The following is a 576,716-nucleotide window of genomic DNA, read 5'->3' as shown; positions in this document are numbered from 1 at the left end:
CAGTTTGCATTCCCACCAGCAGTGCAAAAGAGATGCTCTTTCTCCGCACCCTCGCCCACATCGTTTGTTGCCTGAGTTGTTAATGTTAGCCATTCTGACAGTTGTGAGGTGGTATCTCGTTGTGGTTTTGATTTATATTTCCCTGATGATGAGTGATATTGAGAATTTTTTCATGTGTCTGTTGGCCATCTGGATGTCTTCTTTGGAGAAGTGTCTATTCATGTCTAAAACTACTCTTATGAATCATCCCATTTATATAAAATACGTGGAGATCTGAGAGATATTCTTTCTCATCTGGCTTCTTTACACCCTGGAGTCCAGTCCATGGCTAAAATCTACTGTTATCTTTGGCACACAAAGTCCTACTGAAGAGTGTATTAGCATCTGGAATATTGGTGTGTTTTCCCTTTTTCTTTTTTGCTGCTTCACTGGAATAGCTAAACTGGACTACTGGCTCATAAAATTTACCATGCTTTTACTTCCTCCCATGTATCCGGAATGTCAAATTTAATCAGTTAAATAGGATAACAGCAGTTGCCTTGATGATGAAGATCCTGGTGCAAAGTACAAAATCACCCTAGGGGCACCTGAGTGGCTCAGTCAGTAAAGCGGCGACTCTTTGATTTTGGCTCAGGTCATGATCTCATGGTTTGTGGGATTGAATCCTCATGCTGGGCTCTGTGCTGACAGCATGGAACCTGCCTGGGATCCTGCTCAATCGCTCGTTCTCAAAATAAGCTAACACTAAAAAATTAAAAAAAAATAAAAAAAAAAGACAAAAAACAAAATCCAACCCTGGTATGTGGGTCATTGCGCTTCCCAAATCATACTTAATTGTAAAATAGAAAACTGCAAAATACATGATCTAGCAATATATAGTGTCGCATGCCCCATTTAGCATGAATATCAGTTAAGGTTTGGTTATAAGTCAGAAACGAAATCTGGCTAACGGAAGCTAATTTTTCAATATCTGAGTACAAGGAAAATCTGAGCAATCAGGCATCCGAAAAGATGGAAACTGGGCAGCTCTGAGGATGCAAATTACAAGAAGCAAAGGAGTATCTCTTCATGGTGCTACAGTTGAGATGGATCCCTGCCAGCTATTTCCTACCCATATATCATTCATGAAAGATTCAGACATCCATGGGAGAGTCTGGCTGGCCTACTGGGGTCAGGTGCCTACCCTTTGGCCAGAGGAGAGCAAGACACCTTGAATGAATATTACACAAAGATTACACATGGTGGGCAAAGTGTACTTTTTCAAAGGAAAATTAAAATGCTGTTACCAAAAGAGGGGGAATGGATGCTGGGCAGGCACAAACAACAGATGTCCACTGCAGCAGGCCTATTTGGTATATCTTTGATGAGCCAAAAGACCAGAAACCATGCAAAGACACATGCAGCACACACACACACACACACACACACACACACACACACACACACAATTTTGTGTTAATTCCCAAAGAACGTCCACCTTACATTTAACTGACTTGGTTCCCCTTTTGATTCTTTTCTTGACTTTCAAAAAATGCTTCCCTCTTTCCAATCTCATTCCCTTTTTCCAGTTTTCCACATAACATTTTTTTTGCTACAGCTAGGGTATTTTCAATAAATAAAGTCAGCTAAGTATGCAATCCTCCCTTATTGCTGTTATTGAATAAATATCAAACAGTGCCAAAGACAGAAGTATGATATTTTTTTTATAAAAGTCATTCTAAATTACCTTGCATTATTTTTAGTTGGGAAAAAAAAAGAAAGTATTCCTGTGAAGTGATGATCTACTTTTATTGTCATATTCCACCCTAAAGATGTATCATATATCTTTCCTCTAATGAAGTGTTTTCTAGAAAGTAGAATATAGTCCTCTGTTTCCAATCTTTAGATGACACACATTGCTATGGTAACCTTGGGTTTCTTGATTTATAAATTCCTTCCTTTGTGAAAGAAGTAATTTCAGTTTAATTTACTAATGGAGTTTTCCTCAATCTAGAATAGCAAAAAAAGTCTAACCACACCCCTTTTCATTAACAATCTGTAATCAGAATTTTACAAATGAAAAGGTGTCTCTCGGAGACCCTGAAATGTAATATACAGTAAGAAAAATAAGAAAATATGAGTAAAGCAACATATGAAAGCCAAAATATAGTAGCAACCTCAACGACGATTTCTTTTTTAAAAAATACCATTTATCTTAGATCAAAAGATAAGCTTGGTATTAATAGCAATCAGGATACCAAAAAATCACAATAATGAAACTCCCAAATTCATAAAGCATTGTGATCAAGAATACATGTATTTATTTCTTCTTTGTTGTGAAAAAGTCTGGAAGGTAGATTCAAATAGACAAATGGAATGGTATTTTGACACATAAGAACAAGGCTAACTGTGCCCTAGTTTTACTTCAGTTACTGTTATTTTGGATTCAGTGTAGAATCCAAAAAAATATAGAAAACTTTAACTTGATACAAAGTGAAAACATCCAAATAAATCCAGTTGTTTATCATCTGGCTCTAAGTTTAACCCCTTTGAAAACTGACAGGAAGTTTTAATGGGAAGAGAACGGGCCAAGAATCTGAAGACTTCAATTTCTATTGTAAGTTCTACCTTCTGTGTGCTTTGTGTCCTTAGGCAAGTCATGTAACCATTCTGAGTTATGTTTTAAGAGACCCTGCCCAGCCTACATCAAATGATGTTGTTAGAATTAAATGTGATAAAGTGCCCAAGGCTTTGAAATTTTTAAAGTTGGACTCAGATATAGGATATCAAAATGAAAAGAGCCAAATCATGACATCAGTTTCCTAAGGAGGATGGTAGAGATATTCTGAGATTCTGGTCCCTCACAGAGCCTTATACATCTCATGACTTTTCCATATGATCCCAGGAAAGGAAAAAGAGATGAAAGGGTGAAAGTTCTACAATTTGAGCACAATGTAAGAACTTTGTGGGAGTAAATATTAACAAAACAAAGCATGGACTCTCTGGTAAGACGATGAGGATCCGTCCTCATGATTTATTTTCTAAGGTTTATTTCATAAATTTCTATGTTCTTTTATCTGCCTCAGATAGAACAAAAATATATGGCATTTGTGTTCTCCAAAGAAAGAATAATTAAGCCTTTGTATTGTATAGTTGCTTAGTTTTTAGACAAAAACTCTTCCTCCTTCCCAAACTATAAACATCTTTAAATTTCAACTTGTGAAGCACACCTCTTTGGATAGATCTGTAAAATCAAAGTACTCCTTGCATACGTCTTAATTTGTACCACTGTCTAAACCAAGGCTTAGTAAATTTACAATTCTCTCTAGGATGGTTCTACCTAGAGACCTGAGTGGATAGTGGGCTGTCAAGCACAGCTCCAGGTTTGCTCAGAGGGAAGCAGTGAAGAGGAGAAGGAACATGGGGCTTGGAGCTAGAAGGCCTCAGTTGGAGTTTACGTCCTGCCACTTGTCAGCTGTTGGACCTTAACTGGAAGTTTCCAACCTCATAGACCAAAAAGCTACTACTATCACTTTTCAAGGTCATAGGCCTATGTTCAAGGAGCATTTGCTAAATAAATTAATAAATTAAATTTGCTTGACTGAGAGTAAATAATAACTGACGGTGTTAGCATCTCAATTTTTTTTAATGTTTATTTTTGAGGGAGAGCAAGTGCAAACAGGAGAGGGGCAGAGAGAGAGGGAGACAGAGGGTCAGTGGGCTCTACACTGGGAGCAGAGAGCCTCATGCGGTGCTCAAACCCATGAACCATGAGATCATGACCTGAGCCGAAACCAAGAGTCAGATACTTATCCCACTAAACCACCCAGATGCCCTATGGCATGTAAATGTTTAATTTGTTTCTTCACCTTGCATAAAAAATATCTCATTTTTCTGATTTTAAAATAACGTATGTCAACCATGGAAAATTTAGAAAATATGGAAAGTACAAAGAAAAGGTAAAAATTTTCCTTATTTCATTCCCCATATATGATTGGCAACATTTTCTATTGCTTCTTGTGTGTGTGTGTGTGTGTGTGTGTGTGTGTGTGTGTGTGTCTGTGTAATGTACAATATGTTCTGTATTTTATACATTTTTATATATATTTTATATATATATTTTATATATTCTGAATTTTTTATTAACATGATTAACATAATTAACATTTTTAATATGTTACTATTCTTCTATTAATATATCAGACATATTTTTATATGTGTTCCTATTCTTAAAAATCATGAATTTAATAGCTTCTTAAAATTCCATCCTATGACTCTGCCAAGTTTGTTTTTCCCTGCCCTGAATTTTGTATTCTTAAATAAATTAATTTGGACATAAAATCTAAGTTTTAAAAAATCAAGCAAAACACAAGTTTAAAAAAATGAGGGAAAGTTCTATTTACTCCTCTCTGACTGCTGTCCTACTCAGAGATATGTTCTGTAGCACTTGTCTCTGTACCCTTCCACAACTTTTTCAGTGTTCACAAAGATAATTTCTATATTTTTGCTACTGCAAATACATAACAGCAGTGTTCCCTGGGAGCATGTTGGAAGGACAAAATCTCAGGTCTCATCCCAGAACTTCTAAATGGAATCTGCATTTTTACAGGATCTCAGATAATTTGTACACATACTAAAGTTTGAGAAATTGGTCTAGATAGGGATCTTTGGGGCCAAATCCAGTCTGCTGCTTGTTTTGAATGGCATGCCAAATATGAGTTGTTATCACATTAAAAAAATTTACTTATTTTGAGAGAGAGAGAGACAGAGAGCACAAGTGGGGGAAGGGCAGAGAGAAAGGGAGAGAGAGAAAATGACAAGTAGGTTCCATGCTGTCAGTGTGGACCCTGACACAGGACTGACATGTGAGATCATGACCCGAGCCAAAATCAAGTGTCAAACACTTAACCGACTGAGCCACCTGGGCACCTCAAATTGTTATCACATTTTTAAATGGTTGAAAACAAGTCAAAAGAAGATTAATATTTAGTGACACATGAAAATTATTTGAAATTCAAAGTTCAGTGCCCATAAATAAAGTTTTAATTGAACACAGCCATGCTTATTTGTTGATGTATCATTTATGGCTGCTTTTGCCCTGCAATGGCAGAATTGAGCAGACAGAACAGAGACTTTATGGCCTGCAGAGCCTAAAATACATATTATCTGTCCCTTTACAGAAAAAGTTTAACAGGACTGGTTTATCTGGTAGAGTACCTAGGAGAGTAAACATAATTCAATTTATTTTAAAAAAATATGTATGATTGAGTGAACTAAAAAACAAGCCAAATATTTTTGAAATTGTAAATTCATTATATTTCGTAATGAGTCATCTATTTGTTGATATTTACCCTGTTTAACATTTGCCTATTTGCTTATTATCTGTCCCCCCACACTAGACTATAATTTCTAAGAGACCATCTTGTTTACTGAAGCACACATTACACTCAAAAATATTTGTTGAATTTTTAATGTCCATGATAATATCATCAGGTAGGTACAATTATTATTCATACATATATGAATATATATGAATATAAACAGGAAATTATCTCGCAAGACCACAAGCTAATTAAATGACATAGACCTCAAATATTTCTGCTAGAAATGGGTTTGCTGCTCAGCTTTTTCTCTGAAGAAATTTTTATCTTTTATTTTAGACAGAGAGTGCATGCAAGCTGGGGGGAGGGGCAGAGAGAGAGAGAGAGAGAGAGAGAGAGAGAGAGAGAATCCCAAACAGGCTACATGCTCAGCATGGAGTCCAATGCGGGGCTCAGTCCCACAGCCCTGGGATCATGACCTGAGCCAAAATCAAGAGTTGGACACTCAACCAACTGAGCTACCCAGGTACCCCTGAAGAACTTTAACGGGAAAGTTAGAAAAGAAATAGCAACACACATTCCTTTATTTGCATTAATAAATAAAGATTGTATTTGGTTGGTACATTAGAAAATGCAGCTTAGGGGCACCTGGGTGGCTCAGTCAGTTAAGCGTCTGATTTCAGCTCAGGTCATGATCTCACAGCTTGTGAGTTCGAGACCCGCGTCCAGCTTTGTGCTGACAGCTCAGAGTCTGGAGCCTGCTTCAGATTCTGTGTCTCCCTCTCTCTCTGCTCCTTCCCCTCTCACACTCTGTCTCAAAAATGAATAAACGTTTAAAAAAAGAAAAAAAAAGAAAAGAAAATGCAGCTTAGAGAAGTTGAGACTTGCCATATATACATAGCCATTGCCCACCAGAATTTGGATTTCAAAGCACTCGGTATAATAACTTCAGATCCCACACGATAGCTACTAGTCTGTAGGTGACAGATACAAGCCAACTCACAGAAGTCTATTTATTATGAAATTATGAAATTGGGTTAAAGATCTTTGTTCTCAGAAATTAACTGCTACTTTATGTCAGCTGCTTAGTTGAGAACTTGAGTGATAAATTCATGAACAAAAACTGGAGAAATAGAGTTATAGGAAACAGACTTGGCCAGAGGTGGGAATACAGGTAAACCATGAGGAACCAGTGCAACTGCATCCTAAACAGAAAGAGAATAGTGAGGCAACTTTGGCTGATCTGCATTTGGAAAGCAACCAGATAGAAAGTGAAGAAAATTAGTATGATAAAGAAAAACCGAAAGGAAACATGTTCCCTGTGCATGATCATGAGGGATTTAGAGGGACTGGGTTTTTAGGTCTATGGATTTTTCCCTCATTTCTATCCAATGCCAACAACTCAAATTGTTGCAAATGAGAGGAGAATTTCCACACCAGATACTGTTTTAATTAAGAAAAGAAGAATCCAGCGAGGAATTCTGCAATTTGCTCACCTGGATATCCCCACGAGTGAACTCACTTGTTTGAATTTGGCTGCTTGTAAGAGCTTGTTAATCCAACATTTTGATTTGCACATTGTTTCCGATTTGCATGGTACAAAATATCAGTATTTTGATTGCTATGGTGGGCCTCAGGAAACTATTTATGTTTGTCTCAGGACCAATAAGATAGTAAGGATGGCTTTGCTGCTAAAATACTTAGGCTTATGATAGGTTTGGGGTTTCAGGATACAAGAGTCTTGTTTATCTTGGCTAAGGGTATTTTCTTTAAGTGGCAACTGCACTGCTCAAGTAATTATTTTGTATACGGTTTTACCTGTGTGTGTTAAAACCTGGTGTGGCATTTCAAAATACGTTTTTATCATGCAATAACCCTGAGCTTACCATTTTAATGCACTGAACACTCATTAAACATTTTTATTAACTAATGATGAAAATTTTGAAAAGTGTGGAAATAGGTATTTTGCCTAGCTAAAAATAGTTATTCTGAAAGCCAAGCATTTTTTTTTTTTAATTTATCAGGGAATCTCACAAGTCAGTTCCACACTGTGATTGCCACATCTCTTGTATAATAAAACTTCTATAAATCATGAAAGAAGATTCCTTTTTTCTCCATGAGTTACTGTGCTTTCATTTTCTTCTTTTTTCTTTTTAGAACCAGCTAGTTAATTATGTTCAGAGCATGGCACTTCATCTTCATCAATCTATACAGGCCCTCTTTTGTTTTTATTCGTTTTGGTTGTCCATTTTATTCTACTTTATCTGCATTTTCCCAAACCTATTCCTCTCCCTACCCTCAAAAGGCAACCATTCTCATGTGTTTATATCTTTGGTTTGGTGTCGGGTGGGTAGATACAGTACAGAGTTCCCAGTGATATTTGAATTCCATATACACTACAAAAAGCTTTTGGTACATCTCAAGTATCATCTGGGACATACTCATACTAAACTTATAGCACACACACTAAAAAAAAAATATTCAAAGTTTACCTGAAATTCAAATTTAACTCTATTTATTTATTTATTTATTTATTTATTTATTTATTTACCGACTCTGGCGATCACAGTTTGGTGTAATATGTACGGTATGTGTTTGTTACTTTGTTGCATGTATCATAGCGTATTTTAACTCATGTCATGGCGTACCCAAAATTCTGTGTGAAATATGTAATAAGAAGGGCTGAAGGGCCTGTACGGTATACGTCCAGGTGAGCAGAAGGAGATGGAAGGGGAAAAGCTCCTAAGCACAGAACTCCAGAACCAACAGAAAGATGGCTAAACATTCCCATTTATTTCCAATTCATTCGGCAACTCTTTTGATTATTGTTTCACCTTTAAACACTTAGGAAGCAGCAGTGCTAAGATGAGCCAGGGCCCTTGAGTTCTAATATTTTATTAGTGGGGGGGGGGGGGAATGGGGAGGTGAATGCCTGAGCATGTCTCGCCATCCTGCACATTTTATCCGGTCACGTGAATATGGCTCTGACATACTTCTGATCTGATCCCTGCTCTTAGTGTACCCTGGAGACCTGGAGTACTATGTCCAATTTCTGCAGTAAAAGGGGAGGAACAACACTTCATAGAACCGTACAAGCTGTGTCCTTAAGTCTACCTCATTTTGGCCTCTGCTTCATACTTGAAACATCACCTACCCCAAACACCCAGAGAGCCAAGGCAGACCTGACTCCTCAGAGGTCCTCCGGTTTTTGTTTCTCATTCCTCAAATCCATGATTTCCTCTAGCTTTTAGTTTTCTTAGGGGTGACTTTGGGGGAGGAATAAACATTTGAGGCCAGTTTCCTGCCCCCACAAGAACCTATTATTCAGTGTTCTAAGCTGCATTTTGCCTGCAACTCAAGTCTGTATCATTAACTAACTGCAGAGTCTTCTTCTAATCTGTGGAGTAAATATTTCCCAGGTTTCCGATTGATTAAATGTTTTAAATTCATTCTCTCATTTATTCTTCCAACAAATATTATTGAGCATTAAGACATGCTGGCATTCTGATAGGTTCCAGGGACACAAAATGAATTAAAGCATGATATAGACCTTGAAGCATTTAGCCTACCAGTGTAAAAGAACTTTTTACGAACACACAATAAAATTCCTTTGAAACTACCATATTAGTTATCTGAATTACAGTGGCGATTAGAATGTATTTTCTCCCATCCCACATAACTCAAAAAGATTATTTTTAATGAGCTATTATTTCATTTTCCAGGCTTTATTTCTCATTGTTTAATTCTTTCAAAATAGCATTTCATATTACTGAGGGGAGGGTTAGTTCATCTGCTGATTGCTATACCTTCTGGGATCCCTTCTGTTCCCTAAGGCTGAGGCAAAACCCAAATTTACTAATGAACTGCCAAAAATTTCATTTCACAAATTCCTACTCATGTGCCATTACTATAAAGGCTTTGTAGTTATTACAGTGATGAGTTTATAGCCTGGAAACTAGGACATTGCTGTTTCAACTAATTCATTACCTATACTTCACACATTTTAAAGAGAAAAGGAGAGAAAACATGTGAAAGAGACAGAAACACAGAGAGTTGTGTGCGCTTTCTCATTTGACTTTGGACTCCATTGTGTAGCACGATAAAGGACTGATTAAACATTTATTTCATCCTTGCTCTTTGCACTCATGTCAGCCTTTGGTAAGCCCTCCCCCTTCCTTAGGTCATTTATTTATTTATTTTCTCTGTAAATGTTAGTTTAGTGCCTACTCTGTGCTAGGCATTCTGAAGGTGCTGAAGGTATAGCTATTGTGGTGGCTTTGTAAGGTGGCAACTTAGCTAAGCAGAACAGCATTTCCCAGAATTCCCTTTTCTGTTATTTCTGCTTAGAGTGGGCCACAGGAAACATTTACTTGGGGAAGATTTGTAAGATACTGAAACCAGAACCATTTTGAATTTCACATTGTCAATGATCTGCTGGCTCACTTTATTGATGTGATTTACCAGCTGGGCTTATAATACTTCACCTTCCCTGGAACTTCCTTAAACTTGAGTCTTGGGCCAGGAATATGTGTTTATTTCCATGAAAATGGAGGGTTGCTACAGGACATCCCTATCACCATTGTCAGAGGACACAAAAAACAAAAACTGACACGGGTTTCAGTCCATGAGGGTTCCAGCCTGCCTTTTTTTTTTTTTTTTTTTTTTTTTTTGTCTATTTATTTTGAGAGGGGTGGAGAGTAGAGGGGCAGAGAGAAAGGAAAGAGAGAATCCCAGGCAGGCTCCGTGTTGTCAGTGCTGAGCTCGATCCCATGAACCAAACCCTGAGATCATGACTTGGGCCCACGTCAAGAGCTAGACTCTTAACTGAATGAGCCACCCAGGTTCTAATCTATTCTTAATCTCCTCAACTTTACACCCACCTTATCCTCTTATCTGTGTGCTTGTGGACTTTAATCATCAGCATGTGACATGAAGACAGCAGCCTTACAGAGACTGCATCATCAACTCCTGCACTGCGTAAGGTCAAATGTCTATAGCAAAACCCTTGATATTACATGCATGTATCTGCTAGTGGTTTTGCTTCTCTGATTAAACTCTGAACCCTGACAGCTATAAATAAGATAATTATAGTTTTTACCTTCATGGAGATTACAATTTATATGCAGAGGAATATATTTTCAAAATATGACTTCACCATTAATTCATAACATCTATGGAAAGTCCTTTGAACAAACTTTGGAGAGGTAGGAGGCCTTCTAAGCAGGGGTCTTCTGGAGAGATTCTCAGAAGGCCTACAAAGCAGAGAATGTGTTCTATTCCACCCAGATGCCCTTATATTCCATTTCATCTCTTTCATAAATGTCCCAGCTTCAGGGTACTTTTGTCTTCAGAAACAGCAAATCTTATCTGGAGGACTGGTCTTGGGCTACTGAAATCTGTTTTGTCTCCATGAGGAGAAACTGATGTTTAATCTACAAGACATGTTGGTTTCTAAACTTATTTGCTTCTGTGGTCCAAAAAACGATCTCCCCTAACTGTCCCTTATCTATTAGCTTTCCTTGTTCAGTGACTCTTGGGGACAGAATTAAAGCAGATGATGATAAGCCATTTTTTTCACTTAGAATTGAGCATTCAGAAGCTATTAATTAAGTATATGTTTAATGCTTTAATAAAGGCCTAATCAATTTTAGAAGTGCTTATTCCATTCAACATTCTCACAAGCAATCTTATTATCTTATCCTTTTCCAAAGCTATACTGCCAACCAAAAAGAAAGGGCTTCTCCTCTTTATCTGAGCAAATGGCACTTTAATTGACACAGTTGCCAACCTAAGCATTCCTTTAGCCTTTTTATTTCTCACCCCTCACATCACATTAGTTGCCCAGTCATTTACAATATGCTTCCTTTTCTTTCTCTCCGGTTTATTCCCTCTGTCATCTCTTTGTTTCATTCCTTTCACTACTAACCTAGTTGAGAGCCATATCATCTCTTATCTAGACTATTCATTTTTTTTTCCTCCCTTCAGTTTGCTGCCTTCAATTCATCTTCTACTTCCCCTCAGAAGGAACTTGTGTGCCAATATGACCATGTAAGCATGCAGCTCAAAATTCTTTAAGTTTTTCTAATCATCAAACATCAATATATTTAAATTTTAATAGAATTCAATTGAAAAACATGTTAAAATGCAGATTAATGTTCCTCTACAAGTCCTGTGTATAAAATATCCCAATTTCTTAGCATAAAGTTTAGGATTTTGTTTGGTTAGTGCTCAGCTGCCCAGCCCTCCCTCATACTCTCTTCTACTTGTACAAGACATTAGCCACTTACTGAGCATTTTGTTTATTTGCCTCCTGTCTTCCGAATACACTGTAAATCCTTAGGAATAAGAAACTGTCTTTTTAATTTTTTAATTCACCAACATATCAGAGATGATTAAAATATATTTGATGAATGAACAAAAATAGGTAATGGGTACAAATCCCTGAAGAAGTCAGTGTGTTCCAGAAATGACTTCTGCTCTACTGTAAGTTGTGGACCAAATAGGAAATTCTCTCTCTGTTGTGCCAAGAGACTTAGCTCTGCCCTTCTCCATTCCCCTATACTCTCATCACCCACTCAACAAAACAAAGTCCCATCAGTTAACCAGATTCTCCTTTTTGGAAAAGAACTGACATTTCTAAAGCATTTACTCAGGGGATATTATCGGATCCAACCCTCAAACCCCAAACAGTGAATCATGTTCATCTTTTCAATCAAAGAAAAGTTCTGGAAAAATACAGCTTCTTCTATCTCATTATACTTGCAGCAATACCCCTGGACCCTTTAGTATCCCTTACAGAGAGGTGCTCTGGAGGACTGCCTAACTAGTTTGCCTCTGAGGCTGACCCTGAATCTGATGTCTTCAAATTTTAAAAATAGATTTCCATCAAAAATACTCTTCAATGTGTTCAAGAAGTTTGAGCAACAGGGCAAAACCTACCTGAGCAAACCCTTCAATCACATCTGATCCAGAAGCAATAATATCAATGATATTGTGGTTAACTGTAACATGGGTGGCATTATGATGGAGATCATGAATTTTCTTTGACCCTAAGCCAGTGTTTCTCAAACTGTGGACTTCAGACCACCTGCGTCTGAATCACAAAGATGTTTGCTAAAATACACATTCCTTAATCCCACCTATTAGATGTTTTATTAGAATCTCTAGAAACAGGACTCAGAAATCCCAACCGGTGTGTTATTTTGTAGTTTTCATCCTGTTGTTTGCAAATTTATGAACAAAGCTAGTGCTCAAGGCAAAATACAAACTGAACAAAAGTTTTATTTGGAGTCCTTTTACCTTTCTAGATACCTACCCACTGCCCTGGTCTTCTTACTGCACAATCTTTTTGAAGAATTCTGATATTGTAATCAAAATTATTTTGCAACAAGAATTTCAGATGTCAGCTAGAAAAAAGTCTTTTCAACTTTCTTTTGAGTCTAATAAGAGACTCACTATTATTAAAAATAGTCAATTGACCTCATTAGGTGAATAAAAATGATACCAAGTACCTGAAATCATCCTAGCATAGAGGTAAAATTATTATCATTATTTTTTTAAAAGGAGCCAAGGCAATGTTGTGTGTCTTAAGTGTCAAGTATCATGGAGCAAGGCACTGTTACTTAGAGAATTTGAATACTACAGAGTGAAAAAAATCTGATTAATTAATATTATAGTTTCTCTTTTCCTCCAAAAAAGAATCACATTGAATAACCCATGTAATTTCATTATCCATTCCTTTACTTCTTTTCCTTTATAGACAAAAAAAGAAAGAAAGAAAGAAAGAAAGAAAGAAAGAAAGAAAGAAAGAAAGAAAGAAAAAGAAAAAGAAAAAAAATCCTTGAGGCTAAAACCAATTTCCATATTTCTTTTGTACAATTTGCATATCCTAGCTGGGGACTTTGCATCTTTAGATGTACCAGCTGACAAACACACCAAGTCTTAAATTATTAAGCAAAAGGTGAATAGGCAGTATTCTAAGAAATCAAAACGTTTCCAAATGTCCACTATTTATCTGAATATCTCCAATTTAATGGGTTTTTTTTTCACTAATTCTCCAGAGAATAGTAGTAAATTTATGAATTAGGGTCTTAGCTACAGGTCTGAAATGAACAATGTTCACTTACCTCCGTAAGTGGTTATGTTTTCATTGCAACTACCATTATGTAGAAATTTTGAGTAAAAGTGGCCCTTCTAATCAAAATGGTTAAATAGCAAGCACATTGGTTGTATATGTGTGTTCCCTTTAAAGAAAGAGTGACTAAAAAGGAACCAAGGAGTCTTCAGAACAAAGAAGCTAATGCTAATAAACATTAAAAAAAAAAAAAAAAAAGGTACCATGACCTCATTCTAATTAATGACTTGGACAATCATTACTTGCTGTCAAAGGGCATTAGTCAAGGTTCAGCCTTTAGCCCAGGCATTTACCACTCAATATAATACAGTGAAAGTGAAGAACTCCTCTATGCCAATTATCTATTATGAACAAACTATCAAGTCACTTTGAAAGAGTTAAACAAATCTATACGTTGATATTTGCTGGTATCTTTTTGATGCTACATTGAACTGACTTGAGCTTTATGCAGTATAAACTTCTATGCAGTTATTTCTGAGATCTTAAAATTGGGGAACTCTCAAAGGAGATAAAGATTCTGATGTACTGCAGAAATGTTGGGTATTCCTATCAAAACAGTGAAAAACAGAGAAGCGTATTTCCAGTCCCCAAATTAAGGATGCTTTTTAAACCTTCCATTTCATTAAATTGCATGGCTGGATAGGAGAGTCTTGCTAAAATATTGTGATTAACACAAAGGAAGCTTAACAGACAATGCTATTATAGGTGAAAGACTGCTAATTGCCATCTTCCCAATAACTTATTGATTTTAATCAAATCTTCCTAGAGCAGCATGCCAGCAGCAAATGGATAACTAGATAGAGGGAAAACACAACAATGGAAGGAGTAATATGGAAAAAATTATTCATGTTTGATCTGTATAAAATTGAACAAATATTCTTGATCAGCATTTATACAAATATAGATTCGTCGGGAAGGTGCTATCTAAATTGCTTCTCTCACAGTGTATTGAAAATTACCATAACTGTTAGCATTTTTAATTATTTTGATCTGCTGAAAATAGATTAAACTGAATAGGAAATTGGCTTATTAAGGCTTATATATTTGAGTTAATATGAAATGTTCTCAGCCACTGTGCCTTTAGAATCTTTTAGTCTAAAAGACATTCACTGCCTCTGGTTGACAAAGGAAGGGTGGAGGTGGATTTAATCCTCAGAAAGTAAAGTTTTGTTTGGGGGTGGTATAAGCAAAACCTTCTTATTCCCATCACTTCATTAGGGAAAACTTAACCACATCTGGTAATGGAAAAATTTCATAAATAAAGAACCGGTCTGCTTAGGAGATAGCACTGAGTTTTCACAGGGAAAAAAAAAATCTTGCTAGACTAAACTTAACACTTAAAAAAAAATGGAGAACCCTTGAAATCCATCTTGTATTACAAGAGCAGTTTCTCAGTGTGAGATTCAACACAGTGCGAAACATTGAAGAACTCACACTTTGCTCATTCACTGATGATGAAAAAGAACTACAATGCTGAGTTTCAATTGTATTCTGTAGGCAGGACCCACGGCATCCTACTGAACGTTTGTCTTTGGGGAATGTCTTATTCATCAAATTGGTAACACCAAACCAAAGGTAGATTGCAAATATGAGGATAACAACACTTTTCTTTAAAAAAGAGTGTTCACTCATATATGGAATTTAAGACACAAAACAAATGAACAAAGGAAAAAGAGAGAGAGAGAGAGAGAGAGAGAGAGAGAGAAACAAAAAAAGAGACTCTAAAATATAGAGAACTGATGGGTGCCAGAGGAGAGCTGGGTAGGGGGATGGGGGAAATAGATAAAGGGGATTAAGAGTAGACTTATCTTGGTGAGCACTAAGAAATGTGTAGAATTGTTGAATCATTACATTTTATAGGTGAAACTAATAGAGCACTGCATGTTAATTATACTCAAATAAAAATCAATCAATCAAATCAGGAAGTATGGGGTCTCCTAGTTATCTGGTATCTCCTCCTCTCTTCTGTTATTTTCACCTATACAAAAAATAAATTAAAATAGAGTCTTTAATAGTAAAGAATATTTAATAGTTTTTAGTATAAATCAAATTAACAGCTTAAAGATTTCAGTTACAAAATTATTCCCTTCAACATTGATGCTAAAACTCAGTGTTTTAATAGCTTAGTGCAGGATTTGTCAACTTCAACACTATTGGCATTTGGTTCTAGATAATTGTTGTAGGATGCTGTCTTGTATATTGTATATTGTAGGATGTTTAGCCCCACCAACTAGACACTAGTGGTACTTCCTCCCCACATGGAACAACCAAAAATGTCTCCAGACATTGCCAAATGTCCCCTAGTAGGTAAAACTGCTCCTGATTGAGAACCAGTAGATTAGTAGAAATCAAGGCTTTAGCTTCCTTGGTAATGATGCATTTCAAATAATTTTTTGAAAATTTCTGTTTCATTACAAAAATGTGAACGTATTGCATCCACAAAACACCTGCATCTAGGTCAGTATTTTAAAGGCATGAGATTAATCGACCGTCTGAAACAGGTAATAGAAATTAATCACAGTGGTAGTTTGAAAGGCAAGAAAATGTTATGATTATAAGATGCTACCTCTGTTTAAGGATTTAGGAAAACAGTCTAGTTTAATAATGACAGTAGTTTGGAAATAGTTACCAATGGATTGGCAGTGACTGGTGGGAGCCCTGTATTGAGAAGGAATCTGCATCCAGGCTCAGAAGAAAAGAGAGCTGTGATGGATTAGTGGTGTCTGCCTGGGTCACAGCAAGGGGAGTAATGGGACATATTTCACACATTGGCCCATTCCTTCCAAGTCATCTTAACTGACTTGCTCTCCAGATTATTTTAAGCACCTAATAAGACTGTGCTATGCTACTTTCTGTGTTGCACAAAGAAATACATAAAAGAAAAAAAAATGAATGAAATAAAGGTCACTTCTAAGTATTGCTGAAGCATCTCCTCTTCCCAAGGCATCATTTTAGGCTCCATAGACATGCTACTGAATTAAAACAAAACACATAATCTTTTGCATCAAAATAAATGACCTTCGTGGTCTAGTTTCCAGTGAAATTAAAACAAGCCATTCCCCTATTTTAAAAAATAGTCAACAAGTACTGACTTCCTAGGACCATACAGTTTCTGAAATCTATATAATTCTTTTCTAGTGTTTTTCTAGTACTTTTACTTTCTCAGTTGCCAAGAACAAAGATTGGGCCAATTCCCTTGGCATTTAGAAGGTTGTACAGATCTAGTCTTTAGAAATATTTTGAAAAGATTGAAGACAAGGCAGGCGGAGTCCTTCTTTAGGGCTAAGGATGGCTGTATAGATAATGTTTATAGAATGTAATTAGAAGTAGCCAGTCATATACAAGACATGCCAATGATGGATTAGAAAGTTCCCCTTCAGATGGCATTGTATTTATTACCTCTCCCACAAAATTAAGTTATAACCAAATAATTACAAATAACTCCTTTAGATAAATCCTGAATATTAATAACTATTATACTAATTTACAAAATAATTTTGTACTTATGAACCATCCCTTCTCCTAATCCTCCGCATTTCCATGCTTAGGACTAGTAGTTGTTAGGCTAGTAGCCAGTGTTCATTAAAAAAAAAATTAAAGTTCTCCTCATTTTTCCTTAGCTGCTGCACAAATAATAAGAATCAAATTAATGAGCTCTTCTGAAATGAGGGTTCCAGGTTCCCTGCTGAATGGAATGACTCTAAGGTAACTAAGCTTTGAAGGGCATGATCAAATTTGTATCTTGGCACAAAAATTACAAATGATATGTGAATAACTGAAACTACACATATTAAACCATAACTAGTGAAAGTCTGCTCTAGATACGGCTGGCATAAAACTTTGTGGACTTGGTTTATTTGTTCAGCATTAATTCAATTTCCCTGGTAAAAGTAAAATAATAACGGAAATATACTGAATGTGAAACTGAGGAGTTTACTGTCCCCAAGGCTAGGAAAACCTATGCCAAAACAGAGATTAGTTTTTATGGGTTGGGGATTTCAGACTGTCAAAGTGATATTAATTCAGAGAAGAATAAGGACTTGCATATGGATATCAAAGGGCAGGAATAACCCCTTGGGATGGTGGCCTCCCAAATCAAAGGGAGGAAAGGACTTCTAAAAACAATGGCCACAAAAGTTCACTAGGAAACATGATTGGCCCATTTCAACAAGTCATTGGTGTAAAGACAATTGACTTGGCTCTAGAGTTCATCAGCTATGGAGGAGCTCAACACAGACCAACTACTGACCTCAGGTCTATTGGCTGAGTAGTCCACCATTCACAATCAAACTGCTACCCACTCTGACCAGTTTTCTAAGAAGTGTCTGTTCTGCTTCCTCCTTGTCGTGTCCTGATCATGTTCTATATTACACCCTCAAGGCTCAAGGTCATGGAAAGATCAAATTCTCCTGCACAAGTTCAAGAAGGTTTGGAATTATCCTTTATCATCCTCATATACATTTGACATCTGCAGCAGCTTCAAAAGGAAGAATATGCTTTACAGAGAAATTTTTAAAAAAAATGTACTTTACACTTAGTGGAAAAAACATTGGAAATAATAAATAATTTCCTTCATTCGAAGCATGCTGAGAAGTTGCTTAAGTATCTAGAAAAGAGAGTCAGGTTTAAACCCACAGAAACAACCAAGCTCACTCAAGACAACCACATGGGTTCTTGGTCAAACATTTTATGGTACATAATGGGGTCCTCTGAAACGCAGAGTTGAAAATTTATCAGGAAATAAAATCAAGGACAGAGCCATCAAGGGGATTTTAAAAGTATATTTAAGATGCACACTGTAACTGAACTACTAGTTGGGTAAATGAGGGAGTAAAACAAATTACACGATTCGTTATCAGCTCAGAAGATTTGGAGAGAAAAGCTCCCGTTTGAAAGAACACTTTGGGGCTTTTCCTTCCACAAGAAACATGTTTCATGTCATCCAGACACTAAGTAGATTTCTTTCACAAAAACTGTTACATTATCTGGGTAAACATGTCAATCAAAGACTACAACTAGCAATTTACAGCAATGATGCTAGATTTAACATCTACAGAGCAAGATTCCAGTGGGAAATAGTGTTTTTATTTACCTCTTTGTTACTTTAAAAACGTTTTTATATAAGGAGCTTTGAAAAGCAAGTATTTATGTTATAACCAAAACAAATCTTTAAAACTTTGAGGTTTTATTATTGGATTGCTTTCTCTTTCAAGTTAAGAAAGGATTTCTCCAAAACATTATTTACAAAATTTTTGAGGGTCTCTCGGAACACTTTTTCTTATAATAAAGCTTTAGGAGAGCGGTGGCATGGTATCTTATTCAGCATGCATGTTAGAAGTTTAATCATTACTTATTAATTTTCCTATTTTCATGAGATTTTCTCAAAATTAATATTCTATTAAGGTAGCATCTGTTAGAGGAATTATCTTGGTTTTTTTAAGCAAATTTTAGCTGATTACCATGAATCTACATAATTAGAATTAGGTCTAATTATGTAGTGTAAATACATGTAATATATTTATAACATATAATGACATAATTATGATTCACAATAATGTTGAAAAACTCCTCCTTAAAATTAGTAAGAAAAATATGCTGCACAACCCTTCTACAATTTATTAGTAATTTTACAATGTATGTTTTTCTGTAGCTTCTAAAATGGAGCATGGTAAGAAAATATGATTAAAAATAAATATATTTTAAAGCTATTATCCCAAAATAGCACCAAACTTTCATTAGATTTCTAAACTATAAATATTTTGCAACCTATTTAAGAAGAGTACAAGTTAAAATGTTAATCCTAATAGGCAAACATTTCCAATGCAGCCTGAGCCAAATTCTAATGTTTAGAATGTTTAGTTAAGAGTGAATGCAAGTTAGTTCTAACTTTGGCTTATAAATCATTCATCAAAATAACAAAAAAAATATAAAAAAGTATGATGAATTGTACCTATACACTAACTGGAAATATAATAAGAAAAGTTGGAATTATATTTATGTAATTTATGCACTGTATTAACACATTTTAAAATTATAGGACACAGCTATTCCTTTAATCCATAAAGTTGAATGGTATATTTGATATACAATAGGAGGATTAACAGTTTCTTTTTTTCTGTGAAGGATCAGATAGTAAATATTTTAAGCTAAGAGGGACATATTATTTCTGTCACAAGTATTCAACTCTGTTGTTTTAGCTCTCAAGCAGCCATACTTAAAGGAATATTTAAAGGAATAGACAATACTTAAAGGAATAGACAAGGAATAGACCATGGCTCTGTTTCAATAAAACTTTATTTACAAAAACAGGCAGTTGCTGGATTTGGCCTGAAAGGGGCACATATTTTGCTGACCCCAGGGTTGTACCTTAGTGGCTGAAAGAATAGCTTCTGGAATTTGTCCCTTCTAGCCTCTTTTCACCCCTCAATAAGTTTGTGACCTCAGTTAACTCACTTTAGGTTCCCCATTTGTAAAATAGCAGTTAAAAATCATTTCCTATCCATAAGGTTGTTGTGAGGATAAAAATGAAGTAATTTATGTAAAGCACTTGCTATAATAGGGTATGTATTCTTCATAGGAGGAATAAATTGGTGTTTATAGATGTATAGTGTATATATGCAAAATATTTGGTATTCAATATTAGTTTTAAAATTTTGATAGCATAATTTTACACACTGAAGTTTAAGAAGCATTGGTTAAGTTGTTGAAACAAAAATATCTATACTGATAAATTATTTTTCCAAAATAGAAAAGAACACAATGGCCTAATGAATCTGATCTTATAGATAAGTAATACACTATATAAATGAAATGAATAAATTATGTCTATTTAGATAATATATATTTTTTATATACAGCAAATATATACATATGTAAAAAAACATTGTTCAATGACTAATATACATAGTCATTGTCTTAGGCAATAGTTAACCTTTGCTTCCTTGCTTTTTTTTTTCTTAATATGATGAGTGATACAAATAGACAATTAAAACTCACTGTAATGAACTATTCTCATAGGGTGCACATGTTATATTTTTTCATAATATTTTATTAGAAATCCTATATAATTGTTCTGGGCAAATCATTGAGTATTTCTTAAAAGATTTTCATGAATATGTTTCATGACTAAAAATGCAAGCCTTTTAAGGACAGGGTCTGTGTTAACATATATAGCATTTCTTAGGATACTTCTTGTGTTACTATGCACACCCCATTTGTCAAATAAACATTTTGAATAAATTGATCTTGCTATTAAGTGGGTAAGGCAGTAACAATTAATTCATCAAGCTTTACATGAGATCATATTATCAATAGTGCAGGCACTGTTATGAGGATAAGTAAGCACTTTTCCAAAATGTCGTGATAACTAACTACATAATATTAAAAAAGATGACCTTATAAATAATTGCCAAACGGCCCATACAATGCCATTGAGTTTCTAAAAAAATGCTTTCATGAACTGAAGAGTAGAGATTGGAGTAGAGTGATAGGAGCCTTAGGGTCAGGAGGTCTCAATTTGAAGACCAACTATGGAAAAATGATTCAGCTAAGTTTTGGCAACCTTGGGTTTCCCATGTGTACAATAAGTAAGCTTTATGAATCCCCAAAACAATGGGATGTATCAGACATCAGACTCCTCGGCTTCCTCCCTGAGATTCTGTTATGCTAGCCTGGGGGTTGGGTAACGGAAGGAGGCAGAAAGCATAATGTGGTGCCCACAGTTTCAAAGTAACTCTGGTAAGTATGCCTTAGGAACACGGGATCAGAAATGTGAGAAACAAAAAGCAGATCATCCCTCATATCCTTTCAGTGTAAAGTGGAGGAAATTCTAGTGTCTTTCCTTACCCACTTCCTCTGGACTTTTTTCTCTGCATCTTTCTCTTTCAGCCCTGGGTCTGGAATCCCTTTATGTATCCACTGCTATTCCAGCAGTTTCAATCCAGCCTTTAGCTGCCTTAGGCAGCTTCTATGACCTAAACATTTGTGATCCTTTATCTACTTAACAAACTCCCCCTCTTCTTTATCCTATTCTTTCATGTTTACTTATGAAGCTATTCCAACCCAGAGTGTAATATTAAGGTTTAGCATAAAGTGTTAACCAACTCAGATAATCTACTTGTATTGTCATAGTGGCTTTCACACTATAAAAATGCATAACAGACAAATGGGGGAATTTATTTATACCTTACTCTTGGGGAAGAAAGTTGGCAAGATTTGTTAAGGAAGTAAGATCATTTATCTATTCAAAATTTACACTTTGAAATTCCTCTAGAAGAAATATTTTCGTCTAGAATGTTGGGCTTCTCATCCAACGTGGATGCTGTTCGTAGACCTGTGAAAGTATCGTCAGACCTTGCCACTCAAGAATTTGTACTGGTAACAGGCACCAGTGACAGTGTTGGAACTGCAAACTGCACTCTCACCCAGTATACCACTCCTATTAAACCAGAATCTGCATTGTAACAAGAGTGCTTGGTGATGATTCTTCGGAACGTTGAAATTTGAGAACAGGTGATACATCAGATAGCAGAAAGCATTAGAATTAGTGTCTTTCCAAAGAAGATGATGAGGTAGATAATGACTAATCACAATGAGTTCAATTTCATGGATGGATACATTATCACTTCAGTCAACTGTAGATCTCTTGGCCTTTGGGAGAATTCTTTACCATCCATATACCATTAGGACAATGGAATATACGAAGAATACATACAGTTTTTACCTGTACCTCGCTGTTTATACACTAAATATAATTCTGCTCCTTGACATGGTCTATTTACTTTCATATTTATGTTTCCTAGATATATTTTAAGCCACTTTGGGATGATGAAACTTGATGTTATCCATTTTCCTTTCTTCCCATTCCCAAACTACCCCCCCAAGCCCCTGACACCTAGTACTAATACAGTGTAGTCCACATACTTTGTGCTAAAGAAATGTTTGTTAAACTGTTAATAAGGAATCATGAAAGGTCTATTATAAAAGATGCTTCTTTTAACTCACATGAAACAGCAAGAAAAAGACATACATTCCACTGATACAGAGGAGGATGTGGCAAACTAAGCCCTCCACCTGCTTCTGTAGATCAAGTTTTATTGGCACATAGTGATATTCATTTATTTACATATTGTCTATAGTTGCTTTTGCGCTACCGTGGTGCACTTGAATACTTGTGACAGAGAGCAGATGGCCCCAGTGAGTAAAATGTGTACTATCTGATCATTTACAGAAAGTTTGCCAACCCCTGTGATAAAATTTGGGCTTGGGTCCCTAAAGTCATCCTATACTCATTTCTGTATGGTATCACCGCTAACCTCCCTGGGCTAGTTAGCTCAGCAAGAATGGCCTAAATTCAACAAGACCAGGATTGACTTGAGGAATGAAAAGGCCTTTCAGGAGAAGCAAAAGTAACCAGCAGTGAGTCTCCTTCCTGGTTTTTCAAGCCAGATTCCTTTTCACAGAACATGTAATACAATTTTGACTAGGACCAGTTTAACTTGCACTTTGATGATCAAAATGCATTCTCCTCCCCCTTCTCATTTAAACTGTATGTAATTGAGTAAATTTTGGGAAAGCATTCATGCATGTTGCTCTGTGAACCTTAAAATTCCCTGATCTCCTCACTCCTCTGTCTTTCCATGTGTGCCACATATCTTCTGAATCTCCAGAGGAAGGGAAGTATTCTCTGTGGGGCCTCTTGCTCAAGCTCTGCTTAAATTAGACTTCCGTATTCTCAACAGTCATTTAAAGTACCTTGTACCATCTCACAAGGCAAAACCTCCTAATGTTTTACTGAAATACGAGAACTTTGTTCCCTAACACATAATGAAAACGTATTTCACATTTTCTTACCTTTGTACATATTATTCCATATATCACCCCATTTATCACTAAAGGTTTGATCAGAAAAATGTATATCCCATACCTAATTTTTACTAAAATGTTAGTAATGTTTCACCTTATATTTTTGTAGTTAGGTTACCATCATCATCATTATCATTACTATTATTGATTTACTTAGGATACTATAGCCTTCCCAATATATACTTCCCCAGATAAAAGTTTTCATTAAAGGAGAAATTTACTATTTTTCAATTGAATGGAGATGGTAGGACAAGTTGGTGCCAAGCTCACTCCTTTCTCCTCTGGGAGTTGAATGAGGATCATGGTTGCTGGTTCGACCGCATATCTTCAACCCTAGGGGGACACATAACTAGTATAATCAGGCCAGAGCCAGCTCTTGGCCCTTTCTGCTTCTCCCTGTTTGTATTTGAAATGTCCTGGGAAGAGACATCCTCAGTGTAAACTTTTAGTCTGTTGCATATCATTTACTTTTCTGTGTCAAGGGCTTGTAAAGAGAGCAGAAGCATTACATGGATATAGATTCCAATCAATATGGCTGGTGTTGGTTATGTAATTCTTTGTGAGTCACTTTAACTATTTTAGCTATTGTGGACAGATCAAATATAAAGATGGCAGTGAATCTGAACCCAGGTGTTTCCTGTTGCCTGCAGATCTGAGATAATTTTCTTATTCACCATGGTTAGAGTTAGATGTGAGTTATAGACCTACTTCTTACACACTCAAACAGGTTACAATGAAAACAAGTGTCAGGGAAATTTAGTCCCAAATACAAGCATTTATTAACATGCAGGAACAGGACAATCAGATATCCAAATGCCAGGCCTCCACCCCTTTTTATGCTCTGAGACTACCTTACATAAAATGTATCACTAAGGCAGGTGCTTTCTGTAGGATTTGGCAAACCATGGAGTTAGAAGACCTAATTAATCAGTAGCCTAGTAATCTGGGAATAGAGTCTACTGTTTTCTCTCAATTCTTTCCTGCAAAAGCAGAGCCAACCTCTACAATATTCCATCACTGCACATGTCTTGAACATCGTAGATTTCCCAATCACATCTTTTTACCAACATTTCTTTTGTTACTTAACAAAACCCCACTGTTGTCCATAAACAATAGCTATCTTTATAGCTGTTCCTGCAATAGCTGCCTCCGCCTTTTGTGTGGTATATGTACACCTGACTAGGACAACTAACCATCCCGAGGTCCTATATATTAAAAGGAACACAAACATAAATATCACACTATTAGTTATAGACTAGATGATATTTCCAGCATTCTTACCTCCACTGATTTGATATCCATGTGTTTGTTCAGTCAAAGAAACATCCATTAGGCTTACTCACACATGGGGGTTACAAAATGAATGACAGAGACTTGTCCTTCAAGTGTCCCACAGTAAGACTTCACTACTCGAACTGGGGTCCACAGACCAGCAGCATCAACACATCTGAGACCTTGAAATGCAGAACTTCGGGGCCCAGCTCAGATCTCAGTTACATCTTAACTAGTTGCCAGGTGCCTCTATGCATGTGAATGTTTCCGATGCATGGTCTAGTGTAATAGAGGTCCTCAAATATTGGAGTGCATCTAAATTACCTGGGGGGTACTCATTTAAAATTGCATATTTCAAGAACCTTCTCTTTAGGGCAGGATAGGGCCCAGGAGCCTGCAACTTAACAAGTAGGCAATTGTTCTGCATGTGGTCCTAAGAAATCTTTGAGAAATCTCAAAGACACACTTTGAGATATCTTTGAGATGGTTGGAGGGTAACAAGAGCAATTTTGGGGTAAGGGGTGGTAAGGGAGACTATATAAGTCAATACTGAAATGAGAGTATCTTGAGTTTGAAACTACTGTGCTTTGGGCTGCTGGCATTGAATACTTTCTTTTTTGGGTCTGAATGGAACAGATAGCTCGTGTAATTGCTGCTGCAGCTCAGAAGGGTCACAGACTTAAATATCTAGTGCTGCAAGAGGTCTTTTTCATAGCTAATGCGTATCAAATAATTTAGGCCATTTCCGTGTCTGATGAAATGGATTTTTGACAGAAACAGGGAGGATTAAACATTAGTCATTACAGAGTGCTAATCACAGAGTATTAAGATACTTGTTTATTATTATTAAGTATCTCATTCACTTAGCATTTTTCTAAAGTAAACTGCTTTCATTTGTGTTAAGGGAGGGCGACAGACTGGGTCTGCCCTAACAAGGCCTGTGAGCCCATCCGCTAAAGCCTAACATATGAATTGTACCGCTATTTTTTTTTTAACAGATAAACCAAAGAGGAAAAGTTAATGATATACCCAAGAGCACCTTTATATAACCAGGGCTGAGCTACTGTCTTCCGATTCTATCTAGTCCTAGGTTTTGGAGCCAAGCTAACAAGGGAAAGGTTTTCAGGTAACCTCGATTGCTGCTTTTATAAGCTCTTGTTACAGCTGTAGTGATATAAAAGGAAGTGCCGGGTGGGAGGAACACATTATCACCCATAAAAATGAGCAAAAAAGGAATCATTTTATGCTTGCATGCTGGATCAGAAGTGAAAAGCCCCAACAGAAGTGCAGTTCTAGAAATTTGCTAATTTGGGGGCCATTACATAGAGAGGGAGTTCTCACTAGAAGACAAGATGTGATTTGAGGTGGTTGCCTAGGTGACCCTGCATCTTAAGTAGTGCTGAAAAGGATCTTGGGCCCTTGCCTCAACGATTCCTTTTCAAAGAATTTATCCTGTAAAATTACACAGTCAAGAGTATAAAAATGTGTCTAGAAGGGTATTTACTACTGTTTTATTTTCACTGGTGAATAATTGGAAGCCACAGAAATATAGACTGGTAAAAGTTTGGGTAAGTAGGTTATGAAATAGCCATACAATGGAATACTATACAGCCATTAAAAATAAAAAGAAATCTAGCTTATTGACAGGAAAGTACATCCAATTACTATGCGAAAGAAAAAACAGTATATATGAGTCATGTAAAAATGTCAATATGTGAAGAGCAAATAAAATCTCAAAGAACATACAATAAAATATTGGTAAGAGTTATTTTTGAGTAAGCCATAACTATGGGTATGGTAATTTTTACACTTGAATTTATATTTTTATGTTAACTTATTTAATAATCAAGTATTATTTTTAACACGAGAAAAATCATTTTGTAAAAGTTCCTGAGAGATTATCAGTCCTATAGTATTTATTCCAATCTTGCATTTTCTCTTTTTACAGATGATCAATCCAGGGTCTGGAATTGACTGAATTCTATAAGTGAGTTAACTATTCAGAAAGCCACATACATAGCCAAGACCCACTGGAAACTTCAAAAGAGCAAAAGCCTGCCTGGCTGTTTTCTGCTTTCTGACTCTCTCCTGGCAAGGACTTTCAGAGACTCCAGTGTTATGATAGGAGCAAAAGGAAGCAGGGAGAGCAGCAGCAACAGATTGGAAAGCTCAGCCAGGGATCTAGAGGGGCTAAACTACACCGTGCGCATTCCTTTCAAATTAATAATCTGGCAGCTAATTTTTGAACTAACTATAATTTGTATGTGGCACCTTCTGTCAAAGCTGTCAACATGAAGTTGCTTTTATTTCACACTGGCTTGCTAGCTGGAAGGGCTGGCGTTGTTCCAGGTGTTCACCCTGCTAGCATAGGCTGCCATAAACTTGTGCTCTTTGGCTGAAACCATTGGGTAATTTCATGAGCAAATGCAGGTGACTATTTATAAATGCCATTTCAATTTAAAGAGACCACACCCCCCCCCACACCCAACACTCCACCCCGACCCTTATACCCCTCATCCAAAAGATATAACCAAAGTTCAAAGTCTCAGAAAAGAATACACTGGGAACATGGGAAAGGGGATGGTTCTAGAAGTTAGGCCATCTAGATTTTGTAATTCTGTACTATCAGCTTGTTACGAGATTTTGAGCAAAGCATTGGACGTGTTGCCTCAGCTTCCCCACCTCTCAAATGTCAGTAAAACTATTTACTTGAGTTGCCTTGTAAACATGACATGAAATATTAGGTTTTCACATAGGGCTTCCATGTTTGAGTATTGAGATTTTGTGTGAACTAAATTGAAAATTCCAACACTCCATCCCCAATTCCCTTCCCTCAGACACAACTCATACAAAGAACAGCCCAAGCAATAGCCTTTGTCCTTCCTTGGTAATAGAACCCTGTTATTTTGCCTTATCCTCACGGTGGCCATATCTTCAAGGGAAGCAGGCCTAACTCCAGAGGATAGTAGTGATTAGTCTGATCTAATTGGCCCCTCCTTGCTAATAATTCCTTTAAATATAAGTACCATTTCTTCTAGCCTGATGAGACCTGATGGGAATTCTTGTCAAGGATTCTAGGAAAAGTTTTCTTTGTCTTTCTGTAACCAGCTGTTGTCAAATGGAAATGCTGTGTGTTTGCCTGGAATCATTACAAGTATGAGGAAAGAACTGAGAGAAAGCGATGAGGAGCTGTGACAATGGTACCACTGGCCTGGGACATGATATCTTAAAAGCTTGACAAAATTCTTTAATTTTCTTCTAAGACCATGTACTCGACCAAGTCACTAGCCATGGTTTTTTTATTTATTTTTTTAAGTTTATTCATTTATTTTGAGAGAGAGAGACAGCAGGGGAAGGTCAGGGAGAGAGGGAGAGAGAGAATCCCAAGCAGACTCTGCACTATTAGCACAGAGACCCAATGTGGGGCTTGAACTCACAAACCATGAGATCATGGCCTGAGCCAAAACCAAGAATCTGCCGCTTAACCAACCAAGCCACCCAGGGCACCCCAGTCACTAGCCATGGTTTTTGATGAAAGCCATTCTTACCGTCTTTTTGCCTTTTTTTCATTACTTATACATAATAAATAAATAAAGTGGAAGAATTCAGTGAAAAATATTTCCTGGATTGAGAACTCATAGGAAGTTCATATTTTTAGGGGTGCCTGGGTGGCTCCATTGGTTAAGTATCCAACTTTTGATTTCAGTTCAGGTCATGATCTCGTGGCTCATGACATGGAGATCCACATCAGGCTCTGCACTGATAGCGAGGAACCTGCTTGGGATTCTCTCTCCCTATTTGTCTTTCTCTTTCTCTCTCCCTGAAAATACATAAATTTTTTTTTAATTTCATATTTTAGCACCAAGAATGATAGGTAAAACTAGAAATCCAATCAGTGAATACTTTGCCCTATTCCAAGAACCTAAAGGGTAGTTCTATTTCTCAAAATATAGTCCATTGTACACATATCTTATGAGATGTTAGCAAGTTTCAAACAGATTAAAATAGGTACATTTGGAAAAGGTAGGTTAAAAAAATTTAAACAGGTCATTTTTTTTTCATTTTTCTGTTACTGTTGATTTTATTGATTATGCATCAATTGTTAGAACATTGAAAATGGCAATGTAATCTCCAATTAGGGGGAGTGAAATATTTAATGTTTTCTAATTACTCTGATTATATGATTATACATAGTGGGCAATTCTCAGTAGAATATAAATAAATAAATAAATAAATCCACAAATCAGTAAAAAAAAAAAAAAGTACAAAAAAACCCCAAAAAACAAAAAAACAAAACTTTGCAAATTTGGGAATCACTATTTCCTTGAAGTAGGGATAACATAATTTATCCTGTTCAGACATATTTTTGAGCAAACATGACTAGTAGACTTCTGCACTATTCTGTCTGTGGTTTCTCCAGAATGTTTTTGCCTTAAGTCTCAAAAAGACTAATTTCCTTGTGAACATCGAGACAGGGCAAAAACCATGACCACCATCATCAGCACGATCTTTAAAATCAATCATATTCATTCAACAAGTATTTACTGAGTACCTACTGCATGCACAACATTACTGTAGGTATATGAAATAGAACAACATTCCTATTCTCCTTAGGCTTACAGTCTACTTAGAGCAGTTAGACTGTAATATTTCCCAACAACCTGAATACCATCGGGACATACTTTCTCTATGAGTGTGTAGCATTCCCATATGCTCAGTAATTCTTATATGCACACATCTTCTTAGGAATGTTTGTACAAGCAGGTAGCCCTGGAAAGAAAGTGAGAAAGACTGCCTAAGGAACATGTGTATTTAGATTTTCTCAAAGATTTAGAGACACAAGATGTCTCCCCTTGAAGATATTTGTTTACAACCCCTGATAATAAAAATAATATCTTTCTTTGGAGGGAAAATGGGTAGATTTGCAAGCAACCCTTCTATAAGAATCTGGTCTCCTAATTAGATCAGAGTCTCTTTCAAGGTACCCTACTACATGTATAGGTTCCATCTGGCTCTCAGTGCATTACCCTGAGGGATTGGGTCTCAGGGACCTGGTGCTATAATGGTATCCTGAATACTGCTTTTGTTGTGAATAATAAAGTTTGTCTCTGATCCAAGGGTCTTCTAGTTTTTTAGACTCTTCACACTTCTGACTTAATACACATGAGAAATAAGTTGGTACATTTTGGACTGAGTGGACAGAAAAGATACGGCCAAGTTGAAAAGCATCATGGTTTCAGTTTTTTTAAGCTTATGTATGACAGAGACTCTGTAAGGTTCTTTCTTTAACCATCATGTGGTGATAATGTAGTGATGTAATGTCACTAGACTAACAGCTTCATGAGGGTGGGGATTTTTATCTGTTTCATATTCACTGCTGTATCCCCAATGCCTAGAGCTGTGCCTGGTACATAATAAGTACTCAATACATTTTCAATGAGCCAATGAATGATGGGTACAGGTACTCTTTCTCTGCCCTGCCTCAATTCACAGACCACCACCTGGAAACCAAGAAAAGAAATATATATATTCCTGATGGGTGATGGTGACAAATTTGAGAAGAAAAACTGCCTTACTGCCTATGGGTGAAAAAAGAAAAGAAAAGAGAAAAGAGAAAAGAAAGGAAAAGAAAAGAAAAGAAAAGGGAGATTCTTAATACCTGGGTTACGAGTCTGTATTAAAAATAATTTTCTTTAGATATTTGGTTTCATTTAGAGCCATCATACAAAATACAGTAAATGAATTAAGCTAAAAAAATAAGTTCCAAATCACGTAAGTGTATATATACCTACAGGCATTCCAACTGGATTTTTTAAAACTCAAAAACTAATGCCATTATTTATTACCAGAAATAGCGAGGTGTGAAGAGACCGTGGAATTCATGTGCACTATTAATGAGTCATTTTTTCTTGCTAAAAACTAATATATCAGAGAAGTAGCCAAGAATAAAAGAAAAACATTAGAAATATTGAGATTAATAAATATTATGGTCATGTAGAAGCAGGGAAACAGATACATTGATAAGTAAAAATCTGCATCAAGTGTCACTTTGTGCTCAGATTCTAAAAATTATCCTAAATTATATTAATATATTTATGTATTGCATTTTTGCTTGAACATTTTAAACATGTGCTGGCTACTAGCAGGATTTATGAAACATGAGATTTAAAAGGAATGGTAACTTTTTTTTTTTTTAATTTTTTTTTTCAACATTTATTTATTTTTGGGACAGAGAGAGACAGAGCATGAACGGGGGAGGGGCAGAGAGAGAGGGAGACACAGAATCGGAAACAGGCTCCAGGCTCTGAGCCATCAGCCCAGAGCCCGACGCGGGGCTCGAACTCACAGACCGCGAGATCGTGACCTGGCTGAAGTCGGACGCTTAACCGACTGCGCCACCCAGGCGCCCCAGGAATGGTAACTTTTTACCAGACCCAAAGGTGCTAATACTATGGTTGTTTTTTAAGGTTTATGATCAAGATGAAACACGTAAAAAAATGTATTAATTTTCCAGGAATAAAACAATTCCATTCATTTCATTTTCCATATTTCTGTAAGAGTCTACCTTTTGGGATTTTTAAGGGCAGGAATGAGATTCATGAATTCTTTTAAGCAGTTCGGGTGACAACAAAAACAAAGTAACATTTAACATTTACTGAGCACCTACCCTATCCCAAGAGATATGCTAAGAGCTTGATTAATTCTCACACAACCCTATAGGATAATAACTGGGACATATGCCCATTTTCCAAAAGAAAGATCTGAGGTTTAAATTTTTTTTTTTTTCTTTTTTTTCCAACGTTTTATTTATTTTTAGGACAGAGAGAGACAGAGCATGAACGGGGGAGGGGCAGAGAGAGAGGGAGACACAGAATCGGAAACAGGCTCCAGGCTCTGAGCCATCTGCCCAAGGCCTGACGCGGGGCTCGAACTCCCGGACCGCGAGATCGTGACCTGGCTGAAGTCGGACGCTTAACCGACTGCGCCACCCAGGCGCCCCATAATTTTTTTTAAATTTTTTTTTTTTCCAACGTTTTATTTATTTTTAGGACAGAGAGAGACAGAGCATGAACGGGGGAGGGGCAGAGAGAGAGGGAGACACAGAATCGGAAACAATGATCTGAGGTTTAAAGAGATCAAATAGCTTGCACATAGTGATGAAACTTGTATCAGAGAAACTAGGATCCAAATCTAAGCAATCAAACCCCAGTATCTGTAGCTGTAATCACTACACCACTCAGTTTCAGGAAAAGCTTGTCAAGCAATGAGTGAGCATGTTGGAGGATGTCTGCTGAGTGACCTGGGCCCACTGGAATCATAGGCAGTCCATCCTGAACCAGACTCCAGCATGGTTGAAATCAGCATTGGTGGAATAAAAGTTGAAGATGATTAATGTCAAAGAAGATCTAAGATCTCCTTTATGAATCAATCTGCACTCAAAATCTTGCATGATCTGCTGTGTGTCTTCCTTTTTGTCCTATATTCAGGTCTTTTGATTCCTGTTCAGAAGACCCACAACTGAGTGCTATTTAGGGAAACAAAAATTGAGCTTCGTTTCACATCAGTTTTTGGAGGTCTGATTGGTTTTCTCTTTCAATAACAGCAGTGAAAACTGGGAGTCGGTTATGCACGGGCACTAAAAACATAGTGAGATGTCTGGATACTTTTCAATGCCATACTTAGCATTCACATATTTAGAAATATTATGACATTAAGACTTCACCTATTTAACTCCAATCTGGCTTCCTACCTTTCTTTGTCTTTGAATCCCAAATGAACACTTGAATCATATCAGAAAAGGGTTTCTCCTTACCTAGACGTCTCTGATGCTTGATTCAGTGCCTTTACTCAAAATTCATCCCCTCCAAGGTCTTCTCCAACTCCTTCTCACTAGTAATCCCAAACTAAATAACTTTTAGCCCGAGCTCACATCTGAATTCCTCTAAAATGAACTCCTCTGATTATCCACATCCAGAGAGATCCTACTTTTCCTCTCAACCCTGCAATACATATTGACAGACCACATATGGATGGTGTATATTATATGAAATGTGACTGTTAAAATCTCCCCAACTGCAAGGAAAATAGAGAAGTATGGCCATTAAGGAACTTCAATAAAGTTTATCCTAAGGGGCGCCTGGGTGCTCAGTCGGTTAAGCGTCCAGCTTCAGCTCATGATCTCACAGTTCGTGAGTTCAAGTGCCATGTTGGGCTCTGTGCTGACAGCTCAGAGCCTGGAGCCTGCTTCAGATTCCATGTCTCCATCTTTCTCTGCCCCTCCCCTACTCTCACTTTGTGTCTCTCTCTCAAAAATAAACATCAAAAAAAAAAAAAATTACCTTTATACTGAACTACATTTTGAGCAATGAAAAACCTTCCTTGTTTGTTTATTTTGTGAGAGGGAGAGAGAGTGTACGTGCCAGCAGGGGAGAGAGGCATAGAGACAGAGAGAAAAGGTGAGGGAGAGGGAGAGGGAGAGAATCTTAGGTAGGCTTTGTGCTGGGTGTAGGTGTGGGGCTTGATCCTACAACTCTGGAATCATGACCTAAGCAGAAATCAAGAGTTGGAAGCTCAACAAACTGGGCCACCCAGGCACCCCCTCAAAACCATCCTTATGTGATATATCAATATGTACTATAAGGGTTCTGACAAAGAAAAGGAGTACCTTGTTACCTGAAAGATTTAATTCCATGATTCATGTACCTTCTAGTAAACACCAGTGAAACCCAAAATAAAAGACATGCAGTTAGATTAGATTTTTCCCAAATTACATCATCTTTTTGGAATGTCACAATGCATCGCATAGGAAAGGTCTGAGAAGAAGTTCTTCAGTAAATAATAATAATAATAATAATAATAATCCTAGTTAACTTTTTTTACTCCCCATTCCCACACCAGATTTTACCATAGAAACCTCCTTCACAGAAAACTGATTAAAAGCACATGGAATAAAGTTTTAGCATCATATGTACTACTAAGCCATAGTCCCTGGGAAAAGATGCTGAGAAAAACAGAACCTTAAAAAAAATCTCTGTTCTATTTATGAACTTTCTGCATAAATGTGAAAGTTAAGGGGTGAGGCCACTGCTCTCAACAACCTGTGGGTAGGTGAGGACTCTAATGGTCTAAAATAATGACTGTGCTGCCCCAAACATAATTTATTTAAAGTTTTCATCTGGCTTTGAAGTTGGAATAAAACTAGAAAGGGTACTATTTTCAATAAGTATTTGGTCACCAAAAACACTGATCAACGGTCATCTTTCCTACAACATCCACTCACCTCTTAAATAACATGTTCAGTTGAATACACCACCTACTTTAAAACAACTGTAATGTGGTTTGAATCCTTTCTGGGTGAAGTAATCACGTGTTTAGGGAGTTTCCAGAGCTGAGGGCCAGAACTGAGTATACAGTTCTCAAAGAACTTCCAACAGAAGGGATTCTTAGGAAGAAGTTAAGGGTTCATGCTCTTCATTTGGTTATACTACTGAGGACTACAGATTTGTTTTGGAGGATGTTAGAGTCCCAAACTAATGATTAAAATGATCTGCACAAGAAGATATAACCTTCCGCATTCGCCCAGGGTAGTACAAAGGTTAAACATGGCTTACAAGTCAGATAAACTTGGCTCAAAATCCCAGACCTGTTGTTACTGCTTTGTCACTTGGCTAATTTTTTCACTTCTAAGCAATACTTTTTAAAGAAAGGTGGTTGTAAGGTTTAAATGAGATAGTATCTGTAACACTTAATAAATATTAGTATGATTTTATGGTTATATCTGCTACTTTTAGTACTGCTATTTGTTTTATTTTTAATTTTTTTTTTACATTTATTTATTTTTTTAGAGATGTAGAGAGACAGAGCACAAGTTGGGGAGGGGCAGAGAGAGAAGGAGACACAGAATCCGAAGCAGGCTCCAGGCTCTGAGCTGTCAGCACAGAGCCTGACGCGGGGCTTGAACCCACAAACTGTGAGATCATGATGTGAGCCGAAGTCAGATGCTTAACCGACTGAGCCACCCAGGAACCCCAGTGCTGCTATTTCTTTAAATTTCCAGACTAAAGGGAATCATTTGTTAAACGCAATGATAACTGCTAATCTGTTAGGTGCCAGGGCTATGCTAAATTTACAAGATACAGCAATGAACAAGATATAGTCGCTACATGTAAGAGTGCACAGTCTTGTCAGGAAGGCAAATAAGGAAACCCAAAATTAAAACACACTCTGGTAAGTACTCTAAATGAGCTGTTCCCAGGATATCATGGGAACAGAGAAGAAACCAGCTCAGCCAAGCTGGAATCAGGATAGTACTCTACAAGGTAGAGGCCGTTGAGGTAAAAATAAAGGTAAGGAAGAATTAGCCATCTGAGCAAAGCTAGAGATTGGTGGGTGGAGTAGAGGAAAAACAAAGCATTTCAGGCTGGCTGAGGGTGCTTGGAGCATTTGAGAAATTTGCAAGTCATTTTTTTAAAACACAGCTGCCCCATAGGTATCATCTGTAAAGTAAATCAGGAGAAATATGTGTGTTCACAAATAACTGGGCTCATTTATCCTAAGAAGGTGTCTATACTTTATCATGCAGGCAGAGAGGAACACTCTATTGTATAGTTTTAATCCAAAGAATGACAATTTGATTTGGACAGATGAAGAGAACAGTGATGGGGAAGGAGACCTAGTAGACAACTTCTGGAATCATTAAGGTTAGTGATATTCACCATGTTATCTGCAGTTCACTCATCCTGAGTAAAGTGATCAAGTAATCAAAATTCGGTATAAAATGGACGGCAATTAGTTGTACAGCAAGAATTCAAATGGAGAAAGTAATGATGTCCATTTTTTCCCCTTGGTTACAGGTGCACTACAAGGGAATAAAATCTCTCCACTCCCCCAGAGCAGCCTTGAAAGTCTAGGCTCTCTCATTCCTAGAGGAGAAAATACGATCTTTTTTCTTTTACTTTCCTTTTGTTTTATAAGCCCAGGCTTTCGAATGGAAGGGTGGATTTGGATTATTTTCAAGAGGAGGACTCTTGGTTTATGGAGAACAGCCAGACTCCAGAGAACTTTTGAATTATTTCTATACAGGCCAGACCTGTGTCCATGTGAGGTAAATGCCTAGGCACCAAAAAATAATCCCTGAAACCTTGGGTTACCAACAAAAATCATGGAGCCAAATGTGGCATGGGTAAATAGCTAAGTTTCCCACTTTCTACCAGACCCACGTGATTTAGGGCTGAAAATCTCAGAGGTTACCATTTAAAACTAAAGAACAGAAGCCCCTCCCAATCTGAGTTCTTAAAGAGGAGCTCTCACCCCCTGAGGAGAATTTATATTTTTTACCAATCACAGGTGGAGACGGAGAGGTTGGAAAGGGTGGGGAAGTCAGTTTTAACTTGTGTAATAAATGAACTTAAGGCTTAACAAAATCTGCTATTTGTTAGCTAAAGTTAGCAGGTTAATAGATTCTATGGAAAACTCTGGTGTTAAGTTGGGCTCCCACAGAGGCCTTGCCAGTGTTGCAAAAACACACCCATTTGTCGAAAGACTTATTTATGGTTGGAATTTCCAGGTAGGGCATCTTATTTGCCATGAATTATCAGAGCTGATTTGATTTGATTGTGCTTTTCATTTGCTCTCGTTCTTTTTAAAAATTATAAATTACTGTTAGTTTCATCATTGTTGATTTAGTTTGTTGTGTGTTGATCTGTTAACCCTAAGGTTACATTACCAGTGGTTTTCATCTGTAAGTCTTTAATAACCAGACTTGGTTCAAAGTACACATTCAAAGATGAACCACTCATATTCCTATTGCTAAAGCATTTGTGTTACAGTAGTGATGTATTTGTAACATTTTTGTGACACTTAAGTAGCTTGTGAAATATTGTTAAGAGTGAGTGCATATTTTGAATTTATAGAACATTGGTTTATACTTACTGTATAAGCTTAAACTCCTAATACACTGCCTTTGTAAATAATCTTGCACTTTTTTTTAATCAAATAAGTGATACCCAATTCTCTATCACTGTCAAACCGTGTTGCCACTGTTTATTTTTGTCTCTTTGAACTAATTGTTCATCAACACATTTATTTTCCATTCAGAAGTACCCTTGGGTAGGAGTGGAGAGAGTTGGCTCACGAGGTTCTTTGCCTTGTCTAAAAATGGACTGTGATCTAAAAAGTTTGAGAATTGCTAGTGTGAATATGAAGCGAGGACAGCTTAAAGAGAAGCAGAAACTCCTCTTAGGAAGAGGTGGTAAATTTTATCATCACCCGGGGCCCACAAGCTGTCAGCAATTATATTAACCTTTCAGGTTAACCTGCAGCCTAGGCAGAAATGAAGAATGTAGAAAAGAACTGCATAAGCTACTCACAAACACACATTTAGCTTCCCAACCTTTTCTGTGTCTGGATTTAATGGATAAAATCCTTGCCAATTTGCACCCTGCTTCCCAATATGCAACTACTTGGATTGCAATCAATATTCTAAGTAAAGCCCCTTTTATTTTCCCTTAAAAATCTAAACATGATTCAAATGCCAATAATAATAATAATTTATAGATCAGAAATGTCAGAAACCAAAAAATCATGCCTAGATATAATAGATATTAAGTATGCTATTATGTGCCTAGAAAATTTGATCTGGAGAGATATAAAGCAAATTATTAACAGTGGGTAATTCTTGCAGGGGAATTATTGGAAACTTTAATTTTCTGTAGTATATATTTTAACTCTATGTTTTATATTTCATATTTGATTTTTGAAATAGAGACCATTCATTGCTTTATAATAAAGATATACATGAAGTGTGTTTCTTTTGGTTTTAAGATAGATATAGCCCTCATTAATGAGAAATACAAGGAGAAAGATTGAACTAGAATCTGTGTTTTGTAGGCTAGACTCACTCACAAACCACCTTAATGTTTCCTAACGTATTACTAGCATTTGCACAATTGTTTACTTAATACTTTAGCTTCATTCCAAGCCATATAACCTGGAAATCATGTGTTTGATATGCTGGTTATATTAAAAGAGTTCTTTTTATATTAAACCTGTTCTTCCAGGTACCTGCTGCAATTATGTTGCACAATCTCATATGGGGCTACATTTTGGAAATCTCTGATGGGAGGACCCCCGAGATTCCTTTCGATCCCAAGATTCTACAAGTTCTAGAAAGAAAATGCTGGCTGCCCTGGTCCTTTGTATTGCACTATTTTTTTTTTTTTAACTTCCTTAGTTTTCCAGATAGTACTTAATAATTCAGGACTGTGCGATTTTCCAGACTCCTTTCTTGATTACTGAATATTGCACAGTGCAGGGGCAACACATTTTTTTTTTCTGTCAAGGGCCAGACAGTAAATATTTTAAGCCTTGGGGACCATATACTGTTTCTATCACTCCCCTCTCCCTTTCCCTCCTTTATCTTCAACAGCTTCTACAATGCGTTTTAAAGGTAAAAGCCATTCTTAGCTCCTAAGCAGTGTAAAAAAAAGGCTATAATCTAGATTTGACCCACAGGCCATAGTTGCTGACCCCTGGGATGCTGCAATGGTTTGTCCTGCAGAGTTTGGTAAAAATATAGTACTTTGGGCATGGTGGCTATACAGTGGATATTTGCTGGTTTGATTTCGGAAGGTACTGGTATTCATAAGTCTATTTTCTTCTCCTTGTCACTGGTTTTAGTAAGAGTTTGGGTAGTGAGGAATGTCTAATATGAAATGGCAGTTTTCTGTGGATTTTAATTATCCAGGTCATTTCTGTACCCCCACCCCACCCCTACCAGTATGACAGGTACCTCAAAACTCTTTGTGGTTCATTCCTTCTGCTGGTACCCAGAAGTTCAGAATCCCTTCCTGAGTTCCAGTGGGGAAATGGAGGAGACGCACCTTTACAGAGGCCAGAGCTGGCTTTTAAAATACATTTGAGTTTTAACAATTTCACATTCATTTCTGCTAATGATTGGGGAAGTGAAGCTTTCCTTTGAGTCACCTTTCCTCTTCTAAAAGAGTGTCTGCATTTCACCTTTATAGGAAGCTCTGGGCTCAGTGCTTCATCCCACATCAAAACTCACCCCTGGGATTTCCACCTTCAAACAAGTGAAACAAATGCGTTCCTGCAGGGGGGCATGCTGCCAAAGAGGAGAGAAGTTATCCAGATATCAGAACTATTCAGATAGGATTGCCCACTTAGAGGAAATCAGGGGCTAATAGAGAACACTTCCAGTGGGGGACCACTTAGCACTCAGTCCCACAGGCGTCCAATCTCTTTAGAGCTGGCCAGGAAAAAAAGCCCCTCCACGTTTACGTGAGCCAAGAAAGTGTGTAATAGACTATACAACACAGCATGCGCTAAGCAATAGTTTTTGATTACCTTTATCTTAACTTTCCCAATTAATGAACACTTTCCCACAACTAAGTCACATTTCCTAGAGATATTTGCTTGAACAAAGCCTTCCTTCTCTCTAAATCTTTTGTATTTTACCATTTACCTAAAAGAAAAGATGGATAAGGATAGATGTTTCATGTTGAAAGAAAGAAAGAAAGAAAGAAAGAAAGAAAGAAAGAAAGAAAAGAAAAAAGAAAAAAGAAAAAAGAAAGAAAAAAGAAAAAGAAAAAAATAGTTCCATTAGCAACTTTGGTAAGAAATTGCTCCACATTGTTCCTCTGACAAGTAATTTTTCCCAGCATGTGTGCATCTTAAAAGTATTGCAAAACAATATCTTAAAATGAACTGATTAGTATGCATGCTCTGTGGTCACATTTAAGTTCTATTTATAAAATCTATTCTGTTCCAGGCTCAGACAAACAAAACTGAAATGCAGCTGTGTAACACATTGATAATTTTCATTAGTTCTAAAAGCCTCAATAGAATTTGCAATTTTATTCATTACATCTAAATAATCCTGGAAAACCCGTTGTGAAGGTGACCTTTCACTTTTTCCCCCTTTCACTTTTTCTTTGTGATTTGCCGGAGTATGTATTTGTGTGTGTGTGTGCTCATGCCTGTGTGCATGTGTGCGCTCCCATGTGCGTGAGAGAGAATCAGGAAGGGCTGGGCAGGGGAAGGAGATTTTTACAGGAGTGAGGCACAAAACAGAACAAGAAATCAAGTCAGGCAAAGATGAAAAATGAGGCACAGGGAATCAAAATCCCCCACGTATATTCTGAAAGCCCTTCTAACGAGGGACATTCTGCCATCATTACCCAGATGTGAACAAGCCCAGATTTCTGAAGTCGCTCTGTGTTACTGTGGGCAAATGTGGATTATATTCTAATTCCTTGGGAGTCAGTGCTCTTTTTTGATCTGAAGAGATGAGGATTTTCCCAGAAAGTGAGCCAAAGGACAGACCCACGAGAAATAACAGTGCTACTTCATCCAACTCAAATTTGCTCTTGCAAAATAAAACAATGCCAACTTTGAAGACGGCTCCTCTTAGCGTGAACGTTTTTTGTGTGTGGATCTTTGAAAAATACTTTTAAAACATATGTTTACCAGAATGCTGGAAGCCAGCCATGAAACCCCAAGGAAGTCTTTAGAAAATTAAGAGCACACACACACACACACACACACACACACACACACACGCAATAGAGTAAGAACGTATTATGACAGGTGAGAAATAAAGACAAACACTTGCAAGTTAGTGGCTCCTGAGAGGATGTTCCAACAATGACCAGATAATTAAAGGGATAAAACCTTGCATGTAAAGAATGTGAGGCACGTGACAGATAAATATATAGGTGTGGATACAAATACACTCAAGGGTTTATCTGATAATCGCTAATTTGAGACTAAAGATAATGATAGTTACATCTTCCTAACCAAAGCCTCAGCAAGGATTATTTTATTTCAGTGTCTTCAAAAGTATGATATTAAAAACAACAAGAACCAAAGGTGGTGGGTATGGATAGTGGCAAGTTGAAATTCTGGGAATTATTTAGCTTAAGCTAAGTTGGACAGCTTCCACTGTGCTCAGAACTTTTAACACGAGAATGTCAAATTTTAATCTCCACAAGAGAAGATGCAGTATAAGACATTTCCATACTGATGGAACCACAAAACGCCTTTTTTTTCTGCAGACTATCCTGCAGAATTAGGGTTCTGGGGACAAATTTTGGGCAATGCCCTGTTTATGTGAACAATTCCTTTAGTCAACTAATAGAAATCATGGTTCAGATGAAAGAACACTGTAGCATGACTCATGCTGAGTGAAGAGGGAGAGAATCAAAGCATGGAGTTTTCTGCAAGCCTATTAGTTTCCCATGAGAGCGAGCGAGCAAGCTGGGCTTTTAGAAGACTCAGGGAAACATGCAATAGGAGAAAGAAAGACAAAAGTGGGAAAAATGCCCTTCACCAAAATTTACAATTTGCCCAATTTTAAGCCTTTGACACTCTAATTGAAGACACAAATTTGAAACCAAGAATCTTGAAAGGTTCTGGAGGTTTCCTTGTCAACTGTTAGATAAATAAGCATCTTTTCACGATACATTACAAGTTCACTAAAAATGTGGCTATAAAATTACATGAAATTCCACCTCATTTCAAAATTACTGTACCCAAGGACTCCCAGAAGACAGGCAGTCTACACTGTTTGGAGAGTTTTAGGCAAGAGATGGTACCAAAGGAGTCTCTGGTCAATATTTGAGGAGTATGGAAAGAACACTAGAAAGGAATGCATCCAGAGCTATAGAACTTGAGTGTGAAGAGCCATAGAACGCAGTCACTACAAGGAAGGTTCACAGAGTCACCTGCATATCACTGCAGAAGTTGAGAGATTTTTCGACTGCTTTACCTCCTGAAGATTCATAGGATAGGAAACTTCATGCAGTGAGGCCCGTGTTCTGAACATAGCTAGGGCAACAGACACATTTATGAATGTTATAAAAGAATTAAGCTCTAGTAATTACTGGCACATTAACATTATGGTAAGGATTTACTAGTTCGGAGCCTTTATGAGAGTCAATTACAGACTTGTTAGACCATGTGGGCCTACAATTATGTAACAGTTTTTGGTAGTCATGGTACTAACTGGGCTTGTTAGAGCTATTAGAGTTTGATCACTTTTTCTAAATATTGAACAAAATACCTATTTTAAATATATTATATACATAAATTTTGAAATAAATTAATATTCTATCCCCCATTTTCTTTTTTTTATAAATTGTCAATCATCACATTGCTTTAAAATTTTAGTTCAAGGGGCGCCTGGGTGGCGCAGTCGGTTAAGCGTCCGACTTCAGCCAGGTCACGATCTCGCGGTCCGTGAGTTCGAGCCCCGCGTCGGGCTCTGGGCTGATGGCTCAGAGCCTGGAGCCTGTTTCCGATTCTGTGTCTCCCTCTCTCTCTGCCCCTCCCCCGTTCATGCTCTGTCTCTCTCTGTCCCAAAAATAAATAAACGTTAAAAAAAATTAAAAAAAAAAAATTAGGTCAAGTGGATTATAAATTATGTTAATGCAATTGACTTGAGTTGCCTCCACTTTGGCTGATAAAGGGAAATACCCACTATTCTTTTTCAACATCAGGTGAACCAAGCTGTTACAATGGAACTTCTGAGTGACCTAGCAACTTATCGCATTATTATTTTAGCATGCATTCTTAAATTTTTTTTTCAACGTTTTTTATTTATTTTTGGGACAGAGAGAGACAGAGCATGAACGGGGGAGGGGCAGAGAGAGAGGGAGACACAGAATCGGAAACAGGCTCCAGGCTCCGAGCCATCAGCCCAGAGCCTGACGCGGGGCTTGAACTCACAGACCGCGAGATCGTGACCTGGCAGAAGTCAGACACTTAACCGACTGCGCCACCCAGGCGCCCCATAGCATGCATTCTTATTGTAACTTTAAATCTGCTTTAATAATGTCAGGAAGTATTCATTTACTGGGAATAATAGTGTTCCAGCTGAAAAGTAGGAAGTTGGGAAAGAATTTAGGTGTGCTGAAAACTATGAAGGCCAGACAACTACCGACAAACGCTGTGAATTTAGGACAGCATACCATGCGCATTATTGGAGACAATGCTGACCAAATAGAAAGCAACTCTAATCTAGCTACACTTTGAGTTTGCAAAAATCGTCTTATATAACAAGGTAAATAAAGTGGAAAAAATGCCAGTGACATGGCCACAGAATCGATCCTCAGCTATAATGATTACAGTTGTAAGCACCTTGAGAATTCACTCCAATTACTTTCTATTTGTCACTAGGGCAAAATTAATGTTGAATTATGCCAGTTTTTAATTATGAGACCTTTTCAAGAATATACCTTTGGCATAAAATGAAACTATCTTGCACCAACATGTCATTTCTTCTGAAAGTCATTCATTACCAAGCCAACCCAACAAAGATCTACTTGAGTGCTACTCTATCAAAAAGAACACAATTAAGAATACCTGACACCTACTGCTTATTATGTACTTAGAATATGGCCAAGACTTCGTATTTACTGTTTCATATAATTCGTAACAGCCATACACTGATTTGTCTACTGGTCCTGTGAATATTTTACAGTGAGTTTTCTGAAGTTTAGAGAGTTGATGTACCGGCCCAAGATCACACAGTTTCAAACACACTCTGCAAGTCCAGAGCCTCCACTCTTAACCACACACTATATTAAGGCAAAGTTAAAATGCAAGAACCTGAAAATTCACCTATGTTGCCTCCTTCTTGGACTTGCCTTGATTCAACAAAGCTTGTTTTTGATGTGTTTATAAAGCCAAGAAAAATGGTCAATTACTGTGCACAGTGTTATTTCTTTAATTCCATAAGAGGAAGATAATAAGGATAATGAGGACGGTTCCTTTGTAATTCCAGTGTGATATTTTTGTGGGTGGTTTTCAAAGCACATGGTATGCAATTAGAGATAATGTGGATGGCTCCTTGTTTTCCAGGCATGTGCCATCCACTGGGCATTTGCTGAGAGTGCTTGATGTGTATGCCTCAGGAATTGATGTGAACATTTCATTTGCCTCTCAAGTTTGAGAGCTCTCAGGATTCTGGCAGTGGCACATGCCCTCACATGACTTGTAATGGAGAGCAACAAGGAGTCTCTATTATATTTTAAATATAGAGTTTTGCTTCTGACAGTATTTCCTCCTTTTAAAAAAAAACAACAAAAAACTTCTTCTCTGTACTTAAAATTGCCACAGTAATCAGGAAAGTGACTTGAAACTGTGGCCTACTAGCTTTCCTTATTTATTCTCTTGCTATGACTTTCATCATAACTTTTCAGAAGGCACACACCAAAAGAGAACTATTCTCCCTGCCAAGGCATTTAAGCTCAGCAGAAGCAGATGTCCAGCAGTGTAATTTCTGCCCAAGTGTCACTGATATATTATTGAGGAAACATCAAATCAGATGAGTACTGGAAAAATTAAAGCTTATCCCCACAGTCTCTCTGCTTGACCTATACTCCTGAAGTTAGATTTACATTAACCTTCCAGCCTCATATTCCCTAACCTTTACCTTACCCATGCATTATAGAAAAAGAAAAAAACTTCTTTTTCGGTGAGTGCTTTTCAACAGTGCTTTTGCTTTCAGGCATCTTTTTTAACTGTTTTATTTGTCTGCTTTTCTTGTTTTTCCTAGATGATGTCCTAGCCACTGTCCTTGCCAAAGTAACCTGACACACATCTTTCCATATTTTTCTATATAGGTAAAGTCAGTCATTGTTTACCCACCCCTCCAAAAAAAGAAAATATAATATTCTACAGCCTGCTCTGCATCTTGCCTTTCTCACAAGCTTTTACTACTTATTATTAAGTAATTCTCATCTCAATTGTTCTTTGGCTCTTTTTCATAGATGTTCATTGCTTTGATAGGTAATGAACTCTGATGGCAACATTCCATATAACAGGGTTTATTCATGACATATCACTAGCTATCCTGGTCCATTTTCAACTAATGCTGAGTGGGAAGGAATAGATGCACAGGTAATATATCTGCTCTTAAAGCACATATAATTTAATAGTTAACTTATTTAACCATCCATTCATTCAATGTCTACATGTTCCTAGTACTTTTCTGCAGTTACAAATTAGAAAAAGAATCTGCTTTTATGGGACTCACTTTCTGGTAATGTTGCCAGAAAGCTGATCATAAACAAGTAAACAAATAAATAAGAGTGTCAGAGAGTACTACATACTCTTAAAAACATAATAATAGGATAAAGAGCAAATGGCGTAGTCAGAGGAGATAACAATTTGAACTAAGATCTGAGTGATGAAAAGAATCAGCTATGCTGAAGTCTACACTGGTGGAGGAGCATTAGAGGCACAGAGGCCCTGGGTCAGAAATGAGCTGAGAGCATATGAGAAGCCAACAGAGGCCAGAATGTAAAAGCATAATAGGAAAGGGGGAGTTGAAGGTATAAAACTGTTGAGATGGACAAGACCCATCTCATGACAATTTACCAAAGAAATAGCTCAAACAACTAGTGGCTGTTAAATACTGTGAGGATAATTCAAAATGCTATGGAGAGAAGAGTGTGTGTGTGTTTGTGTGTGTGCTTGTGTATGCACGTGTGTGCACATGTGTATATGAATAATATCCATGTGCATGGAGGAGGTCATAATTGAGATGTGCTTTAAACAAGAATAGGATTTAGATAAATGAAAGTAGGAGGGGGGTGGATGAAATGGTACAACAGATAGTGGGAACAGCCTGTGCGAGGGAAAACAGGTGGGGGTGTATAAGGGAGTTCTATAACTAACAAATGGTCCTTTACAAATAGGTGAGCAAGAGTTGGGGGATACAAAGCTTGTGAAGATTAAGAAGAGGACTGAATGTCAGAATAAGAAAACTATTGAATAATTAATCTGGAAGGTTAAACCATTGAAGGTTTGAGCATGGAAATAATCAAAGCTGAGATTTCAAAGGGTATCTCTGACACTTGACAGTTGAATTGGATGAAGCTGGTAAGGCTGGTGGTGAAGAGGCTAGTTAAGAGGTGTTTTATACAGTTATTCAGAGTGGGCATAATTAACACAGAGACAACTGTAGAGAATGTAAAACTGAATATAGTTGAGAAAAATAGTAGTCATAGACTCCGCCCTAGATCCAACGCAGAATTTGCTCTTCCATCATGCTTATCAGTCTCTCTCATCTAGTTCAAGTCTGGGAAAACATCACCCCCTGGGAAAACCAGTTGTGTGTTGTATGACTCTGTTTAAGTACTTTCTCAGGTTAAATTGGAATCTGCCTCGCTGTGTGTAAAACCCACAGAGGCTAGTTTTACCTTCTGTAGCAAAGCAGACTATAGAGCCTCCTTCTATAACATGTCAAGGATTCATATATTTGAAAGCAACTATCATTTTTTATCTTTTGTCATATCCAGGTTAGCCCTCCCACCATTTCTTTGACCATGTATTTTACATGGTTGGATAAAATGTGTATTGTAACTAATTAACATGTAATGATTCTTTACATACTATTAACAATGAGAACATATTTTTCCTGAAGGCTTTTTTTCTTGTTTGGAAAAATTTATTTCGTTTAACCTTCTCCTGTTGTACAAATGCTAGGCATTTATTATAGAAGTGTGGGATAAGAAAATGGAAGTTCCCTACCCTACACAACATTATTCTAGGCCAGGGGTTAGCAAACTATGCCTGCGAGCTAAGAATGGTTTTCACATTTTTAAATGGTTGGAAGAAACCAAAAGAAGAAGAATATTTTGAGATACATAATAATTTTATGAAAGTCTAATTTTAGTGCCCATAAATAAAGTTTTACGAGAATGTGCCCGTCCATTTATGTATTGTCTATGTCTCCTTTCATGTTTCGACAGAGACTGAATGGCTGGCAAAGTCTAAAATATTTACTATCTGGTCCTTTACAGAAAAAGTTGGCTAATATCAATTCTCAGGCCCTGGTGTGTAGTCTGTTGACTGACAGATTCTGCTTCATCTGGGAACTTGTTAGAAATGTAGACTCTCAGACTTCACCCAAGACCCACAGAATGAGAATCTACATTTTAACTGACCCCAAGGTGGTGTGGTTGTTCCTTCAAGGGTAAGAAACAGTACTAGTGCTGGAGTGGTGCTTTTCAACTCTGGCATGCTTAAGCATCACCCAATTTGTGGGTTTCACACCAGGAAGTAGATTGGGGTGGAGCATGAGAGTCTGCATTGCTAATAGCTCCCCAGAGATGCTGACACTGCTTTTTCCTGATCATACTTGGAAAAGCACCAGGGGACTCTCTTCTACCCATGTTTAAATCCTTTCCCCTTTGCAAGATTTTCAATGACCATTCCAGCCACAACAAACTCTCTTCTTTGAGCTCTTATACAACGAACGGTATCAGTTTACATTTATATAATAGCATTTGGCATTAATGCATAGCTCAAGTGGGAAGAACTTTGTGTTTCACTAACTCAATGGCCTCATGCTGTTTCCCAAGACTTCCACGCACATTCCCACCTCAGAGCTCTCGCATTCTGTTTCTGCTGCCTGGCCTGGCCAGCAGTTAGGTCACTCCACGCTCTCCTTAAACATCCCTCTTCAGCAATGCATCCTCTGACCTCACTGTCTAAAACTGCTTCCTATACCCACTCAATCACTCTCATCTCATCTTGCTTTATTTTTCCTCATTGAACTTAACAGCACTTTGCATTATGTATTTATTCAATGCATCTTTTCTCCAACTAGATTCTAGGTTCTGTGATATCAGGGAATTGTTTTCATTCACTCAGCATTGATTGATTGACCATCTACTACGCACTGGGTACTATTCTTAGAGGACACATGAATTTACTTAGGAAAATGGCTATCATTTACTAGGTATTCAATGAATATAGGTTGAATAAATAAATGAATGAATTCCCTTTTAAGCCTCTTGGAGCAGAATTATGGTTGCTAATTTATAAAGTGTCCATAGTCCTTATTGTTCAGCATAGTAAGTTACAACAACATCTAATAAAAGCTAATATTCATTGGGTAATTACCATGTGGCAGGCATTTGAAGTACTTACAACTTTTATTCTCATGTTTTAAACTTAGAAAATGTGAGAACTAAGGAGGTTATATAACTTTCAACAGGTTAAACACATGCCTAAATACAGGTTGTCTGACTCCACCCCTGAAAGGGTAACCACAACATATTCTCTTTCCTCATAATGAAACACACTGATAGGTTGGCAGGTTTGTGTGGCAAATGAATGACACCATGAGATTTATCTGTAAAAATGTAAAACCTCACTCAACTTGCAGCATTTCACACAAACACACACACACACACACACACACACACACACACCCCTGCCTGAAGGTAGTTCTAACAAAGATACACACACAAAATATATTTAACAGAAATGGAAGTAAATAATTGGGTCTATGTAAAATATAACTAAGAACTAGTAATAAGAATGAAGAAAAAAAAAACAGCTATGGAAATCATAGCTGTTATCACTGACCTTGTTATTGAGGTCTCAACTTCATGGTATCTGATATGGTTTGAATTGTATCTCCCCTGCAAAAAAGGTTGAAATCCTAACTTCCTGTACCTCAAAATGTGACCTTCTTTGGGGCACCTAGGTGAGTCAGTTGGTGAGCATCCGACTTCAGCTCAGGTAATGATCTCACGGTTCTGTTCATGAGTTCAAACCCCGCCTCAGGCTCTCCCTGCTGTTAGAGCAGAGCCTGCTCAGGATCCTCTGTCCCTGTCTCTCTCTGCCTCTCCCCCATTTGTGCTCTCTCTTTCAAAAATAAATAAAAATTAAAAAAATATGACTTTCTTTGGAAATACTGTCTTTGCAGGTATAATTAATTGAGACAAAGTCATACTTGAGTAGAGTGAACTCTAATCTGACTAGTATTCTTATAAGCAGACAGCTATGTGAAGACAGGAGACACACAGAGAGTACCTTGCAAAGACAGTGACAGAGTGGACTGATACATCTGCAGGCCAAGGAATACCAAGAACTGAGGACCGACACTGGAGGCTCGGAAAATGCAAGAACATTCTATTTTTCTGCAAATTTCAGAAAGACCATGGCTCCAGTGACATCTTGATTTCAAATTTCTAGCCTCCAGAACTGTGAGACAATTTGTTATTTTAAGCCACTTAGTCTGTGGTACATTGTTTGTTTTGTTTTGTTCTGTTTTGTTTTTGAGAGAGAGAGAGAGAGAGAGAGAGAGAGAGAGAGAGAGAGAGAACGAGCACGTGAGCCGGCAGAGGGCCAGAGGGAGAGAGAGAGAGAGTCCCAACCCAAGCAGGCTCCATGCTCAGCATGTGGCTCTATCCCACAACCTGGGTATCATGATCTGAGCTAAAATCAGGAGTCAGATGCTCAATAGACTGAGCCACACAGGAGTCCCAGTTCGTGGTAAATTGTTGAGGCAGCCCTTGGGAAAGAAAAGAAAATGATGTCTGGAAGAGCACAATACAAGAGGTATACGTATTTTAAGAATGAAATCTTTTGTATTTAGCAGATTCCTACAGAAAGAAAATTAACTGGCAGTTGATTTGGAAGAAGAGAGACACTCTGATAGCACAAATACCTAACAGACACAAGAAGCCATATTCAGTTCTAGTGAAGGCTGGTATTATGGGCATGTGACCTGTTCTTGGAAGGACCCTGTTTTTGGCCTAAGGCTCTGCTATCAGCATTGTGAAATTCTTAATAGTGTTTGAACAAGGTCTCCACGTGTTCATTTCACTCTGGGCCTTCAAATTAGGTAGGCAGTATGGGCTCTAGTAATAAAACAGTTTTGGTATTAGTACAAGGATTACTGAATACACTAATAAAACAGTATATAGAACCTAAAAATATGACAGAGATAGTATTTCAGATTAGTGGGGAAAGAATGGACATTTCCATAAATGTTGCTGAGACAGTTGGTTATCCATATGGAAAAGAGAAATAATTTGGAACCCAAATTCATACCACAGTTAAAAAATCAATTCCAAGGACTTTAAAAGACATAAATGTGAAGGCAGGAAAATATAACATTTAGAAGACAATATGTGAGAATATCCTAGTGTTCTTGGGTATAAGAGATTTCTTGAATGAGTTGTAAAAAAACCAGAAACCATAAAAAATAGTTTGATAAATTCATCTACATTAAAATTAAGTGCTTCTTCTCCATATACTCTTTCTCCTTTGTGAGGATGTGACATTTCAAATAGTACCTGTGAATGTCAAGGATATGGCCTTGGGTTAGCTTCCCAAATGGGGAGAGCTCATGTCCAGAGCTGAGTTTTCTGACTTGTTTTCCCTTCTTTTTTTTTAAAAGTTTATTTATTTATTTTGAGAGAGAGGAGAGAGAGATAGGGAGCACAAGTGCCAGCAGAGGAAGGGCAAAGAGAGGAGAGGAGACAGATTATCCCAAGCAGGCTCTGCTCTGACAGCTTCATCTCACAAACCGTGAGATCATGACCTGACCCAAAATCCAGAGTTTGACACTTAAAGACTGAGCCACCCAGACACCCTGTGTTTTCCCTTATTATTGCTTTCCCTTCTTTTGTGTAACTTTTCGTTGGCATGCCTCAAAGGAGTGGGGACCAGTGGAGGAGAATGGTCAGTGTGCTACAATTCCCCTTTGGGCTGACTCATCTACAAATTTGGCTATATACAGTGGCGATTGATCTAATCAGTAAATAGACTAAGGGTAACGGGAGCCAGATTTCTCACTGCTGGAGAAAGGAGTTAGGAATGTGGAACTGGGAAGACTAAACTCTGTGATGTTCAATTAGCATCTGAAAATATCAGTGTAAACTCTTGATTTTTAACTTGTCTACCTACATACATAGGCGGTGTATGTGTGTGTGTGTGTGTGTGTGTGTGTGTGTGCATGTATGTACAACACATACAGACTTATATTTCCTTATGTGTTTACTAAGAACCTAGAGGCAATGATACCTCAGTAGCAGTGAACCTACTACTGAATACTCAGATCTTGGTTTCTCAATATCATTTTTCACTAAAAGAACTTGGATTCCATAGAGAAATGGCTGACTTGACAGAGATAATGTAAGATGAAGCTACAACAAGTAGTTGAGCCAGAAATTAACGAAGTGCTCAAAGAATGACAAGGACATGTCAAAGGTCACAGAAGCCAGTTTGAAGGAGTTTCCATCAGTCACATCTTGGGTAATTTTACCATGAAATTTAATAGTGGTAGTAAGGTATTGGAAACCTTTGACTAAAATAAGAATGCAAAGTCTATACTGATATAAGTAGATAAATACATTAATTAATTAAGTGGAAGTGAGGGAAAAAATGTATCTTGCAGTAACATGCTAACTAGTAAATTTATATTGAATCAGAAAATCACTATTTGGCAAGCACCGATATCATAATTAAGTCAGGAAAGAATCATTAATGGACCCTAAATCTCATAGGTGAATGAGGAGCAGGGTTTGTATGTAATTTCAAATAATGTCCTCTTAATATACTCATAAATGACTTATCAATTTAAGTACAGCATCCTAAATAATTAATTTCAGGGGGGGTAGGTTTCTGCCATTCAACATCCTAACCAAATGATAAAAGTTAACATTACCAGTCATGGGACAAATCAATGTAGTGTGCCTCTCGGCAAGATGAACTGAGAATAACACAAAATGAATTCTGTGGAATTTGAAGCAAAAAACATGAACAACATTCCAAATTAAGGAACAATCTACAAAGTAACTTGTCTGTATTCCCTAGAAACGTCAAGATATGAACAGAAACAAAGACACTTGACCTGTTCTGGATTGTGGAAGACTAAAGAGACATAGAACCAAATGTGCTCCTCGACTGGATCCTGTGTCTATAAAGAACATTATTAATGACATAAAAACTTGAATGGTATCTTTGGACTACAGGAATTATTAGATCAATGTTAACTTCTTAATGTTGATGAATGTACTATGATTGTTCTTTTACATAAGAAATACACACTGAAGGATTAAAAGGTAATGGGGCATCACGTCCCAACTTCCTATCAAACATCTTAGAAAAATGAATTCTAAATGAAGAGTATATTGGATCTCTGTATATAGGTCTGCAACTTTTAAGCATAAATCTAAACCTATTTCAAAATAATTGAAAAACTTCAACTTCTCTTAAGACATTCTGAAGCTACAATTTGGGAGAAGACATTTGCAGCACAAAACTAAAAAAGGATTAACAAGCAGAGAAGAAATGCCTAGGAGTTAGTAAGAAAACGAATGATCCAATCCAATAGAAAAATAGGCAAAATGATCATTAACTTCACAGAATTTTTGAATGGCCTATAATATTTGAGAAGATGCACAACCTCATTAATAATCAGAGAAATGCAAATTAAAACAACAATGGGACATCACTTATCCCCATTAAGACTGACAAAGATTTAAAAGTCAGATAATATGGAGCAGTGGTGAAGATACAAACAACAGAATTCTGATTCTTTTGGTAGAAGTGAAATTGCATGCAATTACTCTGAATACAGCTTGACATCACTAGTAAAATATAAGTTAAATACAGACTGGTTTGGTAGACTGTATATTATTATCACCAATGTACCAGCACATTTCTCTGTAGTGCCCCTCCATACATTTTACATCTGACCCTGTTGAATTTAGACTTGCCACATGACTTACTTTAATATATAAAATATGAATGGAAGTGTTGTATATAGTGTTGTGTAAAAGTAGAAGCTTTTACTTGCAAGTTGTTGTATGCTGCTTTCTTTTCCCTCTGGCACAATCATGGCAATGTTATCATTTGAGGCTTCTCTTTCAGACTGGTCCTGGGCTGTAGAAAATGTGGAACAGATCCCAGCCCACAAATAATGCACATGTAACAGGAAACAGCAATAAACCTCCATTACTATAAATGACTGAAAATTGGTGGTGTTGATATTTAATTACATATCCAGCATATTGTGACTTATAAATATGTACATTCTACAACCCTACAATGTCATTAACAAACATGAATACTAGAGAAACTTGCAAATGTATACAAGGATATGTTTTTTTTTTTTCAAAATATTGATAGCCTCACTATTCCTAAAAGGAAAAAAACAACTTCAATCTTCGTCAAGAGTGAAATGAATAAATAAGTTGTGGTATAGTCACACAATGAGAAAAATGACCCACAGTTATATACCTCAACAATGACAGGTCTCAGAGATATCACATTGGGAGAAAGAATTAAGACAGAAGAAAATATACTGTATGGTTTCATATTTTTAAAAAGGAGGTAAAACTAAACAACGTATTGTTTATTGAAGTATATATGTGGTAAACATTACAAATAAAAGCACAGAATAAGCACAAAACTCAGGATAGCCATTACCAAAAGAGACAGAGGAGAAGAAAGAGGTGAATTTAATAAGCACAAAACAACTCTTAAAAATGATAATGTCCTGGGGCCCCTGCATGGCTCAGTCAGTTGAGCATCTGACTCAGGTCATGATCTCATGGTTTGTGAGTTCTAGCCACCAACTGGGATTGCTACTGTCAGTGCAGACCTGGCTTCACATTCTCTGCTCCTCCGCCATGCTCACTTGCTCTCTTTCTCTCTTAAAAATAAAAATAAACATTAAAAAAAAATGATGATGTCCTAATTCTTAGCCTTGTGTAGACACATGCAATCATTTTATTTTTCTCTTTGATTAATATACATATATTTTTATGCAACAATTCATATATAGCATATCTCACGATAAAAAAGGAGGGGACAATAAAGGTTGCTGGATGAGGGGAGTGTAAATTTTCCTAGGTATCTAAACATCAATGTTTTCCTTCATCTTATCTCTAAATATTTATTGTCAATGCAATGAATTTATGTTTCCTCAATCTAGACATAGGATCCCTTGAAGGAGAGTTTTCGCCAGCATTTTTACTTAGTAGCAAAAACTTCAAGCTACTTGCATCATTCCTGATGATTTATTTAATTCCAGGGAAAGTAGATGTGTGTGTGTGTGTGTGTGTGTGTGTGTGTGTGTGTGTGTGTGTGTGTTTGTGTGTGTGTGTGTGCATAAACATTTTATTTTAATTTAAAGTTTAAATCTAAAAATAAATAATGATATTTTTTGTTGTTTTACATAGTAGAACCAACCTAAAAGGAAGGGTAGCAACTCACATATTGTATAGTGTCATAGTGTTCACTGACCAGAGCCAGTTCATAATGTAGTGAAGATGTGCACAGATGGAAACCACTTCAGAAGCCTGTCAGAGAAATCACATGCGACTCACATACTATTTTACTTAAAATCCGTAGGGCACTTGCTGTAGCAAATACAGAAATAATACAACTGGAAAAAAATGGTATAAAGACTTCACAAAATGTGGATAGCTTTTGTTTGAGGGACCTTCTCAGACTAAGTGGAGAAATATTTTCTAATCTCTAGAAATGCTTGATTATTTTATTTTTTAAAAATTTTTTTTTTCAACGTTTATTTATTTTTGGGACAGAGAGAGACAGAGCATGAACGGGAGAGGGGCAGAGAAAGAGGAAGACACAGAATCGGAAACAGGCTCCAGGCTCTGAGCCATCAGCCCAGAACCTGACGCGGGGCTCGAACTCACGGACCGCGAGATCGTGACCTGGCTGAAGTCGGACGCTTAACCGACTGCGCCAGCCAGGCGCCCCTAGAAATGCTTGATTATTTAAAAAAAAAAATCACAAACAAAAACACAAGACAGATGACTGAAAGATAAGTCAGTGAGACTGACCAAAAGAAAATGCATTTATTTTCTCCTTCAGAGATCATGACCATGTGCTACTGCCTAGGAAAAATCCAGAAAGGAGACTCTCTGGAGGATTTTTTTAAGTGAGAGTCACATCAGACTCTTCAACAGCCTCGAAAATTAATGCAGTTATAAGAAGTATTACAACAGTAATATAGATGATCAAAAAGGGGAAACACATGATCAGCACAAAGAGAGAGCATACAAATGACCCAGTTACCAAACAATCAGAAAAGGGCTAGTGATATTTGCTGAGAATGAATGTCTCAAGATCTGTGGTCAAGTACATGCTCAAAATAAGAGCTGGTCAGGTCAACATCTTGGTTGGTGGCTTGATTACTCAATAATTCAGATAATAAATAGCAATTCTGACTTGGAAAAGAAATGCTGCCAAGAATTTAAAGGGCTGGAAAATGGTCCCAGTTTGATAGATTGATTCATCCATCTGCCTGCCCATACATTTATCCATCAATCCATCCATCCATCCATCCATCCATCCATCCATCCATCCACCAACCAGTAATTTATTCATTAAATTGTTCATTTATCAAACATTATCTGAACATAGATAGGATAAACCTTAGGTTGAACTATGGTAATTCAAAAAATTGTCAGTGAATAGAGACATTCCCTGCCTTCAAAGAGTTCAGAGTCTAGTGTAGAGTTTTTCAAACCCCTCCCCAATTGTTAACAATCAAAAATGTCCCCAGACATTGTCAAAGGTCCCTGGGGGTGGGAAGCAATCCTGGTTGAGAATCACTGGTTTAACAGAGGAAGCGAATACATTCACAAATATTGCAATTTGGTCTAAAAATTCTGATAACTAAGAAATATTAAACAAATGATGATAAGACAATGGAGACACACAGGGTGAGAGTGATGGAACGAGGGAACAGTGTGGAAAGAGAGAGGGGAGAGAGAGGAAAGATGGGGCGGGGGGGGAAACAAAAACAAAAACAAAAACAAAAACAACTCAAGCTCCTGAACACTTCTGCCTCCAGGAATTTAATAAGGGTACACAGAGGGCACCCTTGTGCTGGGGCTTAGAGAAAGAGCAGACTTTATCATTTTCAGAAGAAAGAGCTCTGCAAATAGGTGAAAATGTAAAGAATGCATTATGTACTCCAAGTTAACACATTCCTATTTTTCTTTAACCTCTGATTGTAAGGAGCCTAATGCATTTGAATATTTTCCAGCAGGTAGTAATGTGTCACTGAAATGTTTTCAGCTAGAAAGTGACAACCATCACTCACTCATTCATTCATTCATTGAGCAAACAGTTACCAAGTACTGTTTCAGATATGGAGCTAGGTTTCTGAGGACATGAGATGAAAAAGATACAATGACTGCATTTGAGGATATAAAAAGTCTAATGGAGAACAATTTAGTCAAAAAATATTTTCTAATTCTTAATAAACTAGCTTTCTTTCTAAGTAACATACAACTTTAGAAAGTGCTTTGGTGGTGGTATAAAAAACCTGTTGGGACTCTGAGAAAAAGTCCATCATCTTTGGGGATCTGGAAGGCTTTTGTGAAGTCCTAACATTTAAACTGCCCTTAAAAGATAAGAAGAGGTTCATTATTTGTAAAAGGAGTAACCAGTAGATGGAAGAACAAAATAAAAAGATACATAAAGAGTTAAAATGCTTAGGAAACAGTAAGCATTCACTATTGACCTACGACCAGAGTGATACAATTATTAAGATGACTCATATTCTAATGTTCTGTTAATACCTGGGAGCAGGTAGCTCAGTGCAATACATAAGCAACAACACTGGTGAAGTGCAAAGACCTCCCTTCCCAGCACACACACATGCACACATACCCATGGACAAAGAAATGCCACTAAGAATACACTTTTCTCAAATATTCTGGATGACCACAATAACTATGTCAGGTCTTTCTACATAAACTAGGAACCTCATTTAGTCAGAGCTCCTAATGCCACTATAACCACCAATTCTGACACCGATTTTGAAAGTCTCTTTGCCAACTCAGACTGGCAAAAAAACAGGTGGATAGATGGAACTTCTAATTCAATTCTCTTCTACTACATTTTATTATTTTAAAATAAAAAATGTTTATTTTTGAAAGAGAGAGAGAGGGAGAGAGAGGTGAGTGGGGGAGGGACAGAGAGAGAAGGAGACAGGATCTGAAGTGGGCTCTTGCCAACTGGAGACAGCCTGATGCGGGGCTCAAACCCACAACCGTGAGATCATAACCTGAGTCAAAGTCTGATGACTAAGCCACCCAGATGTCCCTCTTCTACTACATTTTACTCTGGACCACAGAACACACACAACAAAAACAATAGTACTGAGATCAAAGATGATGCGTGGCTCACTTTAACACAGCAAACATCTTGGGCTGGGGGATATGTGAAGATTTGCTGATACTCCCCATGCAGAGGGCCTCAAGGAAATGAATGACATTTGTATGGCCACACAGCACCCTCTGTGACTCATTGGTCTCTACCGCAGTTGTCTGCTTCTTGTTGCACTGTCACCAGAACAATCAGATCCCACAACTTATGTACTGAAGGGACTAATTAACAAGCATTCAGCATACCACAGTGCGCATCACAGGAGCAAAGAAAGACTCCCAGCACAGTTGTGCACATTCACAATCAGAAGCCCGAGTGGCTAAGTGTTGCTGCTGGTCTCACCCCTCACCTTCATGCTCCCCTCCACCCAAGAACTTGTGGATGCTCTCAGCTCCCAGAGGTTTCCAGAGCCAACATCTTTAGAATCCCATAAGTATTTGCCTGTTAACAAAACTGATGGACAAGAAAGCAACCAGCGCTGGTCTTTTAAAATGCATAACTCTGAGCAGGCTGAGGGAGGGAAAAAAGAGAGGAGCTGCTGCTAAAGGCCAAGGATTCAAGGTTAGAGTCATCCTTGACTATGCTGACTTTATTAAAGAAAAGAACACAGTTCTCCGATGTGAAGAAACATCTATGAGTTATGGATTGGACTAGCCCTTGTTCACCAGCCTAAGAATTGCAGGAGGAGCCCAGTCTTATGTTTATTCATCACTGGCAGATGCTAATACATTTCTGGATCGACATTTGGCAGAAATATGAATAAACACAGAGAATTCACAATCAGATATCAGAGCTAGAAAGCTGAATACTACTGATGGATTGATTATGTTTTTGAGCTATTTAGATAATTGGACATACTAAGTACAGAGCTTTCTGCAATGATAATGGACCTGCCCCGTTGTGGTCTATTTAACAAACACTTGGACTATTTTTTTTTAAAGCTTGTTTACATTCCTGTACATCCTGGCTTTATTGATATTCTGTTCTTTGAATTACAGTGTCACCCTAGCAACGCTCCAGAGAAAGTTGAGGAGGGCATTATCATTGTTAACCCACATTTTCAAAGCAAAAGAAAGCAAACCCCTTCCGGGCTGAATCAGGAGCTGGTCTTTCTTATCACATTACCCCTAAATATGCACCCACATTTGCTTGTTGGTCAAAGATGGGAGTAGCAAGGAGAGGGATGTCTGTATCTCCAGTTTTTAAACAAAAGTAGCTTTCTCTGTAAATATTTTACTGCAGATCACTGCCTGACAAGCTCTTCCTCAGGTCTTTCCATGCCTCATATCCTGTCATCCAGGTCTCAGCCCAAATGCCCCCTCTCAGAGAGTTATCACTCTACATCAAGTAGATTCCCAGTGAATATGCTTTATTTGGTTCTCCTCGTAACACTTACTATCTGAATTATTATGTCTTTGTTGTCCCCCATGGCTATCTTCCACAACATTCTGTCCTTCCAGTCTAATACTGTGCCTGGGAAGTGGTTGGTATATAATAATTAACGCACATTTCATGCACTTTTAGGAATGCAGACTCTTAAACAGAACCAGTCCTTTGCTGCAGAACATGCATGGCCAAGTGGCATATAGGTACTCAATTTAGTGGGTGATTTTGATTCTCTTTGCAACATGAAATCTAATGCTTTAAGCAGCATGATTGTGTTGGGCCACGTTATTTGGACAGTCCATTTCTTTTTAGAAATGTATGCCTGGCTCTGAGTAGATTTTTATGATCCTGTTAAAAAATTCTATAGCTCTTCTAACTTTCTAAGATCTCCCTGTTGACCACTTCAGTACATCTTGTCTGAGAAAGGAACGTTGGCATTGGCAACCAAAGTTCTTATAGTGCAGTGCAACCTACAGATGATGTTTTTTATACTCACTTTTAACATTCCCATAGATTCATGTGTGTCAGTTCTTAACTTAGTAAAACATTCTCCTTGAAATATATCTCAGGTAAAACACTTTTGGCCCTGAAATGGTATCCATGTACCCCATGCACTGTGGAGATACGTATATGGGTTTTGTATGAAGAACAGTTAAAATGCTGGATTGGGGATATATAAATACTATTATTTACTTCACAGGTATAGAGCTTGATATTCCCAATCTTTATGGAAGTGAAGGATCCCTTTGATTATCAGATAGCCCCAGGCAATTTTGTCCCCTGGGTATAAGCATAAGAGTCAAATTCAAATTCTACTTTCATACCATTTTCCTGCAATTCATAAGCCACTTTATGGACTTGTTAATAACTTACAGTTTATATTTTTGAAATTATAAACAATAGAATGGTGAGATTATTCAGTCTTGATTTCTTGATTTATTTAGAACATATCTTTGGTCTTTCATGTCATGAAACTTTTAGGTAGCTCTTCCTCCCAAGTAGCAGCACCATTAGCAACTTCCTTAAACAGCAGAGATGGTGGGGGTGGCCTCTCTGAATCAGTTGCATTTTCAATCTTTGACCCTTAGGCGTTTATGGAATTCAGTTTATTTTTCAATTTCACATACAAAAATAAAATAGTGGGACAAGGCAGGAAGCTATGAATGTTGTTTGAAGTAATCTGACAGATTCCCTGAACATTTGTTTTGTTTTTACATAATCAATTTATAAAAAAATTGTCAGTGGTTTGGAGTTGTGGGGTAGCACTCTCTTAATCCCTGTGCTCCTTAGAACTCTAACCGAATGCCACAGTTCAGGTCAATCTTTATTATGGTGTTAGAGGTGAGTTTCAGAATTTTGATTTCTCTTTTGTTCTCAGAAGAAAGAAAAAAAAACTAAAATTCTTACTGGTTATTATAAAAAAAAAAAAAAAAAAGACACATAGAAGTTGACCCTGTGGAAGATATGAACTTGTAGGTTGCCTTGGTAATGAGAAACCATTAGACCAATTCTTTTTCAGTGTTAGCTCCACACTTTGAATATGGGAATGGAGGAAAAGGAAGTCAATTGTAAATTGGAGGAGTGGGTAGATGGGAGCCACAAGTAGTGTCTGAGTTTGAAAATAATGCATGCAGAGAGAACATGGCTGCTTTCACTTAGATTATATATTTGTTTGAGATGGTTTGTTATAAGCTTCTTTGGGGACTGAACTGATGGAGTCTAATGGGAAGAAGTCTGTACTAAAATGTAGATCACAGTCCCAGTGCAAACCTTAATTTCTTCACATATAAAATGAAGATGATATATATATTTGTCTCCTAATATTGATGTGAGGATGAAATGACTTAATATATGGAAAGTCCTTAGTGCCTGGCACAGTTAAGAACTATTACCTGTTATAATCACCATATTATGAAAGCCCCATCGGCAACCCACACCCTAACATTTAAGATTACTCCTGCTCATATGCTCAATTAGGTTACCACTGCTTTATGATGAAATTTATTTATTTTTTGTATTGAATATGGGTAAATTATCCCATATTAAACGAAAATGGAATTCCTCAAAGAATTTACAGATTTAATAATTGTGCCATTTTCCTTGAAAAGATGTATTACCCAAAGAAACAACAAAAACTCTAAGCCATATACCAAAGACTCTTAAATGACAATATCGGAATTGAACTTTGAGGAATCATCCTGACTTATTTTATTCAATCACCTTTTTTTTTTTGTCTCTTTTCCCTAAACATCTGAACTTTACATTGGGTTTAAATATGAATCAATAGAAGATGAATGAAATATTAGTTTCATCTTTTCACCAAACTTTCTCATTTAACAGTATTTTCAAAGAATCATTTTTAAAATTACATTTTAAGGCAATTTTCCCACTTGTATTATGTTTTTGAAGTTCATTGTTCTTGGGAGGTGAAAGATTCCAAATGCTATAAAGCAAAATGTCACACTGCAAGTTGTAGCAAGGGTAATAAACTTGACTTTTTCTTGTAGTGCATTTCAATTAGGTACTTCGCTACCTGGGGCATAAGGATTACTGCATTTCCTTTTGCCAGTGAATGGTACAACTGTTGAATCATGTGCATATAAGTATCAATTAATGACACAAATAAACAAAGGCAAAAGTGTGGTCTTCAAGAAAACAAATTATATGAATGAATAAATTTTTAACTTAGATTCTGGCAGTCTTATGAAAAATCCAAAATATTTAATTTTCCCCAGATAAGTTTCCTCCATCTTCATTGTGGAAATTAAATCTGCTTTATTCTGCTCTTAAAATACAAGTGAGAAACAAGGCCCCTATTGTGGAACACTTGTGTTAGCAAAGTTATTGGCTGCCACAAAATATTTTTATGTAAGTTAATGAGGGCTTATAAGTAATATTTACTTATTTAGTGACAAATTTGCTTTCAGACCAAAATATGTCTAATTGCCAAAAGTCAGAATAATCCATTAGCATGTAATCAGGTCAGGAGAGAAAGGATTGACAGAACCTGCAAGACTTCCCAGTGGAATGATGGCTCAATGTATCCTGGACAAAGAATGTGAATTCCCTAACTGACAAAAATAAATTGTATAGAAACTAACTTGTAAAGCACAAAAGTCAACGAGCAAAGCAGCTTTAGTGGAAAATGAAAAAAAAAAAAGATTATTTTATGATTTGCATGACGGATTAATAATAAAAAAAACTCTTTCCAAAAGATGAGGCATCTGATGTAATTTTGTATCTCAGGATTAAAAGATAAAATACACAACGAAAATTCATCTAAAAATTTGCTTACATAAGGTGATTCACAATCATGTAATCCTTTTCAACCCATATAATTGCAACATTGGAAATATTAAGCTTACAAATCTCAAATATTAAAATTGTGGAAGATTCAGGCACCTACTATATATCTAATAAATTATAGAAGAAAAACTAAAACTACCAAAACATTAGAAAATATACATTACTGTGTGCAAATGAAAATATTAACTTATTTCTCTGACTGAGCCAAATAACAAATAGTCTACTCTATGTATACAGAGAGGCCAAATTTTTCCATCACTTGCTCTTGCCTTTAAGTGTATAAACATAAATGTTTATCAGTTTCCAAACCTCTGTCCTCCGATCAGAGAAGTAGACTCATGATAATTTAGGTGAGTTAGATTTACATAGCACTTTCTCAGTTTGTAAAACAGGTTTAATTTTCAATACAATTTGATTTCATATTTAAAACAACCTTATAAAATATCTGGCATCAGTATTAGCAGCACCATTTAAATGACAGAGGGAAATGAACTTGGATGATGCACAGTGATTTGTCCAAGGTTCTGAAACTAGGAAGAGTCAGGATTTCTCACGCTGGATCTTCATGTGGTTTTATTGTGCTAGACACATAAATATAGACATATACACACAGGTAATTAAATAAGATGTATGAAATTCCGATTTGAGCTGCTTCTTCCTTTTTCTGAGCTTCCATTTGGAATGGTGTTGCATTGATATACATGGGCATTTTAAAATGCTTGATTTTTATACTAAATTAATTTCTTTTTTTTTTGTAAAGCTTTCAATGAATATTGTATGAACCTGAGGCGAAGATACAGAATCAGTTTTAAGATTATTTTGCATAACACATTTGCACAATGTAAGTAATACTACCCAGAAGGGAAAAGAGCATTTGATAACATGGTGTGCTACCTTTCAAGATTTCAGCTTTGGTCTGCTCTTGGTGTCATGTATAACCAGCAAGGCCATTTTCTAAAACTGAAATGTCTTACACACATTAGCTGAGGGAATGATGAATTCCATTTTGAAAAAGGTACAGTGGGTTTCAAATGCCACTTCTGAACCATTCCTTAATTGCCTATCTAAGAAAAGATTCAATTGGAAAAAAAAAAAAGGATAAATTTAAAATTGAATAGCTGGAGAATACTTAGATATGTAGGTGATACTGAACATCTTTTAAAAATCTTTAAAAACAATATAAATGTGCCTAATTGTGTTAACCATGAATTTATATGAGAAAAGAAGAAAAAAAAGCTTATCAATTTTTGGCATCAAGAGAAAAAATTCTGCCTTGGGGCAGAGTCTGCCTTTCTTATGCAAAATAGGAAGGCTAGAGGGAGTACGTAGGAGGTAGGTTTTTCCTGTCTGAGCCAGTTCATCAGTCATTCTTTTCCTCTGCCTAAAGAACTATGCTCTTTATTTGGGTGCGTCTATTGTCCTTACTAACAGGAGGGGTAAGCAGTTGAATGCTGTGTGACTAGCACCCCTACTTTTCCCTCCTGTCTTGGAAATTTCTAAACACAATTTCCATGACATAATTAATTGTTAATCCATCTGTTTCCAGATGGGATGTATGTCACACCACTGTAGCCTGAGTAAAAGAAGGCACTCAAATATCTATCTGTTCAATGAATGTTGTGAATCATCATAATAGATACTTACACAACATCTGCTTTCTACTTTTTTTTTTTTTTTTTTTCAACATTTATTTATTTTTGGGACAGAGAGAGACAGAGCATGAACGGGGGAGGGGCAGAGAGAGAGGGAGACACAGAATTTGAAACAGGCTCCAGGCTCCGAGCCATCAGCCCAGAGCCTGACGCGGGGCTCAAACTCACGGACCGCGAGATCGTGACCTGGCTGAAGTCGGACGCTTAACCGACTGCGCCACCCAGGCGCCCCTACTTTTTAAAAATTTTATTATTTTATTTTTTTATCGAAACTTCTGTTTAACTTTTAACTCTCTTCTCCCTATCACCATCATCACTAGCTGACTGCATTCTCCCTATCTTACTCATTTTATCCTGGCCCATGGTAAATCATCATAAACATGGCATGAATGACCATTCTTCCCATTGTGTAGATGGGCTCTAAATGTTCCTTATGGGTTCTTAAAAGTGTGTTTAAAAGTTTCAAACTATCCTCCTCAAGAGTAGGGTTGATATTTTTTAATCCTCAATTGTGTCAAATACTGGTCTGAATTTTGCACCTTAGCTCCCTCAATACAGACCTGGTCTTAAAATATTCTCAGGTGTCATCAGCATAGCCAAAAATACTGTTTAAAATCAGTTCACACCCCCTATAACATGGTCTAGGGGGAATCTTAGCTTCTAATTCCCATTCAGCACATTCTACATCACATAGTCAAAACTAGGCCTGGAGTAAATTGTGCACAAAGGAGACCTAAAGAGGTGATTATTTCATTTTATGCACTTTTCCAATTACTGTCTTCCCCACACAGTCAGGGGTACAGTTCTCTGAAGTGAAAATGGCAATGTCTGTACTTCTCTGATTTAGAAACCTGTTTGACCTTCATGCTGGTTTGCATCAACTCTCTGATTCCAGAGGAAACTCATTCTTTACCAGCTGGTTTAGCCTCACAGTAAGTGAGATTGTCGAAAGTGAGCATTATCTTTCTACCTTTACCTTACACTTTACTTTCCCGTAGCACTTACTCTATGGAAAGGGACCTCAAAGCTGTTTGCAATTAGGAAAGTTACTTGGAACAGTATCCTGGAAGTTCAGAAGTTTGGTTAAACACATGACCATTATTATTCAATGTTATTAATAACCTAGATATTGAGCTCCTACTGTGACCACTGACACTATATATGTAAAAGCTCGTTTAACTTAACTTTATTTTTTAAATTGTTTTTAAATGTTTATTTTTCAGAGAGAGAGCACGTGCACTCATACACACAAGTTGGGAATGGGCAGAGAGAGACACAGAATGCAAAGCAGGCTCCAGGCTCTGAGCTGTTGGCACAGAGCCCAACGCGGGGCTTGCGTGAGATTATGACCTGAGTTCAAAGTCAGATGCTCAACTCAGATGCCCCTTAGTTTAACCCTTTAAAACAAGCTTAAGAGGGAACATTATAAGACTGGGGAAGTTAAGTACATTTCCAGAGCCCACACAAATAGAAAATGTCAGTGGCAAGAGAGCAAGGATTAGAACCTACATCTGAGTTCCTCCAAAGCTTTTATCTATTCCTACTTCATACCAGTGCTTCACCCCCAATAGCTGTTATTTCCATAGATATACTCCCTACAACCACATGCCTGATTTAATAAGCATGAGTGACTATAACTGCTACTTAATTCCCACAAACCAGGACTCTGTAAACTAGGTTTCACTTCGTGAATCCTTAGAGTCAAGGAGAGGATTTGGTCAGGAGGATGAGAAGTGCCCACAGGTGGGAGCTAGGTAGGTTGTACAATACTGATGGTTCATGATAATAACAATCACTAACATTTCTTGAGCACGTGCTGTGTATCCAACACCAGTATAAATGCTTTCTGCACACTATTTCAATTAATTTGTAATATACATTTATGAGATGTCAATTCCTTCATTCGCTTATTCCTTAACTGAACAAATATTTATTAAGCAAGAGCCTAGTATGTTCCAGGTACTCCTCTAAGTATCCAGAAAACAGGACTGAACAAAGCAGAGAAGGTTTTTGCTTACCTTCCATTTGGGAGAGACAGAAAATAAACAAACAAATGAATGAGCCAGATAATTTAAATCAGTGATCTATGCTCTGGGAAAAACTAAACAAGGTCATGTGCCAGACAGTAAATGGGAGGGAACTCTTTAGATGGTGGTCTGAGAAAGCCGTGGTGGCATCTGAGCTCAAGTATGAAAGTTTTAAGGAGCCAGCCACAGGAAGAAGAGAAAAGAGGGATTTGGGCACAAACACATGTGGGGAAAATAAGTGTCACATGTTAGAAAATAGAAAGAAATCCAGTACAGTTGGAGCAGGGTCACAGAGGGGACAGAGCCAAATCATCCATAGTCTTACAGACTTGGATGGGGATTTAGTTTATTCTGAGTAAATGGGAAATCATTAGAAAGTCCTGTGTAAACGAGTAACATTATTTACCATTTCAAAAGATCACCTGGCTATTCAGTAGGGACCAGTGCTAGACGGGGCAAGGAGGGCTGCAAAAAATGAAAACAGGGTATAGCACAGGGCACAAAAAGCATGGATTTCCATGAGATGGTGATAACTTGTTTTGGGGCAACGCTTTGAAAATAGATATTGTTATTCTCTTGCTTTATAAGAGAGGAAATTGAGACTTCAAGTGATACCAGGATTTGCTCAAATTTCTACATCAAGTGTGGAGGTTGAGATCACAGCCTCATTAGTCTGACTCCAGAACCCCCATACTTACATACTACACTGCCTCCCAGAGTGGAAAAGGAGAGAGCCATTTCTGCTTCCTGGCTTCCCTTGTGTGCTGAGTATTCCATCAAACCGCAGAAAGAGTGTGGCCATTGTGATAGTGTTTGCATATATCGGGTGAAAGAAGTTAACAGTACTATTAGAACATTATCTCCATTTATTGGTTAATAAGTCAAACTAAAACAATTTCCATTGCACAGAATTTGCTTTTCTTATCTATTCTCCTCTCACAGAAGTTTTTCTTGATCAGAGACAAAGAGTAGCCTGATCTTTTACCTCAGCAGACATATTTGTTCTTCAGATACATTGTCCATTATGACAACGAGAATGCAGGGTGCTGCACATGTACCTCCAGCACAACAGAGAAAGTTCAATAAAGCTGACTCTGAAAAGTCTTATGTGTATAGAGAAAGAAATGAATTGAGTCTGAAAAAAAGCACCTCTTACCATATGACCCAACTCTCATCATTTACACTGATGAAGGCTTATAACCTCTAGATTCATATTCTTCATTTCCTGTGCAGTGGTCCTTCAATTTCCTAGCCTGTAGGTCTTCTGGGTCACACCCTTTTAAACCTCAGTACCCAGAGCTGGCTGCACAAGCCATTGACCTCTACGGTTCTCTTAACCAATCTCTCTATAATTCTCCTAAGTGAATAATTCTTTCCTGCAAGTGCAGTGCTTTCTTTAAGCCTCCAAGAAACAGTTAATGCTGGTGATTAATTCCTCTTTCCTATATACTCACTTCAAAGACACTCGCCCTTAGTGGGTTCCATAGTTTATTATCTCTTCTTTGAAGCCAGCAAAGTTTAGTTTGCTTTAAGATAATAGTTCTCTCTCTTGAATATTAATGAAGAAGCTCAAGTTTGAAACACATTAGGGTAAGTATCATAAAAAGCAATTGAGGCTGCATAATATGCCAACTTTATTCCAACACATTGTTTGAGCCAGGAAGTATTCATTGAGTGCCTACTGTATGCTACTTGCTATGAAGTATGTTTTTAAGACTTCATTTAGAGTTAAGAATTAGGATACATATTTTAATTGGTAATTAAATGCATAGCACAGTAAGTGCCAAATGAAGGATATAAACTATTACTGAAATTATCAAGGAGAACTCTTAATGGAGTTAAGACCAGATTAGGATCGTCAAGGTGGATAGGGGACATGCAGGCACTATTAACTGCTCCCTGGATCCAATCTCTCTCTGTTCTGTTCAGAAATAAAACTCCCAGTTAGAGACAGTCCCAGTTAGAGACCTTATCTCCATTTATTGGTTAATAAGTCAACCTAAAAATGTGACTATATTTTGGTCACTGAGATGTGTATGACTTTTAAAGGATGTTGTTTGTCTTCTACATCCTCTCTTTCTCAATCCAAAAGGCTGGACTGTGGTCATAGAGCTGATTAGCTAGTTTGACCAAGCATAAAGACAACACCTCTAGAAGGTTGTATAACAGTCAGATGGGAGGATACCAGGAGGATACCTGAATGAATGATCTTACAGAACCACAACTTACTGAATTATCCACCTACCTCCAGATTGCTATAGGAGTGATAAATGTAACTTCTGTATTGTTAGAGCCATTGCATTTGCACTCCTCTGGTTTATATTGACCCAGATTCTACCATAACAGATAAAGGGATGAGGAGATGAAGCATTCAGCTAATGCTTACTGGATTGTATTTAGATAAGAGAAAGGAGGAGTTAGCAGAGTGAACTCATGTCAGGAATTAGGAATATTCAAGCTAAGATACTAACCCAACAGCCTAAGAAGCTATTTTTTTTATAATTTTTTTAACGTTTATTTATTTTTGAGACAGAGAGAGACAAAGCATGAACGGGGAGGGGCAGAGACAGAGGGAGACACAGAATCGAAAGCAGGCTCCAGGCTCTGAGCCATCAGCCCAGAGCCCGACGCAGGGCTCGAACTCAGGACCACAAGATCGTGACCTGAGCTGGAGTTGGACGCTTAACCGACAGAGCCACCCAGGCGCCCCAGTAAGAAGCTATTAAATAAGACAGATTAACTGGCCAGAGGATCTATGGACTTGTATCTTCGAAGAAGAAAAAGCAAGACGGAGAATACAAAAGAAGAGGATATGAAGGAGAAGAGAAGGAAGAAGAACAAAAGGAAGAAAGGTGTCAGAGAATTATTTATAAGATCACAGTGTACAATCTACCGTGTTTATAGGATGAGCTTGCAGTGGGGGAATTACTAAATTCTGGACCAAACAGTAGACCATAAAATCACTCTTACCAGGTAGTTCTCTAAGGAACTTCTACAATCAGATTCTACAATGCAGTGTGTTCAAATCCTGAGTAGAAAGGATTTCTTGCAAACAGAAGCATCTCATTCCTGTTTGGTTTGGGCAGTGAAATAATGGTTAAAGAACTCAGGGGAAATGATAGGAGATGAGTTTGCAAAGAGATTTGGATGTCAGAATTGGCCTCTGCAAGAAATGAAAAGCTCTGGAATAGTTTCTTGGTTTAGAACTGGCAGAATCAGAGCAATTTCTTAGAGTGGTTTATTAATCTAACAAATCTTTATTGGAGTTTTACTACATGGCAAGCATGTTGAGATTAATTTGATTGTGGTCACACAGAATAGATACAGACTTCTCCAATAAAAGCATCCTCATGTCAGAAGGCAGTGAATGGGCATTCTGGGTAATTAAAAATTTTGTAGCCCTAGTCATTAAAAATTAAAATTAAGTACTTAAAAAGTAGTCATTTTTAGGGCGCCTGGGTGACTCAGTCAGTTGAGCATCTGACTTTGGCTCAGGTCATGATCTCGCAATTCGTGAGTTTGAGCCCTGTGTCGGGGTCTTGTGCTGACAGCTCAGAGCCTGAAGCCTGCTTCAGACTCTGTGTCACCCTCTCTCTCTGCCCCTTCCCTGCTCATGCTCTCTCTCTGTCTCTCAAAAATGAATAAACATTTATAAAAATTTTTTTTTTCAACGTTTATTTATTTTTGGGACAGAGAGAGACAGAGCATGAACGGGGGAGGGGCAGAGAGAGAGGGAGACACAGAACCGGAAACAGGCTCCAGGCTCTGAGCCATCAGCCCAGAGCCTGACGCGGGGCTCGAACTCACGGACCGCGAGATCGTGACCTGGCTGAAGTCGGACGCTCAACCGACTGCGCCACCCAGGCGCCCCTCAAAAATGAATAAACATTTAAAAAAATTTTAAAAGTCATTTTTGTTTTAACCTAAAATATTATTTTCGATAACCACTGATGCTACAACATATGTCATATTTTAACAGCAGTTTCCAGTCCCTAGTTGGCATATTTTCCTGTGCCCTGGGTCACAATGAGGCCAATTTCTATGCTGGGGTCAAGTATGAAGTCACCTTTTATTTGGGATATATAGGAGCCTCTACAAAGAATGCAGGAAGAGACCACTTTGTCTCTGTGTCTCTTAGTCTTATTTTCACAATGTTTATTCTACACGCTTTTGCTATGGTCTTCACAACTATCATGTCATCATATACCTTTAATTGAAAAAATAGACCACTGCTCCTGCTGTTTTCCTCATTAATGCTAGTGATACCAGCTGGCCACTTGGAGAAAAAAATGGTGGGATGAAATAGTGAGTTGAAGTGCTTTTCTAGAATTCAAATCTACTCAGAACCTCAGAATGTGACCTGATTAGAAAATAATATCTTTAAAGAGATAATTACTTAGATAAGATTAGGTCATACTGGATTAGGGGAGACCCTGAATCCAATGACTGATGTCTAAGAAGACACACAGGGAAACACAGAGACACAGAAGAGGCAAAGACACAAAGAAGACGTGAAGATGGAGGCAGAGACTGGAGTGATGCATGTACAAACCAAGGAACAACAAGAAATGCTGGGAGGCACCAGAAGAAACACATAGGCAATGAAGGGTTCTTCCTCAGAGCCCTCAGAGGGAATGTGGCCCTGCTGACACTAATTTCAAACTTCCAAACTCCAGAATTATAAGAGAATACATTTCTGTGGTTTTAAGCAACACAGTTGTGATAATCTGTATGGCAACTCAAGGACCAATACAGAGCAGGAGAAAGAAGGATGGGCATGGATGCTCCCAAGAAAAATGAGTCCTTAGCTAAAGATGCTTCGGTTGTGAGGCTATAGGGGCTTGGACGCTGTAACAGAATGCAAATAAAGGGGTTAAATTCAGGTAGATTCAATGTATTTATTTTATTTTATTTTTTGACGTTTATTCATTTTTGAGAGAGAGAGAGGGAAAGACATAGCATGAGTGGGGGAGGGGCAGGTTGAGAGGGAGACACAGAATCCAAATCAGGATCCAGGCTCCCAGCTGACAGCACAGAGCCCAACACAGGGCCCACAAGGCATGAGATCATGACCTGAGCTGAAGTCAGATGCCCAACTGACTGAGTCACCCAGGCACCTGGAATCAATGTATTTTTAATTAAAAAAAAATTTAAAAGATTGCTGACTTATTAACTATCGGGAGAAGGAAAAAGTAAAAACATAATGGATGGGGACTGGAATGTAGAATTCTGAGCTGAGGTTTTCTAAAGATGTGGACCTCCTTTGAGAGAGATTGTAGATGGAGTACACTGAGTAAGAGAAGAGAGAGATGTACTTATTCAGAGATTTGACGTTCAAGATCTTTTAAGGCACTCAAGTATATTAAAATTCAAAAAATAAAAAATAATAACTTTTAAAAGTGCTTGCTTTTTAATATTTTATTCAACAGACTGTGTATTTGTACTGTTGCATTTGAAAATAGCATCATACTTCTCAATTCGTTTTAAAGAATGTTAGCTCCAGGTTAAGTAACTCTCTGGCTGTGGGCCTCAGCTCCACCTATCCTCCCCCTACCACAGTCCTGTCAATGACCTTTCTCCTCAAGTCAAGGTAAGAATCAGGGTGTCCTCTCTCTTGGTGCTCACTACTATCCTTCTTTTAATCGCGTACCCAAGTGAGAGTGGATAATAAAGAGGGAACATGGCTATTACTTACATGTTTAAAAATGGCTCATTCTTCTAGGTCACCTTTCCAGAACTGGAACCTTAGTTGGCAGTTCGAGGCCAAGCCACAATAACCTTAAATAAGGATTATTCTCTTAATAGCTCAACTTGATCAAACACCAAAAATTGTTATGGTGCCAAAAGTGACAGCAATGTTTTCCCAGGATAAAAAAGTGTTGTTAGCCAACAGCTGAATGGGAACTTGCATTAGCAGATAAAGTACTAATCATCTCAACTCCAGGACAGCTGTTCTTGTCAAAGACATATTCCTAAATAAACAGAGTTCAGTGGTGTACTCACAAATAGTTCTATTCATATGAGAAAACTAATCACAAGAGATCATTCAGGAAAATTGGCAGTGTCTGGCTAAGCAAGTTCCAGGCCTCTGCCTACCTGCAGAATGAATCATTTGTTATACCCTGAGAAGGTACAATCTCCAGCTCAGGGCAGGGGTCAATAGCAATGCCGTGTGATGGAGGTACACGTTTATGTCCATATGCACTCTCTACCTGGTCTATGAATAAAAAGGCAGAGCTACCTCAGCATTATCATTCCCCTGACCTTCATGAGTGGAGCTGTCCCAGCAGGAAAAAAAAAAAAACAAAACAGCAGGGGAATAAGAGGGAAAATTAAAATGTTAAAAACTATATTATAGCTCATTTGTGACCTTTAAAAAAATAGACGAGAATATTAGGCTGGAGTGGATACAACAACGTGTGACAGCTGTAAAGTTATAGATTTTTTTTTTTTCTTTTTCTGAGTGGCTTTCTACCAAAATCTTAAACAATAAGCAGACCCTGCATGTTTCTTGCTGGCTGGCAGCCAGAGAAAATTCAGAATTTTGATCAGTGCTTAACTATTGAAAGAAATTCGCCTTGAATTTCAGAGCATTCCTCTATTCTATAAGCTATTTGCAGGGTTTGTCAAAGAGTCAGTTCCTATTAATAAGGCAACGCAAAATGTTGCAGATTCAAAGTTATGCACGATATTCTTTTTCCCTAAACTTCCATGTTGGTTTGCTAAGTGAATTCAGCATGACAAGCAAACATTTGAAGACACCTGTGTTAGTATAAGAATACTTCAAGAATATCTGTGTTAGAAATGATGGCAAGTGTCAATATATTCCAACTACCTAGAACATTCAAATTTAAAAACCAAAATATGATTGCCGTTAGAGTGATGTGCTGAAGCCTGAAGATATACTGTTACTATGTATAGGATGAAAGAATTTTATTGTCCCTAAGAAAAGGAGTCCCGAGGTATCCTAGGTGACTTCATCTTTGAAAACAAGCAAGCAAGCAAACAAACAAACAAACAAACAAGTCCACCCAGGATTAAGAAATTAAGTATTTCTTTTGCTCTAAACAAAGCAATCTTCTATTTGGTGGAGGGGGGAGAATACAATATAGGGTTTTTAATGTTCCCACTTTCTTTGACATCTTTGGGTAATCAACGTTTGGCTCATGCTGTTTACTTTAATTCTCAAATATTTTATTATCTCTCTTTACTCTCTAAAGGGCGTTTTATTGGGTTACTGATATTTTTAAATGGTCATTTAATTTCCACCTTTTTTTATGGGCTGGATAATCACAAACAAATCTATTTAACCTCTAGGCTTCAACTCAGGATAAAGGTAATTTAAAATACTATTTTTGGGTGATGGACTGACCACACATAAGAAACATCATTATAGGTCAGTCAAAATTAATATGGAGATTATCAGGCATCAAAAGTTATCTTGTAGAAGCTGCAGAATACATTTGCAATCTGACTTTGTGGAATATCTGTTACAAATGAGAAAAAAACCTCAGTGGTTTTTGCAGAATCCCATTTTCTTAATAGGAAATTGATGAATGACAGCATCTGGCAGGAAGAAAAAAGCATATGGTCTAACTAACTCTTTCTATAGAGGTTAAAAACAGCTTTGGAATTTCTCTGGTTGCCATTATGATTGACAGACCATCAAATAAATCATTCACTTTTCTTCCCCCCCTCTATTGGTCCCATGTACTGACAAAGACACAGGGGGGAATCGGCAGTGTGGTGCATGAGAAATTAGACATGCAATGCCCATTGCCCATTAACATAAATGGATTTTTTTGCACCCAATTCCCTCCACGCCATGCAAAAATCTACCTGCAGGACATGGAGTATGCATGTTTTCTTGTTCTTTCTATTTATAATTTTTAATTATTAATTTCATATATAATTGGTTTCTTTAGAGAATGAAATGCCTAGTTGGCTATCTAAAACACTGTTTCAGAGTCTTGGGGCTTGATGCTGCAAAAAGATGGGCTAATACTGAAACATGTTATGGTATGTAATACAAACAATGAAAATTAGACTGAGAGGTCTTGAATGGAGTTAGGCTAATTAAACAATTCTCAGTGTTTAAGTTCTTGCTTCCTTCTCCAGGGTATACTGTCAATCATGTCATCTTGGGGGATCTCTCTGGTCTGCCCTCACCTCCAGGCTCACTTAATAAATGCAACCCTCAAATAACTTATCAAATATTTTTACTATAAAATGAAAACTGTTTTGGTGTTTTCAACTCAATCTCTTTCTCTCTTCTTTTTTTCCAAGTCACTTTAAATACTCATAGAACAGTGATAGAAAGGAGATGCTTGTCTAATTATCAGATGTTCTATAACTTCCTCTTCATTTGCACAATTCCAGCCCAAGCTTTGTTTGTGTACCTCCAGTGACCAGAAACTTATCATCTCATGAAGCAGCTTATTCTGTCATCAGTCAGTTCTGTATGGTGGCTGACCTCCAACGTGGCACCCAATAATGCTCACCTCCTCAGATTTCTCTTCTTGCCTGGTAGTCTGTGCCTCCTGACATCAAAGAGGCCCTACCTCTATGAATGCTGGGACATTGTGGAAGTGACGGTGTGTGACTTCCAAGACTGACTCCTAAGAGATATAATTGTTCCAACTTGCTATCTCATGGATCACTATTTAGAGAAGCCAGCTTCCATAGCCTGAGGACACTCAAAAAGCCTTGCAGGGAGATCCACATGTGGGGGGAAAGGCACATGTGAACAAACAACTAAGTCTCCTGCCAACAATCACCAGCCACCTGGAAGCCATGTGAAGTGGCCACTTTGGTAGTAGGTCATTCAGCCTTAGTCAAACCCTAAAAAACTACAGCCTTGTCAACAACTACAGCCTCTTGAAAGATCCCAAGCCAGAACCACCCAGCTAAGCCACTCCTGACTCCCTGACTCACAGAAACTGAGATAACAAATGTTTAGTGGTTTTTTAGGCTATTTAGTTTGGAATTTTGTTTTTCTTGTTGTTGTTGTTTCAAATTTTTATTTAAATTCTAGTTAGTTAACATATAGTGTAATATTGGTTTCAGGTGTAGAATTTAGTGATTCATCACTTACATACAGTACCCAGTGCTCATCATAACAAGTGCCCTCCTTAATGCCCATCACCCATTTAGCCCATCTCCCCTCCCACCTTCCTTCCATCAATCCTCAGTTTGTTTACTATAGTTAGGGATCACTTATGGTTTGTTTCCCTTTCTTTTTTTCCCTTTTCCTATATATCCAACTGTTTTGTTTCTTCTTCAAATACATATTTATTCATTTTGAGAGAGAGAGAAAGAGAGACCAAGTGAGCAGGGAGGGGCAGAGAGAGGGCGAGAGAGAGAATCCCAAGCAGGCTCTGGGCTGCAGTGCAGAGGCCTATGTGGGGCTGCATCTCATGAAGCATGAGATCATGACCTTAGCCAGAATCAATCAGATTCTTAGTCAAGAGTCAGGTGCTTAACAAACGAAGCCACCTACCTAGGTGGCCCCATCTGTTTTGTTTCTTAAATTTCACATATGAATGAAATCATATGGTATTTGTCTTTCTCTGACTGACTTACTTCTCTTAGCATAGTTTGGGATTATTTTTATAGAGAATATGTAAATGAATAATGTATAGATTGTATCAAAGTCTTTTTATTATTACTAGCTCACCTACTGAGGACTTAAGAAATCAGTGAAATCCCCTTTTCATACGATAGCAAGTACCAGATGATCATGAATCTTTCTGATTCTTGTCTTCCCTGGGTAAAACATACTCAGTGTCTTCAGTATTTTGGTCCTTTGCTCTAATTTCTCACTCTAGGTCTTCTTTCTGAGTCATCTCACTCACCTCTATCACCCTGAGCTCCTTCACACTGTTACACAAGTATTTCTGATTGTCTCTTATTCAGACTTCACTAATGGTTTAAAAGTACCTCAAACTCACAAGATCAGAGTTCAACACCTCATTTAACATTTTCATCCAAATTTGTTCTCTAAAAATGTTTGGTCTATCTTGTCTAACTGCAATGCTAGCCACCCATATTTCCAAATGATAAACCCAATATATTTTATGCTCCTCTTTATAACAGAGAATTCTGAACACATCACTCTCTTGCTTAAGATTCCTTTGGAACTCTCTGCTGCCTTCAGGATAGAATGGATCTAAACTTATAAGCACTATAATCAAAGACTTTATAATCTAGCCAGTGCCAGCCTTTTCTATCACTTTCCATAACTCACCCCAGTCATACTGAACTATCTGCAAGCTGTTTCATATGCTAGGGACTTTGCATATGCCATTCTCTATGCTTTGAGTGGCTTTTTCTCACACTGACTTATTACCCCCTCGGCACTTCTACCAACTAAAAGAAAAGGAATAGTGACTCTTGAAAACTTGCCTTCAAAGTAAATCTTTCCCTGCTTCCCTCTACCCTGCATCATTTCCTCTCTGTAACACTTCAGCTATTATACCATGTTTTATACTGTGTTTGTTCATGAAGGTATACTCTACTAATCACTGATTTTCTAGAGAGTGCATGCCGTATTCATATGTAGCATTACCGAATCATGCAGCTATCCAAAAGCATTTACTGAGTAATTTTTCTACTGTATACCAGTGACTTTTACAGATTCTGGTAATACCATAGTTAACAATACAGATAAAATCCCTGTCCTGAAGAATCTTATATCTTAGGGGGCACCTGGGTGGCTCAGTAGGTCAAGCATCTCTTGACTCTTGATTTCAGCTCAGGTTATTATCTCATGGTTCATGGGGTCAAGCCCTCCATTGGGCTCCATACTGACAGCACAGAACCTGTTTGGGATTCTTTCTCTATCTCTCTCTCTGCTTCTCCTCTGCTCACTCTCTCTTCCTCTCTCAAATAAATAAACTTAAAAAAATTTTTTAGTTTATATTTTAGTGAAAGGTATAAACAGACAACAATAAACATATAGTATGTCAGATGGTAATAAAAGTAATAAAGTGGGATGCGTTTAGAAAGTATGCTTGTCAATGCAGGAGGATGTTGGAATTTTATATATGGTGATCAGGGAAGGCCTTTCTGATAAGGTGACTTTTACACAGATACCTGAAGGAAAGGAGGGGAACAAGTTCTTGATAACTGGGGCAAGAACATCCCAAGCAAAAGGAAGAATGTGATGGTCCTGAGGCTAGAAAATACTGGAGGTGCTTAAGGAATTTCTAGAAGCCCTATGTGGCTGGTAAGGTGAGGAAAAAAGAGTGGGAAAGGCCATGAGGTCAGAGAGAAGTCACGGGAGGGATACTGCATGCTCTTGTAGCCATGGTATGGGATTTGAATGTTACAGGTGTATAAAGTGGAAGTCAAAGGGAGGTTGTGCAAAAAGGTGTTAAGACTAGACTGTAGGAACAAAGGTGGTGTCTTATTACCTTCAATATATTTCCTAAATAACTGCCTTATCATAGTTGTCATAAATCAAGGTTGTCATATATCAAGGTTGTCATAAATATCAGATATATGATTACCATTATCAAGGTCCTTGGGCCAATCTAAGCACCATTCTCAGGGCATAGATTAGTTTATGTCCCTTTTTAATTGCCATAATCAAAAACTAGACAAAGGCACACAAGTTTAATCTGACAAGAAAAGTGAAGAGACGTGTATTCCATAATATTTCAATCAGTAAATTCCATAGATATTTTCTTTGTGGCAGACAAAAGACACCATTGACTCATCTATATTAGAGTTAATGAGTACTTGTTCTCAACAGTCCTATTCTTGAGCCACTCAGTCTAGGGAGAATCCAGTCTAGGGAGAATCCATTTACCTTCATCAAATGTATCTTATTTAATAATATCATTAGGAATTGAAGATATATAATGCTGTAGCTCAGTTTAACAAATACTTAATGAACATCTAATATAAGCTGGTTCTTTCCTATTGGGCACCAGATAAGTTTAGCATATTCCACATCTCTTACAAAGATGGTTTTCTTTTTGTTTCTCATCTTGCAAATTTTTAAAACATTTCTTGAATTTTTGTAAAACAGCTAGTTGACTGACTTATGTTTTATAGTTTACATGGATGCTCTCACATACTCTGGACTATTGTACTTTGTGTTCAAGGCTGTTAGAATTTTCCTCTCTGGGACACAAAAATGTTGAATTGGTGTCACAGACACTGTCCATCCTCTATATCTCCTCCTCCCTTTACCATATTCCTGCAAAAATATTCAGAGTGTGCTTTTACTCCCAACAGTCTATACCTGTATCTGTTGCAGAAAGTGCCCAGAAATTCACATCCCACTTCCTCCCCCAACTACACTAGCTGGTTTAACCAAGGACCAATGAAACCAGAATAGCTAGCTTAATTAAAATAGAATGGCTCTTTTGCCCAGGTAGAAAAAGTTCTGAGTATGATCTACACAGTCTCCAAAGATCCTCTGTGAAAATAAGCCAAAGTACTCCAAAGTACTTTGCTTGATACCTTATCTGTGGTTGATCTCCTTCCCTTCTTAGCCCCACTTGTTCGTTTCTGAGGAAATCTTCCTGAAGTCTTCCCAAGTTGATGTACGTGTGACAGACAACCATGCATTCTTCCTACCTCTCCCAATGTTTTTTTTCATTGACTTACTGTGGAGATTTACTTTATTAACTCTTTTTCTGATGAAGCCATATTTTAATCTATCCTATACGTGATCTTTATTCCTCTATCTATTCCTTAGGAATGCCAAAGGGAATTCACATTATCATTCTTGTTATTCTAAAAAAGAAGTTTGTTTTAGTTTGATGTTAAAAATCTCTTAGTGAGACAATGTTGAGCTTAAGTTATTCTCACTACCTTTTCTAAGTGCTCAAAGAATCCTTCCAGAATTTTGGACCTCAAATCCAGTGATATGAAGCTAGTGTACAGAAATCCTTTTCTATCAGTGAAAGCCAAGATTACATTTTTCTCCTATACTGTGCTTTAGAAATTCTTGCTCTCTCAACAATCTCTATTCTCTTGAGATTTAACTAATGATAGAATACTCAAGAGAGAATGAATAGATCTGGACCCTGTCCTCTAACATGCCCACAGTGTGTAATATTAGACAAGAGACATACTCTCTCTGGATCCCAATGCTACATTAAAAAAAAATGAAAAGAAAAAGAAAGAAAATAAAAAAGAAAAGAAAACAAAAGAAAAGAAAGAGAAAAGAGAAGAAAAAAAAGGAAAATTGGGCCATATGCCCAAATGTCCAAGAGTAAGTGCATGGGTTAGAGGAATATACTACTTTGTTCACTCAGTGGAGAACTGTTCAAATCTAATTTTGGTTGTTACTATTTACTTCCAGTCTAGTTACAAATATGTTTTAAGCTATGCAAAAATAGTTATTCATAATAAACAATATGGGAGTATTTATAATATAGGCAACATAAATTGGTACATTTATTTTATTGTAATTATACACTATTGATTAATCACTTTAAACAGATAATTTGGATGGAAGCATAGTGAGTCATATTTTTACTCTTAATAAGTTTCAGTAAACTTTTTATAATATTTTTTATCACAAATAATATATTACTTATTTTTATAAAAAAATTAGAAGTCTCCTTTCAACTGTCAAGTCTTACCACTTTGGTTCAAAGGTAAGCCATACCTTCATCTCAGTGTATGTCCTTCTAGACCATTTTCTATACCTTCATATACATGTAGGTGCATATGGAGGTATGCTGGTGTCACTGCTATTACTTTCCATTTTTAAACAAAAATGGGAACACATTTGTATGTATTGCTTTCTGCTATCCCTTGTCAATATGTAGTACCCATTATTTTCAATGTCAGCTGAAGATTCTACACTATGGATATTCTATAAACTATTCAATTATCCTCTAATCCATTAAGACTTTATATGCTTTTAACCTTTTGTATTTCTTTTTCTGTAAATTGCATGTTCACATCCTTTGCCCAATTTTTTTTATTGGTTTGCCTTTTTCTTACTGGAACTAATTGATGATTTCTGGATATTACTCTTTTGTCTATCATATATTTTCAAATTTCTTCAGTGTGTTTCTCACCTTGTAAGTTCTTTATATTATATTCCATCATATAGACATTTAAAAAATCTATAAAGCCAGAGTGATGTCAGTGACAATGGCATTGCAGATAGCACCAAGATCCCATTTCTCCATAGATACACCAACAAATGAAGCAAAAATTGTCAGGATCTACTATGTCAGAAGTCTGTAAAGAAGTAAAAAATTTGTAGTAGCCAAATGGAACTTTTATCTGGCCCTGCCCCACATCCTTGTTTGGCTTATTGAAAGTACTGAAGATGGCCACAGACATACCCAGTGTGGGAATCTATCTCTGGTTCCAGAAGAAGCAGAGCACTTCTCTTCTCATTCACAAAGGACTGTATTGATTCTGTCAGGAGACTACTTACAGGACTGCTGCAAGGTGCTTGTTTTTGTGTCACCTAAATCATAATTCACTCAAGGTTGCAAATTAGCAGGCATTCTTCCAAAACATGTAGGGCAAATGAAATAACCCATTATTTTCTGATGTAAAGGACTGGTTGAGGTGTATGACAGAGGACGGAAAACCTGGGAGGAAAATCTGCAAAGAGAGTTTCTTTGAGAAATTAGGCTATTCAAAAGCTTCCCGTATATACTTTGGAATTTAGAAAGCCATGCCATAAGAGACTCTTAAATACAAGAACAAACTGAGGGTTGATGAGGGTTGGAGGTGGGTGGGTTAGATGGGTGATGGGCATTAAAGAGGACACTTTTCAGGATGAGCACTGGGTGTCATATGTAAGAGATCAATCACTGGATTCCACTCCTGAAACCAAGACTACACTGTATGTTAACTAACCTGAGAATGAATGAATGAATGAATAGGAGAAGAAGAAGAAGAGGAGGAGGAGAAGGAGGAGGAGGAGGAGGAAGAGGAGGAGGAGGAGCAGGAGGAGGAGGAGGAGGAGGAACAGAAAAGGAAGCCATATACACACCCAGGGCAGAAGGCATGCTCAGAAAAGACCTGAGTAGACCCCAGGCTTTTGGCTCTAGTTAACATCTAGGCCCAGCGCAAGCAGAAAGTTAAGGCTAAGGCAGAGTTAGAAATGGGATGGTTAAACATTAAAGGAGTACTGTCACAGAGTCAACCTGCAAAGACTGGAAGAGTTTTTCCTTTCTTTTTATTCTCTCTCCCTCTCTCCCTCTCTCCCCCCTCCCCCCTTCTGGCCTCCAAGAAAATCTGTCAAACCTATGTAACAACAAGGTAAAGGAATGTTGTATGGTGACAGATGGTAACTACACTTAGTGTGGTGAGCATAGCATGATGTATAGTATTGTCAAATCACTATATTATATACCTGAAACTAATATAACATTGTACATCAAGCATTCTTCAGTTTAAAAAAGTAACAAATATTTTATATAAAGAATGCAGGCTTTACAAAATATTTTAGAGATTACAGATAACAAATACAGATTTAACAAAATACAAAAGGCATTAAACAAACAGCTACAGCCTACATCTATAAAAACAAAACAAACCCTGAGAAGGGAGAAGAATGTGATTTCCAGAGTTATTACATTATAATATTCACAATGCCCAGTTTTCAGGAAAAAAATAAAGAAAGATAAAATGAAAGCTAAGAATCATTAATAAAAACTGTCCCTGAGGAAGCACAGACATTGGACTCACTAGACAAAGATTTTAACTCAAATGTCTCAAATATGTTCAATGAGCTAAGGAAAAAGAAAAAGAATTATAAAACACACACACACACACACACACACACACACACACACACACAACCAAAACCCCCAAAGAGGAGAATAATGTATGAATAAATAGAGAATATCAATAAAGAGGTAAAAATTATAAAGTGGGGGCATGTGGGTGGCTCAGTTGGTTAAGGGTGCAACTTCAGCTCAGGTCATGATCTCATGGTTCAAGAGTCTGAGCCCCACACTGGGCTCTCTGTTGGCAGTGCAGAGCCTACTTGGGATTCTTGCTCTCTCCTTTCTCTCCCTGCTCCTCCCTCGTTCATGCTTTCTCTCTCTCAAAATAAATAAATAAACTTAAATATATATATATATATATATATATATATATATATATATATATATATATATATATAATGGAGTCAAACAGAAATTCTGGATCTGAAAAGCACAGGAACTAAAGTGAAAAATTCTTGAGATGATTTCAAACACCAGAACTGAGCAGGCAAAAGAAAGGATCTAGAGAATTAATGGTGGGCCAGTTGAAATCATCCAATCTGAATAACAGCAAGAAAACTGAAAGAACAAAATGAACAAGGCCTAAGAGAACTGTGAGGTGCCATTAAAAATACTATAACATACTTTGAATAGGAATCCCAGAAAAGGAGAGGTAAAATGATATAGAGAGACTATTTGAAGAAATAATGGCCCCAAATTCCCCCAATTAAATATAAGTACAAATCTACGCATCCAAGAAATTCCATGAACTCTGAGAAGGATAAATGTGAAGAGACACACATAAAGACACATTACAGTCAATTTACTGAAAGCCAAGGATAAACAATCTTGAAAACAGCAAAAGAGAAGTAACTCAACATATGCAAGTTATCCTCAACAAAATTAACAGCAGAATTCTTATCAGAAACCATAAAGGCTGGATGAGAATATCCAGCAAAACTATCTTTCAAAAAATAAAGGAGGAATGAAAACATTCCCAGATAAACAAAAGCTGAAGGGGATTCACTGCCAGTAAACCTTCCCTATAAGAAATGCTAGTTCTTTAGGCTGGAATGAAAAGACCCTAGACAGTAACTCAAAGCTATATGAAGATATAAAGAATTCTGACAAAGGTAAGAGAACCCAAAATTCTTGGAAAAATGTCTAGGTAGATGATCATGAAGATATCCAACATATTAGAGTTCTAATATTTTTTTTCTGCCAGTTAACTATAGAAAGTAGAAATTTCTATGTTTCACATCAACAATTAGCTACTTTTCTTTATTACTGTGGATATAAGTATATTTGATCAAATAGGATAAATATACAAGTCATCTCTATATAAAGTAGTTAAAAAATTAGCATAATGAAATCAATGTGATCATTGTAAATACATAGTATTATGCACAGTAATGATATTTTGTTAAAAATAATAAATCTTTTCATGGAAATATATAGTCAAATTTATCAGTTTTTCTTTAATAGATGTGATATGCATAGCAGTCTTCTGTATGTCAAATTATAAAAATATGCTAAATTTTCTTTGATTATCTTCATGGTTTTCTACTTTTTATGCTTAGGTTTCTTAATTCATAAAGAGTTTGGCTTTACATCTTGTAAGAAAATGAACATTTTCCCCCAATATTATGGCTATTTAATAAATGCTATTTATTGAAGAATTCACCATTCCCTTTTCCTACTAGTGTAAATGCTTTAAAATGCCACATTATTTGTTAGACTTTCAAAATCATACAGGAATCTCTGAGCTCTCTCTTCCATTACTGTTATCTATTTGTCTGCTATTATGCCAGGTCAGCAATGTTTTAACTACTATAGTTTTTACAGCATGTTTTGCTATCTTGTAAATCAAGTTTCACCGTTTCCTTCCTTAATTGTTTTCTATCCTTGTACATCTTTTTTGATAAATTCTAAGGTCATCTTGTTAAGTTCCATTGAAATATTAATATAATTGGTAGATTGGGAATGCATTGAATTCATAGATTTCTATTAATACTGAGCCTTCATAACCAGGAATATAATGTCTCTTCATTTATTTAAAGTATAGTGGTAAAGAATGCAAGTTCTCTTTCTTCCTGTGTGATTCTGAGAAATTTACTTAAGTACTCTATGGAGTAAAGATTCAGTAATCTAATCCATATAAAGCTTTTAGGAAAATGCCTAGCACATTGTAAATACCTTATTAAAGTCCCTTTAAATTTTACTTTAGGATAAAATTATGTAGTATTTGTTTACAGAAAATAAAACAGGGAGAAAAATCAAGCTAGTAACCAATTATTTTCTCCATTAAGCCCTTCAGTGTGCATTTGTGGAACGGTGCTGGCAGGTCTCCTGTTTCCTAGGCTTTGTTTGCATGCTATGTTGGAGCAAGAGATGTGCTCAGGCATCAGCTAGGTCTCAATTTGAGTTGCAGCCCTGCTCTACGTCTTAATTAATTCATCGAATCCTCTAATAGTATCTACCTTGCAATGTTTCTGTGACAGTTAAAACTATTATCATAGCATAATAATATTTATCAAGAACTTAGCACATGCCAGACACTTTACACATTATCATTTATTACCCCAACAATCCAAACTGTTAATATTCCCATTTAGAGTTGAGGAAACTGAGGCACAGAGTGGTTATGCAACATTCTTTAGATAATAAAACCAATAAATACTCTCAATCACTATGCCGTATAACTTTTCATTTCTCCACAGACACCAAGTGACACCAAGTAGGTGACAGATCTTTGTTTTTGACTTTATTATTATTATTTTTTCTTATTATTGGGGTATGACCTCAAACAACACACACACATACACACACCAAAGAGCAATATAAATTGCTATAAAAATAAAATGAAGGGAAGATTCTGCTTTGTCTCTGGTCATGTACATGCATCCCAGATTGCTATATCTTTTTCAATGATTTTAAGACTAAGACAACATTAACTGGATAAAATGTCCAAACTGGGTAATTCCTAACTCATTAGGCTTATGAACTCTGGTGCTGTGGCCTTGTCTTAAAGATGTATTTATGGTTATTGCCAGTAGACACTAGTATCTTTAATCTATGATCGCATCCATTAATAAGTTTGAAAAACATGAAAAAAATTCAACTCTACAACATAGGTCTGTTATTTAGTTGGGTATTTTGAGTTCCATGTTCCCATAGTAGCTATACATGAAAGCAAGGACATAAACTGAGACATCAGTGCTACCTACCATCTACCATAAATGTAACATTTGATTATATCTAGCATTATATCAACTTGCATAATTATTAATCTTGTTAGTGGTCTTAGAATTATACTCTCGTTAAAAATAAAACAACATAATTTATCATGTTGACCTCTAATAATACATAATTTATTACTCATGAAAAAGCCCCAGAATGACATCTAGTAATGGTGAAGTCATTTTATTTAATAGCAGAGCAAGGCTGGGGGTGCGTAATGTCAAATATGCAAATGAAGTCAGAGAAATTCATTCAATTATCTGAATGTCATCTTGACAAACCCTTCAGATGTATAAAATTTTTACCAGTTTGTCTTGATACTTGCACACCATTTAGACATGTATCTGAGAGTAGGGACTATTCAAAATGAAATCCAAAACTTTTAAACCTTTAAATGACTCTGGAAATACTAGTGAACTAGATTTTAATTTGAACTAAGGACGAAGAGACACACCCAAATGTGGGAATATAAGATTGAAATAACTCAAAATGGTGACTAAAATAATATAAATCTTTAAAAAAAAATTTTTAATGTTTATTTATTTTTGAGAGAGAGAGCGAGCAAGGGAGGGGCAGAGAAAGACAGAGACACAGAATCCAAAGTAGGCTCCAGGCTCTGTCAGCACACAGCCCCATGTGGGGCTCGAACTCACGGAACGTGAAATCATGACCCGAGCTGAAGTTGGACGCTTAACCGACTGAGCCACCCAGGTGCCCCACTAATATAAATCTTAAAAGAGAAAAAGAAGTGCAACCCATAAGACAAAACATGAAATAGTAATAGTGAAAGAAACCTCCAACTAAGATATATAAAATAAGGATAATAATTCTAATAGTATTTCTGGCCTGAGAAGTGAAACACAGGTAAACATTAATGGACTTCTTTTACATGTAAACTTAGAATTTCTGGCTAGAAAAATTAAAGCCTCAAAAGATATAAATCTATGTTTTAAATGTAAGCATTCAAGTTATTTTTTTAAATATGATAGAGCAGTCTCTTTCTACAAGCTAAGAGAATTTGACCAATATATTATAATTTACCAAGGTTACATACCAGAGGCAAATTCTAAAGTTTTTCTTTTGCCTAAAAAATTATGTGGTTATAAAAACTATACATCTTAGACAACTATAAACTGAAGAAACTAAAATGGGATATCCTATTCCAGATACTGCAGTTTGCCATTGTTTAATTAGGTCATTAATTTATAATATTTTAAGTATTTTCTATCTCTTTCTTAATGCACCTAGCATCTTATTTCTGGCTTTAACTGCTGACATGTACTGGGCATAAAGTCCAAAGAGCCCATGATAGACAGGATGACTCCTCAACGTTTTTCCTCAAAGGAGCTTCAAAATCATAGGCCATCAGGACACAGAAGGGTTTCAAGACTGTTTTTGCCAATATCCAATATTTTGCACATTATTCTAGGTCATATTTCATGTACTATCCAATTCCCTAAAGTGCTTACATCCACTTGGATCTTATCCAGAATTCCAAGTTTCCATCAACCAAAATAATTTAGTAGTATGTGCCAAAATCATCTGCTAGTTCCTCCTGGCCTCTATCAAGAAAGCAATGACTAAGGAAGAGGAAACTCATTCCAGTCTCTTCACTCAGCCCCACTCTTTCCTCCTCCCCCACTTTTCCAGGATTTACTCAGTTCAAATGATTTCATTTTTAAATATTTAGAGAAAATATTAGAAATTTCTTTATGCTTGAGAACTAACCTAAATTAACAATTACTCACCTACACATTTGAAAATTTCATACAGATTATAGGTATGTTCTATTAAGCCCTCTGCATAAGCATATTGTGCCAGGTTTATGGTTCATTTTATCCCCTCCCCCAACATGTGGGGTTGATAATCATTCACAGAACCTAGTATATACTATTTTTCAATAAATGTCACCATATTTAGTGTGTAGATTTTGGATCATCAGAAAGCTTCACTTTGAGTCCTGGATCTGCTACTGTTAGGGCAAATTATTTAATTTCCCTAAGCCTCAGTTCTCTTGACTGCAAAATTGGAAAAAAAAAATAATAACCTAAAAGGTTATTAGGAAGATAAAGTGACATATCTATGTACAAAACTTAGCATCTGGAACAGAGCTAGAAGTATCAGCTAATTATTTTTATCATTTACAAAAATTTCAGGAAAATATCACATTTATGTCAACATATTAAAAACTGGATGAATGCCTACACTAGATCTATAGTTTAGACTCAATATCAAACGTAGTCTGGGTTACACGAATAGTATGAGAATATGGTTTCCTTGAAAGGAGGATAACAGCTCATTCATGTCTAGCACCCTTACAGCCTACAACAAACAGGCTAAATCCAGTCCTAGATAAAATGCTCACATGAAATGATAGTTTCTCTTTACAATAAAATGAATTCTAAATTTTTAATATGGCATTCGAGGCCCTTGCTGCCAAGACTCTGGAGAGCACATGATTCTTGCTATAGCAGCATTTTAGCTTATCTTCCCAACTGTAGAGCACCCTGGCCATTTAGCAGGCTGACTCCATCCAGAACTCAAGTGGAAAGGCCTTGGACAATCAGTGTAATTCTACCTCCCTTAAGACAGCTTTGGGTTAAGGATGCGAGTATCATTCAGGACTAAGCCAAGAAGAATGGAATTCCCAAGGTACAATGCTAGTTTCAGTGATGAGTATGTGATATAGGAGCTAAACCACGATAAAATGCATAACTTTGTTTGATCATTGATTTATGAAGCTCTCTCTCTTTCTCAGGAGGCAACAATGAGAAAGCATGGAAGCTTGCTGCTCTTGTCAGCCATTCTTTGACCAAAAGGAGAGCCTACTACAGCAAACTGACACCCTAGAAGGCAGAGCACCGAGATATAAACTGTAAGAAGCTGATTTTGTTGTTGTTGTTGTTGTTTTTATAGTTGATATTGTCAAACCATTGGATCAACCCTTATATGTAGTGTAATTAACCAATACATTTCTTTTAGTCTGCCTGAGAATTCTTTTACTCGCAGTCAAAAAATGGTGAACTCATATGTGCACCAATTAGTTTTCTTGAATAATCTCTTATTAAAACTTTCACAAACATCATGGTCCAGCTATACTTGGTGGCTTCCCAATCCCCAAAGCCCTCCCACACATTGCTGCCTCTGTGTGCTTTTAGAAATAGTTTCCTGCATCAAAAATGCTTTCCTCCTTTATTCTACTCACTCTTGCAATTCTAGCTCAAGTATAAGCCCACTTGTAAATCTTTTAATAAACTCCTGCATTATGCCGAAGCTATAATGATTTTTATTTCTCTCCATCTCTCCTTCTCCCCACCTGAAGACTGTTAGTCACTTACAGGTAGAGCTGATGCCATCTTGGTATTTGTATCTCTATACTATATCTACCACTATATCTACTATATCTACCAGAAGATTCAGTAATCTTACTGATTTGGTTTGACTTTAATCAAACCAGATATTTGGGGAACATGTTTAGAGAAAAATATATTAACAGTATATCTAATTATTAAAGCTAAGGAATTAACATTCTTGGACATCTATGTGTTTGGCACTATGTTATAGCGCTTTACATACTTGAATATCAATTTTCATCACAGACTTATAATTCCTATCCTTATTTTACAGGTCAGGAAATTGGGATTCAGATAAGTATCTCACCTTGCAAATAACCAAGTTTGCAAGCAAAGAAGCCAGAATTAGAATTAAGGGTCAAAGTATGCAATGGTATAAGGTCACTTAGCGGGTATACACACACCATAGAAATTCTAGACCTGGCTAAACTGGTCCACTTAGTCCAAAGGTTAGTGGAAAACAAAGCTTAACTTTACGTAGTCCTCTATAGGTTAACTGAGACTACTTAAAAAAATGAAACTTCAAGAGAGGGGATTCATTGGAGCAATTGTGTTAACTGTCCTAAAGGAAAAATACAGTTTGAACTCCCATAGGTCTTTCATTTACTAAACAAATATTTATTAAGTGTCTTTAAGGGCTGTGCTGCATTCCAGGTGCTTCAATATATCATACATATATGTACATAATATATATAAGCAATAATAAATATATACAATATTTTCCAATGTAAATTTGATCAATATAGGCAGGATTATTGGAGATTTCTCCACACATTAAAAGCTAGTACATCAAAGTTAAACGATAGCAAAGTACTTTAAAATGTGAATATAATTTTTTTTTAATTTTTGAGGCATCTTATTATTTGGCTAAAACATAAATACCAACAAATAAGAGGCATTTTTGTGTAAAAATTCCTTACAGAAGTTTTGGAGAAGAAATTCAGAGATTAGAGGTAGAATTATTTACCATTTTCCTTTCCTACCTGCTAGAAGGAGTCAAATACTAGAGTTATGTATGGAGGAGGCTTTTCAGTCATGTCAACCATAGATTAAGAGAAAATTTCAATCTAATAGTCAAAGCAAAAGATCAAGATCTATAAACATCACTTTGATCCCTACCTGGGGAAAGGTCTAGGCTGATTGCTTCTGTCACACTCCCTTTCTTTTTTCCCTAAGATTTCTAAGAAGGGCAAGATAAAGAATTAACATCTTCTCAAATTCTCTTTCCTCAGATAACTTAGTATCTGGACCCTTTTCTTTGAAAATTAGTTTAAAAGTTACAAGGAAAGGATTGATAAATGAAAAATTTAGGACATAATTTAATCCCATATGGAGGAAGAGGAAGTGAGGAAGAAATATACTTAAGAACTGAAATATAATATTGAGAGATATAGACAAAAGAAAGTTTTTTAAGAAACAAAATTCTATTAATACCCCAAAACATTAATTCATTGTCAATATATATTTCTCTTTCTCTTAGATTTAACAGGAATGCTAAGCTTTGATTTTGAATGTTCCTGATTACAAACCAGCTATTTGATTTAATCATTTCCTCTGGAAAGATGCCACTTACTTAACAAGGGTCAAAGTGTGATAGAGGAAAGCAGAAGGCAAATCTAGCCAGAAAATAGATGCCGGTCACACATTGCAATCGAGTTTTATGTGCACAGATTTAAAATTGAACAAAATTGCTGTATCTCAAAATTACATTTGTGGAAACAATTTCCTTTCAGTAAGAGCCCAAGGTCTGATAGTCAGACTCCTTTTGAGGATAATGTCCAAGATACTATAGATTCATTAGTCACATCTAAACAGTATTCCCCAGAGGTAGAAATTATCAAACAACCTTAACATCATATCTTCATGCTTAAATACACCATTTTCTTGTGGGAAATTTCATCCATGTTGTAATGAACTAATTACTAAAGAGAATGAGTTTGAAATTTAACATGAAAAAATTAGAAAGAATGCAAAATCACAGTGTTGGTGAGATGGGAGAGAAATAGGAGTTCTCAGAAACAATTAGAAGTTTAACTCAAATACAATAGTGAGAGGACAAGTTTTTAATACATCTCAAAAGTCTTTAAAATAGGCCTGTCTTTGGCCTAACAATCTCACTTCTGGAAATTTATCCTAAAGAAACAAAACAAAACAAAACAAAACAGACTAGTGTCCAAACATGTATATATTTCCATCCAATAGAATACTATACAGCAGTGAACCATAAACCAACTATTGATACATACATTAACATGGATGAATCTAGGACACACTACTCTGAGTAAGAAGCAGGTCATAGAGGAATACATACAGAATGTATGTATGTATTCATTTCTCTGTAAAATTCAAAAGCAGGCAAAACCAAACCATACCATTTATCAGTTAGGAATAACTAGGTGGCAAAATTATAAAAAGAAGCAAAGGATCATTTAAAACAGTATTGAAGACGGACAGCTGGATGGCTCAGCTGGTTAAGCCTCCAACTATTGATTTTGGCTCAGGTCATAATCTTGCAGCTTGTGAGATCAGTCATTTGGTGAGATAGAAGCCAAAGTCTAGGTCTGTGCTGACAGCATGGAGCCTACTTGGGTTTCTCTCTCTCTGTCTCTCTGTCTCTCTATCTCTCTCTGCCCCCCACCTTAATTATGTATGGCATGCATGCCCATGTACTCTCTCTCTCTCTCTCAAAATAAATAAACGTAAAAGAAAAAAAAACAATATTGAAAATAATTAAATCTTAGGAGAAGCATAGGTACTTAAGGAAGAAATATCTACACAGCTAGGACTTAGGATGCAAATAGAACTACACCTAAATTACTAACCCCTCTTCCATACATGATACCATAGCCCTCATATGACATATGCAGTCAGTAAAGTGGTTTTGAAAACCAACCTCATCATCTCAAGGTTTTAGGAAAAGGATATCCTGCCTATTGAAACATTTAATAGTTATTTTTGTAAATACTCATTAGAAAAACATATCTATTGATGCTACAAATGTTAATTCTTCCTCAACAGATTTACTCTGATAGTTTGTTACAGAAATGCTAAGTTGTTCAGGGAATTATTCTTGTTATAGGCAAAGGAATCAGAAGATACATATAAAACATAATGGGACATACAATGGAAGGGGCTATTTAGTGGGTAAATTTTAAACGACACTGGTAGTATAAATAGTGCATATGTCTTAATCGTTTCATAATGTAAATATAAAAAATCTACACAGATGAAAACTTAAAATATGTCTGTTCTTATTAATATTATATGTCATTTGAAAGAGAGCAACAGATGGAATCAAAGTAGGAAAATTTGAAACAACATTAAGATCAGAGGCTAAGTGCTACATGTTAAACAAAAGAAGAGATATAAATAAAATATAAATGAAATGAGAGTTGTCAGGGCAGTAAAATTAGTTTAAAATAGTCTTAGAAAAAATGTTAAGAGAATATGAAATAGTAAGTTACAATAGAAATAAAATATAAAGAGATAAAATTTGATTTTAAGATATACATGGGGAATTAAAGTGCACGTAAGTGAAGTTATAATGACTATTAAGTATAATTCTATAAAAATTCTAAATTATAATTGTAGTAAGTAACGTGGCAGCATAACTCATATCAAGAACAAAGAAGAAGGTGAAAAAAGGTAACAAAAACTTGTACAATGGTGAAAATGTCCATGTAATTTTGGAATGGTGTAAGATGAAAAGCTGAAATAGAACAGGAATAGATAAAGGAAAGTAAATAATGACAAAAAGAAAAGGGACCTAAGAAGAGTCACAACTTCAGTGTAGCATGAAATTGAAACATGGCAAAAGGATAATATGAAATTCTGAAAAGGCAAATGACAAAAGTACAAAACCCCCAAAATGGTTAAAAAACAAGGCAAAGATGAAATGATTCTGGTGATTCTGAAGAATTAAGTTAACAATTCACTGTTATAAGTTGAAACATACAAATGAGAACAAATGATTGAACTCTGCAAAGAAAATGAATAATGAAAAGCTTCAGGAAGACTTTCTTTCTTTCTTTCTTTCTTTCTTTCTTTCTTTCTTTCTTTCTTTCTTTTTTAAGCTGAATAAGGTGAGATACACATCTCACTCAAAAACCAAAAAGAAACACATGGAAGCAAATGGTTGCTTTAATGGTAAGTCAAAGAGCAATAGGGAAATTGCAGAAATGCTTTTGAAAAGATAAAAGGCCAACAGAAAGCTGAAAAGGACTAAGGGGGAAAAAAAGCTTACTAAGAGAAGGAACTGCTCAGAAGGGCACCTTTCTCAATTATTTATTTGCTTTCCGAAGTAAATTGTTATGGGATGCTGGTACAAAGAATGCTACTAAATTGGAAACAATATAAAACATGATTAAAATGTTTAAGGATTATAAAAATATGAGCAATAAACAAATTCAAAGAGCATCAGATGCTAAAGAGAATAAAATCCTACCAATATGGTTGACTGAAATATTATTAAGAATCACAATTAGAGACAAGTAGAAATTTGGGCCAACCAGTCACAAGCAGTATCCGGTACCTCTGTATACACTGAATATTGGGCTTTGAAGTGGCTCAGTCAGTTAAGCATCCGATTCTTGATTTGGGTTCAGGTCATGATCTCGTGGTTCGTGAGTTTGAACCCTGTGTGGGGCTATGTGCTGATGCTGTGAAGCCTGCTTGGGATTCTCAATATCTCTCTCTCCCTCTCTCAAAAATAAACAAATAAACTTAATTTTTAAAAAATCCAGTAACATTAAAAAAATAAAATATAAAACACCACCAACTGTTGCTACTATTAAACATGGAGCTCCCTACCCTGTACACGTGACTGGATTTTAAATTCCTATATTGTTATAATTATATTTTGAGGTGTTTTACGGATGGTAAAACATAGAAAATTTATTTAGTAAATAAAAATGGACAACATAGAAAAGCATACTGGGAATCTAAAGAAATGAACACACAAATACTTTCTTTTTATTTGATGAACGGTTCATGAAAAAGTATTAGTGAATAAGAGGAGAAAATAACCCTAAGAGATAATTTTGTGGGAAAAAAAAAATGAAAAACAGCAGAGTAGAAAAGCATACGCTTCACATCGTGTTAATTTTTTTTTTTAATCAAAATGTGTTAACAAATTTGTTAAAGTCAAGGCAGAGTTCTTTAAACATAGACTAGAAAACAACAAGGTCAATTTGGAGAGTTAACATTTTTGAGATCCTGGAAATCAATTGAAAAACTTGCCTAAGGAAAGATGACACAAAATTAGAAGGAAAAGAAATGCAGAAGATGAAAAGAAATATCATGTATTAGTTTGATACATCTTAAAGAGTTTGCACTTGCAGTATTTTAAAAGAATATAGAATTGCCCTAAGTAGGTACTTGATTTAAATCTTCATTACTAAGAATTGCATTTATATACAGTATCTGGAACATAACCATTTTTCTTTTTCTTGGTCAAGAAACTAAAATCCCAGGTTGGCCTAATTATTGATCACTGGGTGTTCCTATTCTCTGAACTCAGTTCTAGGTCTTTATGCCTTATATTGCCATATAAGCTCTCACTCACATGCTTTACATTTGGTATACAACACCATGCTCTTGAAAGCAATTTTCTTGTAGCACAAAGGATTTCTTAAAATGTTACAGTATAATCTAACAACTTTACACACTGTTTAAGAAATACAGAAAAGGGCAACTTGCTCTCATTTGCTTCTCAAATGCCAAACCCATATACGGTAATATAGTTTTACGGACTACAGGGTTGTTGTTTTTTTTTTCCCCTCTTCCTAGCATTAGACATTACATTACTTTTCAGTGGCATAAATTGAAAACAAAATCACATTACCTGACAAATTTTCAGCAATTTGCCAATACTAAATGTTACTGAGTCCATTAGTACTTGTATATTGAGTTTGTTTTATATGAGTTTTTCCCTCCCCTATAGCCATTGGTAGAAAAGAAATGCAAAGTGAAAGAAAAATTAGTTTCATCAGCATAGAATGTAGCTTTCAGTGTAAAAAAGAAAACCTAGCTCTACATTAGTAATTTTGTAAAAATCTCCTAGTACATGTTTAGGAACAGGTTCCCAAATTATTTCTCTGGACATTTGGAGGATTTCCAGAGAGCTAAATGAACACAGAAGTTTTTGTTGTTGTTGTTGTTTGTTTGTTTTTGGAGACTTTCCTTAGACAAGAATCCTATATTCTTTTTTTCTTCTTCTTATTTGAACACAGACTTCATTTTCACATGCTGGACTAAAGAATTATCAAGGACACTTATAAGTCAAGAACTTGTATACTCCAGTGGAATCGTGGCATCATTAAAAGAAACAGTTTAAAATTATATTTGGATTAGGATAGAATAGGGAAACTGATATTTTAAGTGTCAGATAATGGGGCCTGCAGAATATAGGGAAAATGGAAAATGTGGACCATGTATTTCCACTGGGTTTTTCTTATGACTGATAATTGGCTAGGTAGGACAGGAGACACTCAATGTCTGTTGTGCGAGTGAATGAAGAGAGAGATATGTCAAGACATTCAAAATGGCGAATTCTAATGGGAAGTGAAAGAAGGAAATAAACTAAGGATTTTATTTTTTCATCTTTGTTTTGATGCTAGGCAGAAGTTTTAGGAATGATCCACTGCAGTCTTAAAGTAAATCTCAGAGACCATACCAAGAAGTAGGTGAATAGGATAGTTATGACTATGACAAGCAAGCATTTTCACTAGATGTAAATCAAATTATTTAACCTGTATTATTTACCAAGGCCTAGAACCAGTCTTGGAGAGACAAAGTTAGGTATTTTAATGGAGAAACTATGAAAAATTTCCTCCAAATATAGGACAGGTTCATTGTATATTCTCATTGTGTTCCACAGAGAAAAATAATGTTAAAAAAATCTTAGGAGAAAAGAGTTCCAGTAGAATATATGTATCAAAAAGATCCACAGGTATCTTCTAAGATCACATATTCTTTGGATTGGGAGAGAGCTATTTTTTATATGTGCTTTTAATAACATAATTCCAAAAGTATTTTTTTAAATACCTTTTATTATACAAATTTAAAAAAAACACAGACATGAAATTTTTAGATAAGATTTTTCACTTTTCCAGAAGAAAATGGTATTTATATCTTTATATAATCAGTGAGTAAGTGAGCAAACTAGATATCGGCACAGGTCTAATGTTAAGGAAGGGGTACTAAGATGCTGTGATATTTTAATAATCTAATAGAGTACATGGCTTATTATTACAGCTCTATATCAGAAACCTAAAAATAAACACGCACAATAAACAAAATCTCCCTGGAATAGAATGTGTAAGTTAATCTGTCCACTAAGCCTATTGCTATAAAGATTTAAAGTATAATTTTAAAAACTGTTTTAAACAATCTCATCTGTATATTTGCTTTACAAAAATGTCAAATGAGACAAACCAATTATAGTATTGTTTATTGTTGTTGCTGTTTTTCTCTGTACTCAAGGAGTTACTTTCTTCACTTAAGGGAGATATTCTTTTTTTTTTTTTTTTAATTTCCACTTCACAAACTGGTTGTTGAATCCAAAAGGTGACAGATTAGAAATCACAGCAAATTCTCAGAAAGTTCTGCCAGGTGTTAGGTGGAGGGGGGGGCGGCGGGGAGGGGTGTGAGGGAGAAAGCTGGCTCATGTTTCGGGAGGTGGTTTTCCTTCTAACAAGGTTATCATGGACATGGCTAAGTAATTCAGGTTAGGGGAGATGTATAAATGTTAGCTTATTCAAAGATCATCCTGTTGAGGCCACAGGGTTGCAAACATGCTTGAAGGTGAAAGTTTTCTCCTGAAAGAAAAAAATCTCCCACCATCAGTCACCTTGGGAAAAGTTTAAAACCCAACTGAAACCAATGACAAGATGCTAGACATAAAACAAGCAGTAGGGAAAAAGTCAGCCAGACCTATCAAATCAGAATCTTGGGGGAGTCCAGGTTTAAACAAGTTCCCTGGGCCATTTTTATGCACACCCAAGTGTGAGAAGCATGGCCTTAGAACTGAGAATCTTGTGGTGTTATTTAAAGGAAGATCACTGAAGCAAGACTGCCTGTTTTTGAATCCTAGCTCTACTACTTGTCAGCTATGTGATCTTCCGCCAAGTTACTTAACCTCTCTGTGCCTCAGTTTGCTCATTTGGGGGCAGAAAGGGTGGGGAAAACAGTAACAGTACCTATGTATCTATCTCAACGTTGTTGTTCTGAAAGTTGTTTTAGGAAATAAATATTTGTGAAGCGCTCAAAACAGAACTTGGCACATAAGAAACACAAATAATAACTCAACAACTATGCAAAGAATTGTTTCCAATTTCCAAAGTACACATTCTCATTACCTTAGCACCCCAAAGAACTCATTTAACTGAAATAGACAATTATTTCTACCCAGTCTTTGTTATGACTGGAGAGAAGTGGACATTTAATTTTACTTGAAATAAATAATATTTTCTTGGATTTCCTCTTTATATTAGATATTCTCATTTTTTTATGATTTTTCAGCTGATTTTAAAACTCTGAGATATCAATAAAGATATTTAGAATATAGATATTTATTCATAAGGAAATATCTATTCTTGGAAAACTATACATATATATGTATAAACATACATATGTATATATATACATATGTATAAACATACATATGTATAGGAATAGAATGTTTTGAATTTTTAAATAAAATTTTTGAATATATATAACATATACACACCCACACACCTTTATATACCCTGAAGGGAAAAAAAAAAAGATTTAAAGTGTACCCCTGACTCCTTCATATTATCTTTTTTGTCATCTCCAGGGCTATCTATTCAGAGTCATAAAATGCCATTCTCTGTGGTGAGACTAAAGTATTAAGGAATGCCTCATCTATATAAGAGTCTTTACTCACAAAGTTGCATTTGAGATTTGTACTCCTGGAGACATTCGTTTGAATACAGACACTGATTCTAAGAAATTCTTATAAAAATGTTAATATGTTACTCATTATTTAAAAAAAAACATAATTAGGGAGTATCTGATCAAATAAAACACTGACTACCTGGCATAGAATTAAGATGTTAAAGGAAGAGGATATAACAGAGATGTTTTATTTGTAAAGTGGGCAGGACATCATATATGCTCATAGTGGGCAAGAAAGCATGAATACTCCCCAGGAAAGCTGAGATGGAATATTTCAGTTTGTACATGTTGTGATGCAATTTTGTCTATAGACAAATCTGACTACTAACACTGGAAAGAACCCCTTCTATCTATCTCTTTCCCCAAATCCCGCCCCCTCCCTTGCTGGATGGGTATTACTTAAAAGCAAGCAGGGAAAAATCTCATTTTCTCTCTGCTTGTATACCTTATGACAAGGCATCCGCCAGCACTTGTGGAATAGCTATTGTTACTTGGACCCAAAGCTTTAATACAATTATGGATTTCAACCCATTCTTTACAGTTTCCCAGGGAAGTTAAATATGATTCAAGAATATTAAGTGGCTCTAAAAAAATAAGATGAATTGTGGAAAAAGAATCACAGTTTCAAAAAATAAAATGCACTTCTAAAAATATTTCTGAAAGCACAACCTTCATTGATTTTTAAGCAGCTTTCTTCAAAAATGCTAGGGAAAAAGTCAATTGGTTTTCTCTGTTTTATTTTACTTTGCAAAATAATGCTGATTTGAAAAAAGTCATCACAATTGCCTAAAGTTCTGTGAAATAATGATGTGGTGTGGCTTCTAGCTAATGGTCCCAGTATATTTGTAAATCAGAAGATTTATTCTAGAAGTTGTTACATAAATATCAGCAGGGTAGATTTCTTTCATTTATTTTGCATAATTACATTCAAAATGGATAGTTCTAGCATTTTAAAACCAATGCAACTGCCTGGAGGAGAATGTCTTTTTATATTCATGGAAACATCAGCATATTGTGAAGACATGTCTTGTTGGTCAAAATTATTTTGAATATCGACTTACCATCAAAAATGAGAATTAAGGGGGGAAAATGCCCTGCATGGATAGCAAATCAAAATGGTACTTGAGTAATAGAGAGTATCTATCCTCTAAAGGAAGTTCTTGTTTCTGCATGCGTTCATTACCCATTTTCTCAGGAACCCGAAGGATTCATCCTTTGGAAGATATTTACCAGGACATTTAAAGATAAAAAAGTACAGATCCTTATAACCCCCCAAAAAAGTAAAACAACAACAACAACAACAACAACAACAATTTCCTATCTTTCAGCTAACTCCACCCATAAGCTCTCACTCTCATAAACATGTAGACCCTTCACAGTCTGACCCTAGCAATCCATCTTATAATTAATTTATAACATAAATACTGTCAACCTATATGGGCAAGATCAATTTTAAGTCAATCAACAATCCTCCCCTAAGTGAGGTTTTCCTGAAATTTCTCTTGAAAGGTGAAACCAAGTTTTCAGTCTGTTTCTTAAGATTTATAAATATGACTGTAATTCTACAGGGAAATTCATATGAGCCAAGATTCCACTTAGTTTGTGTTAATTTTCCTCTCAATATTTTTTCAGAGATTGTAAACCACAGAATCTAATCTGAGGTCATTCGTGAAAAGAAAGCATAACATGTCTCTAATCGTCTAATTAATTCTGTCTTAAATAAATGCTAAGTTCCATTTTCCCTACAAAATTTGCTGGCAGGGGTAACTTTCACTAGTTGATGTCAGTATTTGCATCACTGATTTGCTGGTGACAGAGACTATCATGTATTTATTTCTCAAGTCATTCATATCCCTTCCTGATTTATAATAATTTTCAGAATGTTTTTTTTTCTTCATCAACTTGTCTAATGATTTATCCATAACTTTTGATGAGCTTATTTTCAATTCTTAGACTGAAATGTATTTACGTACCAAGGATACTGTGCTCGGGTCCTATGGCTGCAGGCTCTCTGAAGAGAGTATCTATCACTGGATATTGGGAAACAGCTGAATGTTTTTCTACTGCTTAATGCCAAAGATATATCTCAGAAAGTGGGAAGCCAGATTTTTAATAAAAATTCCCCACTAAATGAAAGTTAATGAAAAAATAAATGGTGTTTTCAATTATTCCAAGGAAAATACCTGAAACGAAGACCCTATAGTCTCACAGTTCAACAGATTCTCTCCCTGGATTGTTTCCTAGCCAAGTTCATTGCTGTCTGAAATGTTTCTATGGATATATACATGCAATAGCTTGCCATCATAAAATACTGAAGATGCAGAAGTCAAGAGCCTTGGGGGAAAAGAAAGATCTGAGGGAGGATTCCTTAATTATTACTGAATATAAATGTTTGGTTTACATTGCATAGTAGAATAAGCTCACCCAAGCCTGCTTCTAAAAGCTTCTATTTAATCAAATTTGCTAGTGTTGATGAATTTCCTGGCATTCTACAGATGATATTTGAGTCTTAGTTGGTATAAAGTATGTTAAAATTTGTCTTTCTGAATTTTATTCAAAATGAGAGATTATTTTATATTACAAACAGATACTGGAAATGTGAGTGTGTTTGATACTTTCTGGGTTGGCTATTTTTCCCTTGATTGAATTAGAGATGGACATTCTGCCATCTAGAACTCTGAAAAAATAGCAATATAAATATCAGAATGGCAGCTGCATACACACATCCAAGTAATTTTGCTTCAAGTGTCTACTGTTCTCACAAGTTTCCACTATGATGGTTAGTACATGCACAAAGAATTGTTTCAGAATACTTCTTGTATCAATATATGGGGCATCACATTTTCTTTTGAGTAATGCAGGTGACCTAATTTTATAAAAGAGTACTAATAATGCCTTTTGTTAGCTTTTAGTTAATTATTTTTTTTAATTTAAAATTCTGGAAATATGAGGAAATTGACAACTGCTCTGATTGTGTGCTAAAACACATTTTCATAATACTTCCTGATGGGGATACATCTTCAGTGAAATTCTTATCTATGGAAATTTAGACAGGATATTGACAGACAGCAACTGGTCCATGCAGAGAAGAAAAAGAGTTAACTCAACATTTTAGACAAATTTCCATTAAGGCAGCCCTAGTGTAACAAACTAAAGAGGGAAGTTTCAACATATACAGTATAGGTTCCCTGAATTTTCCATGCTAATTCTGTAGCTCAAAGGTTTATGCATCTCACATCAGCTTCCAAACAAAAGATCTTTTTGATGATTTTGCAACTAGCTTCTTCATAAGCAGCACTAGGAAATGCCAAAAAAAGGGGGGGGGGAGCACACAATGCATGTAGATCAGGCAGAAGAGCTAAAGTTTAATATGTCCTCATTAAGAGGATATGATCTATTTACCCACATCTGCCATTGCTAGGAAAACTCAATGTTTAAAATGCAGACTGTTGGTTTATTTCATTCTGTGCCCATAGGAAGCATTACTGCAGCATGTCCAATAAATTGCAACAACCCTATTTTGCTCAGATTATTATCTATATTACTGTTGGTAATACTCTGAAAGAGCAAATGGGTCTATTCTGATTTCTTTATGTTCATTATTCCATGATTAGCAGAGTAACAGATGCAAGTAAAGACATGGTCCCTGAGGGTGTTGTCCATACAACAGTTGAGATAAGTTAATAATACTAATAAAAAAGACTTCTTGGGTAACAGTCCCAGAAGGATCTGTAGCAGTATTATGGATTCTTGTTGATATGTTTTGTCCGTATTATGGTCAATAATGTCTGGTTCTCCACACTTAAATTGAAAAGAAATATGGTCTGGATTCACCTCACACACCCTAAAAAGTTAGTCAGGAAACTCTGCTTTCATTATATTACTACTCACTTTGTTCCTACAAGCTTCCTTTCTGGTGAATTCACAATATAATTTTATCTAATTCTATTTCCCCTGGCAAAATATGTAAAGGGTTATATACAGAAATCCACCCACTTACAGGCCAGCTCTCTCAAAGTGGAGAAAATTGTTTATGATATCAGCTCTTAGCACAAAACTATAAGGAATGGAGTATTTACATCATTGGCACACAAACCTGAGAAGGTGAATTCTCATTTGGTCTCTTAAGACATTGACATGGAGGATTCATACTTCTATTTTGTAATAAGTTAATTACATATAATCATCAGCTTATAATGAATAGTTTAATGAATAGTTATTATTTAGACTGCCAATTCAGTTGAGTAGTTCAAAATTAGTAATTGTCACCTTATCTTTATATATTTATTAATAATAATAGTAAACCAACTAAAAACATATAGTAGATTCTATTACTCAAGTAGATATTTTCATGCCAGACCTGATGGCTCAAAGGGGCAAGTATTATTTATTTTTTTACACACATTATAATATAAACCAAGAACAATTATTTATGGAAGGCAATCTTTCAGTTTTAATCAGAGTAAAACTGTGTACACTCTCTATTTTCTAAAAGTCTAATTCATGGAAACATTTATAGAGCTTTGTAAAGATATATGAACAAGAATGCATCAAAACATCAGTTGAAAAATAGAAGAAATAGGGACTCATAAGTGTCATCATTAAAAATATTTTGAAATAAATGATGGGTCATCTAGACTATACAATACCATGAGGAAATGTGGGGTGAATAGGTGGAGGTAGCATACTCTAAAATTTATACACTAATCTATTTGTTCTTAACAATAAGCTGGCGGGGGTCCACGCCCAGATGGCGGCAAACGAGGACGCTGGGCTCACCGCGCGTCCTGCTGATCACTTAGATTCCACTTACACCTGCCTAAATAAGCCAGAAATCCGCCAGCGGATTAGCAGAACAGAGTCTCCGGAGCCAAGTGCAGAAGAGACTCACACGGAAGAGGGTAGGAAGGGCGGAGAGGCAGTGTGCGCTCCATGGACTGGCAGGAGGGACCCGGGGCAGAGGGGCGGCCCACAGGCCAAGCAGAGCCCCCGACTCTGTCTTGCAAAAGAGGAGGGGCCGGACGGAGTGTGTTCCGACAACAAGCGGGACTTAGCATCTGGGAGGTCGTAAATTAACAGCTCTGCTCAGAAAGCGGGAAGGCTGGAGGACAAAGGGAGGGAGAGTTGCTGAGCCCCGGGACGACAGAGCTCAGTTTGGGTGGGAACAAAGGCACTCACCAGCGCCATCTCCCTCACCCATCCCCCAGCCAAAATCCCAAAGGGAACCAGTTTCTGCCAGGGAACTTGCTTGCTCCGAGCAAACACCCAACACTGTGCTTCTGCGGAGCCACCCCTCCGGCAGCGGGTCTGACTCTCTCCCACTGCCACAGGGCCCCTCCTGAAGTGGATCACCTAAGGAGAAGCGAGCTAAGCATGCCCCTCCTGCCCCCGTGCACCCTGCCTACCCACCCCAGCTAATATGCCAGATCCCCAGCACCACAAGCCTGGCAGTGTGCAAGTAGCCCAGACCAGCCACACCACCCCACAGTGAATCCCGTCCCTAGGAGAGGGGAAGAGAAGGCACACACCAGTCTGACTGTGGCCCCAGCGGTGGGCTGGGGGCAGACATCAGGTCTGACTGCGCCCCGCCCACCAACTCCAGTTATACACCACAGCACAGGGGAAGTGCCCTGCAGGTCCGCACCACTCCAGGGACTATCCAAAATGACCAAATGGAAGAATTCCCCTCAAAAGAACCTCCAGGAAATAACAACAGCTAATGAACTGATCAAAAAGGATGTAAATAATATAACAGAAAGTGAATTTAGAATAATAGTCATAAAATTAATCGCTGGGCTTGAAAACAGTAAAGAGGACAGCAGAGAATCTCTTGCTACAGAGATCAAGGGACTAAGGAACAGTCAGGAGGAGCTGAAAAACGCTTTAAACAAGATGCAAAATAAAATGGAAATGACCACGGCTCAGATGGAAGAGGCAGAGGAGAGAATAGGTGAACTAGAAGATAAAATTATGGAAAAAGAGGAAGCTGAGAAAAAGAGAGATAAAAAAAAAACAGGAGTATGAGGGGAAAATTAGAGAACTAAGTGATACACTAAAAAGAAATAATATATGCATAATTGGTATCCCAGAGGAGGAAGAGAGAGGGAAAGGTGCTGAAGGGGTACTTGAAGAAATAATAGCTGAGAATTTCCCTGAACTGGGGAAGGAAAAAGGCATTGAAATCCAAGAGGCACAGAGAACTCCCTTCAGACGTAACTTGAATCGATCTTCTGCACGACATATCATAGTGAAACTGGCAAAATACAAGGATAAAGAGAAAATTCTGAAAGCAGCAAGGGATAAACGTGCCCTCACATATAAAGGGAGACCTATAAGACTCGTGACTGATCTCTCTTTGAAACTTGGCAGGCCAGAAAGGATTGGCAGGAGATCTTCAATGTGATGAACAGAAAAAATATGCAGCCAAGAATACTTTATCCAGCAAGTCTTCATTTAGAATAGAAGGAGAGATAAAGGTCTTCCCAAACAAACAAAAACTGAAGGAATTCGTCACCACTAAACCACCCCTACAAGAGATCCTAAGGGGGATCCTGTGAGACAAAGTACCAGAGACATCTCTACAAGCATAAAACATACAGACATCACAATGACTCTAAACCCATAACTCTCTATATTAACACTGAATGTAAATGGATTAAATGCGCCAACCAAAAGACATAGGGTATCAGAATGGATAAAAAAACAAGACCCATCTATTTGCTTTCTACAAGAGACTCATTTTAGACCTGAGGACACCTTTAGATTGAGAGTGAGGGGATGGAGAACTATTTATCATGCTACTGGAAGCCAAAAGAAAGCTGGAGTAGCCATACTTATATCAGACAAATTAGACTTTAAATTAAAGGCTGTAACAAGAGATGAAGAAGGGCATTAAATAATAATTACAGGGTCTATCCATCAGGAAGAGCTATCAGTTATAAATGTCTATGCGCCAAATATGGGAGCCCCCAAATATATAAAACAATTACTCACAAACATAAGCAACCTTATTGATAAGAATGTGGTAATTGCAGGGGACTTTAACATTCCACTTACAGAAATGGATAGATCATCTAGACACACGGTCAATAAAGAAACAAGGGCCCTGAATGAGACATTGGATCAGATGGACTTGACAGATATATTTAGAACTCTGCATCCCAAAGCAACAGAATATACTTTCTTCTCGAGTGCACATGGAACATTCTCCAAGATAGATCATATACTGGGTCACAAAACAGCCCTTCATAAGTTTACAAGAATTGAAATTGTACCATGCATACTTTCAGACCACATGCTATGAAGCTTGAAATCAACTACAGGAAAAAGTCTGGAAAACTTCCAAAAGCATGGAGGTTAAAGAATACCCTACTAAAGAATGAGTGGGTCAACCAGGCAATTAGAGAAGAAATTAAAAAATATATGGAAACAAATAAAAATGAAAATACAACAATCCAAACGCTTTGGGACGCAGCGAAGGCAGTCCTGAGAGGAAAATACATTGCAATCCAGGCCTATCTCAAGAAACAAGAAAAATCCCAAATACAAAATCTAACAGCACAAATAAAGGAAATAGAAGCAGAAGAGCAAAGACAGCCTAAACCCAGCAGCAGAAGAGAAATAATAAAGATCAGAGTATAAATAAACATTATAGAACCCAAAAAACTGTAGAGCAGGTCAACGAAACCAACAGTTGGTTTTTTGAAAAAATAAACAAAATTGCCAAACCTCTAGCCAGGCTTCTCAAAAAAGAAAAGGGAGATGACCCAAATAGATAAAATCATGAATGAAAATGGAATTATTACAACCAATCCCTCAGAGATACAAACAATTATCAGGGAATATTATGAAAAATTATATGCCAACAAATTGGACAACCTGGAAGAAATGGACAAATTCCTAAACACCCACACTCTTCCAAAACTCAATCAGGAGGAAATAGGAAGCTTGAACATACCCATAACTAGCGAAGAAATTGAATCGGTTATCAAAAATCTCCCAACTAATAAGAGTCCAGGACCAGATGGCTTCCCAGGGGAGTTCTACCAGACGTTTAAAGCAGAGATAATACCTATCCTTCTCAAGCTATTCCAAGAAATAGAAAGGGAAGGAAAACTTCCAGACTCATTCTATGAAGCCAGTATTACTTTGATTCCTAAACCAGACAGAGACCCAGTAAAAAAAGAGAACTACAGGCCAATATCCCTGATGAATATGGATGCCAAAATTCTCAATAAGATACTAGCAAATCGAATTCAACGGCATATAAAAAGAATTATTCACCATGATCAAGTGGGATTCATTCCTGGGATGCAGGGCTGGTTCAACATTCGCAAATCAATCAACGTGATACATCACATTAACAAAAAAAAAAAGAGAAAAACCATATGATCCTGTCAATCGATGCAGAAAAGGCCTTGGACAAAATCCAGCACCCTTTCTTAATAAAAACCCTTGAGAAAGTCGGGATAGAAGGAACATACTTAAAGATCATAAAAGCCATTTATGAAAAGCCCACAGCTAACATCATCCTCAATGGGGAAAAACTGAGAGCTTTTTCCCTGAGATCAGGAACACGACAGGGATGCCCACTCTCACCGCTGTTGTTTAACATAGTGCTGGAAGTTCTAGCATCAGCAATCAGACAACTAAAGGAAATCAAAGGCATCAAAATTGGCAAAGATGAAGTCAAGCTTTCGCGTTTTGCAGATGACATGATATTATACATGGAAAATCCGATAGACTCCACCAAAAGTCTGCTAGAACTGATACATGAATTCAGCAAAGTTGCAGGATACAAAATCAATGTACAGAAATCAGTTGCATTCTTATACAAAGAAATTGTGGTTTATATACACAATGGAGTACTACGTGGCAATGAGAAAAAATGAAATATGGCCCTTTGTAGCAACGTGGATGGAACTGGAGAGTGTGATGCTAAGTGAAATAAGCCATACAGAGAAAGACAGATACCATATGGTTTCACTCTTATGTGGATCCTGAGAAACTTAACAGAAACCCATGGGGAGGGGAAGGGGAAAAAAAAAAGAGGTTAGAGTGGGAGAGAGCCAAAGCATAAGAGACTTTTAAAAACTGAGAACAAACTGAGGGTTGATGGGGAGTGGGAGGGAGGGGAGGATGGGTGATGGGTATTGAGGAGGGCACTTTTGGGATGAGCACTGGGTGTTGTATGGAAACCAATTTGACAATAAATTTCATATATTGAAAAAAAAAAAAAAGAAAGACAACAACCCCCCCAAAAAACCAAAAAAAAAACAAAAGAAAACCAATAAGCTGGCCACCCATATATATATAAAATTTCCCCCAAGAAAATGATATATACACATATGCATATATGTGTACACAAGATTATTATATATATGTATAAAATATACATACATGTGTGTGTGTGTGTATATATATATATTCATTAAGACTATGGTCAATTTTACCCCATGTCCTTAGTTTAAAATTTATATATTTAAGTCAATATATTCAAATAAAACAAATAAGGTATTTCTGTTAAATTTTTAAAATGAAGTTTCTGGCTATTTTTAATTTAGCCTTTTTCTTAATTTTCTATTTTTCTTTAATGAAATAAATTCTATGATCCCCTACACTTTCACCTTCTAAAATCAAGAAATAATGTTTCTATTTTGTCAGTATTCTGCTGGTACCTAGAACTATGTGAGACCAAAATAACCCCCTCCCCCCCATATATGTACCATACGTATCTTGAATGAATCATATGAGAAGTTAGAAGACAACTCAACCAATTACAGCAATCAGCAGGGTATAGTGCAAAACGACAGTAAAGCTCTGGCTAAGGTTGCCAAAATGTGTGCTATTCTTGGTAAGAAGCAAGCTCACACAAGCCACCAAATACTGTGCTACTGATATCTTCTCGAGAGGCTATCTGAATAATGAGATATCCTTCTGCAAGGACACTTGTCCTGAGAAACTGAAAAGGGGAATAGTCTCTGTCCTCCAAGGAATATGAAAGATAAAAATGCATCCTATTATGCCCTGGGAGTAAACTTGTTCTGGTATTTAAAACTTACCCTTAAAGAATGTTTGTTTCTAACCAAGATGGAATAATAGAGACCAGAATTACTCTCCTGTAGAACCATCAAAAAAAAAAAAAAAAAAGAAAAAAAATGAAACAATTATTTTGAAGACACTGGATACCAGGTAATGATGGCTACAGCTTCCTCAAGGCAAGGTGAGACTGACAATTGCTCCAGTTTACTGCCTTGAAAAAGTGACCAGACTATAGCACAAGGAGAAGGAATTCCATGAGTTAAGGATTGTTCTGAGAGTTCAAAGAGACTAAGGAAGACAGAGTTTGTAAGTTAGAGTATTTCAGGGGAGAGAGCTACACATAGATAAAAACACCATGTATCTGTAGCAGGTACCCCTAAAGTATTTAGCAGTAATGTGTGTGCAAGAAAACTATCTGTGGCCAGGAAAAGGATTTGATGAAAGAGTACCCAGTGCTCAGACAGAAACAAAAAAGTGCCTGTTCCCAAATGGCAAACTGGAAAAAGCTTAAAATTCACAAGAAATTATACAGAATACTCACAAGGATTTTCCTCTGTAGTGGAGAATGATTAGCTTTAGGCTAACAAATCTATAGCCTTGATAATCTGCTTAACAAATCTTAAAAACAAGACCTGAAAGGATGAAACTGTTTCTGGGTAACTGATCTACATCTCAGAACAAACCTCAAGAATATTTATAGGAATACAAAAATATCCAGCACTCAACATAGTAAAACATGTTTGAGATCCAATTAAAAAGTAATAAACATGAAAAGAAGTGTAAAATGACCGAAAGTGAAGAGAAAAATTATTCAATTGAAACTGTCTCAGAACAGACACAAATGTTAGTATTAGCAGAGGAGGACATTAAAATAGTTATTATACATTATCTGTCAAAAAAGCAGAGATGTGAAAGATATAAAAGTCAACCTGTATCAAAATTTTAGAGATTAAAACTGGTTTCTGAGATCAAAAATACACCAGATGGTCCCTGATAGCACATTGGTTATTGGAGAAGAAATAATTAGTGAACTTGAAAACAGAGTTAAGTTACAAAAATCTATAGATTAAAATAAATTTAAGTGAACCAAAAATCAATGAACTATGAGATAACTTTAAGTGAACTAATATACATGCAATTAGGGTCCCTAAAAGAGGAGAGGACAGAAAAATATCTGTAGAAATGTCTATATTTGAAGAAAACTATGAGCCTGTAGATCTAAGAAGCTCAACAAATTCCAAATACAAGAAATATGAAGAAAGCTATGTCAAGATAAGTCATAATAACATTACCAACATCCAGTAATAAAGAGAAACTCTTAAAACCAGCAGATATAAAAGATACTACCTATAAAAGAACAAAGATAAGAAGGACAGAAGATTTTTTCTGCGAGAAGACAGTGGAACAAAATCTTTAAAATAGTAAAAAATCAATGTCAACCTGGAATCTTATACCCAGTAAACATACCTCACAAAGATGAATAAGACTTTTATGCAACTACTACTGAAATAATTCGTCAGCAGCAGACCCACACTACAAAAATATTAAAGAAAGTCCTTGGGCAGAAGAGAAAAAAACAAATGAAAATATAGATCTACACAAAGGAATGAAGAATATTTCATATGCCTTATATAATAAACTGTACCATTCTTTTACAAGTTAGGGAACTATGGTTTAGAGAGGTTCAGTGGCTATTATAAACAGCACAGTTGCTATGAGAACTTATACAGCTTTTGCAAGACACAGAAGCAGGTCCATGGATTTTTCTAAGTGTGTTTCAGGTTGCTCTCCCTCAATTAACCAATGCAGAGAAATTGTTTTCTGTATTTTAATCCTTTGAAATGATAATTTCTCCAAACCAATCCCATTGTGAAAGATAATTCTCTGAAGTATATCCAATTAATTACTATTTGAATCACTTATTTAATACACCTCTAGTGTCTTTATAAGAAAGTATATTTCTCCTGCAAATATAAAGTTCCATTTTGTAACCCTGACCATATCTAGCAGAACATGGACATACATACATACATACATACATACATACATACATACATATGCTAGTCATATTTCTCCATTAGTCTGTGAACTACTTGAAAGCAGCACCATGTGTATGCATCCTTTTATTCCTAATGCAATGCTTGGAACATAGCTAGCACTCCACAAATATTCACTGACCAAATCAGTGAATTAAATGAAATTAGTAGAATGGAACTGCTAGAAAAATAGTTTTCTATTCTTCTTAGTAGATTCAGTAGTTAATATAATTAATTTTCATTAGTGCCCTTCATTCTTCCTCAGTTTATTTTTCTCACCTGTCTTCCTTCCTTTTTTTCTTTCCCTTTTTCTTGAATTAAAAAAAACAAACAAACAAACAAACAAACAGATTTCATCTAAGTCTTGTCTCAAGAACATTGGACAGTAAAATTTTCTTTGGCTTTGATAACTGAACAAGGAATGTACCATATGACCTGAGTATTGTAGTTCATATAAAATTTTAACTGAGAGTAAATTAACAAATTGTTTTTCATGTTTACAAACAATAGTAATAAATAACCTTTAAGTCTTAAATTATTTTAAGGTAGAAGTACAGCTAATTTTTCAGAACTTACAGTAGAGCTATTGATATTGTAAAAATTTATCCCAGGACCCTTGTGGTTGGGATGATGTTAAAGCAAAGAAAAGGGTAGAGATTTAAAAGGTAAATGAGGAGAGCCTGAGTGGTTCTGCCAGTTGAGTGTCAGACTCTTGATTTTGGGTCAGGTCATGACAGAGATGAACCGACAGAGCAGAGCCTGCTTGGAATTCTCTCTCTCACTCTCTCTTTGCCCCTCCCCGCTCCTCTCTCTCAAAATAAATACATATTTATGTAAAAATTAAAAAAAATAAAAGGTAAATGATTAAGGAATATAAATTCAAGTTGTTTTTCATTTTGGGTTTGATATTGGTCTAAAATATTCTCTCAGCAGAGCCTTTGGACAATTTGGAAAAGAAAATAGGTAATCATTATATTAGCTTTTCCAGTATGTTGTATGTAGACTATCCACACTAGAATAATTAAAGATGCTTATTAAAAATCTAGAATCCAGTGTGTTTCTCTCTTCCTCTCCTCCCTCCCAAATGAACCAAAGTCTCTGTTTGGGGACTGAGAATCTATGTTTTAAATCTCTTTGAGGGCCTCTTACTGATGTTACAAGCCTTTGGAACCCATGGGAAACTACTTAATACTCATTTATCAGTATGGATTCCTTTTCCCATAAGCAACAGAAAACCCAAAATTATTGGCTCATATAATCAAAAATTCAAGACTGATGTCTTGAATCTCCTCCAGACTGATGTTATTCTTACTAAGAAAAGTGGTTAAAAAATATGTGGAGTTAGTAGATTTTGATGTTGTACCTGGCCAGGTTGAATCACCTGTCTAGTCTTTCAGGGACAGATGGATATATCTTCACTGTAGCACATGATACACAGGATGGTTTTAAGATTATACAATATTTCATCTCTGTCTCTCTCTCATATATTTATATGTGTGTACACACACACACATACACACACACACATATAACAAAGAGACAGAAACACACAAAGAATGACAAAGAGAGAAACTGCAGATTCCTAGGATAATAAATATATAAGATTCCATGCTAAATTATTTCCCTAGAGAAAGGACTGAATGCACATTTCATGCCATATCCTCTTTAGGAGGTCAAAAATGATTTCAGCATTTCCTTAGGAATTCGTTTTGGACTGTGAAGCACTGCCAGTGTCCCAGGTTTAACTGAGAACCTTTTCTTTTGGAACAATATAAATTCCTCAGAGAATGGATTGTTTTGGGGGATTTCCCTGAATATTGTAGAAATGGAGAAAGCTAAGGAAAAAATTGATAACCCATGAAGAAGAAGTGAAAAATGGAAAATAGAACTCTAATATACTATATAACAAAAGATGCATTATCATATTTCCTTCTCCACAATCTAATTACAACTCCCAACTGTTTTCCCTGCTAATATCAATACAATCCTTTCTTTGAAACTAAAAATTATTTTGTCAACTGAACCAAAGCAACAATAGACCATTTTGAGAAAAGAGATCCATGGAATTAGTTTACTTAATCTCAGTTGTTCCAGTTACCAGAACATTTTGGTTTCTCTAGGTGACCTCCAAGACACTTCTGGTCAAAATTTCCTTTGTGTTCAAATAGTTCATGGCCACTATTCTTTTGAAATCTGTGTCTATCTTTTATCATTTAAAAACTATATACTTTGTCAATTATATTTAACTATGAAAGCTACCAAGTGTCCAGTGAGCAACTTGAAGTCTTAAACTGAAAAATAGCTAAAATATTAAAACAATGGGGTTAATTTTAAATAGTTGATACATATTCTCCCATTTTATAATTCACAATTCGCATAAATCAGTAATAAATGGGTTTATTTTCCACAGACAGACTTCTGAGGCTCTCCTGAAATTTTCGAAGGCTATTAACATAATTCATGCCTTATTATGAAGGCATTAAAGATAAATTTGGCCTGAATTCTGAAATTTTAGACATGACTAAGACCTAGAGTCTTGGCATTAGGGAGTTCAGCTTGGTTGATTAGACAGATAAGCAATCAAACAGTGAAATAACTGTCATGACGGAGGTATATATAGTGTTGCAGGAGTATAACATTAGGGCCATGATGTTCTTCTAGGGCTGGGAGACTGCTCTCCAAGAACTTAATATGAACAAAGAAGGGCATCAGAAATTAAATTATTTTGACAAGGAAAAAAGGTATTAAACTCAAAGAGAACAGCATGTGCAAGGGCATAGAGAGCTGAGTAACCATGGTTCATTCAGGGAAAGGGTCTCTGTCTATCTCTGAAGCCCAAATTTCCAAAGATCCTAGGAGAAAGATGTGACTGGAGAGGGACACAATGGCTAGATTACAAAAAGCCTTGATTACCATGTTGGATTTTCCTGAGATGGAGAAAAGGAGATGAAATACGTACATACATACATACATACATACATACATAACAAAGCACATAGCAACACTGCTGACCATTCACTATTACCTGGTATTGTTCTCAATGTTATTTAATCCTCACAGCTTTACTCTGAAAGAAACTGAGACACAAAGGCTAAATGACATTGTCTCATGATTCTCAGCCTGCAAATGTCATGCTTGATATTGAATGCATTACATCACTCCATGGAACTGAAACCATACTGGCCCAATGTACTACAAAGGATTGATTATATTTAGGTCAACGTATTATTATGGTAGATTTGTGAAAGATGTGTTGAGAAGTAGGAAACATCAGAGATAAGAATATTGCAAGAATAGAGGCTAGAGATAAGAAGAAGAATGGAGGGAGTTGTTTGTGGTTACCATAGAGCAGAATGGATGAATTCTATAAATATGGAAGCCAGGAAATTGGGCAAGAAAATTTGGGAAAAGGCAGATTCTAGAGGACTATCAGAGTTATAGTTTCAGCAACCAGGAGGGAGTGTCAATGGGGGAATAGGCATGCCATTTATTAAAAGTAAAATTCAAAAACAGGAACAATGTTTGAGGAAGGGAACTTTAAGAGTTCAATTTTTGAAATAATGAATTTCACTCATCTGTAGATATCAAGGAAGTTAGGCTAGCAACAGGTTTTTAATGACTGCCTCAACTGCTAAGTGATGTCTTTTATACGAAAGAATGTATGAGAATCTTTCTTTCATCTATTCTCTTTCCAATTCATGTTGTAACCAAAATCAATCTATTATGACCTGTACCTAAATCCCCATGCCTGCCCTTTTCTCAACTTGGCTTATCACAAAAAGATATATCTTCTCACTTCTATTCTTGAAGGAAGCATGAATCATTCTCAGTGGGAAAAACACAGCATTGGGAGTCTTAAAATATTGGGTTCCTCATCGCTCCCACATCTGTAATTCAGTGACCTGCTCCCACTCGAAAAATATTTACAAACATAAGAAGATGCCCTCTTAGTCCTTTTATTTGGAAACCCAGCTATTTATTTAAAAAGGTTTTGTGGTATTTACTGTATTTCAAAAACTAGATAACAGTAGTATACAAATCTCTTTTTATAATTTTGGTCCCTCCTTAAGAAAAAAAAAATCAGTGTTTCCTCCACCTTAAACAAAATAGTTGCTTTTAAGTTAATTTATCATAAGCCTTGACAAATGCTTTAGGTTTATTTGTAGCTCCTGGTGACAGTTATTATTTTCTTGCTACAAAACCTGTCCCTATATAGTTCTTTTTCAGTATATTTCTAAACCACAAATATAATCAACCTTTTCTTTGCAATTTAATAGTCTTTGATAGTGCCACATTCCTATTAAATAAAGTGCAAAATACTTAAGTATGGCATCAAAGTCTTTATAAATTTGCACCCTATACCTTTCTAATTCTATCTTCCGCTATACTCTGAAATATACTACATGTTGCTTCCTCAGATGTACCACATTCTGTCTCATGCCTTGGTCTTTGCTAAAGTTACTCTGTTGGAATTTGTTTCTCTGGCAACACACACACATTTACCCCATTGGCATTTCATACTCAGCTAACATGGTCCAATTTAAATGTTAATTGACACTTTCTCTCTAAAGCCTTCCTTGATGCCCTTTAGCAGAGTAAATTATCCTCTCATATCCCAATATCACTTTGTATATATTTCTAGTATACCTCTTCTCACATTGTGTTTTAACTTAGGTTTTCCCAAACTGGGGTTCCCCTTGTATTCTCAGAGGGTGCCTTTGAATTATTTTTGAAAATGTTTTAAGTTTGTTTTTGTTTCATTAATAATATATTTTATGTATGTATTTTTAGATCATCTAGTTGAGTATTTATAAGTAAGTACTCCGGTACTATTTAAACGTTGAGGTTTGCATTTACGTTTTTAATCATGTGGACATACTGTACTATTTTTATTGTTGTGTGCTAAAGAAAATAACATGGGGAAAACAATTTAAAAATGATTTCTTCCAAGTGAAGGCCTAACAAATGTCTCTACATTGCCATACAAAAAAGCATTCACATATTTAAAGGAAATAAAAGTAATAGAAGAATAGTGTCATTTATAATTTTGCTTTCTTTATAATTGTCCAAAATTGAAGTACTATTTGTTCAGTCAGGTTTTACTAATGTACATATTTGATTAAAATTATACAAAATTAATTTATGTCAAACTTTTCATTTCTTTTTAATGTAATGGGTTTTCAATTACTGAAGTTTGAGAAATATATATGTACACATATATGTGTTCATATATATGTATGCATATGTGTGTGTTTGTGTATATAATTTTTTTCTTTCCCACTATAATGGAAAAAGTGGTATGAATACAAGACAAAAACTATGTTCATCAAAGTATTTCTATATATGGCACAATCCTAGGAACAGATTAAGGGCCCAAAAACTTAACCTTTTATCCATTAATAGACATTTGGGTTGCTTCCACCTCTTGCCTATTTTGAATATTATTGCTATGAACACATGTGTGCCAATATCTCTTTAAGATTCTGTTTTCAATTCTGAACACATGCATTTTATGATAAGAGGCAGGTAGAAAATATCTTCATTTGCTGAGAGCCAAGAGGGCCACTTAGATGTTAGATCTTCATTCCTTAGATCTTCAAGTTGCTTTTATTTTTGGAGGCACTTTCTGATATCATATTTAAAATGTTAACATACATGCGTGTTTGACATTAAAATGATTTTAAATTAGTGAAGACTTATTATTTGTTTTGGAAACTATTTGGTTATATGTCGCTGCCTTAATTTATAATTGGCAGTGATTCCTCAACAGTCATGGTACACACCAGAAATTCTTATAAAGCAAGGCTATCTAATCTGCAAATTGATTTAAATGTTTGGAAACTTTGTTGATATTAAACTTAACAACTAATAGAATTTATATGCTATGTTGTGAACACTGAATTAAACATGCATTGATCTCAAATTCAGTGCTTTTTTTTTCTTTTCCCTATTGAAGATATATATATATATATATATATATATATATATATATATATATATAAAGACATATATATACATATGAAGACATATATATATGTTCTAAGCATTTTTTAAGTCACCCAATAAGGTCACAGGCCCTAAAAACCCCGGAATTAATGGATAAAACAAACCTGAGGACCAAATATTCCACTTTTAAAACTATATAAAAATTAAGCCCCATGGTTATAGTTTGGTATATAAGAAAATAAATCGAATTAGAGATGGTCCTTTCTGAGTGCTGTGTATCTACAGTGTTACCTTGAGGAATAGAGATATTTTAAAGTTAAAATATGTGCTGGGGTCAGAAAATAAACAGAGAAACTATTTTTTTAAATAAATTGAAACCATTTTTCAAGTTAGGAGAATCGGAGTACAGAAAAGACAATGTGCGTGGCTATGGGACTAAAAACTTAGTAAAAGCCATTCCAATTTAGAGTAGTTTCACAGACATTTGTATGCCAAGATTTCACAAGGATCCCTCTTGCCCTTAATTTATTTGCCCTCCAAACCCCAAATTTCATAACTCATTCTTTAGCAAGAGAAGAGGATATCTTTATCTCAAAACAAGAGAAAAACAGGAACACTGCTCTATGGAATTGTAATTAAATATACGTCTTCAGAAGACACTTAACTTTTGAAACACCCTGACTCATGTAGATATTTGTTTAATGTGTCAGGAAAACATGACCTGATCTTCATATCCTGAAAGAATGGCTGTCCAGTAATTAGTGCTATAACCGCTACTTGCTACTGCTCTCAATAGATAACTGTGAGGCTTGTATGTAAACTAAACTCACTTTCAGTGGGAGTCCTTTAAAAACATATAGCAAGCAAACACACCGAAATATTAATTTGCACTTACTTGATGCCACTAGACACTCCAATTATCTCTTGCTGTTTAAGCCAGAAGACTTTTCCAGGCTTAAAACTAGTCTCTGAAGAGATTTAATTCAATATTACTTACCCAAAAGCAGCGAGCATGTTCTTTTTTTGACCTTCAGGTCAATGAGAGTGACCCAACTGAGACCCAATCAAATCTGAATATGTACCCCCCTAAAGAACTATTCACAAGGTTAATTGTGTCTTGCTTCTATTTGCTGAATAAGGAATCAATTAAAGAGAATAGCAAAAGAAGCCATAAATGGCTACATGAACTATGTAGAAGTGAGCCGTATAGAGAAACAGACTTCCCTTTGCCTCTAACCTACATACATCTCTGCACAGAAGGACATAAAGCAATGGCAGAGGCATTCTTGTGCTTCCTATCATTATTGTAATCAATACCTACTCTACTCTTGCATTGAATTATGTCATTTGAGAATTCACAGAGGCCGAAACAGATACCTAAGACAATTTTGTTATTGGTCATATGGAAAAATTTGTTGGACTTAAACGCTATCATGATGCATTAATTTACTCATTTGTAGGGAGACATAATAATAACAGGTCTTGTTGTAACAACCTGGTATGGGGGGTGGGAAGAGGTTTTAGCAAAAATACTACTGTGTATTAACTTCCAAGGTTTATGTGTGGGCAATGAAAAAAATACATGTGTGTCAAAAGAGCACAATTTATAAAGAAAGATAACAGAAAGAAGAAAAAAAAAACTTTTCTACAGGAAACACAAAATGGGCGGGAGCACCTGAGTCCTTAACATTATACTCAATTATAGAATAATGCAAGAGAGGGAAAATATTCTTTAAACCTTAAAACAATGACAATAAACATTTGCAGGCTTCCTATTGCTAAACATCCTAAGAGTTTTGGAAGCATCTTTCCATTCCTCACCACAATCCCTGAGGCTCAGACAACTTAAACAAAGCAAGGAAAATGACAAGCTTGAATCTGAAATACTGCAGCCAGTTCTTTATATTTAACTGTACCTTCTATTCACCTATTATCAAAGACAAGACATGCAGACATAACAACAATTCAGTGTAAAAACAATGAATATGAAAGCTTGCAGTAACGCGGTAGCTGGTGTGGAGTAGGCACCAATTGAGGTTTCTGTGGAGGATGAGTACTGGACTTTAGAAAGAGAGTCAGCAGTAAGCCAGAGCCAACTGTTAAGGCCTTAGTCAACTGAATGCCTCTAAGAGTTTGCAGTTAGAGCCAAGTTTCTCCATGCAGTTGATGTGTGTTTATTATCCAGAGTTTCCAGTATTAACAGTTCCTTGGCTCACTCTGGACAAAGCAAATGTGACATTTCACCGAGATGCCTGGGAAAAGATGAGGTTGGAGACTTTTGGCATGAATCTTGGTTTCCTGCATATGGCTACAATAATGAAATGCAGCTTTGATTTTCATATCTAAATGTAACAATAATAGTATTTTAGGGTCAGAAATTGTGTTCACTCATTCTATTATGAGGTCCTTCCTTCACCTCTGTGCTTATCAATTCATCTATCCTTCTTTTAGTCAATGCTTTATGGAGCTGAGCCCTGTAGTGAGGCCCTAAACTTGAGTATAACTTGTGTGTTGGCAGAATACTAATAAACCTTAACTTGTTAGTTGTAAACCTCATTCTGATAATCTTATAATTTGAAAACCCTATCAAGAATTCTCCCTAAATCCTTTGCTGTTGATTAGGTCAGACATTTAGTTCCTTCTGAATGTATAAATGCCATGTTCAATCCAATCTTTTCACTAGAAAGACTTGGAGCAGTTTACCCATTTCTGTCAACAATAGGCTCTCCTTTCCTTCCTACTCACTTTCCCTCCCCAGATCCCATTGTGTTTGGATTGAGACCAAAACATCTGTTCTTCTGTGGCACCTCTGATTTAGTCTGTCTCACAGTGGTTCTATTGCTTTTCCCATTCAGCAGCTACTACTCACATGCATGTTAAGCTGAGACTTGAACTATCAGGATCAACATTTGAATCAGGATTAGCTATCAAAGGAAGGCAACAATTTACTAGGCCTCATGAGGGGAGTTGGCTTTTCAGAACAATTCTTCCCTCAAAAAAGCTTGACTAACACACTGAGAAGAAAAACAAAGAGGCATAGAGCATGTAAGACATGTTAAATAATGGTGGTAAGCTGTGATCACTACTATGGGAAGGCAGGACAAAAAGAGGCAGTAGTGCAGTGTTAAGTGACAGAGAATGAAGCAAGAACACACCTGTTCATCACTGTGACACAGTCCCTTGAACTCTGAGCATCCAACTAAAGCTACAGCACTTCCTTTATGGCATAACACACCTACTTTTAGCTTTTTGCTTTCTTAAATCTCCTGGGTAAGATCTAATGAGGTTTGAAAGATAATTCATTATGTTCTCTGAAAGTGCTCAATGTAAAAATATAGGTTAAATTTACAGAAGGACTTAGTCCAGTAAGTGCTCCTCAAATGTGACATATACCCAAGTTGTATGTATATTACCACATCTTTTGACTGCATACTGCTGAGGCAAGCAAAAGTGAGAGGAGGCTTACAGCTCGTAGTACCAAAAAAAAACAAACAAAACAAAACAAAACAAAAACACCTTTTAATGTATGTGCTCTCCCTGGTACAGATGCCCTTCTCATCACAGAGTTGTTTTTGCTAAGTACCAATTGTACATGACTATGGTTGGGGCCAAGCAGAAAGTCTGTAAACTTTACCTTCTTGAGCTTGATTATGAGGCTCTTCAAAAAGGTCCCTCATTTGTTGTCCCTCTTATGAACTATGTGTTCCCAGGAAGTAGTTAGCAGAAAGCAGCTGGTATTAATGGATTCTCTGAAGGACTTTCCTGGAAGCTGGCTTCCTGCTGAGGCAAGTGATTTTCCCAAAGGGAATTGAGCAAAGCCTGAACCTGGCTTCCAAGTTCCTTATTGTATCTGTAAACATGTCTGAATTAAAACCAGTCATATACACCTGGACAGATGGTATGGTGTTGCTTCAGTTCATAAGTAATGGAGCACCAGTACACTCTACTGGTTCAGTCTGATCCCCATGAAGTCCTCTTCCAACTCTTGACAAATTTGACAAAGCAGGCATTTCTGATTGTTAATGGATTTCTCTTCTGCTGGGTGATCTGAAGCCATGGAAAGAACTTACTCTAAGTGCAATAAAATAATCATTAGACTGGGGCACCTGGCTTAGTTGGTTAGGCATTCGACTTCAGCTCAGATCATGATCTCACGGTTTGGGAGTTCAAGTCCTGCATCAGGTTCTGTGTTGACAGCTCAGAGCCTGGAGCCTGCTTCAGACTCCGTGTCTCCCTCTCTCTCTACACCTCCCCCGCTTTCACTCTCTCTTTAAAAAAAAATCATAGACAATTTTTTTCCAGAGGACCAACGTAATCTGAGTTTAATTTTTAATACAATCACTATATAGTACATAGTATATAGATATAATACTATATCTCATTTGGGGGAAGTGGGTCTCGCTTTCTACTTCTCCCACTGAAATCCTAATTTAAACTAACATCATCTGATGCTTAGATCACTCCATGATTCTGATTCTTCCATCTCAATAGCCATATTGACTTTTTTCTCAGCATTTGATCATGAAAGTTTGCAAATATATAGAAAAGGTGAAGACACTGTATGGTAAAAACCTATATACTCACCACCTAGATTCTATAATTAATATTCATTCTGACTGAAAATCTGTAAGTTAGGTCATTCGCACTATTCCCCAAATAAACACATTCGTACTGTACTCAGAATAACATCGAAAATCTCTGCCATAGTTTACCAGGTCCAGCCTGATCTCATTCACAACTTCTGTATGACCTCATTTTTTACCCCTCCTCTCTTCTATTATTGATATCCAGGGACAGTGCCATTCTTGTTCAAATATAACAAGTTTTTCCCTGACTCAGGGCCTTTACTTTTGCTCTTCTATTAGACCTACCCCTGGCCATCTCCTTCTCTTCCTTATGGTCTCAGCTTAAATATACCTCTTCAGAGACCCTTTCCTTGACCTTCCCATCTGAAGCAATTTCTGGTCCCCAGTTATTCTCGACCACAACCATACTTGATTGCATTTACAGGCCATTCTCTGAAATTCCCTTACATGTTTTTGTGTTCATTTCCTCTGTATTTCATTTCATTAAAATGTTAGTGCTTTTTTGAAAGCAAAGACCTTGTCTATGTTATTCATATCCAAATCTCAGTGGCTTGAGTAGTACCTACTTCATAGAAGTTGAATAAATATGTGCTGAGTATATTTATGAGTATCATGAAAAGGCAATCTTTATTTTTCACAGCTAAGTATATGTAATCTACTATATTGTGTAAAACAAACAAAATATGAACAGAAAAATCCTAAGACCACTTAGAACTCAGAGCCACTCAAGTAGTAACTCTCTTCAGCAGATCATGGGGGCACTTCCTAAGCTAGATCAAAAGGGTCACCAGTTAAATCAAGATGATTCATTGAAAATGTGGCACCCTAATCAGTGAAGACATATTTGCATCTAGGACACTTAATAATGCTAAGGGAGGAGCTAGACATACAGATAGGAAGGTACTTAACTTTTCTTTATTGCAAGAACTAAAAAACCCCCCCAAAACCCCCCAAAAAACCCATGAAATATGCAGATGCTGAATTGGTAGCATTGCATTTTCTATAATATATTTCTAACCTATTGCAACTATTTTGAATATATCCTTTTACATTCAATATGACATTTCTTCTAAATATTTTGGAGTTTTTTTTTTTTTTTTTTTTTTTTTTTATTCTTCATAACCTTCTTCGTAGCACCATGGAAAGCTTCAGGATAAAAAGAGAACTGTGGTGATTTTCCTACTAATTAGTTGCTCTTATTAAAAAGAGCAAGATAATTGATTTTAGGATGCACTACCCCTTATTAAGACCTAATTAAGCTGTATATCAAAGACTAATTAAATGGCATTATTCCATCTCACTGATGAGTCTTGATGCTTGGTGAATAGATTTGGGTGGTAGATGAATACTCTTGGAATAGATTTCACAGCCAGACAGATAAATATAGACTAAGAAGCTGAGTAAAGGGAATTTTCGATTATCTAAACCTAACACACTTATTGGTATTTCTTCAGCCTGACAGTTTGAAATGCACAATATGAAACATTTAAATACAAGCTCAGCACTGTGGTAGGATGGAGAACAATGAAAGGGCTTCTTCAGAAAACTGAAAATTTAAGACGTTAATTCTTCCAGTGAAATGGTGGACTGGGGAACTGGAGGCATTTGATTTTTTTTTTTTTTTTTAACTCTTTTGATGAGTTAGGCTACTCAGTCTTGATGAACCTCAGACAAGAGCTCAGTTACACTAGAAAAGAATATCTGAAGGCCTGATATCACTTTTAAAGTTGCCAATCACCATCTTTGCTAAGTTATTCTCTGGATCTCAGGGAGAGGAAATGAGGAGTAGTAAGAGAATATGATCATCATAAGGAATTTGAATACAGTAGGAGCCCAGATATTGATGAAAGTGTGGTCCAGCCAAAGAGAAACTGCCATTAAAAAATATTTGGAGAGTAAGAGCTATTAATAAGATAAATGTTTTTCAAAATTTTATTCTACACCAGAAATGAATGTTTTCAACAGCAAATCCATCTCTGCTAAATAAATATTTTACTTGACAAAAAAGATCATATACCAAACATTTCAAATGTTATGTAAATCCATTCATTGCTTTAATCCCATCAAGCTAACCTTGTACTGCCAAGGCTGTTTCTTCAAGGCAGTGTCATTGTGACAACAGAAACTCATCATTCCATTTAATCTATCAGGTCACAACCTCCTTGGATTATGGTGGGTAGTCTCTCAAATTCTTTGGTGCTTTATAATGCAAAAGCTTTTGAATAAATCACAAGATATTTGCAGAAAGTAATGATTTCACTATACAGCTGTGCTATATTTGATTATCTTTAATAGTTACCTTCACTAGCAGTATAATAATTTGCAAACAATAACATCAGTCATATGTCACTTTTGCACTCATTACTGGCCACGGTATAACCCCCAGGACCAATAATCTATACTACTGAACATCTAAATTAAATGTCATTCTGTGCTAAGTGCAGGTTATTCAATTCAAACTGAACTTTTGCTACTATAACGTGTATTTTGAATTATCTGAAGGACATCTACCCTTGAACTCTTTTTGCATTAATACACACAGAAGTGGAAATAGCTGCAACATCACTAAGAAAGCTGTGCAAATAGAGAACTGAAATCTCGATTACAGGAAAATGAGTAAACAATTTATTTTTAGCTATCTTTACAGAACTCATGGACAGGAGATAAAGGGTTTGACTCAAGTACTTCAAGGTTGTCATTCTAGGTACTTTGTTAGATTTAATAGCGTTTATAGTGTTTAGATTACCTTCTAGATGGAGCTTCACTTTCTTTTTCACTTCATATAAAATTATGGATTTTAACATAATTTTGATAATTATACACTCACATGAATGCTGAAAAACAATCAATTAATGACAACTATAATTTTTTCTTTTGTTTTGCATTCCATGCTTATTTTTTCTAATAGAGTTGGAACGTGAAGGAAGAATGAGGATGGGGGGGTTAATTTATCTCTTGGGCTTTGTGTCTCACTGAGAACAAATCTTTCATGAGCCCAAATTATGAATCCATAAATCCATAAATCTAATCAACAACATTAATAAAAGAGTAATGAGACACATTCATTAAGTTCTTTGAGATCTTTACAAGAACAATACTATCGATATTAAGGAAGAAATATCAAAGGATCATGGAATACAATGGCCTAGACAGAAATTTTAAGGCAATAAAGAAATAGAGGGTACTTTATGACAATTGTGGACAGCCAGTCCTCTGACAATTGGTTCACAATAATTAAACTGAATCCTCATCTAACTGCCCAGGAAATGATTCTTGTAGGTTAACCTTGAATCTGAGTTCATTTGGAAACAGAAAGTCTCAAGATACTAAGGAAGAACATTTCTTTGCACAGCCCACAATACCTATACCTCAATGTTAGAAACAGAGAAATAGATGTATATTAGAAAATGAGACAGAGGCTTTAAAATTTTTGACCTAGGCTTTAAAGTACAATGGTATTCCAGTGAATTAACAATGGATAGTGTGTTGCAATAAAATTAGCTAATCAAAATATGCTTTCATTTAGGAGAATTGACATTAATTTATGAGCAATTTGGAAAGTCTGCAGGTCCAAATAACAATCAAAGTGTAATGTGTATGATCTCCTCATTGCCACTGGCTTCTGCTTGGTGGCAGAGACAGATGAGAGCAAGGTTTGTGCTTGATTTGGGGGTTTTCACAGCTTGTGCCAAACCAAATGTGAACTAAGCAAATGAAAAGACTCACAAGCCTTATCAACGGCAATCTGAATGGGTGCTCTCTCACTCCATCCCTGAGACTTGAAGGGACTTGAGGCGAGTAACAAAACTATAAAAAATATAAGATATGATATTAGAAGTGTACTTTAATTTCTTTATTTTAATTGCTGAGTAGAATTATATTATTTCTTTAAAATATGTGAGAATCCTATTTCAGATCCAGGCTCCTTTATAAGTTCTTCTTTAATCTTTTCCTTTCTTCTCTTTTTAATTACTTGTCTTATTTCTCTTTATTATTGAGCTATGAAGTTGAGTTTTAGAAAACTGGAAAAGAAACATTGTCCTTCAGCATACATAATAATACTAAAACTTCTTCAAAATATAAACTTTTACCTTTGTTTTCAAAATTCTCTAACAGTTTCCCCCCCCCCCCCCCACTTCCTATCTGGTATTACATTGGTCTTTTATTTAGGTATACATAGTATCTTCCATCATGACTGCTAATCTCAAGGCATTTATGGTCTTTGTTTCTTAATGCAAAGATGCGTTAATAATGAGATAATAGTCAATAATGATTGATTAATTGAATGAATGGATGAAAAAATTACAACAGTCAGTAATGAATAACAAAAAAAGGATTTCTAAAGCTGTTTAGCATTGTTTATGGTTGGAGTAATCATTTCCTTACTTTTGGGAATATGAGAAGCATTGTAAATTTATCCTATAGCCAGTGATTTTCAAATTTTTTGGATGTGACCCATTGCAAAATGCATTTTGCATTATGACCCACTATCTACACAGACATACACATATCTAAACAATAAGTCTGTACATGTAAAAACACACATATTATTAAAGCAATATGGCAGGCAAAATTCTGAAATGACTTCCAATGAGTCATGGTCTTATGTAATCCCCTGGCCTCAGTAGGGGCAATGCCTGTGGATAAGATGCTACTCCTTGATTAGGTTCCAGTATATGAAAAGGTAAAGCCATTTCTCAGCTGTACTACAAGTGTCTTGTCCCTAATCAGCTGAATTTAAGTTAATCAGAAGGGAGATTATGCTAGGTGAGCCTGACTTAATCAGATGATTGCTTTTTTTTTTTTTTAATTTTTTTTTTTTTTTTTAGCGTTTATTTTTGAGACAGAGAGAGACAGAGCATGAACAGGGGAGGGGCAGAGAGAGAGGGAGACACAGAATCGGAAGCATGCTCCAGGCTCTGAGCCATCAGCCCAGAGCCCGACGTGGGGCTTGAACTCAAGGACCGTGAGATCGTGACCTGAGCCGAAGTCAGATGCCCAACCGACTGAGCCACCCAGGCGCCCCAGATGATTGCTTTAAAAGAGGGTCAAGAAGTCAGAGACTTGGGAAAGTAGAGGATGTTGGAACATAAAAGGTTCTGGTAATAATTCCAGCATGAGATGGGAAAGTTTCTCCCACACCACCAAACAATTCTCTGGACACTAGCTACCTGCCCCACAATTTAACTCAATTCTCACACTGTCTACCTGGAGATAGCATCAGATTCCACAGGTTAAGGGTTTAGTCCTACAAGACTGCCTCCCCACCCTGTCCTCACACACACTTCAGATGCAAACTGGAAACCCAGTTATCACTTGTGCTTCTGACTAACCCGCTAGAAACTGGAGACTCCCGCAATTCCCTCTGTGGGCTGCAGATACCGGTCACAACTCCAAGATGTTACCTGTATTTCTGACTGACTGGCTTTGAAGGTGAGTTTCCCACAATCCCTTCCTTGGGTTTAATTAATTTGCTAGAGCTGTTCATAGAACTCAAGAAACTTGTTTTTTCACTAATTATCAGTTACCATAAAAAGATATAATTCAGAAATAGACCAGATGCACAGGGCAATGTATAAGGAAAGGGTGCAGAGCTTCCATAACCCTTTGCAGGTGTACCATACCACTCCTTGAGAATCTCAACATATTCACCAACCCAGAAGGTCCCTGAACCAAGACCTTTGGGGTTTTATAGGGGCTTCATTACACAGACATGATTGATAAATGATTGGCAAGTGGCAACTGATTCAACCTCTAACCTCTCTTTCATCCTCAGGGGCCAGGCAGTTCTAACTGCCCAAGGCTGAAAGTTCTAACTTGGTTCTACTGGCAACCAGCCCCCATTCTTAGGTGCAGTCCAAAAACTCATCCATTAACATAACAAAAACTATATGTGTGTTCTCATCACTTAGGAAATTCCAAGAGTTTCAGGAACTCTACCAGAAATCAAACAGAGACCACATATGTATTTCTTATTACAAATCACATATCACAAAAAAGAATCCTGAGACTAATATAAGACCCAGTCCCCACACACAGTTACAGCAGCCTGTGAGACCCTGAGCAGAGGTTCCAGCTAACCTGCACCCCAATACCCAATCTGCTGTGATAAAATAAATTAATGTTGTTTTAAGCTGCTAAATTTGTGATTTGTTATGCAGCAGTAGAAAACTCATACAATCCAACGTCAGTTTTCTTTGTCTGAAATGGTGGTTACAGTCAACTAAATTGATAGCATATAAAGCAAATATGAGCCACAACCCACATTTTGAAAATTACAGCTATATCTTTTTTTTCAATATATGAAATTTATTGTCAAATTGGTTTCCATACAACACCAGTGCTCATCCCAAAAGGTGCCCTCCTCAATACCCATCACCCACCCTCCCCTCCCTCCCACTCCCCATCAACCCTCAGTTTGTTCTCAGTTTTTAAAAGTCTCTTATGCTTTGGCTCTCTCCCACTCTAACCTCTTTTTGTTTTCCTTCCCCTCCCTCATGGGTTTCTGTTAAGTTTCTCAGGATCCACATAAGAGTGAAACCGTATGGTATCTGTCTTTCTCTGTATGGCTTATTTCACTTAGCATCACACTCTCCAGTTCCATCCATGTGGCTACAAAGGGCCATATTTCATTCTTTCTCATTGCCATGTAGTACTCCATTGTGTATATAAACCACAATTTCTTTATCCATTCATCAGTTGATGGACATTTAGGCTCTTTCCAAAATTTGGCTATTGTTGAGAGTGCTGCTATAAACATTGGGGTACAAGTGCCCCTATGCATCAGTAGTCCTGTATCCCTTGGGTAAATTCCTAGCAGTGCTATTGCTGGGTCATAGGGTAGGTCTATTTTTAATTTTCTGAGGAACCTCCACACTGCTTTCCAGAGCGGCTGCACCAGTTTGCATTCCCACCAACAGCGCAAGAGGGTTCCCGTTTCTCCACATCCTCGCCAGCATCTATAGTCTCCTGATTTGTTCATTTTGGCCACTCTGACTGGCGTGAGGTGATATCTGAGTGTGGTTTTGATTTGTATTTCCCTGATGAGGAGGGACGTTGAGCATCTTTTCATGTGCCTGTTGGCCATCCGGATGTCTTCTTTAGAGAAGTGTCTATTCATGTTTTCTGCCCATTTCTTCACTGGGTTATTTGTTTTTCGGGTGTGGAGTTTGGTGAGCTCGAGCTCTTTATAGATATTGGATACTAGCCCTTTGTCCGATATGTCATTTGCAAATATCTTTTCCCATTCCGTTGGTTGCCTTTTAGTTTTGTTGGTTGTTTCCTTTGCTGTGCAGAAGCTTTTTATCTTCATAAGGTCCCAGCAATTCATTTTTGCTTTTAATTCCCTTGCCTTTGGGGATGTGTCGAGTAAGAGATTGCTACAGCTGAGGTCAGAGAGGTCTTTTCCTGCTTTCTCCTCTAGGGTTTGGATGGTTTCCTGTCTCACATTCAGGTCCTTTATCCATTTGGAGTTTATTTTTGTGAGTGGTGTGAGAAAGTGGTCTAGTTTCAACCTTCTGCATGTTGCTGTCCAGTTCTCCCAGCACCATTTGTTAAAGAGACTGTCTTTTCCATTGGATGTTCTTTCCTGCTTTGTCAAAGATGAGTTGGCCGTATGTTTGTGGGTCTAGTTCTGGGGTTTGTATTCTATTCCATTGGTCTATGTGTCTGTTTTTGTGCCAATACCATGCTGTCTTGATGATGACAGCTTTGTAGTAGAGGCTAAAGTCTGGGATTGTGATGCCTCCCGCTTTCGTCTTCTTCTTCAGAATTACTTTGGCTATTCGGGGCCTTTTGTGGTTCCATAGGAATTTTAGGATTGCTTGTTCTAGTTTCGAGAAGAATGCTGGTGCAATTTGGTTGGGATTGCATTGAATGTGTAGATAGCTTTGGGTAGTATTGACATTTTGACAATATTTATTCTTCCAATCCATGAGCAGGGAATGTCTTTCCATTTCTTTAAATCTTCTTCAATTACCTTCATAAGCTTTCTATAGTTTTCAGCATACAGATCTTTTACATCTTTGGTTAGATTCATTCCTAGGTATTTTATGCTTCTTGGTGCAATTATGAATGGGATCAGTTTCTTTATTTGTCTTTCTGTTGCTTCATTGTTAGTGTATAAGAATGCAACTGATTTCTGTACATTGATTTTGTATCCTGCAACTTTGCTGAATTCATGTATCAGTTCTAGCAGACTTTTGGTGGAGTCTATCGGATTTTCCATGTATAATATCATGTCATCTGCAAAAAGCGAAAGCTTGACTTCATCTTTGCCAATTTTGATGCCTTTGATTTCCTTTTGTTGTCTGACTGCTGATGCTAGAACTTCCAACACTATGTTAAACAACAGCAGTGAGAGTGGACATCCCTGTTGTGTTCCTGATCTCAGGGATAAAGCTCTCAGTTTTTCCCCATTGAGGATGTTAGCTGAAAATTACAGCTATATCTTAAAACCATCTTTTTCATGACACCAAAATATTTATCAGTAGAAGTTCTTTCTTTTGAGTTAAAGAATTTGATGTTCACAAACCCTTAAACATCAAAAGCCGTTATCAGGCTTTGGTTCACAGTAGTGAACACAATATATATATGGATTCTGACCCCTAAGAACCTAGTCTAAGGGCTGGAGAGAGATATAAAAACAAATGAACAAAACCAAACATACACTTAGACTCAGTAACTATTTAAGCACTATTTCCACTAATAAACATGTATTTACTTGGGACAATCATGAGAGATAAGAATGAACATTATGTAATCCATACTTTGAAGGGTTGCACAATATCTAGTAGGAAACATACAATCCATAAATAAGTAAGTATTCCATGATAATTCCATTCTTAGCATACAGAGAACAAAAGATATGGCATGGAGTGGCAAATTCTACCCAGGAACACCAGGAAGGTCTTCAGAAAAGATGTGACATTTTTATGAGGCACCTGTGGGTGGGAGGGCCTGCAGAACATCTCCAGTGTGAAAGCACTTTCCATGTACCATGTGAAACTGTTTTAGAAGATCATGCTAAAAAATTTGGGCTTTGAGGCAATTCAAATCATTCAAGTTTTTTGTTTGTCTGTTTGTTTAAATGGGATTTGAACATAAAATTATATCCCTGAAGGCCAAATTAAGTTATATGAAGTTGGCACTACCAGCACAGACAGAATATACATCAGTGATAAGTCCATCAAATTGTGCAGGGGCAGATAAAGGAATAGAGGGTGAATTAGTACAGATATTTTGGGTGTTTTGGTTATTCTCTAAGGGGGGCCTGAAATAGAAAATATTAACTAATGAAATGGATTGAAATGATAATTATCTGGGTAGGAAGAGTCCAAGCAAGGCTTTAGGAATTGTCCTAAGTCAAGCACTAACACTCAACTTTATAAAACATGCTGCTCTGAAGCCCAATCTGGATGGTTCCATTACTGTTAAGAATAACACCCTTCTCCTATACACTACTATTTATCACTTAGCAAATGTCTCTGAATGAAGAATAACCACAGAAACAAGGCCAAAATAATTATCACAATTTATGCTGTGTTTATGGTGTCTGTTTCTTAGGTCTTTTTTTACACCCTATTTATCCTTGTTTAAAACACAGTTCTAACCAGCTTTTTTATTCCCTTTGCTAACCTAGAGAACGTTAGAAGCACTGCACTGTGCCTTTCAAACAATGCCACTATCAGTTTTCAAAGGCTTTACATTTTATTCTGTAAGAAAGAATAAAACATCTTTGATGTGGGGAGAAATTAACTTTATCTGTGCTCCAGAGAAAAATTCTTAAATGAAAAAAAAATCAATGTTTCTTCTGGAATTAATTTAATGACTGATTTCCAATACCTAGAAAAAAATATTAACTAGTTCTGTATGTGGCTAAGAGTATGGTTTTCTGGTAGTACTCCACTCCTTTGCAACAGAAAATAGGGTTTCACGAAAAACTGTAATCATAATCACTTTTAGCAATGATAACTGATATTACCAGTATGTTTTCTTCAGGTTTTAATAGTGTTTACAGGAGTTTTCATTTTCATTGTATTCTTTTTTTTTAAAGGGACTATTTTTTTAGAGAAGGGGGAAGAACACCATTTCAGAAAGAATCAATGTGTAAATAAGTCACATCATAAAAATAACCCTGTTAAAAGCCTAACTGAGGCTCCTGTTTGTCCTCTGTAGATCAAAGGCAGTTCTAAAAAAAGAACAGCTCTAGATGCTTATTGGTTCCAAGTATAATGATTGCTAACATTCAAACATGTTAGAAACCATGGACAGCTGAATTAGACCTCTAACATCCCAATGTTCAAAATTTTGACCTCTATCAAGAGATGTATAGCTAAGCCTGAAATTTGCTTTTAAAATAATCCCCCATTGCTCATGGCCTGAGGATCATGATTCATTTGATTTTTTTTAGCAGATTTTCACTATTAAGAAATGCAAATATTGACTATGAAGAAATGAAAGCATTAATATCATTTAAATTTGCACAGTGTTCTGGCCATATGAAATTACTCATTCAGACCATCTTATTCTATGCCACCATATTATTTTCATAATAAATGTTAAAATTCCTGTATCTTATTCTGAATCCAAATAAATGTAGGCTGTGTAAAAATGGTCACAGAACCCACAGAACCTTCTTCATCTTCTTCCCCCCCCTCCCCCGCTTTTTTTAGCATAAGTTCATGGACCAAGGCAAAACAGGATACCTCTGGACCCAGAGACTTAATTATAACTCAATGAGAAGCTAGTGTAATCTGGTTTTAGTGAACGAAAATATAAGAACTTTAGCTCATAAGAGGTGTTTTGTATACCTCAATTAAGTCTGTTTTCATCATTTAAATTATTTATAACATTTATTCATTTACCAAGCACCCAAATTTACCAAGCACACAAAGGTTAGGTGAAAACAAACAAAAAAAATTCAAAGAAAAACTTGAGAAGTGGGCAGTAGGTCTCTCCAAGAGAATTTATAGTCGGCCCTTATTTTACTTTTATACCAATGGATTACTTTTATGCCAATGGTAATGTGTGAATTCTTTACAATGATGAGGTTCAAACTGAATTAATTATTTCACTTTATGGTTGCTTTGATTTAATTTTTGCTACAGTATTTCTGACAAATGTATTTTTTTTTTCCTTTTGGAAAATTTACTTTAAGAGAGTTGGCAAAAATCGTGCTCCATGTGTCTGTATCATGTTAGTCCTGCCCTCATTTGCACTTATGGGTCTACTATTCAGATTAGATATCAGGTAAAGTATGTATGAATTTGTCCAGTAATTAAATTTCTCTGTGCCATAATTCTCTCATCTGTGAAATGAGGACTCTGTTATTTACTTAAGATCACTGTTTGGAGAATGAAGCATAACAGTGTTCGTACTGCATTGAATACAGAATCTGGCACATAGTAAGTTCTTTATAAATATTGCTCATTAGTGGTAGTACTTTTTATGATAAGACACCTGGCCTCAAGTAGCTCACACTAAGGAAACCAGACATGCAGGTATTGAAGTAGCAGCACTCATACATTTAATGAAAATGAATCCAAACATCTAACAAAGGAAAAAAAAAATATATCTTTTATCTTTTTTTGATTCCATAACCTCCCCAGCTTTCTCCTTTAAATTAGATTTTATTCTCTATTTTCTCATAAAAGAAAGTCATAAGTGAAATATAAATAATAACAAAAGAAGTTAATTTTTTACTTTAAAACTATCAAGGACTTTTGTCTAAGTGACTTAAGTACACTCCTTTCCCATATGACTTGCTTTTCACTCTTCCAGTTAAAAGAGCATATTCTTCTACCCCTAGCAATGGGTCCAGCCATGAGATAAGCTGTGGCCAACAGAACGAGGCAGAAATGGCAGTGTGATGGTTCTAAGCCTAATGCCTTAAGAGGCTCCTTTGTTCTATTTGCCCTTTTATGGTTCTGGAAAACCCATGAGAAGATCACACTTAGGCTTCTGGTCTTAAGAGAAGGATGAGAGAGACACATGGAGTCAAGTCACCACACCTGAGTCAGTGTAGCTTAGAACAGTCAATGATCATCCAACCTAACCTTAAGGTTTATGCTTGTTTGATTTGTAGTTTCAAAGTAGAGAAGCCCACCAATACAAATAGTTTCAACCTGTTGGGGTATTAATCTTTAGTTTTTAAAACAACTTTTTATTTTTTCAGATCACTGCCTCTAACCATACTGCCCAATGCCCTCTTCCCATTATCCCATTGCGTTTCAGGTATCTTGGGTAAATTACATAATTGTTCTTTTTAGTTGTATACTAAAAAGTAAGTAACAAAATAGTGTGGTGCTGGCATAAAGACTGATATGTAGACCAGTGGAATAGAAGTGAGAGCTCAGAAATAAATCCTCACATTTATGGTTACCTGATTTCCAACAAGGGTGCCAAGACCATTCAATAGGGAAAAGATAGTCTTTCAACAAATAATGTTGGGAAGCTGCATATACATAAGCAAAAATATAAAGTTGGATCTTTATCTTATACCATATACAAATATTAACTAAAAATGGATGAAAAGCCTAAATATAAAAGCAAACTATTAATATTTTAGAAACCTAAGGGGAAAATTTCATGACACTAGATTTGCAAATGGTTTCATGGGTAGGATACCAACAGCATAAGCAACAACAACAACAAAAAAATTTAGGCAAATTGGATTTCATCAAAATTAAAAACTTTTGTGTAGAAAAGGACACTATCAGCAAAATGAAAAGACAATCCACAGAATGGTAGAAAATGTTGCAAATCATATATCCAAAAAGGGATTAAAATCCAGACTACATGAAGAAGTCTTGGAACTCAACAACAAAAAAATCAAATTAAAAAAAAAAAAAAGGGCAAAGTACTTAAATGTCCACTTCCCTAAAGAAGATACAGAAATAGCTAATGAACACACAAAAAGATGGTCAACATCACTGATCAGTAGGAAAATGCAAGTCAAAACCACAATGAGATATCAATTTAGACCCTCTGGGATGGCTACTGTCAAAACAGAAACAAAAACAAAAACAGCACATACACACACACACACACACACACACACACACACACACGCATGCATGTACACGCAGAATATAGTAAGTGTTGGGGCGCCTGGGTGGCGCAGTCGGTTAAGCGTCGGACTTCAGCCAGGTCACGATCTCGCGGTCCGTGAGTTCGAGCCCCGCGTTGGGCTCTGGGCTGATGGCTCAGAGCCTGGAGCCTGTTTCCGATTCTGTGTCTCCCTCTCTCTGCCCCTCCCTCATTCATGCTCTGTCTCTCTCTGTCCCAAAAATAAATAAACGTTAAAAAAAAAATTAAAAAAAAAAAAAAAGAATATAGTAAGTGTTGACAAGAACGTGAAGAAGTTGGAACTCATCCTGTACTTTGGTGTTGGGAATGTAAAATAGAGCAGCCTCTGTGGAAAACAGTATTTTTGAAATGCTTTGAAATTCTTCAAAGCAATTCTTAAAAAAAAATTAAATAAAATTACTTTATAATCCAGCAATTCCACTTTGAGGTATGGACTGAAAAGAACTGAAATTAGGGACCCAATCAGATATTTATACATCCATGTTTACAGTAGCATTAAACACAATAGCCAAAATGTGGAAACAATTCAAGTATCCATAAACAGATGACTGGGTAAACACAATGTGGTACACACACACACACACACACACACACACACACACAGAAACATGGAATATTATTCAAAAGAAAGGAAATTCTGACCCATGCTACAACTTGTATTAACCTCGAAGACATAGCGCTCAGTGAAATAAGCCAGACATAAAGGGACAAATACTGTTTGATTGCACTTACATGAGGAACTTAGTCAAATTCATAGGGACAGAAAATAGATGAGGGTAATGAGTAGTTAGTATTTAATGAGCACACAGTTTGTTTGGAAAGATGAGAAAGTTCTGGAGATGGCTGGTGGTGGTGACTGCACAACAATGGAAATCTATTCACGGCCAATGAACTATGCACTTTAAAATGGTTAAAATGGTAAATTTCTTGTTACGTATATTTTATGCATATTTCAGTACAACAAAATAAACACCGTAAAGTTCACAGGCTTATTTCAGACCAGTTTATATCTGTGGTATCATCCAGTTGAACCCTGATCTCCTTCTCTCTGTCACCAAGCAAACCTCAAACTTAGCGTCCTGAAGCAGGGTCAGGTTGGAAGAAGAAGGCAAATTGTGTTTGTTGTGGGTTGTGTATTTTTGCTTTTGCCCTCCTCCTATCCTCTTCTATTTCTAGCTGCACAGGGTTAAAGTTAAGAAGGGAGGAAAGAGATATCAGGGTGGATTTTAGTGGACTAAGCCAGTTGAATCAGGTAGGGAGATGTTTCATATCCTATTCTGGTTTGTTCTCCTATGACTGCTGTTGGTAGCCCTTACTAGTACATGGGTTTCACACTTGGTGTGCTCTCCCAGATCTCGCTCGCTCCTCTTGGCGCTGCTCCCGTTGCAGCCCTGTGGCAAGACTACTGATTCTGTAACTCAGCAAGTATTCATGCAGGGAGCAAGATGACAATCTTTCTTTTATGTTATCTGTAATTTATTTTAAAATACTTCAGTAGAGACAGTAGGATATAATGGCCTCTGCACTGAATTAACTCTCTTGGAAACATTAGTTTACATTTGATCTCCTCTAATCAGAAATGCATAGTCCAGTGGAGGCTAGATAGCATTTGAAAATTTCAATCAGAGATCTACAGGTGGCTAAGACACATATTTTAAATATTCCAGTCTAAATCTTCACTAAAGGATTTGTTAACTGGAATTAACTGTATAAAAATATATTTTTCACTAATGAAAAGAGTAAAGTTTAAAATATATGGGTGGCTAAATGTCTGCCCTTGCCTAAACAGGGTAAAAAAGAAAGAATCTGGTCAAACTCCTAGCTAATACATTTAGAGAAATATTTTTAGTCCATGACACCTTACATTCTCTCTTGCCCTTCCCTCCATTTCAAACTTACTGAAAGTTTCTGTTACTTGATTCAATTAGAAAATAAGGCAATCCTGCCATCAGAATGTTGTTGCAAACTTTCATGCAGCCAACTTATCAAAGTACCCAATAGCCAGAGTGGAGATTCTTCCAGTTAACAGGAAGAGGTAGAATCACTGTCTTTGTATCTGCTTGCTATAGAATGTCTGCATCAGTTGCTAAATTTGTTCAAGGTGCAAAGTAGGCGTTCAGTAATGTCTGTGAAATAAATAAATTGCATAAGAGCCTAAAAAACAAACAAACTATCGTTTACAAAAGACAAAATAAGGCTGGATTGGGGATTGAGCAATCAAGAAAATTTACAAAGTGGGAATCTAATACAAAGGGGAAAAAAAAGGCTATAGAAGGTTAGCTGAATAAGGAGATAGAGACATGAACAGTTCCATTGTTGCTTATGTCAGCTGTAATGGTTAAAGGGCTCATCTACTATTCTCCAGATTCTTAACCTCTTCTTGAAGTTGGGAATAAATGCACCTTCTTGTAGCACATTCCAGGGGACACCAAGTTAAGTATCTCCCTTGAGCCCAATTACACCCTCTTCCAAATAGGAGTCCGATTACTCTCATGAAGTCAGAGAATCTCAGAGGAGTAGCAGCTGCAGCAGCAGCTGTAATGCTGAATAGAACCTTAAGTAAATAGCCTAGAAGGCCAGTGAACAATGAATTATAATAAACCAACTATAATTAGTAATAAAAGCCTTAAAATAACTGTACTCATGAGATAGTATTGGACATATCTTTGCTGTGTTCAGGAAATAATAGAATCATTTTTTCACCAATGTAACTACAATGGTAATTAAAACCTGATTTAGGATCAAAGACAACCTCAAGGTTATAAATGTAAGTAGCTGGCTCTGAAAGTATAAGTATTTTCTTCATTTCACGTCTTCAGTGCTTTTTAAAAAGTAGGGAGGGGCTTTTGGAGACTTTTTTTTTTTTTTAAGTGAGTAAAATCAGCTGATAAGTGAAGCAAATCATTCCGCCAATACAAAAAGATGTTTTATGCTTACAACAGTTGGGAGAGAGAAGACGCAGGCAGCCTGAGAAAGAAAATGGCTGTTCACACTGGATTTGCTAAGTGGATAGAGAAAATTTTAATTGCCAATCTCCATAACATAAGATGTGAAAGACATCTGGAACAGGAAGTGAATAATGCAGGCGAAAGTAGTTGGATGATGCTAAATGAAAAAGGTGATGATGGGGAGCCCGGGTGGCTCAGTCGGTTGAGCGTCCGTCTTCGGCTCAGGTCATGAACTCATGGCTCGTGAGTTCGAGCCCTGTGTCGGGCTCTGAGCTGACAGCTTAGAGCCTGGACCCTGCTTTGCATTCTGTGTCTCCCTCTCTCTCTGCCCCTAACCCACTTGAATTCCGTCTCTGTCTCTCTCAAAAATAAATAAACATTAAAAAAAAAAAGTTTTGAAAGAGATGATGTTGGTTAGGCCCAGAAAGTTTCTACTTGTTGCCATGTGATAAAATATCTATTTATTGTTGTAGTTTTCCCAGTTTCATAATTATTTACTGTTGTGCTTTAAAAAAAAACTTTAATGTCTATTGATTTTTGAGAGAGACAGAGTGTGAGCGGAGGAGGGACAGAGAGAGAGGGAGACACAGAATCCGAAGCAGTCTCCAGACTCTGAGCTGTCAGCACAGAGCTTGATGTGGGGCTCGAACCCACAAACCACAAGATCATGACTTGTGCTGCAGTCAGACACTTAACTGACTGAGCCACCCAGTTGCCTCAACTGTTGTGCATTTTAAAATTGCTTACTTGATAAAATCATCATCTTGAGAGACAAGCACAAAGCCACAGCAGTGAGAATGTAACAAAATCATTAAAGGAAATGTTCAAAAAAATTATGTCTTACTAGATTTAGTGCTTTGGAATTAGCATCATATTATATCAACAGGGAACTTCTAAGAAAACCACAGTGTAATCCCATGTAATTGGTATTGAGAATAGCAAGCAAAACAAAGACAGACTTGTCCTCATGGAGTTCACAGTCCAGCTGGAGAGACAGACATTAATCCACTAATGACATTAATCCATTACAATGACAATAGTGCTAAGTGTTAAAAAGTGAATTCTAGAGAGCTACCAGAAGTGCAGGGCAGAAGAATTAGCCCGGTCTGGGGAGGGTAGAGAGATAGTCAGAGGATGAAGCTGTGAAGAAGAGCCAGTGGCTGCAACATGAAGGATGGACCACCAGTTAAAGGAGCCACCAGGAGAGAGCAGAAGGGGAGAGGGGTGGAGGTGGGGAAGCAGAGTGATTTGTCTATGTAAAAAAGTCCTATGGCTAAAGGTGGGATAGCGCCTAAGAGAGACTTACAGAAAACCATTTTTCCCCACAAGAACAGTATTTTGAAAATGTGCCTGTTCTGTTAAGCAAAAATGGCAAATGTATGATATGAGTATTTCTTCTTCCTTCTTCTGTGTTGCTGTCATCCTTTCATGAGTTGAGACACAGCTTTCGAATGTGTCTACACATAGCACTCCAGGAATTCACTAAGGCAAGGAGCAACAACGTATGTGTTAGCCCTATCATAGAGGGAAGGAAACACGCCTTTATTAATCTGTCCGCAAGTTTTAAGTTCCTTTAAAGTGATAAGTCCTCAATAAACACTGTATAACTCAAAGCACGAAGAAAGATTATCAACTATGGTAGTGACAACATAATAAGTCTATAATGTACTCATTTATTTCTTTAAAAAAAAAAATCATTGAGCCCCTACCAACTGCTAAGCATTTCTTTCTGGTTCTGGGAGACAGAGTCACAATCACAACAGAAAAAAGCCTTTAATCTTATGAAGTATACATGCTATGGGGGTCAAAGGAAACCATAATAATTTAATTTAATCAGTAAACAAAAATAATAGATTGTGATAAACGTTGCAAAGACAACAATGGAGCAATGACAAAATAACACAAGTTGGTTATAAAAAGCCCTCTCTAAAATTGGGCAATATCTGAGCTGAAACATGAAGAAAAGATAAGAACAAGTACACTTTGGAAAGCATAGTTAAGAGTAGCCAGACACAGAGATCTCAGGCTAAGGAAGGGCTTGGATGCTCCAGGAAGAATGCGAGGCTCCTGTTGATTGGAGAGGGGTGAGCAAGCAGGAGAGAAGTACATCATGGGGTCTGAGAGTTAAGCATGAAAAAGTATACCGGGCCGTTTAGGTCTAGATAAAGAGTTTACAAAGTCTTCCAACTCCATAAGGAAGTGCATAAAGGATCTAAAGCACAGGAATAACATCTTTGGGTGTATGTTTTACAAAGACCTTTCTGAATGTTTGGTGGAAACAGACTGCATTGCAGAGCGACAAGTATAATAGCATGAAAATACACACAATACCAATGATCACATGGCTCTGTAAATAGAGAAAGTATCTCTTTGTCTTGGCTGCAAGGGGAAAATGAAATAAAGCAGAACAAACATGTCCACATACTGAGGTAAAAGAGAAATATTTGCCAGATAAAGATTATGGCACCATCATGTTTTCTAACAAACAAACAAATGAATGAATCAAACCCAAACATGAACTGAGGCATTTGTTTGTATATGGCTTACAAGCATCATGGGTAGACCAAAGAAAACCTATTTTTAAACAGGATCCTCTGATTTGATCTATATCTTGTAACAATCCTATCCCTAATTCCCATTCCATCAGGCAAATATTTTCATTTTATATAGGCATACTGCTTTGAAAGCAATATTCTTCTATTATCTGGTATCAAAAAAAATATTATGCTTTAGATTAATTTTTTTGCCTCAACTCTAGAGGAAAATCTTCTAATGCTATTCTGATTGATGTCAAGGAATGAACTGCTCTAATTCAATCCAGATATGAAAATTTGTGCTCATTTCTCTTCTCCAAGTGAGTACATCTTCTGCTTGTGTCCACCTGATTCTTTACACTGGGTTATCCACTCTCAGGATGTAACCTGGATCCCTGATTTTTGACCTTGGCCTCTTGACCTCTCCCATTTCTCACCATGAGTGTGTACTCTCTTTGGCTTCTGACCTAAACTTCTCTCATTAGCAGGCACTAATGAGCACTTTGGTCAAAGCAGGACGAAGACCTTGTCACACCTCTACCTCTCTTGGAAGTTATGTACTGACACGCCTGATTTCCAACCCAAAGAAAAATGGGATCAAAATATATTTATACATTTGCCATCACAAAAAAGATTTTACTTTGGAGATATTTTACTAACTGTGAAGGGACCATAGCATTGGAGTCAAACAAATTTCTACCTTATTTCACTGTATCCATAGAGCTACTGGAATAAAATGAATATCCAGCGTACTTAGGACATTTATTATATTTCAGACACTGTTCCATGTTTTCCAATTTAATCTTGGTAACAAGCTCATAGATGGATTCTTTTATAATTCCCATTTTACAGACTGGGAAACTGTAATTTGAAGATGTTAAAGAGGTTTCCAGGATTTTACATTTAGAGAAATTGTAAAGACAATTCATCTCAAGCCGGTATTATTCTACAACCCTCCCCCTTAGAAGAAAGTAAAACATTTATTCATCTATGCTGCCTGCTGTGCTTTTATCTTATGTTTAAAAAAGATTTAATTCATGTCATAATACAAAAAATATGATGTTTTAAGGAAAAAGCTTCATGTATGAGTTGAAAATTTAATTATTATTAGACCAGCTTATGTAGATAAAAAAGATTTTAAAATATTAACAAAAACATTAACTTTCCCCACAGATTATTCTGAGATAAACATAATAACAGCAGGCCAACTGTTCAAATTCTAAATCACCAATCCTTAAGTGTCTAAAACCCAAGTTACACCTAAATACAATCAACTGAATTTTAATGTCATGGTTAACTTTTCTCACTCCTGAGTGAATTTTCTTTCTGTCTGTCTCTAAACATGAGGGGAAATGTATATTTCCAAACAAAATGTTATAAAATTTGCAGAATATTAAAAATTCTGCTTCAAGGCTAGAAAACTCAGTTTCTTTAATAATTCAAACCTCTGTCTTCCTAGGTGGGCTTCACAATTGCAATGAAAAGTTAGGAAGCATGAAACTGCCTGCCTTCCCTAGGAAGCAAACTCTTCTTAGCATACCGATCAGAACATTTTCCTCTTTGTCTTCAATAGATCAATAATACCCAGATGGCCCAAGTACCTAACCAACTGAAGACTCTACTTCAGAATACACCCATGAAATGTCTTAAACACAGCAGCCAATTTTGTCTGTGGGTCATCAATTTCTTAGCTCCTTTGACCATAGTTTACATGAACCTAATATTAAGAGTTCTTATTCCGAGTCTTTTACATTATAGCGATTTTCTTTGGGATTATACCTCAGAAAGTAAAATGCTCTTTGGGAACTATTTAATTTTCCTCAGCTTGTTCTTTTTCTAACCCCCCCCTCCTCTAAATCCCACAGACTTGTCATTTTTAGAGTTGATGTATCAGCTTTATCATAAAGTTTATTCTCTATAGGCATGAACAAGCAAAACCAAAGTAAAAGGAATAAACTGAAAAGCCAAAAAAAAAACCACTCAAAAAACTGCAAATCTCTAGAAAGCATACAAACATACAACCCATCTTGTATTAAAAGAAAAAAAACAACAACAGAAAAGCCCATCAAAACTCCACAAAAAAATACCGAAATGTCTCATGTCACAAGTTCAAAAGTCAGACATACCCATGTATTTTTTCAAAAGTAAATGCATGATAGTAAAAATGATAAATTCCATTTAGTTGTAGGAGTCTTTGTTGTTTTTAGAGCGCTGTTACATATGTTATCTCACTGCCTTTTTAAACCTTTGCATAAATTAATGCAATGTGCATTTTGCCTCAGTACTATATTGTGTTTCTATTTTTGGAAGAAAACTGTAAGTAAGATTAGATGTGCAAAAAAGCAAAACAAGCCACTTACTAAATAGAGAGAAGGCCCCCATGAAGACAATAAAGTCAAGTTTTGAAAAAAGCACATAATTAACTGCAGCTTGGAACTTTTCCAAAATCTCATTCACCAACTGGCTAACACTTAGATGGAGTCACACCGGGTGACAAGAAGAGCTCTTAGGGTGAGAACCACCAGCTTGGAGACAGTGAGCCTCATTAGAACACATCAAATCTTCCTCCAGCATGGACATTTTTTTTCTCCAGCGTGAAGGTGTAACACGCCCAACCAAGGAAAATAGCACAATTCCATGTGTTCATTTAATAGAATAGCCAAGTCAGGACAGTTACTTAGATTGAAAAGTGAGACCACACTAGTGAAAAATATGAATACACAAAACTGAAACATGATGGAGTTGTAGAGGATAGATTTTTTTTTTTTACCTACGTCTATGTATGGATATAGGTACAATTTTTTAAAAGTTTTCTGTTATCATGACCTCATTCAATCATTTAAATAACTTTCTTGAAGCACCTACACTCCAGGTCTTGGGGTTAAAAATGGTTATCATCTTTACCAGCAAAAAGCTTTTGTCCTAGAGATGAAACCCACAAGTAGGGGAATTATGTTATGTGGTAAATGAGAGTGTAATGAGGGCTCTAGATAACTAACCCAGCCTCAAAGGACAGAGGAGCAGGGATTTTTGTTTTTGTTTCTGGTTTTTTCTGTTTTGTTTTGTTTTTTGATAAATGCATGCATTTTTCTTTTTCATGTACATGAACAACAGGAAAGGTTAGAATCTGACTAAGAGCAAGAAAAATATCAAATGAAGCTACTGTTGATTTGCATATTCACTTAGGAACCAGAATTCACAAATGCTTTGATGGGGTGAACAGAGTAGCAACTCTTTTGGTATGTGACACATGTGTTGTCATTCCTAGGGATTACCTACAGAAGAGCTTCAACAGGGGCTGCTCTCAAAACACCACACAGAGCCATCTGGATGTCTTCGTTGAATCTGGAAGACAAGAAAAGCATCAGTTAAAGCTATCAGCTTATGACACAAAGGTAGCGCTGAGAATAAGTGATAGGGAATATCCACACCAAAAAGATCTGCCCACTGAACACAGAGAATGCCAAGGACAGAGGTGGATTAGTGGGTTTATCTCACAAGTGACAGGTTTCTGCATTTCAGAAGCATCATGCTGGAGTGGGTGATGGAAGAGCTTTATGTGAATAAAACCAAGATCCCCATTCACTGGGAAATCTTGGGTTTCTTTTTTGATCTAAACTCCGTTTGGAAATCCTAGATTAACCTGATAGAACCAGTTTTTCTTCAGTCTCAGTTGCTGCTTCCATGAGGATTTGAGTAGATTCTGAAATGCAATGCCTGTCACTATAACCATTAACAAACATGATATGGAAAGTAAAAAACAAACAAACAAAAAATTCAAATAAATGTTTTAAAATAAAGGAAAACTTATAGGAAAAAAAAGAACTCTAGCTTTTAATATTTTTGCTTTCTTCCCAAAGGTCACATGAACTATTTGTCTTTATGTTGGGTTATTGTATATATTACATTTATTTATAGAGTTTATTAGAAGGTCATTATTTGTCTTAGGTTTGGACCTAATTCAGCTCAGGGAAACGACATGGGAAAGCATTATGAAAGTTACAAAACAGGACATCTTATATTGTATAGCTTTCCCATGGGTATGTCTTTATATTAGGTTCATTCTTCCATGAGAATCTTAGAGAATTTACAACAAACAACAATAACACACCTGCAAATCTCCTTTAATGCTGGTAGCACAAGTTAAAAACAGTAACCGCAATAAAATTGCATTTGGGCCTCCTCCAACTGTAAGCATGAGAATGAAGGTGACAAGGCAATATTTAGGAATACATACAAGTGTAGAGAAACCTGATGATTTGATCAGCCTTTTGCATTGCTTTGGGACTTTTCTCTGAGTTCTGATAGGCAATCAGATGGAAACTGTCATTTGTGATAATTGGAAAATACTTACTTAGCAAAATCTGATATTGAAGCTCTAACCTGTTTCTCACTACATTAGAATTTCTGGAACTACAATCATAAGATAAACACAGTGGAAATGTAGAGGCAGACGTTTTGGCCTCTATTTACAAGGTAACTGTATTAACTGCTAACTTTTAGTACATGTTTCTTAGGCCTAGTTTTTAAGAAGGAAACTAAAACCCTCTGCATTAAACTCTGTTTTGATGGACAGGATAGTTCTCTTTGCCTTTGAAAAGAAAATACAAATAATTAAGTATTTAAATCTTCCATAGATGGTTATTTTTTTTTCTTCCTATGTTAAAAAAAAATCAGTCTCTTTCTAAACAGGACCTAATTGATGTTACTAGTTACATCATAACTATCAACCTCTCAGGACAAATGTTATACTCATGATGTACAATCTGCATAAAATTCCCTATGTCTTGACTATCCAGCAAATTACTGGACACCAAAGTTTACCAGATAGTACTGTAAAGAAATATACCTATTAGAATGACAGGTCTCATTTACCAGAAGATATTAAAATCCTGTCAATGTGATTTCCATCAAGAAGGTTTTCAGTGAAATTATAAAAAATGAATGAAGGAAATCAAATGTAGTCATCTAGTTAAATATTCATTTTCTCATCTTTAGGGAGCTGTTTATTATACTTTGAACACCTGGCCTTTCGTAGAACGCTGTCTGGTTTTAAACTTGTTCTCATGCCACAGCAAATTCCAAGAGAGCTAGAAGTTAAACCCATTATTATGAAAAAGCCAAAATAACAAAGTGTCTTCTTTCTCAATGCAGGAATAGCTTAAGGAAATGGGTGATTCTAAGAATATCTAGATACTCCTAGAGCTCTGGCTTAGGTAAAGGAGGTGAAGCTCCAATGATGCCAGTTTTAAGAAGATATCACTTAGAGGTGTTGAGTCTACATCTGTGCGAAACTAAGATAAAGGGCCTCCTTAAACTTTGCACCCCAGGCACCACATTTGCTTCACCATGGTCCTGGCCCTGAGTCCTCTGGCACTTGTGATAATGTTGTTTAATTTTAAAGTTTTATTGATAAACATGAAAGAAACAATAATAAAATATTTTTTACATGTTTAACAGAACTGTAAGAGAATATTCTCCACAGTTGCAATGTAACAAAACATGCATTTTGACATATATAATAGGGAAAATCAACGCAAAGATCTAAAGCAAGCACAAGAGGTAAGACATGAGGCAAGTGTGAAAAGGGAATGCTTTGCAGCTTATTTCCTAACTTCATCTGTCCCCCAGGAGGGACACTGCACAGAAACAAAGTCACTGGTGCCAAGAAAACAAACAAAACAAAACAAAACAAAACAAAACAAAACAAAAACACAACAGTAGAATGGAGGAATAAAAAACAGAAAGAAACAAAGCATGTGTAAAGCAAAGACTTTAATCAAATAGGCGCAGGATTCAGTAAAACAAAATAAAACAACACAACACAAAACAAATCAAAATGCCTTGGTGGAAGGTGGAAAGAAAATGGTTAAAGTAGGCTTTCAGTCCTTGATTCAAATCTGAGCCTTGTCATATTAGGTGAACTCTTTGAAGCAAGTTAATTCCTGTGAAATAGGTCCCTTATCTATCAACTAAGAATGACAGAAATAGCAATACATCAAAATCACAGTGATGGTGGCCCTATTGAAGGACTACCCGTGTGCCAAGCACTTTGAACAAATGTTACCTAGGTGTTATGACAACAGTCCTGGGAGATTGGTATTGTTTCTATTTTACCAAAAAGATATTCGGATGATAACATAAGGCATTAAATCACACACACACACACACACACACACACACACACACACACACGCACAGCATAATAATAACATCATACATTGTTATATATAAAGCTCTTAGTAGGGCATGGAGTTATGGAAGCTTAAGCAAGGTAGATATTATTATGGCATATTAAAAAGCTGGTAACTAAATGCTGTTTTAATGTAAATAGAAGTTTTTTTAATTTTTTAAATTTGCATCATCTTAACCTAATTAGTTTATCTTTTACAAGATACCTTTCCATTAATGTTTTTAAGAAGAAGCAAAAGAGGAGTCAACCAGCATTATCACAAATCTCATCCAAAAAGCAAGGACCAGATTCAGAGCTTTGGAAGTCCCAGCCAACTTATTAATACTTATAAAAGTGGAACATCACTGGAGTGTTAGATACAAAGGGTGAGGAGGGACAACATTAGAGGCCATGGATTTTCCTAACAATACAAATGAAATGCTAAGAAGCTTAGCATGGATAGGAGCTGTCATATTGATAGAACCAGGGCACTAACTTCTGCTGGTGGCAAAATCCAGATTCCAGGGACAGAGTTAGAAAACAGACTGAAGAGTTAGGATGTACACCAGGATGCACCTGGGCCAGATAACCGTCTTGTCAGAACCAACAAATTTCTTAGGAGTTTGTGAACTGACAAATAGAAACAAAGTCCCTTAAATTGTGTTAGTGGTTATACAACATAGATATTTCAGCTTATAGTTAATAGTTTTGAATTAGAGAAGCTTCAGGTTTTAGCTTTAAGTGTACAGATAGATATTGCTTAGAAACATTTTCATTTTTTGTTCACTCTTTAGCTTTGCTAAATAACACAGGATGATTTGTCTGCTCAAAACAAAAGTTTATAGCCACAGATCTGTTATCTATACATAGAGGCCAGGAACACCAAGAAATGGAAGGGAAGGGAAGGGAAAGGAAGGGGAAGGAAGGGAAAAGAGGAGAAAGGAGGAGAAGAGAGGGAAAGGGTGGGGAGGGGAGGTGAGGGGAAGGGAAAGGAAAAGAAGAAAATAAAGAAAGATAAGCAAACAAACAAAAAAGACATAGTTTGAAACAGAAAACATTATGGCTGAAAAATTTTAACTTGCCCTCTCCTTCCAGGAATATGCTACAGAAAACTCATCACCATTCAGGGTGCTGACTCACAACAGTAAACAGGATGTCAAGGGAAATTAGTTGATTGAAAGTTATATATCTTTATTTTGTATTAGCAATCATTTCAAAAAAATAACATCAGTGCCAAAATGTCAGAGCAAATGCTGGTTTATCCCAGTCTCATTCCCAGTATGTCGAAGTTACTGTATTAGAAAATCCAAAAGGTAGAGTCTAAAGAACCCAGCAAATTCTTAATGGCTCAAAGATGTGTCTTTAAAGGGAACTCCTGGCTCTTTGAGGAAATTTATTCTTCTTCTCTGTTTTATGCAGTGAGAATATGTATTTGTTTTGATAGAACATGTTACATCTGAACCTCACCAATCACAGCTAAGAAGGCAGATGGTTGTGAGTCTGAAGACAATTAGGGAACAAAGTTCCTGAAACCCTAAGTCTCCTGACTCAAAGGCTCTGGGTGAAGAAGGACCAATGGTAGGTGCAGACGTACTGGTAGCAGGGATATTAAGGAAAAGGCTGATTTTGACTTTAAAGACACAGATTATCCGGGGTCCTGGGTGGCTCAGTCAGTTGAGCATCCGGCTGTTAGTTTTGGCTCACACCATGCTCTCATGGTTTGGCTTGTGATTTTAAGCCCCACATCAGTCTCCCCAATGACAGTGCAGAGCCTGCTTGGGATTCTCGCTCTCTGCCCCTCCCCCACTCACACTCTCTCTCCAAATAAATAAACAAACTTAAAAAAAAACCAAAGACACAGATTATCTGGCTTGGGAGAAGAATAGGAGTGGACAAATAGGGGAAATATTTTGGAGAACCAATCAATCTCATTTTGGAAATCCCTGTAACATTTGGTTTTCTACCATCACCCTAACTAGTATCGAAGCCTAAAGCCAATATATTCTAACACATTACCCTGATTCTATCTTCTTAGCCTTTATCGATTATGAAAAGACCTTGTTGTCATCCTCATTGTTTTTGTCTCACACTAGAATGTAACTTCTTAGAGAAGAGAATTCTGGATTTTCCACCCCTATGACGCTAGTATAAAGAACAGTGCTCAGTACTATTAAGCAATTAGCAAACCATGGAAAAACGATATGGCAACAACTGTATCTTAAAGGGTATACCATATTTGAGTTAAAAGCTTACTACAATATCTGTTAAATAATATTGTATTAATAAATTAATTTTAATTAATATATTATACATTAAAGTATGTATAATATATACATGGCTGAACAATAATAAAATGAAAATCCATACGACTACAGCTGTTTTAAGAAATAAAACACTGGGGCGCCTGGGTGACTCTGTTGAGCCTCTGACTTGATTTCGGCTTGGATAATGATCCTGAGATCCCGGAATTGAGCCCCACTGTGGAGCTCCAAGCTGAGCATGGAGGCTGCTTAAGATTGTCTCTCTTTTTCTCTTTCCCTCTGCCCCTCCCTGTCCCATTCACACTTGCTGTCTCTAAAATAATAATAATAAAAGAAATAAAGCATTGGTGTTATCTGTGAAGTTGTCTTCCACAAAGGCAAACTCAACCCATAAAAGCAACATAGGTCCCTCCCTTTCTCTGACTATAGTTTTTTTCTTTTTTCTTTTTGTTTTTTCTTCTCACTTGGCCAGATTTCCAAAAGATAAAAAGTATTAAAGAATGTGGTACACTGGTTGGAGTTGTAGATCTTAACTTTTCTGATTATATTTCCCATCAATAGCTATTTTTTATGATTCTGTAAATATCTTTGAATTATATATTTACTATGCAATATATTTATACATTATAAAACCTATAAAATGAAATAAAGTGTATTTTTAGGAAAAGATGAAATCAAAGTATTTCATAAATTATATTTATATATTCATTATACACAGTTTATTCCCCCCCGTAATTTATTTTTCCCTATTAAATACAATACAATTGCATAATTATTAGCATTATATCCCATTAAATGTAAGATGTTCTATAATTTCAGGTATCACTAAAATGGGAAAAAACTGACAATTTAACTATCATAGGCCCATCAAATGTAAGGTACACCTCTAACTTCAGAGATGTTAAAATGGACACTTTATAACCAATATAATAAAGCAATACATTTTTTAAGGGAGAATCCAATTGAATATTTTTGTTAGCTTTGAAGATTATGTTTTGAAAGTATAATACACCACTTTAACTATCTGGTTATATTTTTTAATTCTAATTTTAGGTTTCATAACTGTCATAGCTAGGAGAAAGATAATTTAAAAAATATGTATATATATAATATATATACAGACATACGTGTGTGTATATATATTAGTACATATACTACACAGTTATATACTTTTTTTATATCACATATTTGTATTTATATATATATATATAGATCCAAATATCAGAAATAAAACTATGGATCATTTTTTCAATAATAAAATCTTTTTAATCCAATCTGCCATTGAAAGAAAGGTTTTGCTATTACATTACAAATTCTCAGGAAGGAATGCATTTTATTTTTTATTTTATTTAAAAAAAAAATTTTAATGTTTATTTATTTTTGAGACAGAGACAGACAGAGCATGGATGGGGGAGGGTCAGAGAGAGAGGGAAACACAGAATCCAAAGCAGGCTCCAGGCTCTGAGCTGTCAGCACAGAGCCCGACGTGGGGCTCGAACTCATGAACCATGAGATCATGACCAAGTCTGAGACTCAACTGACTGAGCCACCCAGGCGCCCCAAGGAATGCATTTTAAAAGTTTATAAATGACTTAAAAATGCACCGAAACTTCCTATTTGGGAGACTCTTAAGACAGCCTGAATGATTCTGCAGCTAAGGTTGTTACGTGTATACATATATGTGTCAAAAAGATTGATTTTAGACATTTTTCTTCTTATAGGTGACACACTGTAGTTTTCAAAATGGAATACAAGGGCTTTTAAGCATCCAGTTTCAAAATGTTTTCTTCATAACACAAAAACAGTCACTTTCACACTGACTGTTAAATGTTACCTTTATTTTGAAAAATTCATTTTTAGTCAACAACTTATCAGACCTTATCAGATCATAATGGTTTTAGCTCATAACGTGTCTGATAAAGACTATAATGGGGTAGGAGTACAGCCATTCTGTCGTGTTCACTTGTATTCATACTATTAATGTTATTTATTACCTCTATTTCTTTACAGGCATCTTCTAATGCCAGCTGTGCATTGCCTAAAAGTTTATCAAACAATTCTTACTTTTTTCTTTTCTTTTTTTTTTTTTTTTTTGAGACAGAAAGAGTGCCAACAGGGAGAGGCAGAGAGAGAGAGAGAGAAGAGAGAGAGAATCCCAAGCAGGCTCTGCACTGTCAGCACAGAGCCCAACACAGGGCTCAAACTCCTAACCCATGAAATCATGACCTGAGACAAAATCAAGAGTCAGATGCTTAACCAACTAAGCCACCCAGGCACTTATTTTTAATGATTCTTATTTTTAATAAAACCCTAAGATCATACCATGTTCAAAGTGCCCAAAAAAGTTGGTGCTACTGTCCATTGTTCCATGATGTGGAAAGTAAGCCATTCTCCAAAAACCCCATGAGGTAAAACACATCATTATCTGATACATGCAATGAAAATGGGCACCATGACAATGGGTATATTAAATCTTAGAAAAGCACAATTTCTTTCTCTTAAGGTAGAAATAATTTTAAGCAGAATATCTGACATCACTTTCTTAAACTTAGTCAATGGTCCTGTGTGTCCCTGGCTGAGCACACCCTTTGGTGGATATAATTGGACCAAGACTGGATTTTGAAATAGGTCCTAGAGGTTGCAAACTTAAAAAGCCTATGGGTGTGGGGTGCCTGGGGGGCTCAGTCAGTTAAGTGTCTGACTCTTGATTTCAGCTCAGTTTATCATCTCCTGATTCACAAGATTGAGCCCCACATCAGACTCTGTGCTGACAGCCTGGAGCCTACTTGAGATTCTCTCTCTCACTCTCTCTACCCCTCCTTCCCCCAAAACAAATAAATAAACATTTAAAAAATAAAATATAGGGGCATTTGGTGGTTCAGCTGGTTGAGTGTTTGACTTCAGCTCAGGTCATGATCTCACAACTTGTGAGTTCGAGCCCCACATTGGTTTCTTTGCCGACAGCTCAGAGCCTGGAGCCTGCTTTGCATTGTGTCTCCTTCTCTCTCTGCCCCTTGCCCACTCACACTCTGTCTCTGTCTCTCTCAAAAATAAACAAACATTAAATTTTTTTAAGAATAAAAAAAAAAAGTCTATGGGTGACAGTTTTACCATGTAAATAAGAAAAATGGGCTGGATTTTGGCTAACCAGACAGTGTATGGCTCATCTAAGGAGGCAACTCCTACAGGCCTGTATTCCAAGAAATGAATTTTAATGAGAAACTGGATAGCCATGTGTTTATATGAAACCTGCCTGTGTTAAAAGCTGAAATTAAATTCAAAGTTTTTAAAAATGCTAATGGACCAAACCAAAAGCATTTGTGGGCTGGATTTATCCATGGAGCTGCCAGTTCATTTTTCATAACTAGAAATAAAACAGAACATATAGAAAAGGAGAAAGAATAAAAGAACCTGAAAAAGAAGAGAGATAAGACAAAGAAATATATTCCAAGGAGAGTACTAAATCAATTATCTTGACATCTTGAAATAAATATCAGTGTGAAAAGGTTTTTTTTTTCTGTTCTAATTAAGAAATTCCACTTACGAAAATAAAATTAAGGGGAAATTTCAAGAGGCTGTTAGAGAACATTCTCTTATCTTGAACGGCATTTTATTGAAAGCCAATCCAGGATATATAAAACCATTCCTAGGAATGCTGCCTAAGAACAAATTTAACTGTGCAATATTAACCATATATTAGAAGAGTTAACAAAATTCCTTCCTTCATCTCATCTCTCCATAGTTCTCTCCTTACTTGCCTGAGTGTCCTCTTCTTTCTGTTTCTAGTGAGTGGGAAAAGTTGTCTCTTAAAAGTTAAGATTACATACAATGAGTTCGCTCATAGAGTTTCTTGAGTTGGTTTCTAAAACATTAGTATATTGAAGCTAAAATCATGTAAAAAGAAAATAAAATGAACTATTTTGGTCATGCAAACTACTATTATTATACACCAGGCAATCAGGTTTCAAATCATGTACTCCTTTTTGGTACTAATACTGTAAATTGCTGCTGTATAAAAAAGCACTCTAGCCAATAAATAATTTATTCATATTTTAATGTTGTTGTCTTTGCAACACATTCATCATAACAGATTTGTTTTTTTGCCAATGTGTATTGGAACATTGCCAATAAGAACTGTTCGTAAAAATATGACCTTCCTCATTTTTTCCCAATGAGATGATGTAAAGAGAGGAACCCAAATAATCTAAACAATGTTTAACACCTTTAGCATCTGTTGGAAAGCAAAAATGAAGACTAATGTTCTTCTAGATAGCTCATTCAATGTTTATCTTGATGACTAGAAAACAAGCAGCCCAACAGCCATTGAACTGAATTACAATAAAATATACGTTTTTCAGAGAGAGGAGCACAAAATCAGTTTTCATTTGGCATGCTAAGTATGCTATATTTGAACAGAATGTTACATATTCATTTCATTCATCATTTAAAGGCAGATAATCAGGAAGTCATTACGTGGCCTGCATTGGGCAGCTATTCAATTAGAGAATAATTGAGCACTCTGTAATTCAGCCAAAGCTGACAGGTTGGGAATGCATAATATCCATCTGAGGTATTTTGAATGTGGGAAGAAGTAAGGGGTACACGTTTCTCTGGTCAAAACAGGGCCCTGGGATAAAAGACTTAAAATATACACAAACGCACACACACACACACACACACACACACAAATTGTTAATTTATTCTCTGTTGTTGTTCTGTTTAGATAGTTTTGCAAATCAGCAATATATCAGTTTTGGTAAGTTATTTAGGAAAGAAATCTCTCTGGTCTCAGAAGACCTGATGTGACATTTTGGGTCACACTTGCCATCTTTCTATGGTATTCCAGACTGACTGCTGAATGTTCAAAGACTCTTAGACATAAAGGTGGTCAATTAAGGCAAAACAAACATGCAAACAAACAAAAACCACAAGCCCGATTTTATCCAGGATTTTGTGGGAAGCTGGGATTGGAAGTTAAGTTCAGAAGTGGATGAAGTAGACCAAAAACTAGCTCTGAAGGCAAACTACAGGTATTTTTACAATGGCTGTGGTTACTGAGGGCAGGACATCATAATAAAAATGCCAGGGCGTTTTCACCCTGGCATTTCTATCATGATAAATAGATACTGTCAGCACACTTACTTCTTTTAAGCACTGCCAACACATGGCAGACATGGCTTTCCACTAGTCTCCTCACTGTGTCCTGCTTGTCAAGTTCCCCCTCCTACCTTTGGCCTTTCTATCCAAATCCAAAGCAAAGTCTCAATCAGAAGGAAAGTCTATTGCACTGCAGTAAATAACTTTATTAGACCTGTAAATAAAGTGTATTTGGCTGAACAATTTGTAAATATTTACTAATACTTACTATTTTGTTTTGTTATGCAACTAGTGATTTTAAGAGACAGAGGAGGAGTACTTTATCATTAGTATTTGTGTTAGTTTCCTAGTGCTGTCATATGAAAGTACCACAAATTGGGTGGATTAAAACAACAGAAATTTATTTTCTCTCAGCTTTGGAGGCTAAAATCTGAAATAAAGGTGTTGGCAGGATTGATTCTTTCTGAGTATTCTGAGGAAGAATCAGTTCCATGCTTCTTTCCCAGCTTTTAGTGAAGAAACACCTTCCCTGTTGTTGTTCCTTGGCTTATCAATGCATTACTACAATCTCTGCCTACATCTTCACATGGTATTGTCCCCCGGTTTTGTGTCTCCTAAAAGGACCTAAGTCATATTGGATTAGGGCCCACCCTATTCCAGTATGACCGCACCTTAACTTAATTACCTACAGCTGAAACAATCCTATTTCCAATTAAAGTCACATTCTGAGGCATGGAGGATTAGGGCTTCAACATACCTTTTTGAGTGGGATGGGGGGAGGGAGAATACAATTCAACAACAAATAACAGCACTATTTAGAATTATTGGTGCATAGTAATAATAAAAAGCAGATTGACTTTCAGTTGGTCTTATTTCTGTTTTTAAATTCTCTATGAAAAACGTACCCCATTATTGTCTGTACCTGTGGAAGATCACTTCTGCCAGATCATGATTCCCACTGCCTTGACTTGGTCAAAACATAGTAAGATACAGGAAATATGAGGATAGGGGGTGTAAAGAAACTAAATTTCTGTGATTATAAGAATAGAATCAGTCAAGAAAAGAATAAGGATCTCAATTTAGAAAGAAGGGGGCCTCCCTGTTGTCCTTTATTAAAGGACTCCCTGTCCAAGATATTATAAGGCAAATATATATAAGGCAAATATCCACATTCAAATCAATATTAATAGATTCTAGTTCAAGATGGCATGTTACAGGATCCTGAACTTACCTTTTCCATGAATACCCTGCATCTATAGCGCCATATGAAACAACTGGGGGGGGGGGGCGGTGGGCGGGGAGGGAGGTGGGTGCTGGAAACTGGCTGACTGATTCTCATTAATGAAGAAAGGAGAAAAGACTCACAAGAAAGTGGGTAGGAGAGCTGGGACACAAGCCAGCCTGAGGCTATAACCCCCCTCCTGCTGGTGACTGCCCATAGTCATGAGGGCACTCAAAACTTGGAGCTTCTCCCTGAGAAGCAAAGCATTTGTGCCCCACTTTGGGTCGCTCTGACTTTAAAGACTGTCACCTGAGAGCACCCAAAACATCTAGCTCCTGTCCAGGAGACCCACAAGGCAATACAGCAATGTGAGAAAAGAGTTCCAGCAGAGGACTCACCTGCCTCAGGGCCCAGCAGAGAAGCAGACGAGGGAGGAGCTCCACAACTTTGACTTTGTGCAGAAGCCCATTTGCTTGTTCTGGAGCATCAGGCTGAGGGGAAGGCACCTGGTTTGACACACATGTGCTGCCTGCTGGGATACTCTCAGGGAGGGAGGACAGTGTATGCCATCTTTGGGCTCTCCCTCTGTCACAAGAGACATGCGCTCTTGTGAGCTCTCCCTTAAAGGGAGAAATGGGGCAGATTTTGAGGGAAGTTTGATTTCGCAGCAAAGCATGAAATCACGTGGAGAAGTTGAAGATAGAATAGAAAACAGACACGCTGAGACTACAAGCTGAACAACTACTTGGCCGCTGTCCCTGTGTCTTCTTTTCCCACTGTTACAGCTTCTATAGCACAGAGTCTATAGCAGTATAACAGGATATTAAGGTGGAAGTTTCCACCAAGAAGTAAGGAAAATCAATAGCAAATCCCCAAGTGAGATATTAAACTAAGATATGTATTTTTTAGAGTAAATTTGTGTGAATATGTGATATCAGCCTGAATTTCCTTATCTGTATGAAGGATCTGAAGGTGCCAGAGAAGTATGTATAACCTGAGTTATGGTCTGTGATGAGTCCCACTTTGAAATGACTCCCACTTAAAGTTTGGTTGGGAGATGCTTCAGGTGAGATCACTTCAGGGAGTTTGGGATGTACCTCTATGCTTAGGTTGGGTGAGGGCTGGGGTCAGACTTGCACCTGAGGTCAAGGAATGTGATAGCTGCTGCTGAATGATGGGTCAGGGACAGGTGATGGCCTAGGAAAACTTGCCTCTCCAGTCTATTGGAGCAAAGGTTATGCCATTTGTCCTTTAGATCAAAGGTAACTTAAAACTGAGAGAACCAGCATGGGTATTCTTGAGTCTTGACCAAATACATCTGGAGTAGCACGTGCTGCTCAAATGATAGAAGCTATGGGGATCACCCCTGCCCCTGCCCCAGAGGTTGAGGAAGAAACAAACAAAAAACAAAAAACAAACAACCAAAAAACCCTGGCATTTCCAGCATCAAGAGATCTGCAGGTGACAGAAGCCAGTGGTGGGGAAGAGCAGAGTTTATATGAGGAGTCCACAAAAGCATCTCATAAGAGGAAAAGACAATTTTAAAATTTAAATGTGAAGCCCCCTCCCAAATTTATTAGTAAAGTAAGAATTGTCTTCTCTGCTAGCTCCTCTCCTACCCCTTTCCATCCCCCACAACATCTCTTACTGAAGGTGTTTCTACCCATTGAAAACAGCCTGGAGGAGGGGAAAAAGATTTAACTTTAATCAAACGTAGTGATTTTGTTATTATAAGAGGATATACATTCTAATTTCCGAATGAAAATTGTTTTTGTAACTTTAAGGGACCATAGCTTTGTTTTGTTTTGTCTTTTCATTAACCCAGAATCAGCAGAAAAGTCAAGAGGACTGCCTAAGTTTTCGTACAGGGGCAGGAAAAGAAGCTGACCCATGGAGCAGATTTAGAAAAAGTGAGGCTGAAAAATAAAGTTACAAATCCTGTTTGTTCAATGATGTGGTTACATTTAGGTTTACAAATGTATTGTACTTCACCTTTCCTACTTGTTGCCACTGTTCCATGGAAGAGGCTGTGGACTAAAATTTGGTGGAGCTCCTTTTCATAGACACTTTTGTAAGCAGTGGTTGGTTGGTAATAAGTGAGGCAGGTACAACAGGTGTAATAGATGGGAGAGAGGGCTCATTTCACTGACTTTTGACTTTCTTTCTACTTAATATCAATAACATTCACTTGGAGGAGTGCTTACAAAGGGCATGATCAGAATTTGAGTAAGATTTGCTGAATATCCAGCTTACAGAGTAAGAAGATTTTAAAATCTGCCTTGATTCTTCTCTTCGTGTTCTAGCCACAAGCCACCATGATCATTAATGCTTTCTTTACAACAGTTCTCCTATTTTTTATGTGCATAATTTTATGATGGACACCATCTCAAAAAAAAAAAAAACATTTCAGCAGTTTGACTTCTTGCTTAGTGTTTTTCTGTTTTTGTTTTGCTTATGGGTTTTAAAGATGAAGTATGGTTAACACATTATTACATAAAGTACAGATAAATACATTACATTTATCTCTCTTACTTGTTATGTATCAGTTACCTAATTTAATATTTTTACAAATACATGATGGTTCTGGGGCAAGGACACCTTGAATTTTAGTGCCATAGCAAGTGCCAAAAAAGTAGAACCTGGAGGAATCTAGAATATTTTTTGCCTAATTGGTAGTATAGTAAATCAAATATACCAAAGACCATGAGAAAATTATAGTTCTGAACACTTATTTTGGAAGATGGTTGTTATGAGTTGAATTGTAGTCCTTCCAAAATGATACATCAAAGTCCTAACGCCCATTATCTCCAAATCTGACTTTATTTGGAAATAGGTTCTTTACAGAAGCAATCAAGTGAAAATGAGGTCATTAGGTTGGGCCTAATCCAATATGACTGGTGTCTGTATAAAAAGGGGAAATCTGAACACAGAGACAGAAATTTGGACATTCCTTCATGAAGGGAAAATACAAAGTGAAGACACATGACACAAGATAGTCCGTGTAATTGAAATGACGTGTCTACAAGCCGAAAAATAGCAAGGATTGCCAGCAAAGACCAGAGGCTGCAAGAGACAAAGAAGCCTTCTTCCCTATGACTATTGTCAGACAGAATGTCCCTGTTGACACCTTGATTTCAGACTTCTATCTTTCAAACTCTGAGAGGAGAAATTTCCATTGTTTTAAGCCACCCATTTGTGGGTTTTTTTTTTTTTTTTTTTTTTTGTACTTTACTACGGCAGTCCTAGCAAAATAATACAATGGATAATAATACAACTGAATTGAAGGTGTGGTTCAGAGATGTAATAACTTTGGAAAAAGCATGGTTTTATAAACGTGGGGGAAAGTTTACTTTTTGAGTAGAGCCAGGAGAAGCACAACATGTATTCAATAAAATAGCCTAAGATTCTCTGCACTACATGGGTTTCTTTATGCTCAATATTATCTGTGGGCTTTAAAGGTCATACCTACAAAAGTGGGGTTTGATGGAGAAGCAAAGTTGAATGGTGAGGGGACATTAAGTTCTTGCGCAGTTCTTGTGAAATATCACCTATTTTTATATTTTATTACTGTTACCTCTATTTGTACATTTTGCCTCTTCAATTGATTATGGATTTTTGGGGTCAAAGAACAAACATACTCTACACTTTGTAAAATCCTCTAAAAAATAGAAAATTTCCTGGCACACAGTAATCATGAATTCAGAGTAAAGTAAGGATATCAGAGTGGTTTAATATTAAATTTTTGGCTCACACATGCTTAAATCCTTCTGTATAGGCAGCTACATACTTTCCATTACAAAAGAGCAACTTGGTACTATTTTTTTGTAATTCACTGCATTTTAATTAGTTTTGACTAACAGTGCAAAGAGCTAAAAGAAAACAGGATCCATTTCTTTCGTTCTTTCTTTCTTTCTCTCCTATTCTTTTTCTCTCTTTTTTTTTTTTTTTTGACAACATGCAGGGGATTTACATTGACTAGTCTAAATCTCTCAACATAACACCAGCAGAATTGGGCCCCAAGCAATTTATTCATTTGCAGCCATAATAAATGACTCCGGGGATTGAAATGGTGAAAGAGTCTGTCATTTGAAGATTTGTAGTGATTGGTTACAATAGGAAAATGAATTCCACAAAGCCAACTAGAGTATGTATAATGAATTCATTGCTTCAGTTACCACAAAAACGAAATAACAAAATGTTTATTTCCCACATATAAAACAAAAATCACTAGTAATATCATGTAGAAAGCAAAACTGTTGGGACAACTGAATCCAGTGATAGCTACATCTGTAAAACAATACAAGCTCTTAGGCAGCCAGAAAGAGTCCATACAACTCCTGAAGATTCTTTGCAATTCCAGACATTGTCTGTTGTCCCTCAGCTTCACATGTACCTTTGGTGCTATTCTTTCTATCCCCAGGATTGGAAGCCAGAAAACTGTTTTAAGGTCTTCTTGCAATAATTGGGTTTCCTATTAGATTTTGCCAACAGATTGTGCCATTTGGAGATTAGAAGACTACTGCAAAAGAGAAGGGGTTTTATCTTTTTTCCTTCCTTCCTCCCTCCCTCCCTTTCTTCCTTCCTCCCTCTCTTTCTTCCTTCCTTCCTCCCTCCCTTCCTTCCTTTCTTCCTCCCTCCTTCCCTGCATTCTTTCCCCTTCCTTCCTTCTTATTGCAGTGCCTCTGGCAGTAAAGCAGAAGCAGTGAGCAAATAAGTGTGACCACAGGCAGCTACATAGATGTCAGGTTCAGCAGCATCAAGTCACGTAGGTTCTCTCAGCAGTGATGGCATGGCTCCAAAAGCACCATCAGCAGCATCAGAGCAGCAATTACAGGCAGATAAGGAAAGCTCCTTGAACTTTACGCAATATCAACTCCTTTGCTTCTTCAACTCTCCTTTCTTTTCTCTATTGCTTTTCTAGCTCCTCACCTCCAATTCTTTGTATTAAACCTCTCACTTCTTAAACTGTCTAAAATGGATACTGTTTTCCTTACTGGACACTAATTGATGCAGCATTATACCAGGAATGTTCCCAGAAACAAACACACAAAAATCTGGAATTGGTTATGTAATGTGATTGAGCCTAAATGCAGTTGTAATCTTATTACTAGCAGAAAATGGGAAATGGGTAATCCATTCCATAAAGGGACAATGCAGTAACTAAATTATTCCCTCTCATCTTGTGGAATGATCTTCTTATTAAAGCTGGGCTTGAAGATGCCGAGTGACTGCTTCATGGTGAGCATGATTACAAGGACTGAGGGGAAGGGGCTCTGACTATACTGGAGAACTTAAAGAAAGAATACAGTGATCTCCTGGCTGTAAATTCTCAGCTCAAAATATGAACAGTGAAGTTCTGTGATAACCCTAATAAAGCTCTAATGAGGTCACAGAACTAAGCCATCAAAACTCAACTCCAAAATTTGATCCCAAAAGCTGGAGAATAACAACCTAAGTTGAATTCACAACTTCTGCAAGTCTCTTATATAAATGCCTGAGCCCTGGTTAACAAGCACTAGAAAACTGAAAATGGCAGTGAAGATCTGTGAGTTAATTCAGATATATCTGAAAGCTTTGAAACTCTAAATCCCTCTGAGCATCCTTTTCCAGAAGTAATTCTTCTTGCCCAGCGAAGAGGAAACCAGCCTTTCCTTGCTTGAAGAACCTATAGTAAACTCAACTGAAGAGTTACTTGATAAAATGATGCCAGTTATTTTCAAGATACACACTCATCCCAACTTATTGCCTTCATGCCCCAACCTAGAGTCAGATCTCTGTAGGCCCAGAATTATAAGAGCTAATTTTGGCCTAAGAGATAACTTATATACTGAAGGAATTGTAAGACTTCATTAACTTATATTGATAGAACCTGGGTAACATGTACAGGACAGGATTCTGATTGTTAGGCCAAGGAAGACAGTACACAACAAATGGATTCCATGTGTTAGATTGACATGCCTCTAATAGGTTGCTTGATTGGTTGACTGAAACGTTGATTCAAGAATGATAAATATTTAATGAGGTTGTAATGAGAGAGTGTCCATGGAATAAATGTTCAAGAAGAAACCCAAAGATTAGGAGATAGGGATGCTGTAGCGAATTTATCATGTGCTACCCACTTCCTTGTTCACTGCCTTCTATGTTTCCTGGTAGAATCTGGACAATTCTTCATTCATTGAGAAAGCCTGAATAGGAGGACTACTAGGATCTTTTAAAAGTTTTGTGATGGCTGACCTCTGCAGGTGATTATTATGGGAGGTGACATCACTGAAGGAACTCCCTGATTTCAGTGGCAATAATGAAGTGACTGAGGTGTAAAGGAAAAAATATAGTTACAATAATGGACAGCAGGACTGGAGTGGCTTTTAGACAATTTTTAGAGGGATTTTAGGTGTTAGCTAATAAATCAAAGTTCCTTTGGAAGGAATTCAATTACAGATTGGAAAATTATGGCCCATGGGTCAAATCTGGCATGTCAGCCATTTTCAAAATAGTTTTATTAGAACACTATCTTGTCCTTTCATGTGTATTTTCCATGGTTTCTTTCATACCACAATGGCAACAGAGATCATTTGGCCTGAAATGTCTAAGATAATTACTATCTGGCTTATTCTAGAAAAAAATATTTTCTGCCTATGAATTAGATGGCTAACTGACTATTGATTTATATACATAATCAGTTAAACATCTAGGTCTGCTATAAGAGACTTTTCTTGAGTCACCATAATGGAGACTAACAGCCTGTTTCCCACTTCTTAGACCTGAATAGCTTAGCTGGTGTGGAACCCTTTGAATAAAGGAAGCCTGGGTTTTTGCAGAAAGAACGCCCTACTCCTAGTGATCCTGCCATAGTATATACTGAAAATACCCTCTAGCCTTTTTGTAAAATGGCCTGCATCTATTTTGCCAGATTACTATGCACGAGGAAAAGAGAAACTCAAATCTTTGGGGAATTACTAGATATGGGCTCTGAGTTCTTAAGGACCCAAAATGCCATAATCACCAACAAGAGAAGTTAGATGATAAATGGAGTTCAGCATGTCTCTATTTTGTAGTTAGCCACTTGGGACCAGAGATCACCCTAGGAATGTTTCCCCAGTTCTTGGATCCCGGTTAGAATAGACATACCAAATAACTGCTGGGGGTCCTTACTTTGACCCTCTGACTCCTGGAGGGAGTGTGCTGGTTTTGGCCATGGAATGAGAGCAACTTCCTCACCATTCTTTAATAACCTTCCTCACCTCTTTGCTCCCTTTACACCTCTTTCCTTAGTTCCTTTATACTTCCTGCCTTTCCCATACTTTTGTGTTTATTCCTTGGTTTTAATTCCTCTCTGCTTGAAATACATTAGGGATAAACTTGCTGACAATCAGCTTGGAGCTTACACACTGAGAGAAGAAATTAGACTCAGATCATAATGGCACGTGTTCCTCAATTCCCTCATGTGTAACATGAAGATGTTATATCAAGAGAGACCAAGGAAGTTGCTCAGGGCATATATCTAGATAGTTGCCAAATGTGAGTAGTAAGAATTCCTGGATCCTGATCCAGTAGGCTAGAGATTCCAAAATCATATCTTAATGGCTCTTACATAGTTTTTAAAAATGCATAGAATCCTTGGTCAACTGAGATCTCATAAAGTTGAATCTCTGGGGAAGGATCCTAGGGATACATCTTTTTCTAAATCCCTACCGTTCCTAGAACAGCATTTGAGAACTATAGCACTATATTTAAAATATATATGTAAAGGGATTGCATTGTGAGTGCATTTATCTATGGCAATTCAAGTTTATGTGAATAAGAAAGGTGAGGAAATAAAACACAAAATAAAATAAAATAAAATAAAAACTATAAAGCAGGTGATTTTGTTTTTCATCCCTTCAATAAATGTGCACCCTACTACCCAAAGTAATTATGAAAAAAAAAATTGGATGTGTCTTTGTTTAGCCTTAGTTTCACACAACTCTCATAGTGAGAATGGCTTATCTGTCTTTGGTAAGACTGTAAAGATGTGTGACCCTCAGAGTCAGTCAGGAGTTTTTATAGTATCTTTAAAAGTTATGTAGTCCTACCAGACTACAGAGCAATATCTCTGTGCAAGCTTCCATCATTCCAAATGTATTTTTGCAACTCTACAGAAAAACATTTCAAAAATCTTAGGAGGCATAAAAGTGCAAATTCAATGAAGTGATGTGGTAGTCTGGGTGGGAAGAGCAGATTTCTGTGAGATGGTTGGGTTAAATTAGGTAGTAATGTGTCTCACACTGAAGGAAGTGAAGTTTGGGATCATTTTCTTTTCTGAGTTATACTGTCGAAGTTATAGTGACTACAGGAATGGGCTCAGTCTAGCAACTGGGGTCAGGACAAAGGACCATAGATGTCCTCACATCTGGATAGCTCTATTGCTTGGTATCCTTTTCATTATTTGATTTCAATTGGCTAAGAAGATCGCCCCTAAACTGCATAAAATGACATACTTATTTTCTTAGTGGGTAATATTTTAACCCTGGGTATATTTATAATGAGATACAGAAAAAATACTTAAGAGAATAAAACTATAGTACATATTAAAATTTTTTTGTGTTAAGGAAATTATATGTATATGACTTTTTCATGTATTTACAATGTATACAATAGTTTGACCTAATAAATTAACTGGAAAGTTTTGCAATTCCAATTTAAAAAGTAAAATTAATTTATATGTGTTTTAAGCTGAAATCGTATTGTGCTTATATACATTATTGGAACATAAAAGGGAACTTAAAATACCTATATTTGTAAGTTTTGTTTGTAAAACATGTGAATATTATATAACTTCTGAGGCTCACCAAACAATTGAAGTAATTAAAAAGAAAACAAATATATTAAATTTATTCATGCAATTTAAAAGTTTGAAGTTGTTTCATTAACTAAATTTGTAAATGGGATCACACCATAATCAAAGACTTCCTTAAAGGTAATTGCTAAAATTTGTTACACTTATAAATAGAATAGTAACTTTTGTATACTGAACTGAAAAGCTTAAGGAAGAACCTGGTTTATGAATTTGTTATTAGTGCACTGAAGTTTAATTTAAATAAAGTGAACACCTGAATAATATTTTGTATGGTCCAAATCTGCATAGCACACAGCAACAACAACAAAAAAATGATACTTCTGGACAAAGTGTACAAGGATTAGAATTTTTTCACACAAGGCCCTTAAACACAAGCCAACTGTTCCAACTTGTGTTTAGCCTTAGACAAACAAAAAACTAAAAAATCTAACATCAAAGAAAAATTCATGTTGAGATGATATAAAAATGATAGATGTTCAATTAGTCTCCAACATGGGATTTTCAAGGTTAATTTCGACTCTAAGTCATTTTTTGCTCTATGTAAAAGTCCTTATGTAAAAGTAACTCTACAAGAAGAAAATTCAGGACACTCACTCATACAATTTCAGCCTTGAAAAGAACCTCGACCCTCATCAATTCCAACGCCTCATTTTGTGACAAGGGAATGGAACCTCAGAGATGTCAAATACCTATGGGCACAGAGACCGATTGTGCAAGAAAGGAGACTGGGAGTCAAATCTCCTGGGTACCAGTGCCAATCGTCATCTCTAATTCACAGCACTTAACCGTCAAGTCTTTCAACATGTGACCCCTGAGCCAGGTCAACATTTTACCCTCCACTTTTGAAATGGGGATCAGGAAATTAATGCCACATTATACAGTGAGATCATCATCATCAGAACCAAATCCTAGAGCTCTGTTTTTTCACAAGGCCCCGAAGCTTTTCATTTTTCAACGTGGCACCTTCTGTTGCCACTAAGTATTCACTTGGAGTTCTTTTTAAAGGAAAGTTTCACACACTTCCTATGGCCTCTACTCTCTTATAGAAGGAGTGACATTTGAGAATTCTGACAGTAAGACATCTCTGACTTCAATCACAGAGTGCGAAAATGAATATTTTCTGCATGCAACTTTGAAGGTTGGTGCTCTTTTAACATAGCCTTTCAGTTTTACTTGAGATTGACTGCAGGGGAATTGGATGGTAGTTCAAGCAGCACAACAGAGGATGTTTGATAATCAGTGCCCAGTCTAAGAGGAAGGATGATGAGGCCTCTGTTGCACCAAGGCAAGGCAAAGCCTGTGGCTCTGGGAGAGATAATTGATCCAAAGAAATTTAGTGCTTCCACAGAAGACGTCTATAGAGAATTCTGTGCGTTCAAACTCTGCTCTTTAGCTGGTGTTGATGTTGCCTCCATACTTTTTTTTTTCCAAATTCCTATTGATCAGATAATTTTGTACAGTATTGGTTGGTACCCACTCATAGAATATATATGTATGTCTGTATACATATATTTCTAGTATGTAACATATATGATTATATAATTATGTAGCGAATTTAAGAAAAGAACAATTTTTTTAAAAGGAAATAAAGAAGTTAAAGATGAGTACTTCTTTCCTTCTTGCTTAATTTGGAAGAAGAAATTCTCACTTGATATATACTCAGTAGTCCTTTAGAGTTTGCAAAAATATTTTCTTATAGAAACTACCATGGTTGGGTATTAAAGGCATTAACCACCTTGATGTTAGATAATGCTTTCTGTGCTTGTTTCTATATGTGTTATAAACCCCACAATGCCTTGTTATCATTTTTACTTTAGTAGAAGCAGTATTTTAGACCTACCCACAGATTTGCTGTTTCTGATGTTTTCATTGATTTCTGTAGATCTGGGGCTCCATTTCCATTTGCTATCATTTCACTTCAGCCTGAAGAATTTATTTTAGCATTTCTGGTAGTGCAGGTTTCTAGAGACAAATTATTCCACACTTTGATGTCCAATAGAGGTTGTATTTCATCTTCAGTTTTAAAAGATAATTTTCCTGAATATGGGATCCTAAGTTGACAGCCCCCCATCCCTTTTCAACCCTTTAACGATATTGTTTCATTGTCTCCCGGTCTTCCATTAGGATGAGAATTTAGCCATCATATGTCACATTTAAAAATGTTCCCCTTCATCTAATGTATCTTCCACCCTTTGGATGTTTTTAAAATTTTTCTCTTTATTCTTTTATTTTTGATAGTTTCACTGTGATGTGTCTGGGTGTACTTATCCATCTAGGAGATTCTCTACACTTGTATCTTTATGTTGATGTCTTTCATTAATTGCAGAAAATTTCCTCCATCATCTCTTGAAATATTTCTTCTGTACCACTATATATCTCCACTCTTCTAGGATTGTAATTATGTGTATATTAGATCATTTGATATTTTCCCCACATGTCTGTTACAGGCTGAATTATGTTCCTCCAAAATTCACATGTTGCAGTCCTAACCCACAGTAACTCAGAACGAGACTGTATTTGTAGATAGGGACTTAAAGAGATAATTAAGTTAAAATGAGATCATTAGAGTAGGTCTTAATCCCATTTGACTGATATCCTTACAAGAAGAGGAAATTTGCATAGAGACATGTACAGAGATGTCTACAGACATGTATGATCGTGTGAGGATACAGGGAAAAAATGATCATCAACAAGCCAAAGAGTGAAGCCTCAGAAGAAACCAACCCTCCTGACACTTTGATCTCAGACTTACAGCCTCCAGAATTGCAGGAAAATAAATTTCTGTTGTTTCAGACTCCCAATCTGTGGGACTTTGTTATGACAGCCATAGCAAATAAATACAGTGTCTCTATCTGTTTTCAGTTTGGATAATTTATACTGATCTATCTACTAGTTCACTGAATCATTTTAATTCTATGTACAGTCTGCTCCATCTGTCAAAATTTTTCTTTTCCATATTGTATTTTTCATTTGTTGCATTTCCATATTGTTCTTCATTACAGTTTTTGTCTCTCTGCTGAAATTTCCCATTTTTAAATGCATGTTGTCTACTCTTTCCACTAAATCCTTTAACATATTTATCATCATGAGATCCTTTAACATATTAATCATAGTGATTGTAAAGTCCTCATGTGGTAATCTAGGCCATTTCTGGATCTGCTTCTATTGAGTGTTTCCTCTTTTGACTATCAGTCACATTTTCTCGTTTCTTCACGTTTCACAATTTGGGGTTTATATGCTATACATTGTATATACACAGGCAGTAGAGATTGAAGTAAACAATATTTACCCCTAATGCATGTGCATGGCATGTCTCATCTTTTGTCAGGTGATAGTGTTAGGGAGAGGGAGGGTTAATCAATCTAAACATTAGGGGAACTGTGTCTAGATTTTGTTGCAGCTTTAAACCGATTCAGTTCACTATTGGTATCAACTGTTTTGAGGATCACTAGAGAGTTACTACTCTGTCCCCTGCACTCCCACTCGCAGATTTTTGTGCCTGGGGAAGCTTCTTGTTACCCTATTCCTTGCCTCAACCTTTGAAGGATCCTTGCAAAGCCCTTAATGAAGACCAAGAGCGCCTTAGTGGGATTTCTGTCAGTCCTCTTTTCCCATCTCCAGTGTTTGGAAACCACTGGATCACTCTGCGTAAAAACCCAGAGGTTCTAAGAAGTTTCTTCTCAGTTCTCATGCCTTGCCCCAGCTTTCAGTCAGTTGCTGTCTTGCACTCCAAGAAGGCCGAGGCTCCTCCAGCAGGTTCTCTTTCAGCCATAAGTCCTTCCCTCTCAGGAAAGACTCATCACTGTTCAGATTTTAGTTCATTTAAATATCTTTGTTTCCTCTGCTCTCAGATATGCTTTTAAAGCTCTAGGATTCTGTAACTCATCTGGATAGTTATTCTTAAGGTGAGTATTATCATATCATTAAGCTTTCTACGTACTACCTAAAATGGCAGTCTCTCCTTCTTATTAACTCTTAAGTAAGAAATTCAACCATGTTTGAGGAAAAAAATTCAACTATGTATGAAGGGGAATAAAGAGAGCACACATAGGTGACAAAATATGCAGCATGTATGGAGAATGTCAACTAAGTCAGTTTGGTTACAGTATCTGATACACAAAAGTTAGTTGTAGAAAATGAGCAGATTGGTTTTGACAGAAAAAAAATTGTTTTCTATAATCTAAATATACTTAATATGTGTGGCCTGTCCTCAAGTGAATTACACTCTAGGGAAATAAGATTAATAAATGAATTAATACAATAAGAATAAATGATACCTCATAGTAGTTGTCACAGATTGAAATACATTCTCATTTTTAAATATAGTTAACTTATGTCTCTCTGATCACAAACTCTGAGCATAGGAGTCATGTCTATTATCTTTACCATTGTTCCCCAGTCCCTAATTTAGTGCCTGATATGTAAATATGATCAGCATTCAATAAATATTTGGGAAGTGAATACATAAATGAAAGGCACGACTCAATTTTAAAGTAGAGTGAGATCACTTTTAGATGGAATGATTAAGGAAGGCTTTTGGCAGAAGTGTTCCACCTGGGCCTGCGAGCCTGGTCAGGATTTAAATGAGATTGAGTTTGAGGCAGGCAAGCCACATAAACAAGAGCACCCCAGTGCCAAAATATTCAGCATGTGTGAAGAAAGTCAAATAGCTCAGTTTGGTCGAAGTATTTGATATATGAAGGTGAGTTATGGAAAATGAGGTTGGAAACGAGGTTTGGGACCAGAGGGCCTTTTATTTCAATCTAAGAAGTTTTACTTTTATTTTGTAGACAATGGGGAGTCAGTGAAGGATGGTGCCCTGGGGAATGAACAGGATGATGAATCTGGGAGATGTCTGCAGACTGGATTCAAATATGGAGAGACTGGAGAGAAAGGGACAAGTTAGCTATAAATTGCAAGTGAATAACAATGAAGTCTGAAAACAGCGCAGAGGAAGTGAGAATGCAGATATAGTGACATATAGTAATTATTCGTACTATTCACAATTATTACAGCCACAACAATCGTTTATTGTTCCAGGCACTCTACTAAGAGCACTAATGCATCGTTTTATTATCTCCACAAGGCAACCCTATCAGGTATATAATATTAACTCTATTTCACACTTGAGAACATTAGACACCCAGGTCACACCTAGCAATTAGTAGAGCCAGGATGTGAACTAGATAATGTGACTCCTGAACCTAAGCTTACAGCAACTCCTAGATATGTAAAAGTTAAACCTAAAGTCCAAATAATTCTCTAGATGTGGAGTAAAAAGGGAGAGGGTTTCCTACTATTTTACTTGTAGGATTTCAGACCTATAATAGTAATCAAAGAAAAGTTTATATTTAGATTTAGAATATATTTAGTCTATGATGCCTCCAGGATATCTAAATGGAGAATTCCAGCAGGCAACTTGAAATGTAAGACTAAAGTTCAAAAGACAGTCTAGAGATGGAAACTTAGAAAGTGTGAGCACAGCGGAAATATTTGAGATCACACTATTGCCAAGACAGAGAGTACAGAAAATCAGAACAGAGGGCCAAGGACCAATCCTTTGAGAATGCTTTCATAGAATATCAGGAGAAAAGGCAAGCAGAGAATGAAACTAAGGAGTATCTCTAAGAGTCAGAAAGTGTTATGAGTTGAATTGTGTTCCCATAAAAAAAATATGTTAAAGTCCTACATCCTAGTACCTCAGAATGAGACTTTATTTGGAAATGGGTCTTTACAGATTTCATCAGGCTAAGATGAGGTCATCAAGTTGGGCCCTAATCCAGTATGACTGATGTCCTTATCAAAAGGAGAAATATGGACACAGACATGCACAGACAGAAGACACACAGGGTAAAGACAGCTGTATGACTGGACGTGAGGCATCTACAAATCAAAGGATGCCAAAGATTGAGAACAAATACCAGAAGCTAAAAGAGACAAGGAAGGGTTCTTCCTTGGAGTTGTAAGAGACAGTCCTGCCAACACCTTGATTTCATACTTCTAACCTCCAGAACTATGAGAATTTCTGTTGTTGTAAGCCACCTCCTTTTCCATACTTTTTTACAGTAGTCCTAGGAAAGTAATACAAGGAAGCAAATCAAGAGATTTTATTGGAAAACACACATGCATACACATAAGCACACACACATTCACAAACAAGCAAGATAAAGCTGTTTCAAAAAGATGCGTAGGAATGATCAACAGTGCTAAATGCTATAGAGATATACTTGAACATAAAGACAGAGAAAGTTCTCTTTTATTTGATAATTAGGTACGAATTAGTGACCAGTGAGGGATCAGTTTTAGCAAGGTGGTAAGAGAAGAAACCTATTTAAATTCAAATGCCTACAGACACCAGACAGGAAACTAACATATGTAAAATATTGGATTATAAAATAAGAACAAGTGGTGATGACTGATAAGCAGAAGGCAACATGCTCCATAAGGCATTCCATTTTTTTTTTTTTTTAATTACCAGGATGTCAGTGTAAAGCACATTTACAGTCCATGAATGTATGTCCTTTGAATCAATGAACAAGTATGCTGTCACTATTTCTCCAAGTCTGATGGTATGAGGGAAAGCAGAGAAAGAAGTTTAAAGAGGTTACAGGACCAAAGGAAAGAGGACATTTTTTAAAAGAATATGGTAGAAAATATCTGCAGGTTGAAGCTGAACATTCCATGAACAAAGGATATGGTATATGTTTGGGGTACCTGGGAGGTTTAGTTCATTGGGCATCTGACTTCGGCTCAGGTCATGATCTCGCAGTCCATGGGTTTGAGCCCCGCGTCGGGCTCTGTGCTGACAGCTCAGAGCCTGGAGCCTGCTTCAATTCTGTGTCTCCCTCTCTCTCTGCCCCTCCCCTGCCCGCACTCTGTCTCTCTCTCTCTCTCTCTCTGAAATAAATAAACATTGAAAAAAAAAGAAAATGGCATATGTTTTTTGACTATATAATTATGAGTAATTTTGATTAAATAGAACAATGTCCTACCCCTTAAACTAATCGTATTGAAAAGCTGTGTTCTTTCTTAGATGATGCTATTGTTCGAAATGTTTTTGAAATAATTTGTTTTCAATTGAAAATCAATAATCACTTTTTAATCTCATAAGACATTCAATATAATTATTCAATAGGCATCATACCATTTTAAGACAAATGTTTTTACTAAATAATTATCCTGATTCTTCTGATTTGCTTTTGGAAAACAATCAAATCTTATCTTCAAGATGAATATTAGCCATGGCTGAGGAGAGTCTTGAATCACTTTGGTAAAGTGTATTTTTCAAAGAATTTTTCCATTTCATCTACTTTGTCAAATTTATGGACATGGAGTTGATCACAATACTCTTTTTCCCTTAATGTTTGTAGAATCTATAGTTTCCCTTTCATGCCTGATATTTGTTATTTGTGATTTTTGTCTTTTCCTGAAAACTTTTGCTAGGGACTTACCAACTTTATAAATATTTTCAAATAACCCAATTTGGCTTGGTCAGTTTGTTTGTTTGTCTTTTATTTCATTAATATCCAATCTTATCTTCTTTTATTATTTCCCAAATTCTACTTAGCTTGCTCTTTTTTTTCCTAACTTGTTGAGATGAAAACTTACTCATTGATTTTATACCTTTATTATTTCCTAACCTAGATATTTAAAACTATATGTTTTATACCTTTATTATTTAGATATTTAGAACGATATGCTTCCTTTTATGCACTGCTTTAACTTTATCTCACAAGTTTTGATATGTGGTGTTTTCATTGACATTAAGTCCAAATATTTTCTAATTTGAAAAGTTTCTTTGACCCATAGGTTATTTAAAAATAAATCAGCTGATTTTAAAATATCTGGGTGGTTTTTGTTGCTACCATACTATTGCTGATTGTTGATTTGTGTTATGATCAAAAAATGTACTTAGTAAAATTTCATTTACTTTTTTTTAAATTTTTTTAATGTTTTATTTATTTTTGAGAGAAAGAGAGAGTGAGTGGGGATGGGCAGAGAGAGAGAGGGAGACACAAAGTCCAAAGCAGGCTCCAGGCTCTGAGCTGTCAGCATAGAGCCTGACATGGGGTTCGAACTCACAAACCATGAGATCATGACCTGAGCTGAAGTTGGACACTTAACCAACTCAGCCACCCAGGCACCCAAATTTCATTTACTTTTGAAAGTTATTGAGACTTATGAGGCAGAATGTAGTCAATCTTGGTGAAGTCTTTATATAAAGTCTTTCTATTGAAAATAAAGTATGCTGTGTAGTTTTGAGGCTTAATGTGGGTTAATATGTGTTTGGGGATTTATAAATGTCAATTAGATTCAGTTAACTGATAGTGTTGTTAATCTATATCCCAAAGATTTTTTTTTTGTCTTCTTATTTTATCAATTACTGAGAAATAGATATTATCATCTCTGACTGCAATTTTTTCTACTTCTCCTATTGGCTCTATCACTTTTGTTTCTTGAATTTTACTGTTCACTTATTAGATGAATATATTGAGAACTGCTATGTCTTTCAAATGAAATGTTTCCTTTATCATTATTTAATATCCCCCTTTATATCTTATAATAATCTTTTTTTGAAAATTTAAATTGTTTTTATTTTATTTTTTAAAATTTACATCCAAATTAGTTAGCTTATAGTGCAACAATGATTTCAGGAGTAAATTCCTTAATGCCCCTTATCCATTTAGCCCATCCCCCCTCTGACACCCCCTCCAGAAACCCTCTGTTCTCCATATTTATGAGTCTCTTCTGTTTTGTCCCCCTCCCTGTTTTTATATTTTTTTTGTTTCCCTTCCCTTATATTCATTTGTTTTGTCTCTTAAAGTTCTCATATGAGTGAAGTCATATGATATTTGTCTTTCTCTGACTGACTAATTTCATTTAGCATAATACCCTCCAGTTCCATCCACGTAGTTGCAAAAGGTAAGATTTCATTCTTTCTGATTGCCGAGTAACACTCCATTGAATATGTATATCTTATAATATTCTTTGCTTTGAAATTTACTTCATTGGATATTAATTTAGGTGGGCCAGCTTTCTTATGTTTACTGTTTGTATAATATAATTTTTCCATTACTTTACTTTCAATCTACCTATATCTTTCTGTTTAAAATACATAAATTCTAGACAAAATATAGTTGGGTTTTGATTTTTTATCACTGTGAATATCTTTCACTTTAAATGAAATATTTAGTTCATTTGCCATTTCCATGGACATTCAAAAGAAGGTGAGAAGGCATTAGAAACAATTAAAAACATTTTTCTGATGTATGTCAGCAACAGTAACTTTGCTGGAATAAACATGAGTATTTTGAAGAATACAACAGTGGTATATAGTAAGTTAATTTAAATGGACCAGATAGCTTAGAACAAGCATCCTCCATTTATTATGCAGTGTATTCATGGAATTTTTTGACCCTTGGTTATTTTTACTTGTTTTTTCTTAACTTTTGATTATACCCTATTTCTTCACTGTCTTTTCATGGTTTCCAGTTTATGTTGGAGAATGCCCCCCCCCCACACACATCCATTTCCTATCACATATTTGATTATATCTAAGTTTCTAGAGATCAGATGGCAGCTTTTAGTTTATGAGAAGCCAAGAAAAGGCACATTTCTCATATTTTTATTCAATTAATTTTGGCAGGGTTGCATTTTACCAGCTTATTCACTTCACATGTGACAAAAAAAGAAAACAATAAATATTTTTAAAAATAACAGTCTCCATGGAGTCACATTACATTTGGCTTCTGTGGAATACATCTGAGTGTAGATTTGACAGATGTAAATTAATATGGTAGTACCAATGAACTCATTTAACAACATATTTTTCTCTTAAGTGTTTTTATTTTAGTAGCATTTATTCTTAGTACACTGAAAGTTTTTGAATAGTTGTACTTGCCACTCTAACATTAAATAGCTCTAAATTGCCCTGCTATTCAACTGTAGATGGAAGTGGGTAGGGCCATAATATTTGAGTTATGCTATTTTTTTCTGTGCAGAAAATGTAACAATTGATCTTTAATGGGAAGACTATCATAAACAGGGAAAACACAATGTAAGAATTCATAAATCTGGTAACTTAGTGGATATTTACAAATTATTCTTGTTCTTATACATTCGGTCAAGATCATGTAGCTATCCACCAGAGCCAGAAGTAAAAACCAAAACATCTGGCAGTAATTGTAATGTTCTTCCTATTACAACAAATTCAATGAGTTTTACCTTTAGAATATTTTTTTTTCCTTCTTTTTGTTAGTATGTAGGTCAGCCTTTACCATTCCTGGCTGGAAAAATGCAAGTGTCCTATTTTGCTTCCCTACTTGTAGTGTCTTCTGACTGTAATTAATCTGAAATAATTTTGGTGGACTGTTTTTTCTTGGAATGTGTTGGCAACTTGGATTATGTTGGCAACTCTCCATTGTCCAATCAGTCTAGGATGTTTTAAATATTTGTATCATGCCTACATTCAATACTGTCACTATCTAAAATCATAATAGTCAGGAACAGTATTCTGGCTTAGAATCCTTCCAGGTTTTGTATTATTTTGTTACATTCTCAATAGTGTCCTTTGTTAATGCGGAAATAAAATTTAAACATTAGTTCCTGTCAGGTCTCATCTTTTTTGGCTTCTGTCTTTGGGTCCATCATCATCATTTTTCCTCATTTGAGGAAAATTTAACTCTTGTTTCTAAACTTGTGACTACTTTTTTCCTATTGCTCCCTCATACAATAGTACAGGGGCTTTCAATTTATTCTAGTTTAAGAAAATTACAACAAGGCTCTCAATATTATAGCAGAGAATTTAACTTCACCATTATATGATTCCCATTAAGACTGACTCTAAAGTCAAGGTGCAAGGACCCAACCTGAAGGAAGATATAATGTCTTTTTATTTTGAAACTATATATGTATTAGAAATAATTTGGGTGGGAGAAGGTTATAGATGGCAGAAATAATTCAAACAAGGTAAAGTATAAAAGATAATTATTTCAAATATATTTTTTTTATAAAAGGAAGCCCATATTTAAAGCTGGCCTCAGGCCTGGCTGTATTTATTATTATTATTTATTTTTGAGAAAGAAAGAGCGTGAGTGGGGGAGGAGCAGAGAGAGACAGGGAAACCCCAGAATCTGAAGCAGGTTCCAGGCTGTGAACTGCCAACACAGAGTCTGATGAAGGGCTCCAATCCATGAATGGTGAGATCATGGCCTGAGCCAAAGTCAGATGCTTAACTGACTGAGCCACCCAGGCACCCCAGACCTGTATGTTCAGAACTCAATTGACATTGACATGAATCTCCCCTTGCTTTATCTGTTGGTAGTATCTGCTTTGCTTTATTCATAATGGGGTTAGATAGAAAATTTATATATCAAAATGTTTCCCCATAAAAAAAGCCCAAGGCTGACTTCCATTTGGAATACTTTGGACCAAAATCTCATTATTGATTTCTGATGTGAGATGAAATTCACTTAATAATTTTTCTTCTCCTATATGTAGAACATTGGTAGTTATCTAACTAAAATTTATTCCTTTCAACTGCCCAAGTAGGTGAACGTTGATTTTGCTAAAATATTAATTCTTCCTCCATGTGATTCAAGGGACAGGGATCCTATTCATAACCCAGGAGTAAATCCTGACATTTCCAGGCCAAATATTATAATCCCTTTTGTTTGAAAGGTTTAGGAACAGACATGTAAACTAACTTTGGCCAGTGAAACATCAAGTATAGTCATCTGGGAGTGGAAATGGTGCCTTAGAAAAGGCTTTCTGCTATTGAGAAGCATAAACAAGTAGAAAAAGTAACTTTTATTCTCCTATAGACATTCTTATGCCTGAATGTGATTAATGTAGTACAGAGGCAGTCATGTAATGACCTAAGCATGATGCCATCACAAGGAGGCGAACAAAGTCAACAGAAATCACAGGGAAGGACTACTTAAAAGGCTGAGGAACTGTATCTACAGCCAACACTGCTTCTTTCCTTCCACATATTCAGGCCATAAACACCTTTATTGTTTAAGCCAGTTTGAGTTGATTTTTTTTTTTGCAAGCAAAAGCATCTTAATTGACATACACAAGGTGCTTTAAAGGGAAGTGTGTGTGTGTGTGTGTGTGTTTAAGGATGTGTGGCTCTGAAAATTAAGCTGGAAACATGTGAGATACCCATATTAGTGACTTAAAGTTGACTCCAACAATTGATTCTATAAAGGGCAATAACTATGAGCTCCCATTAAAATATGTGCTTTGCCCAACAAATCATTTATTGGATATAAAAAACATGGTTATGAAAAATCTAAAAACCTGAATCTTATAAAACACAGAAATAGAGAAGAAAAATATATTGTACAAGTATTATTTAGCAATAATAGATACAGATTCATGTTCAAGTTTCATCCTCTAGAAAGAGAATAAATTGAGAGGAGTTGAATTTAAGTATTTATTTCAAAGAAAAGGCGATTTTTTAATGGAATTCTTTCTTGGATATTAGTAATTTAACTATATCTTTAAGAGTCACAATATCTTATTGGAAGGAAGTCAAATAATTAAAACAAATTATAGACTGTGGTTAAAAAATAAAAAGATGCCCATTGAGTTAAAAGGTGAAAAACTATTCAAAATTCAAAGACCCTGAATAAGAACAAATCTGACCCTAAAATCTCAAAAATTCACAAACTGTTACTTATTTCAATTTATGAAAGTGTGATACAGTCAGAAGAGAGGGCCATTAAGAAGACCAAAAAAGTGGAGAAGCAAAGCAAGCCAAAAGAAAGGAAAAAAACCATAAATGTGTTTGTTTATTTTCTAAAGGATGTAAAGGGCTAGGTACCATATCAGTTGTATTCAACACAAACTGGAGGCTGACTGGTAAGAACACAACTGGGCACCTGGGTGGCTCAGTCAGTTGACCAACCCACTTCGGCTCAGGTCATGATCTCACCGTTTGTGAGTTTGAGCCCCGCATCGTGCTCTGTGCTGACAGCTCAGAGCCTGGAGCCTGCTTCAGATTCTGTGTCTCCCTCTCTCTCTGGCCCTCCCCCACCCACACTCTCTTAAAAAATAAATAAAACATAAAAACATAGTGGTAAGAAGACTAACAGAGATGATAGGTATCTAGATAGATAGATGACAGAAAGCTGATAGGTGTGTATGTGTGTGTGAGAGAGAGAGAGAGAACACGAAAGAGGTGAGAGAGAGAAAGAGATAGAGATTTTTTTCCCCTGTAATAGCGCAGCTTTCCCTGGTATACAGTATTCAGTCAGGCAGTGATGTTTCCCTGTGAACTCCATCTCCAAATCCCTCCCTACTTCCCTTTTTGAATGGCATGCTCTGTCTTGAAATGTCAAGTCTCACTGTGCAATTATGTAATTCAACCTACAGTAATCAGGTGATTATGCAATTAGGAAAATCCTAAGGTTTTAGCTATTTGTTCCTTAATCTTTTCCTTGATGGCCCTGGCTGTGTAACTCTGCACAAAGCTCTCTTTCCAGAACTGGATGGAGTCTCATGGAGATTCTCTTCTCTAGTCAATCACCTCTGAAATCTCTTTTAGACCCTGTTTCTTTGGACTGTGAAGATTAACAAACCATTATCACAATGGGACGTTGGCTTAATCATATGCCAACACAAGTTTTCCCTACAAATAAGCTTCTTGGTCACTTTCTTCTCTCAGGAATGGCTTTTGCATTGTTCCTGCTCCTATTATTTCAGGACTATTACCTGACACTTTATATTGGAGCTAATAAGGTAAATGAACTTTATTTACAGAGAAAAGAATGGTGTGCTCTCACAGGAATCTATGGCCTTCAAAGGCTTAATCCTCCAGAAAAAAAAGAGGTGTGCTTGTCATTCAGATGTACAGGATTTAAAGGGTGACATCTTCATGTATCTTAGCTTTCACATATGTAAACCACCTTCTTTTTTACTTTATCTTTTTAGTTTCAAACTGAAGAGTTTAGTTTGCTGCTGATACATAATTTCTACTCAACCTAAGCTTCCAAAGTGGCTGTCTGTGCCAGTATTGAAATTCAGGGAAAAAAAATGCAGTGATGCTAACACATTGAGTTAGTGTCTACAGCAGAGAGAGGTTAGTATCAGATAGCTGATTTTTTTTCTTTAGGAACACCATACCATTCTCATTTGATGAAGTTTGTACCATTTCTACTCCAGGTGTAGTCCATGAACCAGGATGTTTGCTACTAGTCTACAGTAAGAGATGTAAAGAAATTGAAAATGAAAGTTCAGAGACATATAGACATAAACATAGTACTAGTAATACTAATAGAGCATGTTGAGAGGGAATAAGAAAAGAATGGTGGGGAAAAAGAAAGCTGCCATTTAGTAGACAAAATGGTAAAGGTAGCCAATTTCCATATCTGGGGAATCAATCAAATAGACATTACATGTGGGGACTGGTGATCTTTTGTATACAATGAAATGGACAAAATATTAATAATTCAAGTCCTTGAATTGAACAAACAATTTTTTGGGACATTTGAACATAATAATCAGCTAGAGAAAGAAAATGTGATAGTGTTATATGTTTTAACTATTCCCCCCACTTTCTTTTATGGATCACATTGTCCTGCCTTTTTGAATGTCTGGTGATTTTTTATTAACTGCTAGGCAGTTGAAAGCTATACTGTTGAGAGTCTAGATTGAGTGGTATTTAGTTTTGAGTTTTATTCAAGTAGCCAGTTAATTTATTGATGATTCTGCTTGATTCTGTTGAGGCTTGGTTTTATGTTTTGTTAGGGAGGGTTTAGAATAATCTTTATTCTGGATCTATAGTTCCATTACAACTAAGGCAAGCCAAGTTGAGGGTCTTAGGTCAGCAGGGTTAATGACCTGGCTTAAATGACCTGGGTGATCAGCAGAATATCTGTTTTGGTTGGTTAGAACTTCAAAGTCTCCAAGCACTACGAAGTTCCTGGAATATTTGTTCAACTCAGAGCTATTCAGTCTCTCTTGTTTGACAGATTTCTTACTGTCTTGCCTGAGCATATACAGTTTAATTTTTGGGCAACAAAACCAAATGCTGTAATGCAGATATTTGGTGTTTATTCTCTATACAGCTTCTTTCTCTCTTGTGCTCTTCCATAATCTCCAGTAACTTCAGCAGTCCTGAAGTCATCTCTACCTCTTCAGTTCAGTGAGGACTGCCATGGGCATTACCTGCCTCTCCTCAGTATAAAAATTGTCTCTAGTCAGGGGCACCTGGGTGGCTCAGTTGGTTAAGAGGCCAACTTCAGCTTAGGTCATGATCTCACAGTTTGTGAGTTTGAGCCCCGCATCAGCCTCTGTGCTGACAGCTCAAAGGCCTGGATCCTGCTGTGGATTCTGTCTCCCTCTCTCTCTGACCCTCCCTCACTCACACTCTGTCTCTCTCTCTCTCTCAAAAATAAATAAACATTAATTTAAAAAAAAAATTGACTCTAGTCAGAAATCTGGGGCAACAGTGGGGCTGACCTCATGTCTTCCTGCTCTAAGAAATTAGAGTCCTGGATTTTTATGGTCTAAATTTGAAAACACTTGCTGTATATACTTTGTCCATTTTTAGAGTTGCTTATGGCCTGAGAGCTAGTCCAATAACAGTTATTCTATCATGGCTGGAAGTGAAACTTCATTAAAAATATTTAAATGAGTATTTTGCATTATAATGATACACACAGGAATTACATCTAAGGTAGCATGCCAAGGTTTCCAAAGTCTGCTTTAAAGCCGGCATAAGAAATTATAAGATAGTCCTACATTTATAATTTCTGGGGTGCCTGAGTGGCTCAGTCGGTTAAACTTCTGACTTCAGCTCAGGTCATGATCTCACAACTTGTGAGTTTGAGCCCCGTATCGGGCTCTGTGCTGACAGCTCAAAGCCTGGAGCCTCTTCAGATTCTGTGCCTTTCTCTCTCTCTCTGCCCCTCCCTTGCTCATACTCTGTCTCTCTCTGTCTCTCAAAAATAAATAAACATTAAAAAAATTATATTTTTCTGAGTAGCATTAACATTTGTTAGGACTTCCTGAGCCAACTTGGATATTTTACTTATATTATTAAATAACCCTCTTTCGATATATTAGACTCATGATTAAAATTAAAAAAAAATATTGGGGCACTTGGGTGGCTTATTTGGTTAAGCATCCTACTTCACCTCACGTTGTGATCTCACAGTTCTTCATTTGAGCCCCACACGGTGCTCTCTGCTCTCAGTGCAGAGCCTGCTTCTGATCCTCTGTCTTCTTCTCTCTCTCCCCCTCCCCCACTCGCTCTCTCTCTCTCTCAAAAGCAAATAAACATTTTTTAAAAATAGAATAAAAAGGGGCATCTGGGTGGCTCAGTCGGTTGAGCATCCAACTCTTGATTTTGGCTCAAGTAATGTTCATATGGTTCATGGGATTGAGCCCTGTGTCAGGCTCTGTGCTGGCGGCATGGAACCTGCTTGGGATTCTCTCTCGTTCTCTCTCTGCCCCTTCCTCTCACTCTCTCCCTCTCTCTCTCAAAATAAATAAACACACACACACACACACACACACACACATATAATCCAAATTATCTTCAAATTGTGTTTGTGTATGTGTACCTCCAGACTATATATTTTTTTATGCTGCAACAAGATATTTGAAAACAGAAGCAATGTAATTTTTCCATTGAGATTGAGATTTTGGTATTTTAAGGTAACAAAAAATGGTTTGACTGATATTTTGTGGTTTTCACCCTATAGACATTGTTTAAAGCAGCGTTTCTCAAGTGCGCTCCATGAAAATGGGGCTCTAGTATGAAATAAATTTGGAGCATCCTATACTACATTTTCCTATATATATTATATATTTTTATCTTGGAGATTTATAGTTCACATCAGCATAATAAAGCCACTGAGAAACCCTCATAAAAAGACATGAATGGCTTTATTTATTTTTTTCCCAAGTTTATTTGACTGAGGACCCCCTTGTATGCCTCACTCATTACTATTTTGAGGTTTGGAAAATAATTCTTTAAGCATGTGTACTAGCAGTAGTATAATAGAGGGCAAAGTTTTTCTCTAACTTTGCAGGATACCTACAGAAGTTGACATTGCATGAAATGATCATGTAAAAGATAGTAGAGAGTTTTTTCCTGGTTAGAAGTGAGACTCCGGAGGTAGCCACTCAGGTAAGACTGAGATGCAAGTCATGAGTGAGAAAAATTAAAAACTGAGAAAAGTATGTGCACACTCTTATCTTTCTTGCCAGTTTGTTCTGTATCCAAATCCCTGGGTTCCCCGTTGTCTCAGGAGAATGAAACATTGGTGTGATCAGTACCAAGACAGAGGAGATAAAAATCGGACTCAGCCTTTTTCCCCTCATGTCTCTTTTTTTTTAACTTTAAAAAAATGTTTATTTATTATTGAGAGACAGAGCATGAGCATGGGAGGGGCAGAGAGAGGGAGACACAGAATGTGAAGCAGGCTCCAGGCTCCAAGCTGTCAGCACATAGCCCAACGTGGGGCTCCAACCCACTAGCGAGATCATGACCTGAGCCGAAGTCAGATGTTTGACTGAGCCACCCAGTTGCCCCACTTTTTTTTTTTTTAAACTTTCTTTATTTCTGAGACAGAGAGAGAGAGAGAGCATGAGCAGGGGAGGGGCAGAGAGAGAAGGAGACACAGAGTCCGAAGCAGGCTCCAGGCTCCAAGCTATCAGCACAGAGCCTGATACCAGCCCAAACTCACAAACCAGGAGATCATGACCTGAGCTGAGGTCGGACACTTAACCGACTGAGCAACCCAGGCACCCCTCTCCTCATGCCTTTTTCATACTAAGAGTATTGCCAGATGAACTGCAGAGAATCCCAAGGATCTTCAAAGTTTGAAGAGCCCTGCAGTGGTTCCAAATGAAAAATAAAAAAAAAAAAATCCTCAAGAGTGGATTTCATGCACATGCAATGGGACAAAGAGGTATTTTTTGTTTCTTTGATGACAGCCTTCCCAAAACATTTCTCTAATCCCATCACACAATTAACCACTTCTACATGCAGTTGCCAGTAAGTGCGGTAAGTGAAGGACGTACTCTGGCCTTGTGGAAAATATAATGTATTTGGATGCAGAAGACCTGGACTGAGGTTTCTGCTTCACCACTTAATGCTACAGGAACTGAAATAATTTACTTAGTCTATTGGACTCTGTTTGTTCATCTGGAAAATAGGATTAGGAAAATCTAGCTCGGAGGTATGCTGTCAAAGAAATGTAAAATGTAAATATGCTCTCAAAACCATGAATTTTTAAAGCAATATAATGAAATAATTGTATTATTTTCTGTAAAATGTAAACTATAGGTGTTGGGAGATAATTCTTCATGGATCTGTCATATTGTATCATGTCTTCCGACACACATTTGTTTTGGAATACCTTTTCACGCATGTTTGTATACTACACAGCCTTGGAGTGTGGAAGCGATGTTTTCTGGTACAGCAAAAGGAAGGATTTCCTTAGAACTTTGGAAGATAGAGATGGCATCTCCCTTTATAGTAAAGGATAGGCTAGCTCTTTTTTAACTAAAAAAAAAAGAAAAAAAAAAAGGGTTCCATGAGACCTTGCAATATAAGTCACTGTGTATGCACGTGTGACCTAGTATCACCTTATGGAAACTGGAGCTCTAAAAACTGGTGTAAAAATACTCTGGCTACCACTATTTCTATAATGAATAAAATTCTTTTTCTCTGATCCAGAAGTTTTACATAAAGTGTAAAGTGCCATTTTTATTTGACAAGAGGCATGTACCTTTTTGAAATAATTTGTGTTTTGCCTAAAGACAGAAAGCTGGCATTCACATGTCCTCAAATATTTTATTGATATAATTAAATTATCATCTCCCAATGTATTGGAGTCTTGTGATTTAAAGACAAACATATTGAAGACTCTGATTTGGATATGCTTTGTATTTATTAACTAACCAAAAAAAAAAAAAAAAAAAAAAAAAAACGATTAAGAGACAATGAAGAGAATGCTATAACTAAACTCATACATTTTGAAAACATACTCTAAAAACATTATGTCTCTACAAAGTAAAAAGAACTTTTGACCTCTTGCTACTACATCATTCATGTAAATAAAAGTGAGCACATCCTTAAATTAGTATTTATTTATTATTTATTTATTAAAGGTTATTTATTTTGAGAGAGAAAAAAATATGAGTGGGGGAGAGGCGGAGAGAGAGGGAGAGGGAGAGAGGGAGAGAGAGAAGAGAGAGAGAGGATCCCAAGCAGGCTCCACACTGCCAGTGCAGAGCCGGATGCAGGGCTTGAACTTACAAACTGCAAGATCATGACCTGAGGTGAAATCAAGAGTTGGACGCTTAACCAACTGAGCCACCCAGGTGCCCCAGTATTTATTTTTAAATAAACAAATATGAAACAAAAATAAAGCAAGTGAATGATCTTAAAATTAATTCACATTTCTTTGGAGATCCTAATGTTTCCGCTTAAATATTTTCCATTCTGGCTGAAAACAAAACAAACAAACAAACAAAAAAACAAACAATATATATATATATATTCATCTATCCTATCTGGTTTTACAAACTATCAGTTCATGAGATTCTTGTTAGAGTTCCCAAATCAAGAATGCTGAGATGTACTTAATTAATTAGTGAGCTCATTTAAGGGTGCCCTTAGAGACAATTTTCCCTTGTTTTTTTACTTTACCTAAAAGGCCTCAAGACATTTAACCAATATCTAGTGCAGTCATTCTTTACAGTAAAAGATAAGGAGGCAGTCATAATCCTAGGAATGGGAGCATCTGGTAGGCACACACACATTTCTTCACCCTAGAGTAGATTTAATTTGTTGCAAATAAAAACAAATAGAGAGGACATCACCTCTCAAATTATTCTCAATGGTCTTTGAGCTATCAATTCCCTTATGCCTGGAGCTATCAATCTCCCACCAGCCCAAAGACTATCGCTTTGCTCCAATTAAATGAGATCCAAATGATCTCTGTTTGGATCTAGAGGCTGAATTTCAGGTCAGCTTCTCATATAGGGAAACTAAAGTAAGAGAATAAATTGCAATTTTATTTTAGAAATTATAATCAGATGATCTCTTATTTTCTATAATTTCTTTACATAAATGGAGCACAGAGTGTGGCAGAAACTTGCCCAAGCTTATGACGGTGGGGCCACTATGGGAACTTTCCAGATAGGAAAACAATAAACATCCTGGAAGCCTAACTGTGACATGTAAAATCAATACATTTATGTTTCTTTCATGTCTGTATCTTTTAAAAGGCTCAATTTTTATACAGGATTTAAAGACTTGGGAAGGGGATTGGATTTTAAAAATTGTTTTATAACCAAAAGTCCAATGTGTTCTATTTAAAGGAATAAATTGAGAAGCTGTAATTTAAGTCAGATTTGTGAGTGCTCCAATATGAAGCTTTATTGGATTTTCAATTATAATTAACAGAATAATAACTAAAGATGTAAACAGAAACAGAAATGATTGTACTATCAAACACCTGCTTCATAATTATTTGAACAACAAAATGTTTTTGAGTCTCCCACTTATTTATAATCCTGGCATGTTTTTTTAAATGCCTGTCTATGTATCAATCTGTTTAATTATTTTACAGCTCTCCAGAGCTGTAAGAGACAAAAACAGCTAACAAAAAATAAAACAAAAAACAAAAAAAACATAATCTGATTCAGGTGACAAAGTAGAGGTAATAAGACTAGTACTGGGAGGTTAGTTTATGCAGGTAAAACCGAAAGACTAGGCAAATGCGAAAGTATTTTGCAAGTTCTTGTGAATTAAATCCTTACTCAAAAGGTATCGCAATGACCTCAAAATGTCAATTTAGGACTTAGATTCAGTGGATTTGTAGTGATCATAACCGAAAGGTGGGAAGAATTTGGAAACTATCTTTGGGGAACTGTTGCTGAATAAAAACAGGCCTCTGCCATTCTCCCATAAAGGAGACTCTGTACAATTTTCATCTGGCATCCTAACAATCTTATATTTGGTTTGAGCAGTACATTTTCGTTTCATTCATCATTTAAAGACAGATAATCAGAAAGTCATTACATCGGCCGACACCAGACCCTTCGCTCGATTGTATCGTAATTGAGCACTGCAGAGCGTGTGCCAGATCTAATGGATAATGAATATATTATGTCAGGAGAACCGCCTCAGTGAAGCTCCAAGGGAATAGACAAGGGGCTTGTGGTGGTGACACATAGGGTCACAGATGTTGTGCTGATTTACTGATGGAGTGATTCTGTAATTCGTTAATCAATGATGGGCACTGCGCTGCTTGTGCGCACCCCACTCTGCAAATGGAGGAGTGTATGAGGGAACAAGTCACCATTTATTCAACATAGTTCTAGAAAGTCTACATTTAGCCTAAGATTGAGCCTGTCATTTTTACAGACTGTTGCAGCGCAAACATCTTATTGTAGTAAGATTAGGGTGTAGACATGAGCCTGGTTATATTATAATGAGAATATATAGCATACCCCTTCCATTACTTTTTTATCATACTTTGGTCAGGGTCCTTTTTCTTTCTTTAGAATAATGCAATCAGTTCAGAAATATATAGATAATCTCATTCCATGATGATCTTCTTTTCTTTTGGAATTAACTATATTCAAGAATTATCAGGCCTAAAAAATACTTATGCACAAAATAATAATAATAATATTGATGATACTAGCAATATTTTATAAAACTATTGATTTATGAGATGTCAGCGTATTCTAATTGCTTTATATCAATTATCTCATTTATTCAAACAACCCAAGTATATAGATTATTATTATCCCCACTATACAGATTTAGAAACTAAAGCATACATTAATAACTAGCCAAGACCGCAATGTATTAAACGGTGAAAGCTGTGCTCAAAATTGATTGCATAACTCAAAAATCTATACTTATAAACATATTGCTTCAATATCTTCTTAGCCTGACTCAAATTCATCAATTTATTATTGTTATATTATTTTCTCTTGTAACATCATCATCTCACACATTTATGAAAGATATGCTAGAAAATATACAATTTTATGGATTAAAAAAGAAAGCTAAGTTATATATTATGTTCAAGGATACAAACAATGGATGTAAGCCAATGATGCAGATCTGTTCATGCATGTCATTTTTTTTTCTACTACAGTGGATAATTTGATGAAACAATTTAGAACATTTAACAATTTTTATGGGTCATGAATCTAGACAAGCATTAGCTGGATGTTTTTGTTCCAAGGTGTCTAGTTAGATTTCAGGCACACTAACAACTAGGGCTACAGTCTCATCTGAAAGTTTGACTAGGAGAGGATCTGCTTTTTTTTTGGTTTGTTTAACATTTATTCATTTTTTTTTTTGAGAGACAGAGACAGTGTGAGTGGGGGAAAGACAGAGAGAGAAGGAGACACAGAATCCAAAGCAGGCTCCAGGCTCTGAGCTGTTAGCACAAAGCCCAATGTGGGGCTCAAACCCACGAACTGTGAGATCATGACCTGAATCGAAGTCAGATGCCAACCAAATGAGCAACCCAGGTGCCCCAAGGATCTGCTTCTAAGTATGGTTGTTGGCAGGATTCCATCCCTCCTGGGCTCTTAGATGAAAAAGCTTAGTTTTTTTTTTTTCAGTTGTTGGCTGGATATTATTCAGTTCCTTGCCACATGAGCCTCTCCATAGAACAATTCATAACTCATAGCATGGCAGCTGGCTTCCTTAAAGAAGCAAAAGGGAGAGGGAGGGAGGGAGGGAGGGAGGGAGGGAGGGAGAGAGAGATTGAGAGAGAGAGAGAGAGAGAGAGAGAGAAGGAGGAGAAAGGAGACTAAGACCAAAGCCACGGTCTATTTTTAATTTAATCTGCAAAGTAACCTGCCACTATTTTGAGTGGCAATTCTAGTCAGAGAAGCAAGTCACTGTGTCTTACCCACACTCAAAGGGAGGGAATTGCATAAGATCATGAATACCAAAGGAGGGTATCATTAGAAGCCCTCTTAGAGACTGCCCACCAGACAGAATGAAGCATAAGTAGTATTTGAAGAGATACCGGGGGAAAGGGGCATGAGGATATGAACAGACATGAATTGTGATCTAATAGGTCCTCTTTATTCTTCTGGATCCTTTTTTATTTTCTCTCAAAAACATTTCCCCTAATAAATTTCTCATACATAATATCATCTTAGTGTTTGCTTCTTAAGACCTAAACTGACATATATATTGGCTAAAATTATTCCAACATTAATATACCTAAAGCTATAGTTTGAAAAAGACCAGTAAAAGCTAAGCAGAATTAAACACACAAACAAACAAGCAAACACACAAACAAACCTGACATCTAATACAAAGAAAAAAATACTTAAAACATTCATGGGGAAAAAAAAAAAATCTATTACTTTCAAAGAAAGAAATAAGCCTTATGGGTGACTTTCCCAAAGAAACTGAAAACTAACAATGGAATGCTAATAGAAATATATGCTGCATTAGTATTTTGTAATGAACAAAAATATTCTTCAATAATTATGGTAAAATACAAAGATTTTCACACACACAAATAAAAATGAGAATTTGTCACCAATAGAACCACATTCAAAAATGACTTGTTATTTATTCTGGCAGAAGAAACATTGTCCCAGATGGAAACAGTATTTCAGAAAGAAATAAGGAGCCCTGAAGAGGATATTTATGTGTTAAATATAAATTAATATTGACTTCTTAAAGCAACAATAAGATCTTGTGTATTTAAAACATGTATTATTAAAATACATGACAAAGCAGCACAAAAGGAATTGGGGATATGAATGGAGTTAAAATATTATAAGGATTTTAAAGTACAGGAAATTATAAAGTTACTTTAAGGTAGATGCTACTAATTCTAGAGTTCATGTTGTGGAGTTTCCAGGTGGGTGAACTCAGGAAAACGTAGAGTGAGGAGAATGCTTAGAGATGGCAAGGAAGATCTGTACCCTTTCCCTATATCTTGCCCGCTGCATCACTTCATCTGGCTATTACTTTATATCATTTACCATATCATTCAATAAAGTGGTAAATGTAAAAAAATAAGAATAACAAACAAGAATGTATGTCGTGATTTCTAGGTTAATCATCTACCAATTTTAAAATAAAATGAACTGGGGCGTCTGGGTGGCTCAGTCGGTTAAGCGGCCGACTTCGGCTCAGGTCAGGATCTCGCGGTCCGCGAGTTCGAGCCCCACGTCAGGCTCTGGGTTGATGGCTCAGAGCCTGGAACCTGCTTCCGATTCTGTGTTTCCCTCTCTCTCTGCCCCTCTCCCGTTCATGCTGTGTCTCTCTCTGTCTCAAAAATAAATAAACGTTAAAAAAAATTAAAAAAAAATAAAATAAAATGAACTAATAAAAATGTTTGCTTATCCTAAGAGAAAAGAAAGATGAGGAAAAAAATGAAAAAGCCAGGAAAAAATAGAAAATATTGGATTTAAGGACAAATATATCAGTAATTATAGTAAATATAAGTGAACTAATATACAAGTTAAAAACCAAGATTTTCAGATGGGAAAAAATAAAATATAACTAATTGGTCTGGAGTGTATAATACAGTTAATTAATGTTCATAGAATGAAACATTTGCACTCGACACAAACACTCCTTTCTAGGTCTTCATTGAACTGTAGCAGGAAATGATTACATACCACATGCCCAACAGGCAAGAAACAAATGCTACCTAACTCCATGTTACATGTTCTGACTTTTGAGATACTATTAACTTCTTATGGGAAAATAAACATTCTATGCTATTAAAGGACAGTAGCATTTTCATACCAGCATTGTGACAGAGTTCCGACACTGTTGTAATTCAGTCCTATTTTGTGTTCTTTGCAAAGCAATTGTGAGAAGTGATATCTGAGACTTAACTCAAACGTAGACCACCTATTCTGGATGAAGAATCACAGGAGAAAGCTTGATTTAAGTGAGGAAGAATACTCTACTTTTGAAAATCCCAAATAGAAATTTATGTGGCAGAATGTAATAATTGACCAGGAACTAGTTAAAATTTAAGAAGTGATAATCTAGGGGCGCCTGGGTGGCGCAGTCGGTTAAGCGTCCGACTTCAGCCAGGTCATGATCTCACGGTCCGTGAGTTCGAGCCCCGCGTCAGGCTCTGGGCTGATGGCTCAGAGCCTGGAGCCTGTTTCCGATTCTGTGTCTCCCTCTCTCTCTGCCCCTCCCCCGTTCATGCTCTGTCTCTCTCTGTCCCAAAAATAAATAAACGTTGAAAAAAAAAAAAAAATTTAAAAAAAAAAAAAAAAAAAAAAAAAAAAGAAGTGATAATCTCAATTGCAGCTATTTCATAACATCATGGGACTGTTCCACAGTCGTCAAGTTCCAATTTTTTCTAGAGTTAGTTAAGACAACGAAATCTCTTCCCTTTATCATTGCTACCTCCTTTATTGTAATTTTTACATACAAAAACATAAAAAACCTCCTCCTTTCACCTCCTTAATCCTCACTCTTTTTTGAGCATGGGGTTAGAGGAATTTTCCAATGTAACTGCAGCCAGGGGGCAGGGGAGTGGGGGGAGGGCAGACAATTTAGCAAAATAAGATATAGGAGAAATTCTAGCCTATTGTTAACCCTCATAATAAGAAAAATCTAATTGTCTTCAGACTCTTCATGACAGTGGCCTCTGATCCTACCCCTCTTCATCCTGAAGAATCAAATGATCTTTTTTCATCACCTAAATGTTATTTTTTTATGCCTCAACACTTATGTTACCTATGTTATGCAATCTGGTAGTTTCTAGTAAGTTGGAATCAATCCAGTCATTCTCTGTGCTATGAACATGTCGTGATTTTCCTGGCCATCTATATTGTGATCCTCCTATTTGTATTAGCATATTTTGGTTCTGATGAAAGATCACTGGCAAGAAGGATCCGATAGAACTTTTTTTTTTTTTTTTTTTTTAATTTTTTTTTTCAACGTTTATTTATTTTGGGGACAGAGAGAGACAGAGCATGAACGGGGGAGGGGCAGAGAGAGAGGGAGACACAGAATCGGAAACAGGCTCCAGGCTCCGAGCCATCAGCCCAGAGCCTGACGCGGGGCTCGAACTCACAGACCGCGAGATCGTGACCTGGCTGAAGTCGGACGCTTAACCGACTGCGCCACCCAGGCGCCCCGAACTTTACTTTTTTAAAATCTACTTATAAATGTAACAGAGATCAAATGTGTATCTTGCCCAAAAGCAGTAATTTCAGGGGAAGAACATGAAATAACTGAACTTCTAAATGTGTTCAAGACACCTGAAATAAAGTAAAACAATGCTCTTACATGATTTGGACAAGGAAAACAGAGGTTTTGAATCTTCCAGGAGCAAATAGTCCTTTTATGACATGGAACCTGTACTGAACTGCTCCTTTCCTCATTTTCCATTGCCTAAACAGCATTGCCCTGGTAGCCAAGTTGACCACATGTTATAGCCAAATGTGTAATAGGAGTGATTTTTTAATGGGATTTTTGATTGCTAAGGAAGCAGTGACACCCCAGTCATAGCACCAGGCCTTATTCTCAGGATGAACTGTCATTTCATTCATATCAGTCAAAGAACTACTTTTCTTCTCCATGTACAGCAAAACTTTCAGTGTTCTCATAATTTGAGAACTAAAATATTGCCAACAACAAAAGGCCTCTGACAGCTTTATTGTCTGTCATAAATCAATCTGGCAAGACTCAGCGACAAAATATAAAATGTCAAATCTATACTTCTATCTGTTAAAATGGTAATATTAACTACCTGACGTACCTACGTATTTATTCTAACCTACCAATAAGCCATACTTCTTGGTGCTTGATGGGGAAACAGTCACATTGCACAAATAAAGCAGAAAATACAATTTAAAACATGTGGCTTTATCATTTTTTACAAAATCAAGCTTTTTTAACAATACCAATACATACAATAATCACACTAAGCAACAGATCTGAATATCACTAGTGTATTATGAGGCTTTGAATAAGTTGATCTGTATGAAATGTCCACATTTTAAAGTCAAAATGACTGAATAGTAGCATTTCAAATGACTCATCATAATTATGAGTATAATCTCATTAACACTCATAGTTTTCCTATGATAAAGATTGGGGGCATTTTTGAGGAAATTAATTTGTAATATCTGAGACTTTAGATGCTGACAAAGCGACATCCAGTATGCATTCATGATCATTCTTAAAGAACATTGTCAGAGGGGACAGTTATCACCTTCCCATATGAAATGTTCAAGAAAATAGAAAGGCTGAATGGACAGACTTTATCATGTTTTTATTAAAGTGAAGATGATTAGGGAAAATGAGAAGAATAAGAGACTTCCCCCCCTCTCATATTATGGCAGAGTAAATTGCCAAGTCTCTGTCTATGCACTCACCTAAAACTTTGCTATTTCCACTGAAAAGAATCACTGCCTCTTCCCCCTTAAAATCTTGAAATAGGTGGTCAGTAATCATTTTATTCACTGATAATCTCCTGCTTTATTTCTCTCTTTAGTGTTTGTCACCTCTGACAAACAAGATCTTATAATTCTTTATGAGTTTATTATCTATCATCAGTCTACATTGTAAGCTCTCAGAAGGCAATAGCGTCCACTGCTATTTTCCCAACATACAAGAGAGTGCTTAGCATTCACCTAGCACTTAATAAATCACTTCAGATGAATGAATGAACATATGAAAAATGAAATCAATGAAAGTAAAAGAGAATTAAAAATGAGGAAAAACTAGCATAAAATTTTATGGTTAAAATAACCTTTACAAGTAATCATAGTAACTATAAATGGAATTTAAATCATCTAGCTAAAATATAGATGTTGTCAAAATGCACTAAAATAAATAAACACACAGACAAAAACTGTATGTAGTATCCAATTTGTATAAGCTGAATAGAAATATGAAAAGATTTAAAAAAAATGAAGAGATTTACAATATTAGTCAAAAAGAAACTTTGTAAATATTTTAACACCAGACCAATAAGCCATAAGGTTAAAAACATTATTAGAGATAAAGAAGGTTACTGTCTAATGATAAAATATTCAATTCATTGAATTCAAACGTGTATAAGCCTAATGATGTAACATCAAAATATAAACAAAAATGTATAGATTTTGACGAATCCACAATCATATTGGGGTATTTTAACACATCTTTTTTATTAAGTCATTTGTAAAACAGAACAAAAAAACTTAAAAAAAAAACCAAAAAGTATAGTAAGAAAAGATAGAATTTCTTTTTTTTTTTTTTAAATTTTTTTTTTTTTCAACGTTTATTTATTTTTGGGACAGAGAGAGACAGAGCATGAACGGGGGAGGGGCAGAGAGAGAGGGAGACACAGAATCAGAAACAGGCTCCAGGCTCTGAGCCATCAGCCCAGAGCCTGACGCGGGGCTCGAACTCACAGACCGCGAGATCGTGACCTGGCTGAAGTCGGACGCTTAACCGACTGCGCCACCCAGGCGCCCCATTTTTTTTTTTTTAATTTTTTTTTTTTTCAACGTTTATTTATTTTTGGGACAGAGAGAGACAGAGCATGAACGGGGGAGGGGCAGAGAGAGAGGGAGACACAGAATCAGAAACAGGCGAAAAGATAAAATTTCAACACCTTATTCACCCAGCTCAATTAAATGGACATATATTAGACTATTTCCTCAACAATTATATAACAAACATTCTGCTCAAATATGCACAGAATATGTAGAAAAGCAAATGCATCTTGAGCTAGAAAACTAATTTCAGCTTATTTAAAAGTATCAGAATCACACAAAAATCTATAATTGAATGAAATGTAGGTAGAAAAAAAAAAGAAAAGAAAAAAGAAAAGGGACACCTGCATGGTTCAGTTGGTGAAGGCATCTGACTCTTGATTTTTGGCTGGGTTCATGATCTCATGGTTCAATTCCTGAGATCCAGCCCCATGTCAGGCTCTGTGCTGACCTCTCAGAGCCTGCTTGGGACTCTCTGTCTCCATTTCTCTGTCCCTCACCCCCCCCCCAAAAAAAAACAAACAAACAAGTAAACAAACATTAAATCAAAAAAGAACCAAGTTTCCAAAAACATTACTTTAAATACATAATGCGTTAAGAGGGAAATCAAAACAAACACTGTAAAATAGTTAGAAATAACTATTAATAAAAATGTAAATAATTGTCGGATGAAGCTAAGTAGGAATCAGAAAAAAACAGGACCTTAACTCTTACCTTAAGAATGAGAAAAATGCTCACAATTAAAAATGGTCTAAGCATTTATCCAACTCAAGAAAGTAGAAAAAAACAACAACAGGATAAATCCAAAGGAAAATGAAAGAAGGCAAATGTAGAAAAAATAGCAAAAAAATAATAAAAGATAAATGAAAGCTAAACTAACAATGACCAACCAAACCAAAAGCTGATTCTTTGTAAAGACTAATACAATACACTCCAACAGAGCTTGCAAATAAATAACAAAAAAGATAAAATGAATAATATTAGGTATGAAAGATAGCAGAGCAGAAATTAACAAGATAAAAAGAGAATGATATTTTAGGAAACAGACAAAAAGAAAATGTTCCTATGATAATTCAACTTCCCACAAGTGACTGAGAAGAAAAAGAAAGCATCAAAAGACCACTATTAACTGTAAAAGAAATGTATTTAGCAAATCAAACTTATACCAAGAAATGATACACAGGGCCCAGATAACAATTTCTAACAAATAATCAAGGAACAGTTCATAACTGAAATACAAACTTTTTCAAGAGATAGCGAAAGAATAGATATTTTCAAGCTCTGTCATATATCAAGCAAACGCTTCCAAGTCAGCACAACTCTTAAAGATAAGATAAAGAAGGGTGGTTTGATAAAGGATAAATATGGGCCAGTCTTATTTTTAGTCATAGAAAAAAAAAATTCCTAAACAAAATGTTAGAAGACCAAATCCAATAATTTAACAACGCCAACAATAATAATAATGAAGGATCAGTTGGATACTTTTAGGTACGTAAAAACATTTTAATATCATGATACTTACTATTAATTTACCATATTAACTGGAATAATGAAACAATATTATAACATAGTTATAAAAAAGTAATTTGACAAAATTTAAGAGTAATTTATAATTAAGTAAAACTGTCATGAACAGTAGGAATAAAAAATGTTCTTAACCTTATAAAAACTTATCAACTAAAAAAACAACATGGGATTTTAGCACTATCATTCCTATAAAATCTAATCCAAATAGTACTAAAAATCTCTACTAAAATCAATAAAAATGAAATAAAGTTTATAAAAATTGAAATAAAATATTAAAAAATTGTCCTTATTCACAAATATTTAGATTGTCTATTCAGAAAACTTAAGAGATTTTATAGAATGAAAAAGGTTTAGTTATTCAGTGAGAATGCTAGAGAAAGTTTCAATATATACAAAGTAATGATATTGCCATACTCAAACTATAAACAGGTGATGTAAAAGAAAAGTACAATTTAGAATAGTAACAAAAATTTTAAAGTGCTTATAATTAAAGCTTTTCAAAATGTACATGATATTTGTAGAGAAAACTTTAAATTAAAAAAAAATTCTAAATTAATGAGTAAGTATATCCTATTTAAGACTGGAAATACAATAACATAAAGATATAAAGTGTCACCAGATTTCTATATAAACTCAATGAAATTCTAATCAAATTCCCTAGAACTGATACTGAAAATTACATTGAGAAACAAAAATTCAAGTATAGGGAAGAAGCCTCCAAAAAATAAGAATAAGAAAAAGTGACCCACCCTAGAATACTAAGATTATAGAGACACCATACAAATTAAGATACTGTGGCACTGGGGCAGTGACAGGCAGGAGTAGAAGGAGGTGAATTAATCCTACCAGAGCACCTAATACTTTAATAGCACTTTCCAATAAAGTGTCCAATTCCACTTTCTATGATAATGGAAATATTCTGTATTTGCAATGTCCAATAAAGTAGTGAGTAGTCACATATCACTAGTGAGAACTTGAAATGTGTCTGGTGCGACTAAAAAAACTAAATTTCTAAATTCTGCTTAATTTTAAATACATTTAAATGGAAATAGCTACTGTACCAGTAGACTCCCACATTAGGGCACAGCTCTAGAGGCATGTACATATAGAAACTTAATATGTAACACAGGTCACTGCAAATGAGCAAGATAGGTGCTATAGTTAGCATTGTTAGCAGGTGCTAACAATATGGGATAGCCATATGGGAAAAGCATGGATCCCTACCTCACAAAATACACAGCCCAAACTCCACATGGCTTGATTAAATTTTTAACATAGGAAAAACAAAACTTTATTACATACAAAAAAGACTCTAATATTGTGACTTTATTATCTCCAGACTAGGAAAGTCTTTCTAAATTGAGACATAGAAAGACAAATCATAAATAATTAAAATTCAAATTTTGTGTGTGTCAAAAGCAAATATAGCAAAGTAAACAACATAAACTGTAGACAAAAAGGTGGTACTGGTAATGCATATAACCAAGGACATTTTTGTGGCCAAAACAGAAAAACTCCTAAAGTCCATTTAAGAAAATTAAAAAAAAAGGGTGGGGGGCACCTGGGTGGCTCAGTCGGTTAAGCATCTGACTCTTGATTTTGGCTCAAGTCATGATCTCACACTTCATGAGATTGATCCCCTCATTGGGCTCTGCACTGACTGCATGGATCCTGCTTGGGATTCTCCCTCTCCCTCTCTCTCTCTGCCCCCCCCCCCAACTCATGTGCTCTATGGCTCTGAAAATAAATAAACATTAAAAAAATTAAAAACAAAGATGAAAAAAGATAATAATAGGAAATTCACAGATTGTACATAAAGTATCAATATGCATACAAAAGGTGTAGAATCTCACTAATCATCAGGAAATACAAAATCAAATTGGAATTTCCTATCCATCAAATAGACAAAGCTGAAAATGGCAATTTCAGCAACTGGCAAAGATACAGATCTATAGGAATTCTTATGCACTGCTGGTAGAGAAGTAAATTGGTATAACCACTTTGGAGAGAAATTCAGCAAAATATAGTCAAGTCAAAAGTGCATACAGTTTGTCACCTACCAATTCCATTCTTTGCCTAAAGAAATACTTTTACAGTCATAGATGGGAGAAGTATTGCCTGTAATAGTGAAAAAGTGAAAACAATCTAAATGTTATAACAAAAGAATAAAATGTGGACATTCTTACCATGATACATTATACAGCCATGAAAATAAACAAATTATAGCAACATCTATTAACATTGATGTTTTTTATAGCTATGCTAAAAAGAAAAGAACATCTGCAGGAAAACAATGCAGTGATTTCATTTTAGAGTATTCTATTTTGTTGGACTGTGTGTATGTGTCTGTGCCTGTATGTATATGAAATATTATATATTATATATATTAAAAGTATAAAGAGGTCTTTGCAAATGATGAACACACATCTCAAGATAGTTGTTAGTTCTCAGAAGGAAGAGGATGTACTTACATAGTACACACACAAACACACTCATAAAATAATAATATGTTTGAAGTTAGAATGAGGCGATAATTTCTGAATTTTTGTTTTTGTTAAATCTCCAAATTATACTAATTTTCCCTCTGTTGCAGTTCATTTGTTCCCAAGAGCCTACTAGAAAGATTAGAATGCCATCATCTCTCAAAATACCTTTATTTAAATTGACAATGAACCATTAACAAAGTGAAGGAATGAAGAAAAGAAGAGAGACAGGGAGGGAGGGAGGCAGCAGAGAGGGAGACAATGAGAAGGGAAGGAGAGAGGAAGAAAAACTATGCGCCATCTTGCACAATTTCCATCTATCATTATGATTATTTTAAATCTCAGATCTATCCATTTAATATTATTTATTGACTAATAGAAGTATAGTTTTAGATTTTTAACTATCTGCCTAATATCCCTCTCATTTGAATTTTAGTGTATTTTCAAGAGTCTTCATTTTTTTTTAAAGTTGATGTGAAGATTCATTCTATCAAGCCTTACTGAATTCATTCTATGAGTCCAAGAAGTCAAAGGTAAAGTATCATTTGGTGAGTGGAAAACCAACTATACTCAAGGAGTCTTTAAAACATTTCTCGCTATCCTTTTCAGAGAAGACAGGAAAAAAAAAAAAAAGAAAGAAAGGAAGGAAGAAAAAGAAAAACCACCATGCCTCCAATTGCTGCATTACATTCTTAATTTCAGTATTACATGGCCGTCTAAAAGCATTTCACAGGTGTTTGCTGGAACTCATTAGACTATTTGGAACTCCTTCATGCTCCCTAAAAGGCAATTAAAATGTGTCTGCAAATTACCTCATGTGGGCCAAAGCACAGCTGCCTCTTCCCCCAGTTACTACAGAGTGTTTCCAAACACCAGAAAACTGCTTGGAAACCATCAGTTTGCAAAGGCAAAAAAGGGCCTTTGGGTGGCTTTCTTTCTTCTCATCCCCAGATAGGCCCATTCACTTGGGGTCTGTTGCCAAAACACAAAACAAGGCAGTTAAATGATGGAAGTGGCTGATTACAAAGAGAGCTTTAAGGGTCTATGGATATAACAGAAAATTAACTGATCCAATGAACTGGTATATTCTGCTATTAAAATCCTTTTCTTCTATAATAAAAGTCACACAGAGTGACTAGGAGATTACTGAACTGGAAATTCTCTGACTTATCGGGTGGAGCACTGGCTTTTATGGGTGGCTAATCACAAAGTGTTTTAAGTATTACCAGCTACTTCTCTAAGTAACAACTCCATGAGAGGTATATGCTACCAAGATATATTCTGCATATGCAATCCTTTATCTGGAATAAGGTCTTCCCTATTCTGGAGAATTTTACTTCTGTAAGAATAAAAGAAACATTTATTCCATGAACGTTCCTATAGCAATTATTTGCATTAACTACTCTATTTAATCCCACTGTACCGATCCCAACACTGAGGTTTAGAAAGGGCACAACCAAAGAGTCAACGGGCACCTGGAAAGGGAAATTCAAGTACACTGATTCCAAATCATAGGAACTCAATCAAATGTACACCCAAGGTAACACAAAATAAGTCTCTAATAATTCCACTTATATTTATACGAAGCTTTTTCCTTGTCCAATTTTTAATTAGAATTATTTCTCTTGAACTTGAAGTACATCAGCTGGTTTTACCTTATAGCTGGGTTTCTTGATTTCAAATAAAACATGATAAATTATTTATTTTGAAATGGTATAACTAGAAGTAAAAACCAAAAATAAGGAATAGGAAACTTATACTCATTTTCCCAAAACGTTGTGCCATAAAATCAGTATGTATAGTTATACTAGTGTCTAAATGTTGAACACCACCAAAATAAATTATCTTAATATTGTAAAAAGTTCTGTTTCTTTAATGAGAGATTAAGCTAGAAGCTGGTATTTTTGCAGCAAAATTTTCACATTCAAATAGGAGATGGTAGGTATAAAGCAAGTGAAGTGAGATACAAAGGTACTCATTGAAAAAGGCAAAATAGTATTGAAGAAATTTAATTTTTTTGCAATCACACACAAAGCATGGATTTCCAATAACTCATTCGGAATGGTGTTAGACATATCTAAATGATGACTGGAAGCTATTTTGTAATTACAAAGTGCTAAACAATAAAAGTTGGCTAATTACCATTAAAAAAATATGTGGATGATTGCTGGAAATGGAAGAATGAGATGGCAGGGATGTGTTTAATGTCTAAATTAGTAATCATCTGGGAACTATTTTATTGTCAGCCAATTAGTGAGAAAAATGAGATTTTAGACAAAATGTACATATACTTTGCTATACCTCAGTTGGCAACACAAAATTCCATATGGCAGAAATGGAGGTGGACAAAACCAACTTGCTTTAACTCAAAGCTTTAAAGATAGTAATATGTAGTGGCTCATGTTGTGATGTTTCGGTCTTCCAAAAAATGTAATCTTAGCTCTCCATCGAAGTACCTTTTTAAAAAAACTTTTTATTTGTATCAAGCATTCCTTCCTCAAGAAGTCCTTCCTGTTACAACATCTCCCAATGGCCTTTCTTTGTGTTGGGATAAATATACACTTTATTTATCCTGAATTTTTTCCTTTTTTTTTTTTTTTTTTTTTTTTTTTTTTTTTTTTTTTTTTTTTTGCTTCACTATGTCTACACTAGAACATAAGCTCCTTGAAGACAGGGATTTGGTTTCTTTTCTCCTACTGTTGTCTAGGACTGGCTTGAATAGGTCCTCAATGATTTTTTTTAGACCGGTAAGGAAATCAGGGCATTCCTTGTAAGTTTCCCAAAAAATTACTAATAGAAATTGTTTATACTTATCATATTATAAAATCAGTCCTTATTCTTTGGCAAGTCCAGAAAATGAGTCATCTCAATGGACCTATAATTAACCAAAGAGAAATAACTCTTATTAATTAAAATTCTAAGATACAAATGTATCAAAGAGTATGGCAAAGATTGAGATGGCAAAGTGGCATCTAAGTTAAAGCATCATATCGACACTTGGATTTATAAGTCCAGGAATCAGACTGGGATGGAGATAACATATAGGGGACCGTTAGCATATAGATGGTATTTAAGGCCACTACTGAACTCTTACCTAAATATTTTGTATTTATATACCTTCACAACTATATTTTAAATTCCACTCTGGTCACAACATCTTGTTTGTTTCTTTGGTTATTTTAGATATGCTGAGAGTTTGCCTGCAGGTGGATTTCTGCATGCAAACAATGATATCTTGCCTTAATTTCTCCCTTCTTTGCCTAGTCCTATCTTCTAGGCAATACACATTTCCTATCTTATCTCTTGATTTGTCTTAACACATTTTATTTTCTTGTTTATTTCCTCATTTGTTCTCCTCACCTCACCTACCCTGAAGGAATATAAGCCCATGAACTTGGGTGACTCTAACTTGTTGTTAAATTTTGGAATTACCTAGCACAAAACAAAACTTTGTGAAATGACTGAATATTGTTTTACCATTAGTATATTTTCTAAAATCAGGATAATAATAATACAGGCTTTAAAGAGAGCAGACTAAATGTTGGTAAAGCACTGAGAACATAGGTTCTCAATAACATGTATACTAATTATTAGCATCAAATACTAAATGATTTACATGTATTTCTTCAGATCATTTTGATGAAGAATGTAACTATAGCCAAGTGTTACGTAAAGTGTTTTTCCAAAGCCTCATCTGAAATATGCCACAGCAGCCTAAAATAAACATTGTTTTAAGCATACAAGAAAAACCTCCCTTTTGAGCTTTTCATTTCAAGTGGTGTTTTGTAAAATATATTCATCATTTTGAAATATTGATTAATTGCCCCGATTTCTTAACTTCCTAATTTAGTGTTTTGAAAAATGGTTTCCATTTTTGGCATTTATTTTGCAATATTTTATCTTCAACTGAACTTTACTTAGGTTGTCGTCAGAAGTTTTATGTGATGGAGTTAGCAAGCAAAGTCAATATTTGGCAACACTAGTATGCACTACTTATAAATACACTCTCCAACATCATTTCAGCAATCTATAACAAAAGATGGATGGCGCCAAACTCTGTTGTTTTATTACTCTCACATCAGCGTGGTGGGCTTTAATAGAAGAAATACATACAGGTAATGCCTTAAACCAAAGCTAAAGTAAGTATCTCCAGTAAAGCCCACTGATGTCATTCAGCATGTATCAAAGAATGACACAAAGGAAGAAGGTAAAGCAACTTGAAATCCTCTCATTCACTCTCTAGATGATATTTAAAATTGATTCTCTGTCAGGTAAAACACCCTGATCTGATAACATACATAAAGATAATTTGATATCCCCAACATTGCCTTCTTGAGTTCTAAAACCAAAAAGCTAAAATTATCCATTGCTCATTCAGAGTTTCAGCAGTAGTTTCTGGTATCTCAGTTAGGATTGTTATCACCTAATCCTAACCAGGTATTTGATATAAATGTGTAGATATCACATCGACTATAAAAAGCTTGTGGGTGTGGTATTTTCCTTCTTGCATCATTTTCGTCCTGGTGGAAACTATAAAGCTTGATCAGAATGTGCTAAAGGTAAGATACCCAAAATAACTCATAGGATTATGTCCCCAGATTTGCAACAATTAAATTAGATGTAATATTCAGAGCTGATCCTTAATATGTGTTCGCTTGGCCATGTAGGGTAAAACATTATTTCTGGGTACATCTATGAGGGTGTTTCAAGAAGAGATTGGAAATTTTATCAGTATACTGAGTAAAGATTGCCCTTACCATTGTGGGTGGACATCATCCAAAATGTTAAGGGCCTAAATAGGGGAAAAAAAAAAAAAAAAAAAAAAGGCAGAGGAAGAGCAAATTTCTTCTCTTTGCTTGAGCTAGGATATCTATCTTCTCCAGCCTTCGACATTGGTGCTTCTGGTTCTTTGGCCTTCAAACTGGGACTGAATTACGCTGCCAGCCTTCCTGGTTCCCCAGCTTGCAGAAAGCACATCATAGGACCTCTCAGCCTCCATAATACTTGTGAACCAATTTTTATAATAAATCTCCTTTTATAGATATCCTATTTGTTCTGTTTCTCTAGAGAACCTTAATATAGAGCCCTATGTCACATATTAAATTACTTTGAAACACTGAACTATACATTTTGGGCATAACCTTGCTTTGATGGATATCTTGGCAGAATATCTAAAAATCTCTGTTAAAATGGTTGATACAAACTTAAAAATAATCTTCCCTTGGGACACTGAGATGGCTCAGTCAGTTAAACTCCCAACTTCGGCTCAGGTCATGATCTCACAGTTCATGAGTTTGAGCCCCACATCAGGCTCTGTGCTAACAGCTCAGAGCCTGGAGCCTGCTTTGGATTCTGTGTCTCCCTCTCTTTCTGCCCCTCCCTCTTTCTCTCTCTCTCTCAAAAATAAATAAACATTAAAAAAACATTTTTAAAAATCTTGCCTTGGGGTGCCTGGGTGGCTCAGTCGGTTGAGTGACCGACTTCGGCTCAGGTCATGACCTCACAGTTTGTGAGTTCGAGCCCCACGTCAGGCTCTGTGCTGACAGCTCAGAGCCTGGAGCCTGCTTCTGATTCTGGGTCTCCCTCTCTCTCTGCCCCTCTCCCTCTCATGCTCTGTCTCTCTCTGTCTCAGAAATAAATAAACATAAAAAAAATTTTTAAAAAAATCTTGCCTCATTGAGCCAATTATCTATGAGTTCCTTATGCTCACATCCCAGTGGGAGCATTTTGAATGTATCTATTAAATAATCGATTCCCTTCTCTGTCCTTGAAAGCTGGTTATCTTAGGCCAGTGGTTCAAATGTCAGAATGGGAATCAGTTTCACTTCAGAGAGCTTTAAAATATCCTGAATTCCAAGACCCTTTCTTTTCCTATTGAATCAGAACTCTGAGGTTTAAGTACAGAAAGTAGATATTTAAAACAAATAAACAAACCAATTGACAATGATAGGTATAGAAACTTCCCATGTGAATTCAAAACTACCATATGATCTTACATACTAACCAGAGTGGCTTAAATGAAAGAGGTTTAAAAACGACAAGTGCTGACAAGGATGTGGAGCATATAGAACACTCACACTGCTAGAGGGAAATCTGATAAAATCACTCTGGAAAACTATTTGATTGTGTCTGCTAACACTGATCTTATGCATACTCTGTGACCCAGTAATTCTACTCTTGGTCACATATTCAACTAAAAGACACGTAATAGAATGCTCATAGTGGCACTCTGTATAATATTTTAAAATAGGAAACTACTAAAATACCCATCCATACCCATCCATGAACAAACACTTCATAGCATATTTCACCAAACAGATAGCATGCCTGAAGAAGAATGAAAGAACTACTACATCAACAATATGGATGAATTAAATAAAACGTGGACTGAAATAAGCTAATTACAAAATAATTCATTCTGTTTGATTACATCTACATTAAAGTTCAAAAAAAAATGCAAAATTAATCTCTGGTGTTAGAAGTCAGGATAGTGCTTACCCTGGGCCAGGGGGAAAGTTATGAAAGGAAGGGAGACATAGAGGCTTCTCGAATGTTGGAAATGCTCTGATTCTCCATCTGATTGCTGATTGCACCAGTATGTTAGATTTATGCTTACAATATGTTTGATATGTTAGATTGCACGCCTACAATATATAAACTTTTCTGTATATATGTTAAATTTCAACAAACAGCTTAACAAAGGGCAAAAACATTCCCATGTAATTCTGCGGATCAATCAATATATTTGTCTAACTTTTACATTTTTTTCAGGTTCAGGTTCACCCCCACTGATCCAGACCACTTTTCCACTGTAGAGTATAAACCCTCTCTGCCACATATGAAGATCTACTTGGAACAGAGATTATATGGGAATGGGGTAAGAGAGCTGATATAATCCTTATTTTGAGATCATGCTAAGATTGTATGTAAGAGTCTAGATTTGGGATTATTACTATTACCCAATTTTCTCAAACTTAGTGTAAATAATAGGTTTGGAGTGAGTTCCAAGAACTGCATGTTTGCAAACACTTAAGATGATTCTGATGCAGGTAATCTATACACAGTTTGCATTTCCAGAAAAACTGACTTTAAGTGATACAGACAATCCAGATATGATAACGAACAGACACAGGGCACACTGTCATAATAGAAGTCTTTCCTCTGACATCCCTGAAATCCTAGACTGTAAGTGTCTCCCTCTGTGTAAACCTGAGCCTGTGCTTTGAGAATAGTGTTTGTATTGATTATACTTCCGAAATCATGGGGTAGGAGCAGGTAAGGTTCTAATAAGTTAGAAAGAATTGGTCTAGATTCAAACATTGTCCAATTTGGGGGGCACCTGTGTGGCTCAGTTGGTTAAGCATCTGACTTCAACTCAGGTCATGATCTCACAGTTCATGAGTTCGAGCCGCACATAGGACTCTCTGCTGTTAGCACAGAACCTGCTTCGGAACCTCTGTCCCCACCTCTCTCTCTCTCTCTCTCTCTCTCTTTCGCTCTGTTCTTCCCCTGCTGTGCTCTCTGTCTCTCTCAAAAATAAATAAACTTTAAAAAAAAGTAAAATAAACAGCAACAACAAAATAACACTGTCCAATTTTATTAACAATGCAAAGATTTACAAACATTCATTATGAGCCTCCTAGGTACAAAGCATGCTTTGTAAGTGCAAAACATGTATCATGTGTAATATACAATTCCTGTTCCCATGAATGTACAGGGAAATCTCTTCGAGTCCATTTTATCTGAGTCACAGCTATTCACTTGTTGAAACCTGGGCTAACAGTCAATCACGTGTCATCTTCTCACACACTCAGATCATGGCTCCAGGTGTGTTTTCTTTCATGTCAGTCAGAGTTACTCAGGGAATTAGAGAAAGCAAACTACACTTACTGCGAAACTAGAACAAATTAAGACAATATATGTCATGAAGTCGTCTGAATACATGTTCTCACACACACACCCTCACACTGAATTATTCCCTCTTTTCAAAGATCTATGCTAATGATAGATCTTCCATACTTAAAAATTCTTGGCTCTTTAAAAATCCAGATACAGAAGAGGACAGTTGATAAGCAGGAAATTCTGTCAAAAGTGACCTCCTCAGCTTCACAAAAGCATTCCTGCTGATTATAAAGACTTCCTTTTTGGGGCACCTGGGTGGCGGAGTCGGTTAAGCGTCCGACTTCAGCCAGGTCACGATCTCGCGGTCCGTGAGTTCGAGCCCCGCGTCAGGCTCTGGGCTGATGGCTCAGAGCCTGGAGCCTGTTTCCGATTCTGTGTCTCCCTCTCTCTCTGCCCCTCCCCCGTTCATGCTCTGTCTCTCTCTGTCCCAAAAATAAATAAATGTTGAAAAAAAAAAATTAAAAAAAAAAATAAAGACTTCCTTTTTTTCCTTCCTTTCTCCCTCCGTTTCTCCCTTCCTTCCTTCTTCATTTAAAAATGTACTATCAAAGGCGGTTCAGTGGCTCAGTTGGTTAAGTGTCAGACTCTTGATTTCGGCTCAGGTCATGTTCTCACAGTTTGTGGAACTGAGCCCCAGTGTTGGGCTGTGCACTTGAAGTGCAGAACCTACTTGGGATTCTCTCTCTCTCCCTCTGTCTCTGACCTTTCCCTGCTCATGCTCTCTGTCTCTCTCAAAATAAATAAATAAACTTAAAATAAATTTTTCACTGTAATAAAAATTATGCATATTTATTACAGAAATTTTGGAAAATATGGAAAAACACAGAAGAAAAAAATCATCAATAATGCAACCAACTACAGATAGTGTTTTTTTAACTCTTTTAATCTTTTTTAGTTACACATGTGCACACATGCACATGCATATACACACATATATGCTCTATATAGTTATAACTATGTCTTTTATAACAAAAAGTAATTGCCCAAGTAATATTGTTTTGTCATCTGATTTTCAACATCATTATATGTAATTGAGTAAATTATGAGCCCAATTTCAAATAAATGGCTCTCCTACGTCACCTTAAATTCCTTACTGTCTTTGCTCCATATTATACAACTGCTCCATATGCTGCACTCACACATGAAAACTTATAAGAAATAGAGAGAGAAAGAAAAGGAAGAAAGGAAGGAGGGAAGAAGGGAGGGAAGAAAAGAAGGTAGGAAAGGAGGAAGGTCACATGCAAATGGAAAAGATTTTACTACAATTCAGTAGTTTTCAAAATAGCTCACTTGACTGAGTTCTAAGTTTTAAAGCATTTTCACACATTGTATTGCAGTGCTTCAAAATTATACCTTTTCTATAATATCGTTCATCTGTCTCCAAAGAGAACTAAATTAATATTCAAAATTGAAAAAATGTTAATTAAGAATGAGTGTTCACAATTTCTTAATCTCCATATTGAACACTCAGCTGGACTTACGAGGTTTTACAAGCATTCTTATTCATTCTTTGGTTTAAGAACATTTGTCTCCACTGGTCACAATCTCCTAGTTGGATACGTATTTTAATATTTACATGTTATATATGTATATATTTTGACTTTTAAAATAATCTACAGAGAGGCCTGGGTGGCTCAGTCGGTTGAAAGTCTGACTTCACTCAGGTCATGATCTCACAGCTTATGAGTTCGAGCCTCGCGTCAGGCTCTGTGCTGACAGCTCACAGCCTGGAGACTGCTTGAATCTGAAGCCTCCCTCTGTGCCTCCCTCTCTCTCTGCCCCATCCCACTCGCATTCTGTCTCTGTCTCTCTCAAAAATAAATAAACATTAAAACAATTTTTTAAATAAAAAATAATAATCTACAGAGAATTTCCTGCTTTGTGAGCAGAATAGAGGTTTCTAAAGCAAATTAATTTTACAGATATCCACCAAATTCCATTTCCAAATAAATAATATGAATGGGAAAATGAATGTGTACAAAACAGTTTGCCAAGAGCAATAAAACTTCAAAAGTTAGTGATTTAATCAAAATACATATTAATTAAATATTTGAAACTAAAGAACTATTTTAATAATATTTTTATGTTAATTTGGATTAAGAAAAACATATTTAAGGATAAGATGTTTATGCCATAGTTATAAAAGGAATATGAAATAGTTTTTAACATGAATTAATATACTTAATTTGATTGGACTACAGCAATGCATGTGTGTGTGTACATGCATGCATATAAAGAATATGCAATCTGGGTCACCTGGGTGGTTCAGTTGTTTGAGCGAGGGTCTCTGAATTTTGGTTCTAGTCATGATCTCATTGTTCATGAGCTCGAGCCCTGTGCTGGGCTCTGTGCTGACAGCGCTGAGCCTGCTTGGGATTCTCTCTCTCTCCCTCTCTCTCCCTCTCTTTTTCCTCCTCTCTCACATGCACAAGCTCTCTTTCAAAATAAATAAATAAACTTTAAAATAAATGGTTACAAAAATATATATATGCAATGTAACAACTCATTTAATTACATCAATTTATGATTTGCAGATAACTAACCCAGGAAATATGGTAATATTTTCAGGACATGAATTCTCTCTTTCTTTGTCGCAGAAGGAAATCCTTTCTGAAATGCCTCAGCTGTGAAAGCTCTTCCCCCTCCAAGGGGGGGTAGTTCTCATTCTACCTAATTCAGTGAGTCTATCTTATTCCATTCACACCTAAATTGGTTTTCTTAAAAAACAACAAAAACAACAAAATTTTTTAGAATGCTGGGTATTCAAGCCTTTTTATGAGTATGTGTTTAGTCTGTTTACAAGAATGGAACATAGTATGCAACCCTTTTATTAAGTCTAAACACTGATTATTGGAGTGCGTGTGAATGTGCATGTGTACATGCATTTTTTAAAAAGGTGGATGGTTGGTAGGATTTAGAAACACAGAAACAGACATAACAACAGTGACAATTAGTTGTTTTTCACACACACACGCACATTTGATACCATTATGAGCTTCCCAAAATGCATATTTTAGTTTTCATTCATAAACAAATGCAATAAATCATTTACATGGCACCAAAGCACCTAGCATATTTAATTGGGATATAGTAAGTCCAAATAGGCCTATGATAATAACCTATTGAATTTTCCTCGTATTTTAAATATAAATGGAAAAATAATTTTCTGAACTGAAAGTAGAAAAAGATGCCCTGAGATGAAATAAGTCACAACCTGAAGCAAATGTGAGGAACACGAAATAAGACTCCGGCAAAAATCACGAGCGAAAAGCCATAAAGAGAAGGGAGAGGGAAACCTCACTCAGAAGGGAAAGTAAAATGAGTTTGATGGCTTTAATTAAATGTAAAGGAAATAGTGGGGCGGGGAAAGGAAAACTTCAATAGTGCAAGCTTAAGACAGTCTCAGAAGGTGACAGAACTTAATCCTATCAACACCTCATTTGCATATCCATAGTAAAAAATAACAATGGTATTTTTGTGACCAAAAATATATGCAAAGCAGTCATTGTGATAGTTCAGTAGCTATTTTTGAAATGGAAATTTCCTTACAATTTGAAACAGCTCCTTCTTCAAAACACCAAAAGGCATCAGTGCTACTTTAGACTAGAATCTTTTTTCAATGCGATAGGCTGGATTTAACAATAGTATATTCCCCTAAGAGGCAAAATTTACTCCTGTCTGTAAAAAATTGATAGATTTTTTTTTTCTATCAATGGGTTTTTTTTATTTTCTATATGTATTTGAGATTTTTTATAAACATCTGAAATGACTAAAAAAAAACAAAAAACTATCAGTGCACTGAAGTGATATAGTCAGTTTGCTAATTATTGCAATAAAAAAAATTAAATCTCTGGAAAAAACACCACAAAATTATATCTCAAATAGAAAAGCTTAGTAATTTTATCATCAATACCATGCACACAACCCCCCCTCTGTTTATTAGTTGTGACCCCCTTTGCTGATGGCTCTATAAACTCATATTTCTGCCAATGATTGTGAGCTTCTATTCAGCACTAACATTTTAATAAGAAAAAAATGTTAAATATCAAAGTAATAGATGAGCATTCCTCTAAAAGCCAATTTCATTAAATACCATCGGTATTAATCTTTCTAAATCTTAATTACAGCCTTTTGACATATTACCCCCCATTTGACCTTTTCTGCTCAATTCCGGTAAAGAACTGTAGGACAGACAGGGATACCAGCCCATGTATACCTATAGGAATGCATCATTTTAATACTACTGAGCAAATGGGGATGGTGACCCAAATTATATTTTACTCAGGAGTCACTGAGACCACATTTTTCTAAGTGATCAACCAAGTTCAAGCTGTTTCAAGATTAAGACATCCAAAATTAGATGCTCATAAGTCCGAGCAGATAAAGTTCTAAAAACTAAGGCCTTAAAAAAAAAAAAAAAAAAAAAATCTATTGCTGAAGAACAAAACTTCCTGAACTAGATATGTCCTATGAAATTTAAAAACAATTAGTAATGGCAGCCTGTAATCGAACAACTTGAAGTTCAGTTGAAAATAGTAGGGACTGGCAGTTCCAAGATTAAAAAAGTAATGATTCTGCTATTAAGCCACATTTGCACCAATCAATAGCTCAAAAGCATCCTTATTTTGTTAGATCCCCTGAATAAGCACAAGCAAAATCTTTTAGGAAAAGGGGTTTAAGAAACTTTTTCCAGGACCATGGAAAGGAGCTTTACTACCAGGCACCAGAAATTTGAATGACAATTTATTTAGTAGATTTTTTCTCCCATGTTTTTGATGGGATTTTGGAGTGGTGGAGGGTTCAGAGCAGACAGCCAAGAAAGAATTCTTGAAGTCTCTAAGACACCTTTGGTGCAAAAAAGGTGAATGTATTAAGGCACAGGGTGGGCGGGAGGGGGGGTGGTGGGACAGGACCTGTGGGCAGAAAGAGCTGCACTGGGGTTGTGAAGAATGACTGGTTATATACTATGGAATTGGGGAGGTAATGGCAGAAGGACTTTGATGTGCTAAAGAGGACTCCTAAGGTAACTGAGGCCTTACTATTGTCAAGCTAAGGTTGTTTTTCTTCTAGTTAGGCATTAATATTAGGACAGTAGGGGGTTCCTGAAGAAATGTTATACTTTGTATTTAACTCAAGAATTTGTCAGTGGGCTGCAGGTTATAAAGAAATTCAATTTTATTTGCCATTTCCTTCTTGCCTTTGTTCCCTACATCACTGCAGAGGGGAGGGTGATATTAGGGGCTGCAGTAAACTGAATCTATAGGTTTCTGGAGATTAGGCTATTGATAAGATTGCCTTTTTCTTGTAATTTACTGAAATTTGTAAACTGATGGAGACTCATGTCCTGCATGACTGTGATCTCTAACAGTTAACCATTTGTTTTCCTTCCTTTCCTTTGCTCTTGGGCAGCCAGGAATGCCTGAAGAATATCACACATATCCCACCTGGGTGGAAGGGGGGAGGTGTGTGTACTAGCTTGTGCTTTGCCCTCAGCTTGCCTTATGCTCCCTCATCATTTTCTCCTCCTTTTTCTTGGTATCTTGGTCCCTTTTATTTCCTGTATACTTCAATTTAGCTTATTGCTTTTTATTTTTAATATCTTTGATTGTTTTCCTCTTTTCTTGTCCCCCTCTTTTCTGTTACAACATCTTCATGTCCTTTGATCTACTGGTCCATCTTTCCCTTCATTATTTTTCAGCAGTAAACTGATAAGAAAATGGGGAGAATACAGAAAGCCCAGTAGTTAACTGTATAAGTAATTTTGCAATTAACCTGCACAATGCTTCTTCTAAGATTTATCTACTTTAAACTTTTAAATATGGGGTAGATAGCCCAAAACAGGTTGGGGGGTGCTGGGAAGATGGTGGAGTAGGAGGACACTAAGCCCATCCAGACCCATGTTTACAATTAGATATCCCTCACATCCAAGTCAATAAACCAGAGAGGGAAGACTGGCAGAATAAGCTCCACAGGTACATGTAGAGAAGAAGCCATGTGGGAGAGATTAGGAAGGGCAGAAAATGGTAGTCAGGAGCTGTCCTCAGGAGGGATGGAGTGGACAGAGGAAAGCACCAGGGAGCCCACACAGGGAAAACCAGTCCCCAAAAAGTGTGGTCTTAAAAACCAGAGGGGCTGAATTCTGTGAGTTTGTACAACCAACCAGTGGGACTTGAAGCCTGGAGCTTTAAAAGTCAGCTGACCCAGCACCTGGAGGTGGTAAGTGATAGCCCAGTCCGTGCCCATAAAGAGACAATAGCCAAAGGAGAGGCAACATAGAAAGGACAGCTTGTGCAATAGGAGAGAGATCTGCTTATACTGATTTCAGAGCTTACTGGGGACTTATCTGGGAACAGAAGAGCTGGTGGGTGCCATTTTCCTCCCCCACCCTCCAGCATGAACACAGAGCCACCTGTGGGCAGTGGCACTGCATGACACTTGCTACTTAACTTGCTAATAGTGAGCGCCACCCACAGGTTCTCTTGACTTGCTTACTCCAACCCTGCTGGCTTTGGTCCTAGGCTCAGTGCAATTTTTGTTAATACTGCATGCACCCAACCCAGCTGCTGCCTCTGAGGGCCATGCCCTTGTGCTTTCAGAAATCTGGCCTAGGACTAGTGTCTCAGCACAAATTTTGCTTATGCTGCACACATCCTGCCCAGCCGCTACATGCACAGACTTTGTATGCCTCAGCCACCATGCTCAATACCCAGCTGCCCTCACACAGATGCCATGTTCCCTTGGCTACCACCACATTTCCGGGGAGCTCAGGATTAGTTACTCAATGCAAATTTTGCTAACGCCCTGTGCACTCTTGCCCAGCCACTGTGTGCACAGATGCCATGTACCCCAACCACCACTCCTGTCCGCTATACCCTGGTGGCTACCCACTACTAGGGTACCCAGACTCAGACCAATGTCTCAGTGCAAATTTTACTAACACTGCTGCACTGCCCTTGAGCCTTTCTCCTGTAAAGCTTCCTCAGAACTGGCTTGCCTGGATGTCACTAACATCACTGAGAACAAGCATAGTCTACAACAAGCAGAGAGTCAGTGCAGACGTCTGGACTGAAAGGAAAAGCAACTCAGACACAATAGCAGGACACAACCAATACATATTGGAGACTCCCCTGAAGCGCTAGGTTCTGGCGAACAGGGGACACTGCACAGCAGGGCACTAAAGGACCTCTTCTTCATAAAGCCACTACTTTCAAGAGCAGAAGATATAGGTGACTTTCCTAATACAGAGAAACAGACACAGGGAGGAAGACAAAAGAGGGAGACAGAGAAATATATCCCAAATGAAAGAACATGACAAAATCACAGCAGGAGACCTAAGCAAAGAAAAATCAGTAATATGCCTGATACAGAAATTAAAGTAATGATCATAAGGATACTCACTAGAGTTCAGAAAAAAAGTGTAGGACATCTGTGAGACCCTCAACAAAGAGATAAAAAATAACAAATCAGAGATAAAGAACTCAAGAAGTGAAATTAAAAATATAATTGATGGAATAAATAGTAGGCTACAGGAAGCTAAGGAATGTATCAATGACTTGGTGGAAAAAGTAATGGAAAGCAATCAAGCTGAGCAGGTAAGAGACAAATAAATACTGCATAATGAGAACAGACTTAGATAACTCAGTGACTCCAGCAAACATAATAATGTCTGCTGATAGGGATCTCAAAAGGACAAGAGAGTGGAAGGGGGGAAGAAAATGTATTTGAAGAAATAATAGCTGAAAACTTCCCAAATCTGGGGAAGGAAACAGATATCCCCCAACAAATTCAACCCAAGGAGGTCCACACCAAGACACATAGTAATTAAAATAGAAAAAAAAAAAAAAATATATATATATATCACTATATACATATAGTGTATATATGTATACATATATATACATACATACATATAGTATATATATGTATACATATATATACATACATATATATGTATACATATAGTGTATATATGTATACATATAGTGTATATATATATATACACACACATATATGTATATAGTGATATATATATGATGTATATATATGTATATATATACACACACATATATGTATATAGTAATAAAAAAAGAGTTTTAAAGATTGCAAGAGAAAAGAAGAGAGCTACATAAAAAAGAAACCTAATAAGGCTATTAATTGGTTTTTCAACAGAAACTTTATAGGCCAGAAGAGTGTGCATAATGTATTCAAAGTACTGAAAGGGAAAACTCTGCAGCCAAGAATACTTTACCCAACAAGTTTATCATTCAAAATAGGAGGGATAAAGAGTTTCCCAGACAAACAAAAGTTAAAAGATTTCATGACCACTAACCCAGCCCTACAAGAAATGTTAAGGGGGACCCTGTGAGTGGAAAGCAAAAACCATAAGTGAGAGTAAGAAAAATAGGAAGCATAAAATAGAAGGATGTAAAAGATGACACAAATATCTGAAACACAGAGGGAAGAGGAGTAAAGAATGAGTTCAAATGATGGATTGCTGTATGCAGAGGATGTTATGTGTAAACAAGATGATAACTACAAATCAAAAACAAATGTTAATAGATACTCAAAATATAGAGTAAGAAACCCAAATATACTACTAAAGAAAACCAGCAAACCGGGAAAGAAAGAGAAGAAAGGATCAGAGAAAAACTACAAAACCAACCACAAACCAAATAACAAAATGGAAATAAATACATATCTATCAATAATTGCTTTGAATGTAAATGGACTAAATGCCCCACTCAAAAGACATAGGGCGACAGAGCATATAAGAAAATAAGATCCATCTATATGCTGCCTACAAGAGACTCATTTTAAGCCTAAAGACATGAAGCCACAATGATATATCACCTCACACCTGACAGAATGGCTAAAATCAAAAACACAAAAAACATCGTGCTGGCAAGGCTATAGAGAAAAAGAAACCTTCTTGCACTGTTGGTAAAAACTTAAACCGGTGCAGCCACTATGGAAAACAGTATGGAGATTCCTCTAAAAGTTAAAGATATAATTACTCTAAGATCCAGTAATTGCCCTACTGGGCATTTACCACAGAAATACAAAATCACTAATTCAAAGGGATACATACACCCTTATGTTTATGACAGTGTTATTTACAATACCCAAATTATAGAAGCAGCCCAAGTATCCATCGATAAATTAATGGATAAAGAAGATGTGGTATATATACACAATGGAATATGATTCAGCTATAAAAAATAATGAAATCTTGCCTTTTGTGATGGCACGGATGGATCTAGAGAGTATAATGGTAAGTGAAATAAGTCAGTCAGAGAATGACAAATAGCATATGATTTCATTCATATGTGGAATTTAAGAAACAAACAAACAAAAAATTGAGCAAAATAAAGAAAAAGAGAGAGAAACCAAGAAACAGACTCCAAACTGTAGAGAACAAACTCATGGTTACCAGAGGGGAGGTGGGTAGGGGAATGGGTGAAGTAGGTAATGGGGATTAAGGAGTGCACTTGTGATGAGTACAGGGTGATGTATGGAAGTGTTGAATCCCTATATTGTACACCTGAAACTAACATAACACTGTACGTTAATTATACTAGAATTTAAAATAAAATACAATAAAATATAAAAAAAGAAAAAAAAGATGACCTTACAATAAAAACTTAAAAAGTTAAACAAGGCACCAAAAAATATATATGTAATAGATTACCACTATTGTGAAGATTACCAGTTTCACAATTTCAGAGCATATCAGTAAAAACATTAAAAAAAATTGCACAGAATCTAGACTACCTGGGAGGAAGCCTATAATCCAGGTGTCTAAAACTGAGTATACAATTGAGATATTTAAAAGATGCTTACCATAGTATCTTTTAAATAAGTGTGATTAATGACCTTCTTGCTTTCATATGGAAAATGGACAAAGAAGATTTGCCAAGAAAGAGAACAAAAATCTATAGCCTCTGGAATTTGAAACTTACAAGGTTGCTTCTGCCAGCATGCCCTAAGGAGACCAAATGTAGTGATAGTCCTGTGTTGGAGAAATGTTTTCTTCACTTTGCAATATCAACACAGTCTTCAATTCTCATCTACTATAGCCTTAGAAGCTGATGTGCTAAGGTATATAAGAGAATGAGGAGGTAGTTCACGGTCTGCTTTCTGTAGCCTGAAAAATCACCCCCTATCCCAATGTTAAAAATAGGGGTGGGAACGCCTGGGTGGCTTAGTCAGTTAAACATCAAACTTCGGCTCAAGACATGATCTTGCGGTTCATGGGTTTGAGCTCCACATTAGGCTCTGTGCTGACAGCTCAGACACTGGAGCCTGTTTTGGATTCTGTGTCCCTGTCTCTCTCTCCGCCCCTCCCCTGCTCATGCTCTGTCTCTCTCTCTCTCTTTTTCAAAAATAAATTAACATTAAAAAATTAAAAAAACAAATGGGGTGGTGTCCCCAGCGTATGAATTCTGCCATTTAGATTCATTTATTAGGCTGCTTCTCTAAGTTAACCGATCCCATTATTTTCTTTTAAAAGAAGACATTCTGTTGGTAATACCTTATATGTCATAAATTTTGGTGTAAATTTTTATTACTGCTAAATATATTAGCTATTATTTACTGAGCCTTATTTTGTGTTAGACATACATTGTATTAACACTTTACAAATATTATCTAATTTAATTTCACAGCAAACCTAAGAAGAGGAAAGGAGAATTTTACTACTAACTTTTCTACTTACATGGTAATGCTTAGACAGCATGTATTAATCCCTCATGTCACACAGTTATTACGGGACAGAGTTGGAATCTGAGCTCAAGTCTGCAGGGCTCCACAATCCATGCGATTAAGCTAACCACTGTACTCTACTGACTTTCCTATTATTTTAGGTTGATTTCGTCCTGGCCTGGAGACCTAGTCCCTATGAAACATTTATTTGGGGTCACTGAACTGCTGATCTGGTTGCCATGTCTGTTTGACATCTGGAGTATTTTGGAAGGAGGTCATTTCAGAAGGGATTGTTTTCAGAGGAAGGGATTGCTGAAGAAGCAAGCAGAGTCTTAAAATCAGAAAACTCCCGAGAGTCGCTGGATGGAAAACACAGGATGAAATTTTCAATGTACACATGCAGTCCAAATTCTTCTTGTTAGGTCTGACATGGAGCACTATTTCCATACTGTACATTAATAAGGCAATTTTCTTGGAAAAAATAAATGGGGATACTTGCATGGCTTATTCAACTCAATTTCTATGGGAATACAGTGGTTTGGTGCACTAGGAAGAAGGATGGAACCCTTCCACAGCAGGGCTCTTAACTTGGAGGTTCACTGCTGACCTTTAACATATATTTTTTATAACTTCCCTTAAATCCACAGTGTGGTGAAAACAACCTTCCTGCTATTCAGTTCTCTAGGGCTTCTGTGCTCATGTTGCGCTAGTCATGTTGCATTAGATGTCCTAACTAAGAGGAATTTAGGTGATGCATCATAATGAGAAACCCTAGGAGGAGAATTCAAAATGGAGGAAATGACAGGTGGAATGCAAAGAACTCTGCAAGTGGAAATTACAGACAAATGATTCTCATGGAGACGCCTTCCCTTTGCTTCATGATGCTGAAAGCACACAGTTTTGATTTAATTCTAAACATGTTTCCTGGCTACCTGAAAGGCACTCTATTAAGCATAGAGTGTGTATAAAGATGAACTCAACATGATCCTTGCCTCTGAGGGCTGATAATCAAGTGCAGGAGAAAGACATGCCCACAAAGGGGCAGTAATTATCATATAGTGGTTCAGAGGATGGATTGGGGTTCAAATGGACTCGGAGTTGTATCCTGGCTCTGCCATTTATTAGCTACTAGTTCTTGATCAAGTTGTTTGTCTTTGCTAAGCACCGGTTTCCTTATCCATAAGATGGCAAAAATTGTACTTATTATAGGGTTGTTTGGACAAGGACTATGCATAGTGTCTGATTCATAGCAATTACTCTGTAAACTTGTAATCTATTGTTGGAAGTAACATCAGTAATAATAATCAAGGGTTGTCTGAGTTAAGTAGATTAAATGAAGGCAGTATAAGGTACTGTGACTATAGAGAGGAAGAAGGAGCAATTCTTAATTAGATTAGGGAAGTCTTTATGAGTTAAAAGATGGCACCTAAAATACGAGTGGGGAGCATGTGAACAGGAATGAATAATATTGATGATGAAAATGTCAGAGAAAATAAAAGTCATAGAAGTAAAAATAAAGGATGTGTTCTTAGAAGAGTGAGGTAGTCTGGTTTGGGGAGGGCAAAGGACCATAGGGTAGGCTGTGACTGTAGGTATTGACCAAAGACTGGAACACTACGGTGCTCAGTTGGTTAAGTGTCCAACTCTTGATTTCAGCTCAGGTCATGGTCTCATGGTTTGTGAGGTTGAGCCTGTGTTAGGCTCTGCCTAACAGATCTCTGATTAATAGAGAAAACAGGGGAGCCCACACTGAAGTGCCATTTCATCTAAGACTCAAAAAAGATAAAGGTACAGATATGCTTGGATGTCAGATGGTAGCGATTTGAGTTTTTCCTCTCAGTTCCCCGTTCATCCATCATGAGACTCTGTTGAATTCTTGACCTTAGTTTGCCATGAGATACCTTTGAAGCCCTCTAGTAATTTCTCTTTTTGTGCTCCATCTGATTTGAATCAGTTTTGTTTCTAGTATCATACCCTAGCCTATTGTTTATTTCTTGCAAATGAAGAACCGTGACTACCACTAGAAAACTGGATCGGAGATATTCTAATATCTACCACAATGTTATGATTGTGTGTGTGTGTGTGTGTGTGTGTGTGTGTGTGTGTGTATGAATATTGTGTGTCTTGATATTGGTTACTGAAAAAAAAAAAAACATAATACTGGAGCTGGGACTGAGACTGAAGCTTTTTGTTTCCTGTGATTTACCATCATCTACACATGAAACCTTCCTTTAAAAAAGAAATTTCAAATGAGAGAAGAAAGATCTTTAACTGGAGAAAAATAACACTGTGAACACAGATGCGGATATTTAGTCTTAATGTGAAATGACCACTAAAAGCTAAAGGTCTCTTTTCATAATGTATCCCTCATTGACACGCAGCAGTGTGAAAGCAAAGCTTGTTTTAATGTGAGCGGAGTGTCTCACACTCTGCAGACACTCAATCAATAATTGTGGAATGAATGTTGAAAGCCTATTTTTCTGCGGCTACTGGTATACAAGTGTTCTTGCTTTTATTTTGTTTCCTATTTATTTGGCGGTTGTTTATTTTTCCTGCCCTACATCCAATTTCCCCTCTTTTAATAAGAGTATACAGATTTTTCTAGGGGAATTGCTTTCTAAGTGTTGTTGCTCTTGACACTGAAGAGCCCCGACCTAACCAGGACAGAGGATATGTGACCCCAGACCAGTCACACTGTGTCTCCTGGACATGCGAATTCTGAGTATGATAATGCAGAAGAAGGAAATTGTAGGAATTGATTCTCTCATGTGCTATTCCCCTGTTGTGGCAACCCATCAAATCCCATTTTCTAGATACATCAGTGTCACCCTGGTTCCTGTACTTCCCAGTGTTCAGTTGCTTGGCATTTCCCAGCTCTTCTTTTAATTCTACCCCATAGTTACCAACCAACAAAACAACAACAACAAATCCCCATTATTTTATTGTCAATTTTTGTACAAATGAAAGAAACCTAACAGATGGACTTTTGAAGAAGAGCAACTTGGGATATCTCGGAGACTGTGACACATGTGAGGGCCATCCTTTACCACTCAAGCCAGAATTCTATACCTCTCTCACTCGGGATCCCTGAAACTTCTAAACCTAATCCTCCTCCATACCAGTGGGCCATTCTCTCAGGGGTTTTGGGCTTTGCCAGTACTTTGCCATGTCTGCCTCTTTGTAATTTAGGTTTCCTGTTACTGAGTGCCCATATTGTATTTTAGGTGCAGATATCTTCAATAAACTAACTGAAATAACATTCTAATACTTAATCATTAAGACACTGCATGGCTTTCTCCGATTAGAGGGTTACAGAGTGATGCTGGGAAATTGCTAAGCCCTGTTTCTGAGAACTAGGGAAGGTCAGAGACAGTTGCTTACACATCCCTTAAAATGTAACAAATCCCTGCTCCTATCTGCTGCTATCCCCTTTCCAAAGAAGGGGAATGAGATCTGGATTGGTTTACAAAATGAAGCACAAATGGTTATCCTTAAAATCATTTCTGTTTTCTTTTTTCTCTAGCTTTTCAGTGAAGAGAGTGGAAAGAGATACATGGGCTACTTTAACCAAAAGGTGGACACAGAAACATCTTCATTTTTCACTTTAGCAAGTATTGGGAGAGGTAAGTGCAGGTAATACAGAACATGCCTCAGAGCTCTCAGTCCAATATCTGTATCCCTGAGATATAGTTACTAGAACAATACAATGATAGCAGCTGATGCTTTCAGCAGCCTTAAGGATTGTGCCACATTTCCACCAACACCTTCTGCATCCTGCCTCTCAAATGGTCAGCATATCAGTCATCCCACCTCTCCTTGCTTTTCTCCAGTGGTGGGATCATCCATCTATAGCAGGCAGCTCATTTTGCTTTTAGATAAGTCCATTTTTTTAAATGTTCTATTTTAATGTATAAGCTCCTTATAATTTTTACTCAGTGGTCTTGGATCTACTCTCTCAAGTAACACAGAACTCCCTGTATCATTGAAACATATTTGAAGTTAGACTCAGACAAAAATCTACTAGCTTCTCCTGAAAGCCTAAATGGTAAGTTCCTAATAGCCCAAACAAACTAATTAGGAATTGCAATTTAATTACACATTAATTACACACCATTTTCTCTTTAATTAGTGTCACTTAAGGTGAACTGTGACTACAAATTTGTTTCTATTGATTGTGATGGTAATAAAGCCCGACTTAGAGTAATACCTTTATTCTTTCTTTCTTTCTTTTGTTCTTTCTTTCTTTCTTTCATTTTTTTAAACATTGCTCAATGGATTAGCGTGGTTTTACATTCCTTGCCTCCTTTCCTAGGGTATTGTACCAGGTGGATTAGAACTTCAAATGCTACAAAGATACAAAAGCGCTTTACTGTAAAATCCAAGACACGGGTAATTATCACCCAGGTTTTTCAATGATTTTTTTGATGTTTAGGTGGAGCTTTGACCAATATTTTTTTTTTTTAAAGAGAGAATGAAAAAAAATATTTTCAGTGGGTAGATAATAGTCTTCAATGTCTCATCTATTGATTTTCTTCAGATGTTTAAAACCTCGGTATGACTTAAATTTTATGAAATGGGGTCACTGACATCTGAAAAAGTACAACAAAAATATATACTGAATATCCTGTGGCCTGAAACACATAATTGCCTAATGAAAAGGTTATCCACTGTGTTAAGTCCATCACTGGCAGAAAATTTCTATTACTTCTAACAGAACAGATTTGGCTGTATCTTCAAAGCGTTCAAATTTTATGTTGACTGGAATTTGTCCATGGGTATTACTATGTTCTATTACCAGCTTATGGTATCTAATTTATAAAGTCAATTTACATGTAAAGCTTTCTGTATTCTTTGTACTACTTAAATTCATCATAATATATTTATATTTCCTTTGTGAAATCACTTCCTGACTCCCAGCTATTCAACACATAACTTTTTAAACAAAAGAATCTAATTTAAATGTTTTTTTCCAATAAACCAATTCCAATTCAGCAACTCAGTCCATAAAACCTTATAAACATATTTCTCTTTAGTAGGATATATTCACAGGTTGGGAAAGATCACTCATTCAAGACCACTCTCAACATAGTGAATAATATTTTCTGGTGTTGTTAATAGCTCTCCATAATGGATTGAGGGGCCTGAGAGAAATGAGACAGAGCAAACTGACATGAATTTTTAAAGTAGGAGGAAAGGGGGTTGGGAATAAAATTAGTAGTACTTAGAAAAAATTCTCACCCTTAACTCTGGTGCTGCTGTGAAGGAGTGGTTTTATGTCTCATGGGTGGATATATGCATATAACCTCTTCCCCACCCCCCACCCCCGCCCTAATTTCTTCCCCTAGGTCTGACAGAACGGCCACCATTTTCTTCTTCTTCTTCTTCTTCTTCTTCTTCTTCTTCTTCTTCTTCTTTTTGGTATGTTTATTTAGTTTTGAGACAGAAAGAGAGACAGATGTGAACAAGGGAGGGGGCAGAAAGAGAGGAAGACATGGAATCTGAGCAGGCTCCAGGCCCTGAGTTGTCAGCACAGAGCCCAAAGTGGGGTTTGAACCCACGAACTGCGAGATCGTGACATGAGCCCAAGTCAGGCTCTTAACCGACTGAGCTCAGAATGGCCATCTTCTTACAGAATGGATATAAAGTTGTTGCACTTGTGTAGTATAAGCCTGATGTATCAAAATATAGCAAATCATATTTCAATAAAGATAATTCTGGTTACCAATACAAAGGCCATCTATTCTTAAGACGGGGTTTCATTAGATATGATTTAAAATAAAACCATAGTGAGAATGATTTTCAGAAGGCCCTGTAGAACATTTTTTTCAAGTTATGCTTTTCATCACTATGAATAACTGACGACTTTATAAGGAGCTACTTAGAATATTGTGAGTCTGTAGTTAATTTGAGAAATAGAATTACCCAAAACTGGCAGACACTTTCTTCCTGCTATAATGCATTACATATAATACCAAGTGCAATGTATTTTAATGTACTGTAAATACCAAGACAACTCAGGAAGTAGAATCAATCCATCTCAACGGATATTGTGTGTGTGTGTATTATTTTATTGAAGAGCCTCATTAATTCATGGGCACTAGGCCAAAATTCCTACCTCCCAGTAAAGGTTTCTCTTTCTCTTACCTACATAAAGTTTCAGATGCTGACAAGTTAGATGGTATATAACTGAGATCTTAACTGGAGTAAAAAAACAATAAACAAGTTTTCAATGTCAACTGACAATTATATTGTTGAGTAGGAAGTTATTTAATCCATTTCTTTAGAATATTTTTTGTAAGTAGAATGTCAATGAAAAATTGTCCATTTGGAAACTACTTTCTTCAAATTTCTGATTTTATAACTTTAGGACCAAAACATCATTCGTTTTTAAGATGCTTTTCAATTGTCTGATACTCCTCACAAACTGAAAACAATTTTTAAAACCCAGCTATGATTAATAATAATAATTTTTTTTAAAACCTTCTCACATATATTCTATTTTCAGTTTGGAAATTATTCTTAGAACCCATACTAAAGAACAAGATTTTTCATAAATTGTATTTTTTTTTTCAAAATAAAGCCAAACCTGTATTGATTTATTTGATGAGTTTAGAAGTGGAAAGATTCAAAAGCAGAAGGATGGGGAAGGTTAAAGAATGGGTTGTTTCTTTTAAAGTGCATTGGTAGTAGTACAAAGACAGATTGAGTTTCAGACTCTGAATATGCAATCTCTACAGGAATTGTGTGAAGTCATTTCTGCTGCTTCTTTTGTTTAATTATCTACAGTCTGAAAATGAGAATTGGGAATGACAGTTTGGTTTCTCTCTGAACAATTCACATAACATGCCTGCAAAATGGGAAAACAACTCTACTTTCAGATTATTTGATATGCCTAGTTTAGACCTTATCAAAATAAAATGGGTATGAAACTGAAGAGAACTGAAATTAATGAGAAACCTAACTCAGTCATTTGGCAAAACATGCATTAGGTTCTTTGATCCCTGAAAGATATTTTTTCATGGACTAAAGTTGACAGGAGACATTCAGGGTTGTTTTAGAAAGTATAGCTCTCTTAATGTCCTGTGATTAAAATCTTCTCAGATACTTCCTTTGTCTATTTTTCCACTTCTCCCATCTGGGATCCCTGAAACCTCTAAATCGAATCCTCCCCAAGACTATCAGGCCATTCTGTCTTAGGAGTTCTGGGCTTTGCCAACACTTTTGCACGCCTGCCTCTCTGTAAGTTAGGTCTTCTGTTACTGAGTGTCCATACAGCATTTTCAGAACCGCTCTATAGTCATAAAGTAATGAAGCCTAAATACACTTGCAACTTGGCACAAAGTTCAGTGCAAGGAACTCTTTGCTTTTATATTTTACTAGAAAACATCTTTTACTGGTGTTGAGTAACATTGAATTAACAAGATAGAGAGAGTTGTCGGTAGTCACAGCACAAGGAAACGCATCAGGAATTTATTAGATTTGAATTTATCAGTGCATAGAAATTCATGATGTTTAACTTAAAGGCAAAAGGAGCAGAACACTTTGAATAACAGCTGAAGTGGATGATTAGCTAAGGGGATGCAACATTTAATAGCCAAAATAAATTACTATAATTATTTTATTACCTATGCTAACTGATTCCATTGTTTTTATTGAAATAACAGCTCCCTGAGGAAGGGAACGGTGCTTCAATGAATTTCAGCTGTAGGCTTGTGTGTTCTTCCACAGCAATCAAAAACAATGAAAAATAGCCTTCATTGATAGTATTCTTCATGTTTTCATTTTAGCACTTGAAGAAAATATCCTATCCAGTGCAAATACCTGGAAATATCTGAAAGCTTCAGGCCAGAAGAGAAAGTCTGTTGAACAAAATTTGGTCATTTTTAGAGCTTTAGTTCCCCATAACTGTGCTCATTGACTGGCTCACACCCTCACCATAGAAGTCTTTATTCTTTGCCATATATTTTCTAAGAAAGTCTTTTTTGAGATTCTGACATACTATCTCTCTAGCAAAAATGTACGCATGTCCTTGTATTCTTGTACTTATGTTTTTCAAAGTAGTAGAAAGAAGACAGGATGTGTCAGGATGCCAGAGGATGTGTGAAGCCATGGAATAAAATATGGCACATTCCTAGAAGGTTCATTTTCCTTGAAGATTTGAGAAAAAAATATTTTTATTAAAAGAAAAATGGATCCACATGGATTCTATAAACCTTTCCACACACATGGGAAGGGGACTCCAAAATAAATTGTGAACATGCAGAAGACGGTACCCCTCTCTTCTTATCCCCCTTGATCTTCCCTTCATTTTTCAACTCTCATGAAAAAGACTCATAAATATTCCTAACCTACTTCTTTAGTTGTTTCCAATGTTCTACTCCTTCACATGAGCACTTAAAACACCTTTTGCCAATCAATGTAAGATATAAGATCCCAGAAAGAGAGAAAACAGAAACTTCTTCACTTTAGGAAAAGTGGGAGATCCATTATAGAGCAATACTTTTAATCCATATTTCAAAGTTTTTAACCAAACTCTTCTCCTATCTTTCTTCCTTTCTTTCTTCCTTCCTTCCTTTCTTTTCTTTCTTTCCCTTCCTTCCTTCCTTCCTTCCTTCCTTCCTTCCTTCCTTCCTCCTCTTCTCTCCTTCCCTTTCCTAACTTTTCTTTTTTCTTCTCTTCTCTTTTCTTTCTTTCTTTCTTTCTTTCTTTCTTAACAAAGTAAGGTCAATGTTTAAGTTTTTTTCATTTTATTTTTTTATTTTTTAAAAAAATTTTTTTTTCAAAGTTTATTTATTTTTGGGACAGAGAGAGACAGAGCATGAACGGGGGAGGGGCAGAGAGAGAGGGAGACACAGAATCGGAAACAGGCTCCAGGCTCTGAGCCATCAGCCCAGAGCCTGACGCGGGGCTCGAACTCACGGACCGCGAGATCGTGACCTGGCTGAAGTCGGACGCTTAACCGACTGCGCCACCCAGGCGCCCCAAGTTTTTTTCATTTTAATATGCATGCTTTTTACGTAGTTATTTTCTTCGATTTGGTTTCAGGAAATATTCTGAGATTTAGATTCTTAGACGGGTTTTCTCCAAGCCCTTGCAAAAGGCTACTAGTTCAGCATTTACTCATTTACTCATGAATTAATTTTTTTCCAATATATGAAATTTATTGTCAAATTGGTTTCCATACAACACCCAGTGCTCATCCCAAAAGGTGCCCTCCTCAATACCCATCACCCACCCTCCTCTCCCTCCCATTCCCCACCAACCCTCAGTTTGTTCTCAGTTTTTAAGAGTCTCTTATGGTTTGGCTCTCTCCCACTCTAACCTCTTTTTTTTTTTTTTTTTCCTTCCCCTCCCCCATGGGTTTCTGTTAAGTTTCTCAGGATCCACATAAGAGTGAAACCATATGGTATCTGTCTTTCTCTGTATGGCTTATTTCACTTAGCATCACACTCTCCAGTTCCATCCACATTGCTACAAAGGGCCATATTTCATTCTTTCTCATTGCCACGTAGTACTCCATTGTGTATATAAACCACAATTTCTTTATTCATTCATCAGTTGATGGACATTTAGGCTCTTTCCATAATTTGGCTATTGTTGAGAGTGCTGCTATAAACATTGGGGTACAAGTGCCCCTATGCATCAGTAGTCCTGTATCCCTTGGGTAAATTCCTAGCAGTGCTATTGCTGGGTCATAGGGTAGATCTATTTTTAATTTTTTGAGGAACCTCCACACTGTTTTCCAGAGTGGCTGCACCAATTTGCATTCCCACCAACAGTGCAAGAGGGTTCCCGTTTCTCCACATCCTCTCCAGCATCTATAGTCTCCTGATTTGTTCATTTTGGCCACTCTGCCTGGCGTGAGGTGATATCTGAGTGTGGTTTTGATTTGTATTTCCCTGATGAGGAGGGACGTTGAGCATCTTTTCATGTGCCTGTTGGCCATCCGGATGTCTTCTTTAGAGAACTCATGAATTAATTTATCAAACATCTACTATATCCCATTGTAATGCAGACATTGTGATAGGCTTTAGAGATACAAAATTGGCATAATGGCTGTCTGAGAGGAGCTCACAATCTATAGGGAGCAAATTACTTATGCAACTACCAAGGTGATGTTTCATAGACTATAATGCTGAATAGGTCAGATATTTAGGATGTTCTGAGTATCGCTGGCATCTGTCTTGGTAGGGTTGTTGGAATGAAACGGGGAAGCATTACTTCCATAAATAAACAAACAAACAAAAACCCTGTCCAAGGAATACCTACCATCTGTTTGTCAAAGGGTCTACAATTCACCCAAGAATCATTGTATCAAATAATAACTTAGATGACATGCATTTTTTTAGGTATATTAACTGCAGCACGAATATGTCACCTAATAGAACTCTGGCTCTCAAGTTATCATGTTAAGTAGAATCTAGCAAGATTTTGAGGCAAAGGGGCATAGCACAGTCTTGGAGGGAGCTTGAACTTTTCAGATGTTTTTATTTAACTTGAAATACTCTTGCACTTTTCTTCCCTGCATCTCATCCCAACGCACATATACACACATGCCACCACCACTACAATTATTATGTTTTTAGTGGAGTCTTGCCTGACAACTCTATTTAACGTATGCCCCTTTTATTCTCTGTTTCACCTGTATTTCCTTCATAACAATACATCCATTTATAATTAATTTTACTTATTTCCTTGTATTTTTTAAAGCTTATTTATTTATTTTGAGAGAGAGAGAGAAAAAAAAAAAAAGCGAGGGAGGAGCAGAGGGAGAAGGAGAAGGAGAGAATCCCAAGCAGGCTCCGCACTGCCAAAGCAGAGCCTGATGTGGGGCTTGAACCCATGAACCCTGAGATTATGGCCTGAGCTGAAATCAAGAGTCAGACACTTAACTGACTGAGCCACCCAGGAGCACCTTATCTCCTTGTTTTTTTATGAGTTCCTCACTAGATTTTAAATGCCCTATTCACATGACCATTTTTTAAAATCATTGTTATACACAGAATCTCTATGTACTCAATAAACAATTGTTGAGTGAAGAAATACATACATAGAAAGATGGATAAACGAACAGAATCCCAAGTTGGAGATATGATGGCCCAAGTGACGTTAGTGCTCAAGTGGTTTAAAACAAAAATTAATGAATTAGAATTGTGAATGGCTTCTGGACTCGTCTACTCACTAAAGTAGCAAGTGTGTGAATTCAAAGCTATTCTACTTAAATATTTGTACTTCATGCTCTTGTAGACTCCTATATTTCCTTGTGGATTAAGGAATTGTAGTAGAATATTTTGGAACACCTTTGCACTAAGATATTTTGTCTGTTCTTTTTCTCTACATTAGTAGTATTGCTGCCATTAAACTATCCTTTTAATCTCTTCATGCTAAATTCAAGTGTGAATGTGCTCAACTAAATGTGTCAAGGTACTGAAAAAAGTAGAGTTCCTTAGGACAAGCATCACTGAATAAAGATCTTAGAGGCAAACTCACTTCTATCACTTCTACTGATAGTGTCTTCTCCCAATGCACACAAAGAAAAAAGGTGTTTTTATTTTAACTTCTTTTTAAGTTTATTTATTTATTTTTTTTAATTTGAGAGAGAGCAGGGGAGGGACAGAGAAAGATAGAGAGAGCAGGGGAGGGGCAGAGAGAGACAGACAGACAGACAGACAGAGGATCCTAAGCAGGCTCTGTGCTGCCAATGCAGAGCTCATGCCGGGCTTGATCTCACGACCCTCACATTATGACTTGAGCCACAACCAAGAATCGGATGATTGACTGAGCCACCCAGGTGTGCCAGAAAATAGGTTTGATGACGTTGAGAAAGGAAAAACACCAGAGTCTTTGAAATGAGAAGATTTTTTTTCTTTTTCTTTTATCTCCCTTTTCAGAATGGGCCTAGTTTATTCTGGTAGTCCCATCACTAAAATTTGCTAAATGTTCATTACCTCAAAACTCCCAAGGACCAGAGCCACTAAAGGAAAAGGGCTGTCCTTTCATTAAAGTAAACTACTGAATTTTAGATGGTGATAGACATATTTAAAAAAAAAAATTCTATGAAATTATAATAATCATGTTAATTTGGAGGTTTCAGTAAAAAATAAGTTAAACATAAAAAAGGAAGTACAAAAATGTCATTGGAAAACCATGCTTGTGAGTATTTTTGTTTTGTTTTATTTTGTAATGGAGATGACTTTGAGTGAACCTAACTTTGGATAGTTAGAACCCATGATTGAAGCATAATGCATGTACATGATACTCATAAATTCTGTAAATCAATAGCTACCATTTGTTAACCATGTGGCTAGGAGCATGTTATATTATTGTTCATTTCCATTCATAGGACAGCCCTATTTCATGGAAAGTTAACTGAGGCCCAGAAACATTAGTGAGTTATAGAAATAAACAGCTTCAAAAGATGCAGATGGGATTGAACTCAAATCTTGCTAATTGTCAGATCTCTTCTCTTCCCTGTATAGTTTCTTCTCACTCCTTTTGGGACTTTAGTGGAGACTGCATGACACACCCTGAGCTCATTCTAATTCTGAGGGAGACAAATAAGGGTGAAGTGAATCAATAAATCATAATTTCTGTCAATTAAGCTACCCATCCAAGGGGATCCTTGTGAGGCTCTGTAAACCAGGCACTGACTAAAAGAGGCAAGCTCCGATTGGTGTGTGTATCTACTGGTAAAAGGTGAGTTAGTAGACAGGTCATGTTGATGGTACTGATACCCAGAGAATGGGCCATTAGGTGAGGGATCTTGGACACAGAGGAAACACTCTAGGGGCATTATGATACAAAATATGGAAGTGACATGAAAGCTTGGAAGGGAAAATAATATAACAATAATAATAATAGTCATAAGAAGAATCATTTATAATCCTGTCAAAAATCCTACAAGGTAGGAATTGTTATTCTTATTTTATACCAGGGGAACCTAGGGCACAGAGAGGTTAAGTGGCCTGTCTAAAGGGAGTATAGGATTAGAAGGGAAGTAGAAGAGTTAGAATGTTAAAGCAGTTTTATCTACCTCCAAAGTCTGGGTGCTTTTCATTTTGCCATCTCATAATTTTTGGTGTGTATTTCATTGGGTTCAAACTTTCAATTTGGTATTCTTAAATCAGCATTTTACTCTGGTATATGTAAGGAAAATAGGAAAGGGAGGAAACATTGACATAATTTTTAAGGTGGGGCTTTTCAATATTGGCATTATTGACATTTCAGGTGGGATCATTGTTGGGGTAGGGACTGTCTTGTCACTTTAGGATGTTAAGCAGCATCCCTGGTCCTTACTGACTAGATGACAATTCACCACATTGCCAGCTTTGACAACCACTAATGTATCCAGACATTGCCAAATGCTTCCTGTGAAGCTAAATACCTCCTCCTCCTTTTAAAAGTCACTGCTTTAAAACACACACACACACACACACACACACACACACACACACACATGCCACTGCTTTATAGGGGCCAAGGGTTAAAGGTTAAGACCTGGACTCAAGACACCCATAATTCAGTCCTGCTTCAGTCATTGGCTCCACCTCTGTGAACTTAAGAAATGTTTGAACTTCTCTAAGACTCAGAGATTGTAGCTATAAAAACTGAGAAAATTATGAACATTTTACTTATTTTACACAATAACTAGAATGCCCCAAAATAAATGTCAGATTGATGTGGAAATCATTTAGACATATAAAAGTACTATCCAATGTAAAGGGGCCATATTATTACCCTTTTGTGGAAAAAATAAAGAGCAAAAGAAAAATTAGAGGACAGAAATTTGGATCATTTTAACGAATAAACTTGATTCCTGAAAAGTACTAGAAATAATGGCTATAGGATTGCTAACCCATAACAACTGAGGAAATAGCTTATAGCTGCCATGCAAGAAAATCTGGTAACTGTAATGGAGTTGTTTTGATAATCTAAAGATTTATGTATTTACTTTTTATTTATTTTTTCTTATTTTAGTTGGAGTGAGAGAGTACAAGTCGGAGAAAGGGGCAGAGAGGGATTGAGAGAGAGAGAGAGAGAGAGAGAGAGAGAGAATCTCAAGCAGGCTCCACATTCAGCACTGAGCCTGATACAGGGCTCGATCCCACGACCCTGGGATCATGACCTGAACCGAAATCAAGAGTCAAATGTTCAACTGACTGAGCCATCCAGGTGCCCCTCAAAGTTAATGACTTTTATCTATATCCAACAAGGGAGACTTGAGAGTCCATTCCACTTTCATTCAATCTGATGTACAACAGTAGAGAAAGCCTTGTTCTTCTGGAAAAGTAACATAAACACTGGACTCACCTGAGTTCATTTCTAATTTCAGATCTGTCAGGATTTACCTTAGTGACCCTAAGCAAGCCACTTGATCTTTGTGAATTTCATTTTTCCTTTTGTTCAGTGGTAAGTAAATTCATTTAATTAATTTGCAGTCTAGTTGGGAACAGTCAATGAGATAATATATGTGAAATGTGAGGAGTAACACTTAAAAGTATAAAGTGCAACACCACAGCAAGTCATATGGTTAGAACTGTTTTTCAAAGTAAAAAAAACAAGGATATTCAGACACAGCTGCTTCAAACAAGGTATTTATATGTTTTCCAAAATTAAAAAAAAAAAAAAAAAACCAAAAACCAGTGCACTCCACCTGAGCTCAACAAGACTGGGTTTAAGGAGAAAAGGGATGAATTGAATCAATTCACAAATAACATACCCATGTCCAAAAGTTTCACATTACCCAAATCATATCCCCAAACACCTAAAATCTACAGGAATTTGCAATTATAAAGACTTTTATTGTCACTGATCTGCATTCCTTTTGTGAAGTGAAAGTTATAAACCAGAAAGAAATATCTTCACTCAAACCCACCTTGAGTTGTAAATTTAATTCAATATATTAGTCAAGCTTCTAAGCTCCACAAGCATAAGCAGATTGTCAATAGAGGAGACCATGCTCATTAAAATTACTAGAGAGAAAAGCACCTGTGACAATCAGAAATGTGATAAAAATGTCAAAATGGACATGAAGTTAACTGTGCCCAGTTTGGAATGTACATAAATTTTTACTACAATATGACAATTGAGAATATATTTTCAATAAATGGAAGACAAAACAAAAAAAAAAAAACAACTAGGAGTATTCAAGTAACACTTCAATGATATATTTTTGCCTAGAGAAAATGTCTTTTTTCTGTTTTCTAGAACTTTCTTTTAAAACAATATTACTTATTATGTTAAACTCTCTGCCTTTCTTGAGCCACCTCAGTTTGGTCAAGAAGATTGTTTCCCCAAGACTGAATCCTTGAATATCACTTTAAAAGGAAATGTTTTTACCGTTTTCTCTTCTCAGAAGTTGTGCCTTTCCAGGGGCCTCATTCATTTGTCTAGTTTTTGACGTCCTCCCTTCCATGTGTCTGCTACTTTTTGATTCATTTGGTTCAGAATTCTGAAGATGTTAGACAGTTCTCATGGGCCAAAGTTAGAAGAATAAAAACTGCCATGGACTGTAAAAATGATGCTGCGGACTTTGGGAACGTTGCTGCACCATGGACAGCAACACCAGATCCACTGCTCTGCCTGGGCCTCGCATGGCTTTGTGTTTTATGATTTTAAGCCCACAAATAAGGATCTGCAGGATGCACACTCACAATCAGTAATTTGTCTGCCAATTTTGGCTGGATAATATTCTTGATTCACTTGCTGGTGGAGGTTCTTTATGCAGTTGTAAGAAAGAATGTAAGACTGACAAATAAAAAACAAAACAAAAATCTTTCTCAGTGAACCATAGGGGAAAGTAAGACTTGGCTAACAAAATAGAGCCTTGGTAAAGAAAGGAAATGGAGGCTGGGCCAGTGAAAATCTCAGAGCACCCTAGACTAGAGTCTTATGGCTTTTATAAAGCCCTCGACTTCAAATGCTTGAGTACAGAATATATATATTTTTTGAATCATAATGTGATGATAATATCTCTTATTTCACTTCTTACATCTTTGTTCTGTGAGTCAGAAATATCTTTGGGCTTCCTTCACATTTGCAGTAGTGTATTTGTTTTTTGCAAGAAATCTTTACCTGGATTTAGAAACTAAGAAACAAATTGTGCCAGTCCTATTAGTTCTCTCTGGTAGGTTGTAGACTCAGCAATGCTTCTGACAGATTTCTACCAGATCTGAAGGGCCTTCAATATAATCTTCTAAATGTTTATTGAAGGTTAGTACACACATTTTTCCTTTTCATTGTAGAAAGGATAAAACCTGTACACCAATTGTATTTTACAACAGCCTCTTTTCAGTGTCATAAAACTGAAGTTGTAATTTAGGATTGATAGCTACAGAAGAGAACAGGAGTTCAGGATTTTTCAAGTTTAAGACAAACACTTTGCACATGTGCTGGTTAAACCTCCAGCACTTACAATCCTGTGAAGTAAATTCAGGCCCTGGGGCTTGATGGGATAAGCACTACAGGTACTTTATAACAGCGAGTGAAATCATCAATTTAACACATTTGATACATGTGCTGTTCAGTTTTTGAAAAGTAAAAAGAAAGCTGAAGGAAATGAACATGGCATATGACTTGATGCTAAGCATTTTGAAAATACACATCTGGAATTGAAACATAATTTATCTTGCAGTTACATGAGCATTCTAGAGGCCTCTATGCAGAGTCAGCAAAGTGCCATGCATTGGCGATCAGCCTGGAAGGAGGTGAGGTCACTGACCAGCTTGTAGAAGGGAGACCTTGCATTTTTGCAAAGATTTTGGTCAGTAATATGAAGCTGGTGTGTCCTACCTTGACTAAATTCTGACATTTGGAGGATTAGAATATTGTATTAAACCTAACTTTGTGCCCCCTGAAAAACTGGCTAATGCCTCTTTCTCCTGGTTAGGACAGTATTTCCAGCTTACCTGATTTTAAGAGCAAAACCACACCATATTTAATGCAAGATAGCAAGAGAAATCAAGAATCAATCTTGGCTAAGAATTTTGTTTTGAACATCAGCAGCTGAGTTGAAAGTAAATGACATTTGTAGTAAGGAAAAATAAGAAATGATCAACTCAAGTGTCTAAATATCTTGGAATAGCAGCACCCACAACATACAACAAGTAAAGGACAGCATTGTTTTTAGCTTTATCCATGAGTGTGCCCCATGCGTCAAAGATTATGCAAGGTACTTGGGGTATAAAATGAGGACAGTCCTTTCCTACATGTTATTTATTATTATTTTTTGGTTTGATAGGGAAAACAAATCAATTTTATGGTAGCATACATAATAGTACAAAAATGTATAAACTTAAAGGAGTTATCAGAGAGGACAGTATGATTAATATCTGTTGGGCCTAATCTTTGGGGTAAAGAATAGTGTTAAAGACAAGAATATATAAAGAAATAAGCTGGACCCTAAAAGGTATGACTGTGTTGAGGCAGGGTAAATCAAGAGATATGGACTAAATGTGAAAGCAGGAACTTGATGGAGAAAAACAAACCAACTTGGATGTGATATAACATTGAAATTTTGAAACAACAAAACTATGATTCAATTTTAATAATTTTTAAATGCTTATTTATTTTTAGAGAGAGAAAAACAAAGCACAAGCTGGGGAGGGTCAGAGAGAGGGGGAGACACAGAATCTGAAGCAGGCTCCAGGCTCTGAGCTGTCAGCACAGAACCCAATGCAGGGCTGGAGCCCATGAACTATGAAATCACAACCTGAGCTGAAGTCAGATTCCTTTTTAAAAAAAATTTTTTTTAACATTTATTCATTTTTTGAGAGACAGAGAGAGACAGAGTGTGAGTGGGGAGGGGCAGAGAGAGAGGGAGACACAGAATCTGATGCAGGCTCCAGGCTCTGAACTGATAGCACACAGCCCGACATGGGTCTTGAACTCACGGACCATGAGATCTTGACCTGAGCTGAAGTCAGATTCTCAACCAACTGAGCCACTCAGGAGCCCCAATAAGCATAAATCTTATAGAAGTGGTACAGATTATCTGGTGTTGACCATCAAATTCATGGTGAGGTTGTCTGTGGATTTGGTTCAAGTGTCACTGGCTGAAAGCAGTTGAACCAGCTAAGTGACTACTGTGTAGGATGGGTGAGAGATGAGTCTGAACCAAAGGCATGGCATAAAATAACAGGAAAAGAAAGGATTTGAGAGAAATTAAGAGGTAAAAACTAGTAACCATAACTATAATAATCAATATTCAATGCAAAGATCAAAATTCATCTACTCAATAATTCTTGGGGCAATTATCCTTGTGGAAGATAATTTTAAGTCCCACCATGAAAAGTATCAGCTTTCCAAGTAGATGTCAAAATCAACAAGAACAAAAATCATATATTCATAGAAATACAGGCAGAAGATACCATGTTAAAATGATACTCGGTTTCCACAAAAGCTGAAGAGAAACTGCCTGCATTCATTAAATTGTATGCCTGCCCAACAAAAATGTGTAGTCATCGAATATCTCATATCCTGTATCTATTGAATATCCTATATCTCATAGGAACATATAGAGAAATCTTGTAAGCGTAACACTGAATTAAAGAAGCCAGGGACAAAAGAGTATAATCTATATGCATTCCACTGACTTAAAGTAGAAAACAATTTTGTAATGTTAGAAATCAGTATAGTTACTTTGGGGGAGATGGTGACTAGAAGAAAACATAAGAGGAATTATGGGGTTCTGGTAATGTTCCATGACCTGTGTGAGAGTTACCTGAGTGGAATCAGTTTGAGAAATCCATCCGCTCTCCCTTTATGATACTTAAGTGGGACACATTTCTGTATTTATATTATACTTGAATAAGAAAGTTTAAAAAATATACTTAGTGGAGAAGAAAAGAAATAGTTATAAGGAAGTGGGTTGTTTCTGAGCCAAGGTAATTGGACCTCTCAGATAGGCCTACTCTAAGCCTATATATGTGTAACATTATATATCCTAAGACAAAGAAACAAACCGGCTCTTTTAGGGTGAACTGCATCACTGGTTTTAAATGATTCCTCAAATATATATTCTTTTGACTTTCCAGTCACCTGCATGCTTTCAAGAGTCTAGGCTTAGATAAATTGTATCAAAAATTTGTCCACTGGTTGCTTTTTTGTGTGTATAATCATTCCAAGGTCTTGTGTGGGCTGTCCATGGAAACTCACAAATGGTCATAGATTGGAACAATGCACTATTTTATCCTCTGGAAATAATGGCTTCCAGCCAACTCAGGAGAGGAATGAAACTGCCTTGTATCAGACTCCCTGCTGTGCATTAGCATTTCAGTTATAGCTGCTACCTTGTTATAACACACACATTTCTTTACTCACAAGGCCAACTTCACAGAAAAAATGCCCTGTATTCATTGTCTAATTATCAACTTCATATACCTCGGAAAAAGACTATAGCTCAAACGTGTATCATTCAAAACATTATTGTAAGGTTAAAATCTTGAACAATAAAAAATTTCCAGGTACTGTTAACAGGTTCATATAACAAAAATAATGATGATATAAAATTAGCATTAAAAAAATCAACTTTCTAATGGACAGATTTATTAGTAGAAATATGAAATGATTTAGATAAATGGAGGGGGGAAAATCTAACATGGAACAAGGTGGGCCAAGAACTTGTTCAGAACATTGGCAGCCTGCCGAGCATACCTCTGGAAGGGGACATGCAACTTTAATCTTGATTATGGAGTAATCCTAAGTGGACTGATTCTGAACGCCATCTGCTCTCAATGAAGCATCGGAGTTACAGCCTGCTCACTTTGATATGCCCCTCATCCCTGCTTTCCAATTTCACCCTAAGTCCCATTTAAAAGGTTGGGTTTTAAAGTTTATTATAATTAACATTCTCTACAACAACTATTTATTTCTAAGGAGTAGCGGAGTGGGCAGCAGAGGTTCCCTCTTTAACTCTGAAAAGCAAGCCCAATGGGTGGAAATATTATCTAACTGGGGATCTCTAATCAGGCGAGAGGCAGAGAACTTTCAGTTGGGTGCTCAGATGAAGGTTAGGCACTACATCAACTCTGGAACCTTGTTTTGCATTGTAGATACTCAGTTTACGGAGATAGGTGTCCTCTCCTTAACATAAAATTAAAAAAAACAAGTTGTACATCCTGATTTCTAATATTATAATATCCTAAATTAAACAATGCATCCCAAATTTCATTTGTTTTATTGTGTGCTGTTGCATATAGTGCTTTACTGAATAGAGTACTTCATCTCAAATTACTTAGTTTCTGTGGGACCCTAGAATAACCCAGTGTTGGATTATAGGACTCACCTGGCCATAGATGAATGTGACTGTCTTGCAATATAGGGGGATTTGTGTGGATTGAAGAGTGCCCCCCCCCCCAAAATGCATATCTGAGTCCTAATCCTTGGTGTTTGTAAATGTGGCCTTATTTGGAAATTGTGTCTTTGCAGATATAATTAAGGATCTCAAGATAAGAACACACTAGATTTAAGACGGACCTTGAATCCAGTGAATCATGTCCTATAAGAGAAAGAAGATTTGGGACACAGAGGCAGAAAGAGAAGGCATTTGAAGATGGAAGCAGAGGTTACAATGATGCATTTTACAAACCAAGGATTACTGGGAATTGCTGGCAAACATCAGACACTGGTTAAGAGACATGGAACAGCTTCTTATTCAGAGCATCCAGAAAGAACCAACCCATCACACACCATGGTTTTGACCTCCATCCAGAACTGTGAAAGAATACATTTCTGTTGTCTTAAACCACCCAGTTTGTGGTAATTTGTTATGACAGCCCTAGAAAACCACTTCAGGGATAATTGCTGTTAATTTAAATTTTCTTAGAAAACTTGTGAGTTGAGGAAGAGAGATTCATTGGCATCCAGAAAACACTGGCTGTTAAATAAACCTTACTGGCCTTGCCCTCCTTTCTTATATTTTACATTTTTTTACTCATTTACTCCTTCCCTGCCTTTGCCAAGATGTGTCAGAGAGAATGCTTAGAAGCCAAAGGAACTGTTTTTGAGGGCCATATTCAAAATAACATGATAAAAATGAGAGATTTCAAAACATTTATGGGAGTTATTTCAGCAGAGTCTTTAGAAGGTCCGTGGACAACATGATAAAAGTGTAAAGATGTCACTGCATTTCATATATACTAAAACACTAGGGGGACAAATGTTCTCCTGTGGATATGTTAGCACTGTGGCTTACTCTGATTATGGAAATGCAACACATTTCGCCCAAAGACAATGCACATTTACACATGAAATCAGTCTGCCTTTGTGTTTTCCTGATTAGTGTCACTATAGTATCTGGTAACTTTCCTAAGGCAAGCTCCTACCAGCCAAATAACATATGTTACCATTTCCTGGAACTTCTATTCCTAGGGCCTCTCTGAAAGGATACACTAAATTACTGTCAAAATGCATACTTATGGCTCAGCATAACTCAATTACTCTGACAGCATTTTTTATATTTATCTTTTGCTACTTAAAGATTTATTGTTCTGTTCCTTAAATAAAACTGTGGAGCAAATCAAAAAGAATCCATTCCTAATTTGCAAAGGCAGTAACAAATAACCTCAATCTCTTCAAAATGATATTACTAAAGATAACGTTCTAAGAATCTCTTTGTCATCAAACAGAATTCTTAAACAGGGTTATGTTTTAAGATTAAGCACCTTTAAGACTATTCCTTATCTTGTGAAGTTGTCCTTGTGAATGATTCACAATGACAAAATATCAGAGTCTTTGGGCAGAGAGGGGATAACAGAAAGGATTTCAATATTAACAAATATCTTGAAGTTTTCTTTTCATTGACCATATTGACATATGCATGAAGGGAAATGAACACAAGTTGTTTTACAATAATAGGTGCACTGCAATGAAAGCCATAATATAGATATAGAAAACACTTTAATACAATGAAATAAATGTGTTACACACACACTGAAACAAAACACCACAGAACTTCCAGCATTTCTCATGGGAATTACAGGCATTTAACAGCTATTTGATAATCAGTAAGTCATACTAGAAGTATGGTGGATGTACCTAGGTAACAAATCTATTCTGAATATTTTGTAACTCTTAGCTGTCAACTTATGTTACCTATAATAACGCAGGAGGGAGGGAAATGGTTTCTATTTCTATCTTCATTTTCCAGGCTGTCATAACAAGTGACCACACATTTAGTGGATTAAAACAACAGAAATATATTCTTTGACAGTTATAGCAGCTACAAGTCCAAAGTCAAGGTGTCATCAGAGCTATGCTCCCTCTGAAACTTTAGGGAAGAATTTTTCCTTGCCTCTTCGTAGCTTCCCTGGCACTCCTTGATGTTCCTTGGCTTGTAAACACATCATTCCAACCTTTACCTCCACTGCTTTCTTCTCTGTCTCCTCTGAGTCTGTGAGCCTCTCCATATGCCCTCTTTTCTTCTCATAAAGATACTAATCAATGTATATAGAATCTATCCTAATCCTTTGTGACCTCACCTTAACTAATTACATTTGCAAAGACCCTATTCCCAAATAAGACGTTTATTTCGATGGATGCAAATTTTGGTAGGGGCAGGGTACTTCAGGAGGACTGTTGGGCCAATTATAGTTTCCAAAGCTATAATCTTTATATTCTACCCCTCCATCTTGTTCTTTTACTTTCTTACAAACTAAAGAGGAGAAAAAGAAGCAATAGTATATCTTAATTCTTCATTAACCCTTACCTAAGGAAGGAAAAATTAATTAATTGGCCTGTGGTTATCTGAGGGTTTGTATCTACAGTAAGGAGGGCTATTACTACAGTAACTCAGGTAATTAAAAGTATGATGTTGGAAACCAAATTGGCTTCAGTCTTTCACAATACCATGAACTCTGGGCAGTCACAGACAAAGTGCCAGCCCTTAGAAACAGTGGGAAATGAATAAATTGAAACCTATCACCACTAACTGAAAGAATAATCCAACAACGTCTGCTACAGATGGGTGAGTGAAGTTGCCTTTATAAATACCAGTAGCTCTTCCAAATAACCAGGATCATCTGTAAACTATCTGTTTTCCTTTTCTGTTACCATGAACCATTGTCACTAAGCATAAATATAAACAATTGATATCCCTAAAGAAATGTGGTAGTCTTATTTATTTTCAGATTTATTTTCCTTTTATAATATATATATATATATATACACACATATATATATACACACACATACATATATAAATTTATATTTATATTTTATCTATTCATTTTGGGAGGGACAGAGACAGTGCAAGCAGAGGAGGGACAAAGAGAGAGGGAGAGAGAGAGAATGCCAAGCAGGCTCTGCACTGCCAGCACAGACCCTAATGTAGGGCTTTAACTCACAAAACCTGAGTTAAAATCATGACCTGAGCCAAAATCAAGAGTCAGATGCTTAACCAAATGAGCCACCCAGGTGCCCCCAGATTTCTTTCCCCCTTAAAGCCAGCTATCTTGTGCTATATCTCTTCCAGGACACTAGTCAATGGATTCCTAAACCCCCTTCTCCCCCAAGTAATTTCTTTGCCAACTGCCTTCATTCATGTTGCTATTACTAAATATCACAGGATAGGTAACTCAGACAGCAGACATTTATTTCTTACAGTTCTGGAGGAAGCAGAGTTCGAAATTAAAGTGCTCGCAAATTCAAGAGAGCTCTCTTCTTGGCTTATAGACGGTTATATTCTCACTACGTCCTCACAGTGGAAGTAGCAGTTGGAAGTTTCTTCCCCTTCTTATGAGAACACTGATCATATTGTGGGGGCCCCACCTTCATGATCTCATCTAAACCCAATTATTTCCCAAAGGTCTCCTAATACCATCACATTGTGGGGTAGGAATTCAACACATGCAGTTGGGGGATATACATACACTTAGTCCATAACATCAACTAAATGAAAAATACAAGAGTGCATTTCGTTGTTATCAGGGTTTTGCTACTCTTCTCAGAATGTGGAAACAGAACAGTGCAAAAATATCTGTAACAATTTCATGAATGCTTATCCCTTTTTATCTGGATTTTTCTTCATAGAAACCTTAAGTAGTACCTATAAATCATTTAATTTAAAGGACTGCTTGAACTGGTTTCCCAGAACTGCAATACCCAGAGACTAAACTGAGTTAAATTAATTTATATTTGAAAATATTTTGCTTATTTGTTTCTTCCTTTGAGGATCTGATCATTAAAATTTGTGAAAGGCTCAAAGCCAGAGCACTGGTTTAAGATCTCCAGAGTAAGCCTTGGAATATCTCCGCCATCTTCTTCACTGAAACCTAGGAAAGAAGTGCATCATCTGCATGTTTCCTCTTGCTTCAGGGAAGCCATAGGTCAGTTCTCCTCCTGTCATGACCTCAAGAACTGTCCACAGTTGAGTTAGCTACAGCCTTAGGCTTATTTTATTCCACCTTCCTGAATTTCACCTTTTAACTCTATTCTCTTGAAGTACTACTAAATTACTGATATTCCTGCTTTTACTCTATTCTGCTTAATAGTTTCTTTAGAGGAGGAAGAACCCAAGGGAGGCTGATGGCCCCAAACCAACGAAAGATTGGTTTCTTGAAAATGGACTGAGGAGAAATGCATCTTAGTGACAGCACATTTTTTTCCAGTACGGTGTTTCTGAAAAGGTGATAAGCACAAAATAGTAAAAATATTTTGAGTCATGCATGGATGAAGATAACAGAAGTTTAAGTTGTGCATTTATTATAATATATAGCACAGAAAACTCAACTACTTTACTTTATTTGTGTTTGGCTATTGCTTTTTAAAACAAGTCGAAGTTGGGGCACCTGGATGGCTTAGTTGGTTAAGTGTCCAACTTTGGCCTAGGGCATGATCTCACCACTCGTGGGTTTGAGCCCCACATTGGGCTGTATGGTGGCAGCTCAGAGCCTGGTGCCTGCTTCAGATTCTGTGTCTTCCTCTCTCTGTCTGTCCCTCCCCTACTTGTGCTCTATCTCTCTCAAAGTAAATAAATAAACATTAATAATAAAAAAAAAGAACAAGTCGAAGTTAACAAAGTAAGTAGATCTAAAGTCAACTTAAAAGTGGAAAAATATTAAATACTGTATAAGTGGTACATAGCAGCGGTAAAACATGACGGTACCACGCAGATGACAGAAGTCTAGAAAATATTGTCTTAAAAGATCAAGATATTCATTAAAAGCAGGACACAGATAGACACATCCAAGATACGAGATTACTCACTATCTGGGTTGCTTGGGACAAAATTAGTTAATTTCTGTGGCCTTGCTCAGTTTCTTAATTCAAAAGTAAGGAGTGCTTTTCAGAAAGTACACTTCCATAAACATGACTATATTATAGGGCCCATAGTAGGTAGCTAATACATCTTAGCTCCTTTTCTTCATTCTACACCCATCTGATAAAATAATAAACATAGTAAATAACATTTATGGATAGACTCAGGTCTACAAATGTTTTCCTTTCTCCTTACTCCTACTTCTTTTTTGACCCAAAAATGACCTCTATTAGAACTCAAAAACAGGATTTATTCTCAGAAGACTTCTGAATTCATATTATGATGGGGAAAAAAAATCCAAAAACCTTAAAATCTTTTAAAATCTATTCTAAGCTGTTTTGTTTCTTTTGAAAGATGGGAATTGACCACTCTTATTTTCCAATAGTTGTTTAGAAGATGGGTCACAAGAGGTTAACTTCTTAAAGAAATGAAAAACATGTTGCCTTTTTTAGAGAAAAAAAAAATCTGTCAGTGAGAATAGAGCAATGTTCCAGTAATACTGAATAGTTCTCTAGCAAATTTTTAATACTCATCAGTGATAAATTTTTTATAAGGGATGTAATTCAGTGGTTCTAAAATTTACATATACTTTTTGAACTATCTGTATAAGTAAAAAATAGATTTTTATGAGCATATAGAATTATTTGGCTTAAAACTATGTGATAATTGAGTGAAGCAGCAACCATTTCAATATAGGGACATTTGCATAGTTTATAATGATTCCCTACATCAACTATGTGGATTTCTTAAAATTTGTATTTTTATATTTAACCAAAGGCTTGTTTACAAAACACTTTAAGTCAGTTAGCTTTCCTATTTAAAAAAAATATGGTTAATAATTACATATAGAAATTTCTGTGTACCATAGGTTTTTAAACACAGTCATCAGGTACAAAAGAAATTAATCTTATGACTCTGACCTTTTAAAATGTTTTCAATCTATCGTTTTGAAAGGATATTTACCTACTGGAAGTAAAAACAAAAACAAAAACAAAACAAAACAAAAACAAGTCAAAGATACCATAAATACTCATGAGAGAAGTAGTCATTAAGAAAGCTTAGAGAAGATTTCTCCTGGAGGAGATAACCCACTTATACTGGGCCTTTGAGTTGAAAATCCTTTAGCGAACCCTTTAGAAAACCCCAATAGAACTATTGCAAGGTAGGAGATATTTCAAAGGTAAGTGAGAGTTGTTTGAGACTCATCATGGGAAAAAAACCATGACTCCACACTTTTAGGAAGACAATATCACAAGTCTTATCCACTAGCTTGGATAATTTATCTCTTTATAAATTTAAATGTAGAGCATGAACTGAGAGAGCTCTTTTTTTAAAAAAAAACAATCAGAAAAAGATTTACAAATATATGACTTAACAAAAGTAAGTTGATTAAGCATTCCAGGTAAATTTAATTTTGCAATCTTCAAAACAAAAGAAAACAACAACACGCAAACACACACACACACACACACACACACACACACACACACACACAGAAACCAGTGAACAAGAAACAAGAGTAAAAGAAATAATCCTTTGGCCATGAATATAGGCAACCAACTTCAATTTGCATGTGGGTGGGGGAAAAATATCCAAAAACAAGTAGATATCCATGTTAAGGGATCTGATGTGATAAATCACATTATCATTTCCACATAGACAGGAAAAAAAAAACAAACACAACTCTAATAAGTACTTAATAGAAGAGGAATTTATGGATGCTTCCATAACACATCTACATTTATGTAAATCTATTCATATCTATCAATCATCTATTTATCTACATGGACAAATTGATCAATAGATACTTCACGTGAAAGCCAACATCTTACTTAATGGGGAAACAATGGCTGATGTCCTACTAGAGTCGGGAACATTACAAAAATCCCCACTCTCTCCACCCTTATTTAGTATTTGGTTGGAGGTGTTATCAATGTGACCAGACCTAAGAACACAATTAGAGGCATACATTGAAAAGAATAAGTAATGGGGCGCCTGGGTGGCGCAGTCGGTTAAGCTTCCGACTTCAGCCAGGTCACGATCTCGCGGTCCGTGAGTTCGAGCCCCGCGTCGGGCTCTGGGCTGATGGCTCAGAGCCTGGAGCCTGTTTCCGATTCTGTGTCTCCCTCTCTCTCTCTGCCCCTCCCCTGTTCATGCTCTGTCTCTCTCTGTCCCAAAAATAAATAAACGTTGAAAAAAAAATTTAAAAAAAATAAATTAAAAAAAAAAGAAAAGAATAAGTAAAATTATCTCTATGTCTAAATCATAAGATCATATACCTGAACAATCCAAAAATATTTATTTTAAAATACTACATTCAATACGAATTCACTAAAGTAACAGAATGTACACTAACATAAAATACTGATAGACTTCATATTGTTTCAAACAATAGAGTTAGAAGAGATAATGAAAAAGAAAAAAAAAATTTCTAGTAGCTACAAATAAAGTTGATAAAAATGAGCGAAGCCTATATAAAGACAATTTTTAAATTTCCTGAAAGATCAAGAGTAGAATTGGACAAGTGTGAATGAGGCAAACCCTATTCTTAGATAGGATAATTTAGTATCATAAAAATGGCAATGATCTCCAAGTTACTAAATTTAATAAAATCAAAATAAATATAGCAATTTATTATCTGGAGCCTTATTGAAAAAACAGTATACCAAATGAGGATGACAGGAAAAAACCTGAAAAAGACAAGCAAGTGGGTCAGGAGATGCAAGGGGTGGGTGGAAGGACAAACTTATCAGAAATGGAAACATCAAAAAACCCGCTATGACCTGTACTTCTTTTCAAAATGTGTAGGTATTAGTGCATGAATAGTTATGTAGCAATATCTTACAAAAGCCCAGAATCTTGATGTATGTTTTCAGTAACATCTTAAATCACTAGGTGAAGTAACCTTTTTAATTGGTAATGTTGGGGCAACTGGATAGTCATTTAGGAAATGATAAAACTGAACCTAGATCCCACTGATTTACAACAGACTCTTTCCAAATAGATGAAAGATTTTTAAAACTACCAGTAGAAATAAAAACATAAATGGATTACTTTGTAATCAATGAATGGAGATTGGCTTTTAGCAATCCAGAAGCAAAGAAGATAACATTGATATATTATGTTTTAAAAGAAAAATAAACCACCATTAGTAAATTATAAATTAAACTACAAAGAAAGGCAATTTCTCACCCATTAAGTTGACAAAAATGGAAAAGATTTACAATGTGCTCTATTAGCAATGCATAGAGAAAGAGGCCTTCTGCAATGTTGCTGGGGTGATGGGGAAATGGCATAACTCCTATAGAGAAGGATTTGGCAATAACAAACAGAATGTCATAGCATTATCTCCTGACTCAGCAATCTGACTGTTAAGGATTTCCTTCGGGAGAGAAAGAAAGCCATCCCAAGCATGACATATCAAAGCAAATGGTTATTCATAGCCAAATTATATGAAATAACAAAAGGTTGGAGACGACGCAAATATTCAGCATAAAAGGACAGGTCTAATGAAGAATGAACAACAAACAACAGTATTTATGTACTGGTGACAAATGATCTCCAGGTTACATTAAATGAAAATTTTAAAGAAGTGGAAATAAGAATATACCTAAATAAGTACTTGCTTATTTTTATATAAAAAATAAACACTGGATTGGGGCGCCTGGGTGGCTCAGTCGGTTAAGCGGCCGACTTCGGCTCAGGTCATGATCTCGTGGTCCGTGAGTTCAAGCCCCGCGTCGGGCTCTGTGCTGACAGCTCAGAGCCTGGAGCCTGTTTCAGATTCTGTGTCTCTCTCTCTCTGACCCTCCCCTGTTCATGCTCTGTCTCTCCCTGTCTCAAAAATAAATAAAACGTTAAAAAAATGAAATAAAATAAATAAACACTGGAAAAGAACCAAGAGATTATAAATGTTTACTTAAAATGGGAATGAAAATTAGGACAAAAACAAGATTTTTCTGAGAATTTTAAATGTTTTTCTCTTTTGAATGATTTTATTTTATTTATGTATTAAAATGCAAATGAATCATTAGAACAAATTCCAAAATCCAAAATGTCACACAACCAACAAATAAGGGTTCTAAATATATCCAAATTAAAATTTTGTTGTTCTAATTATTACAATGTGTTGTTATGGTTGCTTGTTTCAAGTTGAAACTGTATTCTTCCATATTTTAGGGTCTATGATTTTCCCAGTAGGATAGTTAATACCTCTTTATCTTGAGTTTGAATGAATCAGTTTTATACTGTCTGCTTCAAATTCCTTACTTCTAAAATACATGGCTTAGTCAAATATGTGGCTTAGTCAATTTTGAGGAACACTCCTATGTTTCTACAACTTGTTCTTTAGTCTATAGGTTATCAGAAGCATTGCATATAAAAGTATAGCAATAACAAATCCAATCTGCCAATCTTTTTGTGGTAGGGTCCTCTCCTAAGGAAAGAAAAAAATAAAAACAACCCTCAGAGCAACCTGGCTATATGGGTAAGTGAAAACATCTCTCACAAACTGGTAACATGAGACCACTTAATCAGACTACATGTTTGTGTGTTACCATACACGGGAGACAAAGAAGTACAAAATATATTAAAAAATTACGACACATGGTGTTCAGGGCTCAGTTCTTTGAGTACAAACCCAGCTGAGTGGTGCCAGCAGGAATAAAGTTGCTTCCTGGAAAGAAAATCCTTGGTGTCACAACTCTCTGTGCAAGAACCCTGCTACATTACTTGGGGGCTTGTCCGGGATTCGGAGATGGTGCATTTCCATCTCCTTTGCCACCTGGAATGTGAACCTCAGGGCGGTGAGAGAGGTGGCCTCATCTGGTGCCAGTGGACCGCTTGATCTGCAGGAGACTAGCCCTCCCCAGGCAGGTGAGGACCCCATGTGCTCTAATGGAACCCGTGAGGCCCAGGAACCAGCTGAGGGAGCGCCCATCAGACTGGTAAGAACCCGGGTTCATTTTGACAGACCTGCCCCTAAGAGGCAGAAGGGGAGCCTGATCACTTCCCAGAGTTGCACTAGTAATTCCACAAGGGATGAGGAATGAAGCTGCAACTCTAAGGTGTTGGGCACTGGACGCTGGGCAGGAGGTTAGAGTCTCTGTCTGACTGTATGGGGACTTGTCTCTCCTTCATTTCCTGGGTCAGTGACTATGATAATTAGAGCCAACTGTCTCTGGTTATTCTACCTCAGAACGGAGACTTTAAGGAATATTCCCAAACAGCTGCTCAAACTCCTTTTGTTTAGGGGAAATTTCCTTTCTTCTCTGGACTGACATGGACTGCTGAATTCCAAAGGTGGAAAACAAAACAAAAGAAATCTGGAGTCTGCCCCTCTGTCTGAGCTGACAAGATTTAAAGTTGGGAATTCTCTTTCTCTGCCTTTTGCTGGCACCTTGTCTCTTCTGCCTTCCCTTCCCCCCACCCTCCTCTTCAGCACCACCTGGGGTGTGGCTTGCATAACTGGCACCTCAATGCCTTAGGCACCATCAGCTCCTCCTCCCATTCTAGATGTCAAGGAGTTAAGACCACAGTGTCAGATTTCCCCACCAGTGTTCCAGGTAAAAATTAAACATGGGGAACTGTGCGGACTCAAGTAAAACATATCCAGTGTTTAAGCTACTTTAAGTTTATTGGTTTGAGATAGACAATGTTTATTAACATTAAAAAAACAAAAACAATCTATTCTAGCTAAATTTGCTGAAGGTCAAATAAGCTCATGTTATCTCTGTTCCAATTTGTTAACAAAAGGATGACTTAAAGTGATGGCTAATTTTGTCTGTCTTAAAGTTTTTATGAGTAATTGTTAAGATAGCTTTCAAAGTCCTTGGTAACCTAATAAGGATATTTAGAACTGTTGGAAAACATGCTTTGTGCTTAATGGATTCGTAAGTTTCCCATTTAAAAAATTTTAATGTAAAATAAAGTTCACAATTGGTTATACTTAGTTTTCACAGGAGATTAAGGTTTCTAAGAGTTAAAATTCTGCCAAATGTAGTTAAAACTGATAAAAAATAAGAAAAATAACTCTGGATGTAAAAAAGTACGAGATATGAAAGAAAGATATAAGAAATGTAAATATATTTTTGTTGAAAGTAAAAGAAAGTAATTTTAGCCTAAATGAGACTACTTATTTGGAGAGAAATGACTTGGGACAAAATCTAAATGCAAAGAAAAGTTGTAGAAGGTTCATGAAGGAAAATCTTTAAAAAGAAATTTTATGTGTGGTCAGGATGGACTAAGGTTAAAATAAATGGATTTTAAAAGTACACAGGATTATGATTAAATTCCTCCTCTGATCCAAAGCCTGGGAAAATGATGGCAATACCTTTGGTCCCAGCCTCCAAATCCTCCACATTTGTGTTGTTCCTGTTTAGCACAGGGATGGATGCCTCTGCCATATGAAGGATGAATGATATATAAAGTGCTTTTACTAAGATACATGGGAGACATTTTACTAAACTTAGCCCATTGTATGCCAAAAATGGATATCCACATGGCTGAAAGATATTTATATGGGCATTGTTGAAAAAGGCAGGGGAAAAGACCTTGACTTTGGGTCTTTAACTCCCTCCCTCAATGGGCAATGATCAATATGTAAGTTACTGTTGGACCAAAATAAAATTAGTACATCCTATGACAACCAGGAAAATCTTGCTTGGTCACAGTCCATAACCGCAATGCCCTACAAGCCAGAAATGGGGTGGTAAGAAAAAACAAAACAAAACAAAACAAGAAAGTCCAGGCCAGCTCTTGGAGGTAGAGTCAAGCCTGGGTAAGAATGACTACTCCCAGCACCTGGGAAGACTGACAGGGCTTTTGGCTGCCAGTTGCATAGCCAGCCAAAATGATGGGCCAGGAGATGAGGTTTCTCCTGGCTAGCTACAGGAAATTAAGATAAGGGACAACTTTCTTGCTTTTTCCTATAGATGGGTAATTTGCCAACCAAGGCCATTAATCCTTTGGAATGCATTATAATTAATTTACTTTTGCCCAAAGGCTTGGCCCCAATACAAGTTGGAAGAGGGAACCTGGCCACCAGAGGAAATTATCAATGACAATACTATCCTACAATTGGATGTGTTTTGCAAATGTGAAGGGAAATGGGGAGAATTGCCCTATGTTCATTGTTTTTGGGCCTTAAGAAAAAAACATTGAGATATATGTAAGCAATGTAAGGTGGATCCTAATTTAATGGCAACCCTTTCTGAAGTACAGCAATCAGGAGGGGAAACAATTGAGGGCCCCTTACCTGTATCCAAAACAGACCTAGAGAAGGAGGAAGGGAAGTCTTCCACCTCAATCCCCTCCTCCTCAGATCCTCAATCTATATATTAAAAATAATGATAATAATAATAATAATAATAATAATTAGGAAATCTAAGATTTAGCCCTTAAATTATGCTAAATTAGCCACTATTTTACAAACACAAAATGGGATCCCAATAACCTCCCTGGAGAGGTTAAGGGAGGCTCTCATTAAATATATGGCTATGCCCCCTGACACCTCTAAGACTGAGATAATTTTAAAGGACAAATTTGTCACTCAATCAGCCCTAGATATTCAGAGAAAATACAAAAATTTGCTATTGACCTTGAAGGGACCCTGGAAGAGCTCTTACAAGCTGCCATTTGAGTATATTACAAACAAAACAGTAAAGGAAGCTTAAAAAAAAAAAAAAATCTGAGGCCTTAGTTGTGGCCTTAACATACTATGTCAGACTAGACTTCCCGAGGTCCTGGCACCAAGTGCCATTTATATGGCCATTCAGAGCACTAAAACAAGAATGTCCTCAGAGAAGACAGCCAAAATGAAAACCTGGAAAGTCATGCCCCTTATGTGGAGACAATCACTGGGGATCTGAATGCCCTCAGGGACCTCTATCTGTGAGGGCTCAGATAACCAGTGTCCCTGGAAAGCACTGATGGGACCTGGGTCTCTTGATGGTGGTTCCCCTAAACCAACTGTATATCAGAAACCCAGAAACTCAGATAACTCTAAATACAGAAAGAAAACTGGTTGATTTCCTTCTTAACACCAGAGCTACCTTTTCTGTCCTCCTTTCCAGCCAACTATCCAAATGCAGCATGACGATTCATCTTCAAAAACCTTCGAACTGAATTTTTCTCTCAGCCCCTGGGATGTATATGGGGAAACCTAATTTTTTCTCATTCTTTACTGATAATGCCAGAGAGCCTTACTCCCTTGCTAGAAAGGAACATTACAACTAAATTAGAGACTATGGTGCTACTAACTCCAGGACAGATAAACAATTATGTACGTTTTTGAAAAATTACTGGATATTGTAGGCTATAGATACCAGGGTTCAGGAAAATAGTTTGCTGCTATATAAATTATGAAAGGAGACTCAATCTCACCTATTATCTCCCCAAAATAAAGTAGGGTCTGACTTCTAGACAGTCTCCAGTCCTTGGAATAGTTATAAACAGAGCAGGGCAATTACTATTACCAAGCTCACAGAGCTAGAAGATTATTAAAACACAGCATCAGGCCTTTCATTTAGGGGGGACAAAACTTATCAAATGGCCCAGGCTGTGAAGTATGTCTTAAAAACATCCTTTCAACCACAAACTTGCTCTTCCAGACAATCAAGGAACTGGAGGCCATCCAGGAAAGACTGACAACTAGGTCTCACTCAGACGCCAAGGTCAAAAAAAAAAAAAAAAAAAAAAAATCCAACATGTGTTTGTATGGGTTAATACTTTTACTAATTGGATAAAGGCCTTCCCCTACAAGACAGAAAAGTCACAAAAAGTAATAAAAACTCTGCTTTCTAAAATAATATCCAGGTTTGGCTTACCTAAAAATTTACCTAAAAGTTTTACACATCAAAATAAAGACTGTCTGCTTATACTCAACGAAACTCTAAATACACCTCACAAGCATTAGATGCTTAAATTTTTTTTTTTTTTTTAAAATTAAGTTAGGGTCAAGCTCTTGGCAATAGAGCCACCACTGATTACTTACTGTTCCTCCTCCTCCATCAACTGGGTTGTGAGAGGTTCCCTGACACATGTTGTTTACAAAGTCAGGGTCTCTCCTAGAGAGAGACCTGTTTGACAGGTTTGGGAACTGGGGTCATTATCTTAAGATGCCATCTTGTTGGTCAATATAATCTTTACTTTGTGTCTTACTCCTTGTGTTTGCTAATGTTTATGCTGCCTCATGCCTGCCAGCCTTCCTGTAGAACCATACTGTGGGCCACTCCACCGACCCTTGGGTAGACTCAAACTGCTGTACCTCTATATCGTCCCTTATCAGCTTGAAGAAGCCAGAACAGTTGTCATCCCTGTTCCCTAATGGGAGTTAGGGGCCCTATTCCAGGGGGAGAAGTGATAAGGGAAAGGGTTAACATTAGGCAGGGAGAGATAGGAACCTTCAGGGAGGCAGCTGAAGTGGGAGGCTAAAGAACAGATGGGGTTCTCCCTTTATAAAATCTTTATGGGCACCCTCCCCCCATTATTAAGGGCCTAAGGGGGTATCTAAATGAGATAGGCAATAAGACAACAGATGTGGGCCCTTGGCTTTACCCTAACCACCTTATGCCCCTGGGTCAGGGAGCGATTACCTGTGAGTCTGACCACAGACATTCACCCCTTTAAACCAGGAGATGCAATATAAATAAAGGAATGAAATGTCCAACCCCTAAAGCCCCACTGGAGGGGCCTGTTCACTGTCATTTTGGCCACCCCTACTGCAGTTTAGCCGAAGTGGGTCCCTGGATTCATTACATCAGAGTGAAGCTAGCATCTCGAAACTGGGAGTGCATTCCTGATCCATCAACACCATGTAAGCTGACCATACCGAAGAAGCAATCTGCAACTCCAGAGGCTCTGGGAGACTGCAGCCCTGCTTTAGTCACTCCGGAAGCTGACTAATCTACGTGTGGCAGAAGCTTGAAGAATCGACAGTTCAGCAAAACAAAAGACAGTCCTTGTTTTCTATATGTTTCCTTACTGTGATGCACTGTCACACCTTGTTTCTCACTATTATCATGATTCTTGCTCTTCTCTTTGCCATAGGATTGGCTGAAGCTGCCCAGGCCAGCTAGAAAAGTGGTGAGAGGTTTCTGTTAGCACTCACCTTCCTTTTGTGTATAGGATACTTCGTTGGTACCAACATGGGGAAACAATGGCCATAAGAGACTAGAAAATTAGATCCCCACAAATTTTCTAGTAAAACAAAATACCCCAGTCCTACTACTGGGGTTTGGGTTCTCAAAAGCTCAATTATTGGGAAAAACTGTCTTGCCTGGTGGGGTAAAAGTTCATCGTTGTCTCTGTTAAAAACTTAACATGCCTAGGCAAAAGATTTTATGACTGAATTGCTCGGAAAACCCAATGGTGGGGGACCCCAAATCACCTTGAGCCAGGTCCCCACCCCTTTTCTAACTTCTCTCATCTCTGGGAGGCCTGGGACAATGTCAACACAGCCATGAAATGGTGGGCCCCAGGTGGACTATACTAGATATGTGGAAGGACAGCCTATATGGTACTTCCTCAGTCTGGTCAGGGTCATATGTGCTGGAAACTATTGGTCCATCTTTCTTCCCACTCCCACTTGCCAGAGGGAAACATTTGGGAGTCCAAGTGTATGGGGACTGGGAGACTCAAAGAAAGCAGCGTGCCTTACAAATTAACAATTAAAAAGATAATAAATGACCTCCCACGCGTATAATCCAATATTATGGCCCTGTCACCTGGGCAGAGGATGGGTATTGGGGCTACCACACTCCCATTTACATGCTAAACTGCATAATTAGGCTGCAAGCAATTATAAAAATTATAACCAATGAAACTGCCAGAGCTCTTAACTTACTAGCCAAGCAACAAACCAAAATGTACAATGCTATCTATCAAAATTGCTTTGCCTTAGATTACATGCTTGCTTCTGAGAGGGGTGTTCGTAAAAAATTTAACCTGAGCAACTACTGCCTACAGACAGATGATGAGGAAAAAGTCATAGAGAAGATTGGAATTCAAATAAAAAAAGGTTGCTCATGTCCCTGTCCATACCTGAATGGTTAAAACCCCAGGGAGTTATTTGGAGGATGGTTTTCAACTCTTGGGGGATTCAGAACCCTCATGGAAATTATCCTCCTAATTCTAGGAGGGTGCTTAATCTTACCCTGCTTAGCTCCCCTGGTTATATGGTCTGCCTCCAGTCTTACTGAGGCCATAATTTCAAAAAAAGATGGCCACTCATGTAATGATGTTATAAAAATATAAACCGTTAAACCAAGATGACGCTCTTTGACCCGAAATAGAGGGGTCTGAGCATCAAAGGGGGGAATGTGGTAGGGTCCCCTCCCTAAGGAAAGAAAAAGAAATTAAGGCAAACTGGCTATACACATACATGACAACATCCCTCACGACCTTGTAACACGAGACCACTTAATCAGACTACATGTTTGTGTGTTACCATACATGGGAGACAAAGAAGTAAAAAATAAAGAAAAAAACTATGCCACGTGGCATTCAGGGCTCAGTTCTGTGGGTGCTATGAATCCAACTGAGTGGTGCCAGCAGGAATAAAGTTGCTCCCTGGAAAGAAAAGCCTCCGTGTCACAACTCTCTGTGCGAGAATCCTGCTACGTTTTCGTCTCTGGCTAATAAAAGCAGCTTCTCCGAACTAAATCCAGGTCTAAGTTTATTCTGCCTCTTGCTTGCTGTCACTCCTTTCTCCTTCCAACTTTGACTTTTTGTTTTTTAAGTTTATATATTTATTTTTATGGGGTGCTTGGTGGCTCAGTCAGTTAAGCATCAGACTTTGGCTCAGGTCATGATCTCCCGGTTCATGAGTTCAAGCCCCACTCAGGCTTTGTGCTGACAGCTTGGAGCCTGGAACCTGCTTCAGATTCTCTCTCTCTCTCTCTCTCTCTCTCTCTCTCTCTCCACCTTTTCCGCATTCCTGCTCTTTCTCTTTCTTTCAAATATAAATAAACATTAAAATACAATTATTTATTTATTTTTGAGGGAGACAGAGACAGTGCAGGTGGGGGAGGGCAGAGAAAGTGCTGCACCATCAGCACTGAGCCGGATTTAGGGCTTGAAACTGTGTGACCTGAGTCAAAACCAAGAGTCAAAACTGACTGAGCCACCTACGTGTTCCCCATCTTTGACTTTCATAAACTTTCTCCTTAAAATTTATTTTATCTTACTTTATCTTATTTTACCTTAATTTAGTTTAATTTTAGTTTTATTTTATTATTATTTTAATTTTTTACTATTCCTGCTCCTTTCCCGGTCACTGATTTGCAAAAAGTCAAGGAGACCTGCCAAAGAATTATTCTGTAAGTCAGCGTTACTATTTGTCAACTTTTTCAGCAAAGGAAGGCTCAATACTATTAGAGAAGGTATTGGCTCCTCCTAGGAACTACTTCCTTATGGAATGGTTTTAAGACTAAAAAGTCCTCCTAAATACTTTCCTCACGTTCTGCCATGATACCTGAAATATTTGCTATTGGAGTATTCCTTTACATGAAGATACTGAGGTTCTAGTAGGCTTCCTCTAAAATGCATGTATGCTAAGTGAATGAAAGGCAAGGGAACAGGATGTGAAGGAATACGGGAGTACGTTAGAATCACTTATTAAGTTATTGGAATGATTTCAGTTAAATAACCACTTTACACAATCATGGAGATCCTAGGGGAACAGGGCACTGGCCAGGTAAATTTTGAGTGTTAAGACTGGAGAGACTGCCTGATGAAATGAGGGATGGAATAACTCTGGGGAGGCAGGGAACAGCCTGAGGGCATTCTGGTGAAATGACAAATGGAACTGGGAATTTTGCCTACTTAACAATTTAGCCCAAGGCCAGCCTATCTATGGAGGTCATCTTCTCCAACCCCAGGCCTGCAGTCTTGATTGCATCGAAACCGCACAGGACAGTTGGGTTTCTTTCCAATACCTAAATATCTCCAGTGAAGGAGTTCCAATAACCTTGGCCCAGAGAGAATTTATCACAAACTGTTTACTCCACATTTTTGAAAGCATAAATACCCAAAGCCAGGCAATAATGACAACTCTTTATAAACTACGCCACTGCCACTCTCTGAGATGACCCCGAGCTGCACAAGTAATAAAACTACAATACACTTACTCTCTTGTAAAATAAGCTGTGAAGATCTGCCTCAAACCTTCTACAGAGATTTTTCAACGAAAGAGAAGTGTCTGCATATTCAGCCCAGTAGTATGCTCTCAGCACCAAGATTTCTAACTACCAAACCTGTTCTTACTAAAATAACCCACAGGCACATGTCCACAGCAGAAACCCCCACTGATAACTAGATTTCAGCTTTTTTTCCAGAGGGCAAGACCTTGGAAGAGGCATTAGATGATGACTGATAAGAGTTTAGAGAAATATGCACAGGACAGGTGCATATGCCTCTGTATCTCTGAATTTTCTAATGGTGGTACTGTCAGAATGTCTAACTACTGAGACGGAAATAGTGCCTAAGAAACAAGAATGGGGAAGGATTACAATTTATTATGCCCACCATTTCATCCTACCAAAATGCATAAACTATTCCTAAAAGGCAGAATACAGTACAAAAATACATCATCGAGAAACTTGTTCTCCTGCCTTTGACAATGCTTGCTGGCTGGGGTTCACCTAACAGCAGTCTTGTTTATTAGAAACTACTTGATTTCTGCATGAGGGGCAATAATGTTAACATGGGTGGCAAGATACTAAACTTAAAATATGCACTGGCATGCAGAATTAAAGCAGAGATGCAAGTACTCATTGCTCTATTCACCTATGGAGGAAAATATTAGCACACTGCTTTAATTGGCTTTTTCTATGATCAATTTTTGAAAGTAAATCATGCAACTCTATAATATCACCATAGGAAGTCAAGTTATATGCATGACGCATTAGAAATCCTTTAATGTTCTTTTATGGTTAAAGAGAGGGATATAGATTACTTGATTTTCATTTGTCAGATTTTTTTTTTTTCTTTCTAAATAGACATGGGAGTCAATCATTCTAAGGTGATTCCCTTTTTAAACCTAATCCCACATTCATACAGCAAGCCTTAATGAGTCCACTAGGAGTAAACAAATTAGTCTCCAGGATGTATTATGCATTAATTAATCAAACTAATAGTATTGTGTAATGTGCAATAGATGAAAATTAGTTCTAAGTACAATACTCACATACAAGAAGAGAACTAGAGGAAAAATATGGAGTAATAAAGAAAAATCAGTTTCTATAAATTTAAGAGAAGCAGCTGTGAATTCCCTGAACACATTTCAGGCAATTCAATGGCAAAGAGAACATTCGAAGATGGCCTTTCCAGCTGGGATATCTGTGTGATAGAGAAGCCGCAATGGGAAAGAAAGCAGCTTCAAGTATTGATACCAGCAGGTCTAGAGGACGGGCTAGCAAACGATGGACTGCAATCTGTTTTTGTACGACTCAGGAGCAAATAACTGGTTTTAATTTTAAATGGTTGAAAAATAGCAGCAGAAGAATAATATTTTGTGACTTGTGAAAATTACACAAAATTCAAATTTCAATGTCCTTAAATAAAGTTGTATTGAAACACAGCCACACATGTTCATTATACACTGACTATGGCTACTTCTTTGCTATAAAAGCAGGTTGAGTAGTGTGACAGAGACCTGGCCTGCAAAGTCAAAACTATTTACTCTCTGGCTCTTCACAGGAAAAAAAGAAATGCCAACCCTAGTCTCAAGGAAAAAAAAAATCCTCTGCAATGATAGCACCAGTGCATGTAAGGTATAGGAATATATCTTAAAAATGAGAGGAGAAGGCAGACACCATCTCGTATAATGGACGAGAAAGAACACATCATTTCTTTCTCTTTCTGTAAATTCCTCAGAATAAGTTTAAGCAAAAATCAGAGAACTCAGATGGAGAGACCATATACAAAAGTACCTACCTATAATTAAAAAAAAAAAAAAAAAAAAAGACAAGGTCATGAAAGACAAAGTCAGAATGAAAAACTGGTTCAGGGTAAAGAAGACTAGAGAGACATGATGACTAAATTCAACATGTGATCCTGGAATAGAACATGGACCAGACCTTTTTACTTTTTAATATTTTTGGCCATGAAGACATTGTTGTAATAAGTGGGTAAAATTAAGTAAATTGCTGAGATTAGGCAATAGTATTGCATCAAAGCTAGTTTTCTGTTTCTGATCATGTGGGTTCCTATGTGTTCCTCATTTCTCCATACCCAGAACACCTCCATGACTGTCTCTACCAGTTCCTAGAGTTGTATAATGTCTAATCCCTATTTCAAAATACCTTATTGTACATCACTTACAGTGGCTCTGCTTCTCCCATCAAACCTTGACTCATACTCTTGCTTTTCTGAAATACAAAGGCCATTTAGAAAGTACTTGACTTGTTCACCTCAACTCAAGTCCCACACTATTACGTGATCCTCTGAAAACATCTCACTATCTAGAACTGCTAGGGGAGTATACTGAGAACTACATAATAATAAAAATGAATGAAATCACCCTTGACTGAGTGCCTAATATGTGAAAACTCCTAAGATACGTGTTATCTCTAAAATTAACCACCAGCCCACAAGCTAGTTACCATATCTTAAGTCACTTGCCCAACATCTCACACGTGAAGAGTGGTAAAGCAGGAACTCAACTGCAGTTCTGTTCAAATCTCAAGTTTATATTTTTTCATTGTACCACGCTGTCATCTTTGGAAAAAGAAATAGCCATCTCACCCTCCAGAAAATACTTGCCTTGTGACTGTCCAGAAATTTATTGAATCTCAATATTTCATTCTGGCTTATTCATGTCATGGAGTTATTACATATTTGAGGAACTACAAGAAGTGGATATATATTATCATCTTACTGTAGTATTTATGTCCTAGTAAACAAAATAACAATAATTGTTGATGTACACAGACAGAAATATCACAAAGCCCTGAATTGAAGAACTCTTTAGTTAGTCTCCACATATGGACAGTTTAACATAACTTTCTTTGATCTGCAGACTATTTCACCATACTACTTAAAATTATATTTCCTAATACTTCTTTTGATGCACTTCTACATCAATGATCTAACTTAAGCTTTACCATAGTGAACCAAGGAAATATGTAGAGCTCATTTATTAATATTTGTTTTACAGATATGAAGAATGAATCCTAACAGATTACCTAAATTATCTTAAATGGAATCTGTTTTGATCTATCTAGTTTCCTTTCTTCCTTTCCCAAGATTTTGCTTGGAGATCCCCTTCCCAATTTTCAGTCCTTATGGTTTGTCTGGAGGTGGCTCTACCCATCAGAACTCACAGTGGGTATATTTTGCAGAAGTGGAAATATACCACGGACTTGATCACAGTGATGTGTTCAAAATGGGTACGCAACCCATGTGAATTTATTAAGGACTAATGTGAGAAGGAAGACCATGGAAAAAGTACTTTCTCCTTCTCAAACACAGAACTAAAGAATATAAGGATTTAGTTGCAAAGCTCAGTGAACACAAAAAGTAAGAAAAGGTAAAATATAGAGAGACAGTTTCATGTTACTTGAGCTCCTGGATCCATCTACACTTAAACACAACTACCTTAGAATTTTTCAGCTACTTTAAAATTAGTTTTCTCTCTTTCCACCCCCTTTTCTTTCCTCTATCTGGCTCTAACTAAAATTTCTAGTCAAATTCTTTAATAATAATAATAATAATAATAATAATAATAATAAATAGTAAATAATAGCTGCCCAAGTGTACAAGTCTTAAATACAAGTCTGGAACTTAGGTTTATTGATAATTAGTATATAAAATTTCTTTTTATTTAAGTTTATTTATTGATTTAGGGTGGTAGAGAGAGAATGTGAAGCAGGCTCCACACTGTTAGTGCAGAGTTCAGTGTGTGGCTCGAACTCACAAACCATGAGATCATGACCTGAGCTGAAGTCAATGCTTAACCACTTGAGTCACCCAGGTGCCCCAAAATATAAAATTTCTTAATTAGGCAAACTACCTCCTTAGAAATTGTATTTGTTTTCCCTTTGGATAGATATACTTCTAATCCAAACATTCATTCCAATTTTGCTTCTCTAGAGAATTTTCTCTTTTGAATATCCATTGGAAGAATAAATGCTTATAGAACGTGACATTTTTCTAAGCTATATAATTGTATATATAGTATTAAGGATACCAGAAAGGAAAGATTTATTCGAGTGCTATTTTTCTGTTGAAGAAATCCAGTTAGCTTACATTATAATCAAAGCTCAGAGAGTGAATTATAACATCAATCATCAATGTCTACCTTAATTATTTTTACTGTTTAGGAAAGATTTATAACCAAAAAAGAAGAAGAAGAAGAAGAAGAAGAAGAAGAAGAAGGGGGGGGGGGGGAAGAGGAGGAGGAGGAGGAAAGCATTTCTGAATTGTTTCTCTGTGTAGTTTTCTCTTCTTTTCTTGTTCCTTTAAACTAGAGACTGATAAATCCTGTACAACAGTACACCAAGATTTCACTATATTATGATGAAAGAGAATCCAGAGCATTTTTGTCTGAGTGATGAAGGAGCAGGAAATGTGTAATTTATAGCAAAATAAAAGTGATACTGTATTATACTATAAAGCTGTCAATTGGATTATCACTGAATAAGCTGTTCAATGTTTACTTGTACGTAGCTGATATGTTGAACAAGCAGGACTTGTAGAGTGTAATCAGAAAACAACTTTATTTTTTCTCCTCACTGCTTCTTCAAATCCTTTTCAGGCAACCAGTTCTTCTGCACATAGAAGAAATCTTGGGCAGATCTCAGAGCTTAGCCCCTTCCTTTGACCCAATAAACCATTTTTCATTCAACCCCAGCCATAAAAATAGTCCTCCATTTAGTTATGCTTTGTCCACTCTGTTGTATTCATCACACAAACTCAAAAGGTCATTCAAAGTTAAAAGTTTCTCCAAGTGGACCCTCCCATACTAGATCCCACCTTCGTCTGCCTATCTCCTATACTGGAATGGGGTCATGTGACTGGCTTCTCAATTTTTCTGCCCTGACTACTGCTCCTCTTCCCTCGTTCTCTAGTCTGCATATGGCTTCTCCTGGGTTGAAACAGAGGGAGGAGAGGATGATGACCAAAAAAAAAAAAAAAAAAAAAAACTTTCTGGGTTGACATTGTATAATGAGATGCTGGTTTATCTAGAGGTGGCAGATATTTAAAGGTAATTTTTCCCCCATGTATGCCCCTTTTCCCTCCTGGGAGATGTCCTCAACATTCCTCTTACTTGGATGGTACCTCTCCTTCAGTTGGTCATTTACCATTTCTCCTCAGTTCTGCACCTCATTATGTACATTCAGCTTCTTCTACTGAGGTCAGTTGTTACTGGGAACATGCTCTCTAGGAAAGCAGCCTTAAGGCAATATTCCCACCATGGGTGATGTCATGTAGTTACCTTTGACCAGCATTTAGGGACAGAGTGGTTTCTTCCAAATGCAGTTCTGTTCTCTACTGCCATAAGACAGTTCAGGCCTCTGTGGTAGCCTTTTTGTTCAGGAGCTAATCAGACACTATCTACCATTCCCACTGAACTTCAAGAGCCACATCTCTAGGATCTCCCTGGGGTCTCTATATGGCCATTTTAACTAGGTTTGAGAGAAAGTTAAAACCACCAATCCATTATCCACCATGAGTAAACCTTTCAAGAAACTGTTTTTATTTCCAACCCATTGGCCCTCCAAAATAAACTTTTTATAAGATTGGCAAAACTAGTTTTTAGCCTGTCTCTTTCTTTGTAAGTCCTGCTTGTATAGTCTAGCCCCTCCCTTTGGAATACAGACAGTTGGCACGTACTTTCTTAGAGCTGTGTTTAAATCTGCATCACATTCAGCAGTCTATTGATGTGAATCTCTTCCACTCAAAACAGTTTCACCAAATGTCATAGCATTTTTCACTTTAAAAATTATATTCTATAGCTAAGTTAGTTATAGTTGTCTATATAGGTGATAGTTAGGCATAAGTAAGTAGTTAATTTTGTCCTGATTGTATACATTTAATGTTTAGATTTAATTTTTCAGTCAACTAATCTGCTTGACAGCTGCCTGCTGAGTACAATTACATATCTCTGAAAGAATAAATGAACTAAGTAAATGTAGACTGTGAGGAAATTTCCCAAAGGAAAAGTCCCCATGAAATAGGTGCCTCCCAGTGTAAGACACTCAGTCACTAACCCCAGGACAATAGATCTTGAAAACGCTATTTTGTTCCGGCCTGACTAAATTTAAGTGGAGAAGTTTGCTAAGAATTTAGCTCCAGGAATAAGCAAAACCAAGTGGACTACTGATTACTATATCAGAAAGAAAGTTAACACACCTTGTTCCAATAGCACAGTGTTCCTCAATCCAGGATAATTTTGTCCCGTAGGTGATATTCTGGCACTGTCTAGAGACATTTTTTAAATGTCATAACCACAAGGGGTGTGTGGCTGTATCTAGTAGGTACAGGCTGTGATGCTGCTAAATATACTACAATGCACAGGACAGCTCTCACAACAAAGAACTACCTGTTCTAAAATGTCAATAATGTTGAGGTGGAGAAGCCCTCCTTTACATGAAGAACACCATAAACTATGAACAAAGTGTAATGAATATAAAAACATAGTAAATTTCAAACCTTTAACACCCTCCTTTCTTTCACTTATTCCACTAGGAAAGAACCTTACAGAATGTGTGTTGATCTCCTGGTAAGTGCAAAAGTAAATTCAAGGGAGCCTTGAGCCCCTGCTTCCTCTTTAATCAGTGGAAGAACCCAAGCACAGTGAGTTTCAAAATGGTAGTTTGAGTATTCTCCAAAAGAGTTTTGGAACACATCTTCACACACTTTTAAATTGATATCTAAATTTTTAATTGTCATTGTTTAGAGTTACACATTATGCACTTTCCAGAAGTGAGGATTATTACATATGTGCTTTAAATATCTATGTGTCAAAAGGTTTACAGCTTCAGATTTAGTTCAATCAACTTAATAATCTAATTAGCAAAGTATATTCTCATTGTCAAACTAGTCCTTCACACTCAATGTACTTTCAATCAGAAAAAAAAAAGTCTGACTTTAGTTTTTAATTACAAAAATTATAATATGTATTCTAGTGCTAATTTTTTCACCTATTTTTAAAGCTTATTTATTTATTTATTTATTTATTTATTTATGTTTTGAGAGAGAGAGAGAGAGGGAGACAATGCTCACCAGGGGCACAGAGATGGAGAGAGAGAGAATCCCAAGCAGGCTCTGTGCTGTCAGTGCAGAGCCAGAAGTGAGGCTCAAACCCACAAACTATGAGATCATGACCTGAGCTGAAATCAAGAGTCAGATGCTTAACCAACTGAGCCACCCAAGTGCCCCCAATTTTTTCACTTATTATTACTTTAGATAAATTGAAAAAAGGAAAAGAAAGAAGAAAAAGATGAAAGGAAGGAAGAAAGTTAGTTTGCTACTAGATGTAAGTTCCAAAAGGGCATGAATCTTTTACTGTTCCTTACTGATATATTTGTTGAACAAGAGGCAAAATAGGTGCTTTAAAGTTTTAACACTTAATGGAAAGAGAGAGTATAGATAGAAAAAGAATTGATAGATGATAGTTAGATCAATAGATAGATAGAAAATGGATAGGTAGATGATAGATACAGAAAGACAAAGACAAGGAGAGAGAGAGAGGAGAAAGAGAGGAGGAGAGAAAGAGATGTAGACATAGGCACTGAGCTCCACCAAGAGTTCATAGGATAAAATAAAATCCCTGATTCACATCACAGAATCTCTTCATTTTCAAATTATCCCTGGAAGTATTTATTACCTGGGCCAATACCTCATACCGAGCTTTGGACTGGGTGAGAGTTCACCTTCTTTAGTACAGAAAGAAATAAGCACTATGCAGGGGGAGCTGTAGAAAAGAACTGATGACCATAGACAGTTTCTCTCATGGTTAAGAAAGTGAATTGCTTTAAAGCTATTCATGCACATGTCAGCTAAAGAGTGGGGATGGTATGTTAATGATGAAAGTGAGGCATGCCAATAGGCCTGTAGAGCAAAATGGGGGAGTTGGGAATCCAGGACTTGGTCACATTAGTGACCTAAAGCCAGGGCAATGTGTAGTTCTAGAGGAACAAAGAGGCATGCCCAGAGAGCATAGAGCCTAATGTAATTATACAGAGCAGAAGACCAGACAAAGTGGGGTATAAAGTAGCCTCTTGTTTCTTTTGCATATGATTTATTTTTCCTTATAGAAGTTGTCTGTCCTTGACATGATATTAAATATTTATTTGTTTAATTGTTTTCCACCAGTAAACGATGTGAAGGTGGTCTGTTTCTCTCTCTCTCTGTGTTTTTTTTTTCTTGTTTTTCTTTTTTACAGCTATATCCCAAGTGCATGGGATAGCATCAAGCAAATAGAAGGTGCTTAAACAGTATGTTTTGGATAAACGCTGGACATGATACTTTGGAAATAGTTGTACCCAGGTTTAAAGAAGCAAAATGGGCCTCTGTCTTGTCCTCCAGTGATCTTGGGTTTGTTATTGAGCCTCCTTGGGTTCTTGATTTCTTCTAGATAAGGAGGTGGAGGTCGACATTCACTAAGATCTCTTCCAGTTATGTTTTCTGATTCTATCACAGATAGTTTTCTGAAAATGTTCATAGATATTCATGTTCGTATGTGTGTATATATGTGTTTTCTGAAGAGTAAAATTCAGAAAACAGTAATGTAATGCCTTTTAAAAATTATTTATTTTTGAGACAGTGTAAGTGGGGGAGGGGCAGATAGAGGGGGACAGTGGATCTGAAGCAGGCTTGGCGCTGACAGGCTGACAGCAGCAATCTCAAACACAAACCACTAGATCATGGCCTGAACTGAAGTTGGACGCTCAAGTGACAGCCACCCAGGTACCCCAGTAAGGCCATACATTTAAAAAAAAATTTTTTTTAATGTTTACTTTTGAGAGAGAGAGAGACAGAGCATGACATGAGTGGGGGAGGAGAAGAGAGAGTGAGGGAGACACAGAATCCCAAGCAGGCTCCAGGCTCTGAGCTGTCAGCACAGAGCCCAATGTGGGGCTTGAACTCACTAAACTGCAAGATAATGACCTGAGCCAAAGTCAGACACTTAACAGACTGAGCCACCTAGGTGTCCCAGTAATGCTATGCATTTTTTAAATGAGGAAAGCACTGTAGCCTCAGGGCACATGGGTAGCTTAGTCAGTTGAGAATCCACCTCTTGATCATGGGATCAAGCCCCGAGTCAAGCTCTGTGCTGAACGTGGAGCCTGCTTGGGATTCTCTCTCCCTCTGCCCCCTCCTGACTCTTGCACTCTCTCTCTCAAAAGTAAACATAAAAGAGAAAAAAATAGAAAAAAAAAATATCTTTAAGAAATGAGGAAAGCATTATAGGCTGAAGGGATAGAAGGCAGAAGGCATAAAGAAAGATTGTAGGTAAAATATTGGACTTCATTCAGTGGAGGAGTGAGTTCTTGCCATAAACAAAGCTTAAATAAGAGACAAATATTAGGACAGATTTTGTAAAAATGGTAGCTTCCATGTGGTGAGTACATGGAGAACTTTCATATTCTACATCTTTTCTATTATTAGTATTGCTATTTTGAGCATATGATTATCCTCTAACAATAACAAACAACACTTAAAATATTGAAGCCAAAAGGCCTTGTTTTCAGAGATATATAAATAATTGGTAACCTCACTAATATCAAGCAGATAAGCAATTTTTGAGGTAGATTATCAAATATAAAAACAGGTTTGTTTAAACTTAAGTTTTGAAAGGAAATAATTTTTTGGGGGGAAGACATTTCTTAAGAACAGAAATGATCAGTTAATCCAAAATCTTCAAGAATCCCAACAATTCTCTGGGTATATACATAGAGAACAGGTGCCATACATATACAAGTAAAAAGAGCACTTACAATACTTAGTACATCTAAAACTAAAGTACTCAGTAGTAGTTATGTTTCAGTGAGATAAACATCATTTCACTTAATTCTTTTAACAAATCCATGACAGAAACACTATTAGTTTCCCCATTAAGCAGATGTAGAAACTAAGGTTGAGGAAAACGTCCATAACAATCTCAAGGTCACATGTTTAGTAGCAAAAAAGCTGGAGCACTTGAGTGACATTTTTTATACGACATTCTATCTAAAAGCTTACCAAATTGACTAGAATGTGTCATAAGTTTTGCTGTCTGGACAAGGTAGGCTTCCTCTTAGGAAGGCTTATCTGAGGTGCCAAAACACCTAGAGTGGTTTAAGCCAGGCAAATTCTTTGATTGATAGGAAATCACAACCATTGTTTGCCGGCTTACTTTACTTTTAATGTACATTTGTGCAAGAGTGCAGAAATGAAAGCCTCGCCAGGCATAGATATGCTTCAAAATCAATGCAAAAGCAAAAGGGGTTTGAAAAAGATTCTATAGTGGCAACAGAAGCTAGTGCCCTGTCTACTTTCCATTCTAATGTTTTTCAAAAGTTTAAAAGTGGCTTGTTAACTGTGTTGTTTTTTTTTTAATATACGATTTGAAGGTGTTTGTCATTTCTAAATAACATGATTGGAGTCGATGTTTTCTCTTATTGAGATGTCAGTTGGAAAACAAAAATTGAGATGTCAGTAAGAAATAATCAATAAAATTAATCATTATGACATTTACTAACATTTAGATATCATCATCTATTCTTTTTAATTGTGCTAACATTTTATTAATTAAAGGACACACATAAGCATAATTGTTAACAGAACTTTAATAATGGTTTATCTTATTTATTTTTAAAAATTTTGTTTTATTTTTGAGAGATAGAGAGAGAGACAGGCATGAGTGGGGGAGGGGCAGAGAGAGAGGGAGACACAGAATCTGAAGCAGGCTCCAGGCTCCGAGCTGTCAGCAGAGAGCCCGACATGGGGCTCGAACTCAGGAATCACGAGTTCATGACCTGAGCCAAAGTTGGACACTTAACCGACTCAGCCACCCAGGCGCCCCAATTATGTTTTATTTTTGATTAATAAACATCATCCATTCTGTTCCATGATTTTATCTGCTTTTCCCTAACATGAAGAAGAACTTCATTTGGGTGGTCTTCTGTCTGTAGTTAATAGAAGTGAAACATTAAATATTTCATAGAGAAGAATATATATTTTCCACGGAACTCTAAAAATGCATGAGGCTTCTACGCATTGCAACCTAAATGTGGAAACTCATATGATTTAATCTCCCATTGGAGCTCACTCTGTCCACCAGATAGCACCTAAAAAGGAACTCTAACTTTCCTTTGCTTCTCTCAAAGAATACTGAAGTTTCCATACTAGTTCCTCTAGAAACACTTACCTCCAGTGTCTCAGTCTTTCATACCTCATACCTATTCTAAAGTCCTTCAGATTCTGAAATATCAAACTCTCTTAACTCAAGTCCAGTCTACTAGTAATTTTTCTCCTTTTTTTCTCCTCTCCACGGCAGTTAGAATTAATCTTTACAGAAGCATTCCCCCCCCCCCCCCCCCCCCCCCCCCCCCCCCGCTCCTCATACTTCTGAAAGCTCTTCCTACCTCCCCCCATTCTCCTAATTTTGAATTACAAAAGGTTTTGGAACTGCATAGACAAATATCTTGCTTTAGTGGGGAGGGGTGCAGCAAGAGGAGAGGGGAAGATTGTTACTACTCAAATAATAATATATCCTATTTCTTTCCATGAGTAATAAGGGCTGGGGTCCCAGACTTTCTTGGTAAATTATTCTTGGCCTTGCAGTAACAATTAGTTCCCAGTTTCCTGTTTCTTACAAAGCAATATGAACCAATCTCACCATGTCCTCAGGGATACTAGCCCCATTTGGGCACTGTTCATTCTTCCTCTAAGGTTTGACTCTGAGCTCTATGAGACCCCAAGGAAAGAGCAGCAGGGGTGGGCAGAAGTGGGCAGAACTACCCCACATGTGTCTGAGTCCCAGTTTTGCAGTCTTGTTTCCAATTTTTCCAGTTCTGATACACCCAACTAACTACTTTCTTTGTTCCATCAACTCATGAGATGGTAGCTACATCTTGTACTTAGGATCTCTGGATTACCTCAGTGGTCCCTTTGTGTTGACTTAGTCCTCTAACATCTGCATAGATTGAACTAATTCTTTCTATTAAATTCCCCCCATAGAAAAATCTAGTGTGGTTTCTGGCTTCTTCACTGGAGCTGGTTGGAAACAGGGCTGGAGGATGGTAAAAGTATTAATCACTGGACTATTATAGGAAAAGCTTCACACTCTATATGTGAAGGAGAAACACTACATATTTCAAACCAAAATTCAACGCAGAATCTTGATAATTACTATTGAAAACAACTACACAATGCTGAATTCAGATTAAGATATTTTAAGTGAAAAATATCATTTTACTATATATTTCTAATTTTAAGAATGCTTTAAAAGTTAATACTGTTGGGATGCCTGGATGACTGTTGGTTAAGTGTCTGACTTTGGCTCAGGTCATGATCTCACATTTGTGGGTTTGAGCCCTGTGTCAGGCTCTGCTCAGAGCTCAGAACCTGGAGCCTACTTTGGATTCTGTGTCTCCCTCTCTGTATGCCCCTCCCCTGCTTGCTCTCTCTCTCTCTCTTTCTCTCTCTCTCTCAAAAATAAATAAACACTAAAAAAATGTTAATATTGTACTGTTGTTCATTATATAACTACATGTTCTTGAAATATATCCAATTTTATGCAAAAACCTTATAACTTGTATATAGATTCCCATAATTGAGTCCCAGAGACTCCTCAGAGAGAAACTGAAGGTAAACCATTTCTTCATATTTTTGCAACTCTTTGAGGATCAGTAATTTTTTAGGTCTTCTGAAAATTTAATTAGACAGTTAATAGCAACTAAAACTATATTGTTTTGCCCCTTACCTCCACAAAACCAAATAATGTGTAGCAAATGATTCTTCTTTTATAAGTGTTTAATTAAAATGATACTTTCACTTTATGTTGAATAGAATTTTATTATGCACCAAGTACTTTTGTATCTCTTACTACCCGTATTCTTATCCAAGACTATAAATTGGATATTTCCTACATTTTCCTTCAGAAAATCTTAAACTCAGAAGGATTTAAGAATTTACCCAATGATCTCAAGTAAAAGGTGGCACCTGATCTTACACTTATGTCTCAGAACTTTCTATCTACGTACTACTTTGCTTTGTTCCATTGTTGACTTGATTCTTCCACAGAAAGTATGTTGAACATAGGACTCTCAGGATGGCTCAACTTTGTTGAAAATCCAAAAATTAACAATGTTGAAAAACACATAATCGCAATGATTGTGCGGTTTGTGTGTGGGTGTGTGTGCATGTGTGTGTTTTCCTCTGTTTTACAGAAGGTTTATCAGAAACAAGGCTCTAAGAAACCAAATGGAAGGTATAATTACCTTCAGGGATATTTTATTATTAAAAGGTATAATGAGAGGTACTATAAGAGTAGATTAAACTATTAGGGAACCTGCCACAAGTGACTTTGTAATTTGAAAGATCATTTATCATTTTCAATCATGACTTTCAGTTCATTTCTCTCAGTGATTTTTCAAAATACTCTAAAAATTCTCATTTTTTAGATTGCTAAATAGATAAATTGCTATTGTTTTTCAGCAGAGAAAACAAAGGTACATTCTGTAAATAATCTAGTTATATATGTACCATTTGAATTTACAACGTCCTTAAAATTTATCTTTATAAGAAGTTATTGGATACTCACTTCTTCTTACTTTAGAAATCTATTTTTGCGGCCTGAATTTACTTAACCTCATGGTCTTTTAAAATTTTCCAGAAAAATAGATATAAATCATTGATAGTTCTTGATTAAAAAGTAAACCAAAAATTAGCAAATAATTTTGACCTATTGATAAATATTTAAATGTATTTATCTTCACGTATGCGCACATGCAATGTTTTGACAGAAGCTGGTAATTTCCTACTCAAAGGCAACTTATCACTACTTCCTTATTAGAGAGTACCCTATATTGCTGACAGTAGCAATATATCTAGCTAAAAATTGTATTTCCAACTCTCTTTACACATGGGATGGACAATAATGTGCAAACAACAACCATTGTTGAAGCTTCCTAAAATCACCTCTTTTATGACAGCTTACTCAAATGGCTGGTTTTTAAAATTTTACACATCTGTTTTCCTCCTTTTATTCTGACTCATTGATGTGGATGGAGATGTGATGACTGGTGCTACAGTATCCACATTGTGTGTGTATAGTAAGCTTAAGGAAGAAAGCCATATTCTAAAAAGAGCAAAGCAGATTAACAGAAGGATCTTAGGCCACTGATTATACAAGGAGCTGCCATAATCCCCTTAACTGCCTGTCGGGCATTTTTGTTGTTTGTAAGAGAAGCCCTATTATTTTCGGATATTTTACTAGCAACCACACACAATTTGCTGATTAACATACAAAGGTTCTAAGACAAAGAGTGCTCTTTTGCATTTCTGGTGAGACTTACAGTGCTGTACAGGTTGAAGGATAAATTCACATGCAGCATCAGAAGCTATAAATATATACACATTTTGATTTAGAAATTTCACATCTAGTAATTCATCTAAAAGAAATAAAATTGAGTGTAATATGGTACCTAGAGTGGTACTCAACCCAATATTACTTACATTTGTTGGAATACTTGAACCAGTGTAAATGCTCAATAAAAATTACAATAATTATGGAAATTACATAAAATTGTACACTATTTAGAAACTAAAATGATTTGTGTAATATTTATAACATTGTGGACATTCACATTACATCCTACATCTAATTAAAATACTTTAAGTGTACAAGCTGTACATTATGATACTGACAATGTAATCCATAAAAAGTCACACATATGCAGAGAAAGCTATCTACCTGGACATATGCCCCCAAACTGACAGTAGTTATCTATGGGTGTTTCAGTATTGAGTAATTTATATGTAAATTTATCTTAAAAATTATAACAAACATCTATCCCTTATTTATTAAGAAACACTATGTTAGAAAAATGAATTAAAAAGTTTGGTGTTGCTGAAGTTGAAGCATGACTAGAAAGAGGTAGGTTAGAGAATTGAAGTCACTATAATTCTTCTGAAGATTTCTAATAAATATGTAAGCTGCCTCAGTTTTTGTCAGTATAAATTCAGAGGAGATGTGTGAAAATTTCCAGGTGGAACGAAGACAAATTTCTTTGACTTCTTTTCAGCAGGGATTTATACAGCACAACTATACTAACTTACCATTACAGGTAGACAGCATGTGGAAATAGTAGATATATTCTTTTTTTCTTATTGAAACTTATGGTGCCTCAACTCTATGAAACCCTTGAGGAAATAATTTGTGTCTCACTCAGTCTTTATCCCCACTGTCTGGCACACAATACTCTTTGTATATATGAGAGTTGGTTGTGTATGTAATTGTGCCCACCTTCGTTTGGTCCCAGAGTGTTGTTAGCATCTTTCTTTGATATATACTTTTAAGGAAAATTACCTTATTGCTCAGCCACACCATAGCAACTTTGGTAGACACAAAACATAAGCAGAAAAATTATACATCTGAACCATGGAGCTATTTATGTAGAAAGTTAGTGAAATATTGTGTTAAACATTAATGCAGTCTAACAAGTATGTCTGGCTCTTAACCACTTCTAGATGTATGATAGGAAAGCATATATTTGACCCTGTATTGTTGGCTGGGTCATAAGATTAAGTCCAGCTAATGAGTAGTGAACTAAAGTGATTTGCTAAGCATTTACTTGCTTCCCAAAGTCTCTTGAAAGCCCTCTCTCTCTATATTCACTTTGGGATGTCAACCAACAGCTTTCAAGATACTAGTTGCTCAGTCACTTAGAGCCCTAAGTGATTGCAGTGAGCAGATCTTCAACAAATGTATAGGTGATCAAGAAATAAATCTTTGTTATTTTTTAAGTTTATTTAATTTTAGAGAGTGCAAGAGAAAGTGTGCAAGAGGGGAAGGGGCAGAGAGGGAGACAGATAGAACCTTAAGTAGGCTCAACACTCAGTGCAGAGCCTGAGGCAGGGCTTCATCTCATGACTGCAAGATTAGGACCTGAGCTGATACTGATATCAAGAGTTGGACGTTCAAATGACTGAGCCACCCACACACCCCTAAATCTTTGTTATTTTAAGTTACTGATATTTTGGAGTAATTTGCATCTGTAGGATAAATTAGACTGTTTTGAGATATATATGGAATATTTCTAAATTATATCTTTGGATTTAGTAGTGACAGGGAATTCCACTATATTATTATAAAATGGCTTTATTTTTGAAGGAAAAAATATATGTACACATGTATATATACATATACATATATATCATATTGGAATGAATTCAGACAATATCTAAAAGCATGTGTGTGCAAATACACACACATATACTCAGACACACAATTTTTTAGAAAAATCAACTTGGATCCCACCATCCAGGAACAGTTTATACTAGTTTTATGTAAGTGCAGTTTGAAGTATCCCTTTGTTCATAATTACAAATGGAAAGATTAACAGGTAGACAGTAACATATAGACACAAATAATTTCAAAAATGAAATTACAGAAAGTATTGTATGAGTTTACTTGAATACAAAAAGAAAAAGCATGAAATAAGATTTTAAAAAGTGTTGAATTTTAGGAAAAGTGTTTTTTTTTAAACCAGAGATTCTATTTCCCTTTTGAATGCATTGAATATATTTGATGATATTAAAGAAAGACTAATTTTTAGTTATGAATGGTACATATGGTTATGCTAACAAAAAGGGTTTTTAATTTTAGACTTACATATTGAAATTATTAATAGTTAAATTAAGTCAAGTCTGCCATTATCCAAATTAATTTGAAAAAGGATATGAATTGAGTACATGGGGGTGAAATTGTTTATAGGTGGATGAACTTGGCACTGAGTAAAGGGCATAGGTAGATTCATTATAGTCGTCTACTTTTTTTTTTTTTTTCCTAAGACTTCCTTTTCAGAGCAGTTTTAGGTTCACAGCAAAATTGAAAGGTGCAAAGATTTCCCATATACCCCCGTCCCCAAACATACGGGCTATCTACTTTTAGTTAAGTATGCAATTCCCTGTAGCATAAAATTACATTTAAAAAAGAAATTCTAGATTCTAGAATGTAAGCTTTTTCAAACAAGTTGGCACCCACTAAAGGGCCTCTTTTGAACACATGCTTGACAGGTAGCTCAAAAGTAAGGTGAATGAAGCCTTTGTGGAAGTGGACAGATGTCCATTATGAATTGGTATAGCGGGTGTTGAAACCAGACTCATTTGTGCCCACAGCCCTCCAAGTTCCATAAGCAAGTAATAATACTCCAAACCCAATTATCATGCCTTCTGTCCTGCTGGCTGACCATTGGATTGATACTAGAGCAAAGGTATCAAAATTAAACAAAACAGGGATTTCATGTAAAAGGGATTTCACTCCATCTTTGTGATAAGGTATATTATCATCATTATAAAAGGTTTTAACTAAGTGAGGCATTTTATATTACCTGTAAAATACATTTTAAAGTGTTAACCTTGAGAAGAATAACCCTGATTAATTATAGTTCCCAATAATTAATTCAGTCTTTTAAATTTTTTATCCAATTATAATTCTTCTTCCTTGCTAGTTTCCACTGTAATCACTCATGTTCTATAAGAATAAAATACTCAGAAATGGACCTAATTCGGCAACCTGAATATAGAAGCACTAATTATAAAAGTAAACTGTATAGAATGTCAAAAATAATTTGACAGATTTTTTTTTCCCTGTGACAACTTAAGAAATTAATAGGTTCAACTCAAATGTATCCCTTTTAAAGATACTCTCATTTTTGCATACATCTCTTCAGAGCTGCGAGGAGATAAGCTCTTTGAGGCTGTTAGGTTTTTTTTCTTTCATAATCCCCCAAGTAATAAACACTAAAAAAACAAATAAACAAACCAAACCAAACCAAAAACCACACATTCATGCACAACCAAAACAAAGAAAATAATAAAGAAAATAAATATTTTATAATTATATATGTATGTTTATATGTTATATATTTTATATGTTGTATATATTATATATAATATAATGTATATCATGTATACTGTAATTTGTATACTATATATTGTATATAGTATATATTATATATCACACACAGTATATGATATATACTGTATATTATATTCAATGTGTGTGTGTGTGTGTGTGTGTGTATGTGTGTGTGTGTGTGTGTGTGTGTGTGTGTGTGTGTGTGTATCTTTGTTGGCTGAAAAGAGTCAATCCTTCTGCCAAGAGTTCAGGTAGGAATTTTCTTACAGGAACACTGAAGGCTAAACTTTGCCTTCAGGATTTTTCTGATTAGATTAGTACAAGCCCATAGGGAATAAGAGAAGGCACCTAGCAACACGTCTTAATAGTTAAATTGTTATTGCAGTGGGAGAGATGAGGAAAGCTTAATTTTTTCTCTATAGTGAAAACTATGAATTCAAGCTGAACAGGTTTTCATTAAGAAATATGAAAAAAGACTTGTATTAGAAGACTGGGAATTGTGTCAGAAATTGTTTGTTACATAGTTTTGGCACTGAAAGTGTCATACATTAAAGAAAATAATTAAAGGGATCTGGAGAAGAATTCCAATCCTTTGGTGGTCCACCAGAGAAACAAACTCATTACCATACGGAATCTGAGAGATCAGTGACAATGTGTTACTATCAGGAGCTAAAGAGTTAGATCCCAGAGGAGTTCAGGATCTATGTAGGATGCTGTTCTGCAGAATGATCAAATTTTTCACCAAGAGGTTGGACGTGTGGACTAACACAGGTCAGCTGAGCTGTCTGGAGATCCAATCTCCAGGGACCATTCCTAACTGTAGGTACTAGAAGTTATTAAGGCGCTCATCAGTTGCCCAGTTCTGAAAACTGAACTTTGTTTTAGGCTAACACGAAAATTATGTATGTTTATCAAACTAGCCCACCTGAAGTTGAAATGATGAGAAGTTAACTAAAAGCCAGAAACTCTATAAATGGAACCTAAGCAAAGTGGTCTGTAATGAGACATGTAGAAAATTAGAGAGAGGAATCTGGATTCATAAGATTATGTACATTCACCAGATAATAGATTTTTTTTTAATACATCCTCTGTTTTTCAGCACTTATTCCTTTGAAAAATATGATCTCGTTTTCTGGGAGCTAGGAGTAAAATAGGTGAGTCTACACCTTTTAAATACAGAAAAGATTGGGATTGAGTTATCTCTAGAGAAACATGTGGTGCCCCAGTTTGGTGACTGAGATGGATACTCTTAGATAGCCTGGTCAGAGAAGAATGAATAAAAATGAGGCATAAAAATGAAGCCCATTAGTTCTTTTCTAACAAGGCCATTCCTCTTACTAAATAATGTTTATAATATGCAGAAAAAAATATTTATTTCTTGGTATGTCACCTTTTGTTCAATTCACCCTAGAGCAGAGGTATTTTCAATCTGAGATTACAAAGGTGACAAGACACATCTAGATTGAGAGAAAGAATACTGTAATGTACAAGGATCTTTCCCCTAAAGAACAACAGCAAGGTGTGTGTGTGTGTATATATATATATATATATATATATATATATATATATATATGGTGCCTTCTCATCCAAAGTTCAAGTTATTTTGAGATAAGAAATATACAAACACAGAGATGCACACAGAAACATCAATATCACATATATTTATGCCTTTTTATTCTTACAGATATTAGAATATTATGCCATCATGGAGGGATATGATCATGTATAACTTTTGTACCAATAAAAGTTTTATAATACGGTCATTATTATCCTGTTAGTTATTGAGGGATTCAGTTCTTACTGCCTGCTCTGATGTTGCTAAATCTGAAACTCTCTCCTTTAATCTTCTTGCTCTTTGGACTTTCCATACAATAGGAACTGACTCTTAATTGAACTCTTGGCTAAAAATATTGGCATTCTGTTTGTCCTTTTAAAAGGCTCTTCTGAATATGGACCTGCCTTCTCATTCATGGCTTTGGTTAATCACTCTTTAAATCCACTTTCCTGTTCTGACCAGTATTCACACAAGACTGTGAGTCTCTTCAGTTCCTGAATACTAACTCTCCCTTGACTGACTAATTCCATTGCTATCTGAGTCTTGTTCCAGGGAAATGAAGAGAAAAGGAGAAATGATTATTACATCCAGGTAAATACTTTCTTTGTGTATCTATCTTGAGACAAATCAATAGTGAAAAAAAAATAAGCACTGCTAGAATGCCTAAACTCTCTTCAGACGCATTTGGTTCTGAGTTGTCCAGTGGCCAGGTGATAACCAAGCTATGCACAGAGTACAGCTGAAATGATTGTTTACACTTCAAATTGATGTTTCCATTCTCTGTGGTACTTTTGAAAAAAACAAAAGTGTTTCATACTTATTTCTTTACTTTACATTAAAGCAAAATTATGAGGTGGCTATCTGAGATAGTTTTAATTGATAACCTAAACTCTTAGAAATTAAGAGATTCTAAACACTCTTTGTTTTGGTGTATTTGTGTGGGTGTATACATATTCTGTAGTAGAGAACTAATTTGAACCTCAGAATTCTGTGGCTTCAATGACTATATCTTTTGCATTTTTTTTGTTTATTTTTTTATTGTTTATTTATTTTTGAGAGAGTGAGACAGAGCACAAGCAGGAGCATGGCAGAGAGAGAGGGAGACATAGAATTGGAAGCAGTCTCCAGACTCTGAGCTATCAGCACAGAGCCTGTCACAGGGCTCAAACTCACGAGTGGTGAGGTCATGACCTGAGTTGAAGTTGGACACTTAACTGACTGAGCCACCCACTCATCTTCTCCCCCTTTTCATTTGGCCATTCCTTGGTTTTCAAGGAATAAAACAATCAGAAGTTATTCTTTCGAGTAAGAATAATTAAGTTCAGGTATGTGGGGTTGTGCTATATAAAACAAAATTGTGTCCTTTGAAATTATACTTCATATATGGAAGATTAAAAATATTTATTTCACTATGCAAAGGACATGTGATGGTCAAACTTATTACCACAGGAATGAGAGATGGACTCAGGAAGTATAAACAGGAAAAATCTACAATGAGTTTTTGTTTTACTCTGTTGAGACACTGGACTAAACTGTGATGTTGGCCTGGGAGATGAGGGTACATGTGAAGCCAATGTTTGATGGAAATAATTTAAGCAACAAACAGAAACTATCAGAGTAGGAAGAACTGTTGGGTGAACTACCAACTGAAAGCATTCTTTATAGAAAATATACACAAAGTCCCTAACACAATATTGATGGGCACAGGATGAACCACCACTCAGCAGGCAACGAATCCATTTCACTAATTCCCCTGGTCAGAAGAAAAGACACTAACCCAGAATGGAGCCAATCAGCAAAGCCAAGGTGTGCTATGCTAGCTACACAACAGCAAATCCATAAATCTATTGTAATTGAAGCCCTCTCTTTAGAGAAGAAGAACCATTTTGAAAAGTTCCATTCTCTAGTAAAGAACTACAGAGATTATAAAAAACCTAATTATCTAGAACTAATCTATTTTAAATGAAATTATCCAAATTGTAAAGTTATTAATAGCAATGATAACAAATATTAGCTACTGAGTATTCATAGTATTTATATAAATACTTTATTTAATGTAATTATTTTTAAATCTTACACTAAATCTCTAAATTGGGTATAATAATAGCCATTTAATAAATGAAATAACTGAAGCTCAGAGAATATAGTGACATATCCAGCTTCCCATCACTGGAACCAGAGATAGACTCAGTTGGTCAAATAACAAGTCCTCCTTCAAAATCAAGGAGGATGTGGATGAAAGAAATTGAGACACAGTTTAATACTTTCCTTTTACATCAAATTCATAGGATAATTTAGAGAACTAAGTTGTGACAGTTAACCCATGTTTTCTGATGATCCAACTTTCACCATTTATTTATTTATTTATTTATTTGTTTATTTATTTATTTATTCCAAGAGTGAGAGAGAAAGCACATGCACACACAACGAGTGTTGGAAGGGCGGAGACAGAGGGAGAGAGAATCCCTAGCAGACCCCACACTGTTAGCACAGAGCCCCATGTGGGGCTTGATCTCATGAACACATGAGATCATGACCTGAGCCAAAATCAAGAGTCAGATGCTTAACTGACTGAGCCACCCAGGCACCCCTCACCTTTTATTTTTGAAAAGATAATAATTATACCAAACAAACATGAGGGCAAGTAGTAAGGCCCCCAAAGGGAAAAGCCATTTATTTTAATGTTTATTCATTTAGTAATTCACTTATTCCAAAAAGTACTCATTATTGTAAAGCATTGTGGTATCTATTTTTTTTTCTAAACTGTAACAGAGACATTCTATTTCTTTTTTTCTCCCATAAGAATAAGATATAGTCACTGCAAAATTAACTCTGGTTTCCTTCTCCTGACATGAATTATGGGTATCATGGTAACCTATATAATATTCAGACTTTTAAGAGGACCCCAGCATTGAAGGAAAGCAGAAAGACTCAATTTAGTATGAAAAGGAAATGGACAATTAGCCCATTAACTCTTTATTAGATAAATAGCAGAAGGTTAATTGATAACTCAATAGTTTTAACTGTAGCCATGGTACTCTGTCGGCTCAGAATACAGAAGAACAAGACCATTTGCTTACAAAAACTTACAGTTAAGTCACTTCTAAAAGTCACTAGTTGTAATTAAAAAAGAAATCTATAGACATCATGATTTGAGGGCTTCTAGACAACCTATAAGACCCTGGGGCAGTCCATGATGCCTGATCCCTGTCAAAGCATGAAATAAAGACCCAAATAGGGGAATCTATAACACTGAAGTTTCTACCATTGTGTGGTCATAAATAAGGCACCCAATAGATAGAGCATTACTTTGACTTAGAGATGTTTTAACACCTATATTCTCTTTATCCTTATAAAAGCCACCTGATCCTTGAGAAAACTCTTTTGCTATTTATTTTATGAAAAGCTTAAAAAAATTATTGTTCCAGTCGAGAATGATGCTATATTTCCAGATATTATACACGGTTAGTTCTGTAACAATCATGTGCTAAGTTCACTTTCTTAGCCAATCAAAACTAAAATACGATTCTGGTGGAAGCCCGAGGAGTATCCTTAGAAGACTCTAATATATGTAATATCTATGGCAGGGCACCGAACAACAGTTTGTAATTTAAATGAAAAGTGCATGGTCTTTGTCAGTCACTACATTACAATCTGTGACCTTTGAAAAAGGACAAAAATAACTTCAAGGAAAGAGTAATATCTTTAAAAGTTCCAGTCTCAGTGTTCTTATCCATGTGGTTAATTAACCAATTCATTTATTCATTCATGTAATAATATAAGGGCTAATCATCCAGTGTGTACCAAGAACAGAGTTAGGTGGTGTGAAAATAACAGTTAACAGGACATAGTTCCTTCCCTCAGGGACTTTACAGTGGAGTGGGGTAAGCAACCCCATGATTACAACGTTGTGATACAAGTAACAGGTAAAGGACAGTTTTTGCTAAGGCAAAAAAATGAAGTCTAATGTTGCTGGTGATAGGAGCTGGATAATACCAATTTTAAGATGCACAATGACTTATGTCTATTTTCACTGATATGACCATCACCTCTCATGTACTTTATTCAATAAAAATAGGGATGAGTAGGGAAAAAATGAAGATCTGAAACATTTCTGATTGAAAAGTTAACAAGATAGGACAAAAGGGTCTCTAAAGAGGAAGAGAATATAAAGGAGTATGGAGTCTGAATATTTGCTCCCATTTGAGCACCAAGGTCCCATAGACCAATTCTTGGTCTCTTGGCAACTCTTGGCACCATGTAGAACCATCTGAATGCACCTGAGCCTTTTCCAATTAGATTTTTTCTTACCATGGAGAAAATGACTATAGCATGTGTGTGTATGTGTGTGTACATACTACTAAGAGATTTAACCTTCTGGAGCCCAGGTAAGTTTGCTGAGTCTAGGTATTTACTTCATAGGGATACTTCTACCTGAGAGACTTGCAGACACTTGTGCTGTGATCGAAGGGGGTAGGGAGTTTTACCAGCAATACTAATTATCTCCACAGGTTTTTTGACCACAAAGATAATGGTCTGAGCCACAGTGGCAGTGAGGATGGAGAAAAATACATAGCTTCCAGAGGGGTGTATTAGTTATCTATTGCTGCAAAACAAATTGCCCCCAAATTTAGTAGCTTAAATTAACATTTATTATCTCACAGCTCTGCTATCTCACATAGGCCACAGAAATCTGGAATTACCATAGCTGAGTGGTTCTGGCTTGGGCTCTCTCAAAGGTTGAATCATGATGTTGACCAATAATACAGTCAACCTGAAGACTTGAATAGGGCTGGAGAATTTGTTTCCACAGTAGCTTACTGGCATACCTTACAATTTAGTACTTGTTGTTAGCATCTCCTTGCCATGGCCAAGTATACTTCACTATAAGATTACTTGAGTGTCTTCATGACAGTCTTTATGTAGTTTTCCCCAGAGCAAGTAATCCAAGAGAGAAAAGGGGACCCAGCTGTAGATGTCACAAACCATAATTTCTCTAATATCTGAGGTTCATAGAAGCTTCCCAATTCAGTGTTAGGAGATTACACAGAGATATAAAAACCAGGAGACAAAAATCATTGGGGAACATTTTAGCGTCTGGCTATGACAGAAAAAAAGACAAAGAATTTTATTTATTGACAGTTTGGATATGAGAATGAATGGGGAAATCAAATATGAAACTCAGGACTCTGGTTTTTGACAGTGTCATTGCTTTTGTTTAGAAGTATTTTGCATTTGCACTTTCCTGCTGAGTATTTGTTAACATGTGTACATGACAACTATTATTTCTCTAGGGAAAGTCACTGGTATGATTTGTTAGATCACAGACAGATTGTTAATTTGTATCATCTTTTGGAGAAAGGTAAGGAAAAGTATCCTAGGGACTGTGATAAAAACAACTATTTCAACAACTTAATGAAACTAGAATGTCTATATCTCTAAGGTATAACAAAAGTGTAGAAGTTAAGAATTGGTTAGAAGTTATTAGAACTAGAGAAAAAAGTTTAGAGATACATATATACATATATATATACATATATATGTGTATATGTACACACCTTCTCTCCAATGTGAAAGCAATACAATTCTAGATATCATCTAATGTCTCCTCAAAGTGGTAGAGTGTGTGGGATGGGTAATACACAGAGAGAATAAAATCACCCTTGTTTGAGAACCACTGTTCTAAACATTTTTAGCTAGCCTTTTTTTTTCTTGTTTTAACTATAGTTAAAGGCTTTGAAAAAATTATGTAAAATTAAAATCTGACTTTGGTGAAATCTGATTAACCTTACCTGCTCAAAAGGCAGTGCTTGTCATGAAAAAAAAATCTCTAATTCAATTGAAAATACAGAGCAGGAAATGCATCCGGATAAAAATGAAAATAAAATTTCACATCCAGCTAGCCTTCAAAAATTGAATGCCCGTAGTCTAAGCTTTCTAATAATTTGGACTTTTTGGATTGGAAAAGGCACATTCTGACCTCCTTAGTATCAAACTGAAGTAAACCTGAAATTGCATGATAGATAGAATAGAGACCATATCCTGAGGACTTTGCCTAGGAGTAGTAGTATTTAAAAACAAAAACAAAAACAAAAATAAAAAAAAAATATGGGAAAAATCAAGTGTCCTTCATAAACATGACTTTATAAAGCAACCCAAGTCTTACTGTCGTTCCCACGAAAGTCCCACGGTTATTCTACATCAGGTTGAAATGCATGATGCTTGAGAAGCAATAAGAATTCATTCCTACCCTTACTTACAGAAGGTATAACAAAGACATTATTTCCTGCTACAATGAGTAAGGTAGATTGGACAATAGCTAGTTGATTTCTTCCAAAATGTAGAGCAGTAAGATTATTTTACACATTGCTAAAATTCATTATTGATAAGTATAGCACAGAATGACCTTAAGAATGGAAGAACAAGAAACAGTGCAGACCATCCTCCCAGCAAAAGAGCCAAAACTAGTGAAAACTACTGAAAACATCAAAAACAACAACCGTATAGTCTGTGAAAATTTTCTAAGGGCATACAGCAAACAAAAACATTATTAAAAAAGTAAATTTAGTAAATCTTGTTAAGAACAACAAGAGTGTGTCACATTTGAACCAAGAATCTTCCCCCAACTCCAGCTAGCCTAATGGAAGAAGCCCTACCCAGGGTATGTGCAGCCAAGAACATAGAGCATCCTTTCTCCTTAGCAGCCAGTCAAGAATTATGGCTTCCCTGTGAGAGAATTAGGCCATTATCATTTTTCACCATTTCCTGCCCTGTGTTGCAGAAGCTCTATTTCAAGCAACAGTAGCTGAGAAATTTGGGGCTCTCCTCCTCTACCCAGCTTCAGAAACTCTACTATAGGAGAGGAGCACTGAGAATACTAGAGAACCACCTGCCCTCACCACAGCTCACTAGTAGGGGGTAAGTTCTATGCTAGAAGAGGCAAAATAAATATACCAGTAACTATCACCCTCACTTAGTGTCCCACTCCTAAAGCACAAAGTCATGTTGAGGGAAGAAAGCTACTTTTCCCTTCCACAGGTATAGAGCAATGGTACAGAGATTTTGTCTAGGGGCAGAAGCAGATTGTGAGAACAGAACAACTTCATTGTTCTTTCCAAGAAGACTATTATTTAGAGTAGTACGTGTGTGTGTGTGTGGGTGTGTGTGTGTGGTGATGGCAGAGGTGTGGGGGGAGAGTTCTAGCCTGAGTGTTCTCAAAAAAAAAAAAATAGAGATTTTAGTGATAAGCAATTAGGAGGAGGCAGAACAAGCTAAATTGAGAGGAACAAGCTAAATTGTAGATGAAGTAGAAGTTTACATGGGCGGGGAGGGGGGTGGAGGGGCAGGAAAAGAGGCAGCTAAGAATTTTCTTGGGATTGCCTCAAAGTCTTACCCAAACACTACCCAACCACCCCACCTCCAGGACTAAATTCCACTGAATCAGACTCTAGGGCAATTTATACCCTGAGACATTGTTGAAAACAATAGAGAAATCAACTGGCAAATACTGGAGGCTTGTTAGCTAGGTGTGATAACAACAAAGGCAGATCACTTACTGGAGAAACCTGGAAAAAAACAGGAGAGTCCTGTTAAAACCACAGCTCTCCCAGAGAGATTGTGTTCACACCAAGGCTACACTATAGAGGAAATAAACTTCACTAAAATCATCCAGCCATTTCACTAAACAAATAATTAAGCAAACAAAAACAAAACAAGACTCAAAGATAGATGTTAATATCCAGAGATTTTATAGATATAATACGTACACGACAATAGCAAAAACTGGGAAAAAGAACAGAGTTATAGAGGAGCAACATTTCCATATCTCATTGGAACTCAGCATAAATCTGAACTATTGTCTCATAATTTAAGATGTATATTTGGTAAGGCTTAGAACAACCACTCTGAAAATAACCAAAAAAAAAAAGTAAAAGTCATTAGGAGACTTAAAATGTTATCCTAGAAAATATTCACTTAATTCCAAAAAAAAAAAAAAAAAAAAAAAACAGTAATGAAAGAATTAAGGAAAAAAGAAAACAGGAGATATATAGAAAATGAAAATTAAAAAGTCAGATATAAATCAAGCTATATCAATAATAACATTAAATGTGAGTAAATTCAATCAAAAGGCAGAAATTGCCAGATGAGAGAAAAGAAAAAAAAAATTAAAAAAAGAAAGAAAAGGAAAGAAAAGAAAATGAAAAAAAAATATAACTATATGCTGTCTAAAGGAGATATGCTTTACATTTGAAGATAAACATAGGTTAAAGGAAAAGGAGAAAAAAAATGATATGTAAACAGAAACAGTAAGAGTGCTAGAGTGGCAATAGTGTTATCAGTTCAGATAGACTCTAAGAGAAATAGGGAATTCAGTAATACTAGTTATACTCTTTGATACCCCACTTTAAATGATGGTCAGAATAATTAGGCTAGGCAGAAAATAAACAAGGAAACAGAAGACTAGAGCAACATTATAAACCAACTAGACCTAGCAGGCTCCTATTGAACATTCTACCCAACTACAACAGAATACATATTCTCTCAAGTACACATAAGATATTCTTTAGGATAGGCTGTATGCCACAGTGTAAAAGAAGCCTCAATAAAAATTTAAAAATTAAACCATGCAAAGTATGTTTCCAACCAAAATGGAATGAAATAGGAAATCGATAATAGAAATACATTTGGGAAATTCCCAAATAATGTTTTCAGTAAACAATTCACTCCAACATAAGCAATGAGTCAAAGAAGTCACAAAGAAAGTAAGAAAATATTTTAAGATGATTTGAAGTGGACATACAAAACACCAAAATTTATGGGATGCAATTAAGTCAGTGGTTAGAGAGAAATTTATAGCTGTTACTATATAATATATAAGTGTTACTTATATTTAAAAAAAGAAGAAAAATCTCAAGTCAATAGCCCATCTCCATCTTAAGACACTGAAAAAAAAAAGAGCACACAAAACGTAAAGCAAGCAGATCTAGGAAACAATGAAGATTACAGTGGGAATTAATGAAATAGAAAATCAGGAAAGAAAATCAACAAAAGCAAAAGCAGGTTCTTTGAAAAAGGGAACAAAATCCTAAAACCTTTACAGTGAACAAGAAAAAAAAGAGATAAGGCTCCAATTAATACAATTAAGAATGAATGCAGGGTCATCCCTATGGGGCTTCTAGAAATCAAGAGGATCGTAAGAGAATGCTATAAACAACTGTATGCTGAAATATTAGATAAATGAGGCTAAAGAGACACTTTCTTAGAAATATAAAAACTATTGAAACTGAGCTGAAATGGAAATAAAAAATCTGAATAGATTTATAAAATGTAAAGAGATTGAATTAGTCATTTAAAATGTTCCACACAAAAAAATAAAAAGCCAAGAGCTAGATGGCTTCACTGGTGAATGTCACCAAACATTAAAATGAAATTAATACCAAACTATATGAAGTCCTTCAAAAACTAGAAGAGGAAGTAACACTCCCCAGTTTATCCTATGAGGCCAGGATTATTTTCATACCAAAACCAGACAAAAACTTCACAAGAAAATAAAGCTACAAATGTTTACCTCCTATGAACATGGATGTAAGCCTTCTCAAGAAAACACTAGCAAACTGAATTTAGTATCATTTATAAAAAAATATACAACGTGTTCAAGTGGGATTTATTCCACACACTCAAGGGTGGTTGACTTCTGAAAGTCAACTTGTGTCATACACCGTATCATGGTATGAATGGAAAAAAAAAAAATACTACATGATAATCTCAACAGATGTATGAAAAACATTTGACAAACTCCAGCACGTGTTCACGAAAAAGCAACAAAACTAGGAATCAAAGGGAAATTCCTGTCTGATAAAAAGCATCAATCAAAACAGCCACAGCTTACATCAGACTGAAGACCATGATGAAGAAAGGACCATATGCTTTTCCCCATGATTAGGAACAAGACAAGGATGTCCATTTGCACTAATTCAATGCACACTGTACTGTTAGTTCCAGCTAGAGAGATTAGGCAAGGAAGTGAAATAAATGAAATTTTGCACATAGATGATAGATACAAAGAATTCCAAGAAATCCTCTAAAAAAGTATTGTAACTAGTAAATGAGTTTGGCAACTTTGCAGACAGGATAAATAAAAATCTATTTTATCTGTATACACTAGCCATGAACAATGTAATAATAATGAATAAATAATCCCATTTATAAAGTCATCAAAAATTATAAAATAGGAACGAATTTAACAAAAGAAGTCAAAACAATGCAACATTGTTGAAAAATTTTAAAAGAAGCATTAGTAAATGACAAGATATCCCATGTTTGTGGACAGGAAAACAATATTGCTGAGATGGTAATATTCCACAAATTTAGCTACAGATTCAATACAATCCATGTCAAAATCCCAGCTTGCATCTTTTGCAGAAATTAAAGGCTGATCCTAAAATCCTTATGGAAATATAAGAGACCCAGAATAGTCAAAACAATATTGAAAAGAAAACTGGGAGACCACACAATTCCATACTTGATACACAGCTACAGTAATCAGGACGATGTAATATTGGAACAAGAATAGATGTATTGATCAATGAAATAAAATTGAGAATCCACATATAAACCCTTATGTTTATGGTTAATTGATTTTCACCAAGATAATTCAATGGGGAAAAGGATAGTATTTTTAACAGATGATACTTTGATAACTGATTATCCACATGCAAAGAATAAATTTGGAGCATTTCTTGACATCATAAACAAAGAGTTAATTCAAAGTGAATCAAAGACCTGAATATAAGTGCTAAAACCCTCATAGAAGAAGGGTATGTAAAATGGTATATATTTTTTCCATAGAAGAAAATATATAAGGAAATTTTCATGCTCTTGGGCTTGAAATCTTCTTACATATGCCACCAACACAAAAGCAACAAAAGAAAAACATATATTTAATTAAAAATAAAATCTTGTGTGCTTCCAAGGAATTGAAGGTCAGGATATTAAAGATAGATCACAGAATGGGAGAAAATATTTTCAAGTCATAGGCCTTATAAGATACTTGATTACAGAATAGATAAAGAACTCATATGTCAATATTATGACAAATAACCCAATTTAAAAATAGACAAAGGATAGAGGCACCTGGATGTCTCAGTGGGTTAAGTTCTGACTTCTGCTCAGGTCATGATCTTATGCTTCCTGGATTGCAGCCCCACGTTGGGCTCTGTGCTAACAGCTCAGAGCCTGAAGCCGGCTTCAGATTCTGTGTCTCCCTCTCTGCCCCTCCCCCCACTTGTGCTCTGACTCTGTCTCTCTCAAAAATAAATAAAACATTAGAAACAACTTTAAAAAAATAAACATTAAAAAAGGTAGATAAAGGATCTAAATAGGCAATTATCCAAAGAAGATAAATAAATGGTTACCCAACCCAATGACAGACTTAAAAAACATCACATTTTACATACCCAATTGGTGTATTTATGGTGTTGAATTATATCTCAATATGGCTGATAAAAAAGAAAATAAAAGTTAAAATATTTAACCAGAATTATTGTTTGTTGTGTACATAAGGTAAATTATCTTCATGAATATATGGCACTACTATCAAATATAGCACTTTTGAAAACTATCCTGGTGAAGCTACACTTTACATCAACAATCACATCTATAATATCCAGTATTCTTTGTGTGCTAACTTTGTGCTGAGCACTGTCACAAATATTTTCCATTTTTCTTATTTTTATTTTATTTATTTTATTTTATTTTATTTTTTTGCAACAACACTACTGGGTAGGTGATATCATTATCTCCATCCTCACATAAAACATTTAAATCAAATAGAGGCTAGCAAACTTGCTCAAGTTCACAAATAAAAGCTTGAAAACCTGAATTTGGCTTATTATCCATTTTCATCAAGCTATTTTTCATTAAGGGATTTAACTGTGGTGTTTCTAAGGAGAAGAGAGTGTAGTTATATGTAGAAAGTATTTTCTTTTTCTTCCTCTTGATTAACCTTGAATAAATTTTGGTCCCATATAATTTATTACTATTTAGGAAGTGTACAGTGCCATATGGCTAGATCAATCTAGTTTCTCTTAAACTCCTCTTCTAGGCTGTGAGTTCCTGGAAAGCACAAACGATACCCTATATATTGCTTAGTTTTCAACTCACTGTAAACGGCATAGATATGTTATGTAGATATTTGATAGAAGTATAAGGAATTCATTAAACCAGAAAACTACATAATGTGGAAAATTTCAGTTGCTGCAATTTGTTGGAAATCTCCATTTTCTCTATTTTCATCACTTTAAGTAGAATGTTCTAACCACTCAAAGGCCATTGCAACATGTGGACTCATCTTTCTGAATTTTCTTTGGGGCAGATTCTGCAAGCTGAAATTAATTGTAACTGTGCAGTGTGTGGGAAATGTAGGAGTTAAACTATGCCAATGGACATTAAACATTTTCTGACATGACAGAAATTCTTTAAGAGGTTTCAGTTTTAATATTCTGAAATTTTAACATTTTTTTAAAAGAAGCAATTTTATCATTCTCAGAAATCAAATACTTCATTTCAAAATTTCTGGACTAAACGTTCTGATAATGTGTTCATCTTTCTGTGTCAAAAGGATGATGGCTTATTGTATACCAAAGCTGGGCTCACATTCTTTAAAAATTGTCAGAACGTGACTTCTCAAACTTGAAGTTTAAATATCAATTTTTCATGCAAAAAACTTTCATTCAAAATGTAAATATACACTGCCCTCTTTATGTCTTTTAACTTCTTGCTTAAAGTGTTTTATTTAAAACTGAGAATCGGGGCGCCTGGGTGGCACAGTTGGTTAAGCGTCCGACTTCAGCCAGGTCACGATCTTGTGGTCCGTGAGTTCGAGCCCCGCGACAGGCTCTGGGCTGATGGCTCAGAGCCTGGAGCCTGTTTCTGATTCTGTGTCTCCCTCTCTCTCTGCCCCTCCCCCGTTCATGCTCTGTCTCTCTCTGTCCCAAAAATAAATAAACGTGGATAAAACTGAGAATCGTTTTTAGCATGCCCATTTAACAGTGAGCAATATTTTTACAGGGTAATAACTCGTTATGACATCTCTACATGTTTTGTAACAGTTTTTGTCTCAGACTATGTTTTCAAGAATATTTATACAGCAGAACAACTTTGGAAGATAGAGATAGTGTCTCCCTCTGGGGCAAAGGGTACCTTCCCCCCCCCCCCCGAAGAATATAATAAAGATAATAATTCCCTTGGGGGCAAATACTAGGTAGCTTTGCTTAGAGGTGCCTTTATTTCTTTTTTAATGTTTCTTAAATGCTGTGTCTTCCCCATAACACATTTTTTTTTAAGTTTATTTACTTTGAGAGAGAGAGAGAGAGAGAGAACACAAGTGAGGGAGGGGCAGAGAAGGAGAGAGAGAGGGGGGGAGAGGGAGGGAGGGAGAGAGAGAGAGAGAGAGACAGTGGGAGAGAGAGAGAGATTACTCAGCAGGCTCCATGGATGCAGGGCTCAAACTATGAACTGTGAGATCATGACCTGAGCCAAAGTCAAGAGTCAGACGTTTAACTGACTGAGCTACTCCATTGCTCCAACACATACATACAAACATACATACATACATACTTTATTCATTCATTCATTCATTCATTCATTCATTCATTCATAGGCTTCACGCCCAGTGGAGAGCCCAACATAGGGCTTGAACTCACAACCCTGAGATCAAGACCTGAGCTAGATCAAGAGACAGATGCTTAACTGAGCTACCCAGGTGCCCCACTAGCTGTGCCATTAAATAATTGGGATTTCCTAAGGTCAATGTTCTTCAGAATGACATAGCTCTACTGTGAGTGTGGCATCTACTTGGGGCCATCATGCCATTGCCCTCTGGGACTTGAAGGTCAAGAGGGACTAATGCAAACAAAGTTATACTGCTTGTAGTGCTATGAGTAATAAAGCCATGTGTCTCTAATCCAGAAGTCTCACGTTTCTGCTAGCATCTATGAAACTGTGGCAAGCTACCTTGTTAATCTGAAAGTAAGGTAAAATCTCAGATCCTTTACAGTTATTGACAGGATTATCTTGTAAACATGCAATCGACTTACACCATGTGTGACTCACACTTTGTGGATAATCTAAACATAATATGCAAATACTGATTAAAAATACATGGTGAAGTCCACATACCCAACCTTCATGATAATGATTGTAATAGATCAGTAAGATCTGCTGTTCATCCTGATCATCCATGGTCACCATTTTTGACATTTATAAATCATAAAGTTTTCTTACATGCTTTCTATATTTTGTAAAAAAAAAATAGTTTCAGCATATTAAAAATGGCAGTTTTATTTTTATATTAAATTTAAATATATACTCTTAGACTTTATTATTATAGAAAAAAGTTAGCAAACAAAAACCTAACTACATCATATGTATAAAGGCTTTTACCAATGGTTTCTTGTCTGATTTGTTGGCCTCCCTATGATTATCAAGCTCAAAGCTTTCATGCTGGTAATGAACAACACATTTTTGTCAGCTTCAGCCCTAATCCAAGAAAAATTTCAGTCTTAAAATAAAACAAAATAAAAAACAAACAAAACAAAACAAACAAACAAACAAAAACAGTGACAAGGCCAGGGTAGTATCAGACATACTTTTCAACAAATAAAATCTGATTGTGCTAGTTGAGTAGATTTTTGTTTTCCTTTTTGTTCACATTCTAGTTTAAAAAGAATAAGGTGAAAAGGCAAGGGCTATTTCTCCGTGTGTTCTACACGGAGTGTAGTGTCTACAACAATAAATGTGAATCGAATGAGTAAACTTTGTATATTAAAAGCTCCTACTACTGTTATGCTTTAGGAGTGCTCAACTACTAAAAAATGGCTTGGTTTTTTCACATTCAGATGGTGAGTCCACCTGATATCATGAGAGTAATTAGTATTGTAAAAGCTGTTTGAGAAAATGTACGTAGGAAGCTCTGGCCAATTCTATTCAAGGTCATCTAACTAATGTGAAACATCATTGGTTCAGGTCAAGTTTATCATATATAATTCCTGAACTTCCCTGCACTGACTTAAAAAATTTACTACCAACCAGTCAGTGTTTATAAAATACCCAAACTTCATTAGGTGACACCTCCAATAATAATCATGGACAAGACCCTGCCTATATAAGGGCTCAAGAGCTGAAAGTGACAGGAAGGCAGTCAAAACATAAACAACTGAATTGCAAAAGCAAATGACTCCAACCATCTGCTTAGCTTGTTTCTGCTCTCATTTTGCCAGGAGCCCTCTGAGAAGACATGGAACCATGCTGGTGCCCTCCATCGTATGTTATCTCTCCTTCCCATCTGCGATGCCCTCTCCTATGCTCAATGACATTACTTTGGCTTTGTCTTTCCCTGTGGAAATACAGAAGATAAAGGAAGAGAAAGGAAGGTGTTCCATGAGTCCACAAAAATGTTGAAGATGAGGATAGGATGGGATGTTAAGTTCCGCTCTTTAGGGGGCCAGATAAGGAAGAAAATTAATGTAAGGTCTAAAATAAAATAAGCCACATGGAAACATTTACTTAATCAATAAATATTTACTAAATATGGGATATATGGCAGGTACTGTGGTAGGATCTGCAGATAACAGGGAGAAAAAAGGGGAATGGGGGAAAAAAGACCTAATTCTTGAGTTCAAGAAGTTTATAGTTTAGAGGAGGCAGAAAACAAATATACAAAATAATTACAAATGATTGTACCTATTTACCTGTAAGGAATAAGCTAAAAGCTTAGATATAAAATAACAGGGAGTGGTGGGAACTACTGCAGATAAATTGGTTAAAAAATACTTCAACTGAAGAACTTATACAACTCAACACCAGAAAAACCACATTATCCAATTAACAATGGATAGAAGGCATGAATATCTATTTTTCTAAAGAAGATGTACAGATGGCCAACAAACACATGAAAGAATGCTCAATATCACTCATCATCAGGGAAATGAAAATCAAAACCATAATAAGATTTCACCTCACACCTGTCAGAATGGCTAATATGAAAAACACAAGGAATGACAAGTGTTGGTGAAGATGGAAGAAAAGGGAAAGCTTGTGCACTGTTGGTGGGAATGTAAATTGGTACAACCACTGTAGAAAAAGTATGGAATTTCCTAAAAAAAAAAAATTAAAAGTAGAAATAGCATATGATTCAGTATTTCCACTACTGAATATCTATCTCCCCCAACGAAAGCAGGAGTTAGAAAAGATATATGCACCCCCATGTGTATGGCAGCATTATTCATAAAAGACCAGAATGGAAGCAACTAAAATGTCCATTGATAGATGAATAGATAAAGAAGATGTGCTATATACAATGAAATGTGACTCAGTCATAAAAATGAACAAGATCTTGCCATCTGGGACATGGATCGAACTAGAGGGTATTACGCTGAATAAATAAGTCAGACAGAGAAGGACAGATGCCAAATGATTTCACTTACATGTGTAATCTAAAAACCAAAACAAATGAACAAAGAAAAAAACCAAAACAGGAACAGAATAATAAATACATAGAACATAAATAAAAAATTGGTGGTTTCCAGAGAGGAGAGGCTTAGAGGGATGGACAAAATAGGTGAAAAGGATAAAGAGGTACAAAATTCCAGTTATAGAATGGAGAAGTCACAGGTATGAAAGGTGCAGCTTAGGGAATATAGTTGATAATTCTGTAGTGGTGTTGTGTAGGGACAGGTGGTCACTGCCACGATTGTGATGAGCACAGCTTACTGTATGGGGCTGTTGGGTCACTATGTTATGCACCTGAAATTAATAAAGGATTGTGAAAAGAAAAAAAAGAAAAAAAAAAAGACGCCAACTGGACAGTAACATTTAAGCTGAGACCTGAGTGGGGAGAAGAAATAATTAATTTAAGGAAGTAACTAAGTCATTTAAGAAATTAATTAGTGTAAGTAAAAGTAGGGAGAGGGGGCATCTGAGGAAAGGTTTGGGGAAAGAAGAAACTCCGTGTGTCCCAGAAGGAAGAAAGCCGCTCACTGTTCCTGGAGTATAAAGAGGGAGAAGAAGTACGTTATGATGGGTAAGTAATTAAGAGGAAAGCACAGATTGTGCCTAGTCTTGGCCTCTGCTGAAGAGTTCTGATTTTTTTCTAAGGACTACGGGAGCGATTGGACATTTTTGTTAAGGAGGTGACATAATCAACTTGGCTTTTAAGATCACTCAGTTGTGTCCACAGTGGATTAAAACAAAGCAAGTAAAGTCCAGTGAAAATGACATGAGGTAGGGGAGGAACTTTGAAGAAGAGAAGCCAGGATGGTGACAGAATTCAAAGAAGAAAGTAAGAACAAAAAGTAGAGGTGTCATCACAGTCACCGTTGGCGATGTCACAGTGCCAACAGTGGAGGAGGATGACCGAGTTTGGATGGGGAATGCATTTTCTTTATGACAACATATTTATGACTCCCCTGGGGGTTATGGGCTACTTGTGTCTTTTCCGTGTGACCTGAATTCCCCAGTCAGATATTCATATTTATATTTCTTGACAAATATTTGCCCACTTCTAAACAGGAAACATGGAATACATCTAGAAGATCACGATAGTGGCCAGGACGGGCAGCTTTGGGGTCCTGATTATTTGCCATCACTGTTTCTGATGCTATCGTCATAAGGTCAAATATGCTGGAAGGATATTGCGGCTCTCACACAGCCGCGCCAGAGTGCTGCAGTCATTCGCCTTTCCTTAAGATAACAAGTGTAGGCTCTCGGTTCAATGAGACCGACCACGGCATTACAAATGGCACCAGTTTAAATGCCTTGTACAACATTGCAGGGGGAAAGCTACAGATTTTTCAGAGCTGAGAAGGAGCACTGTGTATCTGCTCATTACTAAAAAGGAAGAGTGTGTTTCACAAAATATGGCCTTGTGGGCTAAAGCTGTCTTTCTTTGTTCCTTGGAACAGCCGAGTGTGGCTTTACATCTCAGGCCAATTATCCTCCACCGTTTTTCAGCAACTGACAAAACCTGTAAAATGAGCAATGATATGAAGACAGCATACCATTCTGCAGTTTACTCTGTATCCTGCATTTGCATCTGATTTTGGTGTGTATCTTTTTTGGGGGAGGGGTTCTCACCTCAGGGACAAGATTTCCTAACATGAGAACAACATACAAAACAAATAGCTGCTAATGCCTGCCGCCTCTAATCCCCTCTCTGGACAGCTCTCCCAGGAAGGGGACATCTTCTATCAATACCCAACATTAGTATTTTTTTTTTCCTGAGATAATGGAATTAGCCAGGAGGGAAGCTGCACATCCTGCTGCCCTTAAAGAGAGCCCTCACTCTAGCTTGGGTTTGTGGGAGGTAACCTTCGTTTTGACTGAGAACTGCTGGAGCTTGATGTGCAAAACAAACCATTGGGGCACGTGGAGTGATTTCATACAGCCTTGCTCTCACAGGAGTAGAGCAAAGAGTCAGAGGTAGAAATTAATTGTGACTCTCCATCAACAAGGCACTGAGCTCCCTTCCGGTTAATGCTTGTGTTGGCCCCCAGAAATCCCAGGAAGCCCAGAGACACTGTCCTGCAGGCTCCTGTTGGCAGCCCTTCCCATGGGGAAGACAATACAGGAAGTGCAGGTTAAAAATCAAAATGGGACTGAATAAAGTCTATGAACACTTTCTGATTTTTTCTTCATTTCCACAACACACATGAAATTCACTCAGAATATACCCATAATAAAAAGGGAAATGATCAGAGGGATGTAGAATAGACCCTGCTGAAAGCTGATTTTCAGATACTCCATAATGTTCTGCAAGAGAAAACATTGTGTCAAATGTGAATTAAATTTGAACAACAGCCTTTCAAATGCAAATCCTTCGGAAGGGATGTCATTGATATACAACCTCTAAAAACCTTTCAAAAGAAATAAAATGGATAAATGTGATAATTAAGATCTCTATTTATAGGAAAATGATCAGATCACATTTGTTCTGAAATGTTTTTGTACCTGCAACATGGAGGGCAGATATAAAAAGTAAGGATCAGTTTTGAAATTTGCAGGTTGGAGGTGAAAATGGAATGATAGCTTGTCTGACAGAGGCGAAGGTTCTCCTGTAGTATGCTAAGACCCATTATTATGCACCCATAATTGCCAGGGCCCCCACTGACCTCCATTCACTCTTCCTCACACAGTCTCCCCTTCAGCTCCCCCTACAACATCCTTCTCTTCCTAATGCAAGATGTAAGCCACTCTGCTATCTGCAGCAGGATTCTACTAAACAGTAGTATTTATGAGAAGCTGACTGGCCTACTTGAGAATGTAAGGAGAAATACTGTTTTGCATTGAGCATTTCTGGAAACAGAGAGTTATTCGCACAAGGGTTATTAGAGAGTGATCTCAGGAGACACATCTGTAAGCATGTGAGGAAGGCAGGATGAGGCAGTAGGAGATGAATCAGTGACTGTGACCAAAGCTGTAGGTGATCCTAAAAACAAGGGGGTGATCTGGAGCTAGGCTGGTTCTTCAGGGTTGTTTCAAATTAGGGTTTATTATGGGGGAAGGGGTGAAAGACTCTCCATTCCTGTATCTGCCCATCTTTGGTCACAGCTGTCCCTGGAAGAGTGAGAGCCTATTCTTGGGTGAAGCCAATCTGAGGTCAAGGGCATTTGCCAGTGAGCGATGTACCTGTGATCTCTCAGCAGGTACATAATCCCAGAAGTTGGGGGAAGGGTGAAAGGATCCACATAGGACAACATTATCCACTACAGCTGTATAAATGAAGGATGTTAAGGATTCCCTCTTCTAAGGATTCCCCCTCACCACTGGATATTATTTTTATTAGGAAATTATTCTCATTAAAGGGAATTTACCTCAGCAGAGAAAACACATAAAGCTATTCTCTCACACACATATCTGACTATAAATTGTTTTGCCCTGTTCTTTCCAACTACAATGCTAGGAGGATACTTATGACTAAATAAGAAGAAAAGGCCAGGATACAGAAGGTGAGAGAAATCCATGGTTGAGAAACCCTGGGTAGTCACAGTAGAGAAAGAACTTACAAAGAATCTAGAAGCGCGTCGTATTATGGATGGTAAGGAGAGGATGCTAAGAGAAGAAATTCTATTAAGATTCGCCCATGGTCAGTCCTATATCTTCGCAGGAGAGGTGATGGCAGTCAAGGTGAAGGCATAAAAATGGACTAGGCAGTTATGAAAATTTAGATTCTCTCTTTCCTCATGGACTGATTTTTCCAGAATGGTTCTTCCTCAGCTTCTATTCTAGGAGTAGAAAAGTCAGGAAACATGGAAGACAGACTATGCTTTGGAAGACAATGCTGCTGTCCCATCTTGAGCATTCCATGGCTCTACAGTTTCTTTTTTAAAAATTTTTTTTTAACGTTTATTTATTTTTGAGACAGAGAGAGACAGAGCATGAACGGGGGAGGGTCAGAGAGAGGGAGACACAGAATCTGAAACAGGCTCCAGGCTCTGAGCTATCAGCACAGAGCCCAACGCGGGGCTCAAACTCAGGGACCGCGAGATCGTGACCTGAGCCAAAGTCGGACGCTCAACCGACTGAGCCACCCAGGCGCCCCTCTACAGTTTGTTTTCTAATCTCAATAACCTGTGACTCTGTAAGGCCTTCTAGTTTTTTGTTTCTTGATGAGATTTCTTTCAAATGTTATGGACACCATTCGTGCCTCCGTTCATAATCTCACTGTCTTTGGGCAAACAAACAGTAGCTAAAACCAGGGAAAGCTGCCTTGCAGGACATTTAAAGGACACTTTTCCATGTCATTTGCCTAGACTTCCCTAAGTTGCTGATGGTATTTTTCTGGCCAGAATTTTTAGTCAAGTGGCCAAACGTTTTGAGAACCATTTTGCTCTTGCAAGATTTCTTTCAGCTGGTTCTCTGCATTGATGAGGTTCAGAGGGTTTAGAAAACCATCTGAACTCTTGGGATTTTATTTGAACCAAACCCAAACTTTGAACCTTTTATGGTTTTACACATCACAAGTAAATGTGTCTCCTGCCTTGATATTATTCCCTCTGGTTCCCTCCTGACTCTTTGTCCCTTGAATAAAACTGAACAGTGAGTTGGAGATCAAAACTCGATCCAAGGGTCACCTCCGATTGATGACCTTCTCTCTACAACAACCACTTTAATTAAAGACCACATCTACGAGCAACCACTTTTCCATAGGCTCTTGGATATGTTCTCAAGACAGATTTTTCTGTTAACAGCAGCATCCCCTTGCTCTGAAGAGTGGCAAGTCCCAGTGGATCACAGATCTTAACCCCATGACAGGCCAACCTATTTATGCTGGCTACTAATAATGACTTATGTTTATAATGGCACTATTCATCCTAGAGGCTCACTCACAGCACTCCACTGACCACATGTGTGCTCTTTATACAGGCATGTGTCTATATACACCCACATATCACAACTGCACAAAGGTCTTGACTGCTGTGGCTTTAATCAGCCCTTTCTTCCTTTTGCTTAGCTTCAGGGTCTGATCCCTGGGATTAGGGGAACCGGTGCACCCTTCTCTTTATCACTGGGGGAAAAAACAGATTGAACAATTGGGAGTCCAGCTCCCTATTCACTTTGCTGCTTATTAGGGTCTGTGTATATCAGCCGTGATGCTGCAAAGCAAGTTGAGAGAGACCTTGTGCAATACATATTTAATAGTGGGAACTCTCCTCCCATTTTATCTCTTCCCCTTCTCTCCTTCCATTTAATGAACCAATTATTCTGACAAGGAGGAGAATGCTCTCTTCCTAGCTCCCTCTCACTTTGAGCCTTTATTCCCTGCTTCTCTAAAGTGCTGCCTAATTTGGCATAAGACCCTATTGTAGGTTATTTTTACATTCACCATGAATTGTGTAAAATTATTTCAGCACTTTGGAAATTTTTCTTTTAGAGCAGGAGATATTATTTTATCCCCACGTGAATGACAGATAAGATGTGATGGTAAGAGAATGTCCAAACCTGGATAGATATTCAATTGCCTTCATTTTATTTAACAATATCACAGTTTGTTTTCTGTGACAGATTAAACACAAAGAAAAACACCTAGACTACATATTAATGAATTCTCCCTTTTGTTTTTGTTGAAATGCTTAAAATGCAGCAAATCTAGTTTTTTCATTGAAGACCCACAGCTATTCATTATTCATGATGAAACATGATACAATTTTATTAATTTGCACGTTTACTTTATTTACATGCATAAAAATCTACAGAACTACTACTGATCACGAAATGTTTTGAGGACAGAATTGAAGCAGATTTCAACAGCACTACCCACACTGTTTTTTCTTAAGCATTTGATCCTATCGGGTAGAATGTTAATTATTGATCTATTTTGCATGATATGTACTCTGAATTAGGTGATGGTTGCTCTTTGTCATATATAGTTTTAAAGTGTTTGATTTACTTTATAAATAAACTGACCCAAATGACATGGGATATCTTTAATCAGAGAAACTGTGACCAATTCAATTTTTAATCGGTAGTAAGTGCCAGGCACTCTGATAGATGATAGTTTCAATAAAATTTACAAGAAATAGCCTTTGGCCTCTAGAAGTTTCTGGACCAGTGGGGAGGCAGACTTTCTAAACTCTTAAATGTCATTAGAGAAACATGAAAGATACACCTAATATTTTTGCAGTCTCAACATCCCTTCTTTTGGTAACAACATACAGATTGACTCCTAAAGATTTACTGGCTCCTCTGATGTCAATCCATACAGGGAGGAATTGTTTCTACCCACTTCTTTCAAGAGTCAGCATGTGATCCAGTCCTAAATGATGAGCATTCCATCCTTCTATCCACAACAATGGATAAGGATCACAACCACTAATCAGAGTGTTTCCTGGAAATTTTTCTAGAGCTAGAGGGAAAGAGCATTCCCTTTCCCCTGAGTTTACTAGGCTTACAGACCATAAATCTAAATTTCTTGGTGTTCACATTTGGAAATTAAACCACTGTGGCAAAAGCAGAGTTAAGAGTTGGAGAGAATACTAATGATATCACTTGAACATTTGAATCCAGTCATTAAGAAAGCCAGAAATTCCATGAACTTTTCATTAGGGCAGTAAAAGCTTGATTATCTGCCTGTATGTATGCATGTATTTTGTTTGTGGTAGTTTGGACTGGTAACCCTATACTGCAAACAAAAAATTCTAAGAACATGAGCCCAAAGAGGAGGCATTAAAAGATTTCCAGAAGTGATTTCATATAAAATGTTTATAATCTACCAAATGCAAAAGTGAGATGTTGATTTCATTAAAATCTACTGATGAAAGTAAAACAAAACAAAACCAACAAACAAAAAATTGAGGAACCAGGTTACTTACCATGAACATATATTTAAAGATAACAGACACTTCTGTTAGAAAATGTGTATGCAACATTCCTGTTTATTTATGCCTGCTTCCTATTTATCGAGTTCTTGGCCATAGGACAATCTTATCCATAAATAAGAATTTGATGAGCCCAGAGCTGCTAGATTACCCTTAGTAGATACAAGAACTAAGTTTCTGAATTCATCCTGTGGCTCCAGCAGTCAGGACTGATACCCTATCCAAGAAAGTATGTAAAACTTTCTTTCAACAAGTATTTGTATCAATTGACTATATTCAAATGTCAAGACAATAAAATATGTTGCAAATTAATGCTTCAGGGCAGCAGATGGACTAAGTGACATTTCATGATCCCTCCATCTCTACAATTCCATGAGTCTATCAGGCTGTCTTCCTTTCCCCAGGACATTTCTAACTAATTTTACCACAGGACCAGCTAGGTCTGAGTTGAGGGAAGGAAGCCATGCTCCAAACTTGAAAGTGCCTACTCTTCCACACCTAGAGACTTTTTTTCCCCCGCTGTGCTGCACATGCTTCTCTACCTGTCAGAAACACGGAATAAAGAGTAAAATTGGAAGGCATAATAAGCCTTGGAAATGAACCTCTTACATTCTACCACAAATCCTCACTCATGCTGCACAGTGACCAGTTGAGCAGGTTTTGGCCAGCTGTGGGCAGATACAACCACAGGGGCTTTGCTCTGAGCTCACATGTGTATTCCTCACGCTTCTTGTCCTGGGGCTTCTCTGAATGCAAAGTTTAGAGCCTGTGGGAATTATCTCAGGGGTGATGGTTGTGCAGACAGAAAGTGCAGGAAACTTGACAATAGGAGACAAATGCAGGGGAACAAATACTTCTCCCGTCTTGCCCCAGGTGGATAGTTCTGAGAAGCATTTCATCTGGCTATTCAGAAGGTCAGAGGGGAGATTAAATTCAGTCTCTATAGCCATTGAGCTCTGCGGCCAACTTGACAGGCATCCTGGTGGTTTTTTTTTTTTTTTTTTTTTTTTCCTTCTCTCTCTGTTCCACCACTCCATCCTTCACAAATCTGTTCTTTCCAAATAAACTAAACTACCCATGAATAAACCTTTGCCTCATTTTCTGCTTTGGGAGATGGGGAAAACTCAGACTAAACAGTACTAACAATGTATACATATATATATTTTTTTTCCTTAGAAGGCACCTAAAGACACCAGGATTCTGATTTTCAAATGGCAGCATTCTTACAACGACTCTGCCATGCTGCAATCAATAAAAGCTAAACAAAAGGGAGAAATTGGGAGAAAAATATACGCCTTTGAAACACTATTTGAACAACAACAAACACTTCAATTTAAAAATTTTAGTGGCAATGAAGATATCATGCTAATTTAAAAAACTATAAGAATTATTCTCAGCACTGTATCCTAGTGAAATTCATTTTACAAGAAACCTAAAATTCATAGAATCTTAGAAGTCATATCCATACTCTTCAGCACTTGCATATTTCTTTGAAAGATGACTCTCATCTCTGTTTGAACACTTCTAGTGACCTGCTGATTATTGGTGGGTTCTACAAGGTAAAAATATGGAGACATGAATAAAAGAGTGTCATTTACTGATATAACCACCCTTGAGAAAGAAATTGACTTTGGGGATCTTATACAAGATCATATTTTAAACATGATACCAAGGGTTCCATTGTTAGACTGCCCAGGTCTGAATTTCTGCTTTAACTCTTACTAGCTTTGTGACCTTGGGTATGATACTTAACTTTTCTAAACCTCAGGTTTCTCTTTTGACAAACTGTTACAGGAAAACTTAATTTGTAGGGTTCTAGAGTGTTCTAAATAAAAATATTTGGGGAAAACACTTGAACTGTGCCTGATCCGTAGTAGACACTAAATACAAATGAGGTATTTGAAGACAAGGAATAATTTTATTATCTAAATTTATAATAATAAATTGCACTTCTGCAAAATGGGAAAAGAGATGAAAAATTACACAAAAGGTGCCAGACAGTTTTACTATGCAACTGAAATGCTATGACTTTAGAAGGGTGATATTTAAGTAAAGTGAATTTAGGTGTTCCAAATAATTGAAATTCTTTTCTTTAACTGACCTAATATAAGCATTATATTACTAAAATATATGTCTTATCCCAGATGCCCTGAAAATGTTACAGCATTTTCCTTCCCTCTGCACTGCATATACACAATCTAAGGACTAGTTTTTAAAATGTTTTACAGAGAGATATATATCCTATATAATCTATTAAATAACATATGTATCCAAATTAGAAAATTTCGGTAATAGAAAGAAAATATAAGCAAACTTAAAAGTGGACAAGGGAAAGGGCGCCTGGGTAGCTCAGTTGGTTGGTTAAATGGCCGACTTCAGCTCAGGTCATGATCTCACGGTCTGTCTGTGAGTTCAAGCTCTATATCTGGCTCTGTGCTGACAGTTCAGAGCCTGGAGCCTGCTTCAGATTCTGTGTCTCCCTCTCTTTCTGCCCCTTCCCTGCTTGCGCTCTTTCTCAAAAATAAATAAACTTAATTATTTTTTTAAAGTGGACAAGGGAAAATATTTAAATCATAGTAGCCAGAACCCTGGACTAGACGTTGCAGTAGAAGATTCACTGGTTATTCTAAAGCCTGCCATTAATAATGTGGTTAGGTCACTTAATTTCTCTCTAGGGTTCAATTTCCTCTAGATCAAATCTATTCTAAAACAAATGGAATGGGATTGATTATCTCTGAGGACCTTTGCAATTCTAAAATGTCACAATTCTATACTTTTAAGTTCCCTTTTTGCAGCATAGATCAAAACATAAATAGACTGGTAAACTTTTCTTTGCACACAAGTGTGATTATGCAGCAAAATCATTTGTTCTTGACCTTGGTCTTGACATAAATAAAAATTCCATCACAGAAACCATAGAAAATCAGAAGGAGTCCAGTTCACTATGAAGCATGCTGTGTTTCTTTTGAAAAAGACACATGACATTTGGTTTACGTGTTCTAAAGCTGTGATAACATCAAAACCCATAGAAGAACTTCACTAATGAGGCTTTAAGAGTTGCAAAAGGAGGAAATACACCAGACAAAAAAGATTTGTAATTAGCACATCACTTATTTGTGCATTAAGTAGGTGATCCTGAAGTGCTATAAGGAGCTTAAAAACAAATATTTCCATAAATACTTCAAGCATTTTCTTGCTTCTGGTTTATACTTTTTTAAATTTTTTTTTTTCCAACGTTTCTTTATTTTTGGGACAGAGAGAGACAGAGCATGAACGGGGGAGGGGCAGAGAGAGAGGGAGACACAGAATCGGAAACAGGCTCCAGGCTCCGAGCCATCAGCCCAGAGCCCGACCCGGGGCTCGAACTCCCGGACCGCGAGATCGTGACCTGGCTGAAGTCGGACGCTCAACCGACTGCGCCACCCAGGCGCCCCTATACTTTTAATTCATACCAACACTGAAGAAAAAGATCACTATGTAAAAACAAATAGTCTTCAAATCTTCTCAATTTTTGTTTACTCTGGTTTTGTGGACATTTAACTGAATGGGTTTGGGCTGTAATGTTAAAATGCTGTTTAGCGGTATGTTCATAATTTAATAAATAGCAAAACTGAGGGGAAAGTGCTTATGTTTTAGAAAAACACACACATAAGGCCTTTATTTTTTTCTCAGAAAAAAAAAATCAACCTTTGCAGTAAAACAAAGAGAGACAATAAAATGTGAGATGGCTTTCACAATGACAAAATGCTTTCGTGCCACCCTGGATAGAAAACTTATTCAACAGATTTAGGATCTCTGGATCAAATTTTTTTTCTAGATTTTTAATTATGACCTGTGTAATTTTATATAAAGTAACTTTGAAAAAGGTGGCAAAGTCTCTTATGAAATAATAACAGCAAATGAACTTCAAGGTCAAGGAAGGAACAGATGCCACCTATTGTTTGATTAATTGGACAAATTAAATTCATGAATTAGAGGAAAGAGACCTTCTAACCTTCCACATGCCCATCCTCAGAAGATGAGTTCCAGTATCATAATTGGGCCAAGAATTAATTGGAAATTACTGAAACAATTTTTTTTTCCTTCGCTTTTTTTTTTATTGAGGCATAATTGACATATAACATTATATTAATTTCAGGTGTACAACATAATTATTTGTGTATGCTTGGGTATATTGCAAAATGATCACTGAAATATATCTAGTTAACATCTGTTACCATACATAGTTACACAATTTCTTTTTTCTTGTGATAAGAACTTTTAACATTTCCTCTCTTAGCACCTTTCAAATAAGCAATACAGTATTATTAACTATAGTTGTAATGCTTTACAGAACATCCTCATGACTTGCTTATTTTATAACTAGAAGTTTGTACCTTTTGATTCCCTTCACCCTTTTCTTCCACCCCATTCCCTGCCTCTGGCAACCGCCAATCTAGTGTCTGTATTTATGAGTTTTTTTTTTTCCTCCAAATTATACTTATAGTGAGATCATATTGTACTTGTCTTTTCTGTCCGATTTATCAAATTTTGACAATTCAGAATTAATGTGTTCATAATGCCATGGTTGGTTATTTTATGGTATCAGGAAAATTAAAGACAACACTTTCTTTTTTTTTTATTTTTTTAATTTTTTTTTTTCAACGTTTATTTATTTTGGGGACAGAGAGAGACAGAGCATGAAGGGGGGAGGGGCAGAGAGAGAGGGAGACACAGAATCGGAAACAGGCTCCAGGCTCTGAGCCATCAGCCCAGAGCCTGACGCGGGGCTCGAACTCACGGACCGCGAGATCGTGACCTGGCTGAAGTCGGACGCTTAACCGACTGCGCCACCCAGGCGCCCCTAAAGACAACACTTTCAAAAAAATGTTGCACAAAAGAAAGTATGTGCACTATGAAAAGCACATGTGATGTTACCTCTCTCAAGTCCCATAATTGGAACTCTGATCTTGGTATATCATCATACAAGTGGAGATGCTTTTAATAAAGCTGTTTCAACTTAATAGCATCTCATAAATCACAATCACCATTTCTTTAATAAAATGTAAATAATCACTTCAAAGGCAATGGGTATTTCATACAGAACCCCAAAACAGAATTTGCATTAAACTGAAAATTGATCTGTGCTTCACCACACAGTAATTTGACCTAAAGATAACATTCTTATTCCCACAGCTATAAGATGTGAGTTTCAGGCAATGGAATCACTTAAGAAGCACAAGGGGGAGTATATTTTATAATGTAAATATGTCTCTGTCAAGTTCTAATGTAACAAAATACAGAAATCCATGGGCTTAGCAGTGTTTATGTAGGCTTTCACCACATGAACTGTGACAATACGAATGGTAAACAAAAAACTTCTAGGAAATCAACGTTTCTCATTTCACTTCATGCTTCATTTCATGCTAAGTAATTTGTGGAATTACTGAGTTTAAGAGAAGAGGGACTTTGAAATGAATGTCCAAACATGGTGGTCCCATAAGGCATTTCTTCTACTATTGACTATGGACCAACACTGTTTGAAATGTGTACTTGAGTACTGCAGGGACAACAGACTGTCCTTGCTACTGGTGTGGAGAGGATGTAGTCATTGAAAAGACAAGGGGTGGGTAGACATTCCCTTTGGTTTTCTTAAGGGAAGTGCAATCTGTAAGGTAGAGTGAAACACATGGGAAAGGAAAGAAATTATGGAAAGTCCAATGAATTGAGAGCTTTTAAGGGAATCAACATGCTATAGAATTAGCTTTTATTTACCATTCACAATACTGAAGTCAGCAACTAGTCCTCAACACTGGTTTCTTTGACTGTATCATGCAACAAAGCACAAAGCCTGCTGTCCATAAAAATCAAAACAGAGTCATACCTTATGAAAATGATAAGTCCTAATCAATCTAGCCTCCCTTTACTGCCTGATAATGAGAGAATCTGACACCACCTGACACTGTGCACTCATATAAAACTTCAGACATATCATGCAAGAGATTCACAGATCAATCCCCACCCTCACGAAACCAATGGAGAGAGAAAAGCCATTTTCAATGGGTCCAGTGAAGCAGAACCCAACTAACTATAATTCCTAACCACCCCCCCCCCCGACCTATACTGGAGTTGGTGTCTAATGAAAAAGGTTAGATGGTTAGTAGTAACATTGAATATAGTGGCTCTGACATGGCACTGTCACTCAGTACATTTTCTCATCCACTTACATGTAACACCAATAAGCATCATGTTAGAGTTGATCTTGATTAACAACACTGAACTTCACCTACAAAATCTTGTACCGTGATATAGGGCTATGGCTGGATATAGTCCATTAAAAACAAATTACTTATTCAATATTAAGTTCATAATGTTTTATGTGGTGCTACAAAATTCAATTTGTTGTCACTTATTTTAGATGTAGTTCAAAGAAATTTTAGGAAAAAGAAAATAGTATTGTTGTGACTGTAGGGTATATAATCCTACAATTAAACACAATACTTCAAAAAAAAAAAAACCTCTATTGTCCTGTGACATTATTAAAAAATACTTTGTTAGGCATTCCTCTGACAGCAAATTTACCAATATCTTCCCAAGACATGAATTCTGGAACCCATTAATAGGTTTATTAGTTGTAAACAAATTGTTCCAAAGTAATATTCTGAATGGCTGGAATAGTTTGAATATTCAAATTAGTGAGTTTAGTTACAAGAATGTTTATTACTGGATGATCTATTAACACAGGTGTTGAGACTGCTATTTGGAAGTACAAAAAGGAATGATTTCTATGTTTATATAATTTGAACTATACTGATTGTATATTTCAGCTGGGTAAAAACTGGAAAAAAAAAAAACTTTCTCTAATTCCCAGTTGCAGCATCTATCTCTAAGGAAGAAGGATTTTGTAGTATCCCAAAGTAACACTCACCACAAAAGATGGGGTTACTTTGCTGTAAACAGAACCATATACAGATCCATTAAAGCTCATTACAGGTTTTTATTTCTTAATAGGAGTGTGCTGCTGCTATAGGAATCCATACATCTTCACCCATTAGAGAATGACTCATGACTGGTGACTGGCATCTAATTGAATGCTTTATTGTCTCTGAACATATCATCTGCTCCTACATTTCTGTTCCCTGTAAGGTCTCTCAGGGACTTAATCAAAGCTCTATGTTTCGTAGGGGGAGTACAACTGAACTTCTGGTTACTTTGGGAATAGGGTTGTAGTTGTGACAGGGATTCAAAAGATAGAGTATCTAGATCTGAATCCTCATTTTGAAAAAAGTCTTCACGTGCAAGACTCTGTTGTCTTTGTGCAAGAGTTTCGCAAAAGTATACACCAAGTGGTAGTGTAGCATTTCTTGGCTGAGGATATGCAAATGTTCAACTTGCCTAATTGATGCTATTGTACCAACTTCCAAAGTGGTCGTATCAGTAGATATGCACATCACTGTTGGATGAGAGTACCCACTGTCCCATATCTTTAACAACCCTTGATGTTACCTGAGTTAACACTTATCTGGAAGAAATTATGATTATAATATAATATGGTTAATATGGTTGAACACCTTTTCATATGTTTATGAGCCATCTGCCTTTCCTTTTTTGTGTGTGTATTGCTACTCATTTCTTTTCCCCATTTTTTCCATTTCATTGCTTGCCTTATCTCATTGAATCATTTGAGTTCTTTATACATTGGGTAATTCACTCAAACTTCCAGAAGCTCAGTATCCTTGCATTAACATGAAGATAATATTAGGATTTAATTGTTAGTTATGAAGGATACATGAGATAATAGATTTTAAAATGCTTAAAATATTGTGTGGCATAAGCTGAGATCTAGTTAGTATATTACTAATAAGTAAATGTTTGCTATGACTAATTGTCTTCTATAGCCATATTAGATAAAAAAGCAATTAGTGGCTAGAATGAAGTTGTATGAGAATTCCAATATACTAGCCTATCTTTCCATGTAGAGTACAGAAAGTCACAGGAGAATGTTGCTCCCACCCAAGCAATAACAATAAACTAAATAACATACATAATCCCAGTTTATTAAAGCCTATTAGAAAGCAGAAGTCACAAAGAAACTACATAAAGTAAAAAATCCAAAAAAATGTCAGACTGCTTCTAAGACAAAAGAGCGTTGTTACTGTTTTCCTCCTTGAAAGAGAAAGAGGAAGAGGGGGAAGTCTCCATAGATGTGGGTAAAATCACCTGAACTTATCAGAAATTTAAAGTCTGAATGTATACTGTATGGCAGCTTACAATCCAGGAACTCTAGAAATAAGAGAAATGTGTGCCCACACTCGATAGGCCTTTGCAAAATGTTAATGAGAAAAACTGGGGGCAGTAAAGGTCAGCTGAAAGAGGCACTTTCTGAGGCACAGTCATATGTGGGTCTCTAATATTTGAAAGTGGAGTTGAGGACTTGGAGAAAGTCCGCAGAGAATTTGGTTCTTACACTGAGGAACTGGAAGCAGCTGGCTACCCCTGGGGGAAGGGTAGGAGAAGTGAAAGTGCCCCTCTACCTCTGAAACAGGGTCACAGAACCTGCTGAACGGTGAGGGTAGGGATTGAGAACTGGGAGAAACCTTAGGGATACTCTGAGCCTCATCCATTGAGTATGAAGCAGGGGCTATCCATGGCTGTACAGCTGGAGGTGGGGCAGGAAAGCCAAAAGGGACCTTCCTGAGGCAGAGACACATAGGACCCATTGAAGTGGGAAGGCAAAGCAGGATGAAAGAAGTCTGAGAGATGTCTCACAGGCAGTTGAGGCCTTTCACTGTGTAGTAGGCAAGAGCTACCTACAAGGAGGAGAGGCAGGATTAAAAAAAGGGGGGGAAGGGTCACTCTAGACATTCAGATTCTACATCAACTAATTTTAAGCTTGTGGTGAAATGAATCTAACTAAAGCAACACAAAGTCCAGATTTATTTCAAATATGGATTAGACTGGAACTAGATTATCAACCCACATACTAATGGTTGGGTGGAATTATTTACTTCAATCTTTATTTATGTTAGAAATTCAATAAAAATATGAAATATACAAATTAGCAAGAAAATGTGATCCATCACAAAGAAAGGAAACAAATTAGATAAGATATAGTCCAGATGTTAGAATTTTTAGAGAGTAGCTTTAAAACAACTATGATGAATATGTTGGAAAAGGTTCACAACATGCGAAAGCAGATGGAGAGATGAAAACCATAAAAGGACCTCAATGGCAATGCTAGAAATAAAGGGGAAAAATGATAAAGATAAAAGTCCTTTGGTGGATTTATCAGCAGACAGAGAACAGCACTGGATGAGATCAGTAAATGTGAAGACAGATCATTACAAGCAAAAAGATGAACAATAAAACAGGACACAAGAACTGAAAGATAATATCAAGTAGTCTAATATATATGTATTTGGCATCATAGATGGAGAAGGGGGAGAAAATAGGACAGAAGAAATATTGAAGAGATAGTGGCCATGAATTTCTCTAACATTTATGAAAGAAACCACTCCACAGGTTTAATAAGTTAAGTAAACTACAAACAGGATAAATACAAAGAAACCCAAATCAAGGACATCATAGTTATACTACTGAAAAGCAAAGATAAACAGGGAATATCAAAATCAGCCAGGGGGAGAAGACACATTACATAGGAAAAAATGATGAGACTGTCAGCTGATTCCTTACCAGCAAAAAAATGACATTCTTTAAAAAACCAAAAAAAAAAAAAAAAAAAAAAAAGGGGAGGGGGTTCTATATTCAGCACAAATAATCCTTAAAATTAAAAGCAAAATAAGACATTTCAGAGACAAAACATGGAAGAAATTTCTCCAATAGATATGTTCTACAAGAAACTTTAAAAAATGCTCTAGCCTGAAGGACTATGATATGCAATAGAAAATCAATTCTTCAGGATGGAATGACAAACATCAAGGGCAAATGTGTCAATAAATATAAAGGAACTTGGGATACATGATAGAAATATAGATGGATGGATAGATAGATAGATAGATAGATAGATATTTTAAATCTCTTTTAAAGGCTATTGACTGCATAAGTGTTGACAATGTGATATGTATTTATAGCATGTATTAAGGTAAACTCCATGGAAACAAGAGAACAAAAGGCAGGAAGGTAATAAGTAAATGTACATCATTGTAAGAGTGTTACTAATTGGCAAAATAAAAATTTTTGAAGTTAAATTGATAACTTAAAGAAGTACATTACAATATGTATAGTACAAATAAAAATAATATAAAAATCCATGATAAACAATCAACAGAAGAATAAAATGGAATACGCAATCTATTCTATTCAATAAAATAAGCAAGAAAGGAGAAATGGAGTGATAAAAAGCATAGAAAAAAATAGAAATCAAATATGATATTAGATTTAAACCCAAATGAATTATAGTGAGTGTAAATAAAGTAAGCCCAAATTAAAAAAGAGATATTGTCAAACTGGATAAAAAAGACTCAACTGTATGTTTTTTAGAAGGAGCACAATTTAAACATAAAGATACAAATATGTTGAAACTAAAAGGAAAGGAAAAGTTATGTCGTGCAAAAATTATTTTAAAAGCTGATGTGGCTGGGGTGCCTGGGTGGCTCAGTGTGTTAAGCGTCCAACTGCAGCTCCGGTCATAACCTCACAGTTCGTGAGTTTGAGCCCAGCTTCGGGCTCTGTGCTGATAGCTCAGAGCTTGGAGACTGCTTTGAATTCTGTGTCTCTCACTCTCTCTGCCCCTGCCCTGCTCATGTTCTGTCTCTCTCTTTCAAAAAATAAACATTAAAAAAATTTAAAAGCTGTTGTGGTTATATTAAAAAGGAGACTTCAGGATGGAGAATATTATTAGTGAAAAAGAGAAGCATTTCAAATTATGAGTTAAATAATCCAGAAGACATAACAATCTTAAATAATAATAATCTTAAGTGTTTCTACCTAATAACACAGCTTCCAAATACATGAAGCAGAAATTGACTGAATTGAAGGGCTAAACTGAAAAAACTGTCCAGTTTCAGAAAGTCTTAATAAAAAAAAAAAAGGATTATAAACCTACGGAATAAATTTGCTAAAAACAATGGTGTCAAATTTGAAGCATAATAGGAAGTCATTTGAACTATTTAAGAATAATCTGAAGAAATAACAAATTTTGAAATAACCAATGGGCCAAAGAAGAAATCACAAAGGATGATCTTAAAAACCTGAACTGATGGACACTGCCAACAATACAACATATCAAAAGCTATAGGATGTAGCTAACATACTCTTTAACGGCAACTCTGTAAAAGGGTAAATCAATAGATCAAATCAGCAAAGACAAAATTTGGTTCTTAGAAACGTTTAATAAAATTTATAATCCTTAGACTGATAGAAAAAAGAAAAAACAGAAACTACAAATATCAGGAATTTTAAAGAAGATATAATACAGATGCTATGGATATTAAAAGAATAGTTTACTTATGCCAATAAATTTGATAACCTAATAAAATGGAAAATTTCTTATAAAATACAACCTATCGTAACTGAAACAAGTAGAAAATGAACAAGTTCTCTACCCATTATTTTTTTTAATTTATAAACTTCTAATATATTTATGATACAGCCACCTAAAAATTAGGATCATATAATAAGGTAAGCTATACATTGGAATGTGTAAAACTTGCATATGGCAAAAGGGAACTTAAAATGATGAAACAACCATGAAATTTACATGTATCTATATCTATATACCCTAGGTGCATATACCACAGGGTGTATTTTACTCTACTAACCTAGAACTGTTGGGTAAGACAAGGGGAAAGAGGAAATTAAAAGTCATTTGATATGTTTAGTACACTAGACTCTGTGGTATACATTTTTAATTAGGAGAGCAAATGATTTCTATAAGGAAATAGATTCTTCTCTGTTTTTCATGAAACTTGAGATCTTGAAAATCTAATTCAGCTTAATACATGGGAAGACAACATGAAATTTTGAAGATAGGTGATGAATGTCTGAGCACCTGCCACTCTTAAAGCTCAGAGATCCAATAATTTAGATGAGGATTTAGAGCCACCTACTCAGGGTAAATGGAGGATTTATACCTAAGTCTACCTGATTCAAAAGCTTGTGTTCTCTTCAATATGCCAATACTATAGCTTGTTTGGCAACTATTGATGATAAGCATAACTATCTGACCTACCTTCCGATTTTCAGACTTTCTCATAATTTTATTGTCATTAAAGGCAACTATGTCTAGTTAGGTAATAGTGTAGACCAAGCTACTAATTTACTACTTGATTCATCTTAACTACAGAAAATGTGTAACAAACAGCATCAAATATTATATGTAGTTTACATGGAGAGTGAATTATTAAGTTTTGGAAAAAAAGAAAAAGAACAGTACCACACTAGAAATAAGGAGACCTATGCTTTTTATGTTATCTTTGACATTTATAAAGAAATCTCTCAGACTGAATCTCTTCATCTGTACTTCATCCATGGTTTTCAACTCTTAAGGGTAAGGAACTGAGACACCCTGAAGTCTGTGTTTGTTTCCATTTGGGAAATCATGTTCTTAAAATATTCAACAAATAGGGGTGCCTGGGTGGTTCAGTCGGTTAAGTGTCCCATCGTGATCTCACGGTCCGCGGGTTCGAGCCCCGCGTCAGGCTCTGTGCTGACAGCTCAGACCCTGGAGCCTGTTTTGGATTCCATGTCTCCCTCTCTCTCTGCTCCTCCCCCACTCACACTCTGTCTCTGTCTCTCAAAAATAAATAAACATTAAGAAAAAAATTAAAAAAAATTCAACAAATAAATACAATGCCACCAATGACAACAAAATGCTAAAAAATCACAAGAGTTAGGGTGCTCGTGTGGCTCAGTCAGTTAGGCATCTGACTCTTGATTTCAGCTTGGGTCATGATCTCACAGTTCATGAGTTCAAGCCCCACATTGGGCTCTGTGCTGACAGTGTGGAGCCTGCTTGGGATTCTCTCTTTCTTTCTGTCTCTGCCCCTTCCGTACTTGTGCGGTCTCTCTCTCTCCAAGTAAATAAATAAACTTAAAAAAAAAAAATTCACAAGAATCAATAAGCTCAAGGTCTTCTTTGGTTGAGGAATGATAGTAGAATATAGAGATTGAAATTCATCAGTCCACAAATACTTCCTGAGTGTCTACTGTGTGAAAATGGTAAACAACAGCAACAATAAACAAAAATAGCTAATGCATACACAGGCTAGATCATTCACTGGTCTACCTTTTTGCACACATTAACTCATTTAATCATCCCAACTGTCCCATGGTATAGGTACCATTATCCCCATTTTACAGATAAGAAAACTGAGGCTCAGAAATGTTAAGTAACTTGTTCAAAATTACATTCCAAGTGGCAGAGCTGGAAATCAAACTGAAGCTGTCTGGGTCAGGCAGAGTATGTGCTCTTATCACAATGTTGTAGAAAGACATTTTGTTTCTATTCTTTTTTTTTAATTTTTTTTTTCAACGTTTATTTATTTTTGGGACAGAGAGAGACAGAGCATGAACGGGGGAGGGGCAGAGAGAGAGGGGGACACAGAATCGGAAACAGGCTCCAGGCTCCGAGCCATCAGCCCAGAGCCTGACGCGGGGCTCGAACTCACGGACCGCGAGATCGTGACCTGGCTGAAGTCGGACGCTTAACCGACTGCGCCACCCAGGCGCCCCTGTTTCTATTCTAAAGAAACCTCAATAATAACATAAAAATAGAAACAAATATTAAAAGTACATACTTTTATGTACTGTGCCAACAGCTCAGAGCCTGGAGACTGCTTCAGCTTCTGTGTCTCCCTCTCTCTCTGCCCCTCCCCCGCTCGTGCTCTGTCTCTCTCTCTCAAAAATAAATAAACATTAAAAAAAATTAAAAGTGACAGTATAAAGAAGAAATGCTTCATTTGGGCCACTAGCAATGAGTAAGACTCGGATAGAGGGTCAACATTCTAAACAGCTAAAATTTTAAAAATACTTTAGCTTCTATTCATTCTACTTGAGCTTGACTGAAGTTCAGATGACTGAATGTGTATTTCGGGATAGGAAAATGAATAAAATTACTCTACTAAGAAAGGGTGGGTATTTATAAGGATGAAATTTCCTCAGTTTTTTTTTTAACGGTAGTTCTTTCTCTCCCTTGTGTGTTTTAATAAATGATTTGAAGAATAGTAGTTGAAGTAGAGTTTCAAGGAAATAACCCTCCTGCCTCAAATATCTTGGCCTTCAAATGTTGGGGTTCAAAGCAATGCATGAAGCTTCCAGTATAGAAAGGAAGGTTTTTCCCCTTTAGTAACCCCATTGAAGTGAAATGTTCACTATTAGGAGCTACTCACTTCCTTACTCATTGGTGGTAGGTTTGGCTAATGGGTATGAGGTTAAAAAAAAAATTGTCCCCATCAAAGGATCTATGAAACATCTTTACATCATTTTCCTTCAGTATCAAATGTAAATACTATAGGAGAGGCTTTTACATTTAATAATGTTTAGCAAAAATAATTTTTTTTTAGTTTAGCAAAAATAGTTTTTCCAGGCCACTTTTCTCTGGACCACAGAAACATGAAAAAAATAAGTGTCCTGGGCTGAGTGCCAGGTCTGCTCCTATGTTGTAAGGATCAAACCAGTTAATGACTGCAAAAGTGCCTTGTACACTGTGAGGTCTATATCACTGATTATTAACCTTTGGGGAGCATGAATCCCTTTGTAATTGTGACAAAGCCACAGATTATTTATGTGAGAAGAATGTATACATGTACATATCATCACCACAAGCAGCCACAGGATTATGCATATGATTTCAGGGGATCTGTGGTCCTCTCCACAATAGCTAGATGTTCCATGGACCCTAAGTCAACAACCTCAGGCCCATGGTGATAGGAGATTATTCTTTTGAATTATAAAGAGAAATCTTCTAAAAAGGCAGCACAGGATTCCATTCTCTATTCAACTTCCTCTTTCTCCATTTTTGGGTATCTAATAACATGCCAATTTTCTTTTCCTTTTTTAGTATTACTTCAATAATAACTTTATAATAACTTTAAAAAACAAATTACAGTAATTAAATTACTAAATTTAATTTTATATTATTGCTATTTAATATCAATATTACTTTCAATATTGATATATTAATACTGATATATTGCTCAAATGAATGTCAGATTGGGTTGACATTTAATTTTTATTTCTGTTATCATCCTTACCACCACTGAATCATTTGCAAGAATTTTTATTATTTATTTATTTTAGGTTTATTTATTTATTTTATTATTTTTTTTTACGTTTCATTTATTTTTGAGAGACAGAGACAGAGTAAGAGTGGGGGAGGGACAGATAGAGAGGGAGACACAGAATCTGAAACAGGCTCCAGGCTCTGAGCTGTCAGAACAGAGCCCAACCTGGGGCTCGAACCCACGAACCATGAGATCATGACCTTAGCCGAAGTCGAACACTTAACCAGCTGAGCCACCCAGGCACCCCAAGGTCTATCTATTTATTTAAGCAATCTCTACACCCAACTTGGGGCTTGAACTCATGACCCTGACATCAAGAGTTGGATGCTCTTCTGATTGAGCCAGCCAGGTGTCTTCATTTTTGCAAGAATTTTAAGATAAATATCCAAATTTAGAAGCTTGAATTAGTTGATTTAACATTTCAATAACTCAATAAGAATTTTTCCATTCTTATCTATAATTATACCTGTGGAAAATATTTTCATTGATGGTTATTAAAAAAAACTGGAAATATGAGTCTTCATTAAAACAGATTATACTTTTGGGGCACCTGGGTGTTTCTCTTGGTTAAACATCTCACTCTTGGTTTTGGGCCAGGTCATGATCTCACCGTTCTTAAGATCTAGCCCCATGTGCAGCTTTATGCTGACAGCACGGAACCTGCTTGGTATTCTCTCTGTCCCTCTCTCTCTGCCCCTCCCCTGTTTACACTTTCTCTCTCTCTTAAAATAAATGAACTTTAAAAAATATTAAAAAAGACATTATATGTTAACTATTCTTCTCCCTTTCTGTCTTTCTTAGCCCTACTTCCACCTACCCTAGTAACCTATCTCTTCCTTTCCAGCACACCGACTTTTTAAAGCATTAATGGAATCAGACACTTCTTGTGTTGAAAAAATATATATTTTGATAGCTTTTTAAATGTAATTTGAGAACTTCACTAAGAGTTCTCAGTAGACATTTCTGCACTTGATCTTTTAGTTTAAAACATCCAACTAACCTGTCTAGCTTGGTTGTTGACCCAATTTAAGATTCCTATCATAAACCTCTGACTGTCCCTCCACTCTGGCATTTTGATTTTATTTGAAACTCAGAGTGAAAATGTTACAATAACTTATTACATGTCATTGTGATTACTAGCTAAGCACTTGGAAATAATAAAAAAGAATATATATGGAAGTATACCAGCACAATACCAATTCCTCAAGTTGTAGGTGGGTTGAAAAATCTAAGTGAAAAAAAAAAAATAAAATAGATTTTATGAGGATTTTTGAGGCAGAGAAAGATGGGCTTTCTAAACTTGAGGTCTAAGTAATTAAACTTGAGGTCTAAGTAATATTGTTAATTGTGAAAAGGAAATTGTAAAATCTCATTAAGATAATATACATATATTTAAGTGGGTATAAGAAAAAAGTATGGGGAGAATAGTATCAAACTCTTAAAAATGAGATGGGTGTTGGCATGGGTGACAACAGACATTTGTAACACGTGATGCATCTCTACACTGTTTGCCTTTGTTACAGTAGTTACAATAGTGTTATTACTATTTGTAATTAGTAAAAGCTGGTAACAATAACAAAGGAGCAGAAGTTGCTCCTTCTTTATCATGACTACTTTTGTTCAATTTTACAAAGTAAGTGAAAAAAAAAGTTCTCAAATATATGTTAACCTTTCAGTGCAATGCTTCTCATGTTTGGACGTGAGACTAAGCAGCTTGCCTGACATTATGAGATTACGAAATACATAGAACAGTGTATATAATGGCACCCAGTGAGATGTCATTAGCTAGAAGGAAAGACATATGTCATAGGCTGTCAACTATATACACACTATTTTCAAGGGGGGAGGTACCAATTTTATATATGCAAGCCAGCATTATAGATGATGTGATTGAAGAAATCTAAAACAGTCTCATAAAGGGACAAAAGGAACTTGAATTTCATCCCAGAATTTTAAATGAAGGATTTTAATTACACTGTCATTATGTCATTGTAAGAAATTCATTTCCACGGAATTAAAGATTTCTGACTCTAGATATACATTGTCATATATCTAAATGATACCTGTGCTATTGAAAAGCATAGGCATAAATCAAATGAAATGCAGTTTGTTAAAGTATTCTAAAAAGAATGAATCCTGATAAAATATTTATGGATTTATAAGTTTTTGAATCCATTAAACAAAATAATATCCTAAATAGTTTGATTGCTGATGGCATATACTTGATTTGTCCAGACTATTGAGAATAGATTGGCTGGTAAGTATATTTATATAAATCAATCCCAAATGTCTGTCCCACATTAAAATTGATGAACATGGCATTCAGGCAAATGCAACCAGCCATTGGGGAAGAGCGTATCTTGGCTTCTACTGCAATACTGAGAAACTGGACTATGCTGTGTCCAAGTCATGAGCCTTTTGGCAGTGACAATTGCACACACACACACACACACACACACACACACACACACACACACAAATTGGCCTGCGAAAATAATTCTAGTTCTTTTTTCTCCTTCATGAACTAAGTAAATTCATGAACTAGACAAATGGATAGACAAATTCATGAACTAAGTAAAATGTCAGATTGTTTACTCCCATTGAAAATTCTATCTAGATAGGTACCCACCTAGTTAACTATGTATTGTGTAAGACTTAAATGCACTTGGAAACTCTGTACATGAACTCCCAGAACTATATAGGACACCTGTTTTCATACATCCAGTCTCTTAAGGCTTCAAACCAGCAACTTCAAGATTGTCGTACATTTTGGATAAGGTCCAGGCAAAACATCACTCAGCCAACATACTAATCTGATATAGATAAAAAGCTGTAGCTTTGGTAGTGTTGGGGGGCGGGAGGTGGGGTAATTTCAGCAGGAGGAAGATTGGACTTAACTAAATGTTTGTGATTGTGTTGCCTTAATTGAGAGTATAAAAGACATTCTCAATAATTTGCCAAAATTCAGAATACCTGCGAGAATTCTTGACTCAATACTCTTAATGAGTATAGAAAAAAAAAACACTGGAACTCCAGAGAAGAATAGTAATGGACTGGTTCATTCCTCTGAGCAAGGATGGATTTTGCATGAACTGTGTATGCACTTGGTGGTCACAGAAACACACTGGACCCCTCCTAATTACCTTAAGTTTGTTTGACCCTGTACATTCATGTTCTTTTTCCTTCAAAGACGTGGAAATACCAAATTTACTAATAATTTACAGTTAGAAATATGTTCAGGGTGGGTAACATGTAATCTTGCTACAGATAATGTAGCTAATATGTAACATGTAGTAGGTATAGATAAGCTTTAAACTTTCAACCCTTTGTTCTGGCTGTAAAATGTCGGTTGGACCCATTTTGGTGCTTTTTATTACTGCATCAAAACCATGCTGTGAATTTGTAGCTGCCATAAATGCTTAATGTAAGAGCTCATTGTGCAATAAAGTGTCAGAACACTGTTTTTAAACACGTTTTTAAAGCAACATTTTACAGCTTACATTTTTTCCCACTGCGTACTATAAAAAGTACAGATTTTCAATGTCACATTCATAAGAAATGCATAATCGTTCCTGGGAAAGCCAAGTATGGTGAGAATTAAATGGTTCCTCCTCAACCTTTTTATAAACCCTGCTTTTCCTACCCCTTTTGGCAAGACCACTCTGTCTTCCTCAAAGGAGAAAACTGCAAACTTGGATGAACATAGAGTATTCAGAGACGAATGTGGGGGCTTTGATCCTCAAGTGATTTAAACCTTTAAACATGAATATGAACACAAAGAAAAACAGAAAGATGTGGATCTCCCAATTTTCATCTCAGGTTAACTTACGATATCATAAAATCACTTTATTGTAAGTTACCACCCCAAATATCCAAACCCTCTTTTTTGTTGTTGTTGTTGTTGAAAGACACTATTTTTCTTCCTTATTTTCAGCTGGACTTTTATTTTAATCTGAAATCTCTCTTCCTGCCATCTTACCAACATTGTCATTCTCTTATAGTTAAAAGAATTACTTTATTTCATGTAGTGGTCAACTTGAGAATCAATACAACCTTGTGATTTTTTTTTCTTATTTTTCTTGTTATCTTGAATTTTTCTTATTATCTTGAATTAACTGTCAGTCCTTGTGGCCACAGTCTTCTAGGAGGCAAACTAAAGTTCTGTTAGGAAGAATTTTCACTGTAAACCTCAACCACCTTTTGTCAGGCATAAATTTGCTAATCCTAAACTGAAAAGTATCACAGGATTTGTATCTGGAACTTCTGTTTCCACCTATGATTGACAATGTCCTGTAACTATGAGTACAACCAAATTCTCTCCATTTTTTATTTATTTTTACTTTTTAAAAAAGTTTATTTATTTATTTGAGAGAAACAGAGACAGGATGAATGGGGGAGGGGCAGAGAGTGGGGAAAGAGAGAACACTACCAGCGCAGAACCTGACAAGGGGCTCAAACTCACCAAACTGCGGTTCATAACCTGAGTCGAAATCAAGAGTCAGACACTTAACCATCTGAGCCACCCAGGAACTCTCCACTTTTTAAAATTTACTTGGATGCAGTCAAGGAATTGTTCCTATAACTAATTTTTTATATCTCCGTGGTCTGATCAGAACCTTTTGGAGGGCTGGCAGATGAGAACATGTTTTTCTTGTGGGATGGTTTCCTCCTGAAAACAATTCACTATGAATCTACAGGTATGAGAGAAGAAACTTTGTTATTATTCACCATTATATCACCATTATGTTACAGTTTGGCACAAGTCTGAGTATACTGTAGGCACTCAGTAAGTACCTGCTGAACACGTGAAATGAGTAAATTTGAATAAATGAGTAAAATAAAATACATTCATACAATCATTACTTTTTTATTATTGTCCAAAGATGAGAACCAGGTATTGTATGGAAGTGATGAATCACTGTATTGTACACCTGAAACTCATATTGCACTGTATGTTAACTAACTGGAATTTAAATAAAAACCTAAAAAAAAAAACTAAAAAGAAGTTTGATTTTAGATCTGTAAGTTACCACATTAGAATGATCACATTAGCATGAAATAACGACAAATTTGCCTCAAGATCAAACTTAAATGTAATCTGCAAAGTGCACTGAAATTGTGAGTCCAGAAAAATGGCTCAACTCCTAAGAGCCTGAGAACATTTTTTTTTATTCACTTGAGTCTTCTCTTTGTCCCTAACTCAAGCATGAAGTTACTTTTTCCCTAACTCAAAAACAAGGTGTCATAAAACAGATGAAAGGTACTTTTGGAGTCAACTGAGAAACCAATTAACTTCCTTGAACATAAACCTAACTAGAAAAAAAAAAAAAGGAAAATTCAAATCTTGTAATGACTTTCACAAGGGACTGGGTCCTTTGAAACAACTGCCATGGAGAATAACAACACTTACTTTTGAGCTACTCTTGGTAAACATGGAAATAAGTTGGTGATTCATTCTTATTCAGAGGAAAGCATTTAATTTTTTTTTTAAGCCCAAAGAAAAGTGCCAACTATAAAATGCCAAAGAGATTAAAAGGGAGTGCAGACATACATGAGTAGCCTTTAAAAAAGTTACTTTTATATTCCAACCAATTTTCTTTCTTTTTTTTTTTTTTTTTTTCTTTTGGCCACATGTCATGTATCTGTTTAATATGCATGAAGTTGGCACAAATGTTTTTTTTCCTACTAGCTAGTGACAACCTAAGCATTTGTAATGCACAACATTTTTCTGTGTTCTAAGGTATTACAATTTACTACCTGGGTGAAGAAGCTTTACATAACTTTGTAAACCAAACGATACTCTAACATTGTACAAGGTGACCTGTGATACACAGGTGTATCACAGAATGTGATTTTTTAGAATGTGTTCTAACTATAGAGGTTGAATCTTTAAGCCATCCCAATCATTGCCTGAAGTTTGTCATTTATAATTTATTAGAAGTAGTGATACCAATGAAAACTACAACATACTAGAGATTAGGAGAGACCAAAATATTAAAACTCTCATTAGTTGCTTTAGCTTCCATTCGTTTTTATTTGGCTTCTTTTTGATGCTAAGTATATGAGTGAGTGTGCATTTAATAGAGCACTAATTTTTCCAAAAATAATTTTGAAAATTTAAATAATTGTATAAGATAATAAATCCTACCTGTGGTGTCAACCCTGGATTTGCTCTTTCTCCTCTTAAGCTAGTTTTACTCTACCATTTTATGCCCTTTGACCTTCATTGTGTTGAAATTCCTGAATTACTTTCATTGAAGCATCTTTGGGTTGATAAGTTGTTCAATCCATGAAATTCTATTTAGGGAGTTAAGGTATTAAAATGATCAGAAAAAATAATATTAGCCTCTGAGAATTAAATCCTCCAAGCCTTCCATTCTGAAGTGCTAAACAGATAAAATTCCGTTAAGAGAGTGAAGGTAGATTGACAACAATGTTCTAAATTATTATATTCTATTTGGTGATAAATGGCATGTAATATCATAGTCTGCACAAGCATCCCACTTCAGTCTCAGCAGCACATAAGAAAAGACAAAGGAGAAACATGGTGGTAATTGGAAGAATATTGCTCAGGGCAAAGCTTCTGGAGAACACCAAGAAAAAAGACCTTGATGTCATAACATTAATACCAGTCAATAAGGTCCCTGTTGTTCAAATACCAAGCATGCTATAAGAGGCCAATCATTCTGTATTGATACCAAAAAGTAGACAAATTGCCTTGTGTTAAACTATCCAATACATTAAGTGGATTACATTTCATATGATCACAAAACCTCTATGACTACTTCTTTCTCATTTGGTGGAGTTCATAAATGACTATGTGCTTTTCCTTGCAGAGACAAAGGTTAGGATTCCCTTAGCAGAGAAACTGGTATGTATGTTTATTTATTTGTTTGTTTGTTTATTTATAGTTTTTAATTAATGTTTATTTTTGAGAGAGAGAGCACAAGCGGGGGAGGAGCAGAGAGAGAGAGGCACAGAAAGTGAAGCAGTTTCTAAGTTCTGAGCTGTCAGCACAGAGCCTGTCACTGGGCTCGAATCCACAAACTGTGAGATCATGACCTGAGCTGAAGTCAGACACTTAACTGACTGAGCCATCTAGGCCCCCCTAAATTGGTATGCATTTTAAACAAAAATTTTACTAAAAGCTTCAACATGGTTTTTAAAAAGTATGTAATTTTCACACCTTAATTTTCCATGTTCCTATACTTTCAAGATGGAAAGAAAGCCCAATATCAAGATAGGTAGCTGGTATAGGTAAAATTATAGTTCATTCATTTGTTAATTTTTCCCCACTATTCAACAAGTATTATTAAGCACCAGGGATTTAGCAGAGAGCAAAACAGATAAACCTAGAAAATAAGTAATGAAACAAAAAAATGAAGTATGGATCAAATTGTTGTAACTGAAATAAAAAACTACATAAAGTTTAGATAGTAGAGAGAGAAGGAGTACAAGAGTCTTATTATCGAGGGAATGGTGGAATATTCAAAAATCTTAACTGAGTGAGAAAGAAAGCCACAGGGCTATTTAGATGGGGGGAAATAGGTTCTACTTCCATAAGTGGTTTAGAAAAAAGTTTACGGCAGAAAGCCGCCACCATGGGGCGAAAATGCCCGAAGTTAGCTAGTGAGATATTGTAACAGGATCACCAGTAACTTGTTATGTCACCTGCAGGAAACTACTTTCCATCTGATACTAATATACCTTGATCACAAACACCACTTGACCCCCAGACCCTTTGCTTCTTACACAAGTTAACAATTGCTATCTGATTGTTTCCTTCATGTTCATCTTCACATTCACCACATGTAAGATCTTGTTTTCTTCATGTTCACCACATATCTTGAGTGCTCAATAAATATGGAGACAAAACCCCTATTTGGGGCTCTTGTCTCCTCCCAGACATTAGCCTCTCTCATATTCAGTTCTGTGTCCACTCTCTTGCTGGACAAGAGAGAACTCCAGACTCACAGTCTGTGACATTTAGAGGGCAAAGTTATTTAGGCAGGGGGACTGGTGAAGAACTGATGTGCTTTTTCACCCACACTAAAGGGCTCCCATCTCCATTACATATAAAATGCATTATCCTGAACACAGCTGTTCTCTTCTAGGTATCTAACATGGATGATATACTTCTATCTCCATGTATTTTCATTGCAACATGTTAATTGTTATTGTTAATGTTGAAGAACACCTAAATCTCTATCAACATCAATAAATTATGACTCATCTACACTATGAAAAACTCAGTGGCAACTGAAAAAAAAAAAGCAAGTCAATCTATAGGAATTGACATGAGAAGATCTCCAAAAATATTGCTTTGTGAAAAAATTAGTTACAAAAAATATATATAGAACGTGATTTTATTCATGTTAAAAATTTACCAAAAAAGGGGCGCCTGGGTGGCTCAGTCGGTTAAGCGTCCGACTTCGGCTCAGGTCACGGTCTTGCGGTCCGCGAGTTCGAGCCCCGCGTCGGGCTCTGGGCTGATGGCTCAGAGCCTGGAGCTTGCTTCCGATTCTGTGTCTCCCTCTCTGTCTGCCCCTCCCCCGTTCATGCTGTGTCTCTCTCTGTCTCAAAAATAAATAAACGTTAAAAAAATTAAAAAAAAAATTTACCAAAACAACTCCACAACTAACAGACACACTTTACATATATCAAACTTAAAAAATTACTGTATATTTATAAAAATTATAAAAATAATCATCTCTGTGGATAAGAGCAAAGAGAACTGCTTTTTTTTTTCTGATATTCTGAAACTTTAGTGCTCGCTTCGGCAGCACATATACTAAAATTGGAATGATATTCTGAAACTTTAAATATAACTATAAAAATCCAGGTATTAATTTTCATGCAAAATAAAACAAAAAAGGTCCTTTCTAAAAATATGTAACTGGTGACATTCTTTGTGTTGAACTTTTTTTTTAATGTTTATTTATTTATTTACAGAGAGAGAGAGAGAGAGAGAGAGAGAGGAGAGAACGAGCATGCACTGGGAAGGGGAAGAGAGAGAGAAAGAGAATCCCAAGCAGGATCCCCACTGTCAGCCCAGAGCCTAACGCACATCTCCATCTCACAAATGGGGAGATCATGACCTGAGCTGAAATCAAGAGTCAGACACTTAACTGACTGAGCCACCCAGGTGCCTCTGTGTTAGACTTCTTAAGAGAAAAGTGTTCTTGAAAAATGTTTAAATATAAATATATATTAAATAATCTTACCATAGGAATATTCCTACCAACATATTTGTGGTTAAACCGTATATATACATGTGTACATATATACATGTATATAGACATGATTCTGCATATCCACAGTATCTTTAATGTAAAATGTATTAAAACTTTTAAAAGGAATAAACAACTACACAAAGAAAATACATTTTAGAATTTGAAGAGTATATTTTAGAATTTAGAAGGCAGGAATTTTACACACTTCTTCAAAAATATTTTTACTTTTTTAATATTTGAATAATGTTATACATTTTTATCTTAGGTCTAGTATACTATTAACTACTGATATTATTAACTACTGGCATTGCTACATAGAGCCCAATAATAAAAAGAAGAAAGAAAAATGGGGAAGTTAACTCATGTAAGCCAAATGCAGGTTTGGTTTAAGCCTGCTTGCTGGCACCCTTTAACTTCGTATGATAATTAGTTCTAATTAGTGTTTTAGCGAATTTATAATTTCACCACAATGTCAAGAGTTAGAACCCTTAATTTTCTATAAAAAATAAATCATATTCACTTGAGGCTTTTGTTTGCTAACCAAACATTAAAGGAATCCTTGAAATTTCTTTAGAAATTGGCCCTTTTTGGGGTTTTAAAAAAATCTGCAGCTGCCAAGTTTTACCTTTTCCCATAAACCGCTTTATGTGGGTGGGTTAACACAAATGTAGTACAAGCCTAAAAAAGCTGATGTTCTTTCATAAAACGTGGATTGGGGCAAGAGTATCGCAAAACCACTCCAAAGTAAATAGAACAGCTAACGTTGGTTTTGATTAAGCATCTTAGAGAGGATAGTTGCTGGAGAACATAAACTAAATGAATGATCAGGACTTTTGCGAAGCAATGGTATAAATAATTTCTCTCAAGCATTCTGACTTATTATTCTATTAGTGCAGCGTGGTTTCACTCAGATTTGATTTGCTCTCAGCCAATCAGCAGTCTCATGTTCGGTATTCCAATCAGCTATAATTCAGCCAGCATTATGACAGTTTAAGAACCAGCTTTAGAGCTTAATATGCCAGTGTTTCCGTCGCACGCATCAGTAAAAGCTGGTGTCCTAATCCGCGGATGGACCTGCTCAACTGCATTGCGAGACACCAATACACCACGCAGGTGGCTGTAGTCTTAATTAAGTGAAGAACATCCTCCCTAAGGGGCTGGGATCAGTTAGATCAGGCTGTCTCTTACAACTGCAGCCCCCTGCCGCCCCCCCCCCCCCCCCCCCCCCCCCCCGCCCAATGGAGACTGATTGAGTCTCTGACGGTGCGGGTGGATGCAGTTCTAGCTCTCAGGAATTTCTAAGAAGTGAGCTGTTCCAGTACTATGTTTTCTGAATTCCTTTTAGAATTGTGTATGCATGCACATGCACGTGTATGTGTTTACTGTTTAAGGGGAAAATGCCAGAGAGGGGTGCTAGGGCGCCCTGCAAACGCATGGCATGTTTTTAGCGTCCGGTACACACAGCAATCTAAACACAGATGGTTCTGGAATATCATTTTGTGATGTGAAAGGATCATGAGACTTTTTTTTTGTCAGAGGGGCTGATGTTAGAAAGTTATAAAAAAAAAAAAAAAACACTGAAACCTAAAGATATAAGAACTCTGAGATTCATAGCCTGCTATAGCCACTTGTGGTATTTAAGTTACATATGTGGGTATTTTGGCACAGGTTGGAGATTTTTAAGTGGTACATAGACACCTTAGAAAAGATAGAAGTAAAAGAGATTCTTCTCCTTTATAGAAAGCAGGCTTAAACCAAACTTGCATTTTTTTTTACATGATTTTACTGTTCCCTATTTTTTCCTGCTTTTTATACGGGACTAAGAAGAGGAAGAAAGAAGAATAAAAAAAGAAAAAAAAAAACAACGAAAGTAGAAGTGGCAGCAACAAAGGCCTTCACCTGCTGCTTCTCCTTATTTTGAAATATCTTTCCCCTCTTGCCTGTCTCTTGAGTTTGATTGGCAGGTTCATCAGGATGAGAGGAAAATCACCTGAGAAATTAAGGCACTGGGTTCCTTATCAATCATAGTGACAGATGGAATTGACTATGGCTTTTGTTTGTGGGTTGGTTTGGCAAGACTTCCCTGGGTCAATTCCATCTCAGTATTTGCAATTAAATGTCAAATGTGATAGGAAAAAGAAATTGCAAATGGGCATGTAGATGGATTGACCACCATATTATTTTCCTGCTTTCATAAATTATTTGAAAATGATGCTCTCAGGAATGAACAGCTAAGGGAGCACACTGCATGCATTGGAATAGATCAGACAGGAAAAGAAAAATATATGTACAGATACTGAAAAGAAGCTTTACATAACTTTGTAAACCAAACGATACTCTAACATTGTACAAGGTGACCTGTGATACACAGGAAAGATTTATCCCTCAGTGGTTAAAATTCATGTCAGCCCTGGTAGGAGAGTTCATGTCCACGCTGGATCTAGGTTCAGCTGGGTGCAAGAGACATGGATTTTACTAGAATAACTTACAAAAAGCAAAATGGAAAGCTTCCATTTCTAGTGTCATCCCTAATATAAAATCTACACAAGTAAATAGCTCCAATACTGAGACAAATTCAATTTTGCTTTTGCCATTCATCATGTTAGAGTACCCAGGAAAGTACACTATTTTCTTTACAGGAAGTATTTCTCAGTTTTGACATGGGCTCTTTAAAATTGGCTTAGAAAACATTTTTTAAAGCCACCTTTCTTCCCTCCTCTCCATATTATAAAGGGTTTTATAAATATGTTATACAATGATAAACTCATTGACTATTTGATATCCTGTCAGTAGCATGGATCTGACATCTTTCAGAAGTAATAGCCTGATTGGCCGATGTTTTTCGATGTAATTAAAACTGTAGCCTCCAAACTGAAAATTGTTTGATAAATGTATGTTTTCCCATTTTGCTTAAAAGGAACCTATTATGTGAGCAGCTGCCTTTTGACTGATATTAATGCTAAAGTGAAGTTTATTATATTACAAATAAAATGAAGCCAGCTTTTAATAGTAGGCTGAAAAGTATTGTTATGCAGCATGAGAAGTGAACTTTGACTCCAGCAAGAAAACTGATTTATAGAATAAAATGCAGAGACACAGTCTTTAAAAATGCCAACACACACACACACACACACACACACACACACACACACATATTCTCTCTCTCTTTTTTTTTTCCAAGTGCTGAAAGCCAGAAAGAATTATACATGTAGTTATAATATAAAAGTACCCCAAGGAGTAATACCCTCCAAGGAGTCATCCCAGTAAGTGCTTCAACTTTCCTTAAAGTTGGGCAAAAAGGCCAAATCCACAGGTGGAAAAGGCATATTCCATCAAGGAGCTTGGGCCAGAACCCATCTCAATTATTTAGTGTGAGCACCAGATATATCCAGGCAAAATACAGCAAATTAAATGGGATCATCACACTTGGTGACCAGGTTGCCTTGGTGGAAACATAGGACACATGCTCATTTGTTTTAGGATGGATTATGGTGTGGGGAGATTTTACTGATATCCAAACAGAATTTTAATGTGTGTTGGAGCAAAGAAGAACGTGGTGGGAGGAGGGAGGAGACTCACTCTATAATAGGTTAGGATTTGCTTTGTACTAATCTACCTTTCCATCAAACTTTCATATCTGACCGCCAAATAATATATACAGCGGTCAGGTCCTGTGCAGCCAAGCCCAAAGATAATGTTTTGTCAATTTATCTCTGCACATATTTTCACTGCCCAGTGCAAGAAAGGAGATGTGCCATGTGCAAACATCTTTCTATTCAACAGGGTTACATCAGTATCGTAAAGATGGGCTATCATTGGGAAAAACTCATTGTGAAAGAAAGGGAAATGAGAATAATTTTTTAATACTCCAAAGCAAAAAGTGTAGTGCTGGTAATGGGTTTTTTCAAAACGTATTTGAGTCAATTTAAATATCGTGTTCTCTTAAATATACAATACAATTTTCACATATATGTTGTTGACAATCCTCTAAATTGAAGTGGATGTGGATAAAATGAGAGCCACTTGAATTTGCATTGCTTATCAAACAGAGTGAGATACGCACTATTGCTTTCAAAATTTTACAGTGGAAAAATGTTTATCTCTGGCTTTGGACTTGGTTGCCCTAAGACTAGCAACAAATGGTGCCAAATTCTACTCTCAGAGCTTGCTTTGTGCACGATTCTACAGAGCAATGACAAAGCCAAAGATCAAAGCTTGGAGCCTTCAAGGAATGTATTAAAATATATTATAAACTCTTGATTTATAAAATACGCAGGATTAAAACCCCCCAAAAGAGTTTCTACTCCTTATTTTATGATGTTCTAAGTATCCTCAGAAGCTTAGTACTGATTTGATTTTACAATTTTGAATTTCCCCAAATAAATATCTGACCATAATTACTACCAATTGCTAAAGTTGTAACATTGTCATGAGAGAATACCCAAATGTATGTCAAAATCTAGTACCAATACATTTTGCTTTGTCATAGTGCCCTACAATCTTTGAATGTCCTCTAAGTCAGATGATGTGAGAGTGAATCCGGGCCATAAAAGTTTTCTCTGCCAAAGGCCTGTGTTCTCTTGGTGCCGTTCATAATTTTTGAAGAAAGAGATGTGTATAAAAATGGAGAAACTGATTAGTGAGGCCAATTCTGGCACATGGCCTATTTTATCTTTATGTCAACTTCTTGGCTTTGAGTGAACATTCTTTCTGTCCTTGCTAAGTATCCAATATCTCTTGAAAGACATAATTATTAAATGAGAGTCATATGTAAACTGCTTAACATCTAGTAATTATTGACTTAGCAGAGTGTAGCTACTTTTCTTTGCAATTAAGAGACAGTCTGTGCTATTTGACTTTCCCTATATCTGAAGATTCTGGAATAGATTTTCCAGAAGGACAAAAAAAATGCCATTTGGGTTGTTGTTGCTATTTTTAAACTATATGTTTGTGTGTTTAAGAAAGATGATTTTCTTTTTTTACCACTTCTGCTCTGGAGCAATGAAAAGACATCAAATCTTGTGAAACATTCCTGAACTCAAGCCACTAACTTCACTGCTGAGTCAGAGCTAGTTTCCATGTCTTATATTTACATCACAAATATGCATCCCTGCAGAGCTTGAAATGTTTGTTACTGGCTTCAGACATTCAAATACAGATTCTGTTTGGTGATCAACTTGTCGCTGTTGAGAAAGTAGACTCTCAAGCATGCCTTGCTTTCTTAATTCTGGAATTAGTCTCCCCACACCCCAATTTCTCCGATTCAAGTTCAGTTTCTATTTTCTCTGCCACCCTCCACCCCATGATATCTCATCAGTTCTCAGGGTCCAGGTAAAATAAATAAGCATGTATTAAGTGAAGTCATTATCATTTCATACAACGTAACTCTAATAGATTGAACAATTCTCTGCATTTGACCCTCAGGCCAGTTCAGTACATTTGGTTCTGCATGGCTTTTGTCCTCACCTGTAAAATGAGTCACTTGGGTGAGATATTCTCAAAGATCAAGGGCTGGAATCCCATGATTCAGAGACATGCAATCCTCTGCTTTGCACCAACAGCTATATATATAGCTTTCTATAATATATATATATATATATATATATATATATATATATATATATATGTGTGTGTGTATATATATATATATATATATATATATATATAGTATGCACATCAAAAATGAATAACTTTTCTGAGAAAAACTGTTTCTGCATAAACCCAGGTTTCTCTGTCTCACCCAGATGTCAGCAGGGCTTGTCTTCCCAATCACTTGTATAGATAAGATATACTTTCTTTGGCAGGGGCAGGGGAGAATCCAATTTCCTCAGATGTCTGTATATTCCTACAGGGCTGACATCCTCGACTCCTTTTGTACCAGCGCCTTGCTCTAAGTTCAATTTATGGATCACCCAAATGCCGTTCACAGGCCACCTTTATTCTATGACACTGACCCAAGTATGGAACACAGTTGTCTTCGGGACCACCATCAACAGTGATCCTTACACAAGATTTTTCTAGAGAGCAGCTTTACTAAGGGTTTAAGAAAGATGGGGGAGGCATTGTATTGGAGCAACAAAAACAACTGATAATCATATACAGAACATCACTTTTTAAAGATGTCTTTGGGTATATTTCTTTGCCATCCCCTTTCCCCTCCTAGTGTCTACTGGGTCATATAAAACAGAGCCATTTAGCTATCACTTTATTATCTTATCTCCTATCCAATTGCTGAGTAGGTGAGACTAGTTTAAGAGGCTTCTGAAGGTATTTCCTTGAACACAATTTGCTCTCTAACGGGAATTCTGGTATAAGCATGTCAAATATCTTTCCCTCATGACAGATACATTCTAACACTCTTCCCTCTCTATTTTTTTGGTTGTTCTAATGAAGCAGTCATAAAAGACATCAATTACTAGCAATGATTGCATTTTTTTTTAATTTGGCTTACTCTAGTCTCTCTTATAGGAAGAAAACAGGCTAGAAGTATATCCATAAAAAACAAAGTAAAAGGGGACAAATAGGGTAGCAATATTAATCCCTTCTTCTAACACTTCCGTGTGTGTGTGTGTGTGTGTGTGTGTGTGTGTGTATGGGCCTTGTGTGTTTTCTCCCAGTAACAGCTCTTGATCTGAAAAAAAACAGTTAGGAAGATGGCGGCGTAGGAGGACGCTGGGCTCACCGCGCGTCCTGCTGATCACTTAGATTCCACCTACACCTGCCTAAATAACCCAGAAAACCACCAGAGGATTAGCAGAACGGAGTCGCCGGAGCCAAGCGCAGACGAGAGGCCCACGGAAGAGGGTAGGAAGGGCGGCGAGGCGGTGCGCGCTCCACGGACTGGCGGGAGGGAGCCGGGGCGGAGGGGCAGCTCGCCGGCCAAGCAGAGCCCCCGAGTCTGGCTTGCAAAAAGCGGAGGGGCCTGACGGACTGTGTTCCGACAGCAAGCGCGACTTAGCGCGTCTGGGAGGTCATAAGTTAACAGCTCTGCTCAGAAAGCGGGAAGGCTGGAGGACAAAGGGAAGGAGAGCTGCTGAGCCCCCGGACGACAGAGCTCAGTTTGGTGGGGAACAAAGGCGCTCACCAGCGCCATCTCCCCCGCCCATCCCCCAGCCAAAATCCCAAAGAGAACCAGTTCCTGCCAGGGAACTTGCTCGCTCCGCGCGCAAACACCCAACTCTGCAATTCTGCGGAGCCAAACCTCCGGCAGCGGATCTGACTCCCTCCTGCTGCCACAGGGCCCCTCCTGAAGAGGATCACCTAAGGAGAAGCAAGCTAAGCCTGCCCCTCCTGCCCCTGTGCACCTTGCCTACCCACCCCAGCTAAGACGCCAGATCCCCAGCATCACAAGCCTGGCAGTGTGCAAGTAGCCCAGACAGGCCACCCCACCCCACAGTGAATCCCGCCCATAGGAGAGGAGAAGAGAAGGCACGCACCACTCTGACTGTGGCCCCAGCGGTGGGCTGGGGGCAGACATCAGGTCTGACTGCGGCTCCGCCCACCAACTCCAGTTATACACCACAGCACAGGGGAAGTGCCCTGCAGGTCCTCACCAGGCCAGGGACTATCCAAAATGACCAAGCGGAAGAATTCCCCTCAGAAGAATCTCCAGGAAATAACAACAGCTAATGAGCTGATCAAAAAGGATTGAAATAATATAACAGAAAGTGAATTTAGAATAATAGTCATAAAATTAATCGCTGGGCTTGAAAACAGTATAGCTGACAGCAGAGAATCTCTTGCTACAGAGATCAAGGGACTAAGGAACAGTCACGAGGAGCTGAAAAACGCTTTAAACGAAATGCATAACAAAATGGAAACCACCACAGCTCGGATTGAAGAGGCAGAGGAGAGAATAGGTGAACTAGAAGATAAAGTTATGGAAAAAGAGGAAGCTGAGAAAAAGAGAGATAAAAAAATCCAGGAGTACGAGGGGAAAATTAGAGAACTAAGTGATACACTAAAAAGAAATAATATACGCATTATTGGTATCCCAGAGGAGGAAGAGAGAGGGAAAGGTGCTGAAGGGGTACTTGAAGAAATAATAGCTGAGAACTTCCCTGAAGTGGGGAAGGAAAAAGGCATTGAAATCCAAGAGGCACAGAGAACTCCCTTCAGACGTAACTTGAATCGATCTTCTGCACGACATATCATAGTGAAACTGGCAAAATACAAGGATAAAGAGAAAATTCTGAAAGCAGCAAGGGGTAAACGTGCCCTCACATATAAAGGGAGACCTATAAGACTCGTGACTGATCTCTCTTTTGAAACTTGGCAGGCCAGAAAGAATTGGCACGAGATTTTCAGTGTGCTAGACAGAAAAAATATGCAGCCGAGAATCCTTTATCCAGCAAGTCTGTCATTTAGAATAGAAGGAGAGATAAAGGTCTTCCCAAACAAACAAAAACTGAAGGAATTTGTCACCACTAAACCAGCCCTACAAGAGATCCTAAGGGGGACCCTGTGAGACAAAGTACCAGAGACATCACTACAAGCATAAAACATACAGACATCACAATGACTCTAAACCCATACCTTTCTATAATAACACTGAATGTAAATGGATTAAATGCGCCAACCAAAAGACTTAGGGTATCAGAATGGATAAAAAAACAAGACCCATCTATTTGCTGTCTACAAGAGACTCATTTTAGACCTGAGGACACCTTTAGATTGAGAGTGAGGGGATGGAGATCTATTTATCATGCTACTGGAAGCCAAAAGAAAGCTGGAGTAGCCATCCTTATATCAGACAAACTAGACTTTAAATTAAAGGCTGTAACAAGAGATGAAGAAGGACATTATATAATAGTGACAGGGTCTATCCATCAGGAAGAGCTAACAATTATAAATGTCTATGCACCGAATACCGGAGCGCCCAAATATATAAAACAATTACTCATAAACATAAGCAACCTTATTGATAAGAATGTGGTAATTGCAGGGGACTTTAACACCCCACTTACAGAAATGGATAGATCAACTAGACACACGGTCAATAAAGAAACAAGGGCCCTGAATGAGACATTGGATCAGATGGACTTGACAGATATATTTAGAACTCTGCATCCCAAAGCAACAGAATATACTTTCTTCTCGAGTGCACATGGAACATTCTCCAAGATAGATCATATACTGGGTCACAAAACAGCCCTTCATAAGTTTACAAGAATTGAAATCATACCATGCATACTTTCAGACCACAATGCTATGAAGCTTGAAATCAACCACAGAAAAAAGTCTGGAAAACCTCCAAAAGCATGGAGGTTAAAGAACACCCTACTAACGAATGAGTGGGTCAACCAGGCAATTAGAGAAGAAATTAAAAAATATATGGAAACAAACGAAAATGAAAATACAACAATCCAAATGCTTTGGGATGCAGCGAAGGCAGTCCTGAGAGGAAAATACATTGCAATCCAGGCCTATCTCAAGAAACAAGAAAAATCCCAAATACAAAATCTAACAGCACACCTAAAGGAACTAGAAGCAGAACAGCAAAGGCAGCCTAAACCCAGCAGAAGAAGAGAAATAATAAAGATCAGAGCAGAAATAAACAATATAGAATCTAAAAAAACTGTAGAGCAGATCAACGAAACCAAGAGTTGGTTTTTTGAAAAAATAAACAAAATTGACAAACCTCTAGCCAGGCTTCTCAAAAAGAAAAGGGAGATGACCCAAATAGATAAAATCATGAATGAAAATGGAATTATTACAACCAATCCCTCAGAGATACAAACAATTATCAGGGAATACTATGAAAAATTATATGCCAACAAATTGGACAACCTGGAAGAAATGGACAAATTCCTGAACACCCACACTCTTCCAAAACTCAATCAGGAGGAAATAGAAAGCTTGAACAGACCCATCACCAGCGAAGAAATTGAATCAGTTATCAAAAATCTCCCAACAAATAAGAGTCCAGGACCAGATGGCTTCCCAGGGGAGTTCTACCAGACGTTTAAAGCAGAGATAATACCTATCCTTCTCAAGCTATTCCAAGAAATAGAAAGGGAAGGAAAACTTCCAGACTCATTCTATGAAGCCAGTATTACTTTGATTCCTAAACCGGACAGAGACCCAGTAAAAAAAGAGAACTACAGGCCAATATCCCTGATGAATATGGATGCAAAAATTCTCAATAAGATACTAGCAAATCGAATTCAACGGCATATAAAAAGAATTATTCACCATGATCAAGTGGGATTCATTCCTGGGATGCAGGGCTGGTTCAACATTCGCAAATCAATCAACGTGATACATCACATTAACAAAAAAAAGGAGAAAAACCATATGATCCTGTCAATCGATGCAGAAAAGGCCTTCGACAAAATCCAGCACCCTTTCTTAATAAAAACTCTTGAGAAAGTCGGGATAGAAGGAACATACTTAAAGATCATAAAAGCCATTTATGAAAAGCCCACAGCTAACATCATCCTCAACGGGGAAAAACTGAGAGCTTTTTCCCTGAGATCAGGAACACGACAGGGATGCCCACTCTCACCGCTGTTATTTAACATAGTGCTGGAAGTTCTAGCATCAGCAATCAGACAACAAAAGGAAATCAAAGGCGTCAAAATTGGCAAAGATGAAGTCAAGCTTTCGCTCTTTGCAGATGACATGATATTATACATGGAAAATCCGATAGACTCCACCAAAAGTCTGCTAGAACTGATACATGAATTCAGCAAAGTTGCAGGATACAAAATCAATGTACAGAAATCAGTTGCATTCTTATACACTAACAATGAAGCAACAGAAAGACAAATAAAGAAACTGATCCCATTCACAATTGCACCAAGAAGCATAAAATACCTAGGAATAAATCTAACCAAAGATGTAAAGGATCTGTATGCTGAAAACTATAGAAAGCTTATGAAGGTAATTGAAGAAGATTTAAAGAAATGGAAAGACATTCCCTGCTCATGGATTGGAAGAATAAATATTATCAAAATGTCAATACTACCCAAAGCTATCTACACATTCAATGCAATCCCAATCAAAATTGCACCAGCATTCTTCTCGAAACTAGAACAAGCAATCCTAAAATTCATATGGAACCACAAAAGGCCCCGAATAGCCAAAGTAATTTTGAAGAAGAAGACCAAAGCAGGAGGCATCAGAATCCCAGACTTTAGACTCTACTACAAAGCTGTCATCATCAAGACAGCATGGTATTGGCACAAAAACAGACACATAGACCAATGGAATAGAATAGAAACCCCAGAACTAGACCCACAAACGTATGGCCAACTCATCTTTGACAAAGCAGGAAAGAACATCCAATGGAAAAAAGACAGTCTCTTTAACAAATGGTGCTGGGAGAACTGGACAGCAACATGCAGAAGGTTGAAACTAGACCACTTTCTCACACCATTCACAAAAATAAACTCCAAATGGATAAAGGACCTGAATGTGAGACAGGAAACCATCAAAACCTTAGAGGAGAAAGCAGGAAAAGACCTCTCTGACCTCAGCCGTAGCAATCTCTTACTCGACACATCCCCAAAGGCAAGGGAATTAAAAGCAAAAGTGAATTCCTGGGACCTTATGAAGATAAAAAGCTTCTGCACAGCAAAGGAAACAACCAACAAAACTAAAAGGCAACCAACGGAATGGGAAAAGATATTTGCAAATGACATATCGGACAAAGGGCTAGTATCCAAAATCTATAAAGAGCTCACCAAACTCCACACCCGAAAAGCAAATAACCCAGTGAAGAAATGGGCAGAAAACATGAATAGACACTTCTCTAAAGAAGACATCCAGATGGCCAACAGGCACATGAAAAGATGTTCAGCGTCGCTCCTTATCAGGGAAATACAAATCAAAACCACACTCAGATATCACCTCACGCCAGTCAGAGTGGCCAAAATGAACAAATCAGGAGACTATAGATGCTGGAGAGGATGTGGAGAAACGGGAACCCTCTTGCACTGTTGGTGGGAATGCAAATTGGTGCAGCCGCTCTGGAAAGCAGTGTGGAGGTTCCTCAGAAAATTAAAAATAGACCTACCCTATGACCCAGCAATAGCACTGCTAGGAATTTATCCAAGGGACACAGGAGTACTGATGCATAGGGGCACTTGTACCCCAATGTTCATAGCAGCACTCTCAACAATAGCCAAATTATGGAAAGAGCCTAAATGTCCATCAACTGATGAATGGATAAAGAAATTGTGGTTTATATACACAATGGAGTACTACGTGGCAATGAGAAAAAATGAAATATGGCCTTTTGTAGCAACATGGATGGAACTGGAGAGTGTGATGCTAAGTGAAATAAGCCATACAGAGAAAGACAGATACCATATGGTTTCACTCTTATGTGGATCCTGAGAAACTTAAGAGAAACCCATGGGGGAGGGGAACAAAAAAAAAAAAAAAAGAGGTTAGAGTGGGAGAGAGCCAAAGCATAAGAGACTGTTGAGAACTGAGAACAAACTAAGGGTTGATGGGGGGTGGGAGGGAGGAGAGGGTGGGTGATGGGTACTGAGGAGGGCACCTTTTGGGATGAGCACTGGGTGTTGTATGGAAACCAATTTGACAATAAATTTCATATATAAAAAAAAAAAAAAAAAGAAAAAAAACAGTTAATTACTTTGTTTTCCTTATAATTTTCTTCTTTTGCAGGCATGACTGCTACCCTTTTTCAGTCAGAGAATCTTTATCTAAGGGCACACAGACACCAGCATATCGCATCACACTGTCATTCGTTTCCAGAAAAGTTGTAGAGACATTCTGTTTTGGTTTTCGATTATTGTTTTGGCAAATAGAACCCCACATTACTGTCTCTAAGTAATTTGACTCACATTACTGTCTCTAAGACGATTTATTTTCACTTATGCTTGAACAACTACTCCCAAGAGCACCTCTCTTTTATGTCTGGATCCTGTGTCCCCTTTCTTCTTGCCTTCTTGGAGAGTAGTTAAGGATCAGTAATAAACGTTTAAAGTTACCAGGGGACCTGGCTGCTTAAAAAAAGTGGAAAAGAAGTATACCTTTATTTTCAAAACGTGGGTCTTGAATAATTAGAATAATTCCCGCTATTTAAATTTTCTGTAAGACTAAGAAAATCACCAAGACTGATGTTTACTTGGCTTTTTGCAGAGAAGTGACAAGCATCCACCAGCTGGTTGTATCAACAATAGGATTCTGTCTATACCAAGGTTTAGAAAAAACAAAGGGAACTTTTTCTTTGACTTCTAGAGACTTCCCCTGCTCCCCCAAGAAGGAGCAAGATTTGCATTAAGAGATTTCGTTCTGACTAGTGTGCTGGGTTTGGTGGTGTGTGCTCTTTTACTGTGAGGCAAGTATAAGGAGAGAGTACGCCTGGGTCTGAGGACAGATGTGTCACATTATTGCCAAAGGTAACAATGGTTTAGTATTCACTGATATTTACTGCTCCAAAAGATTGTTTTGTACCTGGGGCACCTGGGTGGCTCAGTTGGTTAAGTGTCCAACTTCAGTTCAGGTCATGATCTCATGAAACCTGCGTGATCTCGTGGGTTTGAGCCCCGCATCAGGCTCTGTGCTCACAGCTCGGAGCCTAGAGCCTGTCTCGGATTCTGTGGCTCCCTCTCTCAGTACCCCTCTCCTGCTTATGATCTGCCTGTATCTCAAAAATAAATAAACATTAAAAAAAGATTGTTTTGTATCTTTGAAAATCCTAAATGTCAGACTAGGGAGATAAAATGGATGCGGAAAGTCCCAGCTCTTCTCTTCTACCCTCAAATGAGCCTAGAAACGTTGTCAAAGCTACCTTGCATGGGTCTGCTCAAGTCAAGTCCATAGCCCCTGAGTCTAAAGCGGCTCTATTGTTGTTCCATTAATACAAAAGTCAGGGCTTAAAGTCATATGATACACTTAACCAATCAATATTTGCTACAAATTTACAAGGTGGCAAATTCTTCCTTCTATTCTTTCTCAACATTCTAATGTGAAATATCATGCCTTGAAAAAAAGCTAATATTGGAATCTCTTTTCCTATCTTTCTCTCTTTTATAGCATTTAGAATTTTCATTTTTTTAACTTAGATTTCTTTCTCTGTCTATTCGATTTTTTCTGTCTTACAAAAATAGAAATGAGCGGAAACAAAAATATGTTTATCACAAGGAGAAATCAGAGAATAAGAAAAAAAGAGAAAATTGCCATTTTATATTTCTATATATGCTTAATATGTTTATGACTTCTGTGTGTGTGTGTGTGTGTGTGTGTGTGTGTGTGTGTGTGTGTGTGTTGTGTAGGGTTATGGTATTTTCTGTTACGTTCTAATTTTAAACAATTTTAACAATAGACCTCCTTTGAAATCAGTAGGTATACGGTCTTATTTAATATCAATGAAATTTATGCAAGGTAAGCAGGGAACATGCTTCTCCCCTCACTCATCTTGGAACTAAAGGAACCACAATAGAGAGAGATGAAGCAGTTTGCCTGAAGCCATGCAGCCAGTTAGAGGCACGCTGTAACTAGCACCTAACTCTGATCACACCGTGCCCACATCTTGCTGTCACAGATCATGTTTTCTAAGGAATCCAGGTCAGATCCTGCATTCTCTGTGGCTCAATGTCTCCTTAAACCAGACCCAGACTGTTCTCAGCCCCACTGGACATCCAAATTGTCTGATGCCTTTCTGCCTCATGCATATATCACTTTGGTTGTGTCCATAATAAATCTCGTGTTGTCCTTCTCTGACTCCGTGTTTGTCATCGTTCAGGTGATTTCAATCATTTTTAGCTGTGAGTCATGTACGCAATCTCTCCCTGTGTTACACTTGTCCTAAGTTTCATCAGTATGTTTAAAGCAGCACCACCTCTCAGATACAAAGGCATTTGCTTTATTTGGTGTTTGGGAGGAGTGGTGGATTTTCTTTTTGATACTCAGATTATCTAATAGGAAAAATAGCTGGACTACAAAAGAAGCTACTTCCTCACTCATTTGGAGCCTTGCTTTCCTCTGCCATTTATGGCAGGTAATAATGGGGTTGTAGTCACAGGCTTCTCCACAGTCTAGGACACAAACAATCTAAGGGGACAGTGTCACCTGAACCTCAGAGACTATTTTTAAAAGACAGTTTATAGCCAAAACTTCACTTGAATGAAGGAAAGGGATGTTGAGAGCATTGACTGGTTTTATTTTTGTGGTTGTTAACTGCCACAGTAAGTGAAGGAATTACTGACTTACACGGGTATTACAAAGGCTTTACCAGGGATGGCTGAAGACAGCTTTCTCTCTCTCTTTCTCTCCCCCCCCCAAAAAAAAAGGATATATGATACTTGTCCATTAAAAAATGGATAATGTGCTAAAATTGCACATTCCTTTTGTGTCAAACACTTATTAACATAGGGCGTGCAAATACATCCAAGTGGAATCGGAGTATGCGCCATGCAGCATATTATTCAGTTTCAATTAAACATACTAGCTCCATGACTTAGGGCCAGGCCTTCTTTCCTCAGTAAGAAAGGAGAATAATAAAATACTGTAAAACATAACAAGCTTTTTGAGATTTTTGTGAGATAAATGAGATGATAATATTTGCAAAGCATTTAACATAGTGTGTAGCACATAGGAAGCAATTATGCTCTTTATAAGCAGACCCTGTCAGCAATGATTACCCTCATTCAACTCTGCAGACTGAAACCATCCACAGTCTTCCTTTGTACATCCAGAAGCTCATATATGTGGGCTTGCGCTTGTTCATAGGAACTACTCACATAGCTTCAAAGCAAGCACATGATAACAGTTCTTATTGTCCTTAATAGAACATAACTGGTTCATTAAACAAATATTAAGTGCCCACTTTTTTCCCAGCACACTTTTAAAGGTTTGGGACACATCAGAGAATAAAACAACGAACATACGTGTCCTTGTTGAACTTATCTTCTAACATTGGTGAGACTTATAATAAACATAATAAAAAAAACTAAATTATATGGCACAGAACAGGGCAAGATAGATCATGAGTATCCAGAGAGGAGAGAATGTGAGTGTATATTATGATAATAATTGTAGTTGTAGTAAAATGATAACATCAACAAGTAGTCTGAGTGGCCAAATTGCTCATCTTGCAACTAGTCCCATGGAACGGGTTCTACGAATCAGCAGTGGTAGAGGAAGAATGGGCAATGTACTACATTATGGAGTCTCTAAGGAAGGGTAGTTCTCAGTGTTTTAGAATAGGAATAAACAAAATTAATACAGCCAGGTCTCTGATATATGCACTAATTGATAGGCTTAAGAATCAAGTATAGGTCTAATAAACAAATTGCAAACAATTGCTTCTCATTTGGCTTTCTATTTGGTCTTCCATGTCTTCTAAGTGTGATGAGTTTTCCTTTCTGTTCATGTGTTTTACTGGTTCTGACACCAGCCTTCATTTCCTCAATCCAGCCTACATAATAAAGTGGTAAAGTGGCAGAGGGTGTTAAAGCAGATCAAAAGTCAGTCATTGATAGAATTGTGAGGGTTGATTGTGTTTCTAAAATGAATGTAGGGCAAGAGAGTCCTTATGACATTATAAACCATTGTTTTTGTTTGTTTGTTTCTTTTTATTTTAGAGAGAGAGTGTGTGTGTACATGTGAGGAGCGGAGAGGGATAGAGAGAGGGAGAGAGTCTCAAGCAGGGTCCACACTCAGCACAGAGCCTGATGTGGAGCTCGATCCCATGATGCCAGGATCATGATCTGAGCCAAAATCAAGAGTTGGACACTCAACCGATTGAGCCACCCAGGCACCCCTAAACTGTTGTTGTTGTTGCTGTTGTTGTTGTTGTTTGTAATAGTAAGACTCTACTGAGAAGTATATGCCACCAGGATCATGACCTGAGCCAAAATCAAGAGTTGGACACTCAACCGACTGAGCCACCCAGGTACCCCTAAACTGTTTTTTTTGTAACAGTAATACTCTACTGAGAAGTATATTCAGGTTACCAAATATCAAAAATTTGCTCATTAAAGAAGTAATAAGAGGAGAAGGAATATTGTAAACCTGTGATCTAAATCAAAAGAAGAAAGTTGAATAACTGAAGTTCAATTCTCACCAATTTTAAAGGATATGTCCTCCAGTAGAGAGGGAATTTTTCATGGCTGACATTTATTCTTTATGTAGATTACTGTATGCAGGGCCAGATTTTGCTCATTCGTTTAGTAGACTATTAGATGTTTGGTCTTCGTGCATGATCTCATGGACTGAAAAGCATACATTAATCAGTCCATAATTAATTTAATCTAGTATTCAGGATTTATAGTTTATGTATTTCTCCTCGTACCTACAAATAATAAAATAATGAATGAAGTGTGTAAGACCTACTTTATTTTTCCTTTAATTGTAGCCTCTGGGTCAACACTTCTAACCAGAGGTTGCCCTTAATCCAACTAACTCTGCCTGGGCACAAAGTAGTTTTTTCCACTTCTCTTGGAAAGAATGAAAGTGGTCTTAGAGATGATTTACAAGTATAAAATTTTGTCTTTAAATGTACAACATCTCACATTTAAAGAAGACAACTAAAAACAAGACATAATCATCTCCTGGTATAACTTCTCATTTAGAAACAACTCTGAGGTAAACATTTCCAAGGTAGGCTTTCAACTTCCTCATTTGAGCACAATGTTGGGAAGAAACTTGTTAAAATATAACTCCATATTATTTATCAGGCACCCATTGGAATATCACTTTGTAGTAGGCAATATTATAGGAACCATAATATTTGTTTTTTTTTTATATCATATATTTCTTCTTCCACTAAGAAGATTTCCTGTGCTCTGAAGGCATCATTTTTATGAATTTATTTGATCAATGAAGGAGAACACTAGGTGTGTTCTATTTATTCTTAGCCTTTTAAAATATGTTATGGTTCAAGCAAGGATTAAGTAGCTTTTTGCTGCAATGCTGTTGATTGGTGGTGGTTTTTATTTTCTTTTAATTTATTGAGTTTTGAAATTGTCTGCTCTGTAGGGGTCAAATATTTGAGAAGTAGTAGTAATAGAAATACTAGGATGAAAAAGACCATGAGAAGAAAAATGAAAAGTATTGAAAGAGATGCTCTGTGTTTATGAGGGTTGTGCTATCTCTACTTTTCATCTTATGGAAGAGAAGCTTGAGAATGGCTGGGTCCAATGAATGTGCTGAATGGCTGTGTTAACGAAGCATTACCAGGAAAAATAGTGTCATGAAAAAATAAGTTTTACAAATAATTGATGCTTAAATTTGTAGTACAAGACTTAAAAAAAAAAAAAAGAGGGGCGCCTGGGTGGCTCAGTCGGTTAAGTGGCCGACTTCGGCTCAGGTCATGATTTCGCGGTCTGTGGGTTCCAGCCCCGCGTCGGGCTCTGTGCTGACAGCTCAGAGCCTGGAGCCTGCTTCCGATTCTGTGTCTCCCTCTCTCTCTGACCCTCCCCCGTTCAGGCTCTGTCTCTCTCTGTCTCAAAAATAAATAAACATTAAAAAAAATTAAAAAAAAAAGATTTCAAATATTTTGACTCTAAGTATCTCTGAATGCATTGCATTCTTCTCTGCTTTTGTCCAGAATGTACTTAATATAATTTTATTATAGAATATGCTGGAATTTTTATTGATAAAGTTGGATCAATATTACAAATATTGCATTTGTATTCCAATTAGTATTTTTTTAATTAGGATTCCAAATATTAATTAATTAATTCATGCCCAATTAAGGTACTCTAAATTACTTATTAATGTTAACATGGATGACTGTGTATTTAACATAGCTGTCCTTTCACTATATGGTTCTGTAAACATTTGTTTTTATATTTTTATAATTAATATAGATTTTGTCTTTTTTACAGCCAGCTGTCACACCCCATGGTTGTTTATTCTAACTTCTTGTTTTCCTACCTATAATTAATATCACTAACAATTAAAAACCTGTCAATGCTTTATAGTTTCATGTAACACTTCTATAACCATTTTCACATATAATCACACCAATGTTAGGAGAAAAAGTAATAATCACATACATTAGGTGACTTGCTTGCATCTCCTATTCCCTCTCTAGAGGAAGAAAAAGGACCAACAATTTGAATTTGGGGGGGGTGGGGGAAGAAAACTCCGGCTGAATATAAAGGATGGATTTCTAAAATTAGAAAATGTACAACAGGGACATCTTGGTGGCTCAGCTGGTCAGGCATCCAATTCTTGATTTTGGCTCAAGTCATGATCTCATTGTTCATGAGCTCAAGACCCACAACTCTGTTCTGAACTCTGTTCAGGCTCTGCGCTGACAGTGTGGAGCCTGCTTTGGATTCTCCCTCTCCCTCTCTCTGCCTCTCTCTCTCTCAAATTAAATAACAAGCATTTTTAAAATATAAAAAAAAAGAATAAAATATACAACAATGGACTTTACCATCATAGTCTTCCTAATTCTATTGGAAATGATGATCTTCAACAATTAAAACCAACTGGAATTGAGATATTAAAGCATTTCACTTGCTAAGGGGAAAAAATTAAGTCTTCAAAAGCTTCTAAAGCAACAGGCCCAGAACAGAAAAAGAGAACACAGAGTCTCCATCACAAGAATATTACCCTAGAAAGCCAATCTATGGATTCTGGGAGATGATGTACTTGTCATGTTATAATATTATAAGTAGACAAAATTAGAACAGTAGGAAAAAGAGATCATCTCCTGGTATAGATGAGTGGCAAATAGATGGATAAAGAAGTCTGGTTGAGGTTTGCAATGAAGGTATCTTACAGGGAGGAAGATGGGAGATGACACAATTTCTGGCATCAAACTTGGGAGCCCAGGTCTATCTGGTTGATACAGCACACTCCCAGCCTCTCACTGGCATGACTTGTGAGAAACTAGAGATTCATTCAACATAGTACAGATTCTACTCAAATTGGTTTATATTTTCAGTACTTCAGACTCTAAAATAAGCTAACATCCAGTCTTTTATGTAAAATGAATAACCTATATAAAATTTATGTATTAAAAAAAACCTCCTCTGGGGCGCCTGGGTGGCTCAGTCAGTTAAGCATCTGACTTTAGCTCAGGTCACGATCTCGCGGTCCGTGAGTTCGAGCCCCGCGTTGGGCTCTGGGCTGATGGCTCAGAGCCTAGAGCCTGCTTCCGATTCTGTGTCTCTCTCTCTCTCTGCCCCTCCCCCGTTCATGCTCTGTCTCCGTCTCAAAAATAAATAAACATTTAAAAAAAATTAAAAAAATAAAACCTTCTCTGTCCATAAAACATTAGCTAATTAAAGCATATACTGAGGTTTCATTTCTAATTCCAACGACCATCAAAACCTTTCACAGGCGAATCCTTTAATCTTTGCTAGTTCCATAAACCACCTGCTCAATGGAATTAGGTAGATTCTCCTTTCTTTTGGAACCTATTGTTCAAATTTAATTATTAAGGTTTTCTTGCTACTTCATTGAACTGGTAGCCTCAATCACCTAAACGGGATCTTCTTCTTCCTTAATTCTCTTATCAGTACCACACTAATTGCTGAGAACTTTCTCTGGGTCCCTTTTACCAGTCTTTCCAGCCTTTTTCTTGGTAACTGTTCAATTCTGTACAGACAGTCTCATTATGTATCTATCACTAGCTTGAAACTTTCTTCCTGACACCAGATATGCATGCTTATTGGACATTTACAACTGAATATATTATAATCACATCAAACTCATAATCTCTACCCTTACTTTATCATTTTTATGTCCCAATTTCTATTAATGACACTAGTTCCTGTGTCCTCTAACTCACATTTTTTGAGAGAGAAAGAAACAAAAGTAACACTGTATAAACAATGACTCTCTTACCTCACTATCTTCACATCTATAACTCTCATTTTTACAGATTACATCCTACCTTATTATTTCATCATTGGTAGAATGAATAGCTGTGGTTCTTTATCTCTGTTGTTTTGTTTTCCCCAATCCTTCTTACACATGGCTGCCAAAATAATCTTCCAAAATACATGGCTCTGATTGTGTTATTCCTCTACTCAAAAACATTCACCAGTACAAATCCACTTAATCACAAACTCCTCAGTCTGTTGTTCATGGTTCTTTATACTCTAGCCTTAAACCACCTTCCGAATCTAAATTCCCAATTTTTCCATCACATGAGGCAATACCCAGATTCTGCTGATAATTTTACTTTTTTTTGCATATGTTCTAAACATTCGTACTTTATTTTTGCCTTCTGCCTGAGATACCAGCTCACATATACGCCTTGTGAATGTGTTCTTATTTTGCAAATATACTTCCTCCAACCTATGTGACATCTGTCTACTTTGAATCCTCCCAGAAATGAGCCAAGGGACTTACACATAGGTTCCCAATAAATACTTATCAAATTCAAATGGATTAAATAGAGTTTCTTTCATAATTAAAAAAAAAGTTAAATACATCGGTCTTTATTTTCTTTTTAAAATTGGTGTTTAGTATTCTTCCTCTCCACCCCTACACTTTCTTTTTTTTTTTTTTTAATGTTGCAAAAGCATCAACTGAAAAGAAGTTACAAAGACACATGGGAACATCTGCTCTCAGAAGCCACTTGAAAAATAAGTATGCCACAGAATGGAGAAAACATCTGTGCAGTGTTCATGAGATTATTAGTAGTGCTGTTGCAAAGTAGCAGAGAGAAATAATACACACACACACACACACACACACACACACACACACACACCCCAAAATCTGGAAATGAGTTGTAGCAAGAGATGATGGAATATCCAGTTGAAGACCACAGTGCTTCCTCAAACTTATAACTGTTTCTTCAAAAGGCGAAGACACGGTTTGCTCATCAATTTGTACTTCTGAATCAAAAATATTCACAACTGTAATGTCAGCTGATTAGTCCAAATGAATTATAAGTTTCAAAATGCCAACATATTATCTCAAATGGTACAAATAATTGTATAATGAAGAATAATGAATTTTATAGAGATTCCAGGCAGCTGCCTATTACTGTAATAGAAAAAGCTAAATTCACATTAGAAGACTTGAGTTCTGTACCTGGATTGATATTTTATTGGCTGCTTTAAAATGAGATATTTTTTATTTGTTTTATTGAATTTTATTAAGTTTAGTAAGTCTGTGCCTCTTATATCTTAATCAAGATTTCATCTACATAAGGAGAGCTACTGTTCAGACCTGGCCTTGCTCAAACTATGGCACTCTTAGAGACTACAACAAACATTTAGTCTACAAACAACTTAAGTCCAGTCCTTATAGAAGATAAAATTAAAAATGTCACTTGCCTTTCTCTCCCCCAAACAACAAACGATATAGACTGTTCACTAACATATTAAGATATGTTATCTTAAACAAACCAGACTAGGATTTTACAGCCTTCACAGATCCAAAAATCTGCTTAATTGGCTTTGTCACAGATTTGCTTAAAATTCCAGGAAATTGATGAAACTGGGGTATTTTCTGTTATTCACTTTTGCACTTGTGAGGGCTCCAAGATCCTAGTATAATTTGTTCAGGGCTTTCATCTTCAGCTCACTATATGGTCTAGAATTTACCTGAAATGTGTAGACTAAAACTACCAACTGCCAACAGAGTTTCAAGAGAGCAGTGAGCCTAATACTGTTTTTTCTTTATAAAATATATGGTGAGAACAGGACATTTAGAACTGGGAGACATGATCATTATCTAATCCAGTCTTCTTAGTTTACAAATACTATTCAAAAAGTAATTCATAAGGAAAAGAAATGTGTTCAAGGCAACACAGAAATGACTGGATTTTGTAGGTCTTCTCTCTGCCTCGTGCTAAAAGACTTTTATATCACCTACCACTTCTCTTAAAGACTTTTGATGTGTGTCTGACTTAGTTATCTTTTCTAAACTTTAATTCAGAAGTAAATGGATTCACCTTATTTTTGTTCTTTGGAAACATATTATATTGAAGAAGAGGTGAATTTAAAGAATGATGAAGTTGCTCTCCTCTGATAAGAAAATGACTGTCCAAAGAAGAAATCGCTTTAATCTGTGTTGCCCTTCGGGGTAAAACTAGGGCCAGTGGTAGGCAGGTGATAGTTTATCATAATGAAGAATGTTTAAACATGAACATTAAGAATGGTTTACTAATTAATATAATTCCTTGTAAAGGAGAGAATGCTAATCCGTGGAAGTCTGTGTTCAGAGGCAAGGGGACAGATGTCAGGAATATTCTAGAGAAGATTATAGCACTAAGGTTGTACAAAATTACTTCTTTATTAAGGAAAAGTTCTTTATTTACTCATTTAGGGTTGAAAGTGACAAGGGTGAGGCACATTGATGTAGTTAACAACTCTCCCTCTAGGGAAAGAAAGGAGCAGCCCTTTTGGGATGGTGTGTCAATAAGAATGAGAATGTGGCAGGCAGAACTTGGAAAGACCTGAAGGAACAGGGATAAATTTCATAGGCTTTTTCATACTTTACTCTGGAAAATGGGAAAGACTTTAATACATCCCTTGTCAGAGGTTTGGCTCAAATGTAATAAGAGCTAATGGGTTCATGATTTTCCTTCAAAGCCTTGCCCTCTTGAACTGTCAAGGAGAGAGGAAGGAGACTGGTATTCATTCCCATTTGAATATTAGAGAAGGGATTCATGTTAAGCAAGTCACTTTCCTTTATTTAGTCTGTTTTCTCATCTCAGTAGTTGATTATTTGAAAAACACTGTACTGTCCATTTTACAATTACAAGTTTTTGGCTATAAATCTGTCTTTTTACTATCACCCAGAGTACAGCCAATGTTGAAAAATGGCTAGCACACATGTCCTTAATTCATTATCACCCTCACCCCCTCAACAAAAAGCCATGAAAAAATATCATTAGGACTAAGAAAAGTGAACCTTGAGAATTCTATAAAAGGAGGAAATGTCTTAGCAGAATTTCCATATTTTATATACTCTCAGTGTTTTTACTTAAATTATTTGCAGACCATGAAATGGGGCCCCAGGGACTTCAAAGCTATATGATCAGAATGACTACATATGTTTCACTTCATCTCAGGTCCCAGAAAGATAAATATTCTTACACAGTCTGGCACTAAAGGGTAATGAAACTATTTCCCTATGGCCTCCTGATGGGTCAGCATGCTCCTGAAAATACTCTTTGTACAAGGTGGGAAAAAAAAGCTCGTATACATGAAATACTTTGAGCTTTTTAGAAGAAAAATACAAAATAAATTTTAGCTGTTATTATCATTATTATCGCTCACTCAATCAACATAATCTGACACATTATGTCCCCTTTAGGCCCATGGAACCTCTTTTCAGAATGTTGGTTCATAAAAATTTCATATAATAAAAAAATTCTGTGTGCCTGGAAATTCAGTGAACCCCATGTTTTATGGGAAAGCTGTTCCTTCTGATCATTTAAAAATCTATTTTTCCTTGGATGTTTGCATTTCCATCAAAAGAGCGTTCTATCAAAAACAATCCAAGTTACAGAAAAAAAGGTTAGTGGAATAGAAATAAGATCGCAGTACACGATCTGTTTCTATAAACCAATCTTGCATTTCAAAATGTCTTGCAGAGGAATTAATTTCTCTATATTCTCTTCACAGAACTGAAATTGGTCTTTTACTTTTTTTCTTTTTCTTTTTTTTTTTTTAACGGTATGAATCTTTTCAAGGGGTGTCATTTAAACATTGAGAGCATCAAATTCAAACATGAGGAATCCTTGCAAGGATTTCATAATGCCTTAGTTTCAATTCATTGCAAAGACTAAAATGAATTGTATGATTCTTCCAAAGTGGTACTTATTAGTATATTGTAAAGGAACAGAAATTGCAAAATAAGTGAGAGTCTTTTCAGTTATGTAAGTCATTTCTGGGAATTAGATGCTTAGGGATACCCCTTTATCACAATGGAGTTTTTAACCTCAGCATTTCACTAAACTAGAGAATGGCTAATACTTGTGTCTCTATTTTAACTAAGGGATGATAGAGCTTAGGTATCATCCAACTTAAAAATTCCAATTTCTTCACTATATCTTTACTATGTGTGGAAAATCAACTTCTCTAGTCACACCTTCTGGAACTTAAAAGCTGGTTCATCTAACAAAATTTCCAAATAATTAATGGTTGCGTAACTGCAACAAAGCACTTTTTCAGCATTGGAGAAACAGGAAAAAATAAGACATATTCTCTCATGGTCTGAAACCACAGACCCGGGAAAGAAAAACAGACATACAGAATAAGCTATCCAGACGTAGCTGTCCCCACATGCTGTGCCCAATTTTATTCTGTTTCAAATTCCATATAGTACTAAAACATCTTTTGGTATTTGCCAGAAAGAGTTTCTTCTCTCACCAAAAGTATAAATGAAGTCTATAGTTTTTGCTTAAAATTAGGTGGTAGAAATGGAGAAGGGGTTTAATCCCACACCTTACTCCTCAAAACTTACAGGCCTCCATCAGATATCATGTAATCCTGATTCTTTCTGTCCCCCTGGGTGGGGTAGGGGCATTAGAAGTGAGGGTCAGTCAGGTTTTCTCTGCCTTTCCTTCAGCATAAGGCCTTCTGGGTCTGATTTCCTCAAATCCGTGTACTCCCGCTGATTTCCACCTTTCTTTACTAATTGTGCAAAATAATTCATCCCTCTCATGGCTTCTACCTTCAGACTTATGCACACACACCCATTATCAAGCTCCAAAGAGTGAAGGAATATCTATCACCCCTTAAAGCCATGTCAATCATTAAAAAACAAAAAACAAAAACAAAAGAAAACCACAAATAATTATGACAAAAGCCAAAGACACAGATATCTTACAACATAGATACAGATAAATGACTATGAATGCCAGAGAGAGAACCTAATTTACCTGGTGGGGTACATGTGAACACAATTTAGAAACCTGTATCACTAGCATCTGTAGCTCTCACTAGCATTATCATTTTTGAGGATGTGTCATCCTCAGTAGGGAAGAAGGTGAGGGAGATGTTATGAGTCTTTTTAGATGTTATTTATGGCAAGTTGGCACAATAAATGCAACTTCATATTCCTGTGTGTGTGTGTGTGTGTGTGTGTATGTGTGTGTGTGTGCGCGCATATCTGTATATTTGCAAGAATGTTTCAGAAAATGATAGCAGTGGTTGGCTTTGGGGAAGATATCTCAGAAACAGAGGGACAAGCCCAGTTCCTATATTGGCAGGCCTGTTGGGGGGGGGAAGAGTACAAATGAAGTCCACATATTATTTGTGTACATGTTTAAAAGTTATAAATCAAGCTAACAAAATTGTTAAATAATCTATCCTCTCATTTGACAAATGTAACTCTGTAATTACAAAGTTGAAAAACAGCTACAGTTTATGACTAAAGGTGGACAAAATATCAAAGATGACTGTCTCCTTAAAGCACTCTCTACATCAGAGGCTGAAAGACATTTTCTGTAAAAACACAAATTGTAAATACTTTAAGCTTTGAGGGACATTTGGTCTCTGAAGCAACCACTCAACTCTGCCTTTGTAGTGCAAACGCATCCATAGACATTATCTAAATGTATCCGCAGAGCCACTTACGTTGCATATTTCACAGTTTCTTTCTATTTATGAATTTTTTTAAGTTAAAGGAATAAAACTGTTTTAACAAGTGATATTGCCAAACTTAGATCTATTTAGGCTTTCTTGCAAATCTTTTGCTAGCACTATTCATAATCATCAAAAAGTGTGGAGAGTGGTGATTCCATATCCATTTCTTTCTACCGAATATCCCGATAAACCATTTAAAGATATTCTGTTATGGGGCTCAGTCAATTAAGCGTCTGACTCTTGATTTTGGCTCGGGTCATGATCTCCAGGGCATGAGATCGAGCCCCCCACGTTGGTTTCTATGCTGAGCGTGGAACTTGCATGTTTTATGTTTTGTCTAAATTAACTGTTAATACTTTAACATAATTTAGTTTCACCAATTGTCCAGGAGTTTCAGTAAGGTTAAATTTGAAAAATGATCCATCAGGATTTTCTATCTTATTGCTGATCCAGAAAATGTCATATTTACTATTTGAATTGCTTCCAAAGTTATTCACAGTTAAGGCCATGTGTCTTGGTAATCATTTAGAAGCATGTCCCATGCCTAGCACAAAGAATGGCTCTAGACATTAAGTCAAAACTCTGGATGTTATGCCTCTTTCTTAAGTGGCTATGTTAGTTCCCTTTCAAAAGCATTAGACAATATTTTTAATTTTTTTTTTTAAATTATGTTTATTTATTTATTTTTTAAATATACTTTATTGTCAAATTGGTTTTCATACAACACCCAGGGCTCATCCCAAATATATATTTTTTTAATGTTTATTTATTTTTGAGAGAGAGAGAGAGAGAGAGAGAGAGTGCTAGCAGGAGAAGGGCAGAGAGAGAGGGAGACACAGAATCCGAAGTGGGCTCCAGGCTCTGAGCTGTCAGCACAGAGCCTGACGCAAGGCTTGAACTCACCAATGGTGAGATCATGACCTGAGCTGAAGTCAGACATTTAACTGACTGAGCCACCCAGGTGCCCTGACGATATTTTAAGTCAATGACAAAAATTAAAAATCCTCTTTTCAGAACTCTACTTAAGTCAAAACATGTACTTCTTAAGAAGAACAGGTGTCAACCCAGTGAAATTATTTCTATTTTTCTGTTTTCTTCTTTGGAAACCTCCATAATATCTATCCCTAAGGAATACTAGGTATTTAACATGACTTCTCTCCATGATAAAATCCCCTTGAATAAGGTTTATTTCTGATTAAAATTTTGTTGTATGACATATTCTCTCATTTCATTATCCATTAAGTTAATGTTCACATTTTGAATTGACTATTCTAGATCATAATATTTTAAAATCATTTTACGTGTTTGGTTATGCTAGCATTACACTTCAAAATATTTCTATTAAGTATACATATTTTTCATCATTTCCACTGATGTTTATTTTGTGTAAAGTTTCCTTATGCTTGGCTAAATATTGGACATATGATATTCTTTTAACCAACCACACAAATGTTTTGTATCAGACAAAGGTTTCCTTGTCTTTGCTAAATACTATTCATTATCCATTAAGGATTCATGCAATATATGTGTATGTATGTGTCTTCAAGTGATATTTTATATTCTTTTAATTGAAAGCTTAAATGCTTCTAATTACAAATACAACTTTTTGTGAAAGCTAATCTTTGGCAAAATATTATGTCTTTGAAATTAGAATATAAAAGCTACTTTCTAAAGTTGCATTATTCATTTTAAATAATTTGGGGTAAAATTAAAAACTTCTCTGCCATCTGAAATCAATGGAAAATTGTAATCATTAATTTGAACTTTGTTTTTACTAGAAAACTTTCTCTGCATCACCAGAGAAATATGACGATTGTGTTCTAGAACTATCATTCCAGTTTATTTGATACTCCTAGAACATAACTCCAGTTTATTTGATACTTCTTGTCCAATTTGATAATTTTGTAGTTATAATTTCCTTTAGCTTCTAATGTGAAGAAAGAGATACAATTCTTGCTTCTGAACTGTGAATTTCCTGTGGATATTTTTTTTCCTTCTCATTGTACTTATAAACATTTAATTTTTACTTAGTAAAGCATAGGAAAATTCACGTACTTACCCAACCTATTCATGATGCTCAATGGATAATTTTCTCTTCATTTACCTTGTTTTGAGCAGTAATTAAATATTTATTAAGTAAAGAATGTGTAATGTCCTTTTCATGAATTTTTGGGTTATTTATTTATTTATTTATTTGAGAGAGAAAGAGAACATGAGCAGGGACAGGGAGAGACAGAGGGAGAGAATCTTAAGCAGGTTCCATGCTTGACACAGGGCTCAACAAGGGGCTCAATAAGGGGCTCTATGTGGCAGGGTTTGATCCCAGAACTGTGAGATCATGACCTGAGCTGAAATCAAGCTGGTTGTTGAACCAACTGAGCTGCCCAGGTGCCCTAATTCTTGGGTCATGTTTGAGAGAATCTACTTACTTTCACTTTTTAAGACTTAAAAAATTTAACTAGATTACTCATTGGAAATTTGCCTTTCTCTTAACTTTCTGCCATTTTTTTCCCTGAGTGCCAATCTAATTTTTATTTCATCCCAATATTGACTTGTATATAATTTCAATTGTAACTCAATTCTTCATTAAAAATTAACAAGCAAAAATAAACTGGAAATAAGAAATGCCATAATTTGGAGGCACTTGAGTGGCTCAGTTGATTAGGTGGCAGACTTCTGATTTCAGCTCAGGTCATGATCTTATGGTTTGGGAGATCGAGCCCCATATCAGGTTCCATGCTGACAGTGCTTGGATCCTGCTTCAGATTCTCTCCCTCCCTCCCTCTGCCCCTCCCCCACTCATGCTTGCTTTCTCACAAAATAAATAAATAAGCTTTAAAAAAATCATAATTTTAAACAATGATAGTCAAATAAAACTGAAATACTTTTTTGAAATTTAACTTAAAGTTTTAAGATATATTTATAAAAAGAAAATATAACTTCAGCAATGTTTCTCCAGTAGATGATGCAAACATTTGTATCAGACTTCCTTATACTTCAAGTATATATTTGCATAGGTTTGTATAATATATACACATTTAATAATAATCTAAATTATTAATAATTCAAAAATTCTTTACTTTCTATGTGTAACTGTGGTGAACACCATACCAACTTGTGAATACCTCAGGACCACAAATTAGAACAGGGGGAGAATAAGCAATGGATATTTAGCACTACTGGGAAATAATATTTCATCATTCAAGAATCTATTACATTTATGCTGAGAGAAAGGATTTGACAAGTTAATTAATTTTTCTTTTACTTAAGTGTTTCATGCTCAAAACTTCCCTGTCCTCTGAAACAGTGTCTATTTGCAACATTGACTATAGCAAAACCCACAACCTTCAGAGCATTTGAAGGTAATTGCCTTTTATTTCAAGACATCAGGCAGGAGACATGAACAAGTACTTCCCTGGGGTCTGAACTATGAATTTAAGGGTGTTCCCTGTGCCAGCATTTTTAAATGTCAGAACCTGAGAGTAAAAACATCTCATCATTTTAATAAACTTATTTTGTGTGTGTGTTTAAGAAACACAACTCTCGTGAAAACATGCGGAACATGATGAAGATTCCTCTTGCCCATACCTACAAGTGTTTTATTGTTGGGGGACCAGGGAGGGTATTATGGAGAATTACTTTATGTTATGTGTTCTATCCTATGAATCTCTGAACTGCATGGCTATGTATGCAAATAAAAAAAAAAAAAAAGCAGGACTCATGTTGGGCTTTCCTAGAAGCAGATCCTAAAACAAGAATTATTTTTTTATACAGGCTATTGAGACAGGATTGCAGGAATCATTGGCAGAGAAGTAGGAAAGTAAGACAGGAAAGGGCAGGAAGCCAATGAGTCTACTAGACAGATGGCCACTGTGAGCAAATGGAGCGCAATCCCATGGGACACTATAGAAAACAGTGCAGAACACATGCCTCAGAGTCCTTTCTCAGAGAGACAACTGAGGAGAGCTATCTGTCAATCAGCTCCATTCACTCATTCATGGAGCACTGCTTCCCTAAAGCATTAGTGCCCTGGCACTTGCAGCCTGCCTTACATGCAGGCAGAGCTGGACTTCAGAGTACAGAGATCTTTCAGGCCAAGAGTCTTTGGTACTGATAGGTGTAACTCCAGTTCACATGCTCCAAATGTCCTGAGGGGTGGGAGGAGGTAAGCAAGGCACTGAGAGAGTGTGCTTCAATTTAGAAAACTCATATTCCTTAAAGATTAAGAAAAGAAACACTTGCATACTTAGTGAAAGCCAAATTAAAAATGAAGTCAGAGTTTCTCTTATTCCAAAGGTCACATGAGTCAGATACAGCTTTTTTGTGGTGAAGTAACATGCATTAATACTTGCATATATTAACAGCTCTTAGATCCATGCAATGTCACTGGGGCTAAACATATATATTTTTTACAAAATAAAAACAGAACTTATCATTGTACAATAAATAGGAACACTTGTGATCTTGGGTACTATTAGTGGCTATTTTTATAAATTCAGCAGTATCTTTTCAGTATGTTTTCCCAACATACTCCAAGGGTCTTTATAAACACTTTGTATACATTTGCTTACAAAATCCTTTAAAACCAAATCAATGCTTTATCTTTCCCATGCCTCAGGCCAGGAAAAACCTGCAAATCTCTGATATTATACAGAAGTACACCTATTCTCAGTGGACCTAAACAGCTTCTCTCTTTCTTTTTCTCTCTCTCTTTTTTTTTTCTCTATCTCTCTTTTCATGAAATCTTTAAGACAGATACAGATATATACATATATACACATACATCTATATATATACATCTAACATCTATCTTTTATTGTTATCAGAAGTATACCACCCATGAAATTACTTAATGTTTTAAAAAGAATTGGCCTTTTTAAGAAAAGGAAATCATTTGTTTGAAAATAACTGGCTGGTTTTCTTTTAAAACACTCCCTTCAACTTTTTTTTTTTTTTTTTAAAGAAGAAACAGATATAGCTTGCAAACTCTAAGAATCTAGCAATAGGAAAAATAATCTGGTTGTCTCCTCACAATGCAAAATGCTTTCATTAGAAATGTAATTTACTGAATATTTTGGCTACTCTAGAGTTTATGTTGTGTCTCTATGAGAAATGTCTCCCTTGCAATAAGATACTCTTTAAAACCTAGAAAAGAAGGAAAATGTAATGTGGGATGGACAACATCCTGTTTTTTTTTTTCCCAAATATCTACCAGCACAGACTTCAAAATAATTTTATATATATATGTGTATATATATATATATATATATATATACACATATATATATATATAAAATGAAAAAATAAACCATAAATATACAATTGCCACATATGAGGAATACACAAATGTGTCTGTTAACATGTAGAACAATTCTTCTCCCTTTGTCTCAGAGTACATAGTTTAGAAACAAACATGCTGTCCATGCCTGTTTGACATTTCTAATTCCCCTTTCATATTACCACAAGTGTCCTCAACTTGTGATTATTCTTCTACCAACTATAATAATCCTTTGTAGCATGCTGCATGGTTACCACAGGACTATGGGGATGCTATCAACAGAGGACATGAATTCAAGAGCACATAAATATCAGGAGCCAATGGGGCTAAAATTTATTAATAAATGAATCCCATTCTTTAAAGCCAAATGTCATAAATATTTTTGAGAAAACTGGATTCTAAAGTATAATTTTTCTAAGTGTTTCTGTAAGATTTATTTTGGCTTTGCAAATCATTAAAAAATATCCCCATAAAGATGTAAGAACTCACAAGTATGGTCACAACTGATCTTTAGCTATCCAATAACCAAATCACCAGCATTAAGACAGGAAATTAAGAAATAAATAGTTCACTGGGTGATTGGTGATATTTAAGCCGAAAACAAACCACTGCAAAACAACAAATGTGATTTTCCTACTTGATCCATAGGAACTTTTCAAGGAGCATCAGCTTTAAAATTTTCTTTAAGATGCTAATACAAAGCACAAAGTTGGACTCTGATGTTGCTGAACTTTTCTAGCGAAACATGTGCTTGCTGATTAAAAAAAATTCCAACAGAGTAATATGGAAACCATTTTTTTTTTCTTTTCCTCATTGTAAATGCTAGTGCTATCACAATTGGCTTTGAGTTGTACTGGCTCACTTGATGTCCAGTTTCAAGATAACTGAGAAACATTTAGGTGATATCTCCCAAGGTGAAGTGAGATAGCCAAAAATAATCTAGCTACTCTGGCTTTTTCAGGTCCAAGAGAAATACTCTCTTCCCCACTGGATGGCAGAGCTCCCTACCTATGTCTCTACCTACATCAGCTCAGTTACCTTCCTAATGGCTCTAACTACTTAACTTTATTAATAAAACATTAACATCCACTTGAATACCTCATAACACCCTCTAGATTCTTTTGGATGTCCATAATGCTAATTTACGTGCCTTCAATGTTTGGTTTTGAGAAAATAAAACATTTACTTTACCAAAGTCCATTTAATGCAAAAAAAAGGTTAAAAATAAATATGCTTTTGCCTCAAATAGCCAAAACACATAGGATTCCCAATTGTACCCCTTGTAAAAAAGTGCAATGAAAATATTAAATATCTCCATTAGCTCTTTTAAGAAACAGAAGTGAAGCAGGATTCAAGCCATTACATTACTGAGAAACCAGTCCTCAAATGCTTATCAAGATGGTATTGCTCAGAGAGCTTCAATTAGATTAAAAAAGAACACAAACAAATATGGGTACTTAATTTATTAATAGCTTGATTGTTACGAGGATTCTGAAAATGTGGGCTCTGTGGCAGCGAGACAGGCACACACAGTTCTAATTAACACCAATCACAAACGCTAATGGTAGAACCTACTGCTTAAGTAAATGAACATCCTTACCCCTGCTGCTTTGAAGAGCCTGATAGGCATGCACTTTATTGACAAAGTAAGCTAATTTACAGAGTGATTGTCCAAGAGGGAACTGCTGTTTATTTGCAGAGTTTTTCCCATTGAACTCACAGGGCAAACATTGCACTTATATTGTTAATTAAAATATCAACAGATAAAAATGTAAACATTGGGTTTTCTTCAGGGCAGAGTGACATGTATTCATTCAGAACCAAATCCAGACGTTCTCCTGATCATTGATTTCTGGGGAATGGAGAGTCAGTTCTCTGAAAAGGTTAGGCGCCGAGCTTTATTTGTAAGCAAAAAATTCTTAGGGCTAAAACAACAAACACAGGGAGTAGCTAAAAACCTAAGGAGGTCTCTCCACTTTCTCTCTGCCTTCAGTGATAGCCATCTGTGGTTACCAGATGTGACCATCCTAAACCTGAAGAGTTGGAGGATGAAGTGAAAGCAGGCTGGCCATGGTGTGTTTTTCTCAAGAATCGTAGTAAAGACAAGGAGAAAAAAAGAGGCTCAGTGTCCACTTAAGTGCAAAAGAAAAATGTGTCTCAAATTTGAAACAAAAAAGCATTTGGCCTTTCCTGAAAATATAAAAGTTAATTCTGGAAACCAAGACAGTATTACTGTGAACTTTTGAAGTAAGTGGATAAAGTACTGTTAATTTGACTAGTTTTGGTTGATTTCTCTCTTAATGCATTTTATCTTCCCTGTCTCCTAAGCCACATGACCAAGAAAGAGCTTTACAATCTTGATTCTTTTCTCGGAATGAAGGTGTATCCTTGCTATTCTAAATCAAGTTTTGGATTTGTTCTGAAAATGCACCTGGTGATACAGAAAGTATCACCTTCAGTGCTTTAAAAGCAAGTACTGTTCCTGAAAAGGACCTCTCTGGGACTCACTTTCCTTTCTAAACTGCAAATCCAGAGTTGCCTTAGAAGTTGAAGAAGGGAGTAGAGGGAGTAAGATTTCAGGGTATCTCTTTCCTTGCATCCACCAGCACTTCAGAGTTTTATCTGCATCTGGTGCTGGCACTCTCTCTGAAAGCTAGTTTGAAGAAAGGACTCCATGGCTGGGGGAAGGTAGTGGGGTGGTTGGGCAGAGGGGAAGCAGCTTTTGGACTAGAAGACTTCAAATTTCCCATCAGCTATAAAATTCATACTCTGTATTTTTATTAAAAAAAATTTTTTTTTACATGTATTCATTTTTGAGCAACAGAGAGAGACAGAGCACAAGCAGGGGAGGGGCAGAGAGAGAGGGAGACACAGAATCTGAAGCAGGCTCCAGGCTCCCAGCTATCAGCACAGAGCCAGACGCGGGGCCTGAACTCACAAACCACGAGATCATGACCTGAGCTGAAGTTGAATGCACAACCGACTGAGCCACCCAGGCGCACCCCCTTTTTTTAAAATTTTTTTTCATACTCTGTATTTTTAAATGACTATTTTAAATGACAGAGAATTCTTTCAAAGTGGTGTGTGTGTGTGTGTGTGTGTGTTTGTGTGTGTGTCTGTGTGTGTGTAAGAAAGATACATACATTTATGTGTTGTAAGAGAGAGATTTGGAGAGAGGTTGAGTATTTGAACTGATGAATTTCCTCGTTTACATGCATGTTCCTTATCACATGGAAGATATGAACAGAAAGTAACATGCCAAGTGACTGGATGGTGCATAGTTCCCATTTCCACGTGGTATTTAAGTACTAAAACAAGTACTTGACTGAACAAACAAAACAAATAAAATAAGTTATCTAATGCTTTTCAGTAAACTCGGGAAGTGAGCTGATGGGCCATGTATTCTGGTTTTCTCACTTGTAAAATGCCATCCTCACCAGACAGAATTGTTAAAATGTAATAAAATACTTATAAAATGGCAGCACCTGAGGTATCTTGGTGCTTATCTACTTGAAGCTTTTAATCTACTGCCTGAGGGCAATAGAACTATAATTGGAAGCCACAAATGTAAACCACACAGTGTAATTTAAAATTTCCTAGTAATTCCCAGTTAAAAAGTTAAAAAAAAGATGGATTTTGTTTTAACATTTATTTATTTTTGAGAGACAGAGAGAGAGAGAGTGAGTGGTAGAGGGTCAGACAGACAGGGAGACACAGTATCTGAAGCAGTCTCCAGGCTCTGAGATGTCAGCACAGAGCCCGACGCGGGGCTTGAACTCACGGACTGAGAGATCATGACCAGAGCTGAAGTCGGATGCTTAACCAACTGAGCCAAAGTGCTCCCAAATGGAATTAATTTTAATCATATATTTTAATTAGCCAAATTCAAAAATATTATCATTTCAACACGTAAGGAATATAAAAATTATTTAGTGGTGTGTGTGTGTGTGTGTGTGTGTGTGTGTGTGTGTATTCCCTATACATACATTTTCAAAATTTAGAGTGTATTTTATAGTTAAAACATACTGCAATTTGCACTTAGTCAAATTTCACGTGTCCTTGGCCTAGTAGTACTGTAATAGATAGTGCAACTCAGCCTTGATGAGTATTCTGCATATAGATAAGGTATATTGAAACTGGACTCATTTCATTTCTTTCTAATAATAACTATAAGGAATGTAGGATCACGATAGATATTCTAGCAATATCAGGGCTTAATCAAGGCCCATACTAATTCCCACACACTTGGAAGTATCTCCACTTGCCCAAGATCACTGGTTATTCTCCAGCCTTGATGGAACCTGTCTAGGAATCAAGAACTACAGCTGAAGAAATGGATTTGCCCAGAGGTAGAATGGCTCTGGGCAAAGTGTCAGTTCACAAGGAATGGCCTCAGAAAGGTCTACTTAAAACTCAAACCTCTTCGTGACAAGAAATCTTGTAGTTTACTTATAGCAGTTTTTAAGTTTTTCTTGTTTGCTTTTTAGGAAATCTAAAGTAAAATTAAAATTATGTCCCTTTTCTCTGTGAGTTCTCATGACTGTCTACATACCCTCCTATGATAGCATTTATAATGACATAATTATTTAATTTGTATACCTAATTTCCCTGTGAATATGATGAGGACAAGAGGCTATGTTATATTTATCTTTTTATCTACAGTTCCAAGCACAATGCCTGACAATATTAGGTGCTTAATAAATGTCAAAAAAATGGCCACTTAAAATTGGTATCTTTAAATGTCAAGGTGAAAAATTGATACCAAGCATTGTTTCTATAACTTTTTTTATTAAAAATGTAACACAGGGGCTCCTGGGTGGCTCAGTCAGTTAAGCAGCCAACTTCTGCTCAGGTCATGATCTCACGTTTCATGAGTTCCAGCCCCATGTTGGGCTCTGTGCTGACAGCTCAGAGCCTGGAGCCTGCTTCGGATTCTGTGTCTCCCTCTCTCTGCTCTGCTCTGTCTCTCTCTGTCTCTCAAAAATAAATAAAGATTTAAAAAAAGATTTAAAAAATGTAACATGTATTGGGGTGTATTCGGATTCTGTGTCTCCCACTCTCTGCCCCTTCCCTGCTCATGCTCTGTCTCTCTTGCTCTCGAAAATAAATTTAAAAATACATTAAAAAAAATTAAAAATGTAACGTGTTTTTTGAAGATAGATTATTAAAAAAAAATATTTGTAACCCTAATACTGCTGCTATGATATTTTTATCATATGAGGTGTCTTTTTCCCCGATACAGGCCACAAAGATTGGCCATTTTTCACTCCAAAATTTCTGATTTGATCAATATAAGTTTCTTTAGCTTGTTTCTTTAAATATATTAAAAATCTTTCCCATGTCATTACATATTACCCTACCATAGACATTTAAAAATGAACTTATGTATGAAAAAATTTAAACATACAAAAAAGGAGAGGAAGTAATATTATGAGCCCGACTGTAACCCAGACCCAAGTTCAGCAATATAAATGTTTTGCCATTCTTGGTTCAAGGAGTTCCCCATATTTATATATTTTTACGACATTACTATGGACTGAATATATCTCCCTCCTCCAATTTATATATCTGAAGTCCTAACCCCCCAGGGTGAAGGTATTAGGAGGTTACATGATGTCATGAGGTTAGAGCCCTCAGAATTAATGCCCTGATAACAAGAGGAAGACACACTGGAGCCTGTCTCTCCTCAGCATGAGGACTCAGCGAGAAGGCAGCCATATGCAAGCCAGGAGGAAGCGAGTCTCACCAGAATTTGACCATGCTGGCTCCCTGATCTTAGATATGTATCCTCCAGTTAATGTGAAAATAAACAATATTAGAATTAAATTTTTGTTCCTGTCGATATTTGTTTCTTCCTCTGATCAGTTCTTAAAAGTAGAACTGTTAGATCAAAGGTCTTATAAAATTGTGCTTTTGCCCTTTATTGCCAATAGTCCTCCAAAATTATTTTGACTATCTATGACCTATTTATAATTTAATATTTTTGCCAAGCTGAGAAAAATGCATTTCATCATTACCTTAATTTACGTTTCATTACTTGCATTTTTTATGTTTAATAAATATATTTTTTCTTTGAGAATTCCATATCAGTATCTATTGACCATTTCTTTACTGACATATTTGTCCTTTGCTTACTGATTTATGACTTATTTATATGCCAAATATATTAACATTTTATAATATAAATTGCAAATATTTTTATCCATTTTTGATTTGTCACTAATTTTGTCCTCTGATAACTGAATTATTATATGGTTATATGTATTAAAATGTTCCTTTATGGTTTCTGTCTGATTTCATGAAAGCGAATTTTCTCCATTCAAATATATTATATGTATTTATATTTTACTACTTTTTCTCAAATATTCTTACCTTTTTTCTTTTATATGTATATCTCTATTTCACTTGGAAATTATTTTTGTGTGACAAATTAGAGATATAATGTTATTATTTGCTAATTGTCCCAATGCCATTTGCCAAGGCATTCATTATTTATCCTTACCACATATTAAATATTAATATGTTGGGACAGACTGTTAGATATTGTGTTTGTATCACTGATCTTTCTCAGATGTTCTTTTGCCAGTACTATGTCATATTATTATCACTGTTATTATCATTGTGGTGATGATTGTGATTTTATGTTATAATATCTGGCTAGGCATTTTCTCATCCATTAGGCCTTTTAAGATTTTCTTGTGCTATCTTCTTGTATTTAGAGTTCAGATAACTTTTAGTGTTATTTTCTTTTTTTTAATTTTTTTTTATTTTAAAAAATGTTTTTAACATTTAGTCATTTTTGAAAGACAGAGAGAGACAGAAAGTGAATGGGGGAGGGGCAAAGAGAGAGGGAAACACAGAAACAGAGGCAGGCGCAGGGCTTGAACTCACGGACCGCAAGATCATGACCTAAGCCGAAGTTGGCTGCCCAACCAACTAAGACACCCAGGCGCCCCGACTTTTAGTATTATTTTCAATAATATCATCTCAGTTCTTTTCTTAAAGTTTTGCATTACTTGGAGGAATATCTTGTCTCCTTCGTCTCTCTACCTCGTCTCTATATGATATATTCAAGTTCAGGTGGCCCATTTTTGTGAAGAAGGTAAAACTATTTCTAGTCATTCCCTGCTATTCATGCTTCTGTCCCTCTCTGTCATCCCAGATGCTTCATGGTTTTGCCTACCTGAGATATGACCTCTCAGAAGTCATACCTAACAACATGTTGACTTCTTAGTATGTTAATATACTAATCAGATAATTAAGGGATTAGATATCATCTCAATAACTTACTTGCATTTATGAAATGGGCTCCTTTTAGAGGCATAATAATTTAACCCAGTTTGCTTTAAATTTCAGTTATTTATATACTGCTTCCATATTTTTTGCCACTTCTATTAATTGCTTAATATATTTTTAATTAACTCACTTTAAAAAAATGTAAATGCCTAATTTGGCTTTGTCCTAAGGAATATGCATTATAAAAAGGGTTTGGTTTATTAATACATTTTAAAAAATATACATTAAAACAAATACCTAACTGTTGAAACTAAAAGTGTCCTTCTAATATAGAAAGCCATCTCTTATTTCATATGACAAGCATGGGTCAATGTAGGAATATTGTCTTAATTCATAGATTCATACCAGCGATCCCAAAACTTATCTGCACTTTTAATTACTTGGCAATCTTTAAAAATCCCCATCCTCCAAACTACTCACAAGGCCAATAAAATCAAGTATATGAGAGTAGGACACAGGCATCCATATTTTTGAAACTCCCAAGTTGATTTCAATGTGTAGCCAATGTTGGAAAGCACTATTTTATACTGTTTAAACCATATTCCTCTGTGGATGTCTATTGTGACTGTGTTGGGAATCTTCTCATACAAAGTGTTCAGTGCAGAAGAAAAAAAGGACAGCGGTGAAAGCATTCAAGATGTCTGGCTTTCTGACCTTAAGTTAGTTTCTCTGATCCTTAGTTTCTTCACACATACAAAAAAAAAAAAAAAATCATAATAACATGCTTTGCCTTCAAGTAGCATTTCTTGAAACTTCTTTGAGCTCTACATACATCAGATTGACCTGAAGACGTTTACTAAGATACAGAGTACACATTGTCCCTCTTTCCCCTCTTCATCTACTGACACTAATCTCTGGGGGAGGGGGTGAGGGATCTGCATATAAATACATACACATGCCCCACGTGATGTTTATCCACAGTAAATTTTGTTATTGTGAGTCTTAAGGAGTTGAAGTATATGAAGTATGTGAAAGAATATCACAAGCTGACATATACCCCATTGAAATGGAGTGTGATTAAAAAGTCTGAAATAAAATGCTATATTGCTTATATCTTTTCTTGCCTCCATCCATTTTCCCATACCTTCTCTGATGTTGATATTTTATTTTGTATTGAAATGCACAATCTCTTACTTGGGCGAAGAAGGGCTAGAGGGAATATTGCTTAATATGCTGGCTAGCAGTATTTATCCTTCTTGGTAGTTAAACACAAATAAACCTCTCGCTGGGAAGTCTTTTCAGAAACGGGTTCTTGTTCCTAACCCCCTACCATTTTGCAAGTGAATGGAGAGTGGATCTATTGTAAAGATAAAGCTCTCTTCTAATTAGGGCATCAGAAATATGAATTAGAAGTCTGCCTGTCTTACAAGGAAACCAAGGTCTGAATGAGAAGCCCTTGCTAGATTTCACACACTTAGGTGCAAATCCAAAAGAATTTGCTTTTGTCCTAAACTTTATTAATCATTTTGTCACTGATGAAACTATGCTAGCGATTAATCACACACATAATCTACAACAGCTCTTCTGTTGGACTCCTAGTCCTGGTATAAATGATCATGTCAAGGATTAATCCATTTTATTTGCCTTAATCCTCCATTTTCATTCTCTTTCTCTTTCCCCCCAACTGCGCCCTGTTTACTCAGCTTTTGTGCAGAAGGGTTCCAATTGTCTGTTTGACAATTGGAATCTGAATGATTAATAACAGTCACAGAAACTTGACCAAGGGTTCAACAAACCATGAATAAATACATTGAACCCAAGGTCAGCACTGGTTACATTTGTGCCCCATCCTCAAAAAGAAAAAGGGGTGGAGTGGGGGGTAAGGGAGAAAAGCAGTTTCTTTGGGCATATAAGGCCTTCTCACTGGGGATAATCTGGATAGAGCACGTCTGGCTATTTCCTCCCAAATAGATGCCTTCTGTTATTAGAGTTGCTGTGTAGGCCCCCAGCCTGGTGGAACGGCCCACTTCAGCAATTTCAAATCACAGTTAAATGCTGATGCCTCCAGGGCTTTGACTACTGCAAACAAAGTGAGCTGGCAAGTTGCAGAAGCTTCCCTAAAGTGTGATATAGGATCGTAAATTTCCCGCATGATGGCTATTAAGCGGCATAAGTTGTAGTCAGAACATCTTCGAATCAACACTCCTCCGGGCCTTCCCGTCAGGGCTGAGAAGGCAACCAGCCCAAATTGACGAGTAGCAGCGTTCGGTATTGATTAATTAGGGGCCAGCCAATGCTGGTTTTGAAATTTCCATGCATTTCTGATGGAGGATTGTGTCTAATGTGAACGATAAACTCTTACATTTCGGGAGGAATATTTTAAACAGAGGGACCGGTGCAAAGCCACACGCTAGCAAATGCTCAATAAATATCAATTAATGATGAGGGACTCAGAGGGCAGCTCCGGTAAGTGGAAAAATGAAACTTGGCCACTGTATTGGAAAATCAGATACCAATGAGCATAAAATAAACATGTGGCACAATTTAAAAAAAAGAGAGTCATTATGTGAAGTGTAGTATGATTTTGCTCCATTAGGAAATCCGTTTTGGCCCAACACAAGTGAATAAAATAAAATACTGGCTCTTTCAACTAACATATTTGTTAAGACTTGGCTTTGTGACAAATACCAGGAGCCCATAGTAAAGAAGATGTACGTGTTGTCTGCCGTAAACGAACCCATATGTGACAAGACAGACACTCAAACGGCAATAATCAACTCCTCCAGCTCATTAAAAAGAGATCATAAGTATCAGGTCTACTTTCACTGAGGAAAGAAGGGGAGAGAAGAAGTGGAGAAAGTGAAAAGAAGTGGCAAGTAACTCTTCTGAGGCCTGCCCTTTTTTGCTTGTCAGTGAGTGTAAAAAAAAAAAGCATCTTATACATCCTAGAAAGTAAGCATTTGCTGATCATGTGACAGACACAGTGGTATTTTGAGCTTAATAGTTGAGAAGTTGACAAAATGAAATAAAACAGTATATTTTGTGATCAAAATAGGCTCAGGCAGAATTTTAATAAGATAAAAATTAAAGATAAAATGAATAAAGTATTCAAGGCAAAAACTACCTTTACTTTAAATTCATTGAATTACAGGGGCGCCTGGGTGGCGCAGTCGGTTAAGCGTCCGACTTCAGCCGGGTCACGATCCCCGCGGTCCGTGAGTTCGAGCCCCACGTCAGGCTCTGGGCTGATGGCTCAGAGCCTGGAGCCTGTTTCCGATTCTGTGTCTCCCTCTCTCTCTGCTCCTCCCCCATTCATGCTCTGTCTCTCTCTGTCCCAAAAAAAAATAAATAAATGTTGAAAAAAAAAAAAAAAAAAAAATTAAATTCATTGAATTACAAACACATTTCTGAGACATTAATAATGACGACATGGTATTTTCTTATTTTGTTAGTTAGGATTTTCAACATCTACATTCAAGTTCATGGAAATACTTTCAGTGATAATTGCTAAACATGCCAAGTGCATTTATAAAAGCCAGCATATATGTTGATAGTAGCAAATGTCTATATTTGGTATGTTTTATATAAACATAGATTTTCAGTAATTATCACAGTTGCTGTTCATTTCACTGGGGGGAGACAGCACAAATGCAAGACCGATCATCTCACTTATAAGACAGAAAGTATGCTTTTTGGATCACAATCCAAGCTTTCCACATAAATTCGCAGTCACTTCTATTTCTTTAAACAAAAAATATATTAAAACACACACATGTATGCAAAGACCTATAAGTAGAGATACCTTAAAATAGTTTATCTCAGGAAGAGATACCATATATATGTATGTATGTGTGTATATATATATATATATGCATATATATATATATATATATATATATGCATATATATATATATAATTTAAAAGACTATTTCATTGAGTCAAATTACACAAATGCATTACTCAGGGATGAGGAGAGTGGGGAGAGTTCACTGTTTAGACACAGCATTGATCAATATTGTCACTTTAATTCTACCCTCTAGGGAAACAAAAGAAAACAAAACAAAACAAAACAAAACAAAACACTGGATGGAAGGTAAGGACTTAAATCACTTTGGATCTGTATCCTGTAGTCAATAATTAAAAAATAATAATAAGGCTGCCAATTCCATAACAAATATAATGACACTGATAAGAGCAACAGCAATGATAGTGACTTTCATTAAACATAATTTTATGAGATGCTAACACATGATGTTCAAGTTAAACAGTTAACTCTATGAGATCCCGGGACCAGAATGGAAGCACATGCTCTAAAATGAGATACTTTTCTCAGTATGGGTCCCACAGATTATATCTATGTTCCCTATTTTATCTTCTTGGACTTTATCTTCATTTCTGTTTCCACTTCTTTCCAATAAATATCCCCTGCAAAATTGTGAAGGGCTCCCTGAATGACTATTTCCAATGACCCCTTACAGAATCCTTCTAAGAGTGGGGCAAGAAAAAAAAAAAAAAAAATATATATATATATATATATATATATATATGAGGAGGAGAATAAGATGTTAAATAATTAGCAAGTTTCAAAAGATACTCTGATATTGATTGCTGAATTATATAATATCAGTCACTGCTATTATAGGATTTTGGAGGAGAAGAAGTGTCATGAGATAACCAAAGTAAAGGAAATATGGGGGTGTTTGTGGCCCAGCTACTGATGACCTGAAAGTCAGACTAAGCCTAGGTTGAAGAGTAAGGATTAGAGGACACTGAAGATGTATGGCACTGAAGATTGAAGTAGTGTTAAAATGTGCCCTGAGGCTTGAAAGTAAAGCTTTTCTCTCAAGATCTCCTAATTTTGACACTTGTCTGTGGCTATACATCAAATAAAATTATGTATATCTGCCACAATCATCCCAACCTCAAATGCTATATAAAATGACAGTTTACTTGAAATGAGAATTACTGCACATGTCATAATGAAACAGTTGTCATTGTCCATCCCACATGTCTATATTAACTGTTCATAAATTCTCTGTGTTGTTTTGTGTGGTTAATTACTATATCAAAATGCATGATATGATAAGGACAAGTTTCTTAGCAAATCTGTGAATGGAATACATAAGTATGCAGCATCTGTCAAGTTTGACTTTCCAAAAGCTATGGGGTCTAAGCAAATGTTTTTAAGAATGAATCACAGGTTATATTTACCAAACAAGAAAAGTAAAATCTATGTAGACTTCTAGATGTTGAATGTCTCTTCATAACTCTATTAAATAACTTTCTTTCGGCATTGTTGTCTGGGTGCTTTCTTTTTTTATAATGAGAAAGACCATTTTTTCTGTTACTTGCAAGTCCAGAACATGGGGTAGAGCCAAGTCTTCAAGTAGCATATACAACTCACTTGAAATCCCCACTTTGGAAATTAGGAAGGGCTGACATAGGACAGAGGACAGCAAATAGGCTCCAGTTCTGCGGTGTGGGAGGAGGGGACAGCTAAGGCCCACCAGGTTGATACAGCTGTATATTCATTAGTTGACAGTTGGGAGAATTCGCCAGAACACAAAGTAGCATCAACATCTGGGTATCTTCTGTATGGATCTAATGGTCTGTTGAGCAGGCTGGCATTCGGCTTTTATATTGTTAACACCAAAGGCTTTCTAATATCATCTCAACGACTACCATGAGAATGTGTTAAAAGGCACCATTCTGAACAAGTGTTTGCTTTCCCAGCTCCATCCAGGTATGTTTCACGAATTAAAGACATGTAGAGAGTAGGTTAGCGGTAGTTTTCAGACTACGTTCCTGAGTCCACAGAAGTCTCTTTGACCAGCATAAAGAAGGAGTCTGGGGTGAGGAGGCAAGATGGACACCAGGAGACAGGCTTTCAGATATTCCGCATCTTCATTAAATAGAGTAATTCTCCTTTTTGCTTTAAACATTCAGAGTCAATAGAAGATTTGGTTAAAACTAAAATGATGGGAGAGTGTCACCCTTTCACAAAAACAAAAAAGAAAAACAACAAAGTAAAAAGAAAGACAAGAAACACATTTGTAAGGGAGGATTTTCAGGGCAGTGAAACTACTCTGTAGGATTTTATAATGGTGGATAAATATTATATGCTTGTCCAAGTCCATACGATGTAAAAAACCAAGAGTGAACCCTAATATAAATTAAGAACTTTGGTTGATAATAATATGTAGGTTTATCGCTTGTAACAAATGCACCACTCTAGTGGGGGATGTTGATAATGGGGAAGGCTATGCATGTGTAGGAGCAGGGGATATAGGGAAAATCTCTGTATCTTCCCTGTAATTTCGCTGTGAACCTAAAACTGCTCTACAACATAAAGTCTACTTAAAAAAAAAAAAAAAAAGAAAGAAAGAAATACATTAGTAAAACCATTGGTTTGATGTAAAGAAAGAGACAATCCTGGAGAGTATTAATTCCTTACCTTAGGTCATAAATGATGAGATTCTTGAGATTGTGATTATAATATTTTTTCAAAACACAATCCCATTTTCCAAGATGGCAAAAGCAGAAATCTTCTTGTTTTGTGAAATGTTTCTAAACCTCACATAAAACATGCATATAGGAGCAGCACCTGGGTGACTTAGTCATTTGAGCATCTGACAGTTGATTTGGGCTCAGGCCATGATCTCACAGTTCATGAGTTCAAACCCTGCGTCGGGCTCTGCACTGACAGCGTAGAGACTGGTTGGGATTCTCTTTCTCCCTCTCTCTCTGCCCCTCCCCCACCTGCACATTCTCCCTCTCTCTCTCCCTCTCTCTCCCTCTCTCTCTCTCTCTCTCTCTCAAAATAAATAGATAAACTTTTAAAAAAATGCACACAGGAAATGAGTCTCCTCCTCTAGTACTTTTTCCATTGCACCTCATTGTTACTTGAACAGCCATGCCTTAAGTTTGAAAATGAAGTTTCAGGAGATTCCTATTAAATTGCAAGTATGTTGCATGATTGGAACAAAACATCAATCGTGTGGTGACATAAGCACTGGTAGGGCTGGGAAGGGGAGAAGAGAACAAAGTGTAAGCAAGGGTTGGGAGAATAGCGGTAGGAACAGCTAAGCCTAGAGAGTGTAAATAGGTTCAAGAAAGAGTTCAGAGGTTGGGGAGCACTGAAAGATCCTACAGAAATGGAGGGTGCACGTGTGCACACATACTTCAGGGCAGGAGTCCTGACGACATTCTTAATGCCAACAAATAAATAAATAGTAATTGCTTGGGACCAATCTTGCTATTAGAGGATTAAAAAAAATATGGTTGTAGACTTTTAATTTTACAAGTATTTTCTGTTAAATCATAGTTGCATTTTTTAGTAGATACCTTTCATTATATTGAGAAAGGCCTTACACAAATATAGCACATATGAACAGGAACCCTTTCTAGAGTATGAACGGATTGTATATGAAAAAGCAGAATGATAAAAACCTTTTTTTTGTTTTTGTTTTTAAATTTGGGATTTTCTTTATTTGCCAAATAAGAGGCCCCGGTGCTAGCTATAACAAATCAACCACTGAGGACAAGTAATGGATAATTAGTTTTTGTATATATTTTAAAACTCCTAGATTTTATTTTTTTCTTTTTAGATAGATTTTCATTAAATTATTATGCATTGATTTCATGGACCAATTTCTCAGGACCTGCTGGAGTTTAAAGCCAATACATTTTACTACTGGAAAATGACAACATCACATCTCATTTTACAAGGTGGCAATAGAAATAATATTTTTGTTGTGTGAAATATTTCTGAAACTCGCACAAAACGTGCACATAGGAAAGCAGACCATGTCTGTTCGCTGTTTCTGTGATTAAAGGTAGTATCATTCAACTTAATAAACATTTTTGAGAGGGCATATCACAATGCTTTGAGGTTTTAGCTCTGGGTATTTTAAGAAGAATGCACACACAAAAATATTAGGAACAAAAATGCACTCACAGATCATGAATGCTTTAGAGGAGATGGTTGGGACTGACAGAAGGAGAGTCCCACACATCCCCTATCTAATGTAATGAGCAGCCCCAGGAGGAATGGCCTCAAACTGAGTTTTTAATAATGAGAACCATAGATTCTGGCAGATAGGGAGAAAGAGTCAGTCCTGGGCATGAAAATTTCCAAGAGCAAATTCAAATGACTTTATGATGAGTAAAGGCAGGGAAGGCAGGCAATTTAGCCTGACTATAATTGAAAGCCGAGGTCTGGTGGGGTGAGCGATAAAAAGGAAGGGGGATATGGTAAAGTGTTCTGCAGTCTTGGAACAAGGAAGATGTCCAAATAGTTAATTCTGTTTATTTTTTATTTTTTTTGATTGAACACAATTGTTTCTTGAAACTAGCAGATTTTTTCCACCTGCAGAAGTGTGTGGGCGTGGTACAGGGGTATTGTATAATTAGGACCTGACAGAATGTGCTGGACTACCTTTTCTCCACCCCCCCCCCCACCACCCTGCAAAACTATCCTCGCTTACTTAATTACTTGAAAAGTTACTTAGAAACCAACTCTCTATGACTGTGCTTGTAGGAAATGTAACTCAGACCTAGTTCTGAGCAAAATGGATCATGCCACTCCTGTGGTCTCTTCTTAGGAATTTTTAGAAAAACCTGAGCTCTTTAGCTAGGTTTTCAAGCTCCTACATCATCTGCTCCTGCTTATCTGCCATGATAGTTTTCCATTTCTTTATGTGAATAACTTTTACTTATCATTGTAGATGTGGTTGAGAGGTTGACTCCTTTGGGAAGCCATTTATGATTGCCACTCACTCCTAACAGGGCTTTGTTTCTCCTCGGTATTCTCATAATAATTTGTAAATTATCATCCATGGATAGCTTTGAGTTTTTCACTCTTTTGAGGCTATCACCCTTATGTAATAATGATATTTTACCAAGTAGAAAAATTACACTCTTACGCTTTTGGGATTAAGTTAGATCAAGCTATTTTTATACGGTTAAATATAATATTATTTAATTGTATGATTTTTCCCCATTCTACATTTAGAAAAGCAACCTGTGGAATGTTTTAGAAATATTATCTTTTAAATGTATGTAGTAAGTCCTTAGAGAATTGTCTCCCAAGCACTTGTAACTGGAGATAGCCCCTAAACATTTACTCCATCTATGTGATTATTTTAAGAACAGTTAGGTTAGTTCCCAGGGAAACCCCATCTAACTACAGTTGATCAGTTAAATGTAGGCACCCAACCTGGCCTGGAACTAGGAGTCCCTCTCTAGGAATTCTGGAACTGAAACAGGAAAAAGTGTGTCAGTCTCTTTTGAAGAGCCTAGAATGTGAGATGCAATTCTTGACAATCGGGTTTTCTTCCACAAGGACTAAGGAACATAGAAAATCTTATTACAGAGTGAAAGAAAAGAAAGGCTTATGAGTACAGAGAAGACACAAAGTATGGAAAGTAAGTCCTAAATGTGTTTGAGTTTGTTATTTCAATAAGTCTTCAGGCCCAGTCATATTCTTATTCTTGGTTTTCATGAGTGACTTAAAGATCATTATAATAAATCTACACTTTTGCTTAAGTTAGTTTGAATCTGATCCCTCTCACTTGCTATAAATACTCAAATTATTACAATGTACAAGACAGGAACCACATTCTTTCTCAAATTATGCATTTCAATTATTTTTCTGATACATGACACATTTTCTTAAAATATTTCAATTGGGTAATTACAAACTTAATTCTGACAAATAATTAGTAGAAAAGCAGGGTCTGTGAAAAACAACCATTTCTACATTGCATGTGTAAAGAAGGAAATTATAGGCAAGTTCGAATTGTAGAGCATAGAATGAATGAAGTCCAAATCTTTAATTTTAATGTTCTTTTTGTTCTAAAAACTCATCTAAAATATTAGACCCCCAGTGGCAACTAACATTAAAAGGAAAAAAAATGTGCTCTAATTAAAGAAAAAAATGTATTTGGAAATTTTGGTTCCTAATTTGCATAGGATTTTTTCCATCATCTCTTCATCTTGTTAGGGTGATGATTAGAGATTTTTGTAAAGACTAATTCCAGTAATAATCATTTCTCTCTGCCTCTGGAGAGTACTTCCCTCCCCAATGCACCTCACAAACATTTCTTGATTAAACCTTCCAACAATTCTTGGAAGGAAATTGGGTGATATTTTCCGTGACTGCATGGTCTCTGAGGAGGCTATCTATTGGGATAAACCAATTATGAGGACAGCAGGTGTATCTATCAGCAAAAGCATAGAATTCACAACATCCTGAAAGTCTTACTCTCTACTATTCAAATAGGAAGTCACTGCCAAATGAACATTTAGCTAAATCCCTAATGAAGCTCTGACTGCAATTGTAGGATGATAGCAACAAAGTCATACAAGTATACACAATATTTTTTTCATGTGTTTTTGTGGTTGTATGTTCAACCACTTTTAATTTTCTGAAGATACTGATTTATACAAACTTTGCTTTAGGTTGAATCCAGCTGCCAACCAACCATATATAAATTAAGCTCTGCATGTGTCTGTGTGCATGCACAAGAGAGAGAGACAGAAATGGAGACTGAGATGGAGGAAGAGGAAGAGGAGGAGGAAATATCAGAGCCATATTGTATTTATTTTTTGATTACTGTATATCAGTCTAGGCTAGGTGATAATGGCAAACATTATTTTATTATCTAATAATGGTAATGCATTAGTGTTATATATTGTTCATTCATATTGCATTGTTGCTCAATATAATATTCCTTTATGTAGCTGGAGGTCATATACATAGAGATGAATTATAGAATTATATAAATTTGGCATTATGCATAATCAGTAAATAGTTATTTTATTAAATAAATGTAAGTTTTTATCCATACATATATACATATAAAATGGTAACAAAAATAGCATCATTTTATGAATGAGAATACTGAGCCACATCTATTAGCTCATGTAATTATTCAAAATCTTATTTTGAACGATCTAAAACATTTCAGGCTTTGAGTTTGGATATGGTAACTCCATATTAAGCAAAAAGAAAACAAATATACAAAAGTGAATGCATCTTCCATCTAGTAAGATCAGGTAAGGCGACTTACCCTGGACTTTTTTCAGCTACATTAAAATATTTTTAGAGAGACACATCATCGTTCAAGTAGAGACTAAAACAGTCACTGAAGAGATAATAATATTTTCAGCTTTATTACAGATTTTTAGGGCTGGAGTAAGTAAAATAGAATTTAAGAATATTTGGAGGAAACCATATTCAAGAGTTAGGAAGACCACAACAGCTCTTCTCCAACCTACACTGAAGAGATGAGTTTACTAGCAGTCAGAAGTGTTCCCTCTGAGTCACATGATTCTCCCTTTATTATATGTCCAGGCCGGTTGGCAACATACGAGGTTCTCCATAAGCTTATTAGGTAGAAGGGCACATACTCAAACTCTGACAACTCTGGCCGAGTTGTCTGCTAACTCAATGCTCAGAAGATGTTGGTTTGATCCCTGCTTTAGAAGTGGTGAGTACATTTCACTGTTGGGTAATCTGTTGCTTGTTTAAATGTTCACATTTGTTTATGTCACATGAAAACATTCACGGCTGATAGCAAAGCTCAGGATTCAAGTACATAAATTAAAGGTAAGCTGTAGATATAGAATACATAATAAGGTATTAACAAATGCAAGTCAAAGGATTTGGGCACTGTGTTGGCAGCAGTATGTTGGCAATCAGCCCTAGAGAGTGCTTGGTGTAGTGTTCTACCAAGGCCCAAGGTGGTTAAGAGTCTAGGAAAGTCACTTATTGCTAATATTTATCCACGGCAGATTAGATGATATTTTGTACACAAATCTCTGTAGCACCATCTAATCTCTTCTTTATTCATTGTTGCATTTATGAAGAGTTGAATGGATTTATTGATTTGTGCTTTTAGTTATATATGCAAGCACTATCTATTCAATACCTGCTATAATACGCCAGACACTGTACCAAGTTTTGAGAAAAAAATTAATACAACATAATATTTATCCATAGTTTGTTCATGGTTTAGCAGACACCCCAAAGTGCAATAATATTGATGTGTGAAGGTTATTAAAGAGGTTCATCAAAAGGCTTAGATGTTAGGGGTTCAATGTGGGCCTCAACACATTTAAGAATCTTAATTTAAGATTTAAGAATCTTACACCTCTCAGAGTAGTGATGAGTTTACAAACACACTGTTTTCTCATTGTGAAGAAACATATTCAAAGGCTTTGAGATTTAATAGGTAATTAGTAACAGTCTTTGGATATTAAAGAAACAAGAGTATGGAGTTGCATGGGCCATCTTGGACTGGTGTCTTGTCTTTATCATTTTAGTCTCGGTTTCTGTGCATTTAAAACAGAGATAATAATAATTGCCTGACTAGTGTTTCTTGAGAGTTATATATGAATGATTATCAAATGCTCATCTCGGTTCACAATACATAGTGGAAGGTCAATATGCTGTCACTATTATTATTTCCAACATTTGCTGCAGCTGAAGAAAAATCTTTATAAAAAATTTGGGGCTCAATACCAAGGTTACAGAGAAGACTGGAATTCATTGTTCTCCCTTGACTCATAATCCAATTCAGAGGGTAGGACACACACATTCAAAAAATAATTAAAAAGGCAACATAGTATTTGTGTTCCACATTACTAGCTACATATGCTTGGGAAAGGAAAAGTTAAGCCAAATGGGGAAGGATGTAGTATTAGACACATAGAAAGGAAAGTGGTTAGTTCTCTTCAAGACTATCTCAAACCAAAGAAAAATCACAACTATTTAAAACACATAAAATCTTACAATTAAATCTTTCACACAAAGACAAAAAACAAATCCTTTTTGAGGTAATTCTTGATGACTATTTAATGTTGGAATGAATAACTCTAAATTAAGATGTAATTGGTATTTTGACAAGACAGTAAAAATAAATTTTAGCATCATACTTCCTAATTTCAAACTATATTGAAAAGTTACAGTAATCAAAACACTTGATACTGGCATGAAGAGACATATAGGTTAACAAAACAAAATAGAGAGCCCAGAAATGAACTCATGTCTATGCAGTCAACTGATTCATGAAAAAGGAGTCAAGAATATACAGTAGAGACAATGTCTTCAAGAAATGGTACTGGGAAAACCAGAAAGTCAAAAGCAAAAGAATTAACCTTGACTCCTATATTATAGCATACCTAAAAATCTACTTAAAATGGACTAAAGAGTATATAAGACATGAAATGATGAAAATCCTAAAAGAAGACATAGGGAGTAGGTTCTTTGACATTGATCTTGGCAGTGATGTTTTTTGGATCTGACACCAAGAGCAAAGGAAAGTTGGGCTGTTTGTTAAAGGAAGAATGGTATTTTAGACATATGGAAAGGAAGGTGGTAAGTTTTGTTTATGGCTGTTTCCCTCCAAAGAAATCCATAACTTTTGAAATCTAGAAAAATCTACAACAGACTGAAAAACTTCTGCACAACAGAGAAAGTCATTAAGAAAATGTAAAGGCAGTCTATGGAATGGGAGAAATATTTGCAAATCATATATCTGATACGGGGTTAATATCCAAAATACATAAAGAACTCGCACAATTCAATAGGAAAAACAAACAAACAAACTAGCAATCAGTTTAAAAATGGGCAGAAGAACTGATTAGATATATTTCCAGAGAAGACAAACATCCAAAAAGAAAAATGTACCCAGTTAAAAGATACACAGAGTTGCTCAACATCATTAATCATGAGAGAAATGCAAATCAAAACTACAATGAGATATCACTTTATACTTGTTAGGATGGCTATCATCAAAAAGAAAGAAGTGTTGGTGAGTATTTGGAGAAAAAGGAACACTTGTACACTGTTGGTATGAATGTAAATTGGTGCAGCCACTATGGAAAACAAAGTGGAGATTCTTCAAAAATTAAAAATCAAACTACTATATGATCTAGCAATCCCAGTACTGGGTATAAAAAGGTGAAATCAAGGTATTAAACAGATATCAGCACTCCCATGTTCACTGTAACATTATTCACAATACTAAAGGTGTGGAAACAACCTAAGTGTTTGTCAAAGGAATGAATGGATAAAGAAAATGTGACATGTGTGCATGTGTGTATGTGTGTCTATGTCTATGTGTGTATACAAGAAAGTATTATTCAGCCACGAGAAGGAAGGAAATTCTGCTGTTTATGACAACATGGATGGACCTTGAGGGTATTATGCTAAATGACATAAGACAGACAGATATGGACAAATACTTCCTGGTATTACTTATGCATAGAATCTAAAATAGAGTCAAATTAATAGACAGAGAAAGTAGGAACCTGACTTCCAAGGGCTGGAGGTGGGAGAAATAGGTAGAGGTTAATAAGGGGTACAAACTTTTGGCTATAAGATTAATAAAATCTGAGGATCTAATTTGTAAGGTCATAACTAGAGTTGATAACATTGTGTTGTATAATTCAAATTTGATAAGAAAGTAGAGCTTAAATGGTTTCATATATGTAAACTGGATGGAAGGAATGCTTTCACAGTGTACACATATGTCAAATCATCAGGATGTACACTTTAAATATCTTATAATTTTTAAAAAGTATCTTATAATTTTGTCAGTTATACCTCAATAAAGCTGAAATTATACACACACACACACACACACACACACACACACATACATATCTTCTGAGAAGTTTTTATTGGAGGTAGATACAGATGAAACAGTGTTCTCTGTCCAGAACCATTTCTCTTTCTTTTTTTGGAAGTGTGCTTTCAACCAATCCCCCGTGATTACCAAGGGGACAGTAGATCGATGCAATGTCCCTTTTCTGGGACTACATTTATGTGTCCTGGGATATGCAACTGATCCATCCTGGACAGGTAAATCCCTATGCCAGGATTTTATTTTGGAAATTAAGGAAAGTCAAGGAGGTACTCACTGTACACTTGTCAATTTGAACTGAAATGTATGCCGAACTTTAATGTTCAGAAAAGGTGGTGACTGGGTTTAAACACTAAGTATATTTTTACTAATCAGGTTGCTATTTTGCAATGATGAAAAAGTTGTGAATTTTAGCATTTATAATCCAATCACATCATTTGGGGATTGGTAATAAAGCATGGCTTATATGATGTATCCAATCAGAGATAAAGACAGGGAACATGATTGTCTTCTATAATTTTGTTATAAATCACAAAATGTATAATTTTCATGCAGATGTGTTATGAAAACTTAAGAGAGATGTATGTGCTAGGTTGGGGTTCACTCTGTTTTCTAGGAGACAACCTATAAGGTGTGAAACAGTTTTCTGTGGTTGCTGCTCCAAGACTGGGAGACTTGACAATGGGAGGAAATAACCTTTAACACCAGAACCTGGATTTTACAAAAGATTAGATGATTTCTAAGCCAGCAGTAATGTGTACAGTATTGTGTAGGCAATTTTAAATATACTAAATGTGATATTTAGATGAGATCCAGGATACCTCTTTTGAGGAGCTTGACTTCCAGGAATTACATGTTAAGCTACTATCAGATTTTCTCTACTCAATTCCTTCTGGAAGGGTCTTCTATAGGAGTTCTTGCCATAGGCCAGATCCAGCAGTAAATGATTTACAGATATGATGGTGATGATGGTGGTAATGGTAAAGAAAAAAAGAAATAAAAATAAAAATGAGGGATAAGAGGAAGAGAAAAGGAGAGAAAGAAGAGAAGCAAGAATTGGAGAAGCCAATTAAACTAGATACCAAGCTTGTATTTCACATACTATTTGGATTCTCACAACTCTGTGAAGTAGTTATTAACGATGTTCAGAGAGATGAAGAGATAACCCAAGTTGTATTGGACTTTTGTTGTTTCTGATGCTCAGAATCAATTCCTCCACCCCCCTCCCACTTTTCTTTCCCAATAAGAACAATCCGATATTCCACTGGTGGACCATTCACATCCTCTCTTATTATAGGTATTTCAGTTGGAGCTCTAGGAAAGAGCATGTGACCCAGACTTATACTGTCAAATCAATGCATTGCATTCCCCTGGCTTCAGTTACTAGCTCAAAAATGCATCTATGAGGCTTAAGATTTTTTTTTTTTTTCTGAACTAGTGGGCTGAGGTGTTTGTTTGTTTGTTTTTTCCTACTGAGCTTGAACCTGGGAACATTTAGGACTGGGATTCCTAACCTCCATCAGGTCACCAAGTGAAGCCTAATAATGAAGTCAACAAGAAGGAGAAGAGAGGGGTGCTTGGGTGACTCAGTCAGTTAAGCATCTAACTTTGGTTCAGGTCATGATCTCGCAGTCTGAGGTAGAGCCCTGCATTGGGCTCTATGCTGATAGCTCAGAGCCTGGAGCCTCCTTCAGATTCTGTGTCTCCCTCTCTCTCTCTGCCCCTCCCCTGTTCATGCTCTGTTTCTCTCTCTCAAAAATAAATAAACATTAAAATAAACTTGAAAAAAAAAAACAAGAATGAGAAGAGAGCTGGAATATAAATAGAGACTGGGTCTTGGTGACACTGTTGAAATATTGAAGCTAATCATGCCTGAAAACTGCATTACTTTGGCAATTTCTGTTCTATGAGGAATAAATTTTTCTTCTCCCAATATTTCTTTGTGTGCGAGCCTGTGTGACTCTGTAACTGGCAACGGAAAAGATTCTGAATGTTACCTAAGATCAATTAAAGAGTTAGTGGCAAAGAGGGTATTCAAACTAAGGTTCTCTGACTCCACCACTTATGCTTATAAAGAACATACTGTGCAACTCTCCAACTTAAAAGGAAAATTTGTAATGCAAAGTGTATGACTTAACAAGGAGACTTGTCCTAATTTTGATGTAGCATGGTACAGTACCAATTTCTTCTTCTGCTGAAAAACCAGGACAATAATATTACCTATCTCAGTAGGTAGTTGTAACTACTCAGAGATAATTCGTGCAAAATGCCTTAGATAATTACTAGCACATGGTAAATACTCAATTTATGTTATCAATTGCTATTATTCAAAATTCTTATAGAGTCAAGTGTGCCGAGGAACAACTGTAACTGTTTTTATAGTTTCTCTCTTTTAGATGATGAGGCATTTAGGGTACCATTTACCTGCATCTCCACTTTTACCAGTTCTAGTCAAATCAAATCAAAGAGGAAGAAAAGAAATGCTGAATACAAATGCTTTGTACCTTACACTTCTGTGTGAAAGTTCTCTCTGGACCATTCTGTTAAGGGAATTTCTTTCACCAAATCAGCCTGCAACTTTGGTGTTTTGGCATCTATAGGGTCAAGAAAGCCACCAGAAGAAATTTCTTTGGGTGTTGACATAGTGACATGAGAACTGGATAACTTTTGCAGCTCCAAGGATTTATTTGGATCATTATACACTGCATACAGATGCATCCTTCCCTTCTGGTGGTCATGCTAAATTTGTAGTTTTTGTTTGAAATTAAGGTACATAGAAAAGGAAAGTAGAAACCGAGTTGTTTCAGGGATAGAAGCAACAACAGATAAATGCAAAACCAGACCATCTGAAAAAAAGTCACAGTTATGCCAAGCACACAGCATAATCTGACTCTGGTTGTTCACAGGGTGAATCAAGGTGAAGAATATGAACTACAAGCTGCTAGTAACTCCCATTGGACAGGGACCGCGACATGTCAAAAGGTCCATGTAAATTCAAAACTCTAAACCCTAGAGGTATATCAAGAAATACTCTGGTAATATTTTTCAAGTCTTCCCTTGAATATCACTGACATTCTGCCAGGGGAAAGTAGTACAAAAAAGCTCTACTTAATATCGCCCAAAAGCCACAGGTGCAAGCTGATTTCTAGAGCCAGCCTCTAGAGACAAGCAAACATTATATTACAACGGATGTCATTAGACATACAGAAGGTAGCATAAAATGCCTAATTTATTCACAAAGTGACATTTTATTTAGTGCAAATAGGCAATTTGGGCATTTACCGGAGGCACTTTCAGTAATAAAGGGGTGTTACTAAAATAGGTTGGAACACCTGACATTGTTGTCTTTATAACACAAGTTGCTGTTCTTGGGCTGTGGCAGAATTTAACCATAAAATAGAAGATGTCTAGTGTTCAATAACCTTCCTAATGAACATATGCTCCTCCCTAGTTCAACACTACAGGATACCTCCCCTAGCCATAAGCTTTGGGAGGTCAAGTCACTGTTAGACTTTTATTATTATGCATCAGTGTTTCCAGAGTGATTTTTGCCTAGGAGTGTTTTTTGGAGATCTGCATTAATTTACTACTACAGTCAAAGGTTAACTACTAGAGTGAATTCTGTGCTTAGTTGAACACAGGGTCGCTGTGTACTTTTGCTGCTCTGACAATTTATATCTGTTTATGGTACCTGGCAATATGGCTTGATAGTGGGTCATCCTTCAACATTAGGTATTTTATATATTCCACCAGCCCTCTAAACATTAAATAACTGCTATATAACTCTGAGTGTTTTTTTTTTCTCATCCCTTTATTCTTTTTAGGCCTAAGCTTATTACTGAATGTACATAAAGCATATTAGGAATCAAATGACATATGACAAGCAGCTGTCAAGGGCACAATTTAAGTAAATGTAACTGAATCTATCTCTTGTTAAAATTGTGAGGGAAGTTAAACCTGTTTTCTCTTCACTCTTGTTTCCAAACATGTACCTTGTTCGCAACCTAGTCCCAAGATCCAGCCTAAACTTTAGGGTGGCTGCTTGAAAGGGAAGTGAGTCTCTATCCACTCCTTGCATTACTGGGGCCCAGCAGAGTTTCTGATACCCAAGAGATGCTCAGTACATGTTACTGAACTGAACTAAGGAACAACTTTATTGTTTACCCATTTCTGGTACCTTTTTATTTTAATAAATAAATCTTAAGGGTGTAGACATCTGCATATACTGAAAATCAATCTCTAATTGTGGATTTCAGATATTGATAAGGAGAGACATTTTGAGGTAGGAAATATTGGTGCATTCCTTTCAAGACATCTTGGACCAAAGCCTGCTGGTAAAACTGGATCATAATGATAGCTAACATGAAAGTAAGATAAAACTAAACCCTGACATCCTATGACTATGTAAACTACCCACATAACATGCTTTCATGCTGAAAGAAAAAACTTAAAAAAAACAAAAAACAAAAAAACCCAAAAAACTTCAAATGGTTGTAAAAAATATAAGCTTCATCATTAGGAAGCTGAGAGAAAAATCCGCCAAGCATTTCATTATTATGACTTCTGGTGTGTTCCATTACAACTGTGGCGGATGGCTTTAGGGGCCACACATGGCTTTTCCATGTGAGCTTTTCAGGGCACACCACTGCCTCTAAAGAGAACACAATTATTGCTCCCATGCAGGTTTTCTGAACACCACCTATGAATGTGGAACACAACCATTCAAAGAAAGTTTGAGGCGCTTCTCCACCAGATTTGTGAGCTGCTTAGTATAATAGAGCCACCTGCCAAAGGTGAAGGCCTACTTTCCAATGAAAAGATAGTCTACAAATGATGGCTGCCCAGGAGCTGTGTTCGGCATGCAGCCGGAGCACAAATGGCCCGCCCAAGACACCGCCCCCTGTCATCTTCTTTCTCCTGAGTCAGCAGGGACCAGAATGCACAGGGATCCTGTATGTGCCAATTATCAAAGAGCACAGATTTGTCGATGCTACTTCCTACCGGCTCACAAAAAAGGAGCTCTCAACAAGAGGGACAGGGAAAGGTATATTTTGAAGCCCTTTTTCCTGGAGGACTTCTGAACACATCCCAGCACTGTGAATAAATTCTAAGGCGCTAAGGTACTAACAATAGCCTCTGTTGGGTAAACTTAGGACAGCAATCAGAAGAAAAAAAAATCCTAAATCCTACCTTCATCTATGATTAATATGAGTTACTGGCAGCTGATTGGCAATGACAAATCAAGACAAGTACCCGGGAGATGATATAGCCCTGTATTACACACTCACTGACTTTCTTTTAATTTTCTGAAAGCAGTATGACATTTTATCATTTCACTCTGTTTTTGATGTTGATGGGATGTGCATGTTTTATATGCCTCATGTCTTCCTATGGAACCACCAATTTTATCAGTCAATTGGTAATGCATGAGTTATCACAAGTGGAATCTGGAAATAATTCCATCATTATCTTGAAACACTTGCATTTCAGGAAAAAAAATGATATAACAGCAGTTATAATACTGAACTTAATATTCAAACAAATTTAAAATGTGAAGATGTCTTAGAACACACTGCTTCATTGAATCTTGCCTCTTCCCACCCTTCAGAAAAATCTGCTGAGAACACATTAGGAATCTCTAGGAACTCATTCTATTGTGATGTCAGTCAATGCTACAGTTAGACTATTATGTTGTAATTTTACTGTACACAAAATCAAACATGATTAAATACACTTTTGAGTTTTTTGTAATGATGATTAGCATTATGATTGTGGCCAATCTGAATGGTATCCGCTAGAGTCATGCAGTGAGATATCTTAGCTATCCATGTCACTTACTCTTGGGTGAGGCTGTAGGTATTAGCCAGTACTCCTCCTCAACACATTTCAGCTGTTTTGAATTGCAGCAAAACCAAGACTCTTTAGGGCTCCTATTAAAATAAATGCTGCTAGAGATAGCAATTATTGGGGTCTATGTGTCTGTGTGTCTGTGTGCATACATTCATTCCCCTACTGAGTTATAAAACCATAATTCTTTGCATTAATACTGAGTTTTTAGAACCTCAGTAATATATCCATTGCTAAGACAGCACACAATGGGAGTCTTATATGTGAGTAAAAAATGTTGAATAAAGATTAGCCTTGCTTTAAGCAGCATTACAAATATCTGATTCTGCATTTATTTTTCAATGGTTTATAGTTACTCTTTTATTCTGTACTCTGCATGAGACTTCTATTTGACCCTAGATTGCTCATTATTACAAGAAACACAACATAAAAGCCTACCTTTCTGGATTCTAATATCCACCAGTAAAACCCTGGAGTTTTATAGAAATAGATACAGGTATTGATTTCTCTCCATAAAGATCATAGGGAATTCATGACTTCTTGGGCACTTTTAATTAGCATAAAACATGCTTTGTTGAGTGAAATGCTGGGTCTCTGAATCTTTAAAGAGAAATTATTATAGCCATACTAGAAATATAATAATCCAGGGAGCCTAGGTGTAACTTTTTTCTCTTAAAAAAAATATGCTCCTGAACTCTTTATGCTGAAGTTAGGCTGCAAAATACTTTTCATTTTTTTCCCATGGTATTGCATTTAGTTTTTCTGTACATTTAAACCATGTCTACAATTGATTGAATGGTTCAAAGCAATACAATGTTATTATAAAGCTTTTGCAAGGCTGTGGTGATGTTTTGTTCTGCCCTTGTACATTACTTGTCAGTGTGGAAAATGTACCAGTATAAACACTGAGATCTTAGCAGAATAGAGAGGTTGTTTCCAAATGTGTGCCCAGCACAAAGAAAGATTTCACACTGAATTTGAAACTATAAGTCTCATTTTGATAAGAAGGCTCCCTATTTTATGGTAGCAAACACACCAATACAAGTCACTTGTCACTCATGACCACTGGTTACTTTGAAATTCCGTATATATGTCAAGGAAGCATCATCTTTGAGAAGTGACTAAAAATTTTCCTCGATACAATTAATTAAGGTAGACACACTTCCCTCAGATTTATAACCTTAACTCTATTAGCAATTACTGCAGGCCTTAAGTGACAAGCAGTCTTAGTTGAATAGCACAGTGTTTTCCAAAGACTCAACTGGAAGATTAATTTTAGTTACTAATAACATTTGAGACACATTGCATGCAGAACATTCCCTTTTCTAGTCTTTCAGGGCTTCACATTACATCAAAGAGGAAAAAACTTTGTTTGGAGCCATATATCTTTAACATGTCTTTAATACTTCACACTCTCTCTGTTTAACAAAGAAAAGGCCTTAGGCTCAGAATTTTTAGCAGAGAACAGTATCTAACTAGAATTTAATAATGCCAGTTTGTTTTTGGTTTTTGATCGGGGGGAGATATACTTAAAGTTATCTTCTAGTCATAACAACTGATATATTTTAAGATAAAATTAAGTTTTCTAACATATTAAATTAAAAAAAATATATAAACAGGTAAGAAAGTTTAAGAATATCTTGTAAATATTACAAAACAGGTAGCATGCTCTGATATGATACCTTTTTGGAGGTTGTATGTAGTGGAAACCAGATATGCTAAAGTCAAGAAAGTGGTACAATTATGCCTGCTACATGGAGAAAACATGGTGTAAACAGTGTCACATATTTAAATGCCAAATGAATCAATTGTCTTCTCTGTATCGTAAGGATGAATGTGGACAGAGGTTGATAACCTTTTGTGAGCTTGCAGAGAGACCAGCTGAAGCTGATCCAGAAGGCTTTATGGCATGTGGAAGTGAGAATAAGTGTTAGATATACAGGGGAAATCTGGTGCCATAGAGTAGTGCTCTGCAAATTTAATATGCATTTAATGTAAATCTCCTGGGGATCTTGTTAATATGCAGATTTCAATTTAGTAGGTCTGGGATGATGCCGGAGATTCTGCATTTCTAATAGGATCTGAGAAGAGGTCCCTGCTTCTGGTCTAGAGTAGCAAGGAACACAGAGTTTAACCCTGAATTCCTGGTAATTTTTATCGGAAAGCAGTTGAGAACATAAAAGAGTTTGTTTGTTTGTTTTTGTTTTTTTTTGCTTTTGCTTCTGTTTTTGTTTTTGTTTTGATACATGCATTGGAGATAGGCCAGCAAGAATGGGGTGAGTTTGTAACGACTACCTGGATTTTGTGGACTAGACCTCTATATTATAATTCAACGGAAGGGTATCACAACATTGTAATAGAAGGTTATATCCACCCCTAAAGAAACAGACTGCTTAGACAGGAGGCAGAGGAGGGGTAAATGTCATGAAGATATACATTCATATGGAAATCCCCAGACCTGAGGGCAGGAGCATATGGATTAGGACAAATGAAGAACACAGAAGTGCTATCTTTATGAGAGTACACTGGGACACACGGAGGAAATGTATGGTGTATTACCAGACACAGATTGTAAAATCAGTGCAGAGAAAAGACAGAGTAGTGATGGGGATTTCAACTCTCCAGACATCTGCTGGAAGTCTCATTTGGTTAACAGCAGAATGTCTAACAGGTCCTTGACTTGCTTTGCTAACAGCTTCATTTCCCAGAGGAGAAAATTTCCTGGGGGAACTGCCATCCTGTACTCATTTCTGGCCAACCAGGAAGAATTAGTTGGCATTTCAACAGTGCTAAGTAATTTCGGAGTGAGACATCATATCATTTCAGAGTTCATGATAGGTTGGGAGAGAAAAGATAGTCGTATATATTATAATTTATTCAATTGGATTCCAAACAATTTGGAGATACTTGACATGAGATCTTTGGAAGGAAAATTATACCAGCTCTTAAAACTTCAGTTTGGGCTGTGTAATACCAAATGATATAGAGGAGAATGAAAAGGAGGAGGTACCCAGAAATCATTGTGAATACCTAGGGAACACTTTAGTGGCGAAAGATAGACTTGTATAAGAAGTCATTGCTCATTACTGGAAATAGTCTCTTTGTAGAGGGAATTTAACACACCAATGCGGTTGGATGACCTGAGCTTACCATCTCTGGTCTAGCTTCACTGAAATAGTTTTGTACCTCCATAGCACCATGCTCTCTCCAACCTCCAGAGTCTCCTGCATGCTGTTACCTCTTTTGAGAACACCCCTACTTGTTGAATGGTTAATTTCAACTCATCATTTGGTGTCAGCTTAAGAATAAGGGGTGGTGTTCCAAATAGCTTAGATTCCCCCAAATGGCCCACATTTCCACATGGAAATTTTATATGTCACATCTTCTCTAGCTATTTTATATGTCACATCTTTTTAAAATTTTATATGTCACATCTTCTCTAGCTATTGTTGGGTTCAGGGATTTTGTCTAATTTGTTCCCAGTGAATTCCTAGCATCTAATCAATGTCTGTCATATATAGGTACTCAATAAGTGTTTGTTTTATGAATTAATAAGATTAAGTATATATTACTCTAACCCCTGAAGATCAAGCCCTATATCTTATTAGCATTGGCATTCCTCTTGGGTTTTAACACTGTTTCTTATACATAGAATATTTTCATTATTATTTTCTTTTTGAGAGAGAGAGTGTGCATGAAAGAAGGGAAGTGTGCAAGGCAGAAGGAGAGAGAAAGAATCTTAAGCAGGCTCCAAGGTCCGTGTAGAGCCTAATTTAGGGCTTGATCCTACAACCCTGGGATCATGACCTGAGCTGAAATCAAGAGTCAGATGCTCAAGTGACTGAGCCACCCAGACTCCTCAGAATATTTTAATTTTTATTTGTTGAGTTGACTTATCCTATTCCTTCAGCTCCCTAATGCTTCCCCTTTTCCCCTTTTTAGTTATTCCCTTAAAAGGAAATAAAGATGATAGATGAACATATTAGTTTATTCCTTAACTCCTCCTCCTTTCATCACAAATATAAGATTATTAAATAAAATATAAATAAGAAAAAGTAAAAAGACATAACCATGGCCCAAAGATGAACAATTTGAAGACTGGACATAAAACAAAAACTCAGTGTTAACTAAGACTGACTTCTCCCAAAGTCTCCTGGGTTTTGGGTCTCAGAAAAGAAGAGGTAAAGAGCATGTATATGTGAGATAGTGGGGGTTAAAATTTCCTCATACTTCATACAGACTGAACCCAGGTTCAATTTTAAAGACCACAGGCTGAAGCACCCCTTTTGTTCCTGGAAAATAAAATGTGATTGAGTGATGCCCGCAGGTTAAAGGTTTATATGAGGCTAAATTAAAAGGATAACAACAGGCACAGTCTGTCGGTCTGTCTGTCTGTCTTTCTCTCAGTCAAACCTGGGCAGGCTACACACCAGTTTGATGATTGGATTTGAATCCCACAGGATAGGAATCCTAAGCTACAACTATGAGAGTATAAGGACTTGGTTTGGGACCATGTGGTTCATGGAGTCTATCTGAGGGCTGAATGCTGTAAAGAGGTTTCCACTGAAGAGAAACTTAAAGCAAAATTCTGAAACTTATTGGGAAATGTAGCAACATGCAGTATCACAAAATTGACAATGAGGTGATTCATTCACCTCATGTAAATGGAAATGACTGAACAGTCTACAAAAAGTGACTTCAAACTGAATGTGTTTATGATCTTTCAAGATAAATGAAGAAATGACTCCCAAAATATGGAACATAATTTTTTTTTAATTTAATGTGCAGAGGAAATAATAACAGGTGGGAATTTAAAAAAAGTACCATCTGGGGGCGCCTGGGTGGCGCAGTCGGTTAAGCGTCCGGCTTCAGCCAGGTCACGATCTCGCGGTCTGGGAGTTTGAGCCCCGCGTCAGGCTCTGGGCTGATGGCTCAGAGCCTGGAGTCTGTTTCCGATTCTGTGTCTCCCTCTCTCTCTGCCCCTCCCCCGTTCATGCTCTGTCTCTCTCTGTCCCCAAAATAAATAAACGTTGAAAAAAAAAAAAAAGTACCATCTAGTGTTATTGAAATGAAAAAAACAGTCATTGGGGTGCCTGGGTGGCTCAGTCAAATACCCAACTCCTGACTTCTTCTCAGGTCATGATCGAGCCCTGCATCAGGCTCCATGCTGGGTGGCTGGGTGTGGACCCTGCCTAAGATTCTCTCTCTCTCTCTCTCTCTCTCTCTGCCCCCACCCCATACTTGCACTTGCACCCATGCATGCCCATGAACGCCCTCCCCAACCTCCAAAAAAAAAGAATCGAAAAGAAAAGAAAAGAAAAGAAAAGAAAAGAAAAGAAAAGAAAAGAAAAAACATAGTCATTGATTTCAATCAAGGAAAACACCTATCTAGTGGGGGAACTGAAACAATAAACAGGTAATTATACAACTAGGTGGTAAATGCAGTTATGGAGATAGTGAACAGCATGACCAAAGCCTTAACACAGCAGCCCTAATTTGCCTGATCCTTGGATGGAAAGGAGATCAGAAAAGCGGACGTGGTTGAACTGAGTCTTTAAGGAAGAAGAGAAAATAGCAGATAAAGATATTTTTTGCCAGAGATAGAATAAGCAAGGCCAGAAACGGTGTATAGAGGACCTAAAATCAGTTCAGTGCTATTGGAGCAAAAAGTTTAAGTGAGGAGCGTGACAAATAGTGCTGTGGAGACCAAATTATGAAAGACCTTTGATGCTATGTTTGAAAGCCCAGATTTTATCTTGTGGTAGACAGAGCAGTCATTGGAGGGTTTAAATGTAAGGTCTAACATGCTCTGATTTATTTTTGAGAGGGGTTGCTTTTAATGGCTGGGTGGAGGATAAATCAGAAGGGACCAGTAAAATCAGGGTCAGGGAAATTAGACAGAAGCCTGCTCTAATAGCCCAGTTTAGAAGTGATGATGAGAAGAACCTTTTCTTATTCACCTTTGCACTCCCAGCACTCAGCCCAGAGCCTGGCACAAAGTAGGTGCTTAAATCATGTCTGAATAAGTGATTTTGTTCAGCTTGAAATCAAATAATTTCCCAAAATAATAAAGATGAAGTCATCATTACTCATAGATCCATAGTCAGAAGCAGCGTGCCTATAGATGGATCAGCAGGAATCCTGACCAACGTAAACCCTTTGCATGGGTTTCAGAAAGATAGCTGGATGATATCTTGTTCTAAATGATTCATTTTAATCACATAGTCCTGGAGATAAACTGGCCATTGGCAAAGGCTTGCAATGATATTTGTCATGACAGGGTCTGAGCTGTGTCCAGAATTTCTGTGTGATTAGACAAATCCCATGCCAAAGGATCAGAGGAGCATTCCAATCCTCATTATAACACTAGTGTGAGGAAATTAGTGGGAGGAAAACACATTTGATTTAGAGGGCAGTGAAAAAGCTTACAACAAGATAAATATGTATAGTGATATAAACACTCTGCATGTACAGCACATGTTCCTGCCTTTGGAATTACATGGGTTTCTTTACTGCACCTAACTGTTGGCATGCAGCAAATATAAAATATTAGCAATAAAAACCACATTCTGCATGTGCTTAATGTCTATCAATAAGGCTATGACTCTTAAATTCCCTTAAGCTTTTTTCCATTAGAAGCAGTAAATTAAATATATATATTCAAACAAATTAAATGCTGCTAACAGCTTTTCTAATTTGTAAACACTTGCATAAACATGAGCTTTATCAAATGCTTAACTAATCTGAAATGCCAACTTAAAAAGTGAAGTAATGAACAATAAGCATATTATCACCTTAGTATGTTATTCCATCTGGGTGCTTTTTACAAGAAATTTAAAGGTATGTTTTCCATATAAACTAGCTCAAGTTGTAAGAAATCAATCAGCTCTCAGGAATTAAGAATAGTTTGCAGTTGACCAAGGTTGGTTAGTTTTCCGAATAAAGTATTTAATGAAAAAGAAAATCGCATAGGCTTTTAATAAGCAAATAGCTTTTAAGTCAATGAAAGCAAGGCCTAGATTTTATGCTTTTGAGTTTTCATTTATTGCAAAAACCATTTTGCTATAATTTGAGTAGCAAACAATTAATTTGCATGACTCTAACTATAATTTTTTAAACTTAGAGTTTATATCAGTCCTTGTTTTAAATCTATTAGCAAATACTCCATTTTAATATTCTTCTGTAATTATTGCTTTTCAAGAAACTCTTTGATGTCATGTATGATACATAAAAGGTGAGAGTTGCTGCTTTTGATAATCGATCCTTCATTTCCTATCATTGGACACATATCCAGCACTCAAAAAACACTCAAATTAAGTACTAGGCAAATGAATAACTACATAGATATGAGAGTTACCAGAAAAGGGAAACCCATCCTGTATAACTGTTTTTGTTAAATGGAAGTTGTAAATAATATTGCAATGGCCAACATATCTACGAGAACCTTCAACTTTATTACCCAAGTCATGAGGAAATCCGCAAAATACTATTAAGCGAAGGATTATACAAGTTTAGAGCTCAAATGGACCTTAGAAATATCTGCTCTAAATTCACCCATCTTACAGATTGTGAAACTGAGCTCCAGAGAATGGAATCAGGCTACTCAAAGATACAATGATTAATGATAGAGGTAGGCTTGAGACAGACTTCCCCCTTTGCTAAATCATCCATTGTTCTTTCCTAACGTACTGGGCACTACAATGCCCTACCATTCCTTGAACCATGGTTCTATCCTGAGATGCAGATAACCATCTTTCTGGGGCAGTCTTTTGGCATTTGTGCTCCTTCCTAATAGCAGTACAGCATAGACCAATCTCCCCAGCCCACTGACAAGAATGCTATGTAGGACATAATCAGAAGTCTCAATGAAATCGAGGTAGATTACATCTATTACTTCCCCTTTATCTCAAGGCCTGCCACTCTATCATAGAAGAAAATTAAGTTGGTTTGGCATGATTCACTCTTCACAAAACCTTGGTTGCTTCTCAGAACTCTGTTCCTCTCTAGGGGCTCAAAATATGATTTTCTGGAGGGGGTGGGAGGTAATTTCTTTTAGTATCTTCTTGATTGTTACCACTAAGCTGGGCAATCTGTAATTAGCTGGGTGCCTCCTTTGCAAACACCTATTTTTTAAGGCAAGGCCTAAATGTAATCTTTTCTTTTGGAATTATCTTTGCCTTTTAAAAGTTCTAGCAATTAATAGGAGGATATTCTGCAACACTATTCATCAGTTTCTGAACATGTAGAATCCATGTCATCAGACCCTACTGATTTTAAATATGCAATGAGTTGTATCTTCAAATGTTGTCTGTCTTTATATCCTATGGCTTCTTCATTTTTCTTTCATTTTGACTTTCTTGGCAGCACTTTTCTGATTTTCTGTCTCAAAAAAAATTTTTTTTTCTTAAAGACAGACATGAAAATCCAAAACAAAACAATGGAACCTCTGTGGTTTTTGTTTTAGTTTTTCTTTTTTTTTTTTCCTCATTTGTCTGTCATCAAATTTATCTCCCTTCCTGTTAGCACCTGATGTTTTGCTTGAGTCTGTTTGCTTTATAGAACTGAGGAATCCTCTAGCATCTCTTCTACTTTTTTTTAAAAAAATTTATTCTTATGTGTGGAGAATCTCACCTCCCATTGCTGAAGAACGAACAGTCTCAGCACACCCCTCTTTCTCCCAGGATACCATTTGCCTGACCATATGGCTCCACAGGCACAAAGAAGGAGCCAAGACCAATTCCTTCACTCATTCATTTACTCAGTGAGCATAACAGAGCACTTACTGGCATGCACCAGGCTCTGCTGTAGGCACAGGGGATACGGCTGTGAAATGGACAAGGTTGCTTCTCTCATAGAGTTTATTTTCTACCGGAAAATATAGGCAAATCCAGTAATAAACAAATGCTAGAATTACACTTAGAGTAATCCCCATGAAATAATTAAGACAGAGTAATAAGAGTGAATGGAGATGTGGTGTGTGATCAAATACATTTGGAGAGACTTCAAAGCTAAGAAGGAGCTAGCTATGTGAAGAAGGTACAAGACTGTCTTAAGCAACAGAAACCAGCAGGCACAAAGCCTTGAGGAGGATAAGAACAGACAGTGTGGGTCTTTGGTTCAGAGTCCAAATCAAGGATGACCTTTGTCATTTTAATAATGAGACACTTCTCATCCTTACAGCCATTTCAGAGTACCCTCATGGGGTTCCCTCTATTCTGACTACCCTCTCTTCTGGGTGACCCAGGTCTCAGGCAAATCCATCTGGAAATTCTTTTTGTGGTACCCAGTGAGAAGTATTGGTTTACCTCTACTTGAAGCAAGAAATAACTGGTAGAATGAATAGTTTGGGAAATTTGGTGCTCCCTTCCACCTTTTATTTTTTCCTCTTTCTTGTAACCTCAGAAAAATCACTTCGCAAAATATAATTCCAAAATTTATTATTATCATCATCATCATCATTATCATTACTTTACTTTACTTTCAGTTAGCAGAGTATTTCTCAACCTCAGTTCTATTGATACTCTGAGTTGCAATTTTTTTTTGGGGGGGGCAGGTATCCAGCATCTTGCAGGATGGTTAGGGATGAGGTAGGGAGGGAGGGAGGGAGGAGGAAGGGACGAAGAGAGCAAAGAGACAGCTGCTGATGTTTAGAACCTAGCCTGATACTTAGACCTAGACCATGTTATTCTCTTAGACATAAAATTCTCACAGAATACCAACCTCAAAACAGATTACTCTGAGACCAAGATAAAGTTAGACAAAGCAAGGCCACTTCTTAATTTTGTCTAAGAACAGACAAAAACAAGTTCCCTTTATCATCTACAAAATACCAAATGCCTACTCTCTTGGCCAAAATGCATGACGGCTACTTCTTTACCAACTGCAGATTTATCCTTCTGCTAGTCTCTCCTCCTCTATATAATCATATGTGGAATTTAAGAAACAAAACAGATGAACATATGGGAGGGGGAAAAGAAGAAAAGAAAGAGAAAAATGAGACAAGGAAACAAACCATAAGAAACTCTTAATGATAGAGAATAAACTGAGGGTTGCTAGAATTAGGTGGGTGGGACATGAACTAGACAAGTGATGGGTATTAAGGAGGGCCCTTGTCCTGTTGAGCACTGGGTGTTATATGTAAGTGATGAATCACTGAATTCTACCCCTGAAATCAATATTGCACTATTGCATTTAACTAAAAATAATTTAACTAAAAAATGAAAAGAAAAAAAATCAAATTATACAAATTTAAAAAAAAGATTTATTGAGATACCCAATCTTAGAACTACCTCCACCTTCTGACAGCATCTAATCTAGAGCAAATACCTCCTTCTTAGGCCTTTCTTACATCACCCAACCAAGACCCAAATCCTACACAGGTCCAAAATAGAGCATTCCTATAAACAAATTTTTTAAGGCAAAAGAACATGAAACGATGAAGCATTTACCAATAATTTATATGGCAAAATTTTGAGTGTTCCTAGACACCCAAGCCTCTCTTAGGCTTTTCCGATACCTTAGGACACATCTTGCTAACAGATGCACAAAATAAATCAAGGTAAACCACAGATGCTCACGGACACAGTTCAAAGCTATGGTGGCTTGATGTTTCGAGGCAAAGTGTAGCTCCTGGGGAAGGAGCGTAACAGGGCCACTCACTGCTCAGGGTGCAAACTGTCTCTGAAACAGCTCACTGTAAAACAAACACTGAACGTTCTTTTTGCTTTTCACCTTTTTCTGTAAAAGTGAAAATCCTCTGGGGATTTCATTGGGCTAGCAAAACCAGGTACTGATGTGGGTCTTTTATAAAAGTGAAGTAGCATAACACAAACTTTCGAAAAGTGAGAGATACTTGCGATTGGTTCTTTTTTCTTTTTTTAATTTTTTTTTCAACGTTTATTTATTTTTGGGACAGAAAGAGACAGAGCATGAACGGAGGAGGGTCAGAGAGAGAGGGAGACACAGAATCGGAAACAGGCTCCAGGCTCTGAGCCATCAGCCCAGAGCCTGACGCGGGGCTCGAACTCACGGACCGCGAGATGGTGACCTGGCTGAAGTCTGGCGCTTAACCGACTGCGCCACCCAGGCGCCCCGTGATTGGTTCTTTTTTAACACCCTCTTACTAACGCAGCCATTTATCATGGTTGAACCTTTTGTGTAGCATTTAAAGGAATTTCATTACAGTTTACTTAGCAAAAACCACATGTTAAAAAAAAGGCCAACTTTTAGTTTTATTGTTTAATAAAATCTGTTTTGTATGGATTTTAAGCCCTCAAGGCACCCTAGAATTCCATAGTTGTTTTCTTATTTATACTCAGTGGAGAATCTCAAAAGCCAGGGAGGTTTCCAGAGACTGCTGTGAGAAGCTAGTCTTGTGTTTATTAATTTTTGTACACATGCCCATAGGCCTTGGGGCAATGAGTTCACTTAAACAAATAGAAATAATACATAAATAACCACATTGTCCCCTAATTCATCTTTATGATTAGTTCCCATGGAACAACAATGCAGTTTTATAATTCTACATGTGTGCTGTTAGAAGAGTATGAAATTCCATTTACTATCTAGAGTGTTTATAATATTTAAGCACAGTGGTATAAAATAAATCGTATTTATTCACTTGGAGGGTGATTCTAATCATCCTCAGCCTTCCTTGTTTTTTGTATTTTCTTGTACCATTAAGATTATTTTGTTGTAAGCCAAGGAAATTGACCCTAGCTAAATTAAGGAAAAGAAGAATTCACTGGAAAGATATGGGAGCTCACTGAAGTAAATGAAGAATAAAGAATAAAGCAAGGAAACTAATAAACAACAGGGGGCAGTAGCTTCAGAGAATCTTTGTAAGAGAACTCAGGTTCTACCACTGAAACTAATATGCTCCAACTTTCTCAGTCTATGATCATTTTTCTTAGTATAAATTTGTAGAATGAAGCACAAATAGCTTTTCCTCGGTTACATGACAGCTCTTAGACTAGGGAGGACAGGACATCTTGATTAAAGTCCCCATGAGGCTGTATTCAGTGGAAGAGATTTAATTATTGTGGTAGGTAGAATAATGATCCTTCAAGATTCCCAAGCCCTAATCCCAGGAACCGTGAGTGTGTGAGGTTACACGGCAAAGCAAAACTAAAATTGTAAAATTAAGTTTGCTAATCGCCGACCTTAAAATAGGGAGATTATCCTGAATTATCTCCATGGACCCAATGTAATCAGGAGGGTCCCTAAAAGTGGAAGGAGGCAGAGGAGACAATCAGTCAAGAGGAAGATGTGTCTATGAAATAAAGATACAGAGAAGTGAAACACTGCTTTCTTTGAAGACAGAAGAAAGGGGCAGGAAGCCAGGAATAGGGGTGGCTCCTAGAAACTGGACAGGACAAGGAGACAGACTGGTCCCCTAAAGCCCCAGAAAGGAATACAGCGTTGCCAATACCTAGGTTTTAACTCACTGGGACTATTTGGATTTCTGACCTCCAGAAGTGAGAGATAATACATTTATACCATTTAAATTATAATTTGTTCAAGCAGCAATAGTAGATTATAAGAAAAAAATGATTAAATTTTGTAATAAATGTTTGATGGTTGAAGTATCAAAATCAATTTAAATAAAAAATAAATTTAATTAATAAATTATCAGAATCAATATCATAACCAAAATCTCTATCTATATAGATATATATAGATGATGATATATAGATATAGACAATATAGATATAGGTATATATCTAGATATATATATATATATATAGATAGATAGATAGATATCTAGATATAGATAGATATAGATATAGATATAGATATAGATATAGATATAGACAATGTAGATATAGGTATATATCTAGATATAGGTATATAGATACACACACACACACACACACACACATATAATGGCACTTATTCCACCAAAACAAAATAAATAAAAACAAAATTTATGATTTTGTATTATGCTTTTTAGTTCACACTACTTTTCTACTCAGAAGCCATGAAGATGACACAAGAAATGTACCACTGACTAGGATTAATGTAAAAAGTCAATCACAGTAGTGGAGAACCACCCATTATTCCCAAGACAATGACTTAATAGATACTATGTGAGTTATTTCACAAAATCCCTTAATTCTTCAGCTTCTCTCTGAATCAAACCATTCAAAATGTTGTTTTACATACAGTGAGCATAGGTGACACAAAAACTATCTTGTATGGAGACTTCTTTCTTCATTTTCTGTTGTTGAATTAAAACCATTCTGCAATCTACAATATTTCGCTGGTCGAGAACATGGAAAATAAAGACAGTCTAAGAAATTCTGTGTGTGATAGTTACTTTTACATGCTAACATGACTGAGCCATAAAGTGCTCAAATATGTGGTGAAACATTATTTTGAGTGTTTCTGTTAGGTGTCTTTGAATGAGTTTAACATTTAAATCAGTAGACTGGGTAAAACAGATTGTCCTCCATAATGTGGGTGGGCCTCATTCAATCAGCTGAAGGTCCGACTAGAACAAGATAGACCTTCCCAAGAGTAAGGAGGAATTCCTCTCGCCCGACTGTCTTCAATCTGGAATATCAGTTTTATCCTCTCTTTGGACTTAAACTGAAACATCATCTATTCCTGAGTCTCAAGTCTGCCAGCCTTCAGACTAGAACTAAAACTATTGGATCTCCTGGTTCTCAGGCCATCACACTTGGACTGGAGTTTGAAGTGCACCATCAGCTTCCCTGGCTCTCCAGCTTGCTGGCTGCAGATCCTGGGACTTAGCAGCCTCCATAATTATGGTGTAAGTCAATTCCTTATAATCGATTGCTCCCTCTTCTCCTCCCTCTCTTCTCCCCTTCCTCTCTTGCTCCCCCTCCTCTCTCTCTCTGTCTCTGTCTCTCTGTCTCTCTCTCTTCTGTTTCTCTCAAGAACCCTGACCAAAAACACATTGTGTAAGAAAAATTTATCTTCTTTGATAATGAGAAATTCTAATACTATTAGACATATTTACTTAAAGAGAAAAAAGGATAAAAAGGATAAAAAGGAAAAAAAAAAGATAATCCAGGGTTATACAAGTAACACATGTTCATTATAAAAACAAAACACACAAAAAACAAAAAAGTCTAAAAGTCACCCATCTGGCATATCAACTATACCTACTATTTACATATATATATTTGTGTATGCATTTACACTGCTTTATATCCTACCTTCATTGTTAATGATATATTTTGAGTATCCTTCATTTCAATAAATGTACTTGTACAACACTTCGATCACCACATGCCAATTTCCTATGGTTCAACATTTAAAATATTTCTAATCTTTTATATAATAGGCAACATGAAAAGAGACGTCCCCAGGACACATCATGACAAGTACTTGGGGGTGGAATTTCTGGGTAAAAATATTGTTGAAAAATACCAAATCGTACTATTCTTCTGGAGCCATTACCACATCATCACTAAGTAATATTGAAACGAGGTTATAATTTGTGATACTGTCTTCTTAGAAGGCAAAAGAAGGTCACAAAGTGGGCAGTGTGTTCCATATTATTGTTATTTGTCTTGAGAAAAAAGTCAGGAGACATTTTAGGAAATGGAGGGAAAGATATAAAAACCACCTCCACTAACGCCAGCAACTGGTTGCAGGGTACAGTTGCCAGTCATTTAAAGGTGACCAGATTGTCTCCTGTTTGCTGCTGAGGAGACAGTCTGGGTGCATTTTGGCTTTTGCACCAGCCAATTCTGAATCACTCTTCCTGGCTCATGCTGCTTCTCTCTTTGTCCAGTCCCCTTCATACATCATACATCATGTGTTGGAACAAAATGCTAGCCAGTTTCTGGGAGGAAAGAGGCATTTAAAAATCAAATCACTAATTTTTCTGTTGCTTGTCATTAATTTTCAAGTGTTTAAAATGTCTCCACGAAAATATATCTTTTGAGTCAGTAAAGCATATTTAATGGATTAAGAATGTATGCGTGTTTTATATTTGTATACATATAACAGATAGATGATAGATAGATAGATAGATAGATAGATAGATAGATAGATAGAGTTATCTTTATACAGGAGTGATTATTTTTCAGTCCTCCCTAACGGGGAAATCCAAAGACATTTAATCTATATTCTCTATTTTTCACATGAATAAATTTGCCAATCTCTAGCAAGTGCCAAATGCAAATTTATTATAATTTTAAATTGGCTCTATAATGGGCTCAGTGACAAAACATATGATTTAATATTCTTCATTATGGTATTGTTTATGTTCTATTGGAAAGTTCTTTTATTACTATTTAACCACATTAAATTTCCCTGAGGAGTCTGATTATCCATTAATGCTTTAAATAGATGTGTCACCCTGGACTGACTAAAGAACTGAGCTTAATCTTTGATAGCGGCCAGATGATGTCTTAGGAAGAGGAAAAGAGGAAATATCCGCTCTGTGCAATAAAGCACCCTGGAATGGAAGGTAAGGAGTGAGACATGCAGATACTAAGTTAAGATTTTGCCTTGACTTCACCAAAAAGTGTGTTATGATTTCAGGTAACAGGGTTAAATAATTCTTAAGATTTTCTTCTTCACTAGCCTTTGGGGAGATACTTACATACTTCAGTATTTTTATGTTCATCACAATAGTACTAGTCTATTCTAAAGGAGGACCTCCTTTCAAGTCATGTAAAACTTTGTTTTCATTGCTAAAGAAGCTAAGCTACAGATACGAAATGCAGCAAAGTCATGAAGATTTATGTTGAACAATTATAGAGACACTGTAAAAAGTCACCATAGAAGTTGGAGTGGGGATTTATTTAGATTTCAAGATATTTTATTTGGCAAATTTTAAAAAAATAAGAGCAAAGGAAACATCGTCTTTTAAAACATTCATTTCCAGAAAAAAACATTCAATAATTTTTTCTAAGTAGAATACATTCCCTTTGCTTTATCCTCTTTATTTCATTATTTTCCCACACAATTTTATTTCATTTATTTCATTATTTTCCCACACAATGCATAGTATTTTTATCAGTCTAGAAGGTGGGTCAGAAATCTAAGCCCTTGAAAATCCTGCCAATAAATGATTCCAGATTTCCTCCTCATTCTCCAGTTATGCATAAGGAACAAAGAGCATTTATATAAACATCACAATTTCATTTAGGCATTCATTCAACAAATATTCACCAGGCACCTGGAAGGCATGGAACCTTCATGAGATAATAAATATATACCCTTTCTCTTAGGAGAAATTGAGGACACTGTAATAAACTATCTCTTTATTTATCCTTATTTCACACCTTTTCTCTATTATTCCCTGACTGTAGTCCCATGGGCCTTTCTAGTTCCTCCAGTCCACTGTCTTGCCATTGGCCCTTGGTATCTCTGTCCTTGTTGTGTGGGTTATTCTTACTACCCTCCTCAAATAGGTAACTCTTCACCAGACAGCTCCTTTCCCATATTTTCTTCAAGTAAGCTCTCCCTGAGTCTCAAGCTCAGATTCTTTTGTTATATGTTCCTTCTGCAAATTAAAATCACGTAAACATTAGAGTGATCATTTCTTTGACATCTATGTTGTCTACCTCCCTCTCAACTCATAAGCTTCATGAAGAAAGGACATCTTTCTTTCCTATTTTAACCAGGGGGTCATGTGTGTTGCCTAGAAAATGAACAACATGCCAAAGGAATACTCACAGAAGAGTCAATGAATTAAAAATGTAAGCAATTGCTTGAATGTACAACATGACTGGGGAGACAAGGCTTAAACACACATACCAAAAGAAAAAGAAAAGCAAAGTAACAATCCAAGTGAATGTGACATGTATGATGAGTGACGTGAATAATACGGGCTAATATGATTTCACAGATGGCAGGGTGCTGTGGGCCAAGAGCAGGAAAGAGATGGGGTTAGAGTCTTACAAGATGTGGCGGATTTGGATAAGTGGTAAAGAGAAAAGAATTCCGGATTCTTCCTAGTGTGTTACAAAACTCCACCCCATCATTTGGAAGAAAGCTTTGAAGAGAGACACAAGAAGCCAGAAGATCAGTTAAGGAGGGGTAACAGTAGGATAGGCATGAGCAATACGAGCTTGGACCAGGTTGCTAAGTGGTCCAAATGGAGGAGCCAGAGGAGTGATTGATTTGGGAGGTTTCACTGGCAGAAGCAGGAGGCAGCAGCACAGACTCACAGGGTGGATTTTATGACAGATTAGAGGGCAAACAAAAAGTCAAAGTCAAAGATAACTCCAAGATTTCACTTTAATATGATTGCTATATTTCATTAAATAATGGATTAAATCTGTCTATAAATAGCATATATTAAGTATTAACTATGAATCGCTATGCACAATTACGGACGAGCGTTATTTTCTTTTGGCTTCACAGCAACATAGAGGAGACAGCATTTTTCCCTAGGGTGTTGAGGCATTTGCCGAGAGTCATACCATAAGTAAGGAACAGAATCAGCACTTGTGCCCAGTTTCTCTGTCTCAAAAGCCCTAGACAGAGCTTCTGTAAACTGCCTCATTTTGCACTTCCTCTTTTAAAGGTCGGTTTACTGCATGATGTGGCATTAACTTCAAATGAATCCAATGTTACCTTCATACTAGAAGAAATAATAATGGGGCATGTTTCAGCTGGAACAAAATGGTGAAGCAGTAAAGTTTGCTTTAGGCTTCATTTGTACAAGTCTCTCCACTCTCACCCTCTACTGCCTCTGGCTCACTCTGATGGCTCCCTCAGGCACCTTGGGACTGGGTTCTGCACTAACATAATTCAGACTAAAGTGTTAATGCTTGTTACTCAGCCTTCCCCCAAATCTGTATTTTAATGTTAAACAATACTTTCATCTAACAAGTTTCCATATCTGCAGACACTGGAATGTCCTCATCAAAAATAGATAAAAATACATGCTGCTTGGGTTAAGAAGATGGTAGTGACCAGTGCCTTCAACCCCATCTACTGAAAAATATTTGGTGAGTCAAATGGGAAAATAATTCTAGTTTTCTGAGTAATCCATTCTAAAATCTATTCTGACCCATGGGGATAATTAAGAGACTAGTTTTAGACACGGGTAAGTAGGGATAAATAGATGGGTGAATAGGAGAATTCCTTGACTCCTTTTAAAAATCAAACCATATAGACAACCACTTACTCCTCCCAGACATGAAGATAAAGTTATCTCTGGCTTGAATGAGTCCAAAGTATTGGTCCTCAGGCAGTTTAATCAAGAATTCATTAGACACAAGTTATTTGCTTGGTCTCAGACCTGTGGTAGCCTTGAATAGCCTCCTCGAATTTGGATGATCAAAGGACAAAATAGAGATTGATGACCCCTCCTTGGAAGCAGTTGGTTTAATCACAGTGTGGTTGTGTCTCCTGGTGCCACCTGGACTTGAAGTGGCCTACGCTGAGCACCAGTGAAAAATGGCCTTTTCATTTGGCTCAGGATTCCCTCCTGGTCCTTAATGCCTTCCATAATTAAGGAGTAACTACCAAGGCGTGGGGCATTTCTAGGGGATTAACGGCCAGCTGGGAGAGTTGATGGCCCAGAGCGGAGTGGGGACTCATTAACCTCAGCTGGTGATTAATTCCTTAGGAGCTGCCTGGGGGTGGGGAGGGGAGAGGGTGTTCTGGGGGGGTGGGGGTGGTGGTGTACAACTCATTTTGATTGTATTTCCCGGAAAAGCAAAAAGTTAACTTTTAAATAATCAGAGGCACAGTATATCTCCTTTGGCATTACAGAATTCTGTCTCTAGCATTTCAACTGAGCTGTACTGTCAGGTCCTCCCAGCTCGTGGAGTCTTTTTTCCATGGGTGCTAATGTTAGAGAAAGCAGAGATAAATGAGACAGGCTCTGAAGTGGCAACCGGGGTGAAAAGCCTGGAATATGCTAAATGATGAAGTTAAAAGGGTTATATTTCAGACCAACCAAGCCTCTCCCTTTCCGAATCACAGCCCTAATACAGGCAATTAGGGCAACACTAGTCTATTTAATCTTCTGTTATTCTTCTCTGCCCCCCATACTCCCTCCCTTTCTTCAGAATATTCACAAGAATGTAGAAGACGTTTGAAAATACCATGTGCTTCTGAGGGTGGTGGAAATAGGCCCTCTTTTATGTGGTGAGTGGGAGTACATATTGGAACAACCAATTAGGAAAGCAATTGGATGCCAGTGATAGAAATTTGAAACCTGCATGTCCCATGATCTAGAATCTCACTCCTCCATACAATTCCTAGAAGAAACTTTGTATAAATGGATGAGATCTAATGGACAAGCATGTGCTGGGCAAGAATACTCACTGCAACTCCATTTATAATAGTAAAAGACTGTGATCAGCCCAAATATTCATCAGTGAGACAATGGCTAGATTATAGCATATTCAAATTACAGAAGGCCAGACAGTACTTAAAAGAATGAGGTAAAAACTATATATGTGAAAAGTGTCTTTTTAAAAAAAAATAATTCTTATTTATTTTTTGAGAGAGAGAGCATGAGTGGGGACAGGTAAAGAGCTAGGGAGACACAGAATCCAAAGCAGGTTCCAGGCTCTGAGTTGTCAGCACAGACACGCGCAAGATCATGACCTGAGCTGAAGTCAGACGCTTAATCGACTGAGCCACCCAGGCCCCCCAAAATACACGTAAGAATTTCTTAACACATTTACTTAAGAATAGGAAAAAATATACACATGATAAAGATGTATATTCTATGATACAACTTATGTGAAAATCACAACAAACAATAATGTATATTTTCTATGGATACATAGATTCATGTAAATGAGTAGAAAATGGTCTAGGGATCCGGATGGCCAACAGGCACATGAAAAGATGTTCAGCGTCGCTCCTTATCAGGGAAATACAAATCAAAACCACACTCAGGTATCACCTCACGCCAGTCAGAGTGGCCAAAATGAACAAATCAGGAGACTATAGATGCTGGAGAGGATGTGGAGAAACGGGAACCCTCTTGCACTGTTGGTGGGAATGCAAATTGGTGCAGCCGCTCTGGAAAGCAGTGTGGAGGTTCCTCAGAAAATTAAAAATAGACCTACCCTATGACCCAGCAATAGCACCGCTAGGAATTTATCCAAGGGATACAGGAGTACTGATGCATAGGGGCACTTGTACCCCAATGTTCATAGCAGCACTCTCAACAATAGCCAAATTATGGAAAGAGCCTAAATGTCCATCAACTGATGAATGGATAAAGAAATTGTGGTTTATATACACTATGGAATACTACGTGGCAATGAGAAAAAATGAAATATGGCCTTTTGTAGCAACGTGGATGGAACTGGAGAGTGTGATGCTAAGTGAAATAAGCCATACAGAGAAAGACAGATACCATATGGTTTCACTCTTAGGTGGATCCTGAGAAACTTAACAGGAACCCATGGGGGAGGGGAAGGAAAAAAAAAAAAAAAGAGGTTAGAGTGGGAGAGAGCCAAAGCATAAGAGACTGTTGAGAACTGAGAACAAACTAAGGGTTGATGGGGGGTGGGAGGGAGGAGAGGGTGGGTGATGGGTATTGAGGAGGGCACCTTTTGGGATGAGCACTGGGTGTTGTATGGAAACCAATTTGACAATAAATTTCATATATAAATTAAAAAAAAAAGAAAAAAAAAGAAAAAAAAAAGAAAATGGTCTAGGGAAAATAAAACATACACACACACACACACACACACACACACACACACACACACATCCTGGCATAAAAATATTACCTTTGGAAGAATGAAATTATGGGATGTCAATCTTAAAGTGTTTTTTTTTTTTGTACCAGATGGTATTTTCATTTAGTCCTTGATTATTTAAAAATCAAATATGTTAAAAAAGCAATACAATTGTTATAAGTTGGAGCTAGATATGTTAAAAGTAAGAAGTCAGGTTTTGTAGGGCTTTTAAGTGTTTTGGTCATGGTATGGTAGGCAGAAGGTTAAGAGCCTACTTTTTGGAACTGACTTCACAGAAGGAATACAGGGAATAGAAGAGAACATTCCCCACCAAGTCAGGAGTACCTGAATCTGTTTGCTTGGAGATCAGGAAATAAAAACTCCTACATGCAAATACTGCCTGCAAATGATGTTAGGAAGCAATAACAACATCTTATTAACCCCCTAGCAGGATTCATTTAATGAGAGGAGTTAATGCCTCCCTGAGTATCTGACAGTGGGAGGGAGAGACAGGGGATAATGCCCCAGGTGACTTAAAGGGAACTTTAAAGCTTAGGTTCTTGGAGGTGCAGATGATCATTATCAGCTGATACTTGTTCTGTAACGAGGTCTGTCTCTAGGAATTAGATATTCTTTTAAAATACAACTGGAGAGTGTTATGCTAAGTGAAATAAGCCATACAGAGAAGGATGAATTCCATATGTTTTCACTATTATGTGGATCCTGAGAAACTTAACAGAAGACCATGGGGGAGGGGAAGGAAAAAAAAAGAGAGGGAGGGAGCCAAACCATAAGAGACTCTTGAAAACTGAGAATGAACTGAGGGCTGATGGGGGGTGGGAGGGAGGGGAAAGTGGGTGATGGGCATTGAAGAGGGCACCTGCTGGGATGAGCACTGGGTGTTGTATGGAAACCAATTTGAAAATAAACTTCCTATAAATAAAGAAACAATTATTAAAAAAATAAAAAGTCTATTCCAATTATGAGTACAAAAAATATAAAATAAAATAAAATACATCCAAGATGGTTGAGAACAGACACATAAGAACTCCAAAGTTCACAAAACTAAAATGAGCCTGTGTATAATGCCGGCTCTGCCATTTATTAGTTATATAACTTTGGGAAAATTACTTAAATTCTTTGAGCATCATTTTCTCATCTATAATATGAGGAGACAAATAATAATACTCAACTCATACATTGTCAGGATTAAGTAATTCATGTAAAAGAGTTCATAATAAGTACTCTAGAGAAGTTACTGTCATTATTATTATTATTATTATTATACTATAATTATTACAGCTAATTATCATTGAACAGGGGCTGAGAATCAGAACTGGCTTCAAATAATGACTATGCCACCAATGGACAAGGTGACCTATGTAAATTAAGTTACTCTCTGGGATTAAATTTCATTATTTGGTAAATCAGTTTAAAAATAAATTGAGATGATGTATGTCAAAATTAGAAAAATTTGTATAAAAATAAGTTTTATTTCTTCTTCTTGTTTTTGTTCTTCTTGTTCTTTTGTTCTTCTCCTTCTCGTTCTTCTTGTTCTTCTTTATGCCTCCTCCCTCTCTTCTTACTTCACTCCAGTAAATATGCATTTAATTTATATGGTCTGGTGTTAGAGGTAGAGTGATAGAGTATTATTTGTCAGTGACTACTCTTCCCATTTTGATGCCAAACTTGTTTTCTCATTCTACGTTCAACTCGCAATTTTCATTAGTGGCCAAGAGAAGAAGTTGATTCCTTTAATTTTCCTGCCTAGCTAAGGTGTTAATTGCATTCATGGGTACTTTCTGGCAGGATATGATATTCTCCATTTCCTATCAGAAGCATGGATCACATAAACAGTCATTATAATAAGATATGACCCCTAATATTGTTGCTGTAACTCCACTTTCATGCAGTAGTAAGACAGATACTCCAGATAATGAAAACACCCTTTGAAATACTTGTTAGTAAGTTTCCCATGAAACGCTGGCCATCGTTTTTGCATTAAGAGCATTAGAATCACATTCATAATTTGATTTATCGGATTTATTTACAATTTGATTTACAATGTGATTTATTTACAATAGATAGCCAAGGCATAGAAACAGTGGATAAATGGATAAAGAAAATGTGGTGTGTGTGTGTGTGTGTGTGTGTGTGTGTGTGTGTGTGTGTGTATACACACATATATATAATTTATATACAATTAAATAAATAGTAAATAAACAAATATTAAATAAATATTAGTAAATTAAATAATTAATTAAGGAAAAAGTAACTAAGTATTTATATTATATATATGACATATGTAAAATGGAATATTACTGAGCCATAATAAATAATGGAATCTTGCCATTTGTGATAACATGGATAAATGTAGAAGGCATTATGCTAAATGAAATAAGTCAGACAGAGAAAGACAAATACTGGATGATCTCACTTAAATATGGAATCTAAAAACTAAACAGAAACAGAGAGAAGTTTTGTGGGTGCCAGAGGCAAGGAGTGGGAGATGAGAGAAACAGATGAAGGTGGTCAAATGTATAAACTTTCAGTTATAAGATTAATCAGTTTGGGAGATGTAATGGATAGCATAAGTGAGTACTGTTAACAATATTTGAAAGTTGTTAAGATAGTAGATCTTAAAAGGTCTCATCACAAAGGGAAAAAAACTGTATGAGGAGACTAATTTGATTGTGCTGATCATTTCACAATATATACATATATCAAATCATGATGTTGTACACCTTAAACTAATATAATGTTATATGCTAATTATATCTCAGTAAAACTGAAAAACAAAACATATTAGATTCAAATGTACCCTTCTAAGCTTGGGCAATGCAGATGAGCTGAGGTGAGTCCATAAAGATGACCCAATTCATTCTACAAGTCCATCTTTCTGTCATGTACATCACATTTTGACACATCCTGCTCACCTTGGCTATCTCAGTCTCTTAGTGGCTTAAGACTATCAGTCTAGTCTGTCAACCCCATTTTGCTTGCTCTTAGCTGCTCTTTCTAGCTGAGTTTTATTTATTTATTTATTTATTTATTTATTTATTTATTTATTTTCTGGAAAAGGGAGATGAATCATACTAGTGGTCCTAATATAATTAGAGATAGCATACTCGACATAGCAATAAATAACAGTAAATTACATAATGAAAAATTCTCCCTTTCCTTGTTTTCTTTCAACATCAAAATGAACATTTCCATGTCTTGCTAGAATGTCTTTTACATCATCCAAGCATTGGCTAATCTCCCTTTTTTCACTAAGAAAGCCCCAGGCACAGACCTTTCTGCAGGTCAAAGCCAGAATTTAACAGACTTGTCTTGTTGTAGATGTCTTTACTTATTTTTGGTTACCATCTATTCATGGGAAGTTGCACTGTTTTAACTTTTGTGGTAAGGATATAATGATCACCTTTAGAATAGATTTAACACATTTTTAAAGTGAAGGAATTAAAAGAAAAATACATGAAGACAGTGTGTATATTAGTCAAGTTTGATCACTATATCCCCATTTTTTTGGTGCCATAATGATTCTATTCATTTGAGGCACCTGAATTTACTGGCTTCCTTTTGCAGGATGGCAGTGCTTTCTTTCAGTAAGGTCCTTAATCACACTGCAGACTGTCAACAGTCACTTTTGTAACTCCAGGACCTTAGCTTAATGGCTAGGTCCGGGATGTTGTCAAATGCATGTTGACTAAGTGAATGACTGAAAACACACACACAAAAAAAAAAAAAAAAAAAAAAAACCATAGAACAGAACAAGAATGGCAAGGTAATTTGCTGGTTGTTTCTGCCAAGCAGTTGACCTGCTTATGTCTGCCTATGTGTGTGGAAAGGTTAGGATGTGGGTTAGAGGGTGGGAGGAGTTAGGACCAGCTGTATGTATCTCTACCTGAGAAGTTACCTGATTTTGACCATATTCAAGAACAATGATCTCAGAGGAGGGTCCTTGGACTAGCACAATCTGAATCAACTTTTATGTGTTAGAAATGCAAACTGTTAGATCCACTGAAGTAGAAATTCTGGGAGCAGGGCCTCAAACCTTTTTCTTTTCTTTTCTTTTTTCTTTTCTTTTCTTTTTTCTTTTCTCTTTTCCTTTCCTTTCCTTTCCTTTCCTTTCCTTTCCTTTCCTTTCCTTTCCTTTCCTTTCCTTTCCTTTCCTTCTTTCCTTTCCTTTCCTTTCACGTGATTTGGATGCATGCTGAATTTTGAAGGCTTCTGCCACTTTGGCAATGACACATGGCCAAATCATCACATGGATGATCCCCAATGGAATTTGGGGACCATGGAGTTAAGTACTTCTAGTTAACAAACAGCATGTGGGTTTAAAAGAAGTTGAGAAACACTCTTATTTTGTAACTCCATGCATGTTATACCTGAATATAAAAATAACATAATATTATCATTTTCACTGTTTTATTTTTTTATTTTTTTTTTTTTTTATTTTTTTTTTTTTTTTTTTAAACTTTTTTTTTTTTTTAACGTTTATTTATTTTTTTGGGACAGAGAGAGACAGAGCATGAACGGGGGAGGGGCAGAGAGAGAGGGAGACACAGAATCGGAAACAGGCTCCAGGCTCCGAGCCATCAGCCCAGAGCCCGACGCGGGGCTCGAACTCACGGACCGCGAGATCGTGACCTGGCTGAAGTCGGGCGCTTAACCGACTGCGCCACCCAGGCGCCCCTCATTTTCACTGTTTTAAATAAATGTCAAACTCCTTTTCTGAGGCACAGGAAAATAGGCTTGAGCCTTTCTGGATTTGAAGATCTATCTCATGGTTTCTAAATTAGCAAACCTAAACTACAAATCAAAGCAGCAAAACGTTAATTCCACCGAGTTAAAGAGACTGTATGTATGATTACGGTTCTTATTGGACCTTTCCCTAGGTTTTTGTTTGCTTGCTTGGTTGTTTTTTGTTTTTATTTTTCTGTCTATAGGAATTACCTGAAATAACTTAGACTGGATGAACAAGTACTGCTTTTTAGATTATTCAGGGAAAGCTTGATGGAGTTTTCTCTTTCACCATCCTAGAAAAAGCACAGAAGGCAAAAATAAAGGAATGGGGTGCAGCTTGTGGGGATGGAGTGAGTGAAGAAGCCATTTCAAGAGCCTTTATAAGCCTATTTAAAACATTTTCTTCAAAGGAGTTCCTGCAACAATTATTACAGCTCATTTGCCTGCAAATGTGCTCTCTGTTGTTAATCAGTCACTCATTAACCTCGGCAATATCAATGTGTTGTCACCATGCATTTCAAAGAGGTGGATGGAGATGGGCGGTCTTTAAGAGCTGTTTAAACTGAAAGAGCCCATTACTTATTTACTCTTCCAAGGTAAACTAACTCTCAAAGATTTTTATCTTCGGCGCTCATCACTCCTAGGTTTTCCTAGAGTGCCTTATTTAGGTTCATGCCCATGGTTTATTCTGATTGCCAAGGAAATGGTCTCAGGGAAGAAATAACACACTAGGAAAAATTGGCGGATTTAAGACAGAGATGAAATTGAGTCTACCGTCTACAGTTTGGAGGTCTTATAAAGCAATTGTTCTTGCTTTCCTCACCAAAAGAAAACTCAGGCCTTAAAGAAAGAAGCCAGAAGAGGCCAAAAGGGGGGTGGGGGACGGGTCATTAATTATCCAGAGAATAGACTCTAATATCCTTAGATTGTAGTTTTTCTTCCAAAGCGGCCATTTAGAAATCCTTGTGGGTCCTATGCCTAGACCTAGGCTTAGGTCCTAGTCTGTTTTCCTCACAACCCTCCCTTCGGCCAGCGAATCACCCATACATCATTTCATTCTCTGCTGTCTGCCTTTCTATACAGTCTCATACAACGCATGAAGATTGTTAAGAGACAGTGGATAAATTATATGATGCTCATCAGAAAGTGGTAAACACCCTATATTTATAGGCAAAATTTTATATCACTGTAAATTTTTCTAAGGAGAAATCCATAGCTTTCATCAAATTCATGATCATAGAAAAACAATCCCAAGTTTTAGTTTTAATGAATATATATAAACTGAAATTACATTTATTTTTATATACAGCATATTGAATCGCAGAGAATGACAATTTTATAAGTCAAACACAGCTGAATACCATAAATTTCAGTTGGTTTAATCTAAAAAATAAATATTTTATTATATATTTACCAAATAAAAAAGTATATATTAAGTAAGTTTTGTGTAACTTAAAGTAACATTTTAATATAACTTATACAAGTAGTATGTTTAATAGGCTAATACTTAAATATTAATGGATAAATATATGGTAAATATGTTTGTACATGGCTGTGTTATATAAATATAAACTTATTAGAACTTTACAATAATATATACACAGGTGTCTACAGGATAATGAAAAAAAATTCGTGGCATTATGTATCCTACCATTGGTCTCTAGGCTGATTGGATGAGAATTTTTTTATTTTCCCAAATCTGATTTTTAAAGGTCATTAGTGTACCAAATTAATAAATCTCCAAATAATGAACAGGTCTCATCCTCCTAAGATGGTGGCTAGATTAGCTGCTAAACGCTTAAAGACCTTGTCTCCATACAGATCCCCCTGTTAAAAATTACAAGGCCACAGACTCGCCTCAGAAACCCCAGTAGCATACAGATCTCCTTAATAAAAGGGCATTATAGGACAAGGACAGACTGCCTGCACTTCCCCCCACCCCATCTTGCATATTCCCTTCTTCTGTTATGGCAATTTACATACATAAAGCTATCAAATTAGTTAATTAGGCTTTAAAACCGCTATTTAAATAAGGATGAAACTTTTTCTCCAATAAAACGATGCGACTAAATTATTGCTGTTGTCATAGATTGCCTAGCTGCTACTTTGCTAGAAAGCTTCAAAGTGTAACTTTGATGTGAAAGACTCTTAGTTAGGGAATATGCATATGAGAAATGATTTTGAAAAGGGAAGCTTTAACACAAAGTCTCAGAAAAATATAAAAATATAGTGAACCAGAACCCTATCTGTATTGGGTAGCCACTTAAGAAATTTAAAGAAGCACAATTTTCCCTTTAGATAAAAATTATAGTGATAAAAAAAGTTTTCCTTTATTTTTTGTTCTCAAATTTTCCGATCTGCATTTTTTCCGAATGTCGAGGTATACAAAATGTTTTGATTCTCCGTGGAAGCTGAGAGGGTGTGGATAAAAAAAAAGGGGGTGGTGGGTGGGAAAGGAGCTAAAGCAAACCTTGTGGAAGATAACGTGATCCTTCAGGGGGTCCGATTGGATTTACGGTGTTTGTTTCTGGTCGAGAATTGATCAATCAGTCAAGAGAATTAAATGTTCTGAGTTAAGACATCAGAAGAAGAAAAATATTCTTTTCGATAGATTCAACCACTGTTCTCAATCCCCACATCTGACATAGGAAACCAGGTCACAAAGTTCAGGTGTGGGAAGTGTCTAGGGGAAGGAGAGCAATGGATTTGGCAGAGCTAGCATGAAAATGTCGCCGCTGCTTTATCCCTGTGTGGGTGGAACAAAATGTCCATTTGCAGATCTAACGCTTTTTTTTCCCCCTTAACTAAACATTATAGGATTAATGTGGTGACTTTTAATGTGGTGACAATTAATGATGAATGAATCGGTCTCTCTAAGATTAATTTTTTTTTTCTCTTCGATTCCTTTTTAAAGCAGAAGATAATTTCAAGCAAAAAGAATGAAAATTTGACTATTAACACAGTTCTCTTGCAGGAAGCCACTTCAACAAAGGTACTATCAGAAGAACATGTTTTTCTTTAAGTGTGTACTTTAGTCCTGATGAAGACTTACAATCTGTCATCAAGAGGCAGCCTCAGATTTCTCCTGTAAAGCAGTGTCTGATAAACACCTTCCACTGCCAACAGGAAGGCAGAGGTGATCATTAATAAACACAGTTTTTAAAAAGCTCAGGATAACTTCATAGGGTAAGACACTCTTAAATGAGAAAGCCTTTTGTGGGAACTGAGATGAAGACACCACATGGTTCCCACCAAATTAAAATGCTAATAGAGAGGGGGGCAGGCTGCTGTAGCTCCGATCAAGTTTGAGTTTTCTCTGGTTTTACTTTCTGTCAGTGTTATTCTATCATAATGTATCAGGGAAAGCATTGCACTCACATCAAATGAAATCGTTAATGGAAAGGGTGGCAGCCTAAAGTACTCTTGATCAACTGCTAATTTTGTTTTATTCTTCTTCCTTTTGCAGCTATTCTCTGAAATGAATAACTCTGCATTCAAAAGAGGTTTTTGAGAGAAGCTAGGCACTAAAACAGATTAAGAGGAACCAAAGACACAGAAAACCATTATGTTCACAGAATAAACAGTTTTAGCCATTTGATGTTATAATAAAGTATTCGGCTGTGATGTGCTGTTTCACCACTGAAAGGCCTTCTGTTAAATATGTATGCATCTCCATATTGGGCCACTGATACCAGCAGGACAGCCAGAGGTGACAGTCCCACTGTCAGTCTTGGATTTGTGATTCTGAGGAGCCGACAACTGTTATAAACGTCCCTCTATTCAAAATGGGGAGGAAGTGAATTTAGTATTGCTGAGAAGTGTCAGATTTACTGCTTTAAGGATCAAAGTAATGAATTTATCCAGAGGATCAGGGAAACAGCAAGAGAGGCAGATTCTGCCCCATCACTGGCCCTGCCTTTGATGGCCAGAGCTCTGGGTAACAAAGGTTCATCAGCTTTTTTGCCATACCCAGTCCTTGGGGATCTGCGCTAATACTGAAAACTCAGAGCCCTGGCTGCCCTATTGGAAAATGAGGCAGATGCATATCCAGCCGGGATGTGAGGCGGGCCATCAATTGCCATCCAAGTGTTCATTTAGTCTCTCAAATATAAAACTTTCCTTCAAACACAGTGTAAAGAAAAAAACGAAACTAACCAAAACAAAAATGCTTCTTGATAAGCTGCTGACAAAGTGGATTTGACTGATGTTTTATCTACTTTGGAGACTGGCTTTGCAGATCATAAGACATTTGCTACGTGACTATGTAATGTGCTGGCCATTTACCTTCAGAAAGAAGTTCAAGGAAATAAAGCAATGGAATGGAAAGGAAGTGAAAACTATTGTAACACTCCTCTGCCTAACAACATAACCATAATAGGCCTACCCAAGACACCAGTAACAACTTAGAAATCACCAGACTCTACTGTTCTTGAGTTTCACGGATAAACAAAATTCCACACAGATGGTACAAAAATAAATCTAAAAATAATTCTGGCTCTCTCTCCATAATATGTGTCTTAAAAGAGTCTCTTTTGTGCCTCTATTTCTCTCTCCAATTAATAATCTGGCCTTAATTATTATAAACAATTCTTGCCATGAGAACTTGTTACTGAGCTGTGATTTCACTCTGCTGTGGTTCAAATGTTGATTTTACATCTTTACGATCTCCAAAATAATCACGGTATTTTCAGTTTCTTTGTTTGAACAAATAACTTTGGTCCCCAATTTTCAATAATATTTAATAAAAAAACATACCCATTTCAACCTAGTGATTGGATCTGATAAGCCAAAATACACAACAAATAAAACCCTTAAAGGTAAATTTAAATGTGTGTGTGTGTGTGTGTGTGTGTGTGTGTGTGTGTGTGTTTTCCTTCCCAAATAAGTGGAATCTATGGAAACTGGGAATGATAAAATACTGCCAGAGAAAATCCGTGATACCTGAAACCAAAATAATAACTATATTATTTGCAATTTGTGTATGGACATATAACATAGGCACAGAAGTAATATAGAATTTTAATGTGGATTATCTGATGGGAAAAGTAATGATGTTGTAAGTTATTAAGTGCAGAATTCACAATTACAGGTAATGCTATTACTAAGTGCTATGTAGTTCTGGGCAGAAAGATTTCCAGGGACAGTGAAATAGGTGACTTTTCAGGAAGAGATTCAGACCTCTGTCAATATTCAAGTCCATTCAACCCACCCAGCTCTGATCTCTCCTCCTCCCAGCAATCTGGCTCCTGGTGGGTTTGTTCTCCAGAATCTCATTGAAGCTTCAGACTTCTTCCCTAATGAAATGCTTGTCAGCTGCTACACAGGAGATGTCCCCTCAGAATCTTGATTAACCTTTGCAGTCAATGAGCCTCTGTGATTTTTTTTCCCTACACAGATGAGGTTCATGGTGAGTTTGTTTATTTCTGGAGTTTATTCCTGATCTGGTGTATGCATCTATCCATAGATTTATGTATCTATTTTTCTATCTAAATTTTCCAATAAAGGATAGAAATGCCTGCCTGATTTTAAGTTTTCATGTATGAAATAACCCTAAACCACTTCTAGCTAAAGCCTTTTTTTTCTGGATGGTGGGGAAAGCTGCTTTGAAATATAGGTTTTGATCAATTTTATATTATCCCTTTTTCAGGTCTCTAATGTCTATTTCAAGGGATGTTTTAACACTGTAAGTTTTACAGCAAACTCATAACTGATAATGAAGACTTTCCCAGTTCTCTTTCTCCTTTGACACCTGAATTCCAAACTGAGATTTAAATATATAGTAATTATGAATGATATCACAGACGAATATTAGATTACAGTACAGAGTATATAAAACATCACAAATTCCTTTGTTAATGCTAAATACCCAACCAAGGGAAGCTCAAAAAGGCATCAGTAGATAGTAGAAATAGAGGTTCTTTTTTTAATGCTCAGTGGATTTCGCATAGGCTTTTTTTTAAAGGGAAAACCCAAAGAGAAGATGTCAGCATCAAATAAAATTGCTACTTTGTGTCCTATGGATTTAGATTATCTGGCACAGTGGCTATAGAAAATTTGAATATTTTCAAGGAAGAATATTCACTAGAGAATAACTTTTGATTGGTAAATAATACCAAACTTTAATCATTCTAGTGTTCCAATTTAAAAACAAGTTCAGAGATAACTCTATTCTGTTCACCATGGAAAAACAGTAATTTTAAATAAAAAAACATACAGAAAACCTTTTATCTATAGTCTCAGATTGGCTAGGCAGTCTATGGAATGTGTAGCTGACTAAAATGTCTTCAAAAGGTGGCAGGAGATTTTTATATAAATCAACTGAAACTTTCAATATGCATCTATTTTGTCCAAAGCACTGATCTAGGCATTGTGGGGTTTTAGATATGAATATAATAGAGTCCCTATTTTTAGGAAACAGGATATTTTGATGTTTTGAAAAAAAAAAAAACAGCTAATTTGGAAGCAGACTGCATATGCAGTGAAATTGTATCTTCAAATACAAGAGCTAGGTTTTCAATTCAACAAGGCAAATTAAGGTAAACATCACTGATTGTCAAAATTATCCTTGAAACTTCTTTAAATCTGGAGGACCTGGGCTCGGGAAGCTCAAAAGCTAAGAATTAACTACAGTACTTTGGTTTCACTTTGCCCTGAGGCTTTCCTATCCCTGAGGTTGGTGGAGGCCTGGGTCTACTTTGAAATGGAAAGGAGAAGGGAGAGGACAGGAAGAGATGGGGGTGAGGAGGAGGAGGGGGAATTTGATATGGGGAAGGGAGGGGCTAAACAAATTTTTCTCTTTTTCTCCTGTATTTCTCCCCCAAATGTGGTGTTTTAATTCTCGTAAGTAGGGGTGTTGAAGATCTCTCTTACGTCTTTGTGATGGTTCTAATGCTTGCTGAAAATGAAACTAAGTCTCAGCTTTAGGTGTTATCTTGGGAGATATGGACTATAAGTTGGCCATGTCCTTGCATTCATGATGAGAAACCCCCATGAGAAGGTAACTGCTGCTGGTAGTGGCTCGTTCTTAATCTGAAAGGGAGAAACTTCAGGACCACAGCATATATTTCCAGAGGTTGGAAGATATTAATTGGTTCTACCTTTTGGGTCTTTGCTTCATACCCATCTCTGACTCCTATCCTCACCCTTCCAAGATTGTGGATTTATTACCGAATAAAGCTATTCTTCTGGAAGCAGTGGACAACCATATTTCATCACCACTACCATTTAACAGACCATACAATTTCTGAGGATATCATTAACCCAGGCTTCAATGCACAGAACATGCAGAGAAAGTGAAATAGCAAATGTATTTGTGAGACCTCTATTCCCCTACACAGTAATGGCTTAACACTTTGGCATTAATTCCATTTGTCAAGCTGTAAGATAAATACATGCACATCAGACACTTTCCCAGCATTTATTCAAAGGGCAGACAGTGAAGACCACTGTTTAAATGGGAAATGTGTCCATTTGTTTTTGAAAACAAAGCAGAGATTCACGATTTGCAAAGCATGTCAATCTTTTTAAAGAGATAGTGCTATTTTCAAAACAATATGACTGCTGGCTATGCTTAATCTCCCTGTAGGAATAATAATAGTATTAAGAGACTTTTGAAATCCTAAAGCAAAGTTAATACATCAGATTGTTGGGTAATCAAAAGTTAAAACTCTAAGTACCTAAAACCCCTACCAATAATATTTTTATTAGGATTTCCACGAACTTCTTTTAGGACTTTCATCTAATGCAATTCCACAGTCTCTAACCTTGGGCAAACTGCATTAAGTTTTCCATCCAATGAAGCTTTTTGCATGCAATGATATTCACACATGGATATATTATCACATCTTGAAAGAGATTTCCAGATTTCTCCTTATGTCTCTTGCCTAAATTGGTCTCTATTTATATTGCAATGCCAGGTCGACTCTTATCTTTAAGATGATTATGAGTTGGTTTATTTTTTTTTCAGCTTTCTAATTGGTCTAAAGCATTAAGTTTGGATATATGGCCTCAATCAAATATTTTTCTACAGTTAAATGAGAATCACAAAAAATGGGTCATAAAACAGAAACATCCAGAATGGATCAAAGAATATAGAATGTCTATGCCTAGACACCATTAGCCTGTGTATAGATATATGTGATTTTTTTTTCTTGGAACACTATTTTTTTCTTGTAACACTATTCAGATTGTCAGTTCCCTGCTGTAGGTAAATGGTCAAGAAAAACAAGTCCAATCCAGTTCTGTAGTCTCCTTCCCACTGCATTCCTTCTGACAGCAGCCAACAGTCATCTCACCAGTCTGCTGAAAGCTCTCCAGGTGACTTCTCATTTCACCCAGAAAAAATGCAAAGTTGCCATTTCGACTTTTAAGACCACCCCTACCTCATCCCTCTGGCCTCAGGGCCTTTATACTTCTTGTGCCTTCAGCCTGGAAAGTTTTTCCAGTACTTTACCTCCTGGTTTCCTTTGTTCTCTCCTCCTACACCATCTTCTCAGGGAAGTTGTTCCTGACAACCCAAATCCAAAAACACAGCCCCCTTCACAACCACCACTTCTTTGCTTTCCCCTTCTCCATTCCCTAGAACTCTTTTACCCCTCAGACATACTATAACTAATTATTTACTGATTCAGCTAATTTCCCAGCTTTTAAAACAGTATACGGCATAGAACAGGCATTAAGCAAGTACTTGTTAAAGATCTTTTTTTCATTTTTCTTTTTCCTTTCTTCCTTGTTTTCTTCTTCTCCTTCTCTTTTTCCTTCTCTCCCTCCCTCTACTCCTCCTCCTCCTCCTCCTCCTTCTCCTCCTCCTCCTCATTCTTCTTCTTTTTCATTTGAAGTGTAACCTTGCATGGAAACAACTAAGGAAACTGAAACTTATAGACGCTAAGTGTTTTTATTTTCCAGTTGTCATTCAAAATTGGTCTAAGTTGAAATGAGAATGGAGGTAATCATTATACTCTAGTAGGTAACTGTCCTCTTACATCATCTCCTTAATAGAGTTTATCTGAACCTGTAGAAAGGAAAACAAGAATGAGTTGAACAAATGGCATTCTATCTTTAAGTTGCTGTTTGATCAGTAATGAACACTATTAGGTATATCAGAAATCGAGCTACTAAATCTGGAATGACTAAGAATAAAGAAGTAGGTCTGAAAGGTAACAACTGAAATAAATAAGACTCTAACAGTTGTCCACTCAGACGACTTTCTGTATTTGGAGTTACTTTCAGCTTTATGTCTCCCCTGTTTTAAGGCTCATAAGGTCAAGGACGTTGTTTTATTTATCTCTGATTCCCCAGCACTTAGAACAACGTGCTTGCCAGGTAGCACATATTCAGTAAACATGTTGGGTTAAGTTAAAGCATATACCGTGGCAACCAAGCACTGTACTGAGTAATATATCATCTCATTTTCCTCACGAAAATCCACCAGGAAGTTCCTACTGTTATCCCCATTTTATGAATGAGAAATTCATAAACTCAAAAACTCAAAAACCTTGAAAGGAGAGCTTTTAAGAACTTCCAAACTCACCTTTCCTACCCTCACCAATTTTATCTATTTGTCTAACCCTGCAATCAGATAAGAAAATGTCTTAATTTATTACATACAACCTCAAAAGGATTGTTCATTTACTCATATTATCTCATGTGAAATGTAGGAGCAATTGTGTAGGTAAGAGATACAGGTGTCCTCTTACATGGATACACACTACAAAATAGTCTAATGATGAGATTTCTTACTTTGGTGCCCAGGGGTCAACAATCAACCTGCTTTTCATTCCCTATTTAAATACTGGTAGTCGAAAAAGATTGCAACCTAAGCCAAATTATTACACACCAAAACAACTAAAAAATATACTGCTGGAGCTAAAACAATCTAACATATTTAAAGCATTATACTGTCAAATCTAAATCAGTATTTATTTCTAGGGTTGCAATACAAAAATCAATATTGGAACAAACATCTAAATTGAAAGTTAGAGGCTCCTGAGTATATATACTAGATAAGAAATTATCATTTTAATCTATGCTATGTATGATAAAAATTTCAATTGAAAACTTTCAAATTTATTATTATATATAGCACACATGAAATGCCACGGCCATAGACTTAACCTATCAGTACTATTATAACACCGCAAAGTAAATAGTGATAAAATGTATGAACGAACACATATAATTTTAAAAAATCCAATTATTAATATCTGAGTCCTGTCTTTGCTTCTGTAGATAGTATAAAACCATGTATTGTGTCACAGTAACATTAACAATATTATATCCTCCTCTCTAAATTCTAAAGTACTATAATTTTTATGAAATTTATTACTTTACACCTTAAATTGGAGTATTTTCATGCATGTTTTAAGCAGTCTACTAAATTGTAACTGGATCATCATGGTCTCTCACATACCATGCATTGTACAGAGCAGGTGCTTAATAAGTGTTTTTTTTTTTTGTTTTTTTTTTTTTGAGTAAAGAAAAGAATGCATACAAGAAATACCTAAAGTGAAAATAACACATATATAAAGTGATATACATAGTGACAAGAGTTGAAACACATAGTGACGAGACTCTTGGATGCTCGTCAACTTCACTGATAATCTGAAAGGTTTCCACTGGCTTCTTATTACAAATCAAATGAGGTCCAACTAGACAGCCAAAGCCTCCATGATCCCAGGGGAAGTATCTTGACTACATAACCAGGTGCCAATCTAAAGTAGCTAAACCATCCCAACACTTTTTCTGAAAACATGATTTTTAACCCTTAGCATCAGAGTAACATGGAGTGTTTGTTGGACAAAACGAAACAACACAAACAAACAAAAAGATTGTCGGGTCCTGTTCCAGACTTGTTGAATCAGAAGTGCTCTTGTGGGACAAAAGAACAACACCATCAACAACAAAACTGTATCTAAGGTAAATCTAGGCCCTCTAAGGTTGAGACTCACTATTATAGCCACTGTCATCAATGTTTCTATTAGGGCACCCTTGAGCAATCTAGGTAAAGCAAAAACAAAAATAGAAACACAAAACAAAAACATTCCCTGTGGGGCTTCTCCTTGGCACAGAAGATTAGAAAGAGATGCCTCTTGGGGGTAGAAATAACATGCTGGTAGGTGTTGAGTTTAGACAGGAGTGCATATGAATCTAATCCCACTACCACCATTCTACTTGCTGCTTTTGTACAGTGCATAAATTACGTAACTGGATATGGTGACTCTGGATATGCTGTTAAGGACCAAAACATATGGTGCCCGTCTTCCAAATGGGAAAACAAATCCCAAGACTCACTATGCAGCTTAAGCCCTCAACCTTAAAGAAGCCTTTCTTTTCTCCACCAGAATTCTGGAAAAATAAAACAAAGCAACAACAACAACAACAGAAAAAAAAAAAAAACCAACCAAACAAACAAAAAAAAAAAAACAAAAAAAAACCAAAAACAAACAACAACAAAAGAAACAAAACAAAAAAGTAGATTTCAGATGTGTAGAAGCATTTCTTGATGGAGAGGTTATTAAACACCACAGTAGGCAGGTAATAATGCCTAAATGTTGGGGATGGGATAAACAACCTCCTTACCAAAAGCTAGGCTGGGGAGTTTGGGACAGGATAATGTCTCAAATTCCCCTATAGCCACGGGGGTTCACAATTTTATTACCTAAGGATGCAAAAGCATTTTGGCCCATGCTGGGCGTAGGCAATTTCACTATAGTCTAAGCAGCCTTTAAGATGAAGAAACCTTTGTTAAATCCTATTCTATGAACATTTAATATTTGAAATTATTTGAGATGAAAGCATAATACCCAATTGTTACAGCTTCATGAGTGAGTCTCTTACTTGTCTAATTATGGCAAGTGATGCTGTCAATACTAAAACATTTTCAAGAGATTAACTTTGCACAATAAGAGCTTCTGTGCCAGCCAGAAAATCCTTTAAAGTATTTCACGTATTTTGCAACACTGAGTGGCCAACAACTCATTTTAATATTTACAGACAAAATGATATTTGGATAAAGTAAATGTCAGATTCAAAAAGAACAAAACAAGGCAGAATGACATTCTAAACGAAGTTCCAGGTTGTGGGTCTCAACTTGACAGCCAATATGTGGTGAGACCAAAAGGAAATAAATTTTATTGTGTCCTCTTGTTAAGTACCACCAAAACTTACACTGTTTCTAAGATCACTTTAAGAGCCCTGAGAAATCCTTTGAACACATTGAGAAGTCTTACAAGTTTCATTCTAATAATGTTTGTTTCAAAGCACAAATATATCCTTTCTGCTTTGGTTAATTTCACATTTGGTACCAGGACCTTATGTAGTGTATAGTGATGATTGGTAATTACAATTCCTTGTTCTAAGCACAAGAATGTCCTTTCCACTAATGATGAGAAACATGACAAAGGAACATGAAAGACTGGTATCTCCACATAGCTGGTATGATTCCAAGTCTGGCTGATTATGGGATATCCAGGGATGCATTCTGAAACTATAGTTTCACTCTCAGTGATTTTAATTTGGTAGTTTTTTTTATAGTACCCCAAGGGAATTCGGTAGTTTTTATATAGCACCCCAAGGGGATTCCAATCAACCAAGTTTAGGAATCCCTAGTACATGTGATGACTTATACATTATAAATGCAGGACTCCTGAAGGTCTTTTTATGTCTGACATAGCTTTAACAACTGACTCACTAAATATGGAATTCCATTAACAGAAAATTATAACCTTTCATTCTATAGTTAGAAATGCAAACACTATTAGAATAGGAGACATTAATTAACATAATTCATGATGATCACTGACAACATTTTTCAAGGTCTAATTGAACCAGGCCTTTCTAGACCATAGAGTAATAACAGGTATGAGGCAAGCTTTGTAAGACTAGCAGAGAACAACAGTATAGAGTGGTAATTAAACATTGCTCAGATCTATAATCAGTTGTGGGTTTGCATCAAGCTTTCACTGTTGACCTATGTGACTTTAAGCAGTTTACTGAACCTTTCTAAACCTTTTTTGTAAAAAAAAAAAAAAAAAAAGATCATATATTCTTCATAATATTTTGGTGAAGAGACACATGTAAAGTACTTGGGACAGTTCCTGATACATAGTAAATGTTCATTACACATTATCTAGGGTAAGTCATGTTAATAATGCTGTTCATAATTTAGTTGAACAATTCCTAACCTTGTTAAGTCTTGGAATGGCCTAATGAGTAGTTTAACAAATTACTAACACCTTGGTCTGCCATAAAGAAATCCATTAAGTCTAGGTGGGCCAGAGAATCTGTATTTTAAAAGGCCTGCAGGTGTACAAATCAAAACTGCAATGAGATATCACCTCACACTGGTCAGAATGGCTAAAATTAATAACTCAGGAAAAAAACAGATGTTGGCAAGGATGCAGACAAAGGCAGACCCTTTTGCACTGTTGGTGGGAATGCAAACTGGTACAGTCACTATGGAAAACAGTATGGAGTTTCTTCAAAAATTTGCAAATAGAACTACCCTACAACCTAGCAATTATATTACTAGGTATTTATCCAAAGGATATAAAAATGTTGACTGGAAGGGGCACATGCACCCCAATGTTTATAGCAGCACTATTAACAATAGCCAAATTATGGGAAGAGCCCAAATGTCCATCAACTGATGAATGGATAAAGAAGATGTGGTATATATATCTAATGGGCTACGACTCAGAGATCAAAAAGAATGGAATCTTGTCATTTGCAAAAATGTGGATACAATTAGAGTGTATTATGCTCAGTGAAACAAGTCAATCAAAGAAAGAAAAATATCATATGATTTCACTCATACGTGGAATTTAAGAAACACAACACATGAACATAGGGGAAGTGAAAGCAAAACAAGTCAAATTTATTTCCCAAGTCAAATTTACATGTTTGTAATGTTAAAAATTCCCTGGTTTTACAAGGCTTGTGCATTCCATCCCATTCCGTCCTTGATTCCTATTTCCAAAGAGTACAATTTTCCATGCTTCACTCTATTTTTCAAGTTACATTCACCTTACCTTACCTTACCTTACATTTACTTTCCTTTTTCTATATAAAATGCTCATACTGTGGTTTTACATATAACTTTTCAGTCTTAAATATTTCCTAAGTAGACCCTACTTTGGAAAATAAGGATGCAGCTTTTTAAAACACTCTCTCAACACACCTTCCCAGACTCTTTTTTTTAAATTTTTTTTTAATGTTTATTTATTTTTGAGACAGAGAGAGACAGAGCATGAGCAGGGGAGGGGCAGAGAGAGAGGGAGACAGAATCTGAAACAGGCTCCAGGCTCTGAGCTGTCAGCACAGAGCCTGACGCGGGGCTCGAATCCACGGACCGTGAGATCATGACCTGAGCCGAAGTCGGACGCTTAACAAACCAAGCCACCCAGGCGCCCCTTCCCAGACTCTTTTTAAAAAAAAATTTTAATGTTTATTTTTGAGAGAGAATGAGAGAGGCAGAGTGCATTGGGGGAGGGACAGAGAGAGAGGAAGACACATAATTTGAAGAAGGCTCCAGGCTTCAGCACAGAGCCTGATGTGGGGCTCGAACTCACGAACCATGAAATCATGACCTGAGCCGAAGTCAGACGCTTGACCAACTGAGCCACCCAGATGCCCCCGCAGACTTTTAATATAATTGTGTAATATTTTTTATTAGATTTTTTAAAAAAACTATGTCACATTTGTTATGCAACTATTAACCATAATAGAACCATGCTGTATGATGTAAATGTATTTCTTCTTTCATACAATACTTTGTCTTCTTTCAAATTAATTTGTCTCATTTTTCATGTGCCCAGTTTTCTAAGTTCCAATCACTATTTCATACACAAAGACTGTAACTGATAATTCCATTTCTTTCTTCCTTCACTGTGGTCTAGCTGATTTCTAGGACTTCTGTACACTTACCTTTTTGGTACCCCCATCAGTACCACCCTGGGCGTTCCCATGGCCTCATTTCATGATGAATGCTGTGTTCTTTGGATAATGCTCTTGATTATTTCCTTGAATTGATAGAGAGTATTCTTCAATAGCTTGGGGGATGTAACATTAAGACCCACATCTGGGGGCGCCTGGGTGGCGCAGTCGGTTGAGCGTCCGACTTCAGCCAGGTCACGATCTCGCGGTCCGTGAGTTCGAGCCCCGCGTCGGGCTCTGGGCTGATGGCTCAGAGCCTGGAGCCTGTTTCCGATTCTGTGTCTCCCTCTCTCTCTGCCCCTCCCCCGTTCATGCTCTGTCTCTCTCTGTCCCAAAAATAAATAAACGTTGAAAAAAAAAAAATTAAAAAAAAAAAAAAAAGACCCACATCTGAAAATGTGTATGTTGTTTTTTTCATTCTTTGTTTTAATGCGTATTTATATATTTTTGTGAGAAAGAAAGAGAGACAGAGGAGGCACAGAATGAGAGGGAGAGATAGTCCCAAGCAGGGCTCAAACCCATGAACCACAAGATTATGACATGAGTAGAAATCAAGAGTTGGACGCTTAACCAACTGAGCCCCGCAGGGGCCCTATAGTGTTCCTTCTTACTTGATACTTTGGATAAGTGAGGAATTCTAGATTGCAAACAAATTTCCCTTGGTTTTAAACTTTTTTTCTGATCTATTAAATCAGTCACCTTCCACTTCCTGCTTTTCAATACAATTAAAAATACCTGTATTGTGATTTTTAATACATGTTTCAGAAAGAAGAAAGGTAAACAAGTATGCTTGTATCACTCATGCCACTAATAGCTGCATTAGTTAATAGACTCTCCAAATTTAGTAGCATAAGTTATGTTTGTAAGTTTGTTTCTCTCTAACATAAATTGCAACTGATGGTGTCTTCTGTTTGCTCCCATGGAGAAGTTCTGTTCACGTAGTACCCAGGGGTCTAGGATCTATCTTTAGTATATGGATGGGTGCTAATTTCCAACTAGCAGATCAGGAAAGAGATAGAAGGTAGTATGGTGAACAGGTTTTTATGTGTCAAGCCTCAGTGGCATATGTCACTTTTTAAAGCACATTTCGTTTGCTAGAACACAGTCAAATGGCTATAACTAATATCAAAAGAGGACTGCAATTATAGTCTAGTGTGTACCTAGGCACAAATAGAAACTTCTGTAGCTGGTACACTGCTATTGAAGAAAAGTCTAATTGTTCCAGTAACCATAATTTGACATAATTGGCTAAGGGGTTACATCATAGTAGCATTACAGTAAATTAGGTAATATCCCATCAAATTGAAAACACACCCGTGGCTATGACTTTGAAAGAGAAATGTCACCTCTATTTCATTCTCTGCCACAGTGTTCAATTTGTCAGATTTATCCAGAAAAACTAAATTCATTGAATTACCATAAAAACTCTGGCAATAATGATGATGATGATAATAGTGACAATAATAGATGACATTTATTGTGTTCTAAATCAGTATCTGACACTATGCTGAGCTCTTTATGGGCTGTTCTACTGTGGTTTATACAATAAAACATGAGATAGGTAATATTTTTATCTCTATTTCACAGATGAGGCACAGAATCTTAGAATTTGATCATAGTCCTACAGTTAGGATATACTGGTTTCAAGCCTAGGCCTGCGTTATTCAAAATGATAATGGTCTTTCCACTATGCCATGCTGTTCTGCGTTATGCCATAGAAATTTAAACAGAGCCTAAAAGAATGTCCAAGGTATGATGTGCCTTTCTAATTCTCCATCATTAATATGCCTTCTTTAATTCAATAAAAAATTGGGGTTTGAGTTACAAGAAACAATTGAATAGCTTCAGTATTTCTGAATTTTGCTTTTCATAAAAATCTTGGGTATTTGTTCTTTATGGTCAAACTGCTAAAATTCATAAGTGGCATAAATAATTTGACAATAGCAAGCCTGTTGTGTTTAATGCATGTTCGGTGCTGTAATTCAGTCTCAAAAATTGTCCTCTCCGGTAAAGCTGCCAAGCCAAAACAATGAAGGGTTTTAGCTGCAAAGTGAAGTTTTCTGGAATTATAATATTCCTTTTGACCTCTGGGATGACTAAATGCTATTTAATTCCTTCCCTTTATTCACTACAGTGAAAAAGACTTGGGAAACATGCTGGAGCAAAGGTAGCATTTACTTTGAAAGCTATAGTCAGACATTAGTACTCCCGGGAGAGGGAGAAATGCTTGCAAGTTGGTGGTGGAAAACCTTATTTACTGTAATGCTACAAATGTCCTTCTTACTTGTTGGTATTGCAAAAGCTATGATGTAACACCGAAGTCAATTATTTCAAATTATAGTGACTGAAACAATTAGACTTTTTATCCCATAGCGGTGTACTAAGAATTTAACCTGAGCTGAAATGGAACTAGTTTATAACTGGTAGCTCCTTTTTTAAGAGGTTTAGCTTTTAGGTACTGTTACTACTAATTACATGAAAAACACTATAGCTGTCAAATTTCACAATCAACTCTGGCTTTAAAACAGCTAAAATAGAAATGGTTGAGTAGTTAGGTTCTGTTTCTTTCTCTTACTATTTCATAGAGGTGTTAAATACAAAAAAAAAAACTATACTCAGGATCTTTGTGTTCAATCCTCTCTTCTGGCTGATTCAATAGCATTTGATCCGGCATGAAAATTTTTGGCTTCCTCAGTATACTTAGCCCCAGCATGATCAATATTGAAACACATCTCCAATCTGGGCTACTTTACATTCTATTTGCCTAAAGAGTTTAGATAATGAAATTCACAAGCAGCAAAATCTATAAATGAGTTACTGACAAAGAGGTATGTCACCCAGAGATGCAGATTCTAAGGAGAGGTAATACCTGAAGCTGACTGATAAGGTTTTAAAACCACGTGTCTGTATCAGCAGCACAGCCAGCCCTTGGCAAGACCAAGAAGCCAGAGCTATCCCCGGCATCCTCCTGGACTGTTCACTCCATATTTTTGGTGGCATCTGCCAGGCCCTTCTCTCCCCCGCCCTTATAAGGCAGCCTCTCGATTCACACTCCCCTCTCTAAACCCTATTCTCAATGCTTGTTTCCTAATTCTTCATTTACACTAAGAGCACAAATGAGAGATTAACACTGTAAGTGTTATTACACTTAAGAAGAAATGTTGCATTTTCATAAGGAACCACTCTAGGTGAAGAAAAATATTGGAACTGCATTTTAAACCAAAGGGCTTGGGAAACATATGAGATCTTTTTGGCACCTATAAAATTCATACAATGTGGTAAGTCCGTTCATTTTCCCATGGGTACAATAAATGCAGGTATACGATGACATTGAAAGTGAAGGGAGCCAGGACTAGAGGACTTATTTAAGCCAATGTTTCCCTTTTAAAAATTAAGTATATGAAATAACCATACCAGGTTAGCAACATTGAAAGTGCTTGGTCAGAAAGCCAACAAATGCAGGAAATGATACGAATTCTTGGGCCTTGATCAAATAGCCTCGAGTTGCTGGTGATAAGACCTTGGAATCTGTATTTAGATAAGCATCCCCAGGTGTTCTTATGACTAGCATAATGGTTATAGATTCTGGAGTCAACCTGTCACTTGCTATGCACAAATTATTTAGATTTGTGCTTCAGTTTCTTCATCTGAAAAACGGGGATATTAATGGAACCTACCTCACAGGACTGTTAGGAAGGTTAAATGAGTTAACGATTGTAATTCAGTTAGAATAGTGTCTGGCACTATGCAGAAGTTTCCTAAGTAAAAATTAAATACACTCAGCTTTAAGAAATACAGATCTAAATGGTAATGAGTTTAAAATCATTGTCACAGGGCACCTGGCTGGATCAGTTGGTTAAGCATCTGACTCTTGATTTGGGCTCAGGGTATAATCTCATGGTTCATGGGATTGAGTCCCACATCAGGCTCTGCACTGACAGCACAGAGCCTGTTTGGGATTTTCTCTGTCTGTCTGTCTGTCTGTCTCTCTCTCTTCCCATTCCCTGAGTTCTCTCTCTTTTTCTCTCAAAATAACTAAATCAACATTAAAAAAATAAAATAAAACTTGTCGGAATTTCAGATAATCAGTCTAAAAGATAAGGGTTTCCAAACTGATGTTAATGAGCATGCCAGATTAATGGGATCAAAGCCTCACTTATAATAAGTACTGCATATATGTGGCTGAGTAGAAAGCATTGCATCTGTGTTCACTGCATTAAAAGGGAGGACGAAGAACATAGACTTGAGATAGAGACGTGATCCTGGTTTTGATGTAGCTTCTTTGTCTAGGCATCAATTTATTCAGAAATATATCAACTTGGGAGAAATATTTACAAAAAAAATTACGTAATGCAGGCATTTTGAAACATTCGTGAAAACATGGATAAGCCAGTGGGATGAAAGAAATACCCTAATATCCAAAGAAGCCAACTATGCAGTGTGTATTAAGAAAGGAGATTTTATGAATGAAATGCCCATCAAATGTGTTATATCATGCCCAAACATGGTTGGCATGATATATGTAAGAGTCATCCACGGAAACCTTATGCAATGAAGTGAAAAGAGAGTAGTTTGATTTTCTTTGAAGTGTTTTCTTATAACAAGAGATAAAAGCAGACATCTATTTTCTTTGATGTTTTTATCCTAAATTTTGTGTTTGATTTTCCTATCGACACTATAGATTTTCTTCTTTTCAATTCACTAGACCATATCCATATTTTCAAAGAAGCAAAAAGTTATGGGAATGGCAAGTCCCTTGTAGGCATCAACAGGGATGAGTTTTCTTGTTGGCAGGGTTGTGAGTTTCACTTTTACTTTTCTGTTTTAATCCATTATGCAAACTAATGTATCCACCTTAAACCAAATGTTCTGTACTTCAGTTCTTTGCATGCTGTTTACTTCTCAGAAGAGAAAGAAAAGGGTGTTAAACCTCAGATAAGCAGGGCACACATCTATGCACCACAGTGATATCATTCAATGCCATGTTTATACCTAGTTAGAAATAAGTGAACATCTGCTGATTAAAAAATAGAACTGTAATAGTGGCCAGCAGGGAATAAACCACTTTATTGAGCTTTGTTATGTGGATGGAAATGTGCTGTGCAGAAAGTGCTTTATTTGCAAATAAAACAACTAACTGCTGGTGGTAGAAATATATGCACAAAGTAGATTCTGAACTAATTTTGAGAAACGATTTGTTTTAATGTGAGCATCAGCTGATGCTTCTGCCTTCCTTCAAATTTATATTGATCACTCTCAAGTTTAATTTTGACTACTGGGAGGAAGTCCTGCATGGCTCACAAAATGTTGCCAACCAGGTATCAGTTCACAGTCTTATCTACTGTTATAATTTTGGTGGCCTTTTCCTCAAGTTCTTCCAAAATGTCTTTGATCTTTTTCACTGACTTATTCAAGAAATAACTAAGACCCTAGTATATCTAGTTCAATAACTAATATATCCCATCTTGTTTTTTTTTAAATGGCATGTGGAAGGAAAACTTGGAACACACTATGAACAAAAGATGTGTGATTGTTTTAACCTTGATTCTCAATTTGCCTCATATACCCCCTCTGGAAATGGGCTTCTTAGGTCACCCAGGACTTTGCAAATTCCAGACCCCAAATTTCGTTTTCAGGCTGATCCATTTGTGCAGACTTCTATAGCTTGAATAGCACTTTCTTATAAATATTGCCCGGTTAAAACAATTGCAACACTAAACTTGTGAGATTCTTCCTCAGTACTTCTCAATATTCCCTCTTTAGTTACTACTTGTTCTCCTACTTCATAAGGAGTTATAATGCACAAAGGTCTGTTCTTAGATCATTTCTTCCACCAATCTCATGTTGGCATTATCAAAATCCTCTTCCTCTCTTAAAATTAGCAGTACTGTCTCTTTTACCCTGATCTGTTCCTCCCAGTTTTATAGTTTTACCACCTAGTGTTCATCCCTAGCCAACATAGTTGGGTCTAGCTTAATTTTTTTCTTAAAGTGGATGCATCTAATAATCCTCTTTTAAATTATATAGATTTCCGCATCCTTCCTTTACTTTATATTTGTTAAAAGACCTGAGATATTTAAAATGAGATTTTTTTAGTCTATATTTTGCTGATTGCATAAACATGGTACACTTGAACAGTTGTAATCCTCTATCTTCTGTATTCCCTGTAAATTGGCAGCTGGATCCAGAGGATTCATCAGACTCAGATTTGATACTTTAGCAAAATTAGTGGTAGTTTTGTGTTCTTTCATTAGAAGTCACATTATGTCTGATTGTGTCTCTTTTTGTGATACTGATAATTATTTATACCTGCTCATTCATTAGGGATTGCAAAATAGTGATATTTTAATGTTATAATTTCATTTCTTAACAGAAATATTTTATAAAGGGACACTTCTCATCTACTATTTGGTTGCTCAGTGGTATAGTTCAGATAGGAAAGCTGGGATAGATACCAGATTCTTTACCAATAATATGCTAGTTTTTAAGGTAACAAATTGTTGCCCTATCGTTTTCCAAAGATAACAAATCAGGGTTTCTTTTTTCTTTTCTTTTCTTTCTTTCTTTCTTTCTTTCTTTCTTTCTTTCTTTCTTTCTTTCTTTCTTTCCTTCCTTCCTTCCTTCCTTCCTTCCTTCCTTCCTTCTCTTCTTTCTTTCTTTCTTTCTTTCTTTCTTTCTTTCTTTCTTTCTTTCTTTCTTTCTTTCTTTCTTTCTTTCTTTCTTTCTTTTCAATATTATGATGGTTTAGCCACTTTGGAAAATCGGCTTGGTGATTTCTTGTAAAGATAAGCATTCACTTACTATATAAGTTAGCAACCCCCCTGCTATGTATTTCCCTAAGACAAATGAAAACTTTTGTTCACAATAAAACTATAAATGAATACTTGCAGTGGTTTTCTTCATAATAACTCAAAATAACCCAAATATCCTATAACTGGTGAATAGATAAACTCTGGTATAACCACACAATCCTACTTAGTAAGGATAGGAGACAGATTCCTCATGCACACAGTGTGAATCAATCTCAAATGAATTATGTTATATGAAAGAATCCAGACTTAAATGACTACATACTATATAATGCCATTTACATGATTCTAAAAAAGCCAAAATAGTAGGGATTGAGAACAGATAGGTGGTTGCTGAGGGTATGGCAAAGAGGAACGTCAACAAGCAAATACTTTGGGTTGATGCAACTGTCCCATATCTTGATGATGACAGTACTTGCATGAGTGAATGCATTTGTCAAAACTGCATACCCAAAAGAACGAATTTTATTTTACACAGATTTAAAATAAACAAATATAACGATGAAAAATAAAAGTTATTGGTGGGTCAATAACTATCTTTGAGGAAGGCAATGTATATAGACATCAGGGTGGTGTGGCCACAGACTTCTGTGTAAGGAAGGTAATGTATATGAGAGACTGCTCTTTATTCTCCGCTCCTTTTGGGGGGAGAAAGACTGGGACAAATTGATTGAAAAAATACCATTTTCAACTCATGGATTTAAGCAATATTTGTTAGATTTTGATCTATTACAATTATGATTTCAATAAAGTTCAAATAGACTCATCTTTGGCCAATGTCTATTTGGACTGGTTACGACATTATTTCAACATGACCCCAAAGTAGTCTTGGATAGGTTTCTTGGTATATGGAATCACAAAATATCCCAGGCTTAACTTGTATATTTCCTACCCCCAGCCCCCGATCTAAAATGAGCTGTGCAAGAAGCCCTGGTTTAATTCAATGGAAAAAGTTATCTAAAGATTATAATCTGTTCACTGTATTTTGGAGATCAGGGGACACTCTGTCACCTAATTTTATGATAAATACTGTCCATTGATTTTGGGTTTCACTCTCTACTGTTTTGTCTGTTTTTATGTGGTGATCCATGAGATTTAAAATCACTGCTATTTTCACTGCCAATGTATTTCCAGAATCCTTAGAGAATAACTTTTTAAAAATCAAAATATATTTTACCAATAGCAAATTGCTAATGAATTGAATGTGGAATATGAAGGAAAGAAATTAACCCACTTTGACTATGAAATTTCTGATGTGGGTAGCTGAGTTAATGTAGAAGTATTTTCTGTGACAGGGAAAACTAGGAGAGGTACAGGTTGGGGGCAGAGAGGATATACAGAACAAATTCAGTGGTCTTACTTAAATATACTGAGTTTAATAATCCTGTAAGACATGTAGGTGGATTTCTCAGTTAAATGAGTCAAGAGCTTAAATAAAAGGCAAGAGCTGAAGATAGGATTTAGGAAATCATGAACACATGGATAATATTTATTTTTTAATAGTTTTTTTAAAATTTATTTTGAGATAGAGATATATATAGAATGAGCATGGGAGGGGCAGAAAGAGTGGGAGGCAGATTTTCCAAAGCAGGCACCACACTATCAGTGTAGACTGATGTGGGCTTGATTTCATGAACTCTGAGATCATGACCTGAACCGAAGTCAGACACTTTACCAACTAAGCCACCTAGGCTCCCCAACACTGGATAAATACTGAAAGCAATGAGAGTGATGAGAATGTAGCCAAAGGAAAGACAGTGACACAGAATAGAGATTTAGGGAACTCAGAGAAAAAGCCAAAGAGACTGAGAAAGAGCTCCAGGTGAGGTATGAGGAAGACCACATAAATAGTGGCGACAAGGGACAAGATTCGCGGCTGATAATTTCAGTGTGATTACTCCTGGTGGAGTAATAAAGATAATGTTTTTGATTTTCCAAGATACCCTCTTTCCTTCACTCTATGACTGAGATGTATCTTGGTTTTCTATTTGCTTTTTGTTCTACTATTTATAAGCCTTCACTGACATGATTCCACTCACCTAGAGTCCCCCAACTCCCACATGTCTAAATCAGGACACAGCACTAAAGATGTCAAATGAAAGGCCCCAGCCACTGAGAACCTTGGTTTTATGATTATTCTGAATCCAATGCAATGACTTAAGAAGGTAAGTAAGGACAAAAGAACTGCCAATATTCCAAGAAGGGAATCCGTGTAAAAATTCTATAAGAAAAAAAAAATCACGACATTTTTCTCCAAGTCTGGCAGAACTTTAGCAACTGATTATTAGAACAACAACAACAACAACAAAAAGCTAGCATATCAGAGACAGATAAAACATGAACTGAATGAAGCTTAAGGTCCAAGCTTAAGTACTCACACAAGCCTCTCTAACTCTGTACCTTATTTTGTACTGGCAGTGATGTGTTGTTTGTTTGTTTGTTTGTTGGTTTAGGAAAGAGAGCCCTGGAAACTGTATAAGCTTAGAGACTCCTAATATTCATTATTGCTTATTATAGTGCAAAAAATAAGAATGAAAGTATTGTGGATTCAGTAATTGACCACTTATATTGTACCATGATCAAGTTATCCAACTTTCTTCTGCTCTAGTTGTTCATCTTTAAAATAGGGATAACATCACCTTCTCTACCTATGTTAAAGACTTTTGGTGAGGATCAGACAGGAGCCTTTAATCATTCAACACATGTTTATCAAAAACCTACAATGTGCCAGGGTGAATGCCATTTTTGGGGGACTTACTGATGAATAAAGACATGGTCCATTCTCCTGTGCTAATAGCTTAGTATGACACAGATATTAATAAAAAAAAATACCTTCCAAATAAATGTAATACATGTAAGAGCATTTAATAGACTATAAGGTGATAACTTTAATGCCACAAATATACATTAAAAACACTTCCAATGTCTACGTTGTCTCTATACATCTGTGTTTTTAATCATCAATATATCCAGATGGGATTAGTTCCTGGGAGGGGGAAAACAACCATCCCAAGGTATCCCAAAACCAAAATTAATTGGTACAAGCAAGTCAAATAATGGGTAATAGAAAATATAATGGCCATGGAGCCAAATATTAAAATAGCTGGTCAGCAAATTCTTTCCCAAGAGAGAGGCCTACTTAAATAAAGATCAGAAATTTGCTCAGTGAATATGTAAAATGAAAACAGGCAATAACTTATGAAGTTAAATCTACACAGGCTAACAACAGTAACATCATCTTAACTTGGTGTCCTCCTTCTAAGTAATCCTGGAAGAATATGCTGTACAAATGTGTCACACTGAATAGACACAGACCGTGCCACACTTCTCTCCACTATCTCGACATGCAGTATTCCAAAATGGTCAGTGTTAAGAAGGAGTGCATTATATAGTGGTTGAAAACATGAACTGTAAAGCAGATACACCTAGTGATGAGAAGCTCAACTCCTCAGGATTTTCACAAGACTGTGAACACATTTATGCAACACCATACGAGACACACGAATCAGGGAACGGAGCTTCACTTTTGGAGTGAGAGAAACTAATATTCGAATCCCTCCTCAAATACATGTTACCTATGTGACCTTAAGCAAATTATTTCTCTTTCCCTCCAGTTCCTCCTCTGTTGAATGTGAGTAATAATAGTCTCTCAGCAGACAGTTATAGTCAACAAGAGAATTCACATAAGCCTCTTAGAACAGTGCCTTCCATGTAGTAAACACTCAATAAAAATTTACTCCTGCTACTACCACTTACTATTACTACCACTACCACTACTACTCTCCTATCACTACCAATGCCACTATGTCTCATAATACCACAATTGGTGCTGCTGTTACTATTCTAGGCCTCATTTGTCTCAAAATCATTTCCAGTGTTTAGGAAACTTTCACTTCATTCTTTATGAACTCAGTGAGGAGGGTGTGGGTCTACTGGTGGCAGATTTTACTAAGACAGAACCGGGCAGTTGGCTTAATCATTGTTAGACTATTCTGCAATTCCTGATGCATGCTAATTAGCCCTGTGCCTGGCCCCCTCTTGGCACTGGAGAAGCCTGATCAAGAGGAAAGCCCCCAAGATCAGCTCTGCAGTCTTAAAAAGTGGGGGACAAGGGAGGGTCCAATGAGTTGCAGGTGAAGTCATCCTCACTACAGCCCTCTCCAGACTCACCATCTGCCCAAACCCACTGCTCCTTTCCCTTTCACCCAGACGTCGGCTACCATGAGAATGCAAACTGCTTCAATCAGATAAATTCACTTGTGGGAGAATGACAGAAACATGCCCTCTCCCTCATGAAATGGTCAAAGGGAGGGGGGAAAAAAAGAAAAGAAAAGAAAAGAAGAAGTCAAGTTTTCTTCGGCTACCTTTTGAAAAATGAGAGAAGTTGCTGAAAAGAAAGGCCCTGATAGAGAAAGAACTACAACAAATGCTACAAATGGAAACACAGGACGCAGGATGGGAAATGGAGAATACGCGAGCATATATACATATATATCCTCCAGCCAAGGAAATAAGGAGAAGAATGTTGATTTTATTCAGTATTAATAACGGGAGAGAGTTGTTTGACATGGCAACAACCACTTAATGCCCTGCAGAATCCCGAATGTACACCATCCATCTCCTCTGACAAGGGGATTATTCCAATCTCTGTGCTGGAGTGAAGAAAAAGAACACAAAATGTTGTTTTCTGTGAACTAGTTTTTTTTTTTTTTTTTAAACCTCCTTGATAAATCTTCTGCATTTTGGTTCTTTCTGTTCCAATTAAAATAGTTGCCTGAGTTCAATTCGTGGGTATAATAACTAGGATTTCTTTCAGAGCTCCTTTCCTAATTAAAAGCAGCATTTACAGAGAAAGGGTTTTACATACTTATGTATTACCTTATTCAATCCAAGCAAATTGCTTCCCTATGTAAACTCCTGAATAGTTTCATTTCTTCAAACATTGAAAGCCATTCTAATGTAGATTTTGCATTAATTTGGGGAAAGAAAATGCAGCATAGTCTAGGTGGAGTTACTATTTCTAAACTTAATTCTTGACTTTATGAATTGATATAAACACACATGTGTGTACAAATGTGTATTTCTATGTCCATTAGCCAAGTAAGGTCTGAACATTTGATTACTCAGGAAATTTATGCACACAATTTTCTTCTGAAATATTTTTTTCTTTCTGAGAAAAAGGGAAAGAATTGGGGAGGAAATTGGGTATAATGATAACTTGAGTGGTATGTACCAGGTTATTTATATACACTAACGTAATTCTAACACTGTTATTTTTCCCACTGTACAGATAAGGAAGTTGCTGCACAGAGAGGCTAATCAATTGCCTAGAGTCACAAACTTACATGGGAAAGGGTGGAATTCAAACCTAGGTAGCCAGGCTCGCCACTTTGCTCTCCTACATCATCCTGCTTCACAGCATGGTCTAATGGGAGAGGTTGTCAGTAGAGACAAGGTAAATCAGAGCTGAGAATCTAACATTGTCTCTTGCTGACTGTTTAGTATGGGGCCAACCCCTTGGCCTCTCTGCTCTTGAGGTTTTTCTCTACCTGATAAAATGGGGCAATCATGCCTGCAACTGTGGGTCTACGAAGGAGGTCAAATTTAAGTTAACCTCTGTGAAGAATCTTTCTTCTTTTTCTTACTCAGTTTGGCTCAAGAGATTCAATTAAACTCAATTTATAATTAGCCTTCTCTCTTCCTCCTCTAAGCAGTCTCAGGCTAGATGATGACTCATAGTGACCATGGGTATAATGAACATTTTAACAGTCAGACTTGTTTCTGCATATCACATGGGGCCCAGTCCACTCATGTGTCTTATTACAGTGAACCTACCTGAGGACTTCACAACTAGAATTTCTCACAGAATTGGTTGAAAAAAATAAAGCATAGCCTTTCATATATATAATCATATTTGTTTTATTTTCTTAAAAATACATATATTGTCACTAGAGTTTTTAGGAGGTTCTGCATCTGTATCTAGCTGGGAGTTGACAGTATTGGACACCAGCCCAGACTGCTGTTCAGAGGTGATCCCAGGGTGCCCTTTGATTCTGGAGGTGGGAAGAGAGTCATTCCACAATTGTTCCTGCAGGTCTAATTCTTGACATCCCTTTCCTATCTTGCCATTGCATATTGTCTAGTGTTAATGGATGGATGAAGCTTTTATAAAGCAATGTTACTCTCTCTGATCTCAAAGCTTATAGGGGAATCTAGAAACGAGCATTTGTGTCAATTACTAATATAAACCATCAATCTAGTAAGCAGCTTATACAAATTCAGTCCATATACTCCGATAATGTTTGATAAAAATGTCACAAATGGGGTTTTACTGATGAATTTAAGTAAAATAAATTTAAAAGAAGATGTAGTATGTCCATCCAGCCCTGACGAATGTCATAATAATAGAAAGTTTCAGAAATTACTGGTATTTCTAAAATATTTTATTAGAGATGGGAACAATTAAATGTGAGTTTAAGACAACACATGAGATAATGGAAATTTTAGTTAAATAAATGAATATCAGAAAGGCAAAGATAGAAATGTAAGCTTAATGTTTTTAGAGGCTCACTCTCTGGAAAAAGCAAAGTCTCAAATTAGAAAGTTTCTGAAGGACCATGAATATTAGGTTAGATGGCTTCAAAGACTTGTTCCCCCTATATCTACCCATGTCTCTATGATCACAACTAGTAAAACTTTTCCTGGTGCATAACTTAAGTATAACAATTACATTGTGAAGAGTGATTGTCCATTAGCTTGCATTTGAGATTCTTTTAAATATCTAAAAATAGGCAAACAAAATTATTTCACAGATGCCGATCAACTTTAAAAAGTCTATTTCAATACTAAAAAAAAAGCCCTTTCTTTCATTACACATTGAAACTCCTTTATACTTACATACGATGGATTTGTTCTTTAATATATCAATCAACAATTAACATTGCCAGTAATTGCATAGAGGCTCTCGTTTGTAAGACTTTTGTTCAGTTTCAATGTTATTACCCTTTGTGTTTGTGCAAAAATATCTATGTAATCATGTGAATGCTTTATTATTTTTGTCCCTTAATATGTGATGATAGTGATAATATGATATGCCTCCTATATTTAGTACCAGTAAGAGAAACAGAGCAATCATAGTTTATGCTGAGAGTATACTTAGATGGCCAATTGTGTGCATTTGTGACAGAAACAAACAAAACAAAAATAAAAGTTCACTTATGAAATATTGAATATGTATCATCATTGACTCTCTTCAAAGGGTAAGGTGCAATGAAGCATTATAAAACTTTATTTCTCAGGATACAGAACTCTCCTTTTATAATCTATGAATCTATTGTTAGACTTTTACACATTGAGTTTTGGACTCATTTGCAGGAGGCATCATGGATGTTTATGGCTAGCAGAAAACAAGTAGCTTATAGTGTTCTTCCTGATTTCTTTGCCTCCCTTCCTTCTTTTAAGCTCTTTATGGCCTCTTTATTCAGCTGTAAATATTTTTCCTTTTTTTTCTTTTCTTTTTTTTTTTTCAGAAAGAGCAGAAGAGAGGCAGGAGAGGAAGAGAGACATTCTTAACCAGGCTTCATGACCTGTGCAGACCCCAATGCAGGGCTCACTTCCACAACTGTGAGATCATGACCTGAGACTAAATTATGAGTCCCACACTCAAGTGACTGAGCCCCCAGATGCCCCTACCCAGCTGTATATCCTAAGCCAGGCTTGCATCAGGATCAGTCATGTGATAGTAGGATTTTGTGAGACTTCCTGCTTAAATATCAATTTCAAAATCTTATTGTTATTTGCATGAATTTTGGTTTTCTGATGAATTACTTCAGTGTTTGGTATTTTATTTAATAGCTATTCCTTGATTTCTTGGGCCATGTCCCCCCAAGAAGCTCCCTGAAGTTTACAGGATCAGCAAACTTTCTGGGAAGGACCAGGTTGCCAATACTTTCATTTTTATGGGCCACAAGGTCTCTATTGCAACCACTCAACTCAGCTTGGCAGTGGTAGCATAAATGTAGTCAGAGACATGATGAAATTGAATAGACGTGCTATGCTCCAAAATAAAATTATTTATAAAACAGGTGGCCAATGGTAGGTAGAACTTGTCCCACAGTCAGAACCCTGTTAATGGTAATGTTTGTTAACTTTTACTCTCTTCCCCTTTGAAATGTTCGAGAGACACATTCTGTCAAAGCCTAGCCTCTCTTGAGCACCAGACGTCCAGCCTCTCATACTTGCTTCTGCTGTTGGTAAAATTGCAATATTCTGTGCCAGGCATACAACAAATGAGAGAAAAGTGCCTGGGAGTGAGCAAGGTGAAATCCTTTAAGATGTTTAATGACAACAGTAACAAACAGAGGCAACGACTGTTTTTTTTTGCACCCTCTATGTGCCCTACCATCATTTGACCTGCCCAACATTCTTCAGAAATAGATATTATTAGAGCCTCACTTTATAGATGAGGCATCTGAGGCTTTCTAAAAGTTACAGTTAGGGGCGCCTGGGTGGGTCAGTCAGGTGAGCATCTGAATCTTGATTTCCACTCAGCCCATGATCCCAGGGTAGTGGGGTTGAGCCCTGCATAGGTCTCTGTGCTGAGCATGGAAACTGCTTAAGATTCTCTCTCTCTCTCTCTCTCTCTCTCTCTCTCTCTCCCTCCCTCTGCCCCTCTCCCCCACTCATGCAGTCTCTCTCTCTCTGTCTCACTCTAAAATTAAAAAAAAAAGTTATGGTTAGAAAAGCACTCATAGGTAGGAATATATTTCATGCCTTGGGGCCCCAGCAAGACTACAATCCATTTTTTTCTGGTCCGTCTTCATAATACTTTTGCCACAATGGTTCCATTTCAATTAACACTCACAGTTCTAAATAAATTGCTTGAGATGTGGGTTTTCACTTGATTCTTGTAGAAATCCATGGGTAGACAACAGATGAAGATTCATGACCCTTCCTTTGAGATGAGGAATGAGAATTCTAAAATGTTTAGTATCTTGCTTAAGGCCAAAGAGCCAGTGCCCTCCTGGATTGTCACCCATCTCTAACTTTTGTTCCCAACTTAAGTTTAAATCTCCCTTTCCTTGCTGCCACACCTAGGCTTTAGAGAGAAGAGCACCATGCAAAGGATAAGATACATTATTTAAAAAAAAATTAATGTTTGTTTATTTTTCAGATACGGAGAGACAGAAAGACAGAGTGCAGAGAGGGAGAGGGGCAGAGAGAGAGGGACACATAGAATCTGAAGCAGATTCAGAGCCAGACATGGGGCTCAAACTCACAGACCTTGAGATCATGACGTGAGCCGAAGTTGGTTGCTTAACCGACTGAGCCACCCAGGCACCCCTAAGATGTATTATATAATTCTTGCTCCCTTGCATTCAACCAGGCTATTCATTCTCATCTATGTCCACAGATAGAGACTAACAAGAGAGCTCTTGAGTTTATATAGGCAAATAAAACCTATGAGCTCCACAACTAAGGAAAGCCACATTTCTGTTTTGAAGCCAAATGACCAGCCATCCAGCCAAGCTTTGCTTCTGAGAATGGAAGGCTATTGCCCTCATCACTGAATATACTGAGGCATAAAGCATGATTGTGGCTTTAATTCTAAGCAAATCATGAGCTTTCAAAGAGCAATAATATTGTCCTCTGATTACATGGCTCTTTGAATGTAAAATTGGGATTTGTGTAAAAGAAAGGAGAAGGCACACGGCACTGCATATTAAGCACTACTTAATATCTACAAGGTTTGGTTATCAGTTCCACTAACTAGTACCAGACTCTCCTATTTGAATATAAAACACACAGATGTGTTCTTTTATTATAAATATCATAATTGTTCTTTGGTATCTTCAAATTCATGTTTGGCGGAACTTTTACATAGTCAAGGACATCTCTTTGCTTTTTGCATTTTTGCTTTCTCAGCACATAAAAGCCCAGCAGAAAATGGGCCTTAATCCCTGATGAGCCTCCCTGGATGCCTTGGGGAGGACATCTAGGTTTTTTCACTATATGATAATATTTACTCATCATACTTATTTTCATCAATATCAATTGATTATTTCTTATAAAGTGAGGTGAAGTCCTCCAATAAAATTTAATCTACATGCTTTTAAGCTACTTTTTATTCCCCTTTAAAATTCAGGTTTCTGAGTAACAAGGCAGAAATTGTTTCAAAGAAGCAGTATTCAGCACATTTTAGTCTAAGGAGACACATAATTAATAAAATTTGCACACACCATTTTAAAAGGTGATCAGACCTTTTCTCTCTGGTGAGTGCCAGAGAGAACATATTTGACCAGTTCACAGACCAGTTATAGAGTTTGAATAATTAAGAAAAAATTATTGCAAAAATGCACATGACTTGTTTATTATTATAAATGCAACCTCTAATACCTTCCAATTCACCAGGGTGTATTCACTTAAAGATGAATTTATATGCTATTTAAGTACCATTGATATTATCAAATGATGTCAGATTTAATTAGTAAAAAGCAGATTTTACAAACATTGACCTTGGTTCAAGGGGGAAAAAAAAAGGACCTGAAGATAAGGAGATAACAATTGATGGATGGAACATCATTCTATTTGAGAAAACGAAAAATGGTAAAGCATTTAGAAATTGAATTCATGACCTGCAAAACAAGATCAAATTAAAAACTGTCAGACTGCTGAAAAATCCCTAAATGTGTGAAGGCAGAGAATTCTAGTTCTGAAATGTAAATGAGGATAGTTAGAAATGTGAACTGAAAGCTGGTTTTCTTATTGCGAGAAAGAGGGGGAAAAAGATTTAAGGGAGAGAAAAAGTAGGTAAATATATCTGGGCTCTGAATTGGTGGTAATATTGGAATGAAGATAAAGCGCTAACAATGGCATGTACTAGATTAATTATGTATTCACAAGGAAAAAGATTCTCTACCTGTAGAAAGGCTAGAAATCCCTATCTAAGGAGTTTTAAGATGTTTTAACCTGTGATGATGCAAGTGCAATATAACCAGCAACATGCATTGAACCTTGTTTTGGATGTGCTTGACACTCAGTCATAATTTATTGAAGAAATGTAGTGGTAGTGAAACAAATTTGAGAAATGACCAAGAATAATAAAAGGTAGTAATAACTTATTTCCAATAATTGTGTGAGAACAAGTTGGGTGATATTTTTGACATTTGAGAGAAAAATGGAAAAATACTACTGATAATAGTGTGGATTTTTATACTTACAGGAAATCCTGAGCTATTATTTGCCTCTGTGCACTCTGATGATAATAAAGAAGGAGGATTATTAAAAATATCATAAAGAAATCCTAAGGATATAAACCACAACTAAGAGGGCAAATGATCTTAACTTACCAATCCTAAAGAGACATCAACATAAAATCAATAGATTCTTAACACTAGTGAATTTTAAAGGATGGGCAAAATTGGACTGAATATTGAATGAGTATGAGATAGTAACTACAACAATGCACATGTTTATAAAATGCAACCATCATTTTAAACAACTCCCATTTATAATTTATCAGAGATAGGGTAGATATTAATCCATTTGATGAATGAGGATACTTATCCTTAGCAAATTGCATTCAGTCCTCAACTGACTAATGTTTATTGAACACTTACTATGTGCCAGGTTTCTGCCAGAAGTTGGAGATATAAAAGTGAGCCTCTGATCTCAGAGAATGTACAGTGCAGGTGAAGCAGACATTAATGAAATAATCATACAATGTCCATATAATTTCAATCTTAGAAGAGTATACAGATAAGGAAAATATCACTATGAAAATTTTTCTTTGAATAGAAAACTAATTCAATTTGCAGGGCCATAGAGTCTTCCCTAAGAAAGGAATGGTAGAGCTTTCTAGTACGTAAAGGATGAGCCATACCTGTAAGGAAAAAGGAGGCCGGTAGAATGACAGGGAATAGCTTTCCAGGCAGATGAAAAAAGCATGTGCATAGTCCCTGTGGTGGGAGTGACAGAGCTGTCTTAGAAAGCTCCTGCTCATCTACCAAGGCTTTTGTCAGCTCCCCCAAGTCGCCCAGGTAAACATATATGATCTCCTGCGTGTTGTCTCAAATCATTATGGTCACGGTATTATAGCCCTTACCAACCTCTAGCAAAATTATTGTTTTAGTTATTAATTTTCTCCTAAAATCATAAATTCAACCTGATATGAGAAGCTTTCTCCCAGCTTTACTTCTCATTGTTCATTCCAGCAGTGCCTAACATAACTTGTAGCAAAGATAGGAATCCGAATAAATACTTAGAAGTATCAGTGAACATTCAAATGAATCTGGGAACCATATGAGAGGCCATCTTCATTTAAAATACCAAATTAGTAAATATCAAAAGGAACTTTTTTTCTAACAAAATTTTAAGAAAGAATAGAAATGTTTTTAAGCAAATTAAAAACACAGGTGTTTAGAGCATAAGTACATAATATGGTAAATTGTTCGAAGGAAATAACCAAAGCAAGTGGAATTTTGGCAATTATTGTTATATACCACCTGAAAGGCAAAAACAAATCTGTCCTGAAATCTTGAGAAATATATTGAAATATAACTTTCAAAATCCAAGGACTGGGTTATTATATTCCTCTTCAGGACTGAGAGCAATTCATAAATGTTATAGTAGGGCTTGCAAAATATGTTGATTTATCATCTTTGTTAATAATATACTGGGGGGTATGATGCATCTTTCTTTCTCTCCTAAACACTACTGTTCTGGTTTTCGTTTTCTTATAACAAGGCTCTTTGTACCTAAAGTGGTAGAGAAAAATGTCCCAGAAGATTGGAACACAGCTATCTTCTATTTGTCCACCAAGGCTCCGTTGGATATTGATTTTAGGATGGTTGGAGCAGTATTCTTTTTCTAACTATTGCTGCTTCCTTCATTTTTGTTTTAGAAAACAGGTCAATATTTCACAATTTAGATATATCCTGCAAAATAGTTATCTTATGAGGTAGAAATAATGGAGTTCTGAGCTCCCAAAAGTATTCTGGAAATCTGATTAGTAAGGACTACTTGAGTTACTTACTAGGATCTGAAGCTCTGATGTATTTAAATAAGATCTAATGGTCTCCAGGTAGTGCTGGAGAACACATAACCTGTCTGGTATAACTTCCAATCAGTGTTTTACTTAGGAGGAAAATAACTTGTTATGTGGGAGGCAAAAGAATGTGTGTATGCACATTACATATGCATATGTAGTGTGCATGTGTATATGTCTATGTACATGTACATGTACATGTACTCTGAGAGAGTATATTCAATATTATGAGAAATTTTGTATTAAACATTTTGAAGTCCTCTTATTTTCTCTTTACGAATCACTTATAAATAAAATCGAACAAAAATATTTTTTTGGCCAGTAGGGATCATGATTGAAATAATGTTGAAACCACTGGTCTTACCTATGATTGGCAATCACCAATCAAGAAATTAATAATGCAAATGCCCATATAATTTCAATCTTAAAAGATTATAAAACTCCTTCCTTTCTAGACGATTTTTACCTTTTTTTGGCAGCTAATTTTAATAAGTGAGGCAGAAGGAAAGTAGAAAGACTTATATTTTGAGTATCTTTGTTAGTACATTTGCAATAAAAATGTTTAAAATTCAGACAGATATCCCCTGCTTTTCTAAAGTTCATGTCACGCCACTTAGCTTTTATGAAAGACCTACATTAGTACCTGTTTTTCCTAACCAAAATAAATTCAAAGAGGATTTTTGCTTTTATATTAAAAAAAAAAAACAGCAAAAAGCAAATAAAGCATTCAGCATTTGTTTTGCAGAGACGTTAAAGGCAGCAGTACCCTGAGCTGCAAGAAAGGCCCCGCCCAGCTCCTTCCCAGGAACCACACTAAGCATCTCAGCATCAAGCTGCCATAGCTTTGAACTGTGTCTGTGAGCATCTATGCTTTATCTCAATTATTTCGTGAATCCATTAGCAAGATGCATCTTGAGAGATCAGAAAAGCCTAAGAGAGGTTAGTTTTGGGGTCTGAGAATTCTGGAAAATATTGCCATGTAAATTAATGGTAATTGCTTATTTACTTCATGCCGTTTCAACTGACAAATGTTTTCACAGGAACCCTCTACTTTTAGATAATGGGGGAAACCTGTATATGAAATGATAGCACAGAATAAACAAATATGCAAACAAATGAAAACAAAAAACATGCCCATATACAATGAAAACAAATCCAGAAAGGAATAACCTAGAATGTCCCAGGATCAAACAATGGGTCTTCAAATGGCAAAAAAGCACCACTATATCAAATGACAGAGTTCCAGGTCAAAGTAGCTTAGAAAAAAGTCAGTCTTCACAGATTGAAATAGTTGGGAAAGGCAGAGGAGTGGCTGGAAGAGGGGAGCAGAGTTGTCACCCCACAATATGCCTCTTTGGCATAAATATTATTTGGGGCTGATTATTTTTGAGGGGCTGCAGGCACAGGAGAAGCTCTGAAAACAGAGTAGAAGTTAGCGCTTCAAAACAGACATTTACACTTGGGTCCCTAGGTGGCTCAGTTGGTTAAGCAACTAACTTTTGATACTGGCTCAGGTCATGATCTCATGGACCTGAGATCAAGCCCTGTGTTGGGCTCTGTGATGAGTAAGGGGTCTGCTTAAGTATCTCCTTCTCCCTCTATAGCTCTCCCCTGCTTGCTCTCTCTTCCTCAAAATAAATAAATAAACTTTTTTTTAAAAATAGAGGGAGACTGTGGTGTCTGGGTGGCTCAGTCAGTTATGTGTCTGACTTCTACTCAGGTCATGGTCTCAGGGTTCATGAGTTCCAGCTCACACTGGGCTCTGTACTGTCAGTGCCGATCCTGCTTCAGATCCCCCACCCCCTTCTCTCTCTGCCCTTCCATAGCTCTAGCTCTTGCTCTCTCTCTCTCTAAAAATAAACATAAAAATTAATTAATTAATTTAAAAAGAGAGACATTTACCCTTATAAGGGAAATCTCTTGTAAGAGTGTCTTCTTCTTTACCAAAAGCAGTGTGACATCTCTAAAAATTCTTATTAATAAAGAATGTCAACTTATGTCTGCATAACAATCATATTCTTGTTTACTGGGTTTTTCTGGTAAGAGCCCATTATTGACCATCGTCCTCCATTTCCCAACATCTTTCTTTTGTCTTTAGCTGGTGATTATATTTAAGGTGATGGCTTGGGCCATCTTGGAGATTTACTCAGTTTTCCTGGCTATCTCCCGTGTATACAATGGGTATACAAGTTATTAAACTTTTGTTCTTCTGTTAATTTGTCTTTTTATTAAGGGGGTGGCAGGGTCTCAGCCAAGAACTTAGAAGGAGAAGTACTTTTTCATCTGTACTTTAGAAATCAAGTATTGTCAATAATGCCTCTTATTCTGCCCCCTCACCCTGGCTCCCCTGCTTCTTTCTGGATGTTAAATTCAGTCTCTTTATAAAATATGGAGCCAGCTGGGGAGATGGATTGGCTGCCATCACTAGAGATATGAAATAGAGTGAACAAACAGATACATACTCCACAACTTATAGGAGTCTGATTGGATACCCTTTTAATTATAGGAAATATACAGATACATTTATTATATAAATGTGATATTAAACATATTGTTCTAATATATGCTTTTAATCCTTAACTATTATTCATGCGAGGACATAAATGTTAAGCCTATATTTTTCTCAGTGATTTCATAATATGAATTCATATGTTGAAATTTCCTACTTACTGGTTGTGTAACTTTGATCTAGTATTTAACATCTCTATAGATCACTTCTTCATCCAAAAAATGGAGATAATTATTAGGTTTTAGAGAAAATTAAATTATAAAACAAGTGTAAAGTCCTTAATATATTGCTGACACATAGTAAAGACTCAGTAAAGGTGATCTATTATTATTATTTTATTAGTATTGTTTTACCAATTACATGTGAACAAATAGATCCATTTTTCATCAGTGTAAACAACACCTAGAATAGGCTTTTCTTTAATTAATTAATTAATTCATTCATTCATTTATCTGAGAGCACGAGCAGGGGAGGGACAGAAAGAGGGGGGGCAGAGGATCCGAAGAGGGCTTTGTGCTGACAGGCTGATACCACTGAGCGCAATGTGGGGCTCAAACTCACAAAGTGTTGAGAATGTGACCTGAGCTGATATTGGACAATTGATTGAGCCGCCCAGGTCCCCCTAGATATTCTTATATTTATTGTTGTATACAAATATTTTCTTCCCATTCTTTAGATTCATTTCAAGAAATGGAATTAGTAGATAAAAAGGTCTACACATTTAAAATACTGAGATACTGCTAGATGGTTCTCCTGAAAGGTTGTGTCAATTCATACATCTATCTCTAGGGGCATTTCTCCACATTCTTAACAGTATTAAATTTTTAGATGATTACAAGTGTGTGTATTCCAAATTCTACCTTTGGGTTAAAAATAAAAAATTCCTAATGGCCTGCTATCCCCAAATGTTACAAATACTTAAAATAGGAATAAAAAGAAAGTAAAACAGTGTTTAGGGACCATAAAAAAAAAAAAAAAGAATTTTCCAACTACTAATCCTACTACTGTTGATTAACAGGGTATCCGGGGAAGAGTTAAATAATACTTCTGGGGTAAGCAGCCTTAGTTGCTAAGTAGAAAATTCAGGAAAAGAGCCAAGTATGTTTAATTTCCCACAACATATCACTTCAACCATCTGTGAGAAAGATCATGCTCTCTTGGGGAACTGGGTGGCTCAGTTCGTTAAGCCTCTGACTTTGGCTCAGGTCATGATCTTGTAGTTGGTGAGTTTGAGCCCTACATCAGGCTCTCTGCTGTCAGTGCAGAGATCACTTCAGATTCTCTGCCTTGCTGTCTCTGGCCCTCCCCTCCTGGTGCTCCAGCACGCTCTCTCCTTCTCTCAAAATAAATAAAAACATTAAAAAAAAAGATAATTTTCTCTTAAAAGGAGAAACAATTACTGAGAAAGGGGGTTTAGGGGAATAACTTGATGCTTATTTCATGTTCTTAAATTAACTCTTTGTTCATGGGTTGCTAAGACATATAAAATAATTAATATCAAAACACTAAAGCTGCAGAAATAAGGATCTAAGACCTAAACTGAAATGATATTCCCAGTTAAAACTATAATATAACTTTATTTGTATACATGAGAAAGTTAAAATATGACCTCCATCTTCTTCATGGATAGATACATGGATATATGGATAGATAGATTTAAACAATCATATCAGTTGACTTAATAAAATATTATTATCACTTAGATGATAGAATAAAAAGAATGGCTTCTCCAATAGAATGCTTTTAAGTAGGATCATTTCCAGAATATGTGTTATGGACACGTGTTGCTCTTTTCCATTTCATTTCCTTATAGATGAACATGCTTTCAATTTTTTGACATTTTTTTCTCTCTAGTTTATATCTTTATTTGTGTGTGTGTGTGTGTGTGTGTGTGTGTGTGTGTGTGTGTGTGTGAGAGAGAGAGAGAGAGAGAGCACATGCCAGTAGGAGAGAGGGGCAGAATGAAGGAGAGAGAGAGGATCTTAAGCAGACTCCAGTATCAGCAAGAAGCCTGACATGGGACTCGATCCCATGACCCTGCGATCAAGGCCTGAGATGAAATCAAGAGTCAGATGCTCAACCAACTGAGCCACCCAGGCTCCCCACTCTCCAGTTTATATCTAATAAATCTCTAGATTCTATTATATATGACAAATATTTAGGTTCCATTACCCACTTTATGGAAGTAGAAAAATTTCCCAAAAAAGCAGTCTCCGTGGCAGAAAGAGTCAACTACAAAAAGAATACCATAAATTACAGGATCAAATAGCTCAGTGAATATGTGCTCCAACTGTACATTAAAATTCATCTCTGTAGTGGTGTTACAAGCAACATTCTTGGAAAAAATCACATGAAACTTCAAATTATGTGAAGCATTTGGTTTGCAAGGACAGGCTTTTTTTTTTTTTTTTTTTTTTTTTAAATCCTGTGTAAAATTCCTAGAAACACAATTTATGTCCTAACATGCTTAAAGGCTAGGGTTGTCCCAGGCAACAGCAGCTTTTGTTCAGCATATCTGGCTTTGGGTGGATTCATGGACCGTTTGCAATCAGTGTTAAAATGCAGGCTCCAGTGAAAAGTGTGAGAAGCTGAGAAATGTTACATGCATAATTCATAGTTCCCTCATCACTGGATGCATGCATGTGAGGATTCAGGGTTACACTACTATCCTAGTTCACTGAAAGTATAAATTTGAATGTATTCAACATTCTTTTACTCATTTTTTTCAATCTCATATCTTTCATTAGGAGGAAGATTTTCGGGGAAGGTATTCTCATTTTTATACTTGCAACTTCCTACAATGAACAACACAGCCCTAGATTATCTGGTTTTTATTTATTGCTCCAATCTCATTACATATTCTTGTCTTCCTCCTCCATTTTTTTAAATTTTATTTATTTTGAGAGAGAGAGAAAGAGAGAGAGAGAGAGAGAGAGAGATCAAGCAAGCATGGGGGAAGGGCAGAAAGACGGAGAGAGAAAATCCCAGGCAGGTTCCACACTGTCAGCACAGAGCCCGACATGGGGCTTGATCTCATAAACCATGAGATCACAACCTGAGCCAAACTCAAGAGTCTAACACTTAACTGACTGAGCTACCAGGCACCACACCCTCCTCCAGGTTAAACTACATTGGTCTTTTGACAAATCTATCTTTCTTTCTTTCTTTCTTTCTTTCTTTCTTTCTTTCTTTCTTTCTTTCTTTCTTTCTTTCTTTCATATGAAATTTATTGTCAAATTGGTTTCCATACAACACCCAGTGCTCATCCTGACAGGTGCCCTCCTCAGTACCCATCACCCACCCTCCCCTCCCTCCCACCCCCCATCAACCCTCAGTTTGTTCTCAGTTTTTTAAAAGTCTCTTATGTTTTGTCTCCCTCCCTCTCTAACTTTTTTTTTCCTTCCCCTCCCCCAGGGTCTTCTATTAAGTTTCTCAGGATCCACATAATAGTGCATTCCAAGCTATTTCCTCACTCAAGACTTCTGGCACCATAGTGTGTTTTCTCATCTATGTAGGCAGATTCTAAGATGGCCTCCAATGATCCCTAACTCCTGATATTCACATCATTGTTTAGTTCTTTCTCCTGAGTATGGGCTAGATCCAGTAATCAGCTTCTAATGAAGAGAATGTAGCAAAGTAATAGAATGTCACTTCAGTGATTAGGTATAAAAGACTGTGTGCTCTTTCTTGTTTTCTCTAAGAGAAACCAGCTGCAGTGTTGTGAGCTGCCCTATGGAGAGGGCCATGTGGCAGGGCACTGAGGGAAGTCTTTGACCAAAAGGAAACCAAAGAACTGAAGTCTTCAGTCCAATAGCTGGTGAGGAACTAATTCTGACTACATCCATGTGAGTGAGCTTAGAAGCAAATCCTGCTCTAGTAGAGCCTTCAGAAACCACAGGCCAGACCAACAACATAACTGCCAACTCCTAAGAGACAATGAATCAGAGGTACCCAGCAAAGCTATGCCTAGTTTCATGACCTGCAGAAACCATGAGTAGTAAATGTGTAGTTTTAAACCAATAAGTTTTGAAGTAGTTTGTTATGCAGCAATGGATAATTAATGTGCCACCCAAGCTACTCTTCTCTTGCTCTTTGCTTTTCCCCTACCTTACTTCTCAGGTTCAAATAACTCCTTCAAAGAAGCTTTCTTTTATCAGTCCAAGTGAAGTAGATTACTCCTTACCCTTTATTCCCTATTTGAAACTTTGCTGGATTTCTTATTAGATTACAAAATAGTGTAAGTTTCCTACTTGTTCACAGTAAAATCTAAAATTAACGTGGGGGGGCTATACTTTTCTTGCTCATAGTATCTATTGCAGTGCCTCATACTTACTAAGAGCTCAGTGAACACTTGCTATATAAATTATTAACAAAATAAAGAGTATATATAATCCATGAGAGTTCAGTTCTTTTAAAAAAGTGTAAGTATTTTATGATTGTTATTATTGGTAGTATATTTAGGTTATGAAAATGACTATGTAAAAACAAAAATTAATAGATAAGTCATAAACATATTATGAACTTCATTCAAACATCTATTTCAAATTTGACTTTAAAATTTTTTTTAAGTTTATTTATTTTGAGAGACAGAGAAAGCAGAAGAGGGGCAGAGAGAGAGGGAGAGAGAGAATCCAGGGAGGCTCCACAATAGCATGGAGACCAATGCAGTGTTGAACCAAGGGACCATGAGATCATGACCTGAACTGAAACCAAGAGCCAGTCGCTTAACCGACTAAGCCACCCAGATGTTCCTCAAATTTGTCTTTAAATGATTTTGTATCTGTTTAAGATTTATGGGGGATGAGTTTATCTAAAAGATAGTGATGTCACCTTACATATATTCAAGAAACAAAAGAGGAAAGAAGATTCTAGAGTTTCTAAAATGTCTCATGTCTTCTCCAACTTTAGGGTTGTTACATAATAGTATTAATGATTAGAATACAAAACACAGATGTCATAAAATTTCCTACTATCATTTAAAAAGCTGAAGAGTTCCTCAAAGTCACAAAATGTTAAATTTTGACTATGTGAAGTGTGAAGAAACATCAACAATATTGAAATGAGTTAGAGTTATAGATTGTGAATCTAAGAATTAAGCAATGGTGTTAAAATGAAAAATATATACTCTAAAACTTTTGTAAAATATAACATTGTAAATATTATTTATTCCATTTATGACAATACCATCAGTTAATAATAAAATAATCTATAGTTTATAACTTGTTTAAATTGAGTTGAAGAAAGGGTCAAATAACCACAACACAAATGTTGGTTAAAGACAAAAACCAACAAAAATTCAGGATGAGATCCTTCTGAAGAATACACCAGAAATGCTGAAATAGGCTATAAATCTTAGATGTATTTTATGGGAGATAAAGGATGATTTAAATTATAAAGCTGACTATCTAGCATAGGGGGAGTCACTTCTCTTAACATGAAAATTAAATCCATGGTGTAGTAAAACAGGCTGACTTGGGCTTTTATCCTTGCTCTGCCATTTATTCACTCTATGATTTCAACCAGTTACTAAACGTCCTTGAGCCACTATCTGTGAAATGAAAGAAATAGCAGAACTTTCCCCTGGGTTGACATGAAGGCTAAGTGAGTTTCGGCATGTAATGGTTAATACTTAGCACAGGACCCAGGATAAAACCAAAGCTCAATAATACCAGCTATACAATTAACAGGAATTGTTATTACCATTACCTTGTTATTATTATTACCTACTACCACTCCAAAAATAGGGAAAGAAGAGAGAATTGTATCATATCTGTCTATGGCAGTGGTAAAGAAAAATGAGAATTATATTAGCATGTTGAAAAGTGACATTGGTAGTTACCTGTGAACAGCAATAAGGTTAAAATTTTTGGAATACCCTCTGTGAAACATAAGATATATGTTCATATCAAGAGATATTTCTACATTTAATCACTTATAATAAAATGTACCAATCTAACATTATTTGGTTGCACAGAGTACATATTTATGGAAATATTAGAAAAAAGTAGACAATTGTGTTTATGATCTTTACAGTTAAATCTAACTTCTAAATACTGTAGGGAACAAATAAACATGTCTGGAAACATGTCAAAAGAGCATTATGTTTTGTCCTTTAAGATAAAATTCAAGACTTCCAAGGTAAACTTAAATTTTTCATTTTACATTACAATAGTGATGTGATTATGGATTTGATTGCAGATCTGGCTACACAGATTTTCGTTTCTTTTTTTTTTTAAGTTTATTTATTTATATTGAGAGAGAGAGAGAGAGAGCGCGCGCATGAGTGGGAGAAGGGCAGAGAGAGAAGACAGAAAGAATCCCAAGCAGGCTCCACACTCACAGTGTGCAGGACTCAATCCCACGAACCACGAACCATGAGATCATGACCTGAGCCGAAATCATGAGTCTGACACTCATTCTGGGTGAATGAATCACCTAGAAGCCCTTAGAATTCATTTTTAATACTCATGTCTGCCAATGTTACTCTAAGTTCCAACATCTTCTCTTTGGCCTCTTCTACACTTAAAGACACATAGAGTTTCTTCTAATTATTTCCCAGAGCTATCTTGAATAGAAAGGTGCCTGCTGTTTTATGTTGTGTATCAGTGTTAGATCACAAGGCAACATGATTTGAAATTATTACTGGTTTCTACAGGTGACAAATTCTTTAACAAGGTATTTAACACTCTTTGCTAATATACCTCTCTCCCTTTGCAAATTCACATCTGCCCCTCTTTTTTTGTAGCTTTAACGGACTACTGGAAATAATCTGAGCATGGCTTGCATTCTGACCAATGCATGCTTTTTTTAATAAAATGCCACATCTCAAATATCACTACTCCCAATTTCTCTGGTCTTCTATCTTCTTCAAGTCCCAGACTTATTGTCATCATCTCCATGAAATCCCCAGTCACTTTGTTCCTTGCTTATCTTCCACTTCTAGAAAAAATTAATGACTCCTTTTTGTGTGTGCATTTAATATTTATCACCAGCAGAGCACTACAGTTGGCATTTGGCATTTGACTCTTGAAATGTTTTTCCCAAGATATTGTGATTTCTTTGACAAAGACCTTATACTTTATTCCTCTTTCTTACTTCAGGATTAGCACATAGTTTGAAAACCAGGAAGGGTACATCCAGTTGATGTATTCAAGTAGAACAAATTGCCTTATTACCTTCAAACTTAGTTATTAGGTATTTTTTTAAAGCTATCACAGTGGATAATACATAGCAGGAAGCAAAAATATTAATGAACAGATGAATGAGTAACTCTTATTCTTGTGGGAAGTAAAGCATAGAGTTATGAAAAGTTCCTTGCCTTGACCTCCACCACAGGTATGCATACGTGAATAGGTACATCTTTTTTGAGAACTAACTTATGATTGCCACAGGAAATGTCTGACTTACAGTTAATAGAGTTGTGATTATGTTCCATTCTGATTTTATAGCTTTTCTTATTTTAAATAAGACATCAACATCAACAGTCCAAACACATTTATGGCTATAAATTCATGACTGATAGGCTCTTATTGGCGAATCTGTGGAGAGCTAAATTGACTCATTTGATTAGATGCAGTTACTCTTAAAACAGCTACCAGATTCTTGTAAATTTTCTTAAAATTTGGAATTCCTTCTTACTTTACACTGTATGTTAAAAAAATCAATTTAATGCAAAGAATGTCAACAGAGTATCATGAAAGTATAACATTTAGGAAACAAACATCCTATTTTAAGGCAAAAGTGTTTAGGAATGAGAGACTCCGAGTTTAAATCGTTGGTTTCTACTATAAACACAATTTTAAAGACCAAGGTAAAATATACAGAAAAAGTGGAGAGTGCCACAGGGACACAATCAGTAGTGATGATATTTGTTTACAAATGTATGAAGTTATATCTATACTCATGTGCATACATATGTATGTGTATATGTGTGTGTGTATATGTGTGTGTGTGTGTGTATATATATATATATATATATATATGTATATATATATATATATATATATATATATATATATATATATAATGGGATGAATGGTGAGGAAAGGAAACTTTTGATTGCATGATGGACACTTAGATTCCACACACCTATATTCTTCTGAGCCAAGGGAAGCTGTTGATAAAGGCATTAACTTTTCAAAAACTTAAGAACTGGTGTCTCAAGAGTAAGAAGAACTATTTTGTTTGTTGTTATTGCTGCTGTTTTTGACTCAAATGAGAATGGTATTATTCCTCAGGAAGTATCAGCTGGATATAATCACAAGACAGAGAAAATATGCAAATATCAAGATTTGCTGAAGAATGTTTCAGAAAGTCAGCTGAACTTGCTGACTAGGAAGGCTTTTGCATATAACACATGCTTATTTTAAAATATCATTTTTGAAAATTTGTGGATCTTCAATAGCTACATTGCAAAGGAAGAAAAATAAGAACCTAGCTATAAAGCAAGCAAATAAATGATTAGAGTCTCATGTAATGCTCAGCAATAAAAAGTATTATTGATTTGGAAGAACAGAGAATAACTGAAGAAAAAGGAGTCCAAGTGGAAAACTTACTCCCCCCAGCATTTACCACAGAAAAACTCAGAAATCGGCAAACTAAATGGTACTGAAAACGTTTGAGATGGATAGACTCAGCCTTGAATGTTCTTTGTTGGTGTTTCAGCTGGGTATCTTGTCCCAGACTCTGCCTGCCCATTTGTCACATGTATTATTAAAAACTTTCTCCTACCCTGTGACTATATACTAGTCACTATATTCAAGGAATAACTAATGTTCTTGCAATGGTCAGTTCTAGGATTAGAATCCACAAAAATTATAACTACTATTATTCTAGATTTTGTCTAGAGGATCTGGATGCCATTTGCCAATTTCCATGTAACATGGCTCTGATTTATCCTTTACAAATACATATACTATATTTCTTATTGATAAAGCAAAAATAATAGAAATGAATACCTCTACATATTTATAAATGGGGTATCTTACTCTAAGATTGTGACATTCCTTGAATAAATTTCTTTGCCTCCATTGTATCTAGAAAGAATTCAATGATAAGTATGAGGTATGATCCCCAGAAGAAAGAGGTCCTTAACATAACACTGTGAACATTTTTAAAGACTGTAGAAACAAACTAAGGGTTGATGGGGGGTGGGAGGGAGGAGAGGGTGGGTGATGGGTACTGAGGAGGGCACCTTTTGGGATGAGCACTGGGTGTTGTATGGAAACCAATTTGACAATAAATTTCATATATAAATAAAAAAAAAAATAAAGACTGTAGAGTTATACAAGAAAAGTTTATTTGCATATCCTCAATTAGCCCAGAAGAGACAAAGAATAAAGGAAGAATCATTTCTTTTGGAAAGTGTGTAATACTGAGGTGATGCATACCTCATTGTTCTATCTCAGCTAGCTAGACACCAGTTTTTTCAAAGTAAGAAACAGAGAGAAAATTCTACTTACTGAAAGGAAAGATAAGTTTTTCAAGTTCATATTATACCCATTGCTCTAACTTACTGAAGACAGTGAGGCACCAAACCTTTTCTTGTCCTGTTGTCACTCAAAAAAATTGTTCAGGTTTCATAATGGGAATAATTAGTAATGATTTCAACTGAATACCTTTTGTTATCATGGTTTAAAACTAATGTAAGATACAAGTGCCAAGAGGGAAAAGAAAAAACAACTTCCGGGGCGCCTGGGTGGCGCAGTCGGTTAAGCGTCCGACTTCAGCCAGGTCACGATCTCGCGGTCCGGGAGTTCGAGCCCCGCGTCAGGCTCTGGGCTGATGGCTCAGAGCCTGGAGCCTGTTTCCGATTCTGTGTCTCCCTCTCTCTCTGCCCCTCCCCCGTTCATGCTCTGTCTCTCTCTGTCTCAAAAATAAATAAACGTTGGAAAAAAAATTAAAAAAAAAAACAAAAACAAAAACAAACAAACAAACAAAAAAAACAACTTCCAAAAGATTTGGTTTCAAAACAGTCTGATTCTTTGTAATATCTCAAAGATAACAAGTGTCCAACAAGTGGATACTAAACTTGGCAAACGAATCATTTTATAAAGAGACATTATTATGTAAGGTACAAGTAGACACAGATAGATATTTGATATTCTCTAAAATGTGAACTTAACTGCTGTTTAAATATAGGATGACTTTAGGATCAAATCATTTACACTTCTTTTTTACATTTTCTTATTCTCTACTTCTGAAGATTTCCTTTTTGAAGTCATTTCCTATTTATCTACCTCCATATTAATAGGATTATAGTGATAAACAAGGAACAATTTTTCTCTGTCAGTGCCTCTGAAACCTTAATGTGTATAAGAATCCCCTAGTGTTTTGTTAAAATGGAGATTCTGATTCAGCATGTCTGGCTGGGGATACTGATTCTGCATGGCTAGCAATTTTCCAGTTGATGCTGATGCTGCTTGTCTGTGGACCACACTTTGAGTAGCATGGCTCTGTGTGATTTGGAGTAGGAAAAATGCAGTGTTATACAGGGCTGGACAGATAATCACTAGCCTTACCAGTTACTGTAATTAAAGTCTTAAACCATGGGAACTTCAGTTATTATGATTCACAAGCCCCTGAGAAGAAAGGAATGATAGGGAATTGGACAACAAACATTGCATTTCTAGTTTGATGCATGACAACAAAATTCAAATTCAAAATTCATTTCTTCAAATATATTTTTATTATCTGTATGATGGGAATAAAAATACCTACTTTATAATATCCTGTGTTGAAGGCACTTATCACAGTTCCTTGAACACCATAAGGGTTTAACAATAGACATTACTCATTTACTATTGACATTATTATCACTATCTCACCATCATCAAAATAGAATATTGAAGACCACCGGGAGAATCCAGACTGGTGTATTTATTCATTAAATGGTGAGGAAACGGAAGCCTAGCAGTGGAAACGACCTGTCCAAGATTATATAACAAGTCAGTAGTGGAGCTGAGGTAGGAATTTTATCTTTTTCAATACTAGTAATTCATTCATCACTCATTCATTCCTTCAAACATTTGAGTGTTAATTATCTGTAGTTACTGTGCTATGAATACAAAATAAGAATATACGATGCCCTGCTTTCAAGAAACATTGAGAAACTGTTTTCCACTAGAGAGTCATTTTAAAAATTATACACAAAAACTGCTTTCACAAAAGAATAGTTGCTATAATTAAGGTTCATCAGAAATACAAATGGAGGCTTTCATAAAAATATTTTTAAAAATCCGGAGTTTTCTAAATATGAAAGAGGAAGATATTTTAAGCCAAAGGGGCCAACATGAGCAAAGGCTAAACAGGCTGCAATAGTGGCAGGATCTGGGTATACATATGGTACAAAATTAGATGAGATTGTATTGTGAAGTAGAAGGATTGAGTTGGCCACTAGGAGACCCAGTCCTCTGGTCAATGTTTTACAACTTGTGAGTTTGTTGTCAACATTTAACATTTGGGAATTTTCACATGAATAGTCAACTTTTCAGCTTCCTTTTTAAACTCAGAAGAACTTCTCATACAGAAGAACTTATCGTAGTAGATAGTCTCCTGCATGTAGCAAAGCTTAATTAGAACTAGGTGATGGGTGTCCCTTTTAAATGGCTTATCTGTTTTTCAGACTCAAATTCTTTATTGAGGTATATAGGAATCCTTTAGGACTTTGAAATCTATGACCAAGGCAACTCATATATGTTTTCTTCTTTTAACATTGAGCAGCTTTGAGCTGCTTAGAACCTGAAATTCTTGGCTAGTGGATGATATACCAAAGTGACAGATTTTCTAAATACTTCTTTTTTTTTAAACTTTTTAAATGTTTATTTATTTTTGAGAGAGAGAGAGACAGAGACAGAGACAAAGTGCGAGTGGGGGAGGGGTAGAGAGAGAAGGAGACACAGAATCTGAAGCAGGCTCCAGGTTCTGAGGTGTCAGCACAGTGGGGCCCGACCCACTAACTATGAGATCATGACCTGAGCCGAAATCAGAGGCTCAACCAACTGAGCTACCCAGGTGCCCCTCTAAATACTTCTTGCTCTGAGCAAGTCAGTCATTGATACCAACAAGGTGCATTTTGATGTGAGGGCTTCTTTTTTCATTTTAAGAAGGAAACTTTTTTTTTAAGTTTATTTATTTATTTTGATGAGGTTGGGGAGAAGGCAGAGAGAGGGAAAGACAGAATTCCAAGCAGGCTCCGTGCTATCACTGCAGAGCCCAACATGGGGCTCAAATTCACAAACTGTGAAATCATGACCCGAGCTGAGGTCAAGAGTGGAATGCTTAACCTCGAAGGCCCAGCTGAGCCACCCAGGCACCCCTGATGTGAGGACTTCTGTCGACTATTAAATATTAACTAAAAGGCCAAAGTCACAATTTTATCTCCTTGTATACAAGTTAGTTTACTTGATCCATTGCTATCATTACCATTAATGTATCATTTAAAACTTTTAAAATACATAAATTTCAAAATGAAATACTCAGGCAAGTCAAGTGCTTATTATCGATACTAATATTCGATTTCTACACAAATACTAAGAAAGTAAACAGAAAATATATAGATGAACCCCGAATAAAACTCATACTTAAGAATGGGTATAGAAAGGGGCTCCAAATGGGCACAGATGTGACAAAGATAGATTTGTAAAAAGATAGTTCCATATACTAAATGCTGAAACATATTTGCAGAAAGAAAAAAAAAATCTCTCAAATATTTATGTAACTCTATCCATAATCTTGAATACAATTCCCCAAAGTAGTTCATTTTTATGAAATCATCAAATTCTACTAAGATATTTAAAACCAGAAGGGAAATTTTACTGGTGTTACTTATTTGAATGTAGAAACTGCACTTACTTATTCATTTGGTATTTTAGAAGACATCACCTGCTAGTGTGGTTTTCTGAAGGAATAATACATGTTTATTCAACTCAGGTTTTAGAGAAGTAATATGAAAAAGTATTAATGGGACTATTTCTAGTATTTGCTGGCATAGAATAAATGAGGATAATATTTATGCGTTTAGGGAGCAGAGGAACAGGTTTTTGAAACTCAATGTTAGGGAGAACTGTCAGCATTCTTTTTTTAATTGGTTTTTGCTTTCATTAGAGTAGATAAATTCTCTACTACTTCCAATTGTTTACCACATATATTTTACAGGCCTTATCCTTTTTGGTGGTAGTTTTTGGTGGACATTTTCGATGCTATCGCCATGGTAAAAAGTGATGACCTTAAAAGACAGCAGACAGTGCTTAATAGTACATAGACCTAAGCATTGCATGCTTGCTTGCTTATTTATTTATTTATTTATTTATTTATTTATTTATTTATTTATATTTTTAAAATAATCTTATTGAGATATAATTTATGTGGCATAAAATTATGCATTTTAACCGTACAATACAAAGCTATTTGGCAAACTCTTGCAGCTATCACCATGATCTAATTTTAGAACACTTTCACCACACCAATTGGATTCTTGTGTCCCTTTATATTTAATCCCCACACACATGCCCAGCCTACACAACCACCAATCTACGTTCTATACTACACATTAGCCTTTTCTTGAGATTTCATATAGATGGACCCATAGTTCTATATGATCTTTTGTGTCTGGCTTCCTCCACTCTGCATAATTTTTCTGAGGTTTATTCATTTGTATCATATATTAATATATATGTTTTTACCATATAGATAGGGCATATTTTGGTTACTTATTCATTAGTCTAAGCATCTATCCTTTTGCATCTCATCCACAATATTTAAAGGACTATTTTGTTGGTTCTATTTAAAATACTTCATTTCTTGGGGAGCCTGGGTGGCTCAGTCTGTTAAGCATCCGACTTGGCTCAGGTCATGATCTGACAGTGTATGAGTTGGAGCCCCATGTCGGGCTCTGTGCTGACAGCTTGGAGCCTGGAGCCTCCTTTGGATTCTGTGTCTCCCTCTCTTTCTCTGCCCTTCCCCATTTGCGCTCTGTTTCTCTCTCTCTCAAAAATATATAAACATTAAGAAAAATAAAAATAAAATAAAATGCTTCATATCTTAATGACAATCTTAATATTTCCCTGTTCTTTGAGAGGAATATGAGACAAAATCTGGATTCTATTTTAACTATAAGTTGGTCAGACTCTGATGATTTTATGTTAATAGACTAATTACCTAATAAAACTATTTACTAATTAACAAAATATAGTATAATTTAATTATGACCGCAAATTTTATTGAAGTTAAATTTTTTCCTTGAAACAATCCCTTTTCTAGACATTGTTACACAAGCATGGCCAACAGCATGAGCCGTGGGGAAGAGGTTTGGGGAAGAATTACAAATGGAAAAATCCATTAATAATAAGAGCATGCTTAAAGATATTCCATTTTTCTAGCAGAGGTCAGAAGGAACTGTTTTGTTCAGCAAAGCTTTAATGCTTCATGAACACACAGAAAAGCTAATCCCAGTCTAGTTAAAAATGCCAAGTTCATGCAATGGCAAAAGAAATGTTACACCGCTTATGGATTTGTAGAGAGAAAAAAAAGACAGAAAATATTACCAAATATGTTGTTCTATATGCTAACAGGCTTCAGAAGAAGTTTCATTCTGTTTATAATCAAAATGCTGATATTGGCTGACATAGAATGTGTAAACAGAGAACAGGAAAGCAAAAGAAGGTGTAGAAGATTAAGCAGAGTATTGTATAATTTATGAATCCTTGGAAAATGATAGAGTATAACAGAAAACAACAGAGACTCATTATCTGTGTACTACACAGAAAAAAGAAACTATCTGAGTAGCACTCAAATATGTTTTTCTTGTAAGGCCAGTATACTTAATTTGCAATTAGTTTTTTATAGTCATCTATTTTGATTTTAAAATTAAGAAAAATATTTTCTACACATTCTTTTTATATTTATTTGAGAGCAAAGGAAATCCTGGTATAAAGAAATGAACACAAAAGACTTGATTCTTCCTTGACATATTGTTCAATGAAGTATCATGTCAATAGTTTTATTTTCTCCGGATCAAGTCTAAGTTCTTAACATTTGTAAGCAGTAAAACATTTGTGTCATTAAACAAAGTCCTTAGAATGCAAAATATCCCTATACAATAGGTCAAGGGCAGTACTTTCACTGTTTCACTCTACTGAATTGCTAGAGAGAGAAATGGTGTCTTGTGGAAGGAAAATACAGCATCACTAATGAAATATTTTATTTCTCATAGCAGTTACTTTTTTTGGGATCAAGAGTTTTGAAATTGTATTTCTAAAGGTGTATAAACCATTCTTTTGTATTTGGGGGAAATATGTAATTATATTACCTGGAAAGCTTCTTATTAATTTTGGATATTTTTATTCCAGAATTCTTTTTTTTTAAATCTTATACAATACATTTAATTTATTTTTTTTTGTTTGAACTTTGCAGAATTGATAGTCTATATATAGTCTTTTGAGGCTTGCTTTTTTTTTTTTTTTTATTCTCAAGTTAGTTAACATATGGTGTAGTCTTGGCTTCAGGCATAGAACCCAGTGATTCATCTCTAAAATATGACATCCAGTGCTCAAACTGAAGAGTGCCCTCCTTAATGCCTGTCACCCATTTAACTCACCCCCCCCCCACATCCCCACCTCCATCAAACCTCGTCAGTTTGTTTTCTGTATTTAAGAGTCTCTTATGGTTTGCCTCCAAATGGTTGCTAGATTTTGTTGAACTACTCTAGACTTTCTTAGTATGAAAATGTCTTAGTATATCTCTCAAAAATGGCCCCTCAAGATCTGGGAAATGAGTCCCTGGGAGTCATAGTGTATATAATTTCTAAATGGTATATACCTTTATTCATACACCTTGGAACTAATTAATTCAGAGATTCATTCCACAAATATGTATTGAACATTTACTGTGTTTCAGGAGTACAACCAACAACCTATTACAGGTAGATAAAATATATAGAAGAGTAACTAATGATAAGAGAAAGAAATATATTAGCAAAAAGGAATATAAAATGTGGGTAAAGGTGAAAGGTAAGACAGGAAGGCCTTTGGAGGGATTTAGAAGGTAAGAGAGTTTGCCTGCGGGGGGGTGGGAATCTGCTGGGAATGCATTAAATCAGGGGGACAATGCAAAGTCTGAAGCAGAAATATATTTCATAAGTTCAAACTATATCCGTAATCCAATCACAGCACAGCAAACATCTTTCTACCACTCTAGTTCAGTCGGCAACCTCACTCTCCTGGCTTACTGCTAAAACCCCAACCTGGTCTTCTTACTTACTCAATACTGAGATCCCTTGGCTTGCAGAGGTCAAGGGTAGAAACAAATGGACCAGACAGGACCTAGAACATAGAAGAATCCACTTGATAGGATAAAAAGGGGCAAGTGGAAATGGAAGAAGAAATGCAGCTTTGGAAAAAAACTCAGATAAGTATCTGGATGCCCATTAGATATCCAGATAAAGACTCAAGTCAGCAATTGGATATATGTCTGGAGTTCAGTGCAGAAGTCTTGGCAGGAAATATGATGTTGAGAATTATCAGTTTATAGGTGGTATGAGAAGCTGTGAAAATGGATGGATTATATTTGTAGTGAGTAGAGACAGAAAAGAATAAAGGTCCAGGGGTGGAGCTCTACAAAATGTGGAGGTCAAATGTATGAAAAGAAACCCACAATGAAACTGACAAGGTGCTCTGAGAAAAGCTAAGAGAAAAGTCAGACAAGTGTGGTGCACTGGAATTCATAAGGAGACAACCTTGTAGGTTTGTTTTCTAATTATGATTCAACCCTCCTCTGCACTCCATTCCACAATGAGGCTAAGCCCAGGGACCAGCACCACCTTACCCCTGGCTGCCCAAGTCAACAGTACGAGACTGTTCTTAACTCTTCTTAATTGCCCACTTTTTTTTAATGTTTATTTATTTATTCTCAGAGAGATAGAAAGATGGGGAGAGGCAGAAAAAGAAGGAGAGAGAGAATCCCAAGCAGCCCCCATGTTGTCAGTTCAGAGCCTGATGCGGGGCTCCATCCCATGAACTGTGAGATCATGGTCTGAGCTGAAATCAAGAGCTGGATGCTTACCTGACTAAGCCACTCAGGTGTCCCAGTTGCCCAATTTATATCAATTACTATATTCCTTCTCTTTGACTGTTTAAATGTTTCTCAAATCTGTACCATTTCTTCATTTCCTGCTTATCCTAGTTCAGGCCATAATCATGTAGGTTCAGGATAATAAGAGAACCTCTCACTCTTACAGTGCCTGCTCCCTACAGTCTTTCATCCCTTAGATCCATCCTCCATATGATAATCACAGTAATTTTTCCCCTAATTTCAAGCTCTCATTAAAAATGAGTTAGTAAAAATACAATGAAATATTAATTTCAGGAGTAGAATTTAGTGATTCATCACTTACATACAACAGGGTTGATCACAAGTGTCCTGTTTAATACCCATCAACCATCTAGCCCATCCCCCACCCGCCTCCCCTCCAGCAATCCTCAGTTTGTTTTCTATAGTTAAGAATCTGTTTATGGTTTGCCTGTATCTTCCCCCCCACCATGTTCATCTGTTGTGTTTCTTAAATTCCACATATGAGTGAAATCATATAGTATTTGCCTTTCTCTGACTTATTTCACTTAGCATATTTATACTCTCTAGCTCTATCCACATTGCGGCATATGAGAAGATTTCATTCAATTTTATGGCTGATATTCCATTATCTATACCTATATCTATTATCATCTATATCTATCTATCTATCTATCTATCTATCTATCTATCTATCTACATAATACAACTTCTTTTTTTAAAGGTTTATTTATTTATTTTGAGAGAAAGACAGGGGGTTCATAGGATGGGCAGAAAGAAAGGGAGAGAGAGAGAATCCCAAACAGGCTTTGCACTGTCAGTGCAGAGCCTCATGAGGGGCTCAAATTCACAAACTGGAAAATCATGACCTGAGCCCAAATCAAGAGTTGGATGCTCAACCAGCTGAGCCACTTGGGTGTCCCACCACAACTTCTTTATCCATTCATCAGTTGATGGACATTTGGGCTCTTTCCATAATTTGGTTATTATTGATAAAACACTGGGGTACATGTATCAATTCAAATCATTGTATTTATATCCTATGGGTAAATACATAGTAGTTCAGTTTCTGGGCCATAGGGTAGTTCTATTTTGAACTTTTTGAGGAACCCCCATATTGTTTTCCAGAGTGGCTGCACCAGTTTTTATCCCCGCCAACGGTGTAAAGAGGGTTCCCCTTTCTTTGCATCCTTGCCAACATCTGTTGTTTCCTGTGTTAATTTTAGCTATTCTGATTGGTGTGAGGCGGTATCTCATTGTGGTTTTGATTTGTATTTCCCTGATTATGCGTGACTCTGAGCATCTTTTCACGTGTCAATTACAGTAATCTTTTAAAATGTAAATATAATTAATGAGAACTCAATTTCTTTCTATTGCCCTCAAGATCAAGTCTAAACTCAAGGTCCTTCACAATCTATATTCTCCAGCCTCCTGTCTCCCTTTACTGACCTCAAACACTTCAGCCATTTAATCCAGCTTTTGATTCTTTCAAAGCATCAGCTCTATTCTAGACTCTATACAAGCTGTTCCCATGTATGGAACTCCCTTCTTCACAGATTTTTACATGGATTATTTCTACCGATATTTGAGGTCTAATTAAATATTATTTCACTCAGAAATCTATCAATGGTACTCCTTATTTGGGTCTTTTGGCTCTATTTGGGGCTTCTTACTTTAGCAATGACAATTCTAATTTTTTCTTTCTTTTTATGAAGGTATAATTGAAATACAAAATTATAAGATATTTATACTATATCATGTGATTTGATATATGTACATATTGTGAGAGGATTCCCCCATCTAGCTAAATAATACATCTATCACTGCACATATTTACCTTTTTTTAGTGAGCACATTTATGTTCTACTCTCTAAGCAAACTTCAATTATGAAATACAGTGTTATCAACTATGGTCACCATGTTTTACGTTAATTACATCCTCAGACCATAGTCATCTTACAGCTGGAATTTTATACTCTTCTTCCAGCCTCTCTCTATTTCCCCCACACCCATCCTCTGACAACCACTTTTCTACTCTGCTTCTATGGGTTTGACAAGTTTTGTTGTTGCTAATTCCACAACTGATACCATACAACATTTGTCTTTTTCTGTCTGGCTTATTTCACTTAGCATAATTCCCTCAAGTTCCATGTACGTTGTTGTTCAATGACAGAATTTCATTCTTTCTTGTGGCTGAATAATATTTCATTGTGTGTATATGTGTATGCATACAAAACATATATACATCATACATATAACACAATATATACATACAGCACATCTTCTTTATCCATTCATCTGTTAATGGTCACTTAGGTTTCTCTGTCTTGGCTATTGTGAAAAATACTTCAAGGAACATGGAGTACAGATATCTATTTAAGATCCTATTTTCATTCCCTTTGAGCATATACCGAAGAGTGGGATTTCTAGGTCAGAAATATTTTTGTTTTTAATTTTTTGAGGAACCTCCATATAATTTTCCATAGTGGCTATGCTAATTTACATTCCCTTCTAAAGTGTACAAGGGTTCCTTTTTCCCCACATCCTCACATTATCTATTATCTTTTTGATGATAGCCATTCTAACAGGTATGAGGAAATATCTCATTTTGGTTTGGGTTTGCATTTTCCTGATGATTACTGGTGTTGAGCACTTTTTTCATGTTCCTATTGATCAGGTGTATGCATTCTTTGAAAAAAAATGCTCAGTTCCTCTGTCCATTTCTAGTAGGATTACTTATTCATTTTGCTACTGAGTTGTATAAATTCTTTATATCACCATTTATTTATTAATTGATGTGTATCTCCACTGTACTAACCATTAACATTGTCTTGCTCCATCACTGTGTTTGCTCTAATTCCCAGAATAATTTCAGAAGCATTTCAAGTATACAGAAATTAATTGCTAAATAAATGAACAGATGAAATTTTATCTGTTCTTGTCCTCACCTGAACAACACAGAATTTCTATCCCCTTGCAAAATAATCTTTCCTTCATTCCCACTCAGGTCCTTCTGGAGGCCTTACAAGGGTATTTCTCATGCACAAACAAAAAAGTCTATTCCCACTAGCCATTTGCAATATTTTATCCGGTACCAAACGTCTGACCAAATGCCTGGCCAAAGCCCACATCCCTCCCTTGCCACAAGCATCTGCCATTTTATACTAGCATCTCATCCCTACCAGTGCCCTGAGGTGATTTCTCCATAATCAGGCAATGACAGAGATGTTATAGAATTACAGTGGTTCCAGAAAACTCTATGTGTCCAGCTCAAGTGAGTAAAATGCTTATCTCTTCCCACTCTGGGAGATAGGTTATCCTAACAACAGCTAAGTAAAATTATATTGTCCTGTGTTTCTTGAACATCATTGTATAAACAGTTCTTTCTGTTTCCGCATAAAGCCTTTCTTTTAAAGGGTTCAAATCATTCTTAGGGCCCAAGCTGGGGAAAAAACTTCATACCATTCTTTTCATTTCCCCCCCTTTTTTTTTCATCTAAGACTCTAGGCTCTTTGAAGTAAAAACTTCCATTCATAAGCTCCTTATCCTATGTCCTCCCAAACCCCACCCTATGAAAATCAAATCATATATACTGAGGTCTAGGTGACTGCTGACTATTCTAAAACTAAGATCAGACTTAACCAGGAAATTATTTCAACTACTCCTTCACTATAAATCTCCAGAACTGTATAATTAGATTAAATGGGATATTATGGATACAATGTTTAGCTTGGGGTTAAGCACAGAGCAAGCACTGAATAATTGTTAACTTTTTACTGTGAAAGCATATTTTAGATGCAAAATGTTCAAATATTAAGAATGCTGATCATACTCTTCTACTAGTACTCAACTCCATCCAGACCATGTTCTTGAAAAGATTTCTCACAATGAGTCATATCTAACATTAATTTGTCATCATTCCATTTTTGTCTATTTCACCTAATTCCCTAAACTTGGAACCAAACATACTTGTTTTCTTCTTGATGAGAAGCCAATATCAAGCCTAACTAAAAGCTCTATCAGAAAATATTTCTCTAGCTTTTTAATTTTCATTTATTCTTTTCTTATATGTGAAATTATATGAAATTATAGATTTTCACCATTCCACATTGGTCTCCTTTCCTCTAATGGCAAGAAATTGTAGAGAAGTATACTAATTAGTATACCCTAAATAGTACTAAGGGTCTCCTTACCATATTTGCCATATAGTATAATTTTTTAAAGTGTTTTGGCCTGTGTTGTTCTTTTATTGAGCTGTTCCCATCTACTCCTTTGAAAATTTAATTCTTTAATTTCCTTTTATAGAATTTTCCTGAATATTTTCTTGATTACCTTTAGCTCATTATGATCTTTACTTCTCTAAATTATTTTCTTATATGGAATACTAAAGAATCTACCATTTGGTTATAAGTTAGATATTAATGCTTCCGCTCCCAATGTATTGACTGTTTGCCTTTTAAACTTTATTATAACTAAATCAAAAGAAGTGGCCCTTTTATTTATGGAGGCCCCACCACAAGCTCTAGCAGATTGTTAAGCACACTATCTGCTTAATATCTGTGTATTAATATACTGAAGAACAAAAAAGAAATTCTAGCGATGAACTAAACATGTTCATCTTTATTAAGCAAAGTGATATGCTCTTAAGAAACTACAGTACCTCTTTAGTTCATGCTTGACTTTTCAGACTTAGATGCAATTTATTTTCTAAAAGTATTTCATATGGCATGCAAGTCAGGAAAAATAATTTCCAAATTTCCCCATGAGTAAATGTAATTTTCAGAGAGCTGGCTTGGTCATCAACATCATATTTCTTATCAGATCCAATTTCTGATCACCTTTAAATGCATTTTATTTTAGTTATCATGATGGAAATTTCCTAAATAATCTAAATTTTTTAGTGAAAATTTTGACTACTGTAACATTTATAATATACGCTCAGAGAATATAGAAACTCAGGCCTAATAAATAAATTGCGACTTAATACCAGCTTCTAAAGGCCATTTTGGCTTATTCCAAATCTCTGACACTTTTTAAAATCTAGACATAAAGGCAAGCTCCTGATTTGTTCTAAAATGTTTCTGGAGGTGGCAGAATGGCCCTTCAGGGAGGAGGCACTAGGACCTGTCAATCTTCCAGTGGGTCTCAAGAGCCTATTGAAGTACTGGCTTACAGCTTTGAACATAATGTTTATTATCACGGAGTGTCCTCTAACTGCACTTCAACTTTAATAGTATATAACGCTCAGTCTCCACTGCAAGTCAGTTTACTGATATCATACCTTGAACATTTGAATATTTCCATTTGATTGGCTAATAGAAAATGTACAGGAACAGTCAATTTCCAGATAAACCTTGGGTTTTTCCCCAACCCGGGCAATAATTAAAAGTCATTTGTATCTCATTCATTTATTGCACACTCTTTATTCTGTTTGTTGACAACAGCAAATTGTTTTTGGTTATTGTTTTGAACATATTCTGATTATTCACACCACTTCTTTTTCATGGTGACAAAGATCTAATTGTTTTTCCAGAACCTCTGATATTTTGAGACTCCTTATGATAGGCAAGTTCTTATGAATAGAAAAATTTAGGACATTTACTTTGGATGTATCCATACCCTGACCTACAGTAATGGACAACAAGAAAATAGAGTGCAATGTAGAAAAAATACAAAGTAGTGTTAAGTACTATTAAGGTGCTATTTTAAGAAACACAAAGTATTAACTAACATGCAGTTGTGTGCTTATTATTAAGTATGCGTAATTGTATGTGTGTATAGATGCATATGTCTGTGTGTATATAGTTTTTTCTTAACATGTGATTTGAATTTCTCAGTTCATCCTTTATCTCAGAATAGGAACCAAACATCCTTATTACATTATACTTTAATAAGCATTACCCTACTTACTCAGGGTTAAAACTTTGGCCTCTATTTCTGGAATTCTGTGAAGAAATATTGCTTTGAGAATACTATTCATAGGGGTTCTAAGTGTTTAGAATGCCTTCCTGATTGACTAAGTCAGTGACACACAAAATTTGACCAGATATCAAAAAGTTACACGGATGACAAAAGACATTTAGACTGAAATCCCAATGCTGCCACCAGTCTCAATAGTCCCTATATCTATGGGAAGAGTTTTCTGCTAGCTTAGCTGTTGGGTTTTGCCATTTTTAGGGCTCTTCTCTTACACCTAAGTCTAACAGGCATATTATGTTTTAGAGTGAAGAAAGAGACTGTGATAGGTCTTGGAATATGTGTGCTGACATGAAATGTGAAGACTAGTAGGAACTTAAATAATTCAAAGCATGTTTATTTTTATTTAATAGAGCCTAGAAGCATTCTTACAGTTTTATAATCCACCCTTCAAATTGGGTGTATTTATGGAAAATAAGTGGTGACTTTTCCCATATCTGTCCCTGTGATACTGTGATGTGCAATGCCAAGTCTCCAGGATGTCCTAGACAAGAAACCAGTGTCTGCTTCCTTAGTGTGCTTTTCTCTGCATTGTTGCACAGAAACAGACTCCCTTTTCAATCCCTTACCTCTTATATGCCAAGCCTGTTCCTGTTAATCTCTCTTCTTGGTCTTTTTGCCTCCCCACTTATGACTCTCAATCCTGACCCCAGGTCTGGATGCTACTTTGTGGTTTTCAGATTCAGGTAAGGTAGGATGAGAAATGGATGCTAAATAAATGACTCACAAAGGATGAATGCCATTCCATTATTCACTCTTGCAATTCTTCTTTATACCTTTCTAGTGGTAGGATTATTATTATTATTTTCAAGAATCAGCCAGTAATTTACTATTTTATGGTCAGCCTTTTCTTTTTTCTTTTCTTTGAATTTAAATTCAAGTTAGTTAACATATAGTGTAGTATTGGTTTCAGGAGTAGAATCCAGTGATTCATCAGTTCCGTATAACACCCAGTGCTCATCCCAACAAGTCCCCTCCTAGATGCCCATCACCCATTTAGCCTATCGCTCTCCCAACTCCCCTCCAGCAACCCTTCATCTGCTCTCTGTATTTAAGAATCTCTTATGGTTGCTTTCCTAACACTTTCGCACTATTGGTGGGAATGCAAACTGGTGAAGCCCCTCTGGAGAACACTATAGAGGTGCAAAAAATAAAAAATAGGGGAGCATGGGTGGTTCAGTATGTTAAGTGTCTGAACTCAGCCCTGGTCATGATCTTATGGTTCATAGGTTCGAGTCACGCATTGGGCTCTGTGCTGACAGCTCAGAGCCTAGAGCCTGCTTCAGATTCTATGTCTCCCTTTTTCTTTGCCCTTCCCTTGCTCGTGCTCTGTCTCTCAAAACTAAAAAAATAAACATTAAAAAATTAAAAAAAAAAAAAAGAACTACCCTATGACCCAGCAACTACACTACTAGGCAATTTATCCAAAGGATGCAAAAATGCTGATTTGAAGGGGCACATGTACCCCAACATTTATAGCAGTGCCATAGAGAATAACAAAATTGTGGAAAGAGCCCAAATGTCCATCGACTGATGAATGGATAAAGAAGAAGTGGTATATGTATACAATGGAATATTACCCAGTAATCAAAAAGAATGAAATGTTACCATTTGCAACAATGTGGATGGAACTAGAGTGTATTATGCTAAGCAGAAGAAGTCAGTCAGAGAAAGAAAAATGCCATATGATTTCGTTCATATGCGGAGTTGAAGAAACACAACAGATGAACATAGGGAACGGAAGGAAAAATAAGATAAAAACAGGATTTATTTTTAAAACTTTATAGTGCAAGATAATATTTGATATGTATATTTTCTCTGATTCCATGTGGCCATTTTCCCATGTTGTCAGCTCTATATTTAAACATTACTTGTTTAACTAACAGAACTACCTCAGGAAGGCCATCTTCCACCTCAGAGAGTGAGATGAAAGCTAAGAGGCAATTCTTGTCATTTGAGTTTCAAGTCCTAGACCTTAGTTTCATGTTCTGGAACGAAATGCAGGACATAAGCAATACATTCAAGACACTACCTAAAATGAAACAGTGACCTATATTTCTCAAAAGTAGGAGGAAATGGAGAGAAGCAGAGGATGCTAAGAGTAAATGGATATGGGTCCCTGAGAAAAGGAGCTTTTTCCCTGCTCTATAGACCAAGCTCCAAATTGAGGAGGGATGAAAATAATATCCTTGAGAAGTCTGTGGGATCTGCTACTAAAGGAAACCTGTGCTTTAGAACCCAAACAGAGTTAATGAGATGCCAGAAATTATAAGGCAGGAGATGATGTTGAGATAAAGGGGGTCTGAAAGAGGTTCACTCACTTCCTCTGTGCCAGTGTAGTAGAAGACCAGCATTAATATGACTATGAAGGATCTAACCCAGAAAATCTGTGAAGTCAGAACTGAAAGCTGACTCAGCATGGAGAATTGATGTGTAAGCTGGATGAATGACAGATATATAGCAATAGTTGAAGTGGTAAGTCCTTGCTCATAGTACCAAAAAGTCCCTCCACCATCACCGAAACTCCAGCCAACTCACATACCTACATAAACATCCAGGTATTTATATCTAGACCATGGTGGGGGGAGGTGGAAGAAAATCAAGAGTCAACTCAGTTTAAAAGTACATAAGAGCCCATATTAGAAGTTAAGCTAGGTTCTCAAAAATTAAGTAATATTTGTCACCTATCTGAGGAGTTAGGTTGGCGTCCTTATCGGCTACATATACAAGAAAATATTTTTTCAAATATCACATTTCTGTAGAATGCAGTGTCCTTATATAGATGATATTTACACATGAAAAATAAAATAAAAGAATAAAAACCCATAAAATTAATTATTGGCTAGCTGTCATGCGTGTGCTAGGTAGTTCACAAATACTTTGTGTTTCCATAAACACAGTATAATAAATAATATTACCCCATTTCACAGAATAGAAAACAAAGGCAGAGGGAAGTCAACTCACTTCTCAGGGTGATTAAAAAATGACCAAGGCAGAATTTAGTGCTATGCTCATGTACATTCAAACCTTCTTTTATGTTTCCTACTTAACAAAGAAAGGTTAATTGAAATTACTAGATAATGGAAGAAAAAACAACACTAGATTTTTCTCCTGAATTATGAAGAAAATAACCTACATTTCTCACTTAACTTTATATATGAACATAAAATATATTGATATCTAAATTTAAAAAATATTTCTCCATTATCATATTAAGAAACCCATTAAGCATACCATTAAATCTTGCCTATGAAAACCGACCACAAATTTTTCACTCTAAATATATTTAATAAGATTAAATAATGACCAGAACAGTTAAAAAAAAAAACAAAACTACCTAGCCACAAATCAATTACAGACATGGTTCATTATGTACACCTTGATTATTATGAAAGTGTTATAAGAGACAAATAGAACACAAAGAGGGGTATGAAAACGAGAATTTAATTATTTTGACTTTATTTTACTACTGCATTATAAATACAAAGTGTTTGTAAAGGGCTATCTGATCATTAGCATGAAGGCGATATATATTTTCTCCAGAGCTGATAAATTCTAGTTAATAATTAATAAAATAACTGAAAATAATGAAGGAGCTGGAAATCTCAGAAACCATTGACACTTTGAAAATCTTGTTTACCAGAAATAGCACTAGATCTAATGAAAACAAATTTGTTATTTACATAATCCAGAAGTGACGTATAACAACATGCAATTGTGAGTCAAGTAAGAAAAATTGTTACTTTAATCCAAAACATTCCACAAATCAATCAACACAACAAATTATCAGTGTGATAATATATTCAACACATTTGACATTTACATTAATTGGAGGTAATGAAGAAAATATTTTTTGTTGTTTGTTGGATGAAGTTAAATGGGCTGGAAATACATATGAATAAAACATCATTATTACTCTCACTGTACACCTGTTCAAATTTCTATTGACAATTTGATATTTTTATTAGAACCCACACGGAAAGGCGACAAGCACAAACAACAATTTTTTACACTCACAGGATAAAAGTAAACAAGCAGTGTTTTGTGCCCAGCTCTCTTAAACCACGGCACTATGACAAGTGCTTAACTAGCCCCCAAACACTGCCACTTAGTCATGACTTCTGGTTTTATAAATTATTTACAGTTTGCTAGGTATGAGGCTGGTGGAAAATGCCTTTCTTAGCTGCTTGATTGACAGTATAATTATACTGTGTTTTTGTTTTAAGCACTGTTATGCAGAATCATAATGCCATAAAAAGTAAATAGGAATTTTATGAGCTTTTAACTTTGACAAGGTCATGCTGAAGCGTACCAAAGAGATGTCATGAAAAGCCATAGCCGTTATTAGCTGTGTCCTGTAAGTGCCACTGCACCTCAAAGCTCCGTTTGGGTTATAACATGTATTCACTATTCTCTACCTCAGCACAGGAAGTAAGGGGGTGATGGAAACCACACAAGCAGTGGGCACATTTAGTCTTTTAAAGTTTCCTTGACTTTTCTTCTTAAGTGCAGCCTGGTTAACGAGCTGAATTTTTAAAGATAATAAAATGATATACAAAGCTATACGAATAGTTTTGTGTTTGATCTTATTTTCGGTCATGTCTTATAATATATAGGAGGGCTTAATCTCTTTTTCTCCTACCTCTTGCCTTTGATATTTTTCTCCTTTTAATATTTAAGCATGCTAACCAAGACAGAGGTGGTGATGGCGGTAATGGTGAATGGTATTAATCATTGTTATAAAGCGAGTGTCGCTGGGGCTATGGCTATCAGCCTTGAGTTTTCATGTGGTACCCCAATTTTGCCTCAGAATAAATGCCTCCTTTTAAAAACTGCACTGGGATCTTTAGAATAAATAGAACAGATGGGGTTTTAAGGTCTTTCCCAAAAGGCCTGTGTTCCATGCCAAACTCAATTTATCTAACTTGGCAGAAAGAGAGTGCAGCACCAACCCATTTGGGATTTGAACCCTTGGTTCTAGCTGATTGCTGATCCAAAAGTTGTTCTTCATGTAGAAGGGGGACTGAAGTTTAGCTTGGAGGAGGTCTTTTATAAAATTATCTACTTTTTCTCAGCAATTTTGGCTTTGATCTTGTTGCCTTTAACCTCCTAATATTGTGACATGTCCCAAGTCTTCAGAATCAGTTCCTTTTTTCATTGCTCTAACAGAATAAATACATTAGTATTTGTCTTGTGCATCCTGTTCCAGCTTTGGTGCTCCGACAACATATTTTTTTTTCATTTCTCTCAAGTCATTTATTCTTTGTGCTCAGTCTCCATGACTGCTATAAGAAAATGAGAAAGGAGCACCGCATGATGATGGTGGCATTGGCAGGGCACAAATGTCACTTCAGACTTTCTTGTCAACCCTTATTCCAAATGCTGCCCATCTTGGCTGAGAATGAGTGATTGCTCAGCAGTGATTCCTTTGATCCATCATCTAGGAGTAAATTGTTCTGAATAATGACCTATTCCATCTTTCCTACTTGGAATATATAAGATGCCTAGAAAAATACTATTTCAACTCAGTTGTTTACCATAAATGCAAGGTGGAAGTCTTAGCGTCTTGGGCCCCTTAAATGTGAAACATGCTTATGATTCAGGTTTAAGCTTCTGACAATTATCTGGGTCCATTTGCTTTCAAAATTCTGCTGGAAAGTGAAGTTGTAGAGTAATTGCTATGGAAATTGCATGAGCAATCATTATATATATGTTTGTGTTGTGTAGGGACAGAGTAGGTGAGGGGAGAATTTCCATTTTGCCATATTTCAGTTTGAAAACAGAAACAGAAATTTTTTTTTGTGGTGCAGCAGCTTAAGACACAGTATAATAATCTGATTGCTTTAGTTGTAAAACTGAATTTTCCCCTCCTCATATGCTTGAGTGGACTGATTTAAGTTCTTTATCTCTGCAGCAGAAAGAAGAGGAGACAAATTGCTATCTTCTCTCATGTGGTACTACCAGCAGTATTCAAGTCTCATCTGGTATAACTAACTTATCTGGGAAAATGTTTACAAAGGAATCCCTTGGATACAGTGCCAAACTCCTACAGAAAGATAAAAGGTTTCTAGCTTTGTGATTTTACCTGTCCCAAGAGCTATGGTGTCAGTTTTTAGACATCTCCCTTGATACCAGGGCAGGTTCAACTCTCTTGCTTTATATAAAATATTATGTACGTACACACACACACATCGTTATATGTCATTATATGTATTGTATGTATCTTGTGGTTGGACATAAGTATATATAATTCACACTTGCTGATGTTGTATTATATAAGACGGATTATTTTCAAAGTTTCTAATGTTATCGTTTCTGAAAAGTTGTCAATTATTCAAAATGTACCTACAGTGTAAAAATATGTTCCAAAATCTCTGATTTTCAAGGAGAGGGACATCTCTAAAATAATAATCTTCATTCCTCTCTTGTATCTAAAGAGAGCATATACATTTATCCTGTAGAATACTACACATTACTTAAATTACTCACTTTTCTCCTAGTGAATAAATGTGTACAGGAAAATTCTGTCAACGAAGTATTATCAAATATTTTAAGTATATATTGAATGTGGGAAATGTAGTATTGTATTGTACTGGACAAATCAGTACATTTTTTAGGTCAGGATCATAAATCAGTTTTTTCTACATATTTTTATTATTATTTTTTAAATTATTAAGTTAACTTAAAGCTCTTTAGTCAAAAAAATCAGTCATTTTTTGGTTAACTGATTCAGTCTTCAGTAAATGTAACAAAGATTATAAAGAGCAATTCATAAGTCACTTTGACAAGAGTTAAGTACTCACCATCTGCATTTTAGGTTTTATCTCTAAGTTCCCTTGATACATTCCCTTCCCAGCGGGTTTTGACTAATTCAAATTTGTTTTCAAAAAAGAAAATAAAATCACTGGGACTGGATATACTGCAATGTCATCAAACTCTTCCATGTCAAGTATATTCCATACATTCTATATAAATATATCTTTTGTGTGAAAACCGGAATACCCTCACTTAACAAGATTGTTAATTTAATTAACATATACCTACTGAACACTTACTTTGCCAGATCTCTATATGAATACCATAGAGAAAGATAAGTATGATTCCTCCCTCATGAAGTTTTAATAATGTACCACAAATAACAATGAGCATTTCAAACTTCTAATGAAACATAATTCAATATCTTCCATAAAATTCTGATGTTATATAGTAACAGAGATGCTCAGACTTTTAAAAATACATTTCAAAATCAACTAGTGTTCTCTGAGAAATACAGAAGCCTGGGTCTCTAATCCAGAGCTTCTGATTAGGGTAGTTCTGGGGCAAATCCTGAGCATCTACACTTTTAATAAGCCCTCCAGGTAATCTTTATATAAAACAGAGTTTGCAAATTAGTGGTCCAAAATGCAATTTTTAATCTTATTTTTTTGTTTGTTTTGATACCATATATGTTAAGAAGGTCAATGTATCATGTAAATATTAAACACAATATGTAAATTAGTGAATTAATAAAGAGGGTGATAAAATATTTGACTAAAAGCCTACAGTCTGGGATTGTAGTTAATTTTCTGATTATTATAGTCTCTTATTGGCACTCAATATTTTTTTAACAGTTATTATCATTATCTTAGCTTTTAGATGGTATATCAGAGATGTTTTTAGAAAAGAATTTATTAGCTCATATGCTTGAGAAGTTACGTGGTAGTAATATTGACTTCAGGTATAGTTCAATCTAGAGGTTTATATTATCTCTTCATGTGCTAACTCTATGTTCAGATTCATTTTCAATTCCATCAGCCATCTCTGTACCAGTTTCACATTATGTTCTTAAACTATATCACACAGAAAAGGACTTCCTTTTACCTTCCGAATTAACTAAAATTTCTGTTATTTCACTCTAATAAAATTAATGTAGGTAATATGCCCATTTTATTTTATTTTTTTTAATTTTTTTAATGTTTATTTATTTTTGACAGAGAGACAGAGCATGAGCAGGGGAGGGGCAGAGAGAGATGGAGACAGAGTGTGAAGCAAGCACCAGGCTCTGAGCTGTCAGCACAGAGCCCGACGTGGGGCTCGAACTCACGGAGTGTGAGATCATGACCTAAGCTGGAGTCAGACGCTCAACCGACTGAGCCACCCAGGTGTCCCGATAATATGCCCATTTTAAAACCAATGTCTGAGAAAGAGAGATGAGGCTGTACTGACCAACTTATACCAATCAGGGTCCATATGGAGCCAGAGTTGTGGCCCAGTACACTACAAACCAAGGCTGTACACAATAGAGCAGTGATACAATGGATTCTGGGAACACAACCTCAAAGTCCAATACTGAAGAATATGGTATGAGATAGAAATTTAAATCATCTCTCTGAAGTATAATATAGTCTCAACTCTAAATTTTCCAAGATATGTCTATTCTTTCTCTTGTATAATTTTTCTTCAAATTGTATAAACCAAGCAAAAACTATCACGAAGTTAGGAAGAATAAATAAGGTGTTCCAATTTCTCTCTTATAAGCTGTGAGCCGTGTAATTTCATTGTGGGATCCTAAAGTGGTAGGGCAAGTGGATAGTAAATGCTATTATATTTACTGGAAAAGAACATGCATAATCATAAGATAAGTCTACTAGTCTTATAACCCAAAATGCAGGTAACAACATTATTAGTTTTGTAAAAGTAAGTGTGAGGAACAGAGAAGAGAATTTAACTATTTGCAGTCCACACAGTAGCACAGAATGTGATGCTAATTTAAAGGAAATAATGATGAGATCCAAGCTAGAGGCAGTTTGATGATGAGCCATACAGAGGTGATTAGTGTATGTTTAAGAACAATATGTCAGGAACATTCCATGAATTTCACTTCACTGCCTTTGGCTTCTGTAAGAGACAATGTGAGGTGTGAGAATGCAGGCAAACCCAGGGTTTAATATATTTCTGTCCATACAGTGCTACTCCATGCAGACGCTCAGGGGATTAGAGAGAATATTGTACCTATGTTCTACTTAAGGGAAAGAAAGCAAGAATCCAGAAGAAAGAAATACCAGTCTGTGTAGATCACTGCAGTGTTTTACATAAGGTAGAAACTCGTCAGCATGATGGTTCAGGGCTTAGGTTTTAGAGTTGGCTCTCACACCAACAACTGAACTCCTAATCTGTATACTAATAGAATTTACACCCAATTATTGCTACAAGAGACAAAGTAATGCTCATGTTGTAGTTGTTATCAGACCAAATTTTAAAAAGCAGTAATTACTTTAAACTAATTTTAATATCGGGACTGCCTCCATCTGGTTAGTGTATCATTTCTACTATCAAAAGTAGGATAGCATCTATAGTGAATGTCACGCTACGGTGGGCCTGCCAAAAGTTCCTTGTTTATCCCTGACCCCACTCCTCAATCTCAATCAGGTTTTAAACAATTGTTATGGTGCTGAGTGTTATATGAAAGGATTAATGCCCGCCGCCCCTCAGAGGACACAAAAACCCTCAGACCTACTACAACCAGACAGGTACAGTAAATTAATCATCCTGTTTACACTGTGGTAACTGGGAGAATGTGTGCACCATCTAAAGGTAGACAAGCTTTAGCAAGTCCTATCTGCCTTTGCCATTTTGAGAATGTGGGCCCAGCCAGAATTGCTATCTTCCAATTTTTCAAGACAAGCTAGAGATTCGTTTTTACATGTGCAATGCCCCCTATTTCAATAAATTAATAAGATAATAGGCTATATAATTCAAGTAACAAAAGTGTGTCAGCCAGATGTGGGTTGTGGGAATCAAGGTTCCTCTGACCTTTGGGAACCACACAATAGTAGGATAAGATCTATCTCATCACTTTACTTATGATTCTAAAGCTCAACCTGCTCCTCTGAACTTGCAAGTTTTTGGTTATCAGAATAATTGTGTCTTTCAATAACTTTCCAATTTATAACTCCTAATTGTTGTCTGACAATAAGAGTCACAAACTCAAACACTTCCAGAAGCAAGGCATTTAAAGCTAATATTTCAAGTGGATTGGACATAAAAGGCCAGGGACAGATGGTGGGGCATGCGGCAGTGTGCAACTCCCCTTAGAAGAGAGTGATAAATTTATCTTTCAGGTCAGAACACTATGAAAATGAAAAAGGGTGCTGTTAATAATTACACTAGATTAATAGGTGTAAAAGGGGACAAAGTAGAATATATGGCCATCTCTAAGAGGTAATGAATGCTCAGATTTCAGCAATGCTCACACTGGATCTTCAAGAACTTGTGATTCGTGAAGAGAAGATACACATGGGCATTTAGTGGTATATCTCCTAATTTTCAAACCTATTGATAATTTAATTTTAATTCTTATTTAAAACAAAAAACAAATCCACCACTGAGCCATATATGTCAGCCAGATCCTGCCCTCTGCAGACTTACTACATGGCTTTGTATTAGATCTTCCTCTTTTTCTAAGTATGTATCTCTGGTCAATTGTTTTCTTTGTCTCTTGTCTGTTTTGATGCCCTAATTTGACTCTGGTACATATGAACATGACTTCTAACCATTCCACTTCTTAAATTCCATCCTTGGAGATGGAAAGCCTTCCACCGTTTCTCAGTTTCACTTTGTGGATCCACTTATGGGCTCCTGCTCAGGGCAAGTCATATTCCTACCCATTCCAAATGAGGCACCCTCAGCCTCTCACCTTTACAATCCTAGACCTAAGGTCTCATTATCAATGACAGGTCCTTAGGAAAGAAGCTGTTCACAACTGGTATTTCTATTCTCTGGCAGAAAGTTACCTTTGTCAAATTTACTAACGATACGACTATTGGCAAAAAGCAATTACAGTCCTATATCAGTAAACATAAAATTGGTAAACAATTTCATCAATAAATATGGCCCTCATAAATCTACCACAGATCTCAAAGCTGCATATAAAATGTACTGGCAATGGTAATATAAGATTAGTGAAATTTTCATAATTGTGCTATTTTGTTAGGAAATTAAGGAATTTTCAAAGTGAGACTCTCTAAATATTATATTTAATACATGCATACTTAAAAAAAAAAAACTCAGCAAATGAATAAATGCATCAGGGAAAGCAATACATCTTCCAGAGTTAAATTTGTGCTTCTATGATGTACAGTGATTTCACTTGCATGTACATATTTAATAGGTGTGTAATCTTCTAGTTTGAATGAGAGTCATCATATATGCAGGCACCAAGAATTGGCAAAGAAAATAAACATTAAATTGAGTTTAAATGTGCTTCAAAATTGATTATAGCAAATTACCCAAACTAAAGCTATATTTAGAAATAAACCTAGGAAATCATGTTTTGGCAGATGATATAGGTCTCCTGACTAAGATGTACAAATTCATCCCAAGGGTTTAGAAGCACTCTTCTAAGCCAAGGGGCAGAGCTATGCAGACTCTTTTTGATTCAATGTCACAGTCAAAGCTATACACCAATAAATTTTGCATTTTGATCTAAAAGCTCCGTTTCAAGTAAGTGACATTTTCCACAATTCCAAAGCTAGTCAACATATTTTTATGACTATGTACCTGATCATAATTGGACACAATGAAATCTTTCCCTGGTAAGCATAGTTTTAAATATCTGAACTTCAAATAGTTTGATTTCTCTTTATACTTCTTATATCCCCTCACCACACTTCTGTTCTACATATATTCATAGAAAATGTCAGTATTTCCTAGTCAATTTATTTTGTTTTCTAGATCTAATTGGTCTTCAAGTGGCCTTCAGTTTGCAGTTTTAATATATAGTATGTATTTTAAATATATTTAGAATTAATTTCGTTCTTATATTTTATGTCAATATATAAAATTCCTTTCAGAGAGAGAGAAAGAGAGATAGAGACTGTTAAGAGGCAGTGTTCTAGATTCTGTGAACAGAAAAGTAAATATAAATAGTTCTATCCCTTAAGTAGTCATGACCTGGCAAGACAAGGTACATGGAATTAATTGTAAGTTAATAACACAATAACCACCACTTCCATCATTATCAGCAAAATTTGTTAGCAAAATTTCTAACAATATCTAATTGCTGCTAACTGATTACTATGTGGCATTATCCTGTTCAACAAATAACATAAATCATAGATTCATTATTTAGAGATGAGGAAACTGAGTATTAGGATTTCAAAAAGTTATTTATTAGTAAATAAAAGATTAGTAATTTGAGTCCAGAAATATAAGTTTAAATTCTTGGTACTTAGATGCTATGGAACTTAGACAAAGGATAAACTAATTATGAATGCTAGGAGGAAAAAAAATATAGAAAGTTTTTTTATTTATTTTATAATATTTATTAGATATTTAATATTAGATTGGTAATATGCTAAATGCTAGAAGCACATATACAACAAATAAGAGACAATGTCTCCCATTAAAAAGTTCACAGTCTGGTAGAGAAGACAGCCTCAAAAAATGATTAATGGGGAGATAAGGGCAGCAATAGACATATGGAATGGGGGCAACAGGGAGCCAGGCACCTGCTTGGGTAGGTGAGGAACGGCTTCACAAGGAAAAGACAAGTCTTACTGAGACCTGAAGAACAAGAAGGAATTGCCAGATGGCCAGAGTGAAGTTCATTTGTGGCTCAGCATGCAAAAAAGCAAGGAGGCTTAAAATATCATTGCATGTATGGGAATGTTGAAGCTGGAGATGCAGTGGAAGTGAGGAGAGTCTCGTGAATCTAGTCAGGCCACGGCAACATAGCCTTTGGGTAAGAAGCACAACAACATGTCACCCTTATTATTAGTCTTTTCTACTAAGGACTATAAAATTTTACCCTATTCAGTATGTGGAGCCATGGAGAAATTAAACCGGGAAGGTAATGTAACTTGGTGTGTGATTTTAAGTAGGCAGGAGTGCAAAGAATGAGTAGGCTTTTCCTAAGTACTAGAGCAAGGAGAAGGCACAACATAATGACATCATATGGTTGATGTCCTTAAGGGAAGATAATAAGGCAAAGTGGGAAAGGCAGGGCTGCAATCAAAAGGTTGATTAGGGTAGATTTTAAAGGGCCTTCAATCCCATGGTGAAGAGCTCTTTTGTTCCACAAAAGAAGGGGGACAAAGAATAATTTGGATTTTAGAAAGGTAAATCTAGTGGAAATCAAGAAGGATGATTGTCCACAGATAGCCCAGGAAGTAAGTTTTGTGATGGTCTATGTATGAGTGGGGAAAGAAGCTGGAAATGAAGTAGCAAACAGAAAGGAAAAATGGACAGTGAATTTATAAGAATCCTATGTAAGAACAGCATGACTTGGTAAGGAAAAAGATGTATATACTGAGAGGGCAGAATTAAAGATTGTTCTGAGGTTTGATGATGTGTTTTGTCATGGATTGTCTTGTATTATAATGTCTGTAATGTGTAGATGATCTTTCTTCTCAAATAACATATGTGTGTGTGTGTGTGTGTGTGTATTTGTGTGTGTATGTGTGTGTATATATACACACACATATATATAAATGTTCTTGTTTAAAATCAGGATGAATCAAATTGGAGGTGGACAGAACCTAGAGAAGGCTGACATCCTAGAGATGACAATGGAGCAATGGAATGGTTCCTAACAGAAGGCAAGAAGAAACCAGGAAAATGTGTAAGATTTCAGAGCAACAAGGAGCAGGGATATGGGAGATACATAAATGAGGAATGGGGAATTATATTTTATTATTAGGAAGAAGCAGACCTTCACAAATGTCTGTTGAACTTCTTGGTCAAAATATTAGCCTTGGGGAAGAGAATCAAGACAAAGACTGCAATGGAGAGAGAAGACAGGAAAAGTACCAGGCAGTTCCATGATCACGAGGAAAAGGAACAAAAAAATTAGTTATTGGTTATAAGGTTAGAATAGAATCAGTAGCATCGTTCACTTGATAGTGAATTGGCAAATCCTTGCCTGTGGCTCCTTGTATTTGTTCCCAAACAAGTTGGGTCCTAGAGTCTGCGGAAAGCTAAATCCAGAAGTATAATTCATATCTCTACAGGTTGAGGGAGATGCAGAATTTTAGGCAAGGCACTGCATGATCAGAAGGTTTTGAAGGGAAGAAAGGTAACTACTATCGACTGAGCTTCTGTTTCTATGTTAGGTACTGTGGCAACAATACTAAGACAAAGATGTTATTATTCCCATTTTACACACTTGGGACACTAATATTCTTATGGCGACTTGTCTCAAATCACAGAGCTAATAAGTGGATAAGTTGGGTCTGTCTGTTTAACTGCAAAGCCAAAACAAATTCTTCTATCTCGTACTTGTTCCCTGGAGTAGTCCACAAGGCCCACTTCAAATGCTTAGTGTGTGCTCACACACACAAACACAAGTATCTGGCAGCTGATATTCTAAATGCCTCCTAACTGAAAAAGCGGTTCTATTTCTCTGTCCATAGAGACTAAAGAGATATTCTCTCAGCAAAGGATAAAAACAGAAATGCGTTGTTCTGCTAAGCTTCTCTCTACCCTAGTAACCTTTACTCCCTTGGCTCCCTGCCCTCTATGACACAAACAATGTTCTAAATGAAGGAATCACTGTCAGATATGACTTTCACTGCTGTTCGAAGGCCACCATACTGCTAATTTCTTCATGTCTTTGCTTGCAGTTGGAGGAGCAATTGTAAAACATGATTGGATTCTTCTAGGCCATGTAAGGAACCAAGGGGCCATTTGAACGACAGCCTGCAGTCCCATAGCAACTCTGTGTCTGACCTAATCAATCAATCAATTAGAGGCATTAGGTCAGAATGTGACACCCTTTGTCACCTCACTATTGGAGTTCCAGTCTCTGAAATACTTTTTAGAACTTCCTTCTGGAAGTCTGGTAAAGATGGTACAGGAAATGGTGCAACCAGAATGATAGAAAGTGGGACAGTGAACATCTGCTGAAAAAAGCACAAGGTGGGATTCATTTTTGTTGAGTCTGTAATCCTCCTACAAAGACTACCCTTTACCTTAAGACAAATTCATTTGGTTTTGCAGTGTTGATGTGTTTCTTACAAAGTCATAACAAAAAATTAAAACTGGTTTAATACTAAGATTTACAATTAACTTCCTAGTAGCCAGGCCTTGCACATTCACTTAAAAAAGACTATTATTATTATTATTATTATTATTATTATTATCCCTTTATTACTTTAAACTTGGTAGAACATTATTTTTTTCAAGTTTTTAAGTTTATTTATTTTGAGAAAGAGACAGAGGGAGCGAGCAGGGGAGGGCAGAGAGAGAGAGGGAGAGAGAGAGAATTCTAAGCAGGCTCCACACTGTCAGCACAGAGCCCACTGTGGGACTCGAACTCACAAACCACAAGTTCATAACCTGAGCCAAAACCAAGAGCCTGTTGCTCAACTGACTGAGCCACCAGGTGCCCCTAAACTTGGCACACAATTAATAAATATTTTCTGATTAATTCATAAGGACTCTGAGTATCATACTAATAATTATATGGTTTTCCTATATTCCTTATGTATTTTATTTTATACAGTTGTGCTTTCTTATCCCTGGGTTGGATGTAGCATGATTTATTAAGCACTTTATTGTAGCTTTTTGATAAACTATAAGCTGTCTCACATAAAAGATGAGCTTTATTTTTTAAAGACACAGACTTATTTGTACTTGATTGTGAAGGAATCCTAAGTCACCAAGAGTCATGATGCTGAGAGCCCAGGATGAGGTGGTTTATTTTGCTCTCATTAAAGATTCTCTGGATGGCTTGCTTACAGGGTGAGGCTTTCTTTTCCAATATCAAAAATAACTCTTAGCTTCCACTGTACTATTTCACCCCCAAAAAACACTGAAGAAAAAAGAATGCATACGTTTTTGGAATAGATTTCAGAAAAACATGTGGTTAGGGATAGACTGATATCACAGTTTATACTTTTAATTTTTAAGAATAACCTCACATAGTTTGAAGTATAACAAATCCAACCATCCCACAAATGTTTGGTCAAAGTCTACAAAGACACTTTGCTGAATGGTTGAAGATGTAAAGATGAGGAAAATATGTTCTAATTTCAAGGACTAACTAGAATGTAATCCTTTCTCACATTTATCCCAAACATACAGAAAATGAAGAAGAAAGCAGAATATTTCACACACTATTAGCAAAACACCAAATGTGAGTCAATACAACACACACACACACACACACACACACACACACACACACCCCAAATCCAGGTATTTTACCTACATTTCACCATTAACCTTGAATCCCCTGAAACCAATAAATGTTTTAAACTCTTGACACTTCCCGCTGCCCCCATTTATACCTTTGTTTAAAGGTAGAAAGGGAAAAATAGGTATAAAGATGCCTTAGATCTCTGGGCAACAAGAAAGAGAAATATATAAATATTAGATATATAAATATATATGTATATATATAGATAGATATAGATAGATAGATATAAATATATAAATATATATTAGAAATATATAAATAAGGATTGAAAAATCAGAATTCAGTCTTATAAATAACTGGACCCTTAACACATGTCTGTTCAACCACTCAGTTAACACGTTAATCCTAAAGTAGATTAATCAAGGCAAAGGTAAGTATGAAGACAAAAGATAAGGTATAAAGCAGGTATGCATGCATGGTATATGTGTTTAAGTTGAAATAAAATAATGTGGTTTATCTAGCTATCCATTTTTTTAAAGATACACTATTTCTTTCCCAAGAAGGTGGAATTTATGGTTATGCTAATAACATGAGTTCATCTCAAATAGTATGGTAGGATCATGCTCATTTCCTACACGGTAGTAGTTGTGGGGATAAGGGCAGGTAAGGCAAAATAGCTAGTAATAAAATATCAATGTTTTGAAGTCCAGCAGATTTGGAACTAAATTCCAGCCCTATTACTTTCCAGGCCTCTGACCTTAGAAAGTCATTTGACTTCTCTGAACTTATGTGCTGTCATCTGTAAAATGAGAAAAATGATCTTCTCACAAGATTTATGAGTCAATATGTGTTAAACTTAGGACAGTGTCTGGAAGATAGTAAGAGCTCAGTAAATGATGGAAGCAGAGTAGTAAGACTAGTGGTAATAATATGGGTCATTGGAATTGTGGATTGTTAAACTGATTTGGGATAATGACTAATGACATAAGAATTGATTTCAGTTTCTACAGGACTTTTTATGGATTTACATTAAATTCAGAAAGATGCTGGCAAGTGGGGGGAAAACAACCTATTTAAAATCATTCTAGGAAAAAAAAAATCATTGTTGATACTGTCACTTTGCCCCACATTACCTCCTTTCTTCTACGTCTTTCTGGTCATTGTCCCCACGTACTGACTCAGCTCCATTTCTGGTCTTCCTGAGAATCCCTGCCTTGGAAATCCTATGGATCAAATATGTTTTATTGAACAATGCCTCTTCATAGTTTTGTGGTTCTCAACAATCTGGGGTTAATACCACCCAATTTTAGAATACAATTGAGAGCAGATATCACTGTGGCTGTTAAGCTGTACCTGATTTGAAGATGTCATTTCTTTGTCTGTACATTAATTTTAAACATAGAAGTAATTCTCAAAACATTAAAATTTGCAGTTTTTATTGGAAAAGGAAACCAAAATATCTTACCCCTGAGTCCCTAAGAATAATAATTGGCTGGGCCTGAGTACGGGTATAGGAGATACCATGGACCAGCATCCATTCCCTCCTCTCTCTTTCCTGATAGAACTATATTGGTTCAGATGTACAAATGCACATAACTTTTTTTAATGTTTACTTATTTGAGAGAGAGAGAGAGAGAGAGAGAGAGAGAGAGAGAGAGAGAGAGAGAATCCCTAGTAGGCTTCATACTGTCAGCACACAGCCCGACACACGACTATGAGATCATGACCTGAGCCAAAATCAAGAGTTGGATACTCAACAGACTGAGCTACCCAGACACCCGACAACTGCACATGACTTTTTTAACTCCAGGAAAAGTGACTCTCTCACAATTTCTGAATTTTCCTTTTTTTCCCCCATAAATGTGTTTCTTCAAGGATCTGTGACCAAATATGGACTAATGAGATCTTAGGAATCATTTTCTGGGACTTCTGGAAAAGTTTATTTCTCCTAAATCTTCTGTGAACTTCCCAAACCATCCCTGTCCTTTCTTTTGGATGCTATGTATTCATGATTATGAGGCTTGGAATGGCTGAAGCTATCTTGCTACCATCTTGAAGATAAAGCCCTACAAAAGGAAAATAAAGCTACGGGTATTGGATGAAGAAAAAGAAAAGAGTCCTGAAAATAAATCAGTTCAAAATCCCACATTACCTGTGGACTTCCTGTATGCAAGCCAATAGTTCCTTTACTTCATCCATTTTTTGTTAATTGAAATGTAAGTAGCATGTTACCTTGGTATCAGGTGTACAACATAATGATTCAACAATTCTTGTACACTACTCGGTGGCTGGGAGGATAAATGCAGACCCCAACTTTCACCAAACAACATTGTTACAATCTTATTGACTATATTCACTATGCTGTACTTTTCATCCTGATGACTTATTTATTTTATAGCTTGAATTTCCGTTTATCTATTTCACCCAACTACTCACCCACCTCCCCTCTGGCAACCACCAGAGTATGGTTTTTGTGTCTTGTTTCTTTGTCTGTCTCTTTTGTTTCTTAGATCCCAAACACGAGTTAAATCATATGGTATTTAACTTTCTCTGACTTATTTCACCTAGCATTATGCCCTCTAGGTCCATCCATGTTGCTGCAAAAGCCAAGGTCTTATTTTTTTTTTTTTTATGGCTAAGTAATATTCACATCACATCTTCTTGAGATGTATCACATCTTCTTTATTCATTCATATATCAATGAACACTTAAGTTATTTCCATATCTTTACTACTGTAAATAATGCTGGAATAAATGCAGGGATATATACATATCTTTTTGAATTAGTGTTTTTATTTTCTTTGTGTAAATAACCAGTAATGGAATTAGTTGATTACTATGGTATTTCTATTTTTAATTGTTTGAGGAACCTACAGACTGTTTGCCATAGTGGCTGCACTAATTTACATTCCCACCAGCAGTGCACAAGTGTTCTCTTTTCTCTATACCCTTGCTAACACTCGTTATGTCTTGTTTTTGTTTTTTGTTTTTTGTTTTGTTTTGTTGGGTTTGTGGGGTTTTTTATTCTCCCTATTCTTACAGGTGCAAGGTGCTATCTCATTGTGGTAAAGACTCCACCAAAAAACTGCTAGAACTAATAAAGTAATTCAATAAAGTCAAAGGATAAAAACATAATATACAGAAATATGTTGCATTTCTTTTTTTTAATGTTTATTTATCTTTGAGAGACAGAGAATAAGTGGAAGAGGGGAAGAGAGAGAGGGAGACATAGAATCTGGACCAGGATCCAAGCTCTGACCTGTCAGCACAGAGTCTGGTGCAGGGCTTGCACTCATGAACCATGAGATCATGACCTGAGCCAAGGTGGGATGCTTAACTGACTGAGCCCCAAAATATATTGCATTTCTAGATAAAAATAATTAAATATCAAAAAGAGAAATTAAGAAAACAATCTCATTTAAAATGGGACAAAAAATAATAAAATAGCTAGTAGTAAATGTAACTAGGGAGATTAAACACCTGAACTATGAAAACTATAAAACACTGATGAAAGAAATTGAAGACAGCACAAACGGAAAGACATTCCATGCTCATGGACTGGAAGAAATAATATTATTAAAATGTCCAATGAAATAAAATAAAATGTCCATATTACCCAAAGCAATTTATAGGTTTAATGCACTTTCTATCAAAATACCAACAGCATTTATCACAGGACAGAACAAATAATCCTAAAATTTATATGGAACCACAAAAGACCCAAAGCAATCTTGAGAAAGAACAAAAATCTAGAAGTAACACAACCCCATATTTCAAGATATACTACAAAACTGTACTAATCAAAACATATTGGTACCGGCACAAAAATAGACACATAAATTAATGGAACAGAAAAGAGAACCCAGAAATAAACCTACACTTACATGACAGTTAATCTTTAAGAAAGAAGGCAAAAATATACAACAAGGAGAAGACAGTCTCTTCAATAAATGGTGCTGGGAAAGCTAGACAGCTACATGCAAAAATGAAAATGAACCACTTTCTTTTTTTTTTTTTTCAACGTTTTTTATTTATTTTTGGGACAGAGAGAGATGGAGCATGAATGGGGGAGGGGCAGAGAGAGAGAGGGAGACACAGAATTGGAAACAGGCTCCAGGCTCCGAGCCATCAGCCCAGAGCCTGACGCGGGGCTCGAACTCAGGACCGCGAGATCGTGACCTGGCTGAAGTCTGACGCTTAACCGACTGCGCCACCCAGGCGCCCCGAAAATGAACCACTTTCTTATACCATACACAAAAAAATAAGTACAAAATGGATTACACACCTAAATGTGAGATCTGAAACCATAAAACTCCTGGAAGAAAACATAGGCGGTAATCTCTCTGACATTGGCCATAGATACATTTTTCTAGATACATTTCCTAAGGCAATAGAAACAAAAGCAAAAAAAAATTATTGACACTACATCAAAACAAAACAAAACAAAACAAAACAAAACAAAAAAAAACCTTCTGCACAAAGAAATCATGAACAAAATGAGAAGACAATCTATTGAACAGGAGAAGATGCTTGTGAATGATATATCTGATAAAGGGTCAATGTCCAAAATGTATAAAGAACTTATACAACTCAACACCAAAAAACAAATAATCTACTTAAAAACGGACAGAACTTAAATAGACATGTTTTTCCTGAAGAAGGCCTACAGATAGATGGTCAACAGATATGAAAAGATGCTTAATATCACTAATCATATTACCCATTTTGAGTGGTTGCTGCCAGTCTCTGAATTAACAAAAGTGACTAAGGGAGTGGATGCATCCTGTGCATGGCTACATCTCCATAACAACATCACTTCATATACGTGCTCTGGCCTGCTTACTGCTATTAATTACTTATCAAGTCCAGGTCAGCATTTAAATTTGTGCTTCTTATTACAGACATGTATTGAAACAAATCCTGACCAGAAAAATATCAGGGTTCATGGTATTTTAGGAGTCAGAGTGAAATGTGCTAACTGGTGACTTCTTTTAAAATAGGTGTGATGGAAAAAGATTATCCCAGGAAATACTTCCTACTTTTCTAGGTATATACAATGTTTCTTCTCAGGAATAGTATAAAATAGCACTTCTAGACAAGGGCTCTGAGATCAAACTGCTTAGATATAAATCCCAATCCTTAAGCTTACCATCTGTTTAACTTTCAGTAAATGGCAACTTTTTAAACCCTCAATTTCTTATGTGAAATAGTGGAATAGTAACTGTACTAAAATTATTGGACAGTTGTAAGAAGAAAGACAGTATACGTAAAGAAGTCAACTTCCTAATTCACATGGAACATGCAACACATTAGGTTTTAAAAACACAAAAAATGACAAATTGACACAAGACAATCAATTATATGGTTTGTAGCCAACACATCTCAACAAGCAAATGGCTCCTTAAGATTCAATTTAAATCGGGGCACCTAGGTGGCTCAATTGGGTTAAGCTTCGACTTTGGTTCAGGTTATGATCTCACTGTTTATGAGTTCAAGGCCCACATCAGACTCTGTTCTGACAGCTCAGAGCCTAGAGCCTGCTTTGGATTCTGTGTCTCCCTTTCTCTCTGCCCCTCCCCAGATCATGCTCTGTCTCTGTCAAAAATAAATAAACATTATTTTTTTAAATATTCAATTTAAATTATGGTGTATAGAACAAATAGCTATTGAAATGTAAGTGCATATTTTTCTTTAGATTTTTTAACCTAATACCTTTGACCAACATTATTAGAGCTAACTTTTTGTATGAAAAAAAAAAATAAAACACACACAGCATTTATATATCTTCATCTTTGTGTGCAAGTATTATATTTATTATGTTGCAGAAACAGCCATTTATGAGCTCGTCTGCTATGCATCAGAATATATATTCAAGGTTTTTATCTGAGATTGGATACCTTGGACAGGTCTTGTATGTATTATATATTTCCTAGAGTGGCATTTCTTTTTTTTTTTTTTTTTAACGTTTATTTATTTTTGAGACAGAGAGAGAGAGAACATGAACGGAGGAGGGGCAGAGAGAGAGAGGGAGACACAGAATCAGAAGCAGGGTCCAGGCTCTGAGCCATCAGCCCAGAGCCCGACGCGGGGCTCGAATTCACCGTGAGATCGCGACCTAAGCTGAAGTCGGACACTTAACCAACTGAGCCACCCAGGCGCCCCCCTAGAATTACATTTCAACTAGAATAGATAAACACATAAAAATTAAACATATATGGGATTTTGATTCAAGTAATTAAAAAGAATGATATTCTTTCCAAAAGGCAGGGAATAAATTGTTAGTCACCACTAATCCACTGAACTTTGTTGCTGTGATCATTCAAGAGCTTAGCATAGGGAATTGTGCATACTTTTACTCAATAAAATTTCTTCAGACATTAAATTAATGTACACACTTTGAGCAGAATATAAATTAAATTAACCTTTTTTGACACTGCTGCATTTGTTCTCAAAGTTTTAACGAAGAAGAGATGTGGATTGAGTCAGATGGAACGAGCACTTCTAGGGGCACTTGGGTTGTTCAATCAGCTAAGCGTCGGACTTTGGCTGAGGTCGCGATCTCATGGTTTGTGGGTTCAAGCCCTGCATCGGGGCTCTGGACTGACAGCTCGGAGCCGGTAGCCTGCTTCAGATTTTGGGTCTCCCTCTCTCTCTGCCCCTCTCCTGCTTGTGCGCTGTCTCTCTCTCTCTCTCAAAAATAAACATTATTTTTTTTAAAAAAAGAATCATTTATAAAGAGCACTTCTGTACATTCCTACTGTTTACTTGTACATGAAGTATATACATTTTAGCAGGTTCAGTTTAAAGTGTAAATCAGAAATCTAGGAATTATAATTTAATCTCTAGTTCTGTTAGAAATGTATGATATAAGCAATCATATCTGGCTCTTTTAAGATAGTTTCTTGCATAAATATAGAGATAATGCTCATGACTTCTTAACCACCAGATAAAATGATACAGTAGATGGGATTATGCTATTAAAAAAAGGAATTAGAGGAAGACAAACTACGATGACTAAAAATTAGCTGTTAATAAGTCATTATTTTGTCTAAAGAACTTGGTTATTTTTTATTTAGGTATAATTTACACAGAATAAATTCATAAACCTTAAGAATACAGCTCAATCAGTTTTAACCAATATATACATTTAGTAAGCTACATGCCACTCAAGATATACAGCAGTCCTGTCATCCTAATAAGATACCTCATGCTCTTTCCCAGTCTCCTCCACTTACTCAAACCAACCACTGTTTTTTGTTAATTTTTAATTTTTTAATTTTTTTACAGTTTATAGAGGTAAAACTGATATACAAAGAATGGCTCATAATGTGCATGATTTGATGTTTGAACATACGCATCCGCCCATAATACCATCACCACAATCAAAGGAGGAGACATATCCTATACTTCCCAGAGTTTCCTTGTGTCCCTTTTTGTTTTGCTTTGTTTTGTTTTGTTTTGTTTTGTAATAAGAACATTTAACCTAAGATATACTCTCTCAACAATTTTGAAAGTGCAAAATACCATATTGTTTAGCTACAGGCACTATCATGTAGAGCAGATATCTAGAATTTATTCATTTAATATAACTAAAACTTTATAGCTGTTGAATAACAACTACCCACCCTCATTTGGCCCCTGGAAACTACCACTGTATTCTCTGCTTCAATGGGTTTGGTTATATCAGGGACTTCACATAAGTGGAATCATGTAGTATTTGTCCTTCTGTGACAAATGTCATCTAGGTTCATCCATATTGTCACAAGTGGCAGTATTTACTTCTTTTTTAAGGCTGACATTCCCTTTCATGTATTACTACACTTCGTTTATCCATTCATCTGTTTCCACTTCAGTTGTTTTTATACCTTAGCTATTATGCCTAATATTGCAATGTAGATGGTGGTATCGATATCTCTTCAAGGTCCTGATTTCAATTTTTTTGGATATATATCCAGAAGTGAGATTTCTGGATCCTATGGTAAAGTTTTATTTTAAATTTTTAGATGTGTCTCCATACTGTTTTTCATAGGTGTTGCACTATTTTATATTCCCACCAAGAGTATACAAGCGTACACAATGTACATGTCTTCACATTTTTTGCGAACACTTATTGTTTTTTTTATAATAGCCATACTACCAACTGTGAAGTGATATCTCATTATAACTTAGACTTGCATTTCCCTGCCTAATTATTAATGATTTTGAGCATCTTTTTATTAAAATTTTTTTTCAACATTTATTTATTTTTGGGACAGAGAGAGACACAGCATGAACGGGGGAGGGGCAGAGAGAGAGGGAGACACAGAATCGGAAACAGGCTCCAGGCTCTGAGCCATCAGCCCAGAGCCTGACGCGGGGCTCGAACCCACGGACCGCGAGATCGTGACCTGGCTGAAGTCGGACGCTTAACCGACTGCGCCACCCAGGCGCCCCTGAGCATCTTTTTATATACCTGCTGGCCATTTGTCTTCTTTGGAGAACGTCTGTTCAAATCTTTTGCCTATCCAGGGAAGTTAGGCAAGAAAAAGAAATAAAAGGAAACCAAATAAAAAAGGAAGAAATAAATTTATATTTGTTTTAAGATGACATAATCCTATATATAGAAAAACGTAAAGAGTCTACACACACACACGCACACACACACACTCACACAGCCTGTTAGAACTAATAAATTCAGTAAAGGTACAGGATACAAAATCAGAATACAAAATTCAATTGTGTTTCTAACATTAAGAATGAACCATCTTAAAATTAATAAAATAATCTGTTTTATGATAGCATAAAAAATAATAAAATACTTAGTAATAAACTTAACCAAGGAGGTAAAACGCTATATATTGAAAACCATAAGACCATGAAAGAAAGGAGAGACAAATAAATCAAAAGACATACCATGTTCATATATTAGAAGAATTAATATTGCTAAAATGTCCATACTACACAAAGCAACCTACAGACTCAATGTTATTCTCATCAAATTCCCAATGGCATAGTTTACATAAATTTTTAAATTTTTTTTCAACGTTTTTTATTTATTTTTGGGACAGAGAGAGACAGAGCATGCACGGGGGAGGGGCAGAGAGAGGGAGACACAGAATCGGAAACAGGCTCCAGGCTCTGAGCCATCAGCCCAGAGCCCGACGCGGGGCTCGAACCCACGGACCGCGAGATCGTGACCTGGCTGAAGTCGGACGCTTAACCGACTGCGCCACCCAGGCGCCCCTGTACATAAATTTTTAAAATCCTGGGATGCCTGGATGGCTCAGTTGATTAAGCATCCAACTTTGGCTCAGGTCATGATCTCATGGTTTGTGGGTTTGAGCCCCACATTGGGCTCAGTGCTGACAGCTCAGAGCTTGGAGCCTGCTTCGAATTCTCCCTCTCTCTCGGTCCCTCCCATGCTCATGCTCTGTCTCTGTTTCTCAGTAATAAATAATGTTAAAAAATTTTTAAAAAATTTATGTGCAATTGCAAATGTTCCAGAATAACCAAGGTAATCTTGAGAAGGAAGAACAAAGCATTGCACTTTCTGATTTCAAGACATATTACAAAGCTACAGTGATTAAAGTAGTATGGTAATGACATAAAGACAGACATACAGATAAATGGAATAGGATAGAAGGCCCAGAAGTAACTCAACACATTGTGATCAACAACAGATCTTTGACAAAGATGCCAAGAACACAGAATGGAGAAATGCTGGTCTTGTCAACAAGTGATTTGGAAAACTGGATATCCACATATTTAAAAAAAAGGAATTTTCCCCTACCTTACACTATATACAAAAATCAATTCAAAATGGATAGAAGATCTAAATGTATGACCTTAAACTGTAAAATTCCTCAAAGGAAACAGGGGAAAAAGCTTCATTTGTCTTTACAGGGATTTCTTGGATATGACACCAAAACACAGGCAACAAATGCAAACATAGACAAGCAGGGCTAAATCAAAATAAACAGCTCTTGAATAGAGGAGGGAACAATCAACAGAATAAAAAGGCAAATTATGGAATGGGAGACACTGTTTAGAAATCATGCATCTGCTAAGAGATATATGTGAAATTTTAATATGAAAAATAAAGAAGAAACTCCTACAACTCAATAATAAAAAAAAGAAACAGATAAAGTAACCATTCTTCTGATTTCCATTACCAGAGATTTGCTCTGCTTGTGTTATAGCTTCGTAGTAATGGAAACATAAAATACATAGTATTTTAGGTCTGAATTCCTTCACATAATGTTTCGGAAGTTAACCCATATAATTTGTTCCTTTTTTATTCCCAAGTAGTGTTTCATTGTATAAAAATACTATAGTTAGACAGACAGAAGTATTGTTTACAAATTTTGGCTTTCATGAGTAAAGCCACTACGAATATCTTTGTACAAGATTTTGTTGACATGTGTTTTCATTTCTCTTGGATAAGGTACTAGGAGTACCATGCTAGTTTTTAATAATCTAATTTGAACATAAACCCCAAGAGTCATGGGTATTTTAGTACCCACTTAGAGAAATTTAAATATTGTTTTCTAAAACCCTTCATTCCACATTGAAGATAGCTTCTTCTGCCAAAGGGGAACATATGTCAAAGGACATGAGTATAAGCTTCATTCAGTAGCAGCTTTCCTTCCTCTGAGCTCCCTCCATATGAGGAAAACAATGGGAAAGGGCCTGTAAGTCATGACCAGCACACTGAATGGATAGTACACTCCAAACATGAGCAGAATATAGACCTGACGGAGTTGATTAAAATATATCTTCAGAGCCAAGGGTGAAAATGGGTATGTGTTTGTATGTATGTGTTTATGTCTGTACATAATTTCCCATTTATTTATTCCTATAAATCCTCAAATTAATGGAAATTAAACCATGGAAACAAATTTGATGCTCTCCCTTAAATACCATTATTGAATTTCAGTCTATAAAAAATACAGTAACACAAGTTATCCATGATATAAAAGTACCATCACTTTTATTCCTACTTTGGCTTAAAAATAGACCAAAAAAATACGCGACTGGACTTTTCCCTAATCATTTTATTCAGCAACTTTTCAAGTGGTCTGTGATATCCAGTTAACAATTCTGAAAAATAATGTCTTTCTCAACTTCATTTTCCAGATCACGGGTTTGACTGTGCAACTTGTTGGCAGAGTATATTATTTTTGTTTCTCCAATTAGCACTTTTCTTATTAATTTTCAAGTTAACATCACATTGTCAAATGTTAAGTATAAGGTATATACTTTTATTTACCCCAGGAGATAGAGCATTTTCATTTTGTGCATCACAATGTTTACAGGGGATATAATTTCATACCAAGTATTTCTGACTAACTTGGTCCTGATATCTAGGGCTTTCCTACTGCTATTAATGAACAACAAGAAGATCAACATAGCACAAGACAGGGGTCTCTCATTTTGAAGACAGTGCAGACTGTCTGTTATAGGCAACATTTATGCAACCGCAAGAGTTTCAATAAATGCTCAAACTAAGCTGGGAGGACAACCTGGAAGATGATGACAATGAACACATAATAATTTTGGTTAAGTACAGGAATGGAGAAAAAGGACGCGTGTCCAATTACTTAGTATCCCAAAGGGCTTTCCTATAAGGAGATGAACCATAGATTTGAATCCCCCATGACTGCTGGCAGAATATGAAATAGTGCTCTTGACCTTGTGGAGTAAGAAAGAAACCAGAAATCTGTCAGACGAATGTACAGTCAGCAAATATCAACTTCTCTCACTACTGCATGGAAAGGGACACAAAGGTGAGAGGAAGGTCTTGCATCCTTTATTTAATTAATAATAAAGAACTTTAATTTTTACTCAACTGACCTTCAGATCTAATGCATTTTTATGGTTAATGTGATCCTATTAGTAAATATATCCTCCCATTACTAAATGTTTAGCAGCTCACTTTTCAGGCTTACTATAATAAGACACAGAATGTACATTACTTTGGCATAGGAGGGGACAGTTGCAACACACAGTACTACTGGGGCACCTGGGTGGCTCAGTTGGTTAAGTGACCAACTTCAGCTCAGGTCATGATCTCACGGTCTGTGAGTTCAAGACCCACGTCAGGCTCTGTGCTGACAGTTCAGAGTCTGGAGCCTGCTTCAGATTCTGTGTCTCCCATTCTCTCTGTTCCTCCCCAGCTCATTCTCTCTCTCTCTCTCTCTCTCTCTCTCTCTCTCTCTCTCTCTGTCTCTCTCTCTCTGTCCCTCAAAAATAAACATTATTTTTTAAAAAAAAACAGTACTACTAAAATTAAGTGATTACATATGGACATGCAGGATACTGAGCCACAATTTGGAGAAAACATGATTTGGAAATACATAAGATAATTACGCAATGAGTAATTTATATTAGAAATTTCTAAACTTATTTTTATTTTCTAAGTGAAGGCTGATAATGGACCCCACCTCATTTCTTCTGCTTCATTTTACTGTTCAAGACTGAGCCAACTGATACTCACACCCGTCGTTCAGTCCCATACAGTAACTGAACCAGTCTTGACTGGAACAAGGCATACATCAGAAGCTGAGGCAACACTATCAGGAGGATTTCAAAATCAAATCTCATCCATCAGGCCCAGGACTTGAGCTCTCTTAAGTTCATTTCAGGCAAATCAAATCTTTTTGGATCTTAACTTTTGCTAAAGTTTCAACAGTAAGATTTAACTCATTCATTTCCTGAAATCTCTCCATACTGTGTCCCACTTTTATAAACTAGCTTTCTGGAAACATGGAAGGATGGAAACAAACCTAGGCTCTGAATCTACTCTCTACCCCAGAGGAGAATGTAGCCTTGACATTACTGTTTGTTTGTTTGTTTGTTTGTTTGTCTTTAAAGAATGATGTACTGAAACAGACCCAAGCTGGCCCCTGATTTTGTTAAATTTTCAGAAATTTCATGAAATTTTTGTTGAACAAAGCCATCAATAATTGAGTTATATAAATGTGCAATAAAGTTGATTCTATGAAAAACAAAGATAGTAAACACTCAAAACTTCGCACTTCTGTATTAGTGTCTGAGAATGGCCATAACAAATTACCACAAAGTTACCATAATTTCTGGAGGCTAGCAGCCTAAAGTCAAGTTATTCTCATGCTCACTGTGAAAGTTCAGGGGAAGATTCCTTCCTTGCTTTTTCTAAATTCTAGTGGCCGTTGGTAACTTGTGTTCCTTGGTTTGTGGGTGCATAAGTAGTCTCTGCCTCCATTATCACAGGGCCTTCTTCTCTGTGTTCCCTCTATGTCTTCATGTTTGTCTCTCCTCATAGGAACATGAGTCATCAGATTTTAGGGTCCATCCTAATTTTGCATGGCCTTATTTTAAATGCAAACACCCTACTTCCAAAAGAGGGTACATCCATAGGAACCAGGGATTTTAGAACTTCAACATATCTTTCCTTGGGGACACAATTCAACCCACAACTTCCTAATTACAACATTTTACTGGTATATTACTGGGCTTAAAATGTACATGTTTACTTGGTAGCATACACTATAAAAAATTGGTAAACACTACAAATCAGGGCTTGATTTAACATTTCTTTACTGCAAATGTTTTCTCTACAGGGCTAGACAGTAAATATTTAAGCTTTGTACACACTATACATTCTTTGTAACAACTATTTAACTCTGCTATTATACTGTGAAAGCAGATATAGGCAATATATGAACAAATAGGTTTGATAGTGTTACAAGCAAACTTTATTTTTAAAGTAGGAAGTGGGCCAGATTTATCCTGTGGGTGATAGTTGGCTGAACCCTAGCTTAGACTTAGGAAAGTAATTATAAAATATTAATAATGCAGACAAATTTCAAAGTGTGTCACATCTGTGGCTATTACCTTATTAATAGCACACAAAAGACTGAGGAAATATTACCTTAGTGTTTGAAAACTAATATTCAATTCTGTAAAGAAATTGCCTACATCATTGGTGACTGAATGAAATTCCAAAATACATGTTTTTTGTCTTACTCGTTAATGTAAGTAAGAATGAAAACCAATATTTGAGTCAGAGCTACTACATTAATCAATTGATTACAACCATTTGATAGAACAGTTAGGTAGTTATAAGTTAGTTAGATATAAGAGTTTGGCAAAAATCAGGGGAAGAATTTTCAAGAATCAATTGGCCATGTGGAATTTACAATAATGAGTATTGCATTTTTTTTGTTTTTGGTAAATTGGGCCCTACATATTATTAAAACTTATAATAAACTTATATAGACGTATATATGCATAACTTTTTTTTTCTGGAGAGCCAGCTGTTAAACTTTTGCCAATATACCACTATCCAAACACCTAAGGTTTGTAAATACTCCTGCAAATGGCAGTATATATATTGGAAATGTAAGCCCTGATAGCATGGTGATGTAAATAAAAATATACAGAGAGTGGAGTAGTAAAAAACTTTACCACTTCCTAAGATTGGTCATAACTGTACTGCTCATAGTTCCATTAGCATAAATGTACATGATTAAGAAACTAGAGCCCCATAGAAAGCTAAACAAAAGAATAAATCTGCATTGCTTTAATGATTAAAATTAGGATGCCCGTTAGATTGCTTATCTCTTTCTGCAGATTTTTATAAGACATACTACACTACCCAAGAGAAATGACTTAAAGTTGTAGTGACTATCTGAATCATACCTTAACTTGCAACACCTTTGGTATACAATGACTTGGACCTCTTGAAATTGTATCCTCTTTCTTTATCTGCTGTTCGCTGGGTATCGATTCATTTGTATAGTTAGCCTTTCTAAGTTTCATTTCCTCTTTAAAGATTATTGACATACCACCGCACTGTCAATGCTCTGAGAATTAAAGGAGGTGAAACACAAAAAGTGCTCTTCACAAAATAAGCACGAAATAAATGCATGTTACACTCATTGCTCCCACTAATTATGCTATTAGTAATACAATTATTAATTTTTACAGTGGGTCTTAATTTTCTGAGAATGCAGGTAGCCTTTGTCAGACTCCAGAGATGGATATAAATGATGTCTATAAAATAAAATATATATAACTCAATTTCTGTTCATTTTTTCCTAAAGTAATTTTTAGTGTATGAGCAAAAGGGCTGGCCCTTATCGTTTGATGGCATAAAATACCTCATGGCAGAAAATGTTTTGGTCTCAAATAATTGCATCTATGAATTCAGGCAGCTACTCCAGCTAATGCCAGTGGATGGAAATGCATGTTGAATTCTATCTAATGTCGAACACTGCATGTAAAATCAAGCCATCAACTAAGAAGTGGTTATGGCATGATCATTTCTATATTGTGTGACATGTTCCTGTTGTACTGTCAACAAACATAAACTTTAATCTCCACAAAGAGAGTTTCTGTAAACTGTATGTCACACTAATGCTTTTATTTTGCATGCCACTTTTCCCCAGAGAAATTCCTTTTACCTTGATTTCTTTACCACAATTGTAATTCATTTTTGACTGACATGCTGACAAATCTATCCAATTTCTTTATATTATTGTACAGCCATTGATTATTTCAACATATTTTTGCTCTCTCTTTTTCCTTTTTAAAATAAATACTTTTCCTATTTTCTGCACAGATAGCTTTGAAAATATGTTCAAGTTCAAGGGGGGAAGTACATGTCCTCAATATTAGGCTTGCCATGTCTAATTTGAAATTCTGTGCCTTGACTTTGGACAGCAGATTGAAATCATTTCCTCATCACCAAAAATGTCCTTTAGAATTTAAAATCTATCAGAATCAATATAGCGTGATTTAAAAAACTGATGTGGCCTGTCTGTCTATACATAATAAATGAGCAAAATATTGAGATAACAATGGAGTTTTAAATTCAATTTTATGTCAAATTAGGCCAATCCCAAAATGGTGAAATAGGAATTGGTATTTTACTAGACATTTGGATAACATGCTACTCCCTTTCTATTCCCTTCCCTAACACGCTATTCCCTTTCTCCAAATACTTCTTCCCCCTCCTGAAGACATTCCGCACCATGTTCCTCAAGGCCACATTATAGTTCTCTGTTCATCTTGACTTCTGATTAATTTATTAGCATCATTCTCTATACCATTTGCCTGTCTGCAGGCATTCATATTATAACCCATCAATGCTTAGCTTCCCTTCCTTTTTAAATGGGATCATAAAGAGTAGGGAGACATGGGTACTTTTAGAAATGCTTTCCATTTGGAACAATGGGTCTGTCTCTTTCTTGTTACCCTTGAAGGCAAGGACCTTAGTCACCTAAGTCTCTGCACAGTTCTATGCACATAATTTCTACAAAATGTATATTTGTTGGCTGACAAAATTAATAAAATCTCATGAAGATGTTGATTTATACTCTGGTTTCTTATGTTCTATCACACTGATTAAAAGAATGTTCTTGAGAAGATCAACTTGGTTCCTATTTTACAAAGACCCTATATTTGTCCCTACATTTTCTCCTAAAATTGATTCTTTTGTTGAAGTGTTACCCATTGTGATTATAAGCCTCCATATAGATCATCCGTAGATGATCATTTTTAATACTGAAAAAGTGAGAGCTTTTATTCAGGCCATCACTTCACCAGTGCATTAAAACTCCCAAGTCAGTATTTATTTAAAATAAAATGAAAGTAAAATAATTTAAATAGCCCTTGTTTTATACACATATTTAAGTCAGGTTTGATAAAACAAAGATACTTTTACAGTAAGTCCCCCAAATTAAATTTTTAAAAAATTGCCTGGATTTGACTCATTCTATTCTGGTATTTTTAAATTGAGATCATTTCTCACTTATTGTGAATTTGATATCAACTCATGAGAAAAGTGATATGCTGTCTATTACATTTATAATTTTAGAGCCCTGAAAAATAGACATATTTTCGTTGAGTTCAAAAATAAAATGGTTTATTGATTTCAACTATCTAGAGATGTTTTTGATTGTCAGGTACTCACAATTTGGTGGTAGATGTGTTGCTCCTTTTCTGTGCATTTGAAATCTTAGATCAGAACTACAAAGTATCATGAAAAGGCAATAAACCACAATGGACAATTGTGCTGATGACCATTCTATGGCTGAAGAAATAAAGTATTACAGCACTAAGCTATAACTTCTAACATGATGCTTAGTTATATCTAGGCTTAACAATGTCTTTTATGTTTTTTTTTTTCCCTTGTGTGGCAGAAAGGGAAACAAATACAAACATTCTAGATTTAGTAGTCACATATGCTGCTCTCTTCCTCTTCATTTTCCCTTCCTTAATAAAACTTAGGATCAAGAGTTAAAGTTATATTAACAACTTTCTGGCAATCCAACAAATTCTAATTTTCTTTTTTACTCAGATTCCCTTAATTAAAAAAATAGTCATTGAATTATTAGCTCATCTTTTTGTTACTGTTATTTTGTTTTATCTTTCAGGGCTGACTTCTCTTGAAAACCAACAACTTTTAGCTAAGATGATAGAGGTACTACAAAACAGATATTTTATTTTGGCTGGAATCCACCAATGTTGCAAATTATTTTCCAAATTAGGGCATAGGTAAGCTTGCCATTCATATTTTACAATATCATAAGGTAGCATCATATTTGTTGAGTCTTTAATGTCTTATGACTCTACGGTAAACTAATGGAGATTCTCTTCTCGGAAACTGAGTGGGGAAGTCATTCCTGTAGAGTATGCCATTTCCAGACAATGTTCTCTTAATTTTTTAATGTAACTATTATCGTGATTTATAATTGCATTGAACGTTCTCTGTAATATTTTTCAGTATATGTTCATTGTTATTAGGGAAATTCTTAACTCTTTGGATAGGAGCATTCATGAATCTATTTAATAATGTAATACTTTCTTGAAAAAGGGTGCAAGCCTAACTTTTTTTAATGGATCAGATTTATTCCTGCAAATATTGAAAAGCCTCCTATGTCCAAATAACTCTAACTCAGAGGGGTGTCGAATTTGAGAGCAGCTTTTCATCACTTGGCTTAGGAAGAAATACAAAGTACTTATTAATTTTATATGTCATAATTTTTAACTGTTTTCTATTTTAGAATATCCACAGTTAATGTCTGCAGTGTGACTTAAAAACATTTGTAAACAGTTCAAGTTCTTTCTTTTATAATTGTAATTAGATTAAAAATTCTGCTAATTGGTGGATTCTAACAGAGTAGTCAGAAAGCCAATATAAGTCAGTCAGAAATGACTGAGCAGAGGAGAGCAGGTCAAAATGTGTTTTCTATACTAACTGCACTGGCTTGACTTAATAGTGACTAGTAGACTTTTTTTTTTTTTTTTTTTTTTTTTTTTTTTTTTTATGAGAAAAATGTGTTGAAGCTGCACTGGAGCACTAGCATTTCAAAATCTTTTCTACTGAGAATTCAAGAGAAGTGGGATCACTATTGGGCTATGTCTATCATATCTATTACCCTTGATACTGGAGGGAGGTTGCTATAAATATGTTTCAGTCTTGTATTGCGAAGCATGAGCATAGGTGAATAGTGGCGCTCCAGCATATGAGTTATATATGCCTCTTGATAATGTATTAACACAGTAATTGCAAGACAGAATTTTAATAAATTCTTCCCCTTATACTTTATCAAATGTCTCAAAATCAGGTTTGGTTATAGTAAAGTTTTGGACATCATTTCCCATTTATCCAAATAGTTAAGGAGAAAAGAACAATCTAATGCTAGGAAATACATTTACAAAAGTTAAATATTAGTTTGGAATTAAATATTAATTTCCTTATCTTTTTAATTTATTACATACTGGAGGTATCTAATAAAAAAGTTTAATTAGAAATTACAATCTGCCTCTCTTACCAATATTTATTCAATATATACAAAATAAATTAAAAAATAACATGAAAGTCAACAATGGGGGGGAAGTCTACTGAATTACTTATAGAATAATACTAAGAAAAAGTAGAGGGATCAACTAAATAACTGTCATTGGGCATAGAGTTGTTATAATTTGGGGGCAACATAATTATGCATTTTTTAAAAATTTTTTTTCAACGTTTTTTATTTATTTTTTTTGGGACAGAGAGAGACAGACCATGAACGGGGGAGGGGCAGAGAGAGAGGGAGACACAGAATCCGAAACGGGCTCCAGGCTCTGAGCCATCAGCCCCAGCCCAGAGCCTGACGCGGGGCTCGAACTCACGGACCGCGAGATCGTGACCGGCTGAAGTCGGACGCTTAACCGACTGCACCACCCAGGCGCCCCAATTATGCATTTTTTAAATGAAACATGTGAGAGTTATCCTTATGGTAATAGAAATTCAAAAGATGGGGCAATGAATCCAGGTGAACTAATCAAACACATCAATTATTAAGGAACCTTTCAGACACTAGTTTACATTCATTTTGTTATAGGAAAGATAACAGGGCAAACAAGTTTTTGCAAGATGTTTAGTGCTAGAAGCAATACCAGAAATTTTGATGGTTGAACACAATTTCTAATTTTACCACAAGTCAGCAATGTATTCATTTCAGCTAAGTGTGAAATAACAACACACTACTTGTGCCCACAACCTAGCAAAAAGTCATTTTGGCAAAGCAAAAATGTCTACAGGAGATGAAAAATTATCTTTTGATGAAAGAATATAAAAAAAAAATCCAATACACAGCAGCAAGTTTTTGTTTTTGTTGTTAAAGACAGAGTGAGAATTAATCATGGAATTTTGAAAGGCAGGAGGAAGGAAAGTAGAAACAAAGGTAGGAGGCAGGAAAGGAAACAAAACATCAACATGAGCTATGATGTATGCCATAACTTCTGAAGTCTTAGTTATCCTCTCAAATTGCTATGAGATTGATAGATTTGTAAGATGGGCTCTGTCTTCAGTTGCTAATTTGGGGGGCATACTAAAAAAAAAAACTATGATATATACTAATTAGATATTTTATAAAACTGCTATGAAATTCAGAAGATAGATTAAAACACCAGGAAATTTATATTCTAGTAAACTATTAATTGTCTTTAGACAATAGGATGCAAATTTTCAGGTTCAACACATGAATTTGAACTATAAAAATATACTTAAAAAAAAAACACCTCTTCCTCTCATCTCTGGCCCCTAAAGTTTCTGAATTGAGATTGTCGATGCACTTAGTGTTTACTCCAGGTTAATTATGTGTGGTGGCCATGCCTCATTTTGGCATTGCATGCTACATAATTTATAATACATTACTTAATTTACAATCTGGCTAGATTGTTTTGTTCTGTAGGGAGGCTCAAATGGAACATATTTCATTATCTTAGCTCCTAGAAGAACACTGTGGAGAATGAAATGGGCTTAAATTGGCATTCCTCACATTATGCTAGGTTTCAGAAAGACAGAGTCCAGTTGCTTTTAGCTAAATCAGACAAATGGTCTTTCCAAAATCCACCAGTATAAAACCCCTGGCCTACACATAGATATCATTATATACAAAGGCTGCCTTCATTGCTGGTAAAAAAATGAACATTTTTTAGTGATGCAAAATAAGAAGTCACAATCATTGCTACAAATACAGAATTAAAAAAATTTATCTGCAAAATGTCACAAGTTGAAATATTCAGGTCTAACATTCATTTCTGTATTCCTCATGTTTCAAATTCTCTCCTACATAGCATGCTTCTAGGATCTATGTCTTCTTCAGATGTTTTGTGATTTTCCTTTACAGAAACACCAAAGGGAAAAGAGAACAACCACCCGTGGCTCTCTGTATGTGGCCATGACTTTTCTGACTCTCCTTAGTGTGTAAGTTGAGGTTTCTCCTGTGTGGGTCCCCTTAGCAGGGATTCGAAACTTTCTTCAAATTTCACCACACATGATGGTGGCTGTTGACATACATAATCTGTAAGTAGAACTGTCACATAGTAAAGGCAAGCTATGGCTTTGCGTTTTATGGGGTAAAGAGAGAGAAAGAGAAAAACACACGTATCATCTTAAGAGCTGCTTCCAGTATTCATCAGAGAAGGCCTCATTTTGCTTGGAGAACATGAATAAATGCACAGAATGATAACAATCACAGCAAACTTGATATTTGGAAATAGAATATGAAACTCTGAGAACCCTAGGGCTGATGGTGAGAGGAAGGAAAAACCACTCCATATGGTTGAAAGGCCTGAAGAAAAGTGTGTGTGTGTGTGTGTGTGTGTGTGTGTGTGTGTGTGTGTGTGTCTATATGCACTTTTTTTTTTTTAAGAGGAAGGCACATAAGAGAGTGAAAGGAAGAGAAAAGAGGATCAGAGAGAGAGAGAGAAGACAGGGGAGAATACAGAACTTTTATGGCAAGGGTGCCAACCATGAAGCCCTTAAGGGCAACAAAAAAAGTTTTTGGAGAACTTTAAAGTCTAACATAATAATATTTTGTTATGTAGGACCTAATGTGATACTTCTCTTATTAGCAACACTGTTCTAAAGATGACTGTGCTTGTATGAGTGGGCTGATTTGTGGAAATGAGTTTCATGTCTGTGTCAACATGGTAAAGAAGAGAGACCGAATGAAGACATATCCTGAAAACCTTGATCTTGTTGGAGATTTGCAGAAATTACATTGAGGAATTTGGTATTTCGGAGAATGTGGAATTGCAGTTAGGGTCATATCACTTCTTTCTGGCATGCAGTGTAAAGCATGCATTTCCAAGAAGTCCACCTGGCATCTGACCTATAGTACAATTCCTTACTTGCAGGGCTCAGTGGATTGAATGAAATGAGGTATGGAGGAGATATAAGGGGATGATAGGGACTGAGGGGACTCTGCTGTTTCCAACTCTGCTGTTTCTGTGGCTCTTTAGTTTCACAGTATGTGGGCCATGTGAGAACATGGGCTCAGTGTTCCTAGAGTTACCTTTTGTTTTTCAAGAGAAGATCCAATTCCAAATATTTAGGTAAAATATCTACACCCTTTTTATCCAATAATGTCTTTGAGTCACATTGATGTGAGCGCTACCAGTTTGCAAACCCTGCATACATATTTGCTGAAATCTTGCTCCTTTATGAAACCAATTAATACTGGTGATGTTAGTTCTTTTTCAGTTTATAAAAATACAAACCCAAATATTCATCTATCCCCTCCCAAACGGATGGCTCACATTTAACAGTCCAAGACTGAATTCCAAATATCACATCCACATTTCATGAAGCAATGGGAAGAAACTTGACAATGTCAGAGACAGTGTGGTATTCTCTACATTGTACCAAGAACTTTCTTCTCGCCAAGGGCAAAATAATGAAGCAGCCATCTCTTGAGGAAGAATTCCATAAGCTATCACTCGATATTCCAAATATAGACCACTGGCTTAAGCTCAGTCACATGGGTAAATGTGCCTTGGAAATGTAGTCCTTTTCTGACTGCTCACTTCCATCTAAAAATTCTATTCACTTGAAATGAGAGTGGAGAATAAATTAGGAGATGTCCAGGACAAACAGACAGCCAACCTCTATTAGCTGGTGCAAGAGGGAAACTATAATATCAACACTTTCCCATCTCTGTGACATGCACTAAGACTTCTCATTATAAGGAAAGCAATCTACTTGGTTAAAGTGTTGATAATTTCATTCATTCTCAGTTAACATGCTGGTGACATGACAGAGCAATAAAGTTCAAAGACATTTTTTTGAACATGTGCAGATATTTCAAAAAATAATGTTTTGAATTGTTAATGTTTAATTTAAAAAATCTCAAAAACAGAGAAAAGCAAAATAATCAATGTTATAGACACTCAGGTCCCCACCAGCTAGATTTAACTGATATCAGCATACTGCCATATAAGTTCTTTCTTTCTTAAAACACACTTTTATAGAAAATCACAGTATGCAAAGCCCACGTGGAACTGAATTATCTGAAAATGAAGGAAGGCTCAGAATTCCACCCTTTGCACAACTCCCATTATCCCCAAACCTTTAGTGTTCTGCTGAATATTGAATTGGCAAGATTTAACAAGGCACTGACAATCAAAGATAAATGAGTACCATTATCAGATTTAGACTTCTGAATATACAACTAGGAAAAATTAATCTACAATACAACCATACTTTTCTTCCTTCCCTCCCTCTCTCCTTTCTTCCCTTCCCTGCCCTTTCTCTCCCCTGCTTTCTCTTTTTATTTTTCCATTTCTTTCTTCCTTTTTCTCTTCCTCTTTCCTTTCAAAGGAGATCTTGGTTTTATTGTTATTTATTATACATGAAAAGGCTATTTGTTCTGACTTTGTTACTCATTTACATTCTGAATAACTTCAGGAAATTTCTCAAGACATTTTGTTCTAATTCTCTACTTGAAGAAAATGATTTTTTGCAGATCTATCTATTACACACTAGAAGTGAAGTAAATCATATAAGTCATTGGTAAGAAGTCCATGGCTTTCGATTTTACATGATTATTTATAATACAACAGATGCTTTATCCTTTCATAAAGTCAAATACATTTAAACTTCATAGAAAAACAACTAAGTGGTACTAAAAAGACTAAACAGATACTAACAGAAACATGATTATGTTATAATCAACTCCAGTCTGTGACCTTCTGCACTTGGACTTCAACATGGGTCACATTTGGAAGCCTAGCTTAGTACTGCCCTGAGATTTTAAGCACTATCTATGCCATAGCAGACTAACAGAGAACAAAACAAAACAAAGAAGCTACACAGAGAGATGAGACTCACAATTCTAAAATGGGAATTCATCCAGAGATTCTTTTGCCACTTTGGCCATGATACACTTAACAATGTGGAACAGTAAGATGGCTGGCATGCAGAAAGCAGGGTCTCAAAATGTCAGGGATAAGTGGCATATTTCTGTGTAGCATAGCTATAGCAAACATTTCATTTCCCCTGAAAAACTCAATTTGTTTAATTTATCTGAGACACGAGCCCCCGAGAGTTCCTGAACAAGTTTTACACAATGTATTCTGTACACTTCAAAAGTAAGAAATAAATATGATATGACTTACCCTGACCTCCCTTCCAGTAATTTCTGCCTTCATGCACTCATTTCTAAAGAAAAAAATAAAAAAAGGCAAGAAGCACTTACCGTTACTGTGCCTAGTAGTTATATAATTTAATCCAGAACATAATTCAGAAATTAACTACTGAAAGGAAGCTTTGCTTTTTTATTTTTGACAAGTTGATGAAACTGTTTTTATATATAAAAAAAAAACCTTATTGAGGTATGATTGACATACAAAATGCTGTATTTGTTTAATGTGTACAACTTGATGAGTTTGAAGAGAAGTGTGTACCTGTGAAGTCATCACCACAATCTATATCATAAGCTCATCTATCACTTCTAAAGTTGCTTGTGAAAATTGTTTTAACATTTTCTATCATTAACTATCCACTTTACTTGTTATAAGCCAAAGTACATCAGTACACATCTGTTCAGAAAACCCAGATTGCTCCCTTTTTCTTTCCGAATTCATCTGTCTTTAAACTTTTTAGTTAAATGTAGCTCTCTGATCTACACTTCACTTTGGAATTAAAAAAAAATTCTTTAACTACACTGGAAAGAGAATACATGAACAATTTGTCCCTTTCCTGTTATTTACTTAGGTCAACACTCCTCTCCCATTTATTCTTAGTTTTGTAATTATCTCATCTCTGAATATGTCTGCATTAATTTAGAAGAAACAATCAGGCAGTCAAATTCAATATGCATTAAGAAAAATGAGATTATGAGAATTTCATACGTTAACTATATATTCTCACTTTTCAAAATTAAGGGATGAGGTGGATACTAAAGAGAAATAATGCATAAATGCTCAGATCGTGAAAAGTTAATTTTCAAAATTTAAGCTTTTATATTTGATAAATGGCTTGTATTAATTTTAAATATCAAAATTAAGCAGAAAAAATGATTGCTACCTAGTGAAGTTTGATATAAGCCTGAGAAACAAGTAAAGATCAAGATTTGTTAAAAACTGGAGAGTCACCCCTTTTTCTAATTTCAATTTTATTTAAGCCAAAGTTGAGCACCCCCATGGGTCCCCACTGTTGTTGGAATACCAAGTTATGGCTGGCATAGACACACTAGCTCTTGAGCCATTGGGCACAACTGGCAATAAAATAGTATAATAAGAAGTTGGCACAACCACGTCCTTCTATCATATGGTGAAAAGGAAAAGTAATGACACCCACACCAACAACTATACCTAGGACGAAAATGCATTTACACAAAATATTTTATTTTTTTAAGGTTTTCATTTACAGCAGTCTGTTACCTGGGTGGTGCCAACAGTCCAGATCCTCATTGAGGAAAGTGAGAATTCACCTCCTGTTTCTTGGGAATTTCAGTTTTCTAATCATTTTGAAATGGTGGGTGACAAGCATAGTCACCTCCCCACTCTGTAATACACCAGCAGCCCATCTTAGAGACAGGCTCTGAGGAACCGAACATCTCTACCCTCCATGGTAATGGATTTCATTTTGTACTTCCCCCACCACTCTGGCCAGGGTTCTTTTAAGGTGACTTGGCTCTGAACTTTTAGAAAGATGTGTTGTTTTACATTAACACCAGAAGCTCTATACATCAAGGAAAAAACTTCAAGTGATGGGAACTTCAAACAGATTTCTAATCTTTACAGTCCTTCGGTACTTGTATTTTAAGAATGAAGGCATAATTTATTGGGGATGAAACCGAATTGCTCAGCTCTCTGCTAATAGGATCCTCAGGGCAAAAAGGGTAGAGAAAGCATCATCATAAAAAGCAGAAAGCTTCACAATATTTTAAAATTTAAGCTAGAAACAATAAATTAATAATTATGTTTGCCATGATTATTGCCCATTAATGATAAATTGTTCTCATTGAGTAAATGGCACGATGAACTCAAGTGGCTCAGAAGATTAATAAAAGACTGCTTATATTGGCCTATGAAGCATTGGTGATTGTTCCTATTTTGTTAAGAAAGCCATCAGGCCTTTTGCAGGGACCCTCTTGTCCTTAAGCTTTTCTCTTCCTAGATTCAAGTCAATTGTGAAGATCTTTCTGTGTTTGCTACAGAACTGTAGTGGAGTCCCCATCTGGTAAAGTGAAACACTTTTTTTTTTGTAGCCCAATCATGAAGATTTATTTTTCAATCAGGCCACATAATCACAGAAATGCTTAAACACCTTATACTGTCATTGTGGAGGGACGGAACAACATTCTACAAAAGAATCGTCACTGAAGCAATGGAGAGCCATCTGCCTAATTAGCCAGTGACGAAGATCGCCTTTGGTAAGCACAATATTAAAACTGTTTTCGGTTCTTCAAAGTGTGCTGTCCCGTCATCTTCCCTTGAAAATAATGAAAGGGAAGATACAATAACAGAGCACTAAAGTGGATGACATGTAGCAAGGGCTCCAGGCAAGCATTGTGTTTCCTCCTGTGAAAAGTACCACCATTTATTATCACTCATTAAAATTTAATTTCATATGCCATCTTTAAAAGGTCATTTTTTAAATTGGAATTTTGTAGGCAATGTTACTGACTGGTTAACTACTGTGAAAAAACAAACCTTCATAGATTTATTGTTTTAAGCTATTATTAAAAAGGCACCTTAAAAAAACAAATTATTTCCCTCTCACAGACAAGATTATTCCACTTTCTCAGTAATTTCATTTACATAGTATTTTCAGTTGGTTTTTGCACTAGAAGCACCTTGGAAACCTAATTAGCAAAGAACAATCATTAGCATCTAAAAGGTTTACACCTATAACTTAAATATGACAAATTTAAACCAAGATGAAGATGGTTAAGATAGAAAAAGCACTAAAATGGAAAGTGGAGTTTAACATGTACTTTATTTGGATTTACTGCAATTAAAATCTATTTTTCTCCTACTGGACTTTATTTTATTACAGACTATGATTATTTTGACTCCTGATATAAAATGGTTTTATGTAGTTGTAAAGTTGTAATAAGTGTTAATATGTATAATAGCAATATAAGATAATATCTTTATTCTCCAAAAGGAAAGCATAACAAGTTTTTATGGAGCACCAACAATTGCAAACATGTATATACATTTTATTATTTAACCCTGTAAGAACACATCAGGATAGGCATTGGGCCCATTTTGGAATCAAGGAAACTGATGCACAGGAAAGATAAGTGGCATGCTAAAACCACGCAAGACAGTGGTAGAATGGGAAAATTGGAATACTAATCCAGGTTTCCCTGATTCCAATGGATTTCCTATAACCTAGGCTATTGCCTGAATAAATAGATAGTATGTCTACCTGCAACAGAACAGGGGTCAGCAAACTTGCCTTGAAGAGTATAACAGTAAATATATTCTGCTTTCTAGGGCATATTATCTCTTTAACAACTATTCAGTGTCGCTGTTGCAGCATGAAGCAACTTTAGACAAATTATAAAGAAATGAGCTAGCTATATTCCAATAAGACTTTATTAATGCTTATGTATTTATTTTTGAGAGAGAGAATGTGTGTGCACACCAGCAGGGAAGGGAGAGAGAAAGAGGAAGAGAGAGAGAATTCCAAGCAGGCTCATGCTGTCAGCACAGAGCCCTACATGGGGCTTGATCTCACAAATGGTGAGACCATGACCAGAGCTGTAATCAAGAGCCAGACCCTCAACCTACTGAGCCACCCAGGCACATCTCCAATAAAACATGATGTACAAAACTGGTGAGTGGGCCAAATTTAGTCACAGTTTTCCCTGTACTTGAATGTAAACTATGTGAAGACATACACTGTATTTTGTTCAACATTATGTAATACAATATCCAAAAAAAGTAATGATTAATTAATGATGATGTTTAAAATAATGCTAGCTAATAATTGTATGGAGTTCATTATGTGTTAGTCACTTCTGAATGTAATAACTCATTATATAAATTAGTTACTGTTTTTACCCATTTCAGGAGATAAAGAAACTGAGAAATGATTAATTTATTTGTCACAGCAACTCAGCAAGTAAATGGGGGGTCTGAGGTTCAGACTATAAAAGTCCAAAATACACAATAAGTTAGTTAAATGAATAAATGATTAAATGAATGAATAAAGGAAAGATTGAATGAATCAATATAGAGAGTTAGTCCTGGGTATTTTAAGACAGAATCATCTTGCTCATCCACACACTATCTCTCTTCCAAAATGTCTAGGTTACAAAGCCAAATTTGAGACTGAGTGACAGAGAGAGAGAGAGAGAGAGAGAGAGAGAGAGAGAGAGAGACAAAGAGAAAAAAAAAGGAAATGAAAATCTGCTATTGGGTATATGTTTCTTTATCTGAATTAAACTAGTTGTCTCACTCTTAAATAAGAATAAACTTTATAAGTAGGTAGGGATTTTTAGTTTTAACTGGCAAGTCCATGTTTTCCATGAAGGAATGAAGAGAAGTAAAAAATAAAGGAAAGAAGAAGGAAAGGATAAAGAGACAAAAGGACAGAGTTAGGAATCAATCTGAGAGAAGTAGCAAAAGGAGATGGAAACTAGAAAAAAATATCTAGTAAGAAGAAAACTTGTAAGGAATACCTTTTATTCAACAGATATTTACTAAGGGCCTAATATGTATTAGGCTCTGAGCTACACCCTGGTGATATAATCATTTAAAAAAGAAAGGAACACTATCAAGGATACTGCACTCATAAGGCTTACAGTATATTAAGGAGGTAACATGAAATAACATTCATATAAAAGCAGAATTATGACTCAAGGTAACTGCTACAAAGAATTGCATAAATGCTCTGAGAGCATACCAGTGGGATTGAGGGGTCTGGGAAGGTCTCTGAGCAAAGAATATTTAAATTAAGAGTGGTAGATCAGGGGCACCTGGGTGTCTCAGTCCGTTAAGTGTCTGACTCTCGGTTTTGGCTCAGGTCATGATTTTCTGTTTGTGACTTAGAGCCCCAAGTTGAGCCCTGTCCTGACAGTGAGGAGCCTGCTTGGGATTCTCTCTGTCCCTCTCTGTGCCCCTCCCCCACTCATGCTATCTCTTTCTCTCTCTGTGTCTCTCTCTTTCTCTCTCTCTGTCTCTCTCAAATAAATAAACAAACTTAAAAAAAAAGACCTGCAGATAAATAGGAATTCTCTGTAATAAAGAGTGGGGAGAACAGCATTTCAGGAAGATGACTAAAAGTGGTAAAGTTTCAGAGACGACAATGATGATGAATCAGACAAGAGAATGAACAGTGTAGCTGAGGATGCATGGATAGGATGGAGATAGATGTTGGCATGAATTTGTGGGTCAGTTATAGCAGACGAGAGAGAGAAAACATCAGGTGTTGAAGTGAGAAGGTGAGAATTCAGGAGTAGAATTTTGGACATTTCAAGTTAGAGATACCTGAGAGCTATTCAAGTAGAGTTCCCCAGAAGACAATGAATCCATAAACCTATCTGTTAGATGAGAGGCATGGATGCATGATAGGAAGTAGTGAATATTAGCATTTGAATGATGTGTGTGTAAGATCAGTCAGGCAAAGACAGTAGAGGAAGAAGAGTAGAACTTTAATGTTTAGGAGTGAGACAAAGACAGTACCTTGTAAAGGAGACTGAAAAGGAGTGTTCAGGGAGGAAGGCACAAAGCCACAGAGTGTCAGTAGTATATGGAAGCCAAAAGAAAAGAACCTTCAAGAAGGAAGCACATCAATTGTGTGAAATGTAGTGAGTGGTTAAGTAAGGTGGGGACTGAGAAGTGTTCTTTGATTCCGAACGTGGATATTATTGATGTCCTTAGCAAGGCTGTTTGTGAGTCATGGGTATAAAATAAGACAAGAGTAGTAAGGTAATTATGACAGTAAAAGTGTGACAGCCTTTATAGACAACCTTTTTTAAAAGCTTCATGGCAGATTAGAACAAACAGTATCTGGAGAGGAATGAAAAGACAGGAGTGGTGTCTTAATTATTCATGTTTGAATGCTGATCAGAGTATTCAGTAAGAAGGAGAGGTGAGAAAAGAGGAATAAGAGTGGCTCTGTGGAAAGATACAAAGGAAAAGAAAGCAAAAGCAAAGTACATTTGAGAAAGTAACAGCATGAGACTTAAGAAAAAAAAAAAGAATGAGTAAAACTGAGAATGGGCAGGGAAATCTAAAATCCAAATACCTCATGGCTTACCCTCCAAGAGATTCTCCAGGAAGCCTACAAGTTGGTACCACATGATAATTTAAGAGTAGTATAGATTACACACTCTCACTTTCTCCCACTACTTATGGGTGCAGTCAATTAAGCTTAGCAACATTACACAGTAGTAGCAGAGCTATTGCGTTTCCCATCCTGTGGGGCTGTCAGTGCGTAGAGTCATTTTCCAACTGTCAGGGCAGAGGATTCGGTCTCTGGATAGTGATTACAATCCTTTGAATGTTTATGTAGAAACTCTTACTACCCAGAAGAGAAACTATTACAACAAGCACTATCAGCAAATGATACACTGCTTCCTTTTGCATTCTTAACACAAGCATGACTAAGCTACCAAATAAATCAGAGAAGCATAGATATTCCTTAGGAATTATTTTCTTGAATTTGAATAGTCATTGATTGGTAGGGACCAGGTCTCTACTTCTATCTTTTTTTTTTGTTTGTTTGTTTAATTTTAATCAAGCCCTGGGTTTTACCTTTTATTTACTAATTTATTCAAAAAATTATAAAGCACTTACTATTTATCAAAAAACTAGAGATAGTGAAATGAACAAGATTGCTCCAGCTTTCATGGAGCTTATGCGCTAGTGAAGGAGACAAGGTTTATATTTATTTTGTAGTTGTATTTTGTTGTTGTTGTTGTTGTCGTTGCAGATGATTTGAAACAGCAATCTTGAGACTTGAGAGGAAGACAGAGTAAATACTCTTCATCTCATTTTAAAGGTAAGCTGAAAGGACTTGGGGAAGATATTAAAAAAGATAATGGCAAAGCATAATGGTTCTCAAGGTGTGGTCCCCCACCAGCATCAACTAGGTACTTGCTAGAAATACAAATTTGTTGGCCCCAATCCAGACCTGGTAAATAGAAAACAGACAAACAAACAACTCTGGGGTAGGCGCTAACGATCTGTTTACCAAGATCTCCAGGTATCTCTGAGACACACTCAAGAATGGGAAACACTGTGTAAGAGAAAGATACTGAATTGAATTAAAAGACTGGGCTTTGAGTAACATGACTTTGGGAAGATTACTTAACTATTTGCCCTCAATTTTCTAGAAATAAATCCTATCTTGCTTGTGGCTATAAATAAATCTATGCCAGGGGTCATAAACACAAATCTCTTCAGAGATCGAGCAGGCAGCAGAGTGAATGAAGATGGACAAACATAAGAGAAAACAATAGCATAAGTAAGCTGAAAAATAGCATCTAGGTGTTAGGAGAAAAGAGTAGTAGGAACTGTATCAAACTTGTATAAACAAAACTCTTTTAGAAAAATTTCTCAAGAAAATAGAAACCCAAATTTGGATGTGTACATAGTGAATTATTAAATATGAACAGACACCATAATTTAAAATTTTACGTGTGTAAAAAATAAAATAGAAACGGATGGATGGAGGGAGGCAGAAAGAACAAGAGAGACAGGGAAAAAGAGGTTGATTTTGAGGCTGGAGGGCTAAATTTTGTGTGAAGACTATCAGAGTGAACTATGCTATGTTTTAGAGGTCCACACAAGAAAAGCAATATCTCTCGGGGCGAAGGTAAGAAAGGTAAGGGTTGTGGGGGATAAGGATTGATTAGATGGCAAGATATAAACAGTAGACTTCCATAATGGACTCCTGCCATGATGATCTTGATCAAGGTCATATAGCTGGTAATTAGTGGAATCACATGTCTGACTGTGAATTAAGATATCCAATTAAGACTGTGAAGAAATGGTAGACAGTCGAAGTTTCAGTGCTCTTGAATTGACCTGCTGGGTCCCAAGTGTCAAAGAGACAGAGTTGACCAGGTAAGGCCAGGTCTGGAACTCTGGTTAAAAGAGAGGTTTCACAATTTAACTGGGCAAATGTTACATATTAAAATGACAAGGGAAATTTTAAATACTGGGTAAATACAATATACAGGTATAGGAAGATAAGATTAAAAAGAAGGAAATGTGCTTATTGTAAATCTAGGTAAGAGGACAGTATTTAATCAGGAAGGCAAAATTAACTAGCAAAAAAGGCCCAATGAAGTCCAGGGTCATTTCTTCTTGCCCTTTAAAAATATATAGCCTAATAAGTTTCTTCTTTGGCCAACCAAGACAATAAGCGCCAGTAGGTGAAGAAGGGAGACACACAGGCAATTCTCATCTTTCTCCTAGGAACTGGACAAGATAACAGACAAAATCATGGCTATAACCCTCTACTTTTTTTAGTGGAAACATAACAATATGACAGAGAATACGGAGAATTTTAAGGGGATCTTTTACTATAAATGAGAACTTGAATTCTCAATTGGAATATAAATGAGTTCTTGAAGACTACTTAGGAAGCTCCCATAAACAATATCTCCAATGAAATAAATGCCTTGTTTAAGAGCAAGAAAGAGTGTGTTCCTTTCCATTTCCCTCCCTAATCCACAAACTATACAATGACACGAGATACAGTTCAAAGCAAAATTGGCAAATCTGCAAATACCACCTACTTACACATGCTTCAAGATATCATTACCTGTGTCAGTTGTAACAAATTTTATAAACATTATTACACAATGAACTCAACCAAGATAAGAATGACCACTTTTCTGAAAGAAAGGTTTATGAGTAGGGAAATTTTTTTATATCCAGTTCAGGTTCTGTTCTATTCTACTTGACTTATTTCATAGCCTTATTTAGGGTACAGATAGGAGGAGACAGTTTCTACTAAAATAACTCCCCATGACTGTGTTTTAAATCATATCTCAATTACAGGTTACCATCAGCAGGCATCATGTGGGGAATGTCTCAGTGAATTTGCAAAGGTCCTTTTTCCTTGGTACATCTTCCATTTTTCTCTGTAGGAGGCAGACTTCTGCTTATACTTCAAGATCCAGCACAAGTACACCTGCTCTGTGGAGCCTTTCTGGACTACTAGTGACAAAGCTGATTGCTTTCTTCCAGCTTCCATAGTGGTCTGTTACTTTGTTTTGATATTTTTTCATCATTTATTTATTTATTTTTTTAATTTTTTTTTCAACGTTTTTATTTATTTTTGGGACAGAGATAGACAGAGCATGAACGGGGGAGGGGCAGAGAGAGAGGGAGACACAGAATCGGAAACAGGCTCCAGGCTCCGAGCCATCAGCCCAGAGCCCGATGCGGGGCTTGAACTCACGGACCGCGAGATCGTGACCTGGCTGAAGTCGGACGCTCAACCGACTGCGCCACCTAGGCGCCCCTGTTTTTTCATCATTTAATACTTTTTTATAGGGGTATCTTCTTTAGACTATGAGTTTCTCAACAGTTGTGCCCTTGCCCCATCAATCTCCTAATCTTTGGTATGTATCCGAACATCTGGCCTGTAAAATACTCACTAAATAAGCACAGATTTGAAAGAATAAGTAGATGCATGCATGAAAGTAGGATATGAAAGGCAGTATCCATTTCATAAGGTCAAGGCCAAACATCTTCCCTATGTCATGTGAATGATTTGGGCAGGTGGGAGTAATTTCCAATTGAGCTTTTTAGCTCATGGACCAGTCTACATTAGATATATCCCAATATGCTAAAATTCCCATGGTTTATGTATGCAAAGAGAAACAGAGACAGGAAGTGTGTGAATTATTTCTACATAATAATGGAAAAGCAGTCAAGTCAGAAGATTCATTCTGCTTCCTAGTATGCCTTGGATATCTACAATCATAATCAGATTTTTCAGAAACAAATATGATAGCTTTTTATTATTTATTTTTTTAAGTTTTTTTTTTTTTTTTATTTTAAGAGAGACAGAGACAGTGTGAGTGGGGGAGGGGCAGAGAGAGAGGAGAGAGAAAATCTCAAGTAGGCCCCACACTGCCAGCGTAGAGCCTGATGAGGGGCTTGAACCCAGGAAGCTGTGAAATCACGACCTGAGCTGAAACCAAGAGTTGGACACTTAACTGACTGAGCCACTCAGGTGCCTCTTTATGTATGTATGTATGTATGTATGTATGTATGTATGTATGTGTGTGTATTTTTCACAGCTTTTAAAAAAAATGATCCTATGAATTCTAGCCCTTAAATTTGTATCTGCTTTTCCACTAGGAGTACAAGAACAGATTTAATGTATTCTTGCCCTGAGAAGTAAGGAAAGTGATGGGATACTATGGTCTTACATTCACCGTATTTTGATAAATCTAACTCTATTTTACAGCAACTCTACCTTTTATGGACAAGGATGGGAAACTGAGGAACTCTTTCTCTTGTGAAAGTTATTGATCCTGTTTTTATACTTATCAAAATTCATTTTTAAGATCATACACATTGTTCCTTCTGTTAAACTTGGTATAAAGTACATTTTAAGATAATGTTCATATTTTTCTCCTATCTGTGTGTATACATAAGTGTACACATATTTATATGTATATAAAACAGTAAATGCCTGAGAGACTAGAAAATGACCCACAATTTGGGCCAAGCGGTGAGAAATTGCAAGTGTATGTCATTTCATGTAAGAGAAAATAAAGAAAATTGTTTGAAAAACACAGAAAAGTTGCAGGGAAATGTTCAGCTATTGTACAAGGATAGCTACTTCATTGGACATTTTTCCCTATTACTTTTATCTTCAGATAGAATATGAAGTGTTTTGTTTATGTACAAGTTTATGTCTCAGCTTTGCTCTCTGATCCTCGTTTGGACCCAGCCATCGACACAGCTATACAGATGCTCTTGGGCAGACTAAAGGAAGGGTGCAGCACACCGAACACAGTACCTGCAAGGAGTACAGAGCCTGGATGTGAACAATCCATTTCTGTCTCTCAAAGACTGAAACACTGGTACAATTCCTCCTGCACTCTTCTGCATCACTCATTTCATAAGCTTAAGAAGCTTTAAGAGAAACATATGCAAGATAATGCTTTTGGTACAAAGTAAAAGGAAATCTTTATTTTCCCTGGTTTAATTTTCTAGATTTACTACCTTTCTATTTTTTATAAATATCTTTCAGTTTTTACTGTTCAAGGCCAGTCACATTTACTTCATGTTTCATTTTCTGATATCCAAATTCTCTCTGGTGCTTCCTCTAATGACAAGCCCAGTCTTCTACCGGGATACAATTTTGTTTGTGTGGCTAATTTCTTAATCCTCCTGTCCATACCCTCTTTCTTTATTGCAAAGTATCACTTGAGTCCAAGTGAGTTTTATTTATTTATTTTTTTAAGCCTTCACCTTTCCTGCTGCTCGATTTCCAGCTGAACTTATAATCTTCTGTTTGGGATATGACAGTTGATTACTCTCGAAATGGCTGTAATATTATATGCATTTGTTGGAATGGCAGAAGAAAACTGTGATTAAATAAAAATTGGCTTGGATTTTGCCTCAAATTTCTACTACATTAATTTAAGGGCTTAATCAAAATTTTGCTGTTGGTGTTTCTAAATGTTTTTCTCTATCACTTGCTTGGTTAGTACAGATGTGATAGACTGAATAATTGACTCCATTATTTACCAAAATCCATGCCCTTTTTCATAGAACTTTGCAGTTATTCCTACTGGAGATGGAGTGTACAACTTCTACTATGACTCGCTTTAGCCAATAAGGCATGTGCTGTGCTTATACTCCTTCCTGCCATCTTTGTAAAAAGAGCCTGCCACATCAAACATGCTGGCCCAAGAAAGATGAGAGATACAGAAACGTGTTTGAATTCAACCACTACCCCGGGGCCCACAGCAGCTGAGAAAGTCAACTCTGTGCCTACCTACACACAACAAACCAGGAATAAATGGTTATCTTAAATCACTGAGCTTTGGGAATTTTTATTATGAGTAATGGCTGACTAATACAACTACCCACTTTTATGACTCTGAGGAAAAAATACATTATTACCTTCAGTCATATCATCAATTAACATTCATATAGTACTCATTGTGCACAGAAATATGCATTCTGAGAGCCATATAAGATATAGAGATTTTAGACATTGTTCTGGAAGGTTCTGGGGGAAGGGCATGACATTCATCCCATTCACTACTTTAATCCCATTTACAGAGAGCTTCCTCTGTGCCAGAAACACTGTGCTACAACCTGGAAGAAAAAAATAAACAAGATGGACACCTGACCTCAATAAACATGAGGCCTAGTGGGAGGAGACAGATTTTCAAACAAAAGAGTGCTTTATGAAATTATACACATTGACTGAATTTGAATTGTACATAGTGCATCAACTGAAGTCCAGCATATTGTGTCATAATGCTTGGGTCAGAATCTAGGCTCTACCTCTGTCTTACCTTTATAGACCTCAGTTACCTCATTTTTTTTTTTTAATTTTTTTTTTCAACATTTATTTATTTTAGGGACAGAGAGAGACAGAGCATGAACGGGGGAGGAGCAGAGAGAGAGGGAGACACAGAATTGGAAACAGGCTCCAGGCTCTGAGCCATCAGCCCAGAGCCTGACGCGGGGCTCGAACCCACGGACCGCGAGATTGTGACCTGGCTGAAGTCGGAGGCTTAACCGACTGCGCCACGCAGGCGCCTCTCATTTTTAAAAGGAAGTGAACTAGCCATTAGGCCCCTGCCTAATATGTAACATAAACTCAATTCTAGCTATTATTATCACTATTATCATTATTATCAATATGAGCAGTATGTTTAATATTATTCTTTATTAACAGTCAACATTTTCCTGAGCAGAGCTTGCCTAGAGACATGGAAGGCGCTGTGCCAAAGGCTAAGAAAGACTTGAAGAGTAATGAAGCAAACTTCCACTCTCAAGGAGCTCACCAGGAAAATCCCCAAGAAAATGCCAGTAGTTACAGTGAGTAAAAAATATACTCACTAGAAGAATCATGTAATATATACCTTGTCAAGTCAAAGAAATTAACACAAATTATTTTATGTTCATATAAGCAGCCAGACCTAACCAGTTAAGAGTTTTCACCTATATTATGAATTTGTTCAACCTTGCTGAGGATAACCCTATGTAAACTTTTGAGTGTTACAATTAAAATCAAATAGTAAGAATTTGTATTTCTTCCTTGATAAATTGACTCAGTCTAACCTGCATTCTCAGAAACAGGGCCTCAGACAATAAATCCCTATATAATTCTATTCAAGTTGTATAAACAGGTCTATAGCCACAACTCTGCCATTAGCAAAGAAAAAAAATATAAAATATAATCTGGATTCCTGAGCTGGTCTTACTTACCACACTTCTAATTCAGACTAAGAGGCCATAAAACAGCCTTTACATTGATCCAAATTTCCAGATTAACCACAATATCTAATTTCTATCCAAAATATACATGCAGAAAAAAAAAAACAAATAAGCTGTTATTAAAGTTTAGTATAAAAGATAAAAATAATCCTAAAAAGATAACACGTTGAAGAAGGCTATATGTGACTGGAACAAAGGGAAAGCCAGTTTCCTGGATTTGGCCTAGGTCATAGATACGGTGGTTGATGGAAGGTGCAGAGTTGGGATGGGAAATGGGTAATGCCTTGGTTTTAATTAATTGATTAATCAACCAATATATACATATAAATAAAAGATTCAGATATTTTCCCTTCCAAAACGATACATTTTGTTGATTATAAAACTTTAAAAACGCGCAAACACACACACAGACTCAGACACACACACACACACACACACACACACACACACACACCATTCACAAAACAATAAGAGATATCTTTATAAAAATAGGCAAAGGGTTAAAAAATGTAGTTCACGGTAAAGAAAATACAAAGAGTTAACACATAAAAATATGTTTGACCTTCCCAGTAACTACAGAACTTAAAATAAAATTAAAACGATATTAAACCAGTTTACACTTATTTGATTACATTTTAAAATATTACATATTAACAATAGTTGATAAGCAAATGAGGAAGATGTTCTTTCATATACACAATTTTGTTGTGAAGGATTCTAGAGGGCAACTTGACACTATCAAATTTTAAAAGGTGCTTACCCTTAGCTTAGATATTCTATTTGTATTATCTGTCTTAGAGAAATATTTGTACAACTGCATAAAGAGGAGTATATAAGGCTGTTCAACGCACCTATCATTTCAGTAGAGAAAAAATGAAAAAAATATCGTAATCAATACAGAAATGATTAAACAGACTATTTTACCAATACTGAAGAAATTGAAAAGAATGAGTGAGACTTCTATGTATGGGGATGGAAATGTCTCACATCATTGCATGAAAATAGTAGGTTTCTGAACTATATGAAAGATGTGGCATTTGTTTGGAAAATGCACACATGAAATATATTGTGCTATGTGAAGATATATACGTATAAATGTATGGAAAATAGTCTTGAAAGATACTCACAAAACAGTGGTTACATCTGAGAAAGGGACTGACATTGCAGACACTAAAGGGAGACTTCTGTATTAATCCACACTATTTTAATTTTTACAAAAAAATTCCTCATAGTTTACTATGTAATTACAAATAAATAGAATTTTTACTTCTGAGCAAGATGGAATAACAAGGAATAACAATCTTTACTGAAACAACCAAAAATGGACAAAATATGGGAAACAAAAGTTTTAAGACACTAGAAATCAGGCAATCAAGGTGAGTAATCCTTGAGAGATGGTAAACAAATGAGGTGAGGCTTGTGACTAATGTCTTAACCTTTAAGACTGCTCTAACCAAATATTATAGACTGGGAAGTTTATAAACAACAGAAATTTATTTTTCACAGTTTTGGAGGCTAAAAGTCCAAGATCAGGATGCCAGCCATGGTCAGGTGAAGACCCTATTCTGTTTAGCAGATTTTTCATTATACTCTCACATGGCGGAAGGGACAAGAGAACTCTCTTGAGCCTCTTGTATGAGACACTAATCAGATTCAAGAAGGCTCTGTCCTCATGACCTAATCACCTCTCAAAGGCCCACTTCCTAATACTATCAATTTGGGCATTAAGATTTTAACATAAATTTTGGAGGATACCAACATCCTCAAAAGCCTAAGCCTATTAACTTGAGAGAATTTCTGGGATGCAGTAGAAGGAGTGGGAATCCAGTAAATGCTCAGAGGACTCTCTGACTTGGATAGAGAGCTAAGATTCTAGGAGAGGCAAGATGGTGACTTGGATTCACAAGACAGTATAACAGACAGAGGTCAACACAATGAAAACTCCAGAAATCTACAGAGTTCCTTTCAAGTATTCAGCTGAGTGCTGATCAGTGAATTCAGGAGAGGAAACTACTTGAGGCTGTAGAAAGAACCATCTGAAAGGTATCATCACACAGGACTAGGAGTAGTGCTGTTTCCATAATTCATGGGGAATCGAGTAGAGCAAAAAGAATAATCTTGCCACAGTAGTGTAGAATAATTACCACAAGGATGAGCACTGCTGTGGTCTATCTAAAGACTCTTAAAACCGGGGCACACGGGTGGCTCAGTCGTTTAAGCATCCAACTTCAGTTCATGTCATTGTCTGGCAGTTCACGAGTTTGAGCCCCACATAGGGCTGTGTGCTGACAGCTCAGAGACTGAAGCCTGCTTCAGATTCCATGTCTTATTCTCTCTCTTTGCCCCTCCTAGCTTGTGTTCTCTATATCTCAAAACTAAATAAACATTTTTTTAAATCACTTTATGAAGCCATCATTACTTTGATATCAAAACTGAACAAAGACACTACAAGAAAAGACAACTACAGACCCATATCACTAATAATTATAGGTGAAAAAATTATTAATAGAATTTTATAATATCAAATCCAAAAATTTTTACAAGGATTTATTCCAGAAAAACAAGCCTGATAAAAAGGACCGTACTATATATAAAATCTCACTAGATGTAGAAAAAGCATTTGACAAAATCCAACATCCATTTTTTTTTTTTTAATTTTTTTTTTTTTTTCAACGTTTATTTATTTTTGGGACAGAGAGAGACAGAGCATGAACGGGGGAGGGGCAGAGAGAGAGGGAGACACAGAATCGGAAACAGGCTCCAGGCTCTGAGCCATCAGCCCAGAGCCTGACGCGGGGCTCGAACTCACGGACCGCGAGATCGTGACCTGGCTGAAGTCGGACGCCTAACCGACTGCGCCACCCAGGCGCCCCAACATCCATTCTTAATAATAACTCTTACTGGGGCGCCTGGGAGGCTCAGTCGGTTAAGTGTCCGACTTCGGCACAGGTCATGATCTTGCAGTCCGTGGGTTCGAGCCCTGCATCAGGCTCTGTGCTGACAGCTCAGAGTCTGGATCCTGTTTCAGATTCTGTGTCTCCCTCTTTCTCTGACCCTCCCCTGTTCATGCTCTCTCTCTCTCTCTCTCTGTTTCAAAAATAAATAAATGTTAAAAAAAATTAAAAAAAATAATAATAATTCTTACTAAATCAGAAATAGCAGGAAATTTCCTCAACCTGGAAAAGTATTTCTATGAAAAACACATAGTTAATACAATAGTAATGATGGAAGACTGAATGCTTCCAACCTAAGATCAGTAACAAGACAAAGGTGTCCAATCTCACCATCTCCATTAAATATTTCACTAGAAGCTCTAGGCAGAATTATGAAACAGAAAAAAAATTAAGTAAAAACAATTTTTATTTTCAGATATGGTAATTTATTTGAAAATTTGATAGAAAAAAGTTAAAGAATGTACAAGTGATTTTGGCAATATTTCAGGATACAAAATCAATATCTTTAAAAGACCACAGTGCTATGCACCAGCAAAAATAAAAAACTGAAATAAAAAATACATTTGCATTACCATAAAAACATGAAATTCTTATGGGTAAATCTGACAAAAGAAACAAAAGATTTGCACACAGAAAACTAAAAACTATATTGCTGTAAGAAATGAAAGAATAACTAAATAATGAGAATGATATTTATGTTTATCTTTTGAAGATTCAATATTGTTAAGATGTCAATTATTCCCTTTTTGACCTATAGATTCAACACATAACAAACAAAATGTCATCAGGATTTTCTCACAGAAACTTACAACTTATTCCAAAATTCACTGGGAAAGGCAAAGGACCTAGAATAACCAAAACAACTTAAAAAAAGAAAAGAAAAAGAATTGTAGGGCTAACATTCTTTGATTTCAAGATTTAGTACAGAACAAAACACCCAACAATCTATGTTTTATACTATATATAAAAAATAAGTCAAAAAGTATTATAAACATAAATGTAAAACCTAAAACTATAAATTTGTTAAAGAGAAAATTTTCTGTGGGCACCTGTGTGTCTCAGTCGGTTTAGCATCTGACTCTTGGTTTCTGCTCATGTCATTATCTCATTGTTCGTGAGTTTGAGTCCTGCATCAGGCTCTGGGCTGACGGCATGGAATCTGCTTGGGATTCTCTGTCTCCCTCTTTCTCTTTACCCCTCCCCTGCTTGCACTTTCTCTCTCTAAAAATAAATAAATAAACATTTAAATTTTTTTCTGGATGCAGCTTAGGCAAAGGTCTCCTGAGTATGATATCAACAGCAAAAAATGATATAAAAATTAATTATACTTCACAAACAACAAAAATTTCTGTTCCTCAAAAGACACTGATAAGAGAATGTAAAGATAAATTTCATCTTGGAATAAAATATGGCAAGTTATATTTTTGATAAATGACTTATATCTGGAATATATAGTTTTCAATACTCACTGGCCCAAAACCAAATAGCCCAATACTAAAATAGACAAAAAGATACACATAACACACATACACACACACACACACACACACACACAGACACACACCACATATGACAAAGAGGCATATGGAAATAGTAAATATCATTTCATTGCAGAAATGCAAAACTATAATGTGGTTGAGATACAAACTTCCAGTTATAAAATAAATAAGTCATGAGGATAAGAAGTACAGCTCAGAGAATATAGTCATAATATTATAACACTGCATGGTGACAGATGTTAACTACACTTGTGGTGGGCACTGCAGAGTGTATATATTGTATATATTGTACACCTAAAACTAATATAACATCATATGTCAACTATACTTTAATAATAAAATTTAATAAAAAAAAACTACCATATGACCCACTACATACCTATTAGAATGGTTCATATAAACAAAAACTGACAAGACTTAGTACTGTGATGATATGTGTAAATTACCATGGAAAATATTCACTTTATGCAGAGGAAGGCAGTAAAGGAAAAATAGAGGAATCACACACAGGAGGCACAAAAAATAAAACACAATATTGTGGAAATCTTTCTATATAAATGGATGAGGTATTAGCTACCCTTTTCCTTTTGCATGCTTGTATCATATTCTTTTAATGTTGTTTCACACTTTAATTTACCACCAGTTATGACTCTTTAGATGGGATTCATGTCATTGTAATGATAAATACTGCTATAACAAACATCCATACAGATGTGCCTTTGCAATTCAGAGCTTGGTTGTTTGTTTTAAAGCACCAGATGGCATACATTTTCTTCTCTCACAGAGCAGTGGCTAGCTATGGAAGAACAGTGTGGAGTGATCACAATATACAATTATGGTACTGTTCCATACTTTCAAAACCACTCAGGTTCCTTCCAAATATGAGCTAATCAAAAAAAAAATTACTTGGGTAGCATTGGCAATATAGATGATCCTTCTGTTCAGGATTAAATTGTGGTAAAGTTCACGTAAGCCTCAGATGTGTTGTGTTAGAGAAAATTTCTTAGCCTCAACTACTATGCACGGTGTTCATACAAGAGCTCTATGCAATAACACAAACCACCACCAATATCATAAAAAAATGCCTTCTATACTGCCATTTATTCTGGGCTTATACACTTAATAGTGAAATATGAACTAAGCACTTCCTATCATCTCACTATGTCCTCAAGGTAGTAAATGAGAAAGACATTACTGTTACATTCTAATAGATCACAGAAGATCTGCCTAAGTTATGTAAGGAATCTCGTCCAGTCATATAGGTGGCAAGGAAAGGGGTCATAGATTCAAATATATATCTTTCTGACAGAAAAGTCACACTCTTAGTTACAACTTTACTGCTATACTTTACATAAAAAATAATGTGGTGGGGCGCCTGACTGGCTTGGTTGGTTAAGCATTTGATTCTTGATTTCAGCTCAGGTCATGATCTCACAATTCATGAGTTTGAGCCCCGTGTTGGGCTCCACACTGGCAATGCAGAGCCTGCTTGGGATTCTCTCTTTCCCTCTCTCTCTGACCCTCTCCTGTGGTCTCTGTCTCAAAATAAATAAATAAACTTTTTTTTTTTTAATGTGGAATTTCAATTTACAAAAGTAGAAAAATACTTTGTGTAAAGGGTACAATATTTACATGATGAAATATTCTGCACACATTGGAAACATATATTCATAATTCATTAATTCAAATAAAGCTAAACTGTAAAACATAATGATTCAAATTTTGTCCAAAACTGGGAGTGTGGGAGGAGACAGAAACAAGTCTGTATTGTTCCAAATCTTTATTTCATTTTACTTCTCCTGGGCACTTAGAAAGACTATATTTGTCAATTTATTTTGCAGTAAATTTGAGACCATGTGGCAGAAGTAATATAAACCACTTATATGCCTGGATCTTATAAACATCCTGCATGAGCCTTCTCTTAATCAACCACAGCAAACTTGTAGGCCATGTGTTTCAAGTACTTTAGCTACACTATACTGGAGGCTCCAACAGACTGGGACTCAGAGTGACTCTGGGAAGCAGAAGGCCTGCCAACCTGCATTAGACATATGATGCGAATTAGAAACAGACCTTTGTTCTGTTCAGCCCTTGAAATTTGGGAATTTGTCACTGCCATGTAACCTAGACAATCTGACTAATAATTTCTCTGTGTTTGCAAACTATACAAAACTCTCAGGGAAGTATGTTACCATATTTTTCTCTTTTGAGAGCATGTTGTTTCTTCTTTGTCTTTTCTCTGTATTTTATACTTTCCTTTTAAAAATACCTATTTATGGAGTTCCTGGGTGGGTCAGTCAGTTAAGCATCCAATTCGATCTCAGCTCAGGTCTTGATCTCAGGGACTTGAATTCAAGCCCCATGTTGGGCTCCATGCTGAGGATGAAGCCTAGTTAAAAAAAAGAGTCGGGGAGGGGGGCGCCTGGTTGGCTCAGTTGGTTGGGCGTCTGACTTTGGCCCAGGTCATGATCTCACGGTTCATGGGTTCCATCAGTTCGAGTCGTGCATCAGGCTCTGTGCTGACAGCTCAGAACCTGGAGCCTGCCTTGAATTCTGTGTCTCCCTCCCTCTCTGCCCCTTCCCTGCTCACACTCTGAGTCTCTCTGTCTCTCAAAAATAAATAATACTTTGAAAAAAACTTTAAAAAAAAGTCGGGGGGTGCCTGGGTGGTTAATTTGGTTAAGTGTCTGACTCTCGATTTCAGCTCAGGTCATGATCCCACTGTTCATGAGTTTGAACCCTAAACTGGGCTCCACGCTGACGGTGTGGCACCTGCTTGGGATTCTCTTTCTCTTCCTCTCCCTTTGCCTCTCCCACACTCACTTTCCCTCTCTCTCTCTCTCTCTCTCTCTCTCTCTCCACCCCCCCCAAATATAAATAAACTTTAAAGAACAAAAACAAAAACCTATTTATTATGTAACTAAATTATTTTTTAAAATTGCCTAGATATCTTTTCAGTTATTAATCAAGATGGACTCACTTGTTCAGACACAGTTTCTTTATTGCTTTTTGGGAAATACTTCAAATTTATTTCTCTTTTGCAGCTTAGCATATGTTTTAATCTCAGCTCATTTGTCTTATATATTTGAAGTCTTTTAAAACTATACTAACCTTTTTTTCAAAGTCACCTCCACACCCAACATGGGGCTCAAACTCATGACTCCAAGATCAAGAGTCACATGTTCTCCAACTTAGCCAGTCAGGTGCCTGCTGACTCAGTTGGGAGAGCATACAGTTCTGGATTTTGAGGTTCTAAGTTAGAGCTCTGTCTTGGATATAGAGATTACTTAAAAAATAAAATCTTTAAAAAAGTGAATAAACTCTACTAATCTTCATTTATATCTATGTTCTTGGAACAAATAATTTTCCACTAAATTCCACGCGACTTTACTGTTTTCCCTATGTGTTTCAGAATATTTTCATTCCATATTTTGTTTGAAAACTCTGCATTTTTTCAGTGCTTTTAGCTCCATATAGAGCTTTTATATTACAGGAAGAAACCTTTCTTAATTTTTGTGTTATTTCACCTAAGCTGTGACACTAAAAATATTCACAATTTATACCTATGAACATAGAAATGTGCATTATAATTCTCACATTCTATTTAATTAAGGAAGTAAGTACTATATATTTACATTCTAACCAAGAGGGACCAAATGAGGAGGGAGGAAGTGATGGTTGACAAGAAGGTGAGTCAATGTCAAATCAAACAGTGGCTTCCAAGAGACTCTCAGATTTGTACATTGATTATTGATATCTTTCTGAATCAATAAGCTGATCAATTGTGAGGACTTCTCAAAAAATAACCCTTAAATAATTTACCTCACTGGTCCACAAAACAGCTGTTCCAATTGTTTCCTGTGGGTTTTTTTGTTTGTTGTTTGCTTGTTTGTTTGCATACATGTGTTCATATATCTGTGCTCATGGAAGGTGGCAAGATCAGGAAGGAAAGAAGCAAAAAGGAGGAAAGGAGCTCACAAACAACCAGATCAAGAAGTCACATGCCAGCTGGATTTCTTTTCTCAAGAGCAGCCACAGAAAAAAAACAACTCATCTGATATAATCCTGCATTCAACGAAAAGAAACACCAGCTGAAAAACATCATCAAAACTCAAACAGCAGCAGAAATTATGGGCTCTTCCTTTACCTACATTACTCTGTTGCCCTCAGAACACAAAACACTTTTGGGCAGAGTTCTTCAAAAAACCATTATTACTAAATTTGCAAAAATTCCCATTGTTTTGCAATTAGGAAATATAACATGTGTTAGAGGAAACAACTAATGATGAACGCTTTCAAAAGTGGGCTGCCTTTTAAGCAAGAGCTATTTGAAGCCATGGGTCAGGAAGAGGGATGCCCGGTGCTGATTGACTTTTTAGTCTTTTTTTTTTTTTGAGAGAGAGAGAGAGAAAGAGAGAGAAGGAGCGCCAGCAGGAAAGGGGCAGAGGGAGAAGGAGAAAGAGAATCTCAAGCAGGCTCCATGCCCAGCACAGAGCCTGATGTGGGGCTGGATCTCAGGACTGTGAGATCGTGACCTGAGACAAAATCAAGAGTCAGACGCTTAACCAAATGAGCTACTCAGATGCCCTGACTTTTTAGTAATATTTAACCACAAGGTTTCTATGCCGAGTAAATATTCCTTGTTTCAAAATGGGCAGCTGTTCTCACCCTCAGAATCATTTGCACAGTTTTACGAAATTGAAAATCAACATGGAACATGTGGCATTCTTATATCCCCTAGTCCCAGAATGCCATGGTCACTTTATTTGCAATATCCTCATTTTAAAACCTTTGATTATCTCTGTTCTGCACCTTCTCCATTTTTAATGTGTGCTCCTCTACAGGTAGCCATGCACATCACCAAAGCCCTTAAGTGGAATGCTAGAAATGACAAGACAGAAACAAAATGTCCTTTAAGATGTAGTTTGCAAACTCTTCCTTGTTTGCTGCCTACTGTCTGTTTTTAAATAATGCACAAATCAACTTCAGTACCATGGAAATAATCAACACAGGATCAAAACCTGGAGTTTCTAGTAGAGCACAAATCAAAAGCTGTAGGAATCCAACAGCTGGAGCCTGTCTCATTATTTCCCTGTTCTTTGATGTGCTTTTCAGGAAAGTATCTTAGAGAATTACTTGCAGATATGTCTATCTACAAATTCTACATTGCTTACATATTATAGTTTCCAACAGAGATAAATACTGTAACTGAGTTCTCATTTTCAAAATAGAACCCCCATCTTTTTTTTATCTTCTATTATGCACACAATCTTGTAAATGGCAGTACTGAAAATCAGCTGCATCTAATAAGAGAATCAAGTTTGTTATTGACTCTGAGATGCTAGTTTCCATTAGATCATCCATCATAGCTTTATTATGTGATCAACTGCCTAATTAATTTTGTACTGGGGTATTTAGACAGAACACTGAATGTTTCACTGGGGTTTTGCTATAATCCTGCACCTGCGGCCTCAGAGATTTAGATATCCTCCTATCATAAGTTTATACTGTGCCTATAATCACTTCTGCTTCACTAGGATTCCAGCAATTCAGTCCAGTGAAATTCAGCAATATTAATTTCAGAAACACCAGAACATTTGCATTTGTGGTTATGTTTCTTTGGATTTTAATCAGATCAAAGTCACCGCAAGATATTAAGAGCGCTAGATACAATATTTTGTTCAGACAGTTTTAGTGGTTAAATCAGACACTGTTTTGATTTTCTGTGCTTATCTGTTAATATGAACAGATGCAATCATGCTATTGTATAATGACTCTTGATTGCCAGCAGTATTTGATTTTTCAACCATTCGGCGGTGATAATTAAAGATAACGGGATATCCTATACAGTAATAATTAAAGATAGCTTTGTGGGCTTTATCACATGAATAAATGCCATAGAGGAAGAATTGGTTTCTGACATTCATTATTTGGTGAATATTTTTGGAAGTCCAAGTTTGAAATGTCTCAAAAAGAGATATTTAGGTGCAATAGATTTGGTTACATTTTAGCTGATATGAAAATGTTCACTTGTCCTGGGTGCCATACACTGAGGGTTTGTTCTGTATTTGTTCAGGAAAACACCAGCATGATTGTGCTGCTCATAAGATAGAAACATAGAAGAGTCAAATAATATGGAATCTTTTATTTCCCATATAAATAGGGATTCATGAAGCTACTCATAAAGAATCTTTGAATATATATTCAATTTGAGAAGAGGAAATAAAAGCTCTTAAAGCCCTGCCTTTATCTACTCTGTGAAAACAGGGCAAGAATTTAAGATGCTGACAACCCTTTTGATAGGATATTATGAGTCCTAAGTGGCTGAGGCTGAAGCAAAAATTTTACTAATTTTTTTTTCAATTAATTTAAAGAAATGACCATGGATTATCAAAAAAGGCAATCTTTAAAGCAAGGCTGTCTGAGGGCCTTGCTGAGAACACCTGCCTCTTGGAATATATTACTTATAAGCATAGGGATGCCACATAAACTACAGGACCCCCAATTAAATTTGAATTTGAGATTTAAAAAATGAATTATTTAGTATAAGTATGTCCTATGAAATATTTGGAATATACTTATAACCTAAAAGGTTGTGTATCTAAAATTCATATTTAACTCTATGTCCTATATTTTTATTTACAAATCTGGTAACCATATATAAACATCTATATTTTCTGACAAACACTCTCAGAGCACCTGCTGTGTTCTTCCAAGTGATATTTGATGGGTGGAGAAAGACTTAGAATAACAGCTGACATGAAGCCTTAAAAAGAGCAAAATAAGTCCTCATAGCTGGCAATTAGCAGTAGCCAGGTAACTTCCTGGGCAGAGAACCAACTTTTCCTCTGGCCAAATCTACAATTGCTTTCCTCCCTCCTGCCACCCCTCAGTGCTTAAGCAGGCAACACTTGAAGATAATACTGTTGCATGAAGGAGGGAAACGGGGGATACATTATTTTAAGGGGCTTTAATCAAGTGTCTATTGCATTTACCAGAAGAGAGAGTTCATAGTTTTTATCAGCTTCTTAAAGGATGGGTAACAAGTAAAGATTCCATATTTGACCACAACTTTACCAATCTGGAAGAGAATATATATTTTGCAATGCTCTTCCCACTCCACACCCATGCTAATTAGGTTCTTGACCCAAAGGACATCTTTTCCCTTGAATTAAAGGAACGGAAAAGATTAAGCATCTCTACATTCAGTCTAAGTTCTCTGATAAGGCAAACTAAAACCACGCCAAAGATGTAAGGGTAATACATTTGTTAATAGGCATAATGCTCTACTATAAAGAACTTATCAGTCAACGGAATGGAAATTTTATAGGCCCTTCCTCTCAAATCTCCATGCCAAGAACTTAAAAATTACCTCTAAGTGAGTGGTTCTAAAGAACCTGAATCAGAATACTAAAGTAATTAGCCTTGCACTTATCTGCTATATGAACTTCAAGAAATTACTTACCCACTCTACGCTGTAGTCACCAGTTCTATAAAATGAGTATATTAGCAAACCAACAAAACAAACATGGGGGCTCTAAGTGAACAACATATGATATGATGCAGTTAGAATTTGTAGCATTGTTCCTGGCCCATAGTATGTATTTAATTAAAATTAACTCTTTTATTTATTCCTTCATGATTAAGAGATTCTAATTCGAAAAAAAAAATCTTTAGAAAGTAATTTTGTAAAGATTTGACAAAGATTGTTATCCTTCAAATAGGACAGATTGAAAGTGGATTTGAGAAAGGCAAAAGTGCAAAATACCCCAAATCTTTGCCTCATAAAGATGTTCAGCATAAGGAAAATTGTGTTCAATACTGTATTTCTGAATATTCAATTTTTTTCATGACAGGTTTATGACATAATGGGCATATACTTTATAACTAAAATTTGCACAGATTCCAATTGAGTCAGCTGTGCTATAGTGCTTGTGTTTTTTTTTAATTTTTTAAAATTTAATGTTTTTTTTATTTTTGAGAGAGAGAGAGAGAGAGAACACAAGCTGCGGAGGGGCAGAGAGAGAGGGAGACACAGAGTCTGAAACAGGATTCAGGCTCCGAGCTGACAGCATAAAGCCTGACACAGGGCTCGAACCCATGAACTATGAGTTCATGACCTGAGCTGAAGTCAGACACTTAACTGACTGGGGCACTCAGATGCCCCTATAACTCTTGTTTTAAATACATAAATTTGGCCCAATGCAATTGTTATACTAGGTAATAATGAGTGTAATGTGAATTGTGTTTACCTACATGCTATTTCATTTGGGTGACATGCTAGGTGAACACTGAAAAACTGTACCCAGCTGACCCATGTTGCACTGGAATACACAAGATACACACCCAAACATCTACCAGTTACCATAGCTCATTGCCTGTGTTGTGAGACGCACCCATCGCCATATAGCATTATAGCTTTCCTTGTGAGATAACCCTCCTTTCAAATAAACTGAAATTTTCCGATAGCCATTTCTACAAGCAGGTTTTTTCAAGTATCACACTTCTTGTAGTCTTTATGTATTCCTTAACCATTTAATATATGTAAAACTGTCCTACCATTTTTATTTGGTTCCTATTTTTTAATGTTAATCACAATCATACTTATAAAATGATGTCAATAATAAAGTTATTGAGTGCTGTACCCTAACCACATTTCCCCTATAAGTTCCCTGTTTTACTGGGTGGTTTTGCACAGCAGAGTAATTTTTAGAAATGTATATGTTGCATTACAGCAGAACTGACTGTACAGTGAAAGCACACATTTCCCATTTTGAACTAAGTTTATGCTTACAAAAAAAAAAAGATAAATGCATTATTTTGTTTCTGATGTGTAATTTGTCTGCAGCATAAGCATTTAATTTATTGTCAAGTATATAACTTATACGTTGATTTAAGATTGGAGGATGAAAGGGTAGAGCAGAAGGTTAGTTTAAATTCCTTCCCTGTTACTGGTTTAACACCTCATTTTTATTAATTACCCAAATCTTGCGTAACATACACAGTAGGCTGCCGTCTAAGTGTCTCTATGGATACTTGAGAAGTTGAACCAAATGTAGGTAAGTATTTATAATCAGTAAACTCATTGGTTGAGTTGACAAGTTCACTTTCTTCTTTCAAACAGGAACAACAACTTAAACCATTTCATTTCAATAATACGATTTAACAATTTCTAAAACGACTTCAGTTTTAACACTCATTTTCTTCATCATTTGATCACATATATACTTATTCTACTTTCAGACGAAAACCGTTCCTATCTTAGTGCTGTTATACATCAATGTTGATGGGCTCATGGTATTAAGCAGATGCTGCCATTTTCAATGTGGCATTCGAATGCTTGTCACTAAATCCCAGACTGCATGATTAATTTTGATCATGGTTCAGGATCCAGCTTAGCCAGCATCCCAGTTAGTCCACTGGTATTTCATCTAAGAAGTGATAACAAATAAAATAAAAAGCACTTGCATATAGGAGCTTTATTCTGTTTAAGAAGTGATGTGTGTCATGTATCCAAAAAGGCCAGTTAAAGCATTTCTTTGGTTTCTTGAAGCTGCTGACTGTATACTACAATGTGCCTGTTTTTAAAAATCATATATGTCCTCCTGTTATTCTTACCCATCAGGCCTGAGAAATGTCTGTGTATACTTTCCTATAAGAAAGTACATAGATAATGGTGGTTTAGGTGTCCTGTTTTTCGTTTTGGTCCTGTGTCTTAGGAAGAGATCAGTTCCTTTAAGGAAAAGAACTCTAGAAGCATTTGTGCTGACATTGTGCTAATACCTTTTTATTCCAACTTACACATAACAGGGTGAAACAATTTTATGACTCCATGTGTGCCCTATTGGGGTGACAGTATAGGCCTTGATTAGCTCATCAGAGATCAAACTCTTTAGCAAGTTACCGACAGATGCAGTTTTAAATCTAGGAAGTAGGTCAGGTTTATTACCTACATCAATCCTTTTATATAGTAGGACAGAGACATAAAGGGGAAGAAAGAGCATTTGTGTGCAAGAACAAGTTGACAGATACAATACAAAAATAAGTCTTATCCTTCAGAACATCACTCATTTTTTTTAATTGAACACATCTCAAGTCAGGCACTGTGCACATGCCAGGCTGCCCAGTGTAAATGTGATTGTGTCGCTTCTCATGATTATAACGACAATTTCGCAGGACACATGGTTGGAAAACTTAAACGTCATTCTTTTTATGCTAATATAGCCCTGATAACTAAGTAAATACCAGTGTGAAATGGATTTTTAATATGGCCTGTGATTTATAATACACATATATTTGCCAGCTGAAAGGTAGGAACATCACAGTAATATGTAAACCAAAATCATTCTTAGAAGTTCCCACAGGTTTTGATGCCTGTCTAAAATTCTCAAGTGAGTATTTCTGTTAGATCATCACTTCCAGATTCAATCTCCCTCTCTCAGGCCCTTTTAGCACTTCGTTTTCCACTGCTGTTAGTGAAAAGAAATTTAGTCCCCAAATAAAACTTAGCAAAATCAACAACAACAACAACAACAAAATCCTCTTTCATTTTTAGTAGTATATTTGCTTGGATTTTGGAAGAAAGACAATTACAACTCAGTCTCTGTCCCTTACTCGTTAAATAATTGGTGGTAGAAATAAAATACATAGCGATTATTTCCATCAAAAGTCAGGAGTTTGCTATTTATTTTGATAAATTGTGTGACACAACCACAAAACCTTTTTTTTTCTCAATCCCCTTTTGCATTTAATTTATGATAAACCCCTAAAAATATAAAAAAAATAATAAAATACATTGCTCCAGATTAAAACACCTGATATCTAAATGTGCTAATCATTAGAGTTTTAAAGAACTAAAATAATAAGCAGAGCTAAAACTGAGATCCATGGAGAATCACATTTCATAACTAAAACATATGAATCCTAATATGCTTTCTTGGCCAATCATGTCATTTCTATGGATATATCATAAGGGGCACCTGGGTGGCTCAGTTGGTTAAGCATCTAACTTTGGCTCAGGTCATGGCTTCACAGTTCATGAGTTTGAGCACCATTTCAGGCTCCATGCTGACAGCACAGAGCCTGCTTGAGATTCTCTTTCTCTCCCTCTCTCTCTACCCCTCCCCCATGTGCACTCTCTCTCTCTCTCTCTTTCTCTCTCTCTGTCTCTCAAAATAAATAAATTAAAAACAAATCAGAGCACACCCACATACTCCAATTAATGTTTCCATAATAGCCAACTTGGTGGATCCAGAAAGCCAGAATATGCTAACAACTTCACATATACAGCATATGAGTTGGGCCCATATTTTAACATGTTACTCTTTCCAAATACTGACACATGTTTCTAATTCAAAATGACAGGTATAGTTTGAATGTAATACTGTAAAAATCTGGGTGAAAAAGATAGCAAAAATGACATTGCATATTCATACTTGTAATTGTAAATACTTTTTCTTTTTAGGTGTATGGGTTGTATTATGTTAGCCCATACTTACAAAAGCTTGTGTATTTTTTGTTCTGACCAAATGAGTCCATTCAAGGTCATGAACTTGAGAAGCCATCTGTTAAAAAGTACTGACATGCCCCATTACAAACAAATCAAAAGACATTTTCAAAGCACTAAATAAAGCTATTTATTTGGTTAGACAATATTTCTGAAATAAATTAATAAATTCCTTTGAGTCGATCAAAATCTCAATATTTCATCCATCTAGTCCACAAACAATTTCATGGTGTGTCAAATCCCAGTTGCCAGATTATAATCTTTGTTAGGTATCATCATTTAGAAGAACAGCAGGCAGACAATAGGGTGAAAGGAATTATTAGAAGAAAATCATTTGTAGGGATTGGGGTAGATTTTAGCCCGGAGAAATACCTTTCAGGATAACATATGTTCTTAATTTAAGTTTGTGTCTCCTTCTGACTTGTTGTTTTTCTTAAGTAATATTTAATTGGTTTCTAAGGCAATTGATAAATTCTCTTCCACCACTACTATTGCCTGGTATTTACGCCCCTTTGGTTTCTGGTAGATATGGAAAGATGTAGTTTCATTTTACTCACTATGTCAAATGTATAGAGTTGAGATAGCTCTATTCAGCTTTCTAGAGCTTAGTATCTTGTTACTTAGGCTTTACCTTTGTGCCCAATAGTTTGCATATTTTTAGGCCAATGGCTGATGGAAACTAGAGCCTACTAATACAATCTCTTAAAAAAGTTTTTCTTGAAACAAAATTACATAAGGCACTTAATAAAATGCTTATTCCTGGGCTCCGACACTGCCCTACTGAACCAGATACTTAGGGTCAGAAATCTGCAATGTTAACAATTTTTTGAGTTGATTCTTATGTCTACTGCTGTTTGGAGATGATCACTTTCAACATTTTCACAGCTCAATAACATCTCCACTACAGGCTAACAAGCAAAACCCAAATGGAGAGAATAAAGCATCATTCTATTTGTTAGTCACACTTTAGTGGAAGCAAGATAAAATACCAACTAAATGAGGTTTTGGAATTGTGCCTGGCTTTTATTAATTCCTGCCATTTTCCCCTACTATCATGAAAAATGAAAATGTGATGACCTGAACTTTGGGTCCATTATATAAACTGAATTTCTGAAGCCATTTGTGGAAAACTATTTCATAACTAGTGAAATAGAGACACATTATATGTATTCATGCATTCATTTATGCATTTACTCTTGTATCAATCACATATTAATTGTACATGGATGACATATTATGAATACATCAATTATTATTTTAAATTCTGGGCAAAAAAAGATAAACTAAAGATGATCTCTTCCTCCAGGAAGAAAAACATGTGACCAGTAATTTAGAAAACAAATGACTATAATTGATGTATGGACAAAGTGAGGTATAGACAGAATAAGCAGGAATGATGTATTAAGTCAGTTTTTGTGGGCCATGAACAATCAATGGAATATCTCTGAGGCATGAGATTTAGGCAAAGAGATTATTATGAGCAAAAGCATGAAGGTAGGAGGTATGGAAGTAGGGTAGTTTCAGGAAACAGGTTAGTGTGGTTTACTGAGAAACTACATGAGAAATCATGTTAGAAAGTGAGGAGGGAATGATCAGTTCTGCAGTGTTTTTGTGTCCATGTTTGAGATGGGTTTAGCACCTTCATTCACATAAGAGCTGACATTAAAGCTGTCTAGAAAGATGAATAGGATTTTACCACCAAACATTGAAAGCATACTCTGACAGTAGAAACAGCTTAAGAAAAGGCATAAGAACATTAGATTGTCCCATCACTGGGGAACAATGTAGTTTCATAGCCTTAGAATAATAATGCATGTGGTAGGGATGACATTATATAAAGTTGGAAGATAAGATTAAAGTTACATTACAGAAAGCTACAAATTACGAGCTAAGGTGTTTAAACGTTATCCTCAATGGAATGGAATGGAATAGAATGGAATGGATGAAATGAAAGGTCTGTTCTAAAATTATAATTATAGTAGCAGTATAAAAAATGAATTGAACCGAATAAGGAATTTACACTTTCAGAAATGACATATTACTTTGGAGAAGTCCTCCACTGAAGTAAAAAAACTACACATATATTTATAATATTTAACATCTCTGTGTATATTTAAAAACTGCTCAAGCAAATGCAAGGCCTAATAAAATAATAAATAATTACTGGGCCAGGAAGATAAAGGTTCAGGGAGGTTAGGTTGGAATTTGAGGCCACCTTTTTTTTTTTTTTTTCTTACTTGTTTGCTGATCATTGTTTTTGCAGCCTTGTTGGGTTAAGTGGATGGATGGATATTAATATCTAAGCTTCCAGGTAAAGGAAACCTAAGGAATCTCCCTTGTTTTGAGGAGGATACTGAAATACTACATCTTGGGAATAGGTTTAAAAGAGAAATAGGCAGGGATACCTGGGTAGTTCAGTTGGTTGAGCGTCCGACTCTTGGTTTCGGCTCAGGGCATGATCTCACAGTTTTGTGGGCTCGAGCCTCACATCTGGCTCTGTGTTGGCAGTGTGGAGTCTGCTTGGGATTCTCTCTCTCTATCTCTCCCCCGCCCCCCCACCTTTCTGCACCTCCCCCTGCTTGTGCCATCTCGGTCTGTCTCAAAATAAATTAATAAACTTAATAAAAAAATTGACCCCTTCAGGTACTTGTAGCTCATCTCCAAATAAGCTAAAGCCAACATTTCCCAGGTTAGGAAGAAAACCTATATCCTATCTGAAAGAAGATGATATTAGAGACCTCAAATTATTTCTACAAATAATTTTATAAAAACAATGCCCAATAAAATTGAAAAAAAAATAACCAGGTACATGATCCAAAATTACATGATCCAAATCAGCAGAAATATTAAAAAATAAAAGCAGATCTACTCATGGTCCAGATACTAGAGTAGCCACACAGAATTTAAAAGTAACCACTCTATATGTTCAAACAGAATAAAAGACTACTAGCAGAATATTGACATAGAAATTTAAAAAAATAGTGGAAATTTTAGAACATAAAAATAAAATAATTGAAATTAAGAACTCAGCAGATGGGATTAGCACAGGCTAAACATAAGTGACAAAAGAATTAGTGAACTGAATGATAACTCAGAATAATGAATGAAGCAGAGAGACAAAGAAGGAAAGTACAAAGAGGAGAACAACAACCATGAAATTTACAGTAAGAAGATCTAGAAAACTAAGAATGAGAAAAAGACAGCCATCATATTTGAGCAGATAAAACTTTGAACCTCCCAAAAATAATGAAAATTATCAACCAAAGACATAGGAAATTAGACTTGAACTGGCATTTCACAAAAGAGGATATAAAAGTGGGAATAAACTTAAAAAAAAAACGTACTCAACCTCTTATTAATTAGGGAGGTGCAAATTAAAATCGCAATGAAAAAACACTTCACAAGCATAAAAATAGCTAAAATTAAAAATACTAACTATATGCAAGGGTCAAATAAGCATATCAATGAAAACTCTCATTCAGTGATGGTTGGAGTATAACTTGCTAAAATATCTTTAGAAAATATGTTATCTCCTAAAGTTGAACATACATGCAACATACATATAACCCATAGTTATATAGTTTTAACCCATAGTTATGTTATATGGAAATCCACCCTTTAAAAATTTCCCAGTAGAAATGCAAGTACATGAGCTTAAAAGAAACATGTATGTGGATGTTGATAGTACTATGATTTAGAGTCAATAGGGTAAACAGCTCCAACACCCATTAATATAATAATAGATAAATTTCAGCATATCCATGATGTAATACTATACTGCACCTGAATTGATTGAGATACAGCTTCCCACAACACAGATGTATCTCACAATGATAACCTTAAGTGAAAGAAGTCAAGCACAGTAAAAGACTTTCCATATATTTCTGTTAGTACAAAACCCCCCCAAAAATAGGCAAAAATAAGTTATGATTACATGAAAAAACATGGTACAACCAAAGGAGTGATTACAATAAACGTCAGGATAATGTCTCCCTTGGAGATGAGGAAGAAGAAGGTAGAAAGAACTTCCAGGGTATAGCTCATGACCTGTTTGTTGATCTGAGTGATAGTCACATGGATGTTGGTTTTATAATAATTCATTGTTTTGTTTTTTCTGTGGGTTTTTTCTGCATATTTTATACACATGCATTTTTTTAAACGTATTGGTGAGAGGCTTCGAGATCAGATGTATGCTTGAATTTTAAAAACTTTCCTTTCAGATGCCTGGGTGGCTCAGTTGGTTAAGTGTCTGACTCCATTTCAGCTCGGGTCATGATCTAATGATTCATAAGTTTGAGCCCCACATTGGACTCTGTGCTGACAGTGAAGAACCTGTTTGGGAATCTCTCTCTCTCTCTCTCTCTCTCTCTCTGCTCCTCTCCCACTCAGGCTGCCTCTGTCTCTCTCAAAATAAATAATCTTACAATAAATAAATAAATGAATAAATATCTTTTCAACATTCCAACACAGTCAGTTATAAGCTCAATTTAAAATTGTTTCAAATAATCAAAATAAATTTACTTTTGCTTATTAGGCAGTTGTTAATTTGAGTGATAAATATCCTCTTAGAGAATTTGTTAAAGTTTCTTGCTGTTTTTTTCATTTTCACTAGCATTGCTTTTCCTAAATGAATTTTCCTTACCCCAGATAAAACTTGTACCTAATAAGTTAGATCGGGATTTCCCTTCACTGACTGGCCTTGGACTTTAACTACTAATCCTAAGTAGTTTTCTTGCTGTAAAGGTCAGCATTTCACAAACCTGTCTTAAAACTAATAAGTAAAGAATAATTCAGATATTCTATTTCATTTTTGACTACACAAATGTCATTTTTATAATTGATCCTAAAATGTGGTTTTTACTATGTCATCCTTCTGCTCAGAAACTTCCAACATTTCACCATGGCTTAAAGAATAAAAATACATAGTTACAGGGGTGTCTGGGTGGCTCAGTAGGTTGAGCGTCTGACTTCAGCCCAGGTCATGATCTCCTGGTTGGTGAGTTTGAGCCCCGCGTCGGGCTCTGTGCTGACAGCTCAGAGCCTGGAGCCTGTTTCAGATTCTGTGTCTCCCTCTCTCTCTGACCCTCCCCTATTCATGCTCTGTCTCTCTCTGTCTCAAAAATAAATAAACATTAAAAAAAATAAAAAAATACATAGTTACACAATTATAGAGCTAAACAGAATCTTCAGATAACCCAGCCCATTTCCATGACCTCAGAGATAAGATAAGTGCAACTCACAGATATCAAGGTATAACGCCATAGATGTCATGGACACAGTCTAGAAATTGGGTTTTCCCTTTTTTCTGTTCTTTTGTACTATATCACAGCAAATTACAGAGTCTAGAATTTAAGGTCTCCCAAATTCAAGGTCCACACTAGTTGTTCTCAATGCCCCAAGCCCCCCAACACATGCTATTCCCTTATAACACAATCAGATATATTTATTATATTCTTAATGTCTTTGGCCAAGTAATTATTTCTTTAGTTATCTGGTTGAATGAAGGTTTTGATATCATAGTATCAGTTCATGTTCTTAGACTACAACCCAAAGAATTACTTTTGCTTAAACATGAATGTATTATAAATAAATAGAATAGCTTCCAAAATGAAGGAATCCATTACAACCAGATCTTAGTAAGTATAGGTTACATACAGGGCAGCTTCAGTAATGTAAGGAAGAAGAAACTAATAAGAATTATTTAATTTTCTATATAGGGATGAATCAGAGACAACCATTTTCCCTCTCTTATACATCCCTTCTAAATATAGATGTAAGAGAATAATTTCTTGGTGTAATTTGGGTCACATGTTTATCCACCCTTCACTCTGGAAGGTGAGTTATCTCCACTGACAATTCTACAAAACTGCACACAAGTGGGAATGAGGAAAGGATGTAATTGCCTAAAGGAAAATCAAATTGAAGAACTCCTACAAGAAGGAAGCAATGCTTGGGACCTCTGGGTGGCTCAGTCGGTTAAGAGTCTAACTTTATCTCAGGTCATCATCTCATGGTTCATGGGTTTGAGCCCCATGTTGTACTCTGTGCTGACAGCTCGGAGCCTGGGTCCTGCTTTGGATTCATTCTCTCTCTCTCTCTCTCTCTCTCTCTCTCTCTCTCTCCCTCCCTCCCTCTCTCTCTCTCCCACTCCCTTGCTTGCTTTGTCTCTCTTTCTTTCAAAAATAAATAAACATTAAAAAAATTTAAAAAGAAGGAAGCAATGCTGGGAGTCAAAAACAATAGAAGTGTACAAAGTAATATAATCCAAACTAATTAATGTGTCCTTTTCACCATATCTTTCTTCCTTAAAAATTCCCAGTTTTGAAATTATAATTTGTCAAGCCCACTAATTTATACCTTTAGGAGTCTTATTATGAGTAAAGTGCACAAAGTCTGTATATGTAATGGAGTTACAGAAACGAGGTAAAGAAAGGGAAAAGTTAATTAAAAAATAAGTTCCTAAGTGATAATATATGTTCTCATAGTCTAATAAAGATGTAAGCTTTAAAAAAATTGTAAAAGAGAATGAAAAGAAACCCTTAACTTTTCAGGGTAACAGAACAAGGGAGATTCTTCTCAGGTTATTCGTTCCCAAAGTTTCTCTTTAAATTTTCACTGCAAGTGCTTGATTAATTCCTTCAAGTCTTGTTTGGTGGATGAGAATCGCACATAAATCAAAACTGTCTTGTCCAGCCCCTTCTGCTTTCGACACTGGGCTTTGAACACTATGCTGTGCAGTCCACAACTCTCTGGATAGGTCTGGGAACTTTGCCATGAGCCTCACTCACTAACCCAATCTTATTTTATGGCTTTAGGTTGGAGCATTATACAGCACTATAGAGCCTAGATGACATTTTTCAGTCACAATAGTACTGACATATGGCATTGTCTTCATAACCTTCCATTTGTGACAAAATAATTTTCTACTTATTTTCTTAAAACATGGGGGTTGAGTGGCTGTTGCAGCTTCTGAAATGGACACTCAACACTAATGAGCACTAGCCTATGGTGACCTATTCAGAATGGAAGACTCACAGTGTGACATTCTATTTAAGTGGGCTAAATGATTGGACATCAGTCACAGGAGTTTAAAGGTCTGGAGAGATGGCAAAATATTATTAATTCAATATCTCTTTAATGCTAAAAAAAACTATGGCCAGAGGGACCCTTGGACAATTTCTTGGGCTATCAGAATACCTAATTGAAGATTAATCTCTAATAACCTCTCAATGCCATTCAGAAGTTTAAATAAAGCCCAAACAAGGAAGAAATTGTCAGTTCAGTAGTGTCGTTTACAGCTAATGCTATGGAAAACTATTTAATTCATTACAGAGGCAGAGAGGCCCATTTCAATTTTTGCCCTATTTCTATCTGGCCAATTAAATATAATGCTGGATAACCACTAAAATTAGAAAATTAGAAAATGGAAACTTCTGCACCCAGTCTTCTTCAAAGACTTTCTGAGCTGGTACTTTGGGTTTCAGGCTAACCATCAATCCCAAGGGCGGCCTTCCTTTGCACTCAGGCTAGGTTAGGCACTCAATATCCTTCACAGAACTCAATAGGTCTGAAGTTATAGGTTTTGTTTTGTTGTTGTTTTTTGTTTGTTTTGTTTTGTTTTTCTTTTTTAAAAAGAAATTGTGTCACCACCCATAAAAAACAAACTCTATAAGGACAGTTGATTTCTCTGGCTTACTAACAGACCCCAGCACCTGAAAAAGGACTTGGTTTGATACATAGATAGGAACTTACTCATTGAAAAAAAGAAGGAAGGAAGGAAAAGAAAAAAGAAAAACATACTTGGAGGCCTGAATTTGAAATCTATTGTAGTGTTTATATTTGTTTCTGTCCTACAAATATTATCACTCTATTAGCAGAATCTTAGAAGAATAATCTTAGAATAAAAGAACTTTTTATACTCTACAATTTCTAGCCCTTTAGAAAATATATATTGGAGGGTCACAAGGTTCTAGCATGCCACTGCTCTTATATAATCCCACGTTTGCCTCAGGAAATAGGTACAAAAGGAAAGAAGGAACCAGACCTTGGCATTCTTAATTTTTGTTTCCCTAATTGGTTTAGTCAGCCTGCTCTCTTAGCAATTTTTGCTTTATCTTCATTTGTTCTGGGAGGAAGCTGCCTTTGGTTGCTAGAGTTAGGGGAACCAGGGCATTCTCATACAGCAGGGAAAGACCAGTGCAGTAGAGTTTGAACCCATTTTTTGATGTTGAATCACTAACATTTTATAAGCCTTAGTTTCTCCTTCCCTCCTAGCCTCAGATCTAACGTTTATTTGAGACAGAGAGAGACAGAGCATGAACGGGGGAGGGGCAGAGAGAGAGGGAGACACATAATCAGAAGCAGGCTCCAGGCTGTGAGCCATCAGCCCAGAGCCCTATGCGGGGCTCGGACCCACGGACCACGAGATCGTGACCTGAGCTGAAGTCGGACGCTTAACCGACTGAGCCACCCAGGTGCCCCAAGCCTCGGATCTAAACAAGCTGATAGGAAAGCTGGTGCATGCCCCTTCCTTTGGCCTCTGTGGAACATTAAAAGAGACCTTGAAAATTGTCAACCTAAGTCTAGCAAATTCCCTAGTCTTACAACAAAGGTGCAACCCACTCCTTCTGCCATACTCACCACATCCCAGGTCTATTTGTGCCAATTCTATTCTTCACAGGAATCCCTTGTCTGAGTAATTAACTTTCTTGCAAATTCTCCCAAATTCTCTTCATCTTACCTGTTAATTGCGACATGGCCCAACCCACATCCATGGGAGTGATCACACAGTAGCCAGCCTGACACAAATAGTTTTCACCACTGACTTGCTTTGTACCTCAAAATAACTTGGGTACATTTGTGATAAGAGTTTATTTTTAGAGGACCTTGCTGAAATCTACATTTGACTCATGGCTATAAATTGGTTGACTCTACAGAGAAAGATTCTAAAGAACAAGGTTTTCAACATCTAAAGCTGGAACTAAACACATGGGACACTGCAAAAAAGGAAGTGTGTTTTTAAGAAAGAAGTAGAGATAGGAGACATCTTTCTCTATTTTTTTTTACCCTGGCTATCCCCAAATTTAATGATGTTTTGGGGGATGGGGTTTATGTTAAAGCCTTTGTAAAAAGGCCTATTTTTTTATCACAAGTGAATGTTATTCCCTCCTTCCTTCCTCCCTTTTTATAGGCTTTCATCAATAAATTCCTAAGTTACATTTAGTCTCAAGTTTTACAATGACAAAGAAAGTATATAATAACAACACAATGTGAAGTGGTGGCCAAGTTGCTATTTGGCCTTTTGGCATCAGCAAAAGGCCTAAACCTTCAGAAGGCTATATCAATCCCCCAAAAGAAGTTTCTGTGGTGGGGCCAGAAAAAAATAGTGTCAGTTTGTGATTTATTAGTGTACAAAGGCTGATATCCAGGCAGCACAAAGAAAAATAAAAAAAAAAAAATTGTGACAATATTTGCCAAGATGGTTACCTCAGCTATGACTCCTCTAAGACTGTAGGATCACTGACACTAGGCAGGATCTGGGCCTATATGCCCTAGTAGGCACCCAACCCTGCTGTGAGTTTTTAGAACCAAGATAGTTTGGGAGGATAGAGCATGCCTAAACAAATTAGCCCCAGCCCATGTAACATGGCAGGGGGGCTGCTATTTGTTTTCTTCTGGAACCAAACATGGTGACACTGTGACACTAAGAGCTGGAAGATAGGGAGCAATTTCAGATGTGATGCTAAGATGCCAAAAAAGACAACAATATGTCACTGTGAATAGAACATAGGTTGAAACAAGGAAGCTGAACAAATACTGATATGACTCCAGAAAATCAGGTGCATCTAGAGGCAATGCTGGTAAGAGTAGAGCACAGTAAATACAGTATTTATTAGTTTAATTCTAAAATAGCTTGAGGCGACATGGAGCACACTAATACTATATATGTTTGACCATCAAGAAGAATGGAAGCTCAAGATAGAAAGTCATAGAAAACAAGAATTACATTATTTTCCTGCATATCTAAGTTAGTGGCTGAGAAATATCACCTCCAATATTTTCAATTAACATATTATGTTAAAAACTAGCTTGTTAACTTTGTCTTAGAGAACTCTTTCAACTAAGAATTTGCTGAAATATCACTGACTATTTTACTAACTAATAATCTGAAAGCAAAATGAGCAAGTCACCAAGGACAAATCTTGTCCTCTGGTAGATTCTGCATAAATGATTTTTGTTAGCTTCCTTTCATCAAGATTTTTGCCAATTAATTCATAAATATTAGCATTTCATTAATTGCACCAATATTAACATTTCATGTCAGTGGGGATTTTTAAGCAAATTTCTAATTACTTTAAAAAGTAAAACAAGGAAAAGGTTTTCTAATAATGCTGGTATTAGCAAGCACTAGAATTAGTTTTGTCTTGAGTACACATACATTCTAGTATGAAATTCTATTGCTCTGAGTTTTAATGATCAATTTTATGGGTATATTATGTATAACACATACTGAATGTCATTAATGGGCTAATGAATTTCAATGCTTACAATGAATTTAAGAACCAGTCCATGAATCTTAAGAATCTCTCTCTCTCTTTTCTTTCTTTCTTTCTTTCTTTTTTTTTTTTTAGGTCAACAGAAAATCAATTCCCAGGAAGTAAAATATTTTCTACATGCTTATTTAAGTATTGGTATTTCAAATGAATGATAAACATAATATATTTTTGTTTTAATCATTTTTTTTCAAGAAGAAAATTGTTTCTATGGTATGGTATAATAAAATAAAGCATGGAAGTTCTTTGAGGAAGTCATCTTATTCATCTTATTCTTTATTTTAATAATAATCCAGAGACACTTCCATTATTCTGAGATTTGCTGGCTTTTAAAATACTAAACCTTATGCGAATTTACCATAACTTACTTTGCTTTACATATAAACTGTTTTCACATCAGCAATGTGCTACAGGAACTAAAATAACAATTCATTTGTTTAATAATCCCTTTATAGAAATTCCTGAGGTCTAATGAGGTGGGAATCTGAGAAACAATGACTTGGGGGCTTAAACTGGCATAAATCATTTTGTTTGTTTTATCCCTTGTCAGACTCATTTTAATTTCTATAGGGAATCCTCAATTAACTTAAGGGAAAATTTGATGATGAATAACAAACATAAAGGTAACCTGTGGATTATATCTGCATTTGACCTAAATCCTCATTAATGCTTAAGAATACTTAGTTCTTTTTGTATCAAATTGTCCTGAACTCTGTAGCTTTTCCCCCCTAAATTTTAAAATAATTTATTGGGAAGTAATTAGAAGTTCTTTCTCTTAAAACATTTAGAGAGCGTGATATCCTTCTGAAACCCCACTCCCATAATGTGCTATAGCAATTTGAACCTTTCATCCAGGCTTTGGGTTTTCTGAGGTCTTTCCCACCTTAAGCCCTTTGTACAAGCTATTCCTTTCCTCCAGCTAATTCCTAATTTTAAAAATATCATTGGAAAAACTTTACTTCCTCAGAATCTTTCCCTAACTCTTTAACCTAATTAGATAACTCTGCTCCTCTCTATAATGACATCCTGTTCTTTATCTTCTTGGCATTTATTATATTTGAATTACATATATTTTGCATGTATTTATTCTATCTATACCCACTTCAGTCTAGACTAAATTCAAGAAGACAAAGATAGTGTCTATTTTGGTTTATTGATGTTTATTGAACATAGCATTTGGCAAATAATTGGAACTTGATAACCATATGTAGAGATTTAATTAATTGAAGATAGAAAGAAATTAATTTGCCTATAGGAAGACCTGACTTACTACATTATATAGAATCCAACACAGCATCACTATCCCATAACACAATAAGGCATATTTATAATGATGTTCTGAGCTCTCTAGAATAAGGTTAAATTATGTTCAATGTATTATGTTTAAAAAGGCAGGAAATATATAATATATCTGGAATAATTCCCACAAAAAATTTTAAAAGAGCAATGAAAGGGAAGCTCCCGGTTATGCAGAAATGTACATATTATAATATAAAATACGTATTTTTAAATAGTCCCATATGCATTTAACATTATTAGAGTCGTTTTCCCTCTCAAAATCTAAATACTACCTCCTTAAGAAGATGCAGTTAACAGTGTACAGTTTGAAAAGCTTTTCCCGAACTTTAAATTTTAGCAGCAGTTTTATTTTAATATATATATAACAGCTAGAGAGAAGGCTAGAAATTTACAAATGTTAATTGAAACTCATAGCCCGGCCAAATACTTCAAACCTAATGCTTTTCAGTAGTTTCCAATTAATTATTCCAGCTTTCTTATGTAGGAAGAAGAAAAGATGCCAAATGTGGAAATTCCATGCAGTGACTGCCTCCTTTGGATCAGTGTGTTGGTAACTGCCATACTGATTGACTGAGAGCAACAGAAAACCCCTGAGGCCTTCTGGTTCAGTTGGGATTGTAATGATAGACTAGCAAGATAAAAGTCTGACAGAACATTAGCTTCAACTGTATGACAATGCCCTCCCCAAGAAGATATGATGCTGTGTGGATGAATATAGATTGAAAATGTGGATCCTGTCAGCAGCACTGATTTCACTCAGAAAACCTATATGCTGGGAGAATGCTGTGTCTGCTCAGGGTTAGGATTCCAGCAATGTGTGAAAAATTCGTTTTCTCACCTGGAAACACTCATGTGTCTAGTCGTACAAGTACTAAGTTTGGGGTCCATACTAACATTGAAGCCGAGAGAAAGGAGAGAGAGAGAAAGGAGAGAGAGTGAGAGAGAGAGAGGTGTGCGGATGTTTGCCCCTATTAGGAATGAGTGGGTACTTTTTGGCCTCATGTTGTGCCATGAGAGAGGATCCCACATTGCTCAGAAATAAAGCTTCTTCCTAGGATTACTCAAAGTCCTACTTTCCAAATGCACCCTGATGCCATGAAGTGATTCATTTTCCTCTCCTCCATAGAACTGGCACAGTTGTCATCATTTTTATTATTTCTCTGACTGATTCTCTCCTTCTGACTCCACAGAGCAGAAAATTTACCCTCCAGAGGTGCAGAGGGGATAGATTTTCCTCTTTTTTATTATTTCTCCAAATAGGAGAAGTGAAAGAAAAAGATGAAGATAAATTTCTATCCCTTTAAGTTGGAGTGGTTAATAACATTGACTTTGGAATTAGCCAGCAATCCTGAGTAGGGTTTCTCTAACTATGAGAACTTAAGAAAGTCACTATAACTTTCAAAATGCCATAGGACTGTTGTATGAATTTGATGAAATAATGATCATGATGTGAGGTACAGAGAAGTTCTCTATAACTGTTATCTGATGGCATTATTATAACCTAAACACAATGGAGAAACCACCATCTTTCCGTCATGCTTATGGATATTTTATGCTGTGAATTTAGCTGAGAATCAGGCTAAAGTATGGTGTTAATTATCTCCCCCCTCCACACTTTTGACAGAGCTATCAGTGGTATAAAATGTCACTTGAAAATTCTTTCTTGGTCAAAGTAGAATGCATGAATTTGGATCTTCACCGAAGAGAAATGGGGAGGAAAATTCCTTTGTGCGACATGATTATCAAGATGTTCTGACATTTGAGATAAAATGAAGTATTTTCACTAAAAATTTAACTGTCATCAGACTCAGTACCTATGGGATATGTGCAATTCAATACTAGCAATTCAATATTAATTTATAGTCTTTACATAATATAAATCAAACCTTTTGCATTTACTCCTCTCATCTAACAGCTTGTTTTCTGGGTGCCTGGGAGTAACTGAATAAAAACATAACTTTTATTTTTAGTTTTTGTTGATGGATATGTTTTGATAGGATAAAAATACTGTTGATATTCTGAAATCATACAACAGGCATTTGCAAAATCCATTGCATTTTATATTCCTCCCTGTAAATGAATTGATGTATTAGCTGCATAAAGGAAAAGGTGTTTAAGTGTTGACGTCAAAAATTATTTAAGATGAAAGATCATAAATAATCATCTTTCTTCTAGGAAATTAATATATGTTATCCCCATTTATTTTTATTATTTTTACTATAATTATTAATTTTTCTGCCATTTATTCTTTTCTTTCCATAATAACTCAGTCTGTACCTTCCAAGCCACATGGAATTAAGAACTGAGTAGTGCAACACCATTTTAGTTTTATGTAAGATGTCTTTATTTAAACAAATATTATAGTAATTAGTATTATAAGATAAAAATTATTTGATCACCTCTCCATTAACTGAAATATAGAAATAAAAGAAGGGAAAGATAATGAGTTTATTTTTGAACATATTGTGTTTTACATACCTACTTAAATATCAGCCATCTGGAGATACTCAACACGCTGAGATATAAATCTGGACCACATTATAATGGCATGTACTAAATATGTAAGAACTATCAGCAGAGGAGACAGTTGAAACCATAGATATAAGTTACAATACTACTTCTCAAGCTTTAATATGTGTATATAGGAATCACCTGGGGATCTTGTTAAAATGCAGATTTGATGTAGTGGGTCAGTTGTAGAGGTTCTGCAAGTCTAAAGAGCTCACAGATGCTGGTGCAGCAGGTTGACAGATCACACTGTGAGTAGCAAGAATTTGGACCACTGAGGGAAAAAAATTAGACTGGCTTCTTTTTCCCAAAAAGTAAAATTATAATAATAAAAAAGATCTTGGATAACACATCAGAAGAAAATTCCAAAAGAAGCAGTTAAAATGACCAAAATAGATGAAGTAGTGAGAACAAAATGAACAAATAAGGAAAACAACAACTAAGATGAATAAATTTTCAAGAAGTGGGTGGTCAAACCAGACCAAATGATGTGAAAAATAAGCCATAAAATAAATGAAAAGCCCATATATTTAATAATTAAAAGATCATTAGTTATTTATATATTCTTCCTACAAGAACTTGTCAGATATATGCATTGTGAATATTTTCTCTCAGTCTGTGGTTTGCCTATTCATTTTCTTAATGGTGACTATTGATGAGCATAAGGTTTTAATTTTTATGAAATCTAATATAGCAATATTTTATTATATGGATAGTTCTTTCTCTGTCCCTTCTAAGAAATCTCTGCCTATGTTGTGAAGCTTCTTCCCTAAGTTTTCTTCCAAAAGTTTGCAGTTTGGGGAACTTGGATGTTTCACTTTACACTCCATTGTGGTTTAATTTATGTATGTGGTATGAGGTAGGGGTTTCCTACAAGCAAATAATAATAATAATAATAATAAGTCAACTCAATAAAAATGGGAAAATACTTGAATAAACACTTCACAATTGAACAATAAAATCAAGAAAAAAGGGCTCAACATCCTTAGTCATTAGGAAAATGCCAATTAAAATCACATGGAGATATTATACCTACATGCTAGAAGAGTCAAAATCACAAAGACTGAAAATGCCTAATGTTGGTAAGTATATGGAGTAAGTAGGCTTTTATTCATTGTTGGTAGGAATGTAAAATGTACATGTACTTGGAAAATTGGAGGTTTCTCATAAAATTAAACATAGATTTACCCTATGAATTAGCAATCCTGCTTCTAGGCATTTAACCAAGAGAAATGAAAACATGTTCACAAATAAATGTGCAAGAATGCTCAAAACAACTTTACTCATAATGGGCCCAAACTGGAAACAATCCAAATATACAAAAACAAGGGAATGGATTTTGAGGTATGCTCATTTGATAAAAAGAACCTAATAGTAAAACAGAATGAACTTCTGCTGCCACTTTAATTCCAAAATATTTTTAAATGAAAGAAACCAGATACAAAAGAGTACACACTGTATGATCCCATTTATTTTAAGTTCTATAACAGGAAAAAGTAATCTATAGTGAAAGAAATTAAAATTCATTGTTTATCCCCCCAGAGAGAATAACCATTCTGATTTATTTCATTGCATCTGTAAGGTGGTATAGCGAATGTTCTGGAATTATGCACGTTTACTATATCTATATAGATCTGTGATTTATATATTGTGCACATTTTTAAAAAATATTTAGATGTCTCTGCTTTTTCACTCAAATAAATTATATCTCAATTTAGGAAAAATAAAAGGCAAAAAAAGGAATCACTAATTGTATTTGCAAGAGATATTTCAGTTGAGTGATAGGGCAGACCTCTATACCAGGAACTAAAGGAATGTATTGCAAATAGGAAATGCAGACCCTTTTCCTGAGAATTTTAGGTTTGAAGGGACAAAGACTCCACAGTTACATGGAATGAGACATGGTAGTTTTATTGTTACAGTTAAATTTAGGAAAGATCTGATGAACTTTTTAATTATGAGACAGAAGTAATAAACAGGATGGAGAAACAAGAAGAATGAAACCAAGAAAGATCTAAAAATTGATAGTAGTGCTTGCCAATAAGTTTCGATCACCCTAGGCCTTTCACATTTGAATCTCTATCAGTTGAAGCAAAACATAATGTTTAGCCTTTTTTCTTTCCTTATATTAATTCTAGCCTACATTACTACAGTTAAAAGTTAAATGTATATCTGCTTAAAATCATTTTAGGATTTTAGAAAATCATGTGCAAATAGAGCATTTAAAAAAAATGTGTTGTGTTCTCCATTCCTATTTGTTTATTTGGTGAACCACTTGTTAGGAGTTGAGAAGACAAGAAGAAAAATTGTTATTCAAGCTCAAGGAACAAAGATATCATGCAAGCTTACATTTAGTAAGAAAAGAAGCTACTTAAATGTCCTTGGCATTTTGCTCTCCTGTTCTTAAACTAGTAGTCTCATTTCCTTTAGGATTTTCATAATAACCGCATAGCAGAAGTTTCCCATGGCAGTTGGTTTTCATCTCCTCCAATCTGAAACAAAAGGTGCTCTAGTATTGTATTTTAAAATAAATATCTGTATTTTAAAATAAAATATCACCAGAGCGCCTGGGTGTCTCAGTCGGTTGAGTCTCCGACTTCAGCTCAGGTCATGATCTCACACTCTGTGAGTTCGAGCCCGCATTGGGCTCTGTGCTGACAGCTCAGAGCCTGGAGCCCGCTTCAGATTCTGTGTCTCCCCCTCTCTCTGTCCCTCCCCTGCTCATGCTCTGTCTCACTCTGTCCCAAAAATAAATAAAAACATTTAAAAAATTTAAAATAAATATCACCTAAAATAATTCACAATCAAGAATTTTTTGAAGGCTCCTTGGATAAAGAGATAGCTTGGGTGTGACAAAGACACAAAAAATAGAAAGATAAGGGATCTTTGCATAGTAAGAAACACCTGTGATATTGCTACATTTGGGATAGACAATAGGAAAGCTACTTAAGGTCTTCATTTAGCTACAATTTATTTGGATATGAAACTGGTGAATTTAGGCTGCCATAGCTACTTTGGGGCCTTCTGTAATGAAGCTAAGATAAATGCAAATATTTTCTAGAAGCTCAAACTTTATTACATGGTCTATTTACCAGTTTTACTCTGTTCTTTCATGGGGGCTGAGTGGATTCATAATATTGTTTCTAATCTCTTAATATTTAATCTAGAATTTTAGATATTAAATCTATTATACTTGACACAATGTCATTTTATTCATCCTAATCTACTGATTCATATAGTGAATTTCAGCAGAATGCAAGCTGTACACAGAAAATGATATATGGGATCACAGAAATACAAAAGAAATAAGTGTTCTCTAACCTTCATAAAAATACAGGAGGATTCCCTGACGGGGGTGTTTTTTTTTTTGAGCATGGAAATCTGGATTTTGAAAGGCATTTATGCATAGTGCTTAGAGTACTGACTTTGAAGCCAGACTATCTGTTTTCAGAAGCTACTTAGTCTCTGCCTCAATTTGTTCATCTGTGGAATGGAATTTGTAACAATTATAACACTTACCTCACAGAGCTGCTGTGAGGAATCAAGGAGAGAATGTAAGCAATGTTGATAATAGTACCTTGCTATAGTAGGCACTCAATTAATATTGACCATTATTATTAGAGTGAAAATACACACCTTCTTGCTTCCAGTAATTGCTCTACCTTGTTGTATACATGCATATATAATACATAGAACAGAACAATGGATTTACATTCCAAAATATGTTTGAGTCCACACAGCCACTGCTCTGGATTCATGACCTTTCCGCATATAATTTTAACTAAATGTCACTATATCTTCTTTAATAACCAACTTAGAGTTCATTTATCAAATGCCTGCCAGAATTTCTGTATGGTCCAATTAAATTTTCAAATTTTGAAGCACATACCACACACACCCATCCCTATCTGTTCTCCATGGATACTTTCAAACCTATCTTATTTCCTGAGATACTAGATACTATTTCTTTATTAAAAACCTTGGTTCCTATTTTCTTCTTTATAATATGGCTATACTCATTATTTCCAGGAACTCCCCAGTTCTCCATTCGCTGCAGAGATATCCTGCCCTGAAATCTTTAATTACTGATCATACCATCCTCCTAATCTCCTTTCCTCCTTGGTCTATTCACCCAAAGTTGATTTGTGTCTTCTGTCAAAGTCCCTATAGATGAAACTGCTTCTCAATTAATGTGCGTCCTCTACCCCCACCCACTGACTTATTAAAAAAAAAAAAAAACAAGAAAAAATCCCTCCTATTCTACAAAGAATGCCACTTAGAAAGGTTGTTAATCACCACATGCTTGTTCTGAATTGTATTGTTCTGCATTGTGTCATGCTGCTCGATTGTAAGCTCCACAGGGCAGAGTCTTTGTTTGCCATGCCCTGACTATTGTTCAGTGCAGTGCACATTGATGGCAATATAGAAAAAAACAAACAATGGCTTTTTCCACATTTTTCCATTTTAATTGTCAAATGGGATGGTATAAAAGCACAATTCACACAAGAAGTTGAGTACACAGCCTCTGAAATTGCTAAAATAAACCACGTGAGCTTACAGGCTAAGTCTGTCTTTTTAAAGAATAACTCAACACTGTCCATTTGCCATTATTTCTCCCTAAAAATTACCTGAAATTCAAATGTGTCTATTTAAATGATTGCAGATACCCTTAATTCATTTGACTTAGAGGAGAACTCTCTGGGTGTTGAATCTAGTATCTTAAAATGCCTGGCACTGCCATAATTATAGTGATTAAAAGCAGTATCTGTTAAAGGCTTTTCACAAGCTGACTCTATGCAAGGTGCCATTCCCCAGTGAAGTTCTCAATTAGCACCATGGACAGCAGTCAACAATTTTTTTTTTTTTTAACCTTTTTCTTTTTTTTTTTTTTTTTGAGGAAGTGATTAAAAAAAAAATATCTTGCCAAAGCACACTTTGTCTTATCTGTAGGAATTTCATGCATGGCAAGCACAGCAGTTCAGTCAGTTGCCAAGTATTTTAACTGCTTCTGCCTTACGTTAGATCCTAAAGCACATCTTAGTTGGAATTGTTTCAATGCACCTTTGGATTCAATATCTTACTAAATAGAATGTTGATTGGTCAAAGTTCTAAACAGACTCTAAGAAATAACAATATTATGGAAGACAGATGTGTAAATACCATAAATATAAAAGCATATTGCAAGAAAATTGTCTTATAAATAGACACCACACAGGTCTAAATGTATAGCTTCCCCCCAAAATAAATTCATAATGATATATTCTAGAAATTGTTATAGAGGTTTAAATGATAAGTATTAGCCTTTGATCTTTAAAGGCAAAATTATATGGTACAAAGCTCCATTGGATTATTTAGCTGCTGCCAAATACCTTCTTGTGGGCCTTGGGTCAATTGTTTTAGCATTCTGAACCTGTTTCTTTCTCAAATATAAAAGGAAGTGTCTAAAGTGGGTACTGTCTAAAATACATTTTTACTTCAACATTCATTCTATGTTTGCAGTTAAGGAGATGAGCTGGTTCATATTGTTTTCTGATTCATCTTTATATATCTGAGAGATTAAGTGAGCTTGCTAAGAACAAAGTACATTTGCTTTGTTGTTTCTCTTGATACATATAACTCAAGGCTAATTTCCCTACTGCGTACCAATGCATTAATACTAATACAGAAAAAGGATTCCTTGAGAAATTTGGATTGTTGGGTGTTTGGAAGGGGATAAGCAGTAAGTAAAAATGTTTGATACAAAGATTAAATTAGGTTTTAGAAGGTTCTTAGAACACTCTTTAAACATCTTTTTATAATATGGCCACAAGCCCCTGAAGGGTCAAATAAATTATTCTTAAGATCCTTTCATAAGATAATGGAGGCTAATTTGAAGAAATAAATAGTAATTGCAATATTAAGCAGTTCAAACTACCTTTAAAAACTATTTCTGGAACTCCCCATGCTGACAGATTTATTTGATGTTAAGTCCTTTTCCCTCATCTTTAAAAAAAAGCATTTTACATAATCCGGCATTACCTATTTTACATATGTGGCATTTTGCTTAGCATTAAAGTAGTTTATTTGGAGAAGATCTTTTACAGACTGTTCTAGGGAACAGCCTGCTATCCTCTTCAAGTAGCAGCAAAAGATTCAGGGATGCTTGTTTAAATGTGGCTTCTCTTAACAGCTTGTTGAGATAGGGAGCAGAACAAGAGTGTAAACATTATTAAAATAGTCTATAGTGCCAAATGCAAAAAAACAAATGCCAACAATTTTCCAAAAGTAGCATGGAATTGACAAAGAATGCATACTCCAGTATTTACACTCTTGCTTTACTACGACTTACCAAGGTTCATGCACCAGACACATGTTCTAATCAGTAAGCTCCGGCTGTACACCTTCTTTTCCCAACAGCTCTGCAGAGAAAACAACAGGTGTTTCCAGTCAAATAAACCAGTGGAACACAGTCAGTAAAGACCCAGATGGGCCCAGTAACCCACAGATTTGCTTTCAGATTTTCTTTTAATAGTCTCCTTTGCTTTTCAGGTCTTTGGGACACATGCACGCGCGCACGCACACACACACGCAGAGTTGTTTGTAAAAACCCATTTCCCATTGTTTAACAGAATTCAACAGTGTTCCCAACCTGACAACAAAGGCTTAAGGTAAAAAAGAATGTAACAGAAACATTTTGTGGCTCCCATAAAAAGGGTATAAGCAAGGAATTCTGATAATGCCAAGTACTTTAAATGGAACCACCCTGCCCTTTGTAAAACACTAGCTGCTCTATGCTTGTACATGAATGGAGTTCAAATGCAGAGCTGAGACAATAGCTTAGTCCTTGGGATCCTCTTTTGAATACGGTGTACAAGAGCAGAGTGAGGAGGGTAGAAGCTATTTCTGCTAGGCATGAATTTTAATCTGTACCCTCTGGCCTCTTAGAGGTCTGAAGGTTTTGTATGGACGAGGCAGGAATTTACCCGTGCCCTGAAAAAAAAGATGATGTTATAGGCTGTTTTCCTTGGCAACAAGATATGTATGTGGTCCCTCCAAGGAGACTAACCCTGCCTGACAGCTGGTGAGTCTCGTGTTACTTGAATTGGTTTTCTCGCAGTTAATTCAGTTCCAGGCATTAATTGACAGTGGCTGGATGTGACAGAGCTATTTTAGTTTTTGCTTTTTTACTATAGAATCTGGAAGATAAAAGGAAATTCCTGAGGTTGCAGGTTACAAGTTTGGATAGCTCATTATGAATCTCCATTGAGATATAGGAAATCTTGTTCTCTGCAATTTTTTATATCACTACCTCATTTTTAATACTAAAGTCTTGGCTGTTCTAATTTGCCACATGCTTATCCATCATATCCCTCTGTCAATTGTGGAAATATTGTTATCTAGTGAAAATACCTTAAACAGATTTTAAGCTCCTAGAAGTTAAGTTAGACCTACCATATTTCTGGACACATAGCTGACATGTTGTATGAATAAATAAATAAAGACAATGCAAATAATACCAATGACAAATATTTTTGAAAACTTATTATGTGCCAGATACTACTACATATCTTATTTGCATCATTTTATCTAAACCTCAAAACAATCCTATAGGTTAAATATTGTTTCACAAAAAAATAACAGAATAAGTAATTTGTTCAAGATCTTTTATCAGTAAGTAGACAGAAAACTAATCATGCCCTACTACATAATCATTTGGAATGCCTTATAAAGGACTTATAACTAATAAAACTTATGTGAATGTGTAGATGGAATATAGTATGTTAACATGTGTAGATGGAAGATATTTTAGCATTTTATTTTATAGCACAAGGTTCAATAGATGAGAAAAATACAGAATAATAGTTATACAATTCTCAAACATATATATGTAACTTTACATGTGCCCGTATTCATGCATGCAGATTATAAGCACAACTTCCCTCTTATTGGTGAAACTGAAATTGATTGTTTTTATTTGTTTTGTTTGTCTCTATTTTATTTCTCAAATTTATACTTCAAAAAATTTTAATTTTATATTAACTACTTTTAAAAACATTTAGAAAATTAGAGCTCTGAAATCAGTAATTAATAGAGTATAATATGGGCAGGACTTGATGAAGGAAGACAACTGAGCTATTGTGAAGAATTTGTCAGATTTAGGCAAATGGAGAAGATGGATAAAGGCATTTAGAAAGAGGAGAAAATCTTTCAGCAAAGCCAGAGGCAAGAAAATAACAGAGCATGTTCCCAGGATAGCACAGGCCAATTTTCCCTGCCAGATACATGTCAGTATATAAAAAAGAATGAGCCATATGAAGAGAGGTATCCCCACATCGCAATCTTCAGAATGATTATATTCAGCCTTTTCCATATCATTCCCATAAAGAAGTATGGACATACATGAAGCTACACTAAAAACTACTTCTGAATTCATTTTCAAAATAGCATGTCAGTCACTTCAGTCAAGATCTACCATTACCTTCTGCCTTTTTTTTCAATTCTTACATGGCACAAAGGTCCTAATAATTTAGATATATAAGCCAAGCTGCATGAGGGCGTCAAAGACTTCAGTAACAATACTGTCCCTAGCAAAACTGGCCTCACAGTAGTTCCAACTTTCTAGTGTCATGATGAGAAATACAAAGATTATTGCGTGTAAAAGACTAGCACAATGCCAGGCACATTCCATAAATGACGGTTATTAATTATAGTTCTGTACATAACTAATGGGAATAATCGTTGACAAAAGCGCTTGGTGGGGTGTTGAAAGCCCTCTTGCAGGAGAATATTTTCCCCGCCACATTCGTATAATCTACATACAACCTACAATTTCTCCCATTAGTCATCCTCTTGACATAACAAACAAAGGTTCCTGCTTTGACGCAATAGGCTTATGTAAGAAACAGAAAAGAAGAAAGGAATTAAACATTCACCAACAAACTGACATTTCCCCAAGCACTGTGCTAAGGACTTTATACACAAATCTGTATATAGGCCTGCCCCCTTCTTTCTCTCTTTCTCTCACTCTCTCTCTCTCTCTCTCTCTCTCACACACACACACACACACGATTTCTGTTTTTATTATTAAAAAAAAAAGAAAATAGGGGCTCAAAAGAATACCTTATTTGCTCATAATTGTTTGGTTGAACATGGGAAAAATGGAATTCCAACCTACTTTCCTATGATTCTGAAATCTCTGGTCTTTCCATGACAAGTCCTGCTTCATTAGAAAAAAGTCAGAATTATATGGTGTAGTAGCAACAGCACAAGAAAGCATGAGTTCCGATCCCACTAACCATCTCTTTACCCTTGGCCAGATCATTTAATCCTCTGTAGGTATGCATATTGACTGTTAAAGGAAGGGATTAAATTCTGTCAGTGTTTCAGTACCTTTTCTCTTCTAAAATCTATCCAGTCTAATTATTTAATGCCACTGACAATGGATGATTTTAATAAGAGCTAAGGCTTATATAGTCCTTAAGTATGTATCAGGAGCTGTTCTAAGCACTTTACATATATTAGCTCACTGAATTCTCCCAATAACCTATGACAGTGTTATTATTATTAGATACTATTATTACTGACATTTTACATAGGAAGAATTTGAGGTACACAGATGTTAAACAACATGTCCAAGGTCATATAAAAGACAAAAGAAGGTCCTTAACCCAAGAACTCTAGATCTGTTCTGTGACTTTAATAGTTATTCAGTCATCAGATCTTCAGGTCAGGATCTTCTGAGAAAAGGAAAAAAAAGAACGTGTTTTGATTTATAACAGTAAAGATCTGCCTGAAGGTAAGCAACTTTGTGAACTCAGAAAAGAATCGTGAGGTTACTAAGCAGATGAAATAGAAGGGGTCACAGAGAAGGGAAAATGACTGAAATGAGAGCAGTTATCATGGACTTCCTAAATTTGTACAGTAAGAATTAGTTCTATGGTTTTAGCTAGCTTGGAATCCAGTCCCTATCTTTAGGTCACATCACTCAGACTTTTCATGAAAAACTATCTTTCAAATTCTCAAAGGCAGTGGTTCTCCAGAAAACTTGTTACAACTGCAACCTTGACCTGCTGAATGAGACACACTCTGCAGAGTACGAGCCAGCATTTGCGTACTAACAGGCCCTCCAAAGGAGTCTAATGTGTGCAAAAATCTGAGAACCACTGGTTTAAGGCCTGTGGTTTGGATACACTTCATATAGATATGACTTTTGAAGTGGACTTTTTAATCGGGTATGGACAATCAAAACATTGCCAACCTGTGAGTAAAGTGTTTGATTTACCCAAATAAAATCCATGAGACACAATTCTGAGATTTTTATTGGAAATGTTGAGAGAACAACATGTGAGATCGAGATTGGAACTGTTTGTTACTAATAGAGGAGAGCCTGCCTGAAAATGGCGTCAACACAGAGAAATGTAGAGGACACTGAGTTGGGTCTTCTGCTAATATCTCTCTGCGTCTCTGAAATCTGGGCAACACAAACCATCTATCATGTGTTATTTATTCATGTTGTTTCTGTGCTTGCAATGCTTTTCCTACTTATTTACTTTCCTCAGGAAGAATTAACCATGTCCTGTTCTCATTCACACATCAATCTTTTCTTACACTGTGGATAGCCCTAATTACCCTCCATTATAGTTTGTTATTTTTGTGTTTCCTCCCCACACCTTTCAGAAGAGGATCTCCCTGAGGGTGGGGGAGTGAAATTGCTGCTTATTTTTACATTTGTATCCCCAGCACTCAGCATCATAATAGATGCTTAAAATATATTTGTTAAATAAATAACTTTCGTACATGCCTCATGGGATTATTGCAAGGATCAAATGAGGATAAGACTTAGAATAGGCTTAGTAAAATATAAAACCCTGTACAAACATGAGTCATATTTATAATTATTGTTCTTTTCTTTTGTGGCCTCATCTTTTCCACAAATGTATCATCACAAGGAATGACTGGGGAATAAGACTGGTAAAACCTCTAAATCTGTGATAAATTGATTAGAAAAATGGCTGCAATTCTTTTCTACTCCCTCTATGAAATCAGCACATAAACACATAGAAAACTGACCACTGTCATAGGAATATAAGAAGAGAGATTGAGGTTCCTTCAGTACTTATTATCTAGAGATTTGACTCTGTCTGAGTGATTAAGTATAAGCATAGCACAAGGGAGTAAATAGAATGGGACTTTCAGGAAAAGGCAATAGCATGTGCAAAGATACTGTGGCAGTAGCCACCTGGTGTGAGGGGGACTGGAGAAGTAGAAAAAGACAGTACTGGGCACGAGGCTATTTTAGGAAGTATTTGTTTGTTTGTTCATTTGTTTGTTTTAACTAAGAATAATGAGGAACCATGAAAGGATGTTCAGTAGAGGAATGACATTATTAGATTGGTATTTTGCAATATTACCCCAGCAATATTGTGGCCTTTACATAGATATCCCACCCTTATATTTTGTTGTTTTTATTACATCTGAATTGTGGGTTAAAATGTAATATAGTTAATCCTTGAACAACAGAGGTTTAAACTGTGTGAGTCCACTCATATGTGGATTCTTTACAATAAATATAGTACAGTAGTGTAAATGTGTCAATGTATTTTCTCTTCCTTGTGATTTACTTAATATTGTCTTTTGCTCTAGCTTACTTTATTGAAAGAATATGGTACATAATACATACAACAAATAAAATATGTGGTAATTGACTGTTTATGTTATCAGTAAGCCTTCTGGTCAACAGTAGGCCACAGTAATTAAGTTTTGGTGGAGTCAAATTTATATAGGTATTTTTGATTGCATGGGAGGTGGTCTCTTTAGCCCCATTTTGCTCAAGGTTCAACTGTAATTGTTTTTAAACTTTTAAAATTTATACTTATATTTCCTAACTTTCATTTGAGCTATGAAATTTGCTAAATATGAATACCTTTTTCATCTGGGACTCTTGTTACCTATGCATTGTGAAAAATAAAGTTTGAATTTAATAGATTCTAGAAATCATCATTTAAGGAAGTGCTTCATTCAAAATGAAAATATACTCGTAAAAAATTAATATACACATATCTGATTTTTGCATACATTATTAGGATGTATTTACTAATTTCAAATGTTTATATTTAAAATGAATTTGGAATGCTTAAGTAAATTAACATGAATCACTTGTAATTTTTTTAAATTATAAACCTGCCAAATTTTACACATAAAACACTACAGAAGCATTTGTTCTTATTCAATCTTGAAATCACAAATTATAAATAACATGAGCACTCCCAGCCACTAATATTACTTGGCAACTAATTAAGGTACTATTGCAATAAAAATAAATACAGAAGTCTCTAAGGAAATTGAGGAGATTGTATATAGAAGCTCATAGCACAATCAATAACATTTATTGACTATATAAGCCCTCATTTTAGTCTACATAATAGTTTCTTACATTAATGTTTTAGAGATTCTACATATTAAGCTAAATTTATGTTCTTTTAAAAAACTGGTTTTGCTTAATTTGGATGTTCTGGCAATATTCTTTGCAGATGTTTGACACTGTCCCGCCTCAGTCACAGATTTGACACTCCCATATAATCTTCATGTTTCTCCACAGTACTTTAGAAATCCACAATTGCTATTGTCAGCTACAATTACCACCCACTGCAGAGGTTTGCTTAAGCTGATTAACTAGAGAAGGTATATATGTTCCAGCAGCTTTGAAAATAAGCAAACTCTATATGCAGTTCACCATATGATGTTTACTTTGTATTCCAGTATAAAGGAAGGAAGCAAAGGCAAAAGATACAGACAACCATGTAACAAAGGGCTTTAAAGACAGGAACTCACTGTTGGCACCTAGTGCCAGCAACTGCCCCTATTCCAACTAGCCAGCATGCTGTATGTGTGGGGTTTCCAAATTCAGCTCTATTGATGTTAGCAGCATTCCTGGTCTCTACCCACTACCCCCAGTTGTGGCAAGCAATAATGTCTCCAGACATTGCCGAATGTCCTATGGAAAGCAAAATCATCCCAAGTTGAGAACCATTGCTGTAGGCCCCACTAATTTGGAGCCATGATACCTGCTTGCTTTTTACTTTCTTTCTGAAGTTGATATCTCCTGGAAATTATCTACTTGTGCTACGGTTCACTAGGCCCTCCTTTGCCTACCCACAAATTGACTTATTTAATAATAAATCTAGAAATAACCCTTAGCAAATGAATCATAGCTATTATTATGAATTATTTGTAATGTGCCAGGTCTTGTTTCTAAGCAAATTATATACATATATCTCATATAATTTTTATAAAGACCTTATAAGTTAGATAACATTATCTTCATTTAAGCTGAATGAATTGGCATTTAGAAAGGTTAACCAATGTTCTTAGGAAAAATGTCTAAAATCCTGACATTCCTCTCAAGCCCCTTCAGGATCTAGCCACAGTTGACCTCTCCAGGCAGCCCACTGCCCCCCCCCCCCCCCCCCCCCCCCGCCACACACACACAATGCCACCAACATGATGTAGGCCAACCAGGCTTCATTTCAATTCCTCAAATGAACAAGTCAGTCTGTGGGAACCCACACTTATTGTGCCTGTTCATGGTGCTCTGCTCTTCGTTCCCTGAAATCCATTTCCAAATGTGCCAATTCATTTTTTGGCTTCAGCTTGGACATCACCTGTATTTAGACATGCTTCATCTAACCGTGCACGTTTAGGTTTTCCATTTGGAGATTCACTGTAGTTAATATTTGTTATGTGTCCTTGTTTGTTTTTTCACACCTTGCCTAGTCCATTGCTATCTTCCCAGTGCCCAGAATGGTGTTGACCTCAACGTTACCACCATATATTTGTTATTCACTGACTGATAGAATGAGGGAATAGTGAATTAATATTCTCCAAACCACTCAGAAGCAGCGGAGTAGGGATTTTAATTTGGGTCTGATTTTGAAGCCAATTCCCAGTCTTTTAGGCCTATGAGACCATACCTGTGTGAAAAGTTTCTCTGTGCAGCTGGCTTCATTTTGGCCCTTTGCAGCCACCAACCATGACCTTGCATGAAGACAACTTGAGATATATAAGTATTACAAGATCTGATCTCAGAAATAGTAATGACCAAAATTATTATTTGTGATTCCATAGAACAGACATCTAAAAAAGGAAGGAAACAATAGTTTGCTTGACACTGAGAAATCAACATTGGATGACTTTAATAAAAATCACAACCAACAATGAGACATTTTTAAAAAATCCTCTACTAGATATTATCAATTCACATGATAATGAGTTTAATACTGTGCTGGAGTTTCAAATGCCAAGTATCACGCTCTGTGACTGTTAGCAAATGGAGTTGCACCATGTGTGACAATTTCATGATGATACAATCTGTGCTTCCCCACATATTTCAATAGATAGCAAGTGGTTTTGGTTAAGACTTATCTAACCAGTCCTCAGATTTCATTGAACTTCATTATGATCGGATGACCTCCTCAAATCCAATAACAAATAGTGGCACAATTCTCTGCAAATGAATGAATGGATATGTTTAGAATATCTAAAATGCCTTGTGAAATATGTTTAATTATGCATAGGTTAACAGCTGTTTGTTTAGTGTGCTGTATATAGGATGAGACATTCAAGTCAGAAATAATATATAACCTATTGGAAAAGGATATTAAAGACAGCTAACTGTGTAAACATCCACTTTGGAGCTGTATGTCAAATGTCAACATTCCAAATATATGAGTAACTGCATTTTCTTATCTTTCCTACTGCTTGTGGTTTTGTAATTAGTCCACTGGGCAATGGCAATATTACAAAGAGGCTATTAATCTAAATTCATGATTTAATTCTACATTGAAAAAAAAAAAAAAAACTCTTAGCTAATAGCTAAAGCTTAAATTCTGAGCCCAACCTAAACACAAATGAATGACTTAACATGAAACAAAGACAAGCTGACCCCCACTCCCATGCACAACAACAACAAAGTCTCTGGAAGGGCAGTTTCCTTAACCCTTAAACTTGGGGAATCCACAGTAATTAATGGCAGAGTAAAAATGACTATAGTTCTTTCAGACTAACAAAAATGACTTGCATCTCTATAACTGAATTATATATTGTCATATGTAAAGGTTTTTGTACTGATCTCTCAAATTACTCATATCACCTGCCATTGCTTGGATCTCCTTTGGAAGCAAAGTTGATATATCATATTTTTTTTCTGCTAAAGTATATATTTATATATATATGATTAGTGAAGAAAATGTCTGATAAAAATATCTTTTAAAAATTAATTCCCATGGCCAATTCCCTGTTGCCTGTGGATAGGAGGAAAACATCCACATCCTCTGTCAATTTATCTTTGGATTTTTAAACTTCTATTTCATTCCAACATGAAATTACTTAGATATAAAAACATAAATGTGCTAAAATGTTTGCAAGGACAATGTAATGGCTTATAGAGGACTACTAAATGATTAGTAGAAAAAAGGGAAATAAGAAATACATTTTAATTTTATTGACAACTTACTATAAGACGATCACAGGGACATTCTTTTTAAAAATGATGCATGATGGAGAGCCTGGGTGGCTCAGTCAGTTAAGCGTTAGACTTTCTATTTCTGCTCAGGTCATGATCTTGTGGTTTATGAGACTGAGCCCCATGTCAGGCTCTGTGCAGACAATGCAGAATCTGCTTGGGATTCTCATTCTCTCTCTCCATCTGCCCATCCCTCGTTCATGTGCACACGTTCTCTCTCTCTCAAAATAAATAAACATGAAAAAAGAAAACACAGCACTGGAGAAAACATCCAGACTCTTCATTAAAAGACAAATGGCGTATGGGGCACCTGTGTGACTCGGTTAAGTGTCCAGCTTCGGTTCAGGTCATGATCTCACAATTCCTGGGTTCAAGCCCCATCCCGGGCTCTGTGCTGACAGCTCAGAGCCTGGAGCCTGTTTCAGATTCTGTGTCTCCCTCTCTTTCTCTTCCCCTCCCTTGCTTGTATTCTATCTCTCTCTCCCTCTTAAAAATAAACATTTAAAAAATTAAAAAAAAAAAATGGTGTACCATATAATCATTACTAAAGTTCCATATGATAAATTGTTAGTTTTGCTTTCCTTATAATTCAGCAGTTATGCATCATACCCATAATTATCAACTAGATATTGTAAAGATCAAAAATTTAATTCCATGTCTATTTTATTTTGAAATCTATGCTCTTGTTATGTATTTTTGATCACATAAGCAATATTTGTTAAATATCTTCTATTCACACCAGGTGCTATGCTTATTCTCATAGCTCCGCAAAAACTCATAGCTTAAACGAGAATATAAATTAATAAGTACATAATTACAATAGATTAAAAAAAGAAAAAGAGTACAAAACAATACATATGAACTCAGGGAAATGGATTCTTTTATCGGGATGTTCAATATGTTACCTTAAATTAGAACGTGTTGCTATTTTCAAATATACAGAAGTATATAAGAAAATTAAGGTGGCCCATTATGACATCAACCAAATACCAATGACATTATAAATTACTAGATCAAGAGGTACTGAACATAATGTGAAAACCCCTCTTATCCCAAACACCTATCCTTAGAGCTATTTTGCTAAATGTTTCCTTTATATGTGCACATACACATATTTGTGTATGACTTACTGGATCACTGTGTGGACATTATTGCATCTTGCATTTTTTAGAATGATAAAACTTGTGATGATTTCTGTGTTAATACATTAATGTCTATCACACTTATTTTAATAGATCAGCAGTTTTTTACTGTATAGAGGTACCAAAATTGATCTAATTAATCTCTACTGGTCAACACTTCAGTTGTTTTCAGTATTTGTTATTAAAAATGATGCATTGAACATCCTATGCATGTGTGTTTAAATATGAAATGTTTGTGTATATTGGTGAATTCCTAACAATAAGATTGCTAAACCACATATTGACTTGTAACTGACAAATTTCTATATTGTTAAGTAGAATCCCTATTCTCTAAATAAATAAGAAAATAATATTTGAAAATTAGGACTAATTTAAGGGTTTTAGTCCCAAAAAGCTTAGACATCAATCCAGAATTATTATATTCCCTGATAAATGATCAAGGGAGTTGATCCAAAGTATAGAAAAAAAGATTACAGATGTTACATTTTATGCTATTTAAAACAGTTCTCAAAAAGGGAATGAGAATATATATAAACTCTGTGGTTTGTTTTGGTTTCCTTTTAAATTGAGTTATAATACAGAAGTCCATCAGAACCATCTGGTTTCCTTTATAGTTCCATGTTAAGAAAAATTTTTACATGGTCGTGTGTCTCATATTACTTTTCAAAGTAAAAAATATATATATTCATCTACAGTTTCTGTTGAACCATGCATCACTTTCTTGTTGAACAACATTTTTCAAAAAAAGCAAATAATACAAAATGGGTAGCTAACAATAATTGAATATTTGCCAGGTACCAGGCACTGTTATATATAATTAAATGCTTTAATTCATTTAGCCCTCAAACAATCCATGAAGAGATTTTATGAACTGGAAATCTGAATCCAGGATAAACCCAAGTAGTCCCTCACCACAGTTGATGTTCTTACCCATGACCCTCTAGTTTTCTTAAGGATAAAATGTGTTCATATCATGAAACTCTGCTAAAAATTTATAATACTAGGATTCTTTATCCTGGCTTGATGAGAAGTTGATGCAAATACATATTCAACTACAATTTAACTCTCTTTCTCATGACAACTTCCAGCAATGACTGATCAAAAGCCAATGAACACTAAAAGAATAATTATAAATTTACCTAATAGATTCTCTCTATATCTCAATTGTCCCCTCCTTTTTAGATTAATCTACTCATTCTGATGGACTTTCTTATCCATTGGAAGCCAAGTTAGTAATAGATTTTTGTCCATTAAAACAATGAAGAAAGCAAGATGCATCCTGACACACCTGAAGTTTACTAGAGAAAAAGATTTCAAAATTTTTTGTCAATATTGACAGAAAATTCCAAACATCTGAAAACTGTAATTTTTAATCATTAAAATGACACATTGATTATTTGTATTATTTAAGCATTTAGTGATCCACAGAGAATTAATCAGCAGATTATTATTAACATAGAGTATTTCATAATAACTTTAGACTCTATGTTTAGTTAGCTTAGCTGGTTTCCGATAGTACCAATAAGACTGAGGTAGATCTCTACTTAGACAACAAGTTTTCCATAACTCTTACACAAAAGACAAATACCTTGCCCTACCTGATTCTCAAGGGGTAATGGACACAGAAAGCATAACATGATTACTACAGAAAGCATCTTCAGGAAAAGTGATGTTAACACAGCTTTTAAGTATGGTGGGTAAATAACACTGCTTTCATCTGTGGATGATTATCAACATCCACAAATTTGTAACATTTTTGTCACATTTGTAACAAATTTGTGTAACATTTGTAACAAATTTGTATAAATACAAATTTATAACTGACAAATTTGTATATTGTTAAGTAGAATACCTATTCTCTAAATAAATAAGAAAATATTTGAAAATTAGGACTAATTTAAGGGTCTTAGTCCCAAATAAGCTTAGACATCAATCCAGAATTATTATTCTGGGCATATAATTTTACTGGGCATTTAATATGCCAGGTATTGTCTTAAACCCTTACACATATTATTTAATTTATTCTTCAAAGTAACTCTCTGAAGTAGGTATTTTATCATAAATATTTACAGATAGGGAAACTGAGGCAAAGTGATGTTAAATTGCTTGCCCAAATTGAAATACCTTGTGGCAAAGCCAGGATTCAAATCTGGACAAAAGTTACTAACTCTGGCTCTTGGAAAGACTCGAGTACGTGAAATGAGAATGAGAGATGCAATTGTCATTAAGTATATATATGCTCCCTGGGAAATATGCAAATAGCATATTCAGATATTTATGTCCCTTATGTTTAACTACTTTGAAATTTTTTAATTCCACATAATGCTAGCCTAAAATGGGATTTCAAAAAATACAGATAATTTCAAAAATTGTTTTTTATTTTGATATCTTTTTTCTTTCTTACATACTTAATTTTCCTGCTATTAGATTTTTATCATTGATTATTTTTATTTAAAAAAAATTTTTAATGTTGATTTATTTTTGAAGGAGAGAGAGACACATACACACAGAATACGAGCATGGGAAGGAACAGAGAGAGGAAGACACAGAATCTAAAGCAGTCTACAGACTCTATGCTGTCAGCACCGAGACCGATGGGGGGCTGGAACTCACAAATGGTGAGATCATGACCTGAGCCCAAGTCAGATGCTTAACCGACTGAGCCACCCAGGCACTCTTATTTTTATTGTTTTCTAATTGACATGAATGTCATATAATATAAAATTAAGCATTTTAAAGTAAACAATTCAGTAGCATTTACTACATTCACAATGCTGTTCAACTATAAACTATCTAGTTCCAAAATCTAGCAAGTTCTAAAACATTTTCATCATCTTGAAAGGAAACCTCTTACTCATTAATCACCTGTTCCTCATTCCACCTTCCCACAGTCCATGGCAATTGCCGATTTGCATTTTGTCTCTATGGATTTACCTATTCTGAATATTTCATATAGAATGAGTCATACAACATGTAATCTTTTGTGTCTGGTTTCTTTTACTTACTTATGTTTTAGAAGTTCATTCATGTTGTAGCATGACAAGTTCTTCATCAGTTTTATGGCTGAATAATCACCCATCATATCTGTATATCGCCATGTTTTTATTCATTCACGTATTCATGAACATTTGGGGTATTTCTATCTGTTGGCTATTGTGAATAGTGCTTCGATGAACATGCATGTACATAAATTTGTGTGAGTACCAATTTTCAATTCTTTTAGGTATATAACTAGGAGTAGAATTATTGTTTTTTATACTGTTTTCTTTTTTTTAAACAACAGTCAAGCCATTCACCTTAAACTAACTTTACTCAAGCATTACTAGCTACAACTCAATCTATTTCCCCCACTTGGTATGACAACTTCTAGGGACAATCGTCTATATTTCTTGCTTCCATTTACTCACTCTTCACTTTTTCCTTAATTCATTCCATTTTAGCTTCTGCCTTTCTTTATTCTGCACCAAAACATACTTCACTGGAGTCACTGAAAATTTCCAGGTTTCTATTAAAGTCTCTTGCTGCCTCAACAGCATTCAGCACCATTAATCAATTCCTTCTTCTGGAAACACTATATTCCCTTGGATTCTCTAGTCCCTTGGACATTACATTTCCTGGTAATCTGTCTGGATCTTCCTTATCATTTGCAAGACTAACCTCTATTGAGACTTTAGGCACTGGTATGTCTTAGGGCAACTCGGAGTACATACTTCTTTTTTGTCTGTATAGTCTCCCTAAGTGATCACAAAATCTCCCATAATTTTGAGTAGATTCTGAGGAGCCTCCCCGTTGCATTTCCAATTGCACGTTCTCCCACTTGTTCTTTTTACACTAGTCTCACTGCTTCTAGTCTCAGTCAGCTGCTTATGCCTGTTATAGCCCCTCCTGGCAGGGGTACTTTGCACATGTTCTTTCTTTAGTCTAGACTTCTAGCTTTCACCTCAACTTACTCATTCTGATCTCTGCTCAGCTGATACACTGGATTTTCTAGTTTTCAGATTATGAGGCAAATTGCAGCCGGGAATTCTGCCCACTTGGATTGAGTATAATCCCAGGAGTTCTTCATTGTTTTAGGCTGGAAGAATCCCAGAGCAGAGAGAATGATATTTTGTTAATTGTGAGAAAGGTCGTATACCTTTATGATCTGCATTTCACAAAGAAATGTTATTTTATTTTTGTGCCCTCGAAATGTGAAACAAAGTAAACTAGTTATATGATGGGAACATTAAAAATTTAGGTAGAAACATTTATAAGCTTGGATTAATATTTAAACTGCTTGCAAAATGTTTTTATATCACATACTGGAAGCATATGCAGAAGTACCCCCAGGACATCTGTTTGAAGGTGATAGGACCATATTTATAGAAAAATGCAATACAGTGATTTGCAGGCCAGGATCCACCTTCCCAGTGATACTGTACTGAGATATTCTCAAGTTATTCTCTATGGATTTCGCTCAATGTATATGTGTGGGCAGGTGCATTTTTTCATGTGCAAATACCCACATTCATGTCAGGTTGTACACACATACATTTTATGGAATCACTGAAGAAGCCAAAAAAGGATTACCACTGGAACCAAATGGAGTTTCTCAAGCATTTTAAAGAGCGGCATTTGACTGATACCTGTTACTCCTTAATGAAATCACCAGCAAATCTATATGTGACAATGCCTTGCTTGGAATGAATTTTACTGATTACGATCAAGACTTATATCAATAATTCTCCTAATGGTCAGAATGGAAATTAATTGTGCTAATGATAGAAGACTAAACTTAACAGTCCCCTTAAACATTTTTTATGAATAGACTAGGATAAAATATCTTTTTAAAAAAACGTGCTTGGCTTGTAAAAAAAAAATCAAAAAAGGGCTCTGATTTTTTTCTTATTTTGTAATTAGAAAATTATTTTTTAAGTGATTCACTCTTTATAGGAATCCAACCATTGAGCAACAAATACATGTAGAGCTTCTAAACACCTATACTAATATATTTCCCAAATCAATTTTCTGTTAATTTTACAAATATTACACTAGTAAAGATGACAAGAAGACATTAAACACTCCTCCCAGTGTCTTCTGAAACACTTTTTGCAAAATAAGCCCCACTCCTTAGCATTGTATATAAGGTTCTCCAGCACTTCTGAAGGGCTATTTGCTCTGACTCTGCATATACCCCTTTATCCTTGATCCCAGGTAGTCCGCCTTGTTATATTTACCTGGGAGCTTTTGCTCACATCGACTTAACAGTCATTCTAATAATTCATTTTTTAAATGGGAATATACTACTCAGTATTACTTCTGAGAAGGCTTCCTTTCCTTTTGTCTCCTTTTATTCATTCCAGAGATTAATCAACACAAGGTGCAATGCAACATGAAAAATGTTGATATGAGTTTTCTGTGATAGGCAGCCTGTAAGGTAGCCCACAGATTCCCCAATTCCTGGTATTCACCCCCTAGCCTGAGGGCTGAAACACTTAGTATGTCACTTCTGATAAGTGGGAGCCAGAAAAAAGTACTGGGCTGCCACTTTCAAGAATAAGCAATGAGAGACTCTGGCTTCCAGTTACACACCTTTCTTTTTGCCCAGTCTATAGGCAATGGGCTACCATGCTGTGTTCTCAATAGGTGGAGACACCAATGGAAGTAATGGAGGAAAGTCTCCAGCCAACAGCCCATTAGGAGACTTGCCAATAGCTACATGAGTGGTTTGGAATGAGATCTACCCCCAGTTTAGTGTTTAAATGACTGCAACTTCAACAGACACATCCACTGTAATCCTCTAAAGACCCAGAACCAGAGGTTTCCAGCTAAGCTGTACCAAAGTTCCTGATCTTTAGAAACTATGAGAGAATATATATCTGTTGTGTAAGCTTCAAGGGCTCCGGGTAATTTGTTAAGCAGAAATAGGTAACTAATATAGTTGCTAACAGAAATACATAACAAATGTTGTTGATTCTTTTTGGAAAAAATACATTTTACCCTAAGATCATGCCTTTCCTACATTTTTAGTGTTAAAAATTGCCTATATTTTATGATCTGATTGTGATAGTTTTTTTTTTTTTTTCCCCTAAGCATATAGCTAGCAAAATAAGTCTATCTGAGCGCATAAAATTTCTACTTAAGTTTTCTGATTAATGAAATACAAAAGTTTGGGAACTTGGGCTCCAAACAATTTTCTTATCATTTACATTCTTCTATTATCACTATTTTGTGTAAAATAGCATAAATATTTATTTGCATCTAAATAAATATAAATACATTTAAATTTATCTAAATAAACTGTGAATATCAAAAGTGTGAGGACTATGTTATTTAAGCTTACCAGCACCGAGTGGGGCGTCTGGCACAGAGTGCAGATTACACAACTGTTTATTGAATGAGTGAATAAATGCAACTACAAATGAATAAAAACATTGCTTACCTATGTCAGCAGTTCTCCCACAATATTTGGGCATCATAATGTATATCACTATAGTGTGAAAATTCCAGATATAGTAGTAAACATTTTAGACAGCCTCTGGATACCTTCTGATACATTGTTTCCTCTAACTAGAAAGTTCAGTTAATCAGAATGCCCATTCTGTTTTCCAAATCACAGTTATTTTCACGCCTATACTCTATATGTGACACAGGTGAATGCTGATTCAAATTTTAAGTTTTCTATTTCTATCATCAAAAAGGAATAGTACATGTAAATTGCCTATTTATATACTAGATCACTTGTGATCACAGTCATGGGACTAATTAGAAATAACCACCGAAATACAAAATTCTTAGATTTATGCATCCCAAGGCAATGATTCAGGAAACATAGACACACCCTCACATATACAATCCACTTTCTGTGATCAGATATAGAAGAAATAAATTTAAGAGTAACTGAATGGGGCGCCTGGGTGGCTCCATCGGTTAAGCATCCAGCTTGGGCTCAGGTCATGATCTTTCATTTCACAAGTTCGAGCCCCGCATCAGGCTCTGTGCTGACAGCTCAGAGCCTGGAGCCTGCTTCAGATTCTGTGTCTCCCTCTCTCTCTCTCTGACCCTCCCCTGCTTGGGCTCTGTCTCTCTCTCTCTCTCAAAAATCAAAATAAATAAACACATTGAAACAAAAATTTAAAAAAAAGAGTAACTGAGAATTGTCATATTAAGATAATATCCTTACAAAAAGAATAGAAAAGGAAAGACTGGTTACTTGGTGCATGAAAAATACATGGACATTCTTCTGTCAGAAGATGTCCAATTGCTTAGCAAAAATGTGAGCCCACAAGTCACTGGCATTCCCAAAGAATTAAGTTAACTGCATTCAAATATTCCCTCAGAGAGAACAGTGACTGAACAGCTGATTGTCAGTGATGACCCTGTACAGTATGGCACCATAAGAAAATAGGACTATCACCTCTAGCATGTCTAAATCACATTGTATCCTGGTCACTGGGCTATGTAACACCACAAGCTTTAAAGGAACATACTTCTGTGTAACTAAAAGTGACAACGAGATGATTTCAATAAGAAATGTATGTGAAGTTTCTTTTCAGAAGCATAGAACTGCTACCATATAAAATGCAGAAATGTGATGACATTGTAAAGTGAATGCTATGTTATTTCCTGCCTTACTATGGTCAATGTTTGGTGATTAAGCTCCTGTATGATAACAATAAATGAACAAAAAAAGTGGTCAAGCCCACTGTGGAAATCAGATTCTGACCTGACTCCTGGTCATGAGCTTGTGGAATCCCCTCATCTTGAGGGTGAGCCAGGCAATAGGACTTGCAAACAGTATCCAAATGTGATGGGACGTCACTTCCAAGCTTAGCTTATAAAGGATTGCGACTTCTATTCTGTTCATACTCTTTCTTTCTTTCTCTCCCTCTCTTGCTTGCCTAGTCTGATGAAGCCAGGTGTCATAGGAAGAGGCCTACAAGTCACAGAACTGAAGATAGCTTCCAGCCAATAGCCAGTGAGAAACTTGTCCCTCAGTCCAATATGCCTTGAGGAATTGAATCATGCTGACAACCATATAAGTGAGTTTGGAAGTAGATCCTTGCCCACTTTAGCCTTGAGGTGAGGCCACAGACACTGATGGCATGTTTTGTGGGGTTCTATTTAAATTTATTTATTTATCTTTCAGAGAGAAAGAGAAAGAGAGAGAGAGAGAGAGAGAGAGAGAGAGAGAGAGAGAGAAAGAGAGCAAGAGGCAGAGAAGCAAAGAGAGAATCCCAGACAGGCTCCATGCTGTCAGCGTGGAGTTCAATGTGGGGCTCTATCTCATGAATCATGAGATCAGGACCTGAGCTTAAATCAATTGTTGGATGCTTAACTGACTGAGCCATCCAGGTGCCGAAAAACACATTGATTGCCTTCCTCAAAAGACTCTGAAACAGACGACCCAACTAAGCTGCATCTGTATTCCACACCTGCAGAAACTGAGAAGATGTGTTGTTGTTCAAGTCACTGAGTTTTAGGATAATTTGTTATCTAGCAATAGATAACTAATGTACTTCTCAGTGACATACAAGGCTAGGTAGTACTAAGGAGATTGTTGCTATAGTTCCATTAGGAAGGAAAAAAAAACACTTGTTTTCTGTGATCAAATTTCTCTAACAAATACTAAATATTTCTATTATAATAAGAGCAGTCATGGATAAAAAAATAATATGGAATTTTACTTTAATATTTACTTTGGCCATTGGGAAGAATTTGGACAAAGGAAACAGGGACTGAGCCAGGATCAGGCAAATCATTTCAAGTAATTGTGAATCATAATCATGACTGAACTAATAAACCAGTGCTCAGGGAAAGCATGATCTGGGCTGATACCTGAAGTACAGAGGGTGGTGTGGATGGATACAAAGTGGATACAGCGACTGGCTTATATGGTCAGCTATGAGGACCATGGGAGTGGCCAGGCTGATAATGGGTGTTCCTGGCCTAAATGGGAGAAGCACAGAACTCAATGGGACTTAGACTCAATGAGAGTCCTGTAGGCCATACAGGTGTTACAATTTCTTGATTTTATAGTGCATATTTATTCATTTTCTAAAATTATGGTATATATCAGTTTCAGTTATTCAGTTGCAAGTAACAAAACCCAACAAAGGCCTTGGGAAGGACAGAAACTAGGATAGTCTGGAATATTTAATGCAAGAACTAATGACTATGTGACAATTGTTTTGGTCTTGGCCATTCTATTCAATATTTAAATTTTCTGGGGAAGAAGTCTGATTGGACTAACTTGATTCCCATACTTGTCTCTGAATTTATTGTTGTGGTCAGTGGAGATGGATCCCCATTTGGCCATGTATATAGTTCATGTCCACCTTTGGGGCAATGACTCAACTCCTCTCCACTGCATGGACTGAAATGAAAAAGTGTCATTATCTGAAGGGAAATAAGGATGCTGTTCAAAAAAAAAAAAAAAAAAAAGGACATAAGGTTGCTGTGTGAGTTAAAACAGCATGCACCAGTATAGAAGCCACCTTGCAATCAGTGGAGCTGTCTCAGAATCAAACTAATGTAATTCCTTTAACAGGCATCACCTCTAACAGCCTTGATGCATGTACTGACTGGTGCCTTAAAGGCACCATCTGACACTTGAAATACATTTGATGCTAGGGATAGAAGAAATTACCCTTCTAGTGAAGGTGTGATCCACAGCTGCAACTTCATATCCTCTTTAAGCTGCAGAGAAAAATTCAACTGGCTCTTCAGATCAGTGTGCCCAAAGGCCAGAACTGAAGCAATTCATCCCATCTGGCATTTCCTGATACTTAAGACTAGAGATGTTCAATGATGTTACCAATTCATATAGAAGTTCAAGCAATTGCCCAACTTTTAAGATGCTATCTCAATTTATAATTACTAAGTCATTTATTGTTCCATTTATGTATGATAGAACAAGGTATAACGCAATTAAGTGGCCTATCCAAATTCATACAATATATGGCATAGTTGAAATCACAATCAAGATTTCCAAGACCTTGCCAGATAATACATTTTACTAAAGTTGCTACCTTAAATACTTCATCACTACTTGATGGCATGTGATCATATTTACAAATTGACATGAACCTTAAGGGATAAGCTCCAGATAAGTTTATTGAGTCAGAATTCAGAAACTCCATATTAGACTGCAGTGCTGAGTCACGTCATGAATTCATTCAGGATAAATGTCAAGTCCTGTACAAAGTAATAGTGGGAAATTATAGGTGGGTTGAGATATAACCTAACAGCAAAGGTTTAAAAGACCTGAATTTTAGTAAGATATAATAAACACAAGGGCAAAAAAAAAAAAAAAAAAAAAAAAGTGACCTACTTGCCAACAATATCAGTCTATTCTTGGAATGCATTCAGAGAGTTTTGTGTTGAAGTTCTTTCCTTTTTGGAGTTTACCAAGCTAGGTTCATAAAAGTTAACACACTATTTCTGGATACTTAGTCTCCCCTGAATCCTCCTGTAAACTGATCGAGACAAGAAAGAAAAGTTAAAGATTCTCTTTCACTTTTTCAAGAGCTTAAGATGTTTTAAACAACCCAGTTGTTACTTTTGTAGCCTCAGTGTCCAACATAGGTACCTCCTACAGAAAATATTTTAGTTTGTTTTCTCAAACTCCCGGAAATTTGAAGTTTAAGTTTGCCCCTCTCTGTTGCAGACATTTGGAGGATTGCCTGTCCTGGTCTAGAACCATCTACTTTCTCCTGGAATTGCCTGATCTTGATCTACAGATACTAATCTCCAGACTTGATATTGAATAACATCATTACATGACCTCAGCCCCTTAGCTCCATCTGGGTAGGGGACAGAGAGTGTCTGCCCTGAACTGAGTTGGGGCAAATGGCTTATCTCTTGTAGGATTTGGGAATGTAACAGAAGACAGTTGATTGGCTTAAGATAAACTTAATGTAAAATCGACAGCCAGGAATGCTGCACAAGCCAGTCTGTATAGACAGAAAAAGGATAAAGCAAACTCTGAAAACATGTAGAAGAAATAAGATGGGTATTAAGAAAGAGAGAGAAACAAAAACAGAAGAAAAAAGCTCTATAGATCTTTGTTCCCCTTCCTTTTTGAAGCTGGGCTACATTCCTAAACTTCAGTTCCATGAGACACTTCTGAATTTTTATAATTTCTATAATATAAAACTCCTGTTTGGTTTAAGCAAAAACATTTATCAACAACTCAAGATCTTAGGGAACTCTGTAGACCCTTCAGGCTCAAAGCACCAGCCAAAGCCCACCACCCACAAATATCTCCTACTCGTTGATTTTATAGTTTCTTCCCACTTTCATCTAACATGGAAGCACAAATGGTTGCAGTCAATGTTAGTAAGTAAAGACAGTGGCATTGGCAATATCCATAAGTTTAGACAAAATCTAAAATAACTCAAAACAGCAATGCACTAGGAACTACAGAAAATTCTGAGGATCGTGAGTGTAGCAAAGAGATGACTAGGATAGGTAAATGTACTATCTGCAAAATATATAAAGAAACATTTAACTTAATTTTTATGTAAGATTTTTTTTTTTTCTTAAGTTTACTTATTTATTTTGAGAGACAGAGAAGGCATGGGTGAGGAAGGGGCAGAGAGAGAGGGAGAGAGAAAGAATCCCAAGCACGCTCCACACGGTCAGTGCAGAGCCCAGAGTGGGGCTCGAACTCACAAACCGTGAGATCATGACCTGAGCTGAAACCAAGAGTCAGATGCTAAACTGACTAAGCCACCCAGGTGCAGTTTTTTTTTTTCTTAATTCAGAACCATTAAAACGAAACAGGGTCTTCTGAAAGTAGTGAGTTCCCTGAAATTGGAGGCATTTTAACAAACTTTAGATGCCTACTTAGCAAAGTATTTGTAGAACATCTATTCAAGTATGAAATCAAATGGGCGATTATATTAACTTACTTCTACATGCTTTGCCAACTCTATGATTCTTTGATTCATCAATTTATTTTGAATGCCCACAGGATATACTGTAAAATGTAATGTTGATCTCTACATGACTAATAATAACATCTTGTTTGAATCACAACATGCAGTACTATGCCAACCTTTGTGATGGACAGGCATTATGAAAATATACAAGGCAGTAATATTTACCGATTGTATGATCTTATCCCCAAAGGAGAAAGCCCTTTACAATGACATTTAAAGGTAGGCTTTTGTTTAAGATCAACTGTGTAAAACAACAGCAATAAGTACAAGGTGGCTCAAACATATGTTCGTCTTGATGACACCTTATCTGAATGGTGTCTTCAGTTGAAACACCAAGTCCGGAATACTGTGATCTCACCCTTCTAGAAAGCTTCATAATCACATTTTGTTATTCTTGCCAAAGCCACAAAGAAAGCGCATTACAAGCTTAAAGTTTTTCAAGTGCCTTGTTCTTCTTTTTCAAAATTGTTTACTGTATAATTTAGATGTCCTCAGATGGGTTCTTTATACACACACACACACACACACACACACACACACACACACACACACATATATATATATATATATATATTTATAATATGGTTACTTCTGTTTGGGCACATTAAAACAAAAAAGATTAAGCCAGTTACAACAAAGAAACAATTGTTAAGTGTTATTCAGTATTCAGCCAGATGTGCTGACAGTATCCAGTACTCTTTCATTCCAGACAATGGTGAGAGTGAAAGCCCATATCCCATATTCACTTTCCTCATCATATCATAAGATTGTCCATGTGTAGTGGGCTCAGTGGTAGTTCCCAAAAACATATGTCCATGTCTTAATCCCTGAAAATAGTGACTATTACCTTACATAGCAAAGGAACAAAAGAACAAATGTTTCCTTGTATGGCAAAAGATACAGTTTAAGGATCTTAAGAGGAGATGATTATCCTGGGTGATCCAGGTGTCTCCTAAATGCCATCACAATCGTCCTTATAAAAGAGAGGCAGGAGATCAGACAGGCATACAGAAGAGAAGAAGATATTATGTAGATAGTGTCCCGATGATATTCTGATTTCTGACTTCTGGTTCATTAAATGTTTACTTATTTTCTATTACTGTCCTTCAGTTGGGACGAAAGCACTCCTAAATCAACATTATGATATTTTTAAGGACATGCTTTGAACAGACAACTCATAAAAAGAAATATAAAAATTTCCTCTAAACGTATAGATACTCATCTTCATTCTCTTAAGAGAAATGTAATTAAAACTATGGAGGCAACATCTATAAACCACTCAATTGGCAATTCAAAAGCTTGACAATCCACTCAGCTGGAAAGTCTGTGCAGAAAGAGGGTCTCTCTGACATGCCTAATGGGAATAAAAAATGGTGCAACCCTTATGAAGAGGAATTTGAAAATATTTTACCAAACTCCATGTGCAGTGCTACTTCCAGAAATTTACCCTGAAGATATACCACCAAAAATATGCAAATTCATTTGCTGTATGCAAATTAACAAGGTTATTCACTGAAGTATTATTTGTAATTGCAAAATATCGGAATCCATGTAACTCTCCAAGCATAAAAAAGTAGGTAAAAGTAATGGAGTGCTAC

At 36.2% G+C, this 576,716-nt stretch overlaps 1 long non-coding RNA gene across 1 annotated transcript; it reads right to left on the bottom strand.

The window, feature by feature from the left end:
- Window positions 1-139,416: 139,416 nt before the first annotated feature.
- Window positions 139,417-541,028, bottom strand: LOC147584174 (uncharacterized). Its single transcript, XR_015252497.1, has 3 exons — window positions 540,934-541,028; window positions 502,960-503,002; window positions 139,417-140,653 (listed from the first exon to the last, which is right to left on the bottom strand). It is a non-coding gene; the product is annotated as an uncharacterized LOC147584174 (long non-coding RNA).
- Window positions 541,029-576,716: the final 35,688 nt, after the last annotated feature.

The sequence above is a fragment of the Puma concolor genome, chromosome A1, assembly GCF_028749965.1.
Source record: "Puma concolor isolate L17-30 chromosome A1, mPumCon1.1.hap2, whole genome shotgun sequence".
Classification (NCBI taxonomy): domain Eukaryota; kingdom Metazoa; phylum Chordata; class Mammalia; order Carnivora; family Felidae; genus Puma; species Puma concolor.
The sequence above is the reverse complement of the archived record's forward strand: the minus strand, read 5'-3'. Positions and strand labels throughout refer to the sequence as shown.